This window comes from Macaca fascicularis, chromosome 4, assembly GCF_037993035.2.
Source record: "Macaca fascicularis isolate 582-1 chromosome 4, T2T-MFA8v1.1".
NCBI classification, from domain to species: domain Eukaryota; kingdom Metazoa; phylum Chordata; class Mammalia; order Primates; family Cercopithecidae; genus Macaca; species Macaca fascicularis.
This window is the reverse complement of record NC_088378.1, coordinates 26,238,549-26,815,264: the sequence shown is the minus strand read 5'-3', so window position 1 is coordinate 26,815,264 and position 576,716 is coordinate 26,238,549. Positions and strand designations below refer to the sequence as shown.

General features: G+C 37.2%; 5 protein-coding genes, 4 long non-coding RNA genes and 1 pseudogene across 32 annotated transcripts; 2 read left to right on the top strand and 8 right to left on the bottom strand.

Moving 5' to 3' along the window:
- Nucleotides 1–20,745: 20,745 nt before the first annotated feature.
- Nucleotides 20,746–24,511, bottom strand: LOC123572843 (uncharacterized). 3 transcript variants are annotated; one of them, XR_006697390.2, is made up of 3 exons: nucleotides 24,301–24,511; nucleotides 22,027–22,149; nucleotides 20,746–21,273 (listed from the first exon to the last, which is right to left on the bottom strand). It is a non-coding gene; the product is annotated as an uncharacterized lncRNA (long non-coding RNA). The 3 variants fall into 3 exon arrangements; XR_010586071.1 differs by lacking the exon at nucleotides 24,301–24,511 and having other exon boundaries at nucleotides 22,027–22,400; XR_012434354.1 differs by lacking the exon at nucleotides 24,301–24,511 and having other exon boundaries at nucleotides 20,746–21,153; nucleotides 22,027–22,400.
- A 22,236-nt stretch (nucleotides 24,512–46,747) lies between these two features.
- On the bottom strand, nucleotides 46,748–66,320 carry SMPDL3A (sphingomyelin phosphodiesterase acid like 3A). Of its 6 annotated transcripts, none has more exons than XM_065543275.1 (9): nucleotides 66,120–66,320; nucleotides 63,020–63,154; nucleotides 60,072–60,285; nucleotides 58,992–59,136; nucleotides 54,571–54,667; nucleotides 52,161–52,330; nucleotides 50,878–51,058; nucleotides 49,613–49,737; nucleotides 46,748–47,384 (listed from the first exon to the last, which is right to left on the bottom strand). In XM_065543275.1, exons 1-9 carry the CDS (start codon nucleotides 66,229–66,231, stop codon nucleotides 47,067–47,069), a joined length of 1,497 nt encoding a protein of 498 aa, XP_065399347.1. In that variant the 5' UTR covers nucleotides 66,232–66,320; the 3' UTR covers nucleotides 46,748–47,066. The 6 variants fall into 6 exon arrangements, 5 of the variants coding, with proteins under 5 accessions (XP_065399347.1, XP_073893065.1, XP_073893064.1 ...); XM_074036964.1 differs by lacking the exon at nucleotides 63,020–63,154 and adding an exon at nucleotides 60,679–60,794; XM_074036963.1 differs by lacking the exon at nucleotides 63,020–63,154 and adding an exon at nucleotides 60,679–60,776.
- A 5,147-nt stretch (nucleotides 66,321–71,467) lies between these two features.
- On the bottom strand, nucleotides 71,468–75,998 carry FABP7 (fatty acid binding protein 7). Of its 2 annotated transcripts, XM_045391595.1 has the most exons (4): nucleotides 75,847–75,998; nucleotides 75,253–75,425; nucleotides 74,503–74,604; nucleotides 71,468–71,822 (listed from the first exon to the last, which is right to left on the bottom strand). In XM_045391595.1, the coding sequence occupies exons 1-4, from the start codon at nucleotides 75,917–75,919 to the stop codon at nucleotides 71,772–71,774; spliced, it is 399 nt and encodes a 132-aa protein (XP_045247530.1). In that variant the 5' UTR covers nucleotides 75,920–75,998; the 3' UTR covers nucleotides 71,468–71,771. The 2 variants fall into 2 exon arrangements, with proteins under 2 accessions (XP_045247530.1, XP_005551767.1); XM_005551710.5 differs by lacking the exon at nucleotides 71,468–71,822 and having other exon boundaries at nucleotides 74,164–74,604.
- Nucleotides 75,999–121,399: 45,401 nt separating this feature from the next.
- Nucleotides 121,400–127,662, bottom strand: LOC141410048 (uncharacterized). Of its 2 annotated transcripts, XR_012433390.1 has the most exons (4): nucleotides 127,487–127,662; nucleotides 125,742–125,943; nucleotides 123,581–123,702; nucleotides 121,400–122,767 (listed from the first exon to the last, which is right to left on the bottom strand). It is a non-coding gene; the product is annotated as an uncharacterized lncRNA (long non-coding RNA). The 2 variants fall into 2 exon arrangements; XR_012433391.1 differs by lacking the exon at nucleotides 127,487–127,662 and having other exon boundaries at nucleotides 123,581–123,689; nucleotides 125,742–125,875.
- Nucleotides 127,663–132,085: 4,423 nt separating this feature from the next.
- Nucleotides 132,086–377,463, bottom strand: PKIB (cAMP-dependent protein kinase inhibitor beta). 13 transcript variants are annotated; one of them, XM_074036961.1, is made up of 8 exons: nucleotides 377,338–377,463; nucleotides 371,431–371,508; nucleotides 363,142–363,282; nucleotides 225,005–225,089; nucleotides 181,111–181,177; nucleotides 157,597–157,701; nucleotides 140,395–140,571; nucleotides 132,086–132,861 (listed from the first exon to the last, which is right to left on the bottom strand). In XM_074036961.1, the coding sequence occupies exons 6-8, from the start codon at nucleotides 157,679–157,681 to the stop codon at nucleotides 132,794–132,796; spliced, it is 330 nt and encodes a 109-aa protein (XP_073893062.1). In that variant the 5' UTR covers nucleotides 157,682–157,701; nucleotides 181,111–181,177; nucleotides 225,005–225,089; nucleotides 363,142–363,282; nucleotides 371,431–371,508; nucleotides 377,338–377,463; the 3' UTR covers nucleotides 132,086–132,793. The 13 variants fall into 13 exon arrangements, with proteins under 13 accessions (XP_073893062.1, XP_073893063.1, XP_065399343.1 ...); XM_074036962.1 differs by lacking the exon at nucleotides 157,597–157,701 and having other exon boundaries at nucleotides 363,142–363,278; XM_065543271.1 differs by lacking the exon at nucleotides 363,142–363,282.
- LOC102144028 (uncharacterized) lies at nucleotides 145,185–175,976 on the top strand. The gene is made up of 4 exons (XR_006697779.3): nucleotides 145,185–145,299; nucleotides 156,822–156,899; nucleotides 173,139–173,230; nucleotides 175,837–175,976. It is a non-coding gene; the product is annotated as an uncharacterized lncRNA (long non-coding RNA).
- A 99-nt stretch (nucleotides 377,464–377,562) lies between the features above and the next one.
- On the top strand, nucleotides 377,563–405,446 carry SERINC1 (serine incorporator 1). The gene is made up of 10 exons (XM_005551702.5): nucleotides 377,563–377,678; nucleotides 390,354–390,515; nucleotides 392,354–392,523; nucleotides 394,750–394,829; nucleotides 395,084–395,221; nucleotides 396,906–397,075; nucleotides 397,209–397,299; nucleotides 401,724–401,868; nucleotides 401,985–402,215; nucleotides 403,613–405,446. The coding sequence occupies exons 1-10, from the start codon at nucleotides 377,640–377,642 to the stop codon at nucleotides 403,746–403,748; spliced, it is 1,362 nt and encodes a 453-aa protein (XP_005551759.2). The 5' UTR covers nucleotides 377,563–377,639; the 3' UTR covers nucleotides 403,749–405,446.
- Nucleotides 405,447–415,727: 10,281 nt separating this feature from the next.
- Nucleotides 415,728–453,540, bottom strand: HSF2 (heat shock transcription factor 2). 3 transcript variants are annotated; one of them, XR_012433389.1, is made up of 14 exons: nucleotides 453,345–453,540; nucleotides 436,219–436,327; nucleotides 435,937–436,064; nucleotides 435,052–435,176; nucleotides 432,379–432,454; nucleotides 429,423–429,484; nucleotides 428,435–428,522; nucleotides 426,358–426,506; nucleotides 425,706–425,945; nucleotides 424,972–425,077; nucleotides 420,725–420,778; nucleotides 418,534–418,689; nucleotides 417,172–417,256; nucleotides 415,728–416,762 (listed from the first exon to the last, which is right to left on the bottom strand). XR_012433389.1 is itself a non-coding variant. In XM_005551700.4 (13 exons), the coding sequence occupies exons 1-13, from the start codon at nucleotides 453,435–453,437 to the stop codon at nucleotides 416,467–416,469; spliced, it is 1,611 nt and encodes a 536-aa protein (XP_005551757.1). In that variant the 5' UTR covers nucleotides 453,438–453,540; the 3' UTR covers nucleotides 415,728–416,466. The 3 variants fall into 3 exon arrangements, 2 of the variants coding, with proteins under 2 accessions (XP_005551757.1, XP_005551758.1); XM_005551700.4 differs by lacking the exon at nucleotides 418,534–418,689; XM_005551701.4 differs by lacking the exons at nucleotides 418,534–418,689; nucleotides 420,725–420,778.
- On the bottom strand, nucleotides 448,190–450,754 carry LOC141410049 (uncharacterized). Its single transcript, XR_012433392.1, has 2 exons — nucleotides 450,569–450,754; nucleotides 448,190–449,623 (listed from the first exon to the last, which is right to left on the bottom strand). It is a non-coding gene; the product is annotated as an uncharacterized lncRNA (long non-coding RNA).
- An 83,127-nt stretch (nucleotides 453,541–536,667) lies between the features above and the next one.
- LOC102141293 (transcription factor BTF3 pseudogene) lies at nucleotides 536,668–537,567 on the bottom strand (annotated as a pseudogene).
- Between the last annotated feature and the right edge of the window lie 39,149 nt (nucleotides 537,568–576,716).

Genomic DNA, 576,716 nt, shown 5'->3' with positions numbered 1-576,716 from the left:
CAATTAAACATATATCTGTACTTCATCCCAGATACTGCAGAGAACTCAAGTAAGTACGTAGCAATAAGTTTTCAAGAATGTATAACTCTAAAGGGGAAAAAATCCTAATATTTAGTGAGCACCGAACATGTATTATTCTCACAATAAATCTACAAAATAATTATTATTTCACTCATTACAAATGAAAAGAAAACTGAAGGCCAAAAAGATTTTAAAATTTGCCCAATATTCCGGGGTGAGAAAAGACAGAATTGTGATTAAAAGTATTTAACACTATGATAATCCCATATTGTACTGAGGAATGAGTGAAGTATTCAATTCACCATAATATAGACAAAAAAGACAAGTGACATGTAGGGACAAAATTATTTGTATATTTAATGGATGAAGAAATCGCATCTGGTAAAAGGAACTAAAAAGGCTCAGAGAAGGAATTATATTTAAGAAAGGGCTGGAAGAAAGGTCAAGACTTCAAAGGCCAATCTGGAGGAAAATGAAACAGTCCTGCAAAAATACTCCTAGAACTTACAGGTGAGTTTAACATAATCACAAGATACTAAGTGAAGACACAAATATTCATGGTATTTCTGTATTTTAGCAATATATATTTGTAAGCTGATTTTAAAAGCACTACCGTGTATAATAGGTTCCTCAAAAGTGAAATGAGTATGTCTAACAGAACATTTTCTAGATCTGTATGCTGAAAACTACAGAATGTTAATGAAAGACATTAAAGAAAATCTAAATAAATGGAAAGACATACGATAATAAAGATCTGAAGACTCAACATAGTAGAGATGTCAATTATCCCCAAATTGATCTGTAGATGTAATACAATGTCAATAGAAATTACAGCATTTTTTTTTTTTTTTTTTGTGGCTATAGAAGAGTTCTAAAATGTGTATGGAAAGACAAAGTAACTAGAATAGCTAAAATAATTTTGAAAAAAAGAATAAATTTATAGAAATCACTCTCCTATATTTTAAGACTTTAGAGTAATCAAGAGAGCATGATATCAGCATACGTGTAGACAAAGATCAGTGGAACAGAATAGAGAACCCAGAAATTGACCCAAATAGATTTGGCCCATAGATTTTTGACAAAAGTGCAAAAGCAATTCAATGGAGGAAGGATATACTTTCAACAAATAGTGCAAAGAGTGATGGAACAATTGACATTAATATGCAGGAGGAAAAAACAAATAAAATGTTGACCTAAAATCTGAAGGGAACATTTTAGAGAAAATTGTACGGACATCTTATTTAATTTTTTAAATCTTGAGTCATCACCCTCTAAATTACGTATTATGATATGAGAACAACCAGAAGTACAATTTGCTAAGATATTTGAATTGTTTGTCTAAGTTGTAACTTTAAGCAATATTAATTGGTCGCCATTAAAACCAAAATTTGAAAGAAAACAACAGATAATTAAAAAACAAAAATTTTCATTAGTGAAGGGAAATGCCTTCTAATTTAATACATTGTGTTAAGTTGAAAAACTCATTTCCCCAGAGAAGTTTTAAAAGTGTCAGTGCAAACTTGGTGTTCTAATTGTAATTCCATATTATATTTACTTTGTATTGTTCTTCAAAACTGAAATGTGTTTACAACCTGGGTCTACAAATATTTATATTATTTTGCTTTAAAACTTAATTGGACAAAGAAAATGGTAAGATTAATATGTAAGTTGGTAAAGTATTGGGAATCTTTCAAGAGTTTATTATCTGCCGGGCATGGTGGCTCACATCTGTAATCCCAGCATTTTGGAAGGCTGAACCAGGTGGATCACTTGAAGCCAGGAGTTTGAGACCAGCTGGCTAACATAGCAAAACCCCAACTCTTCAAAAAAAAAAAAAAAAAAAAAATTTTTATTATCAAGTGACAAAAATGTGACCATTTTGCTGTAAAAATAGAGGATAAATTATAAAATATCTTTAAGATGGGCTGTGGTGAAATACTGTTCATTTATAACTAATAAAAACATTATAACAGCTTTATTGAGATATAATTGCCATATAATAAGCCCCACATACGTGTATACAATTTGATAGGTATTGACATATTTATATACCTAAGAATTGACCACTACAATTAAGATAGTGAGCCCAGCCATCAACTCCCAAAGTTTCCTTGTTCCCCTTTTGATCCTCACTTCTGCCCTACCTAGCCTCAGGCAACCACTAATCTATGTTCTGTTACTATGGATTTTTTTTGTTGTTTTTAGAATTTAACAGCATAGAATCATACTGCATATATTCATTTGTATCTGGTTCTTTCACTCAGTATAATTATTTTGAGATTCATCTATTCTGCTGCTTGTATCAATAGTTTATTCTTTTTATTACTGAGTAGTATTCAATCGAATGGATATACTGCAATGGTAGTTACCTGCTGGTGGACTTTTGAGTCATTTCTACTTTTCAGTGCTAATCACCAATAAAACTGCAATAAAAAAGAAAATGTTGACCTAAACCTCACATCTTACCTTCAAAATATAAAATATTGTCTGGAGCTGCACACCCCGGCCATAGCGAATAATAATTGAGGATTAAACGCCTGAGCTATATTCATTTCCACCCCACACCTTCTCCCTATCTTTGCCTTTTTTCCCCTGTACTAATACCTCATTAAAGATGGCGCTCTTCCTGCTTCTTCTTCACTCACTTTTCCCGCACCCGGGAAAATTGTTACTTAATAGCGCAAGCGCAACATGACGTCCGACCGGAGAAACCGAAACTAACCTGGCCACGCCCACGGCAATGAGATCATTTCCGCCCTAGCCCAACCCCTTCCCTTCCAAGTGTATATAAGGCAGTGCATTACCACCATTAAACGAGACTTGATCAGAGCACTGTCTTGTCTCCATTTCTACTGTCTCTTGTTCCCCAAATTCCCACCCCCTCCTCCAGGGCCTGCTCTGACTATCCCGCGGGCCGGGATAAAATATAAAACTATAAAATGTTTTTAGAGGAAAACATATGAGAAAATCTTCATAAACTGTAGTTAGGCAAAGAATTCTTAGACATGACACCAAAAACATGATCCATGAAAGAAAAAACTTGATAAATTAGAATTCATTAAAATAAAAAATGTTGCCAGGTGCGGTGGCTCACGCCTGTAATCCCAGCATTTTGGGAGGCTGAGGCAGTTGGATCACTTGAAGCCAGGAGTTCAAGACCAGCCTGGCCAACATGGCAAAACCCCATCTCTACTAAAAATACAAAAATTAGTCAGGCATAGTAGCACTCACCTGTAACTCCAGCTACATGGGAAGCTGAGGCACAAGAATTGCTTGAACCTGGGAGATGGAGGATACAGTGAGCCGAGATGGCACCACTATACTCCAGCCTGGGGGACAGAGCAAGACTCATCTCTAAATAAATAAATAAATAAATCATCTATTTTGTCAAAAGCCTTATACTTAGTGAAAGAAAGTCGTACACAAAAGGTAACATTATATTTAATCTATCTATGTATTTATCTGATTCCATTTATGTGATATTATTAAATTGTATTAAATATTTTTAAGTGATAAAACTATAGTTACAGAAAATATGGAGAACACATGGACACAGGGAGGGGAGCAACACACACTGGGGTCTGTGGAGGGGTCAGCAGGGGAGAGAGAGCATCAAGATCAATAGCTAATGCATGCTGGGCTTAATACCAATGTGACTGTTTGATAGGTGCAGCAAACCACCATGCACACATTTACCTGGGAAACAAGCCTGCACATCCTGCACATGTATCCTGTAACTTAAAATAAAATAAAATAAATTTTTTAAAATATTTAATTTCTTTAAAACTGTAGTCACAGAAAATAAATTAGCTTGCCAGAGGTTATGGATAAAGTGAGGGTGTGATGTTATAGGGATACCATGAAGGCATTTGAGGGGTGATGAAACTTCTTTATATTCGGATTGTGGTGTGATCATATGCATCTATATATATTTGTTAAAATTCATAGAACTGTATACCAAAGAAGCCTATTTTTAAAGTAAAGTTAGAGACTGGGCAGTGGCTCATGCCTGTAATCCCAGCACTTTGGGAGGCAGAGGTGGGTGCATCACTTGAGTTCAAGAGTTCAAGACCAACCAGGGCAACATAGAGAGCCTCAGTCTCTACAAAAAATAAACAAGAAATTAGCAAGGTACAGTGGTGCATGCCTATAGTCCCAGCTACTTTGGAGGCGGAGGTGGGAGGATCGCTTGAGCCCAGGGAGGTTGAGGCTGCAATGAGCCATGATCACACACTGCACTCTAGCCTGCGTGACAGAGAAAGAGTCTGTCTCTGAATAAATAAATAAATAAATAAATAAATAAATAAATAAATAAATAGTGAGATAAGAAAAGAAGAGAGAGGCCAGGTGCAGTGTCTCACATCTGTAATCCCAGTCCTTTGGGAGGACAAGGCAGGTCGATCACCTGAGGTCAGGAATTCAAGACCAGCCTGGCGAATACAATGAAACTCCATCTCTACTAAAAATAAAAAATAAAAAATAATTAGCCGGGTGTGGTGGCGCATGTCTGTAGTCCCAGCTACTCAGGAGGCTGAGGCAGAAGAATCGCTTGAACCCAGAAGGCAGAGGTTGCAGTGAGCTGCGATCGCGGCACTGCCTTCCGGTCTGAATGACAGAGCAAGACGCTGTCTCAGAAAAAAAAGAAAAGAAAAGAAAAGAGAGAACCATGAATTAGCCTATTACAGATGAAAGGCAGTAGAATAGATACAGCGACTAGTGGGAGATAGAGTGGGATGAAGTATTGGCATCAGGTTCAAAACTCTCATAAGTGGAATAGACGCTATTGTGACCTTCAATGTGCCAGAGCTACCTGGTTTCCTTCTCTGCAGTCAAGGTTTCTTCCTCCCTTCCTCACTTTGCCCTGGAAGCAGATATTCAAATAGCCCAATTTCCTTCCTCACTTTATGAACTGCATATTCAAAAAGATCTGACGCCTCATCTGCTCCTGTTAGGAGAAAGATGAGAAACATTACTCATAGAGATCCTAAAGGAAGATCAAGGCCTGAGTGGAGGAACATAAGATATGTTTGGCCACTGCAAGTATTTCAGCAAGATTGGCAAATGCATAAGAGCAGTGGAGAATTAAAACTTTCCAGCATTTTAGGAGGCCGAGGCGGGCAGATCACGAGATCAAGAGATCGAGACCATCCAGGCTAACAAGGTGAAACCCCATCTCTACTAAAAACTACAAAAAATTAGCTGGGTGCTGTGGTGGGCGCCTGTAGTCCCAGCTACTTGAGAGGCTGAGGCAGGAGAATGGCGTGAACCCGGGAGGCAGAGCTTGCAGTGAGCCGAGATTGTGCTGCTGCCCTCCAGCCTGGGCGACAGCGAGGCTCCCTCTCAAAAAAAAAAAAAAAAAAAAAAAAAAAAAAAAAAAAAAAAAAAAAAAAAGCCTGAGGTATGTTGGGATTAAACTAGAGAAGGCAGTGAATGAGGATTGAGAAGTGTGTATCCAGTTTGGTAAGTACTGGGGAGCTATGAAAGGTTTCTTAGAGGTGCTTCAGGGATATTAGGCTATGATTTATAGGATGGAATCCAATGGAGAGGTAGGAGAGAGAGATGGAGAAAGAGAATGCAAACAATAACCAACACTGGTAGCAGTCAGAGTTCATGGGCTTGGCCATGCTAATGGAAAACGGGAATGCAGACAACTAGCAATTTTTGAATAAAAGTTAAGGAAAAGAGAGAGGAGCTTGAGCAATCAAAGATGTCACTTGCTATATGCAAGAAATGGTGTTTTAGGGGAATTTCTGACAAATGTTAGGGAAAACCACTCTTTTTTACCAAGTCCCAAAGTAATGCATCTATGCATCAGAAACAAGAGTTTCAGAAGCCCCAGAGACAGATAGTACTATGAAGAGTTTTTTAACAATATTCCTTTGTTTTCCACTCAAGATAACATAAAGTAACAACTAGAATTACACACACTGTTCCTCAGCCCTCTGCTGGTGTAGCCTCTCTCCTGGACCTCTTTTAAAAGTAGAGCATCAGGGAAACAGTCATCTCTAACCCACAACTATCCATAATCAAGTTCTTTCCTCTGCTTCTCCTCTCTGCTAGATTTCCTCATTTACATTCCACATGACCGACACTGATGACACCCAGTTGTACTTTTCTATTCTCGTTTGGAGCACTGAGTGACAGACATCCTCTATTTTCTAATAAAGACAAATTAGCAAACAAGATGCAGAGCAAGTTGGAAGGGCTGAAGAATGTCTCATCCTTTCTTTCCCTCCCCATATTGAAGCTTATGCAATAACCCCAGTCTTGCTGTACATGTTTCTTTAAAAACAGTTTCTCAAGCCCATTCGTTCTCAAATGAAGGAAAAATTTCACAAATTTTTCCAAGACTTTTCTCCCAGCCTGCTTCATAGGACTGTCCTAAGGCACAAAGCATAGCAGGCGCTTGACATTTCTGTATCAATCATAATCATAGTTGTTTTTACAGGCTTTTTACTTTTTTGCTGCATCTCCATGTCTTATCTCAGTAAAGCAACGTTATGCTAATTTTACAGATGGAAAAGCTGGTATTGAGATTGGTTTTAAGCTTAGTCATAAAAGGAGTAAATGGCAGAGTCTGGACTCAAACATTCAGATTCCTCATCTTTTCTTCCACTAATATAACGAACACTCTCTTGTTCTTTTTATTTGTAGAGACTTCTGATCTCTTTATTTGAAATGAGGTTAAGGACCAAGACTTTTAACCTAGCATCAAAGAATTAGCTCAGCTTCGCTATCACACTATTCTCTCCTTAGCCCAGTAGGTGGGCTATTAATTGTGTCCTTCATTTAAATGAGGATATTCTGGGCTGTGCTTTGCATTTGCAAAGTGCATGGGTAAACTGTAAATAAGAAGTACCCTTCACAAAGAGATAGCCAGTGCAATCTCTGCACAATCCAGCAACATTCTGGAAGATTTGTTGATCCCTTGGCTTTCATTTTCTAATTCTTTTTCTGAGTCATTCTCTGCCATATTATTAATAAATAAATTATTTCCTGAGGAAAGACTATAAGAAATTTTCTGAAGATGATTATTTTTACTCAATAATTTTTAGGGTAGGGATCGTGGAAGAGACAGGACGACCTATCCTGAACTCTAATTATGACATTTAAAATTTTCAGTCTTGCCATATAGAAATATTATGCTAATGTAATATTTTTATATGTATACTTTGGATACTAGATTTATATATTGAAAATTGTGAAAATGTTTCTCTTAATGTTTTGAGCATAATGATCTGAATGCATGCATAAGTGCCTTTAATGCAAACATGTACATTCATCTGTAGAAATCTAATCTAGAGGAGTAGATGTAATGTACTATCAGATGCCTTTTATTAACTTGATGGCTTGAAGCATTTCATTATTTGTCTATCCAGCAGGCCACGGCATCTGGAGTAGCCAATTGTGCGTGTTGAAAGTCTGTTAATGCCACTCATACGTGAGTCCTGACAAAGCACCTGCAAGAGCCAAATCCAGTGGTGCATCCTCACCACTACACTCATTTACATTACCCATGTCTGAAGGAAACCCCTTGCAAAGGGATTTGCCAAAATATGGTCATAGATGACTAGTTTTGGGGGTGGTTCTGTGGTGCTCAGTCAGAGTGGAAAGCATGTCCCCCACCCAAATACTAAATGCCCCCTTTCCTCCCAAAGCTTTCCTATCTCCAGTCCAAACAACATAATATTGAGGTTGAGCATCCCTAATCTGAAAATCCAAAATCCAAAATGCTCCAAAATCTAAAACCTGTTGAGGACTGACATGATACCACAATTGGAAAATTCCACTTCCACACTTGACTTCACATGATAGGTTGCAGCCAAAATGCAGTCAAAACTTTGTTTTTTAAATATTGTACAAAATTATCTTCAAGCTATGTGTATAAGGTGTATATGAAACATAAATGAATTTCATGTTTAGACTTGGGTCTCATTCCTAAAATATCTCATTACATATATGTAAATATTCCAAAATCCAAAATAACCCCAAATCTCAAGCACTTCTGGTCCCAAGCATTTTGGATAAGGGATTCTCAACCTGCTGTATTACGTTATATATGTGTGTGTGTATATATCATGTATGTTATATATTTTATATATAACATATATTATATCTATAAAATATACATATATGTATATAATGTTATATACATTTTTATATGTTATATATACATATAATGTAATATTATATATAATATATAGTATATACATATTTTTGTGTCTGTGTGTGTAATGTTTTCATTCCACGATAAAGCATATAGGTCTGGGAAGGATAACAAGTATTATCTATTGGCATTTCTGTGTGAAAGAGTTTATCAGCTCCTGTTCAGCTGATGGAAGCTCACTGCAGAAGTTACTTACAGGTGGACTATCTCTTATCCAAAATGCTTGGGATCAGTTTTTCAGATTTCGGATTTTCTCTAAACCCAATATTTGTTTATGTTTTAATTACATGAAACAAAGTTTTGACTGCCTTTTGACTGTGAGCCATCACACGAGGTCAAGTGTAGAATTTTCCACTTGTGGCATCATGTCAGCAACCAAAAAGTTTTGGAGTTTGGAGAACTTGGGATTTTGAATTTTTGGAGTAGGGATGTTCAACCTGTATATATGCATATCCATTGTTATGGAATGAAAATATAATACACACTTGTGTGTGTGTGTGTGTGTGTGTGTGTGTGTGTATATATAAATATTTTGCCCCTGAAGTGTTATTTCAAGTTGTAGAAGTAAACTGAAATAATAGATATCATCAGCATCTTTCCAGGGTCATTCTGAGAACCTTCCAACTGTAATAAATTATGTAAAATAAAACAAAAAATAAAACCTCTTGCCATGTTGTCATGGAGACCTCCCCTAATCGTATATGCCACAAAAGAAGCAGTGTCAGTAGCAAGGGGGAGCATCCCAGAGAAAATCGATAGAAGAAGGGGATGCCTAAGCACCATACATCATGTTGGCTTTGCAGTACAAAAAGAAAAACAATTAAACAGATTTTCCAAAGTAAAAAATAATTGGTCTTTATATAGAGATGACAATTCCAACTTCAGAAAAAGATAGGGCTGATTTTCCAAGTCACCCTAATAGATTGTACCTTTTCTTATTTAATAGACATTTTTACTGAAGCTTAACGTATATCAAGGACCCAAATTCTAAGTCAATGTGTTTATACAAAATGACCACACTTGTGAAATGAGCACTGAGACGGAGAAACAGAATGCACTGTTCCAGCACCTCAAAAGACCCTTCATGCTCTTTTCCAGTAAGTAATGACCTTCCAGATGTAACTGGTATAACCATTCTTCCTTCTAATGTCATAGAAGAGTTTTACTAATGTATTCCTAAGTAGAAACAACTCTGCCATTTTGTAATAGTCATATTATTACCATCTGGTATTAAATCAAAGACACAGTAATTACAGACACTTGGTTTCCTTAAGGTATTCTTCAGGGTATGTGTTTTTCTGAAAGCCCATCATCTTGAATTATCAAGAACTGAAAGTGCCAGTTTTAAGAAGATGACTTTTTATCACAAAGTCCTAAACCAGAAGAGTAATGATGTTGAAAGAAGCCACCGTCAGGTGAGTAAGAGCATTATTACTGCAGCATAAAATACAGCCTGGCTCCAGCCATAAATTCATACTGAACTTCTTTTATGGTTAACACTTTATTATGTTATTATTATCAAGAAGAAATACAACTTTGCCTTTAACCACATTCAAATCTTCTGGGGGGAAAATATTAAATATATAAATGTGTGAGAAATGAACTTCAGCACTGTAATACATTATGAATATATCTGAGGCATAAAATCTATTATAAATGGATAGAACCAGTGCTAGTACATTTCATATTTAAAGAGTGGCTGCTAATACGTCATTCTGGCTGAGCAATTTATAGATTGGGTAGCTGTTTTCCTGGTTCTTCATCCCAACAGTTCATCAATTTTTATGTTTTTTAAAAGTTGGATGATAAGTTTGTCAGACTTCTATTTTCCTACTACCAATTTTTTTTTCAGGGCAGAACTGGGAAGAAACAAACTGACTTATATAAACCTTCACTACTCCTTGGTAGTTTTTTTTTTCCTCAACCATAGACTCTGATAAACACAGTATGAGAAGAAGGCGAGGAGAAATATTATTGCATGAATTTATTAAGCTATTGGGTAGATATAGTACTTTACTCATAGCTGGTCAACTAATGAAGCAAATATAGTCCTACTTCCTATGAACTTACAGTTCAAAATTAAATTATACCAATCTTATATTACATGGTAAACCCAGAGACAGTCACCTTTATATTTTCTGTAGGAAGGGAAGAAAGCAACCATATGAAAAGTGCTGAATATTACAAAAGCTTTTATTATTGAATGTACTCTCACCTATATTCACATATGGCCCTGTCTGGTGCTGTGGTGATTAAGCCACAGCACTTCTAACAAAATAATGAAACAACCTTGTAAAAGCCAAGCTCATTAAAATGGAGAAAGTAGTCAACACCTCTGTTTGATTCTATCTCAACTTCTTCCTAAATCCTACTTCAGGCTGATACTGTGTTTATTGGAGAAATTCAGAAATTTCTCCAACTTGTGAAAAATAGTTTCCCTCTCTTTAAAAGCTTTCACTCAAATAAGGAAAACAAAAATTGTGACTTCAAATAATTTATTTGATTTGGTATAGGAACAAGGTAAATAGATATGAATAAACAGAAAAAAGATGATCATAAGCAATAATCAATGAGAATAGTTGCTAATTCTTAAAAAGATCTAGATGTCAACATTCTAATATATTGTACCTCAGGAAAATAAGGAGAAAGGCAGGCTTTTTTATGTAAGCAAATAGCTTATCTTAAAGACTTGTACAGAGAGGACTCACACATAAAGGGAACCAGTAGGATGAAAATGGAGTTCCATAAGAGTGACAGTCCATGCTGAGGTAGCAGCAGAGCCTGAATGAGCTTGTATAGGCAGCTTTTTCTTTGATCTAGGCAAGCATGAGTTATGAGGGTACAAAGACACTGCTGAAAGCAGTAGTTTTCTGATTTAGTTTGGATTTGTGTCCCCACCAAAACCTTATGTTAAACCGTAATCCCCAATGTTGGAGGTAGGGCCTGGTGGGAGGTGACTGGATAATGACAGTGGATTTCGTGAGTGGTTTAGAACCATTCCCTTGGTACTGTCCTCATGATAGTGAGTGAGTTCTCACAAGATCTGTTTGTTTAAAAGTGTGTGGCACTACCCCCACCACCTTGCTCCTGCTGTGGCCACGTGAAGTGCCTGCTCCCCTCCGCCAACCTTCCACCATGATTGTAAGTTTCCTGAAGCATCCCCAGAGGTCAAACAGATGCCAGCATTATGTTTCCTGCACAGCCTGCAGAACCATGAGCCAATTAAACCTCTTTCCATTATAAATTACCCAGTTTCAGGTATTTCTTTAGAGAGATGCAAAAGTGGACTAATACATTCTCAAAGTGTTGCCCCCAGACCAGCAACATCAGCATCACCTGGGAACGTGTTAGAAATGTAAATTCCCAGGCTGCATTCAAGACCTACTGAATCAGAAACACTGAAGCAGGGGACTGGTGACCTGTGTTTCAAACCCCTCTCCCCACCCCAGGGATTCTGATGAATGCTGAACTTTGAGAACCGCTGGTCTCAAAGAGAGGTCAGTAAGCTTTTTCTCTAAAAGGCCAGAGAAGAAAAAGTTTTAGATGTTGCACTTCATATATTCTCTGTCACAACCAAACTCTGCTGAGTAGTGCAAAAGCCGTCATAGATAATATGTTAACAAATGGGCATGCTGATGTTCCAATAAAATTTTGTTTACAAAAATGGGTCAGAGACCAGATCTGGCCCATAGGCCATTGCTGATCCCTGATATAGAAAACAAATGGGTGGGAGGAAGAACAGGCAGCAGGTTTGCTCACTACTTCTCCTTCCTCACCTTTTCACTTTCATTGGTCCTGACACCTAGTGATGAGCACAGATGGTATCAAAGTACCTTCCAATGAACAGGCACTTCTCTGCTTCTACTTGAGAATTGTGCACAGAGTACCCACGTCATTTACTAATTAAGAAGAAGGCACAGAAGGGAAAACAGAAGGAGATGAACCTAAACCCTCCCATCAGTTCATAGAATTCCAGAGCTCTGAAAAAAAAGTAGACTTCACATTGAAATATTAACGCCATAACCATCGTTTATCCAAGTTTTGTGTGTATCATTTTTCTAAAAGAAATGTTCTCTGTGATTCTGTTTGTCCTCAAGGAACAACGGGGTAAAAAGGAGCTTGACAGCTCTTCCTTCACTAAAAAAAAGCCAAGCAAACAAAAAAATAACAACAACAAAAGCCCATAAGACTAAGCACACGGAAGCTAATGGTAGAGGACCACTCGAACTTCGCTGAATGTCCGGCTGGAACATTCAACAAGCCTCGGGTGGAAAGTTTACCTTACATCCAAACAGAAGCTCTCAAATTCTGATATAGATCATAATTACCTGGAGAGTTTCGTAGATCACTGGATCCCACCCCCAGAGTAGATGAAGGTGCAGTCTGAGAATTGCATGTCCAACAAGTCCCCAGGTGATGCCAATTATGCTAGTCCAGGAACCACACTTTGAGAACCACTGCTCCAAAACACGCTCTTCTCTTCCTTCTGTGTTCCCAATCTTAGTTGGCAAAACCACCACTATCTATCTAGGCACCTAAGCAAATACCTGAGTCATCCTTGACTCCTCACTATCTCTCACCCCCATATTAATCAACCACCAAGTCTAATCAAGTTTGCCTTATCAGCATCTTGGAAATGTAATTCCTCTTTACTGTCTTCATTGCCCATGAATTAGTTCAGGCCAGGGTTTTCACACTTTCCACATAAAAGGGAAATTATTTTCATTTTAGAAAATAATTATATTCTGTAAGTATAGGCTATGGGGGTAAAAGATTTTTTTTTTTTCTAGACAGAGTCTCGCTGTGTTGCCCAGGCTGGAGTGCAGTGGCATGATCTTGGCTCACTGCAACCTCTGCCTCCTGGGTTCAAGCTATTTTCCGCCTCAGCCTCCCGAGTAGCTGGGATTACAGGCACCTGCCACCACATCTGGCTATTTTTTGTATTTTAGTAGAGACGAAGTTTTGCCATGTTGGTCAGGCTGCTCTCGAACTTCTGACCTCAGGTGGTCCACCTGCCTCAGTCCCCCAAAGTTCTGGGGTTACAGGTGTGAGCCACTGAGTCTGGCCAAAAAGATCTGATTGTATAAGTTACTGGAAACAATACTTGACGCCTTCAACCATCCCGAGGTGTGAGGGGTCCATATTCCTGTACAGCTATTCTCCATTCATTCAGTAGGGAAGACTTACGCCCTCATCATCACCTGTCTAGGCATTCTACCGATTCTAGATCTAGCACTTCACTCTTTCTACCAGCCAAAGTTATTTTTTTAATTACTGTATAAGATAACCAAATAGTCTAAGACCAAACATGTTATTTCTCCTCTTGCACCTCAAAATGAAATTCAAATTCATTTATCTTTGCACACACTGTGTATCAGTCACTAATTCAATAGGATACAGATATCATACTTAAAATATGATAATTCAAGGAAGGTTTATTTACAAAGGTGAGAGTGGAGGGCAGTGCTTTTCAAGGAACAGTGATTTTACTCTTGGGACATTTGTTGATGTCTGGAGACATTATCAAGACTGAGGGTGGTTGAGCGTACCCTGGCATCTAGTGAGTGAATGCCAGGAATATTGCTAAACATCCCACAATGTGCAGGACAGCACAGCACAGCACAGCATAGAATTAGACAACAAAATGTCAAGGCAAAATGTCAAGACTGCCAAGGTTGAGAAACCTTGCTACAGAGTAAGGTCTTGTTAAATGCTTGTCAAACTGAATTAAACGAGAAGCGCAAGCAAGGTTCCCAGGTGCAACTAACTCTGCTTGAGTCAACTGAAGAGGAATCATGATGGGTAACCTGTGTGGAAAGTTGGAAACTCCACCTCACATTGGGCCCTTGTATTAGTCAGGGATCTCCAGAAAACAGAACCAATAGGATGGATATAAATTCTATATTAGAGGAGATACATTATGGGAATTGACTCAGCAATTATGAAGGTCCAGAAGTCCCACAATCTGACATCTGCAACTAGAGACCCCGGCATGATGGTTAATATTAGGTGTCACCTTGACTGGATTGAGAGATGCCTAGATGGCTGGTAAAGTATTGTTTCTGGGTGTGTCTGTGAGGGTGTTGTCAGAGGAGACTGACATTTGAGTCAGTGGACTGGGAAAGGAAGAACTGTTCTCAATGTGGGTGGGCACCATCCAATTGGCTGCCAGCACTGCTAGAACAAAGCAGGTGGAAGAAGGTGGGGTAAGTTTGGCTACCAAGTCTCCTGGCTCTCTTTGTTCTTCCTATGCCAGATGCTTGCTTTCACTCCCCCTGTCCTCTGAGATCAGGCTCCAGGTTCTTTGGTCTTTGAACCCTAAGACTTGCACCAGCAGATTCCTGGGGACTTTTAGGCCTTTGGCCACAGACTGAAGGCTGCATTGTCAGCTTCCTTGGTTTTGAGGCTTTCAGACTTAGATTGAGCCTCTACCAGCTTCTCTATTTCCCCAGCTTGCAGACAGCCTAACATGGGACTTCACCATGTAAACGTGTGAGCCAAATCTCCATAATAAACTTCCTTTTATATATACATATATCCTATTGATTCTGTCCCTTGGGAGGATTCTGACTAATAACACCAGGAAACTGAGTGGCAGAACTCCCAGTCTGAAAACCAGGGAAGCGGAGATGAGGGTGGTGGTGTAAGTCCCAGAGTCCAGGAACTCTGCCGTCCAAGAGCAGGAGAAGATGGGTGTCCTAATTCAATGGGAAATAGAGAGAGAATTTGCCCTTCCTCCACTTTTGTATTCTATCTTGGCATTCAATGGATTGAACGATGCCTGCCCACATTAGTAGAGAGGATCTTCTTTACTTAATTCACTGATTCAAATAATGATGTCTTCCAGAAACTCCCCCACAAACACCCCTATCAAAACCAAAAAACAATGTTTTACCAGCTATCTGGGCATTCCTTAACCCAGTCAGGTCGACATATAAAATTAACTATCATGACCCTGTTATCTGGATTAAATTCACCCTTTTGAAGGTATTGATCAGCCACAATTAGTGTCTTTTCTGTGGCTGAGGTCTTTCAAGACTTGCCTGAGGTGTTCTGTGATCCCAGAGTGTCAACATTTGGCTACAAGGAAAGGTCTCAGCAGTAAGCTTAGGTATTTGATATGGTTTGGATTGGTGTCCTCGCCCAAATCTCATGTCGAATTGTAACTCCAGTGTTGGAGAAGGAAACTGGTGGGAGGTAACTGGATCATGGGGGCAGATTACCCCTTTGCTTTTCTCATGATAGTGAGTGAATTCTCAAGACATCTGGTTGTTTAAAACTGTGTAGCACCTACCGCTTTGCTCTCTTCCTTCTTCTCTGGCCATGTAAAATATTCCTCCTTTCTCTTCATCTTCTGCCATGATTGTACGTTTCCTGCCCCCACCCCACCCAGCCATGCTTCCTGTACAGCCTGTGGAAGTGTGAGTTAATTAAACCTCTTTTCTTTATAAATTACCCAGTCTCAGGTATTTCTTTATAGCAGTGTAAGAATGGACTAATACAGTATCCATTCAAGGTTGAAAATAGAAAAGTCACTTAATGCATTCACAAATTGTTTATTGAAAGCCTACTATATTCCAAATATCATTTGAATAAACTTGAAAATACAATTCAATACAATCTAAAGAAGGTTTAGCTCTGATGTTCCAGGTAGAGCTTTTCTTAACTTCTAGTTTAAAAAAATACGATTTTTTTTCTTCTAGATTTCCCCTTATATAGGAAAGACAGCTGATAAGCCCTATAACATGAAAAAGAGAGAGAAGAGATTTCCTTTGCCTGTGGTCAACACCCTCCAATATATCAAATGAAGCCACTGTTAAGAGAAAAACTTGGGGTTGTAACGTTCCCTCCTTTCAAACTGGGAAGGTGCCAAGAGACCAAAGAATGGCTCACACAAGTCCAGATTGAAGAGTAGATGAGTTTATTTTCACTTACATACAGGGCACTCCTGGATGGCGGCATGCTTTTAAGCTAGTTTTTTGGCTCTTTGCTGGCTGTGTTTGAGCAATGAGACTGTTTTTCTTGGTATGTTTTCAGATATTCTCCAGGTTGTTAAGTTTCTCAGGTACACCTGGTTTGGGTGCCACGATCTTGGCTCACTGCCCAGCCTTCAGAGTTCAGGTGGCAGACATATGTCCTTAGGTAGCCTGGTGGGGGACCTGACACATTACAATCACCTATGATTTGCATAAGGAGATGTTCTATTTTCCAACCACATTGTACTAGAAAAAAATCCAACATGAATTTGTGTTCTTAACTAATTTGGCGCTGGGAATATATGTTTATGAGCTATTCTACAGAAATAACTAGCTAATACCTTTCTCAATAAAAGCAAAATGGTAGATAGTCTATATTGTGTTGTTGGTATATCACTTGCCCCAAATATATCCATTTATTGTTTTACGCCAAAACAGGCAGCATAACACATGGTACAGTTATCTCTATTCTCCTTCCTGCTTCCACAACAAAAATAAGCAATCAGTCATAGCACTCTTTCCCTGGGCATGGCCTCAGATTTCTTCTATATATAGCACTTCAGGAAGCCACTATTAATGGAAAAGAATTGACAATTCAGGTAAAATCTATTTATGTTTGGTTGGCAAGAATATTGAGTTGGGTAGGCCTTATTAACAAATAAATACGTACCTGGAAAGAGTGACTCAGTGACACTATTACCTCATTTTATTTAGTCTATCTCCTTAGTGACATCTGATAAGATAGAATGTGTAACAATTTAGTTCTGATAAGAGGGATGGGGCCATTGGGAAGAAATTTTCCAAAGCAATATGTGATTAAATGTATATAACAAACATGTATCTCTGATCTGGATCTCTTCCCTGATCTCTAAACACATGTATCTAAATGCCTACATGACATCGGTACTTGCATGTTCAACAGACACATCCGCAAATTAAAATGCCCTAAGAGTTTCTGCTTTCTACCAATTTGGAATAAAAGTAATTGGATTTAACCACCACCCGCAGCATCCTACTGAATCAGACAACATATATGAAACAATAAGTTTCAGCCATTGGACACTGATAGTATGCACAGTGAATCCTCAAGAGAAGAAAAAAAAAAAAAAAAACAAGTAAGATGAGCCCTATACTTACTATCAGTTTACTGCTTGGACAGTTTCCAGACTGTAGAGGAGGCAGAAGAAACCCAGAGCCAAGTTATCTCACTGACTAGAGAATAAGAGATCTGAGTTGAGAAAGGCCAAAGCAGCTAGAAATCTGTGAGGCAGAGAGGAGGGAGCTACACAGAAAGGATTCAAGAACTGCAGAGGAGCACTTCAAGTCATTGTCTGAGTACTGACTGATGTGAGCATACGTGACAGAAAACTATCTGAAACTGGAGAAGACCCCTTTAAAAATCAGCAGGCAGAAAAATTCTAAACACACAGGATGGAAAATACTCAGTGTTTCCACCTGCCAAAGGAGAAAGACCTTGAAATAGGTGGAGCATGGGGTAAAATCCTCAGAGGAGTGTCCGCTTAGTTTTGGGGATAAGTTAAATTTGAACCAAAAAGTGCCCTGGATTAACTCTAAGAAAGCTTAAGGCAGGCCTCAGAAGGATCAAACTGAATCCAAGCAGCTTAACTAACTGCATGCCAGAACAACGTTCAGCACTATTTAAAAAGAATACAACAAAATATAGCCCCTGACAACACAAAATGTATGTCTGTCTTCAAATTAAAAATAACAGACATCAAGCCAGATGCAGTGGCTCATGCCTGTAATCCCAGCACTTTGGGAGGCCAAGGCGCTCGTATCACTTGGGGTCAGGAGTTCAAGACCAGCTTGGTCAACATGGTGACACCGCATCTCTACTAAAAATACAAAAATTAGCCAGGTGTGGGTGTGGTGGTACCTGTAGTCCACCTACATGCCTGTAGTCCCAGCTACTTGGGAGGCTGAGACAGGAGAATGGTTTGAACCCGGGAGGCAGAGGTTGCAGTGAGTGGAGATCATACCATTGCACTCCAGCCTGGGTAAGAGAGTGAGACTCTGTCTCAAAAATAATGACAATAATTTTAAAAACAATAATAATAACAGACATCAAAGAAGGAGGATATATGACCTATAACCAAAAGGAAAGCCACTCAACAGCAGCAGAACCAGATTTACAGTGATGAGGAAATTAGCAGACAGAAAATTTCAAATTCTATAATTATACTCCATACACTCAGGGAAGTGGGAGAAAATATTAACATTATGAGGGAAGAAGTGGTAGATATATTATAAAAAGAATTATACATAGTTTGCAGAGATAAAATATAATATCAGAAATTAAAAATATAATGGAAAATATTAACAACAGATTAAACTCTACAAAATTGAACTTAAAAATATTAAACTTAAAGCAATAGAAAATGTCCAAAATAAAGCACAGAGAGAAAAAAAGACTTTTTAAAAAATGAACAAAGCATCATGACCTTGTCAATGATATTATTTGACACTATCAAGCAATCTAACAGCATGTAGTTGAAGACTCAGTAAAGGGAATTGACAGAAGAAGAAAAAAAAAAAAACCCTTAAAAAATAATGATAAAAAATGTTCTTAATTTGATGAAAACATATACCCACATATCCCAGAACCTCTAAGAACCCCAAACAGAAGAAAGAACAAACAGAAACAAAGAAAACCACACCAGGGGCACATGTTCTCAGGACCCCCTGAAGCTTTGTCACAGACTACATATATATATGCACACACATATATGTGCATAATTTATGTATATATGTGTATATAATTTTAAAAGAAAGAAAATACTGGGTTCCAGTGATAAGCCCTATAAAATGGAAAGGAGAGAAAAAAGGTTTCCTTTGCCTATTGGCAATACCCTCCAGCATATCAAGTGAAACTACTGCTATGAGAAAAACTTAGGACTATAACATTCTCCCCCATAAACTAGGAAGGTGCTGACAGACCAGAGAATGACTTAGACAAGTCCAGCTTGACAATTAGATAAGTCTATTAGGACTTACATACAGGGCGCCATACCAAGGCATACCATAATCAAATTGCTGAAAACATGACGAAGCGAAAAGTCTAAGCTTGACCAGGAAATAAAAGCATATTAAATTCAGAGGACAAAGATCAGTATGACAACAGAATTCTTGTCAGAAATTATAAAAGTCAGCAGACACTGAAGCAACCAAACTTATGGATTGGGGTAGGGGTAGGAGATTGGGGGAGGCAGGAACTGCTGACCCAGAATTCCGTATTCAGTGAAAATATCCTTCAAAATTGAAAGTGAAATGAAGATGTTTTCAGAAAATGCTGAGGGGATTAGTCACCAGCAGATGTGGACTAAAAGAAATGTTAAAGGAAGTTCTTCTGATAGAAGGAAAATTATACCAGATGCTAATTTGGATCTACAAGAGGGAAGGAACAGCACTATAAGTAATCAATACATAAATAAATAGGAACATTAACGCGCTCTAAACTGAGCTCCTCGTCTTCTTCTGAGAATCTGCTTCTCACTGAGCCTTTTCTTATCACATTTAACGGCCACTCCATTCGTTCATGTTCAGGTAGAATATTTGGGGTGAACATTGATGTGTGTCTTTCCCACACCTCCTACATCACATCATCAGCAAAGGCTCTAACTTCAGGATGTGCACAGGGTCTCGCCTCACACCTGTCTCCTCAGTCCTCACTGCCATTGTTTTGTCTCAGTTATTGCAATGGCCTCATGCTAGGCCTCTCTACTTCCACCGTGGTCTCCACTCCAGTGTATTCGCAATGCAGCAGTCTGAGGACTCTAAAGGCTTCCGAAAGTTAGTGTCATACCTCTACTCACGAAAGGCCAGTGGTCCCCATATCCAGAGAAAAAAACCAAACTCTTGCTCCAGCCCACAGGCCCCACTGGTCCTTCCCCTCTCTGCCTTTGCATGGCTCTGTGCTTGTCTCTATTCTCCGCATCTCACTAAGCTCAGAGCACAGTGACCTCTTTACCATTCCTCAGAACCAGCAGATGCCCTCTTGATCCTTGGCATCTTCACATTTCCGCTGCCCAGGCCTTGCTTCCCCTGGCACCAACACGGCTTATGCCCTCACTTCCTTTAAATTTTTTCTCAAACGTCTTATTTCCAGAGAGGCCAAACTAGGAACACATGATTTAAAGTTGCAGTTCTCCAGCCACAGATGCCTGTCCCTTCTCTGATTTATCATCTCCATAGCCTTATGTGTTATTTAATGTGTTTGACAGAGATACTCCATTGCTTTTCTACGAAACTCCAGTGTCTAGAAGGGGGCTGGCATAGTGTAGATCTCAATAAATATTTGTCAACTGAATGAATACAGAGGGAGGAGCATGCTTAGGCCAAATTCTGTAGCTGTAGTGGATAATCCTTGCCACCAGGGGGCAGCGCAACAGCATTAAGGGTTTGATGAAAGCTGGGGAAGCTATTACAACCCAGGTGCACACAGAGATGGGTTTTCCAAACTCAGACAATGAAGAAGAGCCTACATGGAAGAGGAAATCAGGGGTAGCAGAATCAACCTCTGTTTTGCTATGTGACCTTGAACATCACTTCACTCTCTGGACCTTGGTTTCAGCATATTTTAATTCAAGGGACTATTAGTCAAGGTTCTCTACAGGGACAGAACTAATGGAATATATACATAAAGGGGAGTTTATTAAATATTAACTCACATGATCACAATGTCCCACAATAGGCTGTCTGCAGGCTGAGGACAAAGGAAAGCCAGTCGGAGTTCCAAAACTGAAGAATTTGGAGTCCAATGTTCGAGGGCAGGAAGCATCCAGCACGGGAGAGAAAGACGTAGGCTGGGAGGCTAGGCCAGTCTCTCTTTTCACGTTTTTCTGCCTGCTTATATTCTAGCCATGCTGGCAGCTGATTAGAGTGAGCCCACCCAGTTGAAGGGTGGATCTGCCTTTCCCAGCCCACTGGCTCAAATGTGAATCTCCTTTGGCAACACCCTCACAGACACACCTGGAAGCAATATTTTGTATTCTTCAATCCAATCAAGTTGACACTCAGTATTAACCATCACAAAGTTTAGCACTTGGTTTGTTAACTCTCATTTACTTCTGGTTCTACCATCCCGTGATTCTAAAACGAACAGAAATCACACTGAAGTACAAAGCCCTCAGACCCCAGAAAGCAAAAACACAGCAGAAACTACAAAGCAAACAGGTAACGATGTCGTGATAGAATCGAAATCTCATGTATCAGTATTAAACTTGAATGTAAATGGTCTAACCACCCCACTGAAACAGGACACCCTCTCAACTTCTCCTGCCTATTTTAATTTCACATTCAGGCCGGAAGAAAGGGGCAATGAATTTCCCATAAAGTTGTATTTGAGCTACTGGAATTCAGTTAAATACCCACAAGTTCAATAGAAAGGCCCTTTTGTGTGAAGTAAAACTACATCAGGGAGTGAGTTTGACTCAATTTAGTTATTCCCATATCTACTTTTTTAATGAGAATAAGTTATATTTCCAGAAAGAGAAGAAAAGTTAGCACCACTCAGGAGATCCCAGGGCTCTAAGACAGCATCAACTAAATGCTATAGTTTCTTCTTATTACTTTTGGGGAGAAGCTAATGTATAGCAATATGAAACATAGGTGATATTGCATCCTAGAAAGAAGCCATTTGACTTTATCCGTGGGATGAAAAGGCTAAATTTTCTTTTCTTAGTACTATCATTTTCTCCAACAGAAGCAGTATTTCCACAACAGATCAGGGGAGGGCAGTAAAGAGTTGCTATCTGGTCAATAAAGTATTTGTACGACAGAGAAAAATTATAGTTTAAACTAATTTATTTTTATGTTGTATTGCCGCTAATAAAATTCACTCACCATTTTGTTGGCTTGAATTAAAGTGTCATCAAAGGGTTTGTGGAGATTAGTTTGGGCATTGACTTAGCATGGCATCTCAAAATAAATACTCCTCAAATTGCATTTTACCATTGCATATGAAGCCTGCAACCACAGAAAATCATAGTGATTTTATCAGGATCAGGTATTTAAATGACTTTAATTAAATCCGTGTCTTGTATGGGGTTAATGATTTCTATTTTAGGGCAATTATTTTTCTTAATCCAAATATTTGACTTATTTCAGAATGTCTAATTCACATCCCTGTTTCACAGAATTTTACTTGAAGTAAAAATCAACCTAGGAGTTTTGTGTCTTTGTCCTAACTCTATGGACGTGTGTGGGTGTCTCTGGTTGGAAATGTACAGGGCTGCTAGAGAGATGGAGAAAGAAAGCATCCACACTGTGCATCTGAAGAGTACTACATAAACTCATCTGTCTTTCATTCTAATGTTCTAAGCAATATCAGATAGGGTATCTGGAATGAATCAAACTGTTAGCAGTGGTGAGTATCCAAGTTACAAGCAGCGAATCCATAAGGGTCTGCAGCCACCTCAAAAAATTCAACTGAGGGGCCTAAGGCAGAAGAAGAGATTGAGGCAAGTTTTAGAGCACGAGTGAAAGTTGATTTAAAAACTTTAGAGCAGGGGCCTGGCTCAGTGGCTTATGCCTGTAATCTCAGCACATTGGGAGGCTGAGGCGGGTGGATCATCTGAGCTCAGGAGTTTGAGACCAGCCTGGGCAACACAGTAAACCTCATCTCTACAAAAAAAAAAAAAAAAAAAAAGTTACTCAGGAGGCTGAGGTGGGAGGATTGCTTGGGCCTGGGAGGTAGATGGCGCAGTGAGCCAAGATCACGCTATTAAACTCCAGGCTGAGTGACAGAGTGAGACCCTGTCTTAAAAAAAGAAAAAAGAAAAAAAGAGAAAGAAAAAAGAAAGAAAGAAAAGAAGAAAAGGAAAGGAAAAAAAAAAAAAAAGCTTCAGAGAAGGAACAAAAGGAAAAACAGTACACTTGGAAGAGGCCCAAGCAAGCGACTGGAAGGACAAGTACAGGGTTTGACCTTTTGACTTGGGTTTTTGTTTTTGTTTTGTTTGTTTTTTGTTTTTGTGTTTGTTTTGGTGACGGAGTCTCGCTCTGGGTAACTGATAGCCAAGCACAGGGTTGAAAGAACTGCCGCCTGAAGAGCACAGAAGAGACTTCCAGGCACGGAACAGCTCATGCAAAAGTCCTGCACAAGAGTTTGGCACATTCAGAAGGCCAGTGAGGCCAGAAGGAATTGTTGAAGGAAAGCATGGCCATCCCTCCATGCCATTCCTTTCAATGAAAACCAAAGAAAAGTAGCTTGAAAAGAACAACCCAAGAAGTCCAATCATTTAATAACAAACACAAAGGAACCTGCCCTAACCATCCAAACCCATGGTGTTCAACAGTCTTAGCTTCTGATTTTGCAATATGATGTAAAGCTTAGGGAAAGATTCTTTCTGTAAAGCTAATTTGAGTATCAAGAGAAAAAATTGCTTAGACAGGATAAGTTCAACTGGGCAAGGACTCTTGAAAGGTAACGCTTGTTCATTAATGCACTATTTAACAAATACTGAATGGCTTCTGGTGTTAGACGTTGTTCTTAATAGTACTGGGGATACAACAGTGAACAAAATAGAAAAAAACACCTGTCCTCGTGGAGCTTATATATTAGTGGGGAGAGATAGCCAAAAATAAAAATAAAAATTTCACAAAGGACTAGATCAAGCTTGTCCAACCCATGGCCTATGGGCTGCGTGCAGCCCAGGATGTCTTTGAATGTGGCTGAACACAAATTCATAAACTTTGTTAAAACATTATGAAATCTCTTTTGCATTTTTTAAGCTTCTCAGCTATCATTAGTGTTAGTGTATTTTACGTGTGACCCAAGACAGTTCTTTTTCCAAGGTGACCCAGAGAAGCCAAAGATTGAACGCCCCTGAATTAGATCATTTCAGCTGTAACAAGTGCTGAAAAAGAAAAGTGCCAAAATCAACTTGGATAGTTGGATGCTTTCCTTTTAGCAAATAACCTGTCAGCCAATCAATCATTTAATAATAAGAGAGGTTCCCTTTATGTAAGAGAATAATGGAATGATTTTTCTCTATTATGTTTTCTGCATTTTCTAATTTTTTTTACAGTGACAATGCTACTTCACTTATCAAATAAAAAATTTATTAAATAATACATAAAAATATTCTTAACAAGGAAAGGTGACAGGTATAAACTCACATAATCAATCAGCTTTGTTAAAAGTGACAGAAAGATTTGAGGTGTGTGATTCGGTGCCTCTGCTTCATAACTGGAATAAATTTTCTCAGAAAGTTATCTCTCTTCCCAGAAGAATAAGAAAACATACTTTATTATTTTTAACACAAATTCCTCCTTCCTTTATTTTTAACACAAATTCCTCTTTCCTTTAATTTGTGAAGACAAGTAGTATCAGGAGGGGTACCATTGTTAGTCCCATGCGATCAAACATATAATCTGCAATTCTATTGTAGATAGGCAGCAAGAAATGCTTTTAGAGTTTGGTTCACGTGTTCATACGGAGAAGTTAGTGGACCTCAGTAGAATCAGGCTCTTATTTTAAAAACCTCCTTGATGAGATGTTCAAACTGAGGGTCAAAACACTATTGATTGCCATGAAACCTATTGTGAAAATGGGTTATCAGCACCAACTAAAATTGCTTCCACAAGGTATATGGAATGTCCGTGGTACAGTCCTCGGATAACAACACTGGTAAACCAATGTGTCACATTACTTTCAGATAAGCCTCCCCTGAACAATATGTGATATTGATGAGACATATGGGGACTAGCCTACTATATTTTTGAAGCCTACAGTCTGTTTTAAGCAATGAAGTCTGAGGGAGAATAACCAGAACAGAAAGATAACAGAAGAAACATTCTCATTATGTTGATTAACCTTCCTCCCAACTGAAAGAAGTATTATTTTCTGCCTCTGCTCTGTTAATGTACATATTTCTAGATAAAAGTTAATATAACCATTACAAAAACCTAGGAGCAAGTTGGGGGCAGGGGGAAATCAATAAAGTACCAAAACAGATAAAACTAATATACCGCACCTGAGTTTCAATATGCTATAAATTATTTCTTCCCCAAGATTCTATCCTTCTTTATTCCCCTCCTCTATTACGGAACCTCAATTTAAAAGAAAAATGTATTTTATAATAAATAGCATTTAGTAATTCTCAAGGAAAGGCAGGCGTATCTTGCATCTCTTGCTCTTTTCCCAGGCTTTCTTATCTTTCCTTGAAAGACCAAAAAAAAAAAAAAAGAAAGAAAGAAAGAAAGAAAGGGCACCAAGAAAAGACTGTTTGGCACTGCCCGGTTCACCATCATGCGATGCTGACGTAATGGGCTGGGGCACACTGACTGGCTGCCTCGGAACTGGTCACTCTCTCTTTCCCTTCACATATGGAGCAGCAATCAGCTTACAACTAAATCACATCTGAGCACAAGCTGTCTCCACAAAGCCAACCAAAGAGGCAGCATTCACAGGCTGACAAAGCATCCCTAAAGCAGGAAAGAAAAGGAGCCCCTGAGGCTGCTGCGGGGAGAAGGCTTTCAAAATTCATACCAGTCTGTTAGGGCATTGTGCAGACCACAGAGGGAGAGTGATGGAATACTCCCTGAAGTTCACACTTGGCTGAAGCTGCATGTTTAACATCAGGAGTGGGAGGAAAGTGCCAAGATGCAAAATAAACAAATAAAAAGACAGAGATATAAAAATAAGAAGGAAATGCTGGGTCAGTGTCGTAACACCAGGGACTGGTGATGTCTGTTGCATTTTAAGCTTCTGGTGAACTGTTAATTATTTCCAAGCAGAATTTTTGTGAATTTATAGTTTACATATAGTTTGCATGTCATTTATTTTTTAATGTAAGCAGTAGGAAGAGTCATTTCTTGAAAGTACAAATGACTTTTGTTTGGAAACACTTTAAAAACTGTAACACTGACAAAAGATGATCAAATGATATCTCAAATACAGATTAACTGTAATACATCTGTTCTCCCTGGGCAGATGATTAGGTAATCCTTTATAAATTAATTACAATAACATCATTGGTGATCTCGCAAATGGATTGTACCAGAAGAAATATACCGGCTCTGACTTAATATGATCCTGAGATCTGAGCCTTTTCTCTTTACTTATCCATTAACCTCATCTCTACACTTGCTCCCCATCCCTACCTATGCATCTTTCTACCCATTCAGCACTCACCAAGGAGCTCAGTAACTTCTTCACTGTATTTACCTCTTTGTCATCACCTCCCTCTTCTTAAAAGACTTCAACAATACCAAGTCACATCCTTTTATGGTACTCTTTCAAAAGGACACTTTTGGTAGATCCATATATGGAAGCTGCTGAACTCCAAGTTGATAGCATACAAATACCAATTTCCTTCTAACTGAGTAAACAAAATAATGAAAACATTGCCAGGCGCGGTGGCTCATGCCTGTAATCTCAGCACTTTGGGAGGCTGAGGCGGGCAGATCACGAGGTCAGGAGATCGAGACTATCCTGGCTAACATGGTGAAACCCCGTCTCTACTAAAAATACAAAAAAAATAGCAAGGCATGGGGCATGAGCCTGTAATCCCAGCTACTCGGGAGGCTGAGGCAGGAGAATCGCTTGAATCTGGGAGGTGGAGGTTGCAGTGAGCCGAGATCACGCCACTGCACTCTAGCCTGGGCAACAGAGTAAGACCCATCTCAAATAATAATAATAATAAACACTTTAAGCCTATTGTAATTTGAATGTGAGATATACATGTTTTAGAATGACACTTAGAATTTTAAAAGGTAAGAGATTAGTTTACATTTGCGCAGAGTTCACTTCATTTAATAATGTAATTTACAGTTAGGTAGTACTCACTTTTTGTCAGATAACAATTTTATGGGTAAGGAAACTGAAGCCAAGAAAACTGCCAAATTCCTACAGGTAACTAGTAGTAAAGATGAGATTTAAACTGTAGCTGTCTAGATCTAGAAGTTGAGTTCTTAATCTCTGTGTCAGACAATGTATTATGCCATTTTGTATTAAAGTATATTTAAGATTTTCTATCAGTCCCTTTCAAGATGTTTTAACTCCTGAGGGTTTTTTGTTTGTTTGTTTGTTTGTTTGTTTGGAGACAGAGTCTCGCTCTGTCGCCCAGGATGGAGTGTAGTGGCCGGATCTCAGCTCACTGCAAGCTCCGCCTCCTGGGTTTACGCCATTCTCCTGCCTCAGCCTCCTGAGTGGCTGGGACTACAGGCGCCCGCCACCTCGCCCGGCTAGGTTTTTTTTTTTTTTGTATTTTTTATTTGAGACGGGGTTTCACCGTGTTAGCCAGGATGGTCTCGATCTCCTGACCTCGTGTTCCGCCCGTCTCGGCCTCTCAAAATGCTGGGATTACAGGCTTGAGCCACCGCGCCCGGCCTGTTTGTTTGTTTTTTAATTAAAAGGCTCCTATAACAAAGACAGATTAGATATACATTTATTTAATCCTTTTCTATGAGCTGGGGCCTTCTGAAGCAAAGGCTCAATGAAACAGGTGAAGGTGAAACTGTGTGTTTCTTATGGTAGCTATGATGAAATGGATAGTTGAGAAGTATGATCAGACAAAGTAGGTATCATCTAATGGTTAACTACTGGGGGAAACCTAGTGAGACTTGTTTGCTCAGATTCTTCTCTGTGTCCCTGTGCCTTCAGAGACAAGGAAGTTCTTTCTTCTGGGCATGGGCAGGGCCCTTCTAGAATGAAGGTCCAATGACCTGCTTCAGGGTAGAAAGGTGGAGGAAGGTCAGAGATTGACCTTTCTAGGTTTTATGACTTGCTTCAGAGAAGGGCAAGAGGAAGGTGAGAGTGATCTTCTGGCTTCCACCATTTTCTCAAATGTCAAGGTGCCATATTTTGGGGGTAACATGTTGTAAACCCCATCAGCATTTTAAAATAAATCTGTGAAAAACTCTTTAAAAGTATGATCACTCTACTGTGTCCATGAGATTAGGCCAAACTATTTTTTCTAGAATTCTCCTTACTGTATGTTTCTGGTAAGGGTGGCCACACAAGAAAACCTTGTGGGAAGTTGCAGGATAGAAGTGGTGGCCACTTTGTAGCTCATACATTTTGTTGCTTATCTGCCTGCTCACCTTGTTGGCATGGATCAGCTGCCTGATCTTCAACTGCTCTACCTGTCCCTGGATCTTCCTTCAGGTTCTCTAACTCCTGGAACAAATGTGTGTATAGCTCTTTGATGAAGAGCACCAGCCTCTCTGCAGCATCTCCACATCATTACGGTTGGGGGCAGTAAGAACCAATGTGGATCCCAGTCTGTTCTTGATTAAGCTCATGCTTAAGGGATTCAACTTGTTCTAATTCTCTCTGACTTTACATTCAGTTCCCCTTCCAGACTGTCTGCCTTGTGGACTTGAAGCTTCAGCATCAGATGCAGAAGTTACTACCTTACAGAGATTGTTTAACCAGATCCCAAAATTGCATAAAATCAAATCTTTGTAACAAATCCTTTATTTTACAAAAACAGATACATCGATTAACCAATTAATCAATTAGATAGATAGATAGATAGATACCCCCTAATGGTTTTGCATCTCTGATTGAAACCTAAGCACCATAGCAAAATGATGCCCACCATTACAGATTTTAAAAATACACCATCTAGACCGAGTGTGTTGGCTTACGCCTTTAATCCCAGCACTTTGGGAGGTCGAGGCGGGCAGATCACTTGAGGACAGGAGTTCAAGACTGGCCTGGCCAGCATGATGAAACCCTGTCTCTTAGTTACTAAAAATAAAAAATTAGCCGGGTATCGTGGTGAGTGCCTGTAATCCATGCTACTCAGGAGGCTGAGCCAGGAAAATCACTTAAAAAACACAGGAGACGGAAATTGCAGTGAGCCGAGATCATGTCACTGCACTCAAGCCTGGGCAACAAAGCAAGACTGTGTCTCAAAAGTAAAAATAATAAAAATAAATACATCATCTATTTTTTCTTAATAATTTTCCATTTCTTGTATTCACACGCTTATTGCATTTTAATTCAAATGAGTTACATTTTTTATTTTACCCAAATGTGACCACCCATTAATATTTCTCTTCAACAAAAATAGGTACCTAAAATAATTTGTTAATTGTCTGTGGCCATAATGCTGTAAGACATGTAATAAAAGATGTCTTATGGATTTTATTCTTATTTTTGTTATTAATAGTAAACAAGTGATCAAAATTACAAGAATAATACATTGTTAACTATTAAATATCTATGTGGGTTAGCAATTGCTGCTACCCAAAACTCAATAGATTCAGTTTACTAGTTATTATTCTAATTTATGTGTTTGTGGGGCGGAGGGGAGTCAGCTTTCCTCTGGCTGGTTTCGGCTGGGGCGGATCATCTGGGAAAACTCTACTTCACATGTCTCTCACCCTGTTTCCACAAGCTGCCTAACCTGGTCACTTCTTTGCCACAGCTCTGGCAGATGCATGAGGAAGAAAGCAGAAACATGTGAGGTCTGTTGAGCACTATACCCGGAACCGGCACACTGTCTCTTCCAGCCAATTCTATTAGCTAAAGCAAGTCGCAAGGTCAAACCCAGAAGCGAGGAATTGGGAAATTGTGATATGGTAATTTATAATAAGAGGCATATACTTAGTCTTCATCCCAGTTCCTGGCAAAGGCTTCTAAAACCCTTGGAATTTTCCAAGCCATAAAGGTGAAATGACCATTTTTTGTTATTCATAGAGAGCCTCTTCAACCACACCTGAGTTTATGTTAATGAAGTGACTTTTGGAAAGCCCGTAAGCATGGGGACTGGTTGCTAGAGGAACCATCCAAGTGATTAGAGGGCTAGAAATTTCAGCCCCACCCTCCTACTCCTTCCTTCTGAGAGGGAAAAAGGACTAGAGACTCACTTAATCATCAATGACTGATGGTTTAATCAATTATGCCTATGTAATGAAGCCTCCATAAAAACCTAAAAGAATGCGGTTTAGAGAGCTTTCAGGCTGGTGGACACATTGAGATGCTAACAGGGTGGCAAGCCTGGAGACCTGGAGACGGTGTGGAAGCTGTGCCTCTTCCCATAGACTTTGCCCTATCCATCTCTTCCAGCTGCCTATTCTAGAGTTGCATCCTTTAACAATAAATTCTAATCTACCAAGTAAACTGTTTTCTTGAGTTCTGTGAGCTCTTCTAGCAAATGACCTAACTAATGGGAACCTCTACTTTATAGTGGATCACTCAGAAGTGACAACATGGACTTATGATTGACATCAGAAGAGGGGCCTTTCTTGTGGGACCTAAACTGTGGATCTAACGCTGTCTCCAGGTAGACACTGTCAGCATTTAATTAAATTAAAGAAAAATCCGCTGGTATCAAAGAATTGGTCTGTGTAGAAAAAAAGCAACACATCTGGTGTCAGAAATGATGTATTGAGAGCATTGTGAGAGTATAATAAAAGGAGATTTTCTACTCAGAAACATAATCTGCTACTTTTGTGAAGAAAACTGCAAAGTTTCAAGGCAAAGAATGGAAAAAGTAAAGAATCAAGGCCAATAACATAGTTTACCATGGCATCTGTTAAGGATATTGATGGTACTGTAGGATTTTTTTCTTTCCAGTGAGCTTACATATTGTAGATATGTCATATTTCTAGAATAAGACAGAAGTGAGAATTTATTTTCTCCCTTAATTTTTTTTTTCGTGGATATACATGTTGAAAAACATTTACATAAATAATAATTGAGGTAAGTATATTAGTATTGAAATATCCGTCTATTCCTTGTTTTTCTTGTTTTTTGCGACAGCATCCTGCTCTGTCACCCTAGCTCAGGTAATCCTCCCACCTCAGCCTCCTGAGTAGCTGGGACTACAGGTGCATGCCACCACATCTGGTTAATTTTTAAATTATCCAAATGTGGTCTCCTCATATTGCCCTGGCTGGTCTTAAACTCCTGGGCTCAAGCAATCTGCCTACCTCAGCCTCTCCAAAATGTTGGGATGTAGGCATGAGCATGCGGCCCATCCATTATTTGAATTGTTGCCGAGTTAATTGCAAACTCCTATAGTGATCAATCATCAAAATTATTTTAAATAATCTATCTGTATATATTGATAGCAAAGAATTAGAAGTCACCTGGCTTTCAAAAGGATTTGCTTGCCAGTCATTAGAGTATTCACCTTCTCAACACTGTAATATTTCTAGTGTCCCTTTATTTTGTATCTGAGAAATTTTTACATGGTGGGATCATCAGTCATATAAAGATACTAAATAGATAAGCAGAAAGGCTTTGGATGTAAAATGGGAGGAAAAAATGGTTATGAATGGGGCAGAGAAAAAGAATCATCCTTGTGCTTTCAATCCTAAGTGCTTCCTTAGGCATATAAATTTTAGAAAGTGTGCCCCTGAAAAATTCTTGCCATAATTATCTGGGCATGAAACTCTACTGTTTATAAGCTTTAATTGCTATGTTCACGTAATCCTAAAGATAGAATAAATATTAGAAATTTCATCAAGCACTTTCATTTGTAATCAGGCAAATAAACACAAATAATGCTACATATGCAAAACAAAACAAAAACAAAAAAAGAAACACTTCTTGGATTTTCGAGCAAGGTCACAACTTATTAAGGTTTTTAGGTGATTACTCCTACCCAAAAAAAATTTCTTCATTTGCAACAAAAGCCAAATGTTTATACTTTTCCTCTTCCAAATATAATAGTGCAAACCACTATAGTAGCCCCCACTTATCTGCAGTTTTGCTTTCTGTGATTTCATTTACCCAACAGCAGTTCAAAAATATTAAATGCAAAATTCCAAAAATAAATAATTCGTAAGTTTTAAATTATGCACCATTCTGAATAAAGTGAAGAAATTTCATGCTGTCCTGCCTGGGAGATGGATTATCCCTTTGTCCAGCAGATCCACATGATATGCGCTATTCATCCATTAGTCACTCAATAGCCATCTTGGTTATCAGATTAATTGTCTTGCTATGGCAGTGCTATGTTCAAGTAACCCTTATTTTAATTAATAAAGTGCAAGGATAGTGATGCTGACAACTTGAATATACCAAAAGAAACCCAAACATATGCCAAAGAGAAGTTGTTAATCTCTTACTGTTTCTAATTTATAAATTAAACTTTATCATAGGTATGTATACATAGGAAAAACATAATATATATAGGATTCAGTATCTGTGGTTTCAGGTATCCACTTAAGAGTCTTGGAACTTATACCATGGATAAGGGAGGACTACATTATTTAATTATCAATTCAAAATACTTCAAAGAGAAATACAACCAAAGAGAAACATGCTTGTAGTAACTATGATAGTAAAAGAGACACAGTAGGACAATGTCTGCCTTATAACAAAATCCCCTGATACTAAAAGGCACTTTTCATTTAATGACGACTCAATAGCAGGAAGAAGCACCAGAAAATGATGACAATCCCAGGTCACTGATATTATGAAAATCCAGTTGACTCAAACAACACAGCCATCACCGATCCCTGTGCAGTTGAAAATCTGTGTATAAGGTTTGACTCCCCCACAACTTACGTACTAATAGCTTATTGTTGACTGGAAGCCTAACTGATAACATAAACAGTTGATTAACACATATTTTGTAGGTTATATGTAGTGTATGTTCTATTTTTACAATAAAGTTAGAGAAAATAAAATGCTATTAAGAAAATTATAAGGAAGAGAAAACATATTTACTATTCATTAAGTGCAAATGGATCGTCATAAGATCTTCATCCTCATCGTCTTCATGCTGAGTAACCTGAGGAGGAATGGTCTTGCTGTCTTAGGAGTGGCAGAGGCAGAAGAAAACTTGTGTATAAATGGACCCATATGTCCAGACGTGGTAGCTCACACCTGTAATCCCAGCACTTTGGGAAGCCAAGGTGGGTGGATCACCTGAGATCAGCAGTTCAAGACCAGCCTGGTCAACATGGTGAAACCCTATCTATACTAAAAATACAAAAAAAAAAATTAACCGGATGTGATGGCGGGCGCCTGTAGTCTCAGCTACCCAGGAGGCTGAGGCAGGAGAATCGTTTGAAACTGGGAGGCGGGGGTTGCAGTGAGCTGAGATCGCGCCACTGCCCTCCAGTCTGGACAACAAGAGTGAAACTCCGTCTCAAAATAAGTAAATAAATAAATAAATAAATAAATACACCCATAAAGTTCAAACCCATGTTGTTCACAGACGCCAAGGGGCAGCTGTGCTCTGTACAAATGCTGAGTAAGCTCTTTCATTATAACCTGCCATTTTGCAACTCTGAAAATTTCGAAAGTATAAATTAATATATTTAATTGATTTTGCATAAGACAGTAGGTCATCACAACCACATACACAAAATAAAGCTTTATAGTTTTCTCTTCTAAGCTTCCAAGGTAAGCTAAGAGAGGCAGTCTCTTTTCTGCAAGGAAAATGTAGCTTACCATTATACAGACTACTCATTGCAAAATTAATATAGGAAATAAAGAAATATTTTGTTTTGGACGATTTCTACAGAGGGACCAGAATCCCTTAAAGAGATGTTGAAAATGGAAAGCAGACATGTTAAGCAAGGTTGTCCATTTACAGGCTCAGGAATAAGCGGAAAATGGCTGTGGGAAAGTAGCAACAATGATTTATACAAATCTTGAACTTGGCTTTCGGGAAAACGAATATATTCTACTCTGTGTTTACAGCATCTAATCCCAATCACCTCTGCAAGAAAGCCTGTAATGAAAGCCGATTACCTCACAACATGCCACTAGAAAGAATGATCCATCTAATTTCCATTATTTACTGAGTTACAAAGGTTACCATGGTTCAGGAAGCCTCATTACAAGCGATGCTAAATATGCAGAGTGTGGATGTAGATTACATAAAGGCACCAGGGATAGGGCTGTATAAAATCTAATGGTTCCTTGTTTTATAGCAACAAAAGTTTGCTTAAATGGTGAATATAGCAAGAGAGAGAAAAATCTTCAAGAAAACATAATTAAGTTAATCTATATGAAATTTTGTAAGCTACCTAAAACAAGAAGTAGTTTATGACACTGAAACAAAAACAAAAAGGTATTTCAGAGAGCTCGCCATAGCAGAAGGATTGTAAATAAAATAAGTCTCACAAATTTTGTTCCTCATCTTTATAACTTGGTTGAATTATTTCATTATTTCCAAGACACAGACAGGAGGAATGACAACCATTGTAGTCTTAACAATTTTTGTTCCCTTTTGCTTTGCTTTGTTTTATTTTTTAGGTACAATGTTTTTCTTGAATTAACTTTTTCATATTTTATATTTCAACTTTTTTATTTTAATGCATATATATTTGTATATGCATATGTACATGTATATGCAAACATGTATTTGTATATTCATAAACTACTTTTATCAAATTCAGGATACTTAACATTAATGTAATATTATACTACACACAGTTGATTTTCAATTTTCACCAATTATCCCAATAACATCCTTTATGAAATTTTTTGTGTCAATCCAAGATCATGCTTTGCACTTACTTGTCAGGTCTCTTTAGTCTCTCTTGACCCGAAATGATTCCTCCGTCTTTTTTTCTTTTTCTTTCATGACATTGACCCTTATGAAGATTACGGGCTGGTTGTTTTGTAGAATGTCCCTCAATGTGAATTTGTCTGATGTTTCCTTAACTGTATGTTCATTTTACGTATTTTAGGCAGGAATGGTATATCATTCGTGCATCGCAACAGGAGGATCAGCTATTTGTCCCATTATTAGTGAATTAACTATGAATACTTGGTTAAGGTGGCATCTGCCAGGTTTCTTTACTGGAAAGTCACTGTTTCAATTTTTGTAATTGGTTTGTGAGCTGTAGAAAGAGATTTTGAGATAATACAATATACTGTTCCTATTCAGATTTTCACTCTATAGTTTTAGCAAACATTGATGATACTTGCTTGAAATAATTATTACTCTGTAGGTTGAAAAATCATTTTAATATCTTTTGAAAAAACTATATTAGTAGAAACTAAGAAAAGAGTTCTGGGTTGTGTCATTTCTCACTTTTATGCCTTTAGATACGTATTGAGAGATACTTGGACAATTTGATCAAACATAAAATTTAATTGACTTTTTGAGAAATATAGAAATATTTCTTTCCCACTCACATATCTTTGAGTGAAAAGTCTTTCCTCTTGTAAGAGTACCTTAATGTGTGTGTAACTATGTGTGTGTGTGTGTGTGTGCAGCAGTTATTATTCAGGTTTCTTCTATTCAGAGAAAGTTCTGGGGCATGATATAAACCATATATCAGTGTGTTTTTCCTAATATAATTATTGTTCTTGACATGCAATTGTAGGGTTTTTTTTTTCTTTTCTTAATGAAGGTATTGGTAGATGGGTGTCCAAGGTCTCTTTTAATATCAGATGCTCTGGGGACTTTGATAATCCAGTACCAATACAGAAACTTGAAAACCATTCCATAGACTGGAGCAATCGAGCTTGTAGGAACTAACTGTGCGCCTTCCTTAAAATGGATGCTTACTAGACCATGTTAAATGTGTAACTGACTGAGCCTCATTAAATATGTAATAGGTTGTTAGAGGATAAAAGAAAGCTTTCTAACAACATATTTGAGAGTCATTATGCATTTAATATATGAAAATCAAGATTGAAAAATATCTAAAACTTGAAAAAATAGATTTTTACCTTCTCTGAGGTAATGGAAAAAGGATGGGCTCTTTCTTGTATGCTTCCTAAATTATATCTTGGTCAGAAGAAAAAGGAAACCAAAATATAAAATGGGAGCTTTAATGCAATAGAAGCTGATCAAGAAATATCATGTGGCCTTAGTATCAGTTGGGTTTTCAACTCACTGATAACAACGAAATGAGTATGTCCTCATAAGGAGGCCTGTAGCATCAGAAGAGTGTTTGATACTGAGCACTCAAAACAAGCAGACTCAAACAGGTCAAAGAAGCAAGAGGCTTACTGAATACACACAGCATTTGGAACTACTGACAGGCAATCTTGGAAAAAATCCATGGCCTAATTCAATTGTGAAAAAAAACAACTGAAATTGTTTTAGTAGAAGAGTTTATTATCTGTTGCCCTATGAATTTAATGAATTATTCACCAACATGGAAAGTGCTGGAAACTGCATATTTGACTAGTATAATGGAATTATCACTGAACTTGAAGTCAAAAGACTTGGGTTTGAGTTTCAGCTTCTTAATTAGGAATATCTCTTAAGCAGTTTACTTCATCTTTCTGAGCCAACTCTGCCCATAAATAATGTGGTGGATGTACTGAAATGCTTCTGAAACATTAAAATACTAAACGAATTGTGTTAAAAGTCCATGTAGAAGATATATAAAATACTGTGCAGCTTTATTTAACAATTTAAATTTCCTTAATGAGTAATTTATGGATATGAGAAAAGATCAAACTGATTACCCTAATATTTAAAATTCACTAGATATGCCAAATTTAGGTTGGGCCTCAGTGTCAAATGACATCTATCTAGCAGCTCTTCTTATTGCTACTCCATGAATTCACAGAATAAGATGAAAAGGCAAAACAAGAATGTAAGCTTTATAAAGGCAGGCATATTTTATCTGTGTTCCCAGTGCCTAAAATAGCACCTCGTATGTAGGAAAAATTCCATAAACATTTGATGAAAGAGTAAGTTAACTAACCAGGACTAAGAGTTGTATTGTTGCCAGAATCTGAAAAGAATTACAACTGACAGTTGGGTGGGAAGACAATTACTGACCCCTGCACAATATATGCTCAAGCAATGAAAATTTGCTGCCTTGAAAGAAAAAGAAAATGCTTTGTCTTTACCCCTCTATCTGCTACTGGCACAGAAGTACAAGGCATTTATGATACCAGCTAGAAATCAAGGAATATACCTCTCACCAGACAGAGTGCAGAAACCTATGTGTTGGTGTCCCTGCAGCTTCAGTAAGTCTATCTCTTTCTATGTAAAATTAGGGACTAAAGTCCCTAGAAAATAACTGGGCAAGAATTATGGAAGAGAAATGTTTGTTGAACTCTGGGAGATGTAGTCTCCTTAAATAAAATTATATGTATGTATGGAGTCAAGATGAGCCCAAATACTGCTGCCTGTGGGAAATTATGGATTTCCCCATAATTCTGATGTTTTAGCTTCTCAGAAAACCAACGAGTAGAGACAAAAGAAGATACCAACTCAAATCTAGGGGTGGTTTCACTCTAATCCAAATTTCACATTTGGGAGTGGTCACGTAATTTACCATCAAGAATGCAGGGCCCACAGGCAGTCAGTGAGAGCTCTAATCAGGAACTGTTACTCTTTGCTAATTAGCATATTGGATCTCAGAAATGGGTTTTTATAGGTGGATATAATGGCCAGTAGATTAGCATGTAGTGTGATGAAACTCTCAATGATGAAATTTAAAATACTTGAAGTATGTACTTTTGGGTTTTTTGGGTTGTTTGTTTTACAGAGACACTGACTCCTCCTAATATGCATGACAAAGTAGAAGAACCCTGAAAGGCCAAAAATCTTGCCTTTAGGGATAATCCCTTGGACTAAATCTCTACCTCCTCCTACCGCCAGAGGCGAACTAGTGAGGGATCTGAGCAATGCCCCATCAAGGCATGCTAGAATCTGAGTTCACAAAGAAAAGAAATGTGCCCCTATATACATTTACAAAAATATTCTCCCATATTTTGAACTAAGTGAAACAAGTTAATAACATCTCTACGGTAAAAGAACGTGGCTATATATAAAGCTCCGTGTTATCTGCTGTGATGCCCAAGGGGATGTCATTGTCAATTCATGCCATTGTCAACCCCTATAAAGCCATTTGGCAGCCCCAGAACCATTGGTTACTTGGATATAACTTCTCTTGTTGCACAGTAACCCAGAGACATAAAGCAAACAGCCTCCCATTATGTAACATTTTGATATTTTCTTTATGATTTTTTTTTTTGAATTTTTTTTTCAATCCTGCCTTAAAATACCCTCCTGGTGGGGTGCAGTGGCTCATGCCTGTAATCCCAGAACTTTGGGAGGCTGAGGCAGGTGGATCACTGGAGGCCAGGAGTTTGAAACAAGTTTTGGCAATATGGTGAAGCCGTGTCTCTACTAAAAATACAAAAATTAGCTAGTCTCATAACGCAGTCTCTAAATAAATAAATTCTTTTTTTTTAAGAATTATTTTTAAAAATATTACTACTCTTGATTACTGAGTTTTTGGCACCTCCTTAAATTTCGCACCTGTGATAAGTGCCTCACTATCCTGATTCTGAGCATCTGAGTCTACAAAGCTGAAATGTCTTGTCTCTAGAATGTGAGCATTTGGTTCTAGCAAATGTTTCATTCAGGGTAGAGATCAAAGCACTTCATGGCTGGAGAACTGGAGCTATCCAGAAACTATAAAATGAGTTGTACAAAATATTTGTTTTAATTTTTGTTTTATATGTTCTCTTACTAATCAATATTTAGTTAATAAATGCCTGTATATGTGGTATAATTTGGCTGAAGTTTGCTTTCACTTTTACTTGAAATCCAAGAATTTTGGGATGGCTACCATTTCTACCAAAAAGAAAGAGTAAGTTGACTTAAGTCAACCACAACAAGCAAGTAGACAATGACTAGAATGGAGAATAAGGTATATTTTATTTTACTACATTTTGCAACACTTACTATGTGCCGGACATTGTTATGCTTTTAAACAATTAACTCTAATTCTCACAACACCACTCTATGTGAAGTACTATTACTATTTCTACTTCACAAGTGAAAAACACTCTTTTCTTTCTCGTGGTAAAATACAGAAATAAGTGTACATCATTTGAAGCTGACTGACAGAAAAGGTCCACCATGAATATTATAGAAAAATAACTACAAAAGGAAAAAAACACTACCCTTAAGACTCACAGGGGTATTACATTTCTAAAATAATTCATTGTGAGAACCAAAAATAAATTAAGGAAACATATTAAAAGCCTCAATTGAGTGCAGAAAACTATAAATCAAAACTACAAAAAAACACAACTCAAAACTACAAAGAACTGGGCAAAATGTGCCAGCTCAATCAACAAAATTTCTATAATATATATCCTTTTTATTTGTCTACTTAAATATTTATCTTCCCTTTGGTTTCATATTTTAATTATCTTTGTACTCCATACCTAGCTCAGGCCCTGAACATAACAGGCTCCAAGAAAATGCTTGATGAGTAAATGTATGAGCCCACTCCTCCCTTTTACGAAAATAGTTGTTGAACATAGGAGTGACTTAAATAAACACATTTGTAGCCTCTAAACAAAGAAACCCCAAATTTAATTATCTGTGGCTTACAGATACCCATTGAAGAAGATAAATAGAATCTTAAATGTGCACTTATTGAAGTAATATTGTTTTGCTTCCAAAGCACAAAAATTTCAAATGGACAATTTTGGTTCTTTCTGGTGAAACAAACATATTGATTAAAATATAAATAATTAGTAAATGGCATTTTGAATTTTTATAGTCATTTTTTATATTCAGGGGATTTAATATTTATGTATTCTAAAATAGTTACTACCAACCCTTCCCTAACAAAAGATTATAAAAAACTACATACATTTCAGCTAAAGATTCTACCTAGATTCGAAGGGAAATTGTGATTAATGAATTTTCAGGTGAATAGAAACTACCTCCTGTTGTTGCTATGGTTCTTTGACACCACTTGGCAGCAATTTAAGGGCTTAACAGGAAAGAAGACAAATGAACACTGTAGGAAAATGCTCCACATAACACTAGTCATTGTTCCAAACACAATTCCATTTGCAGTCTGAGTGATCTGAGAATAAATGCTTTGAAGGAACATCCATAAAAATGGATTTTGTAAGTATCAGAAAGGTACCTCAACACTGATCAGCGAGATAATAAAATCTGCCAATGAAAGTAATCAGAAAATAGATTTTTCTTCCATATTATGATAATCATTTCCATGTTTATATAATTACATGGTTTTAGACAAAGTAGTTATTTTAGTAACTTTTCATCGTTCTTCCCAAATATTTAAAACTCAAGTGGACATCTTTGTAATATAGTTGACAGTATTTCCAGCATTTTTGTTTTGTGCCTTGACAATCACAGCCTCTATAAATTAGTGCTCTGAGAATGAAGTCAATTACACTGAAAGTGACCCTGTAAGAAGACATTAATTATTAAATCAATTTTGTTATGTGTGGTGTGTTCAAAGACAATCAATGTTACTTCGAAGCTGTACACAAGCAGACACACAGACACACAGACACACACACATGCACAGATGTTGTACTAGAGCAAGCTCTACCCGAGCAGGAATCTTTGCCTATTATGCTCAGTGCTGTATCACTAATACCTCATTTGAGCATCTAATGATATTAAAAATAGTATCAATATTTCTAATTTCTTATAATGCTAACTATGTCCAGAAACTGGAATATGCATTATACGTTTTTATTTAACCACCACCACAAAGTTGTAAATTAGGTGATATTATAACCTTCATTTATTTGATGAGGCAGATTGAATTACAGATAGGTAAATAACTTGGCTGCAATTGGAAAAATTGGAGGAGCTGGGTTCAGTCTCATATGCCTCTAACTAGAAGTTCTGGCCATCATTGCTTTATTGTATCACCTCCAAATTACCTCCTAGTCACTCAGTCTTCATCACTATCAGAATATGAGAGAATATTTTGTCTTTTCTTTTCTAATAACTCAATATCCCCATCTTTCTCAGTTCCAGTTCACTTTCCCCAACCCTCCAATGCCAGAATCCATCCTCTCTGTCTGAACTGGAACAAGGTGCACTCAGTCATGTAGAATGGTGACTCATCAACTCATTACACTTTAGAGTAAATGATTTTCAATAAATTGCCTCACCCAAACATTTCTATCTTAAACCATTCATCTCTGCTGCTCAACGTTTATCTATTTCTAAAGGAATTCAGACATCTGCAAGTAATTGAGAAAAACATTTCTGAAAATAAGAATAATGTCATTCATCAATACTTTTTATTACAAAATTTACTGTTATGCAGTGAAATTTGCCCCCTTGAAAATTCATATGCTGAGACCCTAACCCATAATGTGACTCCGTTTACAGATAGGGCCTTCAAGGAAGTAATTAAGGTTAAGTGAGGCTATAACACTGGGGTCCTAATTTGATTGGACTAGTGTCCTTATAAGTAGAGAAAAAGACCAGAGCTCACTCACTTCTGGGCTTACATGCTGTCTCTCTGAGAGCACACAGAGGAAAGGCCATGTGGGGACACCAAGAGAAGGCAGCTGTCTGCAGGCCAAGGAGAGAGGCCCCACCAGAAACTGACCCTGCTGGAGCCTTGATCTTGGCGTGTCCAGAACTGTGAGAAATTTGTCTTGTTTAAACCACCCAGTCCGTGGATTTTATTGTGGTGCCAGGCACAATAAAATTCCTTACCTATTTGTCAAGCACTGTGTTAGACAGTAGGGATACAAAGTCAAGTAAAGCAGAGCCCTTATCTGCTCAGAAGTAATGGCGGTGAGGAAAATAGAGAAAAGGAGGTGTGATCAGTGGCACTCCTGATTGTAAGTAAAGTGCTGCGATGGCCTCAGGAAGAAAAGATTAATTATACCTAAAAACACTAGATAAGTCTTAACAACAGAGGTAAATTTTATGTTGGATCTTCTAGAAAAATAATAGTTTTGGAGGGGAAGAAATAGGGTAGTTTAGACTGGAAAAGGAATAATATGAGAAAAGGTAAAGATATGGGTATTGCATTTGTGTTTAGAAACTGACAATCTGTTTTAATTAATTAGAATATGGCTGGTGATGGGAGATGTAGGAGTCTGCACTGAGAATGAAAAAAAAAGCTACAGAAACCAATAGAGCCATATCAATCCCTGGTCTTGTATGAAAAGGAGTCCTCCAGGCCTACAAGGCAATGGTCAGGGGATATTCTCAGCCATCTTCCTAAATCATTAATTCTTAAAAGTTTGAGGACACCAAACTTTCCAACGGAAATGCATTATGTATAGAACAGAATGCAAAGGATCTGGAGTTTTATAATAAAAGATAAAAAGTTTATATTGCTTTAAATTTTTTAAATTAAAGAACAAATACATATTTTAGAAATAAATTCATTCTATTAATGAGTAAGGATGCTGAATCACGCTGATGTTTAATAAGGATCATTTTGTACGATAGGAACTTTAGGTATGTCTTCGAAAATTGAAGTCATAGAATAGACATGATCCTTATCTTTTCATTATTTTGTCCAGTGTTCCATGGAGTGATTACCCACATTATGCTAATCCATATAATTGCTCCAAGGAGAACTAATCCAAGTAGGGGATTCTAAATGAGAAGGGAACCCATTCTCCACCAAAAAAATTAGAGAGCTCATCAATAATTTAATTAAAACTATTTCTAGCAAGGTGTAGTGGCATGCGCCTGTAGTCCCAGCTACTCAGCAGGCTGAGGTGGGAGGATCACTGGAGTCCAGGAGTTCAAGAGAACACCATCTCTTTCTAGATATACATAAAATTTAATAACATATAGTTATATATTATTAATATAATACATATTATGTTATATATAAACCCCCTCTCTATATATTGTATTTTATATATATAGAACGACCCATATATAAATATAATATATATTTTATCTATAGAAAAATATATAAATATGTATATCTTTGTAATACAGAAATACATCAATATATAATATATATTATACCTGTGTAGAGAGAAAGAGAGGTTTTATATATATACACACACACATATAGAGAGAGAAAGAGGGGAGTTATAGATATAAAATATATGTTTATATATAAAACCTCTCACTATGTATATTTTATATATATAAAACTTCTCTCTCTGTATATACATGTATTTATATAGAGAGAGCCTCTATGTAATATGTAAATATATAAATATTTATATATAAATATAATATATAAAAATCTACAGAGGCCCTCTCTATAAAATAAATATATGATTATATATTTAATATGCATATTCAATATAACTGTACAATAAATATATAATATTTAATGTGTATATTCTATTTAACTTTATAATAAATATATAATGCATATTTTATATATAATTTCAGGTCCTTTGCATATATATATACACATATATACACACACACATAGACAGAGGTTTTTATTCATATATATAAAACCCTTGTACACTGTTGATGGGAATGTAAATTAGTACAGCCACTATGGAGAACAGTATGGAGGTTTCTAAATAAAAACAAAAAAAAAAATCCTACAAATAGAACTACCGTATGATCCAGCAATCCCACTGCTAGGTATATATCCAAAGGAAAGAAAATTGAGGCATCAAAGAGATATCTGTACTCCCATGTTTATTACAGCACTATTCATGGTAGCCAAGGTAGGAAATCACACTGTTTCTCAAGGATGAATGGTTAAGGAAAATGTGATACCTATAAACACTGGAATATTATTCAACCATAAAAATATGAAATCTTGTGATTTGCAACAACATTGAAGAATGTGGAGGACATTATGTGACATTACGTGAAGTGAAATAAGTCAGGCAGAGAAAGACAAATACAGCATGTTCCCACTCATATGTGGGAAGTAAACAAATCTGAATTCATAGAGATGGAGAGCAGAATGATGGTTACCAGAGGCTGGGAATTGTAGTCAGCAGGGTGGGACAGAATGAAGAGGGGATAGTTAATGGGTACAAAAATACAGTTGGATAGAAGAAATGAGATTTAGTGTTTGGTAGCAAAATAGGACAACTATAGTTGATAAGAATTTATTGTGTATTTCCAAATAACTAAAAGAGTAGAATTGGAATTTCCTAACACAAAGAAATAATACCTGCTTAAGGTGATGGGTATCCCAATTACCCTGATTTGATCATTACACATTGTCTGCTTGTATTACAATATCACATGCACTCTATAACTATTAGGTATCCATAATAATTAAAATTAAAACATTTTAAAAACACAAAGCATCTTATCTGTCCTTTCCTTTATCTCCTCAACATTTGTCTAGCGTGGTTTAGGCAGTATCAGAAGGGACGGGGCAGATAATACACTTCTAGAAGTAAGTCATGTTTATCTGTAACAATTTCTTTTTTTTCTTTTTTGAGAGGGAGTCTCTCTCTTGTTGCCCAGGCTGGAGTGGAGTGGCGCAATCTCGGCTCACTGCAGCCTCCGCCTTCTGGGTTCAAGCGATTCTCCTGCTTCAGCCTCCTGAGTAGCTGGAATTACAGGCACCCACCACCATGCCCAGCTAATTCTTGTATTTTTAGTAGAGATGGGATTTCACCATGTAGGCGGGGCTGGTCTCAAACTCCTGACCTCAGGTGATCCACCCACCTTGGCCTCCCAAAATGCTGGGATTACAGGTGTGAGCCACTGCGCTGGGTGTGAGGCATTGCTCCCAGTCCCCTTTTTTCCTACCAATATATGGTTAATGTTCATTCAAAACCATTTTCGAAGTAGCAGTGTCTATATCTGTTTATGAATTTGCCAAAGCACTTTATGATACAGTTTATGAATTTGCCAAAGCACCACCAATAAACAGAGGCAAATTAAGATAAGTTTTACTGTGGACATAATAAAATTCATAATTTATCTGAACATAATCTGAAATAAACCACAATAAATAATTGTAACATGCTCTGGTTTTACAATGGAAAGATCAGTTTAACTGTTGATAATGTCCCTAAATGTCACTCAGATTTTAAAATCATTTATTTCTATTTCAAGAAGAAAGTAAACTGGATACAAAAATGTGTAATTAAAAATGTAAAAACTCTAGAATAAAATAGGATAGACCCTGAATATTCACTGCACCAAACTCCCAACAGATGCAGAAATTTTCTCCACAATAACCCTGCAAACATTTCCGGTGCTGGGGCTCATTTTCCAAGTCAGCTAAAACCATATTTGCTTTTCACTGTTTCTAAATTTTCCTACATATTGCAAACTTGTTTTCTTAGAACCTCTGCCCATAAGTATGAGAATATGTGAATATCGTATATTTCTAAATAACTAAAATAGTATAATTGGATTGTTTGTAACACAAAGGATAAATGCTTGAGGGTATGGATACCCCATTTTCCATGATGTGATTATTACGCATTGCATGCTTGTATCAAAATATCTCATGTACCCCATAGATATATACACCTACTATGTACTCATAAAAATTAAAAATTAAAAATTAAAAAAATGTATGAATATACAGTCTAGTCATTTGAATATACCAACTTTAAATATAATTGCAGGCATGAAGTTTTCTAAATGATGTGACTATTTTATAACGCATTTTTGCTTTGCTTCAGCATTCTCACTTTTAAAACATACTAATTTATGTGTTGAAACCTAAAAAGTAAAAATTTTAAAAGAAAGTTTACCTAATGAATCATGATTGTTTCTTAGATATGATATCTTTGTTTTATAATACTTATTAGCTCTCTGGAAATCAGGATAATTTGGTTTCATTATTATGCAATGTTACATCTAAAAGACATTTTAATATACGAAGTCAAGCCAGTCATAAGGATGATGAGTTCCATTCTCCTCAATCTAAGGTTGCTCATTTTATGTCTTGACAAAGACTCTCTCTTTTGACCAAAACTTTAGTCAGGCTCCTCCAGTTCCTCTGCTTGATTAGGCCAACACTGGGCTTCCTTCTTTGTTCTTGCAGGATCCAGTTTGAGCAAGAATCCTGTTAAGTTGGCTTAGGGAGAATGCCCCACCCTTGGTATCTGACCACACTTGATACCCTATCACACTGGCCTGCCTTCAGCAATAATCCTATCAAGTTGGTATAGCCAGAAACCTCTTACCTTTGATGTTTTTTCGTCCTGGTAATTTTCCATTCACTAATCCCTGCCCTGCTCCTTGGTTATAAATCCCCACTCAGCCTTGTTGAAGTCAGAACTGAGTCCACTGTCTCTCCCTCACTGTGAGATTCCATTGCAGTGGTACCTATACCTCTCACTGGGGTCTACCTTGGATAACGTCTGCCTTAACATCTTTAACAAGTGTCATGATGAGTTTTTTTTTTCTTTTCTTTAACAGTCTTCTCCAGTATGCCAAAAAATTGGGATATACAATCTTCTCTTCCTTTAAATCCCCCAGTCCCTCCCACTCTCCCCTCCATTTCTACTTTAATTCTCCTACTTAACCTGAAAGCAGAAAACAGCTTGAGCCATTGGAGAGTCCTAAAAACAATCCCATTAAATAAAAGGCTCATTTTTGTCCTGTCTTGGAATACTGTGACAAAGAAAATGCCACCACTGCAATCTAGGATGTTTATTTGAAAAATACTCATAGCTTTCAATTCATTTCAACAATTATTTACTAGGTACCAGGCACTAGACTAGGACCCAGGCCTTATATTAGTACTACAGTTGCAATAAGTATGTGTGACATTCTCATCCTTAAAAGTTATCAATGCCAAAGGCTCACAGAATGAAGAAAGCTAGGCAATACATGCCCTGTGATGTTTGAGCATGGTCCTAATGATCATGGTATTTTCCCATGAATAGATAGTGCATATAAACAGTGGTAACCTCTGTCTACATATGAGAGGTAAACAACTTGGACCTCAGTTAACACACAGATTTTAACTAAAATTATCATGTTAAGAAAACTTCATCGTATTTAGAGATAAAGAATTTGCTTTATTGTATAAATGACAATTTCAACAAGGGTATAAATTAGGTATAATTATATAAACTGAATATTTACATCCAATTTACATCCATTTTTCTATTAATGAGCAGTTTTAATATATAATACAATTCAGAATGATAAAGATATCTACATTTAGGTATCAAAAAAAGAAAAATCAAAGAAAGAAAAAAGCAAAGACAGGAAGTCTACTTGCCCACTCAGTAATTAACAAAGATTTATGTAAAATTCCCACAAATTGATCTCAGAATCAGAGCAGCATTTTCTATTAACAAAAACTGTGAAATACTAGTAACTGTGTTTTATATAAAGCTGTTTGAGGCAATCTACATAGGAAATATTATCAAGATTCATAATTGCACAAATCTGAAAGGCCTTACATGTCTTATCACATATTATGCTGCTGTCATAACTCACAAAGAAGTAATTGTAGTATTTTATAAACTGCTTACTGTCTATGATTGCAAATTGTTTAGCTAATCCGTATAAACTTTCTGGCTGCAAATCTTCAATGTCATAGGTCTGGGTCAGGGTATACTCCAGCTTCCAGATGGACTCTCCCTTTAGATTTGCCTCTGTCAGATTCAAGTAATACTGCAACATATCCTGCAGTTAAGAACAGTAACAAAACCTGGTTCACTTTTTGGCACATAAGGCATTGTACAACAAGAAACGTTCATGTTTAAATTTCTGTGACATTTTAGGCTGGGCGCTGTGGCTCATGCCTATAATCCTAGCACTTTGAGGGGCTGCGGCGGGTGGGTTACCTGAGGTCAGGAGTTTGAGACCAGCTTGACCAACATGGTAAAACCCCATCTCTACTAAAAATACACACACACACACACACACACACACACACACACACACACAGATTAGCCGGGCATGGTAGTGGGTGCCTGTAATCCCAGCTACTCAGGAGGCTGGGGCAGAAGAATTGCTGGAATCCGGAAGGCAGAGGTGGCGGTAAACCGAAATTGTGAGATTGCGCCTCTGCACTCCAGTCTAGGTGACAGAGCAAGACTTCGAAGAAAGAAAGAAAAGGAAAGGAAAGAAAGGAAAGAAAAAAGGAAAGGAAAAAGGAAAGGAAAAAGGAAAGGAAATCTGTGGCACTTTGGTAGCTTGAAATTGTCCATGATGTGAGTATTTCTGTCATGGATATTGGCAAACACTGCAAATTAAGGCACTTTTCCCCTCAGTGAACCAGTTGTTAAACATTTGTCAGTACTCCAGTATATGTGTGGTAATCTAGGCTTTATAGCTAAACAAAGATAAATATTTGGAATGTGCATACTTACATTTTTGGCTTTTTCAAAAAAATGGAGTCTTACTGTATACATTGTTGTATTTTAAGAAATTATTTAGAAATTATACAAGAAATTATTTTTATATTTTTAGAAATTATTTAGTGCTATATCAGGAGAATCTTCCCACATCGGTACATATGTACACATGTATATATACATCAGGGTCTGAACCTCAGATGCTGTGTATTAGATACATAAACACATATATAGACGGATGTATACGTGTGTGTGTTTTGGATCTGAGGTTCAGATCCAAAATTAGGCAACTGAAAGTTGTAGAAAAAATTCTTTTGGACTAATTTATCACACAATTGTTTCATTTCCCCAGACCAGATTTCTGTCACTGTACCTCCTCCCTCTGTTATTCTGAGGAATAACAGAACCATCTCCTATTTAAATTCATCTAGGAAAAAAAAAAAGCAGTTATACCAATAATGGCTTTAACTGAAGTGAATTATTTTGAAATTATGTTTCTAGAAAGGGGAAGTTATCCAAACTGAAGTACCCATAAGCTAAATGGCCAGTCTTTTGTGCTAAATTGTTCTAAAGCAGGGAGCCATGAAGCTGCTCCAAAGAGCTTTTGTCCTAAATATCCAATTCAATTTTTTTTCCTTTAAAAGAATTTTTTGGGTGGGCCCAGTGGCTCACATCTGTAATACCAGCAATTTGGAAGGCCAGTGTGGGAAGATCACTTGAGCCCAAGAGTTCGAGACCAGCCTGGGCAACACAGGGAGACCCCCCCCCATCTCTACAACAGGAATATAAAAATTAGCTGGGCGTGGTGGTGCATGCCTATAGTCCTGCCTACGTGGGAAGCTGAGGTGGCAGGATCACTTGAGCCCAGGAGTTTGAGGCTGCTGTAAGCTATGATCACACTACTACACTTCAGCCTGGGTAACAGAACAAGAACTTGAAAATAAAATCTTGTTTGTTAACATTTATTAAGCATTTAGTATGAGCCAAACCTGGGTTACAAAACAAGAACAAGAAAATAGAATCTTGTTTAACATTTATTAAGCATTTAGTATGAGCCAAGCATTTTTCTAAGTGCTTTACATAGATTTGTTCATGCAATCCTCATAGCAACTTAGTGAATTAAATAATATTTTAATTCCCATTTCATGGATAAATACACTGGGACACAGAGAAGTTTAGAAATAATGGTTCATGAGAGGGAATGGTAACAGAGCCTACATTCTTCTTGATACTTATATTCCGGAGAAGAAGAATGAACATGGTTTAGTGAAACAGTATGTATACAAGTCCACAAACCTGGCACTAACCAATGAAAGCATCTAAATAAATGTGAAGTCCTTAGAAGAATAGAAACAGCCTTCCAAAGACTAACTTCATCAGCTCACACTTAGTAAGTCCTGGTAACATTGCAAGTATAAAAAAGAAGAAGGATTCAAGGAGATTTCAACATAAAATACATCTCACATGACTGTCTTGAGAAAAATTCAACTAAACTAATGAAAACTACGAAGATATGCATAAACATGGGTTCAGCTCTGAAATCTGCCAACTTACCAATAATTTATAATCACGAGGATCATACTGAAATAGTCTGATACCAGGATTGTTGGTCTGTTTTTCTAAAACACTCTTCACTGGTGTAACAGCAGGAGCCACAAACAAAGAATTTACTGGACTTCCTGAACAAAACATATGCACATAAACAAACATTTTTAAATAATAGAGTTTAATTATATTAAAAACATAAACAGGTTCCAGATTAAGAGATCAACAGACAAAGCCAAGTGATATGTGATCATTGATGGATACTGACTTGAAACAACTATAAAGAGACAATTTTGAGAAAATAGGGGTATTTTTGTTACTGATACCAGATAATTATTGTTGATTTTGTTAAGTAAGTTTGTGGTTATGTAAATTATCCGTATATTTTAGCAATGAATATAGAATATGTAGTGCTGAAATAGATCCAGTGTTTGAGATTCACTTTCAAATACTCCAGCAAGAAAATTAAAAGAATATAAGGCCAGGTGCGGTAGCTCAGGCCTGTAATCCCAGCACTTTGGGAGGCCGAGGCAGGAAGATCACTAGGTCAAGAGATCGAGACCTTTCTGGCCAACATGATGAAATTAGCTGGGCATGGTGACACACATGTAGTCCCAGCTACTCAGGAGGCTGAGACAGGATAATCGCTTGAACCAGGGAGGCGGAGGTTGCAATGAGCCGAGATCACAGGGTGCATTCCAGCCTGGCAACGGAGCGAGACTCCGTCTCAAAAAAGAAAAGTGAAAAATCTTGATAGATGTTGAATTTGAGTGATGAGTACATGGGGGTTTGTTTGTATCCTTCTCTCTGCTTATATATGTATCAATAAGAACTTGCAAGTAAGAGCTTAATATATTTTATTTTAAGCTGTTGTATAAATTGTGCTTTGCTTTCTAAATTCTGAGAAATAAAACAAGTAACATCAAAAGAAACTTGAGTGTAGCAGTTAAAATAGAGTGATATTTCTTTAAACTCGAAGATTCAAAAGAAAATTTGAGTGAGCTGAGGGTTTCTGTGGCTTTTGTGTTGACAGCAAATAAATAACGCTGGCCCCGTGGAGCTAACAGGAGCTTATGTTGAAGAAATCCAGCTGCAGGCCTAATGTTATGATTTGGACACTCATCATACAACCATTGAGGATAATTCAGAAAAGGCTAGTGCTGGCAGATTTTTAAATAAAATGTTTAATTTACTCAATCAGCAAATTGACTAGATATTCACCGCTTTGCTCTAGACTCTTAGACTGGGGAGATGCAAACACAGCACTACATTACCTTTTTTATCTGAAAGAACCATAATGCTGTCTCGGTGAGTGTGTCCATAAAATTGTCCTGCAATGACGTCACTGTATTTTCGAAAAATATCTATCAATTTCTCATTATAGTATTCTCTGATTGCTGTGATGTTCTGTGAATACGGCAGATACCCCACTGGAACATGTGCTATGATGTACACCTGGAAAAGGAAACACAAGGAGGCCTCATGAGAATCTTTCTGCACATTCGTCACAACCAAATGACATTTGGATACCCAAGATTGAAAGTATATTAATTAAAATTTACAAAGCAAATATGTCGTCTCTTCTATTTATAACAAAAAGACAAAATTATAAAACTATTAAGGTCACTATATCTGCACACTGTTGATGATATAAGGCAACTGTGACTTCAGTCACAATGTTTTGAACTGGCCTCTTTTTATACCAGTAGATGTCTACCAATCCTAAAAGCAGTAAAAGCAAGACAAAATAAAACTTGCAATGCAAGGTGACTCAGGCCTGTAATCCCAGCACTTTGGGATGCCAAAGCAGAGTTCGAGCCGCCCAGAGTTTGAGACCAGCCTGAGCAACATGGTGCAATCTCGTCTCTACAAAAAATAACAGAAAAAAAAAAATTAGCTTGGTGTGGTGGCGTGCACCTGTAGTCTCACCTACTCAGGATGCTGAGGTGGAAGAAACACTGGAGCCCAGGAGGCTGAAGCTGCAGTGAGCCATGATCGCACCACTGCACTCTAGCCTGGGCAACAGAGTGAGACCCCTGTCTCTTAAAAAAAAAAAAAATTAAAACTAAAATGAGTTGGCCAGGCATAGTGGCTCACACCTGTAATCCCAGCATTTTGGAAGGCCGAGATGGGTGGATCACGTAGGTCAGTAGTTCGAGACCAACCTGGCCAACATGGTAAAACCCCGTCTCTACTAAAAATACAAAAATTAGCCAGATGTGGTGGTGGGTGCCTGTAATCCCAGCTACTGGGAAGGCTGAGGCAGGAGAATCGCTTTCACCTGGGAGGCAGAGGTTGCAGTGAGCCAAGGCCACGCCATTACACTCTGGGCAACAGAATGTTGCCTGGGCAACAGAGTGAGACTCCATCTCGAAATAAAAAAAAAAAAAAAGAAAGAAAATTCATGAGTTACAAAGTGTTTATGCAAAAAAAAAAAAAAAAAAAAAATCTTCAAATTCTAATACTTGTATTGATACTGGAGTCCACCCCAAGTTTCATAAACATACACATTTTGCCTTCCGTTTATTCCCAGATGGTTTTGGTCTATGGGATCTACCTTCTCCTTATTCCACTGAGAGCTGTTCAGTGTACTTTCTAGCCATTCAAACTGGTTGGCTGGGTCGGTCTTGTTCAGTGTCATTATATTTGGGCCGTAGTACAAGTTTGTGTTTAGACTGATGATCCTAAGGTTTGGATTAGTTGTAACTTTCTGTGAATAAAAACCGCCTATAAAAACAATTTTAAAACACATTTAGGAAGACATACACATACACACACATTGTGAAAGCAAATTCCTGAGGTTTACAATCCAGTCACGAGGTTGGTGCTTATTTCTCATTGCTTAGTTTGCACATAGATAGGCTGTCATTAGATCAGAATCAGATTTAACAAGCATTTACTGAAAACCTGCTATGGTGCCAGGCCCGGTGCTGTCACTTCCAACATATTGAGATAACAACAGTTGTATCCAATATTCACATGAAAAGATAAATAAGTGTTTGGGAAGTAAAGTAATGAGATTGAATTTTATGAAAGAATGATTTACACATCAACCTCTACTTTTGTGATTAGGGGTTTAAGATGAGAGACATTGTGAAATATAAAATCCAAAAAATGGTAACACATATGGATCTTGCTAGAGACTACTTGGAAAAAAAAGTCAGACAAACCACAGCTGCTACAATCTCAGGGGAGAAGAGGTTTAAAGGCCTCACTCCACCCATGCCTCTGAACCACTGGTGATGGGACACCCAAGGGTCTGCTGCAATGGCACTTTCAGAGCGAGGCACTAAGATCTGGCTCAGCTTTCTTTGCCCCAAGCCTACTCACTACGCACGGCTTTCCCTAGCTTTCAATCATGATTGATCACTGCCCCTTTAATTTTCTCTATTCTTTCTTGTAGTCATAACACCTTATTATTTTTACTACGGTATTAGCAGGGCAGTTGGGTTTGAATTTGTCAGAAGTTATTTTTGAGAAGCTGCCTCATGTCCTAGGAGGAGAAAATGACAACAGGTCTCACGAGGGCCTCTGAGATGACAAAGTTTGAGGCCCCTCATGCAGGGCATCTCTGCTCCAAATCACTTTTGCCTTTAAGACTTTCTCAGGATGCCTTCTACGACTTTTAACTTAATATTATACTCCAGTGTTTAACTGGAGCTTTGAGGGCTATCATTGGAATGGATATTATTATGAAACTCATATGGTTTTTTCTTAGGGCCTGCATTCCACTTCTCAGCTTTTTTCTGCCTCCCCTGCTTTATGCTGAGTCTTCTTAGAAGGCAGAGCATTTCTTTAGGAATCTTGATCATTCTTTATGGCTCTCCCTTCAACCTGCACAAGCTCTCTATGTATCTTGTAGGATGTGAAGTATAAGACTAGACATAGGCCAGGCATGGTGGCTCATGCCTATAATCCCAGCACTTTGGGAGGCCAAGGCAGGTGGATCTCCTGAGGTCAGAAGTTCGAGACCAGCCTGACCAACATAGTGAAACCCTATCTCTACTAAAAATACAAAAATCAGCCAGGTGTGGTGGCGGGTGCCTATAATCCCAGCTACTCAGGAGGCTGTGGCAGGAGAATCGCTTGAACCCAGGAGGCAGAGGTTGCAGTGAGCCAAGACCGCACCATTGCACCCTAGCCTGGGCAATGAGTGAAACTCCATCTAAAAAAAAAAAAAAAAAAAAGACTAGATATTGTTCCCTAGATTAATCAGAACCATAGTCTAATCTACCATGTCTCAAATTCACAAATACTATGATTTGCTGCATGCTAGCAAAAACAATAAAAAAATAGTGGCAAAAGCCAAAGGGTTAACAAAAATACTGAAAGAAGTGTTTTAACTGAGAGAAATCTAGCCATTAACTTAATATTGTCTCAACATTCTAAAAACATAAAAGTCTTAGTTTAACAGCTGGGTACCTCAGTTAAGCTCACAAAATGTCAGGGATTTATATAACGATGTGTCAAGAGCCACTGAAGCAGAGGGCCTTTAGACATGACCCAGGGAAGGCCTTACTATGCACTAATTATGCATTACTTTCCCAAGCACCTCAAAGTCCATGTTAGAAGCTTAATTATCCTCACTTTACCAGCTGTTTGTTTTATACAACTGTGCTGCTTTGTTAGAAGTTAGTGTCCATTCTCTTTTCTCAATCAATTTTCCAATTAGAAACATACTTTTATTTACATTGAAATCCCAAGTTCAGCTTTTGCTCCACCGGGAACATACCTACCTAATTAAAAGCAGAAGAAGAAAAAAGAGTAGAAGAAGAACAGGAAGAGCTCCCTGCAAGATAAACAGGTTCGTGACCTGTGTCACAGTCAGCATTACTACTCACTGTCCCCCACAAAAACTGGGGGCTGCGCTCCAGAATTGGCACACTCAAGCAAACATTAACAATTTAAGTCTAAATAACATGAATAAAAACTGAGGCAAAATAGGAATAAGTAAGTCTTTCACTTACCTTTCCTTAAAGTACTAATAGCTTCTTCATCTAGCCATGGTTTCCAGAGGTTTGCTACTGCGTTGTACACTTTACTGGTGACTACAGGCAGTTGATCCTGGCCACAAACAATATAATCCACCATTGAAATTTAAAGATACACAGCTGAATTAATGTAAACACTACTTGAGCACTGACTACTATGTTAGGCATCCAGAGATGCAAGGATGATTATTAGATAGATTTCATCTTCAAGGAATTATAACTTAGTTGGAGACTGGGGGACAAAATGTAACCACTTAACTATAAGACAATGTGCTGGGCACTACCCAGAGGTCTGGGAGCCTAGAAGCAAGAACAATCAAGTGTAGCCAAGGGCCAGGTGCAGTGGCTCATGCCTATAATCCCAGCACTTTTGGGAGGCCGAGGCAGGCAGATCACTTGAGGTCAGAAGTTCAAGAAGTGCCTGGCCAATATGGTGAAACCCCATCTCTACTACAAATACAAAAATTAGCCAGGCGTGGTGGTGAGCACCCATAATCACAGCTACTCAGGAGGCTGAGGCAGGAAAATCACTGGAACTCACGAGGCGAAGGTTGCAGTGAGCCAAGATCGCACCACTGCACTTTAGCTTCGGCAACTGACTGAGGCTCTGGCTCAAAAAACAAACAAACAAACAAACAAACAAAAGTGTAGCCCAGGGAATTAGAGTAGAGAGTGAAGAGACCATTTAAACCAGGCCTTACATAAGGATTTTATCAACTTAACAAAAGGGCATCAAAGCAAATTCAGTGGCCCGGATACAAACACAGGCATAGGCACAGGCACAGGCACGGAGTCCCATAGGTGTGTACCATGTACAGAGAAAAGCTCATGCTTTTGCATAGCGAGGATATAGGAAGGATGTGGGAGTGTGCTCATTAAAGAGATGCCAAAGGCAGGTTTGAGCCTGTACGTGCACTGCCTGATGCAGCATGCTGAGGGAACAAGAAAACACCATGTTTTAGAATTTAACAAAGTCTTCTGAACTGTTCAAATTATTATAAGCTTCTTAACTTTTTGAAGAAAGATTTACAACCACATGCTTTTGATGTGGATAAGTCTCTTTATGGCAGCATAAATTATATCAAAATATTTTGATATTTTAAATAATACATTTTAAGTATAAAACATTTTTATTATCATAAAGTGTCTTCAGGATGACATAATCTCTAGTGTAGAAGTAAATGGGGACCCTCGCCTGGGGGAAAACAAACAAAACTTTAAGAAGGTAAATACTGAAGCAGGGAATGGTGATTCATGCCTGTATTCCCAGCACTTTGAGAGGCTGAGGCAGAAGGATAGCTTGAGCCCCAGAGGTCGAGGCTGCATTTATCTATGCTTGTGCGACTGAACTGCACTCCAGCCTGGGTGACAGAAAAAGACCCTGTCTCAAAAAAAACAAAAAACAAAAAACAAGAAAAGGTAAATACTGAATAAAAACCCAGAAATCATTTGTGAATTGGATAACTGTTTTTAATTTTGTTTTTAAAAAAGTATGTTAAATGACTGAAGCCCCTTCTGCACTCTTTTCATTTACTTCTGTACATTGGTAAAATAGACCTATTTCTGAGAGGAGTTTATCAAAAGTTATTTTTCAAGAAGATGCCCAAGTCATAGTAGTCCTTGATGCATGCATCTAATACATGATGAATGCATAGATACATCCAGGGCAAGTGATAACCAAAAGACTTGTTTTAATTGGACTAAACATGTATTTTCAGTTTGTGTCCAAGATCAGGGTCGCCTGTTTGAGAATTACACAACAGCTTAGGCCAATCTAGATTCTCATTAAAAATTGGTATGCATCATTATCATCATATAATAAAAAGCCATAAAGTCTTGGCCATAAAGTCTTGTTTACTTTGGGATGGATGCCAAGTATGGTATGGTGATGGAAAAGCTTAGAACTATGGAAAAATCACTTTAGACTTTCTTCTCTATTTTAAAAATGAGAAATACAAGCACCAGAGAAGTTAGACGGCTGGTCCAGGTATAGGTGGTCAGTCTTAGGGCAGGTCTAAATCCCATGATCACTCTCACAGCCAGTTGTCTATTGCTACATGTTTCCTTCCCAATCCTTTTTGGCTGTGACATAACCACTGCTGAGAAATGAAGCCTAATGGAAAGTGACCCACCCACAAATTCAGTGGCACCAGTCTTGCCAGTGTAGGAGTAAATGGGGACTCTTCCTTGGGTGGCAACAGGAAGAATTCTCCAGGCTGTCCACACTGATACCTACTTCTGGTGTCATGGGTGGGGACATGCATCTGTATATGTATATTATGTAGCTATGCTGCATGAACATGGGATTTCAGTGGGAAAATAGCACTTATGAAATGTATTTGTTTCTAACATTCTCCAGAGTTAGATCTCAGACACCAGCCTCTAGGAAAACTTGTTGTGGAGCTTTCATGTTACATTTGACATTTCCAAAACTGAGAGGTGGAAAGATGGTAGTGGAATAACAGAAAGAACATTTTTAGATACAAGACCATAAGCTAGAAAGAGAAAAAAAAAATTAACTGTTAAAAGTATGTAGGCTGCCCAATTTACCCTAGCTGTATATATTAATATAATAGGATATGTTATAGAAGTTAGGTAGCATTTCTGTCTTTGAATTGTAAGATTTGACTTGACAAAAAGAGGACAGACATAAAAATAAAATGAAACAAATCCTCAAAGGAGTTACAAACATGTATCCCCTATCACCACTTAATGTGACAATCACCACAAGTCCACTTACTGAGGGCTTATGCTGTGGCAGATAGTAAGCTATGCCCTTTTCATATCACCAATGCTCACAAAAACTTTACAAGGTAGGTACTATGGCTTCTATTTACAAATGAGTGATCTCTGCATCAGCGATGTTAAGTGAATCACCCAAGTTGGCCAAGCTATTAAAAGCAGGGCTGGGAGGGAGGGGGTGGAAGGCAGGGCTGGTTAAAGATTTACATTCTAGTGACTATGACTCTAACCCCTGTGTTTTCCAATATTCCAGCCTTCCTGCCACCTAAGGCATATAAACACAACGTGTGTGACCTTGGGCTGCTGGAACTCATTTGTTCCCAAGCCTCTGCACTGGGTGATCTAATATCTCAACAGAACAAAAGCTGTTTGTTTTTGCTGACTCAAAAAGACTCACATATTACTCATCTCAAGATAGTAGGCCAGGGCCAAGAAGTCACTTGAAACCTCAGCTTGTTCTAGAATACAACTCGTCAAAATTACTATATTTAGGTTTGACTAACTAAAAATAATCAAAACCCCCATTCAGCATTCATTTGACATGAGACGGAAGATATTCTAAGCAAACAGAAAAATGTGGACACAGAGAGGCGTGAAAGTACGTATGTTTGGGAAACATTACGAATGTTAGTCAGGCAAGAGCAAGAGATGTGCAAAAGGATGTTGTTTTAAGTGAACACAGATCTGAGGTAAAAAGATCTAGAGTTTGGGCTCTGCTCACAATGGATTTTGAGCACTTGAACAAGTAATTCCCATTTCTGAGCCTTCATTTTCTCACCTACAAAATGAAGGGTAGGTCTAGATCAGGGGTCAGCAAACTTTTTCTACCCATTTCAACTGCTCTGTTCTGAAACATGAAACAATCAAAGGCAATGTAGAATGAATGGAAACATAGCTGTGTTCCAATAAAACTTTATTTACAAAATCAAGCAACAGGCTGAATTTGTACCACAGGAGACAATTTCCAAGCCCTGGACTAAACAAAAATCGCTGGGTACAAATCTAAAATTTTACACGACTACAACAGGATGCTGTAAACAGGACTGTTATCTGGCTGTTATGCGCAGGTTGGTTCTCAAACAAAAACCTGTGGGAGCCAGGGGTATCTAGGCATTAAATGCTCTGAACACGGTCTCTGCCTTGAATCATGTCTTAATTAGATAAACTAGACTTGAACATAGACCTCCTTCCTCTTTGCTTCTTATGGTAATTTGTAATGTTTTTGTTTTTAGTTATAGTCTAGCTTAGATCAGGGTATGCACATCTTTGCAGGCCTAATAAGAATTCTGGAAAAAGTAAATATTTATCAATATTAACCTTACTTGCTAACCTTGTCATGGACATGCAAATGAACATTCAAAAGAAAAGAGAAATTGAAGAAGATTATGAAGGAAAACATAAATTAATAATCCACAAACTGGATAATTTGCTTCTGAAAAGTCACTATTGGTATAACTTCTCATGAAATATTAAAATAATCCTTATACCGTCCCCAAAGTACTTGTCTTTTCCTTTCTTGCTGGTTAGGATTAAGACCACATTCTCCCTCTATAAGACCCACTCCCATGCCCTATCACTAGCTAATTATTGTCACAATTTTGACACTACTAATAGGAACAATTATTTAAGCACTTCTGAAAGTTTATTAAATTTACCTGTGGCCAATAGTCATGATTACCCAGTGCAGGGAAAACCTGGAGATTTGGAAAAAGACTCTGGATGGTGATTGTCATATTAGCGATCACATTTATAACAGTGTCTGTTGAGAGTTCAGGTACAGGAACATGAGGTGGGCTATCCCTGAAAAAGAGACAGATTGTAAAGAACAAAATCAGTTTCATAAAGAGTTACTAGACTTATGCATGATGCCTTGCTATACCTATTATTGCAGACTTCCATTTTAAAACAGCAGATTACAGCTAAAGAGTTGATAGACTACTCTTCACCTACCTCTTCCCTACAGAGAATCCTATAAAAGAAAATTAACAAAATAAAATACAAAAAATAAGCTGGGAATCCCAGTCTATTTCACTACCTGACTGAAGATTTATAAGAGGCTAAAAACTGCAATAATTAAAAGCAGATGCCAATTGAACCAGAGCCCAAATGCCTATTTCGAATCCCAGTTTTGCCAATTACCAACTGCGTATACTCAGGTAGGTTACTTAGATGTTCGGTGCCTTCATTTCCTCATCTGTAAAATGGGAATAATAATACCCATTGTAAAAGTTAAACAAGTTACAATGTATAAGTTAATTAAAACAGTGCCAAGCCCGAAGTAAATACTCTACAAATATTAGTTACGGTCATTATTCCAGGTAAAGAAATATGGGCCTCTTCACTCTATAATGATGAAGGGAACCAGTTAGTTATACTGCCAGAAGATGATGCTTTACAAAATTGTCATGACAGGTAAACTTCCATTATTGTCTTTCGTCTTTGATAATTTCATGAAGACCTAGTATCAACATCTCAAGATATTGATGCAAGTATGCTGTTTATGGATTCATCTCTTAGTTAACACTGACATATTTCTGAAATCTGTATTCCAGAAAAAAAAATACTTCTAAAATTGTTCTTACCTCTATTAATGTTGATTCGTTTGACCTAGAGTTTTTTAACTCAAATAACTCTTACAATGTAACTAATCTTCTTATGGAATTCAGCACTCTTATGAAGCTTAGGACACTGTAAATAAATATTGAGTAATTAATGGTACTTATATAATCACTTACCCTGTCCATATCATGAAAGACGCTTCTTGTCCAGAATTTTTAATAAAATCAAATGCTGACAAAATAAGTTGATATGGAGAATCACATAGCACATCTCCAAAAGGGCCAGGGTTGGAGGCATTTGCACCTTTAGATGAAGCACACACTTTTGTGTGGTCATCTGTGATGTGGTAAGTAGGGTCTAAGTGTAAGTCAGTCACATGCCAAAACTGTCCTGTTGATTAGACAAAAAACGTAGATAAATCTACTTGTTCTCCTTTGGAATTCTCATATAGATATTTATAATAAGACTAGAGACGGTTGTTCCTCCCTGTGATGGAGGAAAGTCTTGGTAATTTAAATGTTCATACGCCATGAAGTTAAATACAATCCTTCTCTGTGAGAAGATGAGCTTCAAGGAACTGCAGGAACAATTTACTACTTAAGTGTGTCAGAAGTGATGAGCTCAGGCCAGGCGAGGTTCCTCATGCCTGTAATCCCAGCACTTTGGGAGGCTGAAGCAGGCAGATCACTTGAGGTCAGGAGTTCGAGACCAGCCTGGCCAATATGGGGAAACCCTATCTCTACCAAAAATATAAAAAAATTAGCCGAGTGTGGTGGTACACACCTGTAATCTCAGCTGCTCAGGAGGCTGAGGTGGGAGAATTGCTTAAACACAGGAAGCAGAAGTTGCGGTGAGCTGAGATCGTGCCACTGCACTCCAGCCTGGGCGACAGAGCAAGACTCCGTTTCAAAAAAAAGAGTGGATGAGCTCAGTATTAGTATCAGCATGATAACTGAACAAAGAGTATTTAGCAAAGCTATGTTTCCATAATAAAATGTATGAAAGTATCCTTTGGAGAGGCCAATGATGACATCATCTTGTGTCTTAAGAGTGTGTCTCCTTTAAGAATTTAAGATTTCACAAATTATTTACATTCTTCTTGTAGAAAAAATGACATATAAATATGTTGTCGTTTGTTAAGGTTACACAGTGAGTAAGCAGACAGCAGAACCAGGAACTATCACTCTTACTTTCTTGTAAACCTTGCCTCTGAACATTAATTCAAAGAACATAAATCTCTAATACAAGCTTTAAGCCAAAAATAGGAATTCCCAAAGGTTCTTAAAAGCTATTTAATAGAGGTACATCTTCTGTTATACACTCGTATAAAATGTTAATAAGGGAAGCAAATGTTAAAAAGGATGCTTCCATTGGGTTTTTAGGAAGCAGCCAGGCCCATTTAATAGCATCCTTACTTGGAAATCATCTTAAGAAAGTTTTCTTTTTTTTTTTTTTTTTTTTGAGATGGAGTCTCCTACTGTCTCCTGGGCTGGAGTACAATGGCGCAGTCTTGGTTCACTGCCACCTTCACCTCCCGGGTTCAAGCGATTCTTCCGCCTCAGCCTTCTGAGTAGCTGGGATTACAGGTGTGTGCCACCACACCCAGCTATTTTTTTTTGTATTTTTAGTAGAGACGGGGTTTCACCATGTTAGCCAGGATGGTCTCGATTTCCTGACCTCGTGATCTGCCTGCCTTGGATTCCCAAAGTGCTAGGATTACAGGCGTGACCCACCACGCCCGGCCAAGAAAGTTTCCTTTATTAAAGGTAATACTAGAACAAATAATCACAGTGGTATCTCTCTTTATTAAGTATTTGCTATGTGCCAGGCACTGTGATAAGCAATTTAAATATATTATGTCATTTGATTCTCAAAACTACTCTCTGAACTGGGAATTATCTCATTTTAGAATTGAAAAACCAGTGCTGGGTCAAATAGAAAATTTGTTAAAGTATACACAGCAAATAAATCTGAACTCCCATACTGACGGGCCTCCAAGTTTGTTTATACATCATTTACATATATACTCAATGATCCTTATAGACCATGTTTAAATTGTTCTAATAGATTTTTTTCCACACTTTTGAGTTTTCGAGTTTACTCTGATTATGACTAGAAACACATCAGAAGTGACAAAGTAGCATGTACTGCACCAGAAGCACAGAGCAAACAGGTAGGATGCAAACTTTAAACTATACCAATATGATACAACTGAATTAAACCCAAAGCTGGGATAATAAGGTAAAACAGTTGATATGTTAAGGTAAAAGGGGTGAGTTATCTTTTGGTTGTTGTTTCTTCTCCACATAATTGTCATTATAATTTTATAACACATTTATGTTCACAATTAAGAAATGGTAGACAAAACATCCAAAAGAAAGTAGTAGTATGGTCAATTACTTGGTACTTAGTCATTAGTTGAAAATACCTTCCAAAAGCAATTTTATTTTATTCCATAATGCAGAAAATACCCCAATCTTTACTTCCATCTTATATATACTTTACCTAGCACAAAAAGTAAAGATGGAAAATAGCTCAGAGTCATCCCAGAGAATCGTTTTAATGTGAACATGTATTTGTATTATCTCGAGAATGTAAGGGTATAATAAATGAACATGAAACAATACAGTGTCGTGGTTAAGAGTGGAGACCAGAGTCAGACTGTTTGACTTCCAACCCAAGCTCTACCCTCCACTAATCTAGCTGTATGATCTTGGCCTATTTCATTGATGAAATGGGAATAATAATAGTGCCTACTGTGAGGGTTAAGTGACTTAGCAGAAGTAAAGCCCTTAGAAGGTATATGGCACCAAGTAAGCTCAATGTTAGTTTTACTGTTTTTGTTTTGTTTTGTTTTTAACTTCAAACCCCATTTCCAAGTAATACTTAAAATTCAAGTACTTATTACATGTTTAGTACTATTTTTTATGCTTCACATGTATGAACTCATTATTATGTATACTCCATTTTACAGATAAGAAACTGAAGCACATAGAGATTAAATTCAAGTTACATGCATCATCTTCAACAGAGCTAACCTATGAATTCAGAAAATCTGACTCCAGAGTCCACATTGCCCTTATCCACATACAATTCCTCTCTGTGTTTTCATCTCCAGTCTCACCTGCCTCACATGAAAACAGATAATGATGCCGGGCACTCATGCCTGTAATCTTAGCACTTTGGAAGGCTGAGGCAGGAGGATTGCTTGAGCTCAGGATTTTGAGACCAGCCTGGACAACATGGTGAAACCCCATGCCTACAAAAAAATGCAAAAATTAGGAAGGATCTCTTGAGCCAGGGAGATTGAGGGTGTAGTGAGCCAAGATTGGGCCACAGCACTCCAACCTGGGTGACAGAGACCCTGTCTCAAAAAAAAAAAAAAAAAAAAAAAAGGAAGAAGAAAGAAAACCAATAATGACAATATCTACATACCAGATACTGTGAAGATTAGGGGAAAAAAAGACTATAAAAATATTCAGTATCTGTTTCAGTAAACCCAAACCTGAAATGCATTAAGAGGACACTCCTCTGATATAATTTAGTACCTAGATTTATATTTCCAGCACCTAGAATATGCAATGACTTATAGTAGCCCTTCAACAAATATTATTTAATTTACATATGATGACATTTAGGCAAAGGCAAATTTCATGATATCCTCAAGATCATATGATGACTCAGTAATGAAAGCTTAACTGGAACCATTCTCTCCAGACTTCGGAGTCTAGTGATCTTTCTACTGCATGGCATTGCCAGACAGATAAATTAGGGGATAGTCATTTAAATTCACTGCAAGATGTCTTTAAATAGAAGACAAGAACAGAGATCTGACAGGTTCTTAACCTGGGACTCATGAATAATGAACATCTGGAAGTCTCATCTCCCTCCCCTAACGAAACTGTATAAAAAAATGAGTGTGCATGTGTGTTTCCACTGTCTGGCCTGTGGCAGAGCTCACACTGCAAACCATGTTTCTAGTTCAAAGTCCAAAGTTCTTTTTACTACACCACGTTTTCCTGTCCTGCAAACCATCTTTAAAACGATTTCCAAAAATATGTGTTCAACATATCTAGAAAAACTTCCAAAATTATACCAGAAAATCTTTTAATCTAAAGAAAATATTATAACTTCTCCTCAAGAACCCAATGAACCATAGTTCAGACATAATTCAGCTCGCCTTATTCCTTATTTGAACAGTTTGAACACTCAGCAGTATATGAATGGTTGAAGTATGGCTGCTGGGATTGGCCAAACTTAACTATTGTTACCAGTGAATACTCTTAAGTTAGGTTTTCAGTCTCATCTGACTATTAAGCTAGGTTACAGTTCATTCACAAGGATTCAAATACAGAAGTAAGGAGTCCTTCTCAGGCCGTATTTAGTTTGCTTTAACAGTACCAATCAAGCCAGTCCCAGCCTACTAAATCTAAAGAACTGTAGCCAAAAACACACATGTGAAGCTTCCTAGGACTTTTGTCCTCCGACCACCAGGACTTGAGAGGGCAGAAAGCTAAGACTGGGAACTTAAAAGCAAAAACACATAACAAGCAAGCCGTAGCCAGACAGGGTGTTGAAAGGAAGTCTGAGCATTTGGGGCTGAGAGGAGGCGGCAGGGGAGTTGTCACATCAAGTGGAAAATATGCAAAATACTACAAACAAGGAGAATTGTGAAACTGCTGAGTGAACACTTCAGACCTTTGAACTCCAGTGATTCCAGTAACACTTCAGACCTTTGAACTCCAGTAATCCCTCTTCCTTCCCCTTCAGTATGTGGGGATTCAACCTTGCAGCTTCCCATCCAAAACGGAGGTGTGAAGACTCACATAGTCCCCAGAAAGCGCTCCTTGAGGCCTCCTTAAAACACAGCTGAATTTGCCATTGTGTGGCCTCAAGCAACCGGAGACATTTTATTTCAGAACCCTAACCGGTCACATAATTAAAGTAGCACAAGCTAAGCTGTAATAAAAGCAGAAACCAGTATACATAAACATTTTGGGGAAATTTCTTGTAATGACTGACATTTGCCACAGTTGGGAAACCAGATTTACAATTTTTGCTTCAGACCTCCTGACAGCTGAGTCATGAGGACTTGGCCTTCAAAGAGAAGATATTTGCCCTACAGCGCTCCCAAGTCCTGAGAAAGCAGAGGGAGCAAAGAGAGGTTTCAGCACTAGTTGCTGCCACCGAGTCTCAGGGACAACTCTCCCCCCAAAGAAAACAGAACTCCACTTCTCTAATTTTGTTTTTCCTCCAACAGTGCAATTATTTTCAAAGGGAGTTGAAGAGGTGTGAGCACCTTGATTTTTGAAACTGGAGGCTCAGATGGCATTGTACAATCTCCCATCAAAATGTATCTATTCTGGACCAGTGAGTCTCAAACTTAGCCGAACGGAAGGAATCATGCGGAGGGTTAAAAAGCTACTGTGGAACCCCAACGTCGGCGGTTCAGATTCAGTAGGTCTGGGATGGGCTAGAAATTTGCAATGCTAACAAGCTCAGGTGCGGCGGGTGCTGCCACCGGTCCAGGGCCACACTTAAGAGAATCACTACTGTAACAGGCACTGTGTTAAGTGTTGGGAGTGAATAAAATGGGTCCCGGCCGCAGGTGGACATCCAGGTGAAATGAAGTCCCCGTGAGTTCCACGGTTGACTAAGGGGCGAGCCTACACCGAGGGTGCTTTCGCGCTCTAGCTGGGTGAGTGGCACAAAAAGCCACCGATCTCGGTCGAGCAAGACATAAGATAGTCTGAGTCACGCTGAAATTTACATCCCTGAGCTGAGAGGGAAACTCCAGTCCCCCTCCATTCAGGACTGATTCGGGGCCTCTTGCAGTGCTGGACATCGGACTCCCAGCTTCCTCTTCCCTTGAGTCCCGGAGCTTTTCCTTCCTTCCCCAAGGAGCAAACCAACTGAGATGCAGGATGTAAACAAAAGCCAGGCTGTGGAAATACGGCCGACGCGCCCTTGGAGCGCCCCCACCGGCGCTGGCATTCCCCCCCGCCCAGCCCCGGTCTTCCGGCTGGACGCCCTAACGCTCTAGTCCCTTGGTCGCCTTCCCCGCGCCCAGCAGCCGTAGTGAACGCCGGATGCGTCAGGGCCCCGGCTAGCCTGAGCCTCTGCCGGGGGCAGCTGCCCTCCCGCACTTTCTCCGGCTGTGCGCAGGCGCCGTCGCTCCCCGCTCTCGGCTCTGGCTGGGAAGAGAAGGGTAGCGGACAACTCACCTACAGCCGGAGGAGGATTCCTGCTGCCTGCAGGCGCCACGGGCAGCCCGAGGCCGGAGAGGCAGTGCCAAGCAGTCAGCAGGCAGCAGACAAGCGCGTGCAGCAGCGCCATGGAGGACCGCGGGGCTGACCCGGAGGCTCGGGCTGTCCGGCAGCTCCACTCTGACCGTCAGGCCTGAGGGTGAGGAGGAGTCAGAAGACGGCTGCGGGTATAGACGCCCGACTGATCACGTGCAAAGACAAATTCAGCAGCGAGTCAGTTCGCCTGGCCTTCAGCTGCTGTTTAGCGATGATCTGTTCTCGTATTTCTTAGCGTCGGTGTTTGGCCTAGGAAGGAATGTTCTTGTAGAAGCTCAAATTCAGGCTCGTGTATCAGTGGTGCAGTTGATGTCAAACACTGACACACTGGTGCTTGGGGATAGAAAAAGGCATTCAATTTGATGAAAGCCAGAAGGAGGGAGAGCAAGATCTCTCAAATTCGTCTGTAAAAAGGAAAAAGTGGGGAGTTTTTATACTGCTGGAGAATAAGAGAGGGGGAGTTTCAAATAATCCAGGGGAAAAGTCTGTTTCTTCAGTCTCAGATAATACCTTGAGCAATTAGACGTCCAGGTATCCGCAGCTGGTTGCAAAGCCCTTCGAGGTATTCATCCCTTCTGCAAACATTTTTGTGACCCTGAAGTTACCTCTTTGTTCTTGACGAGGAAGCAGTATATCAACAGTTTATAATTATATTATGGAAACAAGGAGAATATTGGGCAAAAAGCTAGTGGTTAAAATGTGCAAACAAGCAGGAGCCTGATCAGAATTTTCATTATTTCAGTCACTAAAAAAAAATGCTGGGGTGCTGAAATCTCAACGATCCTGGTTCCCTTCTTGGGCCAACCTACCCCAGCTTTAACAGGGAGGGCTCCTCAGTAGAGGTGATGCAGAGAGAGCCCTGAAGTATCATGATTTACAGGAAATCAGCAAAAGTTCTGGATACCGCAGTGGATCTGGAATTGTTATCTCTGGACTGGGAACATCAGCACCACCTGGGAACTCTAGTTAGAAATGCAAATTCCCAGGCACCACCCTAGATCTGTTGATTCAGCAACTTGCTGGAGCCCAGCAGTTTGTGTTTTCACAAGCATTTCAAGTCATGTTAAAGTGATTGTGATGTTTGAAAACCAATGCTCAAAGATACCCCTTTTGGTTTTTTTTGTTTTGTTTTGTTTTTTAAACTGCCGGGAAGAGAAGGGTCTTAGAATTAGAACATGTCTGAAAATCATACTTTATGCATTCTAGAGATGCATGGAAATCATAAGTAGAGGTGGTTGATTTGATGCTTCCAAGGAACTTTTTTGAATATACTTCTGGCAAAGAAGTGTACAAAGGAGTAAGCAAAGATGATGAATAATCCCGAAACTGCTGGATTCTGTGTTCTATGTTCCTTCTCACCATTTATGAGAACGCTGATCGCTTGGAGATGACAAGCTAATAATTTAAATTTATAGGGCGTGGAATTCCTTTACAGAAGAAAATGCTTTCCATAATTACTAACCTCAAAAAAGATGTTGTAGAGTGTATTTCTTTCCCATCATAGAAAGCTTTGTTTTCTATCCCATGTAACTTAATGGGAGCATGTCTCATGAAAGGGGTTTTGAAGTGGGAAGCAAGGTGCTTCCATTTTCTGTTTTGTAAACCAAAAATAAAATTTGAAGGCCCCTCACAACCATCTGAATGGGCGACCATCTGAATGGACTCTCTCTGCAGCCAGGGCACCCTAAAATTTAACGTGAAAGACTGGTTCAGGCCATAAAAAGGGGGCTGGGGGGTTGGACATACCTAATTAACATCAACACAAACCTTAAGTCTGACAAGACACATTTAAGGTCTGTTTCTCTAAAGCCTGCTACCTGACGGCTTCATCTGGGTGATAAAATCTAGGTCTCACAACCTCTTATAACCCAGGCAGCCTTTCTATTGATAATAACTTTTTCAATCAACCAATTGACAATCAGGACATGTTTAAATCTCCCTATGATCTGGAAACACCCACCCCCCGCCCAGCTTCAAGTTGCCCTGCCCTTCTAGATCTAACCAATGTAAAATCTTACACATACTGATTGCTGTATTATGTCTCCCTAAAATGTATGAAAGCAAGCTGTACCCTGACCACCTTGGGCACATGTCAGGACCTCCTGGGGCTGTGTCACTGGCCCATCCTTAACCCTGGCAAAGTAAACTTTCTAAATTGATTGAGACCTGTCTCAGGTACTTTTGGTTTACGGTTTCAAGTCCTGCCAGGGCAGCCCAAGTCCTGCTTCAGCTTTTGGTTGATTCCAAAGTTTGCAGGAACCGGAGTGCATTTCAGTGGTGGACAAGATGGTCCTTGGAGTTTCTCAGTTCGCAACCTCTAGAGTATGGGAGAAAATGGAGCCAGAAAAAAATGGTGAGCTGGCGAGAGAAAACAAGTGTAAGGATTAACAAAACGACTTAGAGGAGTTTTTAGTCCAAACATTTGAAAGCTAGGAAAAGGATAAATTATAAAAATAGCTCTTTTCACTCCTTTTTTTCCAATTTCAATATTCTTTACTGGAAGTAACTGGTTGCGAAATAGTTTCTCAGTAAGCATAAAACAAGGCATACACATTTTGAAACTTAAGATATACTTGCAATCCTAAAAAGTACAGTATATTAAAATTAGTGGGTAGAAACACCATCCTTCTTTCTACTCACTCCACTTTCTTTTTTTTTTTTTTCTTAATACTCACTAAGAAGCAAAAAACGATAGTGCCCCAACATCTCTACCATGGGCATATATTTGTAGGTCTCCATGTTCCAGGTGTACATATATGTCATTTTGAGTGTGTGTATCTGGGTGAGGGAAATCACATGAAAGAAGGGCAGTAGCTTCACAAAACAACCTTAGCTTAGTTTAGTTTGTATCATTGAGGCCTTTGTATCATTTCAGAAACGTTCTTCCAGGGCCTGTTGGTCAAATTGCCTTTGGTCTTGGTCGTTTTTCCTTTCCTTTAATTATGTTTCTTAACTATGTTAAGGAACAAAACAAAGACAGCAAACCAGAAAAGTTAGTGCATTGACAGATTGACAGTGTGAAATAGAATTTGGTTTGAAGAAAAATGATTTGCGACTACCCAGAAAAATTTAGGAAGCAAACATGTTAATTATATTCCCCCTTAAAATGCATTTGTTCTACCACTGCAACCCTTGATCTTTCAGACCATTGCATCTTTGTTTCCCATTTAGGCCACCCAAAAACCTTTTCATTCCTCACTCTGTGAGACAGCTGTTATGGAAACTGGTGCCAGTGTTATTTGGCTTCATTATAATGAACTAAAGATAAATCTCTGTCTTTGACTTTGTATCTTTAATAATAGAGAGGCCAGAATCTGAGCTTCTGGTAGAGCGTAGGCTGAAATCCCAAGTTAAGCAGCGCTCCACCAGAAGCAGAGTCGGTGGCTGTCGGAACAGTTGGAGCCAACACCCTGTTCATGTTCTGTTTCATGCTTTTAAAGACAGGTAAACTGAGTGCAGTGGTGTGTGCCAGTAGTCCTAGCTATTCAGGAGACTGAAGTAGGAGGATTACTTAAGCCCAGGAGTTTGAGACTAGATTAGGCAAGTAAGCAAGACTCCATCTCTTAGAGAAAAAAAAAAAAAAGAAAATTTTCTCATACTTATAGCTATAAGCTAATTGAACTTTTTTTTTTTTTTTCTTCTGAGACAGAGTCTTTCTCTGTCACCCAGGACATAGTGCAGTGACACAGTCTTGGCTCACTGCAACTTCCACCACCTAGCGCAAGCGATTCTTGTAACTCAGCCTCGTGAGTAGCTGGGATTACAGAAATGCACCATCACACCTGGCTAATTTTTGTATTTTTAGTAGAGACAGGGTTTCGCCATGTTGGCCAGGCTGGTCTTGCACTCCTGACCTCACGTGATCCACCTGCCTCAGCCCCCCAAAGTGCTGGTGCTAGGATTACAAGTGTGAGCTGCCTTGCCCAGCCAGTTAATTGAACTTTGAATTAATTTATAAAAACTTGCTGAAAACACTGGGCTGATTAAAAATAAATACAGTATTACATGTAAGTGCTGAAATAAATTTACCTCCCTTGCCTCCCAAGAGACTAACAAAGAAAAAGAATAATCAAGGATAATAAAATCTTGTGTTTTTGTTTCAGAAGAAAAGTTAGCTGAAATATTAATTTTGGAGAGGAAAAAGAGGGAAATATTGCAAGATTTGCAGCTCTCAATATTATTTACTAGTCATGAGAATTTGGACATGCAAATCTAACCTTCAATTTCCTTATTGGTAAAGTAAAAATAAATAATACCTGCCTTCTTGCTAAACATTGTACAGTTGAGAAAATGTATAAAAAGTGTTTTGTAAATGATGAAATATGTAATAATATTTGTTTGTTTGTATTTCACAAATTCAGACCCTAGCCAGATACAAACAGGCATTTAATTTGGTTTGGTCAACTCAATCACCTTCCCTTTCTTCATCCTACCCTGCTCCCCCCACCCTGAAATTTTCAGTGTCTTTATGCACAACACTTCATTTGCACTCTCACTGACTTTATCCAACCCAGTTTGGTTGTCTGGAGAAACATTTTTTGTAATCCAGGATAAAATTCACTCCCTTTTCCTATTACCTTTCAATAAGAAATTTTGATTACATGATATTTTTATTATATTTACCTTTTAATAAGACATTTTGATATACATCATTTTGTTTCTTCAAACTGTTTCTTCTAAAGACACCACTTCCACCGGGCACAGTGGCTCATGCCTGTAATCCCAGCACTTGGCGAGGCCAAGGCGGGTGGATCACCTGGGGTCAGAAGTTCAAGACCAGCCCGGTCAACATGGTGAAACCCCGTCTCTACTAAATATACAAAAATTGGTCATATGTGCTGGCAGGCACCTGTAATCCCAGCTACTCAGGAGGCTGAGGCAGGAGAATTGCTTGAACCCAGGAGGCAGAGGTTGCAGTGAGCCGAGATGGCGCTACTGCACTCCAGCCAGGGTGACAAGAGTGAAACTTCATCTCAAAAAAAGAAAAGAAAAGAAAAAAGACACCACTTCCATAGCCCAACCCACTGTACAAGGCATCTCTGGGTCCTGGCCAAATGAATTTAACTATCACAGATTCTTCATGGAAGGTTCAACCAAAACTGTGGCATTTTCGTATTTTCTAAGGCTTTTGTTTATTTTTTAAATTAATATTTTAAACAAAGTGCTACCTTTTTCAGCCTTATTTATGCTGTAAGAGTGACTATTTTAATTAAAATTGTCTTAATATAGAGTTCTTAGCCAGATTAATGATATTAAAAACAACAACAAAATTTCACATGTAAGATTTTTATTCAAATTTGATTTACATTCCAAAAGAAATTATAAAATATATTCAGTTGTTTATTAAAAAAAGGGGAGGGACAAAACTTTAATTCAAATTATAAAACATGATAAATTTTCAGATTAAAATTGGGCTAGTTGCTTGGAGTAACAAGCTTTTAAATCATGATTTTGCACTTCCACACCAAGGATAATCTTCTAATTAATGATCAGCCGTGCTGTAATAGGATAGCACGGAGACTTGAGGAAAGAGAAAAACTGAAGAGCTCTTCCAAGCCCAGACCAGGAACTTTTTTATGCCTTCTCATAGTGGCGAACAGCAACCACATCACCAAAAGTAAGGGTCTGCAAGGTTCAAAAGATAATCAAATCTTTTTATACAGGAACATCAGTCACTGAATTTTAAAGATCATCATATATGTAATCTAAGTATCATGCGAAAGAATGACATTTACAAACATTAAATGCTGCATAAGCATTTTACATCTTGAAATGAGATGCTATATTGTTATATAGTTTATGTCTCTGAAATGAGAATGAAGCAAAAACTGAGATTAGCAATTTAGATTCAGGTCAAAAGAATTTCTTTAGCCTTAAATTATCAGGGTAATTGAGCAGATTAAGTGTGGGAAATGGAGTGTCTATATTCTTTTCTCAGCTATCTGCTTTAAAAGTGAATGAGTTGTATAATAGGTTTACATAACAGTTTTCAATTCATAACCTAGATAAATTTTGAACAGTCATTAGAAAATCCAATCATTTGAGCTGATAGTATTTGGAATGACTTGTTCCAAACTCAAGAGGAAAATGTAAAGGTACAAATGTTCTTGCTTTGGTTGTCATGGCTTAGCCTATGTGAACCCAGGTAGGTAGCTGGATAGGATGTGGAACATCAGCTCCATTACTCTAATGTCAAATCTAACTTGAAGAGTTGCTATAAAGCCACTTTACAGAACTTAGGGGGTTTTAGTGCTCATTGTTTTCATATATTGATGGGATGTTCAGGAGTATAGTGTATCCTTGTAGTCTATTGCTTTAATCTTCCTTTTTGAACTCAATCTTGCCTGATCATAGTCATGCATGCCACGGTTGAGCTATCTACTTTTCTGTGTTCAAGAAAAAAAAATGGAGGTAAAAGCATAAAGGAGAACTTCAGAGCGAATCTTTTAGAAATGAGTCCTTTCTTTTGTCGATTGTTGCCAAAGAATGTGAGCAAATATCCTTTAACATGAAAGGAAAACTGTCCCTCTGCTCCCCACCTCCATCTCCACAGAAGCATGAATATCTCAGTGTAGAACAGTGCTCATTGCAGTAGTCAAATGGAGAAGGAAACATGAGTCCCCATTCTTTTTTTTTTTTGAGACGGAGTCTCGCTCTGTAGCCCAGGCTGGAGTGCAGTGGCCGGATCTCAGCTCACTGCAAGCTCCACCTCCCGGGTTCACGCCATTCTCCGGCCTCAGCCTCCCGAGTAGCTGGGATGAGTCCCCATTCTTAAACAACAAAACTTTCTCTGCTGTCATCTTACAAGGACTGTGTAAAGCATTCTCACACCCTCCTCCAAAATTGAATGAGCCTACCCACCTATGTCAGTATCATCAATATACCCTTGCAGGTCACACAAAAAGTGTCTGAGGAGGGCTTGGTCAAGGCATAATATTTCTTCTCGTTTGTGATACTACTCCCTCATTAGAGAAATTATTTGTTAATTATTTTATGTTTGATCAATTTAGGACAAAAACATATAGGGAAAAAGTCTTGTAAAGATGGAGTCAGAAATGGATCAGAGTGATAGAACTGTAAGCCCAACAACCTCAAGGATTGCCAGGAGCCACCCAGGAAGTAGGAAGAAGCAAGGGAGGGGACCTGCAGAAGGACAGTGGCACTAAGGTCGCCTTGATTTCAGGGATCTAGACTTCAGAACTAAGAAAATTCACTTTTGTTGTTTTAAGTCACCAAGTTTGTGGTACTTTGTTGTGGCAGCCTTAGGACACTAATACATCCTCTTTTACAGATAGTTCCTAGTAAGTAAGAAGAGGGTGATTGAAAAAACTATTTTTAATGGCCACCTAGTATTAAATAGATGTGTTTAAAAGGCATATTATGCATTCGAGAAAAAACTGGAAAGAAGTAACAACAAAATGGTTCTCTACGGGAGTCAGGAGCCTTGGCGCAGGCCTGTAATTCCAGCACTTTGGGAGGCCGAGGCAGGAGGCAGGAGCGTCACTTTGAGCTCAAGAGTTGTAGACCAGCTTGGGCAACATGGCGAAACCCCGTCTCTACAAAAATATTAAAAAAATAACCTGGCGTTGGTGGCTTGCACCTGTAGTCCCAGCCACTCGGGAGACTGAGGTTGTTGAATCGCTTGAGCCCATGAAGTGCAGGTTGCAGTGAGCCGAGATTGCACCCCTACACTCCAGTCTGGGTGACAGAGCAAGACTTCATCTCAAAAAAAAAAAAAAAAAAAAAAAAAGGTTATCTCTGATGAGAAATTAGAGGGGATTTTAACTTTTTTGTTATACTTTTCTGTTATATTCTAAATTATCTGCACTGAACTTTTGTAACTTTATAAATTAAAATATAAACTGTTTAAAGAAACAGCTATAAAGTCTTTATAAACCTATAAAGTCATCTGTCTGAGATTCTCTTATAATAGCAATTATCTTTATATATTTCAGTGATTATGGGCTTTATATTTAAATTTTATTTGAGAGACATCCATAGTTACCCTACAAAAAAATCTTTTGACACAGTTGTAGGCAAATCAATGGCAACTTTTATTTTTTTAACTACACATGAAATGTTCTCTTTTTCTGCAATCAAAATCGTTGAGCTGAAGAAGACAATTAACTAGGATCTTTTTGTTTCCCCTGTTTTATATATAGTTAAAGAACCTTGCCAGTGATGTATTATTAAAGAAGGAAGGAAGGAGGAAGAATGGAAGGGGGAGGAAGGAAGAGGGAAGGAGGTGAAAGGTGTGGGGAGAGGAGTAAAAAACAAGGAAGAATGGAGAATTGTCATTACTTACCATAACCATTTTGCCATCCTTAATTTCTCTTACAAAATTTGTTTCTTTGCCATCCCATTTCTGTACATGAACAAGTTTGTCTCCATCCAGGCTAACAACAGACTGAGACCAACAATGAAATGCAAAACATAGCAATAAATAAATTCAGATTTCTGATACGGAAGACAAATGATGTGATTTTTGAAAGAATTGTGTAATTGAATAAATCATGATCAATTAATTATCCTATTGTTATTTCTATTACTTCTAGATTATTATGTAAATTTGAATAATTCATAATTTGATTAAAAATACACATCTAAATACAAAAATTTAATATTTTAAAAACAAAAATCCTAAACTAGTGCTTTGCAGCTAGTCGTCCTTCTAAAGAAAGCCTTAGAATGAGGCAAACTGCCCATTTAGTCAATCTGAGGCAACCTGGGGAATTAAACAAAATGCACTCTTTCTTTCAAATAAACTTTATTAAATGTTTTCTGAAATACAAGCTTGATATAAAATGTGAACAGTATATGGTAAGAAACAAATACAATTGAGATTTATGCTGTAGCAAGTACCCATTGTTCAAAATATAACATATGCACACTAAACTAACTTTGGTGTATTTCTCCTTGGATTGAAATATTGAAAATATTCTACACTTTCCAACATCTTAAAAAAAAAAATCCATGCATTGGAATCTTTATCTTTATTCCCCCCTCCCTGGAGAAGAAGAGTTTCTTCTTCTCTGGAGAAGAAGCAGTTTCTCACCTTACAGTTTCTATCATCTGCAGTGGTTTCATCAAACTCTTCTCCCAGGTGGAAACTAATCTCCGTGTTCTTGAATGTGCTGAGAGTCCTGATGACCACTTTGTCTCCTTCCTGACTGATAATTACTGTTGGTTTGGTCACATTTCCCACCTGCCTAGTGGCAAAGCCCACGCCTAAAAGAGCAAAGGGAACAGTACAGTCTGCAGCAACTTCCAAAATAACTCACAAAGCAAGAATCTGCTTTCTGATTCTGGAATCCAGGTTCTAAAGTGTAAGTTTCATTAGAATATGATTAGCCATTAATCATGTAAAACACTACTGTAATCATAAGTGGATGCAGAAGAAAACCAAAAAAGTCAGAGAAGCCTCACTTTCTCCACAGAATAGCAGATGCTCTGTGTTTTTGGCCCTGGGTAAGAAGGCAAACAAGTGCCACATTAAAAATCCATTCAGTGGCAAATGCATAGCCTAGCATCTGATCAGGACAACGTGATCTGTCTTTGCCTCTTGCTGACCTGAGGAGTGAAAAATGGAATCTGCAAGTATCTAAAGCAGCACGATAAGAAGAGAACAGCCGTTCTTATTGTTACCTACCTAGAGCCTTCATGTACTCATCAAAGTTCTGACTGTCGGTCAGCTTCCAGGTAGCACAGAAAGCCTCCACCATCCTTGCCCTTTCCCCTCTTTAGAGACAGGAGCGAGGATCTTCTGGTCTAATTGCCACTGCAGCTCAAAAGACCCTTTACACATCAGCAAGCAGCTCCTGCCTTCTTATTTGGAAAGAGAGTGGGCAAAAATCCAATGATTTAAATTGCAAACACACCCCTCCAGTGTCCCTCTCTCCAAGAGGCTGTCACAGAGGGAGGAGAAGGGAAGGAGCGCTCGGAGTGAAGCTCCAATCCTCTTTGTGATTGGCTCAGGCCACTGGGTTAGCGGAGTAGGTCGAGTTCCTCCCAATCCTCACACTACAGCCCTTATGCCTGAGAAAGCTCTGCAGGGATTCAATGGGGCTGGAGGCAGGGAACGGGAAAATGAGAGAAGGTCTTTCAAGTTCAGTGAGAAAAAACTTGGCAAAGGCAATCTCAGAGTGCAAGGAAAGAAAGAAGATGCACAATGGGGCATTCAGATTGATTTCCGTTAATGGCAAAGCTGGTCACAAATGAGGACCCCCTTAAAGAAAACCACTGAAATGCCAGACTTTGCAGACAAAGGAGAGTGAATAGTGTGTGTTATTTTCTCTCATCGTTACAGGGAGAGCACAATGCAAGCTAGAGTATGCCAAACTGAAAAAGAGGAGGGGGAGGAGGTGTAAATGCCTTCCCTAGATATATTGCTTGAAGGCTACTCTGACTGTCAATGAGGAAGCACACTAATTTGGGTCCTTTCCCAACACAAACCGAGAGAATTTAAAGATCCCGTTGTCCTTTCTAAAAATGTGAGAACAAGACTGAGTTGGAAAAGCGATCTAAGGAAGAGTATGGTTAGGACTTACTAATGAGGTACAAAAATAAAGAAAAGAATGCTCTTCCCCCACCTCCTTGAATAGATTATAGAATCCATGTGGAAAAACTGGACAGAAGATTATTTGGTAAGACTTTACCAAATAATGTCCTGCATTCTAGGACATTTTGATTTCCTGAGGCCACATCTACATAAATACAATCTGTGTCCATTGTACATTGTTGGGAGTTAATGATGGGGAAGGGCAGGAACTGGAGGAGCAGTAGGAATCAGAAGAACTTTGTTTCAATTTGCCCTGACTCGGGGTTCCCCAAGAATGGCAAATACCTTGAGGGTTCTAAGTAGAGTATTTAAAGGAAGTCTCTGAAACTCCCCTTCACCCAAAGAGATTCCTTCCTGCCTTACTGGTGCAGACCAGCAATGAAAGCAGTTTACCTGCCTCTCCTGGGGACAGAGCAGGAGAATCCCACTTGGTATTCCCTCCCCTTCTCTCTCCCCTGCCAATTAAACTGCAGCCCAGCACATTTCTACCTAATCCACACCAGATCCAACAGATAAGGCTCGGAAGGCCTCCTACCCTAACTGGCGCCTACATGCGTCTTCTTTGGTGTCTCAAGGGTGCTTGTTTAATAAAAACTGTAGTCTTCCTTCACAACTGCTTTTCTTCCAATTTTCACTTTATTTGTGACTGATACCACCATGCACCTAACTGTACAAGCCAGAGACCTCTGAATCATTTCTAATACTTTACCACTAAAATCAAACTTGATGGCAAGGCCTATCTCTTTTGCTTTGTTACCAGAAAAACCAAACTCTGTAAAACATTTTACAGAAGTTTACTCTGAACCAATGTGAGCAACTGAGGCCCGGGGAAAACACAAACCGGGGAAGTCTTGAGAAAGTGATCCCAAGGCAGTCAGATTATAGTTTGGTTTTATACATTTTAGGGAGCCAGAAAGTGCAGTCAAAAATATAAATCAATACATGGAAGGCATACATTGGTTCAGCTCAAAAAGCTGGGATATCTTGAAGCTGAGGGCTTATAAATTATGGATGAGTTCAGAGATTCTTTAATTTGCACTTGGTTAAAGGAGTAAGGCTCTGTCTAAAACTTGGAGTCCACATAAAAAGTTTATTTTATTTATTTATTTATTTATTTATTTATTTATTTATTGAGACAGGGTCTTGCTCTGTCACCCAGGCTGGAGTGCAGCGGCGTGATCTCAGCTCACAGCATCCTCCACGCCTCAAGCAATCCTCCCACATTCAGCCCTCTTGAGTAGTTGGGACAACAGATATGTACCACCATGCCTGGCTATTTTTTTGTAGTTTTAGTAGAGTCAAGGTCTTGCCATGTTGCCCAGGCTGGACATAAAGAAACGTTTTAAATTAACATAAGGATGCGATGTAGCAAGATTAATGGCCTAATTCTTGCTTTGCATTACCTTAGATCTTGTTATAGTTTGGTGTCTTATTGCCACAAAGAGTCTGTTTTGTCAGTTTCATAATCTCTATTTTAACATGAATCCCTGTCAGTTGTTCTATATTCCAAAAAATCAGAAGTATATCTGACTTCCCTTCCTTTTATGGCCAGGAATTCAGGTTTTAAGGTTTTTTTTTGGGGGGGGAGGGGGTCTGTTGGCCAAAAGGGGGTCTGCTCCGTATGTGGGAGTGCTTAGGATTTTATTTTCAGTTTACAGCTAAAATTCAGATGACTGTTTCATCTATGCAAACTATTTCTCTAGTAAAGATTCTCAAACTGAGTTGTTTTGTTACAAATTATTGCTATATGTTTCATCTAATAAAACACGTTTAAAGTGGTAGAATGTGTAAGTATTGTTCTAAAATATAATATATCATTTCCTTTTTGTATTCTAAGAACATAAAATTGTTGAGAGCAGGAACCATGTATTATACATCTTTATCTTAGCCCTTTATAGATCACAAGTGAGTGCTGAAATATTTGTGCATACCCATTTATTTCTTCCACTCTCTAGATAAAGAATATGAGATGGTGACATATTTATTCGTAGAGCATATATTCCTGCAATTCTGATTCCTTTAAACTTTATCAAAAACACGAAAGCCCCACAATTTAGAGGCAGGTTTTTTTTTGGTTGCATATTAATCTTGTAATAGGCAGAAAAGAATGCATGTTGCCATACAGGTATCTGTAATAGAAATTTTAGAAAAAGCCAATTAATTATTTTTTAATTAATCATTTATAGATACATAATAGTTGTGCATATTTATGAGGTACCTATGATATTTGGATGCAAGCATACATGAGTAATGATTGAATCTGGGTAATTACGATATTTATCACCTCATTGATCATTTCTTTTTGTTGGGAACATTCTAAATATTCTTTTCTAGCTATTTTGAAAAATGCTATAAACTATTGTTAGCTATAGTAAACCTGTTGTGGTATCAAAGGCTGGAACTTATTAATTCCACCTAACGGTGTTTTTGTACCCATTAACCATTCCCTTTTCATCCCATATTCCTGACTACACTTCCCAGCCTCTTGTAACCATCGTTCTATTCACTACCTTCATGAGATTAATTTTTTTAGCTCCCACATATAAGTTAAAACATGTGATATTTCTCTTTCTCTGCATGGCTTAGTTTGCTTGATATCCTCCAGCTCCATCCATGTTGTGGCAAATGACAACTTTCCTTCTTTTTTTGTGGCTGAATAATATTTCATTGTGTATATATGCCACATGTTCTTTATCCATTCATCCATTGATGCACAGTTGATTCCAAATCTTGGCTATTGTAACTAGTGCTGTAATAAACATGAAAGCACAGATATCTCTTTTGATATACTGATTTTCTTTGTTTTGGATATATACACCACAGTGGGATTATTGGATCATGTGTTAGTTCTAGTTTAAGTTTTTTGAGGAACCTCCATATTATTTTCCATAGTGGCTGATCTACCTTCCCAACAACAGTGTATAAGCATTGCCCCTTTATCAACATTCTTATTGTCTTTTTGATAATAGCCTTTTTAACTGGGATGAGGTGATATCTCACTGTGGTTTTGATTTGTATTTCCCTAATAATTAGTGATATTGAGTATTTTTCATATGTCTGTTGTCCATTTTTATCTCTTCTTTGAGAAATATCTATTCAGATCTTTTGCCAATTTTCAATCAGATAATTTGATTTTTATTTTATTTTATTTTATTTTTGCTATTCAATCATTTGAATCCCTTATATCTTCCCTTATTGGATGGACAGTTTCCAAATATTTTCTTCCATTCTGTAAGTTTTCTCTTCGCTTTGTTTAGTGTTTGTTTTGTTTTTGTTGTACAGAGCTTTCCAACTTGATATAGTCCTATTTGTCAATTTTTGCTATGGTTGCCTGTGCATTTGAGGTCTTAAAAAATCTGTATGAAACCAATGTCCTGAAGTATTTTACCAATGTTTTCTGGTAGTAGTTTCATAGTTTCAGGTCTTACATGTAAGTCTATGATTCATTTTAATTTGATTTTCATATACAGTGAGAGATAGGGGTCTAATTTCATTATTCTGCATATGGTTATCGAGTTTTCCAACACCATTTATTGAAGTGATCATCCTTCCCACAGTGTATGTTCTTGGCACCTTTGTTGAAAATAAGTTAACTGTAAATACAAAAACTTATTTCTGGGTTCTCTATTCAGTTCCATTGGTCTATGTGTCTGTTTTTATGCCAGTACCACGCACTTTTTGTTACTATAGCTTTGTAGTATCTTTTGAAGTCAGGTACTGTGACGCTTCCATGTGTTCTTTTTGCTTTGCTCATTTTACTTAGGATAGCTTTGACTATGTGGAGTCTTATGTAATTGTATATGAATTTTAGGTTTTTTTTTTCTATGAAGAATGTCATTGGTATTTTAACAGAGAGTGCATTTGTAGATCATTTTGGGTAGTATGAACAATTTAACAATATTATTTTTCCAATTCATGAACATGCAATATATTTCCTTGTTTGTGTGTTTTTTTCATCTTCTTTCATTAGTATTTTATAGTTTTCATTGTAGAGATCCTTCACTTTTTTGGTTAAGTATATTCCTAGGTATTTGTTTCTTGTAGCTGTTATAGATGGGATTGCCTTCTTGATATCTTTTTTAGATTGTTCATTGCTAGCATATAGAAATGCTACTTATTTTTGTATGTTGATTTTGTATTCTACACTTTACTGAATTTGTCAATTCTAACCTTTTTTTGGAAGACTATTTAGGTTTTTCTAAATATGAGATCATGTCATCAGCAAACAAGAACAATTTGACTTCTTCCTTTGCAGTTTGGATGCCCTTTATTTCTTTCTCTTGTCTAATCGCCCTGGCTAGGACTTCCAATACCATGTTGAATAAAAGCCACTTGACTGTTCTATAACTCCATATACTGACATATTTGACTTATTTTACATTATTCAGAATATAATGGCTATATATCTAGGAATGGTTGCTTTCAAATAGTAGCTTATTTGCTCTGATTATTGAAGAGTTCAATAGAAGATAAACTGAAAGAACAGAGACTGTGTTGTGCTAAGGATTTAACATTCAACAAATAAACCTTTTTCCAAGCTTTTTTCTTTTCCTTTCTCTCTCTCTCTCTTTCTTTCTTTCTTTCTTTCTTTCTTTCTTTCTTTCTTTCTTTCTTTCTTTCTTTCTTTCTTTCTTTCTTTCTTTCTTTCTTTCCTTTCCTTTCCTTTCCTTTCCTTTCCTTTCCTTTCCTTTCTTTCTTTTACAGTCTATCTCTGTTGCCCAGGCTGGAGTGCAGTGGTGTGATCTGGATTCACTGCAACCTCCACCTTCCAGGTTCAAGCAACTCTCCTGCCTCACACTTCTGAGTAGCTGGAATGACAGGCATGCACCACCATGCCCAACTAATTTTTGTATTTTTAATAGAGACGGGGTTTTACCATATTGGTTAGGCTGGTCTTGAACTCCCGATCGTACGTGATCCACCCTCCTGGGCTTCCCAAAGTGCTGAGATTACAGGTGTGAGCCACCTCCCCTGGCTTTTTCCAAGCTTTCTAAACCTGGGAGCAATTTATGATTTTGCTGTGGCTGTTATCATACAAATGCATCTACAGTCTCATAAGGGAAAGATTATGACAGATTGACTCCTCACTCAGAGTTGTTACCTTTATTTATTAACTAAGGGCACTAATGGTAAAGAATTCATCTTAAAGACCTGTTTGAAAAACAAAAAGTAGTGAAATAAAAGAAACAAAGAGAAGTTGCTTTAGGAGATCCTGGCAGAATCTTCGCATGAGGCTGAATCTCTTGGCCTTGCTATACAACAATTTTTCCTTTTTAACAAAATAGAAGGTGTTAATAAAGTTTTAACATTGTTTTGAGCAAAGTAAGCTAACCGAGGTTATGACATTATTTCTTATAAGATATCCAAGGTTATGCAGCAACAAAAATTAAATAACATTCAAAGCACTTGCTGCCTGAGGTTCTCTCTTACCAAATTACAAAGAATAAAATAGTAATTGAATATCTCTGTAGCTGGAAATGAAATGTAATTACACAATAAAAGGACCATTGGCCCACAGTCTCTCCCATAATAGGTAATGCTGGGCAAGGTGTCAGAACCCTGGCATTGGGAAGTGGTCAACTCAAGAGTTGGCAAAAAGAATTTACGGATGATAGTATAGATTTAAAAAGAAAAGTTTTATTAGATAGAAAGAATTCTCCAGAAGAGTGCAGTGGGCACCTCACTAAGAGGACTGAGTGTGCAGCAGTGGATTTTTCCTTAGGAGTATTTATGGTCCTTAAAGGAGGAACCTAAGGGTAATTTAGATCATATCAGCCGCTTAGGTCATGATAAATGATTACATTTGTAGACATTTTGGTGCCTTAATGTCAGCAAGGGTTGCACAATGAGTTTTGATTCACATGTATCCTGGAGATATATAGAAATTCTAGTTAGTCACAAATGTTTGGGAAAGAAACCTGCAACCAGATACCTGCTTTAGATAATAGGGAAGTCTACTTACTTCCGAATTCCTCTGATAAAAGAGTTTTGCTTCTGCACAATCTGCTTGATGGCCACCAGGTGATCTTTGCTCTCCTCAGGAAGATCAGACAAACTGTTTTTGCTGAAGCAATGGTGCAGACACTCCCTAGGGAGTTACCTGTCTGTTCATGGGTACACATTTTATCATGCCTGCCCTTACCAATCAACCAGCTAAGCCAGCTCCTGCCCAGGAAGGATGAGGATTCCAATCTTCAAGCAAGGGCTAAATGCAATATCAGTAACGGAATTTGATGGTGTGAAGAGGTGTGGGGGTAGGAAAAAATGAGTGAATTTTCTGTCTCTTGGCGATATGTAACTTTTATCTTATTGCATTTTAGAAAGTGCAGACTTGGCCGGGCATGGTGGCTCATGCGCATAATCCCAGCACTTTGAGAGGCAGAGGTGGGCAGATCTGTTGAGCTCAGGAGTTCGAGACCAACCTGGGCAACATGATGAAATCCCTTCTCTACTAAAAGTACAAAAATTAGTTGGAATGTGGTGGCACATGCCTGTAGTCCTAATTACTCAGGTGGCTGAGGCATTAGAATTTCTTGAACCCAGGAGGTGGAAGTTGCAGGGAGCTGATTGTGCCACTGAAGTCCAGCCTGAGCAATATAGACTAGGTCAGAGGGAGATGCATCTCCAGGTATGGCATGCCCTTTGAAAGAAGCATTTTGGAGAAATGTCCTTCTCATTTCTCTACTATTTTCTGTAGTTTTTTCTCCTTTTACCTCCCATTATTTAAATATTCCATTCTTAGCCTGCTTCTAGATCTGACATAGTGACTGACAAGAGAACTTTTGCATATTCCAGGTTTATTATTAAAAAGTCCTGGGACCTTCCTTCTGCTCGGGTCACTCATATGCCACAACTCTGCCAAGAAAACTCTTCTCTCCAGCCTCCTGGTTAATTTCACTTTTAGGGTTTAGTTCAGTTAATATTTCCTCAAGGAAGGCTGGGTCAAAACTCTATGGTTATGTCATCCTATGATTTCATTTATGTATTACACATATATCATAATTTCTGTTACTTTTATAATCAGTTGTTTGGTATCTTTCTCCCACCTTAAGAACACAAGTTCCTTGAAACATCAATTTTATTCTGCATTGTGCTGTATGACTATTGTCTAGCATACTATCAAGTCCACTTGATATGTGCTCCACAAATGCCAAACATATGAACAAATATAGAAATATACAGAAAACCAGGAAGGGTCAAAAAATAAGCATTTAAACTCGAGTTCATATGATCTTTTCTAAGTTTTCAGCCAAACCTTTCTTCTCCTTGCAAAATATATGATCCCCAAAAAAAGATATCTAAGCCTCTTCTTTAATCCTATCATGTTAATGTTTAAGAGGAAATTAAGGCTCACTGTTTTTAGTTTTTTTTCTTTGAAATGAAAGCACACAGAATAGTTTTAGTAAGCATTCAAATGCATGCTGGATTTAATAATACAAGAGTAGGAGAGTTTTGTGCCATGCCATATGTGGAAGCCTGATGCCAATAAGTATGAATAGTAATTGTCCTTTCTATAGATCCTCTGGTCTGTTTACTATGGGTTATCACTTGTAAATCAATCTATATATATATATATATATATATATATATATATATTTTTTTTTTTTTTTTTTGAGATGGAGTCTCCTCTGTCACCCAGGCTGGAGTACAGTGGCATGATCTCGGCTCACTGCAAGCTCTGCCTCCCAGGGTTCACGCCATTCTCCTGCCTCAGCCTCCCAAGTATCTGGGACTATAGGTGCCCACCACCACGCCTGGCTAATTTTTTGTATTTTTAGTAGAGATGGGGTTTCACCATGTTAGCCAGGATGGTCTTGATCTCCTGACCTCGTGACCGCCCTCCTCGGCCTCCCAAAGTGCTGGGATTACAGGTGTGAGCCACCTTGCCCGGCCAGATTTTTTCTTTGATATATGCCTTGAAGATCTTTTTTGTTTACTGATCTCTGTTGATTACGCTGTACATTGAGTAATGATTACCAGGTAGGTAGCTATAAAAGGAAGTTACTAATCTGGGATCAGTTGAAGATTACAGAAACCACCGTAGCTATTTTTAACAGAAACAGGACAACATATAGGGAATTAGATGCTTACAAAACACTTGGAAGAGTTGAAATAGCAAGTTTTAGGCTGAGCTAAGCTTTCAGGAATACTCCCAGAACACCACCACATAAACTGACCTGCTAAGGCAACAGGTATCTCTATATAATTGGGAAGCTGGAAATCAGGAACCTGCTTTGCCACCTGCTGGGTCCCAAATATTCTGCTAGTTGTTTCCTAGAAATGAGAGCTTTGCTCAGAAATACTGATTCCGAAACCACACCATATGGGCTGCATCTCAACAGCAAATGTATGACTTGTGTGCATTTTCTCTCACCACTTACTTACATTTTGAAATCTAGTCTTACACAAGAATATTGCATAAGTATATGCAATAGGCAAAACCTAAATCAAGTATAAGCATAGGGAAGTTTGGAAATACTGTTTTACACTCTGCTGCTTCTGCAGAGCATAAATCAGATAAGTCAATCTACCACACCCCATCCATCACACAGATAAATGAATATTTTTTAAATGTTTTGGTTAAAAGGAGAGAATAAAGACAGAGATTGTATAGGTTTGGTTTGAAAATATTCTATAGTAGTAGTATCTAAAACTGGAAGATCATTAGAATCATCTGGGAAGATTTATATTTATGGAAATTTCAAGTTTATCAAGATTTTGACATAGATAGTCTGGGGGTAAGGCTGAACTTTGTATTGAAAAACAAAATCTTAAGTTGAAATCCTATGTATGTAATGCATTTAATGTCTTATTAACTTGTAAACTAGTACATTCCAATCTGTCAGAATCATATTAGTAAATTTAGATTCTGTATTTCTTCAGCGCTATGTACAAAGTAGGACTACAAGACCACTGATGCTACTACTAATTCCTTGACCTACTGATGATCGTAGAAATGGTGTGTGGCTTACGCCAAGACTGCCTCCATATCAAAGTGTCTTGTGTTATGCAGCAAGGAAGAAATATGACCTATAACTACCTTAAAGATGACATATGCTAAACCAATGTTAACATGAAAAGCTCTGTGTTACAATTAAGACTATCCCCAATCATAATATAAATTTCCAAGATCCACAAAGTTTAATCATCTCTCTATTAACTTTTATGGGAACATGCCTGAAGGCATTAAAAAAGTCTTCTTCCAAGAGAGCCACTAGTTCATTTGGACCTCCAGATGAATGAAATGTATTTATTCTCATTAAAAAAACAATAATTCTCTTGTAAATATTTTCTAACTGAAATTTAAGTCTTTGCAACACATTATTCGCAAGAGAATTTGTTGAAGAAGCTATTGATATGGTTTGATCAATAACATCATTGTAAATTACAAGCAGGCCATTGAAATCTGCAGTATTTCTCATTCAATAGCTGCTGGAAACATAGTATTATAAGCTTTTGTTTGAATGTTAGTGGCATAAAATTAAAATAAAAGAAAATTGGGGCATTATTTTACTTTTTCTTTCATCGCAAAGCAACTTTTTTAACCAAACAGATCAGTTGAAACCATTAAGATTACACTATTTTTGCTGTTGTTTTTAAGAATACGAGAATGACTACAAATGTTTGTACTCCTCAATTTGTTGACGGATAAGTCTTCATTTGGGACTCAAGAAAATGCCACCACTTCCTAAGTTTTCTGCTCAGTCTATTAATTTTCTATCCTTTTGGAAATATTTAATATCCTAAAAATAACATTTGTAGACATAAATAAATATGAGGGATTCTGTGTAAGTTAAGGTGATTCTGAAACCAAATACATTTTCTGAAAGCATTTATTTCTGCCTCTCCGGTACTTACAAGAAAGTGCTAATAATTGAAGGAAAGTAAAATGATGCTACGTAAATATATAATAATGCATTTTGTATATTTATGTAATTTTAGAAATAGAGCTTAAGATAGAATTTAATTTTATAAATTATGTTATGATTTATGTTACAAATATATCATTTATAAATTAGAGTCAGCGGCAATTTTTGAAGACCATTGAGTCTTGAGGAGTGCTGCTTTTATACATTGTAGAATCTGTAATATATAAAAGGAAATTAAAAGTTGATAGAAAACATTATTGGGGAAAGCTTGGATTTCCCTTGAAAGTCCATGTCATCATCATGATATCTTCAAAACCCTGAGGTGAGTTTTCATGGGTCACTTCAAGATTCCTGCTGCTGCTACCAATGGAGAATGTCAGGGTATGGTTTGCTTTTCTATCCTCATGTGCTCAACCTGTTTTGAACTATGATAGGCAGATGTGGAACTCTATGTCATTCCTTTGTTTCCACAGAAAAACCACGAGACAGGAGGCATTTTTGAGTCTGGCACTTTTTCCTGAAGTTTTAGGAAGGCACAGTTAATATTGCAAAAACACAAAACCTGTTCAAATGGTGATATCCTCATTCCTTTCTCCTTGTTTTCAACAATGAAATCCCTATTCATTTCTAATCCAGAGTAATGTAGCTTTCTCTTTTATTTCCTTGACACCTGTTAATCCATGACCTCAGTATTAATTGCTTATTAAAGTATTTTCTAATATAATACAGCTCCTTCTCTAAGAGAAAATTCTGATTATGTGGAGCACAAAGTTGTATTAATCATACCCCTTGGTTAGTGTGATAATCTTATCACTTGTCCATGCAGGTCCAATTTTCATTTATTTGGCTACTTACATAATTATTTTCATTAATGTAATAAACACCCACATGTGAATCTTCCTTTCAAAACAAAGCCTGGGATTTTGAAAACAATCCTGCATCCATTTCCTTACTTTCTGCAACTCAAGGTAAGCATATCCCTGAATCTCATGTTCATCATTTGTTTTTTTCCTTTTATTTAGTTCAGTACATCTACATATTTTCTTAAAACATATATACTAATATAGGTTTTTAATCTTCATAAAATGTTTTATGTTGTCATATCATATGCTAGGAATTAACTTTTACATGTGCAATAGTTTATTTTGGGCACATAGTTTGAACTGAAATTGATGGGTCATTGATGGGTCATAGGTTAATCTTCAGTTTTAGAAGGTTATGCCAAATTGTTTTCTAGAGTGGACTCACCAATTTATACTCTTTCCAGTGGATCAACATATTCCCCAACACTTAATATTGGCAGATTGCCAATGGTGGCCAATCAGATGCATATACAATGACATTTAACTTTTCCTTGACTTGTATTTTCCTAATCATGAATGAAGTGAACATATTTTCATGTGTTGATTGGTCTATGATTTCTACCTCTGTGAAATGTCTGTTCTCCTGCCCATTTTCCTATAGGTTGGTTCTGTTTTTCTTATTTTGTATTATTGATCTTAATTTTTGTAGTGTGGGAATCATGAATATATTCTTCCAGTTTGTAACTTACTTTCACTTTCTTTAAAGTAGTTTCTTATGACCAAAAGTTCTTACTTTTAATATTGCCAAATGCATTAATATTTTATGTCATTGTCAATATGTTTCATGTCTTATTTAAGGAAACCACCTACCCAATGTCCAAAAGATATTCACTTATATTTTCTACCAAGACCTTTTTCTCTCTCTCACACTTCTTTTTTTTTTTTCCTTTCTGTGGAGAACAGGGTCTTGCTATGTTGTCCAGGCAGGTCCCAAACTCCTGGGCTCAAGCTATCCTCCCACCTCTGTCTCCCTAAGTGGGGGAATTACAGGCTTTAGCCATTGTGCCTGGCCACCAAGTGATTTAAAGTTTTAACATTTGAACCCTTAACTTGCTGGAGTAGATTTTTGTATATCATAAGAAGTAGGATTTCACATTCACTTTTTAATATGTAGAAATAATTTTTTCCACTCCACTTATTGAACATTTCACCACCTAAATGGAATATCATCTCTGTGATTTATCAAAGTCCTCTATGTATTTTAATGTATTTCTTTGAACCCTATTTAATTCCACTAATCAGTTAGGTTTGTAACCTTCTAACATTGCTAAACTGTCAATTTTAGCAAGCCTCACGGCAGTCCTAATAACCAGAAGAGCAAGTCTCCCAATTTGTTACTCTTCTTCAGAAATATCCTATTTATGGCCCTTTAATATATATATATATATATATATATATATGGTATATATATATACCATATATATATGGTACATATATATATATATATATGGTACAATCATTTTATTATCATCCATAAAAAATTATGTTTTTTTACATTGGAATCATATCTATTTTATATATTGATTTGGAAGAATTCATACTTCTATGATATTGACTTCCTAGTCATGAAAATGATGTACTTTTTTACATATGTAGTCATTATTATTGTATAATGATGTTTTACAATTTCCCCTGCAGGGCTTTTCTACATATTTTTTAGATTTGTTCTTAGATTAGTGAGGTCCCCTGAGACTACTGAAAACGTTGTCTTCTCTTTAATTTTCTAATAGTTTGTTACTGTTATATAGAAATATAACTGACTTTAGCAAACATATCTAGTCTGCTTGCTACACTATTCTATTATTTGTAATAATTTGTAGAATATTTTTCAACATAAATGATCATAAAATTTGCAATTAATGGTATTTTAATTTCCTCCTTTCCAGTTTAATATTTCTTACAATATTATTGCACTGAGGACTTCAAGTTTAAATATAAGCTACCACATTGCATTGTTGTCTCATTCTTGATTTTTTGAGGAATGCTTCTGATGTTCACCTATTTATATCATCTCTAGATGTTAATTTTCTATAGAAAGTCTTTTTTTAATAGTAAAACCTTGCCCTGAAATTCCTGATTCCCTAATCATTTTTATTATGAATATGTATGCTGGTAGGTTGTATGTTCTTTATCATCTGATATTGTATGGACTCAGACCTAAAATAAAACAAGCAAGTCTTTGATCTACTCTACCATCTGCCTCCAGGATATGGGATGCTAGCTCTGTGCCAACCAGAAATCTGGCAATATATCTTTCCTTGGATATTGCACACAAAAACACTACATTTTAGGTAATTACAGCTTTGTTCCTTCTTTCCTGCACAGTCTTTCTTCTTTCTTCTTTCTTCAACCACTAGAAGTTAGAGAAGGACTGAAAGTAACATATTGTACCCTAAGAAGTATAGTGCCTACATAAAAGTTGCTGTCATCTTGAACAAATACTTAAAAACCACATGAAGCAGCAACTAATGAATATGCATAAAATATGTTAAAAAGCCTCAGGGAAGTAGGCAATAGATGTAGAAAATATCCCAACTCATTTCACAGCTGCTTCTAAACTGGTAGCTGATCCTGTAAACCTATTCTCTAGCTAAATATTTGAGAGCAGAACTCTATCAGTTACCATATGACAGCATGTTGAGGGAAAGAAAAAAAAAGATCCATTCCTATTGTTTGTAACAAAATTTCAGGTCTTGATAAATATTTCTCTTTACTTGAAGAAGAGAAGCAGAAAATAATCAAATCTAGCATGCCCAAATCTGTGGGCAGAGCTTTAAAAACAATAAAGTAGTAAAGGCCACATTATCTTGAAGACAGATAATAAGAGTATATTCTCAGAAAATTGTCAAAGCAAAAAGAAGCAAAAACTCTTTTTGGCGTATCAGTAGGTAGAAGTGGCTTCTATGACACAGGAGCGAGGATTCCTAAGAGAACAGATTGAAATTTTAAAAATGAGCCAGATGAAAGGGAGGTGGGGAGGCTAAAATTAAAAAATAAGCTGAGGTGATGAAAAGATACAAGAAAATTAATAATTAAATAAAAGGAATCAGATCAACATAGGAGACAGTAATGAATAGAATGACATTGTTTGAAGAGAATTTTCAGAATGCAGAGACATTATGAATAGTGAAAATAAAAATATTACACAAGACAGACTAGACAGCCTAAGAGGTACAGATTACCAAGAATGACACCAAAACAACTGAAATATGCAATAAACAAAAGCATTATTGAGGAAACCTTTCATTTCCTGAAAATAGGCTATATATGTAGATATATATCTATATTGATTTATCTTTATCTAAACTGTCTATATATAGAGATCAAAATGCCATGTCAGCTGATTTAGTTAATGAAAAAAGGACCTAAACTTTCTAATTCTAGCAGTATTTTGAATCAAATATAATTCAGATCAATAAATATAAAACATAAGGGGAAAAAATCCAATAAACATTCAATCAGAGAAAAAGATGCCTATAATGTCATAAGCAGTATGATTGCCCATAGTCTTTTTTATTGTAGAATTGAGATACCAAACGAACATACAGCAATGTTACAGATATTTTGATAAAGCTGGGACTCATTTTTCCCCCTTACATTTGCCTGTAAAAAAAGATTTTTCTCTTTGAAGACACTCGCATTCTCATTGTAATGTTTTCATGTTACTTATCTGCAGGAAGAAACTACATTAGGCAATGAACTTGGTAACACAATTTACTCTGCAATTATATTTCCCTTGCAAATTAGTAAAGTCTGATTGCATACAACAGTCTTGACAGCCTAGTTGACTTGAGTCTGTTGTCTGAGACAAGATCAAGTTTTGCTGTCAAATCATGTTTCAAAATCCTCAGGATTAATTCTAGATTCTGAACAATGGCAAACACTTTAAGGCAATGATCATCAGCTCATAGGAAAGACAAACATACACACATCGCTTTCCAAAGGGAAGGGTCTTGGGTGTGGGCAGGGAAGATGTATTCAGTTTCATAAGCCATGTTCAAAATTGCCGTTGTTTTGACTTAAAACATCAAGGGAAGATATGCAGTTTTTAACAAAAAGGGGATGGGTCATAAATGAAACAGTTCATGATTTCTTTTGAACATCTTTTTTTTGTCTTGTTTGTTTTCTTTTTTTAATTATTATACTTTAAGTTCTAGGGTGCATGTGCACAATGTACAGGTTTGTTACATATGTATACATGTGCCATGTTGGTGCGCTGCACCCACTAACTCGTCATTTACATTAGGTATTTCTCCTAATGCTATCCCTCCCCACTCCCCATCCCACGCCAGGCCCCAGTGTGTGATGTTTCCCACCCTGTGTCCAAGTGTTCTCATTGTTCAATTCCCACCTATGAGTGAGAACATGCGGTGTTTGGTTGTCTATCCTTGCGATAGCTTGCTCAGAATGATGGTTTCCAGCTTCATCCATGTCCCTACAAAGGACATGAACTCACCCTTTTTTATGGCTGCATAGTATTCTATGCTGTATATGTGCCACATTTTCTGAATCCAGTCTATCACTGATGGACATCTGGGTTGGTTCCAAGTCTTTGCTATTGTGAATAGTGCCACAATAAACATATGTGTGCATGTGTCTTTATAGTAGCATGATTTATAATCCTTTGGGTATATACCCAGTAATGGGATCACTGGGTCAAATGGTATTTCTAGTTCTAGATCCTTGAGGAATCCCCTTCCTGTCTTCCACAATGGTTGAACTAGTTTACAGTCCCACCAACAGTGTAAAAGTGTTCCTATTTCTCCACATCCTCTCCAGCACCTGTTGTTTCCTGTCTTTTTAATGATCACCATTCTAACTGGTGTGAGGTGGTATCTCATTGTGGTTTGATTTGCATTTCTCTGATGACCAGTGATGATGAACATTTTTTCATGTGTCCGTTGGCTGCATAAATGTCTTCTTTTGAGAAGTGTCTGTTCATGTTTGATTTTTTTTTCTTGAAAATTTGTTTAAGTTCTTTGTAGATTCTGGGTATTAGCTCTTTGTCAGATGGGTAGATTGCAAACATTTTCTCCCATTCTGTAGGTTGCCTGTTCACTCTGATAGTAGTTTCTTTTGCTGTGCAGAAGCTCTTTAGTTTAATTAGATCCCATTTGTCTATTTTGGCTTTTGTTGCCATTGCTTTTGGTATTTTAGTCATGATCCTTGCCCATGCCTATGTCCTGAATGGTGTTGCCTAAGTTTTCTTCTAGGCTTTTTATGGTTTTAGGTCTAACATTTAAGTCTTTAATCCATCTTGAATTAATTTTTGTACAAGGTGTAAGGAAGGGATCCAGCTTCAGCTTTCTGCATATGGCTAGCCAGTTTTCCCAGCACCATTTATTAAATAGGGAATCCTTTCCCCATTTCTTGTTTTTGTCAGGTTTGTCAAAGATCAGATGGTTGTAGATGTGTGGAGTTACTTCTGAGGGCTCTGTTCTGTTCCATTGGTCTGTACCTCTGTTTTGGTACCAGTACCATGCTGTTTTGGTTACTGTAGCCTTGTAGTATAGTTTGAAGTCAAGTAGCATGATGTCTCCAGCTTTGTTCTTTTTGCATAGGATTGTCTTGGCAACGTGGACTCTTTTTCAGTTCCATATGAACTTTAAAGTAGTTTTTTCCAATTCTGTGAAGAAAGTCATTGGTAGCTTGCTGGAAATGGCATTGAATCTGTAAATTACCTTGGGCAGTATGGCCATTTTCATGATATAGATTGTTCCTATCCATGAGCATGGAATATTCTTCCATTTTTGTCCTCTTTTACTTCATTGAGCGGAGGTTTGTAGTTCTACTTGAAGAGATCTGTCATATCCCTTGTAAGTTGGATTCCTAGGTATTTTATTCTCTTTGAAGCAATTGTGAATGGAAGTTGACTCATGATTTGGCTCTCTGTTTGTCTATTATTGGTGTAGAGAAAAGCTTGTGATATTTGCACATTGATTTTACATCCTGAGACTTTGCTGAAGTTGCTTATCAACTTAAGGAGATTTTGGGCTGAGATGATGGGGTTTTCTAAATATACAATCATGTCATCTGCAAACAGGTACAATTTGACTTCCTCTTTTCCTAATTGAATACACTTTATTTCTGTCTGCTACCTGATTGTCCTGGCCAGAACTTCCAACACTATGATGTATAGGAGTGGTGAGAGAGGGCATCCCTGTCTTGTACCAGTTTTCAGAGGCAATGCTTCCAGTGTTTGCCCATTCAGTATGATATTGGCTGTGGGTTTGTCATAAATAACTCATTATTTTGAGATACATCCCATCAATACCTAGTTTATTGAGAGTTTTTAGCATGAAGGGCTGTTGAATTTTTATCAAAGGACTTTTCTGCATCTATTGAGATAATCATGTGGTTTTTGTCTTTAGTTCTGTTTATATGATGTGTTATGTTTATTGATTTGCCTATGTTGAACTAGCCTTGCATCCCAAGGATGAAGCCAACTTGATCGTGGTGGATAAGCTTTTTTATGTGCTGCTGGATTCAGTTTGCCAGTATTTTATTGAGGATTTTTGCATCGATGTTCATCAGAGATATTGATCTAAAATTCTCTTTTTTTGTTGTTTCTCTGCCGAACTTTGGTATCAGGATGATGCTGGCTTCATAAAATGAGTTAGGGAGGATTCCCTCTTTTTCTATTGATTGGAATAGTTTTAGAAGGAATGGTACCAGCTCCTCTTTGTACCTCTGTTAGAATTCGACTGTGAATCCTTCTGGTCCTGGACATTTTTTGGTCGGTAGGCTATTAATTATTAGCTAAATTCGAACATCTTCTTTTTGAAACTTCAAAAACACACCAGAAATTGAGTTAAAATTGATTTCTTTTTCAGAAAGGATTGAATTAGTATTATATGAAGTCTTCTCATTTAGAGACCATGAGGTTTTGACTTCATTTATTCCAAAATTTGATACTTCTTTGGGTAACATATTTATTTTCTACATTTAAGTATGTGTTATCAATTCTTTTACTCTCCTGAAGATAGCCATGGGTTTCATAATAATTAAAACAAAACCAAAATGAAGCAAACTCTACAACCCAAGGATTAGCATTTTTAATCGTAAGTCTGTTTGGATCTAGTACTTAGATCAATTAATATAATAATCTTTGAATGCCCTATATTGAAATCCTATTATGAGAAGATTTTCTTGTTTTGACTCTGAAAGATTACTGGCCAGGTTCAAAATACAGGGTACATCTTTACATAAAAGATATAGCCTGGCCAGTTTCAAAACACAGGGTATACCTTTAGATAACCTAACTACTTTAGCATATAAGTAATGATCTGAAAATCACAGTGTTACTCTTGATCATCTCTTAGACTTCTTCTTTCTCTAATGTCCTAGAGTTCTTTGGTATTTCTACATTATTTGGCTCATTTTCAAATTTAACCTCATAGAAACTCTACCAGACAAGTTAAGCGGTCTTACCCTGTGTATGTTAACAGTCATCTTGTAGGAAAACATTATCTCATACTTCAGGAAGCAATCATCTAGATGCTGTCATGATTCAAGTTCAAAGCAATCAAAACAATTCTACCAAAATAAAACTTTGAGATACAAAATATTTTTGAACTTTTAAAAGACAGAATTGGGGAAGAGGGACAGAACTAAATAGTTGTGTTTGAGTTCACAGATAAATAAAGCTCACTTTAACTTGAAAGTCTCATAAATCTTGCTTTGACATGAATTTTAATAAAAATGTGATTAGTTAATGAAGAACCATGTACTATTCTTTTACAAAGCTGCAAAGCCTTCATGTAAATTATAATAGTGACATACCACTATTATATACTCATTTTCTCATTTCTAGCATTTTGCAGTTTTTATTATATCAATTTTGGCCACTATTATATAACAACATTGTTTGATTTAAATGTCATTTAAATTCAATATAATGTTACAGCAAATTAAGATATTTGCTGTTTGTAAAAAAGAACCACTTATGAAAGACTAGTTTTACAATGTAAATCATTCCCCAGTCATATTTTTCATAGTAAAAATAAAATGAAAAGAAGTGTAGCTAATAAGCCAAAAGTGGCTATAAATTACTATGCTAAAGAAAATTCAGCTAATCTAAAAGAATGCAGGAACAGAAGGAAAAAAAAAAAAACAAAGAACAGATGGATAGGACAAAGAGAAATCAAAGAGCAAGATGGTAGAACTTAAAAAAACAACAGGCCCCAAGTTATGCTGTCTACGAGAAATTTACTATAAATATAAAGTCACGTATGTTAAAAGTAAAAGGATGAAGAAAATGTATCATGCAAATGCTAATCATAAGGAAGCTGGAATGGTTATATTATGAGATAAAGTAGACTTCAGTACAATGAACCTTACTAGAGACAAAGAGGAACATTTTACAATGATTAAAATACCAATTATTCAATTATTTCTTAAAGGGGGCATGAGGGAACTTCTTAACAGTGATGAAAGCGTTCTCCATCTCGACTGCTCTTTGAATACTTGGGTGTGTACATTTGTCAAAACAATTAAACTGTACACTTTAAATGAGTACATTTATGGCATGGTAATTATATCTTTTTTTTTTTTTTTTTTTTTTTTTGAATCAGAGTCTTGCTCTGTCACCCAGACTGGAGTGCAGTGGCAACTTCTGCCCCCCGGGTTCAAGTGATTCTCTTGCCTCAGCCTCCTGAGTAACTGGGACTACAGGTGCCTGCCACCACACCTGGCTAATTTTTGTATTTTTAGTAGAGACGGAGTTTCACCATATTGACCAGGTTGCTCTCGAACTCCTGACCTTGTGATCTGACCCCTCGACCTCCCAAAGTGCTGGGATTACAGGCATAAGTCACTGCGCCCGGCCTGTAAATTATATCTTAATAAAGTTAAAACCAAAAAAAAAAAAAAAAGTCATTTCCAAATGAACTACAAGTGGGTTAGAGTAGTAGTGTAGCATAGTTACTCAGAGCATCTATTCTTGGCCAGACTGCCAGGGGCTAAATCCTGCCTCCTTATATTCCTCATCATACATAAAATTAACTGACTAAGTTAACATCTCTGTGCCTCAATTTAATTTTAAAATAAGCATTATTGTCACAGTTAAACAGTAGTTGTAAGGACTAAATGAGTTACTACAAATAAAGTGCTTAGAAGAATGTCACAGTAAGTACTCAATCCATGTTAGCTATTATTAAATTCTGCATCCTCTGACTAATCCTGATTAAGACTGGATGCTTGTAATGATTTGTAGCATTATTTTAATGCATCAAAAGGAGAAAAGTAGGAAGAAAAGAAAGAGGAAGAAAAATAGTCCTTTGCTGGAAATCAGTTTTTAATCAAATTAACTAGAATTTATTTGGATGTCTAGATTTTCAGCTTCAGCATGACAGACCTCTTTCTGATGAATTTGCATAGCTGGCACACACCCTATGGGGGAAGTTTGTGGCCAAATACCGAGAAAAATTTAGAATTGTTGCCAAGAATTCTTGCTAGCTCATTTGGAAAGGCCCAGAGGTTCATCTAGGCTCTGTACTGTCATACTCAACAAAAAGGAAAGGCTTCATAAGTATGTTTGAATACATCAGTGAATGGGAGAGTATGAAACTCATTCTAAGTATGTGAAAGCTAGTGGCCCTGCTTTATACCTTTATAAAGGAAAAACTCAAGAAGAGAACAGAATATTATGTCGTTCCCAAGGGAGCTTGTTTCTTTAAGTAACTCTCTAGAGCATTGTGTAGCTCTACCATTTTCCACTCTAAGATTTAGAAACATTCATATTAATTGCTGTCCTATTGAGCAGTGGTCCCTAAATAATTTTTATGTTTTACCACATCAAAAAAAGTTTGTCCACCTGATACATGTATATTTATTTATTCCTAACTTATATGCACATATTAGCATACTGACATAGTGTGAACATTATAAAACATATAAAACAAGTGTGGAGACAATGAGATGAACATGACATAAGTAATATTTTTATATATTGCCTTCCTAATTGTAGATGGCTTCATAATACTGTTGGCTACAATTTCAAAGCCCAATATACACTTACGGTAAGGATTATCTTCAGGAACAATGGACATAAATTCACATTTCAAGTCATCCTGTAATTATGAACTTTCTTAGCCTTTTTTTTCATTAAAACTATTTATATGGCCCAAATTTATACCTTAGAATTTGATTGACAAGAACTTGCACTAGGAATAGAACACCTATCAGCACTCATCTTTTGTTGTTAGGCTGTACACATAGTATTAGCATTCTTTTATATTCTCAGTTGTTTTACAGACATCCTCCCAGTCTTTTAGCCTCATTTTAATTAAAATTAGATAACACTGGGAGGCTGAGGTGAGTGGATCATCTGTGGTCAGGAGTTCAAGACCAGCCTGGCCAACATGGCGAAACCCCATCTCTACTAAAAATACAAAAATTAACCAGGCATAGTGATGCATGCCTGCAATTCCAGCTACTTGGGAGGCTGAGACAGGAGAATCACTTGAACCCAGGAGGCGGAGGTTGCAGTGAGCCAAGATTGTGCTACGGCACTCCAGCCTGGGAACAAAGTGAAACTCTGTTTTAAAAAAAAAAAAAAAAAAAAAAAACTTGTTAACATAATTTACAAATATACTTAATTCACTTTATTGCATTGCAACGAAGTAAAGCCCAGTAAAGGGAAATGAAGAAAAGTGAGACTTGTTCACTCGTCTTCAGGATACTATGAAAAGTGACTGTCTGACACATGCCTAAGTAACAGACTAGAGTCAATTCACATGTAAATCTCAGTAAAGATCAAATTCTGTCTCATTTTATATAAAATTAAATATTAATGGGAATACTAACATTTTTTTCTTCTAGCACCTTAATATTTTATTCTGGCACCTTGGCAGACACCTTGGAATGCATGCACATCCCCCAAAGGAACAAGCCAATCATCAGAGAAAGCCTGCAATCCACACAAGTAGGAGAGAAGCCTCAAGGATAGTGGGTATAAATTTTCAGCCCAGATCTACATGTAATAATGTATTTATTTGTCTTGTTTTTATCTGAACTTCATTATTAACTCAACTTCTCATTTGTATCTAGTAGCAGAAAACTTTATTCAGTCACTTTTCTGCAAACTCAGTTTAATTTGTGATTATTGAGGGATTTGAACGTTTCACTAAAACAATTTAAGGACTCCCTCCTCCTTCTCTACGACATTTCATCTAATATCTGAGGACAGGGGATGACATGACAGGTTCAGGGGCCAAGGGCCAGAAGGGAATTTATGATCTTTATAGTAGTATCACATTTAGTCTTCAGTCATCTTCTTGGTGATTTTTACTCAGCCCCAGCGCATCTGATGCTCTCCCACATATAAAAAGGTAGGTGTCAAGAAAAAGTACAAGACTTTTGACTGGAGAACTGATTGAACTGTAATTCCACTTAGCATATTGTGGAGACTAAAAGAAAAAACTTGATTGGAAGGGGTAAATCAATATCTGTCTCTTAGAAATAAGTTTGAGATGTCTATTACACATTCAAGGCAGATATCAGATGGTAGACTTTTGAATATAGCAGTCTGGAGTTCACAAGAGAGGTTTATGGTTAAGACATACATTTACGAGAAACCAGAAGATACGATTGATCTTTAAAGCCATGGGACCAAATTATTAATAGATCACTTAATCCTTAGTTTCCCATGAGTGAATGTGGACAGTGCAAAGAAGTGATTCAAAGGCTGAGCCTTAGGAACTCTCCAGCCTTCATAAATCAGGAAGAATGGAAGGATCCAGACAAGGAAGCTGAGAAAGAGAGGCCAGTGAAGTGAGAGGAAAACAAGGATAGTGTCATATATCAGAAGCCAAAGGAAGAAGTGCTCTAAGAAGTGAGTGGTCACCCGTCACTCATGGAGGGGTGGGTGCGTGACCATGTTAATTACCCATAAGTGTAAGTGTGTTGATTCAAAGCCTTTGTCATTAAATCTGTGCTGTATAAATGCCCGCAGCATGGACTTGTCAGGGCCACGGCCGCTGTGACTCTTTACAGCATCCTCCTCGATGTCTTTAAGTGGCCCGGTACCCTAACCCACTCTTTCACTGGATACCTGTGTCTGAGTGCATTTTTTCATCTGTCATTTGGCTAGGGTCTGCTGGTCAGACCTGGCACCTCACAGAAAGTGGGAAGGAATTCATTCAAAAAACATACTGAGAGAAGTAGAAAATGCTGAATTCTCACTTAAGAATCATGATTATAAACAAAAATTCACACTTTATAATAAATATTCTATAATATAATAGTTCATACTATATTATAATGAGATGTAACAGAAATATAAATTAATAATAAAAGGAAGTACCTGGTTTTTAGTGTTCAAATGCAGCCCAGAGTAAGAAAAGAGATGAATTTTGCTAGGGTTGAGTTTCACTTGGTGAGGACAATGGAGAGACAAAGAGTCAAACGACTTTATGATATATGCGAGGAAGTACAGCAATAGATAATGCCATATAAGCCAAGTATTGACAAGGTGAGGAAGTGAGAGAGAGGACACAGGGAAGAAATGGTAGAGTAAATTGCTTAGAAATCCCTGGTGGTTTAAAGCCTTTTGGAGTAGCACTATTGGAAGTAGTGAACTGGAAAAAAAAAAAAAAAGTGATTGTTAGAGAATGAGAATCTGGGAGTGGTACGGTTATTGGTGATGTCAATACCTGGGAAATAACCAGTAGAAACGTTGGTGAGTTTAGGTGGAGAACAGTGTAATTGAAAAGGACACCCAGGAACTGCAAGTCCTGGGAGTTGGATAGATCTTCTATATGGGTACGAGGGCTACAAAAATGATGCTGAGTTTAAGAGATAGGTGGTGAGCCAGGTAATTTAATTTTCATGAAATGAAGAGGTGTGAGGGGAAGTTCTTAGGCTAACAAGGAGGGACAGAAAAGAGGATAGTCTTAGCACATGTACTTCAAAGGAGGCTACACAGAGACAGAAGGAAACAACGATATCAATGAATTGGAGAAAACATCCATCGTTACCACTGAAAAGTGGGTGGGGGGTGGGAGAGGAAGAAGTTTCAAAGCGAATGTTTTTCAGCTTAAGAAGCCTGAACCTTTGACAAAAGTCGAGATTTTGAAGGTCTCAGAGCAAATGAAGAAAAGGTGGATCATTTCAGAAGAGAAGTGGTCCAGCAGTTGGAAGGGTCTGAGAGCTGCTGCACAGTGGAGGACTTGCCTCAGGCATGGAGACATTTCTTCCATTGAAATAGGGAGGAGGCGACTGGGTGCAGTGGCTTACGCCTGTAATCCCAGCACTTTGGGAGTACGTGGCGGGTGGATCACGAGGTCGGGAGATCGAGACCATCCTGGCTAAAACGGTGAAACCCCGTCTCTACTAAAAATACAAAAAATTAGCGTGGTGGCAGGTGCCTGTAGTCCCAGCTACTAGGGCGGCTGAGGCAAGAGAATGGCGTGAACCCGGGGGGCGGAGCTTGCAGTGAGCCGAGATCGCGCCACTGCACTCCAGCCTGGGCTACAGAGCGAGACTCCGTCTCAAAACAAACAAACAAACAAAACAAAAAAAAAAAACATAAGAGGAAGGCAGAGCATGTGGACACTGAAGCAGGAAGCTGGTGGGTTTAGTGTGAAAGAAGACAAGAAGACGAGGAAATATTTGTGTGATTATGAAATATAACACATTCATCAACTAAAGACAATCCTTAAGTGAATTGAGCTTATCTAAATTGAAAAAGATTAGGCAGAAACCACTTTATGGAACTCCTATTTAAAACTAAGTTTAAATTTAGAAAAATAAAGTTATATTTCTTATACAGCTGAGTCTTGTGAGCTGATAAGGGTACCTGAGGCAGGAGAATAGGGTCTGGAGGCAGGGAACCTAAGGCTGTTTCACGCTGACTTCCTATAACTAAACTGAAAGGAAAACCCTAACTTTCCATGCCTAAGAAATAAAAGGACCAGAAGCTACTCCCTTTGACCTTTTCTGCGTGGCAGATGGGAGACTGGTAACAAAGCATCCTGAGTGCCCCTCTAGTCTTTGTTTGCAACTTTGTAAACTTCACTCTAGCCTCTGAATGGTTGTTGTCTGCAACCAATCAGACTGATTGCAGGCTACCACTTCAGTTACATGAGGTGAGCATGAAGTGGCCAATGGAAAACTTCTGTGGGGGGTGTTTGGATCCAAGAAGATTCTGTTTCCAGGCCCTTGAGTCGCTGCTCGAGTCCACTTCCACACTGTGGAATGTACTTTCGTTTTCAATAAATCCCTGCTTTAATTCTTTTGTTGCTTCATTCCTTCTTTGTTTTGCTGGGCGTTTTATCCAATTCTTTGTTCAAAATGCCAAGAACCTGGACAACCTGTAGTCATGACCCTCTACCGGTGACAGTACCCACTGTGTGTAGGAGGTCATCCATGACAAATATGTGCACCACAGTGAGTCATCTTGAGGTGACAGATGGGAGGAGGAGACTCCAAAGTCAATACGGTTCTAGATAAACCAGAGGACAGTGATGAGACTGAGTGTGAGCGAATTACTGAATGCTTTAAATTTTCTGAGTAGGTGCATGGAAGTCTATGTAAAGAAAGAAACAAGAGTCCGCAGAGCCTTGTAAATTGCCAACATTCAATTTGCTAAATCAGTGGAGAACACTTAGGGAGGAGTGAAAATTATCTTTAGAGCCCATTCTTTAAGTTCTGAATTTCCAAAACAGATATCTACAAAAGCACAGCAAGACAGAGAGCCCTAGTTACCCTGCAGGGCTGCCAGAAAGCAGGGGCCTGGGCAAATGCTGGGAGACAGAGCTTGTTTTTGAAGAGGAATTGGGATTTCATTTTAAAACCAGAGAGAATCGGTTAGTCTCGCAGAGAGAATTTTTTTCAGAGAGGTGCTAAGCATTTTTGTCTAGAGTAAGCATTTCTTTTGCTTTGCCTTTATGAAAACAGCATTTTGTCTTTAGCTGGGACTCTTAAAGAAACCACAGCAAAAAATCAATGGAAACAACACAGGCTTAGTTAGTGGACTCAACAATATCAGAGAGAGAACACTAACCCTATGCAAGCCTCAGCTTGACTAATAACTTTCTTGAACTAAGCAGGTGATGGCAAAAGACTAGTCAATAACAATGTGGAGGAGGTAGAGATGGCTAAAATTTTGGATTGGGAAACAGACTACACTGTCTGTAAACTGTAAGTAGAGCCACAAGGCTTACTTTGCTGGGGACTATCTGAATTCACACATGGTGTCCTGGCATAATTATTAACAGTGTCCCCTTTCACTTTCAGAAGTGTACTAGATTAGACAAAGGTCCGAGAGACTCTATCAATAAGAAAAACCAACTCTTCACCCCTTATGCAAGAGGTTTCCTCGGAGCTTATTCATGAAGGAGAAATTCAGCCAGCATCATGCCAATATCTCCAGGAGGGTAAGGTTGGGGGTGGGAATGGCTTAGGCCAGCATTTAGAGGAAAGAAAGCCCCTACATATAAAATGTTGACAATTCTAGCCAAGGGGATTGCAGATGTAACCCACTATTTAGGTTTAACCCTGCAGAGGCCTTAGGAAATATTAACCATAGAACCACAGAGTGCATGCATGCATGATTGAGGGACTTACTATTTTTGTAAAATAGATTCTGTACAGAAAACTAGTTCTCACCCTTTTAAAGATTGCAGGCAAGGATGAACACATCTAAATGAGTAGTCAATTTTCTTCCTCAGAACACAAAGTTACTAGAACAAAATAACATTTTGAAATATAAATCATTGATTTTTTATATTTGCTCCTTGGCCTTGTCCTCAATCAAATTAGTACATTAGAAAAGTTGCCAGGGGAGGTTTGCTAACAAAGAAAATCGGGAGATGGTGGTGGGGTTAGGGGTGGAAAGCTGGGGTGGGTGGTGGTTTTTCAGTTGCAGAAGTCAAAGCATTTGGGTTTGGGGACCCAGGGATATAAACAATGGGCCTGAGAGAATGTCTGCTGACATAAGAGTCAGTCCTCCAGCTCAGGTTTTATAAGATCTATAGGAAATAAAGATGACCTGGGTTGGGGCAGAGGGATGAGAGGAAAGCGAGGAGGGAGATGGGGAGGAAGCAAGAGAGCCTGGGAGCTAACAAGGCCCTGAGGAGCCCCAGAGTCCTTTGCCGGCTTCCCTTCCCCAGGCTGAGTGCTTAAATAGGTTTACAAGGTAGAAATCCTTAAATTTGGAAGGATATGAGGGTTGAAGCATTTGTACCTCAGTTCCCAGGTGGAGTGGAAGGTGGAGAGCTTTGCTGATTTTTGCAGTATAGCAGAGCATTATAATAGAATGTGCCATTTGCATTATTTAAATAGATGTCTCTGACACAGAATTTCCGAGCTAAATGTTTCTTATGTGCTCAAAAAAAGTGTGAAAATAAGTAAGTGTAAAGTGAAACCAGATGTGGTAGTAGACAGGATGTGGTAGTAACTATGTGGAAACTTTAAAGGAAGGAGACTTTTCAGCATAGATGCCTGCATGCATAGATGGTGAAAATCAAGGGCAAGATGCACCCACAGTACCTGGCTTCTTCACAACCCATCACCATCACCTGGAATGTAGGGACAACAGGAAGGATGAGGCAGTAAGAATAGAAGTACACATTTATATAGGGACCAGGCATGTAGTTTACATATTGTGTGTAGTTTACATATATTAACACACTTAATTCTCACAACCACCCTATCATGTAAATACCACTATAGAACTCACTTTATGGATGAGAAAACAGTCACGCAGAGGTTAAGAATAAAAATTCTGAATAATTTAGAGTAAGTGGAACTGATTGACATCGATTTTATGATACCTTCTAGACCAGAGAACTCAAAGAAAAAATTTAAGCACACATACATATTTATTTATTTGTAATACATATGAATGTATTACTTACCTAAATTTTCACACAGACATCTGAACCCACTAAAGATATCTATTGGGAATTATGAGGTGATATATACACCAGCTAATAGAGACTGAAAAAAACAGCATAATTGGCATGAAAACACAGAAAAAGTCAGAGTAACGCAAACCGTCCAAAACAACAGGCAAAGCTTCAAAATCATACCTTTTCAGCATAGTCTCTCAACCTTCCCTTATTCTTCCACTCATCAGCTAACTCCTGACTTCAGTTTTCTCTTTTCACTGGCTTTGCCCGAGACTAAAGGCTGCTTTTATCAAAACCTTAAATTATCACACAACATCCCGGTTTAGACCAAGTTTCTTGTCTTCTTTGTTTAGTTCTTCCTTTAACATCAGTGGGGCCCAAGGGAGGGTAAAAATGAGGCTCACATACCATTAAACATATGTCTTATCTCCCTCATATGTCTTATTTCCCTACTTTGACAAATATACTTTCCTGATGACAAAATCCAAAGACTTGGGTAACACTATGGTTTCATAAGGCTGAAAACTAGCAAGATATCAAAGACAAGTGAATTTAGTTATTATTGCACATGTCTGGTTGTACTGTTGATGCATGATTAATGTATAAATCAGTAATAAAGACAAGCTTAATTTTTGATCTATTATTTATTACATATCATATGTTTTTCTTGCCTTCATTTTAGCAAAATGATTACTTTATAATAATTAATATTTTCACCTATTTTAAGATCTATTGGCAGCAATTATTCTAAAAGATGAAAAGATAATATGTAATCATATTCAATGTATGCAAAGTTTGAATATGGTTTCATCAAAAAAGCAAATTAAAATTAATTAAAATAATTCAAAAATTAAAATTACTTTTTACGTTTTCAAAAAATTGTCTTATGAAATATTCAACATTAGTTATTAAAATTATAAAACAAATACAAATTTAAAATTGACTAAGGTTTTCATTTAGTTTTTAAAAATTTACATAAATCTTATTGTATATGTTAATACAATTAAAACTACTCATAATTCTCATGTTCAATTTTCAGCTAGTTGAGCTGGTAGCACAATTCACGCTATGTCTAGAAGTAACATAAATGGCTTAATTCTATAAAATGTCCCTCAGCCACGAGGTGCAACTGTTGTGAATGTCATTATGATTTGTGGTTAATACCGGAACCATAAACTGCAACATGAAATGAAGCAAGAAACAGTATGCTTGGTATTACAGGAAATGATCTTTTATAATGCAAGAATCTACTGTCTTCTTCTCGTCTGTGAGAAATCATTTGACAAGTTAATTTGTCTTTTATCTTAGCTGAATGATTCCCCTGCTCAAATCTTCCCGGCACTCAAAGCATTATTTGTTTCACAGACTGGCAAGGAAACTGCCCACAAACATTTGTGGCATTTAAATACAGCTGCCTTCTCTTTCAAGGATATAGGATATTGGAAAAGATATGTAAGAAATGATTCCCTGGGTCTTGGGTGTTGTCATACATGAGAGTAGATATTTAGGGTTATAAGTCACGTTATTCCATATTGGAACACCAGACCTTAAGAAAAAAAGACCCTTCTTTTTCCTAATAGGGAAATGTTCACACATAAAAACATATAGAGAGACTATTAATCATCACTTAATTTTCCCTGTTATCATTATGGTCATGTGTTCTTTAATGAATGTGGGCAGCATCATAAAATGTTTTTAAAATTCATAAAAATAAGGTGTTTGCCTCTTTTTGTTGATTTGATGTTTTGATAAGTGTAGATCTCCAATCCTCCTTCAGTTGAATTCCACCAGGTTTAAGGGAGGAGACCACCCCTCATACTGTCTTATGCCCAATTTCTGCCTCCAAAGAAAGAAGAAGTAGAAACTAAAAGGCAGAAGTGAAACCACAAGCAGACCCGCCGGCACCACAGCCTGGGACTGGAGTCTTGCCGATGCTCCCAGCGAAAAAACTGCTTCCTTCTTTAACTTGGCGTCTGAGGGGTTTTTTCTGCGGCTTGTCCTGCTACATTTCTTGGTTCCCTGATGGGGAAGTGAGGTGATTAATGGACGGTTGAGGCAGCCCCTTAGGCGGCTTAAGCTTGCCCTGTGGCGCATCCCTGCGGGGGACGCCAGTTAACTTGAGCCATGCAGATCCTGAGAGGGCTCCTGGGTAGGTAATTGCCCTGGTGGAACGCTTCACCAGAGCAGCGCATGGCAGGCCCCCATGGAGGATCAACACAGTGGCTGAACACTGGGAAAGAACTGGTACTTGGAGTCTGGACATCTGAAACTTGGTAAGACTAGTCTTTGGAACTTGCCCACTCCATTTGAGTGGAAGCGTGACCTGATCACCCATGGTGTGCCTGTACCGGCACTTTGGTTTTGTTTTCGACTTGACTTGAATTGCTTGATACTTTGGTTTTGGTTTTGACCTTCCTTGGATTTCTTGATACTCTGATTTTGGTTTTGATTCTGGTTTGGTATAAACTGTAAAAGTGTGTGTGTGCTCTTTTTACCCATTCTTTGTTTTGTGGTGTGTGTGTGGTGTGAGCATGGTGTTTTGTCTCGAGGAAACATGGGTCAGGCACAAAGTAAGCCCACCCCACTAGGAACTATGTTTAAAATTTTCAAAAAGGAATTTAAGGGAGAGACTATGGAGTCACCATGACACCAAGAAAACTTATAACTTTGTGTGAGACAGACTGGCCAGCATTAGAGATGGGTTGGCCATCAGAAGGAAGCCTGGACAGGTCCCTTGTCTCAAAAGTATGGCACTGGGTAACCTGTAACCCAGATCACTTCCCATATAGAGATTCTTGGTTGCAGCTAGTTTTGGATCTCCCACAGTGGTTAAGAGGACAGGCAGCAGCAGTACTAGTAGTAAAGGAACAGTTAGTTAAGGAAGGTTCTCCCTCCACCCACTGAGGGAAGTTGGCACCAAAAGTCCTGTTCGACCCAGCACCAGAAGAATCATGGCAGGAATTAGTACCAGCAATACCCCTTCTTTATCGAGAGGAAGGGCTCCCCACCCCAAGCCCACAGGACCTACATCTCCAGCAGATAACCATACCCCTAAACCACCCAGAGTAGACAAAAGAGGAAGTGAAACCGCAGGAGAAACTCTTCCCTTGGCAGCTTGCTTACTGCCCAAGACTGGAATCCAAATGCCCCTGAGAGTGCAGTGATATACTGGGGTAGATGAGGATGGACACATGGTGGAAAGGAGTATCTTTGTGTATCAACTTTTCACTTCTGCTGACCTCCTCAATTGGCAAAATAATACTCCATCTTACACTGAAAAGCCTCAAGCTTTAATTGACTTGCTCCAAATAAGTTTGGGTATTATACAGTATCGGGAGAACCCACTCCCGGTAGTTAACGTGGGTTCTTTTCTATTTCCTATGTGTCTTGGCTGGTTTGAGAAATAAAGGGAAAGAGCACAAGAGAGAGAAATTTAAAGCTGGGTGTCCAGGGGAGACATCACATGTCGGCAGGATCCATGATGTTCTCTGAGCCGTAAAACCAGCAAGTTTTTATTAGCAATTTTCAAAAGGGGAGGGAGTGCATGAATAGGGTGTGGATCACAGAGATCACATACTTCACAAGGTAATAAAATATCACAAAGCAAATTGAGGCAGGGCAAGATCACAGGACCACCGAATGGGAAGAAATTAAAATTGCTAATGAAGTTTCAGGCATGCATTGTCATTGATAACATCTTATCAGGAAACAGGATTTGAGAGCAGACAACCTGTCTGACCAAAATTTATTAGGCGGGAATTTCCTTGTCCTAATAAGGCTGGGAGCGCTACAGGGGACAGGGGCTTATTTCATCCCTTTGGCTTTGACCATAAAAGACGGCACGCCTTAAGGGGGTCGTCTATAAAACTACCTTCAGGGCACATTCCCTTTCTCAGGGATGTTTCTTGCTGAGAAAAAGAATTCAGCAATATTTCTCCTATTTGCTTTTGAAAGAGGAGAAATATGGCTCTGTTCCATTCAACTCACTGGCCGCCAGAAGTCTTATCTCTAGTGTTCCTTGAACATTGCTCTTATCCTCTTCATTTTTCAAGATGCCCAGATTTCATATTGTTCAAACACACATGCTCTACAAACAGTTTGTGCAGTTGATGCAATCATCATAGTGTCCTGAGGCGACATTTATCCTCCTCAGTTTATGAAGAAGATGATGGGATTAAGAGATTAAAGACAAGCATAGGAAATCACAAGGGTATTGATTGGGGAAGTGATAAGTGTCCATGAAATCTTCACAGTTTATGTTCAGAGACTGCAGTAAAGACAGGTGTAAGAAATTATAAAAATATTAATTTAGGGAACTAATAAATGTCCATGAAATCTTCACAATTTATTTTCTTCTGTGGCAACTTCAGCCAGTCCCTCTGTTCGGGGTCCCTGACTTCCCACAACAATACAGACTCATAATCCTACCTGGGCTGATTGCCACCAGCTGCTCATGTACCTCTTTAATACAGATGAAAGACGAAGGGTGCTCCAGGCAGCAACTAAGTGGCTAGAAGAGCACATCCCAGCCGATTACCAAAACCCCCAACAATAAGTAAGAATTCAGCTGCCAGGAACAGACCCCCAATGGGACCCGAATGAGGGACCAGACATGGAGAGGCTAAGACGGTACAATGAGGCATTAATAAAAGATCTAAAGAAAGGGGCTCAAATGGCTACAAATGTAAATACAGTCTCTGAGGTCATCCAAGGAAAAGAGAAAAGTCCAGTGCAATTCTATGAAACACTGTGAGGCTTACCGTATGTACACTCCTTTTGATAACAGATAGCCCTGAACATCAGCGCATGATTCACATGGCCTTAGTTAGTCGAAACATGGAAGATATCAGGAGAAAATTGCAGAAACAGCCTGGGTTTGCGGGTATGAATACCTCACAGTTACTGGAAATAGCCAATCAAGTGTTTGTGAATAGAGACGCAACAAGACGCAGAGAAAGCCCTAAGGAAGGCAAACGCCAGGCTAGGCGAAATGCCCACTTACTGGCCATGGCCATTAGGGGAATTCCTCCAAAAGGAGAGGGAAAGGGGGATTCCAGAAAGAATATCCAGTCTAATTGCCCATGCTTGCAACGTAATCAATGCGCCTATTGTAAGGAAATAGGACATTGGAAAGATAAGTGTCCCCAGCTGAAGGAAAAGCAAGGTGACTTGAACAAAAGACCTCAGATAAAGACCAGGGAGCTTTGTTCAATCTGGCTGAAGGGCTATTGGACTGAAGGGGACCAGGCTCAAGCGCCCCCAAGGAGCCTACAGTCAAGATTACAGTTGGGGGCAAGGGCATTACGTTTTTGGACGATAATGGTGCTGAACATTCAGTAGTGACCAACCCAGTCGCCCCCTTATCCAAGAAAACCATTGTTATAATCGGAGCAATAGGAGTTTCCACTAAGCAAGCTTTCTGTCTACCATGGACCTGCTCAGTGAGGGGATATGAAATAGTTCACCAGTTCTTGTACATGCCTGACTGTCTCTTGCCCTTGCTGGGAAGAGACTTGCTTAGCAAGCTGAGAGCAACCATCTCCTTTACAAAACGGCTCTTTACAGCTAAAGTTACTCGGGAACAGGAGTTATTGTGGCCCTTATGGTCCCCAGGAGGAAGAATGGGGACTTTTCTAACCGAGCCAGGCCAAGAGACAAAACCAGCTCTAGCTAAGTGATGGCCCTGAGTATGGGCAAAGGATAATCCTCTGGGAATGGTGGTCAACCAAGCCCCTGTACTCATAGAAGTGAAGCCTGGGGCCCAACCAATTAGACAAAAGCAATATCCAGTTCCCAGAGAAGCTATCAAGGAATTCAGGTTCATCTCAGGTGCTTGAAAGCCTCTGGAATTATAGTTCCTTGCCAGTCTCCAAGGAACAGCTCCCTCCTGCCTGTCCCTAAGCCAGGGACCAAGGACTACTGGCCAGTACAGGACTTGTGCTTGGTCAACCAAGCTACAGTGGCTCTGCACCCAACAGTTCCTAACCCTTACACATTGTTAGGGCTGCTGCTGGCTGAGGACAGCTGGTTTACCTGTCTGGACTTAAAAGATGCTTCTTTAGCATCAGACTAACTCCTGAGAGCCAGAAGCAGTTTGCCTTTCAGTGGGAAGATCCGGAGTCAGGTGTCACTACTCAGTACACTTGGATCCGGCTTCCCCAAGGGTTCAAGAACTCCCCTGCTATCTTCGGGGAGGCCCTGACTTGAGACCTGCAAAAGTTTCCTGCTAAAGAGCTAGGTTGTGTCTTGCTTCTGTACGTGGATGACCTCCTGCTGGGACACTCCACGACAGTTGGGTGTGCAAAAGGAACGGATGCCCTGCTTTGGCACCTGGAGGACTGTGGGTATAAGGTGTCCGAGAAGAAAGCTCAGATCTGCAGACAGCAGGTACGCTACCTGGGATTCACTGTTTGGAAAGGGGAGCTCAGCCTAGGGTCAGAAAGAAAGTAGGTCATCTGCAGCCTACCGGAACCTAGAACCGGAAAGCAAGTAAGGGAATTCCTAGGAGCTGTGAGGTTTTGCAGATTATGGATTCCAAACTTTGCAGTACTAGCAAAACTTTTGTACAGGGTTACAAAAGGGGGCAACCAGGAGCCTTTTGAATGGGGGCCTCTACAGCAGCAAGCCTTTTGTAAGTTAAAGGAAAAACTTATGTTGGCCCCAGCCCTAGGACTATGAGATTTGACAAAGCCCTTTACACTCTATGTGTCAGAAAGAGAAAAAATGGCAGTTGGAGTTTTAACCCAGACTGTGGGGCCCTGGTCAAAGCCACTGGCCTATCTCTCATAACAACTAGATAGGGTTTCCAAAGGCTGGTCACCATGTCTAAGGGCCCTGGCAGCAACAGCCCTGTTAGGACAAGAAGCAGATAAACTAACCCTTGGGCAAAAGCTGAATATAAAGGCCCCCCATGCTGTGGTAACTTTGATGAATACCAAAGGACATCATTGGCTAACAAATGCCAGAGTAACCAAGTACCAAATCTTGCTATGTGAAAATAGTTATACAGCCCACATAACTATTGAAGTCTGTAACACACTAAATCCCGCGACCCTGCTCCCAGTACCAGAGAGCCCGGTCGAGCATAACAGTGTAGAGGTGTTGGACTCAGTCTATTCTAGCAGATCTGACCTTTGAGACCAGCCACGGGCATCAGTAGACTGGGAGTTATATGCGGACAGGAGCAGCTTCATTAACCCACAAGGAGAAAGAGGTACAGAATATGCGGTGGTGACTTTGGATGATGTCATTGAAACCAAACCGTTGCCACAGGGCACTTCAGCCCAGAAGGCTGAGCTCTTTGCTTTAACTTGGGCTCTAGAACTCAGTGAAAGTAAGACTGTAAACATCTACATGGACTCTCGATATGCCTTTCTAACCCTCCAAGTGCATGGAGCATTATATAAGGAAAAAGGCCTGTTAAACTCTGGGGGAAAGGACATAAAATACCAACAAGAAATTCTACAATTATTAGAGGCAGTGTGGAAACCTCAGAAGGTGGCAGTCATGCACTGCAGGGGACACCAGCGAGCCTCCACCTCAGTGGCCTTAGGAAACTCTCGAGCTGAATCAGAAGCTCGAAAAGCAGCATCTACCCCTTACCGGGCATCGGTAGCAGCCCCCTCACTCCTCAAACACCTGACCTGAGGAAGAAAAAGACTTCTTCCATGCAGAAGGGGGGCAAGTAATAAAAGGAGGATGGATCAGACTGCCAGATGGGAGGGTAGCTGTGCCGCAGTTGCTAGAAGCCACAATCATATTGGCCATACGCGAAACCACTCATCTAGGACAAGAGTCACTTGAAACATTGTTAGGCCGGTACTTCTACATCTCACACTTGCTAGCCCTTGCCAAAGCAGTAGCATAACGGTGCGTTACTTGCCGACAACACAATGCGAGGCAAGGCCCCACTGTTCTGCCCAGCATACAAGCTTATGGAGCAACTCCTTTTGAGGATCTTCAGGTAGATTTCACAGAAATGCCGATATGTGGAGGTAACAAGTATTTGCTGGTTCTTGTGTGTACTTATTCTAGGTGGGTAGAGGCTTATCCAACACGAACTGAAAAGGCGGATGAGGTAACCCGTGTGCTTCTCCGAGATCTTATTCCTCGGTTTGGACTGCCTTTATGAATTGGCTCAGATAATGGGCCGGCATTTGTGGCTGACTTGGTACAGAGGACAGCAAAGGCATTAGGAATCACTTGGAGGCTACATGCCATCTATCGACCTCAGAATTCCGGAAAGGTGGAGCGAATGAATCTGACTATCAAAAATAGTTTAAGGAAAGCATATCAGGAAACAGGATTAGAGTGGATACAGGCCCTTCCTATGGTATTGTTTAAAATTAGATGCACTCCTTCTAAGAAAACAGGACTCACCCCTTATGAAATACTGCATCACAGGCCTCCTCCTATACTACAGGAACTTCCAGGCACTCCCCCAGAGTTAGGTGAAATTGAATTACAGCGACAGCTACAAGCTTTAGGAAAAATTACACAGTCTCAACTTGGGTAAATGAGAGGTGTCCCATCAGCTTATTCTCCCCAGTTCACCCTTTCTCTCCAGGTGATCGCGTGTGGATCAAGGACTGAAACGTAGCCCCTTTGCGGCCACGGTGGAAAGGACCTCAGACCGTCATCCTGACCACCCCCATGGCTGTAAAGGTAGAAGGAGTCCCAGCCTGGATCCACCACAGCCATGTGAAACCTGCAGCCGCTAAAACCTAGGAGGCAAAACTGAGCCAGGACAACTCCTGCAAAGCGCTCTGAAGAGGACGACAAGCCCTGCTCCAGTCACACCCGGAAGCTGACTGGTCTATGCGCGGCCGAAGCATGAGGAGAATCATCATAAGATTCATTTTCCTTATAATTTGGACTTGAATAGTAAAAACTTCCACTGATTTTCCCCACATGGAGGACTGCTCTCAGTGTATACATCAGGTTACTGAGGTAGGGCAACAAGTTTAAACAATCTTTCTGTTCTATAGTTACTATGAATGTCTAGGAACTTTAAAAGGAACATGTTTATATAATGACACTCAGTACAAGGTATGTAGCCCAGGAAACGACCGACCAGATGTGTGTTATGACCCCTCTGAGCCTCCCATGTCCACAGTTTTTGAAATAAGATTAAGAACTGAAGAGTGGTGAGGACTCATAAATGATACAAGTGAAGTATTACCCAGAACAGAAGAAAAAGGGGTGCCCAAATGCATAATCTTGAAATTTGATGCCTGTGCTATCTTTAATAGCAATGAGTTAGGAAGGGAATGTGGCATTTTTAGTTAGGAAAAAGGCTACATGACCGAAAATAAGTACATTAGTCATGAATTAGGACTGTGTGGAAATGAATGTGGATACTGGTCCTGTGTCATTTGGGCCACTTGGATAAAAAATGAAAAGGATCCAGCCCACCTTCAGAAAGGAAAAAATGGCCCTTCCTGTACTAAGGGACAATGTAACCCCTTACAGGTAGTAATAACCAATCCCCTTGATCCTCGCTGGAAAAAAAGGGGAGCGTGTGACATTTGGAATCAATGGGGCCAGACAGGATCCTCAAGTAAATATCTTGGCTCGAGGAGAAGTTTACAAACGCTCTCCTGAGCCAGTGTTTCAAACTTTCTATGATGAACTAAATGTGCCAGTACCAGAAATTCCAGGAAAAACAAGAAATTTGTTTTTGCAATTAGCCGAGCATGTAGCCCAATCTCTCGGTGTCACTTCATGTTATGTATGTGGAGGAACTGTAATGGGAAATCAATGGCCATGGGAAGCCTGAGAATTAGTACCTGTTACAGACCCAGTTTCTGATGAATTCCCTGCTCAAAAGAATCACCCTGATAATTTCTAGATCCTAAAAGCCTCAATTATTGGACAATATTGCATAGCTAGAGAAGGAAAAGAATTCACTCACCCTGTAGGACAACTTAGTTGTCTGAGACAGAAACTGTATAATGTTATCACAAAAACAGTCACTTGGTGGAGTTCAAATCACACAGAGAGAAATCCATTTAGTAAATTCCCAAAGTTGCAAACCGTGTGGACTCACCCGGAGTCCCACCGGGACTGGACAGCCCCCACTGGATTAATTGGATATGTGGGCATAGAGCTTACACGAAATTACCTGACCAGTGTGCAGGTAGTTGTGTTATTGGCATCATTAAACCATCTTTCTTCCTACTGCCCATAAAAACAGGCGAACTCCTGGGCTTCACTGTCTATGCTTCCCACAAAAAGAGAAGCATAGTTATAGGAAATTGGAAAGATGATGAAACTTCCCTGAGAGAATCACACAATATTATTGTCCTGCTACTTGGGCACAAGACAGCTCATGGAGATACCGGACCCCCATTTACATGTTCAACTGAATTATACGGTTACAAGCTGTCTTACAAATTATCACTAATAAAACTGGCAGAGCCTTGACTATTCTAGCCTGGCAAGAAAATCAGATGAGAAATGCTATCTATTAAAATAGATTGGCTCTCAACTACTTGCTAGCAGCTGAAGGACGGGTCTGTAGAAAATTTAACCTTACTGATTGCTGTCTACACACAGATGATCAAGGGCAAGTAGTTGAAGGCATAGTTAGAGATATGACAAAACTGGCACATGTGCCCGTGCAAGTGTGGCATGGATTTGATCCTGGGGCCATGTTTGGAAAGTGGTTCCCAGCTCTAGGAGGATTTAAAACTCTTATAAAAGGAGTTATAATAGTAATAGGAACATGCTTACTGCTCCCTTGTTTGCTACCTATACGTCTTCAAATAATAAAAAGCTTCATCGCTACCTTAGTTCACCAAAATGCTTCAGCACAGGTGTACTATATGAATCACTATCAATCTGTCTTGCAAGAAGACACGGGTAGTGAGAAAGAGGGAACTCCCACTATTGAGTGAGATTCTCAAAGATGTGGGGAATAAGGGAGGAGACTACCCCTCATATTGTCTTATGCCCAATTTCTGCCTCCAAAGGAAGAAGAAGTAAAAATTAAAAGGCAGAAATGAAATCCACAAGCAGACAGCCCAGCACTGCACCCTGGGCCTGGTGGATAAAGATTGACCACTGACCTAATTGGTTATGTTATCTACAGATTACAGACATTGTATAGAAAAGCACTGTGAAAATCTCTGTCCTGTTCTGTTCCATTCTAATTACCGGTGCATGCAGCCACCAGTCACATACTCCCTGCTTGCTCAATCAATCACGACCCTCTCAAGTGGAACCCTTAGAATTGTGAGCCCTTAAAAGGGACAGGAATTGCTCACTCAGGGAGCTCGGCTCTTAAGATAGGAGTCTTGTCGATGCTCCCGGCCGAATAAACCGCTTCCTTCTTTAACTCGGTGTCTGAGGGGTTTTGTCTGTAGCTTGTCCTTGTCTGCAGCCTGTCCTGCCACAGGTTCAGATGGGGCCAATTCTCCATTCCTTGCCACAGTAGGGAGAACAAGTCTCAGTCATGGCAAATCAATGTGTCTTCTTTCCACAGCTAGATGATTTAGGGGCAGGAGCACGTCTCAAGTCAGAAAGACCAAATTATCCCAAAAATTATTTGCTGGGACTGTTGGGGGGCAACAGTCTCTTTCCCCTGTGGGATGGAATATTGAAGTTAGGAGTAAGAAGTCTGGGGTTACTGGTGGCCATCCTGCCTGTCACATACCTGGTCCTAATGTGACAAATCAAGCCAAGTAAAGACAAGCTGAACAAAGGAAAAGAGTATGAACCCTGTCGACAAACCTGAGCTCCTGGAAATAGCCACAAATAAGGCCACACAGACACTGAGAGATAAGAAAATATAGGAAGAGCACAACAGCATTATTGAAGCCCCTAAACTCCCTTTTTCTGAGGTTGACTACACCTCTGTACTTAGAGTTAGTTACATGAGTCAATAAATCCTCTCTTTTTGCTTAAATTCAATTGAATATCTTCCTCTTCCAATAATAAAATCCCTGATGAATACTTTAAGGTGATTTATAATAGATGATTAAGTACGGATACATATATAACAGGCACTATCTAGATATGGCAAGTGGGATGGAGGAAGATGGAAAAGGAGCGTATGCTTATATTTCTAGTATTGATATAAGTGATTAAAAACTGCACCAGGGCAAATAGTGTGCTTGGCAGACCCTCTCTCAGCAGGCTTAGTAGTATTGAGTGAGGTATAGTATAGTATAGTACAGTATAGTATAGTATAGTATAGTATAGTATAGTATAGTATAGTATAGTATAGTATAGTATAGAGTGAAGCAAAGGTATGTTGGTCTAGTGTCCCTACATAATAGACTTTTAAGTTGTTATTAAATTGTTGAAAGTAAAAGTACATAGGACATGAATGACATTGCGTGACACTAAGAATAAAGTCATCAGCAGTATTTCCATCTCTGCTGCCTGCACTTCCTTACTGGTTCACACCACACTGGTTCTGTGGAGCAAATCTGAAATCTTGGATTTGCCAGACAGATTGCACTATTTCAATTATTTTGTTTTGAGAGATGGGTGCTTTTAAAAATTGATTCAACAATAGTAAGGCAATTAACAATCTTTATGAAAAATAATAGAAAAATGCAGTACTTGGGAAAGTCTGTTTTATTTTTTAAAACCACTTTATTGAGGTATGATCTATATATAAAAAACTGTCCCTATTTAATGTACACTACTGGAGGAAGTAGAAGATAAGTATACACTGTGAAACCAGCACCACAATATGTACCTTAAATATATCCATTCCCTCCAAAAGCTTCCTCCCGTCCTTCTATTTGTTGCTATTGTTTTGTTTGATAAGAGCACTTAACATAAAATCTGCCCTCTTAGCAAATTTTTAAGAAAAAAAAAAAAACCATTTTAATTTAGCAGTCTCTTCAGCATTAGCACATATGTAAGAAATAGTAAAATAGGCCAGGCGTGGTGGCTCATGCCTGTTATCTCAGCATTTTGGGAGGCCAAGGCTGGTGGATCACCTGCGGTCAGGAGTTCCATAACACCCTGGCCAACATGGCAAAACCCCGTCTCTACTAAAAATATGGAATTTAGCTGGGTGTGGTGACATGCACCTGTAGTCCCAGCTACTCAGGAGGCTGTGGCAGGAGAATCTCGTAAACATGGGAGGTGGACGTTGCGGTGAGCCGAGATCATGCCACTTCACTCCAGCCTGGCGACAGAGCGAGACTCCGTCTCAAAAAAAAAAAAAGTAAAATGTAGTTAAGATTTCTCTGTTTTTATGTTTTGTTTTGAAATTTACTTGGCTACAAACAGCAAATTTTGAATAATGAATCATTAAATTTAAAAATCCTTATAATCATTTGCCTGAGACCATACCAACAATAAAGTTGAATCATTCCATTGCCAAAGAGCCACAGAAAAATACTAATTTAATAAATTAAAGTGTTTTCTTACAATACATTGGAAATCAAGATTTAAATCCTTTCACTGTTTTAATAGAAATTAAGAACTATCATAAGGAAAAGTTTTCATATATGACAAGTTTCATATTATAATAGCCCGTTTGTTATTTTTATTTTTTATTTATTTATCTTTTTTTGAGACAGAGTTTCACTCTTGTGCCCAGGTTGTAGTGCAATGGTGTGATCTCGGCTCATTGCAACCTTGGCTTCCTGGGTTCAAGCAATTCTCCTGCTTCAGCCTCCCAAGTAACTGGGATGACAAGCACCCACCACCACGCCTAGCTAATGTTTTGTATTTTTTGTGGTGACAGGGTTTCATCACCTTGGCCAGGCTCATCTCGAACTCCTTACCTCAGGTCATGCATCCACCTCAGCCTTTCAAAGTGCTGGGATTACAGGCGTGAGCCACCATGCCCGACCTATGATAGTCAGTTGAAAAAAAACCAAAAAAATAAATGCCATTATCCTCATCGAAAATTAAAAACTTATTATCTAACTTAGCCTTTGTAAATCTTATTTACTGGAAGTCTTTTATTCAGAATATATTGTCAAAATATTCTACAAGATACTATATAATATACATAGAAAAATAATAGATGATATCAATATAAATATTACTTATATGAATATTTATTTTTACCTAGCAGGTTTGTTTTGCTGTGCATAATTCATCAAACGGAAAAGATGCTTCTTAGTTTAAAATATATTTTATGCCTAATATCTTTGTATTTCTTAGAGATTAAGTAACCTATCAGTAGCTATAGATGTGTTGTAAACATGTTAAACAAACAAGAAGAATCTTTCAAGAATCTTGTAATCTAAACTGATGATAACTTCATAGTTCTGTAATATCATAGCACATGAAAAGTGAACAATATGAATCATTCAGTTATCTTATCTGACTAGTAGAAAATGTCAGTATATTTACAAATCAAAAAGTTTACTGAATTTAAGTATAAACTTGCAGATACTGAGTTTTTAAAAATATAAAACTTGAAATTTTGGAGACCTGTGGGCATTACCAAAAGTTGTTTAAAAATTAATATACCTCCAGAGAATATATGTGAAATAAATTTCTTAACTTCCATATACAGAATCTCATTTTCAAACTTTTAAAGTTAGACACAGAATTTACAGCAGTAATAAAACATCTCCTTTGCCAGACATTGATGAGTTTTAATTGTTTAGTGTTTTTTTGTTGTTGCCGTTTTGCTTATACATACACGTTCTTATAGAATAAGGTATTGAGTCAAAACACCTTAAACATTGACAGCTGACTGGGCAGCTCACGCCTGTACTCCCAGCACTTTGGGAGGCTGAGGTGGGCAGATCACGAGGTCAAGAGATTGAGACCATCCTGGCCAACATGGTGGAACTCCTGTCTCTACTAAAAATACAAAAAATTAGCTGGGCGTGGTGGCACACACCTGTAGTCCTAGCTACTTGGGAGGCTGAGGCAGGAGAATCGCTTGAACCTGGGAATCAGAGGTTGCAGTGAACCGAAATTGCGCTTCTGCACTCTGGCCTGGCAACAGAGCAAGACTCCGTCTAAAATAAAAATAAAAATAAAAATAAATAAAAAGTTGACAGCCTTGGCTAAGGGATAATATAAGAACATTTAATTCATTGTGCTTCCCAAACTGTGATTGCTAGGTCCATTTTTCTGTTATTAAAAACTAGTTGAAGCATGTTAAAGACAACTTAATATTTCATCAATACATTTTCCAGATCCTTATTAAAATATCTGTACCATTTTACATTTCCACTTGCTTGATTGACAATAATTCATTAAAATCAGTCTCTTAATATATGGTAAGCACTGTGCTAAGCACATTACAGTCATCTCATTTAAATCTTCATTAATCACACTATGAGATAGGTGCTATTGTTATTTCCAATTTTTACTAGGAAAATGGAGACTTGCCCTAGGCCCCACAACCTATAAAAGTTGAACAGCAATGCCAGTCAGGTTTGTCTGTCTCCCGAGTTCATCTTCTTAACCACTACACTGTTGGTTCATTTTGACTAATGCAATAGTTTAAAAAACAAAACAGAAACAACTTGTATTTGTTTGCACTTTTATTATTTTTTTAAACACATGTTTTTCTCCTTCGTGAACTTCTTTCTGGAATTGTCTTTTATTTATTTTAAAATTTGAATACTAATACTTTTCCTATTGTTTTGTTTGTATTCATTTATATTATCTATGTAATTATAAATATTTTCCCCGTTTTATTTTTTCTTAATTTTTATATAAGGAATTTTTAAATAGAAAAAAACCTATAGACATTTTTTCAGAACAGAATTTTCAAAAATCTCTGGGCCAGTTTTTTCATATATTTGAGGAGAGTTAAGGACATATACTCAGCTAATTGCTAATCTCTGAGTATAGCTTGAGAGGCAGTAGGTAAGATATATACTATACTAACATTGTAATATCAAATTTTTATTGGAACTTCCACAATTATGTGTTTTATGATAATCAGTGTTGTTGAATTAAAATTTTGCTTATTTGTGAGATTTACTTAGAATTAAGATATATAGCTGTCTTCCTCACTAAAACATAAGATCTAGAAGAAAAAATATATATATACATAAACTATGTCTAGATGTTGTGAAATATGCAGAGATATGGTACGTATTATGCTTGACTGTTTTTTCCCCAGTATTTTTTTTAAACCAGGAAAATACATAAATACAACAAAAATAAAAACCCATCATAATTTTGTTGGCTTTCTCTGCCCCATTCCAGTTTTGGAAACAATCTTGACCTAAATCCAGACAGATGGCCGAGGGTTGAATGTCACGTTTGCTTTGCTGTTGGTCTTGTTATGAACTAAGATTTTATTTTTTTCTATAATAAATGAAAGTGACAAGGTAATGCCAATACAAGGATGAGTAAATGTTTGACAAAATGAATTCCAAGGATACAATTCAAACATTTGTCAGGAGCCTGAGATAATTGCTTTTTGTTTTGTTACGCCTTTCCAATTTGTCCATAAATAAAAATATTTACAATTTAGGATTCACTCTGTCTCACAGGATAGGATATGTATGACCTTACAGATTTACAGAAAACTTATCTATGGGCCGGGCGCGGTGGCTCAAGCCTGTAATCCCAGCACTTTGGGAGGCCGAGACGGGCGGATCACGAGGTCAGGAGATTGAGACCATCCTGGCTAACCCGGTGAAACCCCGTCTCTACTAAAAAAAACACAAAAAACTAGCCGGGCGAGATGGCGGGCGCCTGTAGTCCCAGCCACTCCGGAGGAGGCTGAGGCAGGAGAATGGCGTAAACCCGGGAGGCGGAGCTTGCAGTGAGGTGAGATCCGGCCACTGCACTCCAGCCTGGGTGACAGAGCCAGACTCCGTCTCAAAAAAAAAAAAAAAAAAAAAAAAAAAACTTATCTATGTTAATACGAAGAAAAAAGAAGATGAAATAACCATGGTCTATTTCCAACCAACAGCAAACGTTCTCACACTCTTAACTCCTGCTTTTGTTTAGGAAAAGGATAGTATGAGTCATTATGAAAAACAGTCCCCCCCACACCTGTTTCCCCTACCCCTCTCACAACTCTCTAAGTGCACGTGTATGCGCATGTGTACACAAACGCACCCACACGCTGAGAATTCAGCCCAATAAATACAGGAGGGACAACTTTATAGAGATGGGTTTATTTAAGACAATGTATATAAACATTTTCTGCAAAATTCACTAAACTATAGAAAAGACAAACTCAAATGGGAGCAGTAAAGCATTTTTTAATGCTGTTTGTTTTTATTAGATTAAAAGCAAAAAAGTGATAATAAGATCCATAGGGGCTGTACGCTAACGGAAGATGAAGAACTGCTTTGTAATGTGAAATTTTGCCTTCACATTATATGACTTTAAGTGCACCAAGTTCTTTATATGGAAAACTGGTTTTCAACGGGATACCGGGCAAGCTGTAAAGATGATCTCACATTGCCAAATGGGCCTTCAGCTGCTTTTCTAATTGACTTTTCCACGGTTTGTTGCTTAGTGTTACACATACTAATGTGTCATCCTAGACTAATCTGATTTTCAAGTCTCACCCTGCCTGTGTTTGTAGGTTTCAATCTTACAATTCCTCTGCTATTACCCTCCAAAATTGTTGAAACTGGCTACTTCTGTTGTTAGAAGCATGATATAGAAAGTATTGGTGCTCATAACTACGATACCTGACACATAAGTTTCCCAGTTGATACCAGTAAAGCCAAGAGACCCTAAGTCCAGTGTGTTTCTCAACAATTATTCAGTACAGGGAGAAACACTCCTAGTTGTTTCCTAGGCAACCATTTCATGAAAAATGTGCAGTTATATTTCATTTCATCCCATTTTCTATTTTTCTAGAACTGGCTAAATTTTCCCTTTATTTTCCAACATCCATTGCTCCTCACATTTCCCTTTATACATTATCTTTGGTATTTCTTCTTCTCTTGCCTTTCTCTCCTGTTCTTTCCTGCTATTAATTATCTAACTTTCTTTCCCTTAGGAATGAGATCAAAACAAATACTTGTCTTTAAAGTTGCCCTGTCAACTACCATCTGGTTACCGTTTTGTTCCTTTTTAGAAAATCAACAGTAGACCCTTCGTGAATGTGGGAATTCTATTCACTTTTGCTTCCAGGGCATGGTTGCGTCCCAGCTTATTAAGATGTAGAAGTCTTAGTGCTTTGGAATCTAATTTACACATCTGCCTGCTTTCTTGGAAGGCTGAGGGAATTCGAAATGCTGTTTCTTAAACAACACCAAAAACAAACAAAGAGAAAGAGCCAGAGAAATTTTCATCTGGGGAGAGATTCCTTTTGTCAGTAGATGGCCAGCAGAGTAAGTCAGATATTCAAGAAACACATCAAGTGTTCTGGGAGGGGAGTATTTGAATGCTAAGCAGCCATTTGTGTGGATCCAGGCTTCTTACAGCTTCCAGGTCTTGTTCTCTGATGTGGAGATCTTTTTGACAAGAGTAAGTTAGTTTTTGTTAGTTGCCACTCAATCCCGTTTATTGGCTAAGAGTAAAATAGAAAATAATTTATTTTATATAACTTAAGAAAAATACCAAGGTTTAATAGCACCCATCCCATTTCTTTACTACACACACACACACACACAAAGCCTTTTAAGCTTCCCTGTTGCCTGCAGGATAAAGTCCAGGTGCCTTAGCCTGCTGTTCCTGGATCTCTAGAATCTACTCTGAGCCTCATTTCCAACCCTGTTTTTCTTTTTTTTTTTTTTTTTTTTTTTTTTTGAGACTGAGTCTGGCTCTGTCGCCCAGGCTGGAGTGCAGTGGCCGGATCTCAGCTCACTGCAAGCTCCGCCTCCCGGGTTTACGCCATTCTCCTGCCTCAGCCTCCGGAGTAGCTGGGACCACAGGCGCCCGCCACCTCGCCCGGCTAGTTTTTTGTATTTTTTAGTAGAGACGGGGTTTCACCGTGTTAGCCAGGATGGTCTCGATCTCCTGACCTTGTGATCCGCCCGTCTCAGCCTCCCAAAGTGCTGGGATTACAGGCTTGAGCCACCGTGCCCGGCCCAACCCTGTTTTTCTTGTCTCCCACCACTTTCTCTCTGCGCCTCAGTGCCAACCACCCCAGGCTGATTCTCTCGAAATACCAGTGTGCACTTCTGCCATCTCTGAGCTTTTTCTCAATGTGAAGTACTCTCCCTTTCCCTGCCCATCTCTCTGTCCCATTTTTCTGGACCCACGTCCATCTTCCCTCTGTGTCCACAACCTGTAAGTGGCCCTCACTCAGGCCCTTGCTTGGCATGGCTCACGCTCACCATGTGTTTCCATGCACCGTCTCCCCCGTCATCGTTGTACATACCTGTACTCAGACAGGCAGCAGAAAGACAGCTACTGGTGGTTTCCTTTCTTCTCCTTTCTTTCTGGCCATCATTGCCAGAAGAACTCAGATATGGAAACTCCAGAAGCATCTAAGAATAGGGACTCGTTGGTGTGAGGAGAAACAGAAAGATTATTTCAAAGGGCAAAAATCTTAAGAAAAGGAGAACACCTTATGGTTCCCAGCCAGTCAGATGGGATGACTCATTATCCAGGATAATATGGTATAACACACATGTAACATAGTCAGACATGTGGCAGTATGGGGCTGCCTATTTCTATACCTTGGAGAAGCAGTGAGGGGGAGTGAGGACAGTTTCAGGAAGGCATTCAATAGAAAACTATGAAAGTAATTGAGTAAATGAACACAGCATTACTTTCTTTAGGGATTCTGATCATTTCTTTAATTAATACTGAGAATGATATAATTCAGTTGTTGAATGTGCGATTGTAGATACTATATGCACAATACAGCCTGTTTTCTTTAGTTTGAAAACTAAACACAGAAAAAATAGAAAACAAATTAAAAAAGAAATATTAATTTAGTTGCAAGTTAAAATACAAATATTATTACTGATAATCCATTTTATTGTCTCAAAATTTCTCTTAAAATGAGTGCAAAATTCAGGGACTACAAGAATTAGCTAGAATTTAGAGGACTTTTCAATAAATTCACTTTGCATATAAGAAAACTGAAGTTCCAAGAAATAAAGGAACACTTGTATTGAAAAGAACCTGTGAATGGAAGAGAACCACTCTTTCTTTTTCTTTTGGATTTCCTGTCACTCTTGGTGACACAATCATCCAGTCACTGGACCTCATTTTCTGCTAATAGATAAAGTAACTAACAAGATATCTCTTTGGGTCTACACGTTCCTCCTCCTGGCCAACCGCCTAAACATCTATTGCTATAGGGAAGCAGATGTTTTCATCAGAAGAGTGACATCATCCATTTCGTTAATTACCAGTAGACGACAAGCACCTGAGGAGGAGACCCAAGCGCTTCTTGACTGTGGTGTTAAAGGGGAAGACTTAGGAAGATGGCGCCCATGGAGGGCAGGCCTGTGCAGGAGGTGCCTGTGTAAGTTGCCTCAGAACCTTGTTGCTAAAACAGCACTCGTTCAAGGTGTAGAGCTCAGTGCACAGGAAGTGTGTCCTGTTCCTCCTCTATATTTAGTGTCTTTTTTTAAAATCCCAACCATGACAAGAGGCACCAGGAACCAAAATTATCCCTATGCTTAGACCAAAGACTTCAGAGGTTGTGCAGCATGGATCTACCCATGTAAGGGGAACCCCAGGGAAAAAAGAAGGTGGTGGGGATCAGAGCTCAATTCTGCACATGCTGAGTGCCCTTCAAACAGACTTTAAGAAGAGGCAGTCTTGTCTTTAAGCACACCCTCAACGTTAATTATCATCTTAACCTTTTAACTAATCTGTGCTTCAGTTTCCTCAGCTGTAAAAGGAGAACAAGAATAAATCCTGTGTCATGGGGTTGCTGTGAAAATTAAAAGAGTTAATATGGATAAAGCACTTAGAACAGTATTGCTGTGTGTTTGCTCTCATTTGGGGAGATGATGTAGGTTAGTGATTAAAAGCCTGGATTCTGGAACCAACTTGCTTTGGTTTGAAGCTTGGCTTTACCATTTACTCATGTGAGCTTGGACAGTACCTCTCTGGTCCTATTTTCTCATATGTTGGCCTATTGTGAGAATTAAATAATCTCTGAAAGCACTGAGAACAGTTTTAATACATACTAAGGGTTAGTTGTTACTATCTGTCCCTTCCCCTTGTTAACTACCCACATGTGGCCTGTGACTGAATGTACGTCTTCTTGTAGAGCGAAAGCACTCCAGAGATTTCAGAAGCTGTGCTCAGAATCTCTCACCCTAATAGGACCATGCCAGGACTACCTGGCCAGCATCCCCTTTGTGCAATCAACTTTCCCACATAACACACAGTGGGATTTGTGGAAAACAATCCCCCTATTTTCCTTCCTGCTCTTAGAAGTCCAGGAATAATAATCTTGTTAACCCCAATTCCTCCACTTCGGAGAAGCCAATCTTTCTTCTAATTGGAAGGGGACCTATTAAGCAATAAGATGGTATTTTGAATGAAATCAAGAATAAAGCCACACATTCACATACCATTTACTTGAGTTCAAACTGCCAGGGCTCTTCCAAGTCTAAAAGTCACAATTGAAAATAGTGCTTTAAACTTGAAAGACATCAAAGGTCTGTTTTGAACTGAAGCTTGTAGAGAACTCAGGATTGTTCATAATTTGATTTGAATGAATAAAATGTTTCTGTATTGCTATTTTACATTTTTTCAAAAAAGATCCAGATGACCCTGTTACACAGAAAAAGGAACTCTTTGTTACACCTCAGAAAAAATGATAGACTTTATGTTCTTTTTATTTATTTATTTATTTTTGTCTTTTTTTTTATTATACTTTAAGTTCTGGGATACATGTGCAGAACGTGCAGGTTTGTTACACGTGCCATGGTGGTTTGCTGCAGCCATCAACCCATCATCTAGGTTTTAAGCCCCACATGCATTAGGTATTTGTCCTAATGCTATTCCTCCCCTTACTCCCTATATATTCTGAAGAAGTGTATTTTTTTAAAAATATATATTTAGGGGGTATGTATCGTTTTGTTACATGAATATATTGCCTAGTGGTGAAGTCTGGGCTTTCAGTGTAGCCAACACCTGAATAGTGTACATTGTACCCAACAGGTAATTTCTCATCTCACTCCCACCCCTTCCAAGTCTCCAATGTCTACGATTTCACTTTCTATGTCCGTATGTATGCATTATTTAGTTCCCACTTATGAGTGAGAACATGTTGTACTTAAGTAAAATAACTCAGACACTTTCTGAAGGCCTCCAGTTCTATTCATGTTGCTGCAAAAGATATGATTTTATTCTTTTTAGGGCTAAGCAGTATTCCATTGTATTGTACCACATTTGTTTTATCCAGTCATCTACTGATAGACGTAGGTTGATTCCTAATTTTTGCTAATATGAATAGTGCTATGATAAACGTACTGGTGCAGGTATCTTTTTAACATAATGATTTATTTTTCCTTTGGGAGAAGTGTATTTTTAAGGTATATTAGAACACCTTCTTTTGGTACCTAAGAACATAGGGTATCCTGAAAAACCGGTAGCCACAGAATAGCAAACTGTTATAATTTTATTCTTCTTGTGTCTCTTGAAAAAATTGTGTTTGAAATACTGTAGTTTTGGTTGCTATTTTGTTTTGCAATACTCCTGACCAACACGTGTAGCAGAATTGGTAAAACAAACTGGAAACCTCAGGCATGCCTCAATTAAATTTTTTGTAGAGCCAGTGGGAGCAGAGCACCACCTAGTGTCAATTTTGAATAATTCTCTCAGATAAGAAAGACTGCCTAGGGTGAAAATAATTTACCCAAAGGAAGGTAGTCAATATAGATCAAATTTAGGTCAAAATCCTGGAAACAAATCCACATTTATTGACGATAGCCCCATGCTTTTTCTTCTATTGTTCTCCACAATTTTACATCAAAGAAAGGCAATATGTGAAAAGCAAATCCCTTCCACTAATGGAAATTCAATTTAGGTGACAAATATGTTATAAAACAGGACTATTTGAATATCGGGTATGCCTAAAGCACTATGAGAGCTCAATTCCAGAGTCAATTCCACAGACTCTAAGGTGAGGCAGGTTTTTTGTTTGTTTGTTTGTTTGTTTGTTTGTTTCAAATTTCTGGCTTTCTTATGGTTCCCCGAGGTCTCTGTAGCTACCCATCTGGCACTGCGGGCGCTTCTCTGCCATCAGCATTGCCAAAAATAATACAGCCTCTGAAATTTATCGCCGAGGAACAAATGAGACGATTTCACTTACCTATGTGGCTCTTCTCTAAGAATGTTCGCAGTTAGTTCATGCCAGATGCAGTTCGCGTCTCAGAATGTCTGTGTGCCGTCTTCACAGCCATGGTTAGCCCCAAGCGGAGTGTGAGCCGAGTCGAGGATGGGGAGCCTTTCTCCTCTGCCTCTCTTCCAGCTGCTACTTCCCACCCCAGAGAACCTCAGGCTTCTCACCAACTCTGCACTCCTTCAGGGCCCTACAAGTTAATGACAAATAAAATGACAACAATACCAACAGCTTGCCATATCAGATCATTTCTGGAATGAGGTAAAATATGAGTTAATGAAAGAGGAAAGCCAAATAAATAGACAAAATTGCTCTTTTGAGATATCAGTGCTCATGTTGGCTCATATGCTGTTCTTATACAACTTTTAAATTTCCCTAAGATTTTTCAGTAAATTCAGACAAATCTAATACACTCATGGATGAGCTGGTTTGGGGAGGAGGGGACGTTCGGTGAGAGAGAGGCTGTACACATCCAAGCTCTGAGAACCCTGTCCTAAGTCACTGTTGCACTTTCTTGTGTGAAGTCTCAAAGATACTCTCTGAATCCTTTTCTTCATCTGTAAAATTAAGAAACATTAACAACTATTTTATATGATTTTTATGAAGATTCAAAAGGATCACTATGTGCTAAGTAATCACCAGTCACATGAAATTTGGCTATTTTATTTTATTTTATTTTATTTTATTTTTGAGATAGAGTCTCGCTCTGCCGCCCGGGCTGGAGTGCAGTGGCGCCATCTCCGCTCACTGCAAGCTCCGCCTCCCGGGTTCACGCCATTCTCCTGCCTCAGCCTCCCAGTACCTGGCACTACAGGCGCCGCCACCACGCCCGGCTGATTTTTCTGTGTTTCTAGTAGAGACGGGGTTTCACCGTGTTAGCCAGGATGGTCTCGATCTGCTGACCCCGCGACTCGCCCGCCTCAGCCTCCCAAAGTGCTGGGATTACAGGCGAGCGCCACCGCGCCCGGCCTATGATGATGATTTCTATTGATGTGTGCCCACTAAGAAATCCATTCTAGGATTTTAACAAGTAACAATACTACCCCAGTCCTTTGTTTGAGCCAATGCTTCCATTTTTTTAACTGGCTGCAGATTTTTAATGTTCTGAGAGTTGCCATCAATAACTTAAAAAAAAAAGGGGGGGGGGACTCATTCTGATTAATCAGTCCTGTTTTTAGCCACGGAGGTGTTGCTAAGGGAAAAAAAAAGAGAGCAGAAGAATAGAAGGAAATCTATTCCGGCAAATAACACAGAAAAAAATCAACAGGTCTAGAACGTTCAGCTTAAAGTCTTTATCACCCTTTAGTTCTGGCAAATAATAATAATGCGAGTTTTTGCTAGTATGCCAGGCACTGCCCTTAATCAATTAGCAATATTCACTCACTTAATCCTCATAATAATTTATCATTTTACACATTGAAGAAATGGAAGCACAAGGAATAAAATAAACAAAATCATAAGAGGAAATGACAGATCTGTACTTTGAACTTGAGGGGTCAGGCTCCACAGACAGGGTAACAGATTAGCGAGCTTTGGTTACATCGTTTTTTAATTTTACTTTTTAATTAACAAATAATAATTATACATACTCATGGGGTACATAGTGATGTTTTGATACATACAATTTAGAGTGATCAGATCATGGTAATTTGCATATTCATCATCTCAAGCATTTGTCATTTCTTTGTGTTGAGAATGCTCAACATTCTCCTTCTAGCTATTTTATTTTATTTTGTTTTTATTTTTGTTTTCTGAGACAGAGTCTTGCTCTATTGCCCAGGCTGGAGTGCAGTGGCACAATCTCGGCCCACTGCAACCTCTGTCTCCTGGGTTCAAGTGATTCTCCTGCCTTAGCCTCCTGAGTAGCTAGGACAATAGCACCCACCACCACACCAAGCTAATTTTTTTTTTTACACCCAGCTAATTTTTGTATTTTCAGTAGAGACAGGGTTTCACCATGTTGGCCGGGCTGGTCTTGAACTCCTGACTTCGAGTGATCCACCCACCTTGCTCTCCCAAAGTGCTGGGATTACAGGTGTGAGCCACTGTGCCTGGCCCCTTCTAGCTATTTTAAATTATATATTATTATTAACTATAGTCATTCTACAGTGGCATAGAACACCAGAATTTTCATTTTCCTCTTGCTGCTCTCTATCCCCCCGTCCCTTGCCAAACATCTGCCCAAGTTGTCAAGCCACCTGAGGAAAACTAGTGGTTTATTTTCTATTCTAAGTAGGGCACCTCTACTTATGCTCACTAACATTTTAAGAAGGTTCAAATCTTTTCTTCCCAGATCACAAAATATCTCTGGGTACATGACACAAAATAGATTCTTTTTGTTCTTTCTCCTTTATACAGGGTTAAGTTTTCAGACAGCTGCTTTCTAGCTTTATTGTCACCTTTTAGCCTCATTATCTGACAGTGTTAATTTAGACTTTATAGCTATTGACTAAAGCAAGTGCCTTGTACAAAGACAATGGCAAAATGGGCAAGGAGACTAATGACTCCCAAATAAATAGCTTTGGTAAAAGTGTCTACTTGCTATGACAAAATACCATAAGTTCCTCAAAATAGCTTGATTTTTTAAAAAGTTGGTAGGCAAATTCAGTGTTGTCTTTAAACTGCTACTGACCTCTCATTCTCCTTTGTCTGGACTCCTCAGTAAAAATAAACCATTTTTGTTGGCACATATTCTCAGTTAACAAGCCTGATACCTTGGGTAATACAAAATAGTGGAATATTTGTGTGTGCATTGTAGTGAATAAGTGATTTAGAATATGTATCGGTCAGAATATATGTAACTGGTAGCAATAATGAGGGACATGGCTTTACTTTTGGTTTTCTAAATGAGAAAAATACTGTAGAAATCTATGACCCAAGAACGATCTCACTTTATTTCTTCTACATTTTCATGGAACAAATTACTCATTTAAATACTGACTCAAGATTCTATTTTTTTGCAGTAACTGTCATCAAACACTAGTGAGTAGACTCATTGTTAAATGGTAATACTCATGGCCTGTCAGTCACCTATTAGCATGATGAAATTGGCATTCATGTGGTAATTACCATGAATTGTCTATTTCTACCATCCTGTTTTCTCCCAGCACCAAGCATTGGGGATCACGGAGTTTGTGAAGTCACAAAGAAAGGCAGAAGACAGACAAATAAACAAATAGAGCTTCCTACCACCTCCACTACCACAGTATTGGCAAGAGCATCTTGAATAAATATGACAATGATGATGATGATAGCTAATATTTACTGAATAATTATTCTTTGCCAGGCATTATTCAATTGTTTTGCATATACTATCTCATTTACTGCCTCCACCCACCCTATAAAGTATGCACTATTATTAAAACCATTCCACAGAGAATAAAACAGACTTAGAGACATGATGTAAGTTGCCCAGGATAAAGCAACTACTGAGTAGCAGAGCTAGAATTCAAACCTAGATAATCTGAATTTAAAATCCACATGCTTAACAGTTTAACTCTACTCCAAAGTGTCAGCATTGTTGACACACATGGCCGGGTAATCCTTGCTGTCAGGGCTGCCCTGCGGGACAGTAAGATGCTTAGCAGTGTAACGGTATCCCTGGCCTCTGCCTACTACATTACAGTAGCACCTTTTCTCCCTTGCTTTCCACCTCCAGTTGTGGCAGCCAAAAAGTCTCCAGACATTACCAAATGCCCTCTAGAGGTCAAAATTGCTTCCCCAGACATGCTGAAAACCACTGTTCCGCTCTAACCTCTCTTTATCTGATTATATAACCTCAGGTCATTAAATAACTTTTAGAAATACAATTTTAATGGCTGTGATAAATGTTATTGAATATTAAATAAGTGCTACACTTAAAATATTACTTTTGATTATTTAATAAGAAAAAACTATATTTAAAAACTTAAAGCAATCAGGTTCTTTGAGATCTACTCCTTTGGTGTATATAAGATATAAAGGTAAGCTCTGTCGATAAAATAAGTCAGAGGTGATTTATATTGCAAAAACTATTAGCTTCATTCTTTAAAATGTGTCACCATTTTTTACCCAGCCTACTTCTGAAGATAAAGTGAAGGAGACTTGTGTCAGTAACAAATCTCTTTAGCAGCAAAAGAGTTTATTCGGTTACTGTATACAGACGTGGCCTAAGTCAACAATCAAATAAAATATAACTGCATGCATATATTTCTGAAAATGAAAATAAATCACTGACATTTTTAAAACTTCAGAATTCTATTATTTTTCTAAAATGTCTAATAAAACAGAATTTACTAACACTTTAGTTTTACTTTTGCTCTTTTTAAAATATATGTTTAGATACATATGTTTAAAGGATGTATTTTACTATTTCTACCAGCATCATTGACTAAATGCTTAAGTGCCTACTGCTATGTTAGCTACTTTAAAAAAATATAAAAATTAAGATCTGCATTCCTGAGGAAGGTATTTAAAAGCAAATCAGACATACACAAAAGCCCTAAGAATAAGAAAAGAGAGTGTAAAACCACTAGTATTTTGTATAATTCATATTAAAGTAAAACGCACACACACATACACATACCAAAGTTAAGGAAGATAGTAAAACTCATTTAATAGGCATGTTCCATATAACCATTTTGTTACAAATTTTGCATTTTCCACATGAAAAAAATCACAGTAGGCACATATTAGAAGCAAAATATGTCAGGCAAAAATATCCTAAAGATGTTTCTGTTATCAAACTTTTACAATTTTTCCAAATCGTTTTTGAGGTTTGGGAAAAAATCTGGGGCATTTTTGGCTAAAAACAAACACTATCCATGTGAGTTTTGACGACTGTTCTTTCTCACCAAAAAAAAAAAAAAAAAAAGTCCATAATTTTCTACAAATTCCATGAAGTTTTAAATCAATGGTGTTTGATTTACATTTACCAAGAAATGATTTGCCCATCACCATGAAAATTGAATTAAAAATACATCAGGCTAAGTAAATCCAAAAGAGAACAGTGAATTTTGTTGGGCTTACAGACAATTGGTATGCATTTCTGTGATCATGTATTATTTTTAACCTTTTCCTTCGGTGCGATTTGGAAGTGACCTGCCTTTTAATAGCTTAGATTGGACATCATCATTGCAATCAAAGTGAGTAGCATCACAACACAATTATCTAATATACACATGCTGCTTAGGGTTGCAATGTTACCACAGTTACCACCAGATTAAATGTCTCAGGAAAACAGAACCACTAAGTCTTTCAACATGCGGAAATTCAGCACTCTTGACAGATTATGAGCCTTCATTTTTCTTCATTTTGAGGCTTTTCCAATTGGTCTTGTGTTGTTTCTTCATCTTTCTCTTTTGCATCTGAAAAAAAAATTCCATTCATATGTAGAATATATTGAAATTTATTCTATATTATATTGGAATAAAACCATTGGTTTTTCCTTGGTCCACTGTCCATATTTTGTGCTCAATTCAGATATGGAAACTATACAAAGAAGACAGATATGAGTAGATTTGGGAATCTACCTTCTCCTGATCAACTGTCTCCTATTCTACAGAGTTATAAAGTGCCAGGCAGTCTTCTAGAGTATTCTCAGAGCCTCCATTTACAGATTACTAAAATGAAACACAAGCAGGTTAAGCGACTTGTCCAAAGTCAGAGACTAGTGAGTGACAGTCACAACTTGAGCTTGGGCCAACTGACTCCGTGGTCCATGTCCTTAGCCATTTCCCTATGCAGGATTGTACTCTCCCCAGCTTCTTCACACTTTCTACTCTCTTTGCGCTTTCTTAGGAGATAACCTCACTTTCTACTTCATAGGAAAAAAAATCAAAGCTATCAGACAGGAGCTCCCTCAACTTCCTGCCATTAAATGTCTAAAACTCTCTGTGATCTGTGCTTATTCTTTCTGCCTTCCCTCTTTTTACAATGGAAGATGCACTCGTCAGCACTGGCTATGTAATTTGTTGGTGCCCAGAGCAAAATGAAAATGCAGTACCCTTGTTCAAAAATAATGAAAAATTTAAAGACAGCAACAATAGAACATAAACCAAGTGCAAGTCTCCTCTAATCAAGGAGCCCTATGCAACCACCCTGGCTGCACAATTTTGGAGCTGACTCCTGGTGCTACTCCTGCTGTGCAGTCTAATACCTTCATGATCCCACATCCTATCCATTTTTGCTTCATCAAGAGGTTGACTCTAATAATCATCTACTGCTCTTCATTGTATCTGACTTTTCCTTTCTCCCAGCTCTTTCGTTCCCTCAATTCACTACCATCTTTAAACTAAAAAAGACCCTCTTTCAACTGTAAGTCTTCCACATCCTATCTTCTCTTTCATCCTTTAAGAAGTATCCCTCTTTTGTTGTCTCCATTTTTAAGTAAAACTATTTGAGTCTACTACTTCTACAAAACTGCTCCTACCAAGTCATCAATGGCATCTTTGAAATCTGATGGACTCTATTCAGTTCTTCAACTTTAATTCATCAAATATTTATTAAGCGTGTACTATGTACAAGGCAATGAACAAAACATAAATCCTGGCTCTCAGGAAAAATCTGATGAGAAATATGGACAATAAACAAAATAAATAAAATGTGTGGTCAATCAGAAGTAAAAAGGGCTAATGAAGACATTAAAGCAGGAGTGGAAAATAGAAATTTTCAAGAAGTCTTGGGGCCTGGAGGATGCAATTCTAGAAAGAGTTAGCTGGGTATGCCTCACTAAGAAGGGGACATTTGAGTAAAGGGCTGAAAAGTTGAAGAATTCTATATAGATAGCAGGGAGAAGAGCATTCCAAGCACAGAGAAAAGCAAGGCCAAAGACAATAAAACACAGGAAGGATTTGCAAATGGGACAGTGGTAGAGAAAATTAGAATGGAAAATGGAATCACAGAGGTACCAAAAAAAACTAGATCTTGTGAGTGAAAAATGGCAGATTTATGGATCAATTTTGAAAGTAGAGCTGACAGTATTCACTGATAGATGAGATGGAGAATACAAGAAAAAGAAGGGAGATAAGGATGATTCCAATATTTTTGGCAATAATTTTGTTAACTGGAAGTATGAATTGCCACTCAGAGATGGGAAAATGCAGAAAGAGCTGTTGTTGGGAGACTATCTGGAGTTCGCTTTTATATCCATTAAGTTTGAGATTCCCATTAGATATCCAAGCAGAGATGCCAATTAGGCAATTGGTATATGAGTGTGCAGTTCAGGAGAGCTCCAGGTTGGAGATACAAATTTGTAAGTCATCAAAAGCACGATCATTATCCCAACGAGATCAGATTACATCACAAGTGACAGAGTGTTGATAGATATGATGTCCAAAGACCGAATTTTGATAACCTCCAATTTATTAAGAGTTAGGGGAGATGAGGAAAGTAAAGCTGAAGGAGGAGCAGCCAGGGAAGCAGGAAGAAAACTAGATGAGTGGAGTGTCCAGAAAGCCAAGGGAAGAGAAACGTTACAGGAAAGAGTGACAATCATCTATGACTAAGAGATCATGCAAGAGGAGGGCTAAGAATGAATCACTGATATTAGCAGAGACAATGTCATTTGTCATCTTGAAATAGCAGTGGGGTGATGTGGTGAGGTGAAAATCTTATTAGGGTGAGAGAGAGAATGGGACGCAGAAGATTTGGAGCCACAGAAGCAGATAACTCTGTCAAGAAGTTTTGTTACAAAACAGAAATGGAGAACTAGGACAGTAGCTGGAGGGAGAATTGGGATCAAGGGAGAATTTGTACCCCTAGCAATCATAATTGGTTGCCTTCTAATTAACATGGCAGGTGCTTAATAAGTGTGTATTGAAAGAAATCCCTTAGAAAAATAAGCTTGGTGGAAAATGGTACTCTATAACAGTATGAAATACAAATAACTAAATTATTTGTATAGTAATTGAAGCTGCACTTGCCACCACAGATTCTAAGCAAGCTACACACAAAGCTTTATAGCTTTCAGAGAAGAGTTGTTAAATCTGCTATCTCAAGTTTGTCTAAGGAGCAGATAATAATATGAAGTCCCCTTAAGTTGTTATCTTTCTATGAAATGTACTAGGAAATCAAGGTAATAATTAGATGAAAACTAACAGGATACCATTTGTTGTCAATCTAGTATCTTGCTCAGGATTATTAACTAAAATATAAAACATGATTTCAAATACCTCTTACAGTCTCATTTTTTGCTTTGTAATGTGAAAGTGTTTAGAAATACATTGAAAGATGATTGCAGATAAAAAGAAACAATAATCTGCTCAAGAGGTTATGATTGCTGTCAACTTTGAATTGTGATGTTAATGAAAAGAAAACTTTTTGTATTGTGATGTTAATGAAAGGAAAATTATTTTTCATATATTATGAACTTCCTAGTTAACATTGTTATTCTTCAAGCTTCTGCACATGTCAAGTGCTTTCAATGTAATTGAATATATTTTCAATATATTCTTTCAACATAATTTATCTGAGAGTGCAACATCAACTTCCCTTTCAAGCCTGTTACTGTCATTTCAAATGTTAATAAGCTTTTTTGAACAGTTATTTATCTCACTTTTTTGATCATAATAAGAACTCTTGAGAAAGTAAGAAAACGTTGAGTTCTAGATTATCTGGCTTGATTCTGTTCTCTAGAAGCCTAGTTTGGAAAAACATTTCTCATATGTAGTAACACGTTACTTAATATAAAGATTGGCCGGGCGCAGTGGCTCACGCCTGTAATCCCAGCACTTTGGGAGGCCGAGGCGGGCGGATCACAAGGTCAGGAGATCGAGACCATGGTGAAACCCCGTCTCTACCAAAAAATAGAAAAAAATTAGCCGGGCGCAGTGGCGGGCGTCTGTAGTCCCAGCTACTCGGGAGGCTGAGGCAGGAGAATGGCGTGAACCCGGGAGGCGGAGCTTGCAGTGAGCCGAGATCGCGCCACTGCACTCCAGCCTGGGCGACAGAGCGAGACTCCGTCTCAAAAATAAATAAATAAATAAATAAAAATAATAAATAAATATTACGTTCAGATCCTTATTATGTATCTTTTAGGTAATAAACCATTTTAACCGTTTACTAAATTAGGCTTTTCATTAATATACGTTTAACATAAATCAGATTATAATAGTCTTTTTTTTTACATTTTCTATTTCCATCCTTGTGTTCTGCTCTTCTTTGTATCAACTGTTTTTTCTACTCCTTGTCACATTTTTAGAGTGCTTCACAGAACAACAATTCTGCAAGGTGCTTCTTTAGAGATGGTCAAATAAATGAGACCAAAAAAATGCGTATGTTCTATTTTTAGAAGGGTGTAGACACACTATTACTTTAAAGTCTCTGTAACAAAGGCTCTGAGAAGTCCTTGTCTAAAAAGGAAACATTCCCAGAAGTGTAAAAAGCCAATTATGTTGAAACCAGCAATTCCAAACTTATTTGACCACAGCACCCTTTTTATCTGGGTGACACATTAATACCCAAAAGAATTTCCATGAAGCATTTATAGAGAAAAGTTGGTATAATGGGAAAGATGAAGGCTTTGGAACAAGAAATTCTATTATCACTTAATTTTTGTGAGCTTGAGCAAGTCACTTAACCTGTTTGGGGTTAGTTATGGTAACATCTATATATCAAAAGAGTGGAGGCCTTCTAAGGCTCCCTCTTTCTTTCTCATATTCTGTATTTCCATTTGTACTGTAAAGGTAATCTACTTGTGTGGCTTGTGGGGTATGGGAGAATTTCATTTGCACTATTTTCTCCTCAATCATATAAAATAAATTTTGAAAATATACACTCAAGGCCAGGCGCGGTGGCTCATGCCTGTAACCCCAGTACTTTGGGAGACCAAGTCGGGCAGATCACCTGAAGTCACGAGTTTGAGACCAGCCTGCCCAACGTGGTGAAACACCATCTCTACTAAAAATACAAATATTAGCGGCGTGTGGTGGTGGGCGCCTGTAATCCCAGCTGCTCAGAAGGCTGAGACAGGAGAATCACTTGAAACCAGGAGGCAGAGGTTGCAGTGAGCTGAGATGACGCCATTGCACTCCAGCCTGGGAGACAAGAGTGCAACTCCGTCTCAAAAAAAAAAAAAAAAAAAATTACACTCAAATATTCAAAAATGTGTATCTCTGAATCTTTTTCCCTCTGGTCCACCAGACCTATATATCAAATTGCTTCATTGACTTGTCCATTTAGATGTCTCATAGGTATCCTAAACACAAAAATTTTCACTCCTCCAACTCTCAAAATTGCCCATCCTCTAGGCTAACACTTCTCAGTGTTATGGCACCAGCACCTGCCTGACTGCTCGAGGAGTTATCCCCCAATTCTCTTCCTCATCTCTGCCACATCCAATTCATCAGCAAGTCCTATTGATTCTGCCTACAAAACATATCCCAAATCCACTGACCTTTCTCCATCCCAGGATGCCACCCTCTGTCACCTCTTGTTCATATGTCATCAAATATCATTGATCTTTTTATCATGGTTATCAATTTATAAGGAATAGATTAAGACAGATTATGAACTGGGCAAACCTCAGGTTAATTTCATGCAGTATGCAGGACACTGGAAATCCTAGATTTCCTGCCACTTATGCATATTTATTTAAAAATTTAAAAATATAAACAAAAGAGGATAGACCTGAGGGAAATCTGCAGATCTTCCTCACTTCATAATTTGTATGTTTAAGTGAATAAATTATTGAAACCATAACATCTGAGATAGACTCCCGCTTTCAGTTTTCATTATCAATTGGAAAACATTCATTTTAAAATTCATAATATCTATGCTTAGCTAATGAGAAAAAGATAAACCTTCAAACTGCTTACTTGTAACTTTGTTAATAAAATATTATCTATGTCATCTACCTATGTAAGCCTATATCCTTTTGTGTATTTTTTCTACTCTTTAATTTTTCATTGACAAATAAAAATTATATATATTTATGTTGTTGTGCAACATGATGTTCTGATAGATGCATACATTGTAGAGTGACTAAATCAAGCTAATTAACGTATTATTTACCTCACATACTTACGTGTGTGTGTATGTGTGGTGGGAACACTCAAAATCTACTCACTTGGCAATCTTCAAGTACACAATACATTGTTATTAACTATAGTCACCCTTTTGCTACAATAGATCTCCTGAACTTATTTCTCCTGTCTAATTTTAATTTTATATATTTTGACCATCATCTTCCTAATTTTCCTGGTAGCTACCATTCTACTCTCTGATTCTAGCTGTTTGTCTCTTTCAGATTCCATGAATAAGATCATGTGGTATTTGCCTTTCTGTGCCTGGCCTATTTCACTTTACAACATGCCTTCATCCTTTTGCGTAATCTTTAGCATCTGGTGTTATTTGTGAATTCATTTTTACCATTTTCAGTTTCTTAACTGATGCCTTTGACTTTATTTCAAAATGATATGAAGAAAAATATAAAAACAGTAACATATTCTTCCAGATCCTAGTCTCTCTAGTGACCAAAATAAAATGGAGAACACTGCTGACTCTCCCATAGTATATTTGTTCTCTTTTGCTTGATTAAGTAATGTCAGTTACATTAAGGTTTTGTGTATGTTGAAGGTGTATAAAATTTAATTAGGGTTTTTACACTAACAAGTAATTGCCTTCTCTACCTCACTAGTTTAGAACAGACTCCAACAGCAACATCATGTTCCTATGGTCATATTACATTTTCAAACTTAAAAGGCCAAGAACATTACATATATGTTTATTTCTTTCTTCCCTTATCTTTTCCATCTTTTCATTCTTCTTATTATATTTTACATTGAACTGTATGCTTTTTAATTCTCACCTATAGTGTCGCATATGAGAAATAGTGGCCTTTGGAAAAAGATGAGGTAATCATGGAACTGCAGGATCTGGTCACAGCTTCTGGCCTACAAGGTTATAACCATTTCATAGAGAATGAACCAGGAACATTTGAAACTTTACCAGGTAGTAAATAACCTCCTGAAGCAAAGAACCAAGAGCCTTCTTCTTGGGCTCCCAGGAATGGGCCAGATGTGAGCGGCTTCTGGTTCTCACTTGCTTTGTTGTCACCAAGAATAAATTCCCAAACATACTACTAGAGTTCACCTGAGAGTCTAAAACGGGGCACAAAAGGTGAGAAGTTTGCTAATGACTTGGAACAAAAATGATCTTTAATCTCTCTGAGTGTAGTTTTTAACTTTGATTCAGGGTTTTGTTGTTGTTTTTTTTAAATCTCCATAAGGGTTTTTAAATGAAAGGCACCTTTTAACACTTTATTGAAAGTATCCTTATATTCGTTTTCAGGAGACTAAATTGTGGAAGCTATATAAACTGTATGTAAACAATGGAGAGAGAGACCTAAGATTTCCCTTCATGGTGTGACAGCTCTACCTTTCTCTTAATGTCAAGAATGATCACCTTTTCTACAAAAATTCTCTTGAAAGAATCTCATCCCTACTTGAGAGTAAACTTCTTCCTAGATTTGAGAATTAAAGGGCTTGTGGCACACTACAGTGAAGCAGAAGCTTCCAAAGTGATTTGTCAATGGATGGCAGAAGAAAAATTACTTTATTTATGAATACTTCTCAATAAAATTGAAAGCTCATTGACAGAAAGATCATATTTGTTCACCTTTGTATTCCCAATTATTAGCTTTGTGCATGACTATAACTATACACATGCAATGAATAAATAAAACTCCAGTTTCTGCATACACAGCGTGAGACAAAAAGATGAAATATTCTACTTTGGAAAAGGCTGAACATCCACTAAGCCTTAAACAAAAGCTGAGAGGTTTAAGTAAACAAATAAGGAAACTGAGCACTTTTAACTAGGTAAAAGAAAGACTGTCCAGAGAAAAGGACTGGTTAAGAAGGGACAAGTGCTGTTAATTGTAAGAGGATTTTGAGTATTACCTTCCTTCACGGAGAGAGCCTCCAGTTTGAGGGGTAAATCTGAGGTTCCGTCTGTGGCAGCTGAACTCTGGATGTCTGGTAAGGCATTCCGGCGGCCTGCCCTTGCTGAAGATGCAAAATTGGCGACCCCAGACTCCACATCAGTCATTTTTGATGAATCTGTCCTCATAGCAACATCTACAAATAGAATGTGCATATGAAGAAGATGAGCCTATTCAGAGCTAAATGTTCACCACAGTGGTTGAAAGGCATGGCTAGATCAAAAACACAACAGGCTTGAGAGTCTAATCATTGATCACAACCTTCATCAATGTCTACTGTTACGGTCCTGCAGCGTCCATTTGCACATTTGCTGAATAGAGCAGGAAGTCCTTAGTGTGAGCCAGATTGCTAAAAATAACCCCTGAGCCGAATGAGCCACTTGGATGCTTAAGGGTGCAGTAATCCCTTGCCTTTTGTTCTGCTTTTCTGTGGATGGATCAGCCAAACTAGGGCTTGGAAGGAAATGAAAACTGACTTTTTTGACCACTCCTGTAGAGACTCGGCCTGCCAGTATTTTCTTGTGGTGGTTGTTCAGGCTGAAACCAAATAACTATAATTTGTAGGGACCAAACAAAACACTCTTTTCCTACTTCTTAGAAATAAGAAATTCTACTTTATCTCAAAAGCTTTTTCCCTAGAGAGCACTGGATATTTTGATCTGTTCTGGTCTGAAACCTAATTTTCGATAAATTCATGTTAATGTTTGGAAAAGTAGGACCTATTTTAGGTTTTTTTTTAATCTTCAGGTCGATATGGTAATTATTAATTCTTTCCTAAGCACCCTTTGTCTCCCTAACAATTGTCTCTCTCTAAGAAAGAATTCTCAAGAGATCATTCACTATAGAGGGAGGAAGGCAACAGTTATTGCTTACTCTAAAATTGACCTTCTTTTTATGATGTTTTCTAATGAATCTCTCCTGAGAAGTCAACTCTGAAGAGCATCTTTAAAGCAGCAGCAGCAGCAAGCATTTTATTGAAAAGCTATTTAATGCTAGCCTCTCAGCTAGGCCTGAGAGGACAGACGTATGGTATACTTTCCATCTTTGGGAAACTTGCACTCTCAAAAGGGAGAGAAAATATATGCATGCAAAGATAGATACCCTAACATAGAATGCACTATGATACCCTAATATAGAATGCACTGAGGGATGGAGATGCTCATTTCTGACACCTAAAAAGGGCAGAAATATGTAAACCTTGGGCTACACAGAACAAATCCAACTTTTCATGGTAGTTGGAGGGAGTAACTTCAATTCAGGAAATGCTAAAAACTAAATGACACAGTCACAAAACATGGTGCATTTAACAATAGAAACACAACATCTTTGGTTCACAGAATCCAAGAAATGCAAATTGAGCTTAGCATGGTCCTTAGGAGTCCAGGAATAGTTCGGAATTGCCCAAAAAAGAGTCATTCTGTTAATTCCATAGATATTATTGTCTTTCCAGGAATCATGGGAAATTTGAGAACAGAGCTATGTTTTGAGATACAATTTTGGAATCCATCAGACTTTTAACTGCCTGGTATTTGGCAACTGTGGATAACATATAGATAACTTAGTGTACTGTAAAGAGCAATAGACTCTTGGTCAAAAAGAATATGCTCCATTATAGACTTGTAAGGTGATATTGTTCAATCCATTTAATTTCTCTGAGTCACAGTTCCTCCCTTATATAACGGGCATAGCAATTAGCCTATGGATTCACAGGATGCTTGTGAAGCACTAATGACATAAAGAATAAATAAACTCTTTGTAACTATAAGGCATATGTTTCATTGTTGGCATCATTGTTCATATCTCACTAAGCGTTCTTTATTGTACCACCTTCTTGTGTATCCTCTTTAATCCTGACAAGAAGTATTTTCCTCTTGGGAAGACCTCTAGCATTTTCTAAGAGGAAAACCAGCATTTTTATTCAATACTACAAGAACATTTTTATATTATATTATTTAAACCTCCCAATAATCCCATGAGGTACTGAAGTATGACCCTTGTTTCGTGGATGCGGAAACTGGGGGTCAGAGAGGTTAAGCGACTCATTTAAAGTTGCACAGCTGCTAAGCCAGCACTCAGGCATGCAAACCCAGTTGCAGTTCACTCTGAAAGCAACACGATATGGATTATCACAAAATTGTCTCTTTGAATCCCCATAATGCACGTAGCCATATAAAGCTACTTTATATTCTGCCTTTATTATTTTTATATAGAGAAAATAGGGGGGAAAATGTGTCTGTGTGTATACATATATATATCTAAAAGTTTGTTAAAGTATGTATGTGTATATATATATACACACACGCACATATATACACACACACACACACACATATATATATATAAAAAAATACCTGGACGATGGAATAATCTCTCTCTCTCTGAATATATATATATATATACACACACACACACACACACACACACACACACACACACAACGGATGCATATAATTGGTTCCCCATCTTTTCACAGTGTTGCTCTCTAGTTTGTTTGGTTATCTTGTGAGCTCTCCTATGATACATTAATTTTGGTCAGATCTCTTCTCAACAGCTTGTAAGAAGTGGCTAGTTTGGAAGTAGACCCCATTTGCTGGCCTCCACTCTGTCCTCCACCAATTCACATCACATCAGAAACCACTATGACTGCAAGTATCTCTTCCTGTGTAACCGCAAAGAAGTTAACTCTGCTGGTCTTAAAGGAACAACTCCATGAATAACTGAATTCTTACTTGCCTGCTAGTCTAAAACCTTAAAATTAAATATGATAATAGTTTTTAAAATGTTAAGATATGTGATCTTAAATATTTAAATAAATGTATATATTTTATATAAAATAAAATGGGTAAACTTCTTCAGCAAGATGGGACATTTTAAACGAATATTGAGTTGAAATTTGTATATTGAAAAAGAAATTCTTTTTTTTAAATAATTTTTTGGCTCGGCATGGTGGCTTATGCCTGTAATCCCAGCACTTTGGAAGGCCAAGGTGAGCAGATCATGAGGCAAGAACTTTGAGACCAGCCTGGCCAACATGGTGAAACCCTGTCTCTACTAAAAAATAAAAAATAAAAATAATAGTCAGGCATGGTGGCTCATACCTGTGATACCAGCTACTCAGGTGGCTAAGGCAGGAGAATCTTTTAAACCCAATAGGTGGAGGTTGAAGTGAGCCAAGATTGCGCCACTGCACTCCAGTCTGGGCGATGGAGCAAGACTTTGTCTCAAAAAACAATAATAATAATTTACTTAACTTTTATTTTAGGTTCAAGGGTACATATGAAAGTTTGTTACATAGGTAAACTTGCGCCATGGGGATTTGCTGTACAGATTATTTTATCACCCAGGTATTAAGCCAAATACCCAATAGTTATCTTTTCTGCAGCTCTCCCTCCTCCCACCCTCCACCCTCAAGTGAACCCCAATGTCTGTTGCTAAAAAAGAATCTTCTAAAAAGTGGCCCTTGTAGTGGGTGATCAGCATGAAAAAGAAATTCTGGGTTTCACGTTTATTTCAAGATCATTTTGCTGCTAGCTGGCTGCTATTTTGGAAGTTTTTGCTTTTGCCTTTATATTGTTATTTCAGACACAGGCTTTCTAATTAGTTCTATTTTGTAGATTGATGCTGGAAAATAAAATAATCACAAAACTATCTAAAAGTTTGCTAAAGTTGTATTCATTAACTACTATTTTAAGATTGAAAACAGAACTGGCCAAATAGGGAGGCTAAGTAACAAAACTGCTTTACTTCGGTGCTGTACTTGGCCATGGCAAACTCACATTTGGCACCATCTTCCTTTCAAAGTCTGCCACTGATACTGACTGACCAAGATGTCATGCTCCACCACAGGCAGACCAAAGAGCTAACCTCGCCCAGCAATGTGGGAAGATGGCACATTCTACCGAGAAAAGCCATTTTCCTGACCAAATGTACCAATGGCCTAGAAATTGGTGGCAGGAACATTTGAATCCACAAGATGACTCTTAGTTGGGCTCTTTAAACTCCAAAGCAAAGAGATTTATTGTACCACTGGAGATAATCTGAAAGCTCATCAAGAAAAAGATATGAATAAACTATGTAATTATGTTATGAAATGTTATACTACAATTTTAAAGAATGTATTAGATCCAATAACACACTGAAATAAAGCAAGTTTAAAAATTAATATTTATAGTGTGGGGGAAAAGGAGAGAATATTATGAATACAATGGAATCTCATCTTTATACAAATAATAAAAATTCTAGTTGGGAATGGAAGGTAGAACAAGGAAAATATTAACCTTTTTTTCTCTACCTCTTTACATATTTTGACTTGTAGTAATGATACCTTTGTAATTTAAAAGAATTGAAACATCCACCTAGAAAAATTATGAATAAATAAACATTCAGCACAGAAAGGCTCTAAAAGTAACATTTTGAAAATTTAACCAAATAATAGCATATCCTTAAGAGAAAGCTTCTTCTTCCCCCAATAGCCATCTCTCATTTGTCTGTTGTTGGTTTTCTATACAACACTGATTGCATATGCTTGATTTTTTAAAAAGGGGTGATATACAAATAGAAAAGAGATGATTGCTCTCTTCAAATGCCTTGTGACACTTAAAATGTATAGCCCACACAAAGATGAGGAAATACTACAGAGAAAAATGACAGATTAACTTGAGGTTCTTTTAATTTTCTGGGCATAATTACGTTATGTTTGCTAACCAAGGCAGTTGACTCACTAGTAACTCTTCCTCTTTCTCTTCTATAGAATTAACAAAGGACTCTAGATGAGTGCTGCTTTGTCAACTGTGACTGCTTACAGAAGCTGGAACCATTTAGACATTTGGAGATTTCACAAAAGTCCTTGCAATCCCACAGCAAGGTAATGTGATTTACATTGCCTGAGACACACTTCTATCTCTATTGAAAATATACAATTTTCAGACTGTTTGACAAAAGACTATTACACAGTTATATATATATATATATACACACACACACACACATGCCAGCATCTTTACAGTCTCTAAAATACTGAAAATGCAACACCAGCACAACTCAAGAGGACAAGATGTCAAAGATAAATGGAGCATTAAAGTCATATTAAAAAATCACCAGTCAGAACCCAGTGGGCCCCAAAGAGCCTGCTAAGAAAAAGAGGATGTTAGTATGTTAGAAGCATAATTATAAACAAATAGAAGTTTTTGCAAATTCTTTCCTCCCCACAACACGTCCATTTTCTTAATTCACACACATTATTTTCTCAAGCTTCCTTACTTGAAGGCCAAGATTGCAAAATGGTAGATACCTTCTTTTCTCATCTCCGGATACATATCACTCATTCTATCTTCCACAGTGAAACCATTGTTCATTTTATACCTAAGACTTCAAATAAACTTCTTGCCCACTAAATTAGTTCCCTGGAGGTGTGAGTCAGACTTTCTGAAAAAACACAGAATAACAAAGAAGTAAAAACATGCATTTTGGAAGAAATGTCAGTGTTTTTCCTGGCCAAAGACTGAGAGAGAAGGAGAGACTGACAAATGGACAGACTGGACACTGGTCTCCCCTGATAACCAAATGCCTTATCTGCCTCTTTCCAGCTCTCAGTGTCCTAATACCTTATGCTAGATGTTTGCAGTTCTCTGCCTACAAATCATTAATTTCATATAATTTTCTGTTTTGAAACATATGAACCTCTTCCAAACAAGGTGAAAGAACTAGAATTACTTCTTTATGTGCCAACAAAAACAGATCATTATTTATTCATCCAGTCATCTCTTGAGCTCCTACTAAATTACCAAGTGCAAAGCCTTGTTCTTGGCCCACAAGTTACAGAGAGGAACCCATAGTCCGGTGACATGAGACATAGTTTGATCTTTCCAGTTACCTTTCGTGACCTCAAATCCTATTATTTGGAAATAAAGTAAAATTACCCACTCCTAACATGTAAATGCTTTGCATATCTCCTATTCACTTAAGTATCAAGATCACTTTAAGCTAAACAGAACTTACATGAAATGTAGACCCGTATAATTTTTTGAAACTTAGAAACCTTCTCGTTTTAGAAATTTTTCTAAAGATGGTATTTCTGTGCCTCTAGTGTAAGTCAAAGGGAACTCTACTTTTGTTTGTTGACACGCACATTTTTTAATGCTTATGTTCTTGCTTGTTAATTGCAGACAGATCATTCAATATACATTGGTAGACATATGGAAGTTATTTTTACCACAGAGAATTTTTGACAGCTTAAACACATAAAATTCATAATGCAAAGTCAAATTAATTTTTTCATAATATTCCACATAAACTAATGCACAAAGCTGAATACCTTTCCAGCACAATGTTACTTCTTATACTAACATAGGGCCACTTACAACACTAACATACACGAATGTTGTTAATGATATAAAAGATTAACTGTAATAAACTATGTAGCCCCCTTGAGTATGTGTCTGTGTTTGGGGGAGTCAGATTTAACTGGTCATCTAATTATTTCTAGTTTCATGCTAAAAAGACTTATTCAACATGTACCCTCCATAAAGGTTTTCAGAGAGTTAAGTTGGGCTTCTCCCAATCACTTGCAGCTTCCCAAAAGGACTAATAAATTTCTCCCATGATTGCAGGATATTACATTTGAAAAGACGATATAGTCCAAACTTCTAGATCCAGACACTTCAGTGATGCATCAACGTAACATAGCCAATTTGTGTCAAAGTCTTTCCTAAGTTTAGATGGTACTCTTTCTTCCATTACTATGATTCCTCCTGCTGCTTTCCATAACAAAAAACAAAAACAAACCCAGTTATCTACAGGGACAAAAATAAAAATGAAAATTCACTGTATACCAAAAAGTCTTTTTAAAAATTAAACAAGTTTCCTTTTTAATATGTTAGCTTGAGTAGGGTGTGTGTGTCCCTGTGTGGGGTGTGTGTGTGTGTGTGTGTGTCTGTGTGTGTGCTATGTATAGTGGATGGTATCCAGAATAAAGAGTGATATTTTCACTTCTCCTTTAGAGGAGTATAAGTCTAAGTGGTTATAACCATAGCAAAGCATCCCTCCTGCCTACATTTTAAATAGTTTGGCTTTTATTTCTAGCTTCAGAGTGTTCAGAATTGAGAGGATTTAGCATGGATTTGAAGAAACCCTTCTCATTCTTTTTTTCCCAGCTTACCTCAAACCCTACCTATACTCCTTCACTTTCATTTGTTTCACATTATTCTTTCTAACCAGTGACTCAAATATTGTTGGTTCTTATCTTATAAAGGTACTAGAGCCTGTTTAAAGAAGTTAGGGTTCAATTCAAAAAGCATTTACCAACTCTGCAAAGCCTCACGCTAGACACTGTGAAATCTGGCACAATAAGGTCTTCCTATGCCTTAACTGGCAGTCTGTGAAGGCTGCGTGCAAGGTACCTTTACCACATGAGCAGGGCAGGCAGTGCTTCATTCCAGAATAGAAAATGAAGCCAGGCTTCACAGGGAACATAGCGTTTAATGGAACCCCAGAAAGTAAGTAAGCAAATTCCAGAGAAAGGCTGCCCTCAGACCACCCATTTCTCATTTAGTTGCTTTTCCGACTACTCTTGTACACAAAGCATTCTTAGATTTCAAAGGGGGCACAAATATGCTCCAAGTACACAAAATCCCCAGCACTGAATTTGCCATAGTGGGAAAATAATGTGATTTTGAAATTCTTGTGTACAATGTGATTTTGAAGTTCTTGTAGTCTGCTTGTACTCTTCCCTATAAAGAGGGAATGCAGCCAGTCTGTGTCGGGGGTTTACATGCAAGGCCTAAAAAGTCAGTTCCCTTTTCAATGAGATATATGGTTTTAAAATGTCAGATGACTGTTTATGACATCAGTAGGAAGAACAGAGGGGAAGTTAATTCTTACCAATGTGGTCACAGTAGAAATGGCTTTGTATCCCTCTACCTAGTAGAGGGACTGGAACATAGCTGCTTAATACACTCAATAAATCAATGTTGAATTAATAGCTGATACCTATTGATTATGAGCTGAAAATGAAGGTCCTTTTCATTATTAATATTCATAATAAAGACCAAAAGTAAATAAAGAATAAAATAAGACTGAAAGTTCGTTTATTCAGTATTAAAATAGATTTTGTTTTGTTAACATCAAAATAGACAGGAGTCAGGCTGTAGAGTAATGACAAATACAATGGCTTTTAGATGTGGAAGCATTTATAATTAATATATACTTATTTGCCTTTCAAAGGGAAAATGCAGTGTGATATCAAATAATAGAACTATTTTTACTAACACACCAAAATTTATAGATGGAAATGTATATCATCTATCAAAGCAATTACTTCAAGTAGCCACATACTTATTCCACTTCTGAATCTGTTTTCGTGACTCTGTCATTGCAACTCATTTTATACTCATACATCAAATAGTGGTAGCATGTTCTATTTAAAATATAACATATTTTATAGTGAACTGTTATTAATTTTTAAAAAAGTCTCCCACTTGATCACCCATCTCTTTCCACTAAGAATGACTTCAGCTACTTTTCAAAACCTCTTTAGATAATTTAGATTTGCACATATTCAAAAGAAAACTCTTTTAAAAGACGACTTCAAAGCAGAGCTTTAAGCACTACTGAACTGCATTAACACACTCTCAAAGTGACTGCCCTGATTTAGTCCTCTTGTTTGTTACACGGTCTATATGGAGCAATGGGAAGTTTGGTCTTCTGAAGTTGAATCCTGGACACTCTTGAAGTTGAATCCTGGACTTTCAACTTCTAGAAAGACATCTAACTTCTTTGTTGATTAGCATTCTACATTTTTAAAAAGTAGGATTTATATTATCTGTTTTACTACCCTGAATGCAAATGAAGTAATGCTAGAAATGTGCTTGGTTAACAACTACAGAAATGGAATCTATTTAGGTATCAGTCATATAAATTTATAGGCAATATGAAAGAGTATCATTATGAATATCAATTATTCTTTTATGCAACAGTGTTGACGTGGCTCTAGAGACAGCCTCTGATGTTGGACTGTAGACAGAAAGAGATTAACGCAGCCGGGTGTGATTGATGGCTCATGCCTGTAATCTCAGGGTTTTGGGAGGCTGTGGCAGGCGGATCACCTGAGGTCAGGAGTTTGAGACCAGCCTGGCCAACATGAAACCCAGTACCTACAAAAAATACAAAAATTAGCCAGGTGTGGTGACGCATGCCTGTAATCCCAGTTACTCAGGAGGATGAGGCAGGAGAATCACTTGAACCCGGGAGGAGGAGGTTGTAGTGACCCAAGATAATGCCACTACACTCCAGCCTGGGCAATAGAGCAAGATTCCACGTCAAAAAAAAAAAAGAGAGAGAGAGAGAGAGATTAACTCTGAGACATTTGGGACATTTCCAGAAAGTTGATATTGTTTAAAAAGGCATTCAAAAAATCATTTACAATCTGCTTCCCAACACACCCTCAAATTTGTCTACGTTTCTGCAACATCGGAACCATACAAGTCACCAGTCACAGAAAATCATATCTCCCCTACACTGTCCGTAGGAAGATTTCTCCCTAAAGGTGAAATTCTCACTACTTTCAAAAACAAACCATGTTTAAATGTTCTCTCCAGCGGTTAAAATGGGATTGAAATTCCTGATTTCTTCATGATGCCTAAAAAACTTTCTTAATCTGAGTAATATGACAATGAGATAATATGGCAGAGGAAAAGGGGTCACAAAAGACAATATTGAGAGAGTCCTGCTTTCTCAGTGGGGCTTGCTTTAACCACCTTGTTTAAAATTGCATCTCCTCCCTCCAGCTTCTGATTCCTCTTACTTTCTCTTAGCACTTACTAGCTTTGAAAATGTATTCTCACTTACTTACGATTGCAGTTGTTGCTTATTGTATGTCTCCCTTCACTAGAAGGTAAGTTCCACAAAGCAGAGCTTTCGTTTGTGTAGGTTGTTTCATTGATGTATTCATAGGACCAAAAGCCATACCTGATGCTTATTCAGCAGGCACTCAATGAATAAAGTAATTGTCTTTCCACTTTTCTTTTTAACATGAAACTTTTTCTTTTTGCATATGACGTTAATATATGCTTGTTGTTGGGAAAAGGACAATTCCGAAAGACATAAAGAAGGAAAAAGAGATTGCCATCCTGCTATCCAGTAACAGTGCGGTTGTAATTCTGGTGCATATCCTCCCAGAATTTTTTCAGCGGCACATACACAAGAATATCACAACATAGTTTACACACCATTTAGCTTGAAGCTAGATGATATTTACTTGATCTCATTTTATTATACGTTAAAAATGCAGTATTTCTTAAATCAACATAATTCAAAATTTCTAATGATGGTTTTGAAAAAATAAAATTTTCTTGAATGTTAACATTACAGAGTATATACCAACAGTGCAAAATATGCACAGCCAAAAAGCAAGGAACATGTCTGAGTACTGAAATTATTTATAAATTTTTCTTTAATTGGATAAATAAAATGGGTATAAAATAGATAGGTATAATGCTTTTTTAAATGCACCCAAAGTGTGCATTTTTTAAATGCACCCACAGTTTCAGTAGTGTCTTTTTCTTCTATTTCATCAATTTAAAGAAAAATTCTTAGGATGTCTCTTAGTCCCTATTTAAATGAATATAATACTCATTTTTTTCCGACTAAAAAAGAAGAAAAATGATTAAGCCTTTTCAATCTCTGATTTGTTTTCTAAGTTCTCTTCAGTACTTTACAGAAGAAATCATTATAATGTTGCAGCAAGCAAAAAATTCAATAAAAATTACAGTAACAAAAATTAAGAGTAGTTTTGAGAATTTTTCTGGGTCATAGAGGAAAACAAATCCCAATCAAAGGGCAAATAACTTTAGAAAGAAAAATCATCTCATGGAAATATTTTTTCATCAAATTATGCATGTTTATATTAACCTGCAATTAAGTTAATAAAAGTAACACTATTTAAATTGACACATTTAACTTTTATAAAAACTTTTTGTACAAAATTATGTTACAATAGTCCTTTAGTACTGTATAAGTTAAATAGAAAAATGGGGCCGTGAAAATATCTAAAATATTTTAAAACATAAATTTTCAAAACTTTAAAACCACTATGCATATATCAATTTTAAAATACATGCACAGAAAAACATTTTAAGGGAAATATACTGAAATCATAATAGTTAATCCCTTTGTGTATGGTATTATAAATGATTTCTATTTTCTTCTTTGAATTTTACTGTTTTCCAAATTTTCTATAATGAAGATTTTTATAATATGAAAAAGGCATACACATGTGTTAAGCATGCGTTGTTTTAAAGCACTTTAATGAGAATTTGTTCATGTGATTCTATACCAGGGGTTAGTCACTACTATCTTCATTTAAAGGGTGAGGAAACTGAGGATGATAGAAATAAAATAGTTTGACTAAACCTAGCTAGCAAGTAACAGAGACAAGATTGGAACCTATTTCATCTGACAGCTCATTATTTTTTCCTTCAATTACACCTCAGCAAACATTTATTGAGCACAGTCTCAGTCTTCATTCAATCAATTATTGTTAAGCATCTACTATATCCTCCGCTCAGTGCAAGACTCTGGGAAAACAGTGGCAAATAAAACTAAACATTGTGATAGAAACAGTGGGGACACACGACGATGCTTAATATGTGGTTCCCACCCTGAAAGGGTTGTGAACTCATTGTACAGATGGAATATGTGCATATTAAAGGAAAAGAAAAAATAGCAGTAAATATATGATATATTCAAATAAGTGTTATAAATAAAAATACTGTAGAAATGTAAAAGATAAATGGTTATTGAAATTTGAGGTGATTAAGGAATACTTCACAAAGGCTGTAGAACACATACAGAGCCTTAAAATTGGGAGGAATCCACACAGGTAGAAAGGGAATGAAAGGCTTACTAAGCGAGAGAAGTTATCTGTAAGCTAAAAGAGGGGAGTGTAAAAAGCAAGTCCCAAATAAGAGAAAAGGAAATATTTCACTGTCATGGAGTGTTATGCCCACATGGAGTTGGAAAAATGAGTTGGAGCATAGTCATAACACAGTTGCAAAGAAAATGAATACCATGAACCATATGTGAACATATCCTGTAAGCACCAGGGAATCATGAAAACTTCTAACTCACGTAGTAAAGGTATGTATGAGATGCATTTCTGGACAGGCGCGGTGGCTCATGCTTGTAATCCCAGCACTTTGGGATGCCAAGGCAGGCGGATAATGAGGTCAGGAGATCGAGACCATCCTGGCCAACATGGTTGAAACCCCATCTCTACTAAAAATACAAAAAAATTAGTTGGATGTGGTGGCACATGCCTGTAATCTCAGCTACTTGGGAGGATGAGACAGGAGAATCACTTGAACCAGGGAGTTGGAGGTTGCAGTGAGTCAAAATTGCGCCACTGCACTCCAGTGTGGCCACAGAGCGAGACTCTGTCTCAAAAAAAAAAAAAAAAAAAAAAAAAAAGACGCACTTTCTGAAGATAGAGACTGATGTGAAGGAGAACCATCGAAGCATATTAAAAGGTGAAGTTTTTAAATCAAATCTACCATAATAGGAGTAATAAGCTGATTCCAAAAATTTATATGAAAATGCAACAGACCGAGAATAGCTTCTTATTTCAAAAAGAAAGGGAAAGGTAAAGAGCTTACACTATCAGACTTGATGGCTCACAAAGTCTTACTTATTAATTCTGTGTGGTATTCCTCAAGGGTAGACAAATAGAATAAAAAATAAAATAGACACTCTAGAAATAGATAAATACACTCATCGTCCATTGATTTCTGAAAATGGCTTTGAGTATTAATGTGGTCATTGAACCATGATGATCTTGGAGGACTCACAAAAGCACCACAAAATTAGATATTGGTGGAGAAATTTTTGATCATGGAAACAACAGATCTTGTTTCCAATAATTTGTGACAAAAATTCTAAGGATTATTAAATAGATGGCTTTCAGCTATAGTGTTTTTCTGGTAGATTTTATTTTTAGAAAGAGTCTCCCTCTGTTTCCCAGACTGGAGTACAGTGACATGATCAAAACTCACTGCAGCCTCAATCGTCTGAGCTAAAAGCAGTGTCCTGTCTGCCTTCGAATAGTTAGAACTACAGGTGGGCAGCACCATTCTTGCCTAATTTTTAAACTCTTTGTAGAGTTGAAGGTTGGTCTTAAACTTCTGGCCTCGAGTGATCTTCCCTCCTTGGCCTCCAAAAGTATTGGGATTTCAAGCACGAGCCTCCCTACCTGATTCAACTATCAACACTTTGCTATATTTAATCTCTCTAAACATACATACACACACACACACACACACACAGTTTTTATTTCAGCAACTGAAAGCAAGCTGCCAATAACATGACATTGCATATCTAAATACCTTAGCATATATCTAAGTATTTAAGAATTGGTATTCTATGTATATCCATAATACCATTATATTTCCACAACATTATTTTTTTCATGTTCCAATTCCTCTGAGATAATTCACCTTTTCCCCTGGAGTTTAGCCTTTGAAATTCTTTTGGGAACTATGGTTTTTTGACGCCTGAAAAGATCTATTTTTATCCTCATTCTTACAAATATACTATTTTAGGATGAAAGCATCTAACAATATTATTCCACATTATTCTATTTTTGCTGTTAAGAAGTTTGCTAATTGTGATGGCTAATTTTATATGACAACTTGACTGGGCTACAAAGTGCTCAGATACTTGGTTAACCATTTCTCGGGGTGTGTCTGTGAGGGAGTTTCCAGATAAAATTAACATCTGAATCACTGGACTGCATAAAACACATTGTCCTTCTCAATATGGGTGGGCCACATCCCATGCATTGAAGTCCTGAATGGAATAAAAAGATAGAGAGAAGGAGAATTTGCTTTCTCTGCCTGACTGTCTTCAAGCTGTCTTCAGCCTTCAATCTTTTGCCTTAAACTCAGACTTCGACTGGAATTGACAACAGTGGGTCTCCCGGTTTTCAGACTTGAACACAAACTGGAATCATATCATTAGATCTTCTGAGTCTCCAGCTTGCCAAAGTCTTAGGACTTCTCAGCCTTCATAATTGCATGAACCAATTTCTCTCCCTCTCTCTCTCTCTCTAAATATATATATATATACACACACACACACACATATACATATATAGTGTTTTTTATATAGAGAGAGCATTTTTGCCATTCTTACATAGAGCGTTTACAAATATATACGTATATATACACATAATATGTAAAAACAGCAAAACGTTCTACATAAGAATGGCAACTGCATCAAAAGTGTATTAGATTCTTCAGAGAATTGCATCATAAGTGTATATAGTTCACTATTCTCTCTTCAGCTGTGCCTAATCAGTTGCATAATCCACACAGTTTTTATTTCCAATTATCATATTTTTATTTCTAGGCAATCTACTTTGCTCTTTTTCAAGTTTAGTTCATTATATTATGGTATCTTATTACTTATTTTTCAAGTCTAGTACAGTATCTTATTACTTATTTTTCAAGTCTAGTTCATTGTATTACAGTATCTTATTAGTCATTTATACTTACATATTTTTTCCTCACAGTAAAAATAATAAAGGAATATTTTAATAATTGAAATAAAAACAATAGTCTTATCACACAAGAGCAGCTGTTTGCTTCCAGTCTTTTTTCTGTGGGATTTTAAATAGTTTCCAAAATACTGTACTGTTTCCTGCTGTGTTTGCTTAACATATAACATAAGCATTTTCCCATTAAAATTCTGTAAGTTTAAAAGAAATAAAAAATTAAAAAATCCTCAATTATTCTTTCAAATATATTAAGGCTATAAAATTTTTCACAAATAGTAATAACAATATCATATACAATGTGTGTTCAGTACATAGACAATATGAATGTGTACATTATACACAATGCATTAAAATGTTATATTATCTTTTACTTAAAGCGCATTTCACCAAACAGTAGAGCTGATACAATGAAGCTTGTTTCATCAGAGAAGTCAACTGAATCTTTCTGTAGCACATTATTGCACGATTATGGCTTTAAACAAAAGTTGCAAGTCACAAGTTCTTACATTTTTGGGTCACATTGTAGAATGTATTCCAAATGAAAAATGGAGAAGAAAGTACATGACATCACGCTTCATGTTATGGCATATAAATATTAACTATTTTAACATATAACTGTATGATGAATGATACAGTTAAGACCTATACTACATCATATATAGTTATTATTATAAAAAGTTATACATTATGAAACAGTACTAAAAACAAAATATATTCTTCTCAAATAGTGAAAAAAATTATCTACAAAAAATTCCAATATCTAAACTCTTTATTCTCTGATCCTATTGTTTACTGTGTTTTTGTTGAATCTTTCTCATGGAGACTTATTTCTTTGGTTGCTTTGTGATTTGGGGTTCTGAGATTTTATATATATATATGTGTGTGTGTGTGTGTGTGTGTGTGTGTGTGTGTGTGTATATATATATATACTTTTTTTTTGAGACGGAGTCTCGCTGTCTCCCAGGCTGGAGTGCAGTGGTGCGATCTCGGCTCAATGCAAGCTCCGCCTCCCGGGTTCACGCCATTCTCCTGTCTCAGCCTCCCAAGTCGCTGGGACTATAGGCACCTGCCACCACACCCAGCTATTTTTTTTTTTTTTTTTTTTTTTTTTAGTAGAGACGGGGTTTCACCATGTTAGCCAGGATGGTCTCGATCTCCTGACCTCATGATCCGCCCGCCTTGGCCTCCCAAAGTGCTGGGATTACAGGCGTGATCCACCGAGCCTGGCCCTGAGATCATATTTTTAAAAACATTTTCCTTAAGGCCGGGTGCAGTGGCTCATGCCTGTAATTCCAGCACTTTGGGAGGCCAAGGTGGGCAGATCCCCTGAGGTCAGGAGTTCAAGACCAACAAGGTGAAAACTTGTCTCTACTAAAAATATAAGAATTAGCTTGGTGTGGTGTTGTGTGCCTGTATGCCAGACACTAAGGAGCGTGAGGCAGGAGAATCACTTGAACCCAGGAGGTGGAGGTTGCAGTGAGCTGAGGTCACACCACTGCACTCCAGCCTAGGCAACAGAGTGAGACTCCATCTCAAAAAAAAAAAAAAAAATTAGCCTTATATTCTCAGCATGACTTTTGTTCAAATTACACAGACTACACAGTTGCAAATTTGCACACTTAATGTGAGGTTTCGTTTTTGTTCATAAGTTATTAAGAGAGCCTTTCCCCCATTTCCATCCAAGTCAAAGTCAAGACTGGCAAGTCTCCTTACTGTCTTCCTAGGAGGTTAGGGTTTTATCATATTACCCTTTTACTGAGCGTGTCACTCTTAGAAATCCAAGCCTTACTCTGGTTACCTAATGTAACTAATAGTAACTCTTGTTACTATTACTCCCACAGCACCTGGTTGTTCATACTATTCCTGGTTACAACCCCAATGTGCTCCTGCATGCCCGGCAATGTTCTTCTCCTTGGGTGGTGAGTATATGTGACCAGTAAACTGCTGTGGATCTCATCTGTCCAGTGTTGGGTGTTGGGTGTCTAGGCATCTGTGACTCTCCAAGGCAGGAATCTTTCCTTCACCAATAGGGTGAATAGAAAGCAACAAAATCCACGGGTGTTATGAACCATATGACATGCCCAACCATTTCAGAAGACACCTAGTCAGTTACAATTAACTGTTCCTTGGTTATTTGGTTCTGAGTTATTTGGCAAGGCTACCCCAGACAGAACTGCTAACTGCTGATGGGCTTGAGCTATAGCCTATGTGCCACTGTTATGCCATCTCTTTTAACTCTGCAATGCTCTTGTCCCCAAGAAGAAAATGGTTGTTAACTATACCCTGGTGTGACATGCTGTCAGGTTCAGCCTGTGTTTGGCAGGTGATCCCTGAAGCTTCAGCCTGTAAATGCAATGAGAAAACATTGCCTTAACCAGTCAGTACTTCAGTCCTGCTTACCAGAGCTCAGGCTAGAGCTCTCTGATCACCATGTCTAGCCTGGTGACTGTCACTGACTGCTTGGAGCAGCAATACGGACATTGCTTGTAACAGTGCACCTATGGAACGGGCACAGAGGCAGCCCTGTGTGACGTTTGTGGGAATGAAGGTGACCACCCCATGGAGAGCTAAGCATGGTATCCTGGTTGCCATTATTGTTCATGCAAAGGTAGTGACCTTTCTGGTCTCCTCTGCTGCTGCTTCCTGAGCTGCTGTTGCTTGCGCTCTCATGACTCCGAAGGGCATTGAGGTGCAGATCCATGGTGGCCTGTGGCACAGGTGCTAACGAAAAACGAAAAGGGTGGGGAGAGGAAGGAGCGTTTGGTACTCAAATGATCTCCCAATGCAAAACCCACAGCCAGTACGCCTGGGCTCAGCACTGCTGCCTACCAGCACACCAAACGGCCAATCTTGCAATCATGGGCTTGCTGGCCCTATCCAAGCCATAGACTAATGACTTTACTGGATATGGACCTCAACCCTAGAGACACTGACTCGCACTCCCCAGAGGAAGAGGCAACTACTTCTGAGAAAGGCCACTAAGCTCCCTAATGTTTTCCCATAAGTACCCAGAAAGTCTGCACCACAGGTGACTGTACAGAAAGCTCCAATTTCACCTAGATACAAACTCAAAATATGCTCAAGGAATTTGTGCAGAGAAAGAAACAAAGAAAGAAAGAAAGAGGGAAAAATTCCACAAGACAGAAAAGGTAGGGCAGTGGCAGCAGGAGATAATTTTGATCTATTGAGTCTGGGTTAAAAACCTAGCTTTCTTTCCCTGTACCACTCTGCTTACTATGTCTCTGTTGCAATAAAGATCCTAATCCTTGAGGTTATAGAGAAATACCTATGTTACCTTTATGGCACTGTGGTACCCCATGGCACCATTAATTCAAACTCAACTTAAGCCCAGGCTCTTTAAACCACATAAATCAACCATTATAAGGCTGTGGGGGAAACCCCCAACCTTGATGATACTAATTTGAAGCTCTCTGAGAGAAAAGGCTTATAAATATCACCATGGTAAAGAGGATCCCTCACCACCACCCCACCAGCACCAAATATGTCCAGTGACCACCACCACTTAAAAAAAAAAAAAGAAAAGAAAAGAAAGAAAGAAAAGAAATTTAAAAAAGCAAAGAAAAAAAAATCCTGGATATGGAGGGAAAACAACAACAACAACAACAACAACAACAACAACAACAACAAAAAACCCTAAAACAAAGATCTGCAATTTGACCCAATTGGGAATTCAAAATATATTAAAAGCATTTATATAGCCAAGATAAAGGGGCACTGATTGGCTTTTGTGCCTCTAGAGTATAGATTCTTAATTAACTTTAATACCTGCTGAAATCCAGCAATTGGCAAACCTTCATGGCTTTAACTGGCACTAGGGCTCAGATTACAGTTATGACTAGGGATCACACTAAATTTAAACATGGTATCCCTCATAATATTAGAGGAGTTATGGAATATAGGATAGAGGACAAAGAGATATGGCTCATCTTAACCATCATAATTACTGTCTTGCCTAAATTTCCCATCACGGTCATAGCAATCATTGCCCTAAAATATCCCATAATGGACATGGATGCTCTGACCCAATTAAAAATAAATGGAAATTAGATTAAATCTTGACACTTATAAATTGGCTTGACAAAATGGGAACTCATGACTCCTCTGCCTCCACCCCAAATTAAAATAATTATTAACATGGCTCAAAGTAATTTAAAACAGGGATTTTGAGGATTAAAATTTGTTATATGACAGTTATAGAGTGCAGGGATGATTATCCCCACTACTTCTCCATTTAACAACCCAATCTGGCCTATTTAGCCTATTCTTAAACCTGGAACAAATAAATAGTGCAGCACACTAGACTGCTACAACCTTAATGCCATGGTCCCATACAATTCAGGCCCTTATTCCCAACAAAATGAGTATTGAAACTTCTGACTCCATCCGTTCAGCAACTGATAGATATTTTGCTACTACGAATTAGGCTAATACGATCCATTGGGTGCCAATGTCAACAGCTTAGCAGTCAGTTTGCTTTTACCTCCCACAAGACACAATGTATTTTTACTAGGCTACTCAAGGGCTACCTCAGCAGTCTTGCCACTGCACACAGCCTTTGCAGGCAAGATCTTAATGACATCCACCTTTCTCCAAGAGCACAGGTATATTACATTGATGATATCCTTTTCCAGGAAGATTTGTTTGGCATATTCATTGAGAACATACAAATATTCACAAAGGAACTCACACAAAAAGGGTGGATCATTATCTCTCACATAGTGCAAAGTCCTGTGACTTCTGTTAAATTCTTGAAAGTTATTTGGTAAACCAAAAGCTGCTCCATCCCTGATACTGTCAAAAAAACAGGTATTAACCCTCTCAGTACCCACAAGGTTAACACAAGTCTACATCTTTTAGTCTCTTTTGGGTTCTGGAGACAACATATTCTTTTGCAAATTTTCTTTAATCTCACTAATGCTATTACTTACAGACTGCCCATCTTAAAGGGGAACCTCCTCAACAAAAGACTATAGAAGCTCTCCAAAATGAAATCAACAGGCACTCCAGTTAGTGCCCTCAGAGACTTCTGCAACCTCATCTCATGACTCCTGGAGTCTCTGGGCCACCTGTGATGGTCATAAGTTGCTCATGGGCTTTCGATGCCAGAAACTGCGTTTCCTGGCCTTGCACTATACACCATTACAGTGGCAATTACTGGCCACACTGGGCTTTTCCAGAAATAGAGGGTCTCACAGACTTTGAGGCTGTGACCCTCTGTACCCAGCTTCTGTAATGCCTTGTAATACATTGGAGCAGCACCCCCATGAATTTGGCGTGGCTATGAGACCTCTTTGCAACAGGATGGAGTCAAGCTTGGGCCTTCTGGCATATTCTATCTGTAGAAGGTGGTGGCCTCCTGTACCATCAGTCCTTTGCCAAAAACCATGGTGCTAGGGGAAGTCATCCCTTTCCTACAGTCTTTCCTACACCTGGAGAGACCCCTGGGATCAACTGAATGAACAGCAATAGAAGGCCACACACTTTACCAATGATGTTGCCATAATTATACATGATAGAGCTCAGTGGAGACTTATTGCTTTTAATTCCTTAACCAAGATGTCCCTGATAAAGAACAGAACCCAAGGGTCAGCACAATGGGCACACTCCAGGCATTCATCTTGGCAATGGATGCCCTGGTCATTTGGCCTCATACATATATTTTTACAACTCTTAGGCCATTGCCTAAGAGCTGCACTTTAAAGAACTCTTTGAATCTCTTGTTTCACAGATACCCAAATATAAATATGTAAACCAAAATAACAGGTTTCTCTACATATCCTAAGGCCATAATACAAGGCCTCAACAGGACATTCCTAATCTCATTTGGAGTTCGAGACACTAGATTGTTACCAAGGCACTCATCTTATGTCTCAGAATACACAGTGGAATCTTGAAGAAGGCTTTCCATTCAAATGCAGCCTCCCCAGAGGCCTCAGGTAGTCAGCCCCAGGCAGCTAGTTTAATTGATAAGCCTAATGGGTTTTCAAAGAACTATTTAAGTCACAAGGAGACAAATGTCCCTCTACTTACTTGATGTCACCATTGCCACAAGCATTGATTAGCCTCAATTCACACCCCCCTGGGAACACCCACTCTCTATATCAATGTCACACAGGTCTCTCAAATGTCTTTACTGGTTATATATGGAGACATACCTAAAGTTCATGTTTTTGGCAACCACCTCAAGATGTGCCCCTCTCCCCTTGGTCAGGTGCCTACTTTGCTTCCTAGGAAGGCACTTCTCCTAATCTCTAAAAGTCTCAGTTATCATCAAGATTTAAACTGATGTCAAAGCATCAAGTGATCCATTGTAGCATAAAGCCAAAAATTAAGGCTTGATATCTAATAAAATAGGTCTCTAATGGCCTAACTACAAGTTCTCCTCCCCACTCTATTCCCACTGATCAGGTACCCCAGACAAACCACCATCCTTACCAAGAGGACCAGGCACAGTTTCTGTTTATCCATGAGTAGCAGGTTTTGTTCCCTGTTTGTCTGCCAAATCAAACAAGTGAATCACATCATTCCACAACAACTGGGAACACCCTACCCTCTTAATTCTCCAAAGCCTACTTCCTACAGCCCTGGTTGTTCACTCTGCTCTTGAGTGCAACTCCTCTGTGGCCCAGCAAGGTGTTCTGTGTCCTCCTCCCCCAGGCCATCAGTAGACGTGACTAATAACCTGCTGTTGATCTTATCTCTTCTGAGTCAGGTGGTGTTTAGCGCTCCTTCACCAACAGGGTAAATAGGAGGTGACTAAGACACACTACCACTAATAACATGTTGCTCTCTTTCATGAAAGGGAGCCTAAAGTGTAGAGAAAAGGCATCAGGTTCACACATATCCTGTGTCCATGCTGACCGTCACTGAGCTGCAATGTGTCCAGTTACATCAGTGTGCACAGGGATCCACTGCTATTGTGTCAGGTATAACTATTACCTCAGGTAGAGATATGTGCATCTGCATCCTCTTTGTTCCATCTCTGGACTTTAAGGTTGATGGTCTACTTAAACTATTCTATGCCCTCCATGAAGTCCATGAAATCACTTTAGAGGCTCACTCCTCTGAGGGCCTGGGAACCCTGTCAGGTGGCAATCAGGCCCATCTGCCTGGGCACTTCTCTTGACCATTGCTTGTCTACCTTTCCAGGGTCAGAGAATATACAGAGAAAGCTTTATGATGCCCAAAGTTTCCCTGGGAAGTGAGGCATAGTCATCTCTACACTTGGATTTTCATTAAAATTCTTAATGTTCAATCTCCCTTCTGTTCAACCTAGTGAGCTGGAGTCCTGGCCACCTTCACAGAGACTTGAATAATGACTAGGGTCTCATTACATCCTGAATTCTTCTCCACTAGCCAGTCAATGACTCATTTCCCTTCCCAGAAACATGAAAACTTTTACATCACCATATAGTCATTCCCACTCTATGGTTTGTTCTCAGTTCTTCAGTTTCAGATAGCTCAAAAAATCTTTGCTTTCAAAAAGTCAGGCTATTGTCATACATATGCTGATTTTCAAGACCATGGCTCTTTGTTTGGATTTTAAAAAATAGAAACTTAAGTGATCACTTGTTATAGATTAAGTGCATCACCCCTCAGTGAACAGCCTTTACAGACTATTAAAGGAAGTATAAAGGAGAAAAGAAATATCAGTTGATAATTTAAAAATGTTACCAATCATACACAGGTGGAACAGCTACTCTTTTTTTTTATTTTTTTTTTATTTTTTAAATTTATTTATTATTATTATACTTTAAGTTATAGGGTACATGTGCATAACGTGCAGGTTTGTTACATATGTATACTTGTGCCATGTTGGTGTGCTGTACCCATCAACTCATCAGCACCCATCAACTCGTCATTTACATCAGGTATAACTCCCAATGCAATCCCTCCCCCCTCCCCCCTCCCCATGATAGGCCCCGGTGTGTGATGTTCCCCTTCCCGAGTCCAAGTGATCTCATTGCTCAGTTCCCACCTATGAGTGAGAACATGCGGTGTTTGGTTTTCTGTTCTTGTGATAGTTTGCTAAGAATGATGGTTTCCAGCTGCATCCATGTCCCTACAAAGGACACAAACTCATCCTTTTTGATGGCTGCATAGTATTCCATGGTGTATATGTGCCACATTTTCTTAATCCAATCTGTCACTGATGGACATTTGGGTTGATTCCAAGTCTTTGCTATTGTGAATAGTGCCGCAATAAACATACATGTGCATGTGTCTTTATAGCAGCATAATTTATAATCCTTTGGGTATATACCCAGTAATGGGATGGCTGGGTCATATGGTACATCTAGTTCTAGATCCTTGAGGAATCGCCATACTGTTTTCCATAATGGTTGAACTAGTTTACAATCCCACCAACAGTGTAAAAGTGTTCCTATTTCTCCACATCCTCTCCAGCACCTGTTGTTTCCTGACTTTTTAATGATCGCCATTCTAACTGGTGTGAGATGGTATCTTATTGTGGTTTTGATTTGCATTTCTCTGATGGCCAGTGATGATGAGCATTTTTTCATGTGTCTGTTGGCTGTATGAATGTCTTCTTTTGAGAAATGTCTGTTCATATCCTTTGCCCACTTTTTGATGGGGTTGTTCGTTTTTTTCTTGTAAATTTGTTGTGAAAATGGCCATACTGCCCAAGGTAATTTATAGATTCAATGCCATCCCCATCAAGCTATCAATGAGTTTCTTCACAGAATTGGAAAAAACTGCTTTAAAGTTCATATGGAACCAAAAAAGAGCCCGCATCTCCAAGACAATCCTAAGTCAAAAGAACAAAGCTGGAGGCATCACGCTACCTGACTTCAAACTATACTACAAGGCTACAGTAACCAAAATAGCATGGTACTGGTACCAAAACAGAGATATAGACCAATGGAACAGAACAGAGTCCTCAGAAATAATACCACACATCTACAGCCATCTGATCTTTGACAAACCTGAGAGAAACAAGAAATGGGGAAAGGATTCCCTATTTAATAAATGGTGCTGGGAAAATTGGCTAGCCATAAGTAGAAAGCTGAAACTGGATCCTTTCCTTACTCCTTATATGAAAATTAATTCAAGATGGATTAGAGACTTAAATGTTAGACCTAATACCATAAAAATCCTAGAGGAAAACCTAGGTAGTACCATTCAGGACATAGGCATGGGAAAAGACTTCATGTCTAAAACACCAAAAGCAACGGCAGCAAAAGCCAAAATTGACAAATGGGATCTCATTAAACTAAAGAGCTTCTGCACAGCAAAAGAAACTACTATCAGAGTGAACAGGCAACCTACAGAATGGGAGAAAATTTTTGCAATCTACTCATCTGACAAAGGGCTAATATCCAGAACCTACAAGGAACAGCTACTCTTAATTGGGCCCTTAGGAGGTAGTGGGTTTTTATTATTATATATATTGTACATGGCTTTATATATAATATTTTATTTAATCTTATCCACAGGTGTCAGAGATAGAGGGAGAGAAGAGAGACGAGAGAGAGATTCCCTATAATTCAAAAAACCAACTGAAATAGAGTCTTTTAGATATTAAGAAATTTGCCCTAAGATAGCATTTAAGCCCTGTCACATAGGATTCCAAAATATGGATTTTTAAAAATTTCACTATATTGCCTTTCTCTAGACTCATAGGCCCTTATAAATTTAGAAGAGATACGACTAAAATAACTTTATAAAGTCATAAAGAAGTCACCTAAAAGTCACCTAGTCCAGCCATCTAAAATATGCCTGAATCGTTTCAACAAGAATATTTTTCTTCTTTGAACCACATATTCACCCTAGTGTTTCACCAAACCCAAAATATTGTTTCAGTAATTGATCTGATATGAAAACTTTAATTCATTTCTGAATCTTAAAAAAGATCATACAATTGAATAATGTGCATAATTTTGAAAAAAATTTTTTTGTTCTCTATACCTATTATTGTGTAATACATATACAATATAATCATATATATAATATATGATATATGTAATCCATGAACACACACACATTTAGATGTAATAAAATTCTTCCACAGAATAAAATAGAAACAAATACTTCTCTCATTGGTGGTATAACCCTATCTAATATAATTTAAATATTTTGTTGTTTTTAAAGTGTGTTAGTCTTGCCTCTTAGCTTATCTTTCATATCACAACAATTGGCAGAATTCATTAAAAATATTGAGGTCAATGTAAATTTTTGTTTAATAACCCTACATTTTTTAGTTTAATTTTAGATCTTTTAATGCACTTAATCTTTGTAGCTTTTTTGTTAAAATATGAAAATAAGTTTGCATTTCATGGAAGGGTATTTTCTGGTTACAAAGGAGAGAAGGCCCCAAAGAAGGCAACAAAGGAACCCTCCACTGTATTAGATTCCCTCAGGGCAATTGACAGCTGACTGCACTCTATTTACCAGTCCTTTTAGTTATTTCTGTACAGTAAGGCAAATCAATATGTGTCTTACTGTCAAATCCAGGACTTTCCCCTTGAAAGCTTTAATTAAGATTTGTGACCTTCTCCAGCTATGCACACCTCGACCTGAATATCCTTTTAGCTCAGTAGCTGTTCAATGATCAGGCACTCTGCTCCATCCATCTGCTCTAACAGTGACCTCCTTCAAATTTTTTTTATGAGCTTTGGATATTTTCTTTTTATAGCTTTGCCAACATAATCATATTACATCCTGACACCAGGCAGTGTAAATTAATTCCCCTTTTTTCTTATGCACCACGCCACAAAGAACCAGATTTTTCACTTTAACACTTGATTAAATTGTGAAAAGGAGAAGAAAAAAAAATTGAGAAAATTTCATCTCACCTGTGTCAGCTTGGAGACTTAAAATGTGAATTTAAAGCAATACTAACTTCCAAGCTACGTACTCCACCCTAGAGTACTGAAGTTTCAGAAAACCTTGAAGCCTTGTGTTTTGGGGTCTGGTGGACCCTGAAATTAATTATACATCACAGGGTACAGAAGATAGAATGTTCTGATATTTTCAGAAGCCCCAGTTACAGCTGCGGAAATTTTAAAAAACAATGCAGATATGCATTGGTTCTTGTCTTGTTTTTATGCACTTGCATGTAAATGCAAATCCTTTATCCTCAGCAAATCCTCTATGGAACATGGAGAGAAAGCAGAGGTGCCTACCTTCTCTTAACTTGAATAGTCTTTATAATTTAAAATATTGTTAATTGCCAAGATTAAAATTCAAAAATTGTTTCCTAGTAACTTATAAATCAGAAGACTTTATGTAGTCTGAAACATAATGTTTCTTTGATGTATTTTTAATCTAAAATAAGGTAACCCAGATGAGGGATAGACCATGATGGCTGAAGAGAAACCTCTACCTATTGTCCCCCTGACAGAAACAACAATTTAATTTAACAACTATCTACACCTTTTTAAGAACCAAAAATCAGGTACTAGCTCAACCACAGTGGAGTAGAGCACCAGGCAGCCTTGTGGGGTCCCTAGTTCTAGGCCTTGGCTCTTGCATGGCATTTCTGGACCTGCCATGGGCCAGATGGGAGCCCACTGCCCTGAAGGGTGAATCCCAGGCCTGGAAGCGTTCACCACAAGCAGACTGAAGAGCTCTTAGGCAAGTAGTGAAAATAAGCAATGGTCTGGAAGTAGTCCCCATGGGGCTGTGGTGGTGGTGGCCACAGAGAGAGATTCCTCTGTCTGTGGAAAGGAGGGGAAGGTGGGAAAGACTTTGTCTCATGGTTTGAGTGCCAGCTTAGCTGCAGTAGACTAGAGAAACAGATAGATTCCTGAGGTTTTGACTCCAGTCCCTGGCTCCCATTTGACATCTCTGAATTCACTCAGTGTGCCAGGGAATTCACTGCCCTGAAGGAAGGACACAGGTCTGACTGGCTTTGCTACCTGCTGTTCATAAAGCCCTAGGGTCTTGAGCAAACATAGGCTATAGACAGGGGGTGGTTACAGCGGGCCTTGGGCAAGACCCAGTGCAATGCTGGCTTCAGATCTGACCCAGAGCAGTCCCAGCAGTGGTGGTCACAGGGGTGCTTGTATCACCCTACTTCCAGCTCCAGGCAACTCAGCACAGACAGGGAGACTCTGTTTGTTTGGGGGAAAGTAAAGCAAGAGAGCAAGAGTCTCTGCCTGGTCCAGAGTATTCTTCTGGATCTTATTGAACACCACAAACGTGGTACCTCTACAAGCCTACGAGAACCACAGTGTTACTGGGCTTAGGGTACCCTGTAATGCGGATATGCCTTAGATCACAATACCCAAATCCTTTCAAATACCTGAAAAGGCTTACCAAGAAGGACAAGTAAAAACCAGCCCAGACTGAGAAGACTACAGTAAATACCTAACTCTTCAAGGCCCCAACACCAATGAACATCCACAAGCATCAAAAACATTCGGAAAACATGGCCTCACCAAACGAACTAAATAAGGCACCAGGGACCAATCCTGGGGAAACAGAGATATGTGATCTTTCAGACAGAGAATTCAAAATAGCTGTTTTGGGGAAAGTTAAAAAGAAATAGATAAAAATTAAAAAAAATCAAGATAACACAGGGAAAGAATTCAGCATTCTATCAGATAAATGTAACAAAGAGATTGAAATAATTAAGAAGAATCAAGCAGAAATTCTGGAGGTGAAAAATAATATTGCCATATTGAAGAATTCATCAGAGTCTCTTAATAGCAGAATTGACAAAGCAGAGAAAGAATCAGTGACCTTGAAGACAGGTTATCTAAAAATACAGTCAGAGCAGACAAAAGAAAAAAGAATAAAAAGGAATAAAGCACTCATACAAGATCTAGAAAATACCCTCAAAAAGGCAAATGTAAGAGTTATTGGCCTTAAAGAGTAGCTAGAGAAAGATATAGGGGTAGATAATTTATTCAAAAAGATAATAATGGAAAATTTCTTAAACCTAGACAAAAATATCAATAGCTAAATACAGGAAGGTTATACAATACCAAGAATATTTAACTGAAAGAAGACTACCTTAAGGCATCTAATAATCAAACTCCCAACGGTCAAGGATAAAGAAAGAACCCTAAAAACAGCAGGAGAAAAGAAACAAATAACATACAATGGAGCTCCAATATGTCTGGCAGCAGAGTTTTCAGTGGAAAATTTAAGACTGGGAGACAGTGGCATGACGTATTTAAAGTGCTAAAGGAAAAAAAACTTTTACCCCAGAATAGTATATTTGGCAAAAAAAAAAAAAAAAAAAGTCCTTCAAGCACGAAGGAGAAATAAGGACATTCCCAGACAAACAAAAGCTGAAGGATTTCATCAACACCAGACTTGTCTTACAAGAAATACTGAAGGGAGTTCTTCAATCAGAGAGAAAAAAAAAAAAAAAAAGTGTTAATGAGCAAGAAGAAATCACCAGAAGAAATCATCTGAAAGTACAAAACTCACTGGTACTAAAAAGCACACAGAAAAATACAGCATACTATAACACTGAAATTGTGGTGTGTAAATTATTGCTATATTAAGTAGAAAGACTAAAAGGTGAACCAATCAAAAATAATAACTGAGACAACCTTTCAAGACATATCATATTAAGATATAAATAGAAACATCAAAAACTTAAAAAGCAGAGAGATGAAGTTAAAGTATGGAGTTTTTATTAGTTTTCTTTTTGCTTGTTTGTTTATGCAATTCATGTTTGGCTATCATCAGTTTAACATAATGGGTTATGAAATAGTATTTGCAATACTCATGGTAACCTGAAATCAAAAAACACAACAAATACACACACAAAAAAAGTAAGAAATTAAATTATGCCACCAGAGAAAATCATCTTCACTAAAGGTAAGACAGGAAAGAAGAAAAGACCACAAAACAACTAGAAAACAGTTAAATGGCAAGAGTAGTCCTTACTTATCAATAGTAACATTTAATGTAAATGGACTAAATTCTCCAATAAAAAGACACAGAGTGGCTGAATGGATTAAAAAAAAAAAGAAAAGGAAAGAAAGACCCAATGATCTGTTGCCTATAAGAATCACACTTCACCTATAAAGACACAAATAGACAGAAAATAAAGGATGGAGAAAGATATTCTATGCTAATGGAAGCCAAAAAAGAGCAGAAATAGCCATACTTATATCAAACAAAATGTACTTCAAGATAAAAACTATAGAAAGAGACAAAGGTCATTATATAATGATAAAGGGGTCTATTGAGCAAGAGGATATAACAGTTGTAAATATATATGTATCCAACACTAGAGCATCTAGATATATGAAGCAAATATTATTAGAGCTAAAGAGAGAGAGAGACTCCCAGCATAATAATAGCTGGAGACTTCTTCAACACCCCACTTGCAGCATTGGACAGATCTGCCAGACAGAAAATCAACAAAGAAACATTGGACTTAATCTGCATTAAGTCAGGTGAACCTGATAAATATTTACAGAACATTTTATCCAACAGCTGCAGAAGACACATTCTTCTCCTCAACAGCCTGCACATTCTCAAGAATAGACCATATGTTAGGCCACAGAACAAGTCTTAAAACATTTTAAAAACTGAAATAATATCAAGCATCTTCTCTGACTACCGTGGTATAAAACTAGAAATCAGGAGGAATTTTGGAACCTATACAAACACATGGAAGTTAAACAATATGCTCCCAAATGACCAGTAGATCAATGGAGAAAGTAAGAAGGAAATTGAAAAATGTCTTGAAACAAATGATAATGGAAACACAACGTACCAAAACTTATGGAATTCACGAAAGCAGTACTAAGAGGGAAGTTAATAGCAATAAGCACCTACATCAAAAAAGAATAAAATTTCAAGTAATCAACTTAATGATGCATATTAAAGAACTAGAAAAGCAAGAGAAAACTGAACCCAAAATTAGTAGAAGAAAAGAAATAATAAACATCAGAGCAGAAGTAAATGGAATTGAAATGAAAAAACAACACAAAAGATCAATAAAATGAAAATTTGGTTTTTAGAAAAATAACTGAAATTGACAAATCTTTAGCTAGACTAAGAAAAAAAGAGAGAAGACCCAAATAAATAGAATTAGAGATAAAAAAGGAGACGTTACAACCAATACCACAGAAATTGAAAGGAACATTAGTGGCTACTGTAAGTAACTATATGGAATAAATTGGAAAATCTAGAAGAAATGGATAAATTTCTAGACATGCAATCTATCATACAGTGTATCAAGATTGAACCATGAAGAAATACAAAACTTGAACAGACCATAACAAGTAACAAGACCGAAGCCATAACAAAATGTCTCCCAGTAAAGTAAAGCCTGAGACCCAATGACTTCACTGCTAAATTCTACCAAACATTTGAAGAAGAACTAATACCAGTCCTACTCAAAGTATTCCAAAAAACAGTAGAAAAGAATACAATTGAATTCATGGAGACAGAGAGCAGATGGATGGTTAGCAGAGGCTGGGAAGAGGATCGTGGGATAGTGGTAGGGTGGTGGTAAGGGATGGTTAATGGGTACAAAAAAATATAGAAAGAATAAGACCTAGTATTTGATAGCACAACAGGATGACTACAGTCAATAATAATTTAATTTTATATTTTACACTAAAAGAGTGTAATCAGATTGTTTTTAACACAAAAGATAAACGTTTGAGGTGATGGATGCCCCATTTACCCTGATGTATGCCTGTAGCAAAGTATCTCATATTCTCCATAAATATATACAACTAGTATGTACTCACAAAAATTAAAAATAAAAAGTCAATAAAAACTCATTAATTAATTAAGTAATTTTAAAAAGCTAGTCCAGTTACAGCAGAAATTTTCCTTGAGTATTTCTTTTATTTCATAGGCAGTTGTCCAACTAAGGCCAAATAGAATGGGCATTTTGCTGCTGTGTTTATGCATGATGTAAACTCGTTTGAACCTAAGATTCTTCTCTTTCTTTTAATCCTTTTTTCAAACTTGCTTCAAAATTTATCTGGGAAATACAAATTGGGTCATTATTATTTCTATTGCTCATATACACTGTAGTAATTATAAATGCCAATAGAATTTTTAGTTGTTTTAAAACTGTAGCTTTTTGGTATTACTTGCGCTTTGGTGCAATCACCCCCTTTAATTCATGATGATCTCATTTCTTAAATTAGAGATAGTGATAGGATCCAGTTCCTAATTTTATCACTGTCTATGACTGGAGGCAAATAACTAACTCTTCATAACACATTTTCAATAACCTGTGAAGTTGAGCAGCTGGAAGAAAATTAATAAATGTGTTTTCTGAATTAAAAAAATACAGAAATGTTTCAATAGACTAATTTTTAAGATTGCAACATACATTTTGCATAAGAGATTCACATGTAAATCTGACCCTGACCAAAGCATACCTTATCCAGTTTCTTTTTCTCATTTTACAACTTAAGAGAATTGATGCAAAGCCAAATTAATCAATGCTATTAAAGGCAGTCAAGAGGAAAACAGAACAAGTGGCAATCCATGTGTAATTTGTAGATATCTGAGAATTTTGGAGCTAAAAGGAACTTGAATCATCAGCTCATTGATAAACAAAACAAAAATAAAAACAAAAAACAGCTCTATGTTCAAAGATGTGTATAAGAGACCAGATTGCTGTTATGACTGATCATCTGATCAATTTGAAAATCCAGTCTAAAGCTCATGTCATTGGACTGTTAGGGCAAACTTATAAGATAATGGTGGTTTCTATAATTTTTTTCAAGAATAAACATCAGTTTCTAACATCAGATTACTAGTGGACATGGTGGTGTGATTTGTAAAGGTAAAAGGCCCAGCCTCTGGGGGAGATGTGGAAGAAAAAGGTAGATTTTCTGATATCCTTCTTTGAGGCCTAGGTCTTTATTGTGCTTAGGGGAAAGGGATTTTTCCTCTCAAATTTTATTTTATTGTGATAAAAGTAACACTTAACATGAGATCTAGGTGATTAGCAATTTTTAAGTATAGAATATAGTACTGTTGACCAAGGTCCAATGTTGTACAACAGATCTGTAAAGCTTACTCATCTTGATTTACTGAAACTTTATGCCTATTGATTAGTAACTCCCCATTTCCTTGTTCTGCCATCTCCTGGCAACCACTATCATTCCACTCTTGGCTTCTACAAATTTGAATATTTAAAATGCTTCATGTAAGTGAGCTCATGCAGCATTTGTCTTTCTGTGACTGGCTTATTTCACTTCAAGGTTTATCCACATTGTCATACTCAATAGAATTGCCTTCTTTTTAAAGGTATAAATATACCACATTTTCTTTTTCCAATCATCTATTGATGAACAATTGGGTGTTTCCACATTTTGACAGCTGTGAATAGTGCTGTAATGAACAAGGGAGTGCTAATATCTCTTTAAAATCTTGATTTAAATTCTTTGGAATAAATATCCAGAAGTGTGATGGCTGGATCATATAATAGTCTTATTGTTAGTTTAGGGGAAAGTTTCTGATAGTAAGATCTAGTAGGGAAAGATATGTACATTTCTTGCCCTTGAGTCTTACTTAGAAGTCAGTCTGTGTTCTTTTAAGGCTTTATGAAAAAAACTTATTTACTACATTGGTAAAGCCATCTTGCTTGGGATTAGATTGTTGGGGTAGAGGAGACTTGGTTAAATGAGAATTCTACTTTGGAACAATAATATTCTGAATGATAAAAGTTCCTTATTGATGTGATTTCAAAGTTGTACTCATTGAGTTCTGACATAATTTGGATATGTGTCCCCATCGAAATCTCATGTTGAATCTTCAATGCTGGAGGCAGGGCCTGGTGGAAGGTGTTTGGATCATGGCGGGTGAATTTCTTATGGCTTGGTTCTCTCTTCCTAATAGTGAGTTCCCTCAAGATCTGGTCATTTAGGAGTGTGGCACCTACCCCCCCAACTCTCTCTCACTTGCTCATCCTTTTGCCATGTGACATGACTGTTCCTCCTTTGCCTTCTACCATGATTGGAAACTTCCTAAGGCCTCTTTAGAAGCCAAGCAGATGCCAGCACCATGCTTCCTGTATAGTCTGCAGAACAGTGAGCCAATTAAATCTCTTTTTTAAAATAAATTATCCATTCTCAGGTATTTACAACAATGTAAGAACAGCCCAATACAGGCTTTGAATTCCATAATTGCCAAATTTTAATAATCATAATGTGTACTGATTTATTTATCTGCAGAGAGAATTATTGACTCGATTCCAGGGAGGCAGGACATAATGAAGTCAACCTTGCCTGTGGGAGATGAGCAGACACCTGAAACAGGTTACAAAGTAAGAAAAGAGCCAGTCAACTGAGGACCCCTGTGAATGGGCTCAACTAATGAACTCTAGTAATGATGTTGAATAACCAGTTCCAGGTTTCCCATTTCTGCACTATAATTCTCTCATGTTATCCTCAAGGCCTTGGTAAAGTTTACTATGAACCACAATCATCCTAGTAATGTCTCTGCTTTGGACAATAAAGTAAAATTGCTGAGAACAATCCCAGGAGGATGTAGACCAGAGAAAACTGTAGCGGGCTCAAGAAGCTTTGGAAGACAGCAGAAGTCTCTCTTTGGAAGAGAGCAGAGAGACCAGAGCAGCAGACGAGAGGTGATGGGCAGCACCCAGGATAGATTCATAGAATCTGAGGATTGTCAGAAACACTCTGTATGGGTAATACTAAAAAATATGCTACATCCTGCAGTATAAAAGTTACAACTATGTTTATTGAGGTTTTATGGCAAAATAACCCCTCAAGTTTAAAAAACCTACAGTTTTTAGATAATCTGCTGATTCGGAATATATGTAACAGACAAAAAAGCATTTTTGTTAATTAAATACTTTACATAAATTATTCTTTATTAAAAAATCATGTACATTTAGATAATGGTAGCATTAATGTGACAGTATGTATTTAGACACAGACACATGGCTTTGTGGACTCCTCTAATAATTCTATAGAATCCTAGGAGACCAGGACCCCCATGTTGGCAAACATGGAATTGTATCATAAATCATGACCCTACTGGCCAGCCCCCTGACACAATCGTGTCCTGTAATAAGTATAATTTTACTGTCTAACTCATAAGCCTTCCTCCACCTATCTTTAACTCCCCACTTCTTCCATTTAGAATTATAGACTATTTGAGCTAAAAAAAAACAAAAAAAAACAACAAAAAAAAACCAACTTAGTGCTCTTCTAATCTATTTCTCTCAGGTGGTTCATAGATATTGAAAGGCTAGATAACTATGATTGTCTACATGCAGAAGACAATCCCAGAGGGCCTCAGCAATATATCTGGAAAATAGGATGTAGAAATTTCTCACGCTAGACTCTATCCCACAGTTCAATCAGTTGTTCAGTCCTGAGTTCGGGAGCGAATATTGGGCACTGATAGCATATCACCACTTGAGGGCTGTAGGCTGACACATTAGTGCATCCTTTCCTAAGCCATATCCAAGCCTCATTAGTTACATGGTGCATAGTCACATGGTAGAAAATCATTCTTGAGGGAACAATTAAGTATCACTCCCAAAAATTCTAAATCATTTTCAATGTGACTGAGATGGAAAAGCATCATTTAATTAGCAAGTGCAATAAAGTTGTGACATTTAAAGTAAATTATGACATACTTTTCTCTTTCCTTGGTACACTGAATGGTGATATATTGATCTTTATAGTTGCCATTTCCAAGTTTTAATTGTTTTTTCTTAATTAGTTAATCCAAAAAATGTCAATTAGGTAATTATCCCTCTGCTGTTTGAATCATCTTCATTTATTGAGCAAAAGAAAATTGACTTCAGAAGGAGAAATGCAATTACAATATAATACCAGGGGAAATATTATATCATTGAAGTATTATAAAACAATATTGTATATGAGCAAAACTCAGTTTATTTTATAGGTGTAAAAGAAATGTTCTTTTTCTGAATTCTAAAAAGTAATTTCCCAAACAAATGATCAAGTATAAATTAGCTAATCCAAAGTCATTTTTATTCACTTATGAATGTATTAATTCATTTGAAAAATATCTGTTGAGTGTCAATTATATGCCTGCCCAAACAATTTTATAATTGTTTTTACGGACTCCAATGGATGAGAAAAAAATTATAGAAACTATTAACACAAATCCATATATAATTCCAAAATGTGGTAATTCTTAGATTAAAAAAAAAATTACAAGGTTTTATGTGAGTGTATCAGGACTTGGCTCATTGATAGTATGAACTGTATAAAGGAAGAAATGTAGTTAACTGGTATTGAAGTAGGAAAAGACTATTTCATGCAGGAGAGACGAGCACATTTTAGGAACTGAAGGAAGGTTAGTGTGGCCAGAGCAAAGGGATGAGGGAAAGACAGACACAAGATGAAGTGGGTCAGTTAGTAGGGGCCACAGCTTTTAGACATATTAAGAATCTATTCTATCCTAATAGTGACAGGAGGTCATTGAAGGATTTTAAGTGATAGTTATGACAATCAAAACCGAATTTTAAAAGGTTCATTTTGGCTACAGCAAATGGAATAGATTGGAAAAGAGGAAAAGTAGGTTCAAGAGATGAGTGAGGAGCAATTGCAGTGTTTCAAGTGAGGGATGGTGGGAACTCAGACATGTTGGAGTTCAGAAAGCAATACCTCAAAGTGAAAACTTCAGAAGCCGCCTCAGAAGCAAAAGTTTTTCTTTGATCTTGGCCTGTCTTCCTGTCTGGCAGTCCCATTCTCCCCTGAGGCTTGTCATAAAAACTAGAATCCCTCTTCCCCAAGGCAGATCGCAGAAATCAGAATCCCTGTTTTTCCAAAGCCAGCCATAAAACCTAAAACTATGACTCTAATCTTCCCTCTCCCTTTCTGTGTAAAAACTGGCCATAAACAAATTATCTAACTCATTCAACCATAGGTCTGAAGAACCCCTCCATTTCAGAGAGGGTCCTGCCCCAAATCCAGAAGGAAAGAATGCATGCTCAGAGCAGCCCAGAAGAATCTAGACTGACAGACCTTGCTGGATTTCCCCGGTCAGACTATTAGCATGAGATCATACCAGTTTTGTCTAATCATATTTCTGTACGGGAGTCCATCCTTTTTTGAACCTAAGTGTAAAAATGGAAAATTGCCCCTGTATCTTGGGATCTTCATTCTGAAGGCTCCTGTGTATTCGTGTTAAATAAATTTGTACGCCTTCTCTCCAATTAATGAGCCTTTGTGAATTGATTTTTCAGCAAACCTTCTATAGAAAGTAGAGTTTATGTGTTCTTTTTAACAATCCATAAAGTCCCAAGTTATTTGTGTTCCACAATTGACCTATTTTTACAGAATTATATGTGTCAAAGGAAAAAAGAAAGCAGAGCGATATAATAGAAGGTACATGTGGTTTGGTTTAGAATCCGTTCTGAACTTTTGGCTCCTCCGCCTATTATCTAAGGGACCTTATACAAGGCACTTCAGCTCTTGAAGCCTCAGCTGCCACCTCTTTGGAGGTCACAAAAGAATACCTCTCACAACTGAGATGATGAGGTGTGACAATGTACGTGATTCTCTCAGCATGTGGAAGGCAAGTTAATATTGAAGAGCCGCAGGACAAATCAGCTGATCTCATCCCTTCGGCTTAGAAATACCACCTTTCTTTTGAATCCTGTTCCTCCTACTGGATTTTCCTGCAAGTGAACACCACTGTACATCCCCTAGAAACCCAGGAGACATGCGTTTCCCTCACCCTCCACGATCAAGTCATATAAACTCTAGTCTCTAAACAGGTCTTAAATCTGTGGATGGACTGCTTTTCTCATCCTCTTTCACGACCCAACAACACCAGCCTCTCTAGCTTAGATGATCCTCTTCACTGAGTTTCCTGCCCCAGTTTTGCTGCCCTCTCATCCATTCTTGACACCAGCCTAGCAAATCTTACCATCTCAGTTCTTCAGTCGTCCCCTTACATCAGGAAAAGCTCACACAATTTCTTAATATAACCTGTAACACACTTCACGAAATACACTCTGCTTACTTCCCAGGCTTCTCTCTTGCTGCTCCTCTGCTCCCCTCTGGTCCAGCACTTGAAAGAAACTACCCTCCATTCAGGACTTGTAACTCTCAGACACACTCCCTTTCACCTCCAAACACAGGCCACTGCACGTTTGTGCTTCCTCCTGGCTGGAATGCTCTTCATCCAAGGCTTCTCTTCACTTGGGCAACAACTACTGAAAACTGAAGTTTTGGCACAGATAATACCTTGTTTGGGATGCACTTTTTTTTTTCACTTGATGGTATCCTAAGTATGTAGGATTGCCTGTAGGGAGTCTGACTGGATCGCCGAGAGTCACACAGGTTGGAGGCGGTGGTGTCAGAAGACACAGGCCTCCTGCCACGTGTTGCAGTGTCCCTCTTCCTCCATCATGCTGACACCAGCCTTATCTATCTGCATTGCATTTGCTGTCTTCATTAAGACTTAGATACATTATTTTCACGTGGTTTCAAAATGTTGTACATTTACATTGTGGGTTATGGTTTTGCGCCTAAAACAGACCAGCGTCACCTCCTCTCCAAAGCCTTCTTTGACTCTCCTAGTAAGTGGAAGTCATGGCTTCAGTGCTCTTGTGGCATTTGCAAACATTCCTGCAACAGTTTTCAGACTTATCTCCTTTCTCATGATGTTGTGAATGCTTTTGAAACTAGGACTATATTGGATTCATTTTACATCTCTGGTACCCAGGACTGCTCTTGGGACAGAGAAGCACTGAGTATTTGTTGAACTTAATTGCACTCCAGAGCTGAAAAATGTCCAGATTAGGGCAAGTAAAGACATGCCACAAAAAAAAAAAAAAAAAAAAAAAAAGGATGCAAGTATTAAAAAAAAAGGGGGGGGGAGAAACTGAGATGATGGCTCTCCCTTCTGGAGATACAGAGTTTAAGATAAGGCCTGGCTCTGACTAACATAAAGACCAAGAAGGCAATAAAGAAAATGGTGCAACTATAGGAATAGATGTCCTGTCCAGGTGAGTACCAGCAATCCCTCAGTGACTCTCCTGCCTTTTTTCACTCAGGACAGAGAACTGGAGTTGGGAAGGAAGACGCTCTTACTTTCACAAAGCTGGACACTTAAGAGCACTTTCTATGCCTGCTCTGGAAGCCTGAAGTCAGCGCTAGAAAAGCTGGTTTCACTCAAGCCTGTAATCCCAGAACTTTGAGAGGCCGAGGTGGGCGGATCATGAGGTCAGGAAATTGAGACCACCCTGGCTGACACAGTGAAACCCCATCTCTACAAAAAATTAGCCAGGCGTGGTGGCGGGTGCCTGTAGTCCCAGTCACTCGGGAGGCTGAGGCAGGAGAATGGCTTGAACCTGGGAGGTGGAGCTTGCAGTGAGCCAGATGAGGCCACTGCACTCCAGCCTGGGCGACAGAGAGAGACTCCATTAAAAAAAAAAAAAAAAAAAGAAAGAAAAAAAGAAAGAAAGAAAGAAAAGCTGGTTTCACAAGTATTACAGGTTCCTGGCAGAATTAGAATCATTCAATTGTGATAGAAATGAAACCAAGCTTGGGGCAAGAATTCAACTGTTAGTCCTGGTCTTCTCCTGGGGCCTTGGGCAAATCTCTGAGTTTAATTCCCTCCTTCATTCAATTGTGATAGAAATGAAACCAAGCTTGGGGCAAGAATTCAACTGTTAGTCCTGGTCTTCTCCTGGGGCCTTGGGCAAATCTCTGAGTTTAATTCCCTCCTTTGCAAAATAAGCGGTTTGAACTAGATGATCTCCAACAGCTTTTTCTGGTTCAGGAAATCTGCAATTTATGGGCTTGACATACGATTTACTTAAAGCAGCTACATAGCCAAGGTTGAGAAAACAGTCAATGTCAATGTATGCACTGCAGACACCCAAACTCATCCTTTTCATTCTTTACTTGATCTGCACTAGCAGAAGCACACAAGCCTGACTCCATCCCCTCATCCATATATGGTAAGCAGCACAGCCAAAACCTTCTTCAACCAAAAGATAGCGATGCAGTGAGGTTGTAAAGCAGGAGTTTTCAAAGTATTATAATCAACTAGGCAGTTGTTTTAAAAAAACAAGTTCCTAGGCCTTGCTTCGGACATGCTGCTAAATCAGGATCTCCAAGATAGAGCGCTAGAAATGTATATTTTTTTACAAAGTTCCCCTTCAATTTTGATTTGGGGATCATTTTTAAAGGAAAAATTTGTATTTCCCAAAGATTAGCTTATGAATTACTTTCATAAGAATTATGAAAGATACTTGTTAATAGCTGGAAGTGTGGCCAACAATCTGCATTATAGTAATTCTTCCAGTGACTTTATAAATACCAATATCATCCATAACTTAGCATTTATACACTTACAAATGAAATCTTGACAAGGACAAAACCTCAGGATCTATAAAACAATGTAGTAAAAATAGGCAATCATGGTTACAGTATAGGTTAATGTCATCGTGAATATTTATATTGTATTTTTCATTTCATTTAAGCTCCAAGACAATCCTGTGATATCAGAATTGTTACCCTCATTTTACTGACAAACTGAAGTGTTAGGAAGTTCAGGCAACTTACCTGGAATCACAAGATTAATAAATGTATGTAATGAAACTGAAAATTAATGCCACACAGCTATGAAACAGCCTATATTGCTGCAAAATGTGTAATTAAACATTTAATACACCTTTTCATTAAGCAATTGCTGAGGTCTTATCCAATGAAGCAAGATAGAATTATATTTCACTTCCTGTTGGTCAGTTTTATTAACTACTACGCAAATGTTAATGTCATATAATAATAGATTAACCAAGATAAAGTGACTGTTAACTACTAAGCAGCAATGTTTCAGTGATATCCTGGAATCATAAAATGATCTAAGGTAGTCATCATTTTAGTCAACAACCCTGAAACACAAATATTTATAGTTGAGAAGCCCAGAATTATGCTGTCCAAGGTCTCATACAGCTAGTGAGGAGCCCACTCAGCTCCAGACCTTAGTTGCATGACTTTGCTTTACTGATCTTCTTTACACTTGGGCCATGGGCTGGGTACCAATCCATGGCCTGTTAGGAACTGGGCCGCACAGCAAGAGGTGAGTGAGAGGTGAGCAAGCAAAGCTTCATCTGTATTTCCAGCCACACCACATCACTCACATTACCACTTGAGCTCTGCCTCCTGTCAGACCAGTGGCAGCATTAGATTCTCATAGGAGCATGAGCCCTATTGTGAACTCTGCATGCGAGGGATCTAGGTTGTATACTCCTTATGACAATCTAATGCCTGATGATCTGTCACTGTTTCCCATCACCTGAGATGGGACCATCTAGTTGCAGGAAAACAAGGTCAGGGCTCCCACTGATACTACATACATTATGATGAATTGTATAATTATTTCATTATATATTACAATGTAATAATAATATAAATAATAAGTGTGCTTTACACTATCAACTCTGTGTTCTTAAATTCAATATGCTGGTGATTTGCTTTAGTGCTATAATAAAACTTCATTAGACATGATTTTTTTTTTCAGGGAATAAAACTTTTTTTTCACTTACTGGTTCTTCTAAATTTATTTAATAAAACATTTGTGAAAATGTGTGCTTATCTTGAACTCTGGTAAATTAAAATAGAAAAAGTCTCCCAGATTCCTCATTCTTGAGTTGATCAGTTTTGGTTATAGGACAATAATAGGTCTTTCATAACTATGATGAAACTGTATGGGCCTTAATATTATAAGACCTAGCTTTGATTTTTAAAAAAATTTCACCAAAAATCGTCATAGAAAAGCTATATTAACTTTAACAGAATACTATATCTTCCCTTTCCTGTGGACCTAACTTTTTCTCTTCCTTCTCATTGATGTGACAAACTCTCTAAAATATGTGGACACACATGTATTTTCACAAAAGGAAAAATGATAATGAAAAAGATATCATCAAAGAGAAATGTCCAAAGAATAAACCAAATATTTATGAGCTGTAGATAGACTTGGTGAAAGTTTTCTAATTGAGGTTTTGGTTTATTTATTTTGTTGTTTGAGGATTGGTAAAGTTTTGCATATGCATTACTCTCATTCAAATTTTACATGACACTTCAGACTAAATATCCATTTCCTGTCAAGTGTTTTATGGTAGGAGCCATTTCTTTCACAAAATCAATATATAATTTCTTAAATAAAGAAAAGGATACTTACAAATCTCTGATTAAAATATGTTGTTATTTCTGAGACAGGTTTAAAAAATTCTGATACACTTTCTTTCCTGCAAATTAAAAAAAAAAAAATGAAAAGCCAGAAAAGGTGGCAATTCAGTTAATTAATCAAATTTTAATTACTTTTGGCTTTTTAAAATATTTAGTTAAAACTGGTTAGCATCACGACTTGCCCGACTTTCTTGGGAAAAGCCGAACCTCTAATTCAATCATAAAATTTTCTATTAAAAGTCAAAAGGACCTTATTTAAAATAATAGTTACTAGTTCCCAGGATTATCAGCTACAAAATTCAGTGGATGATTGCTGCATTGATGCTGTTAGGGATCACTGTCAAGTTGAGAAATCGTCATGTAAAAACAACTGATCATTACAGGAAACATTTGTAGCCACATAAAAATGATTGTAGGACAATATTTGGCATGATACCACCTTTGGACGTTTGTAGAAACACATCAAACTTTGAGAACATAATTGTAGAGAATCTTCTGCACCCTTCATAAGTGTTCTAAGGCATTCTACCAATATTCCCAGTACCCACATAAGGATCATGTCAAAGAAATCGAACCATATTGCTCTTGGAAATCAAAGTAAACTACCTATATATAATTCCTATTCACAGAATAGGCCTTATATTTCAGGACTTAGCATCTGGCATAAGAAGGGTGAAAAATAATGGGAGTATGAACCGTTGGTACACACATTAGCCACTCATAGCAATAAGGCATTTTGCAAATTCCCTTCACCACACTCTTAGTGCCTTCGTTCAGCCTACCATTCACTCTTCCTGGACTGTGGCAACAACATCCTAATGATTTTCTTGTATGCATTCTTGCTTCCTGCAAATCCATTCTTTACACAGGTGTCAGAATTATTTCAAAGCAAACATAGTCATGATTATTCTATAATTAACCCTTATTAGTCTGCCTATCACCTATAATATCAAGTCCAAATCCCTTCACATGGTACATGGTGCCCTCCAAGAACTAGCTCCACCCTACTTTTCCTTCTTTTTCACCCATGCCGAGCCTGCACCAATCCTAAAGCTCCACAATCACACTCCACCAGTAGAATCCTGTGCTTTATTTCTGTCACTCCTATGGCTAAGTTTATTTGCCCTCAGTCTCTTCCCCATCCCCTTGCTAGTATACCTTCTTCATCTATTCTGGGTCAACTTGGGCAATCCTTTCCAGAGCCTTCTATGCCTTCCTCAGTCTAGGCAGGTTCCTCCTACGTGCTCGAAAACACCCTGATACATATCTGTCTTTGTGCTTTTCACAGGCATTACACATTTCGGTCTAGTGTCTGCTTTCCTGCTGCAAACAGATTTTTTTAAACCTTTTGAGGGCATGGACTGTGACTCATTTGTCTTGTCCCCAGCACAGTGTTTCACAGATGGTAGGAGGAGTGCAATAAATATCTGTTGCATGTCAAGGTGCATTAGGTGTTTTTCAGACTTGGAGCTGCCTGAATGCATATTTTATCACCTAGGAAGAATTTTAAAATTAAAAGCAGACATCATTTTAACCTTGTTCCCATACTCAGTTTCTCAAATGATATTTGCTCTTCCTCACACTCTTTGTCTGGGACTTTTTCCTTTAATGAGTCCTATATGTCCAGACCAAATATAAGGAACTGAGAAGAGGAAGTGAGAAATAAATGAAGAAATGATGATACAGGAAGTAGTAAAAAGATAAAAATTTGTAAACTTCAAAATGTATATAATGTTATGTAAATATGCACCTCTAAAAGACATGATTAAGAAAACAAAATTTTGTAGTCTTAACATTTTCAACCATTTGGACACAGCCCTTGGCAAAGATCTAGTAGAAACTATAAATAGGAATCTGGTTTAAAGTCTGTTAGATAAAACTAAACATTGCTATTTGCATTTTTAAAATGCATGTTTAAAATATCCCTATAATTTTATAACCTTCCCATGATTAATTTTTTTTATTTTACAGAATTCCACCTATCCCTGTCTATTGCAATACAACCAAATAAAAAAATGAGTGAAATAGTTATGTTTTTCCCTCTCCACTTCTTTCTAGTTTATTTTACATACAAATGTACCTATGTGGTGGAATTTGAAAATATTTCATCCATATTTTTTATTACTAATGTCCATAAAAATTCAGATTTAATGAAGATCTGCTTAACACAAAAATACTAAAGGTTAAGAGACTATGAGAGTCTCTACTCATCCTTTAAAATATCAATTATCAAACGTTTTACTAACAAAAGTGCGGTAATTATTGGAAAGGTTTTAAGAAAGGTAGCATGCCCCTAACAAATACAAAAATAATTTTTGTGTGTACTTGTCTCCTATATATGAATATTTATACTATGAATTATAAATGTTACTATACTAATAGTCTAATATAACTTATTTGCTTATATTATTATATATGTTAAATACATTAACAGACATTACAATGAAATAGAAATAGATATAATTAGATGTTCTAATATGCTTTTCATGATCCTCAACATACGATGCAGAATTTGCATGATGGTTCTACCACACAAGGTCTGATTCTTTCTGCATTCTCGCTCCTTAAACTACAACTAAATCAAGAGAAAACCTGGTGATATACATAGAAGCTAAGACATACCAACAGCCAAAAAAGCCAGTGGACTCATCAAGGTGTATTGATACCCTTTACAAAGGGAGCAGATTACAGTATGGGTGAATCAGCAGAAATTTATCACAGTAGAAACACATGCACATTCAGAATTAGCAGAGATCTTGAATATCATTTAGTCATTTTCAAACTATTGTTTTTAGCTGAGGAATATTTTCTTTTTAAATGAACCCCTTAGTAGAAGGCCTACATTCAAGATAGATACAAGCAGTACTGCTCTGGGTACCTCGGGCTTCAAGGTCTCATGCTATACTCACTCCCCCTCCCTACTCCTCTCCTTCTCAGGGAAAACTACATGTCTACACTGCCACTTTAGAGATGAGGCTACCAGGCTGGAGATGGAACAAGAGCAGCCATTTCAAGAAAGATATAATACCGTAGCTAAAAAGATTAATCTTGGTGCTTGTCCATTCTCCTTTTTGATGGACAACCAGTACTTGCTTGCAGGGACTCGTTTCTCTGTGTGTTCCAAGCTGACTTCAGTTGTAAATATAAATACTTAAACAATAAACTAACAGGATTTAAAGTAATTTTTGGTACTAGGGTTTGGTAAAATAATAAATACTTATTTTTTCTTCCAAATATATATTTTCTAACTTGAGTTTTAATTACTCAAGCAGCTAGCCATGGTAACATGCAAATAATATGCATAAAGGAGAAGAATCTATTGGATCTCAAGCACAAAATTTCAGGGGGTGCCCAAAAGCTCAGAAATCAAGATGAATAACATGTAAATGCCATACATTTTAAAAATAAAAATTTATGCAAAGATTTATGATGATCAAAATATCAAAATTTTAAATACAGCTTTAACCCTGAACTTGTATAACTCAGTCTCATGTATCTCACCTGGTTCAGTGACTTCTCAGAAAAATGAATTGTAAACATAAAAATCATGTCAGGTTAGTTACATTATGCACATTTCTGTCTCAAAACACCAAGGACTGTAGAGGGAGAAGGAAATGTAGTTTGGAGGACAAAGTCCAGTTAAAGGCATGTTCCGGTAAAGGCTTTTATGCTTCAGTCTGTAAGATTGGGGATCAGGTTAAGTTGCTTGGGAACAAATAAGCAACTAGACAACTGTAACACATGAGATAAGACCTAACCTATGCTTTCATCTGAACTATTTTACAATGTCAATGAGCTACTAAATCTACTTATAGCTACTTCAATAAGTATTCTTTTTTTTTTTTTTTTTGAGACAGTCTTGCTGTGTCATCAGGATGGAGTGCAGTGGCACGATCTTGGCTCACTGCAACCTCCGCCTCCCGGGTTCAAGCCATTCTCCTGTCTCAGCCTCCCAAGTAGGTGGGATTACAGACGCCCACCACCATGCCCAGCTAATTTTTTTATTTTTACTAGAGACAGGGTTTCACCATGTTGGCCAGAATGGTCTCGATCTCCTGACCTCATGATCCACCCGCCACGGCCTCCCAAAGTGCTGGGATTACAGGCAGGAGCCACCACACCCGGCCCCTTCAATAAGTATTCTTTTAAATTTTTGTTTTGTTTTTAAAAGCAAGGCATAGTTCTAAAATACATAAAAACCTGAAAGCTAAAATGTGTCCAGTGAACATCATCTGACTATGTGAAGCAAATTAACCACTTCAACTGTAAGACCTACTTTTAAAAGTCTGCTCTTAAGAGGATGCATTTAACCTCTCAAGCATTACAATGGTGAGCACAATCATCACAGAAATGGTGACATTAAAAAGGATGTGCATTCACGAGGATATTTTCTGTCCACCAACTCAAATGAACTAGCTTAGGAGAATGAATGACTCTGCCTGACACATAGTAAGTACTCAACATACATATACTAAATGAATAAATTAATGAAATGATAAAAGTTGAGAGATGGCTGGAAACAGGTATACTAGGACCAGATTATAAAGAACATTGAAACAGAGACTTCATGCTGTGGGCCACTGAGCAAAGGTTTGATGAGGTTTAACAATAACAACAACAACAACCACCACCACCACCACCACCACCAAAAACACATGATTCCTTATAGAAAGAATGGGTGATGGGTAGATTGGTAGTGAGCAAATAGCAAATCTAGCAAAAGTTTTGGAAATAGCCTTGGCAATGGTCTATGAGGACCCACTAAAGGGTGAAGACTATAAAACTGGAGGAAGACGAGTGTGGCGAATACTGTTGACTGGTTTCCATTTGCTCCTCTGCCCCTTTCTATAGAAATAGAAAGTTTAGCTGGGTACATAGCCACAGATAGTATTACCAAGCCTTCCATGCTGCTAGGTCATGCAACTGAATTTCTTCATTAACTATGGCTAGGTGCAGAAGTGATACATTCCACTTCCAGGTTACATACTGAAAGAGAAAGGAATGTGATCTCCCCTTCCTCTTTTGCCCTTTCTGAGAACTGGACTGCATCTGTGGTTATGAGTCATGCTCGATGAGGTGGACAAACACAATACCTTGGAGATGACAAAGCAACTAGATGGAAGGGGCCTGCATCCCTAACCTGGTTAAGCCACTATACCAGCCCTGTAGCACCTGGCCTAGATTGCACATGAGATAGAATTAAACTTACATTGAGATTCATCCACTGTTATTTTTGGATTTTGCAATAACTGCCAAACTGATGTCTAAAACTAATATATATGGACATAAAAAGCATTTACAAAATGGAAAAATCCATGGAATGTGGAGATAAGCTACACTGAATGAGGGAGAATGATGAACTCAAACAATTCCAAGTTTTTTATGCCCAGGGAACTAGGACAACAGTGGAACCACCAACAAAATAACAGGTGAGAGGGAGACAAGTGGAATTCAGATGGTGGAAAATATCCAAGGCAGGAGCTGAAAGTATGGGCCTGGAAGTCAGACAAAAGGAAAAATTTGAAAACAGAAATGTCAGCAAATTTGTATAGTATATACAGATGAAAAATGTGAAAATTAATAGAATCTAAGACTAAGATAGATCAGAGAATGCCAGAAGCTGAATGATGGGGTATTCTCACAGAAGGCAGGAGAGAGCAGCAGTAATCAGCAAAGGTTCAAAAAAAAAATGTTATTATCCTTTATAGGAAAGAGCTAATGATTCAAATCATGGAATAATAGAATTAGCCTTGATTCAAGCTGACAAACAAATTTAAAGGGAATCTAATGTGGGCTAAATGCCTTAAATCCATTTAAATCTCCCATGAAAAACTAAAGCAATCATTTCTTGAAATAGAAAGGCATTAATTACGGTTCTGAACAAGCCAGATCTCAATAATTCTTTAGTTTAAATTTCCAGAATTCCAAGAGAGAAAAAAAACACCCAACAGGTACCTATGTCATTCTGTCCTTTGTAAATTCTCACAATAGAGGAAGAAAAGAGGTGACAGGAATGAAGGGAAAATGAAGCATAAGTATCTTGCTACTCACACATTCTTTCTAAGAGGCTGATTGCTTTTGTTTTGTTTTGTATTTTAAATAGGGATGGGGTCTCACTATATTTTCCAGGCTGGTCTCAAACTCTTGGCCTTAAGCAATCCTCCCACCTTGGTCTCCCAAAGTTTTGGAATAACAGGAGTGAGCCCATGTACCCAGCCAGGGGCTGATTTCTGTAAGTAGAAATGGCAAACTGAAACAAATCCTCCTCCTCAATTTTTATTGTTTCATTGGAAGATACAGTGATTTAAATTTCACATTAAGCTTTGAAGTTAATAAAGTTGGCAACATAGAAGCCAACTGTTACGTATAAGAAGAAAGAGTTTGGGAATCTGTATCACTTGTGAGATGTGTTAATATTCCTGGAAGGTCATCAGCATTCCAGAACATTCAGGCAACATTACACTAGGCCCTCCAACAGTCCTTCTTCCCCACCTGACCTGGTTTATCCAACCAGGAGGATATTTTTCAGGGAGAAGTCAGACCAAAGATTTCTGTTTTGTATTCCGTTGTCCACTTCATATTGACAAAACATGCCATTTTAGCTTTGTCTTTGAAGATTCTTTTCTCTCTAGTTTTAGTCTGCAGAATGTGAAGTATAGCTGCTTAAGGGACATCAGGAAAGATTCCAGTTTTTTTCACCAGCACATTTTCATAAAAATCAATCATACTAATTCACTTTGTATAAGAAATTGATATCCCTCTCTCTTCCTTTGAAAATAATTATGTTAGTAATCTCCTTTTTCTCTTCACATAGTGACTGCATTTTCCACGGTCTTTCCAATTGTTTGGAAGACAGTTTTCATTGCTGTTTTTAGTATTATCCTTGAATCCTATATACAGTATTCCTTTAAATTCTTAATACTGGCATGCATTTTGGGATTCTAAACCCTGTCATTTTTTTACTTAATGACCAGACAATACTTTTCCTTTCTCCAAGTAGATCAGGGTGTGAAAATCTGTTCTAAAATGACCTTTCCTTTACATATGGTTGCAGAATACCTGAACAAAGGTTGCTGTACACCAAGAAATTAGCTTGAGGGGAAAGAAATCTTTTTTTCTTATTTTGAGTTGGTGTAAGAGAAGAGTGTGTATATGTTAAGTGGGAGCAGGGTAGAGGGTGGGGGTTGCATTTCATGACACAGCGTTCGACATGCAAAATTGCCATTGCTTCACTCGTATCTGTCTGTATGTATTTTCAGGTGTGGCCTGTGTGGTTCTAGAATTTCTGGCATTTAAATATAACCTGAAAGCCACTCAGATCAACCTGGAAAGAGCTTCTCTTTACTTTTTTACCATGAGCATTAAAACCACAGCACCAAAATAGCAGATTCACACTTTTTTTTTTGTAAACTATTCACTGCTTCTTAATGTTTGCTTGCAAAGCCTCAATAAAAGAAGTAACTTTTAATTTTTTCTGTAACTATTAAACTTCTTAGTTTATATTACTTTCTTACCAATATTATAATCCTCAAACACCAATAAAAAAGTTCATAAGCTTTATGTATCTTTCATATGACTTACAGGTTTTTTTTTTGGCTTTTTGTTTTTTGTTTTTCAGACAGTCTCACTCTGTTGCCCAGGCTGGAGTGCATGGCGCTATCTCAGCTCACTGCAAGCTCCTCCTCCCAGGTTCACAGCATTCTCTTGCCTCAGCCTCCCGAGTAGCAGGGACTACAGGCGCCCGCCACCACGCCCATCTAATTTTTTGTATTTTTAGTAGAGGCGAAGTTTCACCATGTTAGCCAGGATGGTCTCGATCTCCTCGGCCTCCCAAAGTCCTGGGATTACAGGCGAGAGCCACCGCGCCTGGCCAACTTACAACATTTTAATAGGTATATCTGAGATTAAAGAGGAAATTGTTAGGCATCACAGTTAATTTTGATGTTAATTATAAAATAAATTGAAAAAAAGTTAAGTCTAAGCCCAATATTGTTACATACATAGATGCATATTTCTATCTGTCATCTATAAACATTTGTGCTCACAAAAAAAAGCCAATGAAACTATGTTACATATAAAAATGACCATACCAACTCACTGGGAGGAAAGGGAGCAAACAATTGTAGAGTGCCCATGATTTTCCAGATGCTTTAAACATTCTCTCACTGAAACCTTTCAAAAACCGTCAGAAAAAATAAAAAAATTTAGTACCATTGGATGCCTAAGGAAGCTTGAGGTTATAATCGAGCCAGTGCCGAGCAAGGTCAAGTCATGAATCCAGGTCTGCCTGCCATACTGACTTAATACTAGTAGTAGTGGTTGACTAAGTTGATTCACAGGAGCAACAAAAAGAAATGCACTTTTCAGACTTTGTCTGAAAGTAAAGTTGACGAATTCTACTTTAGAGGTCACTTTTGATATATCCCATATTTTTTCAAAATGGTTTCTATAAGATGCCCTCTTAGCATTATAGTTTAACACCAGATATTCCATCGCTTCCTTGATAAGATCAGTCACCTGCTCAAAGGAGTCTGGTCTGTTTCAAAAAGCACACACAAATGCACCCATAAGGGCAGCTCAAGACTACTAATAAATGTATTGTCATATTGCGTATCCACCAGAAAGTGATTTGATAGACTCCAGAGATACAGAGGGGAAAGGTGGAAGAGAAGTACCAAAAAAAAAAAAAAAAAAAACCTAGCACATATCCCCAGTTTTAAAAAATGTTTTTGAAGTAGATATTATCATTTTGTGCCCTTTTGAGTCAGTCAAGATACTGCTATTAAATGGACGTGATTTTGGTTAGCTAAATGACCCCTTACAAAGCAATAAGCAATAGTTTCTTCTTCTGCATAGGGAACCTGTCGGAAATTAAAGGGCTTTTGCAAGGTCAACCTGCTTGAATCTGGCTGAGAGGCAGTGTCGATGGTGTGTGCACTGGGCACAGGAAGTTAGATGGTCATAAAGGTTTGGTCATGGAAGGCTAAGGCTGGCAAAGACTAACATTAAAGACAGTATAATGCTATGCACGCGAGCTTTGGAGACAGACTGGCTCTAGAACATAATAGCTATATGACTTGGGCAAACTCAGCTCACATTTCTTTATTTATACTGTGGAAATAAAACTTCCACCTCACAGGATGTTGTGAAGATTAAGTGAGACAATGTCTGAAAAGTACTTAATGTAATTCCTAACACTTAGTAAGTGTTTAATAAACAGAAGTTGCTATTATGACTATTCTTTGTACCAAAGGAAAAACTGTGCTTTAGAAGGTTGAATGACTAGCACAAGGTCACAGGTCATTCCTTTACTGACGTGTCAGGTTAGGGGGTGGAGGATAAACTCAGCTTCATCTAAAACCAAATGACCTCTAAATAACCAATTACATGCATAGGACCAGAAAATATCTATGAAAATTTCAAATGCATTTTAACTATTTTTTTTTTCATTAAAAACTGACTTTACAACCAACTTTCTTTTTTCCTTTCCATGACATCTGTTTCCTTTCAAAACTAACTCTGTGTGAATTCCTGTGTGATTTTGATCTCATTATTTCTTGGACTGAAGGTCTCTCTCCCAAGTCTACTTTGTCCTAACATTGTCATAGCTCTTTCATTCTCCTATACCCAAGAAAAAGCACACACAGCAGAGAAATGCATTAGAAGGATCTTATTCAGAGGAACATTTCTTTACTACCTATTTAACATGCTGCAGATTTAGATGTTTTTATCTAAATAAGATGCAGATAGTTTTGAATTTTAGACTAAGAAAGTAATTTGAAATAAAATTTTGCAATAAATCCATTTTAAAGGGCCCTTTGAAGAGTGACTCCTAGGCATTATCTGTAAGAACAATCTCTCAAAAGGAAACTGGCCAAATTAAGGTTTCATATTTTGCTCAACAATAAAGAGACAAAGGTTGAAATGTTCATTTCTGGTTTTCCTACTTATGTTTACTAAGCAATGCAGCCTAACCTTATTTCTTTTTGTCATTGCTGTCATTTTGAAAATTTTTTTAACCCAGGTATATGGGTCAACAAGAACAAAAAGAAAAAGCTTAATTTTTCTAATTCATGATCTTTCTAGAACTGGAGAAGCATTGATAGAAGTTCACTGTATTAGGCTGTACAGACTATGTACTTCATGGCTGCAAGGAAGACTAACAGCTAAATGTTAACACTGTTGATGTCACTAATTTGAATTTAAAAATATACTAATATGCTTTTTACAAAGGTTTATTTTTCCCTAAAGGGGTGTTAACTAGGCATACTAAATTCTAAACATTACAATTATATACTATATATTTGCCTTTAGAAGATGAATTATTTAGATATGCTTCATTTTAAGGCATTACATTAAATTAAATTTAAAGGCAAGAAGGCTATAAACAAAATGAAAATAAACAACAACAACAAAAAACTTGATGAAAATATATTTAATGTCAGACCAGGAACAGTGGCTCATATCCGTAATCCCAGCACTTTGGGAGGCCAAGTTAGGAGGATTGCTTGAGCCCAGGAGTTCAAGACCATCCTGGGCAACATAGTGAGACTTTACCTCTAGAAAAAATAGAAAAAATTAGCTGGACATGGTGGCATATACCTGTAGTCCCAGCTACTTGGGAGGATGAAGCAGAAGGATTGCTTGAGCCCAGGAGTCTGAGGTTACAGTGAGCTATGATTACACATCACTGCACTCCAGCCTGGGTGACAGAGAAAAACCACATTCTAAAATAAATAAATAAATAAATAAATAAATTTAATATTTACATTAAGTATCAAAATAATCTCCTTCCTTTAATCTGAGAATGACTACAAGTCTCATATTTAGGCCAATGACAGTCATAACTAGCTGAATTTATACTTCCTATAACAGTACCTTGCTCATGTCAGGATTTGTCTGGCTCAGAGAAAAATGGCAGCTGCAGTGCTGAGTCACTAAAACCAATTCTCAATGAAGCAGCTGCTGCTGAAAGCTGGGCTTCAAACAACAATCAATCTCTGATTGTTACAGCTAGTCTGTGGATTTTGTCAGTTGTTGGTACTTTCACCACATTGCAGTATTACTGTTGTCATATCATACTGCACTAGTTGACATAACATCATCTTGTAGAGACCTTCAATATGAGAATATCCACATCCTCATGAATGCGTAAATAAGCTTTTGAAGGAAGTGGTACAAAGATCATATGTTCTAAATGCTAAAATACTAATTTTCAGTAGAATGATTCCACTCACCTCCACATTTCTCTGAGGCACTGGTCTGAAAAAATCATACTTCAGCCCTAAAACAAATACAAATATGGTGTTCTGGGTCCCATTGTTTACCCCGAAAATATATGAAAGTCCTAACCCCCAGTACATGTGAATGTGATCTTATTTGGAAATAAGGTCTTGGCAAATGTAACCAAGTTAAGATGAGGTCACACTGGAGTAGGATAGGCCCTTGATCCAATATGACTGGTGTCCTTATAAAAAGGGGGAAGGCAATGTAAGGACAGACACATGGAGAATGTCCTGTGAAGAGAGAGGTGGGACACATCTACCAGCTGAGGGATACCTGGAGCTACCAGAACTGAAAGAGGCAAGAAGGATCCTCCCCTCTAGGCTTCAGAGGGAGGATGGCCCTGGAAACACTTTGAGTTTAGGCTTGTGTCCTCCAGAACTATGAGCAAATAAATTTCCTTTGTTTTAAGCCACCCAGTTTGTGGTACTTTCTTGTGGCAGCCATTTTGGTACATCCACCTGGGGATGATGGTAGACTCTTAGCAGCTCCTGGAGGGCACAGGTATAAACTATGTTAATCCAGGAAACATAGTAATTTAACAGACTCTTCTTTCAGGTTACATTTTCTCAGATTCATATTTTTTAAATTAAAGCATCTCTAAATGTGTAGCCAGTTCCTAATATAAGCAAAACCAGGATCAGACTAATAGATCTTAGATTAAAGAATACATTAAAATAGTTTGAAATGAACCAAGTATTCAAGAATAGCTTGTGCTTCTAGTGCTTTTAGGTGTCATCTCATGATCTGTGGGTATTAACAGATATCAAGCTATCACCACAATTACCCATGCCCAGAAGTTTCAATACACTGAAAAGAACAGAGATGTAACAGAATCAGTGGAGTCCAATTTCCATGAAGTTTTTCAAGGCAAAGGAAATGAAGATGAAATAATACAATCGGGATAAGGGAAACAACAGAAATAGACCCAAGGAATTGAGTCACTAAACTAAACCTACATAATTTATTGCTCAAGCCTCTCTCTTGGAAGGCAGACAAACAGCAGCTAGAATCAGACATCCCTGAGTGTTGCTAGCTCCGCTACTGACTAGCTCTGTGTCTTTGGACAAGTTATATACCCTCTCTAAACTTCAGTTTACTCATTAGTAAAGAGACAGTAATAATTTTACCAACCTCATAAAGAAAGCTTTCAGTAGTTGTAGAAATGTTATTACTAACTTCAATGTTAGCTTAAGTTGCCACTTCACTCATAGAAAAGATATTCCTCTATGCCTCAGCTTTATGTTTTTCCACCAGAAAGAGGCCAGGTACTTTGGGAGGCCAAGGCAGGTGAATCACCCGAGGTCAGGTGTTTGAGACCAGTCTGTCCAACATGGGGAAACCGTGTCTCTACTAAAAATACAAAAAAATAAAAATAAAAATAAAAGAATAACTGGGCATGGTGGTGCATGCCTCTAATCCCAGCTACTCAGGAGGCTGAGGCAGAAGAATTGCTTGAACCCGGGAGGCGGAGGTTGCAGTGAGCCAAGATTGTGTCATTGTACTCCAGCCTGGGCAACAAGAATGAAACTCCAAAAATGAAAAATAAAAAAAGGAGACAAGGAAAGAAGAGAGAAGGAAGGAAGGAAGGAAAAAAGAGAGAAGGAAGGAAGGAAGGAAGGAAGGAAGGAAGGAAGGAAGGAAGGAAGGAAGGAAGGAAGGAAAGAAGGAAGACCAACTCCAAAATTGGTGAACTCTAAAAAGTACTCACAGTGCCAATAAAGTTACCGCCACAATCACCTGGACTCAACTGAACAATTTTACTCTTCACTGCACAGAGTAAAACCTTTGCAAACTTAGTTGCTAAGAATGTCTCTAAAATGTTCCAATTTCTCTCTCCTGTTAGGTAAATACAAGATACTGAAAAAGGAATTATCCTTTTGGTAACTGAGTCTCTTGCAGTTTGATGGTCATCATTATAAATACCTAATATTATTAAGATGGTCTTTTTAAAATTATAATTTAAACTAATAAATATATCACAATAGCCTTTTATAATGTATAAAATATGCTTATAGTGCTGAATCTATCCCCTGATAACATCATCCTATTATTTTGCTTCATTTTGCTTCTTCATCCATATATGAAGTTTCAAGTATCTAAAAAGCCAGCTATCATGTCCTAAGTCTTCACTTCTAGAGCTAAAATAAGTATCAATCATATACAATATTTTTAAAAAACTCCCCCAAACTGTTCTAGAACAGTTAAATTTTTTAACCTAAATATAGTTATTGATATTTAAGACTGAAAAATATCATATTGTTGATGTCAGTATATCAGTCTGTCCTGATATCATTGGGTCTACCGTATGTTCTTTTCTTAGCCTTGTGTCATCAGCACAGTTGACTGAAATACCTTCTAATATTAAACAGTTTTGTCAAGAAGAGTGATATGAAGAATGTCACTAAAGATTTTCCTGCACCTTGAAATAGGTCCTTTTAAGAAAGAAAGAGAGGGTTCATAAATAGATCTTGGATCTGAAGACTTTTTAAGACGGAAATATTCCTCAAAGTGATCTACAGATTCAAATACAAGCCCCATCAAAATCCAACTTGCTTTATTACAGAAATTGACATACTGATCCTGAATTTTAATTGGAATTCAAGAAATGCAAAACAGCGAAAACCCCCTTGAAAAAGAACAAACTTGGGGGACTCACCTTTATTGATTTCAACATTTACTAACAAAGCTACAGTTACTAAGACAGTATGATACTGGCAAAAGACACATAGATCAATGGAATAGAATTGAAAGTCCAGAAGTAAACCCATGCGTTTATAGTGAATTGATTTTCAACAAGTGCCAAGGCATTTCAGTGCAAGAAAGCACTGTCTTTTCAAAAAGTTATGCTGAGACAATTGGATATCAGATGCAAAAGAATAAAGTTGGACCTATACCTCACACAATACACAAAAATTAACTAAAAATGAACCATAGATCTAAATGTAAGAGCAAACACTATGAAACTTTTAGAAGAACACATAGGAGTAAGCCTTTGTGACCTTCGTTTAGGCAATCATTTCTTAGATATGACACCAAAGCACAAGTGACAAAAAAAAAATTGATAAATTGAACTTCATCAAAATAAAAAGCCTTTGTGCACCAAATGACAGCATCAAAAGTGAAAAGACTACCTACTAAATTGGAAAAAAACACTTGCCAATCATATGTCTGATAAGAGACTTGGACTTTAAGTATATATAGAACTACAACTAAATAATAAAAAGATAAGTAATCCAATTTAGAATATGGGCAGTGAACATAAATAGACATTTCTACAAAGAAGGTATGTAAGTGGTCAATAAGCACATTAAATGATACAGAGCATCATTATCCCCTATTAGGGAAGTGCAAGTTAAAACTATGTTGAAATATCACTTTACACTCACTAGGATGATTATAATTTAAAAAGACAATGACAAGTGTTGAGAAGGATACAGAGAAATGGCAGGCCTCATTCATTGCTGGCTGGAATGTAAAATGATGCAGTCTCTTTGGAAAATAGTTTAGCATTTCCTCAAACTGTTAAACATAGGGTTACCATGTGATCCAGCCACTCCACTCCTAGATATATAACCATAACAAAGAGTAATGAAAGTATATGTCCACAAAGAACTTCTACAGGAATATTCACAGCAATGTTGCTCATAATAGCCTAAAAGTGGAGAAAACACACAGGTCCATCGTCACTGATAAATGCATAAATAAAATGTAGTATATTCTTACAATGTAATATTACTTGGCAATAAAAAGGAATGAAGGATTGATACATGCTACAACATTGATGATCCTTGAAAACATTATGCTAAATGAGAGGAACCACATGTTGTATGATTCGATTTATATAAAATGTCCAAATATCAAATTTACAAAACAAGAAAAATTTGTGGTAGCCTAAGGATGGTGAGGGAGTCCCTAGGCTTTGCGGGGAATAAGGAGTCACAACTAATGTTTATAGGATTTATCTTTGGGGTGAAGAAAATGACTTAAATGGATTGTGGTGACGTGACAGTGTGTGAATATACTAGAAACTATTTAAATGGGAGGCTTTTATGGTAGCAATTTATGTCAATAAAGTTTTTTTAAGCTAAATAAATTGACTCAGATGATGTTAGTGCTGAGCGTGAATCTCTGAGGGAGGACTGCAGTGTGCGGTATGCCATTCATGTTTATCCATACAATTTATTCTTGTAGCATTTTGATGAACACATTGATTACAGATCCCAAATTGAGCTTATTTTATTTTTTCAAATGTAGAAATAAGATGCCAGCTTGTCACATTTAACAAATCATGTATATTTTCTACCTTTTGATTATTCTTCTAAAGCACTAAAAATGTCTAAGTATAAATATTTAATCTATAAATGTAAGTGTCTTATACATAAAAGGTTTATTAAATGAGTGGGTCTTGAGATGAATGGTAATATTGATTGCAGAAATAGATCAATCACTGGGTTTTCTCTCTTATTTACAATCCTGTCGCAAATATGTTTTCTTGAAGAAATCACACATTTCCATATGAGAACATTTTCCTTTGGTTGCTTAATAATAAACATGATCATTTTAGCCTAATCCTTTAGGCTATAGAATTGCAAAGGTGGGGAGAACTGCCTGCTTGTATTCTAATCAAGAATTTGTACTTAAAAAAACAGAAACTTTTTAGTGTAAGTAACCATGTGCTCATTTAATTCCAAGATATCCATGCCCTGTATACTTTCCAGCGATGACAATTGTAAACATACAGTAAGCCTTCTCAGCCCTGAGGTCCAAGCATGAACATGATTGTATCTGTGGTTTAGTCTGTAAGAGAACAACATATCCCAAGGCTACAGCATGATCAATTTGGAAGGTACCTTAGAGGAGAATATGTTTAACTCTTTCATCTCAGTCCTCTAGTTCCATAGCTGAAATCCTACATGCTTTGGTCTCCGAGTTGCTGAGATGAAGAGTGAAAGTGTAATTAGGTCTCCAGAGATTCAGCCCAGTGTTCCTTCCACCATATCATCTTGTCTTTCAAAACAAAGGGCAACATGGGCTTCTTCACTTTTGACCATATTGTCCATAACAGTGGAAGTGCATATGAGCATGAGAAACCCACCTTAATTGGTGGGGGCTTTTCTCATGTATGTCAGAATCCACCAGGCTCTGCTGTGTTCAGAAAACACCTGCAAATGATCCAGTGCTTAGCCTTCTCATTTATCCAGAAATTTGTTTGACATTTCCAACACATTTGTAAAGGAAAACTAAAGTAGATAATTAATTTTCATGCTCTTTCAGAATATTTTAATATCATGCTGCACTAGATAAATGTTTCCATTTTTATTTTTCTTTAACGCAGCTCTTTCTATTGTGTACTGTGATTCTCTTTGTCTTTTCACATGAAAGCTTCTTTTTTTCTTCCATTTTTTTCTTTTAATTGTGTTCTCTAAATATAGCATGAGCAGGAACCTCTCAGCTAATAGATTTTCAATTACTTCATTTCTACATTTACAGATTCTCCTCTCGCTACTTCATTAAATCAGTGCTAGTGATACACATAGGCAACTTTACCAAAAAATACCTTAAGACTGAGAGTTATTAAATTATAGTTTTAACCTGCACTTGTACTCCTGAAATTAAAATAATATTTAAAAATAAAAATAAATACTAGTTAAGAAGACGCCTTTCCTTTCAAACAGTGGAACTCTCGCCATGTTTCACTCTTGCCATTTCACTGTTTGAAGGGAAAATCATATTCCTTTCACAAAGATAAGTTTACTCAGCGCTTTTGTGGGGAAAACAATCAAGTACCTATAGCTAGATCATATAAGAACCAAATGGTCTCACAAAATGATTTCATATTCAGTTTTATTTATCCGTAGATCGATTATGCACAATGTCTTTAAAAGCACAATTAAATTTTGCATAATCTCTGAGGGAAACAGCACAGTAAGGAATGAATCTTTCAGATGTCAACAATTTTGAAAATATCTTTCTAAAGAGTATTCACACATACATAGAATTCTCTATGTAGACATTTAAAAATACATTCAAGTTTATTTTATATGTATATAAAGCCTCATTAACTTGCTACGTCAATTACAGACTAAATAAAATTCTAATGAGAGCTAGAGATCTTTAAACTTTGTCAGGAAAAAAATTATTTTAAAGTGTTTAGAAGCATGTAAATAACATGCAAATGGAAATGTCTCTTCATTTTAAAAGTTCATGTGACTTCTATTTGGTAAAGTGTAGTTTCATTCCTTATGAAAAGTTGCTTTGATTAATAATATTATATAATTCAAGCTTACTGTTTAATATTATTTTAAAAATGGGTGTTCCATTAGGCTATGATTCTTTTTTGCTCAACCCTATATTCCCAGCAGTATCTAGAGGAGTGCCTGGCAGATGGTAAGTATGTACTCAATAAAAATTTGTCAAATGAATGCTTAACAAATAAATAAATGCTACTGTTAACATAAACATTTAACATTACCAAGATTCCTTCTCTTCAGTGATTCCTGGTTCAGATTTAAGGTAAGAGGATGTGGCAGCCAGTAGTGGTCCTGAGATAGGCCTGCTTTTGCCAACAAACAAAACTTTCCTCTGGCCTTAATTCAGAAAGACCTCTGCCCAGAAAGGGTCCCCACTAATAAGGAAAAATCAAGCTTAAACTCTAAGTTTATGTTAAACTTCCATGTGATCTGTGCATCACACCATTATGAAAGCAACAATTTCAAGCTTGAAAACAGGAAAAATAAGAGTATAAACGAATGAAGGCAATTGGTTAAATGTTAAATATCAGGGAATTGGATTTATTAACATCTCAAGGGACAGTATTTAAATTATAATCTCAAAGCACTCAGCAAACTAAGCCAATACATTTCCTACTCTGCAGTAGAGTAAGATGTAGCCAAAAGTTGTATCATTACTTTTATGAATTTGTAAATCAAATATGATTCATCACTTAGTAAAGATCGTTTAATTATTATAATTATACGGTAACTAATTTAGTCATCGTGTGTGCCTGATGTTGTCAAGGAATAATATACACGACTTGGCCCAAACTAGTTCTGCAAATATAAGTTATGTCTAATATTTCCTATTAATGATTCCAGAACCAGCACAAAACCAACCCATTACAAAAACATGTTAGACTCTCAGAAGATTAAAAGTACATAATATTCTAAATTATTTTTAATTAACAAACTAAGGTTCTAGGAAGCTTTTTCTTTGAATTCGCATAAAAGATTAGTACATTTAATTTTAGTGTATATCCTAATCAGCATGATATAAAGAACTTAATCCAGTGATTCAGGACAATAGCAGAAAATTAGAATTTGTGAGTTTATCTTTAAGGCTAGTGTACACACCACACATACCTGATGTATGACAAAACCTTTATCTTTACTTGTGTCACTTAATGGCTCAAGAAAGAGCTACGTGATTCCTGCATCTGTGAAGCTGGACTGAAAGAATTTTTATTGGTTTTATGAGTACATTGAGATGTGGCTGAAAGCCAGTGTTTAAATTGGATAGCTTCCATATCTTTCAAACATTAGAAACATACAGCTGAAAAAAGAGCAATAAATATCAACAGAGTTTTCTGGAAACATCAATGTAAGAAAGATTCCAAGCAATTCCTGCTAAACCATGATGAAAAAGGAAGTAGCATTGTAGATATGCCCAAAACTGGAGACAATCCCAATACTTCTGCAATCATTCACTCATAAACTCCCCTCAGTATCAAATTCTACATATTTCACTAAGAATGAAAGCCGAGTTAGCTCCAAAACATAATCTACATCAATCACCGACATCAATAAAAAACAACTAATGACGCTAACATAATTGTGATACTAGGTTAGGATAAATAGCTGCATTTTGGGGGTAGGTGATCACCAACATCTATTGCAAGTCAACTGAATAACCACTTTGAAAAAATGTGTACATTTCCAAGCATTTTGGTGATGTTCATGTGAGCCCCTAATGAATATGTAGCCACGAGTAGCAATTTTAGACTCAAGTCCTCCTGGATAAAGGGAAACACCAACAGCAACCTGTTGAAAGCTTTGATCATTATTCATTCATTTAACAAATGTTTATTGAACAACTGGAAGAGAGTTGGGGTAAAAAAGCCTTAAAGACTAAATAAGAAGTAGCTATGTGAGATGATAGATATGTTAATCTATTTCACTATTTTAACTATTTTGTTATCTGTATATATTTCATAACATCATGTTACAAACCTCAAACATACACAATACAATTTATTTTAAAAGAAGACTAAAAGAGAATATAGAACATATATAAGTAATCAGATACATAATTTACACTTTATAATTCTAAAAGGGAAAAATAAGTCGTTAGATAATAATGAGAACTCAAGGAGTATTTAAATTAGATGAGGAAACAGAGACAGCCTCTTTGAGGAGGTGAACAACCTGGAGATGTATGTGGCAAATATAGCTAGTGTGCATAGAGCAAACATATGGATCATTGGTGGTCTTGCCTTTACTGGCTTTTATCTATAAGCCAGTTCTGCTTTGACTCCCTTAGTACTACATCTATAATTTCGGAATTCCCTTGTTTCTCTCATGTTCCACTCCCTGGATGCCTGACACCCCCATCAAACTTCTTGCCCCCTCACTTCTCCCAGCTGGGTTTCTGGCTGAAGAGCTAAAGCTGCAACTCCATGGACCTGTCACACTGTGGGTCAGGGACAGTGACAGCCAGACATGTGGCATGAATGGGAACAAATCTCAGTAGTGATACATCAGTTTTGCTTGATGTTATGGGAACAATTTCTTAGCACAATAGGCAAATTTAACTTCTTTCAAATTCAAATACTATACTTAAAATATACTTAAGTAAAAAATTTTATTTAATTCTCCATGAACTGATTATTTTCAACTGTATAGCAATGTAGTGTGCAGTTTACCTAAAATTAAAAATGAGATTTATGCAATTGTTACTCTTCTCTGAAAGACGATTTAAACTTTCATGATATGTCTACAACATACTATTATTTTATGTAACAAACTTATCAGATCTTTTATTTAATGGAGACAAAAAGTCATCTGGTCAGATTATACTGGTACATACAATAGTTGCATAGTCAATTGTTTTTATTTATAAATATTTGTAAGCGCTAAGTCTGAAGATTTCCTAGAAAGAAAAAGAATCTCTTAAGAATATTATATCATATCCAGAAAAACAAAACTCACAATACCATAAAAGATAAATTATTATTAAGGGGAGGAAAAAATACAAAAATATAACATGGTTACCGTTGAGCTCAAATTTTACAATTTCAGGCACCTTTTAAAGTTTTTGTTTCAAAGCTCCAGATCTGGACAGAACATAAATAACTACTTCTTTCTCAGTATTTTATACATAGAAGAATAAACCTAAAATGACTTTTTTTCCTTATATAGTCTAGTATAATAGTCAGTAATAAGAGATCCTTATACAGGGTATCTAATTTTTTTAAAAGTAAGCTATTTTGATTAGCATTATCAATATCAAGCTTATTCTCTCTAGAAATATATATTTTTCCCATAATTCTCATCACTATTAGTAGCTATATATGTGTATTTTTATTTATTTATGTCTGTATTCTTTACTAGCCTGTTACCTCCATGAAGGCAGTGTCTTCATCTGTCTCGGCTGCTACAACAGAATCCCATAGAGTCGGCAGCTTATAAACAAAAAAAATTTATTTCTCACAGTTCTGGAGGCTGAGAAGTCCAAGATGGAGGCACCAGCAGATTCAATACCTGGTGAGGGCCTGCTTTCTGGTTCATAAATGGCAACATTCTTGCTGCATCTTCACATTAGGAAAAGAGAGGGAGTTCTCCTGGGTCTCTTTTAAAAAGGCACTAATCCCATTCATGAGGGCCACTTGCATGTTCTAGCCACCTAACAAAGGTTCCGTACTTCCTAAAACCATCACCGTGGTATTTATGATGTCAACGTATAAACATTTTTTAGTGGAAAGAACACAAATATTTTGTCTACAGCAGTCAGGTGCCATTTCCATTTTTTGTTCCACATTTTTAGGCCCTCAATATGTTTTTATTGAAACAATGAATTTTTATAATGATAAACAGACTATATAGTACTTATACATAAGAATTAAAAGTCCCTGGATCCAAACTACTTGGGAGGCTGTGGCAGGAGAATCTCTCAAACCCCGGGGGCGGAGGTTGTAACTAGCTGAGATCATGTCACTTCACTCCAGCCTGGGAAAAAGAGTGAAATTCTGTCTCAAAAACAAACAAACAAACAAACAAAAGTCCCTGAATATTAACTGAAATGCAGGAGAGAAAACATGAAAGCCAAAAGTAATTTAAGTTCTAACCATATTAGGAGAATGAACCAAAAAGTGAGCTAACATGATTCATATTTTTCTCTTACAAGAAAAAAAAATCTGAACTATTAAGATATATTTCTCTTACTACCACTAAAATTGTGAAATAGTACGAAGTTAAAAAATATATAAATCTAGTGTAATATATTCAGATTATGAGTAAATCAGTACAGAAAAAATATAACAACTGATGACTGGGAATAAGGTTTACCTCTGTTTTTGAAAATTGAGGATAGAATACCAAAATGTAGGTTTACATTCTTAAAATCTGCAATCACATAATAATGTTGACTGGTATTTGTGGTCCTACTTAGCCTTGGTTAAGAACCCTGAACATAGTGTTCAATAAATGCCCATTATTAAGACAAACAATATTCTAGAGGTAAATGGCAACTTGTGTGAGTTTATCTTTAGCATGTAAGATACAGAGTCACAGTTAAAGGACTGGAAGAAATGACAGGAAGGACAACTCTCATCTCCACTCAAAATCCTATTTGTTTCCATATTTTTATGTTTAGGAAATGGAGGATTGGCAACAAGGAAAATATACTTTGCATGTATCCTGTACCATGCACGTTACACAAACATGATCTTATTCCAACAGAATGCTCTGAAGTATCTACATTTTCTTTATGAGGAAATCAGCTAACCTCCTAATAAAAATCCAAACCATGGTCTGACTCCAAACCCTAAATTCTTCACACTTCATCTTATTGACAGAGCAGAACGTAAAGATTAGGGCTTATGAAAGACCAGAAGAGGGAACAGAAAGAATCAGATTGGCTTCAAGCACAAAGATTATCTGGCCTTAAATAAAATAGAGGTGCATGTCTTGCTGGCCATAATTGGAGAAGGCGGAAGGCACCCAGTGAAAGAGGGAATTGTTGATTGTCAGAAAGCGCCCCTCGCCTTTTTTTTTTTTTTTTTGAGACGGAGTCTCTCTCTGTGGCTCAGGCTGGAGTACAATGGCGCGATCTTGGCTCACTGCAACCTCTGCCCCTCAGGTTCAAGCTGTTCTCCTGCCTCAGCCTCCCGAGTAGCTGGGACTACAGTGCGTCACCATGCCCAGCTAATTTTTGTACTTTTAGTAGAGACAGATTTTCACCATGTTGGCCAGGCTGGTCTGGAACTCCTGACCTCAACCTCCCAAATTGCTGGGATTACAGGTGGGAGCCACTGCATCTGGCCAGGAAACCCCTTAACTCCAATTTTTTTTTTTCTAATAATCCCTTCAAGTTACATTAAAGACAAGGCACTGAGATTAATAGAGAGAATAAAGTGCATGTTCCGGAGTCAAATTCCCCCCACCTCATCCCCGCCCTACCAGGTTTGAATGCTAAACCATCAGAAAACCTGCTCTAGAGGTTCTTCATAAAAATCTCTCTCACAGCTGTAGCTTGGCACCTGCAATCCTGTCAGAGCAATTTATGTCTTTCCTCTTGGCCACCAGAACACATGCAAAAGAGAAGAACAGCCCAACACACACCATTACTCCACATAAGCAAATCACAAGAGCTTGGCCGGAGATGCTAGTCACCTGGAAAAACAATCCAGGAAGCCCTTTTGCCTTGCTTGCTGATGACTAATCAAATGTTCACCCACGAATGTGTTCCTTTCACTCAGCCAAGAGATCACTCTAGCCATGTATCAACCTCATTATTTTCTTTTTAGTACATTTTAAACATTTTAAATAATAGACTGAGAAAGCTCGGCTATCCAGGGACCAGTTTTCTGGAACTTTCCAATTCTAGAATTCTACCTGAGTAGCCAAACAAAACCAAACTCCAAACCTGTTAGCAGAATTAGCCCCTCCACAGGCAGCAATAAATGAGTACAATTGAAAAGGGTCCTGGACCCAAAGATCAGGACAACCCCACTGTGTTATGGATGTGTCAATTCAAAGACATTAATAACAATAGACCACAAGCAATTTTCTGAAGAGTGAAAAAAAATCTGTTGAGAAAAGGCCACTTCAATTAAACCTTTTTTTTTGCAGGGGGGAAGCGGGAGAAGAGCCAAATCATATTACTAAGGAGTATTTTGTGGCCGCAATATTTTATTCTATGTTTTAAAGAAAAAGAAACTGTTACCTACAACTTCTTCAAGAAACCAAGTTCTGGAGTCTGTGCATATAATTAGCTTCAACCTTTGCGGACACAGCACCTACGTCTGCCTGTATATGGGATGACTCTGAGTCATCCAGAGCAAAGTTAAACTACTGTTTAGTTAGGCCATAGGCCCCAGTTGTTCGAACCTTAATCTAGGTGATGTGGTAAAGGAATTTTGTAGATACACGTAACATCTATAATCAGTTGATTTAAGTAAAGGAGATTATCCTCTATAATCTGGGTAGGTTTGGCTCAGTCATCAAAAGAACAGATGATTGCTTTCCCTGACAAAGAAGACATTCTACCTGTGGACTATGCGGCTTCAGTTTCCTCCAGGGGATTCCCAGCTTGCAGATTGCCCTAAAGATTTTGGACTTGCCCAGCCAGCCTCCATAATCACACAAATCAATTAGTTTCAATAAATTTCTCTCTCGATCTCTCCACACACACACACACACACACAAACAAACATATATGCACACAACATATATATATATATGTACATTCTCCATAAGTTGCACCTAAAGTTATATCAGAGCAATTTCTGTTTTTCTGGTGGAGCCATAACTGACTGATACAGATTTTTGTAGTAAGAGTAGTTCCATAGGAACAGAATTTTAAGGTTAAACTATATGAATTGGTTTGGTTCTGCTATTCCTGGAATATGTTCTCTAATGTGATTAAATTTAAAGGCACTAAAGACAATTTTCAGTTGTGAAGAGGGCACTGGTAGTCTGTGGCGTGATGTGGCAATAGAGAAATACAAATATCACCACTGAATACTCATAATGAAATAGTTGTAAAAGGCAAAGTTTTAGGTGACCATATATTTTATACCTTAGAACATTTTAGCCAGACTAAAGAGTATGATGAAATTGGCAGGGTGCTGAAAACTGTGCTATGGAAAATGGAAATAAAAAGATTAACTCAGGGCTTGAAATTTCTTGTTCAAGCTCTGCATAAATAATCTGAACACTTCTATGTCTGCCCCAAAACAAATCCTTGTCTCCTATAGCCATAGGGCTAAGATTTCAAAAGCAGACTCACACTGTGGGTTGCTGAATTACAACACAAAATGCATTTCTCCTGTTAAAGTAGGAGAATTGATTGAGAACAAGTGGGATCTTGAAAATTGGAATGGGGACATATGGGAAATCCCACTCAAACTTGTGACATCAAACCTCTAAATTCTGATGAGTTTCTTTGCCAACAGAAAAATCTTTTCACCCCTGTCTGAGGTTAACTCTGTGTTGCCTAAAGAACCAGTAATGGCTGCTCCTGAGGTAGGTGTCTTGCAAGACCCTGTTGATTCTCCTCAGAATTTATCCCTGATACCCCTCTTTGCTTCTAGATTTTTAACTAGGCTCAAGTCCCAACAGGCCCCAAAGATTAAGGTACAAAGTGTGGTCCACAAGGAAATGTGCTACACACCAAAAGGATTGCATGAGTTTTCCAATTTATACAATCTGGGGATTATGTAAATGAATATTAAGCATGTGGGATAATTGTGGAAGAAACATAATGTTGAATCACATAAATCATTTTCTTTCAAGTGTATTCCTAGAGGAATTATAAGGATTAGTGCCACCATCAAGGACTTGAAGGATACAGGGGTAATGATTACCACCACTTCTTGTTTAACTTGTCTGTTTGGCCTGTGTAAGGCCTTCCACCATAGTAAATTTCCCATAAAGTTGAATCAGGATGAATTTATTGATATCATCCCACTAAGCAGAGATTCTGGATTCAATATTTTAGCTCAAAGGGTTAGAAAAGGCTCTAACAGTTGGGTTCGTTGGCTGAAACATGGACTACAAGGTGGTCTACCTTAAATGAAATCAAATGCCAGAACTAACTGCCTTGTTACACTGAAGAGGAAGATATCCAAAGGCTAGAGAGGGAGGTGGAAATATTAGAATAAATTTATCATGTAAGACATGCTCACATACCCCAGGAGAGTCCTGAGGACACACATTCCATCATGAGGGTGAGAAATAAATTTGTGAGGGGAGCCCCAGCATCCTTAAAGAGCTCTGCGATCCTTCTTCTTACAGGTCAGACATTACCATGGGAATTGCTGCCACTGAACTGGGTGGTATACCTAAATGCAATAAGGATAATTGGCTCCCAGGGTGGCAGAGGCCGTGTGGCAGCCTTAATCATCAAAGTCAAGGTTGATGTGGTTACACAGTGAACAGCAAAGTCAATGCAGTAATCAGAATAGTCTAACTTGTGGAGACCTGTGGAATTGGCTAGTTGATGATGGTGTTTCTAGAAAAGAAATAGGTAATCTACTAAATTCTTAATCTATATATAAACAAGAGTTAAAAAACTACTGAACTATGAAGTGAGACCAAGTAGAAATCACCAGAACTGTCTCCACTTAGAAAAAGAGTAAATCAGAAGCAAATCTGTATTCCTAGAGGGACTACAGAGCTTAATGCCACCATTGAGGACTTGAAGGATGCAGGGGTGATGATTCCCCTCACATCTCATTTACTCATATACTTGTTGTGTGTAGGGCCTGCCACCTCAATGAAATTCCCAGGGATCTAGTTGTATGGGGTATGTTAGACATAACCCTTCTAAAATAAAGATTAAGTTGTTGCATTTGGCTCCTCATGCAACCAAAAATGAAACACAATGCCAAGTGGGTGGGCCTCTTTGGATTTTAGAAGCAACTTATTCTTTATTTGGGTGTACTACTCTGACTGATTTATTGAGTGACCCAAAAAGCTGCTAGTTTTGGGTGATTCCCCAAATGACAGAAGGCTCTATAACAAGTCCAAGCTGCCATGTAAGCTGCTTTGTCGTTTGGAACATATGATTAATCAGATCTGATGATGGTGCTTGAAGTGCCAGTAGCAGATAGAGATGTTGATCAGAGCCTTTGCCAGGTCCCTGAAGGTGAATCACAGTGCACACTCTGAGGCTTTGTTCCAAAACCTTGCCATCTTCTGAAGACAACTACTTTTCTTTTGAGAAACAGCTTTTTGTCTGCTACTGGGTCTATACAGAAACTGAACACCTCACCATGGGCCACCAAGTTACTATGAAATCTAAGCTACCCATCATTAAAAGGTTGTTGTCTTATCCACCAAGCCTTTTAACGTTGGGCATGTACAGCCGTACCCCAATATCAAATGGAAGTAGTATATATATGATTGGCCTGAAATAGGCTCAAGTAATTTACATAAGGAAGTGACCCAAATGCCCACAGTCCCCACTCCTGCCATTACCTTCTCCCTACTAGTCAACACTATGGTCTCCTGAGGAGTTCCCTGCAATCATTTGACTGAGGAAACAAGATTTCAGAATGGTTTACAGATGGTATTGCATGATATGCCAATACCACCCGAATGTAAAGAGAGATTGCACTAGAGCCCCTTTCTCATATATATCTGAAGGACAGTGCTAAAGAGAAGTCTTCCTAGCAGACTCAACTTTGAGCAGTGAAACTGGGTGTTCATTTTACTTGAAAGGAGAAATGGCCAGAGGTATAAGACTATATTGACTCATGGGCTGTGGTCAACAGTTTGGAGATGGGCATCAACTTAAAAGGAACATGATTGAAAAATTGGTGACGAGGATAGCTGAGAAGAGGTATGTAGATAGACATCCCTAAATGGACATAGAACCTAACATTCATGTACCGTGTAAATGCTCACCAAAAGATGACCTCAGCAGAGGAGAATTTTAATAATCAAATGGGTAGAATGACCCATTCTGTGGATACTGTGCTTCTTTCCCCAGCCACTGCTGTCTTTGACTGGTGGGCTTGTGAACGGTGGCCGTGGGGAGGGATGAAGTTTACGCATGGGCTCAGTAACATGAACTTCCACTCAACAGGGAAGTTGGAGATGGGCCAACCTGACTTCAGCCACTGCTGAGTGCCCAATCTGCCAGCAGCAGAGACCAACACTGAGCCTCCAGTATGGTATCATTCCCTGGGTGCTTAACCAAGCTACCTGGTGACAGCTTGATTATATGAGACTGCTTCTATCTTGGAAAAAGTGCTGCTTTGTTATTAATGGAATTATACACTTACTGTGGATATAAATTTACTCTCCCTTATGTAAAGTTTCTGTTGTAACTACATCTATGAATTTACATAATACTTAATCCATGCTTATGGTAATCCACACAGCATGCCTTCTGATCAAGGAGCTTACTTCACAGCAAATGAAGTACAGAAACTCTCATTCACTGATCTTACCATGTTCTCCATCATCCTGAGTTAGATGGCATAATAGAAAACAGTGGAATGGCCTTTGAAGACTCAGTCATAGTGCCAAGTAGGTAGCAGTATTTTGCTTGGCTCTGGAAATATCCTCTAGGCGGCTGTACATATTCTAAATCTAAAAATGATGTAAATGATGAGTTAATGGGTGCAGCACACCAACATGGCGCATGTATACATATGTAACAAACCTGCATGTTGTGTACATGTACCCTAGAACTTAAAGTATAATTTTAAAAATCTAAAAATGTATATGCTTAATATGTGGTGCTTGATCTCCTATTGCCAGGATTCATGAATCCAACAATGAAGGGGTGGAAACGAGAGTGACATCAATAACTATTACGCTTAGCAATCCACTAGAGAAAAATTGCTTCATGTCCCCACAACCATACGCTTTGCTGGTGGAGAGGTCTTAGTTTCAAAGGGAGGTGTGCTTCCACTAGGAGACAAAAGGATTCCACTGAACTGGGAATTAAGGCTGCCGCCAGTCACTCTGAGCTCCCCAGACCTCTGAATCAACAGGCAAAGGAAGAAATTACTATGTTGGTTGGAGTGGTGAATCCTGAATACCAAGGGGAAATTGGGCTATACCATGCAATGGAGGTAAGGATGAGCATGTCTGAAACACAGGAGATCCCTTAGGGCATCTCTTATTACTACCACATTCTGTGAAGAAAACCAATAGAAAACCACAATATTTCAATTCAGGCAGGACTGCTAATGGCCCAGCCCCTTCAGGAATGAAGGTTTGGGTCACCCCGCCAGGCTAAGAACCATAACCAGCTGAGGTGCCTGCTTAAGAGCAGAGAATTATGAAATGGGTAACAGAAGAAGGGAATCATAAATACCAGCATTGACCATTTATGACATGGCCAGTTGTAGAAGCAAGGACAGTAATTTTTAAGTATCCCTTATTTTGTTAGAAATGTGTGTGCACATATATTTAAGATTTTTGCTTTCTTTCCCTCTTTTAAGTGATTATGATCTAACATAAAATATATTAATAATAGGTAACTTTACATTACAATGTTTAAGTTACAGAATGTCAAGGAGAACAGTGAATGACATTGAATCCTCTTGTAGGGAAAGGGTTACCATGTTTTGGGTTGGAAAACATGCTTCAGGATAGCTGTATCGCATTAGGTGGAAGAGTAACTTTGCTATGTTCTTTATTTTGAGATTAAATATGGTTTCAGGAAATGTGCCTGAGTCTAAAGCTGACAAAGTATGGACTGTGATGTGGTGATCATCTTCATGCGTCAACCTGACTAGGCTGTAGTCCCCAGTTAATCAATCAGACACTCATCTAGGTGTTTCTGTGAAGGAATTTTATAAATGTGACTAATATCTGCAATCAATTGACTTTAAGTGAGGAAGATTATCCTCAATAACTCAGTGGTCCAGATTCAATCATCTGAAAGGGCCTAAGAGCAGAACTGAGGTTTTCCTGAGGAAAAATAAATTCTACCTGTGGACTGAAGCTTAAACTCTTGCCCCAGAGTTTCCACCCTACCCTTCTGCCAGTGTATAGAATCTTTAAGCCCATTCCTTGCAATGAGTTTCTTAATGTATATCTCCTAGTGGTTCTGTTTCTCTGTTTCTCCTCTGTTTCTCTGGTGGAAGCCTGACGGATACAATTGCATATAGCTAGTGAGGGCATGTAAAAGTGGAACATACTAAAATGACTTTCAGTAAGAAAAATTCCATTAAAAAAAAGAAAGCTTTGTCATTCATCCTGATTCCCAAGGGTGTACTAGAAATACAGTATTTCTATGAAGAAGGCGTAAATTGAGATACAAAACTAAAACCCAGCATAATAAACTACTTGCCCCAAAGTCACACAGGTGAGAATTTGAAGCTAGGTTTTACGGCAGAAACATTTATTTTATTTTAATTGCTTAAATTGACTTCTATTTAATAAATGAATGCATTTTTTCTCTAGACAAGATTCACCATTGTAAAGAAAATCTAATGTAAAGAAAATCTAATAAAAAGAAAGATGGATTTTTTTCCTCTATAGAAAATAGTACTTGGAAAAACAATGATCGCACTTTGAAACTTCATAGTAACTTAGATTTTTAAAAAGTGGACATCAACTAGAGATTTAATTTCAAAATGTAAAGCATGAGAATGCTTGGATTTTGTTTTAAGGGTTTCATTTTTCTTTGATTACAAATATATGGGTACACATAAAGTCTAAGATCAATAATAGAAGGTTGTTAAATGCTAAGACTCAAGCAAAAGAGTCAATGTTCAATTTTTTCTTAGTTCTTAGAAGTGAAGTCCCTGGTTTGACGCAGAGCATTCCCAAATAATGTAACTGGGGCTGATATTCCCCCAAATAATGATTGTCATGGAAAAAGCCAGTTAACACTCATATTATTGTGAGGAAATTAATTTCAGCAACTTCCACATACTTTTCTCTTCTATTACAAGCAAGCTTCAGTCAAAAACAAAGACCTACTTCCTAATTCTTTCATTTTATACTTTCTTCTTAGATAGATAACCTCTTCCTAAGGATAAATCTAAGCAGAATAAGGAATAATAACCCCTCCATATTGCATGTTTCACTTCACCTAGGCCCCATGTGAGCAGTTTCAACTGCAGGAAGTTAAGTCTCATCTGAAGGTTACGACAGCCTTTAAAAAAAAAAAAAAAAAAAAAAAAGGCAAGGCTGATTATATCAAAGTTACTTTTTAATCTCCTCATCAGTAATAAAGTAAAGCACAATTTTGTATTAACACACTTGAGTTTTTCAGTTTTCAAAAGGTGACAGTCACATGAGTCTGCACTAAGGAATATGGAGGTCAGCATCTTTAAAGACCTTCCCGGCTTCCAGCTCCAGTATCCTTCCAATCCATATAACCCCCAAAGCTGAGGATATCACAAGTATCCTTTAACCTGTGGCGCCACATAACAGAGTCTCTGCTTTAATGCCCTATGTAGTTCACTACTCCCTCCAAGATTGGCCTCTGTGCTAGTCTATCCAGGTTTCCCAGGGCCTGTATTTCAGGCCCCAGCCTCAGCCCCAATCCATGGGATCCACAGTCTGTGAACAGATCTATCTGTTTATCTGCCTGGATATTGTCTGCTTCCAGACTCTGTGTCACCACAGCCCATCCACCTGCTGGGACACCATCTGCTGCACCTTGCTGGTCCTAGTGGACTCCAACCCCCTATCTGCCAGGAACGCCTCCTGTTGACATCATTATTCTCTCCAGATAATGAGCCTACTAGCTCGGCTGGACTTTCTCCCATCAGTGGAATCAAGTTCCAATTCCAATGACCTCTTTCACACTGGAGACCATGCCCTGTCATTAAAAAACAAACTAACCCTATCCTCTACCACCAATTCTTATACTGACAATGTTACACTACTCTTTGTCCTATAAAATATTCCAACTTAACAGGTTTCAAGCATAATTAAAACAGATTGTGGATTATTTAAGAAAGAGTTATGTGTGTATGATAACTGTAAAAGATAGAAGTCATGTAACAACCTGTACTAAAGAAAAGTGATAAACAGCAGAATATTTTCACTGGCAATATAGAACTGAAAAGCAATAATCAAATTCAGCTTTCCAAACAGTCTGCCATCTAATAACACAGTTATAAAGACAAAAGTTGAAAAATAAAATAAATGACATTAACCCTTTAGCAGGTAAACAAAATGTGTACCTAATGCAGAAACAAGTCCCAAACCCAGTTATAGGAACTGTCACGTCCATACAACTCTAAGATATATGAATATTTTGCTTAATTTTTAAAGCAGTCCTTTATTTCTGCAAATATGCCTTGATTTAAAACAAATGACAAAAAAAATCAGTATTAGCTGTAGAATCATTAATACTCCACATAGAAACAATGTTTTCATCAGTCTAATCATTTCAAGATGTATTGAAAGCAAAAGCAAGAAACACTCAAAATGATACAATTCTCAGACTCAAAGTACTGTTTGTAGACATCAGATCTGATGAGTTCACATCACATTAAAATGTTATTAAACAATTAACTGTACAGGCAATATTCCAAGTACTTTACAAATATCAACTGCTTTAATCTTCTTAATAACCCTGGGGGAGAGGCACTAATATTAATACCATTTACAAATGAAAACACAGAGACAGAGAGATTAAGTAATTTACCAGCAGTCACACAGCTAATAATAAATGACAAAAGTAAGACTCAAATTCAGCAGTCAATGGTTTGATCCCCTGCACTTTGCAGCATCTCTGAATGACTTCTGAGGCTCCTGCAGCCAGGAAGGGGCAAAACAAGGTATAGAATAGAGATTTGACTTCCATTGTCTCGTGTTCTTTCCATAAAATTTTCTGGTCAGTTCAAATGTTCACAGTGTTAAAAAGACTAAGAAATTCTATGTGGTGGGCTGGTCAATTGTCACAAGCAAAAGCAGCAAAAGAAATATAAAGTATTTCTGAAATCACAACTTTATGTGATATGATTAAACTATGATATACATTTAAATACTGACAACAGAATTCACAAACTAACACATAGAATAATTTTAAGTGAAGTGGCTCATTTTGGGTTAACCCCTTGCAGTCAGCTCACATGATATGAAAAAACAATATAACCACAACCCAAATTAAACCAAAGAAGAGCTTTCACTGATATAAAGCATTGTTTTTTATTAAGCCGCACTACAGCAACCATACCCACACAAAAAGAACTGACGTATACTAAAGGCTTTAAACAATAATTAGCAATGAAAATATTCATGATGTCTTCCAGCAATTTAAAGATACATCTTCTAAGACAAACAAACAATAATAATCAGTGTATGTGCAGCTTTTAAATAGTGATTTTATCTTTATGAAAGTTATAACCTCAAACTTTTAATGTGTTTTTTAAAAAGCATACATTTACACTTCCCTTCCAATGAAATTTGATTTTTTTAATGACTATAGTTAAAATTTCTATGCTATTTGCAAGGTAGGATAATAGTTTGACATTAAGTTAATAGAAAATATTATGTGTTCTCAAGCATCTGTAAATCAGAATATTATAGGCTGAACATATTTGTAGAGAATTCAAATTACCATTATTTTATTAAGAACATTAGGTGAAACTTGAAACTTAACACATGATAGATCTTTACTTGTAATGTATCACTTAATTTATAATGAGTATTTTAGCAATTACGTTTTTATTTCCAGCAGGTAGTCAAGAATACTGATTTTAGTGACATTGGTGGTAGAGTGGTGATCATAGCTGCCTTCTAAGAATGCTGATTTTATTTATCTTATAAATGTGTAAAACGTTTTGGAGAAACAACAACAAATTTGAAGTGAGTAAAACTGACTAGTTAACACCAGGTTACATAGCTGGTTAATGGCAGTCCTTGAAATACCTAGCTCAAATCTCAAAATCAAACAATTGAATGAGGAAGAAATAGAAAGCTCTCTACTCCTTTGTTCTGTTTCTTATGCTGCTTCTTACATTTAGAAAACATGTAGAGAACTAAGATAATGCATTCTTCGAGCTGCCTCATTAGAAAAATGAAAAAGCTTTGCCTTGCCTTCAAAATGGCTGGTAACAGTATAGCTTTAATTTATTCATTTTTCCTAATGCTTGCTCTCTCCCCTACCAGGTATACCTAAACACTGCCTCTTTTTTAAAAAAATTAAAAATCTGCAATCCTTTTAATCCTAGGAGCTATACTAGTTTAGAAGTTTAAAATAAAGATGTAATAAGGAATTTGGTGTCCTAACACCATGAATCATAGTGATACAATAGCAATATAACATTTACTATGAAGAATACCTGAGACCAAGCCTAGGTGAAGGAAATTACAGATCTATATTGAACATGCAAGTTTCAAGCTATGGTTTAATTAGTGAGTCAATTTTCTGTCTCCAGTACATTGGCACACCCAAACCTTAAAGAGATGTCACACTCATTCACTAGCCGGAAATCAAGACAATTGTGGGACAAAACTAAGCTGACAGTAACTAGAAAAGAGATGATGTCTGATCATCAGTGACACCTGATTTTCCAGACCAGATTCTCCTACCTAAGGGGACAAATGAGACAGAGTGAGAAGAGGGAGCAAATAGCTTTACCTGGTATGTGAGATAGCAAGCGCAAGGAAACAATGATAGATTAAAACTACACTCTTGGCCGGGCGCAGCGGCTCACGCCTGTAATCCCAGCACTTTGGGAGGCCGAGGCGGGGGGATCACAAGATCAGAATATCGAGACCATCCTGGCTAACACGGTGAAACCCCGTCTCTACTAAAAATACAAAAAAAAATTAGCCAGGCATGGTGGCGGGCGCCTGTAGTCCCAGCTACTTCGGAGGCTGAGGCAGGAAAATAGCGTGAACCTGGGAGGTGGAGATGGCAGTGAGCCGAGATCGTGCCACTGCACTTCAGCCTGGGCAACAAAGTGAGACTCTGTCTCAAAACAAACAAACAAACAAACAAAAAAGCCTATACTCTTACCAGCCATTGTGAAAGCAAGGTATCACACTTCATTTTTCTAATGAGGTGGCTCTAAGACTGCATTATCTTAGCTCTCTGTGTGTTTTCTAAACATAAACACCATAATAACAATGAACTAGAAAAGCTTTCTATCTCTTGCCCCATGCAATATTTTGATTTTGAGATTTGGGCTGGATATTTCAAGGATGGTCATTAACTAGCTATGTAACCCAGCGTTAAAAGAACAACTTTAGACAAAATAAATTTAACAGCTTATTTAAGCAAATAATGAATAATGAATCAGACAGCACTCAAAACTGTCAAAAAGTTCTGCTCTAGCAGCCTAAGCAGTGGGCTTTTACAGTCTGAACATGGAAATAAAGTAAAACATTACTTGATTCACTGTAGTTATGCATTTCCCTTATTTGTGTACGGTTCAATGGGAGGTCTCTTGTTATACAACCAATCAGCTATCTGGGTGTCTGTGATTGGCTGAAGCTCAATTCAAAATTCATCAGTAACAGCCAGGTGGCTCAGACCTCTAATCCCAGCACTTTGGGAGGCTGAGGTGGGTGGATCATCTGAGGTCAGGAGTTTGAGACCAGCCTGGCCAACATGGTGAAACCCAGTGTCTACTAAAAATAAAAAAGTAGCTGGGTGTGATGGCATGGGCCTGTAGTCCCATTTACTCAGGAGGCTGAGGCAGGAGAATCACTTGAACCCAGGCAGTGGAGGTTACAGTGAGCTGAGACTGTGCCATTGCACTCCATCCTGGGCGACAGAGTGAGACTCTATCTCAAAAAAAAAAAAAAATATATATATATATATCTATATATAGATATATAGATATATATATATATAGATATATATTGATATATAGATATATATCAGTGATGACAGGGAATGCCTCGAAGTTAACTTTTGGTGTGGCTTGTATAAGCGCTCTGGAAACAGAAACAACCCTACATGAGTGGCCTGCTGATTATTTGGCTTTAACACCAGAAAGTCACATCACCTCTCATAGCTTTGTTTTCTTCATACACAGTCTGATCCTTCACTGTGGTTTGCCTGGGAAACCATATTCTCCTGACTTCCCCTCCATTTTAGCTTTTGCCATTTTCAAAAGTTCCCAGTGTTGGTAATATATAAAGCCATAAATTAGAATGATGTTTTCTTCTAACTTTTCTGGCAATAACGTTCTGCTATCCATGGGCCCAATTTAGGAGTAGGGAAGGCCACTAGATGTGAATAGCAAATGAAGTGTTTCATTTACCAAGTGAAATATACATTTCACAGGGAGAACAGAGTTAGAACTATATATATATCTGTATATATTTCAAAAACAATGTTTTGGAAAGACGTGTGATATTATTTTTGTAAGTTAAAAAACACAGATCAAGACTAAATATTGGAATGGTTGTATAAATAGATGAGTGAAAATATAAAATAGACTGAAACAATGCACACTAATTCATAGGAGTTTCTGAGAGGAGACTTAACTGTTGCATTTTATTTCTTTATAAAGGAGGTTTTAAGCAGACATTATAAAATAAAATGAGTCAATTCTGGGAGGTGGGAAATTGATTTTATTCTTTGTTCTTCATTATTTAAATGTCTCATTATTTGAATTCATATTCATATAATATGAATTACATGAACAAAAAACAGAACACAGACTATGAAAACAAAGAGAAGGTGAAACTAATCAAAGATAGGCCTGGAAAAGTGAGCCCAGAGTATTGAAATATTTATTTATTTAAATATTCATTATTGCAGCTGGTAAGCATGTGAGAAGTGAACCGCAGTCCATTGAGTTAATGTTCTCACAGGCAATCACTAACTGCTTTATGTGTCTCATGTTGGCATAATCTCAATGTAGTTCACCACCTGAGTCCTTTTGAACTTTTTACTGGCTAGTTCTAATTATGGAACAGTTGATACTAACAACATGATTGAAAAATAGGAATTGATTACAACACAGATACTTAGAACTAAACCCTAGCAACTTTCAAACTCATCCAACTTGCATGAGCAGGCTCTCTTTGAACATGTAACACAACATGTTGTCCAAGATCTCCTTTGATATGACAAACTGAAGTTGACAGTACAGGTCTCTTAGAATAATACAAAGTAGAAATTGAGCTAAAAAAATCTTTCCAGCAACTAAGAATAGGTAAATAATAAGGAAATGGTAACAAAGTAGAACAATTGTCTTGGCAGCTTTTCTAATGTTGTATATGTTTAGTATTTCTCACTGTACATTTTAGAAACATTTTGTTTTTATGAATCCCAAATAAGAAGAGAGGAATTTTTTTTTTTTTTTTTTTTTTTTTTTTTTTTTTTTTTTTTTTTTTTTTTTTTTGCGAGGCAGAGTCTCGCTCTGTCTCCCAGACTGGAGTGCAGTGGCATGATCTCGGCTCACTGCAAGCTCCGCCTCCCGGGTTCACGCCATTCTCCTGCCTCAGCCTCCCGAGTAGCTGGGACTACAGGCGCCCGCCACCACGCCCGGCTAATTTTTTGTATTTTTAGTAAAGACGGGGTTTCACCATGTTAGCCAGGATGGTCTCGATTTCCTGACCTCGTGATTCGCCCACCTCGACCTCCCAAAGTACTGAGATTACAGGCGTGAGCCACTGCGCCCGGCCAAAGAGAGGAACTTTTTACCTTAGTGGGTGTCATTTTAACCTTCTGGATTGTTTAAGAGAGTCCAAGTGTTTCCCAAGATGACATTCTAGTTCCCATGTATTGAGTACCATCTATTGAGTGCCCACTATATGGCAATCATTTTGAATTAGTTCATTTACACTCATTTTTTTCTCTTCTCATCGCAGTCCTGTGACATGTACTATCTCCTTTTCTCTGATGTAGTCACTAAGGATCAGAGATGAGAGATTTGGTCAAAGCCTAAGAGTAAATGACAAAGCTGGTAGGTCTAACTTAAAAGCAGCCTTGTATAGTCCCTTACTGTATTGTCTTCAGAGGAACCCTTCCCACATCAATGATTTCAACAACAGACCCTAGAATTTTTGTCTTTGGAGATGAATTAATTACCCACCCCCAACACCAACCCCTTATCCTCCCACTTGTGATCAACCAACTCAGTTATCAGAGGTAGCTTGTTATAATTTCAGACAGCCTTTCCCTTGATTAAGCAAAAATGTTTTTTCCTCTAATTCCATCCACTCAAATCTAGTTTTGCCTTCTCAATCACACAGATTTTTTTGACATGATATTTCTGGCATAATTGAAGAAAGTTAGCACATCTTCTCTAGGACCTCCACAAAGTAAATCATCAGCCACTCCTGATATAACACCTTTTGGGTCTCCTCACACTCCTCTAGTCAATTTTTCTCTAGTTCAGAATTTCCATGCTAGTGATTCACAGACTCTGGAGAATTGCAGTGTCTTTAGCTCCGATCCCCACAGCTCACAACAGTGCAGGGCACAGGGTAAACGGGGTAAATGCTCAAAGAACACTTACTGAATGAAGAAATGAGAAAATGAGTTTGGCACATTGCAAACATTAATTGACAATTACTTTGATCACTAAGAATTAGTGTTAATCTGTTAACGACCACCTTCATTCTTTGTATATATTCCCTTTACTCTCCTTGACAAGGGTGTCTGTGTGTTCTGCTCCTTTGTTTGTTGGTTGTTTTGTTTTGTTTTCCATTTCCCCTCCAGAATTCACTGCTTACAGTGTTTGGACAGTCTTCAAAAACTGACAGTCTCGCTAGCACGAACAGTAACAAGGTTTATTCTTTATGTTTAGGGTTATGCTTGTTTGATTTGGTTAGTCGTGCTTAAAACAAAATGGCTAGGTTTCTCTTTTGCTTTTATTACCTAAGAGAAGAAGAAAACATTTTACACAGTTCATTTGACTACTTCCAGACTTTTTTCTGGTGGTGGTCAAATAATATATGTACTAAATGTAGATTTATGGACAAATAAAGATACATGTTTAAAAATCAATGTTTATTTAGTAAGGGTATTAGAGTTAAGGTCTATTCTGTAGTCTTTTTATGGTTTCAGGCACTTCTAGGCATGTCTCCTGAGCCAGCAGGATGAATCTGCCAGGGATATAACTTCATGAATGCGTAAAAGTTCTTATAGGAAGGACTATGATGATGGCTGTTAGCCAAACCCTTAGGACCAAGACCTGCCTGGCAAAAAGCCACTTATTAACAGTCCCAGTCCTTGTGTAAGTGAGGGAAAATAACTCTTTAAGGTGAATGGATAAAAAGAGTTGAGGTACCAAACTCAATACAGGGACAACAGTCAGGGTTAGAAGGCAACAGATGAATGGCTAAAAGCAGAACTTCGGGCAATTTGAGCCCTGAAACAAAAGGGTGACACAGGTAGGGGAGCAGATTCCCTGTCAGCTGAAAGACTGCTAGCAAGAGGACATGAAGCAGAGTGAGTGCTCTCAGGAGGATTAGCAGTGAACAGGAGTCAATGCATTGGCCAGAATCATGGATAGGGACTGGATGTGAACAGACTAGGAAGTTCACGGGTACACTGGTTACTCTTTCCCATGAGCATATATTTGGAGCTCAGAGTCTAGCAATAATGCTAATACAGCCTGGGACAGAAATTGCTATTTTGTTAGTGTTAATTGATTGTTATACTGGCTGGTATAACCTTGACTATTTTACCTAAATTAAAACTTTAAAAAAATTATTAGTCATTAATTATAATACATTTTCCTTTCACACTTCCTCTGAGTTCCCAGCATTGAAGGAGCAGAGATACTCTAGAAGGAGACAAACAATCTTTCTTGTATCATCAACTTCAATAAAACAGGAAACATTTCTCTCCAAATTTTATCATTGTGTCACTACTCTGTAGTTATCTACCACATAGCTCAAGACAGAAATGGAATTATTTCATTTTTATTAGAGATAACTTATTTTAGCATGTTATCTTAATTCGGAGATTACTCAAGGTGGTTGCAAATAATTTCTACTGAAATAAAATGCCCTGGCACATGTAAGAATTATAAAACTGTCTGGTTGAAATCCTCTACTCTCTTGGATACTCTAAGCCAAATTAATTGATCTTTTTAGGTGGAACAATTCAACTTTCCATATTATCACTGGTCTTTTCTAGAACTTCATCTTTATTTACTTATTTATTTATTATTTTTTGAGATGGAGTCTCACTCTGTAACCCAGGCTGGAGTGCAGTGATGTGATCTCCATTCACTGCAATCTCCACATCCTGGGTTCATGCCATTCTCCTGCCTCAGCCTCCCAAGTAGCTGGGACTACAGGTACACGCCGCCATGCCCAGCTAAGTTTTTGTATTTTTAGTAAAGACAGGGTTTCATTGTGTTAGCCAGAATGGTCTCGATCTCCTGACCTTGTGATCCACTTGCCTCGGCCTCCCAAAGTGCTGGGATTACAGGCATGAGCCACCGTGCCCGGCCTTCATCTTTATTTTTAACTAAGACATACTATATATTCTTCACGCAAAAACTTCTGTGATGCTGTGTGCCTTCAGGAGATAAAATAGCAAATTAGTACTATCCCAGAACAATTTCTGCTTTATTAAGCTGTCAAACAGTAATATATTGGAATGTTAGTAAGGACTTACTGATTTATTAATTCCATTTCCCCTCAAAAAATCAAGGAAGAGCAATTTTCAAACATTTATTAGGTTCATGCTATTTGGGTCTCTTCTTTGTTTTATATGTACAGAAGTTTTAATATATCTACAATTAAGTCTATCAATCTCCAGTTATGATTTGTGCCTTCAATGTCATGTTAGACAAGGTTATGAAATTATTTGCCAATCTATTTTCCTCCAGTTATGTCTCGGTCGTTGTTCTGCTTTTATCAATCTGACAAATTATTTGTATATTGTATAAATAAAATATCCAAATTTACATGTTTTCCTAATATTAACTAATTATTGTTGTTGTGCTTTTTGAAGAGTCACTACTTTCTCCATCAACATAAAATGTGGTTTTTCTTATGCACTAATTTTACATGTGCTTTGATCTGTTTGGGGTTTTCTCAGACTGACTTGGCTTCTCTAAGTTTCTATGTTAGTAAATAGTACCACACAGTTTTAATAATTATAACTTTTTAATATGCTTTAATACAGGGAAATAGCAAGTTTCATCTTTCTTCTTTTTTCAAAAATGTACCTTTTCCAGACTGTCCATGCTTCCAGATGAATTTTAATAATCATTTTGCCAAGCTCTCTCCCAAGTCCTTTTTGGGATTTTAAATGAAATTGTACTAACTTTATAAATTAATTTGAGGAAGCTAACATCTGTTCAACATCTATTATTCTCATCCAAGAATATAATATAAACCTTCATTACTGCTAATTTTTTTTCTGCATAACACACTTAACAGCCAATTGTTTATCTTGTATTTCTCTATAGATATTATTTTCTTAATTTAAGTCTTGTACATTTCTTTAACAGTTTATTCATAGCTATATAATATTTAATTGCTATGATGAGTTTTTTGAATGTTTTTTATTTGCTGCTGTCATAGAAAAACCAACTGATTTTTACACATTTATCTTTTGTAGGGTTACTTAACAAAGTTCATTACCCTAATGGTTCTTCAGTTAATTTTCTTGGGATTTTTAGTAAAATATATATTTTTAGCAAAAAAAATGTAACCTTTTTTATAATAATTATCATCTTTGAGAGGCAGCATAACATGGTATTTATGATTAAAGACTCATGGGTCAAACCATATGAGTTTTAATTCAGCTCTACTACTTATTAGCTTCATGACCTTGGCCTTGTTACTTAGCATCTCTTGGCCTCAGCTTCCCAATTTGTAAAATAGAATGATAATAGTCCATATGTCCTAGGATTGTTGTGAGGATTAAATGAGTTAATATTTGTAAAGCATTTATAACAGTTCCTAGCATATATAGGAAAAATGCAGAAAATATTAGTCTTTTAAAACATTTATTGCATTGATTAAAATTTGTTAAATGGTATTAACTATAAGTGATGAAATTGGTCATGTAGTAAGCTACTAGGGTTTTTCTGCTTTGTTGAAATCACTTTTTTGTATTTTAATGACATCTCTCTATTCCTAAATTACTACGTTACATGTATGTGTATTTTCTTAAAAGAAATATGGTTGCATTTTATCAAAGGTCATTTGAAATCTATTTGGAAGTTAAAATAGGGGTTTTATTCTTTGGTCTAAGATTATGAAATCACTTTAATAAGTTTCCTGATACTGAACCACTTTCACATACCTAGAATAAACACCATGTGTTGTATTATTCTATTTTATTGATAACTACATTCTTTAGCTAGTATTTCAATGAATTTTTATGATTTTCTTTTTTGTGATACTTTTATTAGTTTTGTTTTTTTCTTTTACTTTTTTAGTATTGTGCTTCTTAATAAATAAATCAGAAAAATGTTTTCTCTTTCAAAGAATTCATAGAGTATAGGGATAATTTGTTCCTTAAGAGTGTGTATTTCTAGTAACTGATTATAAATAGCTGATGAAAATAAGATACTATAGTCATTTAAACATAGTGCTTTACCTCCCACCAAACATTTCTATTCAAGCTGGTCAAAGACATAGGCTTATGCATCCGACAAAATTAGGCTCAAGTCCTAACTCACCACCCACTTGCTAAATGTGTGCATTTGGCAAAGTATGCTTGTATCACAAGAAATAACCATGCCTCCTTACCTTCCTCAGAGAGTTATTGTGAGAATTAAATAAGATTATGCTTATAAATCACTGTATACTCAGCCCGCAATATAGACCTAATAAATTATTTTATATATTAGTTTTAATTTTCCTTAAGTATAAAATTAATTTGTATTTATAATTCTACTTATTTTGTTCTCATATGGAGATTCTAGTGGTTTATGTAGAAACATAAATGGTTTGGGTAAAATTATTTGTGTGAAATTAGTTTATAATAAAAGTAGATTTTAATTAGGACATGTTATTCTTAAATTTATTTTTAGACATGTTGACATAAATTTAAATTTTCACATCAAAGTGAAAATGCTCTGGTGAGCCATGGAAATGAACCTATTGTCAATGTTTAAACGAAATCACGGAGGGTTAATAGGAAAGTTGTACACTAGTTTTAAGAAGACTAGGCAATGAGCCTAAACCAAACGTAATGTCTTCCACTCCTTCCTGCTCCCCTGGAGTTGTGTTCTAGTAGGAATATGAGAGGGGGAGAAGAACTTTGGAGCCTCCCCTCAGGCTGCAGCTGACCTTGGGTTCTCTTGGTCTGTCACCTAAGCTGCAGTGGAGAAGCAAGGTTCTCACACTGGGTAGGAGAATGTAGCACTAAGGGATCCAGGTGCCCTCAAATACAAGTTTTACCAAACTGATAACATTTATATATTTTTTATTTATTTATTTATTTTTGTTATACTTTACGTTCTGGGATACATGTACAGAATGTGCAGGTATGCATGTGCCATGGTGGTTTGCTGCACCCATCAACCCGCCATCTACATTAGGTATTTCTCCTAATGTCATCCCTCCCATTACCCCACACCCCCTGACAGGCCCCGGTGTGTGATATTCCCCTCTGTGTCCATGTATTGTCAGTGTTCAACCCCTACTTATGAGTGAGAACATGCGGTGTTTGGTTTTCTGTTCCTGTGGTACAAACTGATAACAATTTTATGAAATACTAATAAGACTGCAATATGAATGTGGCCTCAGTTTTCAAAGGATGCACTACTGATGTAGGCAAGTACGAGTACATACAGATATCTGTCCTAGATAGATAGATAGATAGATAGATAGATAGATAGATAGATAGATAGATAGATGATAGATAGATAGGTAGGTAGGCAGGTAGGTAGATAGATAGATAGATAGATAGATAGATAGATAGATAGATAGATAGATAGATAGATAGGAGATAGATAGGACAGATATCTGTGAGATACCAGAACACAAAAACCTGTCTCTGAAACAAGTATTAACTTGAGGTTTAGTCATCAAGAATATTTAATTGTATGTACTAATTATAATTCTGTTACTATGGTCTCTAAGGAGAGTAGTAATAAGAAAAGCAGTCAGTTTATAAGATCTGATAGGCAGTATGAATTTCTCTTCTATTTTAAAGGCTATAAATTTCACAATATCATTCTGATGGGCAAGCCGCCTCTAAGAGAACCATTTAAATAGGCACAGCTAAGAGTGGAAATATCTAACCAAACTCAGCCTCTACTAATCACTTATCCCTGGCAGACACGAGTTGAAAATGTGTACCTCAAGGTCCCAGTATGTATTGTTTGCTATTAATTAGAAATTAACAGTATATTCTATCAACCTTATATTAAACTACATTGTTTTCTAAAATGAAGATATCCCACCTTACATTTTCTTTGCTGTCATCTGGCTTTATAGCAACAAATATATTTTTAGGAACATGTTCAATATACTATTCCATATGTTCCAAGATCAACGGAACAAAAATGTACTTACTCCTATCTTTCCTGTCCCTGGCACAGGGTTTCCTGCTTCTCCCAGAGTTCTCTTGATGGAGTGTCTTTTCAGTATAGCATGACTCCTGAAGGAAACAAAGGCAGGAAAAGATTTATTAAGATAAACATCTCTAGTTTCTTGTCTCTTGCAAAAAAGAACAAGTTGTTCCTTAGACAAAAACGTCTAATTTAGTGACCAAATGTCACATGTTTTTAAAACAACATTCACTGTCTTTTTTATTCCTTTCCCCAAATTGTTTTATTCAGTTTCTCTGAGAGCAAGAGCAGGACAAATTTTCTTGAGTAAGCAGCTCCATACACCCAGATAAATAAGGAATATATTTCTTTGTATTATTTTGTTCACCATTCAAACACATCAATTGTATTCTGAGCAGTCTCTCTTGTGTTTTGCTCTAAAACTGTGTAACATGAACAGTTAGAGACATTCTTACTGAATAGTAAAATCAACAAGAAAGCAAGATTTTTTAATATATTTTCAAATTTCCATTGAAAATAGATTCACTAGGTGAATGATAGCCTTTCTCAAATGTGTGATTTAAAAAGCAATATATCCCTGCAACTGTTCACCTTTGAATTTAAATACCAAGGAGCAAGGACATTGTTTTCCTAATCATGAGATCTAGTGATTGGAATTGTTGGAGAGAAATGAATCCAATAAAATCCAGTCTATGCATAACGCCTCACCATCAAGAGGCAATATAACATTTTGCTATGAATAGGTAGCAAATTCACTTGAATTTTTTTTCTGATCATATTCTTTTAGGTATTTATATGTAAAAAAAAGTCACCATTTAAAAACTGGTTATGAGCTTTAAATAGCTGGAAAACAACCGAGTTCTTTTCATTTACATATGTACTTCTGTGGAGGTGGCCACAGTTGATCACTGGGTTAACCAGATGCCCTTTCACTCAGGCAGTCTACATATTTGAGCAGACACATAGTAAATGCTTAGATGTTAAAAATGAATGAGACATGTCTCTTTCATTTTATGAAGATCATCTGTTTTTTTTTTCTAAATGTGGGGCCAGTAATGTCAACATTCTTCTCTTTGTATACAAGGTTATTCAGAGCAGAGAAGAGTCTAGTTTCATATTATGTATTCAGGGATCAATGTTGTCTGCTGTCTTCTCTTCCCTACTCCTTTCTAACAAACCATCAAATGCTATCTATTCCAGGCTCTTAATGTTCTTCAAGTCACTCTTCCTTCCAATTCCATTTGCATGGGCAAATCTAGTTCAATTCTCCCCAGTCATAGCTTCTTCCATGCCATCCATTCTTTCAGCAGTTATGACATCTCTCACTAGTCTTCCTGGCCTGAGTCATTCCCCTTCTAATCCATTCTCCACACACCTGTCACGCTGGGACAGTAACCGAACTTCCAATTTGTATAAAGCCCAAGAAATGTGGTGGAGATATTTCACTATGATTCTCAAATAAAGTATCTTTTCCCCCAAATGTCAACATTGTTATGTTAGCCACTCTTAGTTTTCAAATAGTTTGATTACTCTCTCCTTTGCTTCTCATATAGTTTACAAATACACCAGCAAAAGAATGTTGTAAAGACATTGAAACATAAAGACAGAAGAACTGAACTCAGTTCTAGTAGTTCTAGTTTCAACTCATCTATTTATCAGCTGTTGATTTTGAGTAGTCATCTCCTTTCCTGGAGGTGAATGGCAGAACTTTGCTCACCAAATGGCACAATAATATTAATCCTATCTGTCTCTCCAGGTTGTTCTGAGATTTAAGGAAGTTCACATACAATGAAATTCCAAATATACGGTTACTACGCTCCCTGAAGATCTGCAAAAGTATGAACTTGCTTCTTTTGTTTAACACTAAATTCAGATTGGGACCCAAGAGGTATCTGTGATCACACTCTTAAGTCTTACAGCTTTCTTTTGGAAAGAAGTTTGTTTTGGCTTCCCCCACACCCCCCAAAAAAGAGCACCAAAGGAATTAAACTGTAATATACTTTGATGTCAAAGACACTCTGAATCTAAAAGAGTGGGAAAAAGGAAAGGGAGCTCAAAACAGTGACAAATCTCAATTGTGTGAACCTGCCATTTAATTAAAATCACTCAACTGCCATATGTAGCACAGATATTAATGCCATCTTCTTCAAACTCTGCTAATATCTCCAGACATTACTGGACACTAATGGAAAATATGTACCTATTCTCTGTCATTGTGTTGTAGAGTTTTAAATGAAAGAAATGTAGAGTGTGTGCAATAGGATGTTTGTTTGTTCTGTTTCCAAAGAGGAAATAAAAGATATCAACCAAATATTCCTTAATATATAATTAGCACTGTGACCTCAGCTCAAGGAAGTCTTTATTTTAGACATTAAAAATGACAAAAAATGCTGCTAATCCATGTTTTCCTCTCCTTCAACCCCTGAGTTCTCATGAGCATCCCATCCTGCTGGTTTCCGGGTAACTTTTATATGGGCTTTTGGATGAGCATTGGTTGCAAATACTTTTGGATGATACTGATTATCCTACTTAACCTCTTTACTGTTTTGGATCACTGGGTAATTAGCCAAACAGGGCACTGAGGATCATAAACTGAAAAGAAACAGATATAGCATATATGTGCAGTATTGATTTCATCAGGCTAATGGATTGAAAATGGTAATTTTAATAGTGCTTTTTAAAATTATTGTTAAAAATCAAATAAAATTCATCATCTTAATCATTTTTAAGCATATAGTTCAGTTTATATAGTTTAAGCATATTCTTCATCATATTCATATTGTTATACAACCAATCTCCACAACTTCTTTGTCTTGCAAAACTGAAACTTCGTGCCCGTTAAGCTACCACCTCCATTTCTCTTTCCAAAACCCCTGATAACCATCATCTTACTGTCTGTTTATATAAATTTTACTATCTAGATAGTTTTATAAGTGGAATCATATAGTATTTGTCTTTTTGTGACTAGCTCACTTCACTTAGCATAATGTTCTCAAAGTTTATCTATGTGGCAACATGTGTCAGAATTTCTTCCCTTTTTTAGGCTGAATAAAGCCTTAAATAAAAATACTCTAATGTACATACCATATTTTGTTTGTGTTCATCCATCAATGGACACTTGAGTTACTTTCACCTTTTGGATATTGTAAATAATGTTACTATGAACATGGGTATACCAATATTCCCTCAACACCCTGCTTTCAAATCTTCTGGATATATACACACAAGTGGAATTGCTGGGTCCTACGGTAATAGTATTTCTTTTTAACATAATTGTTTACAATAGTTTTGATTTACAAAAAATTGAAGATAATACAGAAAGTTCCTCTAGTGTTCCATACCCAGTTTCCCCTATTATTAGTATCTTACATATGTATGGTACATTTATTACAATTAATGAACTAATATTGATATGCTATTGTCAACTAAATCCCATACTTCCTATCTCTTTAATTTTTATCCAGTGCCCCCATGGTATTTCAGAGTGTCATTTAGGATACCGTATTACATTTAGTTATCATGTTTCCTCTTTGCTGTGACATTTTCTTAGACTTTCCTTGTTTTTAATGACCTTAATAATTTGACAGATATTTTGTAGAATGTCTTTCAATTGGGATTTGCCTGGTGTTTTTCTCATGATTAGACTGTGGCTATGGGATTTTGGGAGGAAGACCACATAGGAAAAGTGCCATTTTCATCACATCATATCAAGGGTCTGTAAATTCAATACGGCATCACTACCGATGTTGACCTTGATGAGATAGTGTTTGTCAGGTTTCTCCACTGAAAAGTTAGTCTGCCTTTTGCTGCTTTCCACAGTATTTTTGGGAAAGAAGTCACTATGTGTAGCCCACAATTAAGAAGAAAGGAGTTATTTTCTACCTCGTTGAGGATATTGTATCTACATAAATTATTTGGAATTCTTCTACACAGGAGATTTATCTCTTCTTCTCATTTATTTATGTTTCAATTATTTATTCATAATTATATGAACTCATGGGGGATATTATATTTTATACTTTGGATTATAATCCAATAGTACTTTATTATGCTCTGCAAATTGTTCCAGATTGGGTCATCATTAGCTCTTTCAGTTGGCTCCTGTAGTATTTTTCCTGTTGATGCAATGCATATTGCATTATGTATCACAACTCAATATTTCAGCCTTGACATCTAGCATATAGCTCTGTCTGGGTAATACAGATGAGAAAAGGCTTATTCAAGTACAATGAAAGACAGAGAGTATTATGAAGCAGGTGTAATGGACATTGAGGTGTGCCACCAGATGCCCCCTTCAAGACTGAACTATTCATTTCCCCAGCTGATTATCAGTGGCTGATGGCCCTCAACAGAAACCTTCCAATTACGAGTTGCTGCAGGGCATAAAGAACCTGCACTGAGCCCTCATTTGGCCTGATTCTGAGGCCACATCCCAGCTGCTGAGTTCCCCATGGAATCAGCTTTCCCCTCTACCCAGGAATGTTTCCTGTATACACAAACAACACTAGGTAACCTCAAGTAAGGGAGATAAGGTGAAAGTCAGTATATTGAACACAAGCAACTGGAAAGAAATTGGTTACAGAGAGGAGAGAATTTAAATTGTGAAAAATGTAGTGAGTCAGGTCAGGCTAGGTTATAAGGAATCCTGAAAGCCAGGCAAAAAGTTTAAGATTGAATTAGTAGCAATAAGTCTAACTGGGGGTGCAGTCCAATAAAGTATGATGTAGCCATACGAAGAAATAGTATCTAGCTATAAGAAACCAGAAATTGTAGCTAACATGTAGTCTAGCTATTAATGAGCAGGGCATACTTTGTATGCACTATGTCATTAAATCTTCATTACAACTATTAAGATCTTAATTTTGCAAATGACAAAACTGAAGCTCAAAAATATTCACTACCTTACCCAAGATCACATAGCTAAGAAGCCCACTGGAGAGATTCAGACTTTACTCTATTACTCTTTAAGTAATGCTATTCTACTCACCATGTCTTAAAGAATATGTAATCATAAGACATGGCAAATATTTCATAAATGATAAATGAAAGAACTGGATACACTCGATATACAATAGAATCACAATTTTGTTTTTTAAAAGTATATATGTTAATCCCATACATAACAAAATGTAAATGTTTTCTGTAAGATGATACACAATTAAAATCTTGTATGATTTTAATTAACTTATTTATTTTCTGTATTTTATATACTTTATAAATTAAATCATGGAGAGAAATTAATGATATTTTATAAAAAGAAGTTTCTTTATCAGTAAATGAGTGATCACCATGAAAGTGTCTATGTTATGTCAAGAAAGGATGTAGAACAATTAGCTGTCTGCAAGACTGAAGAAAAGTGAATGAAGGTTATTTGGGGTAATAAGCCAAGTGTTTTAGCTTGTGACTAAAAGTTGACAAATGTGAAAGATGTCAACATAATTTATGCCAGGGTTGATTGTTGATTTGGGTAGGGAGAAAAAAGAGTCCAACATACCCCAGGAATTATCCAGAAAAGGGACAATTGGTAAGAAAAGTTGGAAGGAACATGATGAGTTCAAATTAAGGCATTCAGGTATTCAGTGAGAGTAATTCAACCAAGAAGAGCTTATCCAATAGGCAGCTGGGAAACAATATTAACAGTAAGTACAATCAATTGATCAAATCCAGTATATACAATCAAAAACAGTAAATACAATCAATTGACCAAAATCAGGGAGTAACTTAAGAAGTGATACATTTTAATTCATGCATTTAAACAAGCCAACAAAAGTGTACAAACTAATTATAGAAAGAGAAGAGCAGAGTGCTAGGACTAAAACTCACAGAAGTTAAAGATTGGTGAGACAAATGTTAATCAGAGTTTAGAAAATTTACATTTTCTTTTGAATTGCATAGGTGTTATCAAGTAAAGAAAAACAACTCTCAATGTGATATAATTTTTGTTTGAAAGTTATCAGCTCATATTAAGAAGGATCTTTAAGTGTGTTCATTTATTCATTCATCCATTCATATATTAAAAAAGAATATATACTGAGTGCTTCCTTTGTATGAGAACTTGTACAAGTTGTGATAAAATGTGGTTGTTTGGATCCCTTGGCCACATAGGGCTAGCAATAAATAGCAAAAGATTAACACAAATAGGCCACACAAAAAACATTCTGCTTCATCTGTCTAGAACACACATTTCCTTTTGCTCTTCCTAGAAGAGTGTGGGCCATTCTTAATGACCCAACTCAAATGCTGCCTCTTCTCTGAAGCTGTAGGAATTGTTCCAGATTGGTATTAATCAGAATCTCTGCCCCCAAGTCATTATTTTCATGACTCTCTGATGCTTTCTGTTACAGCCATGTGTGATAGTCTTCCCCAGAGCCTGTGAACATCTTGAATGGCAATATTTTATTCAATTATCTGTAGGATTTAGGACAATATATTTTAGGTATTCAATAAGTGAGCATTGAATGGAAATTCATAAATCTTTACTCATGTTAGCAAAAGGTATATAATAACTTTAAAGAATATTTGCAAATGTGTTTTACACTCATTTTTGCTCCATAAAGTTCAAAAAGGGTGAATTTATACAGTTGTGAAAATATGAACCACTCAAGTGTATTCATTAATAAGTATTCACAACAAAATTAGCATTATTCTATTCAACTTCTCTAATTTAGTTAATATTAATTTTTCATTTCATTGACCTCTAACCTATCTATCTATCTATCTATCATCTATCTATCTATCTATCTATCTATCTATCTATCTATCTATCTCTATCTGTCTATCTATATTTTGAGATAGGATCTTGTTCTGTCACCCAGGCTGAAGTGCAGTAATGCAATCCTGGCTCACTGTAGTCTTGACCTTCTGGGCTCAAGAGATCCTCCCTTCTCAGCCTCCTGAGTAGCTGGAACTACAGCTGCATGCCACCACACCTGACTAATTGTTAAGATCTCAATTTTTTGTAGAGATAGAGTTTGTCCATGTTGCCCAGGCTGATCTCAAACTTCTGGGCTCAAGCTAAGCACCTGCCTAGGCCTCCCAAAGTGCTTGGATTACAGGCGTGAGCCACTGAAGCTGACCAATCTAATCTGTTGTCTATTTCTTTCCCCATAATATATGCTTGATTTCTACAACTGTGACAGTATTTAAACTAACCTTGGCAATTGCTACATTTTCACAGCTTTCTAAAAAAAAGTTAATTAATTAATTAATTAATTTTTTTTTTTTTTTTTTTGAGACGGAGTCTTGCTCTGTTGCCCAGACTGGAGTGCAGTGGTACAATCTCAGCTCACTGCAGCCTCCACCTCTCGGGTTCAATTGATTCTCCTGCCTTGGCTTCCCAAAGTGAAGCCCGGCCCCGTAGCTTTTTAATTTACATAAAATTGCAAATAATCTGCTTTATACATTCATGGGAAAATCTTTTTATCTACCATGTGGTAGATACAATGGAGGAAACACAGACCCAGTTTTGTGGAAAGGAGGGTTAGAACTAGACTAGTTGATTTAAAAATACACTGAAATGACCAAAATCCAATTTATCTGAAATGTTTTATTCAAGTACTAAAAGCCTCAGTAGGTGCAGAATGAATAAAAAGGAACTGAAAAAAAAAATGACCAAGAATTAGAGATACATTCATCTTTCAGGTATCAGTTCATACAACTAGTTAAACATCTCATCTAATTTGTCTTCCTAGATTCAAGTCAAAACCATAAACATTTTTATTAGGCAAGGTAAAATCAGGTTATCTTAATTAAAAAGGTAACATCGCATTGCACAACTGCTTTTACATAGTAGTTTGGCAAAGTTGACTCAAAGTCTTAAAAATGTTGGCAAACTTTAACCCAGTAATTCTACTGTGAAACTCCTTTCACCCTTTAAGTCCCCAAGATAAATCTCTTTTTACTTTGCTACTGTTAGGAGGAAAAGGAAATAAAGGGATTTTGACATTTAACAAACAACTGTTCTGTATGATGAACTTTAGTAGGCACTTTGCATTTTAGTCCATTTAATCATTGTAATTAATCTATCACATAGTGGACCTTTTGCAAAGCTTAAAGATAGTGAGATGCGTCCCTAAGGTCACACAGCTAATAACTCCCAGAGCTGGGATTCAAACTCAGCTCTGTTCAACCCTAAAGCCCACAATTAATCCACTACACATCATGATGCCTCACAATATTCTTGGACTTTTGACCTGGCTTATATATATATTCTTTTCCTCTCTATATTTTTTCTCTTATGATTAAATGACCATTCCTTGATACTTAATATTTTGCTTTATATCTCAAAGTTCTAAGAAATATGAATGTTTTTGGAGAATTGACTCAAAAGCAGTTCATAGACTTATTCATTACCTCTAAGTTTTCTTTTAAGGATTTCCTCTTCCTTTACATCTCATATCAAAGATAATATGTCTTCACATCTGATACTGGAGAGAAACAAGGGTGCTAATATGCCTCCTGAATTTTTGTTTCATGTTCATAGGATGTGGATGGATACAAAGAAACTTGATCAAAAAGGTTTCCTGCTATGGACTATAGCCCAAAGAATAAAATAAGCAAACCTTTTTACCCAAATGATGTTGTAATCTTCAATCTCCTGCAGTCTTTCATCATACCATTATAATTTACAAACATGTTTTTCTATGGATTTTGATTAAGTTGCCCTCATGAAATAATTTGGTACTTACAATATATTGTCATGCTTGAGAACATGGGTTCTGAAGACACACTTACTGATTATAAATCTTTATGGTGTACATTTGGCCAAGTTAACCTTTCTGGAACAGCCTAGGCTTCCCTATAAGTAAAAATATCTATAATAATAGTATTCATCACATAGAGTTTTTAAGAGGTTTAAATGACACACTGAATTCTTGTCACGTAGAACAATGCCTGGCACTACTGTGTTTAATGTGTTTTAGATTTATTAACACTCTTACACAGGAAAGAGAAATGGATTGCTCCTGCCAATGATATATATGATAGAAACAGTAAAAAAAAAAATCACTCTTAAAAGTAGCTTTAAATATGGTGTCTTAGAAAAAAACTTATCACTGTTCTGTTACTATTCATGTAATAATACCTTAAAAGTAACTTGAATGATCTTCGACACATCTGTGTGTTTATATGCATGCGTGTAAAATATCTGGGTGCAAAGCTTGAGGGAAATTTTCAAGTTTTTAAGTATTTTTTTTAAATAATGTAGATCCTACAGAGAGTACAGATCTCAAAGCCAACAAAGAGGCTTCCCCTTTGTATACAGGACAAAGCCCTGCCTCCTCACCCTTTGGATCAGTAGGCAAACAGTTACAGCCCAAGGCCAGAGGTACTGAATCAAAAAGTAGTGGGAGGGAAAGAGCTGGCCAACATTATTTCTCAAATCTGACAAGGCACATTTCTCTACTCCAGACTTCAGCCTTTGATGCAACTGTGCATTACTTCAATATACTGATGATGTTATAGCGTGATCTTTAAAACATGCGCCTGGATCTTAAGAAGAACCCGTTGCTCAACACTGGCAGAACTCAGCCTTCCTTACAAGAGCTGATTAGTTTCAACTTTTTGTCAACTCTCCTAAAGAGTAATTTATGTGCTGTATTAAATATTAAAAGTAAAATAAGACATGGTCCTCGTGAATTGTTATGTTCTGATCTTTCTACACAGAAAGAAAATTCAAAGCACATCTCAAATATCAGTGGCAAATTCTTGTATCGGTATTGAATTAAATACTCTGACATTCAGGCCCACATGACCAAAGTAATAATTTGCTTGGTGGTTTTCCTCAAACATAAATGTTTGCTCTGGCTTAATAATGCTAATTGGAAAGTTACATATTCCATGCAGCATAAAAAATTACTTTGCATTGACCCAGAAAACTCACCTTGCAAATAAGGCTGAAGAAGAAAGAAACTGAAATCAAAGTACTTGAAACGAGAACTCTAGCTGCCAGAACTACCTGCCCTGCCCCAAGTTCATGTTTAATTAAATTTACATCAATAATTCCATAAATCACTTGTATGTTCAGAGAACTTAAGTCATCTTCTCTGATTCCAAGGTCAAATACTTACTAACAACCCTCATGCCTCTGGGGGACATTTGCCCCCTGCCTGACTGTACTGCTTCTCTGGTGGAGGTGAGCCCCTACTACTGCAAAACTCCTTGGGGGATGAAGCACCACTAGAGCACTGGTTGCTCAGCAACAACCCCTTGTGACTGATCCATGGGGACTGCTAAGCAACAGGACTGCGTCTGACCTAGCTGTTCCCAGGGCACCCCCAGTTCACTGTCTCTTAAGAGGGCCAGGTTAACAAGGGATCAGGGGCCCTAAGTGACTAGTTGCATAATCTATACACACACTTTTCGGAATGTTCTCCAACGATAGCTAAATAAAAATCAGAGCAGAGCTAGTTCCTAGCTAAAGGGTATGCTTGAATGTATCCTTCATTTAAACTCTATCCTTGAAACTTTAAAGTAGCTGTTAGAAAAACTAAAGCATTAGAACTAAAATCTTTGGCAAAAAAAGTCTAAGTATTTACAAAAAAAAAAAAAAAAGGGGAAGAAGTCTGTTCCTTTTAAATTATGACTTTGAAAGCTTCCATAATTTCATAGAATTTTGCTATTTACTGAGTTTCTGCTAACACACAAAAAAATGGGGAAAACATAATTTAAGAGATAAATCACATGATTTTTATGGCAAAGTTATTGCTAAAATATTTGAACACATAACTCATGTTTAAGTATAGAAATTTCTATGAAGGGCCTTCAATTATCTACAGCTAAACCCACATTTTCTATCTTTGGTCTTGACTTCTCCTTAGTTCTACACACCCTAACTCAAACTCAACAAATCTAAATTAGTCATACTTCTTCAATTCACATGTGACTTACTTCTTAGAAGGCAACCACCCAGTCAATCCATCTAAAAATTTACCCACTCAGAACTTGAGTCCAGCCCTCCCCGTATTTCCTCTAATGTCCCTTACTTCTCTGTAATGGAGGAAGAGATATGTGCTCTGAGGGACATGGACTTTCAGCCAGTACACCACTGTACAAATAAGATTCCATTTTTCCTGTAATTTGAAACCTTCAATCAAGTCCAACCTATTCAGCATGATAGGCAAAGCACTTCTAAATCTATTTCCTATCAAACTTCCAACTACATCTCCTGTCACTGTCCCTTAGTGTACACATTCTATTATGTTGAATTAACTCTAGTTCCCTAAACATGTGCTGCACTTTAAGTCTCTTTCCTCTTCTTAGAACACTTTCCCCTTTACCTGGCAAACTAGTGGTTATCTTTCAAGATCTAACAATAACATCACCTCTACAGAGAAACCATTCCTGATTTTAGGGTTACTTATAACCATCTCTGGACATGTCTATACTTGATTCATACGCTATGGTGGCTTTCATCACATCGAGTTTGCAGTTATTTACCTATCCAACACTAATCCTGTGTTTTGAAGGGCTATTACTTTCTTCTGTTCAACCTGATCTCCTCAGATCTGGCATATTCCTTAGCATCAAGGAGGTATTTATACTATAATTTATTAAGATTAGGGAACAGTACTCCTAGGCAAAATTGTAAAATAAATGAAGTTTGAGCATCTCTCCATTTTTAATCTCATTAATCCCCCCAGAAGCCATTAACCTATAATATCAGAGACAGGTAGTAAAGTAATTAGCCAAAAACTAAAAAAGTCAATCTCCTGACCTCTAAGCTGGTCTTCTTCCTCCTAAACTGTGATGAGTCATTATACAGTAACTAAGCCAATGTCCTGCAGTGATCTAATCCATCCGGCAGTAGTAGGCTAAAATGACCAGATTGCTTGTACTCCTTTTATCATAATCATAATAACAAGAAACTCAAGGGAACTACATGGTCAGGTAAGCAAATCATCAAAAGGTGGTCTGGATCCTATCTCAGGGAAGATAACTTTTCATTCAGATGAGCAAATCTTAAAGTAGTTTATGCAGAAATCTTTGGTGCAACTAAAGTAGGGAAAGTAATATAAAACAAAAAAACATTTAGAGCTAAACAAAAAGCAAAAAAAAAGATTATTTCAATTTTTAAAAATCCTTTCATAATTTACAAAACAGCATTTACTCAACATCTGCCTCCCTCGACATACTAATTAAAAAACTAAATAGGAACACGAGCAAACAAGACACAAAAGCCCATGAATGCAGCAGCCGGGCATAATGTCACAAAGCCATTCAACCTCTTACCTCACCGCCTCAGGAGGTAGACATGTATAACCACTTTCATGCCTTTTTTGGAACGTCTTGATTCTATGCGTATGCTTATGCAACTATATTTTCAAATATTTTGATACTAGCAGTAAATGATTGTCTAAGTTAAACCAAGCAACACAAATTCTGATCAATGGAAAGCTGAGTTATTAGCCTATCTGTGTTGAGAAACCAAGAGAGAATTCTTAGTCTATAATGAGCTTTTCGTTTCTATATACTTCTGAGTCTGTGCTTCTTTAACTAGGTACTCTTGGGAATACATTTGGGAATTCCGAGAAACACACATGACCACATGGTAAGTGAGAAGTCAGGATGTTGGATGTACATAGGAAGGCACCAGATTTCAGACAGAAGAAGGATGGGAGAAGATGACTCTACACCAATCACTAGAGTGTTCAATAAAGGAGGGTTTTGTTCAGGTGGCAAACCCTCAGCATTGATGATAGAAATGAGCAATGGTAGAGGATGGTACAGCCAGAGTGCTCAAAGGAGCGAGAGTGAGTATAAGAGAGTGGAAAAATACTGTACAGGTGGCATATGGGTGCAAGAAAGGTATGTGCCCCCTCTACTACTCTGAGATTATAAAATAGAAAATAATAAACAGTCTCCAATAGAAAGGGCCTAAGGGGAAGTAAGATACCCAGAGGAGAGTCAAGCTTCAGGGCTAGGGGAAAAGGTGGAAATTAATAACATCGATTAATTTGTTATTATTGAACAGTTGTTGCAGGTAGCATGATGGAATGGTTTTGAAGGAAGAATACAAAGGAGACATTGGGTCAGGGGGAAGGTAGCAAAACATATAATAAAGTTTCAACACAAAGAGAAAAAATGAGCAGATGAATTATAATATCAGACATTTGAAACTTTTGAAAATTAGCTGTTTTTCAGGACCAACAAAATTGTATGTTCCCAAACTGGTAATGTGGTAATTTAGAAAAGCTGGATGCCATGATAGGGTTATAGGAAATTTTTTTCCTTCTAGGGCTCAGGTTGTGAGTGGTAGATGTGGATCAGGGTAGCTTGGGGGAGCAGTCAGAGAGTCTGCAGTCACTTCTGTGGAACTTCTAATGGTGGGACAGCTATGAGAAAGGTAGGTTCCAAGGCAGGTGTGGGGGTGAGAAGGCACAGGATGCTATTTCAAATCAATGGGGAGGGAACCCATTATAGGACAAATAGCTGCAAAACAAGGCTGGCCATTAAATAAGAATAAGAATAAGAATAAGAATAAGAATAAGAATAAGAATAAGAATAAGATAAGATCCCCACTTTATTTCTTACTAAAATAACCATCAAAGGATTAAAATTTAAAATAGAAACAAAAGATGTAAAAAGTACTGTAAGCAAATGTAGGTGAATACTTTTACAAGTGGAAAGGCTGTCTTAAACTTCACAAACTATGTGAGAATAAATTGATAACTTTGATATTCTTAAAAAATTAAGTATCCTACAAAGCAGTGCACCCTAAATCACTAATGGTAAAAAGAAAACATTTAAAATTTGCAAAATAAACATACAAAAAGTTAATATATTTATAAATAAAAAGCTCTTGCAAACAGATTGAAAAAATAGGCAAAGAATATAAAATAACAATTCATAAAAATAACTAATAATATTCCACCTCACTACCAATCAAAAAGATATAAATATAGCTATATTTTCCCACTAATTTCTAAATTTCAAATTTTTGAAACTGTATTAGTATGTTAGTAAAAGTATTATTTTGAATGAAAACTGCACAGGCTTTCTGTAAATATTTTGTAAAATATATCAACACTCTTTAAAAATTAACATCTTCTGATGCAGCAATTCTATGTCTAGAAATTTACTCAAAGGAATTAATCAAATAGGTGTTTATAATGTATCAAAATTATGAACAGAGTTATCTACTGTGCTACTGTTTATAAAACTGAATTTGGTAACTTTCTGTGGAGTCACCTGAAAATTAGTTAATGGAGCCATTAAAAAACTGTCATTTTTTTTGCAATGGAAATATATACTAAGATGATTTACTAAATGTGAAACAGGGAATATGATATGATAATTTTTTGTTTTTAAAAAAGTTATGTGTATGCCAAGAATAATTTTATAGTGATTACTTCTAGTTGGTGGACAAATCAAATATAGGTAGACCTTATTTTTTTCTTAAAACTATTCTGAAATTTCTGGTTTTCATTGCACCGTATATTATCTCTAAAACATTATTTAAAAATGTTAAAGTTTAGGACTTGTTAGTATTTTAACTGGAAAACATTACTTGCCCGGAAAGTAACATGTGGAATAACTCATTATTATGTAATGATAAAGAGTTGACAAAGGGATGAGATTGAAAGAAAAAGATGTTGGAGGATATTTTCACGTCTGTAATTCTGGGTGAGGAATTTATAAGAGTAAGTACATACTGCCCTTGAAAAAGTTGAATTATACAATTAAATACTGTTAATAGCTAAAGCGATGAATTTTAATCATTTGGGTATATTTCAAACCTTTTATTTTGTTTTCTCATTTCTGAGTTAAATCAATGATTACCACAGGGTGCAGTGAAAATAGAATGCAGTCTTTCAGCAAACTAGAAAGTGTTTCATATCCTTATGATCTGAAATTTTATCTAACCAAAAACTGTTTCATTGGATACTATACATTCTTTTAAGAAATGTTATTTTCTTTAATTTGCTGTTTCTACTCATTTTTACACTGGTAATAGTAACTTTAAGAGGAAGAAATGTAGGATACAAACTGTACACCATTATTTCATTCATGTAAAAAATATCCATACAAATGTACAAAGACTGGAAGATACCCAATATTAAAACAATTATGAATGAATGTGAGAATTAAAATTAAAAAAATTATTGGCCAAGCGCAGTGGCTCACGCCTGTAATCCCAGCACTTTGGGAGGCCGAGGCGGGCAAATCACGAGGTCAGGAGATTGAGACCATCCTGGCTAACACTGTGAAATCCCGTTTCTACTAAAAAAATACAAAAAATTAGCCGGGAGTGGTGGCGGACGCCTGTAGTCCTAGCTACTCGGGAGGCTGAGGCAGGAGAATTTCGTGACGAACCCGGGAGGCGGAGCTTGCAGTGAGCCGAGATCGCACCACGGCACTTCAGCCTGGGCGACAGAGCGAGACTCTGTCTCAAAATAAAATAAAATAAAATAAAATAATAAAAAATAAAAATAAAATACTTGATGTACTTAATAAAATAAATCTTTTCAACAGTCCTTACCTAAAATAATTCTAGATATCCTTAAACATAACCGAAACTGTTGTCATCAAACTTAGTTTATATTTCAGATGAGTCATGTTAAGACAAAAACCTACAAAAAGAAAACAAATGAACTGACAATAGACCAATAATAATTATTGAAAGAAAATATGAAAAGTTTTCATCAAGTTGGGATAAATTAAAATACCTTATTAAAGAGTTGGTAAAAATAAATATCTATGAGTAAAAACAATGCTTTGTTTCCTCCAATATTGGAATACTGAAGGATTTATTTTTCCTTTCAAAGCATTCAAACCTGGAACCTAAAATAGGAACTTCTCAGAGTTGAAACAAACTATGCTAGCTTTTACTTGAAGCTTAATACTCTTTGGCAAAAGTCCACAAGCACCTCAGGTTGCTGACCCAGATCTACGATGCCAGAAAAGTATTCCTCACTTCCCCTAAAAACTTTCTCCACAACTCCCCGAGGGAAATGAACAAAAACTGCTTCCCTCAACCCTCTATTTCCACATGGTTGAATCCATAAGGTAAAAATAAATGAAAAACCTGAAATGACCTGTTTTATTTCAGAGGCGTAGGACTTTGACCACAGTAGGTAATACATACGGTAGATGCAATACCTATTAACCTGTTGCCTCTTTGCAGCCATATTTACAAGCGATACTGAGGATGAGACCTGAGTGTGTGCTCAGCCAGTGGCTAAGGAGGTCCAATATAAGTGAGTTAGCTGCCCATTTTTACTGAGATCAAATTAGAAGGGTAGAAAGTCTGTAGATTGAAGAAATAAGCATCAATCAAAAATGGCTTTTAATCTCAGTTCTGCCACTTTCTATGAAATGACTGAATAGATACTCTCTTTGCCTACTCACCTTAAAAAATAGAGCAGTAATACCAACTTCACAGATTGGAGAACAAATAAAATTTGTGAAAATGTGCTGCAAATTACTGTTTATTGATCAATCTGCCAGACTCCAACCCTAGGGGTCTGGCGGATTGCTCAATAAACAGTAGTTTCCTTTCTCTTAACATATACAGTTATTTCCATAGAAAGGAAAAATAACTACTCACCCTTAAAAACATCTCAAACTTCTATTACAGATTGGAAACATTGTATGTTCAAGGTCTCCAGTTTTGTCCTTAACGCAATCCCCTTTATTGGAAAGCAGCTCCATGAACTATCTTTTCTATACTTACGGCGTCTCCCACACTAATGACTCCTAAAGCGAGGACAAAGGCTTTACTTTAAATATTAAACAAAAATTAATCGGACACTGTGTCGTGATTCCCTGCACACCCAAATTTCTCCTCCATCTTTCACCTATAATCCTGGGATGACTACTGGACACTGACTAATCCTATCTCCTTGCTTTTCATTCTCTTCTCACGCAGCACAGTCTGGGTTCAGCCTTCCAATCCTAAAGCCATTACTCTTACTTTCTACTTGTCAAAACAAAAGTCCCTTCAACCCTTCTCCTATTATGCCCTCTAATGACTATGACTTGTTGATCATGCCACACATTTTGAAGCTTTGCATACCCTCGTCGCTATGACAATACCCTTTCCTGCTTCTCCTCTTGGGCTGGGACTGGAACTCATTTCCCAGGATTCAATTTTCTCCCATTTTCCTTCTGATTCCATGTGCTTCCCATAGGAGATCTCGTCATTATATTTACCCACTGCATGCCAATGTCAACTCAATCTGCATCTTCTGAGCTTGTTATACAACAGCTTATTGGATATCTTTATCCTTGATGTTATCTTTTACTCATACCCACTGTATTAGTTGGATAGAGCTGCTGTAACAAATTACCACAAACTGAGTGACTTACAACAGAAATTTATTTTCACGCAGTTCAGAATGGCAGCAATCCAATCAACTGTCACTAGGGTTGGTTTGTTTTTGTGGAATCAGAGGGAAAATCTGTTTTATGCCTCTCTCTTAGCTTCTAGTGGTTGCCAGCAAACCTTGGCATCCCTTGGTTTACAGTTGCATAACTTCAATCTCTCCCAGCATGGTCATGTTGTCTACCCTCTATGTGTCTTTCTCTTTGTGTCTCTTGCCTCCTCTTATAAGGAAAACAGTCATATTGGGTTAAAAGCCTGCCTTGCTCAAGCATGACCTCATCCTAACTAATTGCATTTGTAGTGATCCTATTTCCAAATAAGGTCACATCCTGAGATTCTAGGAAGAACATGAATTTTGGGGAGACATTATCCAACTCAGTACACCCATGAAGTCTGCCCCATTCTTAAATCTACACGTTTGTAAATTATGCTAGCTCTCACTTCAAGCCAAGAATCTGAGAAGCACTCTTCATTCTCATGTCTCCTTAACTTCATATCACAGCTCCTATCAAACCAAATTATTTTCATCTCCTAATATTTCTAGAATCTGAATACTTTTCCTCATCCCTAATTCTGCTGCCCTGACTCATTCAGCATCTCTTGCTTTGCCTACTACAGCAGTCCTTCCAATAGCCTTCAAATGAAACCTCCTCAGGATTACAACAGGATATACATATGCACAGCTTCATGGCATGTTAGAAGTCTTTCTAACATACATACACAGCATGCTAGAAAGACATATTTTAAATTTTTTTTTTCTTTTCACTACTGTGAAAAGTTCTGCTGCTTCACTGCAATACACAGAATTATCACAGACACCCTTCTTCAAGGATGATGGAACTGAAAGGCAGAGTAGTTTCTGTGGAAGCCCCGGCCTTTATAAATTTTGGCTTAATAGACTTTTTGCAAACCCTTGGAGTGTAACAAAATCCACCATACCTGTAATCTGGCTTGTTATTAGATTTCAAGGCCTTTTGGGAAAAGTCAGAAAAGTAGGGCTTATTTCAGCATTTTAAGATTTAATATTATACCTGCCTCCAGAAGCTCTATGATAGAGGTATTTATTCTCATTTTAAAATGTAAACAAATATAATAAACTAATGTAATACACTAATGTAATTGCATGACTCGTAAGCCCTCTTTACACATACATGCACATACACATACACACCCACTGATTTTACGATTTTATGATTTTAAGAATTTTAAGAATCGTGTTTTCTTCTTCTGAGATGTATTAGCTCAATGCACAACATTTAATCTAGATGTAAATTATTTTGTGACCATTAAAATATAATCATACTTGAGAGGACTACCTAATTATTTCCCATCTTCCATGGTTTTATTCCTGTAGCTATCACACTGGACCTCAGTTCCCCCTTAATTTATTCAAAAAAAAATTAAAGCCTACAGTTAATCATGCTTACTCCCATAACCCCATGGGGATGAGAACACTTTCCACAGCATAACCGATAAGAGTACTTAGAAGAAAGCAGGGACTGCAGGAAGGGAGTCCGGGAGGTACAGGAAGGCATCCAGCTCCATTCATATTGCCTGTAGATGCTTCTGTTGCTGCTTCTTCAATTACATTAAAACTGTCTTGGCTGCAGACCACATTGTCTTAAAGCATCTCCATTTTCTTGGCCCTCTTTCCAATCTGAGAAATCCTGCTTCTAATAGATCCAGGATTCTAGGTGAGAGTACTTCTTCCCGTTCAGGAAATTATGCAAATTTGGATTATTTCATTTTCATCTAAATGTCTCTGAACTCTCTTCTCCAACCAAGCACCCAACTCTTGGGCAATATCACATTTTTCCAACTAGGAGTGACTGAAGGACACAAATCCTCTCTCCTCTGGGCATATGATACTGCTATTTGCCGTTTGACAGCTAGAATAAAAAGTGTATCTCACTTCAGTAAAAAGTAGAATATCCATTTGATTTCTCAAAAGCAGCTGCAATTTTTTTTTTTTTTTTTTTTTTTTTTTAATGGAGTCTTGCTCTGTCTCCAGGTTGGAGTGTAATGGTGCCATCTTGGCTCACTGCAACCTCTGCCTCCTGAGTTCAGGCAATTCTCCTGACTCAGCCTCCTGAGTAGCTGGGACAACAAGTGTGCACCACCACAGCCAACTAATTTTTGTATTTTTAGAGAGACAGGGTTTCACCATGTTGGCCAGAATGGTCTTTATCTCTTGACCTTGTGATCTGCCCACCTCAGCCTCCCAAAGTGCTGGGATTACAGACTTGAGCCACCAAGCTTGACCAAAATCAGTTGTACTTCTAATAAAAATAAAAAATAATAACCACCTTTGATTTTATGGGGATGTTCAAGTGCTTAACCTAGATTCTTTTCATGTAATGCCACTACCTGGTAATGACTTTTTAAAAGTAATATAACATATGAAAATGTCTGAAACCAACAGGATTTAGAGGAACATGGACTAATGGGGGAAGTTTTAAAACAGGAAAACCAGAGCCCTGGCCTAATATGTGATTTTTGTATATGTAAATCACTTATTCTTGGGCCTTAGATCCCTATATCTACAAATAGAATATGCTTAACTATTATTTAAAATAAGCATATGGAATCATGATTAATAATGCTTATCAAAAGATGTGTAGTTTATTTTTGATGTTGAGAAAAGAATAATTTTGTTTTTTCTAACTCAGTTAACATTTTGCATTGAAGAAATGGAAAACCACTGAATTTACTGTTAAGTCATTCAGAGCTGGCTGAGTCTCAACACTTAAAACACAATTTTCAAACTGCATTCTTTCTCATTTTCAATGGACATTGATGAAAATTTAGTCTTGATTAAGCCTGATTCACGCTCATTTAGCATTAAAAAATATTAGACAAGAAATAACTCATTTCTGAGAAATATTGCGACAATTTTTTCAAAAGTGTTTGCTGTACCTCAGCTCTAAATTTGAAGAGAAGCAATGTTTCCTCTCCCAAGCCTCTCTCTACATACATATAACATCATATATGATTCAGTAAGAAACATTTATTTTTCGAGAATATTTTACATTTTTTATATATATAACTTCTACAACAATTACTCTACAGTATTCTTTAAAAGTTAGACACAAGTTTGTCATACAACCCATCGATTTCACTGCTAAGCATCTACCCAAGAGAAATGAAAATGGGTACTCACAAACACTTGAATGCAAATGCTCTCAGCAGCGTGACTCATAATATTCCCATATTGGAAACAACCCAAATGTCCATCCACTAGTAAATTGACAAAATGTGGTATATCCATACGATGGAAAACTATTCAGCAATAAGAAGAAATGAAATACTGATACATGCCACAACATAGTTGAACCCCAAAAACATTATGCTAAGTAAGAGAAGCCATAAACAAAAGAGCATATAGTATATCATTCCATTTATATAAAATGTTCAGAAAAGGCAAATCTATAGAGACTTAAAGTAGACTAATGGTTGCCTGGGTATGGGAGTGGGAACAAAGACATAATGGATGTAAGGAATCTTACCAAGTGAGTAAACTGTTCTAAAACCAGATATGGTAATGGTTTTATAATTTTGGAATGTTCTAAAACCAGATATGGTAATTGTTTTACAACTTTTAGAAAATTTACAAATTTTCTAAAACTCACTGAAATATAATTTCTAAATATTATTCACCCTTAAAGGGTGAACTTTATAATATGTAAATTATATCTCAATAAAGTTGTAAAAAAATGCTATAATGCAAACTGCATAAGAATTTAAATAATTGTAAGCACTGTGAGGAAAATTAAATTGATCCATCATTGATCTAAACAATATGTTTACAATCGACTAAAGAGGAGGAAAAACTCTTTAACAAAAATGAAATTTGACACATTTAAAAATGTTCTGCATAATGTGGTCCATTAGTCTTTGATATTTTATTGAAGAAAGTTGTGGTAAAGATATGATTGACAAGTCCATTACTAAAAACATTTTCCAAAATATTTCCTTTCCAAAACTATACTTTCCTTCAAAATCGAATCCTTTTAACCTCCAGAACTCCTTTTTAGCAAATGATCTCTTGAGATGATGACACTAGGGGGGCACTGACCAGCACCTGGCACACTAACAGGATACAAGGTTTATAAACTGCTGGTTTAACCAACCTTGATCCATAACCTACCCCATTTTCTGTGAGCATTATGCTCATCAGTTCTCATTTTAATAATCCAAATGCTGAGCTTTCTAAATATTAAATCCCAGGAGGATTTTTCTTTTTTGAATGTGTGGCAATGTCAGTAAGAAGGAAGGCATCTTGTGAAGAGATAAAGTGGACGGATGAATTTTGAAATCTATCTGTACATGAAGAGAAATGAAATACTAGCAGTACTTCTAATCAAATACCTTTGAGTATGCAAACCATTGACAAAAGAGTTTTGTTTTGTAATTTTTTTTCTAGGTGAACGTTTAAGTGGTCATCCGCCTCAAATCTCCACTTTGCAGTCCTGCCCAGACTCCAACTAATAACACTACCACCTGCAGGGTGTTTTGTTGTTTGTTGTTTGTTTTAGTGCCTCCCACATGCTTAGCTCACGCATGCACTTTTCTAAAGGATCTGAGTTCCCTTGGCTGCGTTCCCCGGGGGAGCTCTACCAAGACCGGTCTGACCTGGCCCTCTGAGCTCCCTCTGAAGGGACCTGCTGCAAGGCAGGGTCATTTGCCTCCGGAAGGCACCTTCAGGAATTTCCCCAAGGGGCTGAGCAGCACTAGCATCAGCACCAGCCGGGACCCAGGCTCTCCGCTCCCTCAGCCCCGCGACTACCTGGCACTCGTGTCCCTCTCCGCGGCCTGCCGGGGTCCTAGCAGCAGGGAAAATCCAATAGCTACGGGGAACTCTTGAGTTTACTCGGTTTACCCACCTCCATATTTTATCCAAAGAATGGACGTAGGCCAGTGAGGTGAGGTGACTTGGCTAAAGCCACACAGCCGGACGTTGGCCGAGCGGGTTAGAACTCGGGTGTCTGCTAACCCCGCGGCCGCTCGCAACTACCTGGGGCTTGGGAAGCACCGCCCAGGGAAAAGACTTGGCATTGCTGGGGCGAGAGGCGAAAGGCTCAGCGACTTGTGACAGGAGGTCATCAATGACCTCCTGCAGGGCAGAGTGGGCAAAAGGCAGGTGACAGACCTCCCACGTCAAGCCTGTTGACGTGAGCGTCCTTTCCACTCTCTGAGTACCCTGGCTTGTGAGTTAAACGATGGGGTCGGGTCGCCCAAGCAAAAGAGGCATCTGCTTTGAACTCCCCCCATACTTGTGCCGGCAGGGCAGAAAATGGGAAAGTTGCACTTACCACATCTTCCCTGGGTCAGCCTCCCCCGACTCCCCAAGTCCCTCCCCTCCCTCCTCGCACAGCGACACCCACTCACGCGCCAGCTCCACCAGGTACGTACCAGCCGAGAGCGCAGCTGCCCGCCCTGCCGTTGCCCTGGCCCTCGCGTTCGCCCAGCGCTCTGCGGCCCGGAGCTGCGACTCGGAGCTGCGACTCGGGTTCTAGCTCTCTGCAGCCTCTACGGTCCCGGGGATGCAGTCGCGTCTGAGCTACTGGGCTGGGGCGCAGCCAGGCGGTGGCAGCTACTAGGGGGCGGAGGGAGCGGCCGCCGCGTCCCGCCCCCAGGCTATGAGCGCGGCTCCCCAGGCGGTGTCCGGCTCTCCGTGCAAACTCGGCCACCGCGGCACTCCCCGGGGCACGTGCCACGGTGGCTCTTTTCTGCTGGCAGCCTGGGGCGAGCTCTTTTTTCTACTTGCGCGTTAACCACCAACTAATTATCGGTGATCGTCACACAACCCGCGTCCTCATCGCTCGCCACTCCTAGTTCCCTTGGGCGATCGTGAGGTTCTGCTAAGATTTCTGTGACGTGAATGCGGGAATTTCAATTCCCTTCCTGCTTTCTGACGTCGCATCATGTTTTCTGTCCCGCCGGTTGTACGCGCCCCGAGCAGGGTTTGTGCTCCAGGTGCCTTCAAGATTGCCCTTTGATCTAATGTTGGCTGTACGGAGAAGGCAGGAAGGTACACAGGCTTCTTATCAACGCCTCGAATCTGGGTCTTCGAGTTTTTTAACAGATTGGGAAGCAATATGCTATGGAAACAACTTTTTGTGCAATAAAAGCAGAAAATAATGTATATCGAATTTCACTTTCAGGTTCTCACTAAGAAAAATAAAGTCGTTACTACTAAGGTCTCCTTGTGCTTTTTAAAAGCCATATTACATGGACGACAATGCTGCTGATAAAATTAATTCCTCCGCTTCTTGAGAAAGTGGTTTCTCATTGAAGTCTTAAAATCTCCTCTGGTTTCTCGAAACCCTTAATTAGTACTCAAAGTCTTCTCTAATCTCTAGTCTTTACTAATTTGTTCATTCATACTATGCTCTGACTTGCCACCCAAAGCCTATGACATCTGCCAATGACCACTTCCAAATTCCCTTTTTAGGCAAAAGCCTAAATATGGAAACATGAAAATAAAATCAGACAAATATTTTATTCAGTGTGTGCTAATGGTAGTACAATTAAGCTCTTTATTCAATATTCATACCTCCACAATATAGTAATAATTTTCTCTATTTTCAGATAGTAAACTGAGGCTCAGCAAGGTTAGATACTTTGAACAAGTATAAATAGCTGAGAAGATTCCAAATCAATTTTGAACTTAGGTCTTTCTGCCTTCAAGATTGATTGACTTCCTTAAATTATACTCTGTTAATAAAGCTTGTGATTTTTCTAAATTGTGATGTAGGCACATTTTGTTTTTTATTAGGTTAGTGCAAAAGTAATTGCAAAAAAGTACTTGCAAACCTGTAGTTACTTCTGCCCCAGCCTAATAAAAACATAATTACTTGTGTGGTTACACAAGCATTAATCAAAGAGATTGAGAGTTATTTATATCATTAGTGTAACTTTAAAACTTATTATTTGGCATATTTCTAAGGCCTGTTATTATTGTATTATATAATAACATATACTTTTATTATCTAGGGCAAATTATTCTAATGTTTGTTTATTTTAGAGGTACTATGACAGAGTGATACTAAAATGTTTGAACTTATGAATTATGGTATCATGATTGGATTTTTATGATCTTGCGAGTGTATTTCCTATACTTGAAAAATTTGCTTTGTAAAATCTGTATTTTGGGATCAATGTGATAAAACCACTAGACCTCACTGCTAAGCTTTTAACCTACGTATGAAATCATCAGAACCACTGGAATGTATGGCCCGGGAAGGCCACATCCTCAACACCTAGAATAATACCTTCACAAAGTAGGTACTTCACAGGCAGTTTTGAAATGAATAAATATTAACCTTGTTTCCACACTTAAGACCAAATAATGACTTATAAGAACACTATTTATAGAATGCTTTTGTCTATTTAGATTTAAAATTTTTGATGGCCTCTCATTTCTACTAGGAAAGTAAGAATATGTGGAAGGTTTGCAGTAGTTGCTTTTGGGAATGCTAGACAGAACCTGACCATAAGTGCAAAGAGGAGTTTTTGAGTCCAAGAATTGGTGGTAGCAGCAATTCCACACAATCATGTGAATTGTGAATTGTGTCAAATACATGAATTTAAATGCAGAACGTTTAATGCAGCTTTGGAATTGTGCCAAGTGAAGTGATGAAAAGACAAGGAACAAGCTTGGGTACTATTTTTAAAAGAGTGTTTTAAGGTTAACCAGACTAAATAGGAAAATAAGTGAGGACAAAGAAGGGAGAAGAAGGAGGAGTCCAAGTACAAATCCACATCAAATGAGAGAGATAGGAAGATAAGTTGTAGTCAGGAAGTGGGATTGTTTTCTTTGAAGTTTTAGAAGTACGAAGATAGGTAGTTTATGGAGGAGCTAAGGGTGGGGTTGGCTAACATAGAGTGAAGATCAAGACATTAGGGACTAAGATATTGAAGAAACTATATAGACATTGAAGCCACCAATAGTAATACTGGAATAAAAAAGGAGTGAATCTGATAACAAATACTTCCATGAATGCAGTGGACTGATCCAGAACTGAGAGGATGACTATGCAAAGTTGGGGCAGAAGGTGCATATCCAGGGAGAAAAAGCCTAAGTAGATCAAGGACTGGTAAAAGAGACAACTAAGACTTCAGAAGCAATACTGGGGCGCTACAAGGATCCCAACATTGCCCCTGTGACCCTAGAATGTGAAATAATGAACAGTCTACATCAAAGGGACATCTAGGGGAAATTGTTCTTAGAAGAAAGCTTATTTCCTACTTAATGCCAGAAAATGGAGAAAGCATGGTGTGAATAGTTTATGAGGGTGGTGGTATTTTTCAATATTAAACGAGGATTCTACAAGGTCAGAGTAGTTAAGAGGTGGGAGGTAGGGCTGGCTTCATGAGTCTACTACCTGTTCAGTTGAGCAGGGATCTACGTGTTGTTTGTTTTTGAGACAGGGTCTGACTCTTGTCGCCCAGGCTGGAGTGCAGGACCCAATCTCTGCTCACTCCAGACTCATCCCCCAGGATCAAGCAATCTTCCCACCTTAGCCTCCAGAGTAGCTGGGACTATGGGCACACATCACCATACCTGGCTAACTTTTGTGTTTTTTTGTAGAGAGGGAGTTTTTCTATGTTGGCCAGGCTGGCCTCGAACTCCTGGGCTCAAGCGATCCACCTGCCTTGGCCTTCCACAGTGTTTGGATTACAGACATAAGCCACAAGCCTTGCTCAAGATCTACTTTTAAGAAGGCCCCATGCAATGTTTAATACTCTCCTGTCCCTGCCTTGAAATATATATATATATATATATATTTTTTTTTTTTACCAAGGGGACTTGCATTTTCATCTTTCATTGAACCAGGCAAATTATGTAACCAATGCTATATGGAAGAAAGGAGAAATTCTCACATGGGTGAAACAAGAATCAGTATTTACCTTCTGAGGATTAAAGTTTGGGAAAGACTAAACGCTGAAGTTTGTATTTTGAGGGGAGACCAAGAGTTGCAGGGAGAAGGATGTGGCTGCAAGGTTTCAAGTGAGATCTAGTTTTCATGTCTCTTTAGGGCCCGGCTGGCTGACACCTGGGCAGAAGAAGTGGACAGTAGTTACCATCAGCCCAGGCCATGTTTTCATTTGGTAGTGGATTAGTTTTTTTAGGGTTGCCATTAAAAATTACTACAAATTTGCTGACCTATGCCAGAAGGAATTTATTCTCTTACAGTTCTGGAAGCCAGAAGTCTGAAGTCAAAGTGTTGGCAGGGTAACACTTCCTGTGAAGACTCACGGGAGAATCCTCTTTTGTCTCTTCTAGCTTTTTGTTTTTTTAAACAGAGTCTCACTCTGTTGCCCAGGCTGGAGTGCAATGGCGCGATCTCAGCTCACTGCAACCTCTGCCTCCTGGGTTCAAGCGATTCCCCTTCCTCAGCCTCCTGAGTAGCAGGGATTACAGGCACGTGCCACCACACTCAGCTAATTTTTGTATTAGAGACGGGATTTCACCATGTTGGCCAGACTGGTCTTGGACTCCTGACCTCAGGTGATCCGCCTGCCTCAGCCTCCCAAAGTGCTGGGATTATGGGTGTGGGCCACCATGCCCAGCCCTCTTCGAGCTTTTAATGGCCACAGGTAATCCTTGATTGTCTTTGGCTTATAGCTACATAACTCCAATCTCTGCATCCATCTTCACATCGTCCCTGTGTTTCTTCTCTACTGTCGGCATTGGTATTCTCCTGCTCTTATAAGGACACTGTCACTGGATTTGGGGTCCACCCAATTCATCCAGGATGATCTCCTCTGGAAATCCTTACCTTAATTAATCTTTGAAGATCTTTTTTCCAAAGAAAGTCACATTCACAGGTACCAGAGGTTAGGTCATGGACATGTCTTTTTAGGGACCACCATTCAGTCCACTGTAGCCAAGTCTATGGAGGCCAGAGGAATAGCAAGACTCGATGACACTGGCATGATAGCTCTTCATGTCTATTTGGCAAACATAACTACAATAATATGAACCTTATCGATGTTTCTAAAGCTTTCAAACTATGACATTTAACACATATGAAAATCAGAAGATTAGAGATGCCCAGAGTCTTTACACCTCTGAGAGTAGCTATCTGTCTTGGGTACAAAAAGCACTGAGAAGTCATGTACCTGGGACAGTGAGAAGTGTGGTTACAAAGAACTGAGGAAGTTGGATTCTCCACTCCTCCTCTTGGAAAAAAAGAAAAAAAAAAAGAAATGTTCAAAAGTTTTCAATATACTTTTATGTGAATTGCTTCTGTGCACAAATTCATAAAATCTAAGATTGGGTTAGATCTAAGATTAGTTGCTCATCATAATTAAAACACGAACTCACAACTTCTAACATGGGAAATCCTGATGTCTCTCATGCCTTCTCTTATTAAATTGGAAAATATACATTTTATCGGAACTCCGGTAAGGAGCATCATTATGACATTTATATTATTCATAATAGGTATTATTTATTATGATCCCAAATTACTGAGTAACTAGATAAATATAATGAATGTTAAGTTGTCTTATAAAATGAATTAGGTCTTTTTAATTTAGATAAACTCTAATTTAACCATAACTTCTGCATCACTGTTCAGAGTTGGGGTGGATGGAGTCTTTAAAAGGGAAGCTTTTGAGATGTTCCTGGTGAATTGGATTTAAAAGTTAGTCTCTTTTAAAAGTTTGCGTAGGAACCAAAAATGTAAACTTAATCCTATTTTTTGTTGTTGTTGTTGTTGAGACACAGTCTTGCTCTGTCACCCAGGCTGGAGTGCCCTGGTGTGATCTCAGCTCACTGAAACCTCTGCTTCCTGGGTTTAAGTAATTCTCCTGCCTCAGCCTCTCAAGTAGCTGGGACTATAGGTGTGCACCACCACACCGGGCTAATTTTCTTTTTTTTGTATTTTCAGTGGAGATGGGGTTTTGCCACATTGGCCAGGCTGGTCTCTAACTCCTGGCCTCAGACGATCCTCCCACCTCAGACAATCCTCCCGCCTCGGCCTCTCAAAGTGCTGGGATTACAAGCATGTGCCACAGTGCCCAGCCAATTTAACCATATTGACACAGAATTTTTTGATAGTTTGTTTTTTGTTTTGTTTTTGTTTTTTTTGGTTTTTTTGTTTTTTTTTTTTTGGTAAGGAATTTCCCTTACACTCTACAGGAGTTGGAAAAGCTATAAAAATTAACATTAGCTAATTAATCCAAAGTAAATAACAACAAAAGTTGTATTCCTTAAAGCATCACAATGGTTGAAATATAATCTCTGGCATCAACATTTCTCAGAACCTCGAGGCTAAGATGCACCTTATGATTCTCATTAGCTGCAAAATTCTGAAGAAAACAAAGCTTGTCTCCTTTCTGCATCTTCCCATTCCCAACCACTGGAGCTTCTTCTATGAGTCCTAAGTGGTTTTAAAGCCACACTGATGCTATCAGTAGCTTCTTGTGCAACGCTATTTGGGTTCAGCTGTGGGAAGGTGAAGCAGAGTAATTTATATCACAGAAAAGAATCTTAGGGAGATAATAATGTCAGATAATAATTTCCAGTGGTTTGAGTTGAAGCACCGCTATGATACCTAGGAGTAAACATCTTCCTTTACAAACCAGACTTCAGAACTAACAATTAATAGATATGCATAAGATAAATCTTTTTCCCAACGTTGTATTGATTAAAAAAAAAAAAAAAAAAAGGAAGGGAAAAGCTTGCAAGGAAAAAAAAAAGGGAGGACTCCATGCTTTCTTAATTGATTCCAAACTACAGGTGACCCTTAAACAACACTGGGTTAAGGGCATTGAACCCTCGCCTGTTGAAAATCCTCATTTAACTTTTGACCCCCCGAGAATACAACTACTAATAACTACTGTTGTCCAGAAGCCTTATTGATAACATAAAGAGTTGATTAACACATTTTCTTGTGTCTAGCTTACTTTATCATAAGAATACAGTATATAGTACATATGTGTACATATAGTACAAACTTGAGACCCATTGACCTTCTTGGGTTGGAAACATTTCATTCATTTTTTTGTATAATTATTCCTTCTCCCCATCTCCTTTGGGGACTCTAATTCTACATGTGCTTGGGCTGCTTGAAGTTGTCCCACAGATCATTGATGTTTTCTGGGGCCCTTTTTCTCTCTCTGTTTTATTTTTCATAGTTCTGTTGCTAGGCCTTATAGCTCACTGATTTTTTTTTTTACTCTGTCACATTTAACCTACTGTTAGTTTATACAATGCATTCATTATCTCATATATTCTATTTTTAAAATCTAGAAATTTGATGATCTGGTTTTTTTTCATATCTTCTATATCTCTAATTAACAAGCTCAATCTTTCCTCAATTTTCATGAGCATATGTATATATGTACTATATACTGTATTCTTATGATAAAGTAAGCTAGACACAACAAAATGTTAGTAAGAACGTCATAAGGAAGAGACAATATATATACTATGTATTAAGTGGAAGTTTGTCATTATAAAGGTCTTCGTCCTCATCATCTTCATGTTGATTAGGCTGAGTAGGAGGAAGAGGAAGAGGAGGGGTTGGTCTTGACGTCTCAGGGGTGGCAGAGTTGGAAGAAACTCTACAGATAAGTGGACCCACGCAGTTCAAATCTGTGTTGGTCAAGGGTCAGTAGTACTTGAGGAAGATCCTTTTTCTTGAGTAATAAGGAAGACATTGATATAGAATTCTAGGGTGAGAGGTTATTTTCCCAACACTTTAAAGAAGTTACTTAACTTTGTCCCATGTACAAACTTTTTTTCTCTAACTTCTTTTGAAGTTTTTTCTTTATTAATAATTTTAAATCATTTTATTTTTATATCCTTGATAAAATTTTCTTGACAAACTTGAGACCCATTGACCTTCTTGGGTTGGAAACATTTCATTCATTTTTTTGTATAATTATTCCTTCTCCCCATCTCCTTTGGGGACTCTAATTCTACATGTGCTTGGGCTGCTTGAAGTTGTCCCACAGATCATTGATGTTTTCTGGGGCCCTTTTTCTCTCTATGTTTTATTTTTCATAGTTCTGTTGCTAGGCCTTATAGCTCACTGATTCTTTTTTTACTCTGTCATATTTAACCTACTGTTAGTTTATACAATGCATTCATTATCTCATATATTCTATTTTTAAACTCTAGAAATTTGAATGATCTGGTTTTTTTCGTATCTTCTATATCTCTAATTAACAAACTCAATCTTTCCTCAATTTTCATGAGCATATGAGATATAGTTACTATAACTTTCATAATGTCCTCATATATTAATTTTATTATCTGTGTCAATTTGGAATTTGTTACCATTGACTGCTTTTGCTCTTCATTATAGGTCATATTTCCTGCTTCCCTGCATGCCTACTCATTTTTTATTAGAATCCAGACATCGTGATTTCATCATTTATGGTGGGTGATAAATATTTTTGTTTTTCTATCAGTATTCCTTAATGTTGGTCTTGGTCATAGTTATGTTACCTGAAATGACTATCTTTCTAAGTCTGTCTATTAAGTTTTGTGAGGCAGTGTTAGAAAGAAGTCATTCATCTAGGGCTTATTTTGCCCCCCTTCTGAGGTAATGACTTTTTGAATACTCTATCTGATGTCTCTTGAATTATGAGGTTTTCCACTTTTGCTGCAAGGAACAAGAACAACTACTCCAAGCTCTTTGTGCACTTTGCTTGTTGTTCCCTGTACTCCCTCAGGTGGTTTCTTCCCAGTCTGTGATAGTTAATACTGAGTGTCAACTGAATTGGATTGAAGGATACAAAGTATTTATCCTGGGTGTGTCTGCGAGGGTGTTGCCAAAAGAGATTAACAGTTGAGTCAGTGGGCTGGGAAAGGCAGACCCACCCTTAATCTGGTGGGCACAATCTAATCAGCTGCCAGCAAATATAAAGCAGGCAGAAAAATGTGAAAAGGAGAGACAGGCCTAGCCTCCCAGCCTATGTCTTTCTCCCACGCTGGATGCTTCTGGTCCTTGAACACTGGACTCTAAATTCTTCAGTTTTGGGACTCAGACTGGCTCTCCTTGATCCTCAGCTTGCAGACAGCTTATTGTGGGACCTTGTGATCATGTAAGTTAATACTTAATAAACTCCCCTTTATATAGATAGAGATAGATAGATAGGTAGATAGATAGATAGATAGACAGACAGACAGACAGATATAGATATAGATATATCCTACTAGTTATGTCCCTCTAAGAGAACCCTAATACAGATTTTGGTACCAAGAGTGGTTCTAGAGGAACAGAGTATTAATGATGGAGTTCTTTCATTGGTTTTGAGGTTTCTAGAGTTGGTTGCTTAATATGATTAGACCCAAAAATGCTAAGAACTCTACTTCTAATAGTATAGAGAACACTGATAGTGTTTGACAGAAACTGTTTAGAGAGTTATGCAAAATAAATCCATTTGACACTCCTGATTCACAACTCATGAGAGGCAAGGAGTGAGGTGACTCTGTACATAATGCCTTTGACCACATGTGGAGAGCCAAGGAACATAATTAAGCTGGTTGGTTGCTCCTAAGTTCAGTGAACAAAGTGATGAAAGAAAATGACTAACTAAGGGATTCTGTCTCCCAGCTTCAGAAGCAGACACTGAGACTCAAATCTGCTACGATTGCCCTGAGTGAGTCTTATCTCCTGTAGAGGAAGAGCTGAAATTGTGGAAAAACAGACACAAGCTCTAATCATGCGAGTGGCTGACCTGCAATGAAAAATGCACGCACAGCTTCACCAGGTGTCAACTGTTAAAGTAAGGGCATTGATTGGAAAAAAATGGGACTATGCAACTTGGAATGGGGATGTGTGGGAGGACCCTGATAAAGCTGGGGACAGGGAATTTGTAAACTCTGATGAACCTTTTTTTCCAGAAGAAACAGTTTCCCCATCCCCAGTAGTGGCAACATCCCCTTCCTGACCCATGCTGCCATCAGCCTTTACACCTTTGTCTGAGGAGACAAACCCTGTGCTGCCTGAGGCAACAGTGATGGCCTCCCCTGAGGCAATTGCCAGGCAAGATAATTTTGATCCTCCTCAGAAGCCATTCCCAACACCTCTGTTTGCTTCCAGACCTATAACAAGACTAAACTACCAGTGGACCCTAGAGGTGAGGTTGAGAGTGTGACCCATGAGGAGGTGCACTACACTTGAAAAGAACTGTTTGAGTTCTTTAATTTATATAAACAGCAATCTGGAGAATAGGCATGGGAACGGATATGAAGGGTATGCGATAATGGTGGAAGGAACGTAGAATTGGATCAGGCTGAATTTATTGATTTGGGCCCACTAAGTAGGGACTCTGCATTGCACTTAAAGCTGCGTTGCAGCTCAGGGAGTTAAAAAGGTAATAATAGTTTATTTGCTTGGTTAGCTGAAATAGGGATTAAATGTTGGCCTATTGTGAGTGAGTCAGAAATGCCTGATCTCCTTTGGTTTAATGTAGAGGGGATCCAAAGGCTCAGGGAGATTGGGATGGTGGAGTGGATTAGTCACTTTAGACCTACTCATCCCAGCTGGGAGGGTCCAGAAGATATACCCTTGACCAATGCCTTGCAAAATACACTTGTGAGGGCAACACCTGCGTTTTTAAAAAGCCCTATAATTGCTCATCTCTGTATGTCAGATCTAACAGGGGAACCACAGCCACTCAACTACAAAATTTAAATACAATGGGAATAATTGGATCCGAAGGTCGGAGGAGTCAAGTGGCAGCACTCAACCCTGAAAGGTAAGGTGGGTGTAGCTACTGTAATGGACAGCAGAAGCAAAGTGGCAATCAGAACAGTCTGACTCGTGTAGAGTTCTGGCATTAGCTAATTAATCATGGTGTTCCTAGAAGTTAAATTGATAGGAAGCCTACTGCATTCCTACTTAAATTATACAAACAGAAAATTTCTAGATGGAATCGACAAAAAACTAATTTTAATTATAGAACAGAGAATCACAGTCCCTCAATCAATTTCCAGACTTGAGCCAGTTTACAGATCCAGAACCCCTTGAGTGAAAGGGAGGCTGGGTACCCTTGAGGAAGGACCCCACTACATTACTGACAATTTATGCAGTGAATCTTTCTCCCCTCCTTCCCCAAGGAGACCTCCAACCTTTTACCAGGGTAACTGTGCATTGGGGAAAGGGAAATGATCAGACATTTTGGGGACTACTGGACACTGGCTCTGAGCTGATGTTGATTCCAGGGGACCCAAAACATCATTATCATCCTCCAGCCAAAGTAGGGGCTTACAGAGGTCAGTTAATTAATGGAGTTTTAGCTCAGGTCCAGCTTACAATGGGTCCCGTACTCATTCTGTGGTCATTTCCCCAGTGCCAGAATGCATAATTGCAGCTGGCAGAACTCCCACATTGGCTCCCCGACTGGTAGGGTGAGGGCTATTATGGTGGGAAGGCCAAATGGAAGCCATTAGAGCTGCCTTTACCTAGAAATATAGTAAACCAAAAACAATATTGCATCCCTGGAGGTATTGCAGAGATTAGTCCCACCATCGAGGACTTGAAAGATGCAGGTGTAGTGATTCCCACCACATCCCCATTCAACTTTTTCTTTTGGCCTGTGCAGAAGACAGACGGATCTTGGAGAATGACAGTGGATTATTGTAAGCTTGACCAAGTGGTGACTCCAATTGCAGCTGCTGTGTCACATATAGTTTCATTGGTTGAGCAAATTAACACATCTCCTGGTACCTTGTATGCAGCCATTGACTTGGCAAATGCCTTTATCTCCATTCCTGTCCATAAGGTCCACCAGCAGCAATTTGCCTTCAGTTGGCAAGGCCAGCAACATATCTTTACTGTCCCAACTTAGGGGTATATCAACTCTCTGGCTTTGTGTCATAATCTTATTTGGCGAGACCTTGATCGCTTTTTGCTTCTGCAAGATATCACACTGGGCCATTATATTGATTATAATATGCTCATTGGATCCAGTGAGCCAGAAGTAGCAAATGCATTGGACTTATTGGTGAGACATTTCCATGTTAGAGGATGGGAAATAAATCTTACTAAAATTCAGGGACATTCTACCTCAGTAAAATTTCTGGGGATCCAGTGGTGTGGGGCCTGTTGAGATATTCCTTCTAAGGTGAAGAATAAGTAGCTGCATTTGACCCCTCCTGCAACCAAGAAAGAGGCACAACACCTAATAGGCCTATCTGGATTTTGGAAGCAACACATTCTTCATTTGGGTGTATTACCCCAGTCCATTTATCAAGTCACCCAAAAGGCTGCCAGTTTTGAGTGGGATTCAGAACAGGAGAAGGCTCTGTAACAGACTCAGGCTGCTGTGCAAACTGCTCTGCCACTTGGGCCGTATGACCCGACAGATCCAATGGTCCTTGAGGTGTCAGTGGGAAATAGGGAGGCTGTGTGGAGCCTTATCAGGCTCCCATAGGTGAATCGCAGTGAAAGCCTCCAGGATTTTGGAGCAAGGCCCTGCCATCTTCTGCAGATAACTAGTCTCCTTTTGAGAGAGAGTTCTTGGCCTGTTACTGGACTTTGGTGGAAACTGAGCATTTGACTATGGGTCATGAAGTCACCACGTGACTTGAACTTCCTATCATGAACTGGGTGCTTTCTGACCTGTCTAGCCATAAAGTGGGTCATGCACAGCAGCATTCCATCATCAAATGGAAGTGATATATACATGATGGGCTTGGGCAGGTCCTGAAGGCACAAGTAAGTTACACGAGGAAGTGGCTCAAATGCCCATGACCTCCACTCCTGCCACCCTGCCTTCTGTCCCCCAGCCTGCACTGATGGCCTCATGGAGAGTTCCCTATGATCAGTTGACAGAGGAAGAGAAGACTAGGGCCTGGTTCACAGGTGGTTCTGCATGGTCCACCACCCATAAGTGGACAGCTGCAGCACTACAGCCCTTTTCTAGGACATCCCTGAAGGACAGCAGTGAAGGGAAATCTTCCCAGTGGGCAGAACGTCAAGCAGTGCACCTGGGTGTGCACTTTGCATGGAAGTGGCCAGATGTGTGTTTATATGCTGATTCATGGGCTGTAGCCAGTGGTTTGGCTTGATGTTCAGGGACTTGAAAGAAGCATGATTGGAAAATTGCTAACAAAGAAATTTGGGGAAGAGGTATGTGGATGGACCTCTCTGAGTGGTCAAAAACTATGAAGATATTTGTATCCCATGTGAGTGCTCACCAATGGGTAATCTCAGCAGAGGAGTTTAATAATCAAATGGATAGGATGACCTATTCTATGGACACCACTCAGCCTCTTTCACCAGCTATCCCTGTCATCGTCCAATATGCCCATGAACCAAGTGGCCATGGTGGCAGGGATGGAGGTTACACATCGACTCAGCAACATGGACTTCCACTCACCAAGGCTGACCTGATTATGGCCACTGCCGAGTGCCCAATTTGCCAGCAGCAGACACCAATACTGAACCCTCACTATAGCACCATTCCTCAGGGTAATCAGCCAGCTACCTGGTGGCAGGTTGGTTATATTGCACCTCTTCCATCATGGAAAGGGCAGAAGTTTGTCCTCAGTGGAATAGACACTTACTCCGGATATGAGTTTACCTCTTCTGCACACAATGCTTCTGCCACGACTACTATCCATGGACTTCCAGAATGCCTTATCCACTGTCATGATATTCCACACAGCATTGCCTCTGACCAAGGCACTCACTTTATGGCTAAAGAAGTGCAGCAGTGGGCTCATGCTCATGGAATTCATTGGTTTTACCATGTTTGCCATCATCCTGAAGCAGCTGCATTGATAGAACGGTGGAATGGTCTTTTGAAGACACAATTACAATGCCAACTAGGTGACAATACTTCACTGGGAAAAAGTTCTCCAGAAGGCCATGTATGCTCTGAATCAGTGTCCAATATATGGTATTGTTTCCTCCCATAGCCAGAGTTCACAAGTTCAGGAATCAAGGGGTGGAAGTGGAAGTGGCACCACTCACCATCACTCCGAGTGATCCACTAGCAAAATTTTTGCTTCCTGTTCCCACAACACTACATTCTGCTGGCCTAGAGGCCTTAGTTCCAGAGGGAGGAATGCTGCCACCAGGAGACGCAACAACGATCCCATTAAACTGGAAGTTAAGATTGCCACCTGGACACTTTGGGTTTCTCCTACCCTTAAGTCAACAGGCTAGGAAGGGAGTTTCAGTGTTGGCTGTGGTGATTGACTCGGGCTATAAATGAAATCAGTCATCTACTCCATAACCAAGGTAAAAAAATGTATGCATGGAATATAGGAGATCCATTAGGGAGACTCAGTATTACCATGCCTCATTATTAAGGTCAATGGGAAACTACAACAGCCCAATCCAGGCGGACTATAAATGGTCCAGACCCTTCAGGAATGAAGGTTTGGGTCTCTCCATCAGGAAAAAAACCACGACCTGCTGAGATATTTGCTGAAGGTAAAGGGAACACAGAATGGATAGTAGAAGAAGGTAGTCATCAATACCAGCTACGACCACGTGACCAGCTGCAGAAATGAGGACTGTAATTGTCAAGAGTGTTTCCTTCTCCTTTTGTTAAAAACATGTTTGTGCAAGTATATACTTGTAGTAAGAAAACGTCTTGGCTGGGCGCAGTGACTCACGCCTGTAATCCCAGCACTTTGGGAGGCCAAGGCGGGCAGATCACAAGGTCAAGAGATCGAGACCATCCTGGCCAACATGGTGAAACCCCATCTCTACTAAAAATACAAAAATTAGCTGGGCCTGGTGGCACATGCCTGTAATCCCAGCTACTCGGGAGGCTGAGGCATAAGAATCACTTGAACCCAGGAAGTGGAGGTTGCAGTGAGCAGAGATCACATCACTGCACTCCAGCCTGGTGACAGAGCAAGACTCCAACAAAACAAACAAACAAACAAAAGTCTTCATTTTATTTCCTTTCTCTTTTATCATGTAACATAAGATTTATTGACTTCACATCAGCATTTAAGTATTGTTAACTTTATGTAATAGCATTTGGGTTGGGGATTCGTGCATTTCTGGTTATACAAAGGATAGTTGTATTATATTAGTCATAATTATGACCTCATTGTTGTCTTTATTTGAAGATTATGTACAATCTCAGGAGATTTGTATGGGTTCAAGTTGGCAATGGGTGGACTTGTGATGGTTAATACTGAGTGTCAACTTGATTGGATTGAAGGATACAAAGTATTGAACCTGGGTGTGTCTGTGAGGGTGCTGCCAAAAGAGATTAACATTTGAGTCAGTGGCTTGGGGAGGAAGATCCATTCGGAGGACACAGTTCTGAGATAACCAGCCTATTCTCAACTCCATTCCTGACAACTTTTGTGTCCTTAACATTTTATGTCTAAATTTTCAGATAAAACTGTAATTAATATTATCATTACTCTATAAAATTAAGTAGGGCTTTTACATTAGATTTGAATGAAATCAGTCTTAACTAGGATTGTATTGAAATCTCATCTATATTGCCTTTGAAAAGCTTTAACAATCATGAATATTATGTTTACAAATTATTCATTATCAACAAGGGATCAGCTTTTGAGTCATGCTCTAGAATTTATGTGATAAAGTCGTTTTCAAAAGCAATGCTGAGGCTACATCTCAAGGAGAGGGAAAAATAAAAAAAAATTATCAGTTCTGAGTGATAATCTTCTCAGCTTTTACATTAGCTTAATGACTTAATGGTTCCTTATTAATGAATGTCTCCATTTCCTCACTAAATATTTCTACAATATTTATCTAAAAACAGTCTATATAAATTTGTTTCAAGAAAAATAAAAAGCATACAAACTTGCTGCAGCCAACTTTTTCTACCCCTGCCCTTGGATTGTATTGGGTCATCTGGAGCATCCAAAATAAAGAAAGTTAAAAAGCACAGGTACATAAATAAATTCTCTATTTTTTCCAAAACCTATGTCCACAAATCTGTAGACACAGTTGGCCTGATGTATCAGATTTAGTTTCATTCCAGTAAACAAATTGTTTCAGTAAAGGGACAATTTATGGCTTGTTGCAGGAAGTCAGGGACCCCGAACGGAGGGACTGGCTGAAGCCGTGGCAGAAGAACATAAATTGTGAAGATTTCATGGACATTTATTAGTTCCCCAAATTAATACTTTTATAATGTCTTATGCTTGTCTTTACTGCAATCTCCAACATAAATTGTGAAAATTTCATGGACACTTATCACTTCCCCAGTCAATACCCTTGTGATTTCCCATGCCTGTCTTTACTTTAATCTCTTAATCCCATCATCTTCATAAGCTGAGGAGGATGTATGTCACCTCAGGACCCTGTGATGATTGTGTTAACTGCACAAATTGTTTGCAGAGCATGTGTGTTTGAACAATATGAAATCTGGGCACCCTGAAAGAAGAACAGGTTAACAGCGATGTTCAGGGAACAAGGGAGATAACCTTAAACTCTGACTGCCAGTGAGCCAGGCAGAACAGAGCCATATTTCTCTTCTTTCAAAAGCAAAAGGGAGAAATATCGCTGAATTCTTTTTCTCAGCAAGGAACATCCCTGAGAAAGAGAATGGCCCCTGAGGGTAGGCCTCTGAAATGGCTGCTTTGGGGGCAGCTGTATTTTACAGTCGAAGTCGAAGCGATGAAATAAGCCCTGGTCTCCTGTAGTGCTCCCAGGCTTATAAGGACAAGGATATTCCCGCCTAATAAATTTTGGTCAGACAGGTTGTCTGCTCTCAAACCCTATCCCCTGATAAGACGTTATCAATGACAATGCATGCCCGAAACTTCATTAGCAATTTTAATTTTGCCCTGTCCTATGGTCTTGTGATCTCGCCCTGCCTCCATTTGCTTTGTGATACTTTATTACCTTGTAAAGCATATGAACTCTGTGACCCACACCCTATTTGTATACTCCCTCCCCTTTTGAAAATCACTAATAAAAACTTGCTGGTTTTACGGCTCAGGGAGCATCATAGAACCTGCTGACATGTGATGTCTCCCCCGGACACCCAGCTTTAAAATTTCTCTCTCTTATACTCTTTCCCTTTATTTCTCAGACCAGCCGATGCTTAGGGAAATAGAAAAGAACCCACGTTGAATATCAGAGGTAGGGTTTTCCCTGATAATGGCTGAAAATAGTAGCTTGACACCACACATCTTAACCATCAATACTTTAGTCTGTGAATGTTTAGGAAAGCCAGTGACCTCTAACATTTGTAAATTTAATATCAAAAATGTTAACGTTACTTGACCCCAAATATTAGAGTTATGTACATTATTGTTACATGAGACCCTGAACCAGTAGAATTGGTACTACTGGGAGCTTGTTAGAAATGTAAGATCTCAGACCCCATCTCAGAACTACCAAGTCACAATCTGCATTTCACAAGATCACTATTTGATTTGTAAACCCATTAAAGTTTGAAAAGCACTGCTGTACTTGCATCCTTAACTCAGTGGCTAATCTCTTGAGGTTTTACTCTAGATAAACCGTGCTTCTTTTACTCTAAAAAAGGCAATGGCTTTCATCTTTGCACAATAATCTTAGTGTTTAAGTTTATCTAATTTCTGTGATGACAAATGTAATTTATAGACAAAGTTTCAGGTGGGTGAGAGAAGTGATGTGGGACACCATTCAAGAAAGCAGGGATTTTTCTTTCCTGAAAACGTGTTCCTGATCTCTTGACTGTGAATGATCAGACACTGTATATGGCTAGACGATATTTAAAATGCAACTTCTTCATGATTCTTTTAAAGACTAAAATTTTTCAGAATTTACTCAAACCCTAACTTAAGATAAAACAATTTTCATTTTTCTGTTGGAAAGGTTGCATACAGTTGTTCAAAACCACAGTCATAATAATAGAAATTTAGATCCAGAAAGTATGTTAGTCAGTCCATCTATCTCCTGTTGCATTTTACAGGAAGCAATTTGCAAAATATTTAGAATTTAGAATTTATTATTTATCCTCTATGTAAATGATGCCCTGCCAGCTTCCAAAATAAATTTATTATTCTAAAAGATTACGTATCTAAAATACAATTCTTTAATTAGATTTATTTTTTAATGTATAAGGGGAATCAAATAGATGTGCCAACCACTTCAGCTGTGTTTACTGAAATTGACCACTAAGTTAGAATCTTCACTTCATTAAGTTCAGGAAAAGGAAAGTTCAGCTTAAAAAAAAAAAAAAAGTGGGGGCGGGGGGAAGAGACTACACAGCAAGTTAGCATTTTCAATACCATGTGTTGAATCCCAGTTAAGGACATTAATAACCAAATAGTTCCTTTTGTTTTTTAAACTTTATATATGAACGATAAACAAACAAACAAAAAAACTAGCCAGGCATGGTGACACACACTTGTAATTCCTATAATTCTAGCTATGAGGGTGGCTGAAGTGGGAGGATTGCTTAAGCCCAGCAAGTCCAGGCTGCAGTGAGCCATGATCATACCACTGCACTCCATCTTGGGCAACAGAGTGAGATTGTGTCTAAAAAAAAATGAAAATAATAAATACATAAATACATACATACATAAATGCAAACCACATAGAGCTGATCAATTTGAACCAGATTTTTATCTGAAGGGTTACATTTGTACAGTAAATGAAAGATGCTTATATTTGGCTCAGTATCATACTAATGTATTGAATTAGAATACTACTACTCTACTGAATGAAGTCTAATATACCACAATAATCTCATTGGCTAAATGAATGTAAATGATAAGAGCAAAGATGTAATTTAACTCATTTAAAAAGGACAAAACAAAATAATGGGTTATTGACTTGGATTTCAACTAACACCTTGACAATTGACTTAGACGTTCAAATCTATGGGGTGTTATGTAAAGAATGGTGAATAGATATTATCCATTTTAGTAAAGGAAGAAGAGAAAATCAGTATGTCAATGCAAAAAATACTGAAAATCAATAACTTCCAGGAGCCCTTCAGTTATTCATAGGAAAGGCATATAGTTAGAAAACGTTTGTCTAATCTGGGAAAACGTGTGTGTATGTGGTGTGTGTGTGTGTGTTGAGAGATAGGAATTAGATGAAGGAGAGACCTTCATTGCTATAGAATTTTTTAATAAGGAAAAGCTGGAGCCTGCGGAATTTCCTAACTTAGAGATAACGTTCATAGGTGGATAAACTACAATCTGTCCAGATGTCTGAAATCAGGGTTTTTTTTTTTTTTTTTCTTTTTTCTTTTTTTTTTTTTGGCAAAACTCGTGAAAGATACTCCATGATAGGCAAGGGGCAGTTCTAAAAGAACCACACAACTGTGGAATGATTTAGCATTGGCAGATGTGCTCTACACTTTTATGTTAATCCCTTTTCTCCCAAATCTTTGCCAACAGAAGTCATTACCCTTTGTGGGCAGAGGGCAGCCCTGTGGACTGCATGCTAAGCTTGCATCACCTCCCCACCATCACCTTTATCTCCAACCTCTCCCTGGCTTTGCTCCGACTCTCCCTTTTTTCTTGGGCATGCTACACCAAGAGAAATATCTGATCGTTCTGCCCTTACCTAAACTTGAAAAATCCACTATGGAGATAAAATTCTCGTATCTTTGGTGTGTGTATTCACCAAGTTAACTAAAGAGCTAAATAATGTACACTTTGTTTTGCAAAACACTAATAAAAGGCTATCATTTCGCAGTCTGCCTACATTTATACACTTCCACTGGAGGGAGAAAAAAGTAACTTCTGTAGCTTACTGAGCACTTGCAGAGCTAAGCGCTTTCCTTTCAATACCTCATTTATTACCTCCTTAAAGCAATCTGTGAGGTATGCAGTATAATTGCCTTTAATAAAAGAGTAAACTGAGGTACAGATAAGAGTAACTTACCCAAGATCTTAAAATCTGTAAATGGTGGAACCAGGTTTCAAAACTTAGATACATCTGAACCCTAAGCCTGTGGTCTTAACCTCTACACTATATAGCTTCCTATAAATAAACCTCACAAAGTTTCACTGTGAATGATTTTTATGTAAAATAGCTATTCATGAAGCTCTTCTTCCTATTAATAAGGCATCATTTCAAAATGACATGTTTGCCTGCAGCAGACTCAGAGCTTAGAAAGATAATATTTTAATCAGATACCACTCATCCTTACCAATAATTTGGCATTTCTGAATACTTTACCGTTTTCCCAAAAGTGTATGTTTAAAATCCCCCTTTTGTTGTGTCCTGATTTTTACTCATTTTTTTCTGATTTCTATTAATGTCAAAACATGCATTACGATTATGTACAGAAGCATCAAAAGATAATATACTTCAGAATAACCAAAGACTGAAAATTCTGAACTTTATCAGAGACTATGCATAGCAAATATTTGATGATCACTTCTTTGGACTTGAAGAAAATTGGTATCCTGTTATTGACTAAATTGGCTCTGTTAATAAAAACATGACTACCTTTACTGTCTTCTTTCATTGCTGACCCCTTATTCTTTGCTATTTTCTTTGTCTTGTAATAATGCAATGTCAATAACTTATTTATCTGCTTTGTGAAACACGAGCTGACCTAGAATGACCACCTCCTCTCCACATCTGCATATTCTCTCTCAGCCCCTAGTCTAAGATCATGTCAAAACAGTGACATATTAAGTTTTTATTGGATAATGTGCTTTAACCAACTTGTTTTTACATTACACTGATACATTTATGAGTATTTTTTAAAAAATTTTTTACAAGTTTAAGACATGGAGATGAAATCAAATCACCTTTGACAGCCACCTTCAACTTTTAGTCCCACCATCCCCATAGTTGACTATTTCTATCACAGTTTAACATATTTAATTTCCACCCTTTGCTAATGCTTTTGCACACACATCACACGGATCTAGATATATTATATAATACTGCTTTTTACATGGCTATGTGTTTTACACATTGTAATACAACATTCTAGAATTCAGCCGTTTTTGCCAAACATAGGTATCACTCATTCTTTAAAATTGTTGCATAGTATTTCATAGCATAAAAATATTAAGATTTATTTAACCATTCCCCTATACAGAAACATTTAAGTTATCTCCAGGACTTTATTATTACAAACATAGCTGCAACATCCTTTTTTATGAATCCTTATAAACATGCGTTACTCTAGGGTAGATATTGAGAAGTAAAATTTCTAGGTCATGGCATACATCTTAGTTGAAGAGATATTCCTGTGCTGGGAAGTTATTAGGTCATAAAGGCTCAGCACTAAAGTTACAACCTCTTGACTAATCCTGTAGTCAAGAGTTATAGGAAATCCATCAGTTTCGCAGCAGTTGTATTTTTCTGATGGAAAATACACTGCAGAGGGAATCAAAAGAAACTGAGACTAACCCTTTCTGCTGCTAATTAGAAGTTGTGCAGTTTCTCCAAGTTTCTGTTTCTTTGTCTGCAATAATTAGGAGATAGGGCTAGATTATTTCTCAGAAATTTATATATCTACATGACATATTTCTGTTCTTAAGGTATTCATTCACTGAACAAGAATATACAAGGCATATGTAAGAGTCTACAATGTTTCTGTAAGAAATTAACAAGAAATAATACCTGAAAACAAAGCAAGATATAAACAGATATTTATACAAATATACATAGGCTGCAAAATGTGTGATTTTTAAAAAACTACTAGAAATAAACACATTGCTTATTTAGTCTGTTTTATTTGAATAAACAAGCTGTTTGGTACACCTTCTCTGCAAACATTATATACTGGAGTGAAGTTGTTGCTTCCTCCTACCACCCCACCCAGGTGGAGGCAGAGGGAAATTTGTTATAACGGGTGTTTCATATATTTTCTGTGGCCCTAAAGCCGTAATTTCCTGGAAATGCTGTGTCCAGTACTGAGAGAGTTCTCGGAGTTGTTTCTCATGTTCTCCAGATTCCTAGCTTCCCAAATTCTGTTTAAGACTCATCTGCTCCATTGTCTGCCTAAATATAAGCCCTTTCCACTGCTGTATCATCAATTATAAGGAGTACACAAACATGCTGAATAAAGAAGGGGTCAGTAGAGGGGAAGTACAGGTAAAGGACTTTCTCAACAAGAGACTTTGGTGAATTTAATACTCAGTAAAGAGGGAAGAGAAAAATATAACCATTTTTTTATCTAGGTTTTTCAAGATTTCTCCTCTTTAGCACTTAGCCCATACATTCTCTTCATTTATTTAAGCTCTCTTTGAAGTTGTAGCAGCATCAAAGGCAAAAGGACTAGATGAGGACAAAAACATGTATCAAAATACAATGTAATTTGTAACGTGGAATTATCAGTCAGCTGAAAGGACAGATGGAAATAAATTATAGAAAAGATAGTTTTATTAAAATGAGAAAAATCACATGATGGTATCAAGACTGCATTTAACAATCACAACACAAATAATGAAAAACCTAACCAGGACAGAACCATAAATAAGTTTGATAATGCCATCCTTGGTTCAATAGATCACAGTTTACTTTCAATTTAGACAATGTCTACCCACACAAAGTGGAAACTTGAAGCATTCTCTGAGTAGGTGATTTTTAAATCAAGATTTTACAAAACATGTCAATTGTATTGACTTGTTTAATTCAGTTCTGGGAATGTGCATTATGCACCAGGCATTCTATTAGCTGCTAGGCACATAAACATGACAAAAAGTGATCACTACCAAAAAGATGTTACCTTCCACTGGAAGTATGTAAGTTCTCTCTCTTTTTTTTTTTTTTTTTTTTTTTTTTTTGAGACGGAGTCTCACTCTGTCACCCAGGCTGGAGTGCAGTGGCCGGATCTCAGCTTACTGCAAGCTCCGCCTCCCGGGTTCACGCCATTCTCCGGCCTCAGCCTCCCAAGTAGCTGGGACTACAGGCGCCCGCCACCTCGCCCGGCTAGTTTTTTTTGTATTTAATAGAGACGGGGTTTCACCGTGTTTGCCAGGATGGTCTCGATCTCCTGACCTTGTGATCCGCCCGTCTCGGCCTCCCAAAGTGCTGGGATTACAGGCTTGAGCCACCGCGCCCAGCTGGAAGTATGTAAGTTCTCAAATCTCAAAATCAAATTAATTTTAGAATGTGCCATCTTTAAATGAAAGAAAAACCTAAGAGATAAAGAAGAACAAAAACAAATTATACATACGTTTAACAAGGACTCAGCATAATTAACATAACATGTAAGTAATAACACTCCAAAAACATTAGGAATAATTGTTCTGGATAATTCAAGAAAATATATTTTTTCACATTTTAAAAAATTTTGTAACAAAATGCTTGGAGGAAGCAGGATAGTGGCATGGAAAGAACATTGGACCAGAAGTAAAGAAATTAGGTTTTAATTATTCTTTTTTCTCTAATTTGCAGTGTTCACTTACATAATTAATTTCACTTCTATAGACTTAATGTTTCTTTAGCTTTAGACTGTTGAATTTAATACTTATTAAAGACCAAAAAGAAAACTATAACAATTTTTACCCTGTTTTTAAAATTCCTCTCCTTTAGCACTAAGCCTGTGACCTTGTGAGACCTCTATTCCAGTGAGAGAGAAAAGAAATTAAAATTATCTCTGGTCCCTTTTAGCTTTAGCCCAACAATAAGTCAACTGTTAGAAAAGTAGTAGGTGAAAGGTGTAATAACAGGCCATCTGAAGTTGAAAGATGTTCAACTATTCAGTAGACCATCTGCTATTTGTATACCTTACCTCATTGTACAGGAGACTCTTGCATTGATCATAAAGATACAGGGCAGACAAATCTTAAAATTGGGGGCTTAGCCCAGGAGGGTTCTTGGCTTTGCTAAGGAAAACATTCAAGGGTGAGCTGGTGGTGTTAGACAGCAATTTTTATTGAAGCGGCAGTATACAGCAGCAGCAGAGGTGTTGTTTCTTGGAGAGTAGGGCTATCCTATATGCAGTGTGCCCAGAATAGCAACTCAGAGGCAGTCCTGCAGTCATATTTATACCCACTTTTAATTATATGCAAATTAAGGGACAAATTATGCAGAAATTTCTAGAAAAAGAGTGGTAACTTTCAGGCTGTTATGTTATTGACATGGAAAGGGGCAGTAACTTACAGAAGTTGCCATGGCAATGGTAAACTGACATGGCACACTGGTTGGCTTGTCTTATGGAGAGATGTTTCTGCTCCATCCCAGTTTTAGCTAGTCCCCTTCGTGTCCCAGTGTCTGAGACCCTCCACAGTTGCATCCCACCTCCTATCTCAATAACACTTTGTGAATACAGTATTTAATAAACTTAATATTTTGAGATAACAGTAAGTTAATCAGACAATTCATACTTAGTTTCAATCTTCCATTTCAAGATTCTTTCTTAATAAATTGAAGCCACTTTTCTAAGCATAAAAATGGTAAATATAATTTAATTTTTCTTTGGTTCTGTTCATTAAAACTGTATTTAAGTCTACATGACATAAAAGTTAATAATCTCTGAGATCTATTTCTTTACTTAATTTTTGCATATTTCTTATAAATTTGGAATGCAGTGGAAAAGAATCCCACTAGATAGTAAGTATATTACAGGATTCTAACTTGCTGCTATAATATTTATTTAATGAATTCATTCACACAAATCAAAACGCCTCATTGAAATTCTATTTATGGCTTACTTAATTTGTGATTATCATTTCCAACTGATATTTCACTTTTTTATTGACATATTTAATCTCTGGTTTGTAGATGTAAATTTGAACTTATTCATTTGATGTTACCATGAGATAAGAACAAAATAATCCTCATTTGGTGAAATATGTAGCAATAAGGTAGAGATACTATCCTGAGATCTTGCACATGCTTAATAATTTAACCATGTTTACATTCTCCTTTTTTCTCATATATTTTCTTTCTGATTAGACTGTACATATTTTAATTAGTTTTTTCACACTGTCAACCTTTCAATAGCCATTTACCTCAGTCACAATCATTAATGATGTGTAATCTCTCACAGGTAAAATTAAATCAACTCAGCTACCAGAAAAATACCAGAGAAATAAATAGATAAGACCTTCCCTCATTCTTTTATGACCTCCCAAGTTAGACTCTCCCACACTGCAAAGACACTAACTATTGAATCTTCAGTTCTTCATCCAAGTGAAACTATGAAAAGAGGCCATAGCCCAGCATAAAAAAGGAAGTCTGACAAGCCTAACAGTTGGCCTCTTTGCTCTATTCTCACTAGTCTCAGAGGTCTCTAAGGAACTGCTTACCTGTCAAGTCAAGAAGCAATCACTTTAAGTCAATGAAAATGAATAAACTAATCTAGAACGGGTAATCATTGTTATTGATATTAATACCATAATTATGATTAATGGTGTTTATTAGAAGTGATATTTGTGCCAAGAAGATAACTGAAAAGACAGACTAGAATTAACATTACAAAATGTATATGTGTATGTTCAGCGTGAGGGAATTTTCTTAAAGTAAGCAAGGGGAAGGGATGTAATAGCATTCTAAAGTAATAGCAGCAAAAATTTCATGGAACAGCCTGGAAAGCAAAGAAGAATCCTAAAGAGGTATTTCAGAGAGTCATTTGTGAATAATTGTATTTTGCAAGATGAATTTTAGGTCTCACCTTTAGTATGTATCTTATTGGCATATTACCCATGTCATTATTAGAATAAAAATTCTCGATTCTGGGAACAATTGAAATTGCTATTAAGAATGTGTAAGTCCTTCCATAGAAATGCTTGGGCATGCCTGTCTGACTGTTTGCTGCCTGCATAATGTAGAAAATATTATTAAGATTTCTGTTTAAGGCCAGAAATAAAATGTTTTTGAAACATATTTTGCAAATAAAATTTTTAAATGCTGTATTGTTTCTTTCAAAATAATCTTCACTAAAGCTTAGTTTGTTTGACCTCAACAGTGTATTACACAATGAAATCAAAACATCAACCCATATAATCAACCTATTTAAGATAAATAGAAAAAAGGAAAAGAAAGAAAACATTTGAGATATGTTTTTTTCTATCTTGATTGTTAAGACTATTCTATATCTTATATTAGTATTTCTTCGTATGACTAAGTGTTAATATTCAGAAGATGATTATGAAAACAGGAAAATAAGATACAACTTGCATAGCCAAAGAAAACAAAATGCAAGAATAATGTGACCATATTCTAGTCTTTCATTCAGTAACTATTTCCTTAGTAATTACTATGTGTTAGGTACTGTTTTAGGTCTTGGGATACTTAAGAGAACAAAAAATCCAAAAATCCCTGACCTCGTGGAGCCTCTATTACAGTCTGTACTTAAACATGTTTATATGTAATATTAACCTGGCCATGAGTTCCTTTGTCGCAAGCAGTACAAAGGAAATGCACTTTCTATCAACACCTTCCACAGCTGCAAAGAAGGTAGCTTCTGTCATAAGAACATAGGATATAAAAGATAACTGGTTACATATCTATATGTCTAGCCCCTCCAGCAGAAAATACCATTCCTAACTCAACCTCTTTGAAGGACATATTTATAATACAAACATTAGCACAAATGGCTTTTGAGAAAAATAAAATTCAGACTTTGAATTCAGAAATGTTGAATGTAACATTCTGGAATATAAACATTTTTGGCCTTTGGAGTCATTCCTAATCATTCTCATCTGGATGAAAGCCATGAGCCAACAACTGGATGGGTTGTTAAACAGTAACCACATCGCCTTATCGCTCTCTCACATTCTTTCACTTGCTTTTTTGGTAGCAAATAGGAGAAAATAAGGGAAGTCCACAGTGGTGTGACTAAGTTCTGCTTGGTGAAGAATAGTTACTAAATTCTGAGACATTCCAGCCCTGCTTAAGAATGACCTGAGGCCGGGCGCGGTGGCTCAAGCCTGTAATCCCAGCACTTCGGGAGGCCGAGGCGGGCGGATCACGAGGTCAGGAGATCGAGACCATCTGGCTAACACGGTGAAACCCCGTCTCTACTAAAAAATACAAAAAACTAGCCGGGCGAGGTGGCGGGCGCCTGTAGTCCCAGCTACTCGGGAGGCTGAGGCAGGAGAATGGCATAAACCCGGGAGGCGGAGCTTGCAGTGAGCTGAGATCCGGCCACTGCACTCCAGCCCGGGTGACAGAGCGAGACTCCGTCTCAAAAAAAAAAAAAAAAAAAAAGAATGACCTGGATGATTTTAGGACTTTAACTTTTTTCTATTAGGATGTAACTGTTATCATGTTAGTTCCATAAGGATGACAAAAAAATAAGCAACTACAAAGTCCTCATCGATCATCAAGAAGCACAAATGTTCTTCAAGTAACTGCTAATGTACATCACATGTTATGTGGCTCATAGTGGCAAAAGAGCATCTCTGCAGTATAAATTTGTAAGAGGACATAAACACTTTAAAAAGTTAAAATGATGTTGTATCCCACACCTATACTCACTGCTCACCTTCCATTCAGACCACACTTGCCCACAGAGATAGAAAGCTAGAAAAAAAAAAAAAAAAAAAAAAAAAAAAAACTTTATATTTGTAATGGATAGAAAGATGGCAATATCCTCATAGCTCAACCTTCATGGCTCAATCAGCTAATGTTGACTCAGTAGCCAGAGACATCTGGCACAATTAAAGATTTTTAATGGCCCCTGCCCACAAAGGAGATAAAGATATCATAAGGAAGAAAAACAGAAAAAAAAATACAATAAATGCAAATGCACCTAGGTAAATCACAGAATTAAAAGAACAAAGCAGATTGAAAGGAGGCTTAGGTTTGTGTAAGAGAAAATGCATTCATTTTAAACCTTGATCTTGATGGTTAAAATTTTAGGGATGTTGGTAATTGTTTTCCAACATTTATATGGCAAGTTATTTAAATTAACCTAGTCTTACTATTTTTTCATTCCAAATCTATTTAAGTCCTTTGTGAGGCTCTCTGACCAAGTAATTTGTATGACTTCTTATTTTCTTTTCAGCTTTTCTTGCTTAACAATGCCTAGTTTTAATAATAACTAACAATCATAAGTCAAGTTGGAAAGGATAGTCTTATATTGTAAAAGAAATGTTATAACAAAAGCAACTTCAAGATGACTGATAAAGGAAGAGGAAATTCTCTGTATTGAAACCGGCATTTCCCAGGAAACCTTACATTGCAATACCAAGTAATTGCCTGAAACATCTATTCTGTCCTCTATGTAGAAAAATGACGATGGTGGTATAATGGTTAAATTCTTCCAAATCACAGTGTGATGCAGGAAATTTTTATTTCCACAAAAATACTAGAGCTATTTGAAGAGTGAGTTGATATCCCGCCTGTGCAATAACTGAAGGTCCCTGGCTCTGGTGGGACTCGAGGTATATCTCCAGCCTGTGATTGATGGAAGATCTGGGGTATTTGGCAGGCTACAGTCTGTAATGTAGAATCTGCACCATCCACCCAGTGGTAGCCCAGACAAGAATTGATGATAATGACTGTTTCCCCATCAACTACGACTCACATGTTTTCTAGAGGGTGTAAAAGAAACAGATTGACCACAGGTTGTGTCAGACAAGATATTCAGTGCAAACCGGTAAAAACAAACAATGCTTACTGTTTCATTTATCCATTAACATTTCATTCTGGAGGCTCACTAAAACAGATTCAATCTTTTTTAAAAGTTGGGAGGGCAAGGTGGTATACTGGGAACTAAGAAGATACAAGACAAAATAATATAATTTCTGCTGCTTGTAGTGGATAGTGCATATAGATATGATACAGGACAATACCAGTCCCCAAGTTTCAGCAGCCTGAAAAGCCTAGTGTTCAGGGAGGCTTTACAATCTGAGGTGGGGCAAACCCTACACAGGCAAACAATTCACTTTAATATTATGGTAAGGAAAAAGCCAGTTAATCTCACAGAAGAAGAAGAGAATGAGAAAAAGCATAACATAGGAGAAATGTATTTTAATAATTCACTTAATGAATAACATACTAATGGGCAATAAGCTTAGCAATTACCTTTACTTAATATAATAGATGAAAACAAATAACATCATTAGAAGCCAGCATTATTTTCCAGAGCTCCCAGTTTCCCATCAAAATCAACCAAGCTCCAATTTCTAGAGCTTTATTTGTTCTCTGTAATTTATAATTTAAGATTGTTAGAAAATGTTTGCATGCTTAGACTCCACGTGAAACATTTCTGCCTAAAGGAGAATCCTCAAGCAAATATGTTTGAATTTGACTACATTCACATAGAACTTTCTATTTTTTTTTTGAAGATAGAAAAACAAATTTTAAACACTTTTATATATCAAACTAGCAACACAGGTCAAATATAAAGATAGTGATTAAATAATTTCAGGATACATTCACTGAAAATAATTTTTTACTTTAAAAATTTAAAATGAGAGGTATTAATTTTGCTGTATAGAAAGCACTTTAAGACCTGTTTTTAATAATCTCAGAACAAGGCTAATTAAAATATGTATCTATACACAATGTCTTCTTTTATGTGCACCTAATTTCTCTCAATGAGAAGAAACCAGCTGTGTTTAATTGACATTTGTTAAACACATTGTGTCAAGGTGCAGATAAAATTTATTTATGTGGCTGTTTGTGTGAGAATAATTCAGATTTCTCCAAGCTGAAACTGAAGAGGTGGCTGCTTTATTTGCAGTAAAAATATTCTTTATTTACAACTTGATTTTGATACATGGCGCCTAGAGAAAATACTAGAGGATAATTTTCATTTTGTTGTGTAGTACTTTTCATTAGGAACTGATACATCTCAAATTTTAAAATTTGAATGAATCATAAAATACATGATATTTTAAAAAATAGTACTTTGCTTTTTTATTAATTATTGATTAAAGAGCCATAAATATGAGTAATATACAAATTCCTGCTCTGGAAAAGGCTATAAGGTAGTATAGATAATTAAAATTATATGTTCTTGTAACAGAAAGGATGCAGCATAAAAATTAAAAAAAATATGGTAAAAGTTTAAACAAGGGAAAAGCCCCTAAAAATTTGATGTACCAGAGATCTTAACAGAGGGATGAAGATAGGTTAGGGCATATGGGTAGAGGAGGAAAGAGAGGATATTCCATGCACAGCAAACATAAATGCAAAGATACGACGATGTAAAAGCAGTTGTTGTGTCAGGGCACCAGTGGAAAGGTCAGTTTTATTAGAATGCAAGAAGACTATAAGGAAGTCATCGAAAACAAACTTGGGAAAGTAGGTGGTAGGTAAATTTTGTCAACCTTGAACTCCTGACTAGATTCTGAAGTCATGAGAAGTCTTGAAAGGGTTTGAGCCGGGGAAGTCTACTAGTCCATTCTCAAGCTGCTGATAAACACATACCCAAGACTGGGTAATTTATAAAGGAAAGAAGTTTAATAGACTCACAGTTCAGCATGGCTGGGGAGGCCTCAGGAAACTTGCAATCCTGGCAGAATGGAAAGCAAACATGTTCTTCTTTACATGGTGGCAGGAAGGAGTAAAAGGAGCAAAAGAGGGAAAAGCCTTTTATGAAACCATCAGATCTTGTGAGAACTCACTATCATGAGAACAGCAGCAGGAGGGTAACTGCCCCCATGATTCATTTACCTTCCACCAGGTCCCTCCCACGACTCATGGAGATTGTGGGGACTACAATTCAAGATGAGATTTGGGTGGCGACACAGCCACACCATATCAGGAAGTGATATAATTAGGCCTGGCTATCAAGAGTAACATCATTAACCATGCACAATGTGAGAGAGGCTCTGTGGGCCCAGGCAAGGAGTAACAGAGACCAAGATCGGGGTAGTGACTGTGGAAATGGGAAGGAAGGAAAGATGGCTTAGACAAAGGGAACCTGTACAACTAGGCAAATAATTTAATATAGGAAATTGAAAAGACAAAAGAACATTTTGGCATCTAGATGACTAGATAGTGTTATAATTCATCACAATAGGTAAGTCCAGAGGAAAATTAGTTTTGCATGGGAAATTGATGAGCTCCATTTCGAACATGTAGAATTCAAAATGCTAGAAAGATACCAAGAAGGAAAGGTAAAAAAATAAAATTAAATTAAATAAAAATAAAAATAAAAAATAAAAAAAACAACTATATCACCTTTTTGTTTATGTAAGTAGCAAACTTACATAACTTGAAGCAGAAGCATCATACATGATGCTAACTTATTTTCCAAATCCTGTGAAAATGTTTTGGTTGAACCCGGATTTAAATTTTAGCCATGGTTCCCAGTCTCATTTTACTCACATTTAAAGTAGAATCCATCTTCCTGGACATTTCTATCTACATTTCCTTCTAATTTAAACAGTATTTGTTAATTTCTCATCAATCAGATTGTTCCTTGCTTTTAACACTATGCTGTAATAATTCCTGCCCACTAAGTTTTACCCCTTTATCTTACATTTTACAAAAAAGACAAACTCCTCTAACTATGCTCTTGTCTGTTTATCTCCAGTTAATGTTTTCTAAACAAATGTATTTCTTCCCCATATAAAATGAGATAAAGTCATTTTATTTTCCCTCAGTGCTGGTTTCTGTATTTCTTGTTTTCACTGACATTGACAACAAATGGGTACTATTTTTTCAAGATTAATTTGGACTTGATTTCACAACTCACAAATCTGACATCTTTATCACAAATGTTCATCAAATCTGTTTGAAAAGCAGTGTAATGAATTGCTATAAACTTCTAAAAAATATACAAACAAAATGAATCCAAATTCAAGGTCCATAAATTGCTTTTTCTTTGCATTTCTCCAACCCTGCTTCCCTCATCCCAAGAAAAATGATTCCGCATACTTTTGTTTAACTTAAAAGTAATGTAGGTCAGGTTTTAATCTAATTTTATTCTCTAGAATTTCTCATTTGAAATCTGTATGTAATACTATTTGGCTAAATGCCAAAATCAAGTCATGAGTGGCCCCAACATTTATGTACCCACGGCATTTTTTATATAGCCCCATATATAATGTTATAGTGTAATTATGGTTTGTCTTGCCAGTGTATTGTAAAATCTTAAAGACAGAGGCATCATGTCTGCCACAGTCCCTAACACATTGCAAGTGTTACAATGTTTAATGAATTAATATGTGAAAAAAATGTATGAATGCTAGAGATAGACCTGATGGCTGTCTATAAATTCTTCAGATCCACCATATTAAAATGTCATATCTATTTCCTTTATTTTCTCTCCTTCTGATAGTTTTCAATTTGTTTAATTACACACAAAGCCAAGCAAGTCATAATTAATTTAAAAATACCTGCGATAATATACATACGTCTAAAAAATCAAGTAGTGCTATGTTAAATATTTCCTTTTACTTTTTTCTTTTTAAAATTAACTTTATTGAGGTATAATTATACAAAATAAAATATATTTTTTTATTTTTTTACTTTTTTGAGACGGAGTCTCACTCTGTCACCCAGGCTGGAGTGCAGTGGCGCGAACTCGGCTCACTGCAAGCTCCGCCTCCCGGGTTCACGCCATTCTCTTGCCTCAGCCTCCCGAGTAGCTGGGAGTACAACTGCCCGCCACCACGCCCGGCTAATTTTTTGTATTTTTAGTAGAGACGGGGTTTCACTGTGTTAGCCAGGATGGTCTCGATCTCCTGACCTCGTGATCCGCCCACCTCGGCCTTCCAAAGTGCTGGGATTACAGGCGTGAGCCACTGCGCCTGGCCAAAATATATATTTTAAGTGTAAGGTTTAACGTGTTTTGACAAATTAAAAGCACCATGTAATCATCGCGACCATCAAGTTATAGGACATTTCCATAATCTCAAAAGGTTTCTTTTACTTCTTCCTTCAGTGCCATCCCTGGTTCCAGGCAATAACTGGTCTTCTTTTATCATTATTGATTATATTTCTCTCTCCTAGAGTTTCATATAAATGATATTGTGTAGTGTGTACTCTCATGTGTCTGGCTTCTTGCATTTATAGTAATGCTTTTGAGATTCATTCATGTTGTTTTCTGTATCAGTAGTTTCTTTTTTTAAAATTTCAGTCGTTTTGGGGGTGCAAGTGGTTTTTGCTTACACGGATAAGTTCTTTAATGGTAAGTTCTGAGATTTTAGTGCACCTGTCACCCAAGCAGTACACACTGTACCCAATATATAGTCTTTTACCCCCACAACTCTTCCGAGTCCACAAAGTCCATTATAGTACTCTTATGCCTTTGCATCCTTGTAGTTTAGCTCCCACTTATAAGTGAGAGCATACAATATTTGGTTTCCCATTCCAGCGTTACTTCACTTAGAATAATGGCCTGTCACTCTATCCAAGCTGGTGCAAAAGTCATTATTTCATTTCTTTTTTATGGCTGAATAGTATTCCATGGGGTATACATATCACATTTTCTGTATCCACTCATTGATCAATGGGCACTTTAGGTTGGTTTAATATCTTTGCAATTGCAATTTGTGCTGCTTTAAACATGAGTGTGCATGTTTATTTGTTTGTTTTTCATATAATGACTTATTTTCCTTTTGGTAGATACCCAGTAGTGGAACTGCTGGATCTACCACATATTGCTGCATGACAGTTCTACTTTTAGTTATTTAAGGAATCTCCATACTGTTTTCCATAGTGGTTGTACTAATTTACATTCCCACCAGCAGTATAAAAGTGTTTCATTTTCACCACATCCATGCCAACATCTATTGTTTTTTGACTTTTTAATTATGGCCATTCTTGCAAGAGTAAGGTAATAGCTTATTGTGGTTTTAATTTAAATTTCCCTGATGATTAGCAATGGTGAGCATTTTTTCATATGTATGTTGGCTGTTTCTGTATCTTCTTTTGAAAAATGTCTACTCATGTCCTTTCCCTGCTTTTTGATGGGTTTTTAAAATTATTATTATTGCTGATTTGTTTGAGTTTCTTGTAGATTCTGGAAACTAGTTCTTTGTCAGATGCATAGTTCGTGAATATTTTCTCCTACTCTGTGGGTTGTCTGTTACTCTACTTATTATTTATTTTGCTGTGCAGAAGCTTTTTAGTTTAATTAGGTCACACTTACTTATTTTTCACTTTGTTGCATTTGCTTTGGGGATATTAATCATGAATTGCTTGCCTAAGCCAAAGTCCAGAAGAGTTTTCTGATGTTATCTTCCAGAATTATTACGATTTTAGGTCTTAGATTTAAGTCTTTGATTGATCTTGAGTTGATTTTTGTATAAGGTGAGAGATGAGGATCTAGTTTCATTCTTCCACATGTGGAAGTTTTCTTGCCAGTTTTCCCAGCACCATTTATTGAATAGGGTGTCCTTTCCCCAGTTTATGTTTTTGTATGCTTTGTCGAAGATCAGTTAGCTGTAAGTATTTGGCTTTACTTCTGGGTTCTCTACGCTGTTCCATTGGTCTATGTGCCTATATTTATACCAGTGCCATGTTGTTTTGCTAATTATGGCCTTGTAGTATAATTTAAAGTTGGGTAATGTGATGCTTACAGATTTGTTCTTTTTGCTTAGCGTTGCTGTGGCTATGTGGGCTCTTTTCTGATTACATATTAATTCTAGGATTGTTTTTCTAGTTCTGTAGAGAATGATGATGATATTTTGATGGGAATTGCATTGAATCTGTAGATTGCTTTGGGTATTTGGGTATTTTCACAACATTGATTCTTCCCATCCATGAGCATGGGATGTGTTGCCATTTGTTTGTGTCATCTATGATTTCTTTCAGCAGTGTAGGCGATCTTTCACCTACTAGGTTAAGTATATTCCTAGATTTTTTTATTTTTATTTTTATTTTCACAGCTGTTGTAAAAGGGATTGAGTTCTTGATTTCATTCTCAGCTTTTTGTTTTTAGTGTATAGCAGTGCTACTGATTTATGTACATTAATTTTGTAACCTGAGACTTTACTGAGTTTGTTTATCAAATGTAGGAGCTTTTTGGATGAGTCTTTGGGGTTTTCTAGGTATATGATCATATCATGGGTGAACAGAGATAGTTTGACTTTCTCTTTTCCAGTTTGGATGCCCTTTATTTATTTCTCTTGTCTGACTGCTCTGGCTAAAACTTTCAGTACTATGTTGCATAGAAGTGGTGAAAGTGTGCATCCTTGTCTTGTTCCAGTTCTCAGGGGGAATCCTTTCAACTTTTCCCCATTCAGTATGATGTTGGCTATGGATTTGTAATATGTTACTTTTATTACTTTGAGGTAAATCCTTTGTATGCCTATTTTGCTGAGGGTTTTATCACAAAGGGATGCTGCATTTTGTCAAATGCTTTTTTCTGCATCTATTGAGATAATCATACAGTTTTATGTTTTTAATTCTGTTTAAGTGATGTATCACATATATTGACTTGCATATGTTGAATCATCCCTGCATCCCTGAGATAAAACACATTTGATCATTTGATCATGATGTATTATCTTTTCTTCTTCTTCTTCTTCTTCTTTTTTTTTTTTTTTTTTTTTTTGAGACAGAGTCTCACTCTGTTTCCTAAGCTGGAGGACAGTGGCACAATCTCAGCTTACTGCAACCTTTGCCCTGTGGGCTCAAGTGATATTCCCGCCTCAGCCTCCTGAGTAGCTGGGAGTACATGTGTGCACCACCAGCTAATTTTTGTATTTTTTTGTAGAGATGGGGTCTTACCATGTTGTCCAGGGCGGTTTTAACCTTCTGAGCTTAAGTGATAAGATTACAGGCATGAACCACTGCGCCTAGTCAATCATGATGTATTATCTTTTGGATGTGCTTTTGGATTCAGTTAGCTGATATTTTGTTGAGATTTTGCATCTATGTTTATCAGAGATATTGGTTTGCAGTTTTCTTTTTTTTCTTGTGTCCTTTCTTTTTTTTTTTTTTTTTTTTTTGAGACGGAGTCTCACGCTGTTGCCCAGGCTGGAGTGCAGTGGCGCGATCTCGGCTCCCTGCAAGCTCCGCCTCCCGGGTTCCCGCCATTCTCCTGCCTCAGCCTCCTGAGTAGCTGGGACTACAGGCGCCCGCCACCGCGCCCGGCTAATTTTTTGTATTTTTAGTAGAGACGGGGTTTCACTGTGGTCTCGATCTCCTGACCTTGTGATCCGCCCGCCTCGGCCTCCCAAAGTGCTGGGATTACAGGCTTGAGCCACCGCGCCCGGCCACTCTTGTGTCCTTTCCTAGTTTTGGTATTAGCATTATACTGGCTTCAGAATAACTTAGGGAGGATTCCCTCTTTTTTAAAATCTTTTGGAATAGTTTCAGTAGAATTGATACCAACTCTTCTTTGAATATCTGGTAGAATTCAGCTGTGAATCCATCTGGTCCTGAAATTTCCTGTGTTGGCAATTTTTTCATTATTGATTTAATCTTGCTGCTTGTTATTGGTCTGTTCATGGTTTCTATTTCTTCCTGATTTAATCTAGGATAATTACATGTTTCCAGGAATTTATCCATTTCCTCTAGATTTTCTAGTTTGTGTGTATAAAGGTGTTCATACTAGTCTTGAATGATTTTTTTTTTTTATTTCTGTAGTATCAGTTGTAATATCACCAGTTTCATTTCTAATTCAGCTTTTTTGGATGTTCTCTCTTCTTTTCTTGCTTAATCTCACCAATAGTTTATCAATTTTGTTTATCTTTTCAAAGAACCAGCTTTTTGTTTCATTTATCTTTTTCATTTTTTTGATTTCAATTTCATTTAGTTCTGCTCTCATCTTTGTTTTTTTCTTTTCTTCTGCTACATTTGGATTTGCTTTGTTATTGTTTCTCTAGTTCCTTGAGGTGTAACATTAGGTTGTCTGTTTTTTCTCTTTCAGACTTTTTGATGTAGGCATTTAATGCTATGAGCTTTCCATTCAGTACTATTTTGCTGTATCTCAGAGGCTTTGATCAGTTGTATCACTTTTATTATTCATTTTCAATAATTTTCAATTTCCATCTTAATTTCATTATTAACCCAAAAATTATTCAAGTGCAGATTATTTAATTTCCATGTATTTGTATAGTTTTGAGGGTGGGTTGCTTTTAGATCTAGCAGTAATTGTTTTATAAATCTTGGAGCTCCTGTGTTAGGTGCATATAAATTTAGCATTGTAATATCTTCTGGTTGAACTAATCGTTTTGTTATCATATAATGGCCTTCTTTGTCTTTTTTATTGTATTTTTTTTAAGTCTGTTTTGTCTAATGTAAGAATAGTGACTCCTGCTTGCTTTTGGTTTCCATTTGTGTAGAATACCTTCTTCCACCCCTTTACCTTGAGTTTATGTGAGTCCTTAGGTATTAGGTGAGCCTCTTGAAGACAGTAGGTATTTGGTTAGTGTTTTTTTTAACCCATTCTGCCATTCTGTATCTTTCCAAGTGAAGCATTTAGGCTATTTACATTCAACACGAATATTAAGATGTGAAATACTGTTCTATTCATCATATTAGTTTTTACCTAGATACTTTTTCTTCATTATGTTAATGTTTTATAGGCCCTGTGAGATTTATGCTTTAAGGAGTTTCCATTTTGATATAGATCAAGGTTCTGTTTCAGGATATGGAACTCCATTTAGCTTTTATTGTAGTGCTGGTTTGGTAGTGGAAAATTTCCTTAACATTTGTTTGTTTGAAAAAGATTTTATCTCTCCATTTATAAAGCTTAGTTTTGCAGAATGCAAAATTCTTGGCTGACAATTGTTTTGTTTAAAGAGGGTAAAGATAGGACCCCAATCCCTTCTGGCTTGTAAGGTTTCTGCTGAGAAAGTTGTTGTTAGTCTGATAGTTTTTCTTTTATAGGTTACCTGATGCTTTTGTCTCACAGCTACTAAAATTCTTTTCTTCGTGTTGACTTTAGATAGCTTAATGACCGTGTACTTTGGTGATGATCTTTTTGCCAAGGAATTTCCCAGGAGTCTGAACTTCTTGTATTTTGATATCTGTATATCTAGCAAGGCGAGGAAAGTTTTCCTCAATTATTCTTTAAAATAAGTTTTCCAAACTCTTAGACTTCTCTTCCCCCTCAGGAACATCAATTATTCTTAGGTTTGGCCAGCTTACATAATCACATACTTCTTGGAGACTTGGTTTATTTTTTTTGATTATTTTTTTCTTTATCTTTGTCTGATTGGGTTAATTCAAAAGCCTTGTCTTTAAGCTCTGAAATTATTCTAGTTGTTCTAGTCTAATACTGAAACTTTTCACTACATTTTGAATTTCCCTAAGTATGTCTTTTATTTCCAGAAGTTCTGATTGGTTTTTCTTTATGATATCCATCTCTCTGGAAATTTTTTCATTCATATCCTGAGTTTAAAAAAAAATATTTATGTTGGTTTTCACCTTTCTCTGGTTATTTCCTAGATCAGCTTAATAACCTTCTGATTTCTTTATCTGGTATTTCAAAGATTTCATCTTGGTTTGGAGCAATTATTGGGAAGCTCGCTTGATCTTTTGCGAGTGTTACAGAACCCTGTTTTGTCATATTACCAGAATTACTTTTCTGGTTCCTTTTCATTTGCATAGACTTTTCTTCAAATTGTTCTTGAATGTATTTTTTATTTGACTGTGGTTTTTATTTAATTTCTTTTTTCCCCCTAGGAATCTGACTTTAATGTTTATAGTTTATTGTAGCCTAATTTAATTCTTGGTGCTTTTAGCAGGAAAGACTTTGTATGACTTCCTTAGTTATAAAGGGCCTTTGTGCACTGGCTTTTCCAGATGCTTGTTGTGGTAGTTATGTACACTGTGTGTGGGCAAGTTCACTATCTCATATGGGGTTGGAATGGCAAGGATTTTTGAAACTTATCTCATTCTCCCATGGTTTACACTTTTTTATTTACTTAATTTTTTTCCAGTGTTTTATTTACTGAGTTGATGATCCAGGCTTCAGAACAGTAGGGGAGCTATCCCTGGGTAGGCCCTGGTTGTAGATAAAGTAGGTGGGTAGATGTAATACCCAATGGTGGGCAGACATCCCAGCCTTGTTGAAGGTGGCTGGGAAGCCCTCAATTGGATGTACTGAGATTTTATCAGGTTGAAAGGTGGGAGCTCCTCAGCTACCCTGCCAGACCAGCAGGGAAGGCATCCACTTCCCAGCCTCATTTCTGTCCCAGTGTTCTGGCTATTCAGGTTAGACAGGCTCCTCTTTTCGTCTGTAAGAATGTTGATATTCCAAGTAAAAAGGAATTGTGACTGTGCCTCTCATGAAAGCCTGACCTGGAGAGTGTTCTTCCTGTGGGGATGCAATCACCCTGAATTGTTCTAGGAAAGCTGTCTGTAGGTGCATCCACACTGCATTCCTGTGGGAGAAGCCCCAGCTGTGTTTGCAGTGGTGTACTGGTGGGAATAAGGACACCGTCTCCAAGACCCTTAACAATCAGAGAGGTTGCCTCCCTGTTGGGATAGAGGTGCACAGCAGCACTATAATTGTGTCTCTGCTGAAAGAAGCTTCCCATTAGTGGAAAGATCTGGGACTCAAGAACTGTCATTCAGATTCTTTTGTCCCACAGGGTGTTCCCTTGATGTGGTGCTCTCTCCCTTCCCTTAAGAATGGGAATTCCTGAGAGCTAGACTACAGTAATTGTTATTGCTCTTCTGGGTCTAGTCACCTAGTGGAGTTACCAGACTCCAGACTGGTGCTGAGGAGTGTCTGCAAGGGATCCAGGGATGTGACCTGTCTTCAAGTCTCCCAGCAGTGGATACCAGCCCCATTTCTGACGAAAGTGGTAGGGGAGTGACGTAGACTCTGTGAGATTCCTTGGTTGATAGGCTTAGTGTGCTGGCTTTCTCAAGAGCTGGTTATAATAATTATTGTGAACTTGTCACATGGAGCCACTCAGAACCTTTGGTTAGCCAGGGTGTTGTACGCAGTGGTGATGAGTACAGCTGAGGTCATGCTGCCGTTTTCTCCATTCTGGACATAGTATTATTCTACCTAGAGGTGCTGTAATGGACTGTTTTGGTTAGCCTCCAGCCAAGAGGTGGCACTTTCAAAGAGCATCAGCTGTGGTAGTAGCAGTAGGATTTGAGTTTGCCGTAAGTTACCCAGGGGAAGTATTCTGGTTTTGCAGGCAATGGGTGGAGCTATAAAGCTCCTTAAAATTTATGTTCATTGTGTTAAGCTATCAGGGTGGGTGGAGGGGCACAGCCAGGTGGGGATAGGGTTAGGTGTATCTGTGCTCTGACTCTCCTTGGGTGGGGCTAGCCACAGCCCCTGTGAGGGTCAAGGAAAGGGTTTCAGGCTACTGGGATAAAGTTCCAGAGGGGAGTATAACTGCCTTTGGTTCACAGAAGAGTTTGCAAAGGGAGTGGGGAGTATTAGGCAGCAGTAAGCCTCACCCAGCTCCCATACAGTTGGTGAGGCCACTCTCACTCCCACAGTGCTCCACTAACAGCTTAGATCCAGGCAGTCTGCACACAGAACTCAGTCCTGCCCGAGGCCATAAGCTTTCCACAGAGATAGCAACCTCCAGTTTCTGGCCACACCCATCCCTATCTCTCCACAAGGCTGGGCACCCAACTCCTGTGCTCATGTCTGCAGTGCAGTTCCCACTTGTGCTCCCCACCTCCAACCCTGGGTTCTGGTCAAGGGAGTTTGTTCCTACTCAAGATTATATTACAAAATTCAGCTTGAAGCTTCTTTCACCTGCAACCTCTTCGTGAGCTCATTGGTTGGCTTCTTTGAGAGCTCTTGTGAGATATAGTCAGTAATGGCTTTCCTGGGTTCACACTGAAGACTGGGATTGCTTGCAAGGCACTTTCTGCTGCTGCTTCTACTTCTGTATTTCATACCACTCCCTCAATTTGTTCCAACTCTGGGTGAGGTTAAGGTCTTCTCCCAAGACCTGGATTTTCATATTCCCTGGTGGGGACGTGTCCTCTGGAGACAGACTCTCCTCTATCACACTCTGGGGACTTAGCAGTTTTTCACCTGTCTCACGGAGTAGGCTTCAGCAAGCTGAAGGCTGTGTGGATTCTTTCAGATTTTATGTTAAATTTCTGCACTGGTTCTTGGAAGAAATTTATTATGTGAATCTCTACACACTATTCTGTCCAGAATGTATCTTTTTAAACAAGTAAACACTGCCAGTACTTTTTTTACTTTAAATTAAATTTGCCTCTTTTCATCACATTACCTTTGAAACTATTTTTTTATTATGAATGTAACGCTGTTTTTGATAAAAGACTTGGCAAATACCAAAAAGCATAAAGAAGAAAAAAAGTAATTCGTTTTTTGACATACAAAAATGTACAACTTTTATAATTAATTCTGTCAGACTTTTTGATTTTTCACTTTTGTACTTGTAAAGTTATTTTTATTTGGCCATTAGATTAATCTTTTTTTACAAATATTGATGAATTTTCTTTACATTTTGTTTCACATTTTTTAATTAATAATGTTAATAATAACATATTTCAGGCATACAAAAAAAAGGACATGGGATGATATAGCTATACAGAACTGCAATGCAACTTTAAACAATAAAACATTACTAATACAATTGAAGCCTCCTTATATAACCCTCCCAATGACATTCCTAACTACAGTCACCTCCATCTCGCTAGAGGTTATTGTAATTCTGAATTTGGCTTTATTATTTTCATACATGCTCAATTGGTATGTTTTGTTACATATTTTATATCGTTTTGCACTTATGAAAATTTTTGCATATATCTCATTGTTTTACATGTATACATTATTTTGCCTATGTTGTTTTATAAGAGTTCTTTTATGAATACTGCTCTACTTATAAATTAGTCGAAGGTTGCTTCTTTCATTTAATAGTATTTCAGATTTACCTATGTTGCTACAAATAATTGATAACTCATTTTCTATTAAATTAGCTAATATAAAAATTGAGTGAAGATAACTAATGCTGGTGTTTTATTTTGGGTTGCTCCGGAAGCTGACTCTGAGATGAAGCTTTAAGTGTAGGTAGTTTATCTGCACAATACAGGGAACCATGGCAAAGGATTGGGGAATAGAAACAAGGAACAGAAAACAGCCAATCAAGAGTGCATTATGAAACCAGCTACTACTGTGAGTGAATAGAGCTTGATTCTGTGGATCAGCATAAAGCACACACTTCAAAGGGTATCTTTTCACCAACTCTTACCAGCCACTATTTGAGGACTGCTCCCAAGGCATGTTAATTTCCTAGCATTTCTGACTTGCAGCACACACTTGGAGAGAAATGCCTTCTGCATATCAGAAAAACTCTAGCAACAGAAGTAACAGGCATCAGCAATTGGGAGCCACCTGAGTAGACTAGAATGGTATAGTCTGAGAAATATGAGCAGGACAAGGGCAGCATCTACCACAGCTGGTGACAGCCTACTGAAATTTCTACCTCTATATATTTCTAAGGACACTATATATCAAGAGCCAAGAGTTCAAGGCTGCAGTGAGCTAGGATCTTGCAATTGCACTGCAGCCTGGGTGACAAAGTGAGACCTTGTCTCTAATTTACAAAAAGAAATGTTCCTACCAAGGGGAACTCCATGAAAACAATTATGTGTACATTCATTGCAGCATTATTTATAATGTTAAAAATAATAAATATTCTAAATATCCAACAATATAAGAATGGTTAGGAAAGTTACATATGCTTGCTGGATGAAATTTTGTTATTAAAGTTGAGAATTATGAAGATTATAATGTTATATGAGAAAATGTTTGTGCAGGGGGATAAAGAGAAGGAAGGAAAGAAGGAAGGAAAGAAGGAGGGAGGGAGGAAAGGGAGAGAGGGAGGGAGGAAATATTTCAAAATAGTAATATGATTTTCTGGGAGTAGGCCTATATTATTATATTATTTTTAGTTATATTATTTTTAGGATGAAAATAATGTATTTTAAAGGAACATAAGCATTAGTATAAAGATCATTCAAAAATATTTTAATAATAATATCTATTATCTATATATAAGTTTTGAGGCTATATATAAAACCTCACCTGTTATTACAAAAATCTTGTGAAATAATTGAGTTCAGTATTAATGTACTTATTTTACAGATAATAAAACTAGGCTCAGAAAGGGCCAAATGGCTAGAAAGTAATGGAACTGGGATCAGACTATATTTCTTCTGACTCCTGGCCCAGTGTTCCTCATGACAGTGATGAACACTGGTTGTGTTTGCTTGTTCAACACTCCTTTTGTAATACGTGAATTTCTTTTTTTATTTCTTTTCCTTATCCCTCATCTTCAAGGGCAGGTGGTGGACCCAAGCCTGTATACTAAAAGTACAAAACACAATGATTAGTACAGGGTTAGGCACATGACCCAAGTTAGGCAAATCAAAGTCAGCTCAGTACTTAAAAAAATAGCTTCTTCCAGTGGGGGTACTAAACTGTTAGAAGATGAAAAACCTGAAGTCACTTACAGTCATAGTTTGTCAGCTCATAAAAGATGTTGCCTAAGAGTAAAGAAAAGACAAAGGAAAACAGAGGTAAAAGTGGAAGAGACAGATATGTGATGATGTCATTAAAGCACTCACAAATTCAGATCTGGCCATGCCTCAGGCTACCCTTGGCCTTTTCAGATTTGTGAACCAATTCATACCTTTTTCTTCAAATTAAAATTGGGTTGCTGTCATTTTCACCTAAAAACATCTTTGCTAATATGGAAGCAGTTGTTGTTCCTGGAAAATCTTGAAAAGTTGAGTTGGCCAAGTTGAGGTAGACAACAGGGCAGTTAGTGTTCTTTTACAGTAGCTATAGAGTAGTCTACTCATGCTATACAGTAGAAAAGTAGACGGTTAAACTGTTAAACTGTTACCTGTCATACTGTTAGACTCATGTGTCTACTGAGACTATAACTTTAAGGAACTTGGTAGAAAAATGTCAGGATACTGGAATATCTTAGCCAATTCTCTCAAGCTTACCTGTTTAAAAGTAAAGACAGAAGAAAATACAACCTTCATTTATGTCTGCATCTAACAATCTTGAGCCAGCTGAGATTCAAATAGCCATGAGCTTTAAAAATCAAAAAAGTCAAAACCTTTTTTTTTTTTTTGAAACAGAGTCTTCAAAAAAATACTTCAAAAAACACTCCAGCCTGTCACCCAGGCTGGAGTGCAGTGGCGTGATCTCGGCTCACTGCAAGCTCTGCCTCCTGGGTTCACGCCATTCTCCTGCTTTATCCTCCTGAGTAGCTGAGACTACAGGTGCCTGCCACCACGCCTGACTAATTTTTTGTATTTTTAGTAGAGATGGGGTTTCACTGTGGTCTCGATCTCCTGACCTCGTGATCTGCCCGCCTTGGCCTCCCAAAGTGCTGGGATTACAGGCGTGAGCCACCGTTCCCGGCCAAAAAAGGCAAAATCTTTACCCCAAGAAAAAATTAGTGCAAAGGATACTCAGAGAGCCTGACAAGAGCATTGAAAATAAGAATAGAATCTAGGGGAAGCTATGATATGATCTCCAGGAACTTCCCAAGAACTTTGAGTGGTATTTTCTGCCAGAAGGTGTTAGTTGTGATATTGTAGGTAAAAATGACAGTAACTCCAATTTAGTTATCTTAATTAAAAGGCAGTAAAAAAAAAGTCCGTGTCCTGCTACCTAGAAGTATGAGGAGAATTAGCTATCACTTCCAATCCCAACTAATTATTATGTGCCACTTACAAACCATTAAGCTAAAAGTTAAAATATAGGTAAGCCATTGAGGTCTAATACTAAGAAACAGAAACCGCAAACTCACACTTCTCTTAAGACTATGCTCAACATGGTCTCAGTTTCCAGCAACTAGTCTATATCATTAACTAAATACAAATTAGCTGCATGCCTCCCAAGGTTTCAAGAAATTTTTTATTCCAGAGAAACCCCAACACTGGCAGCCAATGCTTGGAAATACCCAATTCCTAAGCATTTCCTACACCACCAAAATTTCACCAATGGGAAGTAGATCCCCAACCCACAGCAGCCACCAAAAAAGGGTCCTTCCCAATGTCAATAGCAAATATCAGGTAATTTACTTAAGAATATCAAACTGTTAAATAAAATCCTCCATGATACAGATTGGCTGACCAACGAGCTCAGCACCCTTCCATGCAGAAAGAATTTGCAAACTCTGATGAGTAAAATCACTGTTTATTAATTTCTCGCTTTTCTCATTTCTGTGTGAAAATTTTATTAAATTTTATATTTTATTTACTTTGTCTATTATGTTATATCGTAGGTGCTTAAACAAATATACCATTTTGTCATAGACTGCTCAAGTATGAGAAGCTACCTTTAAGACTGACAGACAAGCACAGAGCAAAGATCTTGCTAGAGGTACATTGAGTAAATGTGTGTGCTTTGTACCTTTTAGAGAGGAGACGGAATTCTAGGATCATCATGGCAGACGGGAGGCAGGACTAAAATGCAGCTCCGGACACAGCAGCTTGCAGAAAGTCACATTGTGAATTTTAGCTCCAGATTGAGTGCAAGAAAAAACCAGTAATCCCAAGAGGACCCACAGACCCTCTAAAGGAATTGGACTGCTCTTTCAAAAACTGTGACTGCCCAACTGCAGAAGTGGGAAAAGGAGACCCTCCTCTCCCCAACACACACATCCACTTGAAAAGTTGAAGGTCTGTTTGCGGGAGAAGTTTCTGACCTTACCTGGAGCTGAGCCAATTTAGAGAGCCAAGTGAGGGTAAAACTACTTAGGGAGAAGGAAATCTCTAGCTGAACTTTGTAATAATATGAACAGGGTGAGAAGTCTCCTTGCCAGAACTCGGGGGAAGGCACGCAAATCTGGTGTGCAGACTCCACCAGCAAGGGAAGAACCAAGCCCTTTTCTCTCACAGCTGGGAGGCAGGAGATTTCAAGCCTGTAATGCCCTCTGTCTGGAAACAGACTTGGGGTTGTTGTCGGGGGAACCGTGGGAGTGAGACTGGCCCTTTGGTTTGCGTGGGGGTTGGGTGAGGCCTGTGACTGCTGGCTTTCCCCTACTTCCCTGACAACCTGCACGACTCAGCAGAGGCAGCCATAATCTTCCTAGGTACACAACTCCAGTGACCTAGGAATCTCACTCCTATCCCCTACAGCAGTTGCAGCAATACCTACCCAAGGAGAGCCTGAGCTCAGACATGCCTAGCCCTGCCCCGACCTGATGTTCCTTCCCTACCCACCCTGGTAGCAGAAGACAAGGGGTATTAATCTTGGGAGTTCTAGGACCCCACCCACCACCAGTCCCTCTCTATACTCCTACAGTTGATGCTTTCTGGAAAGCGCCACCACCTGGCAGAAGGCCAACCAGCACAAAAATAGAGCATTAAACCACCAAAGGTAAGAACCCTCATGGAGTCCATTGCACCCCCTGCCACCGCCACCAGAACAGCCACTGAGACACACGGCTGAGAGACCCAAGGACAGTTCACATCACAGGACTATGTGCAGACAACCCCCAGTACCAGCCCAGAGCCAGGTAGACTCACTGGGTGGCTAGACCCAGAAGAGAGACAACAATCACTGTAGTTTGGGTCACAGGAAGCCACATCCACAGGAAAAGGATGAAAGTACTACATCAAGGGAACACCCTGTGGGATAAAATAATTTGAACAACAGCCTTCAGCACTAAACCTTCCCTCTGACAGAGCCTACCTAAATGAGAAGGAACCAGAAAACCAACCCTGGTAATATCACCAAGAAAAGCTCTTCACCACCCCCCAAAAATCACAGTAGTGCACCAGCAATGTATCCAAACCAAGAAGAAATCCCTGATTTACCTGAAAAAGCATCCAGGAGATTAGTTATTAAGCTAATCAGGGAGAGACTAGAGAAAGATGAAGCCCAATGCAAGGAAAAAAAAAAATGATACAAGAAGTGAAGCGAGAAATATTCAAGGAACTATATAGCTTAAAGAAAAAAACAATCAAAAATTCAGGAAACTTTGGACACACTTTTAGAAATGCGAAATGCTCTAGAAAGTATCAGCAATAGAATTGAACAAATTGAATAAAGAAATTCAGAGCTTGAAGACAAAGCCTTCTAATTAACCCAATCCAACAAAGACAAAGAAAAAAGAATAAGAAAATATGAACAAAGTCTCCAAGAAGTCGGGGATTACGTTAAACAACCAAACTTAAGGGTAACTGGCGTTCTCCTGCGGAAGAAGAGAATTCCAAAAGCATAGAAAACATATTCGAGGGAAAGACTGAGGAAGACTTCTCTAGTCTTGCTAGAGACCTAGACATCCAAATACAAGAAGCACAAAGAACACCTGGAAAATTCATCACAAAACATCTTTGCCTAGGCACATTGTCATCAGGTTATCCAAAGTTAAGATGAAGGAAAAAAATCTTAAGAGCTGTGAGACAAAGCACCAAGTAACCTATAAAGGAAAACCTATGAGATTAACAGCAGATTTCTCAGCAGAAACCCAACAAGCTAGAAGGGACTGGAGCCCTATCTTCAGCCTCCTCAAACAAAATAATTATCAGCCAAGAATTTTGAATCCAGCAAAACTAAGCTTCATATATGAAGGAAAGATACAGCTTCATATATGAAGGAAAGATACAGTCATTTTCAGACAAACAAATGCTGAGAGAATTTGCCACCACTACGAGAACTGCTAAAAGAGCTCTAAATCTTGAAACGAATCCTGGAAACACATCAAGACAGAACCTCTTCAAAGCATAAATCACACAGGAACTATACAGCAAAAATACAAGTTAAAAAGTAAAAACAAAAAAAGAAACAAACCAAAGTATGCAGGCAACAAAGAGCATGATGAACACAAGGGTACCTCACATTTCAATACTAACTTTGAATGTAATTGGCCAAAATCTCCTCTTGAATGATACAGAACCACAGAATGGGTAAGAACTCACCAACCAACTACCTGCTGCCTTCAGCAGACTCACCTAACACATAAGGACGCACATAAACTTAAAGTAAAGGGGTGGAAAAGGGCATTTCATGCAAATGGACACCAAAAGTGAGCAGGGGTAGCTCTTCTTATATCAGACAGAACAAACTTTAAAGCAACAGCAGTTAAAAAGACAAAGAGGGACAGCATATAATGGTAAAAGGCCTTGTCCAACAGGAAAATATTACAATCATAAACATATATGCACCAAACACTGGGGCTCCCAAGTTTATAAAAAATTACCATAGACCTAAGAAATGAGATAGCAACACCACCTCAGAATGCATATTCTACTCAATAGCACATGGAAATTTATCCAAGCTAGATCATGTGATAGGTCAAAAATGAGACTCAATAAATTTTAAAAATTTAAGAAAATTAAAATTATATCAAGCACTCTCTCAGACCACAGTGGAATAAAACTGAAAATCAATGCCAGAAGGAACCTTCAGAACCATGCAAATACATGGAAATTAAATAACCTGCTCCTGAATGAGCATTGGGTCAAAAACAAAATCAAAATGGAAATTAAAAAATTCTTCAAACTGAATGACAATAATGGCACAACCTATCAAAACCTCTGGGATACAGCAAAGGCCATGCTAAGAGGAAAGTACATAGCCCTAAGCATCTACATCAAAAAGACTGAAAGTGCACAAACTGACATTCTAAGGTCACACCTCAAGGAACTAGAGGAACAAGAACAATCCAAACCCAGGCCCAGCAGAAGAAAGGAAATTACCAAGATCAGAGCAGAACTAAATGAAATAGAAACAAAAAAGTAAATATAAAAATAAAAAGATAAATGAAACAAAAAGCTGGTTCTTCGAAAAGATAAATAAAATTAATAGGCCATTAGCAAGATTAACCAAGAAAAGGAGAGAGAAAATCCAAACAACCTCACTAAGAAATGAAACAGAAGATATTACAACTGACACTACTGAAATACAAAAGATTTTTCAAGGCTACTATGAACACCTTTATGAACATAAACTAGAAAACCTAGAAGAGATAAATAAATTCCTGGAAAAATACAATCATCTTAGCTTAAATCAGGAAGAATTAGATACCCTGAACAGACCAATAACAACCAGCGAGATTAAAATGGTAATTTAAAAATTACCAACCAAAAAAAGTCCAGGACCAGACATATTCACAGCAGAATTCTACCAAACATTCAAAAAAGAATTGGTACCAACCCCTTTGACACTATTCCACAAGATAGAGAAAGAAAGAACCTTCCCTAATTCATTTCATGTAGCCAGCATCACCCTAATACCAAAATCAGGAAAGGACATAACCGAAAAAGAAAACTACAGACTGATATCCATGATGAACTCTGATGCTAAAATCCTTAATAAAATAGTAGCTAACCAACGACACATCAAAAAGACAATCCACCATGATCAAGTGGGTTTCATGCCAGGGATGCAGGGATGGCTTAACATATGCAAGTCAATAAGTGTGATATACCACATTAACAGAATTGAAAACAAAAAATCACATGATGATCTCAATAGATGCAAAAAAGCATTCGCCAAAATCCAACATCTCTTGTGACTGAAACTCTCAGCAAAATAGGCATACAAGGGACATACGTTAGTGTAATAAAAGCCATTTTTGACAAACCCGCAGCCAACATAATACTGAATGGGGAAAAATTGAAAGCACTCTCTCTGATAACTGGAACAAGACAAGGATGCTCACTCTCACCACTCCTCTTCAACATAGTACTGGAAGTCCTAGCCAGAGCAATCAGACAAGAGAAAGAAATAAAGGGCATCCGAATCAGTAAACAGAAAGTCAAACCGTCACTATTTGCTGATGATATGATCGTTTACCTTGAAAACCCTAAGGATTCCTCCAGAAAGCCCCTAGAACCGATGAAAGAATTCAGCAAAGTTTCCAAATACAAGATTAACGTACACAAATTAGTAGCTCTTCTGTACATGAACAGCAACCAAATGGAGAACCAAATCAAGAACGCAACCCCTTTTACAATAGTTGCCAACAAATAAAAATAAAATTCTTAGGAATATACCTAATCAAGGAGTCAAAAGACCTCTACAAGAAAAACTACAAAACATTGTTGAAAGAAATCATAGATGACACAAACAAATGGAAACACATCTCATGCTCATGGATGGGTAGAATCAATATTGTGAAAATGACCATAGTACCACAGTACCAAAAGCAATCTACAAATTCAATGCAACCCCCATCAAAATACCACCATCATTCTTTGCAGAATTAGAAAAAAAAATTCTAAAATTCATAGGGAACAGAAAAGAGCCCACATAGCCAAAGCAAGACTAAGCAAAAAGACCAAATCTGGAGGCATCACACCACCTGATTTCAAACTATATTATAAGGCCATAGTCACCAAAACAGCATGATACTGGTATAGAAATAGTCACATAGACCAATGGAACAGAATATAGAAGCCAGAAATAAACCCAAATACTCACAGTCAACTGATCTTTGACAAAGCAGACAAAAACATAAAGTGGGGAAAGTGGCATATATATATATAATATATCATATATTATATATTTATATATATTTGTTGGCCATTTGTATATCTTCTTTTGAGAGTTGTCTATTCATGTCTTTAGCCCACTTTTTGATGGGATTTTTTTTCTTACTGATTTGTTTGAGTTCATTGTAGATTCTGGATATCAGTTCTTTGTCATATATGTATGAGAGAATACTATGCAGCCATAAAAAGGAATGAACTAACAGCATTTGCATTGATTGGATGAGTTTGGAGACTATTATTCTAAGTGAAGTAACTCAGGAATGGAAAAACAAATATTATACATTCTCACCAATATGTGGGAGCTAAGCTAGGAGGACACAAAGGCATAAGAATGATACAATGAACTTTGGGGACTTGTGGGGAAGAATGGGAGGGAGGCGAGGGATAAAAGACTATAAATATGGTGCAGTGTATACTGCTCGGGTGATGGGTGCACCAAAATCTCACAAATCACCACTAAAGAGCTTACTCATGTAACCAAATACCACCTGTACCCCCAATAACTTATGGAATAAAATATATATTAATCAATTGGTTAAAAAATAAAATTTGAAAAAATAGCAGGTAACTGTGGGTTTTTCTTGTGTATGAAGTAGTTTTATTATATTACACAGAAGCAATGTATGTACTAAAGGGAATGTTGAAGATATATGAATTAAAAGAAAGTTTATGTATTTACTATACAACTAAGGATGATATAATGGAGATATGTAGATTTTACTTATCAAACATCTTGACAAAGGAAGCCCATTTTTTCTTATAGACTTCTCTATTTCCAATGTGTGAGGTTTGGATGGGCTGCCATAGTTCTTGGGGATATTCTGACTATACCTTTCACTAGCAGAATCCATAAGTGCTGCTTAAGAGGTGAACATATGACTCAAGGTACGTGAACTAAATCAGCTTGAAGACTTGCTAAACCTATTGAGGAAAGAATATTCTTAATCCACTGGCATTACTAAGCTGGTAGAATATAAGCTTGGAACTGCCAATATTTGTCTTTGTTACCACTTACAGAGCTTCTGAGAATGAAACCAGCCAAGAAATCAGAGCCGAGAAGCATGAGACTTGATAACATTGTGTGTGTATCTAAATTCAGCCATGACTAAAGCCTACAAATACAACCTGCACTTCTCAGCAATTTGAGCCAATAAATTCACCTTTCTGCTTCAGTAAGTTTAGTATGTGTTTTTGAAACATAGAGTCCTAAGAAATAGGACTTCAGAATTTCTTAAAATTCACTTGGTTATTCACCTCTTGTGTTAACATTATGATGATTTCCAAAAAGAGTCAGGAACTTGGAGGGCATATTATGGTCCAGTCATGGAAGTAGGGTCACTGTAAGTGCAAGGGATACATAGTAAGAATCAGACCTTACCCAGTTGTGGGAGGAGCTAGGTAATTGCAAATCCAAAGGGAGAGTAGGAAGATCAAAGAAGGAGTAGGATCCTCCCTAAGCAATGGTGCAAGTCAAAAAGTCAATAATTGCAGGTAAATCTGAGGACAGCACATCTAGCCACCAAGTGATTCTGTTAGAGGTAAGCTAATGAGAGGTCTTTGAGAAGCTATCTGTGGCTTCTGTCGATTTACAGACAAGCATCTGTTGTTGAACCTGGACTGCTCTTAATTGCCAGGGCCAAGAGTTGGGAAGAAGAGCTCCTTGGTTTTGTCACTTTGGCCATAAAGACTTCCAGAAAGTAAAGGCTGCTGTTTCACATGTGTGCCTTCCAAATCTTACACAAGTTCTCTTTTGGTCAGCTTTAACTTACAATCTTACAGGGAAAAGGATTCTGGGAAATATGGTTCTCAGCTTAACCAAGTTGACACAGAACAATTCAAAACAATCCTCTCCTGGTCATATCAAGGAGACTCCAAATTTTGTTCTCCCTTAGTTGATTATAGGGAGCTCCCCATGAGACTACAGGTATCGGTTGAGTTGAAAGAAGCAATGAGGCAGAAATATGGGCCATGAACATCTATGACATTTGCTCATGCACTAACTTGTTACCTTCAAGATCTGCTTGAGCCTGTTTTTTGTTTGTTTGTTTGTTTGTTTGTTAATGAAGTTTTTCTTGGTTGCCCATGCTGGAGTGCAGCCATCTCAGCTCACTGCAAGCTATGCCTCCTGGGTTCAAGCAATTCTCATACCTCAGCCTTCTGAGTAACTGAGACTACAGGTGCCCACCACCACAATTGACTATTTCTTTTGTACTTTTAGGAGAGACAGGATTTCACCATGTTGGCCAGACTGGTCTCAAACTTCTGACCTCAAGTAATCCACCTACCTCGGCCTCCCAAAGTGCTGGGATTACAGGCGTGAGCCACAATGCTTGGCTGAGCTTGGTTTTGTACATATTACTTTCATTTGACAATTGAGTGTTGTTATACATATCCATTGTTTTGGCTTGGTGCAAAACACTTAGTTTGTGATAGGTAGCACATGTGGCTTAGTAACTTAGTAGATAATTGTCAAGCTTTCAGTTACTTGTGGCTTGCCCAGTAGCAAGCCTGAAGCTGGTTTTCAAAAGGAGGAGAGTTTTCTGCAGAGGAGACAAAGTTTTGCTCCAAAAGTATTAAAGCTCTGTGCTAGGATTCACTTGTAGGGACCTGCCAGAGGTTCCATACAGCATCCCTGTCTACCTTTGACACTTGAGGCACCCACAGATCTCCTCATTCAAATGGCCCAAGTTGTAGAGCAGCTTGTATGGGAGCATGGATGGACCTCATACAGAGCCTTCTCTTGTTCTGGTCCTACTCAAAATTGGCAGTCTTTAGAGACACTAGGTACATAGATCAGAATAGCATGTCCAAATAAGAAGTGTGTTGTTTCTAAAAATTCAAAGAGGTTGACAAGGTGTTGTGCCCCCTTTTTGTGTTAGAAGGGGCCAGATGCAGTAACTTGTCCTTTGTATTAGTCTGTTCTCATGCTGCTAATAAAGACATACCAAAGACTGGGTAATTTATAAAGGAAAGAGGTTTAATTGACTCACAGTCAAAGACTGGGGAGGCCTCAGAAAACTTGCAATTATGATGGAAGGGGAAGCAAACAAATCCTTCTTCACATAGCAGCAGGACGAAGTGCTGAGCAAAGGCAGGAAAAGCCCCTTATAAAGCCATCTATCACTATCATTCACTATCATGAGAAGAGCGTGGAGGAACCACCCCCATGATCTAATCACCTCCACAAGGTGCCTACCCCAACACATGGGGATTAAAATTTGGATTACAATTCAAGATGAGATTTGGGTGGGCACACAGAGCCAGACCATATCATCCTTCTTCTTTAAAGGTATAGGTCTAAATGCCCCAAACCACTAGACCACCATAAGTTTCACCAACGTGGCAAACCCCTGAATTTTGTGATATTTCTGTATTATACACATCTTTTCATTTCCAAGTTAGTGTTTTTCTCTTACATGTTATAATGAGATTAGCCTTTTCACAAGTATCAAAACTAATAAAGAAGAGCTAAATGACAGTAAACAGGATTTTCAAACCAGCCATCAAGTAATGTTTTGAAAGAAAGCAGAACACTAAGATAAGAAATAGAATCAAAGGCTAACATCCTAACGGCAATTTGAAAAGAAAAAGAAGGCCTGCAGGATAGGAAACTAAAAAATTAGGATATGAGATTATCCCCTCCACATCAAAGAGAGAATGCTGCATTCAGCCCTAGCTCTGTGTGACTTTTATCTTCTATTTTTTCCTTGATTTTAGCACTTTATACCTTATTTAATTCAATTTAAATGTTGAGTTTTCTCAATTATCCTTGCCACAATATATGAAGTTCCAATGTCTCTCTGCTGTCTATAAGATAGAAAGGAAACAACTCATAGCCAAAAAGTTCCTTCAAATATTACTTCCAACTGTTTCTATGGCCTTGGCTCTAACACCTGCAGTTTATTCTCAAGTCAGGATGGATTCCTCAAGTTTCCTAGAATAGATTGTGTGTTTTCTTAATTTCCAGTCTTTGCACATCCTGGTCCTTCTGCTGGAAATGACTTTCCTCCTCTGCTTCTCGTGGATTACTCAATTAATCCTTGAGACTCAACTCAAATATCCTTTATTTTCTGATTTTCTTATTCCCCCAAACTAGTGGATCAGTCCAATCTCTAGGTTACCCTCAGCACATAGTTCATAACTAATAGAGTGCTTTTCACAGAGATTGTTGTTTCTCTATCTGTATGCATTTATCTCAATGACTGGAACAAAGAAAAGAAGCATCATAAACAGGTGATCTAGAAATAAATTGATGAATGTATTACCTTCTGCTTTGCCCAACTCCTTCACGGTATCTCCCTATCTGCCCGCCCCCCCCCCCTTAAATTGCTGTTGGTTTTATTTAAAATCTTTAAGAGGAAATTATTTTTCCCCAAATAGCTGTGTAGGCAATTATCTAAATTTACTAACAGAGTGTTCCTTTGAATTGATTTGTTTAGAGGTCACTTAGAAAAGTCTAGTATTTAGTGTTCAATTCATTGATTTTTGGTGCCCCAGCCTTGTATGAATCTCTATATAAGAAAAGAATTGACCTGTTCATTAAAATGTTGATCTCCTTAAAGTTTACTCTGTTCAGGTTGTATACTTACCCCTGAATAATAGAATAATAGAGCCCTTGATTAAAGTCCTTGTTTTCCAACATACTGGCGGTGTGACCTTTGATAGAGAGTCCCACGACTGCTTAGTTATCTTTCCACTGTAAAATGAAGATAATAATTCCTGCCCATCTTATAACTTTATAAATGTGAGTTTTTGAAGTGAGTACCAGCACTATTCAAATGCAAGCATTATGAGTATCATGTGACTAACAAACATATCAGAACATTTAGAGAGGCATTGCATGGACAATCTCTGTGTCCTAGGATTTATTTAACATTATATTTCTATTGGCCTGCACAATGTCTAAACCAAATAGAAAGCTAATTAACACATACTTAAATATCTGCATTTCAAAGCAGATCATTGAGACAATGCCTGGAAAATTCAAGAATCTTTGCTTTATAGGTGGAATTAATTACTTTTTCTGTCATTATTGTAGGCTAATGTGTTATCTTCATCAGAAAGAAACAAATAGTTTGAAGTCACAGTAATGTAGTCTAGTAGTCCTTGTGTATAGGCCAAATTCCAGCCCAGAAAAATGCCAACTCTGTAGTACAAAATTTTTAATTGACAAATTTAAGGAATCTAAGAAATGCTAATTTCTGATTGCTTTTGCGAACTATAAATTCTTGGCTATACCTGTTGACCTATAAATGCTAATGTCCACTAGAATACTGGAATATACTGATGATTAATTTTTCCCTAAACTAGGAGCACTGGTGTCACTTTGCTCCATTCGAATGATTTATGAAGAGTTCCAAGCTCCAGCTGGCCTGACAGCTGCTTTGAAATAGCAGAGTGGTGCAGTCATATTTGCGGTGACAGGAGTGAAAATATAGCTGCACATTAAGGGAGAGTCATCCTACTATTTAACCGTTTTCCCTTTCCTGAAATCTCACCTTTCTCTTGCTTTGTATTCAGAGTTCAATTCTCTATGCAGGAAACTGTAAATTAGATTCCTTAAAAATTAAACATGTTCATCTATTCACAATTTTACAGAGTTCTTAACAAAAGGTCAGCATGAAAAATCTGGTAATATAAAGAAGGATAAAGGGTTCATTGTAAACTCAGGGAGACAGACCTGTGGATGGCATGTGTCCTAAGAGGAGAAAGAACTGAAAGCAATTAATTTCATGTGAGAGAAGAGTCAGGGAAGCCTTTTTCAGGAAAAAAAAAAAAAAAAAAAGAAGAAGAAGAAGAAGATATTTGAGCAACCTTGAGAGATGAGTGCAACAAGGTGATGAGTTCAGATATTTCTAGAGTGAGGAAACTGCATGCATTTAAGGGCTAGGACATCAATCGGCTTTGTGGACCCTGAAAACTGAGAATTCAGTTGGTGCAAAAGTAATTTGCGGTTTTGGTCTTTACTTTTAATGGCAAAAACTGCAATTACTTTTGTACTAACCTAATAGTTTACATTCATGAAAAAAAATCAGTATTTAGAGGTTGGGATCAGAATACAGGTGGTCAGGGTAGCCAGGGATAAATGGAGAGATGGTCAGGGGCAGATTAAGAAGAGTACAGTAGACCATGCTATTACCTTGTGGGTGACAGACAGCTTTGTGTAGGCTTTAAGTAACTGTATCTGCTAAGAACAAATTAAATTCAGTAATTTGAGCAGGGAAAGTTTATTATAAAGAATTACTAACTATAACAGGAGATTGGGATAAACAAAAATTAGCCAGTAAGAAAATTTTTAAAAATCCAGTGAATTTAGGAATAGCAGATATAAGGAGTAGCCACTACTCTTTACAATGATCTAGAGCCCAAGGATGAACCTATTTCTGTCCACTCTCCACCCAACCCCACCACTAGCCCTAAAGGGTGAGATCCAGACCTTGTTGGAAAAGGAATAGAAATGGCTCCCTGGATGCAAAGACGATGCCTTGATGCTGCAGTGGTGGACTTGCTGGAAATAAACACACTATCTAGGGTGCAGAGAAAATTATTTCTAGAGAGATAGGAGACTGGAGGCACTCTGTTTTAAAACTGCCTGAGATGAGTTGGGCGTGGTGGTTCACGCCTGTAATCCCAGCATTTTGGGAGGCCGAGGTGGGCAGATCATTTGAGGCCAGAGGTTTGAGACAAGCCTGGCCAACATAGCAAAACCTCATCTCTACTAAAAATACAAAAAAGTAGCTAGGCATGGTGGCACACACCTGTAATCCTAGCTACTAGGGAGACTGAGGCAGGAGAATCACTGGAACCCAGGAGGTGGAGGTTGTAGTGAGCCAAGATCACGCCACTGCACTCCAGTCTGGGTGATGGGTGACAGAGCATGACACTGTCTCAAAACAAAACAAAACAAGACAACAACAAAACTGCCAGAGATGTGGAGATGCTGAGGAAGCTGCTGGCCGCTGGGTTATGCTACCTGGCATGAATTGTAAAGCCAGGCCCTGGAGAAGCTACCTGCACTAGAAAGAGACTCGTGCTGCAGAAGCTACTCATATTGCACGAGCCCGACGAAAGGAATTCATTGGAATCAAGAAAGAAAGCCTCTTCCTTCTGCGGCCTATCTCCAACACCACCTAGTAACAAAGCTTAACATCATGGCAGCTGCAAAGGGAAATATTTAATTGACCCATCTCCATTTACACAGAGCAAGTAAGAAGGGTAAATTTAGAACTGAGAAGTAGCAGTGGAGAGAGCAGAGAACCAACATGACATCAAGAATGCACAGAAGGCTCAGAAATTGGCACCATCTCTAGAACGGCCCAAAGCTAAAAACGGAGGACTGGAAGTTGTTTAAGAAGTACTAAGAGTCAAAGATTCCTTCCATCCCTTTCTATAGCTGGGTGGTTACTCTCATTTAACCCAGTAGAAATATTGGGGTTTTATTATTTGAAGACAAAACAGGACGTCTTTGAACTGGGAAATGCTAAGCACAGTGCGAAAATTGGGTGGAAGAGTGAACACAGACGTACTGAATACCGAATGTTGAGATCCCTCCATTCTTTCCTCATGGCTTCCAGAATGTTGGATCAATGTTGATGACGTTTTTGTTCCCCAAACTTAAAATGAGGAAATGACAAGGATAACGGGACATCAAAGGAAAGCTCTAACAGGAACAATAGGGACAAAAACAATAATAGAAACAAAGACCTTAGTGGGAGAAGAAAGTTAAAATGTTCTCAGAGAAATAAGAGAAAATGCTACATCTATGAAACAAAAACAAGATGCTAGATAAAAAGAGACGTTTAGAACACAAAAAAAGAACATGATTAAAAGCATGATGGCAGAGAGGAAAAACTCAATAGTATTGATGAAAAATAATGTCAAAGAAATCAGCTAGTAATTAGAGTACAAAGACAAAAAGATAGGAAATGAAAGAAAAGATGAGAAAATAAGATAGTCTCAAAGGTGCAGTATTAGAATTATAGACCTTTCAGAAAGAGAAATTAAAGAGTAACCAGGGAATCATCAAAAAAATAACTAAAGAAAATTTCCCAGCACTGAAAGTCATGAATTTCCAGATTAAAAGGGCACACTAAGTGCTAACAAGAGAGATGAAAAATAGATCCACCTCAAGCATATAAATGAAATTTTAGGATAACAGAGATAACCTCAAAAAGAGATAAAAGATACTATGTCATGCAAAAATAAGGAATCAAATTAACCCCAGGCATCTCAACACCACTGCTCTCTAGAAAAGGATGAAGAAACACCTTCACGATTGTGACTAAAAAATGTCTGCCTCATGGAAATCAATGCCCACACTAGCAGTGATATGGTAAAACAAAGACATTGTCAGGTATGCAAATTCTCAAATATTGTATTTCCCATGCACTCTTTCTCAAGAAATAAAGGATATACTCCAACAAAACAAGGAAATAAACTAGAAAGAAGAAAAAACAGGATGAAGAAAACAGGACACCTAAATTAGGAGAAAATCAATGAAATTTTTTGCATGGCAGCAAAGGGAAGTTCCTGGACAGGTGCTTTGAAGCATTTCTAAAGAGCAGTTCATTCAAACAGAAAAGGAATGGAGATCTCCAGATGTATGACTCCATAAAAATAATTAGTAGATTACCTGATAAGAATGATATTGGTGAAAATGGTATCAAAAGACTGTTGGAAAATATGAAAAATTAGCAAAAGTTTTAAATGAATTCAATCTAATGAAAAAGCAAGGCTATCACTAATGTTAAAAAAATTAAAAATACAAAAGAAAATGTAATTTTAGTAAATTTCTAAAATGCTCAGTTATAAATATTACTCACATATTCATAATAATTTAAGCAATAAATATAGATGTAAACAAAATCTTCTGATATAACTCTATTATAGGAAATAGGGAAGGGAAGCAGAAGTGATAGAAGTTTCAGGGAGCTAGTTCTTCCATATTAGACAAGGCTTTCATATTAGACATATTTCATATTAGCTAGACTTCCATATTAGAAAGTCAATAGAGTCCAGGCGCAGTGGTTCACGCCTGTAATCCTAACACTTTGGGAGGCTGAGGCAGGTGGATCACCTGAGGTCAGGAGTTAGAGACCAGTCTGGCCAACATGGTAAAACCCCATCTCTACTAAAAACACAGAAATTAGCCGGGCATGGTGGCACACACCTGTAATCCCAGCTACTTGGGAAACTGAGGAAGGAGAATGGCTTGAACACAGGAAGCAGAGGTTGCAGTGAGCTGAGATGGTGCCACTGCATTCCAGCCTGGGTGAGAGAGCAAGACTCTGTCTCAAAAAATGTCTCTCTCTCTCTCTCTATATATATATACACACACACATACACACACACGTATATATACACATATATATTATATATATTATTTAGAAATATGGTAACATAAAAAGAAGCAACCTCTAAAGAAATTGAAAGTGATTGCCTCTAGCGAAGAGAACTGGAAAAGTGGGAGGAAATAACCGTATTTTGTTACATATCATTCTGTTCTATTTGGCTTACAAACTGTGCAAATATTACTTTTTCAAAAATAAATTTAATTTTAAAATGGCAAGAGAATATATTAGATAAAAATGTTATTTTTCTATTTGCACTCACTAAACTAATATATGTTAAGAATTGACTGAATATCCAGCTTCATGCTATGCATTGGACATAAAATTGGAATAAGACAGGGATCCTAACTTCAAGGAGCTCACAAGGTTAAAGAATGGCAGAGGAGCCGGGCGCGGTGGCTCAAGCCTGTAATCCCAGCACTTTGGGAGGCCGAGGCGGCTGGATCACGAGGTCAGGAGATCGAGACCATCCTGGCTAACATGGTGAAACCCCGTCTCTACTAAAAAAAAAATACAAAAAACTAGCCAGCGTGGTGGCGGGCACCTGTAGTCCCAGCTACTCGGAGGCTGAGGCGGGAGAAGGGCGACAACCCGGGAGGCGGAGCTTGCAGTGAGCCGAGATCGCGCCACTGCACTCCAGCCTGGGTGACACAGTGAGACTCCGTCTCAAAAAAAAAAAAAAAAAAAAAAAAGAATGGCAGAGGAATGTTGAGAAAAACATGAAACAAATAATTAGAGGACATTGCCAATGCCAGATATACAATATAAATTGTAGCATGGGAAATTCAATTGTCTAAAAGAAATATAGGAGGAAAAATTTCTTGGAAATAAATGTTTTTACAGCTTAAAAGAGGTTGCTTAAGCAGGCTGCCACATTATCTTCTTAATAATAATAGTAGTATTAGATGCTTTTCTTATTGCCTCATACATATGATACCATACTGAGTGTTCTATCCACATTCTTTGACTTATTCCTCCAAATTCTATTAGACTCATTCTACAGATGAACTAAATAATATAAGAATAGAAGAGCTTTTAAGAACAGAAGAGCTTCCCAGGGCTGACACATGATTCAGCCTCCAAGGGGAAAAGTAAACTAGATTATCTTTTTGGCTGTGATTTGACAGTTTATTTATTTCCATGGGTTGTGGTCAAGGAAAGTAAGAAAGTTACTATGGTGGGTTATCAGAACCCCACAATGCTTTTGAAATGGATGTGTGCTAGAACATGATGTCTTTGTTATGCCAAACATTCCTTTAAACACTGGATTCTAACTATTTATTTTATACAGGTATATATAGTTACCAAAGAAAGTATTTCTTCTTTTTCTTTAAATAAAACTTAAAATTTCCATGTGAATGAAATATGAACACAATCAAAATATGCTTGTGTTCTCTTCTTTTGTAATTCCCAAAATGCTATTATTAATTGTACTCGATGTATTCTGAATAATGTAATTTAAATTTTAGATATTTAACTCCATTTTTCTGCCCATTTAGTCATTGTGTGCTTGCTGTATTTGTCTCTTTATAACCTAAAGAATGGAAATTGAATAATAAAATAAAATGCTTCACTCTATTTTGTATTCCTATTATTGAAGCACTTTGAATAGTATCTACATGTGATCTGTATAACTTTCAAAACACTGTATTCTAAATTGAAATGAAATGATAGCTAGAATAAATATTTGATGTCCTTTCTCCCTATCATTCTCTATGTATGCTTTCCATTTCAGTGTCAGATGACCACTTTGAAAACAGTAAGATCAGATTTAATATTTGCTCAGAGATTTATTTTTTGTAATGCTTTAGAAAGGCTTGGGAAATTAGGAGTTCAGCGGCTGACAGTCTATACACTGTTGCTTAAATTATAGAAGCTTTTAAAATCCTCACTGTAGAAGTCTCACAAAGGTTATTTTCATATTTAAAAGTCTCTGGAATGTATTTTTTGACCAGAAAATGAGTTGAGGATTGTCTGTAAGCTACTGTAATTCTCAGGTGTATTTCAAATCAATTCAAGTCACGTCAAAACAGATCTGATAAAATTAAATTACCCTTATGAAAGGCCTGTGTGCCAAACCGGTGTATCAAATCTATGTGCCCAAAACTTACGAATAAAGCCGGTGTGTGTATATCGAGCCTATGTACCCAAAGCTTAAGTGTATAACCTGTGTATCCAAGGCCTATGTCTTCCTAGGCCTAGTGGGTGGAGTATAAGGTACGTGGGTGTGCTTTGGTCAAGGATAGGCCAAGGCAGACATCCAGGCCAAAGTGACTCGGTGAGTTTGGAGCACAAACGTGTAACTCCACTTGTTACATAATCACAGCTATGTAGCCATAATATGGGAAGGCTCATCACCTGGCTCAGAGCCACTATCGTTTGTAAAAGGTATAACTGTCCTGCTGATGATGTCCATATGGTTCGTGCCCAGAGAGAGAGAGTGAAGCTGCTGACCCTGTAGGGAGAGCCAGCCGTGCAGCTATGTGTGGGAGTGGCTGGAGCTGCAGAGCCAGACCAGGCAGCCAAGACAGACAGACAGACAGTGTAAGAAAGCTCCTGAACAGGCCGGGCGCGGTGGCTCACGCCTGTAATCCCAGCACTTTGGGAGGCTGAGGTGGGTGGATCATCTGAGGTCAGGAGTTCGAGACCAGCCTGGCCAATACGGTGAAACCCTGTCTCTACTAAAAATACAAAAAAATTAGCTGGGTGTGGTGGTGGGTGCCTGTAATCCCAGCTACCGGGGAGGCTGAGGCAGGAGAATCGCTTGAACTCAGGAGGCGGAGGTTGCAGTGAGCTGAGATCGTGCCATTGCACTCCAGCCTGGGCAACAAGAGTGAAACTCTGTTTCAAAAAAAAAGAAAAAGAAAGAAAGAAAGTTGCTGAATAAAACCATACTTTATCTGCCTACGCCTCCACCCCCACTACCCCAAGTATTCTTTCAGCTATCTCCCACCCATCCAGCCCACTCCCTTCGGACCTCATCATGGGCTGGAACCTGACACTGGGCATGACACCTTGTTTCTTCTTTTAGAACACCTTTACAAATCTGAGAGGAAAGGGATCCTATGAAATACTAGCAATGAGGTTCCTGTTCTCTAAAATATGAATGGTAAATAAAATGGCCCACAGGTACACACAGATCTATTATATAAATTTGACTTTGTTACTCACTAGTCTAAAGCTGACCCATATGGGTAAAAAGTAAATTACAAATGACTAAAGGCAGTGGTCATGATCTCTTTTTCCCCTTATCTCTGTGCTATGGCATTTGCTACTTTCTACTATATATTATATTATGTGTGAAAGTCTTATATCTTCCACTGTGATAAAGTTCTTTACGGAGAACATCCCTTCTCTTACTCTTACGTATCTTTTTGTCCCCATAGTACCTGTCTCTGATTTTGCATTATTTAGCATTCAATTCATTAATTTCATAAGTTTCTTTAAAAAAAATCTGTCTACTCAAGAATATTTGAAAAACAGTAAAGTAAAAAAATAAATAAAAATGAACCACAGTTTCTTCATCTGAATATACCAGAGATAATGTTTGAAAATATTTCCCCTCATTTATCTTTTTCTATGGCTTTTATATATAGTTAAAGCATGATGTCCACATACTTTGTACATATAGTTAGACATTACAACATGAAAAGTCTCCATGTAATTTTAAAATCATGGTAAACAGTTAAATAGCTCCGTAATGTTTCATTTATTGAGTATTAGAATATTCTTTTGCTTTGAGGCAGAAAAGTTGTTGCAAACTAAGCTGTGGCTCCAAACCGCACCTCTACCTCCCAACTTGCCCCCACCCCTATTCCATGTTTTTTGGAATGCTATAGCCATTTTGAGAATAGAAGGGTAGTGAGTGATCTGGTGATGAGCACGGCTGCAGGTATAGGTTGTAGGATGTATTGTGTCCAACCAAGAGTCCCTCATGCTATGCACACGCTGAAGAGCAAGACCCTAGGGTTCATTAGATGCTATTGGCAGTTTGTTCCACAACTTTTGTATCTTGACCACCCAAAAAAACTTACCTTCTCAAGAAAAGGAAGGACTGTGCAGCTTAAAACAGCTGAAGACCTGATTTGCCTCAGCTTATTTCTAGTTGACACTAAGACACCCTCTATTTACACTGTTAATCAGGACGCTTTACCATTAAAGGGAAATGAGCCTTTAAGGGAAAACCTCTGCTCCTGGGACTTGACTCATACTAGAAGCCCCTTGACACTATACCTGGGCACCCAGGGAGGTCTCTCTAGGCTCCACCTCTTCCCTATACACTTAACCACATTAACCACTCCACTGTCCTAAGTACCAGCCATATTGCTTTGTACCATATATTCACCTCTCTGCTTGACTTTTTTTTTTCTCATGATGGAAAACCTTTATTTATTTATTCCCTTATTTTCTTTGCAACTTTTATTTTAGGTTTAAGGGGTACAGGTGCAGGTTTGTTACATGGGTAAACTGCACGTTTCAGGGGTTTGGTGTACAGAATATTTTGAAACCCAAGTAACCAGCATAATACCTGACAGGTAGTTTTTCAATCCTCACCCTCCTGCCACCCTCCACAAAGAAGGGAACAACAGACACGAGGCCCTATTTGTGGGTGAAGGGTGGGAGGAGGGTGAGGACTGGAAAACTACCTATCAGGTATTATGCTGATTATCTTGGTGACAAAATAATCTGTACACCAAACCCCCACGACATGCAATTTACCCACATAACAAACCTATACATGTACCCCTTGAGCCTTTGTGTCCATGTGTACTCAATGTTTAGCTCCCACTTGTAAGTGAGAACATGCAGTATTTGGTTTTCTGTTGCTGCATTAATACATGTAAGATAATGGCCTCCAGCTCCATCCATGTTGTTGCAAAGGACATGATCTCATTCTTCTTTACGGCTATGTAGTATTCCATGATGTATATATACTACATTTTTTTAATCCAGTCCACCACTGATGGGCATCTAGGTTGATTCCATATCATTGCTATTGTGAATAGTACTGTGATGAACATATATGCATGTGTCTTTTTGGTGGAATGATTTGTATTCCTTTGGGTATATACCCAGTAATGAGATTTTTGGTTAAACGTTAATTCTATTTTAAGTTCCTTGAGAAATCTCCAGACTGTTTTCAACAGTGACTGGACAAATTTACATTCCCATGAGCGATGTATAAGTATTCTGTTTTCTCTGCAACCTTGCTAGCATCCGTTATTTTTTGACATTTTAATAATAGCCATTCTGACCAGTGCAAGACGGTATATCATTGTGGTTTTGATTTGCATTTCCCTAATTATTAGTGACACTGAACATTTTTTAAATGCTTTTTTGCCATGTGTATGTCTTCTTGCCTATTTTTAAATGGGCTTATTTGTTTTTTGGTTATTGATTTCTTTAAGTTCTTTACAGATTCTGGATATTAGACCATTGACAGATACATAGTTTGCAAATATTTTCTCCCATTCTTTAGGTTGTCTGTTCACTCTGTTGATAATTTTTCTTTTACTTGGCTTTTCTGAAGCTGGTAGTCCATTCAGATAATTTTTTTATATGGGAAAGAGTGGGAAATCTCCACCCAAGTTCTAGCATGCACACTACATATTCCACCATTCACCATTCTAACATCCACGCCCAGATCTCAAAATGCCCCTCCAGGTTGGAACTCCAGGGTAGCATCGTGTGCAGGCAAGGGGGCGGGGGCTAGTTCAGACACTGGCTATTTGAGAGATAATTTTCAAATTTTCAAATGATTGTGGGGTTTATCTTACATGTTATGCGCAGACAATTTAGTTAGAATTTTTTTTTAATTTTTAAAAATCTATTAATATTTTATTTAGGGTTAAGTATATGACTTTTCACTTTCTTTAGACATTTTAAAAGAAAGTGAGACAAATGTATATATCATACAAAAGTTTGTGGAAGTTTATTAGTTTGAATGCTTTAATATCTAGTTTAAACTTCAATGCTTAATCTATTATTGATGATTACTGCTTTGTTAAAAGTTACCTTATGATTATATACTTTTAAATTCTCTTTGTATTTTAAAGCATTTGCTTTTGTGTTTTTGATAGATATCAGTGTATTATTATACTGTTTTCAATATTGATTTGGTTATGGTATTTACAAAATATTTAACAGAGTTTTGTCATAGAGTAAGTTCTCAGTGAATATTATTGCTGTGGTTATTTTAACAGAAACAGAGAGGAAATGAGATGTTGTGTGAAATATATATTTTTATCAATATAAAATGATATTCCATAGCAGTTTGGGATCATTTTCAGAGACCAGTAACAGATATTCAACTAGAGTGGATTAACCATATATGAGTTTATTTTATCCCACATAACGAGTTGAAAGTTCACTAGTTTATCCCACATAATGAGTTGAAAGTATTACCTTCAGTTCATGTACAGCAGATCGATAGCACCTTCTCTCTTTCTGTTCTGCTATCCCCAGCAGCAGCTGTCATATCCATGATCACCCCAATCTTTTACTTCTAAACAGTGATTCTAGCCAGGAGCAGTGGTTCATTCCTGTAATCCCAGCACTTTGGGAGACTAAGGCGGGTGGATTACCTGAGGTCAGGAATTCAACACCAGCCTGGCCAACATGATGAAACCCTGTCCCTACTAAAAGTATGAAAATTAACCGGGCATGGTGGCAGGCACCTGCAATCCCAGCAACTTGGGAGGCTGAGGCAGGAGAATCACTTGAACCCAGGAGGTGGAGGTTGCAGTGAGCTGAGATCACTCCACTGCGCTCCAGCCTAGGCAACAACAGTGAAACTGTCTCAAAAAAAAACAACAAAAAAAGTGACTCTGTCAGAAAGAAGAATAAAGAAGCAACTAGGAGGAAAACGCAGCACCAGTATAAAGAAAAAATAATTTCCAGAAATCCACAGCAGATTTCTGATTATGTCCCAACAGATGGAGATCTTATATGGCCCCCTCTATGCAAGAAAGGTTAGAAATGTGGATTTTTCTTTTTAGCAGGCAATGTGCATCCCAAGCAAAATCTGAGGTTCTATTGGTTTAAAAAAAAAAAAAAAAAAGGAAAAAAAAAGGACAGAAAGGGTAAGCAAAAATATTGTCTTTTATGCCTGCTATATTTCTTTGATGTCTTTTATTTTCACTTGTCTAACACTTATTATTGCTTTGTTTTTCTCTCTTTTATTTTTAATTTTACTGCCATATTATGTTTTAATATTATTATTATTAATGTCAGTCTTTATGTCATTTGGTACATAGTTTTTAAGTTTTCTAAAATCTCCATTAAAATCAAAACTTTTTTCATAAATAAAATCTATTTTTTCCAACATATTTCAAAGTGGACATAAACAAGGGATCATTTGGAATCAATGCACTCATTAAAAAAGAACCCTGCTCAAAAGATTCAGGAAGTTTTATATTTATCGCATTCACTGATGGTCAGAAACCCAAAGAATAGGCAAGTTTCTTTGTACCTTATTTTCCTTGGCATCCTTCAACCTAAACTAGGCCAAATATAGACAGACATGTCCCTATGCAAAATGCTAGGGTGCATTTCTTATAATTACTATTATTGGGAATATTTGCTAGAACTCATATTAGAGCTGATTACCAATTATATTTGATAATCAAAGGAGAAGGATTTTATATATTTTTGAAGTAATCCAATACCTTAATAACAATTTTTCCACTGACTTTTTTTCACAAAGACCATTTTCAAGGCTATACAAAGGAAACTGCAGCTGGGCGCAGTGCTCATGCCTGTAATCTTAACACTTTGGGAGGCCAAGGCAGGTGGATCACTTGAGGTCAGGAGTTTGGGACCAGCCTGGCTAACATGGTGAAACCCTGTCTCTACTGAAAATACCAAAATTAGCCAGGCATGGTGGCACATGCTTATAATCCCAGCTACTTGGGAGGCTGAGGCAGGAGGATCAATTGAATCCTGAAGGTGGAGGCTGCAGTAAGCTGAGATCGCCACTGCACTTCAGCTTGGGTGACAGAGTCTTACTCTGTCAGATTCTGTCTAAAAGAAAAATAAAATTGCAGTATTAGAGTGTCATGATGTTCACAGACCTTCTGAAACTTATCAATTGACTCAAAGTGCCAAGTACAGTACTTGTGCTTTACAGATATTAGTTCATTAGTCCCCAGATTACAAACCTGACTGATGTCATGACTCTTATTTTGAAGATGAGGGAACCACAGCTTAGACCATTTAAGAAACTTTCTCAGAGTCATACTACTAACAAGGGGTAGAGCTAGGGCTTAAATTTAGACATGTCTTAATTTGCAAGCCTGTGTGCCTAACTTTTCACCAGTTTACTTCTCCTCTGACCAGATGGTTCAGGTTTCTTGAAAAGAACAACAGTCAGCAAGTGCAAGCAGCACTAAGAGAAGAGTCTACAAAGAGAAAGAAGGCATCATGTTGGAAGGTTGTTAGATTTTTTATCAGACAGACTGTGGTTGGAATCCCCAGCAGCACAGGACAACAAAATCAAAATGTAATAGTTGTCATTTTAGTAATTAACTACCTAACCAAATAGATGTGTCATATTTTACTAATAAAAAAACTAATAAGGAACTATTGTAATATTGTTTGAATGAATAGTGATTATATAAAAGGAACTCATAATTGAACCTTTTTTAGGGAAGAAAGAAAAAGAGAGCAGCCAGTGATTTACAAATTATGTTTAAAAACCTAAATTTTAAATTGGGAACCTATAGTCAAACTGCTTGAAAAAATATTGTTCTGATGAGTAAAACTCCCACCAAAATTGGAAAGTCTCTGAAGATAAATACAAATTAATTAATTTTACAAAGACAAAACTTGTTCTGCAGATGTAGATTGATTAAAAAGAGATCTCCACAGTTACATGTAAAGGAGAGAGAGAAGAGAGAGACAGGACAGGTTGAGGGTATTCTATAAATTACCCCAACACTAAAAATGCATCTATTTTCACTAAGAGCAGAACTGACCATTATGAATGCATTATAGCAACTATGAAATACCTGTATGAGGTAACACATGTGTGTTGAAGGAAGAGCATATCACAAATCTGGAGAAAATATAAATGAATATTCACTGAAACTCTTTCCTTGGCCTTCATTTTTATTAATCCCACATATATAGAAATAATATCAATACTTTTCATTTAAAGTTACCCTTCCTGAATCCTTTCTCATTCAAAAATGAGGAGCCTGGCACAGCGGTGCCTGTCTGTAGTTCTAGTTACTCGGGAGGCTGAAGTGGGAGGATCACCTGGCTCAGTGGCTCAAGTCCAGCCAGGGCAAAATAGCGAGATGATTTTATATATTGTATTATATTAGTTTTCCAATGAAAGTATTGTATTTGGTTGGTAGTTATTTGTGAACCAGTATAAATCTTTTGAGACTTGCTTTTATGCATTGGTATGATGGGGCTTGAGTAGCCTCCGTGCTAGTGCTAGTTTAGCCCTTCTACCACAGTGCCATGTTTCCAGGGTCTTTATCGTATTCCCTGCGTACAATGAGATCTTTTTACTCTGGATACTCAGAATTTGAAGCCTCTTGGCCCTATGTGAACTCAGGGAAATGCTTAACCTAAAGATGACCAATTCTTCTTTACCTCATAAAATTTCACCTTATTCATGCATAACTACATTTAGCACATCTGCCTCAGCTAACCAAAATTCCAATCTATGTCCTCACAACAAGAGAGATTATCATGCTATACGTGGGTCCATCTCCCTGTGCTGTGGTGTAGAAAAGTCATCTCAGCCAATAACTAGGGTGATTGTAAGGTTGGCCTCAATTGTATATAATATATCATATATATTAGTAATATATATATTATATATAAAATATATAATTTACCAGAACCTGGGCATAGATTCGTTTATCATTTAATATTATTATTGCTGTCATTATTTAAAAAATAGATTCTTTGAGAAGTAATCAGGTCACAGATGAAGTTTATATATATTGGCAGGTGGGGGAGAGAGGAGGTAAGTGGGTAGAAGTTTCCAAAATACAAGATGTGATAAGCATAAAATAAAGACAGAGAAGATGGCTGATAGAAGGGACAGGAAGTGGGAAGCCTAAAGAATATGTATAGAAGATAGGAAGTAAGCGGTAGAAGATCTGAGGACCATACAATACAGAGATAAGATTTTAGGCATAGATCAATTGAAAAACAGTAATAACAGGAAAGGGCAGACATATGAGAAAGGAAGCAAAATTTAAACATTATCTGAATACAGTCAGGCAATGTTCTCACGAGTTAGCATTAGAGTTGTAAATTGCTCTTGTTTCTTGAAGAATCCAATTCAAAATAAACTCACCTCAAAATAAAGTTGTTGTTTTCGCATTCATTTTAAAACATAAGCAAGAAGATTCTACAAATAAAACAGTACATTAAGTCTCTTAAACTCTGAAAAAGAAAATGCATTATAATGTGAGACAATAGAGAAAATCATTTCTTTGCCAAGTACTTATTTTATATACATTATTCAGACCAGAAATTGTATTGATGGTGTACATTTAAAAATTAGATAAGGGCCAGCCACAGTGGCTCACACCTGTAATTCCAATAGTTTGGAAGGTCAAGGTGGGCTTGAACCCAGGAGTTCGACACAAGCCTGGGCAACACAGCAAAACCCCATTTCTACAAAAAATACACAAGTTAGCTAGGTACAGTGGTATACGCCTTAGTCCCAGCTAATTGGGAGGCTGAGGTGGAAGGATTGCTGGAGACCCAGAAGTGGAGGTTGCAGTGAGCCAAGATCATACCACTGCACTCCAGTCTGGGCGACAGACCAAGACTCTGTCTCATAAATAAATAAATAAGTAAATAAAAAGTTTTGTGCATCAAAGGACACTATCAGGAGAGTGAAAAGGCAGCCTACAGGAGAAAATATTTGCAAATTGTGTATTTGCTACGGTGTTAATACCCAAATATATAAAGAACTACTACAACTCAAAAAAAGCAACTAAAAACTGGGCAAAGGACTTGAATAGATGTTTCCCCAAAGAAAATATACAAATGTTCAATAAACCTATGAAAAGATGTTCAAGATCACTAGTCATTAGAGATATGCAAATCAAAACAGGATGATCATGTGATTCGGCATTCCCATTATTTCTGGGTATATACTCAAAAAAAATTTATAGCAGGGTCTTGAAGAGATATTCGTGCACCCAACATTATTCATAGTAGCCAAAAGAATAGAAATAACCCAAATGTCTGTCAAAGGGTGAGTGGATAAACAAAATGTGGTATGTAAATACAATGGGATATTATCCAGCCATGAAAAAGGAAGGGATTAACACATGCTACAACGTGGATAAACCTTTAAAACATTATGCTAAGCAAAATAAACTACTCACAAACAAATGCTATTTGATTCTACCTATATAGGATATATAGGATAGTCAAATTCACAGATAAAGAAGGTAGAATAGCAGTTGCCAGGAGCTGGAGAAGAATGGGAAAATGAGGAGTTACTCTTTAATGTGTACAGAATTTTATTCTGGACATGGATAGTGGTGATGATTACACAACAATGTTAATGCACCTAAGGCTAATGACTTGTCTGCTTAAAAAAATGGTTAAAAAGGCAATTTTTGTTTTGTGTATTTTACCACAATAAAAAGGTTTTTATAAAAAAGGAAACCGCTAAAAATGTAACCATTTAATAAAGTATTAAATAAATAAAAGAATGACAGAGAACTAATTTGCTGAAAGATACACATTTGGAATTAATTACTTAGTTCCCCATCTTCGAGTATGTTGATTAAACTAGCTGGAAGCATGTAAACATCTTTATTTTTCTCATTTCACCTTAGTTAATTGTTATCTGCAATTTAAGGATAACAAGCTACATTATAGCTACCATTTACTGCCTGTTTGTTATCTATGAGGCTGCATAAATGTTCTACACTGAAGCTCTCACTTGATCCTCACAGCAAACATTTATAGAGGCGTCAAGCTAATTTTAGAGATGAGAAAACTAAAGGACTGAAAATGTAGTAAGGCTGTATCATAGAGCTACACAAAAGTCAAGTAACATTGCGTCATAGAGCTGGCAAGTGGAACAGCCAGGATTTAAATGCAGATCTGTCTTTTTGCCTACATTCATTCAACAATTATTAAGCTACTTTGTGCCAAGCACAATGCTGAGTGCTAAAGCCACAAAGATTAAAAAGACAAATTCCCAGCCTTATGCAATTCACAATCTAGTATGTGAAAGAAATAAGAATACAGACAATTGGAGAACAATGTGCTATCCCTGAGAAAATAGAAGGTACATCTAGCTCATAGTTAGGAAAAACGCTTACCAGAAGTGAAAGGTGAGGAGTGCAAGGAGGTGGAAACACCCGGGATGGGTCTCAAAAGCTGAGTAGGAATTAACCAGGAGAAGGCGGCATAGGAAACTGAAGCAATTATGCTGTATCCCAGGAAGAATAATAAAGAACATTTAAAGAACTAACAAGTTTAAGTGTCCACAAGTAGTGGTTTTCAGATGAAAAAGAGGAAAACTGAGTCTGAATTTGATAAATCAGTTTGGGATATATGAAGGTTTCTTCCCTGTAAAATGAAGTAGAAGATTTATAGGTAACTACAACGATGAAATCATCTAGTTAATGCCCTCTTCCTGTTACTCTTTGTGTGCCTGAACTTCCAAACTTTTAAGAGTCGTAGAACAATCCAGCAATAATGACAGCATATTTTTCAATCTCTAAAGGATTCATCTGCACATGTGGACATGACGGGGCAGCAGAAACTAATTTTGCATTTACAGAGAATTCCCATGTTTTCAAAAAATTTCACATACATATTTTCTTTTGTAATATTAAAGAGGCAATAATTCAAGTTTTATATAACTCCCTTACAACGTTCAGATTTTTTTCTATACACGTATGATATTTTAAAGTCACCCATTCTTAAGGTCATTTCAGCAAGATGACCGACTAGAAAGCTACAAGTTCTCCTTCCCTCATAGACATTGAGTTGACAATAACAGAATACCCTGTGAGAATCATAGAGACAAGTTGAGAAGATGCATCACTTAAGTAAGCCATTGTAAAACCAAGACAGGATTTCAAAGAAAGAAGTAAGGAACTTTGCAGCATTTGATGTGTCTGTTCATGGGTCTCCCACTAAACGGCGTAATATAGAACAATTAGAAAGAACTCCTCTCCCATATTGGGGCTTTTGCCAAAAACAGAAGAGTAGACCATGTTTCCAATGTTCTGTTTCATCTAAGTGCTGTCTTGGGGACTGATCTCTTTCTCACCTCACTAGGAGGGTTTGGAAGCTGCTGAAAACAGAAGCTAGTAGCATGTTAGAGCTGCAGTTCCTCAGAAAAACACCAGGGAGAGCCAGAGATCATAAAAGGTTTGAAGCTCTTTAACTTCCAGCTAGGCTCATAGGCAAAGTCTTCCCCTGCTTGAAGGCAGTACACAACTGGGAGAGGGTGGTTGTTTTTTTCAAATTCCCAAATCCCAGCAAACAAACAAATTACAAGGCATAGAAAGACAGAAAAAAACATGGCACAATCAAAGGAACAAACTCCAGAAACTAATTCTAAAGAAACATAAATCTATGAGCTGTCTAAAAATGATTTTAAAATAATTGTCATAAAAATACTCAATGAACTCAAAGAGAACACAGATAAATGACTAAACAAAACCAAAAACAACCGGCGATCAAAATTAGAATATAGATAAGTCAATGGAAATTTTTTTTTTAAACATAGAAATTCTGGAGCTGAAAATTTCAATAATTAAACTAAAAATGTATTTTAAAGAATTAAACAGCAGACTTTATGAGTAAGATGAAATAATGAGCAAACTTGAAGACAGGTCAGTTGAAATGATTGAATCAGAGAATCAAACATAAAAAAGAGCAAAGAAAAGTGAAAAGAGCCTATGGGACATTGTTAAGTGAACCAATATATACACTATGAGAATACTAGGAGGAGAGGAGATAAAGAAGGGGAGAGAGCTTATTTGAAAAAAATAATGACTGAAAATACCCCAGATCTGAAGAAAGAAATAGACATGTGAATTCAAGACACTGAAAAAACTCCAACCAATATAAATCCCAAGAGAGCAACACAGATGTATATTATAATCAAACTGTTTAAAGCCAAAGGCAAAGAAAGAATCTTGAACACAGAAAGGAAAAAAGAGATTCATCACATATAAAGGAGTTTCCATAAGATTATCAGGGAATTTCTCAGCAGAAACTTTGCAGGCTAGAAGGAAGTAGAATTACTCATTCAAAGTGTAGAAAGGAAAACAAAACTATCATCAATAAATACTCTATCCAGCAAAAACATCCCATCCTTCAAAAATGAATGAGAAATTAAGATTTTCCCAGACCAAGCAAATCTGCTTACAAGAAAGGTTAACAGGTGTCCTTCAAGTTGAAACAAAAGGATAATAGAAAACCATTTGACACCATGTGAAAATATAAGGTACTCTCATAAAGGTAAATTTATAGACAAATATCGTAACTTGTATTATTGTAATTTTGATGCATAAAATTTAAATGACCAAAAATTCTAAACCTATAAAGTCATATTAGTGAGAATACAATATATGAAAATGTAAATTGTAACCACAATAATATAAAGTAGGGGAGGTGGAACTGTTAAGAAGTAGAGTTGTTGTGTGTGATTAAACGCACTTGTTATCAGTTTAAAATAAAATGCTATAACTTAAGATGTTTTATGCAATTGCAATGAAAACCACAAAGAAAAATCTATGTAATATATACAAAAGGAAATAAGAAGTAAATCAAAGCATATCATTGCAGAAGATCAACAAAACACAAAAGATGACAGAGAGAAAGGAGAAACAGAGAAGCTATAAGATATACAAACAACAGTTAACAAAATGGCAATTGTAATTCTTCTACCATCAGTAATTACTTTAAGTGTAAATAGAGTCAACTATTTGTTATACACAGAATGTTTGTGTTACCCTAAAATTCGCATGAAGCCCTAGTCCGAAATGTGACAGTAGTTAGCGGTGCAATCATTTGAGGTAATTAGGTTTAGATGAGGTCATGAGAATTAAGTGTCCTTTTTTCCGTTTTTTCTTTTTTCTCTTTTTTAAAGAAACAAGGTCTCATTCTGTCACCCAGGTTAGAGTGCAATGGTATGATCATGGCTCACTGCAGCCTTGAAATCCTAAGTTCAGTCTCTCAAGTAGCTAGGACTACAAGCTTGTGCCACCATGCCCAGCTAGTTATTTTATTTTTTGTAGAGATGAGGTCTTGCTATGTTGCCCAAGCTAATCTTGAACTCCTGATCTCAAGTGATCCTCCCACCTTGACTTCCCAAAGTGCTAGGATTATAGGCATGAGCCACCACACTTGGCCAACAGATTAATGTTCTTATAAGAAGAGGAAAATATTAGATCTCTTTCTCTATCATATGAGGATACAGCAAGATGACAGCTGGCTGCACGCTAGAAAAAGGGCCTTCATCAGAACCCAACCATGCAGGGGGACCTTGATCTCAGACTTCCCAGCCTCCAGAACTGTGAGAAATGAATTTGTATTGTTTAAGCCATCCAGTCTGTGGTATTTTGTTTTATCAGCCTGAGAATACTAAGACACTGTCCAATCAAAGAACCTAGATTGACTGAGTGGATAAAAAACATAGGACTCAGCTATACGCTTTCTAAAAGAAACTCACTTTACATCTAAGACACATGTAAGATGAAAGTGAAAAGACAGGAAAAGACACTCCATGCAAATGGCAACCAAAAACAGCAGGAGTGGCTGTACTAGTGCCTAATATTGGTATAGCAGACAAAACAGCCTTCAAATCAAAAACTGTTATAGGAGACTAAGAAGGGCATTTAGAATGATAAAAGAGTAACTTTACCAGAAAGATATAATAATCCTAAGTATTTATGCACCAAATCTCCAAGTTTCCAAATAAAAATATACAAAGCAAACTTTGACACAATTGGAATGAGAGATAACAGCAAAATAGTAGTAGGAGACTTCAATACCCCACTTTCAATAGTGAATAGAATAACCAGACAGAATATCGATAAGAAAACAGGGGATTTAAATAACACAGATGTACTTCATTTTATTACAGTTTGCTTTATTTTGCTTCACAAATATTGTGTTTCTCACAAATTGAAGGTTTGTGGCAACTCTGCATGAAGCAAACCTATTGAAACCACTTTTCTGACAGTATGCGCTCGCCTTGTGCCTCATGTCACATTTTAGTAATTCTCACAATATTTCAACCATTATTATTATATCTGTAGGGTGATCTGTGGTCAGTGATCTTTGATGTTACTATTATAATTTATTTGAGGCCCCACAAACCATGCCCATATAAAACAGTGCAATTGATTGATAAATGTTGTATATGTTCTGAGTGCTCTGCTGACCAGGCAATCCCTCATCTCTCTGCATCCCCTTGGAACTCCCTATTCTCAGAGACACAAAAATAATGAAATTAGGTCAATAGAAACTCTGCCATGGCATCTAAATGTTCAAATAAAGAAAAATGTACACCTATCTCCTTTGAAATCAAAACCTACAAATGATTAAACTTAATGGAAAAGCATGTCCAAAGCTGAGATAGGCCAAAAGCTAGTCCTCTTGTGCCAGTTAGCAAGTTGTGAATGCAAAAAAATTTCTTATAAAAAAAATGAAAAGTGCTATTCTAGTGAAAACGTGAATAATAAGAAAGGAAAACAGCCTTCTTACTGAAGGGAAGACAGTTTGATCTGAATATTTCGAACAAGTCAGAACACTCCCTTAAACCAAAGCCTAATCAAGAGCAAGATCCTCACTCTCTTCAATTTTATGAAGGCTAAGAGAGGTAAGGAAACTGCAGAAGAAAAGCTGGGAGCTAGTAGAGTTTGGTTCATGAGGTTGAAGGAAAGAAATTATCTCCATAACATAAAAGTGCAAGATGGAGCAGCAATTACTTATGCAATAACTGTAGCAAGTTATCCAGAAGATGTAGTCAAGATCATTAATTCAGGCGGTTACACTTAACAGATTTTTAATGTAGACAAAACAACCTTATATTGGTCTAGCACTTTCAGAGCTAAAGAGAAAATCACTGACTCTCATAATGAGGATGACTCTCTAATTAGGTGTTAACACAGCTGGTGACTTTAGCTAGAAACCAATGCTGATTTACCATTTGAAAACCGTTTTGTAGAATCATTACCATTCTGAAAATCCTAGAGACCTTAAGAATTACACCAAATCTACTCTGCTTGTACTCTATAAATGAAACAGCAAAGCCTAGATAACAGCACATTAATTGACAGCATGGCTTATTGAATATTTTAAGCCCATTGTTGAGACCCACTGCTCAAAGAAAATGATTTTGTTTTAAAATATTACTGTTCCTTGACAATGCTCCTAATCATCTAAGAGCTTTTATGGGGATGTCCAGGAAAATTAATGTTGTTTTTGTGCCTACAAACACAACATCCATTCTGCAACTCATAGATCAAGGGGTAATTTCAACATTTAAATCTTATTATTTAAGAAATACATTTATAAGGCTATAGCTGCCACAAAGAATGATTCATTTGATAGATCTGGGCAAAGTAAATTTAAACCCTTCTGGAAATAATTAACCATTCTAGATGCTATTAAGAACATTTGTAATCCATGGGAAGAGGTCAAGATGTCAATATTAATATAAATTTGCAAAAGTTCACTCCAGCCCTTATGGATAACTTTGAGAGGTTCAAGACGTCAGCAGAGGAAATAACTAAAAATGTGGTAAAAATAGCAAGAGAACAAAAGTAGAAGTGGAACGGAAAGAGGTGGCAAAATTGCTGAAATTTCATTATCGAACTTGAATGATGAAGAGTTGCTTTTAATGAATGAACAAAAAAAAAGTAGTTCCCTGAGATGGAGTCTATTCCTGGTGCAGACGCTACGAACATTATTGAAATGACAACAAAGAATTTAGAAAATTACATAAACTTAGTTGATAAATCAGTAGCAGCATTTGAGAGATTTGACTTCAATTTTAAGAGAATTCTACTATAGGGTAAAATGCTACCAAGAAGCATTGCATGCTACAGGGAAATATTTTATGAAAGAGTCAATTGATGTAGCAAATTTTACCGTTGTCTTAGTTTACCAAATTGCCACAGCCACTTCAACCTTCAGCAACCACCACCCTGATCAGTCAGCAACCATCAACATAAAGGCAAGACCCTCCACAAGCAAAAATATTATGACTCACTGAAGGCTCAGATAATCATTAGCATTTTTTAGCCATACAGTATTTTTTAATTAAAGTGTGTACATCTTTTTAGAAATAATGTTATTGCACACTTAATGGACTATAGTATAGAGTTAACATAACATATGTGCTGTGAAACCAAAACATTTGTGACTTGCTTCGTTGTGATATTGTGGTCTGAGATTGAACCCACAATATCTCCAAGGTATGTCTGTATACACCAATTGGACCTAACAGACATATACAGAACATTCCACTCAACAGCAGTAGAATATACATTCTTCTCAAGTGCACATAGAACATTCCCCCAGATAGACTACATATTAAGGCAGAAAATGAAGGTTTAATGGGCCACAAAACAAATCTTCAACAATTTCAAGTTTACTGAAAACATACAAAGTATTTCTTAAATCACAATAGAATGAAACTGTAAATAAAAAGCACAAGGTAAACTAAAAAACCTACAAATATGTGAAAGTTAAACAATGGACTCTTAAATAACCTATGGATCAAAGAAGAAGTAACAAAGGGAATTACATAATACCTTGTAACAGAGGAAAATAAAAATACAACATACCAAAACTTAATGGAATGAAGTGAAAGCAGTGCAAAGAGAGAAGATTATATCTGTAAATGCATACATTTAAAAAGAAAAAATTAACAACCTAACATTGCACCTAAAGAAACTAGGAAAAAAAAAACTAAGCCCAAAATTAGTAGAAGGAAAAAAATAATAAAAATTAGAGCAGATATAAATAAAGTGAGAATAGGGAAACAATAGGAAAAAAAAATCAACAAAACGAAAGGATGTTTTTCAAAAGATCAAAAAAATGGAAAGACTCTTAAGTAGATTATGTTAAAAAAAAAGAAAGAAGACAACTAAAATCAGAAATAAAGAGGGGATGTTACAACTGATGCCACACATATTTAAAACTATAAAAGAATAACATAAGCAAGTACATACCAAAAAATTGAATAACCTAAAAGAAATGGATAAATTCCTAGACACATAAAACCTACTAAGACTGACTCATGAAGAAACAGAAAATCTGAACAGGTCAATAAAAAGTAAAGAAATTGAATCAGTAATCAAAAACCTCCTAACAAAGAAAAGCCCAGGAAAAGATGACTTCCCTGGAGAATGCTATAAAACATTTAAAGATATAGCACCAATTCTTTTAAAACTTTTCCAAAAAAGTGAAGAGGAGGGAACACTTCTAAGATTATTCTATGAGGCATTACCTGATACCAAAGCCAGACAAAGGCACTGTAGACAACTATGATGATGATGACAATGAAGAAGAAGAAGAAGAAGAAGAAGAAGAAGAAGAAGAAGAAGAAGAAGAAGAAGAGGAGGAGGAGGAGGAGGAGGAGGAGGAGGAGGAGGAGGAGGGGGGGAGAAGAGGAAGAAGAAGAAGAAGAGGAGGAGGAGGAGGAGGAGAAAAAGAGGAGGAGGAGAAGGAAGAAGAATAAGAAGGAGGAGGAAGAGGAAACGAAAAAAAGGAGGGTGAGGAGGAGGAAGAGGAGGAGGAGGAAGAAAGAAGAAGAAGGAGGATGAAGAGGAGGAGGAGGAAGGAGGAGAAGGAAGAAGAAGGAAGAGAGAAGAAAGAAGAAGAAATCTATAGACCAATATCCCTGATGAATATTGATTCAAAAATCAACAAAATACGAATATTAGCAAACCAAGTTTAACAGCACATTAAAAAGGGTATAAGCCATTGTATTGGTCCATTTTCATAATGCTATGAAGAAACACCTGAGACTGGGTCATTTGTAAAGAAAAAGAGGTTTAATGGACTCAGAGTTACACATGGCTGGGGAGGCCTCACAATTGTGGCAGAAGGTGAAGGAGTAGCAAAGGCACATCCTACATGGTAACAGGAAAGAGAGTCTGTGCAGGGAAACATCCTTTTTTTTTTGTCCTGATACAGAGTTTCACTCTGTTGCCCATGCTGGAGTTCAGCGGCTTGATCTCGGCTCACTGCAACCTTCATCTCCCAAGTTCAAGCGATTCTCCTACCTCAGCCTCCTAAGTAGCTAGAGTTACAGGCACCCACCACCACGCTCAGCTAACTTTTGTATTTTTAGTAGACATGGGGTTTCACCATGTTGGCCAGGCTGGTCTTGAATTCCTGACCTCAGGTGATCCACCTGCCTCAGTCTCCCAAGAACTTCCCTTTTTAAACCCATCAGATCTCATGAAACTTATTAACTATCATGAGAACAGCACAAAAAAATCCCACCTCCATGATTCATTTACTTCCCACTGGGTCCCTCCCACAATGTGTGGGGATTATGGGAGCTACAATTCAAGATGAGATTTGGGTGGGGACACAGCCAAACCATATCAACCATGAACAAGTAGGATTTATTCCTGGAATGCAAGGATAATTTAATACGCAGAAATAGATTAATGTAATACACTTCATTAACAGAATGAAGGACAAAACAACAGGAATATCTCAATTGCAGAAAAAGCATCTGAAAAGATTTGACACACTCTCATAATAATAATAATTTTTAAAAACACTTAGCAACACAGGAACAAAGAAACTGCCTCAACATAATAAAGGCCATTTATGAAAAGCTCACAGCTAACATTATACTTAATAGTGAAAACTGAAAGTTTTTCATTTAAGATTAGAACAAAAAGACAAGGATGCCCAGTCTCACTGTTTTATACAACATAGTATTGGATGTCCTAGCCAGAGCCCTTAATCAAAACAAACAATGAAAGATATCCAAATTGGGGAAAAAAGTAAATTATTAAAATTATTAAATTAATGAAATTCTCTGTCCTCAGACATGACCCTATAATATAAAAATGCTATCTCCAGGCAAGATGGCCAAATAGGAACACCTCCAGTCTGCAGCTCCCAGAAACATCAATGCAGAAGGCAAGGAATTTCTGCATTTCCAACTGAGGTACCTGGCTCATCTCATTGGAACTGGTTAGACACTGGGTGCAGTCCAGGGAGGGTGAACAGAAGCAGTAGGGGGCATTGCCTCACCCAGGAAGCAAAAAGGGCTGGGGAACTCCCTTCCCTAGCCAAGGGAAGCCATGAGGGACGGCGCTATCCAGCCAAGATACTACACTTCTCCCACTATCTTTGCAACCCACAGACCAGGAGATTCCCTCTGGTGCCTACACCACTAGGGCCCTGAGTTTCAAGCACAAAGCTAGGTGATTGTTTGGGAAGACACTGAGACACTGACCTAGCTGCAGGAGTTTTTTGTTGTTGTGGTGGTTGTTGTTGTTGTTTGTTTTGGTTTTCTTGTACCTCAGTGGTGCCTGGAATGCCTGAGAGACAAAACCGTTCACTCCCCTGGAAACGGGGCTGAAGCCAGGGAGCTAAGTGGTCTTGCTCAGTGGATCCCACCCCAACAGAGCCCAAAAAGCTAAGGATCCACTGGCTTGAAATTCTCACTGCCAGAACAGCAGTCGGAAGTTGACCTGGGACACTTAAACTTGGTGGGGGAAGGGGCATCTGCCATTACTGAGGCTTGGGTTGACAGTTTTCCCGTCACAGTATAAACAAAGTCACTGGGAAGTTCAGACTGGGCTGAGTCCACTGCAGCGCTGCAAAGTGGCAGTAGCCAGACTGCCTCTCTAGATTCCTCCTCTCTGGGCAGGGCATCTCCGAAAGAAAGGCAGCAGCTCCCATCAGGGGCTTATAGACAAAACTACCATCTCTCTGGGACAGAGCACCTGGTGAATGGCAGCTGTGGGTGTGGCTTCAGCAGACTTAAATGTTCCTGCCTGCTGGCTCTGAAGAGAGCAGCGGACCTCCTAGCACAGCACTACAGCTCTGCTAAGGGACCGACTGCCTCCTCAAGTGGGTCCCTGACCCCTGTGCCTCCCAACGGGGAGACACCTCCCATCAGGGGTCAACAGACATCTCATACAGGAGAGCTCCAGTTGGCATCTGGCAGATGCTGCTCTGGACCAAAGCTTCCAGAGGAAGGAACGGGCAGCAATCTTTGCTGTTCTGCAGCCTCTGCTGGTGATACCCAGGCAAATGGGGTCTGGAGTGGACCTCCAACAAACTCCAGCAGACCTACAAAAGAGGGGCCTGACTGTTAGAAGGAAAACTAACAAACAGGAAGCAATAGCATCAACATCGACTAAATGGATGACCGCTCAAAAACCCCATCTGAAGGTTACCAACATCGAAGGCCAAAGGGAGATAAATCCATGAAGATGAGGAAACACCAGTGCAAAAATGTTGAAAATTCCAAAAACTAGAATGCTTCTTCTCCTCCAAAGGATCACAACTCCTCACTAGCAAGGGAAGAAAAGTGGACAGAGAATAAGTTTGATGAATTGACAGAAGTAGGCTTCAGAAGGTGGGTAACAACAAACTCCTCTGAGCTAAAGGAGCATGTTCTAACCCAATGCAAGGAAGCTAAGAACCTTGATAAAAGGTTACAGGAAATGCTAACTAGAATAACCAGATTAGAGAAAAACACAAATGACCTGATGAAGCGGAAAAACACAGCACGAGAACTTCATGAAGCATACACAAGTATCAATAGCTGAATTGATCAAGCAGAAAAAAGGATATCATAGATTGAAGATCAACTTAATGAAACGAAGCATGAAGACAAGATTAGAGAAAAAAAGAATGAAAAGAAATGAACAAAGCCTCCAAGAAATATAGGACTATGTGAAGAGACCAAACCTACGTATGATTGGTGTACCTGAAACTGATGGGGAGAATGGAACCAAGCTACAAAACACACCTCCAGATATTATCCAGGAGAACTACCCCAACCTAGCAAGACAGGCCAAAATTCAAATTTGCAACCCAGAATTTCATATCCAGCCAAACTAAGCTTCATAAGTGAAGGAGAAATAAAATCCTTTACAGACAAGCAAATGATGAGGGCTTTTGTCACCACCAGGCCTGTCTTACAAAGAGCTCCGGAAGGAAACACTAAATATGGAAAGAAAAAAACCAGTACCAGCCAAGGCAAAAACACACAAAAAATGTAAAGACCATCAACACTATGAAGAAACTGCCTCAACTAATGGGCAAAATAACCAGCTAGCATCACAATGACAGGGTCAAATTCACTCATAACAATATTAACCTCAAAAGTAAATGGGCTAAATGCCCCCAATTAAAAGACACTGGCTGGCAAATTGGTTAGAGTCAAGACCCATCAGTGTGCTGTATTCAAGAGACCCATCTCACATGCAAAGACACACATAGGCTCAAAATAAAGGGATAGAGGAAGATTTACCAAGGAAATGGAAAGAAAAAAAAAAAGCAGAGGTTGCAATCCTAGTCTCTGATAAAACAGACTTTAAACCAACAAAGATCAAAAGAGACAAGGGCGTTACATAATGATAAAGGGATCAATTCAACAAGAAGAGCTAACTATCCTAAATATGCATTTGCTCAATATACGAGCACCCAGATTCATAAAACAAGTTCTTAGAGACCTACAAAAAGACTTAGACTCCCTCACAATAATAGTGGGAGATTTTAACACCCCACTGTCAATATTAGACAGATCAATGAGACAAAAAATTAACAAGGATATTCAGGACTTGAACTCAGCTCTGGACCAAGCGAACCTAATAGACATCTACAGAACTCTCTAGCCCAATATCAACAGAATATACATTCTTCTCAGCACCACATCACACTTATTCTAAAATTGACCACATAATTGGAAGTAAAACACTCCTCAGCAAATGCAAAAGAACAGAAATCATAACACAGTCTCTCAGACCACAGTGCAATCAAATTAGAACTCAGAATGAAGAAACTCACTCAAAATTGCACAACTACATGGAAACTGAACAATATACTCATGAATTACTGCTGGGTAAGTAAAATTAAGGCAGAAATAAATAAGTTCTTTGAAACCAATGAGAACAAAGACACAGGATACCAGAATCTCTGGGACACAGCTAAAGCAGTGTTTAGATGGAAATTTATAGCACTAAATGCCCACAGGAGAAAGCAGGAAAGATAAGAAAAATTAACCCTATAACATCACAATTAAAATAACTTGAGAAGCAAGAGCAAACAAATTCAAAAGCTGGAAGAAGACAACAAATAACTAGGATCAGAGCAGAGCTGAAGGACTTAGAGACACAAAAACCCTTCAAAAATTTAAGGAATCCAGGAGCTATTTTTGTTTTAAAGATTAACAAAATAGACGGACTGCTAGGCAGACTAATAAAGAAGAAAAGAGAGAGGAATCAAATAGACACAACAGAAAATGACAAAGGTAATATCACCAGTGATCTCACAGAAATACAAACTACCATCAAAGAATACTATAAACACCTCTACTCAAATAAACCAGAAAAGCTAGAAGAAATTGATAAATTCCTGGACACATACACCCTCCCAAGACTAAACCAGGAAGAAGTTGAATCCCAGAATAGACCAAAAAATAGTTCTGAAATTGAGCCAGTAATCAATAGCCTACCAACTAAAAAAAGGCCAGGACCAGGCAGATTCACAGCCGAATTCTACCAGAGGTACACAGAGGAGCTGGTACCATTTCTTCTAAAACTATTCAAAGCAATCAAAAAAGAGGGACTCCTCCCTAACTCTTTTTATGAGGCCAGCATCATCCTGATAGCAAAACCTGGCAGAGACACAGCAAAAAAAGAAAATTTCAGACCAATATCCCTGACAAACAACAATGCAGAAATCCTCAATAAAATACTGGCAATCTGAACCAGCAGCACATTAAAAAGTTTATCCACCATGATCAAGTTGGCTTCATCCCATTGGTTGCAAGGCTGGTTCAACATATGCAATTTAATAAACGTAATCCATCACATAAACAAAAACAATGACAGAAAACACATGATTATATCAATACATGCAGAAAACCCTTTGATAAAATTCAATACCCTTCATGCTAAAAACTCTCAAGAAACTAGGTATTGATGGAATGTAGCTTAAAATAATAAGAGCTAATATGACAAACCCACAGCCAATATCATACCAAATGGGCAAAAGCTGGAAGCATTCCCTTTGAAAACCAGCACAAGACAAGGATGCCCTCTCTCACCACTCCTATTCAACATAGTATTGGACATTCTGGCCAGGGCAATCAGGCAAGAGAAAGAAATAAAGTGTACTCAAATAGGAAGAGAGGAAGCCAAATTATCTCTGTTTGCAGATGACATGATTATATATTTAAAAAACTCCATCATCTCAGCCCAAAAACTCCTTAAGCTGATAAACAACTTCAGCAAATTCTCAGGCTACAAAATCAATGTGCAAAAATCACAAGCATTCCTATACACCAATAATAGAGAGCCAAATCATGAGTGGATTCCCATTCACAATTGTTACAAAAAGAATAAAATACCTGGAAATACAACTTACAAGGGATATGAAGGACCTCATCAAGGAGAATTAAAAACCACTGCTCAAGGAAATAAGAGAGAACACAAACAAATGGAGAAACATCCATGCTCATGGAGTCTAAGAATCAATATTGTGAAAATGGCCATATTACCAAAAGTAATTTATAGATTCAGTGCTATTCTCATCATTCACTTTCTTCACAGAATTATAAAAAAATTACCTTAAATTTTATACAGAACCAAAAAAGAACCTGTATAGCAAAAACAATCCTAAGCAAAAAGAACAAAGCTGGACACATCAGGCTATCTGATTTCAAACTATACTACAAGGCTACAGTAACCAAAACAGCATGGTACTGGTACCAAAACAGATATATAGACCAATGGAACAGAACAGAGGCCTCACAAATAGCACCACACATCTACAACCATCTGATCTTTGACAAACCTGATCAAAACAAGCAATAGGGAAAGGATTTCTTATTTAATAAATGGTGTATGGAAAATTGGCTAGCCATTTGCAGAAAACTGAAACTGGACCCGTTCCTTACAACTTATACAAAAATTAATTCAAGATAGATTAAAGACTTAAACGTAAGACCTAAAACCATAAAACCCCTAGAAGAAAACCTAGGCAATACCATTGAGGACATAGGCATGGGCAAAGCCTTCATGACTAAAACACCAAAAGCAATTGCAACAAAAGCCAAAATTGATAAATGGGATCTAATTAAACTAAAGAGTTTCTGCACAGCAAAAGAAACTATCATCAGAGTGATAGCAATCTACAGAATGGAAGAAAGTTTTTGCAATCTATCCATCTGACAAATGGCTGATATCTAGTATCTACAAGGAACTTAAACAAATTTACAAGGAAAAACCCCACAAAAAAGTGGGCAAAGGATATGAACAGACACTTCTCAAAAGAAGACATTTATGCGGCCAACAAACATATGAAAAAAAGCTCATCATCACTGGTCATTACAGAAATGCAAATCAAAACCACAATGAGATACCATCTCACTCCAGTTAGAAAGGCGATCATTAAAAAGGAAACAGATGCTGGAGAGAATGTGGAGAAATAGGAATGCTTTTACACTGTTGGTGGGAGTGTAAACTAGTTCATTGTGGAAGACAGTGTGGTGCTTCCTCAAGGATCTAGAACTAGAAATACCATTTGACCCAACAATCCCATTACTGGGCATATACCCAAAGCACTATAAATCATTCTACTATAAAGATACATGCACATGTATGGTTACTGCAGCACTATCCACAATAGCAGACTTGGAGCCAGCCCAAATGCCCATCAATGAGAGACTGGATAAAGAAAATGTGGCACATATGATATCATGGAATACTATGCAGCCATAAAAAAAGAATGAGTTCATGTCCTTTTCAGGGACATGGATAAAGCTGGAAACTATCATTCTCAGCAAACTAACACAGAAACAGAAAACCAAACATCACATGTCCTTACTCATAAGTGGGAGTTGAACAGTGAGAACATATGGGCATAGGAAGGGGAACATCACACACTGGGGCCTATCCCGGGGTCAGGGGCAAGGGGAGGGATAGCATTAGCAGCAATACCTAATGTAGATGATGGGTTGATGGGTTCAGCAAACCACCATGGCACATGTATACCTATGTAACAAACCTTCACGCTCTGCACATGTATCTCAGAACTTAAGTGTAATAAATAAAAAGAAAAAAAATGCTAACAATTGTAAGAAAAACAATTAAAACTAATAAATTCAGTAAAGTTGCAGGATATGAAGTCAAACCAAAAAATAGTTGCATTTCTAAACACTAACAAAGAATAATCCAAAAAGGAAATTAAGGAAACAATTCTATCTATAATAACATTTTTAAAAATACTAAGGAATAAGGCTACCCAAGGAGTTAAAAAACCTGCACACCAAAATGCTATCAAAATCCTAATAATTTTTTGCAGAAATAAAATATTCATTCTAAAATTCAATAAAATCTCAAAGGGCTTCAAATAACCAAAACTATTTGGAAAGAACAAAATTAGAGGACTCACACTTTCTTATTTCAAAACATACTACAAAGCTATAGTATCAAAACAGGGGGAGACTGGCATAAAGACAGACAAACAGACCAATAAAACAGTACAGTGATTCTAGAAATAAACCTTTAAATATATGGTCAAATTATCTTCAAAAAGAGTGCCAAGACCACTTCATGGGGAAAAGACAGTTTCTTCAACAAATGATGTTTAATAAATGGGATATCTACATGCTAAAGAAAAAAGTTACTCTTACCTTGCACCATATCAAAAATTAACTCAAATGAATCAAAGATCTAAATATAAAAGCAAGAAACATAAAAGTCTTAGAAGAAAACATGGGGGGAAATCTTCATGACAGAAAATTTGTCAATAATGTTTGATATGACACCTAAAGCATAGGCAACAAAAGCAAAAATAGACAATGAGACTACACCAAACTTTAAACTTGTATTAATCAGAGGACATAATCAAGAGAATGAAAAGGCAACCTATGGAATGGAAAGGACATAAACAGAGTGAAAAGACAACCTACAGAAAGAAAATATTTATAAATCATACATATAATAAGAGATTAATATCTAGAATATATAACAAACTCCTACAATTCAACAACAAAAAATCCAATAACCCAGTTAAAATATGGGTACAGAACTTGAATAGACATTTCTTCAAAGATAATATACACATGGTCAACAAGTATATAAAAAGATGCTTAACATTGCTAATCATGGAGTAATACAAATCAAGACTTAAATGATGTATCAACTCACATCTATTAAAATGACTACCTACAAATAAATAAATAAAACCAGAAAATAACAAGTGTTGACAAAGGTGTGAAAAAATTGTAACCATTGGCACTATTGATGGAAATGCAAATTGGTGTAGCCACTGTGAAAAACAGTATTAAAAAATTAAAATTAAAACTACTATGTAATCCAACAATCTCAGTCCTGGTTATTTATCCAAAACAATCAAAAGCAGGATCTTGAAGAGATATTTGCACACTCATGTTCATTGCAGCACTATTCACGATAACTCAGAGGTGGAAGCAACCCAAATGTGCATCAATAGATGAATGGATAGCAAAATACGGTATACAGATACAATTGAATATTAGCCTTAAAAAGGAAGGAAATTCTGACATGTGCTGCAGCGTGGATGATCTTTGAGGGCATTATTATGCTTAATGAAATAGTCCAGTCACAAAAAGACAAATACTATATGATTCCACTTTTATGAAGTATCAAAAGTAGAGTAACTTATAGAAAGTAGAATAGTGATTACTTTTGATACCAGGGACAGAGGGAAGGAGGAGGAGACAGAAATGGGTATACAGTTTCAGATTTGCAAGATTACAAATTCTGGAGATCTGTTTCACAAATGTGAATATACTTGACACTACTGAACTGTATGTACACTTAGGACCTAAAATTAGCATGTCAAAAAGACATCTGCACTCCCAGGTTTATCACAGCACTCGTAAGTGTCCATAAATAGATAAATGGATAAAGAAAATGCAGTATATATACATAGTACAATACTATTCAGCCATAAAAATAAAATCCTGACTGGGCGTAGTGGCTCACGCCTGTAATCCAAGCACTTTGGGAGGCCAAGGTGGGCGGAACATGAGGACAGGAGTTCGAGACCAGCCTGGCCAATATGGTGAAACCCTGTCTCTACTAAAAATACAAAAACTAGCTGGGTGTGGTGGCATGGGCCTGTGGTCTCAGCTACTCAGGAGGCTGAGGCAGGAGAATTGCTTGAACCCAGGAGGCAGAGGTTGCAGTGAGCCAAGATTGTACCACTGCACTCCAACCTGAGGAACACAGCGAGACTATATCTCAAAAATTTAAAAAAATAAAAAATAAAGTCCTGTCATTTGTGACAACATAGATGAAGCTAGAAAACATTACTTTAAATAAAATAAGCCAGGCACAGAAAGACAGATACCACATAATTGCTGGCATATGTGGAATCTAAAAATGCTGATCTTGTAGAAGGAGAGAATAGAATGGTGGTTGCCAGAGGCTTGGTTGGTTGGAGGGGGTGAGAAAATGTTTGTCAAAGGATACACAGTCATAGTGAGATAAGAAAAGTGAAAAAAACTATATAGCATAGGCTAGGCACACATACAGAAACTAGAGATGTGATTGCCTGAGGCTGGAAGGTGGGGGAAGAGGAGGGAGTAGGGGGAAGAGGGAGGGAGTATGGGGTAAAGGAAGGCTGACTGCTAATGTTTATGGAGCTTTTATTGGATGACAAAAATCTTCTAAAATTTATTGCGGTGACGGTTGCAGAGCTCTGTGAACACACTAAAAACTATTGGACCATACATTTTAAATGGGTGAATTGTATAATATGTAAATTATACTTCAAAAAAGTTATTAAAAATAATATAATAAAAGTAATTAAATCCCTTCCAAAATAGTGAAGGTGGTAAATTTTATGCTATGTGGTTTTGTTTGTTCATGTGTCACAATTAAGAAGTCACTTTTTCTTACCCTAGACAGTAATGTGTTTACTTTCAGTGCTTCCTTGAAGGTAAAATATAATGGAAAGGAAATTTGAGTTCTGAGCCTAAGGATACAGATACATTTTAGTTCAGATTTAAATGAAGAGCAGAAAAGATTGTAATCACAGTGCATCAACTCTCTAACCAAGAATTTGCCATGGAAGATGTTTAGAAATTAGATATGGAATTCATTAGAGAGATCTCTGATAGGAGAGTTTATGAAAGTTCAATTCGTCAACACTGCTGGCAGTAATGAAGAAGCCCCTAAAGATAAATGTGTGGCAGGATTCTGCCTGCTTCCTCCCATGGAAATAAACGTGTTCAGTATTTTAGCAGAAAGATTTTGACAGAGACTTTCTTCATAAACTTGAATCGGCCTGAGGAAAAATGGCTGATATATGCTGAGAAAGCAACAAAGAAGGTAATGCATTATCTTAGTTCATTTGACTAGTATGACAAAATATCATAAAGTAGGTGACTTATAAAAAACAGAAATATATTTCTCACCATTCTGCAAGCATAGAAGTCCAAGATCAAGGCAGATTAGGTATTTTGTAAGGACCTGCTTCCTCATTAACAGCCATCTTCTCACTTTAACTTCACCTGGTGAATGGGGCTTAGGGTCTCTCTCATATCTCTCTTTTTCAGGACGCCAATCCCAATCACAAGGGCTCGACCCTCGTGACATAATTACCTCTCAAAGACCTCATCTCCTAATACCACAACCTTCTGGTGAGGATCCAATATACTAGGTGAGTGCAAAAGTTATTACAGTTTTTGCATTGTTTAAATTTGCCATTTGATATTAGAATACATTCTTAAATAAATGTGGTTATGTTGTACATCAATTTAATGTGCATTTCTCGCTTTATGGGTTTTTTTTTTTTTGCTAATGACTTATTACTTGCTGTTTATGTTTATTTTAGAGTATGGAAATGATGTTAGACAAAAAGCAAATTCAAGTGATTTTTGGTTCGAGTTCAAAATGGGTCGCAAAGCAGCAGAGACAACTCACAACATCAACCATGCATTTGGCCTAGGAACTGCTAACAATGTGCAGTGCAGTGGCAGTTCAAGTTTTGCAAAGGAGATGAGAGCCTTGAAGATGAGGAGCATAGTGGCCAGCCATCGGAAATTGACAAGGACCAAGAGCAATCATCAAAGCTGATCCTCTTACAACTACACATTAAGTTGCCAAAGAACTCAATGTCGACCATTCTACGGTCATTTGGCATTTGAAGCAAATCAAAAAGGTGAAAAAGCTCGATAAGTGGGTACCTCAGTCCTCAGTAACTAACGGAAAATCAAGCATATCATCGTTTTGAAATGTCATCTTCTTTTGTTGTTGTTATTATTATTATTATTTGAGGCAGAGTCTTGCTCTGTCACCCAGGCAGGAGTGCAGTGGTGCGATCTCAGCTCACTGCAACCTCCGCCTCCTGGGTTCACACCATTCTCCTGCCTCAGCCTCCCAAACAGCTGGGACTACAGGCGCCTGCCACCATGCCCAGCTAATTTTTTGTATTTTTAGTAGAGACGGGGTTTCACCGTGTTAGCCAGGATGGTCTCGATCTCCTGACCTTGTGATCCGCCTGCCTTGACCTCCCAAAGTGCTGGGATTACAGGCATGAGCCACCACGCCCGGCCTGAAATGTCATCTTATTCTATGCAACAGCAATGAACCAGTTCTCAATCGGATTGTGTCATGTGACAAAAAGTGAATTTTATACAACAACTGGCAACGACCAGCTCAGTGGCTGGACCAAGGGAAGCTCCAAAGCACTTCCCAAAGCCAAACTTGCACCAAAAAAAAGGTAGTGGTCACTGTTTGGAACTACACTTTTCTGAATCCCAGCGAAACTATTACATATGAGAGGTATGCTCAGCAAATCGATGAGATGCACCAAAAACTGCAACACCTGCAGCCATCATTGGTCAACAGAGAGGGCTCAATTCTTCTCCACGACAATGCCAGACTGCATGTCGCACAACCAGTGCTTCAAAAGTTGAAGAAATTCTGCCACAAAGTTTTGCCTCATCCGTCATATTCACCTGATGTCTCACCAACTGACTACCACTTCTTCAAGCATCTCGACAACTTTTTGCAGGGAAAATCCTTCCACAATCAGTAGGATGCAGAAAATGCTTTCCAAGAGTTCATCCAATCCCAAAGCATGAATTTTTATGCTACAGGACTAAACAAACTTATTTCTCATTGGCAAAAAAATGTGTTGATTGTAATGGTCCCTACTTTGATTAATAAAGATGTGTTTAAGCTTAGTTATAATGATTTAAAATTCACGGTCTGAAACCACAATTACATTTGCATGAAACTAATATAAATTTGGTGGGGGGGGGCATAAACTTTCAGTCCACATCATGCATTTACAGAGAGAGCTTGAGAAAAGGAAATAATGACTTTCCCTAGAGGAGAATTGCCACAGGAGTATAAGCCAGATGAGAAAAACACAAACATGTGAACTTAGATGTGTGTCAATTATCTCCATTTCATACCATCTGCAGAATAGGCCTAAGGTGAATAGACACTATTGATATGGAGGAGCCCTCTTCTAAGGAGACACATTGATGATTTATTGTGTTAAATCCCTTTATCAAGTCAGATCATCAGAATGCAACAAAATTAGCTTGTGTAACTCAGGTTTGCTAGTCCAAAGGCTTATCAAACTTATAGAGTATCAGTAAACATTTAATGTGCACCTACTATTCTAAGTGCTAGAGATATGACAATTAACAAAAATGCATGGCTCTTTTCTTCTAGAAGCTTACAATCTACTTGAGGAAATACATCGCATTGACCACTACGTTGATAATTTCAGCGTAATATAGCAAGTACAGTGATGTGGTATGGATACAGTGCCAAACAAGGCAGACTAAAAGGCACTTGGTTCGGTATGGATTTTTAGGGAATGCTTCTGGGAATTGATGCCTGAACTCAGTCTCAATGGATAACTATAACATAACTGGAAATATTAAGATTATTTGGCAATAATGAATGGCACCGTAGAGGGAATCTTGGAAGGTGGGAAACTACATGATAAATGAGAAAAATGCCAACAGTTCAGTGTAAAGCTGGAGGAAGAAAAAATTAGGGTTTTGTATCTGGGCCACAGTGGGCCTCAAGCCCTGCTAATGTGATGTCCTCTGCTTCCATCTAGGATTGGGATTAGAAATGTATCTTTATCCAATGGCTCTGATAAAAGTGTTTTGAGGACAACGTTTATTATGTTGTCACTCCATGAATGTGAGTCTTTAATAGAAAGATTCAGGAAAACATACAATAAGAAAAAACCTTGTATCTCTTCTTCGCTCACAGAGTAAGGAGAAAGGCATCTCTCCTAGTGAAATTGCATTTTGCTGTTTATTAGTCAGTGAGGGCTATGTTTTAACCCATCATTTGTTCCTCTTGCCTTGGAATAGAAAAAGATTTTTATTAATTCATTACAGCTTGCTTTTTATGGCTGTATAACCTGAAACAGCCATCTCCAACCTTTTTGACACCAGGGACCAGTTTCGTGGAAGAAAATTTTTCCACAGACTGAGGTGGGGGATGTGGGGGATGGTTTTGGGATGATTCAAGTGCATTACATTTATTGTGTACTTTATTTCTATTATTATTACATTGTAACATATAATGAAACAATTATACAACTCATCATAATGTAGGATCAGTGGGAGCCCTGAGCTTGTTTTCCTGCAACTAGACAGTCTCACCTGGGGGTGATGGGAGACAGTGACAGATCATCAGGCATTAGAATCTCATAAGGAGGCACAAGCTAGATCCCTCACATGCACAGTTCACAATAGTGTTCACTCTCCTATGAGACTCTAGGAGCTGCTGATCTGACAGGAGGCAGAGCTCGGGCAGTAACACTTGCTCACCCACCACCATTCACCTCCTGCTGTGCAATCTGGTTCCTAGCAGCCCATGGACTGTTACCCCTAACCTAAAACATCTTCTCTCCCCCAAATTTGGCTCTTCCAACCTAATAAGTGATCACACTTGTATTGTAGCATTTTCTTCTTCCTCTAGATGGTACATTCCCCAAAGTGAGGCATCTTTCTATTTCATCTTACGATGAAAAGTACAGTAAGTAGTCAGCATGTGGTGCTCAGTCTGTGTTTGAATGATCAATGTTTAAAATATCTTTGTATTTGAGCCTATTTTAATGGATACTTTAAAATAAAATGAATAGCATAGGATGCATCAATAAAATATATTTGTGTTAATGAATGTGAGCCTCATAGACTTAATTCTTCACTCCTTAGTTTCTCGGTCTAAAAGGGGTTATGATGGTTATAACAACAGGTACACTTACTGAATGCATGACACCCACTAGGCACTCCTCCTTTCCCATATGCCAGAGGCCCTCTCAGCACCTTCTCATGTGCTTTACCTCCTGCTTGGAAGGCGTGACTTCCAGCTCTCCCACTGCCACTCTGTCTCACCCTTCAGTTCTCAGCTCAAATGGTTCCTCTCCAGAGAGGTCCTGACAACCTACAGGTAAAGCAGGGCCCTGCTCCCTCATTTTGTTTCCTGAAATCTTCACATACTTGGATAGAGTCAGTCCCTCTCACTAGTGAACTCCAATAAAACTGTGAAGGTACCACTCTAAAAAGACTAAATGTAGTGTTTAAAATTAGAGTATTACAGCCCACTGCCTGCATTTGTACAACCAACAAGCTAAGAGTAACTTTTACATTTTTAAATGGTTGGGCAAATAAGCCCAAAAGAAGAACATTTCATAGCATGTACAAATTATATAAAATTCAAATTTCCATAAATAACGTTTCATTGGGACACAGCCACATTTATTCATTTCTGGGGTTGCTTTCAACCCTTTTCCTCTTCAGAAAAAAAAAAGTGCAGCTCACTGCCAGCACTCATTTAATTTTACATGAACATGCTCTTTGAGGCTGAAGCAAATATGACTAATTTTTAAGGTGAAAGTAAAATATAAAAACTGTTTTTGGAGTTATATATAAACAGAACTAACATCAGAATCACCTATTTTGGAAAAATCGGATTCATCAAATGATTCTTGGGCCAATATCTGTTGGAGAATGATGTTAACGTCACATCTAGTAATGCTATGCTTTCTAGGATTTGACATATTCAGTGATCAAGAATTACTATCTTTTTTAAATGGAAATGCCACTACTAAAAACAGAATGCCACAAATAGAACTATGTCTTCTGTTTCCAAAGTCAATATACATAGACAAAGTGAAAATAATAATAAAATCCAGATATTTCATGGCAAACTTATCCAGGGGCAAATGCTACATCTGTAAGTGCCGCAAGTGAGTATTCTCAGGGCAAACGGGAGAAGGGTTAAACCACACGTTAGACTGATGTCTCTGAATAATTATGAGAAAGACATGGCCCATGCAGTCTAAAATATTTTCCCTCTGGACTTTCACAGAAAACATTTCCAGCTCCTCTTTTTAGAAGGCAAGGATGACTTTTATTCTTTTAAAAATCCCTATCGTTTAGTACACAGTAAGTGCTTAGGGGAATATTTGTTTAATATTTAAACATTTCCTAAAAGCATTCGACTTATAAAAAAAAATATTTTAAAAAGTCTTTTTAATAGAAGTCAAAACATTAGCTCCCCGTGGGGTTGAATAATGCCTGAAAGTGAGTACAAGGGAAGCTTCTGGGGTACTGAAAATATTCTATAACTTGATTTGAACGGTGATTAGAATGTGTTCACTATAAAAATTCCAGAAATTGTACATTTATTTATATGCTTTTCTGAATGTATATTTTTAATAAAAAGTGAACAACAACAAAAAACCAGAAACATAACCCATAAGTGATGGAATATTTTTAAAGACACTTTAACCTCTAAAAAAATCTGAGACTCTAAGACATAATCCACTAAATAGTGATACAGATGATCCATACATGGCCAGGGTACATGCACCATTCCCATACTATGGGTGGGAGGAGGTTATCAGCACAGAATTAGAATTGGGTACCTGCTCACTCCAGCTCTTAAATGGCATATGTTTCAAATATCCCTGGAAGAACATGCAAAAGCTTCCCATATGGCCATATGTAACCAAAATCTCTCACTTTTCCATTGCTCCATGTCTCTTCTCCCTAATTTATTCCTTGAATGCTCCCAATCTCAATACTTACTTTAGTGTTGACTTATGTGGTGGGACCTCTTCTGCTTTCTAATATTCATCTGTCCTACTTAATGCTGAATTTTACGTAACACCTCAGTTTCAGTCAATCTGGTGCCTGCTACAAGCCAGATCTGAATGAGAGATGATATAGCTAAGCAGGTCAACTTGGAAGTCTCCAGCAGAGTAATCAGAACTGGGAACACAGGCAAGGTTTATAGGATTAGTCACCTAGTAAATATTAACAAGGAAAAAGAGAACATATTGATTACCCAAGAAGTCATCTTAACAGTAGGCAACAAGGGTCTTGGAAGTTGAAGGCAAGACCTCAAACAAGTGACTGAGCATTAGTGATCACAACCATAAAAGAGGAGCATGCAAGAGGCACAGGGAACTGAAAGCCAACTCTGATTTATCTTGAGGTCTCCTATGGAGTTATATTAAAGCAAAAACCAGTCCCCCAAGAGGCAGAACTGAAGCCTGAAGGTGAGGATGAGTGGATTCACCTGAATGATGACAGGAGCAAATGACCAAAAGAGAAGACAGCTCCGTATTTACAGTACAGTCTTCCGGGAAGCCACATACTGGTTCACTCCTCAGCTCAAGTAGTTATGTGCATGCTCTTTTGAGATTTATACTTTCTATTGCAGGACACTAAATGGTATGATAGTAGATTCTTTGGGAAACCCATTACTTGTTACAGCTTTTAAAGCTGACATTGATTTCAAATATGAGCTAGGAATCATTAAACACTCAAGAAGAGGCTGGGCATGGTAGCTCATGCCTGTAATCCCAACACTTTGGGAGGCCAAGGCGGGCGGATCACGAGGTCAAGAGATGGAGACCACCCTGGTGAACATGGTGAAACCCTGTCTCTACCAAAATACAAAAATCAGCAGGGCATGGTGGTGCAAGCCTGTAGTCCCAGTTACCCAGGAGGCTGAGGCAAGAGAATAGCTTGAACCCAGGAGGCACAGGTTGCAGTGAACCAAGATCACGCTACTGTAGTCCAGCCTGGCAACAGAGTAAGACTCCATCTCAAAAACAAACAAAAAACTCATGAAGAAATAGTTTACTAATATTTTAATTAATAAGATCTCGAGAATTTTTGACTTAGCTAAATGAACAAACCATAGAGGCACTCATGTACATGGGGTACCTGCTAATCTGTCTTATCTGTTCTTAATTTCTCAAGGATCTCTATTAATAAATGCTTTGTTCTTCAAGTTTGTGTTGTACTTAAAAATATGAGAAGACTTTGCCTTTATTCTCAAGTATTATTTAATCCTAATTTTCTCTTATTTATACTTAACCTTGTGTGAATCTGAACTAATAAAATTTTTCTAATGAAATGAGATTTTTGTTTTATAAATTATAAAGTATTTTTAAAAATTAAGTTGGTCATGTAAAATCTTTCACTCTTTGCAAGTGACAACTGTTAATGTTTAATATTTATTGAACTTAAAGAAGTCAGAAACAGAAGAAAGATAATTTTGAAAGACTTTTTGTATTTTATTGTTTGGCTTTCAAAATCTGCATTTATACCTGGAATAAATGGTTCAAATCCAGAGTTTTATCAAGAAATTATAGTTCAGAAAATGGAAAATTATTTAGTATTGTGTAATAGGGTTGAGTATTTCATGAGTTAATGTCCACTTAAGTGCTTTGCTCTTTCTTCCCCTCCAAAAATATGAATTTATAAGAAACTACACTAATACCAACTATAATAGTTTTACTGTTAGTTTATCTCTGTAAGCATACCAAGAGAGAAAAAATTGCACCCAAACTGTACCATTTACTCTTGCAAAGACTTCAGGCACAGAGGCATAGAATTAATGTCACACAAAGCCTAAATGTAACTTCTCTCTATGGGTTACCCAACTCCAGTGAGGGAATTCCCCTTTTCTCTCACCCCTGGGGCTTATATATACAGATTATAAATCTATAATAGGGGAAGGGGTGAGATGGGAGGGGATGTAGGGGCTCCCTTGTCCCCCTTCCACTTCCCCTGGTTCCCTATCCCTGGGGCTGTTTGTTAAAAATGAGTAACACAAGGACTTGAGAAACAAAAACAAACAAAGAAACAAAAAAAATCCACTACTCTCTAAAGCAATATTTCTTATCTTGTTATCTATGGAAAGGAGATTGGTCAAGACCCTGAAACTATCCTCTTATAGTCTGATAAATATTTTGTATTTGTACCCTTATTTTGTATTATCTTTAAACATTCAAATATATGTCACTTTGTGAATCTGATTCTTCATTTTGTTGTTATGCTAAATTTTGCCAAAGATAGCTTGTTTTGCCAAGTGCTTTTCAAATATTTTTGTGAACTCATGTTTCTCTAAACTTTATCAGTATGACTTCTTTGTGGCCTAAGTTTCAAGCATGTACCACCATAGAGAATTTGAGTTTGCTAAAATGCCAGGAACCTGTGTGTACTACTAGCCCAGGACCACTTTTACATAAATTTGTGGCATGGGTATTTTTCCAGGCATACAGGCCATGTGACCCCAAACCAGAAGGAAGGCATACTGAGAATTCTCAAAGAATTTTTTTTTTCCCATGTACTCATGGCCAAGGCCAAAAAAAGGCAAGCATTCTTATGCTCTCCCTTCTCCTGAATAAGAGAATTCACCCCTGGAATCTGTTCCTTTTAGAATTCCTGGATTTGCCTCTGAGTCTTGCTCCAGTCTGTCACCTTGCACAGGAGCCCAAGTGTTCTTGTTTGTGATTATCAGCCCATCAAAATATGAAACTTTAAATCACCAAGGATGAGTAGATGCTTTTAGTGCAAATGCTGACTTCAGCACTGACCTAGAAAGAGATTCACAATTTCTTATTGCTACAGGTCTTGGTGAAGTTCCCTCACTTTCCTTATAATTATACATTTAAAAAATATTTTATCTATGGATAAAGAAAATGTGGTGCATATACACTATGGAATACTATGCAGTTATTTAAAAAGAACAAAATCATGTCCTTTGCAGCAATGTAGATATGGCTGGAAGCCATAATCCCAAGGAAATTAACACAGGAACAGAACACCAAATATTGCATGATCTCACTTGTAACTGGAAGCTAAACATTGAGCCCACATGGACCTAAAGATTGGGACAATAGACACTGTGAACTGCTAGACAGGGGAGGGAAGGAGAAGTCCATGGGGTGAAAAACTACCCATTGGGTACTACGCTCACTACAGCCTGGGTGATGAGATCTACACACCAAACCTCAACACCACACAATGCACTCACAATACTCGTGTAACAAAGCTGCACATATACCCCCTGTATCTAAAATAAAAGTTGAAATTGAATATAAATATACATATGTAAATATTTTATCCAGCAATTTAGTTGTTCTTTCACTCCAGGATCCAGGTGGAAGAAGCATCACTCACCTGTGATTTCTACTTCTCGAGATAGAGAGTAAAAGCAAGAGAGCTGGTGAAACTACACAATAGAAAGCTTCTGTTCAGACTGGTGTACTGTCACTTCTGCTCACATTTAACTGGTCAAAAGAAGTCATGTGGCTGAGCCTGGCCTAAATGGTGTGGGAAAGTATGCTCCTCTTAAGGCAAGTACTGTATGCACACGGCAGTGGATGTAGATTAATTGTCTTACAGGGAAGGGAAGAATGAGCAATTGGGTCTGCCACAAAGAAAGATCAGAGGTGGAAGAGTAAATCGAGGGAATAAGATGATGTGTCCACCTCAGGCATGTCATGATTAAAGTGTCTGTGAGACATTCAAACAGAGATGCTGACAAAGCAATTGGATATACATATACACCTATACATATATACAAATATATAGGTAAGAAGTTTAAGAGAAAACTATGAAAGGGAGATATATATTTTAGAATTATTAACATTAAAAATGGTAGTTTAAATCTTAAGGAAGTGAATGAATATTTCAGGGACAAGAGGGTAGACTTGCCCTCTTGGACAATTTGGACATTGACAAGTGCATTCTTCTAATTTTCCTTTAAACACATAGCTGTCTTGGTCTTTCATTTTCTAATTTTAAATGTCAAGGAATATTTTTCTACTATAAGAAAAATAACAGTCTCATTGTGATGAGTGATAACCGAGGCTTGGATTCAGTGTTCGAAGGATACCAAAGGGAGTGGTAGGTGAAGGGACAGAGCATGTGTTGTTCAAAAGAGCAGCTGGTACACAGCTCAAGCTAACTATGAACAGGTGGAAGTGCCAGCCAAGATGGTCCAAAGAGTCCAGGTTTTCAAAAAAGCTGAAAACAGATTTCATATATAATCTCTAAATTGTTAAATATTAAGTCCATTTATTTCCAAGTATTGCAAGAACCAAAAAAAATAATAATTACTATTATAATACACTATCTGTAGACTAGATTTGGTCTGTATAGTCACCAATTTCCAACATCTGATATAAAATGAGAAGAGGGAAAAGAGAGAAACTTAAGAACATTTATGGAATGAGCAATGAAAGAGAAGTTCACTAAGGAGAATGGGAGCCACAGATCCCAAGAATATTCTTGACTATTTCAAGAATAAACTAATCTGGTTATTTCAAGTATTGACGTTTTCCTGTTTTTTAAACATGTGCAAAATAAAATGCATTTTATATTATTTGAATTAAAAGTTTAGTCCTCTGAGGTACTGGTGTGTTCACTATAATTTTAAATAGGTTAGGACATTGTTGGGAAAAAGGATTGTGGGGTGCCTGCATAAACTGGCCCTAAAAATACGGGAAGGTAAGTTGTGGAAAGCCACAAGAGGCCTCTAAGGAGGGAAGCCTCCTAATTGCCATCATGTTCCCATGCTCAGAGTGAGACCCGCTCTCTTACCTGTAAACACTGTGTTCAAGAAAAAAAGACACTCCTTTAAAACATTAAAATGTGGACAGATGTACAGACGCCTAGCTAAGCCCACTCTCACTAACTACTCTCCAATAAGTTAGATACACTGTTTGAACACAAAGAAAATTTATTTAAACCACTATTGCTGTAGATTACACCTATGATATACTGCCTCCCTTTCACTGTTTCACTCTGAACATCTGCATCTTAGATTTAAGTGATAGTACTCAAAAAATAGTGTGGAAACCAGACCTTGGGGCCTTTTGCAGCCTCCATTTTACAACTGGCCCTCTGGCTCCCATTTTTAAGAACTCTTAACCTGTCTCTTCTCATTCCTTTGTCACCACCAGATTTTGGGTACCCTATGGGTAGTGTTGAAGCTGGTCCCCAACATTTTGTCACCCAACGTGGGCCCTGAAAGAATCCGGTGAAGAAACGCTCAAGCATGTGAAATGGAGGACTGACGGACAAAGGACTCCCAAGGACAAAAAAGTTTTAAGTTCTGCAGGTAAACAGGGTGCTCAGAGAAAGCTAGGGACACAAACGGGACAAACTGAAAGTAAGTATGCCATGTATTTGAGCTTGCTATGGCAGCTCTTGAACTGTGGTGGGGTAAAAGTTGATAAGGAAAATCTTATGGATTTGTTTTATGCTGTGGAACAATTTTGTGCTTGGTTCCCAAAAGTCTATGCTTATTTGCATAAACAAAGAAATGAACTGAAACTAGAACTTATCACAAAAGTTTGGAAAATTTGCAGCCTGCCTATGCAGTAGAGGAGAAAAATCCATTTTCTGAGGAAGAATTCAAGGCTGCAGAAGAGCTGAATGTTAATAGCCAAGACAATGCCTTCAGGGCATTTCAGAGACCTTCATGTTAGCCCCTCCCATCATCAGGCCTGGAGGCCTAGGAGGGGAAAATGGTTTCATGGGCCAGTCTCAGGGCCCCACTGCTCTATGCAGCCTCAGGACATGGCACCCTGCATCCCAGGTATTCCAGCTCCAGCCAGGGCTAAAAGGGGCCAAAGTAATGCTCAAGCCATTGTTTCAAACAGCGTTTAAGCCCCAAGCCTTGATGGCTTCCATGTGGTGTTGGCCTGAGGGTGCACAGAAGGCAAGAGTTGAGGTTTGGAAGCCACTTCATAGATATCAGAGGATGTATGGAAACACTTGGATGTCCAGACAGAAGTCTGCTGCAGTGGCAGAGCCATCATGGAGAACCTCTTCTAGAGCCTGTAGCCACTTTGTTTTGGCCAATTTCTCCCTTTTGGAATGAGAGCATTTACGCAATGCCTGTACCCCCACTGCATCTTGGAAGTAACTAACTTGATTTTGACATTACAGACTCAGGCAGAAAGGACTTGCCTTGTCTCAAATGAGACTTTGGAGCTGGACTTTTAAGTTAATATTAGAATGAGCTAAGACTTTAGGGGACCGTTGGGAAGGCATGATTGTGTTTTGGAATGTGAGAAGGACATGAGATGTGGGAGACGCCAGGGGCAGAATGATATGGTTTGACTTTTGGTCCCCACCCAAATCTCATGTCAAATTGTAATCTCCACGTGTTGGGAAAGGGTCCTGGTGCGGGGGCGGGGGGGTGATTGAATCATGGGGGCAGACTTCCCCTTGCTGTTCTTGTGGTAGTGAATGAGTTCTTAAAAGATCTGGTTGCGTAAAAGTATGTAGTGCTTCCCCCTTTGCTCTCTCTCTCCTGCTCTACTATGTGAAGACTGTGCCTGCTTCCCCTTCACTTTTGGCCATGACTATAAGTTTCCTGAGTCTTCCCCAGCCACGCCTCCTGTGTAGCTTGTAGAACTGTGAGTCAATTAAGCCCCTTTTCTCCATGAATTACCTAGTCTCAGGTATGGCTTTATAGCACTGTGAGAACAAACTAATACAACATATAACTCATGACAAAATACATTTCTCCATATCTAAGAAAATGCAATGCCTACTTGTTTTCTAGGAATTGGTCATATCTAGGATTCTATGCTTGTGAGTAGGGGTAAGTTATTAATCCTCTGGAGAAGCCAGAAAAATGCTAGAGACAATCCTAGACAGCATTTTTTTTGTGTAAACTCCTAGCTGCACAGCATAAAAGTTTGTATTTAGCATTATTGGAAATGACTCAAAGGAAACTTTTTTGTGTGCTAACTGTGTAAATGTAATGCAAACAAAAATTTATCTATAGAAAAGTATTAGAATGTAGAGGCAATCTTCTTTTCCCTTTCTCAGTGTTACAATTCCATTTTATTAATATCTAGTGAGCATTTAGTATATACTGGATACTTAATATAAAAAAAGAATGTGATATAATCTCTGCCACTTAGAAATTCAAACCCTATTGAGGACTTTTTTCCCACTATTCCTTATATCTCACTGGTAGCCAATGACATCAACGCTGAATAGATTAAAGATGCTGATTTTATGATGAATAGTTTCATAGAAATAGCATTGAAGCCATAGATTTCTCTGGGCAGTATGGCCATTTTAATAATATTGATTCTTCCAATACATGAGGATGTAATATTTTTCCATTTGTCTGTCTCATTTATAATTTCTTTCAGCAGTGTTTCATAGTTTTCCTTGTAGATATCATTCACCTCCTTTGTTTAGATGTATTCTTAGGTATTTTATGTGGCTATTGTAAATAGAATTGCATTCTTGAGTTGGCTCTCCATTTAAAAGTTATTGCTACTGATTTTTGTACGTAAATTTTGTATCCTAAAACTTTACTGAAGTCACTTTTCAGTTCTAGGAGGCTTTTGGTGAAGTCTTTAGGGTTTTCTAGGTATAGAATTAGATCATCAGCAAAACAAGATGAAATTTGGCTGCTTCTTTTCCTATTTGGATGCCTTTTATTTCATTCTCTTCCCTCATATCTCTGGCTAGGACTTCCAGTACTATGTTGAATAGGAGTAGTGAGAGTGGGCATCTTTGTCTTGTTCCAGTTTTTAAGGAAAATGCTTCAAGATTTTGTCCATTCAGTATGATGTTGGCTGTGGTTTCTCATAAATGGCTCTTAATATTTTGATATATGTTTCTTCGATGACTAGTTTGTTGAGTGTTCTTTTAATGAAGGGATTTTGGATTTTATCAAAAGATTTTTTCTGTGTCTATTGAGACAATCATATGGTTTTTGTTTTTAATTCTGTATATGTGGCAAATCATATTTACTAATTTGCATATGTTCAGCCAACCCTGACTACTAGGAATAAAACCTACTTCATGTGGTGCTGGGTTTGGTTTACTAGTGTTTTAATAGGAATCTTTCTGCCTATATTCATTAGGGATGTTGACATGAAGTTTGCTTTTTTTTTTTGTTTGTTTCTTTGACAGATTTCAATATCAGAGTGATGCTGGCTTTGTACAATGTGTTAGAGAAGAGTCCCTATTCCTCAATGTTCTGGAATAGTTTCGGTAGGATTGGTACCAACTCTTCTTTGTATGTCTGGTAGAATTAAGCTGTGAATCCATCTGATCCAGGGTTCTTTTTAGTTGGTAGGTTTTTAAATTACTGATTCAGTTTTAGAATTTGATATTGGTCAGTTCAGGCTTTCAATTTCTTCCTCATTCAGTCTTGGAAGATTGTGTGTTTCCAGGCATTTATTCATTTCCTCTAGATTTTCTAGTTTGTATACATAGAGGTGTTTATAATAGTCTCTGAGGATCTTTTGTATTTCCATAGGATCAGTTCGAATGTTGCCTTTGGCATTTCGGATTGAGCTTATCTGAATCTTCTCTCACTTCTCTGTTAATCTAGCTAGTGGTCATCAATCGTGTTTCTTCATTCAAAGAACTCACTTTACATTTCATTGATCCCTTGTATGGATTTTTGCCTCTTGGTTTCATTCAGTTCTCCTCTGATTTTAGTTATTTCTCTTCTTCTACTGGCTTTGGAGTTAGTTCATTCTTGTTTTTCTAGTTTCTCTAGATATGATGTTAGCTCATTACTTTGAAATCCTTCTAAAGTCTTGATGTAGGGATTTAATGCTATAAACTTTCCTCTTAACATTGGTTTTGCTGCATCCCAGAGATTTTGGTATGTTGTGTCTGTTTTATTTCAAAAAAATGTTTTATTCCTGCCTTAATTTTGTTGTTTACCCAAAAGTCATTTGATATGGTTTGGCTGCGTCTGCACCCAAATCTCATCTTGAATTGTAACTCCCACAATTCCCACGTGTCATGGGAGGAAGCTGGTGAGTGGTGATTGAATTACGGGGGCGGGTCTTTTCTGCACTGTCCTCCTGATAGTGAAGGAGTCTCATGAAATCTGATGGTTTTAAAAATGGGACTTTCTCTGTGCATGCTCTCTTCCCTTGTCCACCACCATATGAAGTGTGGTGTAAACCTTCCACCATGATTGTGAGGCCTCCCCAGCCATGTGAACTGTAAGTCCAATACACCTTTCTTTTGTAAATTGCCTAGTCTCAGTTATGTCTTTATCAGCAGCATAAAAACGGACTAATACAGCATTCAAGAGCAAGTCAGTTCATTTCCATGTAATTGGGTGGTTTTGAGAGAATTTCTTTGTAGTGATTTGTATTTTTTATTCCACTGTGGCCCAAAAGTATAGTTGGTATTACTTTTATTTTTTAAATTTATTAATATTTGCTTTATGGCTGAGCATGGGGTCAATCCGAGAGTATGTTTCACTTGCAGATAAGAAGAATGTATATGCTGTGGTTGATGGGTAAAGTGTCCTGTAGATGTCTATTATGTCCAGTTAGTCAAGTGTTGAATTTAAGCCCAGACTTTATTGTTAGTTTTCTTCCTCAATCTGTCTAATGCCATCAGTGGAATGGTAAAGTCCCCCACTATAATCGTGTGGCTAAGTCTTTTCATAGGTCTAGAAGTACTTATTTTATGAATCTGGGTGCTCCATTGTTGAGTATGTATATATTTAGCATAGTTAAGTCTTCTTGTTCAATTAAACCTTTTATCATTATGTAGTGCCCTTGACTATTTTTATTGTTTATGTTTTAAAGTCTATTTTGTCTAAGAATAATGACCCCAATCTCTTTTAGTTTTCCACTTGCATGATAGATCTTTCTTCAACCCTTTGAGACTATTGGTGGTGTTACTTGTGGGCTGAGTCTCTTGAAGACAGCAGATGAATGGGTCGTGCTTTTCTATCCAACTTGCTGCTCTTTGCCTTCTAAGTAGGGTGTGAATACCATTTACATTCATGGCTAATATAGTAATGTGAAGTTTTGATTCTATCATAAAGTTGTTAGCTGGTTGCTTTGTTGTTGCTATTTTGTAGTTGTTGTATAGATTCTGCGTGATATATACTTAAGTGTGATTTTATGGTAGTAGGTATTGTTTTTTGTTTCCATGTTTAAACTTCCTGAATAATCTTTTGTAAGGCTGGTCAAGAGGTAACAAATTCCCCTAGTTTCTTGTCTGAACACGATTTTATTTATCCTTCATTTATGATGCTTAGTTTGGCAGGATATAAAATTCTTGATTGGAATTTCTTTTCTTTGAGAATGCTGAAAATAGGCTCTCAATCTCTTCAGGCTTGAAAGGTTTCTGCTGAGAGATCTGCTTTTAGCCTGATGGGGTTTCCTTTGCATGTAATCTAATCTTTTTCTCTAGCTATATTTCAGGTTTTTTCTTTAGCATTGACCTTACGCAGTCTGGTGACTATATGCTTTAATAACATTCATTTTGTATAGTATCTGGCAAGTATTCTCTGAATTTCTTGCATCTGGATATAAGAAATTTCTAGCAAGATTAGGAAAATTTTCTTGACTTATTCCCTCAAATATATTTTTCAGGTTTACTTTGTATTCTTATCTTTCAGGAATGCCAATTTGGTCACTTTACATAATCTCATATTTCTTGGAGACTTTCCTCATTTTTTGAATTTTTAAAAATTTTTGTCTGACTGATTAGTTTTAAAGAATAGTTTTCAAGCTCTAAAATCCTCTCTTCTCTTTGGTTTAGTCTACTGATAAAACTTTCAATCGTATTTTAGAATTTCTTAAGCCATTTTTTAATTCCAGTAGCTCTGATTGATTTCTTTTTAGAAGATTTATCTTTTCCTTAGTTTCCTGGATTACTTTAGAAGTTTATTTGTGTTGATTTTAAATCTTGTGTTGGATTTCATCAAGCTTCCTTGACATCTATGCTTTGAATTATTTAACTGTCATTTCTGAGTTTCCATTTTGGTTAGGGACTATTCCTGTAAAGAATGATCCTTTGGTGGTGTTGCAACATTTAGTTTTTCATGGTGCCAGACTTTTTATACTAGTTCCTTCAAATCTGGAAAGAAATGCGTTGCTGGGTAGGGTCTTTGGGCTTTACTACTATAGCCCTTTGCACTTCTGTCAGCAGATTTTATATTGTTCCATGTGGTTTGACCTACAGGCCAGTAGACAACACTTGCAGGTAAGAGCCACTGTAGCACAAGTAGGTAGTTGTGTACCTGATCTTTCTTTACCATGAGGGGCTTTCTGTTGTCTCAGGTGAAGGACTGGACGGTGAGGTACCTGGTGCCCCGAGCTTTCCATGGGGGTTGAGGGACACAGCTGGGTTGAGCTGGAGTCCCAAGCTTGCCTATGAATACAGAGATGGCAAGTAAACACCAGCTCTGACAAGGGTGGCTAGGAGGATCTTCTGGGGATATGTGCTTGAGTCTCCATGTGGGGGAGAGGCTACAGCAGCTCCCCATCCTAGACAGGCAAGGACTTGACCTGTTTCCCTGTGAAACTTCTGTTGCAGAGCTTGTGATCCTAGCTCAGATGCAAACTGCAATCTGTCTCTGGACCACAATATGGTTGAAAGCCATGGGAAACACCTGTCTCACCACTCTCTGTGGAAGTGGTTTCAGGGTATAATCTTGTCACCCAACCTGATACATATAGCTTCATTGCTCTCCTGTTCTCCAATGTGACAGTACTTCTGCTTCTTGTAAAGGGGTGGCTCCACCTTTGGACTCATGCAAGTGGTAGTTGGTTGTGGTGGTATCGGCTGATTTGGTCAGCTTGACCTCAGACACTGGGGGAGTTGGCCAGATGCCAGCTGAGTTGGAATGGGGTAGGTAGTTCCCCAGTTCCCAGGCCCCAGATGGCCCACTAGATAGCATATATGACTCCTGAAGGGCCTGGACTAGGGTCGGGCTAGCCCAGAAGTCAAGTGCTGGCTTTGATGGGGAGAGATGGCCTGGTCCCCAGATCACCAACCAACTCTCAGACAGAGGCAGATGGAACACTTAAGTGGTGGAGGATCTGAAGGGATATTACAGGCCTGTGGGGGTTGGGTTTTCAGAAGGGCTCTGGAGTACAGGTGAAATGTTCAGGTGGGGGCAGGGCAGCTGTGCTGTGGGCCTTCCACTGAGGAAGGCAGGACCCCTCAGCTGGAGCAATAAAGACTGTAGGGCATGTGATACACTTGCACTTCCTTCCCACCCAAGAGGGTGGACTTTGCTGTTGGTGGCATGCAAAGGTGCTAAACCTTGTCTATTACCTCTGGGAGTTTTGGCTCAGAAAAATGAGGAGCTGTCACCAACCACAATGTTTGGATTGGGCGCAGGGCCACTGTGCTGGGAGCCCAAGCTGTAGATCCCTGCCTGGCAAGAAATAGCAAGGCAGTCTGACCACTCGTTAGCACTGTGGCTGCATCCTCTAGCAGGGCTATAACTGTTGACACCAAGGGATCCAAGGCCTGTGGGTCTTCACATGGGCTTAAACAGTACCTGTGCAGACTCCAGGTGACCCTCTCTATTGGCCTGGAGGAGTGAAGGTGTCAGGGAGGTTCTCCCACGCCCAGGATTGCAAGGTTCATGGAGGAAGTGTGGATCCCCTGGGGACACTCACTCACTTATCACTTCTCCACATTAGGGGGCTTCCCATGGCTCCACACCAGTTCTGAATAGGAAGCTGCCTGGCTTCACTTCTGTTTGTTCTTTGGGGTCCCTGTCGCTTCTTTGGTTAATCCAGAAATGATCCCTTTGATGGCCCACTTTAACAGCAAGTGTTTATTCTCCACCCTGTTTCTCTGTGTGTGAGTGAATTAACCTAAGCACACTAGCTGCTTCTAAGTCAGCCATCTTCAAGACTTTTTTTTCTTTTTTTTTTTTTTTTTTGAGATGGAGTCTCACTCTTTCGCCCAGGCTAGAGGGCAGTGGCATGATCTTGGCTCACTGCAAGCTCCACCTCCCGGGTTCCCACCATTCTCTTGCCTCAGCTTCCTGAATGGCTGGGACTACAGGCACCCACCACCATGCCCGACTAATTTTTTGTATTTTTAGTAGAGACGGGGTTTCACTGTGTTAGCCAGGATGGTCTCGATCTCCTGACCTCATGCTCCGCCCACCTCGGCCTCCCAAAGTGCTGGGATTACAGGCATGAGCCACTGTGCCCTGCCAGATTTTCTTAAAGGAAATTTTTTTCCCCATTATTTTTCAACACCTGTTCAGGAACCACAAAATTAGTAAAACTTGCTGATCATCTTCCAGTATTTCCTAAGGGAGTATTTTTGGCATTTTGTTGAGATAATTCTCTTTAGTATAAAACTGTCTCATATTTTAAACTCTTGCCCCATAGAACTCTTCAGTTATTGTGACAAGAAAAACAGCCCTACATACTTCTGAACAACTGCCAGGAAGAGGTTTCATATTGTACCATTGGCCTAATGCCTGTTTTTTAAGAAGAGGGTAAACAGAAGTCCAGAAAAGTCAGATGGCTCAATTGAGGTCTCAGAGCTAGCAACTTCCAAACTAGCAAGCAGATTTTTCTTACTATTCCAAAGATACAATGAAAGATTTTGAATGCCATAGCACTCCTTTCAAGTTTTCTGAATTTTTGGTGTTTGGTTTTAATTAAATTAATCAAGCACATTCTCAAACAAGAAAGTTCAAGGTCTGTGTGGAATTAACTTGGTCATATATAAAGTTAGATTTAGTAATTGATTTTAAATTACTAATAGGTTTTTCAAAATTTTCATTTTATATTAACACGGGCATATATGCCTCATGACTCTTAAGGACAACTTAATAAAATAGTCAAATATTTAAAGCAAGCAATAAAGTAAGCAGAGAGGATGGGAAAAGATCCCATTTCTTTCCAGAAGAGCACAGTAGATAAATGACTACAAGAACAGGATTAGTGGGAACAACGTGCTCCCTGGCTGTGGTCCAGAATTCAATATAACTAGAGTGAAGGTACAGAGAAGAAGACCAAGGTTAAGCTGGCAAAAACTGGACTAGCTAGACCACCCCTCATGTAAAGATAATTAAAGAAATGTCAGGCCTAGGGATTTTGCATACTACCAAAGCAGAAAATATTTTAGAAAACTCCTTGGAGTTTACAGGGTCATGCTAGAAGACAAAATAGACTCTCAGACAAAAGGTACTACTTATGAGGCACTACCTACATCAAAGTTATAGAACAATAAACATTTATATGTTGAAAAGTACAGCTTCAAATATGCATAATAAAATCTGTTAGAAATATGAAGAACTTGAGGAAAATCACACAATTTTTCATAGAAGGTTTCAACACATCATACATGTTTGGGCTGTTATAACAAAATATCATAAACTGTGTATCTTATAAACAACAGAAATTTAATTCTCACATTTCTGGAGGCTGAGAAGTCTAAGATCAAGGTGTCGGCAGATTTAGTGTCTGGTGAGGACTCACTTTCTGGTTCACAGATGGTGTCTTCTAGCTGTGTCCTCACATGGTGAAAGGGACGAAGGAGCTCTCTAGAGCCAATTTATAAGAGCACTGATCTCATTCAACTCCCAAAGGTCCTAACTCCTAACATGGTAACTTTGGGGATTATGTTTCAACATTTAGATTTGCAGCGGGGACACGATTATTCAGACCATAGCATCATGCTTTGACAGCTGAAAGGGATTTCTTTTTAAAAACTCGGAAAATATTGGAAAGTCTAAAATTAACCTAATTAATGAAGTTGAGTTTAGAGAGACAATAGATAACTTGTAATAGAAAATATATCCTTTTCAATAATTCATGAAAGAGAAATTGATATCTGCTGGGACACAAAACCTTATGCCAGAGTAGAAGTAATGAAAGTCATATCTTCTGACTAAAATGTAATAAAACTGTAATTTAATGACAATGGCTTAAACAAAAAGGACTGCCTTTGTGGAAAATGGCAAACATGTCTTAAATAATTATTGGGTTAAAAGGAAACCAAAGTTTCCAGTAAAGAATACTGAGAAAAATTAAAAAAAAAAAACTCTCTTAAAATATATATACGATATAATAAAGCTATATGGGGGCAAACTCATAACCTCTTATGCTTAAATTACTTTACAGAGAAATATAAAAAGAACAAGTGCTTCAACAAAATAAAACATAAAATGTTAGAGTTATAGAAATAATAAGTCAAACTAGCAACTGAGAGGAAAACGTAGTTTGATCACTAAAAGCAAAAACTGGTTCTTTGGGGAAAATTTTTCTTTGAAAGAATATCTCGTAAGTCCATTACTCTGGTCTAGGAATTAGTAGAAAAGGAATATAAATATATATCTGGAAACGTTACTGAGGCTATCTTTGGTCCCATATTCTTCCCTAAGTACTCAATGTTATCACTGATTTAGAGCCCGAAGTAACCAGAGGTCATAGATCCAAAAGGCACACATTCCCTAACAAGCTCATGACTTCCCTATCACCTGAATTCTACTTGCTTTTCCTCTGCTCAGTTTTTGTCCCATGAACACTACCCACGAACAACCAGAGATTCTCTCAATATGTTTATAGTCAATTTTTCTTAAGCCGTAACTCCTCCTTCTGTGTTTAGCATGGATAGATGTATTTCTCTCTCTAAAACAGGTATCCTTCAAACTGACATGTTCTCATACCTCTCCCTCACTGCTCTGGTGGCCCTCTGCTGCCCTCTCTTGGTTCAAGGCTACCCTCCCAAGCACTGAGATGTGTGACTTAAGCCTCTGAATAAAACCTCCAAGTGTTTTTGAAATACCTGCATAACTAATCCACAGTTGGTGAGTCTTAGCTTTTAGTAATATAGTGGAATTACAAAGGGTTTTCAGTACTCATAATTCTAGCATATAACTAAAGAAAATTTGCTGACTGTAAAAACAACACATTTATTTGTTTTTACCAAGTAGCTTCAGAAATTCAGCTCAAATCTTTCTAGACTAACCTTAGTTGTCTAGAAAAAAACAAGGTACAGAAATAATGAATATTCCCAATAATTCAGAGATTCTTGATATTTTTGAGTCATAAACGACTATGAAATCAGATGAAAACTATAACTCAGAGGAGTGTGTATTAAAAGGCTATGCACCAGGACAATGAAGTGTGCTTCCACAATCTATTTTCAAGGAAGAACTTGTTGCACCAGTATTGAGGAGTCCTATCTGCAGACATCTTTCAGTTGTTCACTTCTTCAGGAAGACTCGGTTTGCCCAAGGCCACGTGTCCCTTATAGAGGCCTACGTTAATGACTAATTTTTACAGTAGGTAGCTAGCCAGGTCTGAGCAGGGGCGGAGAGGGCTCCCTCAACTCCAACAGGAATGTCAAGTGACCATCAGGTGATAGTCAGGCAGTTGTCACACTGCCTCTCTAAAATAATAATAGATGCTTCCCAGAAAGATCTCAGGAATTTGGCGAGTGAGCTCAAGCATGCACATTAAGAGGCAAAATGGGGGAGTTTAACTGGTATATGACCTTCCAGAAGCATTCCACTGGTAAAGAGAAGAATGCCCAAGTGAGCATGCGTACAACTCCAGTAACACACCGTGCATGAGGACAGGCAGCCCCAAGTGCAGAATAAAGAGAGAAGGGATGAAAGACCGTGGAAGTATGTCAAGATATAAAACCCCAAGTCAAAAGGTCAAACCCCACACTTGTCCTTCAAGTGGCCTGCTTGGGCCTCTTCCTAGTGTACTTTTCTTTGTGCTTTAAAGCTTTTTAATAAACTCACTCCTGCTCTAAAACTTGTCTCAGTCTTTTCTTCTCCCTTATGCCCCTCAGATTTTTTCTTCTGAGGAGGCAAGAATTGAGGTTGCTGCAGACCAGTACAGATTCACTGCCGCTATCACTGATGGGTGATCTTAGCCCCGTTCCGGCAACTCTAAAGGGTTATTCTAGTTCTAGAGCTTCCCCATGGATTCAGCTGAGGCTAAAGCTGGGCTGTATCACAGCACAACTTCTTCCTCTGCCTACTTGTATTAGGCCATTTTTGCTAGCTATAAAGAAATAGCTAAGACTGAGGAATTTATAAAGAAAAGAGGTTGAATTGGCTTATGGTTCTGCAGGCTGTACATGAAGCATAATGCTGCCATCTTCTGGTGAGGGCCTCAGGAAGCTTACAATTAAATGGTGGAAGACAAAGGGGAGCCAATATATCACATGATGAGAATGGAAGCAAGAAAGAGAGAAAGGAGAGGTCCCAGATTCAAAACAACCAGATCTCTGTGTGAACTAACTGAGAGGAAACTCACTCATCACCAAGAGGCTGGTTCTAAACCACTCATGAGAGACGTTTCTCCATGATCTAATCATCTCCTGCCAGTCCCCACCTCCAACATTGCGAATCATTTCAACATAAGATTTGGAAGAGGTAAACATCCAAAGCATAATACTGCTACTGTTTTCTTTCCCTCCCTGCCAGTGGTATTGATCTCTTTCGTAAGGGCACACCTTAATAAACATCCTCATGCTAAACTTCATCGCAGAGTCTCCTTCCTGAAGAACCCAACATGTGACAATTACAAACATAACTCTGTAAAGCAGCATTTTTTCTTTCTCCTGGAAATTATTCTAACGCTACAAGAAGATGCTTTTATAAGTTTGAAAACCATTTTTGGAGGACTTAGACACAATTTGAATGACTCTATAATTTAGCATTTTCCCTTTTTCTTGGAAATTATTCAAAAGCTACAAGAAGAAGTTTTCATAAGTTTGCAAACTATTTTTGAAGAACCTGGATGCATATTTAACTCCCAGACTCCATTTTATATCAAACACTATCAAAAGCGGACGACATTTTTTTGTATACACAAAAAGGGCAGTGAAAACAAGAATCCCTGGTGATAAATCTCAAGAGCAGGGACCCACTGAAAAATAGATCTCAAAAAGCACCAGCAAAACATACTTCCTGAAAGTGTGGGTATACTGTGAAGCCAAAAAGTAATATTCCTTTTTTGTGGCCCTTAGTACAAAGACTGAATGGCTTGAGTTGGCATGTCTTTCCTCTTATATTTTTATAGCCTGGGGCTATAAACATAACTATACAGAAAAACCATATTTACAGGAAGTAACATGACTCTGTAACAGGAAAGGAGAAAGCTTTTGCTCTATGAAAATTAGTTAGCCAGAAACTTTATCTTTGCTTCATATCCCAAAAGAAACCTCTTACAAATAGCCAGTCCAGGAAAGCCTAACTCATTCAATGATGAGTAGTATTTTAAAAGGAGAGAATCCATTTTTAAATTACTATTTTGGCCAGGTTCATGCCTATAATCACAGTACTTTGGGAGGCTAAGGCAGGTGAATCACTGAGGTCAGTAGTTCAAGACCAGCCTGGCCAGCATGGCAAAACCCCGTTTCTATTAAAAATATGAAAATTAGCTGGGTGTGGTGGCAGGTGCCTGTGATCCCAATTACTCAGGAGGCTGAGGCAGGAGAATAAATTGAACCTGGGAGGCAGAGGTTGAAGTGAGCCAAGACTGCACCATTGCACTACAGCCTGGGCAACAGAGTGAGACTTGTCTCAAAAATAATAATAATAATAATAAATAAAATACTATTTTTAAAAGTCTCTTCCTTTACCCCCTTCTTTTGAAAAATCAATTAATTCCTTCTACTGTCCTTTGAGGCAGCTAACATAAGTAGAAACTATAGGACAAAGAAAATATTGGGGCTGTTGAGGTGGGCAGGGCCTAGAAGGCAACTTTCTGGGTCAGGAGTTTGATTACATACAGGAAGAAAAAGCAAATAAGTAAATAAAGTGAGAATAATGAGAACCAAGTTTCTCATTATTGGATAAAGGAGTTACAAATATGAAAAGTCAATGACCAGAATGATCCCTGTGGTATTAAGTTTCAATTACAGTTATCACTGGGAATGCACAATTTCTTAGACAGATAGTTATAGAAGTAGATACAAATGTTTGCGTATGTGAGTGGCAGACATTTTCTACCTCTGCCTGGTGGGAAAGCCTAGAAGCAATTAATCCCAGGAGCAGTGAGCAGACGTAGTGTTCGAATGTTGGTTTCTAAGTATCATTCTTCTCTAATGTAGAACAAGAGTTCCTTGAAGAAATGAAATAATAATATAAACTGATTTGAGAACAGCCTGGGCAACATGGCAAAACTCCATTTCTACAAAAAAATACAAAAATTAGTTGGCCATAATGGTGTGCCTGTTGTCCCAACTACTTGGGAGGCTGAGGCAGGAGAATCACCTGAGCCCAGGGAGGGAGAGGTTGCAGTGAACCATGATGGCACCACTGTACTCCAGCCTGGGCAACACAGTGAGACCCTGGAAGATCTTGTGCCAGAGAAGAAGAGTTTAAACAAAAGAATATGATGGGAAAAAGTAAAAGACAGGATTCAGCTTCTAGGTGGGAGGTTTCCCCATTTGCCAAATATGTAGCAAATAGAGCAACAAGATAAATAATTATTATAACAATAGATTATAAACTCATTAAATAAACAGAAATATACAAGTAGATGTGTATTTTTTGTTTGTGCACATTTATGCGAGTGTGTGTGTATATAAATATATATATATGAGAGAAAAAGCTATTACTTCTAGCCAAATACAAATTAAATGTAGAAAGAAAGATGAAATGAGAAAACTACAATTTGGCAGTCATTATAAGAAGAACATATTGAGGTAAAAACCATGGATGGATGCTGAAATGAATGGGTAATTATTGAGGAACAGGATATTTACAGTCTAAAAACATCTCCCTCCAGAGAGAAACAGAAACTTTACAATTGAGAAACCTGGAAGATGTCACTTTAAATGAGTGATAAATGTGTTATCATCAGTAATGGGACAAATCAGCACCACATGTTTACTGATACAGTATTAATACAATGAGAAGAACACAGCATTGCTTCTCTCATATTCCGATCCCCAATGCCTAAGCTGTGACTTACCTCATTCAGGCTGCTATAACCAAAAACCTTAAACTGGGTAGTGTATAAACAACAGAAATTTGTTTCTCACATTTCTGGAGGTTGGGAAGTCTATGATCAAGGTGTTAACAGATTTGGTGTCTGGTGAGGGTCTGCTTCCAGTGAAGATTAAAGGGTCATCCTAGTGCCAGAGCTTCCCCATGGAGTCAGCTGATGCTACAGCTGGGCCTGTCTCAAAACACAACAAAACAACACCTTCTTGCTGTGTCTTCACATGGTAGAAGAGCTACTTAGCTCTCTGGAGTCTCCTTTATAAGAGCATAAATCCCAATCATGAGGGCTCTCCCCTAACAATCTCATCACCTCCCAAAAGGCCCCACCTTCTAATACTATCACACTGGTGATTAGGTTTCAATGTATGAATTTTGGGGGTGAACACAAACATGAATATTCAGAACATAACTAGCTGAATCTAATCACAAAGAAACATCAGATGAATCTAAACATAAGAGGTATGATACAATTTAACTAACTTTCATTCTTCAAAAATATAACAAGGTCATAAAAGAAAAGACTGAGTATGAGTTCTACATTGCCAGGTAATCAAGAGACATGACAACTAAATGCAACATGTAATCCTCCATTGGACCCTGGACCAGATAAACTATTTATTTGTTTGTTATAAAATATATCACTGGGACAATTGGCAAAATGTGAATATGCTCAATGTATAGAAAGAAGCGTTTTACCTATTAATTTTCTGATTTTGGTACATTGTGGTTATGCAGTAAAATGCTTTTACATTTGAAGAAATACATATTTATGTAGTTACATGAAATATAGCATCATGTTTACAACTTATTTTTAATTGATTCAGAAAAATAGTAGTTACATAGATAGATAGATAGATAGATAGATAGATAGATAGATAGATAGATAGATAGAGAGACAGTATATGTGGCAAAAGGTTAACATTTGGGGGATTGGGATAAAGGATAGATGGAATTCTTCATACTATTATAATTTTTCTGCAAATCTAGAATATTTCAACTAAGACATTTTAAAACACAGTACTTTTAGAAAGCAAAAGTAAAATTACATGAAAAATGTCATGGTGCAGATTAAAACTGTGATCAAATACTCTGTCATAAAATTAAAAACTTAATACAATTATCTATAACTAGAATACCATAAAGCAGAAATGTTAGAAATTGAGGAAGAAATGGTAAGGCAATAAAAGGAGATACACAACACTAGTAGAAAAACTAAAAAGAAACAATAGAAAAAGAAAAAAAAATACACACAAAAAACTAATATGAGAAATGAAATTAGAAGGAATCTAATGGAAGTGAGATACTATTGGAACATAGAGGATGAAACTTAAAAATGAAAAAGTACAACAGTTATAAGCTTAAAATGCATTACACATGAAATAATATAGAAGATGAGGGTGGATCAAGCAACTATGGTTGGAATCCTCAAAAAAGAAACCAAGAGAACAAATAATTGCATAATATTTTAAAATGCCATACTTATTACTCTGAAAGAAAGATAACAATAATTGAATTGAGACTGGTTTAGGGGGAATAAAATGACTGGAGGACCTTTTATTTTCTGAAACAATCAGAAATGATGAAACTGGACTCAAGACTTTTTCAATTTCTGCAGAAAGAAGCTAGCTTCTTTAATAGGGACAGTGATGGATTTAAAAACTTTATTTTTAAGTTTGGCTATTCAATTTATCAGCTACATTTGTTTTTATTTTTATTTTAGAGTCGGAAGGGTAATGTGGAGGTTTGTTACATGGGTATATTATGTGATGAATTGGCCACATTTGTGTACGTGTCTATGAATGTTATTTCTAGAAAGAAACAATCATTTGGCACCAGAAATTTCTCCTAAGAAAAGACATATGTTGTAAATTTGGGGAAAAAAATAGAAGAGAGACAATTTTTGGTGACAATTACTTCCATGCAAAAAGACAAAAGGCAAGATGTAGAGCAATAATCCAAAAGTTACAGTGAATCCAACCATGCTACCAAAGCATAGTCATCGCTAATTCATGATAAAGACTTCAACAGATGCAACATTCAATCCTCAGGCACTCGACTGCTAATGATTTCTGCCACCATCCTTCAAGTCATTAGCCCGAACTTCATCTTCTGCTTTAACACTGCCTTTGATGGCTCTGCTATTAAACTAGCCATCCTTACTAGATTCTACTCTCTTCTAGCTTCGAATTGGAAATGTGTTAACCACTCTCCTTTGTAACTACATGTGATTTTTTGTTTGCCATGTGTACTTCCCTTAGATCCTGATTTCTGTATTCCAGTCACACACGACTGATGTTATCTTGAGGCCTAATTATTCCAGAAAATTTAATGCTGTTTTTACTGCTGATACGTCTATCTTTTATCAAAAGAATGATGCTACTTTGATACATTAGTTTGTTCTAATATTTTAACCTAAACCTTCAAAATAAATACTTTATAGATGACTAGCTCTTCTATTTTCAGTGAGATTTTAATTTTCCTTTGGGAAATAATTTCAAAGTACAAATATTTAGGCATCTTATTTATATCTCATGTAATAGATTAATTCAGTTTTTCGATTTTATCTCATTTTATTCTCAGTAAAAATATAGACCACCTAGCTACCACATTCCAGCAAAAAAAAAAAAAAAAAAATTTGTTAAAAGAAAAACTTCAGCTGAATTAAATTTAAAGGAGTTTAATTGAGCAATGCACGATTCACAAATCAGGTAGCCCCCAGAATTACAGCAGATTCAGAGACTCTAGAGCAGCCACATGGTGGAAGAAGATTTATAGGCCAAGAAAAGGGAAGTGAAGTACAGAAATTGGAAGTGAGGTACAGAAACAACCAGATTGATTACAGCTTAGCATTTGCCTTATTTGAAGACAGTTTGAACACTAGGCAGTGTATGAGCGGTTGAAGTTCAGCTGCTAGGTTTGGCCAAGACTCATCTATTGTTTCTGGCGCATACTCCTAAGTTAGGTTTTCAATCTTGTCTACCTATTAAGTTAGGTTGCAGTTCATCCACAAGGACTCAAATACAAAAGTACGGAGTCCTTCTCAGGCCATATTTAGTTTGCTTTAAAACATTAATAGTGTTTTCCTAAATGATGATCCATGGGATGTGATATGTTGTTTTGTTTCAGGGTTTGAGATCACATACATTTAAGAAACATTGTATTAAACAATATTAAATGATTTTATTTATGGCAGTATTTGTCAAAGTCTTAAAAAAGTAATGTGTGCTGTGAATTTCTGATAAGGAAAGTAGCAAATCTACTGAAAATGATCCCTTCACTTTGGGACTGTCCCTTTTTATTTCAGGATTCTTCTTTTTATAAGAATAAATAACTCCTCTTACTGTATCCGTTCTTCACAGAATACATCTTCCAAAAATTAAGTTATATTTATTCCTTGCAATTGCTCCTGTTCCAAGAGTTAATGAAAATGATTCTCAGTTAAGATGTAAAGTGGTCTCTGATTTCTAAGGCAAAATTCCACTTTTCAAAACAAGTACATAAACCAAGCATATGAAATTATTTTATACAATGTGGTTGGTGTTCATGTAATTTTCTTCACATTAGCTTTTAGATATTTGATAAAGGTGTTTTTGACCTTAGAATAGTATTTAAAAGTATATGAGTATATTTACTGCAAGAGTGTTTTTTTTTTTTTCTTTATATACTGCAAGAATGTTGTGTGGAAAATATGCAAGGCACAAGCAAATGCATTAATTCATTCAATTGTTTACCAAGCCCCTTCTCCATGTCAAGCACTAGGCCAGGTGATGGCAGTAAAACTCTACAAATTAATCTGGCCTCTGCCCTCAAAGACCTTTGTGTACAGATGGGTTCTATCCTAGCTATGCTAGGGTGGCAGAATATGCCACAGCAAACTTTCCACTTTGGCACAAGGATTACTTTCAGCTGAAGACAAATGAGAACAAGATGATACAAGAAAAGTTCTCTGTTCTCCTTCTGTCGTCTAAAAGCAGGACATAAATTTACAAAGTTGTCCCCCGCTTTCTACAAGGAAAGACAAAACTTAATTACCAGAGACAGCTTTAGACCCTTACGGCCTGTAGACAGAATCAGAGGAATGTATATAACAAACTTTGCTAACTAGCCTTTATTTATCTAGTTTCCCATATATTTGCCTTCCCACAATTTGCCACTCCTAGAGACACTTGTCACTTCTAAAAATTGTTTCTTTGCTGAAATCCTATGTAAGTCCAAGTTCTAACCAAACCTTTGAGTTACTCATCTCTGGGTATATGTTACATGCACAATGCATGTGTTAATAAACTTTTGGGTTTTTTTTTTTCTCTTATTTTGCTGCCTTTTGTCAATTTAATTTAGAGGACTCTAACCAGAAAACCTAGGAGTGTATTAGGAAATAATTTTTCATCTTCTATATGCATACACAAAATTTGTCTGAGGCATTATGATATGTGGCAGATAATTGTAAAAATTATTTCTGTTTTCAGTAGCATTCATTCTAATGTATTCAGGGGATGTTTCAACTTGTAATTAAGGATTATTGCTCTCCCATAATCAAAAATTGATATAAATTAATGTATTTATAGTTGTTTAAATTACTTCCATCAAATTTTAGACAAATGTTCTTTATGCTGTATACTGAAACTTTTTGTCTGGTTTAAAATTAAAAGTAAGGAAGCTACACATGAAAAAGAGATAACTTACTAAAAATTTAATACTTCAACAAATCATTCTTTTAAAAAATAGTCTCCAGGTTCTGGTTTATTAAGATAATTTTAAATAAATTTATATGATTAAGACAAGCAGGCTGGTTGATTCCCTATTTTAAGATGGTCTAAAGGAAACGATAAAGCCCCTCACTCAAGTACTAGCTCATTTAACTTTCAGCCAATCAGTGACAAGAGATCCAAGAAACTATTAACAGCAAGCTCCTATTTCAGGGGGCTAGGGATTTCCCCAGAGCCTTGCATGTGCAGTTGAACTTAAAATCCAACCTAAAGTGGCCTGGTGTAGTGGCTCACGCCTGTAATCCCAGCACGTTGGGAGACTGAGGCAGGCAGATCATGAGGTCAGGAGTTCGAGACCAGCCTGACCAACTTGGTGAAACCCCGTCTCTACTAAAAATACAAAAATTAGCCGGGTGTGGTGGCACACGCCTATAATCCCAGCTACTCAGGAGGGTGAGGCAGGAGAATTGCTTGAACCTGGGAACCCGGGAAGTGGAGGTTGCAGTAAGCCAAGATCATACCACTACACTCCAGCTTGGGTGACAGAAAAAGATTCCGTCTTAAAAAAAAAAAAAACCTAAAGTTACCTCTTCCTCATTTTAATGCTAAAATAATTCATACCCAAGGGTGGAGATTTTAAATGCTAATGTTACATGCAATGTATGGAGAAGTATGTTGAGCTACTGTGCAAGCACTAGAGAAAACTGTCCTATATATGCCCTAATATAACCTTTCCCTATGAAAAGAGTCTATAAAATTAACCCACACACTACCCTCAGGCAACAGCCAACTCCTTTTTTCTTTCTCAGTGCTAGCTCCCTTGTGTACAAGCTGGAATAAAATTAAACTTACCTTTGCTGCTGTGTTCTGTGATGTCTTTTGATTTCAATATTGTGAGATTACAAAAACCCTGGGTGTTGATAACATAATTAGCATATTTTTGACACAGTTAACTACAGGTAAAATAGGAAGCCAAAGCAATATTAAAAAAAAATTGAACTAATTTCAGACTTCAGAAAAGTTGCAAACGCTATACAAAAATTTTCTATGTATCTTTCACCTTTATTCACCAAATATTAAAATTTTATCTTGTTCACACAATGTGTGTGTACGTACACACATACAAAACAGTGTATGTGCATGTACACACACACACACATACAAAATGTGTACGTACACACATACAAAACATGTTTTGTAAACCATTTGAGAAAAAATTTCCAACATGATCCTATTTACTCCTATATACTTCAATGTACATTTCCAAAAATACAACACTTTTCTACATAACCACATTATAACAATCAAAAACAGAAAATCAGTTTTGATATGATACTGCTTTGTAATTCACAAGCCCCATTCAAATTTTGCTAATTGTCTAAATAATGTTCTTCACAGCAATAACAGTAATTATTTATTATCATTGTTATTTCTGCTCCAGTATCTAATCCATGATTACATGTGGCATTTAGTTGTCAAGTCTCTGGTCTCCTTTAATTTGGGCAGTTTCTTAGTCCTTTTCTTTCATGACCTAGATATTTTGAAAAGTACAAGCCATTTATGTTGCATAATGTCCTTTAATTTGGGTTTGTCTGATGTTTCTTCATGATTTATTCCCGTTTATAGGTTTTTGGCAAAAATGTCTCAGGGGTGATAGTGCTCACTCCTCAGTGTATTACATTAGAAGACACATGAAATCTATTTGTTCTATTACTGGTGATCTTAAAACTTTGATCTTTTGGATAAGGTGTCTGTCAGGTTTTCCACTGAAAAGCTTTTTTAAATTTTCTGTGGGCTTTTCTATACACTTACATAATCATGGGCTTGATTTGATGCAAGGAGTTTGACTAAGTGATATCTTAAGATTTACTCAATTTAACTTCATTTTATGATATTTCTATATTAAGTTCTTTAAAAAGAACACCAAAAGATTATTTTTATACGTCAGATTTTGTGGTATGTACAATATCACTTTACAATCAACACACATGCATGTCTATGATTAGTAACGATGTGGATTTTAGTACCACTGTGAAAATGAAAGTGTGCCTACTAAGCTTTAGAGAGTAACCTTTACATTTAACAGAAAAATATCTGTACCGTAAGAAATGGAGATGAACACTACAACCCACTAAAAATTGTTTGAAAAAAATTCTTAGAAATATAAGGCATAGCCATCAAATAGATCAAAGGGAAGAGATAGAAATGGAGTAAATACTCTGGGCATATAAATAGAACATGACATTTTTCTAGGATCACTATTACTACATTTTCAAAAAATTTATTCCCTTTGGATTAAGTAAATAACTTGAATAGAAAAAGGTACATGAAGCATTATTTAATGGGATGTTTTACATTATTTTTCATATTAAGCTTTCAGATTCTGGTTTTGTTATGTAATTAAGAGCACATCTCCATTTGGACCAGCACATTTCAAATGTCTAATAGTCCCTGTATTGGACAATGCAGGTCTATAAGCTGAAGGAGAAAGTTGAGAAAATTATCCAGGTGATACAAGCTAAACAAGCAAGCAATCATATTTTTCTTTGTATAAGTTATTTAGATATTTCAGATAAAGTGAAGAAGAATGGTGCATTCCGGCCCAGACACTATGCTTTTCTCGTGGTCTTCACAACCCACTGACCAGGAGATTCCCTCCGGTGCCTATGCCACCAGGGCCCTGGGTTTCAAGTACAAAACTGGGTGGCTGTTTGGGCAGACACTGAGCTAGCTGCAGGAGTTTTTTTGTTTTTTTGTTTTTTGTTTTTTCTTACTCCAGATTTTAAGCACCTCTCTAAAACACTTTCTCCTATTGGCATTTAATCCATGGTTGTATTCATATAAAGATCCAATGGGAAAGTTCATTATTTTGGACTCCATTTGTATGTGAAAGCTACTTCTTAAAGCATAATTCCCCCTGCCACATATTATGTTAAGTGACTCTAATTATGTTTTTTCTCTTACTAAACACTACCATTTGGAATTGCTGAACAATGTGCAGTGTCCAGCCATGTCCATATCAGAGCATACCATAGAATTGAACTATGGAGTACCCTCCCATGGCATCTAAACTGCTGGATGAGTATTGCTGAGAAGTGGAAATGTCCCTAGCATTTGTATAAATGATGCTGGGAGTGCTCTCTCCATGGCAGAGAAAATAGGTAGAGAGAATTCTGCTCTCAGCTCTACAACCACTGAGATGATTTTAAAAACTGCAGGATTCCTAGAAAGACTGGATTCTGCTGCAAAATACAAGTAAGTCAGGCCAACTGAGGCAGAAAATTTCCTTCAGGAGATGTCGATTAAAAAAATGGCCTGTGATTGGTTCATACATAAGCTTCATCTGACATTACATCTTTAAAAAGATAGGACTTTTCTGGAGAAAAGGGACAGACCCATGAGCAAGAATGGAAACTAGTGGAAGCCAGCCTTCGCTATAACAGGACTCAGAATGAGAGCCTGGGAAAAATAATACAACAAATGATACAGCCACATGCTACCAAACAGCTAAGTCTAGGATTTCTGCAGGTGATGCAAAGTGGGTTACGGAATATGAAGACCTTAATACCAGAAAATATTAGGAAGCTTTATGGACAAATTAAGACCTTACCAGTGACTTACCAGGTTGGCCCTGAAGGGGTGTCCATACTTTGTTGTAATCGCTTTTGAAGTTAAAGCAAATCTTCAACGGGGTAAAACCTGTAAGGAAAAAGTACCCGAAGTTCTTGATCATTCAGCGGAAAGAGCTTTAGGTATGAATTTGCCAAGTGTTATATGCAGTAATGGACAATACAGTCAGTGGAGTGAGGTGTAGAGAATTGGGTAAGAATAAAAACACTGTCTGAAGTCGCTTGAGATCAGGCCACTTAAAATGTCAGGGCCTCTGGATATCATTCTATTCTTACAATTAATTCTGGAGAAAAGAAAGCAGCTAAGGCCATAGAAACTTGGGTGAATAAAAAAGAAATCAGGATAAATTGGCTAAAACAACATCATGGAGTATTTGGATTATTGGAAAATAAAGTCAAATCTGGCAAATTTCATACATATAGTATAGTACTTTGATAGCCTAAATGATTATCAGAATATGACATTTATCCTTCTTACAAATCTCTCCTATTTGATTTTTATAGAAGAAATCAATTTAGGTTCAATACCTAAAGCAAATGCACAGCCTTAAAACCACTTTATCTAAAATATCTAAATAACTTATACAGAGAAAAATATGATTGCTTGCTTGTTTAGCTTGTATCACTTGGATAATTGCCTCAACTTTCTCCTTCAGCTTATAGACCTGCATTTGAAATGTGCTGGTCCAAATGGAGATGTGCTCTTAATTATATAACACAACCAGATTCTGAAGACTTAATATGAAAAATAATGTACAACATCCCATTAATAATTTTTATATTAATGTTGTTGAAATATTTTGGATATACTGAGTGTAATTAAATGCATCTTTAAAATTAATTTCATCTGTTTCTTTTAATACAGCTACAAAAATTTTAAATTACAAATGTGACTCACATTTCATTTCTATTGGAAGGTGCTGATTTAGAAATTGCCTTAATAACACATTTAATAAGAACTCAAAAATCTGATGAGTGCCAAATAGAAGTAGTTGATTTCTTTCTGCAGCACAATAAATAACGTTTTGGGTGAATGAATGTAAAGAATTTCTTCAGTATATACTTTCATTATATTTTATCAAGGTTAATACATCTGCCTTTGAGAAGTGAAATGTTTTAGAAATGCCATTAACAATTTTTCAAGAAGTCATTCCCTTCTCAATGATTATAAAACAGTACATTAAATATTAGACACATATTTGAATTCGCTATCCACTTTATTATTTACACAGTGAATATTTCCTTTTTTCCTGAATTTATGTATGTTCTGACTGAAATAAACATATTTTTGTAGACATCTATTTCACTGGTATAAACATATCTCCTAGTTATGGAATTACAGACTTAGATTTCAGCAAAAGAAGAAAATCAGTGTGGAAAGAAAATTCACTTGCTATTTTAACATTAAGACCATAACTGAAGAGAGTTTTTATACATTTGACACTATATCTTAGTTTTTGAGTTATTTTCCAAAAGTATCAATGTCTGTCTTAACAAATAAAAGCATGTCTTTAATCAGAATTTGGTCTCTTCCAAATCTAAGTTTATACTGACCCCTATGGGTTACTGTGTCCTAATCTATTTTTGGCTTACCCTTTCAGAATATCTGGTGAAATACTTCAACATGTTTACATTTAAGATATAATTAATTTAGGGTGAAAGCCATAAAATACTTTTTATATTTTTGTTCTCCTTGGATTATATAACAAACTATGCACAAATTTTATTCATCCTTTAACTATTGTGGAGGGCCAAGATGTTTCAGTCCTCACTACATTTAGTGTTGATGTACTAAGGACAAGAGAACTAAGCAGTATAATTTCTAATTTCCAGAAAAATATGACCTGATTATTTTTCCTTAAAATCTGTTACACTTTCACAATATTTCAGAGATATAGATCATTTATTAGGATAAAAATTAAAGTTTATACAGAGATTTGTGTAAAGGCAGGAAGGATTATGGGACCAAAGATGAGTCTAATTTTAGTCAACCTTGATGGAGACACACTGATTCTAGGTTACACTGGGAATTTTTAATGTGATATACAGGATTCTAAACCATATCCTTATGGATTGATTATTTACTTTTACTTTTTTTTTTAATTTTTCTAAGACAGAGTCTCACTCTGTTACCAAGGCTGGAGAGCAGTGGCGCGATCTCAGCTTACTGCAACCTCTGCCTCCCAGGTTCGAGCGATTCTCCTGCCTCAGCCTCCTGAGTAGCTGGGACTACAGGCGCAAGCCACCACGTCCAGCTAATTTTTGTATTTTTAGTAGAGATGGGGTTTCACAGTGTTGGCCAGGCTGTTCGCAAACTCTTGACCTCAGGTGATCCACCCATCTCGGGCTCCCAAAGTGCTGGGATTACAGGTGTAAGCCACGACGCCTGGCCTATTTTAACTTTTATAGAGATGAAGTCTCACTATGTTGCCTAGGTTGGTCTCTAACTCCTGTGATCAAGCTATCCTCCTGCTTCAGTCTCCGGAGTGTTGGAATTAAGATGTGAGTCACTGCACCCAGCATAACCTTATGGATTTCAACAGGAATTACAAGAGGTGGTGAAAGGTTATAGACATTTATTTTCCTTTATGTTGAAGATGTGGTTTTATTACCATGCTGGTGAATTCTGAAAATAAAATTATTATTTTTAGTATTCTCTCAAAAATTGAATGTGCCAGGCATTTTGGCACGTGCCTGAAATCCCAGCTAGTCAGGAGGCTGAGGCTGCAGTGAGCTAAGATCAGGCCACTGCACTCCAGACAGAGGTTGCAGGATAATCGCTGGAACTTGGGAGGTGGAGGTTGCAGTGAGCCGAGATCAGGCCACTGAACTCAAGCCTGGGCAATAGAGCAAGCCTACGTCTCAAAACAATAACAACAAACCGAAATGACTGATAATTGACAAATCTATATTTGAGAGTAACTTATATAAACCTAAATTTTGTACCTAAATCATTCTGAAATTACATTGGTTAATATTGATTTTTGTGAATCCATTATTGAAATTTTTACTATGACTAGGATAAGGTTGGTAATCCTGCTTTACATTTTTCTCAGGGTACAATAATCACAACTATAGTTTATCTGGGAGATTCTTTATTTACCCATATGTGAGAATGAACCTGGACTATCTTCTAAGGAAAACCTTAAGCCTGACTATAGTACTCAATAGTTCTCCCAGCCCATTTCTTTGCATGTCTATTCTGACAAGTATTTTGGTCTTTCTCTTGAATTTCCTTAAGAGACTATTAATTTTCCATACCATTTATTTGAATGTTAAAGTTTATGTCTTGTCCTTAATTGATAACACAGAGCATTCATGCTCTGATTCTTGACAGAGAACATAACCTTCAGCTCTCTGATGCCACATATGGAACAAAGGTTTAATCATGAGAAAAGATATTCTAGGAAGGCTACCAGAAGGCTATGAAGTCCATCCTTCCCTCCATCAGTATTTCTTAAACTATATTTCACAGAATAACTACAATGCATATTAATACATGTTTCATCAGAAAAAAAAAAGATTTTTTAAGGTCAAGTTTAGAGAACATTAGGAGTGAAGGAATTCAACATGCTAATATGCAACATCAGTCACAAGAGAATATAACAGGCAGTACTATCCAAGCTTATCTGAAAACTTTTTCCAGCATGTCTACTTAGTAACATTCTCAAAAAAAAATCAGCATTCCAATTTTTTTTGGTTTTTTTGGCATACTAGCCCTTAATCAAGTCAGAGAACTGAGTTATTAGATAGCATGGCTTTGTTTGTTTGTTTGTTTGTTTTGAGACAGAGTTTTGCTCTTGTCGCCTAGGCCGGAATGCAGTGGCACGATCTCAGCTCACCGCAACCTCTGCCTCCTGGGTTCAAGCGATTCTCCAGCCTCAGTCTCCCAAGTAGTTGGGATTACAGAGATGTGCCACCGTGCCTTGCTAATTTTGTATTTTTAGTAGGAACAGGTTTTCGCCACGTTGGCCAGGCTGGTCTGGAACTCCTGACCTCAGGTGATCTGCCTGCCTCAGCCTCCCAACGTGCTGAGATTACAGGTGTGAGCCACCATGCTCGGCTAGATAGAATGTTTTTTACTAATGTACTTACTTAGACTAATTTGTATTTTGGCATTGTATGTTATATGTGTGCTACAGGAAGTCGCCTGGAGAAATGGGTGCTCCTACTAATAGCTGGTATACATTGAGAAAACTATGCTTTGAGCTGTGTTTGGGTTGATATTTGAAGAAGTCATCATTTCAATTTTCTTTCATAGTTGGCAAAGAGTAAAACAAGACTGATGTCGAAGACTTTTCTAATGAATAAAACAGTTTATAATTTATATACTGTCGTGTCTAATGTTGTATATATAACAACTTAAGTGAGCAAATTCCACTCCACATAGCCTACAGGTTAAATAAAAGTAAATTTTTTTTTAATGTATTTCAAGGCCAAGTGTTACATTCCAGAAAGATTAACAAGGACTTTTGTATTTAACTCTGGATATCTCAGGTGAAAAAACTCTATTGAATAGTGCAAGAACTTACGAATATCTCAGAAACCCTCTTGAACGTAGCAAGAGACAAGAACCTGCGCTAATTTAAATTTTAAAAGACCCATTCTCCATTTGTCTAATCAACATATTCAACCTTAAAGTTACTTGCATATAAGTCTTGTCTCCTTCTCTGATACTTTGAAAAGTTTAAGGACTTGAGATAATAGGATTCTTTTCTCCCATAAATAACATATTACTTTAAGTTTAGCATAATTAAAAATATTGTTAGGTTTGTAATTTCCATTTCCACAAATCTTTTTTTTTTTTTTTTTTTTTTTTTTTTTTTTTTTTTTTGAGACAGAGTCTCACTCTGTGGCCCAGGCTGGAGGGCAGTGGACCAATCTCGGCTCACTGCAACCTCTGCCTCCCGGGTTCAAGCAATTGTCCTGCCTCGCCTCCTGAGTAGATGGGATCACACGCGCGTGCCACCATGCCCGGCTAATTTTTTGTAGTTTTAGTAGAGATGGGTTTTCACCATGCTGGCCAGGCTGGTCTTGAACTCCTGACCTTGTGACCCACCCACCTTGGCCTCCCAAAGTTCTGGGATTACAGGCATTTCCACAATTCTTTAAACCTTATAGATGCTCTATTATAATACTTTAAGAGTGGTCTACAAAACCACTGATAAGGCAAAGAAGAATAAGGCAAGATTGTCCCTTAGTGGTTACAATAATTAGGAGTAGGGATTCTGACATTCTTCCAGATTCTTAGGTGTTTACCCCACCTCGACCCATGCCATTTTTGTAGATTTTACATCACTGTCTTATTATTAGTTATAGGAATGACTATTTCAAGTTTGAGCTGTTTCCCAGAATATTTTCAAAAACCAATAACTCTAAAAAAACCTGGAACTTTTATAGGAATGCATTCCCTGCAGATGTGCATCATCACCTAATACGCAAGGGTTCCACATGCCTCAACAGCTCATGACATTCGAAACCAACGTATGAGTTTGATAATTAGTATGTCTTATCTAATTAAAAATATTTTTAATGTGCAAATTTTTTGTAACATCTTAACAGCACAAGAAATTAAAATATAAGTCAATAGCAAACAGAAATGATACAGAGAAACTGAAGCACATAGATGAATGATAAATATCCCAATAAAACTTGTTCCAGGCAGCGGGCTGCAGGAATACGTTGTGAACATAAGCGCAAAATAGGATGCAAAAGTGGGAAAAATAGGAAATAAGTGGAGTTAGGATGGACAAACACTAAGAAAGAGGAAGCAATCCCCTAAAAAGCAGAGAGGCTCCTCAGATGAAGGAGGGCAAAACGTCAACCACCACCTCAGCTCTGTTGTCTACTAATGCCCAAATTCAAGTTAATGGTAGGTAAAGGTTGGTTTTGCTCACACCGTTTTCTTAAGTTGGCAAACTACCGTCAGATCCACACTAGCCTTAAGTTCCCAGCCAGCAGTCCTTGGGAAATTTTCCAGGAAGGAGGACAGCCGGGCCATCTAGTGACGCGCACGCGCAATCTCAGCGCTGCCCGCTCCGTGTCTTATCCCACCCTGGCCTGGAAGGAAGTGACGCGAGGCTGAGGGGCGGGTTGAGCTCTGTGCCGGAAGTGTCTCGCAAATAGTAAATAATCTCGGAAAGGCGAGAAAGGCGCTGTCTCCATCTTGTCTGTATCCGCTGCTCTTGTGACGTTGTGGAGATGGGGAGCGTCCTGGGGCTGTGCTCCATGGCGAGCTGGGTAAGGTGCTTTTTGCGGCCTCTGGGTGCTAGTGGGAGAGACTAAAGAGAAGGCGACCCGAGCCGGGGTTGGGTGAGCCCGGCGGGAATGTGGTGCCCCACCCAACAGGGAGTGCCCTCTCTGTCCCCGTTTTCTTCTCGTCTCCTCTCGTCACTCAGAGTTCGCTTCAGAGCTTTGGGTCTTGCGAAGAACTGATCACTGGCCGTAAGGTGTAGTGGCGATGGGAAGATGACCCAAATTGAGGAAGAGAACTAGAATAGTACCCCTCCCCCACCCCTGCTTGGTGAGCGCTGTCTCCCATTCTTTCAGGCCCCTTTTCATGGTTTTGTTTGTATCTGCCTAAGCCATCTCTACAAAGGTCTTTGCTCCTTTCCTTCTGTGGGGTACCCACTCTGTTGTCATCTCTTTCCCGGCGACCTCAGACTGCCGCACTGTCGTTCATGGATTCATGTCGCCCTCTTTGTTCTGTGGCGCAGATTATGATTAAAAAGTGCTTGTCGTCATTTGGGACCGCCTGGCAGTAATGTTAATTTAGTAATACTGTTTTTGAAACAAGTAGTCATAGCTCTGTCATGACTGTTTGAAGTGTCAATTTCAAATTTCAGCTTAAAATTGAAATTTCAGATGACACGCACATGTTTTGTGCCTAAAGACCAAATTGCCATTAGGCACAAGGCATGCGTGTGTCATCTGAAATTTCATGCTTAATTCGCTGTACATTACATTTTCATTAAAGGATTGTTAGAGTAAAACTATTTTCAGTATAGTGGCAAGACTTTGGTCCATGTGGCATAAATTTATTTCAGTTTATTTAAAATAATCTCTGCCCCCTCCAAAATAGTAGGCAAAACATTGGCAGTGCAGTTAATAAAAGATATTTGTAATTTTAGGCGAGGTATTTGGATTCAAATCACTTTTCTTTAGTCTGGAATTTCTTAATTCTGTTTCTAACAATTGCTTTTCTGACTTCCCAAATAATTCCGTTATATATACTCTTTTCAAAAAGGTTTTCATATGTCTTGAACTAAAAATTTTGAATTTTAATCAAATAATGATGTGGAGATTATTACTCCAGCCAGTCTGTTCTCTTGATTACATGATATTTCTTCTTGCACGGAAACCTGGAATATTTTCTCTTAAGATATTAGAGAGTTTATTGACTTTCATACAAAGGCATATTTAGTGTAATAAACAGTTTTGAAAGCTGGTAATTGATTATCATGTAAGATTGTTTTCATCGGTTTTTATTGGAAGATGTTACGCAGTTTAATTTGTAATGTCGTATCTTGCCCACTTATGAAGTAGGCATGCTGTAGTTTTTTTTGTATATAATAGAGATTTAAAAGATGAGATACATGTTTTCCGTTTTACAATATAGATCGCCACCTTTATTGATTAGAAGAATGTCCGTGATAAAATTGACACTACCTTTTAGTTTCTGTGTTAATAGCGAAGTAAATTAAAAAGGTAGCAGTGAGGCAGTTTTTTAGAGACGGGGGGTCTCAGTGTGTTGGCCGGGCTGAAGTGCAGGGGATAGTCGTAGTGAACTGCAGCTTGGAACTCCTGGGCTCAAGTCTTAGTACCTCAGCCTCCCAGGTAGCTGGGACTACAGGCAGGTGCTACTGTGCCCGGTTTGGAATTTATTTTATTGTTTGCAGTTTCAGTAATCTTTTCCCCTTTTCTTCTTGTGCCTCTGTCTCTATTCATTAATTGTTTGATTTTAGTGCAGGCCGATAGTCATTGAAGGGAACCATCTCTTCCACATTCTTAACAGTTAATGTGCTCATTTACTTAGAGGTTTTGATGAAATTAAAATTTATTCAACTTTTCCAAAGTAACATTCAGGGCCTGCCGCGGTGGCTCACGTCTGAAATCCCAGCACTTTGGGAGGATGAGGTGGATGGATCACTTGATGTCCGGAGTTGGAAACTAGTCTGGTCAATATAGTGAAACCCCATCTCTACTAAAAATACAAAAAAATTAGCTGGGCGTGGTGGCACATGCCTGTAGTCCCAGCTACTCGGGAGGCTGAGGCAGGAGAATTGCTTGCACCGGGAGACAGAGGTTGCAGTGAGCCGAGATCATGCCACTGCACTCTAGCCTGGGCAACAGAGCAAGACTCCGTCTCAGAAAACAAAACAAAACAAAACAAAAAAACCAAAAATTAGCCGGTTGTGGTGGCGCACAACTGTAATCCCAGCTACTCGGGTGGCTGAGGCAGGAGAATCGCTTAAGCCCAGGAGGCACAGGCTGCAGTGAGCCAAGATGGCGCCACTTCTCTGCAGCCTGGGCGACAGAGTGAGACACTGTGTCCAAAACGAAACAAAACAAAAAACAGACCAAAAAAAAAAAGTAAGATTCAAATCATTAAATTAGATCAGGTAAGCCAGAATTAAAAACAAACCAGCCTCATTCGTTGTTAGTACAAGTTTCTGCAGGCTTAATCAAATTTAGTAAGATTTTTCCTTATTAGTAAAATAATTGTAGAAAATGGCTAAACTAAAAAGAGATAAATTATGTGTAATAGCACTGAGCAGAAATTGGAGTGTTAAATTGTTCACTTTTTGTTTGCAGCTAAGAGGCCTAGAATTAGATTGATTATAATCCTTGGTTCATGGCAGTATAATTTTTTATTCATGCATGGTTGTTTCTTTTTTCGATTGGTAATTACTTCAAACATTATAAACATCATACCAACTAATCCTATAACTACAATATTACCAATCACTAATACCTACTTACATGCTTTTCCCCATCCCAGTCTCAACATTGATATTAGTGAGTAGACAGAATTGATTTTTTTTTGAATGACTGAACCTTATATACAATACCTATCAAGATATTTAAGGTAGTTAAGTCGTTAAGAACTAGTGATTACTAAGTGCGTATTTTTTGCCAACCTCTCCTAAATTTTTGTTAATACAGTGACTTGTTTTATAGAAATAATTTATAGTTGCTATGAATGGTCAAGCAATGCAGAGTAGAAGTTAAATAAAAATGTCCCCTCAAAATCTTCCTTCTCTCACAATGCATGGGTGCATTGTGTATTTGTATACACGTGGGTGGATGAATAGACAAAAGTACATTCTTAGGAATGGCAACATTTTAGACATTTTTAAGCAAAGCATTGAAATTAATTTTTCTTGAATTTAACAAAAGAAAAAAAGTAATTCTTGAATCTTAACATTTGTCAAAAGAGTTTCCTAAAAAGATTCTTCTAAGGAGATGTTTCTATAGCAGTGATTCTCAACTGGACACAGTTTGGCTCCCCAGTGGGCATTTGGCAATATCTGTAGACATTTTTCATTGTCACAACCTAGGGTGAGGGGTGCCACTAGCATCTAGTTAGTTGGTAGAGGACAGGGATGCTGCTAAATCTACAATGTATAGGATAGCCCCCAACAACAAATAATTATTCAGCCCAAAATATCAATAATACCATGGTTAAGAAAGCCTGTTTTAAGTTTAAGAAAAACATTGTATAAAACATTGAAGTTGGAGTAAATTTTTAAGGACATTTTAATTTTAGATTCACTTCTCTGAAAAGTGGAATAAATCAATATTCACCCATTCCCCTAGTTCCCAGGGTTAATTAATTGTATGATTTTCAAATTTTTTAATTCATAATTCTGTATGTACATATTTCTCTGTGTGCTTAAGAAAAATAGTACCACTCCCATTTCCACCCTTTGGAGACAGTATTTCTTTTGGTATTTATTGCCACATTTCTAATTAACATACATATAGTGTATTCTTGATTTTATTTGTTTGTTTTAGACACTGTCTTCTAACTATGGAAGATGAAGATTTAGCAATCATCCCTTGATTTCAACTGGCCCTCATCCCTACCCCCACCAAAATCACATACACTCATTGATGTCCCCATAGCTTTCCATAATACTAAATAATTATGGTAAATGAACATTATTGTGACTATTTATATAAGTTTATATCTGTAAAGCTATAGTAAGCACTTAAATATTAGTTCTTTATTTGTGTAATGCTCTTCATAGGTCAGCCTTGTAACAAATATACAAAGACTTTTCCTTTCATGCACAAAATTTTGTGTTCATTGGTTTACTTTCTTTTCTTTTCTTTTTTTGACAGAATCTTGCTCCATTGCCTAGGCTGGAGTGCAGTGGTGCAAGCTCACTGCGACTTTGGCCTTCCGGGTTCAAGGGATTCGCTTGCCTTAGCCTTCTGAGTAGCTGGGATTACAGGCATATGCCACCACACCCAGCTAATTTTTGTATTTTAGTAGAGATGGGATTTTGCCATATTGGCCAGGCTGGTCTCATAACTCCTGGCCTCAAGTGATCCACCTGCCTTGGCCTCCCAAAGTGCTGGGATTATAGGTGTGAACCACCGTGCCCAGCCTATTTTCAGTGTGTTTAAATTATTTGACCTCAGACTTTTCCCCAGCTGTATGCATCTCTCAGATACATGTCATGATTGATCAAACCTTGGAGGTTATCTCTCCCAGAATCATCTGACCTGCTGTAGTCTGTAGTCACTGTTTTCATCCTGGATCTCACTTTATCCTCAAATGAGGATGTATGTTTCCTCTCTCTTAGGTTGAAACCCTTTTTTTCTTCATTGCTTGTTTTCTTGTGGTTGATGACCATGTTTTGGTGTAGTGCTCCTTGACAGAAGCACATAGGAGGCACACTTTGGTCATAGAATTCTATATTGGAAGTCATTTTCCCTCAGAATTGTGATGCTCCTTTGTAGACTTGCAGTGTTGTTGCTGGGTATTCTGAAGTCATTTTAGAACCTTTTTCTGTATGACCTCTCCATCCTTCTCTTCTCCACCAGTTAATTACATTTCTTGAGTTATTTAATTTTCTCACCTGTATTTTTTACATTGTTTTTCTGTTATTCAGATCATGTGCTTCCTGGACTGAAACTCGACGTTTCTTCCTTTCTGCTTTCCATCTCATTGGCTTTTTGCACTGTTTTCTGAGAAATTTCCTTGATTGTTTTCAGAACTTCCATTGAATTTTGTTTTTTAAGTTTTTTTATTGACTGACTGGACTTCTGTTGAATTTTTAAACCTCTGCTCTAGGGGCGGTGTGCTCACGCCTATAATCTTAGCACTTTGGGAGGCCAAGGTAGGCAGATCAGTTGAGCTCAGGAGTTGGAGACCAGCCTTGGCAACATGGCAAAACCCTGTCTCTACAAAAAATACAAAAAAATTAGCCAGGCGTGGGGGTGTGTGCTTGTGGTCCCAGCTACACCCAGCACATCTGTGATCCCAGCTTTTGTGGAGGCTGAGGTGGGGGGATCACCTAAACCCAGGGAGATTGAGGCTGCAGTGAGCTGTAATCATGTCACTGCACTTTAGTAAAGGCTGCACTCCAGCCTGGGCAACAGAGTGAGACTGTCTCAAAAAACAACAACAAAAACCTCTGCTATAACATTTTTAATTACCAGAGGTTTGTTTTGTTCTCTGTTTCACGAAGTCTTGCTTTGTCACCCAGAATGGAGCGTAGTGGCGTGATCTTGGCTCACTGAAACTTCTACCTCCCAAATCCAAGCAATTCTTAAGCCTCAGCCTTCTGAGTAACTGGGACTACAGGCACGCACCACCATGCCTGGGTAATTTTTGTATTTTTAGTAGAGACTGTTTCACCATGTTGGCCAGGCTGGTCTTGAACTCCTGACCTCAAGTGATCTGTCAGGCTCAGCCTCCCAAAGTGCTGGGATTACAGATGTGAGCCACCATTCCTGGCCTCTGTTCCATTTTTGTAGCATCCTGTGTTTGTTTCATGGAAGCAGTCTTTCTCCCTTTTTAAAAAAATCTTTATTTTTATCTTTACGATGTACGCTATACTATATAATTAATATACTTTGTAAGTATATTAGAAATATTAGATTTTTTTATGCTTTTATGTTTGAATATAATTTCTTTTCAAGTTTCTCCTATCCACTCCACCCACTTTCATTGATCTTAGTGTTTTCCTCAGTATTCAGTGGTCAGTAGCTATTTGTTCATATTTAGGAGTGGGACACTCAAGAGCTTGGTGTAGGACTTGTCAGCTGTGACTACAGTGAAGTGATCTGGCTGAACCAGTTTATTGTGGAAGCCTGATGCAGATATTTATCTAGGGCTATTGATAGATCCAGGGTACACTTCCAGTCTCTAACCTGAGGAATATACTTTCATTGTGGAAGGCAAGTGAGGGAAAGAATGATGAGGTTCTTCACATTCAGTACATAAAATTTGATTTAATTTTATGTTTTTAGTACGAAACCCCTTTTGTCAACTCTTCTTGGTGTTCCCCTGTCAAACCTCATGTTTTATCCTTTTCAGTTGGTTAGTGCAAGAAATGGAATGAAATCTGGGAGTCTTAACTACTCTTTGAAAAGACATTCAACCAATTATCAATTTTTACTCTACCCTTAGTACCGCTTACAGAGACTCCTGGTGCCACCAGTTCCTGAACTATTTGGGTATTCCACCAAATGAATTGTGTTGCTTGTTAACTTTTTCCTTTGATAACTTAGAATTCAGCTTTCTCTGTTAAGGCTGTTACTACCTTGTACTTTCTACTTTCCAGATTTGTTCTCCTAGTTCTTTTTGACTTTTTTATTTTATTACTTATTTTTTAAAGAAAAAAAAAAAACCCAAATCTTTATTTTTTATTTGATTGGGATTTCTACAGGGAACATAGGTAAATTAATATATTCAGTCTGCCATCTTTAACCAGAAACACTTTGTACTATCATTTTTATGTCGCTATTATGTTGTACCATAGAGACGTTGACTGGGGACATTCTATGTTTTAATAAGCCCTCCAGGTAATTCTGGTAGTTGTTACAGTTTGAGAACCAGTGCTCTAAACTTAAGTGGATGCAAAGCTCTCTACCAGTCCTTGGCTTACCATTGCTTTGCTCTAATTTTTTATTTTAATGTCATCTCCTAATTGACCACATTTTGTCATCAGTAGATTTTTCAAAAAGGATTTATGGGTGCCGGAATCTTTGGTTTTTGAAAGTGTCTGCTAAATTCTTGAGAGACATATAGTATACGAATTTCCTTCAGAACTTTGTAGTTATTTCTGTATTGTATTCTGTCTCATATCAGCCTGGTTTCCACACCCTCCCAAAACAACTCTGCACATGCATAGGTGATTTGTTTCTTCTGCCTGAGTAGCTGAAGAGTTTTTCTTTATTTTAGAAATTAAATAACCAGATAAGTCTGAGTTTAAATCTTTTATCACTTTTTTTCCTCTTCTCAAAAAGTAGTGTGCTCTTTTGATTTACAGATTATTTTTCCATCTAAGGAATTTTTCTTATATTAGATCTGTGAATATCCTTTAATTCATTTATTTAGGGTATTCTCTATTTTAAGGACTTTTTTTAGTTAAAGTATAATTTATATACAGTAGAATTTACTCTTTGTAATATACAGTTCCATGAGTTTTGACAAGTGCATCTAGTCATGTAACCATTTTGGAACATTGATCATCCTAAAAAATTGCACTGTCCTGTCCTTGGCAACCCCTATTTTCTGTCTTTAGGATTTTGCCTTTCTAGAGTGTCATATTAATGGAATCCTACAATATATAGTTTTTGAGTCTGGCTTCTTATTACTTAGCACATAATTCATCTGAGTTTCATTCTCCATATGTTTTTATTGTTAGTATTGTTTTTGTTTGGATATACCACAATTTATCCATTCACCGTTTGAGGAGCCTTTCTAGGTTTTGATGATTACAAATAAAGTAGCTATAAGCATTCCCATAAAGGTTTTTTTGTGTGTGATTATAAGGTCTTATTTCACTTGAATAAATATCTGAGTGTGGATTTGCTTATTCATACAGTAAGTGCATGTTTGACTTAAAAAGAAACAAACTGGTTTCCAAAATGGTTGTACCATTTTTCATTCTCACCACCAAAGTAAGAGAGTTCTAGTCACTCTGCATTCTTGTCAGTAGTTGGTATCAGTTTATTTCCTTTTAGCCGTTCTAATATGCAGGTAGTAGTATCTCTGATTTTAATGTACGTTTCCCTAATAATGATATTGAGCACTTTTTCTTTGCTTATTTGCTGTCTATATGCCTTTGATTAAAGTATCTGTTTAAATATTTTGCCCATTTTTTAATTGAGTTGTATGTTTTCTTATTACTGAGTTTTTAGAGTTCCTTTTATATTCTGGATGCCAATGATTTATCACATACCTCACTTGCAAATATTTTCAAGTTTATGGCTTGCTTTTTCATTCTCAGCAGTGTGTTTTAAAGAGCAAAAGTTCTTAATTTTAATGAAGCCCAATTCATTTGTTTTTCTATTGTGAGTCCTTTTTTTATATGGTATCCAGGAAATCTTAATTTTCGTATATGGTTTGATTATGGCTTAAGGTTAACTTTTAAAAAAATGTATGAATATCCAGTTATTTCAGCACCATTTATTAAAAAGATTATCCTTTCCATAGTGAATTGCTTTGGTATCTTTGTCAAAAATCCTTTGATCATATTTGCATCAGTCTATTTCTGAACTTCATTGTGTTCTGCTTACTGTGTCCACCCTTTTCCCTGTATCACTCTAATTACTGTCACTTTAATGCTAGTCTTGAAATCAGGTAGTGTGTCTTTTAACTTTGCTCTTTTTTCAGACTTGTTTGAGCTATTCTAGTGTTTTTGCCTTTTCAGCTAGTTTATTTCTGTAAATCTGATATTGGGATTGTGATTGGAATTAGACTGAATCTATAGATAAGTTTGGAAAGACCTGATATCTTGAAAATAATTGTCTTCCAATCCATGAACTCTATATTTTGCCATTCATTTAGGTCTTTGATTTCTTTCATCAATGTTTTGTAGTTTTCATTATTTGAGATCTTTTCTATGTTTTGTTAGATTTATAACTATTTTCTTTTTGTTTTCAGTTGTTACTAATATGTAGAAACATGATTGATTTGTGTATATTGACTTTTTAATCATGTGACCTTGAAGAGTTAGTTGTAGTTGCATTTTTGTAGGTTCTTTGTGGGGTATTTTTGTTGTTGTTGTTTTTTGTTTGTTTTATTTTGTTATCATCCAGACTCAAGTGCAGTGGCACTATCATAGCTTACTATATCCTTGAACTCCTAGGCTCAAATGGTCCTCCTGCCTCAGCTTCCCAAATTGCTGGGATTACGGGTGTGAGCCATGGTTCATGGCCCTCTTTGGGATTTTCTATGTAGACAGTTGTGCTACATGTGAAGGGGGCAGTTTCGTGTCTTCTATTCCAATTTTTATGTTTTAGTTTTTTTCTTACCTCGTTGTATTGGCTGGGACCAATACAACTTGTTTGATATCTTATGGAGAAAGCATTCAGACTTCCATCATCAATTATGGATGAGAGCTATAGATATTTGTAAATGCCATTTATCAAATTAAGGATGTTATCTTCTGTTCCTTGTTGACAGTTTATATCATGAATCGGTATTTAATTTTGTCAAATGGTTTTTCTATATCTATTGAGATGACCATGTTTTTTCTTTAGTCTGTTTTTACGGTCGAGTTCATTGGTTGATTTTTAAAAGTGGAACCAACCTTGCTTTTCCAGGCTAAACTCTACCTGGTCACAATATGTTACCCTTTTTATATACTTTCATATTGTTTTTGACTTGCTAAAATATCATTAAGAAGTTTTTATGTTTATGAGGGATATTTGTCTATTATTTTCTTATGATGTCTTTGGATTTAGTCTCAGTAATTCTGGCCCATTTTTTTAAATAAGAAGAATGTATCTATTTACTGTTTCTTTTCTTCTTTTGTATGCAAATCCAAATTTCTGTCTGGTATAATTTTCTTTCTTGGAGGATTTCCTTCAACATCTCTGGCAGTTTAAGTCTGCTTGTTTGGATTATTTTGTCTTTTGTATTCCTGAAAATGGTCTTTATTTCGCCTTAATTTTTGGAAGATACTTTCACTGAGTACAAAATTCTGTTTATATATTTTTTCTTTCAGTACTAATTTTAGGCTTGAACCGTTTCTTACTAGAAGTGTGATTTATTTCTTTGTTCCTCAGTTTATAATGTACATTTTATTTTTCTGCCTACTTTTAAGATTTTTCTGATTATTACTTTTTTAAAGTAATTTGATTATGATGTGACTTGGTGTGGTTTTCATGTTTATTTTGCTAGGGCTTTGTTGAGTTTCCTGGATCTGTGAATTAATAGTTTTCATAAAATTGGAAAAATTTTGGCAGTTACTTCCTCAAAAGCACCCTTGTATCTGTTCTCTCCAGTTCACTTCTCTCCAATTGAAGTTCATCTCTAATTTCACTTATATTAGGCTATTTAAAGTTGTCTCACGACATTCCGATCTTCTTATTTTTATTTCTTTTTCATTTTGGATCATTTAGTTTCTTATGTCTTTAGGTTCATTATTAATCTTTTCTTCTGTCTTGTCGATATTTAGGGGGCTTATTTTGTCATCTGGAGAAGTACGATATGGGTCTTAATTTTAAATTATCTTGCATGTCTGTCCGTAACATGATCAAGTTTTCCTCTACCTCCTTGAGCATGTGAAATAATACACTTACAAGAATACTACAGTGCCCTATTTATAAATGATCTCAGTTATCTGTATCATTTCCAGGTTGATATTGACTGATTGATCCTCATTATAGGTTGTATTTTTCTGTTTTTTGCCTGCCTGCTAATTTTTTGTTAGCTGTCCAGTGTAAATTTTTCCTTGATCAGTGCTGGATATACTTTTATTAAAAAATATAGATATATTATTGGGCTTTTATCTTTGACTTGGGTGATTTTACTTAGAGACAGTGTGATCTTTTTATTTGCCTTTAGGTTTCGTTAAGTGCAACTAGTGCAGCCTTCAGTTTGATGGCTGATTTTTTTCCAGTATTAATTGCCTTCTGATATCTCTACCCAATGCCTCATGGATTACAAAGTTTTTCACCTCTGGGTGGTAAAATTCCCAGACCCTCCCTGCAGTGGACGTTCTCCCCAGGCAGAAATAAGGGCCGGTCAAGGTGGGCCACGCCTGCAATCCCAGCACTTTGGGAGGCCAAGGTAGGCGATCACCTGAGGTCAGAAGTTTGAGACCAGCCTGGCCAACATGGTGAAACCCCGTCTCTACTAAAAATGCAAAAATTAGCTGGGTGTGGTGGTGTACGCCTGCAATCCCAGCTACTCAGGAGGCTGAGGCAGGAGAATCCCATGAACCCGGGGTGGGGGCGGGGAAGGTTGCAGTGACCGGAGATCGCACTACTGCACTCCAAGCCTAGGCGACAGAAGGAGACTGTCAATCGATCAATTGGTAAAATAAGGGCCAGTCATAGGGCTCACATTGTCTCCTCTTAGAAATTACTGCTTGACATTGCCCGTTGTTCATTGTCTGAAAAACTTGTGTTTTCCATTGTTTAAGTCAAGAGGATGAGTCGGGTCATGGTTTCTCCATCTTGACCTGAATTTATAGTGATTATCCCAAGCCTTTTTTCATCAGTAATTTTATTTTTACCTATGTCTGTTTTGTTTCTTGATAGTTATTAGTTAAGTCTGTTTTTCCCCTTCTCATTTCTTTAGCCCTTTGATTCCCACTTTCCATTGTGTTCTGTTCTTATTTCATTTTTAAGGTCTCCTTTTTTTAAAAAAAAAATATTTTTGTTATTTTTTTATAGCTCAAATGAAATACTGGTAGAGAATTTCCTTACTGGATTATATTTATTTCAGACTGAATTCTTCATATGCCTTATATTTTCTTCATTCCTTTTTCTGAGGGGAGATGTTTATGTTTAATTTTTGCTAAAGTATATTTACATAGTTGCCATGACATTTATTTCTGTTTTGTGGACGTTTAATATAAAGCAGCTTTATTCTTACCTTATATTGGTTGGTGTAGTGCTCTAGCTGGTATCTAAGACTGTTTTCCCCTAGAGTTGTAATTCTAGGCCTGGAAGATCTGGTTCTTCCACCTTCTAGAAGTCTGACATCTCAGCCCAGGTTATGGTATTATGAGAATATTTACTCTGTGGCTTTCTTAGATACTCGTAAATACTCTGTACCAGTGTTGCTCTCTCCTGGACAGGAAGATATTCTGTTCCCTTGGGAGCATGCTGCTAGTTTAGTGTGGTGGTCTCTGTTCCCTTGGGAGCATGCTGCTAGTTTAGTGTGGTGGTCACTGGAGAAAGTTAGCTAGCCCCAGTTGTATTATTATCCTTTTTGGCTCACTCTAGTTGTAGTTTTCATTATCACTATCACCAGGTCAAAAGAAGGAAAACATATCAATTCACTTTTTTTTTTCCTCCCTGGATGTATTTGAGAATCCTCAGAATTTTGTGTATTCTTCAGTCTAGTATCTGGGGGCTAAAGGGCAGGCGCTGGAGGTGGTGGGTTTAGCAGCTGTGCTACTCATGTATATTCCATTTCTTTTCTTATTTAAACTTTGGTTACTACTGATGATTTTTTCCCCCTTTTTGTTTTAGCTGATTTGTTCATTTTACCTGTCATAGAGTCCAAGGGCTTTTTTGTCTTTACTCCTTCTTAGAAGTTGCTAAGTTTTGTGGTATATAGATAATTTATATGAACCAAATACCTTATGTCCCTTGATGTAATTACTTTGAGTCTTTTTTCTTTTTTGGATAGAATGTCAATTTTCATTGTATCATTTTAAGATCTACTGATTTACTGGCTTTTAATAATATTTTTAATAATATTCTTTTTCCCAGATACCATGTTTGTGTGGAAGTGCCCCGTGTTTGCTATGCCGATGCTGTCCTAGTGGAAACAACTCCACTGTAACTAGACTGATCTATGCACTTTTCTTACTTGTTGGAGTATGTGTAGCTTGTGTAATGTTGATACCAGGAATGGAAGAACAACTGAATAAGGTTAGTCTCATTTCTTATTTATTGATTAACTGAGGCTATAGGGTATATATGTATATGAATAAAACTGATTCAGGGATATTGTAAACAGATTAATATAGAATATGACAGTATGTAATCCTAGTTGTAGTTTATAATCTTTTAGGAAAAACAAAGATAATATACGTTAGCTTGTTAAGTTCTTTGATGGTGGTACAGGAAATGTACTGTGGTAATACACAGAAGTATAATTTTAATCAGGTGTCAGAATCTCAGTGGGTGATGGAAAAAAGGATATTCTAAGAATAGTTAGAACTTTCATATACAGAGATTGAAAAATAGAAAGCATAATGAGTATAAAAGAGCTTTTTGAGCAAAGTATCTGTACTTTAGGAAGATTAATCTTACAATTAATAAAGTATAAAAGTCAAGCAGTTAAATATGGAGGCTGTTGCAGTGGTATAATCAAGAAGAGAATAGAGGACCTGAAGTAAGATTTTCTGGATGTAAAATTGACTGAACCTGGCATTGAAATATTGGCAGTGATGGAATCATAAATAACAACCAGATTCTGATCCTAGAAAACTGGGAGAAAAGTGTTGCTGTTAACCCAGAAAGAAAAATTTTTAGAGAGAGTCAGGTTGTGGAAGGAGATGGGGAACATGTAATAAATTTAGCTTCTAACATGTTGACTTGGTGGTATTGTATCATGTACGTGTGTATATTTATATATATATATATGTCTTAGTTCAGGCTGCTATAACAAGAGTATCATAGGCTGGGTGGCTTAAGACAACAAAAATTTATTTATCAGTTTTGGAGGCTGAAAGTCCGAGATCAAGGGGCCACTATGGTCAAGTTCTGGTGAGGGTCTTATTCCTGGTTTACACATGGTCATCTTACATTGTTGAGAGAAAGCAGCAGCTCTCTTCTATCTGTTTTTATAAGGGCATTAATCCCATCCTGAGGGCTCTACCCTCATGATTTAATTACCACCTAAAGACCCCATCTCCCACTATCCTCCCATTGAGGGTTAGGCTTTTAGCATTTAATTTTGGGTAGACACAAACATGAAGTCCATAATAATATACAGCAGCAAGTAGAAAACATGAAGGAATTTAAAAGAAATCACAGCGGCTAGAGACTGCCTTGAGGATAGAAATTGAATGTTGAAACCATGGCATCATATGCTGAAGATCATTCAGAGTGAGCAGAGCTAGAACTTTGCCAGAATCTCTTACTTAAAGGAGTTAGTGGAGAAAGGAAAAACTGGGAGGGAAGGGATAACAGAAAAAAAAAAAAAAGTACAGGTTCTAGGAAGAAAGTTTTAAGAATGACAGGGATAGTGTCTATATAAAAATGGGATTAAGGAATGTGATTAAGCAGTAGCCTTTGGATTTGAAAACTAGTACATGACTAGTGTGCTGAAAAAGCAGTTCTTTTTAGAGTGCTGGGACTGGAAGGAGTGGGAGGAAATAATTTATTCTTACATATATGAATAATAGATGTATTAATAGTTTTGAACAGTAGTCTCAGAAATAGCACTTACACTACCAAAACAAGTATATCATGCTATTCAAGTAGAATGCAAGTTTTTAAAATGTAGGATAAATCTGTAACTCAAAATAACCATCCAGCATAGAGTTGGTATTATAGTTTATGATTTGCTCAGATGGGGATTTAACTCTTTTTTCCCCACTGGATGTGATTAAAATGTATCAGACTCATCTTGAGTACATATTCATCATAAATTGTAAAGCAAATTCCAGTTTTCTAAACGTTTACTTAAACTATTTGATTACATGTAATTTTTACTTTTACTTAATGAAAAAATGATGGATCAAACCCTTTTGTTTTTCTAGATTCCTGGATTTTGTGAGAATGAGAAAGGTGTTGTCCCTTGTAATATTTTGGTTGGCTATAAAGCTGTATATCGTTTGTGCTTTGGTTTGGCTATGTTCTATCTTCTTCTCTCTTTACTAATGATCAAAGTGAAGAGTAGCAGTGATCCTAGAGCTGCAGTGCACAATGGGTAAGTTTTCAAATAAGCTTCAATATAAAAGCCTGGGTAGCTTCTCATTGGTAATTGCCAGTTTATCTAAGGAAACCTTAAGGTAAAATAAACTTATACAATTTGCAGAATTACTTTATTCGTGAATGACAGGGTGAGAAAATCTTGTTTTTACTGGAGAATGTCAGACTTTGGATATTAAATAATAGCTATAATAACCTCTGATCCACAGTGTTTTATATTTTCATCCTAAAAAAGAGACTGTGTTATATTTGTGACTACTAAGGGAATAGCTATTTCTCCTCCTCCTCTTAACTTTTGGTGGACCAATCCACTTGCATGGAACTCTCAGTTCCCTAGACCCAGAGAGCAGATTTTTCTAGGTTGGTTGTATTAGACAACCCAGAAAGAAACTTCAGGGTTTATTTATCATCTTCCTTCATATAGAGCACTACCTCTGGTACCCTTATTTAACTGTTTTAATATCTGCTGTTGCTTATCTAGTAACATGTGCTACCAAAGACAAAAGGAATAAACAAGTAGAATATAAATATTAATGAGAAAATATGTGACAGGTTGATTATCTTTTATTGTGTTCCTTTAGTCATTGATTATTTTGTTAAATTATTAGAGTTTTAGATGGAGGCATTTATCATGTGTTTATAAAAACTATTCATTTATACAGTTCACCTTATACTTTGATATATTATCCCACTTATGTGAATAAGCCTGTGAAATGGAACTAACATTCTCATTTTTTCATAATGAATTAGTGAGAAATACATCTTTCTCAAAATGGTCTTAAAAGCAGTTTATATAATTGTTGTCTTTTCTGATAATCAAGTGTATTAGGTTTCTCTAGAGGGACAGAACTAATAGGATAGATAGATATATATACAAAGCGGAGTTTATTAAGTGTTAATTTACATGATCTCAGGGTCCCACAATAGGCCGTCTGCAAGCTGAGGAGAAAGGAGAGCCAGTCCGAGTCCCAAAACTGAAGAACTTGGAGCCTGATGTTCAAAGACAGGGAGCATCCAGCATGGGAGAAAGATGTAGGCTGGGAGGCTAGGCCAGTCTAGTCCTCACTTCTTTTTTGCCTGCTTTATATTCTAGCCCTGCTGGCAGCTGATTAGATGGTGCCCACCCAGATTAAGGGTGGGTCTGCCTTCCCCAGCCCACTGACTCAAATGTTAATCTCCTTTGGCAACACCCTCACAGACACATCCAGCATCAGTACTTTGCATCCTTCAATCCAATAAAGTTGACACTCAGTATTAACCATCACAAGTCAGTACTTTGCATCCTTGAATTCAAGTTGACACTCAATATTAACTATCAGAAGTCTACCCATCGTCAACTTGAACCCGAATACACCTCCTGAGACCATACATAATCTGCAAATGAAGACAAAAATAAGGTCAACTGAAAACACACCAGTCCCCAACCCAAATACTATTACATAGTTAACAATACTTAAATGCTGATGTGAAGTCAGTAAATCTTATGTCACATGATAAAGGAGAAAGGAAATGAAAATATTTTCTTAGTACGAGTATATGCATGCATGAACATGTTTTTGACAAAACGAGGAAGTACTTATGACAATTACAGCCCTCATTTCTGCAGCTGGACATGTGGTCGTAGCTGGTATTGATGATTGCCTTCTGCTACCCATTCTTTATTCCCTTTGCCTTCAGCAAGCAACTCAGCAGGTGTTTTTTTCCTGATGGAGTGACCCAGTGATCTCCATAAACGCCTGCTTTAACTGGGGGACCACAGTGATGTTTTGGGTACCCTGGAATCAATGTCAACTCAGAACCAGTGTCCAGTAGTCCCTGAAATGTCTTATCATTTCCCTGTCTTTTCCAGCCATTTGCTCTGATGCTTCCTCTAGCGCGGTCTGGGCTTTAATCCATTCCTTTCACATTTTGACTTGCCTTTCTTATCAGATTTTTTTTTTTTGCTTTGTTCTTTCCAATTGGAAAGATCTATAATATAAGCTTGGGTTCATGGTAATGGTTAATTTCACTCTCTCTCCAAACTAAGTTATCTAAATATGATGATTACCTTGTTTTGTAGTTACAAATATGGCTACACTCCAGATCATCATAATATCCTCAGAAAGAAGTAGACCATTCACATAAAGAGTAGCTGTTTGTTAAGATGCAGTTTAATGATTTCATATATGAAATTATTTGATGAATGAATGTTTATTAATAAAAATTATGTTTCTTTTTGTTTTAGATTTTGGTTCTTTAAATTTGCTGCAGCAATTGCAATTATTATTGGGGCATTCTTCATTCCAGAAGGAACTTTTACAACCGGTAAGAAATCCTTTTTAAGTTGTTTGACGTTGATATTTTATAAAGGAATCTGAAATAATTGTTACCTGGAACTATAACTCTAATTGTTCGTCTTTTTGGGTGTATATATGTGTGTGTGTGTGTGTTTTCCCAGTTGGCAAAATCAAGATGTTCATATAAAATTTTATTTTCCTTTTTGTGTACTGTGATTTTTAAAGGAATTGATAAAAATCAAACTAACCAACCACTTATGTATGCTTTTTTTTCCCTTTCAGTGTGGTTTTATGTAGGCATGGCAGGTGCCTTTTGTTTCATCCTCATACAATTAGTCTTACTTATTGATTTTGCACATTCATGGAATGAATCATGGGTTGAAAAAATGGAAGAAGGGAACTCGAGATGTTGGTATGCAGGTAAGCTTTTGTCGCAAAACAACTTCAGTATAGTTGAACTTTGAAGTCAAGAATAGATATGTAGACCAGGTAAATCACTTAGGATTTTTATGGTCTAATTTCCTACGAAGAGGTATTTAATTTAAACTCAAAATATCACATTGTATCAGCAACTTGGTGATTAGATCTTTTAGCAGGTTAACTGGGAACATAACCCAAGAACCGGGAAAGGATCCAAAAGAACCTGAATACAAAGCATGTGCACTTTATAGTCTAATTTTCTAGCCTACAATGGGTTAAAGGTAAAATATTAAAGGGAAGAGGATTGCTAGGAATAGATAAACACACAGTGATACAATTCATAAACAGCAGCAAATAAAAATATAAAAAGCAACTTGGACGTTTTATATAAGTACAAAGGATGCTTTTATGTGCATCAATAACAACTAAAGGAATTCCTATAGTGATGTAATTAATGGTTATTTTTAATGATGAGGTCGAGTTCTTTGGGGTTATACTTGAAAACAGATATCACAATTCAGATGCTTACAGGACCAAACCAGGTAACAAAAATGAGCGAACAGGAAGACAAAGTTTAAGTGCATAAGCTTTGTCCAAATAGTAGGGACTACAATGAGTTCGAGAGTATGAATGCCCCATCTAAAGTGCATTGCTACTGCTCAGCTCCATTTATTAGTTGCCTTGTGGGAATGTGAACTCAGTATTGCTTGATTTTTCTAATGTTTTTCAAAAGAAGTCATAAATCTGGATTTTCATTCTAAATGACCTGAGTTTCAGCTAAAAAAAATTTTAAATTGGAGTGCAAACCAAATCCGTTTCTGCTGGCCTAATATTCTTCTCACACAACTAATTTGTGGGGTGGTTGATCTCAGTGGTTCAAGTTAAAATAATTTGGTGCTCAAAGAAACAAGCTTTAGTCATTTGGAAATTTCACTTACATTGAATACCTTGTTCTCTAAATGCAAAATCTAATGCAAGGGTTTCTGTCTCTTTTGTTCCCTGCTGTATCCCCAGGGCCTGGAACGCAGGCATTCAATAAATATTTGTTGGATGGATCCCCTGTCAGTGAGGCAAATCTACATAAATACTTGTATATTAAGCACATATTAGCATAAAGGCTAAACAACTTGTGTATGTTGAAATTTACATAGAAAAAGCATAGGTTGACTTATTAAATAATAATGACTTACCTTTGCATAATATGTATCTTTTAAGATTTTAGTTCATGAGGAAAAGCATCATTGTTATGAGGGCTTAACATTAAGAATGAAAACAATTTTCTTAATGCCCTTGTTTACAACTGAGTGATAATGGTTTTTTAAGAATCTTAAGTAATATTCCTCTTATAGTTATTTTTCTTTATTTTGAAAATAATGGCTAACATGTAAACATAGTTTATAAACTCTAATATAGATATTACTAATAAATCATATTAGTTTCTTACTAACTTGCCATCCTTGCAAATGTGTAATAGTGAGATATGTGTAAAAACTAGAATTCTTAAGCAATAAAGGTCGGAATTAATTTTCTTTCCTGCTTTTATAAGCCTTTATAATGCTGACAATGTTAGTTGCTTAAAATATATTTTTTGACAAAATGACAGATTGTTTATAAAACAGGTCCCATTTCTAATTGCTAATATTTCTGATAAAAAGCTAATTATCCAATTATATTTCTTTCACAGCCTTGTTATCAGCTACAGCTCTGAATTATCTGCTGTCTTTAGTTGCTATCGTCCTGTTCTTTGTCTACTACACTCATCCAGCCAGTTGTTCAGAAAACAAGGCGTTCATCAGTGTCAACATGCTCCTCTGCGTTGGTGCTTCTGTAATGTCTATACTGCCAAAAATCCAAGTATGCCCTTTAAAGCATTAGCTTTTATGAAGCTTGTACCTTTTTAAGTTTTCAAAAATCTAGAATGATGTCTAGAATATTTACGTGTGTTGCTTAATATATACATGTATGTATTATTATTTTTTTTTTGTAGGAATCACAACCAAGATCTGGTTTATTACAGTCTTCAGTGATTACAGTCTACACAATGTATTTGACATGGTCGGCTATGACCAATGAACCAGGTGTGTTTTGTTTATATTATGTGTTTCTAAAGGTTCTGCAGTTGTTGTTGTTGTTTTTCCAGAAATTGTCTTTTGGTGAGATTAAATTACTTAAAAATTAGGCTCCCAGAGGAATAAAGTATGAAAAGTTTTCATCTTTGATGTATTACTATTTCTTCCCTTAGTTTCTTCCATCACTAACAAAATTATAAGAAGGTTACATGTATACCTAAGAGAAATTGTGAGTTCATTTTCAGAGCACCACAATACAACAAACATCACAGTAAAGCAAGTCAAGAATTTTTTGGTTTCCCAATGCATATAAAACTTTTGTTTATTTTACACTGTAGTTTGTTAAGTGTGCCATAGCATTATATCTAGAAAAACAATGTACATTCCTTAATTTGAAAGTACTTTATTTCCAAAAAATGCTGACAGTCATCTGAGCCTTCATCGAGTTGTAATCTTTTTGCTGGTAGGAGGTCTTGCCTCAATGTTGATGGCTGCTGACCGAACAGGGTGTTGGTTGCTGCAGGTTGGGGTGGCAGTTTTTGTATCTTTAAACTAAGACAACAATGAAGTTTGCCCATTGATGGACTTTTCCTTTCACAAAATATTTCTCTGTAGCATATGATGCTGTTTGATGGCATTTGACCCAGAGTAGAGTTTCCTTCCAAATTGGAGTCAATCCTCTTAAACCTGCTGCTGCTTTATTAACTAAGTTTATGTAAATTCTAACTCCTTTATTGTCATTTCAATAATATTCATAGCATCTTCATCAGGAGTAGATTCCATCTCAAAAAACTACTTTGTTCATCCATAAGAAGCAAATCCTCATCATTCAGGTTTGATAATGAAACTGCAGCAATTCAGTCACATCTTCAGGTTCCACTGATTAGTTCTCTTGCTCTCTCTACCATATCTGTAGCTACTTCCTCCACTAAAATCTTGAAATCCTCAAGTCATCCATGAGGGTTAGAATCAGCTTCTTTCAAACTCCTGTTAATGTTGATATTTTGACATTTTCCCATGAATCATGAATGTTCTTAATAGCATCTAGAATGGTGAATCTTTTCCAGAAGGTTTTCAGTTTACTTTGCCCACCCAGATCCATCAGAGGAATTACTCTATGGCAGCTATAGCCTTACAAAATACATTTCTTAAATAATAAGATTTAAATGTTCAAATTACTCCTTTTTTCCATGGGCTGCAGAATAAATACTGTGTTAGCAGACATGAAAATATTAACCTCCCTGTACATCTCTGTCAGAGCTTTTGGGTGACCCAGGTGCATTGTCGGTGAGTAGTAATGTTTTGAAAGGATCTTTCTTTTAGCAGTAAGTCCCAACAATGAGCTTAAAATATTCCATAAACCATATTTTCAACAGATGTGCTGTCATCTAGCCTTTTTTCTATTCATAGAGAGGCTGAATAGACTTAGTAGAATTCTTAAGGGCCCTAGGACTTTTGGAATGGTAAATAAACATTGGCTTTCTCTTAAAATCACTCTCTGCATTAGCCCCCAACAAGAGAGTCAGCCTATCCTTTTAAGCTTTGAAGCCAGGCATTGACTGACTTCTCTATAGCTATGAAAGTCCTAGATTATATCTTCTTCTAGTAGAAATCTGTTTTGTCTTTTTTGAAAATCTGTTGTTTGGTGTAGCTGCTTTCTCTTTTCTTATTTTTATTTTTTTGAGATGGAATTTCACTCTTGTTGCCCAGGCTGGAGTACAATGGTGAGATCCCCACTTGCTGCAACTTCTGCCTCCTGGTTAAGCCATTCTCCTGCCTCAGCCTCCTGAGTAGCTGGGATTACAGACTGCGCCACCACACCCAGCTAATTTTGTATTTTTAGTAGAGATGGGTTTCACCATGTTAGCCAGGCTGGTCTCGAACTCCTGACCTCAGTTGATCCACCCGCCTCAGCCTCCCAAAGTGCTGAGATTACAGGCGTGAGCCACCACGCCTGGCCAGTGTAGCTACTTTGATTAATTTTGTTGGCTAGATTTTCAGGATGACTTGCTGTAGCTTCTGCATCAGCACTTAGGTTCACCTTATACTTTTATGTTATGGAGACAGTTTCTTTCCTTAAACCTCAAGAACCTACCCCATCTAGTTTGAAACTTTTCTTCTGCTTCATTATCTCTCTCAGCCTTAATAAACTTGAAGCGAGAGATAGGGCCTTGCTCTGCATTAGGCTTTGGCTTAAGGGAATGCTCTGCTAGTTTGATCTTCTATCCAGGTCACTAAAACTTTCTCCTCCATATCAGCAATAAGACTGCTTTGCTTTCTTATCTATCATTTGTGTGTTCATGTTCACTGGAGTGGCACTTTTAATATCCTTCAAGAACTCTTTCTTTTCTTTGCATTTGCAACTCAGCTAACTGGCACAGAAGGCCTAGCTTTTGACCTATCTCAGCTTTTGGCATGATTTCCTTACTAAGCTTAATCATTTCTAGCTTTTGATTTTAAGTGAGAAAACTTGAACAGTTAGAGGCCATTGCAGGGTTGTTAATTGGCCTAATTTCCATATGGTTGTGTCTTGAAATAGGCCGGAGGAGAGGGATAGAGACAAGGAAATGGCTGGTTGGTGGAACAGTCAGAACACACAGAATGTTTGTTATTTCACCATCTTATATGAGTGTGATTTGTGGTGCCCCAAAGAAATTACAACAGTAACATAATAGGTCACTGTAGAGAGATCACCATAACAGATTAATTAATAATAATGAAGAATTGTGAAATATTACGAGAATTAGCAAAATGTGAAACAGACACGAAGTGAGTACATACTGTTAGAAAAAATGGAACCAATAGACTTGTTTAATGCAGAGTTGCCACAAACCTTCAATTTGTAAAAAGAACAGTATCTGTGAAATGCTAAAAAAAAAAAAAAAAAAAAAAAAAAGGAAAGCACAATAAAACAAGGTATGTCTGTAAGAAACTGGTTGAAATTATAAGGAAGGTATCTAATTTGCATAGAGCGTATGATCGTTGTATATAGAAAGATAAGCTCTTCAAATTCCTCTTGTTCAATTGTGAACAGTGTAATTTTTTCACATTATTAAATTACTCTTCTAGCCTGTGACTACCTTACAATTGAATTTGATAATTGGGCTTTGTAATGCATCTTATTATAGACTAGTTATATTGCATACCATTAGAATAGAATATGTTGAAAGGAGACAAATTAGAATAGACAAAAATTATTACCTATTAAAAGAAAGAAAATGATCTCTTTTCCTAAAAAATTTATCTGATGTTACATGACTCTCACTGAGTTTACAAACTGAAGGTATTTTATCATGGGTACTTTATAACTTGGAGACCAAGATTTTTTTTTTGTTTTTTGTTTTGATGTATTACAGAAAGATTTCTATTTTTTTTTCCAAGTAAGTGGTTAGAAAAAAATTACTAGTAATTTGCTTTAGAGAAGGAAATAGCCTTACTTAATTGGCTTTAAGATAAGAGTCATTTTCATTAGTAAGATGGAGTTTGACAGATCTGGCTTTGTGGGAGAAAAATACGTATTTTAGATACTGTAGTGAATATTTCACCAATCATACTTTCTTTTATATTTTATTTTATTTTATTTTATTTTATTTCGAGACAGAGTCTTGTTCTGTCGTCAGGAGGCTGGAATGCAGTGGCGTGATTTCGGCTCACTGCAACCTCCGCCTCCCGGGTTCGAGTCATTCTGCCCCAGCCTCCCGAGTAGCTGGGACTACAGGTGCACGCCACTACACTCAGATAATTTTTGTATTTTTAGTAGAAAAGAGGTTTCACCATGTTGGCCAGGATGATCTCGATCTCTTGACCTTGTGATCCGCCCGCCTCGGCCTCCCAAAGTGCTGGGATTACAGGCATGAGCCACCGCGCCTGGCCTACTTTCTTCTTTATAAAAGAATAAAACGGAGTAAGCAAGCAGTAGGTTGTTACACCTTATTGGGTAATTCCCCCGAGGCATTTGCTGGAGTCCTTATAACTGGTTTTTGTGTAAGCCATCTTGCTTTTTTAACAATGTGCTGTATCAAATGGATAAGCTTCATAAAGTCCATTTCATAATCTCAACATATGATAGAAAAGCCAGTGTATTGTGGTTTATAGTCTCTGAATTTTCTTTCTAAATCTACTAGAATTATACTAACCTTGGAAAGGTCATCTATATTCCTGACGGTAGAGGTAATTCTCTCTCAGCTCTGACATGTTGTTGAAAATTAAATGATTTAACTTTTCCAGGTACTTCTATAAAATCAGAATTGTACCACTTCAGAGGTCTTCTTCATAAGTGCAAGGTGTCTTCAGTTATTTTTGTTATACTGATGCCTTTTCCAGCAGTTGTTTTTCAGTTTGCAGGGGTATAGAGAGTTAAACATAACTTTTGTTTGCTCTGAAAAACATTTTTTTAATATATTCTAACATTTTAATTTGACTTTATGTTACAGAAACAAATTGCAACCCAAGTCTACTAAGCATAATTGGCTACAATACAACAAGCACTGTCCCAAAGGAAGGGCAATCAGTCCAGTGGTGGCATGCTCAAGGAATTATAGGACTAATCCTCTTTTTGTTGTGTGTATTTTATTCCAGGTAGGAAAAACTATGGAATTTTTTTCTTTAAACAAGAAGTCTAGCTGTTTATTTATGAATCATTTCTTTTAAAAATATTCTTTTCTCTCTCTTCTCCTAAACTCTCTTTCATACAGCATCCGTACTTCAAACAATAGTCAGGTTAATAAACTGACTTTAACAAGCGATGAATCTACATTAATAGAAGATGGTGGAACTAGAAGTGATGGATCACTGGAGGATGGTGACGATGTTCACCGAGCTGTAGATAATGAAAGGGATGGTGTCACTTACAGTTATTCCTTCTTTCACTTCATGCTTTTCCTGGCTTCACTTTATATCATGATGACCCTTACCAACTGGTACAGGTATTTATATTTCATGAAAACTCTGGATGTGTGAATTCTGATGGCGTTTTTATGATTCTCTTGTGAAACCATGATGTGATATGAAGGACTTTTTATCCTCTGATAATATTTCAAAATGTACAGCTAAATGAATAGTGAGATTAGCATGAGAAATGCAATCTTTACTTCCTTGCTTTAACAGTAACTGAAACATTGAAATAGTTCCAAATCTTGCAGAGGTTAAAATAAAAATTTTCATGAAACTAATACTTTTTTTTTTTTTTTTACAAAATCCATGTTGATAGGGGATCTAACATAACGTTGATTTTTTTCAATCCTGTAAACATAGTGAAGTAAAGGATACATCCTTTTTTCTGTTTTGTTTGAACTGTTACTAAAAGCTCTGAAAATTTTTAAATTTAAGTATGAATTCATTAACATAGATAGATTCTTAGAATTCTTACAAGCTACAATTTATGCTTTTTCTTTTTTATCACTTCAAACTTAATCCATAAATCTTTCTCTTTTAAGAGGAAGGTAGTGATTTGTAGTGTTTTCATTTTTGAAAGTTCTGGTTTTGTCCAAATGACTACTGAACGATTTGGTCAAAGATTCAGATTGAACTATGTGGTTGGGGAAGTTTTGTTTTTAATACCTTTTTAATGCATAATATTCATAAACAATTTGTAAGAAGGCCTTCAGTATCAGCAAAAGATGGAGGAAAAAGATTATTCTTTGTTGTATTTCTTTGAGTACAGCCTTTACTGATTTTTATTATTGAAAATAATAAATGTTTTTTAAAATTCCTACACTGTTGCGTATTCAGCTATAAGGATCCAGCTGGTTCTTAATTCAGATCCTTGGCTGTCAGATAACAGTAGATATTAAGGCTTTATACCAGAAGGATTCTGGTGTATTTCATTAACTCAAAAATCAGTTAAACTTGAGATATACTTTCCTTTCCAGTCTCTTAATTCTTTCTGTTTTTAAGGAGATGTCTCTGAGTCATACCAGTCTCTTAATTCTGAGAAGGCAGGGGCGGGGGGCGGGGTGGAAATCAGGTGAGGAGTTCCATATACACTTTGAACAATCTTATGTAATAGTGACATCTCATTTATCCAGAGGTCACATTCAGTTTCTCTTCTAATAACATGGCAGACATGCATAAAGTGCTTCAGAGATTATGCAAAATAACTATTTCAGAGGCCTGTGTACTTTACTCCATTAAAGGAAATAACAGATTTTTACCTTCACACTAGCAGTGTGGAAAGAAAGGGAGCAGATTAGATGCAGCAATGATATATCTGAAATCACAAACTGTATACAAAGAACACTTCTGAATTAATGAAGCTTCGTAGCTTGATGGCTGATAATTCAACCCACTTGCCCCTTTTTAATAATTTTCCCTGAAATTTTAGGTATGAACCCTCTCGTGAGATGAAAAGTCAGTGGACAGCTGTCTGGGTGAAAATCTCTTCCAGTTGGATTGGCATCGTGCTGTATGTTTGGACACTCGTGGCACCACTTGTTCTTACAAATCGTGATTTTGACTGAGTGGGACTTCTAGCATGAAAGTCCCACTTTGATTATTGCTTATTTGAAAACAGTATTCCCAACTTTTGTAAAGTTGTGTATGTTTGTGCTTCCCATGTAACTTCTCCAGTGTTCTGGCATGAATTAGATTTTACTGCTTGTCATTTTATTTGTTATTTTCTTGCCAAGTGCATTGATATGTGAAGTAGAATGAATTGCCGAGGGAAAGTTTTATGAATATGGTGATGAGTTAGTAAAAGTGGACATTATTGGGCTTATTCTCTGCTCTATACTTGTGAAATGAAGAGTAAAAACAAAATTGCTTGACTATTTTAAAATTATGTTAGACCTTAAGCTGTTTAAGGAAGCATTAAAGCAAATGTATGGCTGCCTTTTGAAATATTTGATGTGTTGCCTGGTAGGATACTGCAAAGAACATGGCTTATTTTAAAATTTATACACAAGTCACTTAAATGCCAATTGTCTGAAAAATCTTAGGAGATTTTACCCTTGATATGGGACTTACACAGGTAGGGAGTGTTCAGTGGACAATAGTGTAGGTTATGGATGGAGGTTTGGGTACTTAATTGAATAATGAGTAAATAATCTTACGTGGGTAGAGATGGCCTTTGCCAACAAAGTGAACTGTTGGTTGTTTTAAACTTATGAGGTATGGGTTCAGTGGAGATGTTTGGAACTCTGAAGGATTTAGACAAGGTTTTGAAAAGGATAATCATGGGTTAGAAGGAAGTGTTTGAAATTCGCTTTGAAAGTTAGCTTTGGGCCAGCATGTTAGCTCACCCTTGTAATCTCAGCACTTTGGGAGGCTGAGGTGGGTGGATTACTTGAGCCCAGGAATTCGAGACCAGCCTGGATAACATGGTGAAACCCCATTTCTACAAAAAATAAGCTGGGCTTTGTAGCATGTGCCTGTGGTCTCAGCTACTGAGGAGGCTGAAGTGGGAGGATTGCTTGAGCCCAGGAGGCAGAGGTTGCAGTGAGCCAAGGTCACGCCACTGTACTCCAGCCTGGGCAACAAAGTGAGACCAAAAAAAAAAAAAAGGATTGAAAATCAAAGGAGGCAAAATTTTGACAGGGAAGGAAGTAACTGCAAAACACTAGGCTTTAGTAGGTACTTATCTAAAATCTAGTCCAGTTTTCTCATTTTAAAAAATGAAGACACTGAAGTACAGACTTAAATAGCTCAGATAGCTAATTAGGAAGTTTCAAGTTGGCCAGTAATAGCATTCTCTCTGACATTTAAAAATAATTTCTATTCAAAATACTTGCATAATTGATTTTACACCTCATTACTGGTGGATAATTTATGTTATATGCATTGCTGGTGTCCAGCATGACCCATAAACAGGTCAGAAGAATGATCGAATGTTTTAGAATAAACTCCTGCTTATAGTATACTACACAGTTCAAAAGATGTTTAAAATGCTTTGTATTTACTGCCATGTAATTGAAATATATAGATTATTGTAACCTTTCACCCTGAAAATCAAGCAGTATGACAGTTTAGTTATTTGTATGTGTCACTAGTGTCTAATGAAGCTTTTAAAATCTACATTTTCTTCTTTAAAAATATTTATTAATGTGAATGGAATATAACAATTCAGCTTAATTCCCCAACCTTATTCTGTGTGTAGACATTGTATTCCACAATTTTGAATGGCTGTGTTTTACCTCTAAATAAATGAATTCAGAGAAAGTTGATAGTGTACTGATTATTTAGCAGCTTAACTTTACGTGGCCATAATAACATTTAGATCTTTCTTCCTATGTGAAAAAGGAGCTGGCACTAGAAAGTAACTGCCTGTTTTCTGTAATGATAATTAAATTGTCTAGAAGGAGGTTGTTACCCTTTGGTTGTCTATAAGTGACCCCAGAAGTAGGATCTCAGAGGTAAAGAGGCAGTCTTCCCCTGAAGAGTCTTCGGTATATGGACCAGTTTAGTTTGAAGAATATGAATATGTTCAGTGGATATTCTACATCTACTGTGTCTTCCAGCTATTTTTTTCTGGTTGCCAGTTTTGAGGCTTGTCTTCTTTCGCAGATACTTCAGATAGTATAAAAATTTCCCTTCCTTACTAAAAAAGACTGTACTTTTACTGATAAAATACTCCAACCCATATTAGTTACCAAGCTTTAGTATATTTTATTCCATAATTCTTGTCAAGTGGTCTTTCTCCAACATTATGAGTAGCACAATGCCCGTAACTGTCTTGAGCATTTATTCCAGATAAAATCTTATGTTCACATAAAAACCTGTACATAAATGTTCATAGCAGTTTTATTTGTAACAAACAAAACTGGAAACAACCCAGATGCCCTTCAATGGATGAATAAACATACTGGTAAACCTGTACCATAGAATACTACTTGAAAAAGGAATGAACCATTAGTACATGCAACAACATGAATGCTGGGTTTTAAAAAAATCCAATCCCTAAAGATCACATATGATATAATTCCATTTATATAGCATCCATGTAATGATACAGTTATAGAAACGAAGAACAGATTAATGGTTGTTTGGGGTCAGGGATGGGAGGGGAGAGAGCCTTGTGGATCATGGATTATGCCTTTCGTGTTGTATCTAAAATGCCACTGTCAAACACAAGACCATCTAAATTTTCTTCTGTTTTCTTTTAGGAGTTGTATACTTCTACATTTAGTTCTGTGATCCATTTGAGTTAATTTTTGTGAAGGGTGGAAAGTCTGTGTCTAGATTCATTTTTTTGCATGTAGATGTCCAGTTGTTCCAGCATCATTTGTCAAAAAGACTGCTTTTACTACATCATATTGCCTTTGTCCTTTTGCTAGGTATCAGTTGACTAGAGTCTGTTTCTGAACTCTGTTCTGTTTCATTGATCATTTGTCTATTTTTTTTGCCAATACCACACTATCTTGATTATTATACCTTTATATTAAATCTTGAGGATAAGTACTATCAATCATTCCTCCTCCAATGTTGATTTTCTCCTTCAATATTGTGTTTGCTATTGCAGGTTGTTTGCCTCTGCAGATAAGCTTTAAAATCAGTTTATCAAATATCCACAAAATATTGCTGGGATTTTAACTGGGATTACATTGAGTCTATAGATCAGGTTGGGAAGAACTGACATCTTGACAATATTGAGTCTTCCTATCCATGAATATGAAATCTCCATTTATTTGGGTCTTTGATTTCTTTAATCAGGTTTATAGTTCTTCTCATGTAGATCTTATGTATATTTTCTTAATTTTTACCTAAATACTTCATTTTGGGGTGCTAATAGAAATGGCATTGGGTTTTAACTTCAAATTTGAGTTATTACTGTTATATAAGAAAGCAGTTTACTTTCATATAATAACCTTGTATCCCGCAACCTTGAATTGCATATAGGTTCTAGGAGATTTGCGATCGATTCTTTTGGATTTTCATCATGTCATCGGCTAGCAGAGACAATGTTAATGTTATATCTCCTTTCCCAAGTAGTATACTTTTTATTTCCTTTTTTTGTTTTATTGCATTAACCAGGACTTCCATTATAATGTTGAAAATAGTGAAAAGAAACATCTTTGCCTTCCTCCTTAGTAGGAAAACTGCTAAATTTCTCACCATTAAATATGATGTTACTGGTGGGGATCTTTGGTAAATATTCTTTATTAGGTTGAGAAAGTTCCCCTCCATTCCTAGTTTACAGAGAATTGGAGATTTTTTTTTTTTTTTTTTGGAGATGGAGCCTCTCTGTCACCCAGGCTGGAGTGCAGTGGCACGATCTCGGCTCACTGCAACCTCCACCTCCTGGGTTCAAGCAATTCTGCCACAGCCCCCCAAGTAGCTGGGATTACAGGTGCCCACCACCACACCCAGCTAATTTTTTGTATTTTTATTAGAGACATGGTTTCACCGTGTTGGCCAGGCTGGTCTTGAACTCCTGACCTCAAGTGATCTGCTTGCTTCAGCCTCCCAAAGTGCTAGGAATACAGGTGTGAGCCACTGCGCCCAGCCTAGTTTATGGAAAATTTTTATCATGAATGGGTTTTGGATTTTGTCATATTTTTTCTGGATCTATTGATGTGATCATATGATTTTTCTTGAGTTTCTTTGTGTGATAGATTCTATTAGTTCATTTTCAATATTTGAACCAGCCTTGCATATCTGGGATGAATCCTTCTTGATCCTGGTGTGTAATTCTTATACATTGTTGAATTGGATTTGCTAATACTTTATTGAGGATTTTTACATCTATGTTAATTAAAGATACTATTTTGTAGTTTTCTTGTGATATTTTTGTCTGGTTTTGGTTTTAGGCCTCATAGAATGAATTAGGAAGCATTCCCTCTGCTTCTACCTTCTGAAAGAGTTTCTACAGAATTAGTATCATTTTTAGAATTCACCAGTGAACCCATCTCAGTCTAGCATTTTGTTTGTGAAGGCAATAGATTCAATTTTTAAAATAGATACAGGTGTATTTGGAGTATCTATTTCTTCTGGTGTGAGTTTTGGCAGGTTGTGTGTTTCAAGGACTTTGTCATGTAGGTTATCAAATTTGTAGGCATACAATTGTTTGTGATATTCCTTTATTACCCTTGTAAATGTTCATGGGATCTGCAGTGATATCCCCTCTTTCATCTCTGATATTAATTTTTGTCTCTCTTAGTCTGGCTTGTCAGAGGTTTACTGATTTCATCTTTCAAAAACCAGCTTCTGGTTTCATCAGTTTTCTCCGTTGACTCCCTGATTTTCTGCTTGATGGATCTCCTCATTTCTGATAGAGGAGTGTTGAAGTCTCCAACTGTAATAGTGAATTCAACTATTTCTGTGTTAACCTATTGTCTAATTTGCTGTAAAGAAATACCTGCGACTGAGTAATTTATAAAGTAAAAAGGTTTAATTGGTTCACAATTCTGCAAGTTGTATAAGAAGCATGGTGCAAGGCATCTGCTCAGCTTCTGGTGAGGCCTCAGGTAACTTACAATGATGGCAGAAGCCAGTGGGGGACCTGGCATCTCACATAGCAAGAGCAGATGAGAATGAGGGGGAAGATGCTACACTTAAGCATCCAGATATTGTTATGAACTCACTATCACAAGGACAGCACCAAGTGGATGGCACTAACATTCATGAGAAATCTGCCCCAATGATCCAGTTATCTCCCACCATGTCCTACCTCCAACACTGGGGATTATAATTTAACATGAGTTTTAGAGGAGACCACATGCAAACTGTATCATTCTGCCCCGGAACCTGAAATCTTATGTTCTCACATTTCAAAATACAATCATCCTCTGCCAATATTCTCCCAAAAAATCTTAATACCAGCATCATTCAAAAGTACAAAGCCCTTCTGAGACAAGGCAGGTCTCTTCCACCAATAAGCTTCTAAAATTCAAAGTATTTACTCCCAAGATACAATGGGGGTGCAGATATTGGATAAGTATTACCATTCCAAAAAAGAGAAATTAGCCAAAAGAAAGGCTGCAGGCCCTATCCAAGTCTGAAATACAGCAGCACAGTCTTTTAGTTTTAAATATCCCAAATAACCTTCTTTGACTCCATGTCTTAACATTGTGCCTCACAAGAGCACATTGGTATAAGGGGTGGGCTCCTAAAGCCATGGGAAGCTCTGCCCTTGTGACTTTGCAGGGTAAAGGGTTGGAGTTTAGGCTTTTCCAGGCACAGGGTGGAAGCTGCTGGAGGATCAACCATTTGGGGGTCTGGAGGACAGTGGCCCCCTTCCCACAGCTCCACTGAGCAGTACCCCAGTGGGGATTCTGTGGGGCCTCCAACCCCACATTTCCCCTCCATACTGGCTTAGTAGAGGTTCTCTGTGAGGGCTCCATCCCTGCAGCAGGCTTCTGTCTGGTTACTCAGGCTTTCTCATACATCCTCTGAAATCTAGGTGGAGGCTGCCATGCCTCCTTCACTCTTGCACCCTCCACACCTGCAGGCTTAACAACACCTGTTAGCCACCAAGGCTTATGGCTTGTGCCCTGCACAAGCAGCCCCGTCTCTATGGGTGCTTTTACATTTTTTCTTTCATTTCAACCTTGGAGAAGCTTATGCCTATGTGCCTCAGGTATGGTCTTCTTGGGTAGTATCTCCCAGAGCATTTCCTCAGTTTGAATGTTGGCCATTCTAGTGAGGTTGGGGAAATTTCATGAACAATATCCTGAAATATGTTTTCCACGTTGCTTGCTTTCTTCCCCTTTGGTTTCCTTTACATAACCCCCTATTTCTTGGAGGTGTTGTTCATTCTTTTTGTTTGAGTTAGTTCAGTGAGTCATTCTTTGAGCTCTGAGATTCTTTTCTCAGCTTGGTCTATTCTGCTGGTAATACTCATGATTGCATTATGAAATTCTTGTAGCATCTTTTTCAGCTCTATCAGATCAGTCTGTTTCTTTCTTATAATGCCCATTTTATCTATCAGCTCCTGTATCATTTTATTGTAATCCTTAGATTCCTTGAATTGGGTTTTGACTTTTCTTCTGAATCTCGATGATTTTTGTTCCTATCCATATTCTGAATTCTACTTCTGTCATTTCAGCCATTTCAGCCTGGTTAAGAACCCTTGCTGGGGCACTAGGGTGGTTGTCTGAAGTAAGAGACTCTGGTTTTTTCAAATGTCTATATAGCTCCTCAGTACCAATTTTCTGTGGCAGGCCATTCTTATATTGCTATAACTACCTGAGGCTGAGTAATATAAAAAGAGACTTAATTGGCTTATGGTTCTGTAGGCTGTACAAGCAGCACAGTCCCAGGCATCTGCTCAGCTTCTGGTGAGGCCTCAGAAAGCTTACAATCATGGTGGAAGGCAAAGGGACCCGAAGTCTCACATAGTGAGAGTCAAGAGTAAGAGACGGTGAGGGAAGAAGCCATATACTTGTAAACAGCCAAACCTCATGAGCATGCACATCACAAGAGCAGCATCAAGTGGATGGGGCTAAACCATTCATGAGAAATCTGCACCAATGATGCAGTCACCTCCTACCAGGTTCCACCTCCAACACTGGAGATTACAATTCAATGTGAGGGTTAGAGGGGTAAACTTCCAAACTGCATCATTTTCCCTGCAGTTCTATCAGTTTTTGCCTCATGTATCCTGATCCTCTGTTCTTGGGTGCATACATGTTAAGGATAGTTATGTCTTCTTGGAGAATGGACCCCTTTATCATTTTGTACTACATCATTATCCCTGATAATTCTTGCTGTATAGTCTGCTATTCTATAATATACCTATTTCTTCATTTTGGTTAGTGTTAGCCTGGCATATTTTTCTCCCTTTAATTTGTATGTCTCTACATTTCAAGTGGGTTGCTTGTAACCAACATATAATTGGGTTTTGTTCTTTGATCTGCTTTGACAATATTTTTTTTCTTTTTTAAACTGGCCCAATTTTCCCATAGAATAATCTATCTTTTAATTGGTACATTTACACCCTTGACATTCAAACTATTTATATATTTGGATAAACATCTACCATGTTACTGTTTTCTATTTGTTAACCTTGTTCGTTATTCCTATTTTTGACTTCCATTCTTCTTGTGCCTTTGATGGTGTTAATTTGGCATTTTGTTATTCTCTGTCTTCTAGTGTGGTTTTTTTTATGGTTGCCCTTGTGTTTGCAGTATACATTTACAAATAATGCAACCCCTCTTTCAAATAATAATATACTACTTCATGGGCAGTTTACCTTATAGTAACAAAATAATCCTAATTTCTCTTTCCTATCCCATGTATCATTGCTGTCATTCCACTTATATATAAGCACCCCTAAGTATGAAGACTATACACACACACAAATATATATGTATATAATCAAATACATTGTTGCTATTATTTTGAATGAACTGTTAACTGTTAGATTAAGAACTGGTACCATATGGAACAGGTTAGTGGAATTTACTATAAAATGCTTTGGGGGAAAATTTTTAATTACTGAAACTAGGAGCTGTGCGATTGCATGTCTATCTTCAATTAGTTTGAGTAAAAGACTTGTAGTAATTTGTCTATTATTGTCAGTTTTCAAATGAATTGTTCATAATATCCTCACATTTTCAAATTTCAACTGCATTTATAACATTTTTATTTTTCCATTCTCTATTTGTGTTTTCTTGCTCAATCTTACCAAAAGATTTTGTTTTAGTGCTTTTTCAATAAACAAGTTCTGGCTTATTTTACTTGGCTTTTGTCCAGCTCATTTTGTTTTTATTCCTATCTTGAAAAGCACTTAAGAATAGATTTCCCCTCTAGATATCACTTAAACTGCATCTCATAAATCTTGGCATGTACTTTTTTTTTTTTTTTTAAATCATTAACATCAGTATTTCCAGCATTTTTTGTTTGGCCCACAAGTTTAGCAGTTCTTTTCCAATTTCCAGAAATGTTAAAGAATCTCAAAATGGTTCCACTGGTTTCTAGCTTATTTGCATTGTGGTTAGTCTATTTGATACCAATTCTTAGAAGTTTGTTGACTTACTTTATGACCTATTATGCTATATTGATTCTCAGAAAATACTTCATGTATGCTTGAAATGAAGGTTTAGGCTCTAAGTCTTGAACGTGACATTTTATATACGTTAAGTCATAGTGAATGTCATTTCAGTATTCTTCCAGTCTGCAAACCATTTTTCTCACATCTCAAGCTCCAGATTCCCGAGTATGCCATCTGTAATCAAACATACTGACACAACCTAAAAGAACGTTTAGCTGTCTGTAATTCACAAGCTTTTATGGTCCTAGTTGTATCTCCCTAAGACAAAAAAAAGCTGGAAGTGGGATGAGGGTACCTACCCCCTATATTGTCTTCACACTATGGTACTAGTTTCCCAGACAGTACAGGCAGACTTCCCTCTGGTACACACAAGCTAGATTGTTTTTTAAAGAAACCACATCTTTAATTTCTGTGTGTGCTGTTTCCTAAAACTGATCTGGCTGAAACGGTGCCACAGCCCTCAGGACAAGGCATCATGCTTTTTTACTTTTTTTTTTTTAAGACGGTGTTTGGCTCTGTTGCCCAGGCTGGAAGTATACTGGTGCGATCTCAGCTCACTGCAAGCTCCGCCTCCCGGGTTCATGCCATTCTCCTGACTCGGCCTCCCAAGTAGCTGGGACTACAAGGGCCCACCACCATGCCCGGCTAATTTTTTGTATTTTTTAGTAGAGAAGGGGTTTCACCGTGTTAGCCAGGATGGTCTTGATCTCCTGACCTCGTGATCTGCCCGCCTCAGCTTCCCCAAGTTCTGGGATTACAGGCGTGAGCCACGGCGCCCAGCCGGCATCATCCTTTTTAACAATTATTCTGGCCGGGCGCGGTGGCTCACGCTTGTAATCCCCGCACTTTGGGAGGCCGAGGAGGGCAGATCACCTGAGGTCGGGAGTTTGAGACCAGCCTGGCCAACGTGGTGAAACCCCATCTCTACTAAAAATACAAAAAAATTAGCCGAGTGTAGTGGTGCACACATGTAATCCCAGCTTCTCCGGAGGCTGAGGCAGGAGAATCACTTGAACCTGGGAGGCAGAGGTTGCAATGAGCCAAGAATGGGCCATTGTAATCCCGTCTGGGCAACAGCGCAAAACTCAGTCTCAAAAAAACAAAAACAAAAGCAAAACAAAAATTATTCTTTTCATACTTGACAAAACAAAGATATACCTCTTATCCATTTTGAATCTTACCAATGCACTTTGGAAAAAGTCTCTAGAGAATTGGTAAAGGGACATTTAAAAATATTGGTGAGAAAGAGATGACACTGAGTTAAAAAACTTTTTTTGTGATTTAGCTGGTTTCTAGTATTTTGCTTTCAACAAAATTGAAAGATGATCCAACTGAGTCATCAACTGATAGAATTCTGGTACGTAATTCTAAAGGCGTTAAAAAAATTAACAGTACTATACAAAATTGCTTTTTCATCTACTTGTCATTTTGTACTATAAACAGATTCTCAGGATTTTAACATCAATGAAAACAAAAGTAGGAATAAAATTGGTACTAACTTTTATTATAAAAACTCAGGAAGACCTGTTTATCCCACTAAAAGATATTTTTGGTAAAACTTTTTGTTTAACAGATCATCAAAATTAAACTATAATGATAGTAAACATTAAAAGCTGTAACAGATCAACCCCCAAAAACCCAGGCAGAAAAAAGGTTTGTTTCCCTTCACCTGAAGTGTAAAATGGTTATCCAGGACTGATGGGTTGCCCTCCTCTAAGCAGTAATTCAAAAAGCCATTATTTTCCTTCTTGATTGTATATTTGAAAGCTATGTACAACTCTGCATCAAGCCAGTGGAGCGGTAAATGGCATGGGAGGAAGGCATGGGGGAAGTTACACCAGAACTGCAAGTGCTACACATCACTTCTCCTGTTTTACTGATTAAAACTCAGTTACATGGCTACCCCATCTGCAGTGGTGGAAATAATCTAGCCACATAATAGGAAAAGGAAATGGTTTGGCAATCAGTTAAGTCTCTACCATATATATTTATACGGTTTTAAACCACTGTGTAGTTATACAGTATAAAATTGGAGAGAAAGTTTTTAAATGCCTAGAATCTTACAGGAAACAATCTCAAATTTAGATGTAAAGAAGTGTCACGAAAGACCATCGATGTCTAACTTTCACACATAAAAAAGCAGGATAAAATTCTTTGGAGGAAGCCGGGCATGGTGGCTCACGCCTGTAATCCCAGCACTTTGGGAGGCCGAGGCAGGCGGATCACCTGAGGCCAGTTCAAGACCAGCCTGGCCAACATGGTGAAACCCTGTCTCTACTAAAAATAAAAAATTAGCCGGGTGTGTTGGCACATGACTGTAGTCCCAGCTCCTCAGGAGGCTGAGGCAGGAGAATCGCTTGAATGTGGGAGATGGAGGTTTGCAGTAAGCCGAGATCATACCACTGCTCTCTAGCCTGGGCGACAGAGTGAAACTCTGTCTTTAAAAAAAAAAAAAAATTGTTTGGAGGAAGTAGATTGGATGAGAGATCAAATCATTATGGCATTCAAGTTCCTTTAGGTAAATGTTAGAGAAACATATAACAATTATGTTTTAGAACAGCAATATTAACTATTATCCTAATTTCCTTTCAACTATTTAAACTTAAGATGAAAAATCTGAAATGTCAACTTTAAAAGTACCAGGGTCGTAATCAAGTTTTTCAAAATTATTTTTGAAGAGCTTCTAGAGCTCCAAAATGCCCCCAAGAAGAAACTTGATTGTATTTCACAATGAGAAAGGAATGAAGAAAAAATCTTTTAAGGTTTTCTCCTCTCAGTTTCTAAACTCTTCTTATCACCCTTAGAAACGTAACCTCTTCAGCTCACGAAGAGCACTGTTGTAGGGTCTTGAATTAATTCACCAAGATCCCACTGTCAGAGCCAAGTATTTTAGGATCTAACTAAAATTCCCCTAAGGGAAGTTTCCTATTCTTCTGTGCTAGCCTTTACTTTGAATCATTACATCATAATAAAAGAAATTCTAAGACATGGACAGAATATGGCCAATAGGAAAACCTGCCCTGAAACTCCTCATTAAATAGCCCTATACAATATTAACTGTACTGTTTTCAGTCCTTTGCCCAAAGGTGAAATTCTTCACATGATAAAAGTGCCCTGGCCTTGCATTAAGTCTCTATAATTCTCTTGGGCGACTGTTTCAAAGAAAGAGCTGATTTTACTATTTCTCTTATCTTCTCTCCAGACATCCACTGATAATACTCTTACCCTATTTGGGACAATGAGGGGCATACTTCTCCCACTTTTTTATTAGAAACATAGAAAGCAACCCAGTATAATTTTTAAACAAAGAACTTCAAAATACATTAAATTTAGAGATATATCTCCCTCGTTGCAATATACAATATATTTTCGAGATGTGGTACAAAGATCTTGGTGTGACTCATATTGAGAGTAATGAACCATAGACAGTTTAAAGCCACTGCTTCCTATGAGAAGAAAAAATTGTTTCATGTGAGTGTCACCTCTAAAGAAGACACATAACAGACACTAGTACTCAACATTCATTGTGTTTATTTTACTAAACAGTATGGTTCAAAAAAACACAAACCGGAAAACCTTTATTTAAAACTAGTCCAACTAAGTGGATGGGGCTGACTCCATCCCATCCCACCCCCGATCTTTCTATATATATGGAGCTGGAACCCTATCAGACTGTGAACATTCATGTATACTTTGTCTTTCCTGTTGAACATGAATAAACTTCTTTGAACATAAATGAACTTCTCTGAACCAAAAGAAACAAATGAAGTTTTACAAGATACAGGCACTTTATGTTCCCAGTTTTAAAAATAAGCCAAGTGAAAAATATTTAATAAAAATAACTGGAGCAGAGAAAGCTTTAAGAGTTATACCATTAGTTCAAATGACTTACACTCAATGCAAATAGACAGCATCAAACAGGAAAACAAACAAAAATTTAACTGAGGTTAATGGTCATATTGTAATAAAAAGAAATCCAATTTACCAAAATTGGAAAAAAATGGCCATTTGAATCCAACTTAAAGATATGCCAATAATGTGCATTAAATCTGTGTAACTATGCAGCTGAGTAACATCTGAAAGCTTTGCAAGAGTGTGTGGTTAGTGAGAAAAGCAAAAGGTGCTTTTATTCCACAGTATCTGATTAAACAAAACAAAGCAATTTACAAAAAAAGTACCAAATGATACTTCAAAATAAATAGTTCATCATTTTGATGAATATATACATGTAAAGTCCTCTTCTTGGGGATTTAGCTATCTAAAAGTGGCATATCACTATCCAGAGGTGCAGGAGCAAGTTCACATAAATAAAACAGGGTAGCTTCACTAGCTTCAGCTTCAGTCAATGGCTCCAGGCGAACAAGCTTACTTTGGGTTGGTTCTGGGTCTAGGCTGCTATCCAGAAGCTCATCAACTTCTATGGGTTTATCTACAGAGGACAAAACTTCTGATGATGCTGTTGTACTCGCCTGTTCAACAGAAGAAGCAGGGTTCCCATCGAGGAATGCAAGAAGTGGAAAGGCAGTATACTGGATAAGCTGCTTATCTATAAAGATCAGAAAAACACTCTAATCACCAGCTTATATTGAGTTCAAACTGAGGGGAAAAAATGAAAACAAATGTACACATAGGCAATTACTACTTTCAGATAGCCAAACAAGAAATGACATGATGCACTATGCCAATAAATTTTAAAATGTGCAAGTCAGTAGTTCTCATTCAACAATTAAGAAATGAGGGGTCTTTCAGTTTCCTAAAGTTAAATAGGAAAGAAAGAAAAAAAAAAAACTTTAAGATAATTGTTACCTCACCAATTCAACTTGCTCTATACCTTGACACACTATTCACAGAACTAAAGCCAGCATATTCAATTGTTAAGACTACCCTTGGCTTGCACTTGTTTCTACATAGGATTAAAAAAACCTACATAGACTGAATACTATATTTATACCTACCTGGTTTGGATTTAGATTTTCTTCCCTCTTCTGAAACTGGCTGAACTACATTGTTCTTAGTAGTTTCTAATCCTTTATTCTCAGACTAAAAGAAAAAATATATATATATAAGTACTTGTTTCATATTTTAGTTTCTGAAAAAAATGAAAAATTGATACAATATGTAAATACTGGTATATTATCTGAAATATATGAGATGGGGAAACATCAGGAAAAATGGGCTACAGAGAGAGATTTCAGTAGAGATAACAAGACTGGTTAAGGAACTATTGCTGTCACTGAGGGGATAAAACAAAGAACCTGAATTAGGATATTCTATATTAAGGATGAAATGAAGGGGGATTTCAACAGCAGAACAGATAGAATTTGTCAAGAGTAAAAGATCAGAACGAATCAAAGATGACTGGTTTCAAAATGTTAACTGAGAGATAATTATGCAATTAAATTCATTTTAAGTAGTTTTGATTTAAAAAATGTATTATACATTTCACTCATAAACAGAATATTTAGCATAAATGAACACAGAGTAGCTCAGGATGACATAATGACATCCTTAAAACTAATTATCACTATTTAGAAGCCTCAAAGTTGAGGTGGTGTTTCTTCTTGTCCTTTTTGTAGCTCTGTCAGTTCTTTTCTGTCATTTAAATTGCTTCTTTGAACCACTTTCTTCTCTCCTCACATCTGATTGTGGTAGGGAAATTGTATCTTTACCTTGTTAATTTCTTCAGTGCTCTTTTCAATGATGTTCAAACTCTGAGGTGCAGAGGTTCTTAATTTTTCCTGTAAGTCCCAGACATCTGCAAGTCCCAGATATCTACATGCTGGCTAAATATATATGGTGTAACCAACTGTAAACTAATTACAGTAATTCCCCTGATATTTAACATAAAATGAAGCTGTATAAGATTTAGGATTTAGAGAAGATAAGGGCTCCAAGATATAATAAAAACTACGAAACCTTTCCAAAAGTGTACATAAAAATATTTCATCACTTAGCATTCACAATAAATATATAAACATTAATGAAATAATACCAACTTTATTTTTAGGCTTCCTAAAATAGGTATTTTCCAAAGATATCACTGTTATTCTAAAACATGAGAACCCGATGACAAACGGATTTCAAATAGACACAATAAAAAATGATAAAGGGGATATCACCACTGATCCCACAGAAATATAAACTACCATCAGAGAATACTATGAACACCTCTACACGAATAAACTAGAAAATCTAGAAAAATTGGATAAATTCCTAGACACATACACCCTCCCAAGACTAAACCAGGAAGAAGTCGAATCTCTGAATAGACCAATAACAAGTTCTGAAATTGAGGCAGTAATTAATAGCCTACCAACCAAAAAAAGCCAGGACCAGACGGATTCACAGCCGAATTCTACCAGAGGTACAAAGAGGAGCGGTACCATTCCTTCTGAAACTATTCCAAACAATAGAAAAAGAGGGATTCCTCCCTAACTCATTTTATGAGGCCAGCGTCATCCTGATACCAAAACCTGGCAGAGACACAACAAAAAAAGAAAATTTCAGGCCAATATCCCTGATAAACATCAATGCGAAAATCCTCAATAAAATACCGGCAAACTGAATCCAGCAGCACATCATAAAGCTTATCCATCACGATTAAGTTGGCTTCATCCCTGAGATGCAAGGCTAGTTCAACATACACGTATCAATAAATGTAATCCATCACATAAACAGAACAAATGACAAAAACCACATGATTATCTCAACAGATGCAGAAAAGGCCTTTAATAAAATTCAACACCCCTTCATGCTAAAAACACCCAATAAACTAAGTATTGATGGAACATATCTCAAAACTGTAAGAGCTATTTATGACACACCCACAGCCAATATCATACTGAATGAGATTTCATTTCCCATGCAAATTCTTATTCATTCATAGTGGCCAATTAAGATTGCTGTACTGAGGAGTATAAGGCATCTGATTTATTAGGAAAGTGTTGTAATCCATGTTATGTAACACCTGTCATGAGCAAGGGAAGGACAGCTGATGTGGCAATTATTTGAAAACATTAAAATCTAGATTCAGAACTATAATGAAAAGTCACTCTCAAATGTAATTTTTCTACAGCATTGTAGAGCAAAATGCAATTTGTTGCTTAACTGCTTACAGTTTTTGAAAACTATAATCAAGTTCTTGGTTTCTGGAATAAGAAGATGGTCCACAAATAAAAAATGACTCAATGTCTAGTCACAAATAAACAATAAAGCACATTCACTAAATGAACAAATGATATGGGTCCATTCAACTTAAACGGTCCATGAGAATAACATTCAGTAATATATTTACTGAAACACAGAGCATGTTACACAAAATCTTACAATATAAATCCAGGTAAACTATGGTCCACATGCCAAATTTAGCATGCTGCCTGTCTAAATGAAGTTTTTTTGCAACACAGCCACACATTCTTTTACATATTGTCTGTATCTGCTTTTGCACTACAATTGCAGAACTGCATAGTTTTGACAGAGAACACATGGCCTGAAAGATAAAGTATTTACTAGCTGCCCCTTTATGGAGAAAGTATCCCAACCTCCAATATAAATTATCTGAATACTGAATGTATAATCAACTTCCTAGTTCACAAATTCATAAATTTTTTAAGCTCTAAGTTATCCACAATGTAACTCTGAAAATATAGAAAGTCTGGTCAGGCTTACATATGACAATTATCATATAAATTCCACCCCTCACCCTAATCACTCATATTTATTTGAGATGTGCTCATTTTTGGACTCAAAAGAATCAAAATTATGGCTTCACTAATCTGGAATTTGGACTTGATTTACCTTTAACCAGGCTTACTAAACAATTTGGTACAAATAAAATATAAAGGGAGTGAATACCCATTCATGACAATAAGTTATACAAAATACAATGATATATAAACATCTGCTCTAATAACTTCAAACTGTCCTTACCACTCATTAAAAACCAGTTCCACAGAATCTCTTTTCAACACTTGCTAAGCCCAAGTGCAGTTCCCATATGTTACCAAAAAAAAAAAAATCCTTATTACTTAAAAAAAAGTCAAAAATCCATACACGTTTCAACTTCCCTTTTCTGCAATAAATAAGAATTCCTGAGTTTTTACTATATGCTAATGATAGAACTCATAAAAAATATGGGTACCATAAATTTTTAATTAAAAAGTTGAGAATAGAAAAAATAAGAATGTAAAATGCTGCCCATAAAACATGAAGAAATCATATTTTAGTTACTTATTTCAATATACCAAGTTTAGTCAGGTGATCTCCCAGCACCAAAAGAAGCTCATTTCATACTGGTAGTTAATCCCACAAGTGCCAAAAGTGGGTAATGGTTCACCACATAACCAAAAGCTAATTTTTCAACTAGAATTTTATTATCCTGATCACACATACTGAGTAAGAATATAAAATGTTTTTTGTAGCTGGGAGTGATACTGCTCTCTCCTTATTAGGACGTTTTTTGTAGATTTTTATAGCTATGGGTCCTGAGCAACATGAATTAAAACTTACTTTTGTATTATTGATGTAATCTGTGGGATTCATCTGCACAGAACTAGTGAAAAGCTGAAAGACCAAACAAGAAAGATGATAAGTTTAAAAAATAATTTAAAATAATTGTGTGTTCAAAATTGTTACACAGCCATGTTGGGTGAAGAGATGTAGCCCCTACACTAGGAAGCTTCTATACAGTTAAACAAGTTTGAAAGAGAAAAGCAGAAAGAAAAACAAACAAAAGCAGAACGAGCTAGCCCATGCATTAGATGAAATTTCATGTTGTAAGAATTTCTCTAAAAAACACTGGAGTAAATCACTTGAGACAAATAGTGGTTTTCACCTCCTCCCTTCTTCATTATTTATCATTCAATTTCATTTCCTTTATTTTTTCTCTCTAAATGTCTTTGGCCTTAAGTGGTGCGCAGGGTTGTGAGACCTCTGCCCTGACACTGAGCCTTCACTGAATACCTGGTTAGGTAAAAAATTTACAGAATATGCTCTATGACAGTGGCTCCTAAACTATGCCTCAATTGAAGCCCTCTTGACAAATGGCATATCTACTTGTTGGTTCTTTTCACCACATCTCGCAAGGAAAATTGTAAGTGCTAAGATCACTGCTTACTATACTCCTCAGTCTAGCCAGTTTATAGATGTAACTGTAAGTCATAAGCTTTAAAGTCATTCATTCCATAGAAATTTACTGAGTATCTTTAAGAAATAAATGACATCATAAAGACATCATTCCTGCTCTCTAGGAGCTTACAATCTAAAAGGACAAGGTAAGACCAACATCAAATAGCAACACATGTTCAGATACAATACAATATTTTGACAGAAGATGGTGGTGCTCAAAAGCACTAAGGAGTTAAGAGAATGGGAAGGGAGGAAAGCGCACACAGAAACATATATAATGAAACAAAATGGGCTGATAAAACTATGTGATATAGGTCAGTACCTAGAGAATATTAGGTTAGAACTTGGAAAGGAGAAGATGGGGGGAAGAACGCATGTGTATAACACTAGTGGCATCAAAAAAGAAGGTAGGATATGTTCCAGAAATAGTAATAACACAGAAGTTCTAAGTTGAATAAGTTATATGCACAGGTTCGAAAAGTAGAGGCCATATCCTGTCAGCAATAAGAGCCTTGGGAATGGCCTGAATGATGAAATGCAGTCACTAAGTTGGCCTTTTATGAGAATGAACACACCAAATGGTTCACAGGATAGAATGAGATGCAAAAAAAGCCACAGGCAGATCCTTCCCCCATTCTCTCTAGACACTGATTCCTCTCTTTAAAAAGTTCCACACTCACGGTAGTCCTACAAAAATCCCTGGCTTTGCCTTTTCATTTCCTTCTCCTTTCTTACCAACTACTAACCTCAGAAAAGGAAGAAACCTCAGATCCTTGAGAGTAGTTACTCATGATAATCAATCTCTACCAGTTTAGCTTATCACTGCCTAAGAAGCCTAACTCACATTTTGTCCCTACAGAGAGTGGCATCTGAGGAGGACCAGCACTGTAAGCTCCTCTATTCTCCTCTTTGCCCAACAACCCCTACCCACTAACTCAAGGATATCCTACATGTATTCCCAGGAGACGAATGGTAGGAAAGGTAGATCATATATAAGCTGACACAGCTGGTTGAATTCTAAGGTCTGGCCTCTCCTGCTGTGACACCACTCTGGGTTACCAGTACTGAACTCCTCAGAGAGAAGCTGTAAACTTTTCAGCATACTTATTCACATTCTTACCATCTTTGTCGTCTCAGAGAACAAAACAGCATAGGTGGACTTTTTATTTATAACAATACAGCATAATTCAAGGATAAAATAATGAGGGTCTTGGATGAGAAAAGCAACAGTGAAAACAGAATATAGGGATGGCTTGTGAATGCTATTTTAGAAAACAGGACTTAGTGAATGATGAGAGAGAGAATTCAAGGTGATTCTGTGAATAACTATCCTCGTAAGTAAATAGAAGTCTAATACCATTACAGAAAATGAGAAAGTTGTAAAATGTAGCTAATGCAGAGAATAAAGAAGTTTGTTGTTAAATCAAGTAATCTGAGGTAAGAGCTAACTGATGATCACAAAGTCATGGAATTAGAATTCAAGTCAAGTTTACTTTAGAAAAATGTTAAGAGCTGGATATACACATTTAAAAGCAATCTTACAAGCCAAAATCTCTTCACAGAGGAAGAATGGAAAAAGAAGAGAGATAGACAAAATAAAAGAGACTGAAAGATTGGGTGCATTAGGGGATGCCCTTAAGTAGAAGATAGTAGAAAAAAGAAAAGCTCTTAGATAAAACACAGATTAGAGAGACAGGGAGAGAACAAAAAAGTACAGCACCTCCAAAATCAACAATAAAAGATCTATTGTACAGAATGCCCAATAATGTTAATAACAGTGTTAATTATTTCTAATTCTTGCCAACAGCCCTTCATGTTAGACATTAGCAACATTTAACAGATGGAGAAACTCGGCAAGAGAGAGTAACTTTTCCAAGATTAGTAACATAGCTAGTAAGTAACATGAGCCAATAACAGAACCCAAACTTGTCTGATTCAAAACAAACTTTCCACTAGCCCAATGGACTAATACAGCAAAAAGAAAAGAAAAATCACACACAGCGTACTTACAAGGGAAAAAAACAAAACAACACAGGCAGTGCAGAGTTAGAGTTAATAAGCAACACAATACCAAGCTTCAGACAAAATAGAGTAAAAAAGAGGTAAATATAGCTGCTCATTTCTAAAGTTTTGTAGTAAAGGAGTTAGAGAAGCAGAATGGTAAATGAACAAAGCCAGATGTCAAAATGGTTGTTTTTTAAGATGGGGCAGATCTCTAACTACTGAAGGCAGATGGGAAAGATGAAGGATAGAGGAGACAAATACAGAGGCAAAGGACAGGGGTACAAATTGGTTTAAGGAATTACTTCTAAGAAAGGATACAAGATTGGAAACAGTCATTACTTATGAAAGAACGAGAGTATAGTTAACTATCATCTGTGAATAATAGATTGTTGACTGGATAAGGTCTTTACGGCAAATAAATGTGGTAAATGTTTTAAAGTTGAATTAAAATGACCTAGCTGAAGACTATAAGGGTTTGAACATGGCCAGGATTATGGAATTTTATTTCGTTCTTGGTGATCTAAAGGAAAACTATTTTGAAAGATCTCTGGATCTAAAGAGGGAAGGGCTGATAGGATCAACAAACACTGTCGTGTTACTGCTAAGCTGAAGTAGGTCATCAACATGGATGTAAAATTCAAATTAACACATACTCATAAGATAGAAACACAGGTCAAAATGGAAAAGAAATCTTCAAAGAAAGTAAAATTCACTCTGTGAGGTGCTAACGATTTAGTAAGAATAAGTCCTTGGGACATTGACAAGGACTGGTGAGAAGCAGAGGAGTAATGCAGTAAATTAATGAACTTGAAATAAGACTGAACAGCAGAAAGAACTAATTCTTGTTTAGCCTGAGAGGCTTCTAAAAGGGTAAGAGAAGCTGCAATGTAAGGCAAGAAACACAGAAAAAAGACAACATAATTTTCCAGGATAAAGAGAGAAAACTGTTCACATCAGAAAATGGAAATAGGAGACAGAACAAGATTCATCTGAGTGGGACCAGGCCATGTAGGAAGCTTTAGATAAAGAAGGGAGGAATAGCAGGGACAAGAGAGAACAGAGTAAGAAAGGTGGTTAGTGGCAGAAACTGTAGATAAAAGAATTCTCAGTCCAGTCAATATTGAGGTCAACTTCATAGGGATGGTGGATTGGAGCAGGGCAATCTTGTGACTCAAAATATAAAAATGTAAAAAATAAGGCAAATATATTAAAATATATTTGAGTAAAAAACGTTAATCCCCAAAGTATTAAAAGGTGTCTCCATGCTATTTCCTGGCTATGTACCTCTATTACTAATTTCCACAAATTCCTATTTACTGACAATCATTCTAGAGCAAAACATAAAACAGCAACAAGTCCAGACAAGACCTGAACTTAACAGTACTGCTGAAAAGATATAATATGTTCCCACAGGGAGATTAGCTCAACTGCTACTCCAAGGCAGGTGGTAATCACTCTCCTTCAATGTCCCAAACCCATCTTTCTGATAAACAAAATCATTAATTTAAAAAAAGAAAATGCAAAAACAACCTGTAGAATACAAAACAAAATGGCGTACTGATTTTTAAATAATATACATAAATACACAAACTACCAGTAAAGCAAAGATTACCCAAAGTACCTACATCAACCAGGAGATCTGGGTCTATGCTAAATTGTCTTCCTGATAGCATGGCCTGGAAGTCCTCTAAACTGCAATCAATACTGTCAAGATAATCCAACAGCTCAACCCTAAGGGAAAAAAAAATTTAAATCAAATATTAGACATCCTTGTTTTTATGTTTAAAAATCACCATTACAACTTGGCTAGGCAAGATATTTCTAGCAGCTGCTGCATCTTTACTGGTTCTTAATCTTAAGAGATAATATTCAAAGAATAGGAATCCCTGCAAATTTGGTTAACTGAAAATTCATAGCCTTTACAGAAAACTTTAGTATTTACAGAAAAAAACACCCTGCAGGAACAGTCTGATTTACCTTTTTCCTCTATATATTATAAAATGTTTAATCTCATTACTGATTATTACTAATTATTAAGTTTTCTTTGTTATAAGTCCCTTACTAGAAATTACATTATTCTGCAGTTCGGATACACAAATATATATAATCAAAAACACTGTATGTACACTCAAAGTAAGTGTATCATCAAAGGAATCTGAGAAACTAGCAGGAAAATACCAAGACTACTCTTGGGATGATTAAATCCCATTCATTACAGAACTCAACACTAACCAAAACAGAGAAAGGTGGATTATGTGGGTTCATCATCTGAAAGGAAGATCACTCAAAAGAGAAATAGAATATGTTAAGTGAACAAAGAAAGCAAATAATTTTAGACAACATCTAGATAAGTACTCACTTTCCCAAAAGATTGATGTTATCATTCAAAATGGAATCCATCATGGTCACTGGATCTTCTGAGGTCAGACTGGATGAGCCATTTAGCTGGACAGCACTAGACATGAGAGGGCTGCTGCCATCACTGCCTGAACTTAGGGATTCTCTGGCTGGTTCACTCTGCTCTCCACTCTGAATGACAGGTGCATACTCATCTTCATTGTCATCTTCAACAATGACAATATCAGGGTACTGGCTACAGCTAGATCAGCAATAAAGAAAGAACCTATTACACTTCCAAATTTAATAAGTTCATACTATCCATTCATTCTAAATGGAAACTCTCTCCCATACCACATACTGAAAGGCTTAAATTTCTTGAGCGAGCAGCTTAATCACAATATTGGTACTTCATAGTATAGAAGACCACAACGATTCAATGAGAAGTGTTTAACTACAAAATAAAAATCAATTAATTTTCAGTATTACCTCCTTTGAGAGGAAGAGGAGGTGAGGCTTTATCTGGTTGAATAATTTAGCTTAATTATTCAGTTTAATAATCCAAATGTGAGAAAGATTGTTAGTCTTTCAAAGAACAAAGTAGTTTTGAATTTTGCTCTGTAATAAGAAAAGTAATCAATATTTTCATACATTTTATCTCACAAACTCCTTACTTGGAGGGATCAGATATAACATCCTCATTAGTTTCTGGAATAACTGGGATATTTTCTTCATCTGCATTATCATCAGTAACATCATAAATAATGATGTCATCTGAAATCCTCTCCCTTGGCTTTAAACCTTCAGTCCTACTGTGTGGAACCTAAAAATTCAGAGAGAAAAATATATCTAAAAATCAAAATCATTGACTACCAAACAAGATATCATTTACAAAATAACTGGGCAACTACTACTTACTGAATCTCGGGGTATGCAAAACAAGTATGTTCTCTGCTCTTATGGAACTTACATACTAATTGGTACTAGTAGCACCAATTCACAGAGGTATGAGGTATATTAACTGCATTCTACACTTAACTACTTCTTTTACTGTAAGGGACCCTGAAGATGACATCCCTAAAAATGTTTCTATGGAAAGATCTTCAAATTTTACAGTATTTTTTATGCCTAAAGAGTAAAAAAGTCTTAGGACTTCACCAGAAATTTCAAGCACAACCAGACAGCCACCGTGCTGACAGGGATATTGTTTCAGCTCAACCTGCTCTGTTTTGAAATATGTTTTATTCTTATTCATTAAATAGCTTCACTAAGAGAAAAAAAATGCACTTCACCTATCTCAGTTACAGGTTAGCTTGGCTTTTTAGCAATGATTTTTTTAAACTTAATCTACAGATATATTCAGGCTATAGCTGTATAAGCAAAGTAAGTTCAATCCTGTAAAGCAAACTAAAGTAATTATTAAAATGCAAAAATCTGTAAATTCCAATACTAGATAATAAAGAGGCAAAGGATGTGAAGTACTTTAAAATATATAAACCCAGTCAAAAATGTAAAACTCTTCATCCACTTACATGAGCCTTCAATTCTAAAAACAAAATAGGTATGCTTGATTATTTTCTAACAGTAGTGGAAAAAGAAATCAGACGTGAGGTTAAGTTTGATTGTCCAAGAACAAAAATCTTGTTACTTTAATAATAAATCTGAAGAACTATTTTGAATTCTGAAGTTTGAAAGTAGTAACAAAAAGATAATAAAAACGATCTGGACTTTGGACTGGACTAATTTGCCACTGGATAGAAATCTGACAAATTATCCGGAAAGCCTGTGACAAAATGAAGGTAAAAATTTAAATTGCTGGAGTAAAAAGCAGTCTAGTTGGTGCACATTAATTTAAAAAAAAGTTGAAAATAAAATAACCAATGTAAGAATATATAATCACATTAAATTATTATATTTTCAAAATATTCAATTATTATATTAAAATGAATGAGCCAGGTGCAGTGGCTCATGCCTGCAATCCCAAAACTTTGGGAGGCTGAGGCAGGCAGATGGCTTGAGTCTGGGAGTTCGAGACCAGTCTAGGTGACATGATGAAAATCCATCTCTACAAAAAATACAAAAATTAGCCAGGTGTGGTGGCACACACCTGTAGTCCCAGCTACTCAGGAGACTGAAGCAAGAGAATTGCTTGGGCCCAGGAGGTGGAGGTTGCAGTGAGTCAAGATCGTACCACTACACTCCAGGCTGGGTGACAGACTGAAACCCTGTTTCAAAAAAATAAAACAAACAAAAAAAAACAAGACAAAAAAAAAAGAAATGAATAAACTAAATCTCTATGTTTAATAAATCTCAAAAGCAACACCAAGTTAAAAAAAAGCCACACTGTAAAATGATATGCACAAAATTATATTATTTATATGAAGTTTAGATATATGCAAAATAATACCAAGTACTGCTCCTGGATTCACACATACAAAATGGCCATGAGAATGATAGATACTAATTCAAGATAGTGACTACCTCTAAGGTAAGCAGGGACAGTAAAGAGGTGAGACAAGAGAGGGGGAGAGAGAAAAACTTGGAAACAGGCAACTGGAACAACTAGATTTGTGATGATTTATTTCTTACAATAATCGAAAGTAAATAATAAAAAATGTCACAGTTTAACAAAGCTGTGGGATGAACACTTGAATTGTTATTCACCACACTTATTTGAATGCATGAAACACTGCCATTATAAAATTTAGTGTGACACAATAAATATAAAATAGATTCTAACTAAAAAATTACTTTATGATGGTGATTATCAGTTGGTTCTTTGACTATGTGCTGAAACAGGTTCTTCTTTTGGGCTCCATTAGTGTTTAGAAGTAGAGGCCTGAAAACCAGAAGAATATGCAGTTCAGTGACAAACATACAAGGAATTTAAACTCCCTCTATTAACTTACCCAAACACACACACATGCACACTCACTTTAATAATGCATAAAAAGGTTCAGTAACAATAAATAAACTTAAAAATGATTACATCTTAGGAACAGAAACTGCTGGATGAGAATATCTACGACTTTCAATTCTCCATTTTTCTACACTCTTTTTGTTATAATAAACTATTCTCTCCAGTTATACTTCATTGCTTACTGAACTACACAACTCTATGAACTGTATTTATATAGAAAAAAACAGATAATATCATAAGAAATAATTAGTGGAAGTAGTTAAGGTCATAAAGCTCTGATCATAATCAAGTTTTCCCCAAATCTTAGTGTTACAGATCATTTTTTCCTTTCAACTATTCCTTTTGTCCATTATTCTTCTAATGTTTTCGCTGTGACGATAGTAGCTACTGACACAGGTATCACAACCCATGGTTGAAATACAGATTTAAAAAGACTATGAGCGGATTAAACTAAGAGAGGTCAAGTAAAACAAAGGTTGATGTTTTCTTTTGAACATATGGCCTCTTTTTAAATTTCCCTCACTCAGGCCTTCTAATGCTACTTTAATAATGTGAATGAAAAGTGAATATTCTTTATTAACTGTACGTATGTCTATAAAGTGACCATTTAGGCTATCCTTATCTCTCACAAACATCAGTAGAATGATAAAACTAAAAACTAATATCACTCTAGAGATTTTAAGAGTATAATTTAACTAAGGAGAATTGTTCTTTTGGGACAACAAGCATATACTCAGCTAATGTAGGCTACTCACAGTTAAATGCTAACAAGTCTGACTGTCTATATACAGGCCATAATGCTATATCATAAAAACTTACCTTTTACGTTTTAAACTCACAAGTTGGTTATTCTGAACCAATGTAACAATAAACTGGACAATCTGAAAAAAATATAAACAAGAATTCTTTCATTATACTGTTAATTCTTCCGTCTCTATTACCAAGTCTTATAAAACAAATTCATATAATAATTTGTCCTCTATTCTAAGTCTCATAATTTCTCACATATTAACACTTGAAATCCAGGTGCACCTTACAACTGCTGTCTAAAGAAACGTACCAGCTTCCAGGAGTTTATTTGTTTTGGTGATAAGTACCAAACTTGCCTGGGTGTAGACCCCAACTTTTTTACTTCAAATACTTTAAAGAAGATTACATTATGGTGCAAAAGAGAAAACTGGTGTTTGATAGGCAACATTTTACTTATACCAGGTAACTGAGGCAAAAGAAACTGTCAGTTCCTTCAGAATAATCATAAAATTTTCAAGTTAGAAACAGTTGATGGGCCAGGCATGGTGGCTCATGCCTGTAATCTCAACACTTTAGGAAGCCTAAGTAGGAGGATTGCTTCAGCCCAGGAGTCCAAGACCAGCCTGGGCAAGATCGTGATGCTCCATTTCTAAACAAACAAACAAACAAACTCTGCTTGCAACCAAAGAAAAAAAAAAAGAAAAAGAAAAACGTTTATTGCCTGATTCTATAAAGATTAATGTTGAGATCTACCTGTCAAAACTTCCTGCTGACAAGGGAAGCTAATCTTTAATATTTGATTAAATTTAGAGAGAAAACTGTCAAGACACACAAACAAGCTTTCATATTTCATAGTAGTGTTTCTTAAAGTGTGGCCCATAAACCAACAACATTAGCTTAGGAACTATGGATATGTTAAATTCTCAATCCTACTACAGAATTGCTGAATCTGAAATTTGGATCATGGGATCCAGTAATGCGTGTGTTTAGAAAGCCCTTTAAGTGTGACTGGATACTGATGTGAGTATAAGAACCACTGGCTTAAGAGTATGTCTTGAAATTACATTGCCAACTTCCTAAAGGTGCTATAAAAGGTGAGGATCATATGGTAAACTATAAAAAGTAGTGTATCACTGAGAAGCTATGAATAAAAGCCAAAATTGATTGGAGCACTATTTAGACTCTGTGCAGAAAGTGTGCTTATAAGCTTTGTGAAATTACATGAATTAAATAGAGTATTATCAATTAAAAATATCTATTGTATAGCTTTTAACAGTGAGCATTTCCTCACAAAAAAAGGCTACTAAGAGGTCTGCCTTATAATCAGTATCAATTTTTCAATGGACAAAAATATAGACATTTTAACTGAAGAGTTTGATAGTATTAGAGTCTATGAAAAGGAGGGTAGCCGCCAAATTGCTTATGCAAGAGAAAATGCTAACAGTTAATGAAAAGACAATATGTAAGCTTAAAGATGTTTATGATACAACTCGACTTCAGTTTTTTTAATTAATAAATGTTATGGGAAAATTCTAAAAACTTCAGGTTGAATTTATAACAACATCAATCAGTGGCTAAATTAAATTTATTCTATATCTCAATTCTCTTTTGACACTTTTGGATCACATTATACAGGGATTTTTATCTGAAGAAGATAAGGCATCTAACACAGCATGTAACTTCTATACCTGTTAAGTCCTATAACTGGACCATCACACGTATTATTCTCAATTAATCCATGGCTGACAGTAAATTCCAGGAGCAGAGTAAAAATTATTGGTTGTTGTTATGCATTATATAAACACCACTCAACAAAGCACAGAGATTCAAACTCAAATTTTAGAAGACAGAATGTTAGCATTCATGAAAAACTGAAATGTCATATAGCTATTTTATCAACTATTCTTGCTTTCAGGAAAAAAAAAATCTACACATTATAGAGTGTTGTAAGTTAATACATTACCAAAACACTGTTTCTGAAAACTATTAACAGACTGTTTCCATAAAGTACAGGTTAAGGTACATCTATTGTTTTAAATCAACTATTCTTAACCAGGCTGCACATTAGAGTTGCCTATGAAAGTTTTAAAAATATGTGTACTTGGACTAAACACTTAGAACTGAATTCTACTACATTCAAGCTTCACTTGAACACTAATTTAAAAAAAAAAAAAAAAATTAAATCTATGCTGACTATAGGCCACAGGCTGCAACTACCATTCATCTCTGCTTTAAGCCTTCTCCATTAGACCCTGATCCTGTCAGTCACCACCCTATTTTTAGTTCAAGGGCCTTCTAAGCAGGAGCAATCAGAAGCTCCCCCTCAAAAAACCTGTTGCTTTAACTCAGAGTCTAGTTTACTCATGAGCAAAAAATAGCTGCCTTAATTACTATGTTTCATCTCTTATTAGCAAATGAAAGCTGATATGCAAAGATTAAATGACAAGGACACAATGAAATGGAGGGATTCCAACTCCTATATTAAATTTTTATCTCACATACTAAAATCTAAAATTCATTTTACTATGTTAACTGCTTTTCTGCACAGACTAATAACTGCATACATTAAGAAATTTTTTGAAGTCATAATTTGGTCAACTGATTTGAAAATATTTGTCATTTATCTTCTGAGACCTTAACTATGCCTTTTATAATAAAAAACAACAACAACAAAAAAACCCAGTAAGGCTATGTTTTCTAATTTTAAAAGAAATTGGTAGTGTATTAATTAAGCCCATAAAAATAAAGTATTTCAAAGTTGTTATATTAGGCAAAAGATTATTTACTAAAAGCTACTGAGACATTATCTGCAAGTATGGAATAACCATCTTTAGCTAGTGAGAAATTTTTTATTAAAAATATGTAACACTTGGCTTAATTTCATTTCATTTTTTACTTCGATCTGTGCATCCAATATGTAAGAAACTAAGATCAATCACAGATACTCAATACTGACCTTTTTGGGTCGCAAACTGTATCCATTAAACAAATGCAAATTACGGTCCTGGGGAAAAGAGCTTCTTACCTTTCGAATAACCTGTTGCTGTTGTGCATGCTTTGCTCGTAATTCTGACACCTCCTTCCAAAGGGACTCATTCTCACTATAATTTATTAAGAAACAAAACAAAACAAAAAAATCAGTCAGAAAACCAGACCACAATATCTTTAATTAAGAATACCAGACAACTTAACTACACTTATTTTTACCCTATATATATTTATGAGACTAAGAAAACTTTGGTTCAATTACACAGGAATGACAACTACCTTGACACAACTCCTGAATCATTTCTTTTTTTAAGAAGAAAAGGCAGAGCTTTGCTCTGTCACCCAGGCTGAAGTGCAGTGGTACGATCTCCGCTCATTGCAATCTTCGCCTCAAGGTTCAAGCAATTCTCATGCCTCAGCTTCCTAAGTAGTTGGGATTACAGGCATGTGTCACAACCGGCTAATTTTTTTGTATTTTTAGTAGAAACACGATTTCACCATGTTGGCCAGGCTGATCTCAAACTCCTGACCCTCAGGTGATCTACCCACCTCGGCCTCCTAAAGTGCTGGGATTACAGGTGTGAGCCACCACGCCTAGCACCAGAATCATTCCTTCTTAAGTGTATTATCTGCTACTCATGGCAATATATACACAGAAACTTAAAGACATATGCCTACATCCATACAGTAGTTGGCAATTTACTACTTTTGACAATCTGGCTCATTACTTTTTGCTTAAAAAAAAAAAAGCCAGTCTTTCGACTGTGGCTACCAAGTGAATTCAGGCCTTCCTAATCTAACCTTGCAAAACAAAGGGTAGTGATATATACCCAGTACTTACTATACTCCAAGCACTATGCTAGACATTTTATGTGTATTACTTATTTAAAACTTCTCTTAAAACCACCAAGAAATAAGTCATTATCTCTATTTTATAGATGAGGACACTGAGGTATAGAGAATTGAAGGGAATTGCTCAAGATCATACAAATAATTTGGTAAGTGTTGAAGTCAAACTAAAGTCTGTCAGATTCTAAAACTATCTTAAGATCTATCTCAAACAAAAGCATATGTAAACCACTAAAATGTTATTCTGAAAAAGCATATCCAATAATATGGATATTAACTTGCACAATAACTTGCCAAATATGAATAGCTGCTTCTTTGTTCACCTTTTTAAATTGAAACTGCATTATGCTGTTAAATGTTAGCAGCGTGGATAATGCTGAAAAGACGTGACAGACACTCTACCTATTAAATGCTTTAATTTTCCAACTTTTGTTAATCTCCACAAATCATCTTCTTTAATCCAAACTAATATAAAAGGAACTGAAGATTTACATATAAAGGTAGACCAAAGGAGATTTTAATATTTACTGAATAACTACTGTATTTTTCTGATTCAAATTTTAAAATGCTGTTACCTGCTTACTAAACAAAGGTGCGGTGGCTCATGCCTGTAATCCCAGCACTTTGAAAGGCAGATGTGGGCGGATGACTTGAGGTCAGGAGTTTGAGAACAGCCTGGCCAACATGGTGAAACCCTGTCTCAACTAAAACTACAAAAATTAGCTGGCACATGCCTGTAATCCCAGCTACTAGGGAGGCTAAGGCACAAGAATCGCTTGAACCAGGAGGCGGAGGTTGCAGTAAGGTGAGATCAAGTCATTGCACTCCAGACTGGGTAACAGAGTGAGACTGTGTCTCAAAACAAAAACAAAAACAAACAAACAAAAAAAAATAAGGAGAAGAAAGTTTCCTCTAAGACACAAAAGATGATTTGGGGATCACTTTCTTTAAGGGCTAAAACTGTGGTCCAAGGAACTGGGTCAAAGAGCAGCTAGTATACACAAGATACATACAGTAAACAAGTTGTTAAATAAAGTACACAAAAAGGGAAAGCCTAAAGCTTATTTAAAAAAGAAATCAAAGTCATAGGTTCCTCTTTTAATGAAGATATTTGAGTTATGATTAACTAAAGTAATGTCCCACATTTGATATGGAAGAGAGAATACGTAAACTAGTCTTAAGCCCTTGGCACCTATTAGGATACAGAAAAATTCCAGCTACTTACTAAGAAGAGTAATACATCATCTACTCTATATACAAGTTATTAGTATGGCAAGTTAGAATAATGGTACCAAGAAATGTAGTAAAATACAATGAAGCATCTTTCTGTAGATAAAAGGTCTGAATAACACTTTTCCAAGTCTATATGAAATAAGTATTAAGCAGGGCAACTCTCTTGTATTATTGTTTTCTGATTTTTTTGTGTCCTACTTTTTCCTAAGAGCCCACCCAGAGAAGTCTTAAGCAACAGCCACTAAACAAAGGATGGGTAACATACAGTGTTTTTATGTCATATGCCCTCATTGTCTATGAACACAATATGAGCTAACCTAAGTAGAACGCTATTTCCTACATCATCTTAAAGACCTAATGTTTATCGCTAAGACTTATACATCAAATTGTTTTGATATGCTTAGGTTTATAACTTCTTCTATCATAATTAAAACAATATTAGGGTAAAGTCTATGGCCACAAATCAAAGTAAAGGGAACCAATACTTACAGAAAAATGACCTTTGATCTTGGCTTCAACAAAGTGATCTGAGTACTTACAATAAAACATCAGACAACCTCCAAACCCAACACACACAGACAAATACCCAATTCCCACATTAAAATTATATTTGGAAATAAAACTTTACCTTTTTAATTCAGAAAGCCTGGACTCAATAGTTTCCTGTTTTATTTGAACCTTCTGAGCACTACTTATAATTTTTGTTAAATCTTCCTGACGAATTTTATTTTCTTCTGGTTTTGAAGATGAAACCTTTGAAAAAGTAAATTTAGAAAATCAAAGACACAGTAAACACTCATGATTGTAACTCAAAGCTTCCCTATCAGAAGAGGTTTTCGTGGCCTGTTCAGGAAGTGAGATCTGGTTCCAAAAGCCCGGGATGAAATGCTAGGGAAAGAATAAACTTCAGAACTCAATGGGAGGGAATGTAAGGAATAATGTACTTAAAAAAATGTTTTTTAATGTGAAAAAGTTTCCACAAGCAGGAATATCTTAGGGTCTTTTATTCTCCCCTTATGCCAAACTCCTTGCAGTTTCCCCCAAGCCTCTTTATTGCCACATTCCACATTTAATTAAATTTATGCAGTAAGAGGTTCATGCTAGGCCATTTTCTTCCATGGTCCACTCCTTTTATAGATTTAGTAAAATATCTTGTTTTACCAAAAGATATTATGCATTAAAAATGTATTACTGAATGTATTTCTGAAAGCCTACTATGTGGGCATATTTATATTATTAGAAGAGACTTATTGTAGGCACTGGATATACAATAGCAAACTATAGAAAAAGCCTTCCAGGGAGCTCACATTCTAGCAAGAACTTATTTTACTTTATTTTATTTTTAAGCTAACTTAGGAAAAAAATACAGGGAAACAAGTAAAACTTTACTTTCCTAATTCATCCCAACAAGGAACAGTTGTGTATTTCTGTACTTTCAACAGTTGAAATAAAAATCTTGGTCAAGCACACTCCAGGTCAATACCCGAATCAGCTCATGTTCACAACAGCTCACCTTCCTTTTAATGTTCTCCAACAAGTCATCCTGTCCTTGTTTGAAGTAAGGATGCTGAAATTCTACAGGACCATCTCTTTCTTGCTTTACAATTCCAGAGTCGATATGTACTACTTTACGGAAACCATCTGAAAAAGATTCAAAATTCAAATGACTAAAATAAACGAGTCAAAATTTGGTGGTGCTGGTATGGAATAATTTTCTTTACCACCCTAATGGGGGAAAAATGGCTTCATCAGTAGCTGATAATACTACTCCAAATAAACTGCTGTCCATACTCACACATATTCAGTTGCCTCACAAAGCTTGCCATGTTATTGTGCTTGAAATATTTGGGAAGAATTTCTTTTGCAAATCGTTGCTCATCCAAGACCAGAAAACTCTGGCCATTCTACAAGGGGGAAAAAAAGAAGAAAAAGTCAAATAATTAAGTTCCTATGACACATGGTGATATATTTATACATCCCAGAACTGTCTTGAGTAGTCCTTCCTAGATGTCTTCAGACTAACATTCTATTCTTGATAACAGGAATAACAAACGAATTGCAATTAAGTACCAAACTGCAACTAAGCTTTTTGATGTCAACCTCAAAAGTTTAGGAATATATCTCAAACCAAATGCCACATCACACGCTATGGTGAAATATTAGAAGAATTTCCACTAAACCAGAAATGAGAAAATGAAATACAATTATGTAGCCAGCAGAATTAACATTGTTTTAAAACTGGTGCAATAAAGACCAAAAAAAAAAAAAAGAAAAAAAGATTTTGAGAGGAAGTACCATTTTATAATTACTTGCAGTAGACATAATTGTATCTTTGTACAATCTATTTATTTATTATTTTTTATTATACTTTAAGTTCTAGGGTGCACGTGCACAATGTGCAGGCTTGTTACATATGTGCCATATTGGTGTGCTATACCCGTTAACTCGTCATTTATATTAGGTATATCTCCTAATGCTATCCCTCCCCCGCCACCCCACCCCACAACAGGCCCAAGTATGTGATGTTCCCCTTCCTGTGTCCAAGTGTTCTCATTATTCAATTCCCACCTATGAGTGGGAACATGCGGTGTTTGGTTTTCTGTTCTTGCGAGAGTTTGCTGAGAATGATGGTTTCCAGCTGCATCCATGTCCCTACAAAGGACATGAACTCATCCTTTTTTATGGTTGCATAGTATTCCATGGTGTGTATGTGCCACATTTTCTTAATCCAGTCTGTCACTGATGGACATCTGGGTTGGTTCCAAGACTTTGCTATTGTGAATAGTGCTACAATAAACATACGTGTTCATGTGTCTTTATAGTAGCATGATTTATAATCCTTTGGGTATATCCCCAGTAATGGGATGGCTGGGTCAAATGGTATTTCTAGTTCTAGATCCTTGAGGAATCACCACACTGTCTTCCACAATGGTTGAACTAGTTTACAGTCCCACCAACAGTGTAAAAGAGTTCCTATTTCTCCACATCCTCTCCAGCACATTGTTTCCTGACTTTTTAATGATTGCCATTCTAACTGGTGTGAGATGGTATCTCATTGTGGTTTTGATTTCCATTTCTCTGATGGCGAGTGATGATGAGCATTTTTTCATGTGTCTGTTGCCTGCATGAATGTCTTCTTTTGAAAAGTGTCTGTTCATATCCTTCACCCACTTTTTGATGGGGTTTTTTCTTGTAAATTTGTTTAGAGTTCTTTGTAGGTTCTACTTTGTCAGATGAGTAGATTGAAAAAATTATCTCCCATTCTGTAGGCTGCCTGATCACTCTGATGGTAGTTTCTTTTGCTGTGCAGAAACTCTTTAGTTTAATTAGATCCCATTTGTCAATTTTGGCTTTTGTTCCCATTGCTTTTGGCATTTTAGTCATGAAGTCCTTGCCCACGCCTATGTCCTGAATGGTATTGCCTAGGTTTACTTCTAGGGTTTTTATGGTTTTAGGTCTAACATTTAAGTTTCTAATCCATCTTGAATTAACTTTCGTATAAGGTGTAAGGAAGGAATCCAGTTTCAGCTTTCTACATATGGCTAGCCTATTATTAAATAGGGAATCCTTTCCCCATTTCTTGATTTTTTCAGGTTTGTCAAAGATCAGATGGCTGTAGATGTGTGGTATTATTTCTGAGGGCTCTGCTCTGTTCCATTGGTCTATATCTCTGTTTTGGTACCAGTACCATGCTGTTTTGGTTACTGTAGCCTTGTAGTATAGTTTGAAGTCAGGTAGCGTGATACCTCCAGCTTTGTTCTTTTGGCTTAGGATTGTCTTGGCAATGCGGGCTCTTTTTTGGTTCCATATGAACGTTAAAGTAGTTTTTCCCAATTCTGTGAAGAAAGTCATTGGTAGCTTAATGGGGATGGCACTGAATCTATAAATTACCTTGGGCAGTATGGCCATTTTCATGATGATTCTTCCTATCCATGAGCATGGAATGTTCTTCCATTTGTCCGTGTCCTCTTTTATTTCACTGAGCAGTGGTTTGTAGTTCTCCTTGAAGAGGGCCTTCACATCCCTTGTAAGTTGGATTCCTATGTATTTTATTCTCTTTGAAGCTATTGTGAATGGAAGTTCACTCATGATTTGGCTCTCTGTTTGTCTGTTATTGGTATATAAGAATGCTTGTGATTTTTGCACATTAATTTTGTATCCTGAGACTTTGGTGAAGTTGTTTATCAGCTTAAGGAGATTTTGGGCTAAGATGATGGGGTTTTCGAAATATACAATCATGTCATCCGCAAACAGGGACAATTTGACTTCTTCTTTTCCTAACTGAATACCCTTGATTTCTTTCTCTTGCCTGATTGCCCTAGCCAGAACTTCCAACACTATGTTGAATAGGAGTGGTGAGAGAGGGCATCCCTGTCTTGTGCCCGTTTTCAAAGGGAATGCTTCCAGTTTTTGCCCATGCAGTATGATATTGGCTATGGGTTTGTCATAAATAGCTCTTATTATTTTGAGATACGTTCCATCAATACCGAATTTATTGAGAGTTTTTAGCATGAAGGGCTGCTGAATTTTGTCAAAGGCCTTTTCTGCATCTATTGAGATAATCATGTGGTTTTTGTCTTTGGTTCTGTTTATATACTGGATTATGTTTATTGATTTGCGTATGTTGAACCAGTCTTGCATCCCAGGGATGAAGTCCACTTGATCATGGTGGATAAGCTTTCTTTCTGATGTGCTGCTGGATTCGGTTTGCCAGTATTTCATTGAGGATTTTTACATCGATGTTCATCAGGGATATTAGTTTAAAATTATCTTTTTTTGTTGTGTCTCTGCCAGACTTAGATATCAGGATGATGTTGGCCTCATAAAATGAGTCAGAAGGAGTCTGTCTTTTTCTATTGATTCAACAGTTTCAGAAGGAATGGTATCAGCTCCTCCTTGTACCTCTGGTAGAATTCGGCTGTGAATCCGTCTGGTCCTGGACTTTTTTTGGTTGGTAGGCTATGAATTATTGCTTCAATTTCAGAGCCTGTTATTGGTCTATTCAGGGATTCAACTTCTTCCTGGTTTAGTCTTGGGAGAGTGTATGTGTCCATTTCTTCTAGGTTTTCTAGTTTATTTGCTTAGAGGTATTTACAGTATTCTCTGATGGTAGTTTCTGGGGGGTCGGTGGTGACATCCCCTGTATCATTTTTTATTGTGTCTATTTGATTCCTCTCTCTTTTCTTACTTATTAGTCTTGCTAGCAGTCTATCAATTTTGTTGATCTTTTCAAAAAACCAGCTCCTGGATTCATTGATTTTTTGAAAGGTTTTTTATGTCTCTATCTCCTTCACTTCTGATCTGATCTCAGTTATTTCTTGCCTTCTGCTAGCTTTTTAACGTAAACGCTCTTGTTTCTCTGGTTCTTTTAATTGTGATGTTAGGGTGTCAATTTTAGATCTTTCTGGTTTTCTCTTGTGGGCATTTAGTGCTATAAATTACCCTCTACACACTGCTTTAAATGCGTCCAAGAGATTCTGGTATGTTGTATCTTTGTTCTCATTGGTTTCAAAGAACATCTTTATTTCTGCCTTCATTTTGTTGTGTACCCAGTAGTCATTCAGGAGCAGGTTGTTCAGTTTCCACGTAGTTGAGCAGTTTTGATTGAGTGTCTTAGTCCTGAGTTCTAGTTTGATTGTACTGTGGTCTGAGAGACAGTTTGTTATAATTTCTGTTCTTTTACATTTGCTGTGGAGTGCTTTTCTTCCAACTATGTGGTCAATTTTGGAATAAGTGTGATGTGGTGCTGAGAAGAATGTATATTCTGTTGATTGGGGTGGAGAGTTCTGTAGATGTCTATTAGGTCCGCTTGGTGCAGAGCTGAGTTCAATTTCTGGATATCCTTGTTAACTTTCTGTCTCATTGATCTGTCTAATGTTGACGGTGAGGTGTTAAAGTCTCCCATTATTATTGTATGGGAGTCTAAGTCTCTTTGTAAGTCTCTAAGGACTTGCTTTATGAATCTGGGTGCTCCTGTATTGGATGCATGTATATTTAAGATACTTAGCTCTTCTGGTCGAATTGATCCTTTTACCATTATGTAATGGCCTTCTTTGTCTCTTTTGATCTTTGTTGGTTTAATTGTCAGATTTACCAAAGTTGAAATGAAGGAAAAAATCTTAAGGGCAGCCAGAGAGAAAGGTCGGGTTACCCACAAAGGGAAGCCCATTAGACTAACAGCAGATCTCTTGGCAGAAACTCTACAAGCCAGAAGAGAGTGGGGGCCAATATGCAACATTCTTAAAGAAAAGAAATTTCAACCCAGAATTTCATATCCAGCCAAACTAAGTTTCATAAGTGAAGGAGAAATAAAATCCTTTACAGACGAGCAAATGCTGAGAGATTTTGTCACCACCAGGCCTGCCCTACAAGAGCTCCTCAAGGAAGCACTAAGCATGGAAAGGAACAACTGGTACCAGGCACTGCAAAAACATGCCAAAATGTAAAAAGCATCGATGCTAGGAAGAAACTGCATCAACTAATGAGCAAAATAACCAGCTAACATCATAATGACAGGATCAAGTTCACACATAACAATATTAACCTTAAATGTAAATGGGCTAAATGCTCCAATTAAAAGACACAGACTGGAAAACTGGAGAAAGAGTCAAGACCCATCAGTGTGCTGTATTCAGAAGACCCATCTCACGTGCAGAGACACACATAGGCTCAAAATAAAGGGATGGAGGAAGATCTACCAAGCAAATGGAGAACAAAAAAAAGCAGGGGTTGCAATCCTAGTCTCTGTACAATCAATTAAAAAATCCTTTAAGAATTCAGTGAGATACGTGGTTAATAAATTAATATTAAACGTCACTAGTGTTTTTCTCTACAAAAAACAAACACCTGAAAACACTACAAAAATAAGTAATCAAAGTAGCACGGTACTGGCATACAGACAAACATATAGATCAATGAAATAAAACAGAGCCCAGAAATAAACCCTGCCAAAGGACTTTTGGCAAGTGTCAAGACCATTCAATTAAAAAAGGACAGTCTTTTCAACAAATGGTGCAGGGAAAACTGCGTATCTACATACAAAAAAAGAAGTTAGACCCTTAGCTGATACATACCATATATAAAAACTAACTTCAAATCAATCAAAGATCTAAACCCAAGCACTAAATAAACTTTTAACAGTAGTAAAGCATGACATTAGATTTAGCAATGATTTATTGAATGTAACACTAAAAGTACAGGCAACAAAAGCAAAAACAGACAAATAGAACTACATCAAATCTAAAAACTTTTATGAAAAGAAGACTACCAACAGATTTAAAAGACAACCCTCAGAGTGGAAAGAAAGTGCAAATCATATATCTCAAAAGAAGTTAATATCCAGAACATAGAAAGAACTCTTAAAATTCAAAAACAACAAAAGACAAAAAAAACCCCAAACAACCCGATTAAAAAACGAGCAAGGAACTGAGTAGGTATTTCTCCAAAGAATCTATACAAACTGCCAATAAGCACATAAAAAGACGGTCAGTAACACAAATCATTAGAGAAATGAAAATCAAAACTAAAACAATATACTACTTCACACCCAGTAGAATGGCTATTATCAAAACCACATAAAAAAAGTTTTGGCAAGGATGTGGAGAAATTGGAATCTTGGTGCAATATTGGTTGGGAATGTTAAAATAGTGTGGTTGCTGTGGAAAACAATATGATAGTTCCTTTAAAAATTAAACAAAGAACATATAATCTAGCAATTCCACTCCTAGGTATACACTCAAAACAACAACAACAACAAAAAAAAAAACAACAATAACAAAAAAAAAACATAAAAGCAACGACTTGAACAGATACTTGTACCCCATGTTCACAGTAGCATTTTTCACAATAGGCAAAAAGTAGAAGTAACTTAAGTATCCACCAATACATTGTGAAACATGTATGGATAAAATATAGTATATACATGCAATGAAATATTATTTCACCTAAAAAAGGAAATTCTCACAGCTACAACATGGAAAGAACTTTGAAAACTTTATGCTGTGAAATAAGCCAGTCACAAAAGAACAAACACTGTACAATTTCCCTTATATGAAGTTTTCATAATAGCCAATTTCAGAGACAAAAAGTAGAATGGTGGTTGTCAGGGGCTGGGGAGAGGAAGGACTTGGAAGTTATTGTGAAATGTGTATAAAGTTTCAGTGTGGAAAGATAAAAATTGTTCTGGAGATGGGTGGTGGTAATGGTTGCCTAACAATGTGAATCTAACTTAACAAACTTAAAATGGTTAATTTTATGCATATTTTACCATAATTAAAAAAATTAGAAACTAAAATGGAATAAAAAACCCAATAATAGAAAAATGTTAAGTATCTAAAAATAAAATTTAAAAATATACAGGAACTTTAAAAATATTAAAACTACAGAAATATAAAAGGAAGACAAATGCAGTATCATAAAGGTGTCAATCCTCTCTAAATTAACCAATACATTAAATTCTCTATTAAAAAATGATTTGTGGAGTAAAGGTGAATTGATGCTATTATAACCAAACATTAGGTACTTAAGTTCGTTTGTAAAAATAATTACATAACAACAAACAAGAAAATATTCAGAACAATGGGGAGTATTTTAACCTTACCCAATATAGATTATAAAATCATAGTGTCAACAATTTAGTACAAAAGAAAAAGTGATTAAATAGATTAATGGACTGACTAGAGAGGATAGATGAACCAGCAAATCTATTTGAGAATTTACCAGGTAGTAAGTCAAGATGGCATTCAAATTAGGGGATAATCAGAACAGAAAAGGATTAAGAAATTTTCCATTTGAGAAGAAAAATAAGAGCTCAATGCCCTCTCACTCTTTACAACCAAGCTTTTGGAGACATGACATAATAAACAAAGAAGACATATAGATAAAATATAAATTTATCCAGGGAGACTGCTAGCTTCTTACTCTATCTCTACTCTCCTCTACTTTCTTCCTAACAGAAACACAATTTTGATGAAAAACACACTGTGAAATTTAGCAGAGGCCCAGACTCATAATTGAAGAATGTAAAGCAAAACAAGTAATGATTTTCCCTTATTAGATTAAATTTACAACCCTTGACAATAACCAGGATTGGCAACTAGGTAATCATCAAAATTAAAATGCATACACCTTTTCCTACCTTAAAAGAACTTTCCCTCTTACATCTTCTTTTTCAATCTACCCATTTGTCTTTTCCTTAACTGCAAAATTTAACAAGCAGGTATTTTAAACCCCCCTTCTCCAATTCAGGACCATCCACTTACTCTCACTAAAACTGGTTTTGGTTCCCTCACTTGACTGAAACCAGATTTCTAAAATGTCAAATGTCAAATTCAATGCCCTCTTTTCAGTCCTGATCTTCCTACACCTCTCTGTGGCATTTCATTTGGTGCAACTAACAATTACCTCCTTAAATGTTCTACTCTCTGGGCTTTGATGTTAAACACTATTGAGTCTCTTATCTCTCATATTTCCTTTCAATTTCTTCCACCTATCAAGTAAGAGGTAGCTGTGTTTTCTAGGTTTTTATCCTTGATCATGGCGGCATTGATATTCTTTCCTTAGACAAAGGAAAGACAAAGGAAAGAATATATATATATTTATATCCACAGTAGGGTATCTTATTATTGACTTTATTTTATATGATGATAAACACATCTACATCCCTGTCCATGATCATCTCAAATTACACACTTCAATTTAAAATTGTTAACATTTTTTACACTATGTTAACTCAGTATGTTCTCAACCCATTTCCTGTTTCCCCTGAAGTCAATCTTTTCTTGTGTCTTCCATTCTAGTAAGTCCCTTTCCCACTAACTTACTCGACATTTGATGCCAAGAAGAAAACATGAAGTTAAAAACTCTCAATTCTAACAGCTAGTAAGAGGGAAACATTAAAAACATTCCCTTTAAAAATTAAGAACAAAGCTGGAATCCCACGATAATTGCTACTATTCACTCTTAGTTACTGCCAAAAGAAAAACTGAAGGCATAAAGGTCTGAAAGGAAGAAAATAAATATCAATCACAGATACTATGGGTGTACTCAGAAAACTGAAATCAGTAAAATGATTTGCTCACTGATTATCAATTTACAAAAATTACTTGTATTTCTAATTACCAGCAACAGTTAGAAATCGATTTTTAAGTCAAGAACACCAGTTACAACACATATAAGATATCCAGGAAGAAAATGAACAAAGATCCACAAGGCCTAATAGGAAACATTTATAAATCAACAAAATGAATTTAGAAATATGCCTTGTCACGAGAATACACAACATAGAGATATCGATTTTCCCAAATCTGATTTATATAGTTTTGATGCAATTGCAGCAAAAATCCAAAAGGCTTTCTTTTTTTAATGGAACTTGATTTTAAAACGTATATGGAAGAGCTAAAGACCAAAAATAGTTAAGGCACTCCTGAAGAATAGATTACCCTACAAAAAGACTTTTTCTGAAGCTACAGTAATTAAGACAGCAGAAGACAGGCACAGGATAAACTGTCCAATGGAATGGCATAAAGACTCCAGAAACAAAACCACTGAATGTTTGTGTCCCCCAAAATTCTATGTTGAAACCCTTGCCCCTGATATGATGGTATTTGGAGGTAGGGCCTTTGGGAGGTAATTAGGTTCAGAAAAGGTAATGAAGACAGGACCCCCAAGTTAGGTTTAGTGTCCTTATAAGATGAGAGAGACCAGAACACACACACACTCTCTCTCTCTCCACCATTGTGAAGACACAGAGAGAAGGCAGCTGTCTGCAAAGCAGAGAAAGCTCTAACGCAGGAACTGAAATGACCAGTGCCTTCATCTTGGACTTCTCTGCCTCCAGAACTGTAAAAAATAAATCTCTGTTGTTGAAGCCACCTAGTCTATGTTATTCTGCTACAGCAGCCCAACTGATTAAGACAATATCTATATGTACTTGTGACGTAAGACAGAAGTGGCAATACAGATCACTAGAAAAGGAGGAACTACTCAGTAAAGGTTCTAGACAACTAAAAGGTAAAAAACCACAAACTGGAAGATATGGCCAACACATAAACTTGAAAAGTGAGTATGTAGAATATATAGGAATTCTCACAAACAATAAAAAAAAAAACCAGAAAAATGGCAAAACAAACATTTCACAGAACAGGAAACACAAATGGCCAACAAACGTGAAAAGGTTTTAGAACTCATTAATAATCAAGAAAATATAAATCAAAACCTCATTGAGACAATGTTTTATCTCAATTAGATTGGTAAAAATTAAGAACAATAATACACAGTTTTGAAGAGGCAGATTAACAGAAAATCTCCTACATGGCTAAGAGTGGAATAAGCTGGTGTGGTCTCTTTGGAAGATAATTTGCACTATCCTGAGGTTAAACATTTCATACCCTATATCCCAGCAATTGATGTGAGTGTACAGACCTTAGAGAAACTTGCTTATATACACCATGAGAGACATACAAGAATATTCCTAACTGCATATGACACAGTTGATCTCTTTTCTGAGCCATTTTCTTTAATTAATTTCTATGAGTTCACTCCCTTGATTTTTCCTTCTTTTTCACTGTTCACTGTTTCACTTTTTCACTTCTCAGCGTCCTTTGCTGACTTTTGTCTTCAGACTCTCTAAATGTTGGAATAATAAATCTTTTGGTTCCTTCTATCTTCACAGATGATGATTTCATTTAGTCTCATGGCTTTACCAGTTACAAGGTCCAAACTCCACCATGAATGCCAAAGTCTTATACTCAACAACCTATTCAACATTTCCACTTGGACATCTTGGAGTATGGAAGTCAGTCAAGCTGTTCAAAAAATTCCTGTTTTTTTTTTTTTTTTTTTTCCTAGCACTGCACTTCCCCATCCCTTTTGAAATTAGGTGTGGCCATATGACTAGGCATGGTCAAACTTAAGAAAAATTAAACAACTTTCAAGTTGTTTCAAATACTACTACAGATCCGTTTTTAATCTCAAAGTTAATATGCCAAAAAGAATCTCTAACTTATCTTCCCTCAGCAAATGGATTTATCCTGTAGTTCAAACCAAATTTATGAATCATTTTTAATTGTCGTTCCTCCAACCATAGCCAATTTATCAATTTATCAGCAAATCCTGCAGCTCTGCCTTCAAAGAATATTTCAAAGCTGACTACTTCTCAATACCTCAACTGCTGCTACCTTAGTCTCAACCACCAATATTTTCAATACCATATAGGAAAACTGTGATAGTTTTCTAACTGGTCCCCTCATTTCCAATCTTCTTACTACAGATCTAGGGCCCTACACCATCTGCTCCTCCCTACCTCCCTACCCTCACTCTCCTATTCCCTAAAGATACTCTAACCACATGGGCCTTCCTGCTTCCTTGAATAGCCACATTCAAGGCCTTTCCTTTTGTCATTCCCCTCTGTCTGGCCCATCTTTTCTAATCATTTAGATCTCTCCTCAAACATCATCTCCTTGGAGAGGCTTTCCTCATCACCTTACCTAAAATATCCACAAATCCTAGTTTGTTTATGGGTCAGTTATCAATTTATTGCTCCAAATTCATTCTTCATTGTCTGCTCTACAAGCATAGAGCTAGATCCCTTAAATAAATATCTTTATTTTTCTAGGTACCATGATGTTAAGTTTTGTCAGCATGGGATACTACAGAGATATTACAAGAAAAAGGAGTTCTTGTTCCTGACTCATGTATCCTTGGCAAGCTTCTGCAGTGGAGGAAGGTTCTCCAGTGCCTAGCTCTTGATATTAATGGTAGTCAGCAACACTCAAAGGCCATCAGCTTTCCCTGGTGCTCCCTCTCTGGGGAGGTTTCAAAGCAGAGTATCTCTAACAAGATATCTCCCCATACACAGTTTTTTAGGGTACTCCAGAACAGGGATTTATAAACTTTTATCTTAATGGGACAAATAGTAAATTAGGCTTGCAGATTATAACATCATAACTCTACCTTTGTAGTGAGAAAGAGATATAGACAATATGTAAATAGATTGGGCATAGCTGTGTTCTAATTAAACTTTATTTATAAAACAGCTGGCAAAAGGACTGTAGTTTGCCAATCCCTCACCTAGGGGGCATATTCCCCAGCAAGTTTTAAAGGATGCATTTCCAGTAAGTTCCACCAGAGCAACACCAGTGACTTCTCTGCTACTGAGTCATGGCCATATCCTCTCCAACAAGGTAAGAATCTTAGCCTTGGCAAAAAGGGTTCTTACTTGGGCACTCTATCTCAGCCATATCAGTAGTAGCTGCTTCTTAAAACTATTCCTGTATTCCCTGAATTTTCTTTAATTTCCCTGATAAAATCAGTAACTCTATTAAACTTACCCTCTTGAAAATACCTATGGCTTCTGACTTATGATTGGACCTTAATCAATACACAGTTTATGTTGCTTTTTTAAAGGCATTTATCACTAACTGAAATTATATTAATTGTGTTTTGCTTGCTTTTAATTTTTTTTTTTTTTTCTTTTAAGAGACAGGGGTCTCAGTATGTTGCCCAGGCTAGCCTCAAACTCCTGGGCTCAAGCAATCCTCCCAACTCAGCCTCCCCAGTACCTGGGACTACAGACATGCACCACCACACCCAGCTTGTATTTGCTTACTTTTTATTTATTAATATCCATCACTCAAATGTAAGCTCCATAAAGGTAGGCACTTTGGTTCACTACTGAATGAATTCCTAATACCCAGCACACTATCAGGTCATAACAGATTCATAACAAGTATCTGTGACTGACTAAATCTTTGGCCAAATAAACTGAATTTTTAGAATTTCATCAAATTTTATTTGATTATATAAAATAGGAAGATGACAATAATCTCTTGCTTATACCTGTGCTCACTCTCTCTCACAAACCCTCCTTATTCATTCCCATCACTCTATCTCTGCTTATTGTATTCCCTCAGTCTCTATTCTAAAATTAGTAAATAACTTGGAGTGCAAAAATTCACCTTCCTCCCTTTTAAACCTGTGAGGTTCAAGCAATACAACACAGAATCTCCCTCTCTCTAAGTATTTTACAAGGATCAGAAAACTACTACTGAGTGAGGTGGGAAAGACAGGCACCTTCTCCTTAAACCCTACCCAAAAATGTTGGCAAGATTCCAAAGAGTAGAAACGGTAGTTACTCTCCAAATTAACCATTTGGCACTCTTGGTTTAGAACACTCAAAATATTCCTAATAATCTAGTACTTCAGCCACATTACTTTAAAACATTTTTCAGAACAGAAATTTGTGACTTACCAATCTATAATTTTTTAATATGTACCAGCCAATCCTTTGGAGTCTTTAAAAGCTCATTCTTTCTCTTATATATACACAAGTAAAAATACTTGAAAATCAATCTTTCAACTTTTCTGCAGGTCTATCTAAGTTGGATTTTACCCTTATCTTCCCACACTTGTAGTCTTTCTTATTTTCACTTTGAAACACTGAAATAATGCAATGGTTGCTGGGATGTTCAAAACAATACTAGTACTTTGTGAAGTCCAAGGGCCTACTGCTCAAATTCATCCAAAACAGCTAGAAAACAATGGAAAAATTCTGTTTTTGCTCTCTCTCCCTCCTACCTATTTCCTAATTCATTTCTGCTGACATGAGGGGTACAGAGAAGCAGAGAATACCAAAGGGCACAAAAAGGGGGAAAAGCTGGGTATGAAGTCTTTGGTGGAAATCACTTCATTTTCTCAAACAATCTGAAAAACAGGGACAAAGGTAACAACACTGACAAAAGAATGACCCTCCAGTTCTTTCCTTCTTTTACACTGCTTCACTTCAGCGTACACTGGTTATCACATTTCATTAACTTGTAAAGGCTGTTTTTTACTATATAACTTCATTTAACCTCTACAGCCTTGTCTCTGAATATCAAGTTTCACCAGTTGCTTCCAAGCTAATATGTGCCCTCTCTTTAGGACACTTAAGATTTAAAACAGCTTTAGGTTGTCTGACAGTACAATCTCTGTACTTGATTCTGACAACAGACTATCAAAGCCAAGAGCAGTTATATAAAATTTTACATTTAAAGGAAATGTTAAAAAATGAAACTTTTCATTTTTCTTTTTCAGAAGAGTAAGGATAAAATGGAAGTATGTAAAACGCTCTTTCTTTTCTGTTTGTTGTTGTTGTTTTGAGACAGGATTTTGTTCTGTTGCTCAGGCTGGCTTGCAGTGGTGTGATCTCAGCTCACTGCAACCTCTGCCTCGTGGACTCAAGCCATCTTCCCTCTTCAGCCTCCTGAGTAGCTGAGACTAAAGATGCATGCCACCATACCTGGCTGCTTTCTGTATTTTTTTGTAGAGACAGGGTTTCGCCATGTTGCCCAGGCTGGTCTCAAACTCCTGAGCTCAAGCCATCTGCCCATCTTGGCCTCCCAAAGTGCTGGGATTACAGGCATGAGCCACCGCACCTAGTCACGTTATGCTTTCTTAAAGACAGTCTGGAATTAAGGCATTTCTATTATTTTAGAGTCAGTTAACACATTTAAGTATAATTTCAATTGTTCAGATCATTATATTCTTGTATTTAATGGTGAGAGGTATTATTTCACTTTTTAATTTTGTCATATTGCAAACTTCAAAGAAAATTAAAGTTATATAAGTCTCCAGAGATATTATCCAGAGATAATTTGGATAACGCAGTTGGTTTTGGAAAAACGCAGTTGGTAAGAGTTTTTTCCCCTTGCCTTACACTCAAGGTAGAGAAATAAATTATTTTCCACCACTGAAAAAAAATTGCACAAAAGGTTGTCTGGTTCCCAAAACAACTGCTTCTTCTAAAAGTTCTCAATGATTTTCATAGTACAAATGCTAAATTAGCTCAACAGAAGTAAAACACAAGTTTGAAGGAAACCAGAAACCACCATAAATAGCCACTTTTAAAAGATGAGAGTACCTGGGCACCTGTGGCTCACACCTGTAATCTCAACACTTTGGGAGGCCAAGACAGGCGGATCACGTGAGGTCAGCAGTTTGAGACTGCCTGGCCACCATGGTGAAATACCCTCTCTACTAAAAACACAAAAATTAGCCAGGCATGGTGGTGTGCATCTGTAATCACAACTACTCAAGAGGCTAAGGCAGAAGAATCGTTTGAGCCCAGGAGGCAGAGGTTGCAGGGAGCTGAGATCGTGCCACTGTACTCTAGGGTGACAGAGTGATACTCTACTACAAAAAAAAAAAAAAAAAAAAAAAAAAAGAATGTGATATAATCTCTGCCACTTAGAAATTCAAAGCCTGCTGAGGACTATTATATCATCGTTCCTACCACTCTCATTACATTTTCTAGGGATTTCATTTATTCATCAAAGAAAAGAGAAAGATGAAAGTAACTTATTTTGGTTTTTCCACCTAACATTATTGTTAAAGTTTTACTTTTCAGTGTTAGCACTGCTTTTAGAAAAATTAATGGAGAGCACGAGTGAGACAACTAAGCAACTAGGCTTAGCCCTAGACAACATTTATTCAGAATTGTCCACTGACTTGTGGCAAGCAACATTTTGGTATAAAACTAAATATGATGTCAACTTGTATTGTCTAGTTCTATTGGTGGAAGACTGATCTGGGAGCTCAGAAATCTATTAGGGTGGGGGCGTCCAATCTTTGGATTTTCCTGGGCAGCACTGGAAGAATTGTTTTGGGCCACACATAAAATACACTAACACTAATGATAACTGATGAGCTTAAAAGCAAAACTGCAAAAATATCTCATATTTCTTTAAGAAACTTTATGAATTTGTGTTGGAACGCATTCAAACCCATCCTTGGCCACATGTGGGCTTCGGGTTGGACTAGCTTATGTTAGAGTCTCATCTCCAATCTTGGCGAGCTGTATAATTATGGATAAATAATCTCACCTGTCCAAGCCTCAAATCCTCATCTATACAATGATGAGGCTAACCTAGATGATCTCTAAGATTCATTTCAAACATAATTTTACCTTCATCATTCCTACCACTCCATTACATTTTCGAGGGATCTCATTTATTCATCAATTATTAAACATCTACTGTGTCTCCGCCACAGTGATCTCACTGAGCTTACATTTTGATTGTCCCATAGGCATATTAGAAAATTAGTTAACACATAAGCTTAAAGTTAGTAATGGGATTAAAAAATGGTTAAGTGGCTTATTTGGCTTAGAACTCACAGAATGATGCATTTGTGGATCAGTACAAAACTCTCCACATTTGACACTGCTCAGAAAATAAGAATGCTATTAAAACAGTTACTAATCAGAATTTAACAGGCCTACGACTGGCATGATACTCTTATTAAAAGCAACTGCCAATATATATGGCCCCTATTTCTGGCCTGTAAAAGACAAAAAGGTATGATAAAGTCAGCTTTCGTGGGGAGAGAATCTCAGTCCGATCTCTAACACGAATACATGTCTGAATGACAGTCTGTGCTGACCCTTCTTGTCAACTTTTAATCCTTCTAACTGATGAAAAGCATGAGACATGTGTTTATTTTAAGTACATGCTAGTGGCTGGCTTTCTTATTTTCACCTAGCTTTGTACAATTGTACAGAACTCATTAAATTCTTAATACACTCACACAATGCCCCCGCCCCACCACCTCCCCGCACTCAACTCCAAGCAGGGAGTGGGGCTAAAAGGATAACTCAGTTGCTCATAAGGAACACACAAAAATTAAACCCTAGAAGGAAGTTAGAAAAAAGAACAAATAATAACACAAGGCAAACTATGGTATTACAGTAGTCAAAACTTCAGGGTCTTAATATGGTGCTCACTCCCTGTTAAGATAAAAGTAAATAAAACTGAGAGTTCCTATAATAGGAGGAGAACAGGAAAGAAAGGAGGACGGGAGATAACATTTACTCAGCACTTAACAGGTGCCAGGCACTATGCAGGTAGTTTTCACTTACTCTTCTCAAGAACTACACACATGAAAATATGCCTCAATAGGTGATCATCTACAATAAGGGTTAACCACTTCCCTTCATAAAATGATTCCAACAGCCTAGGATTGTATTCTAATGTAAAGGTAGTGTGGATGTAAATAATCATTCTGCCTAGAATCTTGTATTTGGAACTGAAAGAGGTCTTGGGTCACCTAGGCAACCCATCCATCTTACGGATTTAACTTAGGCCAGACAAGAAAAGGGGCTGGACTAAGGTCATCCTTGTTTACAAGCAGAGTTGAGATCAGACCAATAATCAACACATCGATATGCCCCTCTGCTGGTAACAGTTCAGTGAAATTTAGTAACTACTAAGTTACTGACCACCTATTAGTACTTTATTAAAACAATCCTAATAATCCGACTATACAAATAGCACAGAATCTCGAAAGAATGTGTTAATTTCTATATATTTTTAAAACCAACTGATAAGCAGTAATCTGCGTTTGAATATATATTTCCCTGACTGCTCTCCACATAAAGATCCCAGATGCAAAGCAGTGTTGGGGGAACGGGGAGGGGGTGATCGGTCGCTGAGGTAAAGATCGCCTCCTGTAAAGCCCCAGGTCGATGATCCTGGCCCTGGACTCCCCGTCCCCTCCGCGATTTGTAACCCCTGAGCCGGGCAGGAGGACAGAGGATGAGTGTGCAGTAAAGAGGCTCCCGCGCCCTCGGCTCGCCGATTCCCCTCGCGACGCCGGGCCGGTTCCGAACGCGGACCAGACCGTTAAGGGGCTGCCAGGGCCGCTACGCCCCGCGCGGGCCGCCCCTCCCCCACCGCGGCCTGAGGCGAGCGGCGCTGCCGGCCGGGCCCCCGCGGCTCCCCTAGCGAACAATACAGGGGGTCCCCCGCGAGGCCGAACACCAAGGCCCCGCACCGCTGGCCTCGCAGGCAGCGTCGAGCCGCAAGGCCGCGAGAGACCACCCCGCGGGAGAGCGAGTGAGGACGCGGTTATTCAGGGGGTGCAGAGGCCGCCGTGGCCTGACCGTACCTGGCTCCAGGTGATGAACTCGTTAGTGTGGGTTTCCTCCACAAGCGTCCACAGCTTGCTGAGGAAAGCCGGCACGTTCGAACTCTGCTTCATTGTTAACGCGGCGCAGGGATTCCAAATTCTAGACCCGAACGCGGTGGTAGCGGCGGCAGCAGCTCAGGCAGCAGCTCCCCGAGAACGCCCACAACGCAGGCGCAGCAGATCTTGGTCCCCGCCCCCCAACCCCGCCAGGCGCGCGGCGAGGCAGAGAGGCCGGGCGGCCGCACGTGACGGACAAGTCCCCGCGCTCCGCCTGTGCGCGCAGTGGTTCCGCGCCGGTCCCGTCCCTGGCCAATCCCAGGGGCCGACCACACGATGGAGAAAAGCGATTGGCTGCTGCTGACATGAAGGGGGTGGGAGCAGAAGGGGGTGGGAGCAGAAGGGGGCGCTGCCTTCTCATTTGCCTTTTATACAGAAGCTTTGATGGTAGCGGATCTTCGGCTTGGGAGACCGTGTTTGGACGTTTCACGTGGAAACAGCTTATGGTTTCTGGGCTGTGGCTGGGAGGCTACAAAAAGCCCTTCGGGGCCTTTGAGTCATAAGTTTGGCAGGCAAAGTGTGGTTTGCACCAGTTTAGAGAAGATCCATTCGCAGAAGGAAAAAACCAGCTCTCAAGCGTGATGTGCTAGGCCCCGAATTGAAATTGTCTTAAAAATAATGAACCTTGTTCTTACATTATCATTGGGAGAAAAAGCCCTCTTTAAAATATGTTTATCAAAAAGAGCAGTTTAAATAACTCACTGTCTATTACTTAAAACTGTAAACCAGGAACTGCAATTGATGTATCATGTGCTGTTTTTAATCCAGTCATCAAGTGCATACTCTACACCCAGAATAAAAAGAAATAGACTGTTTATACTATTTTAGTTAATTAAAATAGTTGTTCCTGCGTATACTTTACAGATACATTCTTTTTAGCCTGAGAGATTGGTATAATGAAAAAAAAAATGGAGAAGGAGTCAGTAGATCTGAGTTTAGATAAAGCCTCTTGAACGTTTTTCTGTATATTAAAATACACTGGTACTGTCACTTAGAGCAATTCCTTAGCCACCAGTGCCACTTTTTCCCATTTCTTGATTGGGAATAAGATCTTTTTACCCATTAAGAGTGTCTTTAATGCTATAATGGCTGTGCAAATGCTTTGAAAATATGAAGTCTACAAAATTCGACTTTTTTTTTTTTTTTTTTTTTTACAGAGGTCAGCATGTGAAGGTAAAAACAAACAAGTCAGAGCCAACACATTATACAAAAATTCAACATAGGATTGGTTTACTTCTTGGGTAAATGTAAAATAGTACATTAAAAATACATATATAGAGAGGGTATCTTCCAATGAGCAAATATTTATTGAATGCTGCCTTTGTGTTCAGCACTGGGATGTTGGCTGAAGCAAAATCAGATATATGGAGGCATACATGTGATAGAGGAACTAGTATTTGATGAGCCCTTATATATGCCAAGGGCTTTACATATATTATTGAATCCTCACAACAATCCAATGAATTAGGTTTTATTATCCCTTTTTCCCAGTGAAGATTCTGAGACTCAAAAGTTGATTAATGTCCCCAGTCACAGCAAGTAAATGGGAGAGAGACTTTACACCCAAGCTTTATTGAGCTCAAAAGTATGTGCCCTTTCCATTGTACAATGATGACACTGTTTCAAAGCTCAAGATGCTTATATTCAAACTCGAGAAACAACATGACCACAGTGATCAGCACTCATTAATATATATAAAAAGAGCTAAATATTTGGTATAAAATAAGTACTAGGTGAGTTTAAAAAGACAGACTAGTAGGTTAAGGTGATAAGGAAAGATTTCATGGAGGATAGGGACCTTAAGTTGGATCTTGAGGTACAAATATATTTGAATAGCTAAAAGGAAGATACCAGAATAAGCAAAAACCAGGAAGCTAATGATCATGTCTGTCTACGGAGGGCAACAGGTCAGAGGTAAGATTGGCAGTGTCTAAGGAGGAAATGTGGCCTACTTTCATGGCATTATATTATTTTCTTCTAAAAAAAATAAAGTGTGGTTAGGTAGAAGTGGAAACTTGTCTTTGGACATTCAAAGGCTGGGCATTCATAGGGCTGGGCTTAGTGGGGTGCCATACTTGGTTTAATGCTCTGCTCTCAACCTCTTGAAATTCTCAATTTTTGAACAAGGGACTCTGCATTTTCATTTTGCAATGGACCTTACAAAATATGTAGCTGATTCTGTTTCCAGTGTATGGCATCTTATAGACCGTACATTTGAAACAAGTGGTTCTTAAACTTAAGCATGTGTCTGAATCACTTGGAGAGGGGAGCCTTCCAGTAAGCAGATGAGCAATATCAGTTCTCAGGTAGTATTTGTAATACTTATAAGGGCAGCGACAAGGATAAGTTATTAACCAGGTAAGAAAACCTTGGTACCAGGAAATTAGATGATGTATCCAAAATCATCTAGCTAAAGTTGGAATTGAAACCAGGTCTTTCGTAGTCTGAAACATGCTTTTTAAATTTACACCAATGTGCCTCAAACTTCAGCGCAGAATCACCTGTATGGCTTCTTAAAAAACAAATTGCTGCTTCTGCTTCCATGGCACTCAGTAAGTCTGGGATACAGGTTAAGAATTTTTATTTTTAACAAGTCCAAGATGAGGCAGATGCTACCGGCCCTGGAACCACATTTTGAGAACTGCTGTTACAGAGGAAAAATTAGTAAACTGACCTTCCCTTACTACTAACATGTACTGATTAATTGTTATGCTTCACTTCTTTTTTTGTTATTGTTTGTTTGTTTGTTTTCACAGAGTCTTACTCTGTCGTCCAGTCTGGAGTGCAGTGGTGTGATCTTGGCTCACTGCAAACTCTGCCTCCCGGGTTCAAGTGATTTTCCTACCTCAACCTCCTGAGTAGCTGGGATTACAGGGCTGCACCATGAAACCCCACTAATTTTTGTATTCTTAGAAGAGATGGGGTTTCACCATGTTGGCCGGGCTGGTCTTGAACTCCTGATCTCAAGTGATCCGCCACCTTGGCCTCCCAAAGTGATAAGATTATAGGTGTGAGCCACTGCACCTGACCACGCTTCATCTCTTAATAAAATCCAGATGTTCCAGGAATAACTTAAACTACTATGTTTTGTTTTTCTATGAACTTAATGGTTAATATTTATTATAATTAATACATTTTCTGAAAAACTAAGTATTGAATGAAGACATTTTGGGGGGAAAATACAATTATAACTTGTTGGCTTGTTTGCACTTATTTATAAAACTGAGAGGGGAAGAAAACAAAATCAAGCTTTATCTCACAATTATTTGCCACCTATAATATCCCTAAAATATCAGAAGAAACAGATTTGAGCCAGTGGCAGCAATTTTGACCTGTTCATAACACAAGAAGATAAAAATGTCACTTTCTTAAAGGAGTTGCCTCCTACTAACTCCAATTTTAAAAGCTGTATTATTTTCATGGTTTATTTGCAGCCTACAATGTAAGACTTAGATTTAGAATAACATTCGAAAATATGAATGACCCAGACCTTTGTCTAGGAACTAGAAAAGCATATTATGGAGCAATTTGATGCTTCAGATCATCAGATGATGCCATAAATTCTATACAATCAATTTTGCAAAACTAATTGGAATCAACAGTGCAACCAGTATTAGCTTTTAAAGATTTTTTTTCAAGGATAGGATGATTAAATCCAAAGGTGAACTGCATAGAGTTTTCCACCTACATTGCTATCTGGACAACGTGTTGATTTTCTTCAATTTTGGAATGACTTAGGGGACGTTAGGCAAATCACCTAACATTTTCCAGTCCTTGCTCCTTATATATAAGATGTGAGTGAAAAATATCTGCTATACTCACTTCACAGGGTGGTTTTGAAGATCAAAGAAATTGTCTCTTCCTCCAGTCCACTTTCATAATCTTTATGGATCTCTTTCTAAAACACTAATCTGAAAAGGTCACTTCCAGACTTAAAACTCTTCAGTGACTTCCTATAATTTCCGGAATAAATTCAAACGCCTGAAGGGGCATAAAAGGCCTTCTCTGATCTGAGGTCACCTACCACTTCAGTTATTGTCTACCATTGTTTACAACACCTTTCCCTTAGCCACACCTAAATGATTGTAGTTACCTTGCTGGCCATATTCTTTTATACCTCTATGTATTTCCATAGGCTATTGTCTGTGCCCGCGGAGCCCTTCTTCTTCACCATTTTTCTCTAAATTCTTCTTCAACCTTCCAGGTCAAGTATAATCCTGTACAAACCTAAGTTCTTTGGTGAAATCTTCCTTGGTAACATTTATTATAGCACTTACTACATCATATTATAATTATTTATTTACATGTATTTTTCATTCTAGACTATGAAACTGCTTCAACATAAATACTATGTCATATGTACATTCATTTATTTACAATGACATTCACAGTGCATGATATATGTTAAAATATCAATAAATATTTGTTGAATTAATAAATGAATACATAAACAGGTAAGTGCTAACCATCCGCTTATTCTTGAATGACCCCCAAATCGGGGTTAGTTTTTCCTCCCATGTGCTCCTATAACTTCTGGAACTTGACCTTCACAGTTTTTACCACACTGTTGCTGCTCATTCACTTCTCAGCAACCCTTACTAGACTAGCAAATTGTGCTTGCATTGTTCACTCTTGTATCCTGAGCACTCAGCACAGTGCTAATAATAACGTAGGAGCCGCTTGATAAATATTTGTTGAATGAATAATTTTAGCTTTTGAAATCCTTTGGATAAAATGTGCCCTACCTAATAATAAAGAAACCCCTTACAATTTATTCTCAGTCAGTAGAAACCTTTTTGTTTACAAGAGAAGAAAATGAAGAGAAGAGCTTAAGGATAGCTCAACTGAGAAGCATGCGAATGAGGAACTGTTAGTAACTGAACAAATATTAGAATCCCGGAAATGCCAGATGTTAACAGAATGCTATAGAGGCCCAGGTTTGAGGCCACTTATGTCTTCAAAACAAATGACAGTGGCAAAATGCTTAAGGACTCTTGAATAGGCTTTTGAGTAAGTGAAGAGCTAGAAGACTGTGAAAGTTAATTTTTAAAAATTTTCAAGAAGCTGCCTTTTTCTAAGGCTACAACCTGGGTGCAAAAGACACTGGCCAGAGGAGCTTTTTATGTAGGAAATGTGTTAGTACTGCTTGTACCAGACTTGGGCTGGAACTGCTCTACGTTAAAACTCCAATCTATGCCAGATTTGCTAGAATCCAATCAGTCATCCAACTAGGGTGACAAACTAGTTCAGGTTTGCACAATGCATTTCCAGCTTTGATACTGAAAGTCCTATGTCCCAGGAAATCCCTCAGCCCCAAGCAAACCAGATTGTTTGGTCACCCTAACTCCAGCCTCTTCCAGTTATAGATGTTGGACAGGAAGCAGAGGCTCTTTAAGCAAAGCAAAATATTGTATAGCAACAATGTAGATAAAGGATCTGAAAACCTTAACGCAGCTTTGGTGTTTCTGGAAGCAGTGTGGAGGCTCTCTTTCACAGGCACTCCAACAGCTAGCTGATAAATAGAAAGAATTGATGTACCCCTGCAACTCAAGGTCCCCGTGAAGTCTCAGACACACGCAGAGAGATGTTGATAAGAAAGAAAATTCAAGGCTAAAAAAACATCAAGGACTGGAAACATTAGAAAAATGGAGTGGGTTAGAGAAATGGCCTGCAATGTAAGTCTTCCATTATTTCCATTAGAATAAAACCATGTTAGGGTTTAAATTTCTACTTCACTGGTACTTGTCTTGTTCTAAGAGGAGGTGGTGTCCAAGACAGATGGAAAGTGTTAGGAGTTCATCTTTCTGGAAAATGTGGTTTAAGTGATCATTTTATTCAAATTATTTGATAACTAAGACCTTTGAGCTCCTCAAAGATGAATGAGCTGAATTATAGGAATCGGATACAGAAATATACTCATACCTTGAATATTAAACTGGAGAACTTGGGTTCAGTGAGGAGGTAGTCACTATCACAGCTGTGTGTCGTGATTTGAGAGGTGTGCATGAAGAATTGGCAACGACTGGGACATTTCTAACCTCTTTAGAGTTTAGTCATCTATAAGCAGCACCCAGGTACCAGCCATAAAGAGAGATGACTTTTCTATTCTGTGCTCACAGTGTGGTGCAGTGCAGTAGAGATGAAACAAAGGCTCAAGCTGCTGCTTTCTTGAGGAGGCGTCCTAGGATAGAATTGAATGAATTCTGATCTTTCAGAGAAGAGTCCGCCATTGTCTGAATCAAGTAGTTGCTAGGACGTATTAAAGATCTGTGGCTGGGCACAGTGGCTCACTCCTGTAATCATAACACTTTCGGGAGGCCAAGGCAGGCGGATCACAAGGTCAGGAGATCAAGACCGCCCTGGCTAACACGGTGAAACCCCGTCTCTACTAAAAATACAAAAAATTAGCCAGGCGTGGTGGCAAACGCCTGTACTCTCAGCTACTCGGGAGGCTGAGGCAGGAGAATTGCTTGAACCAAGGAGGTGGAGTTTGCAGTGATCTGAGATTGTGCCACTGCACTCCAGCCTGGGCGACAAAGCAAGACTCTGTCTCAAAAAAAAAAAAAAAAAAAAAAAAAGGGTTGCTAATTAATGGCAGAACTCTTGATTTATAAAGCCCTTTATATATGGTAATTGTTGTATTTGCTATAATTTACTTTAAAATAGTACAATTTAAACAGGAGTATATAGTGTGATGGTTAATTGTAATCTGCACCCCAGGGACAGTCAACTTAACAGTTGAAAAACCCTAATTAGGAAGGCAGTCTCCAGGGATGGTTAGTTAGCATATGAAAGACCAATCTAATGCTTTTCCTATGAAGATTTTATCTTAATGTTTATTTTTTAAATCAATACCAAAAGTTTTGTTAACTAGGATAATGGATATGGAAATGATTTCTTTCTTGGTAAAATTAGTGAAGTTCAGGATATGTGTATTGACTAAAAATAGTGTATTGTCTTTTCCCATTTTTGACTAACCTGAGAATGGCATTATCTTGAACTGGTAGCCTATTCTCTTCTCAAGGTGCCCTCACCTTAGGATCCTCATAGATCCATTGTTCAGGCGATTTAGGTGGCCTGAAGCAAAAGTGAAAATAGAGACTTACATGCCATATTTCAGAAATTTTAAATATTACAAATCAAGCTAACAAACAGTTAAATAAAATATGTTCTAGTCTCCTAGCTTGACAAATGTATCTTCCTAACAATAAAATTAAAAGATATGTGTCAAATAATAGTTTTCAGCTGAGCATGGTGCTGCATGCCTGTAGTTCCAGCTACCTAGGAGGCTAAGGCAGGGTTGCTTGAGCCCAGGAGTTTAAGACTGCAATGAGCTGTGATTGCGCCACTGCACTGCAGGCTGGGTAACTGAGTGAGACCCTGTCTCAAGAAACAAACAAACAAACTCTCTCTCTCTCTCTCTCCATGTATATATATGTGTGTGTATGTGTGTGTGTGTGTGCGTGTGTGTGTGTGTGTATAGTTTTCATAAGACACTAGGTTGGCAAAATATTTTTAAATTAACTTTGACCCAAGAAGATCAAATGTAATTATTGTTTGCTGTTCTGTTGACGGAGGAATGATGTTTTAGATGATTAATAAAATAGAGATATATAATTTGTAGAACATTGTATATCTATTCCATAAAATTATTTTTTCTTACCTATATTTCAGTTAGATTGTCACCATCAAGGTTGTCACATAACCTATGTTCTATTCGATCAAAGTATTTGAAAATGTAGTTGTACTCAACGTACAGCTGTATTTAACAACCAAATCTGAATATATTTTATAAAACGTATTTCAAATACATATTAAAAATAGGAAAATTAAAGTTTTTGTGCATTTTGTTTTAAAGTATTTAGAAATGTCGTAAAATTAAAAATTAAATTATAATTAATAAATTTCTAATTTAAAAACAAAATCATTTATATAAATTTGACATTTTAAGCTTAATATTTTGAAACTATAATCAGATTGCATTAAGCATTTCAAAAAATAAACTCTTTTCTCATTCTGAAGCAGCTGGCATGGGCATAAAGTAGTACAACCTGCAAACCTAGTGTCTCAAGGGCATAGGAGAAGAGTTTTCCTGGAGCTCTTAGTTACTAGAATGATATTTAGAGTTACACTATGCCAACATGGAGTGCTGGATTCCAAATGATAGAAGAGATCATTTGTTCCTTAATAAATTATTTTTTTTTTTGTATGTGTTAAATGATATTCAGGGCCCTTTAAGGTGGTGGGCTCCAGAAAGAGATTCCTCCTCTAGATTATGAAGGCAATACTGCTACTTAGAGTAGATTTTTTCACCTCACTTTCTTGAAAGTTAGCTGAATCCCACTATTAGAATACTGCAACATATTCTACGCAATGTACTTCATCAGGTTTATACAGCAGGGTGAAGCCTTCTTGCTAATACATCTTTGTATGTGTGGCAGAATTTCTGCTTTTTTGTGATGATTATTTTAATGTTTTTAAAATATAAACTTCTTTCTGGTGGTAAGGTTGTGTTCAACTCAACTTCATCTAGCTCAAACTCTTTGAAGCTACCAAAATAGTCATTGTGGATAATCAAATTGGCTTAGATTAGTTCTCAGAAGTGTAAATCTGGCAAAATTTCCTAAATTGATGTGACAAAATAGATCCCTACATTGAACTATGAGTTCAGTTAGCTGGGAAGCTAATTTTCAGTCCTGGGGGTCATAGGTTTTATTGGATATGACTTTGTAGGCATTAGTGGCTAAAGATATATTTCAAGACGTACTGAAAAGCACTATGGTCAATAAAGACCTCCAGGTATCACTCTGTAGAGAACTCCCATTGCCTCCATGTAGGGATTATATCATTTATTTTCTTGATTTATTTGAACAACGTACTATTCTCTCTAGTTTGCATTCATGCAGAGTAACTCATTTGACAAGCTGGTGTCATCCTTACAAATTTTCTCTATTTACAGTAGGTTATATATGTATTTATATGTGTAGAGAGAGTTTATTGGCATTATTTTTTATATAAAACATTTTCCCAATTTTTAAAATTTACTTTTAATTGCAGTACAATATACATAATATAAAATTTACCATCTTAACAATTTTTAAGTGTATAGTTTAATATAAGTGTTAAGTATATTCACATTCTTGTGCAATCAATCTCTAGAATGCCTTTCATCTTACAAATCTGAAACTCCATACCCATTAAATAACATTTATGCTTTTCCTCTTCCCCTCAGCCCCTGGCAACCACCATTTTACTTTCTGTGGTTGTAAATTTGACTACTCTATTACCTCATATATTTGGGATCATACAGTGTTTGTCTTTTTGTGACTGGTTTATTTCACTTAGCACAATGTCTTCAAGGTTCATCCATATTGTGAACATGGGTCATAATTTTCTGTCTTTTTTAAAGCGAAATAATATTCATTTGTATGCATATACCACATTTTGTTTATTCGTTCATCAGTGGACTCAAGTTATTTCTGCCTTTTGACGATAGTGAATAATGCTGCTATCAACACTGGTATATAAAACAATTTTATGCATTTTGCTTTTCTCACTTGATAACACATGGTAGAAATTCTTCCATGTCAATTAGCATAGCTATAATTTATTCCTTTTAATGGTTCCATGGTATTCTGTGGTTTGTATGCAGCACAATAGATTCAGCCATTCTGCTACTGATGGGCGTCTGCTTTGTTTCAAGGTTTTTATTTTTTTTCCACTCTGAGATGCTGCAAAAATATTCCTTAAACATAAATCGTTAAGCATTGGTGGTTTTATTTCTCTGGAGTAGTAAATTCAGACTTTCATGTATAATTTGCATGGTAAATCTATACTTTAGATTACTGTACCAAGATATAAAAAGAGCATGCTGCTGTTTAAAAAGCCCCACGTTTGAGCTAACAGAATGCTATTGTATATGTATCCAACACTATGACACTCCTAGCAACAAGAAATGTCAACATCATGCTTCTATGGCAATAGCAAATGTTTAAGCAAGACAGAGAGAAAAATCTAATATTTAGTGCTCAGCAGTGATTTCACCTTTGGATAGAAATAAAAGGAGACACCTTTTTTTCTTTGTTATTTTCATAACACAATGCAAAGCCAGGCAACTACATTTTATTACATGTGATTTTCAGGGAGCATTGGTGGCTGAAGATATATTCTTTATTGCTTTTGGAGCAATTTGGTTCTGGTTTACTTTCCACTGAATTAATTTATAATTATCTGTAACTATCTCTTCTAGTCCTAGCCAGCTGTGAAAAATGAAGAGAGTAAACAAAAGGAGCTAATGTTCTGGTGTTTAGAGATATTTATTGAAATTGAGACCCAGAGAGGTTTGATTACATTCTAATAGGTTCACAATCAGTATGATATATATATGTGTGTGTGTGTGCGCGCGCGCGCGTGCGTGCGTGTTTTGATTCAGACTTTTCCACTTGGAAATCTATGTCTCTATCATTTTATGATTTACCCTATGATGACCCTAGAAGAATCCAAACCAAATCTGATATCCCAAGTCTCTTGTATTTGATGTTCCCAGAGTGAGTGCTTGACATCCCCTGTTCAAAGTGGCAGGCTTCCAATTTGACTCTTTTTAGCCTGTAACTAGGTGGCACACCAGTTCCCATAGGAGAGGCAGAGCTCTGCTGCCAATACCCACCTACTTGGCTGGGCTGCTCCCTTAGCCCTTATTCAGGATCTTCCACAGGCTGGCTAAGACCTATAGTAACCAGTTAACAAGACTCTCTTCTAATAAGAATTAGAATGTGTAATAAAGTTCTGCTTTTTTATGATGACTATTTTAATGTTTTTAAGATATAAAAATCTGCAACAAACAAATGAACATAATTGAACAAAAACATGTTCTGGTTCTCCTGCTTTGGTGCTTAGTGAGGTCATTGTGTGCTCTGATCCTGAGTCTTGTTTCCAACAGATAGATCATTTGGGTCTTGATGCTATGTGTTATGGGCTGAATTGTGTCCCCTCAAGCTTTATTTGTTGGCATTTGAATCCCCCAGTACCTAAGAATGTGACTGTTTTTTTGAGATAGGGCCTTTAAGGATATAATTGATGTAAAATGAGTCCATGCAGGTAGACCTGATCTAGTGTTACTGGTGTCCTTATAAGAAGGGGAGATTCAAATGCAGACAATACACAGACCTACAGACTGAGGGGTAACTATATGAGAACACAGGGAGAAGGAATCCATTGGCAAGCCAAGAAGAAAAGTCTTAGAAGAAACTAGATCTGCCAACACTTTGATTTTGGACTTCTACGTTCCAGAACAGTAAGAAAATAATTTTCCATTGTTTTAGCAACTGAGACTGCTAATGTACTCTCTATAGGAGGACTTTCAACTATACCAAAACCTTGGGACAACCAAAAAGTCCAAGTACTCTGGATATTAAAGCAACTTTAATAAAAACCTTTTACTAACCTTGTTGATTTATAGTGGCTGGATAAACTCATGAACACATTTTAATGGCTATTAATATTTTTTATTTTTGTAACCAAAAAAGTTAATTATGAGATATTAAGGCATTATTTTAAGCCTAGGTGAAATGAGATTTCTCCATATTAAAATTTTGATAATCATTGTGAAATTTGTCACTAAGTATAAGAAGCTTAATGAATATGCAATACTTGATACCTAAGAATAAAAAATTGACTATTTATATTTTAAGTGTTATCAAATGACATTTTCCCTTGGCTAGTTTAATGCTTTTAAATTATCCTTGAACAAGTAGTTGGATGGCTTTATACTATTTATTTACATATTTTTTTAAGATTTTATCATATAGAGTACTTAATTATCTGGGGATACAACTTCTAGAAAATGGAAGATTCAGTTTTGTTTTGTTCAGAACCTTACCAAGAGTTATTCACATCGCCAATACGTGCTATTGATTTTCAACTGCACATGTCACTCCTCTGCTCAAAACTCTGCAAAGCTCTCCATCTCCATCTCTCCACTCCAATTAAAGTCAAAGTCCTTTCAATGCGTACAAACATATATGTGATTTGTCTTCACCCAACCCCGGCTCCTGGTAAAACCTCTGCACCTGGGTTGTGGGGATTGGGGGAAGACTGATCACATATGTCTTCTCTTAATGCTCTTATTTCTTTACAGATGTATTGGAGTCCTTATTCTTCAAACACGTTGGGAGCACTTTGTCTTAGGGTCTTTGCACTAACAGCTTCCTCTGCCTGGAATGCTCTTTCCTCTAGATACTCTCCTTCTGGCTTCTAAGATTTTGCTTAAATGTCATATTTTCTATGACACCTGTCCTGACCAGCCTATTTAAAATTGTAACCTTCTTGATTACTCTCCCCTATACACCCCCAATTTCTTTTTATTTTTTTCCACAAGGCCAGGGATCTTCATTTTTTTTCCATGGATGTATTCCAAGTAGTGTGCTTGGCACATTATGAGTGTTCATTAAATATTTATTGAAAAAATGAATAAATGAATAAATAAGAGGAGAGCATCTTTATGCAATGCTATCAGCTAAGTTAATAACCAGAGCTGAGTAAAGGACTTGGCATAAAGACAAGCTTTATTTAATGATGCATTAACTCTACTACAAGTTAGCAAAGAAATGGCCCACTCCTGGGGGTTCAAGAAAAGGTGTAGGCTGATTCTTAAAAACATGAAACAAAAATAAAAGTATTTTATTGCTATTATGAAACTTGATTCTCTCGATAATAAATATTTGTCCAAGATTTTCAATACTAACTGTAAAAAAGTATTTGTTTCACTATTGGAAAATTTTAATATTAATGTATTTTGGGAATTCAAAATACATGTGCAAAATTTCAACCTTTTAAATCAATCAATTTTTGACATTTGACAACTCCTGCTGTGTTTCTTTAGCTAATTCTGGAAATGCACACTTTGATTTTTCTTATTCTCACTTTATGTCTCTATAATTGTGCTAATTATATAAAACGTCTATTTAGTCCCCAAATGGAAATGATTTCTCCAATTTACTTATATCAGTGGAAGGTATTACATAAGAAAGAGCACATATGAGAAGTTTGGCAGACATAGCTTTGCCATTATTATTATTATTATTATTATTATTATTATTATTATTATTGAGACAAGATCTCCCTTTTTCACTCTGGTTGGAGTGCAGTGACGTGATCATACCTCACAGTAGCCTCAACTCCTGGATTTAAGTGATCTTGCACCCTCAGCCTCCTGAATAGCTAGGACTATAGGTGTGTACCACTATGCCCAGCTAATTTTTGTATTTATGTAGAGATGGGGTCTCGCTATGTTGCCAGAGTGTTGAACTCCTGGGGCCAAGCAATCTCCTGGTCTTAACCTCCCGAAGCACTGGGATTACAGGCATGAATCACCATGCCTGGCAAGCTTTGTCATTATTAATGACAGTGTGACTGTGAACCTCTCTGAGCCTCATTCATTTACAAAACCTCACATTTAAATAATGAATTTATTATGGACAAATAGACACATAATAGTAGGTGTCTCATAGATATTCCCTGATACTGTTGAATAACTCGGAAATACTAAAATACTCTTTATTTGAGCAGTTCTTCTTCGATGTCTTTTGAGGTTATTTATAATTTTTATTTTCCATTAATGAATGTGCAGGCTTACATTTCATACTATTTACTCCTACACTTCTAAGACACAAAATATATTGATGAGTTTAGCTAATTTTTTTGAGTGTCTATTAGGTGTCCTCAGTCATATTAGTTACACTGACAATTGTACAATACTTGTGGTTCCCGCCAAGAGGAATTTATGATCTAACAAAAACATGAAATGAAAATACACAAAATAACTAGCAAATAATTAAATATTAACCAGGTAACACTGACTAGGTGTACAGCAAAGTTAAAGATCAGAGTGGGTTGAAGAGATTAGAAAATCTTCATGGAATGAATATGGAGTATTTGAATTGGCCCCAATTAACCCTCAGCATAACAACAACATAAGAATCGGCTTTACACTCCTATACATTGCAAGAACAGTTATAATTACTTTACATTTATTAACTCATTTAGTTCTCAACAACCCCCCAGGAATTAGGTACTATTTTAATCCCATTTAAAAGAAAGAAATAAACCAAGAAAAGGTACTGATTAGTAATTGTGATTTTCAATCTTTCCCACCAAGTCTATAGAAGGATTGAAAAGGTTTACCAATAGGCAGAGTCTATTATGAATACTGCATAGAAACCATTCTTACTGTAGGACACATAATGTACAAAATTTCCAGCTATTCTTCCGTATCTACCCCTTATTTCAATACAATTAAGCTATTCCTTCTTTCTGCCTCAGTGTTATTAGGCATCTTGCTCTCCTCACTTACATTTATGAATATCTTATGCATCCCTCAAGAGCCCTCACAGTTTCTATGTTAATGCCCTGTCCAGGAGAAAAATATTGTATTTTGCTTATGATACTGATATTAAACTGCCTTGTAGTTATTTTGTGTGTTTCTTATTATTTATTTATTTTTTAAGACGAAGTCTCACTCTGTCTCCCAAGCTGGAGTGCAGTGGCATGATCTTGGCTCACTGCAACCTCCGCCTCCTGGGTTCAAGCGAATCTCCTGCCTCAGTCTCCTGAGTAGCTGGGACTACAGGTGCGTGCCCCCATGCGTGGCTAAGTTTTGTATTTTTAGTAGAGATGGGGTTTCACCATGTTGGCCCGACTGGTCCCGAACTCCCGACCTCGCGATTTGCCCTCCTCGGCCTCCCAACGCACTGAGATTACAGGTGTGAGCCACCAGCTTGTGTGTGAGCCCGGCCTTGTGTTTATTTCTTATGAGCAACAGAGGAAAGGAATTATGTTTTTTTCATTTTCATCTTCCCCATTCTTTCCTTATTGCTACTTCCCAACCATGATGCCTGGTATGTCTTATATACTGTAGGCATTCGTTGAGTATTTATGAAATAAGTAAATGAATGAATACCACCAAGATATTGTTCCCACTTTGCAAAAGTGGAGAAGAGGTAGCTTTCTCAATAAATGTGAAAAGAAAAAGAGAAAAGGGCATTATTATTATTCTTTTTGAGACAGGGTCTCACTCTGTTGCCCAGGCTGGAGTGCAGTGGCACAATCATAGTTCACGGCAGTCTTGGACTCCTGGTTCAAGCACTCCTCCCTCCTCAGTGTCTCAAGTAGCTGGGACCACAGTCATGTGCGACCACATTCAGCTAATTTTTGTATTTTTTATAGAGACAGGGGTCTTGCTATGTAGCCTAGGTTTGTTTTGAACTCATGAGCTCAAGTGATCCTTCTGCCTTGGCCTCCCAAACTATTGGAATTAGAGGAATGAGCCACCATGCTTGATGAAAAAGAAATTTTTTTAAGTTAATAACTTAAACTATAAAAGAAGAAAAACCCATGGATGGAAAAAAAGATGAATGAGAAAAAGAGGGAAAATTATTAAAAATAAAAATAAATTGAACGGCAATAATAAATGGGTTCAAATAAAATGTGACTGGAACAAATGGTAAAATAGAAATAGCCAAGAACAAATAGGAAACTCTTGGAAAAAAGGCGTTGTGGAAATGAAAGAAAAATTACAAGCAAATGAAATGTAAGAGAAAGGCAACATGGAAGAAAGAAAGTAAAAAACATGGAACAGTGCAGAAGAGAGTAGCAAATAGAAATGAAAAGAATGCTCTGTGTCAAAAGGTTTGTAACTGGGTCACCCTAAACAAGTTCTTCTTAGTGAAAATAATAAGAGGGTTTTGTTCTGGCTTACTCTTCTACCCTCTTTGCACTGATTGGTATTACTCATAACAGGAATCTGGAGATGCTGAAATATTTGAAAATTGCATTTCCAAGATATTTTAAAGATAAATGCATTAAAAAATCTTTTTGAGTCATCTATGATAAACCCACAGCCAACATCATACTGAATGGGCAAAAGTTGGAAGCATTACCCTTAAAAACTGTCACAATGATACCCTGTCTCACCACTCCTATTCACCATATTATTGGAAGTCCTGGTCAGAGCAATCAGGAAAGAGAAATAAAGGGCATACAAATAGGAAGAGAAGAAGTCAAACTATCTCTGTTTACAGATGACATAAATCTATATCTAGAAAACCTCATAGTCTCAGCCCAATAGCTCCTTAATTGGATAAACAATTTCAGCAAAGTCTCAGGATACAAAATCAACATACAAAAATCACTTACATTCCTATACGCCAAAAATAGTCAAGCCAAAAGCCAAATCAGAAGGCAATCCAATTCACAATTGACACAAAAATTAAATACCTGTGAATACAGCTAACCAGGGGGGTGAAAGACCTCTACAATAAAAATTACAAAACGCTGCTCAAAGACATCAGAGATGACACAAACAATTGGAAAAATATTCCATGCTCATGGATAGTAAGAATCAATATAATTAAAATGGCCATACTGCCCAAAGCAATTTATAGATTCATTGCTATTCCTATCAAACTACAATATCATTCTTCACAGAACTAGAAAAAATATTTTAAAATTCATAAACAAGCAATAATAGCCAATGCAATCCTAAGCAAAAAGAACAAATCTGGAGGCATAACACCACAGAGCCTCAAACTGTACCACAGGACTACAGTAACCAAAACAGCATGGTATTTGTACAAAAACATACACATAGACCAATGGAGCAGAAAAGAGAGCTCAGAAATAAGGTCACATACATCTACAACCAACTGATCTTCAACAAAGCTGACAAAAACAATCAATGAGGAAAGGACTCCCCTATTCAATAAATGGTGCTGGGATAATTGGCTGGTCATATGCAGAAGATTGAAACTGGACCCCTTCCTTACACCATATACAAAATCCACTCAAGATGGATTATAGACTTAAATGTAAAACACCAAACTATAAAAAACTCTGGAAAATAACCTAGGCAATACCAACCTGGATGTAGGAATGAGCAAAGATCTTATGACAAAGAAACCAAAAGCAATTGCATAAAAAGCCAAAATTGACAAATGGGATCTAATTAAACTAAAGAGCTTCTGCACAGCAAAAGAGACTATCAACAGAATAAACAGACAACCTACAGAATGGGAGAAAATATTTGCAAACTATGCATCTGACAAAGGTCTAATATGTAGCATCTATAAGGCACTTAAACAAATTTACAAGACACAAACAAACCCATTAAAAAGTGGGCCAAGGACATGAATGAACACTTTTCAAAAGAAATTGTGGCCAACAAGCATATGAATAAAAGCTCAATATCACCGATTATTAGAGAAATGCAATTCAAAATCACATTGATCATCTCACACCAGTCATAATGACTATTATTAAAAAGTCGAAAAATAACAGGTGCTGGCAAGGTTGCAGAGAAAAAGGAACGCTAATAAATTGTTGGTGAGAATGTAAATTAGTTCAACCATCGTGGAAAACAGTGTGGTAATTCCTCAAAGACCTAAAAACGGAACTACCATTAGACTAGACCCAGCAATTCCATTACTGGATATTTACTTAAAGGAGTATAAACCGTTCTATTATAAAGACGCATGCATGTGTATGTTCATTGCTGCACTATTCACAATAGCAAAGACATGGAATCAACCTAGGAGCCCATCAATGGTAGACCGGATAAAAAAAATGTGCTACACCACATGCGAAACATGAATGAAGCTGAAGGCCATTATTCTTACCAAACTAATGCAGGAATAGAAAACCAAATATCGCATGCTCTCGCTTACAAATGGGAGCTAAATGATGAAAACACTAGGACACATACAGGAGAACAGACATTGGGGGCTACTGGAGGGTGGAGACTGGGAGGAGAAAGAGGATCAGGAGAAATAAATAATGGGTACAAGGCTTAATACATGGGTGATGAAATAATCTCTACAACAAACCCCTCTTGGCACGAGTTTATCTATATAACAAACCTGCACATGTACTCCTGGACTTGTTAAATTAAAATCTTTTCCTAATCACATTGGCCCCCAAAATAATATTTGTCAAGAATGGATTCTATTAAAGTTAGCTTCATGTTTTTATAATTCTTTTAAGAATAAGTAAATATCCTAATTATTTCAATCAGTATGCTTTGCACAGTCTCTCGGTGCCGAGTTTTGCACATGAACGCCGCTAAATCCAAGCCTGCTGTGAAATACCGGTCTTACAGATGTTCACCGGCTGGCCTACGTCTTCAGCTCCCTCTGCTGTTCACTCTCTGTTACTACTGCGACCTGTAAATGCGTGCAGAAAAAGATCACCGGTAAGAGAAATCTGCTAAAGAAACCTGAATCTCATTTTCGGCGGCCCCAAAATGGTGATAAATATGATTAATTTCTTAAGTTTCACTCTCCCGGCAGTAGAATTGTTCATTCTCAGCAAAACTACATCACTGAATGTACTTCAGAGAGTTGTATTCCCTCGGATCAGATTTTCCCCCTTAGTCAATATCCATTTTATTTTAATTAATGATAAAATATGAATTTACAGTCAGTGCTTCTCTTGGTAAGTATAATTTAAAGAATTATCTGGATGATGTCAAATGCACATGATTTCTCTGAGTTCTTTCAATGATTCATTAAGACAGTGGAATTTTGGAATATGTGGAATATGTGGGTCACATTATTTTTTTTGAAGTTATTTTCTTATATTTAAAAAGTGTGGTCATCTCTGAGATTTCAGAGAACAGGTCAAGCATTATATTTGTAATATTTAGTAAGTTTAATTTGTTTACAATAAAGATTTTGTTATAGAGATCAATAAACTAATTTCTAAAATCCTATTTCCATGGCCACCAATCCACTGAGTATTAAATACCCCAACAGGGATCAGCCAAGACTGTAAGGCAGGCCACTAACATATGAAAGCTTAGGCAGAGCAACCAGTATAGATGGAGAGAAGAACATGAAAGAGAAAAAGGGACAAGGGAAGAGAAAAAGAAAGAGAAGGAGAAAAAGAAAGGAACATAGCAAAGAGAAGTAGAAACTGGAAGATCATAGAACAATGGGAATTTGGCTTAGAAGTGTTCACATTTGATACTTTAATCCTATTTGACTTCAGATAGATTTTTATTAATTTCATAGACTTTAGATAGACTTTTATTAGTTTCATAGCAGAGCTTAAAAGTGTATCGTATAGGCTGGGTGTGGTGGCTGACACCCATAATCCCAGAACTTTGGGAGACCAAGGTGGGCAGATTACTTGAGCCCTGGAGTTTGAGACCAGCCTGGGCAACATGGCAAGACCCTGTCTCTAACAACAACAATAACAACAAAATTGTATAAATTTAAATTTGGCAAATATAGGCTTTTGAAATGACTGTTAAAGTTATTTTAAATAAACAAGTTTTTTTGTTATCAAAACATTAAGAAATAAAAGAGTAATAAGAAAGGTATTTCTTATTAAAAGAAATAAAAGATAATAAGAAAGGTAAATAATGAAAATTAGAAGGTCTATGGTTCCCTTCAGTATCTTCACCAGTATCACTCACCAATATATTTACTTATTTGTATGCGGCACTCACAATGTACCAGGCACTGTTATAAGTGATTACATATATTGACTCATTTAATCATCACAAGCAACACAAGGTATGTACTATTATTATTCTCGTTTTAAAGGTGAATAAACTGAGGCATACTGGGGTTAACTAACTTGGCAGTTACACAGCTTGTACACTGTTAAGATATTTCCAAAATGTGCTTATATATCTCTTCCAAGATTTATCAATTTTAGATATTCTTTATTGACTTCTTACTATGATAGAGGAGGACTTAGCTCATTTTTACTAAGCTTTCTTACATTCCCCTGCCTTCTAGTGTATTTCAATTAAAAATTTTATCTTCCATCTATTGCTTTAGTTCCTGCAATTTTAAGATTTATACAATCTTGATTCCTTGTTTCTCCAACTATAGAGAGTATCTTTTGTTTCCACTCTGCACAACATGGACAGGAGCCCCACTCTACCCTTCAGTTCCCCAAATTTCCCTTCCACCTGTTACCTTTTGTCACTGTACTTTCACTTTTAATGAGCTTCATGCCACTTACATTGTACTCTGTAACCACAGTGCTTTCACAGTTTGTCCATGAATTGATTCTAAAATATGAAATTCAGTAGACAGTGTTAATGTCTTTATGATCAGGTAAATGTCGTTTACTGGAGAGGTAAGTAGTGCATTATATCTATATTTTCTTTCTTTTACAATTGTTTATTTCTTGTAGTTTCTAATTGGCTTCTTCTTCCTCCTTGCATCATTTGCCTTTGTTTCATTTTACATTTTGTTCAAAGTTTATGTTGTACAGTCCATAACATTGTGGACTTTCCCTCCACCTGGTTCTTTTGTCTGGAGACCACCATCTTGCCGGGCTGCAGAGTACAGCTTTCTGTTCTGGTGTTCCCCTGTCATCCTGGGACACCTCCTGTGTCTTCCGTGCTCTTCTGAGAAAGACCCATTGTTGCCTGTCATTTTTCTCCCTCTTGGTCTGTTTCTTTCTTTTGTAGGAGTGTATCCTAAAGGAATTTCACCAGAAAGCACCATGGTAGTTAAATTTTCTGATTGCTTATATGTCTGAAAGTATTTCTTTCTTTTCCCTCACATTTGATAGATGGTTTTGCTGGAGTACATGCATTTCAAGGTGGAAAATCATTTTCCTTCAGAATTTTGAAAACCTTATTCCATTGTTTTCTGTCACTGAGTACTGCTGATAACTCTGATGATAGTCTATCTTCTGTTCCTTTTTAAAAATTTGTTTTTATCTCCACAGTGAAAAATTTAAATATATTTTCTATATTTATTGTTTTGAGGTTTTATAATGATATGGCTCAGCATATGTCTTTCTTTTATTAGTTGAGCCAGACACACCATGGGCTCTTTCAATCTGTAGACTTTCACTGAATAAGTACTTACCTCTGCTCTCTTTTATGTTGCATATCTTGGAGTAATCATCTTTGTCTCATTTTCTCTTCTATTTTCTATTGCTTATCTTTTAGTTCTATAGTCTGGAAGATTTTTTAGTATTGATGTTTTAATTTTCATTAATACATTTGCTTTCTTATTTTTACTTTTTAATAGTATCTTGTTCTTGGTTTTTGTTTATTTGTTTTATAGATGCAATAGATGAAATAGCTTCTGGAATATCTTTCAGGATGCAATAAGAATTTTTTTTTTTTTTAAGAGTCGTTTTGTTGATGAATTACCTCTGATTTTTCTGGAGTCATTTTTGCTTCTTTTAGCTTTTCTCATCCATGTTGCAGGTTTTTTTCTTGGTGGTTCTTGTTTGTCCATTTGACTTATGAAAGACGTAATAGAAAAGCCAAGTGAGTTTCCATCAGGTACAGTTATTGTACTGGCAAGTTTTGTTTTAAGGTATGTGGGTAGGGCACCAAACATTATCATTGTGGGTGGGGCACTAAACATTATAATTTGAGACTCCTAAATGTCTGAGTTTCCATTCTCATGCAAACTGCCCTGGTTCTTCCAAAGTATATTCAGTTTTATACAGAGAAGAGTGGCTCCTTCCTTCCTTCCTTCCTTCCTTCCTTCCTTCCTTCCTTCCTTCCTTCCTTCCTTCCTTCCTTCCTCCCCTTTTCCTTCCTTTCTGTCCCACATGTGTGAGCACTTTCTCTCTGTCACTTTCACCTGGGGTTAGTATGGGGATAAATGTAAGGCAGTTGGACCTTCTGAGAAAGTAGAGGTTGAAGGAGGGAGATGGCTGTGGGGGGAAGTAACATGTCTTATCTGAAATCTTTTGAATTATCTCTGTTTTTAAGCCATGCCTCACTTCAACTCTCCCCGGTAGTGGCAGTTCAAACTCCTCAGTCCTCTGGTTTCTAATGGACAGATTAGCTTTCCTCTTCTTCCCTTTCTGTGTATGTCCTGTACAGCATCTTCCTTTGCCTTACTTTATTAGTTACTAGTTCATCACCTACTTTCAGTCTTCTGAAAATTTGTTGGCATCATTTGTTGAGTGTCCCACTTTCTGTTCTATTTCTCATTATTGGTTTACACCATTTTTGTGTTTACTTATAATATTTTTTTCACTGGGTCTTGGGAAAGAGAGGAGATAAAGTGACAAACTTCAGTACCCTTTCTTTTATCTTTTTCTTTCAGCAAGAAAACCAAAGTGAGCATTCTCATTCATGCATTTGTTTCTTCCTTCAAGAAATATTTAAGTTCTTATTAACTCTATGCTGTGCACTGAGAATGTAATGATGAGCAAAACCGGAGTTTTCTGTGTTCATGGGGATTTCCCAGGGGGTGGATAAGTGAAAGTGCCTGACTTAGTCCCAGGGGGTGGGTTCCCCAAGAAAGCAAATTTGAATTGACATCGAAAGTATAACTGAAAATAAGATAATTTGATGAAAATGGGGCAAGAGGAAGAACATTTAAAGAAAAAGTATAACATTTACCAAATTCTAGTCTTGGAAAAGAGAATGGTATTTAGAGAAATTGAGAGACTTCCAGTGGCTACAGCATGGAGGACAAAGGGAAAAGAAATGTGACATGAGACCAGTGAAGCACGCATTGGCCATATAGGGGAGCCTTCGTAACTAGAGTCGGGCCTGGGATCTTGGCCTCTAGGTGCAATGGGAAGCCACTAAAAGCTTATAGAAGGTTTCCAGGCAGAAGCAGTGCAAAGAGAACAGGCTAGCTGCTGTGTGGTGAATTGAGTGTGGGCAATATAATACAAGGTGATGATTGGAGGTTGTGACCGTTGCCCAGGTCAGAGTGTTCTTAGTTTAAACTGGATTGAAGGAATAAAGATAGACAGGGTGAACAGATTTGAGAGTTACTTAGAGTTAAATTAGTGGTTTGGACGATGGCTTCCTGTTAAAACAGGAAGAGGGAGTTTTTCAAGGATGACTTTCAAGTTTCATGGCGCCATAGACCGAACAAAGGGGTGCGGCAAGAGAAGCAAACTGTGGAGGAAGGAACACAATAGCTCTGAATGTGTTGAGTTGAAATATCTTTGAAACATACAAGTAGAGATGCTGAGTTACTTTTAAATATACAGAGGTGATAATATATTCTATATATTAATTTGGAGTCATTGTCATATAACTATTAACTGAGACTTTATTTTTCAGTGAGGTTAATTAGGAAGAGAGGGTATATATTAAGAAGAGATGAGGACGTAGAGTTTTTGTCCTGGTTAGGTTCTTTCAGTATAGCATAGTAAGACAATAAGGGACCTCTTCTCGTTTAAAAAAATTGTGTTTAAAAGTAATTGTAACAATTATTGTTAGGAAATAGCTTGAATATCATCTATAAAGACAGAGTTGCATATTATACATATTTACTAATAGAAGATAGTGCAAGTATTGATTTAACTCATTTTGCTCTATGGATTCTAGGAAGCTTAGAAAGATATTTGGAAAAAGTGTTTGATGATGAAGTTCAATTCTTGTCTCTTTTTTGGTAATAGAACACTTAGGTCTGAAAGTTTTTCTAATCTATATTTTGATTTCCTTGTCAGTAAAACAGAGCTTTTTAAAAATATATATATTGAAAATAAAAAAAGGGTTTTTCTTTGTTGTTTAAACTATGGATAACACAAGTGGTATATTTAATTTTAAATAAATAACCTTCAGTTTAATGTTAGAGAAAATCTAGCTTTAGGCCCTCTAATTTACCAAGGGAAATTAAAGTTTAAATTATATTCAAGCAACAGTTTTAAGTAATTGCAACTATAAATATTCATGGTACATTCCAACTGATATCTAACTTCATCTACATAAGATGGGTATTCATATTCCAGCAAGACTACATGAAAATCATCTTAGGTAGATGAAATAGTTTTTAGTTTATAACTGTCATGATGAGATTGTTCAATTTGTCTCCACAACCAATGTAAATGTTTCTGCTCAGTATAAATTTAACATCTTTCCTCTAGATGGTGCACAAGGCACAATTATGTTAGAAAATCAACAGAAAGTTGCAAAAGAATTCCTATATTTTATTTGGAATCTGAATAAAACCTAATAATCTTCTATCTATCTACTGTAATCTAATAATTGAGATGATGTGTCATATCTTTGAGATACTCAGATTTATACAATAATTGCTTAGAATATAGTAAAGTGCAGGTATAATTTTGATGTTATTATAAAATTAATTCTTAGCCCTCAATGAATAAAGTTTTGATATATATCAGATCTATTTCTTTCAGTTTTTTCAAGTGAATGATAAATATCCAAATATCAAGATCAATTATACAGCTACCAGTGTAGAATGGAAGATATATCTACATTTAAGTACTTCCGAAGAACTCCTGAAGATGTGTACTGCTGCTGTGTCTTCACATACATTGAACAATCCTTATGTTTGCCCAAACATCAAGGAAAGACCCAGGAAGTCTGAATGCAGGGGCATATACAGTTTGGAATCTCTTCCCTGTACTGCAAGTACTTTTGAGGATGTTTGTTGTGTAGGAAAGAAGCTGCCACAAGAGGACAAAGCATTATTTTGCAGAAAATTATACAACAGTGGATTAATGAGCACTGGATTAGTATATCTGGACAGAATCACTTTTGGGGTGTTAATATGAGAATTTTAGTAATTTCTAAAACTTATCTTGCTTTTCTGAAAGAAGTAGCTATGTTCAAATATCCCCCAAATCTTCATTCATTAATTCTGCATTAATTCTTTAAGGTTGCATTACTTTTTCTTCTGACTGACTGACTGACCCAGAAGTTTAAGACTATGGTACTGAATTAAGGTCTGTGTTTTTCAAATGTGCATTTTCTTTGTTCTTTTCTTTCTAATGGCAGATAAAGTAATGCAGATAATTTGTGAATAACCCATCTTTTTGCAAATATAAGGCATTAGTATTATCATGGTAAACACTTCTTGAAAAATCTATAATTCCAGAGTCTAATATTTTAAGAAAGACTTTCTAAGTCTCAAATACATAGCGTTAGACAATAAATAAAATACCTCTGTTGTTCTGAGTTCTGTTGAGATTTCATGCAGGAAAGGAAATTTTAAAATAGGCATTGAAGGAATGGGATGAGCAAAGGCTTAGAGGAGGCAATTCCTTCTTTCTCTTGCAATTTCTTCCTTTTCATTATCCTCCTGATTAATTTTAGATTACAACAAAAATAGGGCAATACCAAAAAAGTTAAGCAATATAGAATTATATTAATGTAAAAAATAAAATTCCACTCTCTTTTTCCCCAGTTCTATCACATTCTCTAGAGATAAGCATTATTAACAGTTAGGTGTGTATATTCTTGATATTTTATTTTAATTTTTTTGAGACAGAGTCTCGCTCTGTTGCCCAGGCTGGAGTGCAATGGCAACATCTCAGCTCACTGCAACCTTCTTCTCCCGAGCTCAAGTGATTCTTGTGCCTTAGCCTCCCAAGTAGCTGGGACTACAGGTGGGCACCACCATGCCTGGCTAATTTTTGTATTTTTAGTAGAAATGGAGTTTCAGCATTTTGGCCAGCCTGGTCTTGAACTCCTGACCTTAGGTGATCTGCCCACCTTGGCCTCCCAAAGTGCTGAGATTACAGGCATGAACCAACATGTGGTTTCTTTCTTTATATTTTAGTCAATAAATATTTACATATTTTACATAAATGAGATACAACTGTTCATCTATTCTTCAGCTTGTTCTTTATATTGTTGGCTGTTTACACTAGATTTGTTAAGAGTTTATAAGATTATGCCAACATATTTTAGCAATCCTAAAACGTTCATATAGGCTTTACACTCCTCTTAAAGTATTAACAATATTCAGCTTTCTATTTTGGTAAGAATTTTACAATCTTTACCTTTATTTTGAAATAATTACATGTTCATAAGAAATAATTACATACTTACAGGAAGCGGTAAAGATATGTATGGGGAAAACCATGTACTGCTCCCTTTACCTAAAATTCCCTAATGCTAACATCTATAACATAATATCAAAACTAGGAAATTAACATTGATGCAACCCATAGTTTATTCAAATTTCACCAGTCGTATACACACGCATTTGTGTGTGAATGTGTGTGTCCAATTCAATGCAATTTTTCAATATTTTATTTTTGTTATTGATATGTAATAATTGTACATATGTATTTTGTTATTGATATGTAATAATTGCACATATCACATGGGGTACATGTGATAATCTGATACAGACATACAATGTATAATGATCAAATCAGGGTATTTAGGATATCCACCACCTTAAACATTTATTATGTCTTTGTGTTGGGAACATTTTAAATCTTTCTTTTAGCCATTTTGAAATACACAATAAATTATTAACTATTGTCAGCTTATTGTGCTATCAAACCCTATAATTTATCCCTTAGCATCTTTGCATATCTACTCAGTTAAAAATGTATTTTATTGTTTTAATTAATGTATCTTTAGTTGTGAATGATGGTGAGCCCATTTATATATATTATTGTTTTTTCATATTTCACTTAAGAGAAAGTAATGTAAACATATATTCAGGGAAAAATGAGTAAAGGAGTTTGTCTGGATTTGAGTCTTTGGCTAGGGAGTTAGTAGAGTATTATATTGGAGATGTAGGGGTCAGACCATGACCAAAGGATGTGGACGTTAATCTAAAGTCAATCAGAATCCATTAAGTGGTTTGTGTAAAGATAATATGTACTGTGTCAAATTTATTGTAATACAGAATCTAGAAACTGAAATCCACTTAAAATGTTTTTGTGATGTTTTAAGGCCTAAAATAATCATTTAGACCTTTAGAGGACTTAGGTTAATTGTAGTGGTAGTCATCAATGAAAAGATTCATGGGAGGAATATTCTTAAAGAAAAATAAGCAGGAGATTCTGACTTAACAGATTATGCGAAGGAGAGTGGATTCCAAATTGACATAGTGGCCTGTGCAGGGGAATGACATGTCTTATAGAAGCAAGAAAAATTGGAAAAATGGATTTGGAGACTAAGAGCTGGGTGGAGTTATTATATGAATCTGTCTTAGACATTATAAATCAGAATGAGCAGATATTACTTGAGTGCTGAGAATGTGCTGGCACATGTCTGTGCTTTTCTATGCAGTGATGCTCTAAGTGCTTTAAGATTCCCGATCTTTTCCACTAGAAAAAGTTTTAAAAATTTGGGATTTTTTAGGGGGTGATACAAATAAATGGTCAAGATATTTTTGTCATGGACTAAACAAAGTGTGAGAATATTAAGGGTTCCCAAGTCAGGCAAAGTTGGGTTCCAGTTCTGGCTTTCCTTCTTTCTAGTTTTGTGACCCTGGATAATGTGTAATCACTAAGCCTTAATTCCCTCCTCCCTACCACAGAAATAATAACAGCAATTATCAAATAACTGGTGTAAAAATTAAATAGCCTATGTAATGGTGCTCAGTGTAGCTCCTTGTATTAGTAAACATTTAATATTTTAATTATTATTTTTATTATAATTATGATTGGATACAATTATGTAAGTATTTTCACCCCTTCCCTCTCGCTTCCCCTGAAGAGGATTCTGGCAGTGCTCACTTAGCTTTATTCCTTCCATCCCCTTCTAAAGGGTTCTGACAATTCCAGAAAGGATTTTAGGTTGTGTATGATGTCAGATAAGGAGAACAGGTCCATAAATGTAAAAGATAGAGTCAGTGGACTGATCCTTAGGGAAAAAAGTTATGGATGTTAAAGATGACATCCCCCGGAAAGTCACAGTCTGTAGGGAAAGTTCTGGAGCATCAACTGCAGAGGGAAATGAAGAGAGAGGAAGAACAAAGAGGAAGAAGAGGCAGCAAAAATAATTGATCTCTGGATTGAGAAACTGGGGGTTTGAGGATTGAGTTTCTGGAGAACTTAGGGATTCTAGAGAATGCAGAAGAAAGGGATTTTGCTATATTTTGGTGAACCATGCATTTGGATCTCCTTTTAATGTTCTTTGATGAATGTGAGTAGACGATTTGGGTCATAAAGCTTATATTCTACTGTGTGTTGTGTACTACTGTTGCTGCTGGTGGTGCTGTCAGGCAGGGGACTATGGGGTAACTGGCAAAAAGTCTCCTCCATGCCCTTTTAACCATGTATCACTGACTCATAACACAGTGCCTGGCACATAGTATTTACTAAGAAAATATTTGTCAAACTGAAAGCATAGTGATAGGCTGAGTTCTGCTTTCTTTGTTTCCTGATTTCTCTTAACAGCAGCACCATTATTTTTCAGATTCCTCTGTCAGTCCCCAAAATAAAATGTTTGGTGTCCATCCATGAAGTTTCCTTCCTTATATCCAGATGGTGTCAATCTATCACCAAATCTCATCCATACGAATTCAGAAAACTCTTCTTCACTCCCCCTATCATTACTCTGGTCCACAGGTCACACTCAAATGCCTACTTGTGTTAGGCAGGTAACAGCTCTCTGGTGTGACAAAACAGGGTGTGGTTGTGCTTTAAGAACTGGAAATATTTGGGATTTGGAGAGGAACAGTACATAACATCTCTCCAAATCCTTTCTCTTAATTCTGTTTCAATTGAGATAGACAAGGAAGTCTAGCTGAGGAGGATTTAAATGTTTGCTTTGTTATTGCTAGAGCTGTTGAGATACTTGTCTACAAGTGTGTGGCAAACATACTGAATCCCATAAATACCGAATATTACTGCCCATAAACAGGCAGATTTTCTCATCCACAGGCCTGTCTGGACTATGGCAGGTCTCCTCCCAGGGGGCAGAGTTGTAAAATTACATTTGTGTTAAAGATAGATAATAATATGTAACCTCTGCAGGCGGATTGGTTCCCAAAAAGGAGGGAAGGGAAAAGATCTCAGCTCTCCTTGTCCAGTTCCTTGTCCAAAATTTGTCAATCTAATAATATACTCGGTTTCCTCCTTCCTCTGTGCTGTGGTCTGAATGTTTACATTCCCCAAAATGTATATGTGGAAATCTCCACCCTCCCACCCAAGATGATGGTATTGGGAAGTAGGGCATTGGGAGGTAATTACATTATGGGAGCAGAGCCTTCATGAATGAGATTAGCGTTTTTATAAAAGAGGCCCCCACAGAGACCCCCTGCCTTTCTACCATGTGAAGGTAAAGTGAGAAGACATCTGTCTATGAAGATGCAGGCCCTCACTAGACACTGAACTTGCCAGGTGCCTTGGTCTTGGACTTCTCAGCCTCCAAAACAACGATAAACACATTTTTGTTGTTTAAAGTGTAGCTAGTTTGTAGTATTTTGTTTTAGCAGCCTGAAAGGACCAAGGTGCTCTGCCATCATCTTAGATTGTTATTGGTCTTGTTGTTTTTGTTGCTTTTCACCCATCAAGTTTAACCAATAAGCCTATGCTCACTTAGGAGTATGGCTTTTCCTCTTGGAGGAGAAGATGGACTTCTTGAGACAGCTTCCCCCTTCATGAGGTCACTCCCCTGTGCCAATTATTGATCCTTCTGGGATCATTAATTGTCAGTGTCGATTTAGCACCCAGAAGACTCTGATATAGGTCAGAACTGTTTGCTAATTAAGTGAGCATTTCACAACTAGGGCTGACCATAATGTAAAATTGCTTGTCAGAATTTTGCAATAAGAATGAATGAGACATTATGATATTCTGGTAATAAACTTTCATCAGCACAGAGATGTTCCAAATTTGAGTGTAACTGCCTTCTAATTGTACAATTTCCAGAGAGATTCCATGGATTTCAAGTCCCAAATCAAATTATATTGCTTAAGTAAAATGAAAATAAAAGGACTTCAAGTCTTTCCCAATTTCTCTTCCTGGCCTGGGTAGAGTTAGGTTTTCTTTAGCATCTGTAGCCAGATTTTTTCATATAAATATATGGGTTTCTTTCAGTTGCATCTGTTACATTTTTTATACCCTTGTTTTTTTGAAAAAGTGTCCAACACATTAATAGAATAAAAAATTATCCAAGCACCAATTCCACAGCCATTCAGTTTGGAAAATGGGTCAATTCCCATTTCCCGGACCACTGATCTCAAACAGAAGTGTGTATCTAGGACCATGCACTTAGTGTTGTCTCAAGAGTATTTAAGAGAAGGAAGTTAGATGGAGATATTTTTCTTAGTTCAAACTTGCTGTGACTCCTGCCTATGATTTCAGTTCTTTCAAATCCATGAATAGTGAATCTGAAAGCCTGAGATCTCTGCTAGCAAGAGTCCATTTTGTCACTACCCCATGATTAGAATTGGGGAGGGAAACCTATGCATGCACTCTCTCTATATATTTTTGTAGCTCAGAAATTATGATGGTGGTGGTTTTGGCATATGAGTATCATTTCAGATGCTTTTATTTTCCTTCTGCATACTTAAACTCTTTTAATTTATATTTCTCCCTTGAGTCATGTGCCTCAGGCACCCTAAAGTTTAATAGCTATGAAATCCATTTAATGTTATAGTGTTCCAATATTTTGTGAGCAAGCATTTTCCACCCTGAACCTGTTCATTTTTTTCAGTATTAATTGCTTAAGCCCAGAAACCTGCTACTAGAAAAAAATTTTCTTAGTATCTGAGAATCACCCTTAATAGCTTTCTGAAATGAAGGTTCTTCTGATTATTCTGAAATCTGTACCCTTTAGGGGCCTGCTCTTTAAAACTTTGTGCTCAGTTTTCAAATGTTTCAACTCTTGAGAACATTATTTTCTCGCATCTATTTTTCTGTAGTTGTAGGAGATTTGTCTCTAGTTTCATTTCTCTCTACCATTCCAGTATATACCTTCAGTGAAGCTCAGTTGAATTTTTAAGTTTAAATTACTGTGTAAGTTGTTTCCTTTTCTTCTACAACACTGTTTGCTTGATCTAATTCAATTTTTTCCTTTAGGTTATTCTTTGTATTTCTATTTTATTCCTTCAGATTTTTTTGTAGACACTGATAGTGCTATATTCTAGAATTGCCTATTTGCCAAATATACTAATTGTCAAAATTATACTCTTTGAGTTGGATACCCCACCCAGGAGATATTCTCCCATTAGACCAGCATCTAACTCAGACTCCATCTGCTTTTGTCCTGCCTGGCTCCACTTTCATCTGCCCCATCTTTGCTTTGACATCCTGTCAGGTTCCAACCTGAGCTGAATCCAAAGGGAGTTGGTGGGCGGGTAGTTGACAGAACACTTGGGGGGCGGTAGGCAGGTGGGACATGGCTTTATTACACACTGCCACTCTCACAGTGTCAGTGATACATTTATGCACCTCACAGACAATAGTGGCTCAGAGTCAGATGATGAGCCCACCCATAGCATGGTTTCATGGATTCATAATATATAATCATTGTGCATGATTATATAATGCACAAGATTGTGTGCCTGCACTCCAATCCCACTGTGTCATGCTGCACCAGACATTTACCTCAGCCTACTCCTGACTGCTGCACAGCCGTTTTTCTTACACTCCACCCGCTAAGCTGAGGGGGTCCTCTTAGTGGGGAAACGTGCCCATAGAGCAGCACCCTGGACCCACAGGCGACAGCAACAATACAGGGAGCAGCAACCTAGGACTAATATTTCTGCTATGCTGCCTATGATTATCAGGGCCTAATGTAGACCAGAGCCCAGGCATGCCCACCATCTCTGTAGGGGTTGGTCAGTAAGGCTCTCAACTGCTTTAATCTCCTGTGACATCCCTTGTAAGGCTGCTGTTATGTGTTGTTGATTGTCTGGAATAAAGGTACAACATTGCACTCCTATAAGGGCACAGGTCCCACTTGGGGCAGCTGTTACTATATATCTAAGGCCATCTGGTTTTGCAGCACCACCTTTCTGGTTTTATCAACCTCATTGCTTAAGAGGAGGAGGATGACTCAGGTATAATTCAGGGCCCGAGCTGGGTGCTCTGCAAGGGCTGTAACCTGCATTTTCACAGTGATGACACCTGCTCCAGGGATGGTCAAATCAAAAGGGGAGAGCCTCCACAGGGCCTGGTGCACTAGCAAAATCCAGGAATATAGCACCTCCCGGTTGTGTGGGCATCTAGGCAATGTGGGAAGCTCAGTGGCAGGCACATAAGGCCACCCCTTGGCACAGCAGCCAGTCTAGTTCACTGGCAAATATTTGGCCAACCTGTGTCTCCACAGACCCATAAACTCCCAGGTGGCACAAAGTCCACTGGGGCCCGGCCTTGATGAGGCCACTTATTCCACCACACCTTGTGCAGGCTATGGTGGGCAACCACTGCATGGTGATGCTACCCCAATGTTGCTCTATACATTGTGGTCCCTGTGGTGGGGGCACCACTTGTTTTCCCACTAACCAGCCCCATCCATCATAGACACTACAGGTCAGCCAGGGGGCGGGCATGTCATGGGTTTTGTGGCACCCCCTATCCAAAGCTTGTCGTGTCACATTCTGGGCATTGCTGATGAGACCCTAAGTCTCTAGCCATGTCTAGTTGTCTATAGAAGCTGGGTATATGTGCCAGGGCAAGCTGTCCACAGCTGTTGCTGGAAGGGTGGTGTAGATTTACTAACTGGAAATGTTAGTCACTTCAGCGTAGGTGTAAGCCCATTCCACAATACTGTTGGAGTATGTCAACCTATAGTCGAAATGACAAAGCAGGCACAGGTACTAACAGGGGTAAATCTCGCTCCTCAGGCAAAATACAGGCCAACTCTTCATCTCTGGATAGTAGTGCAGCTGCCAGGGTCTTCTCTCCTGGATAATGGTACCATACCTTTTCAGTTCCCAATGGTTCCTTTGGGTGCTGTATTCATGCTAAAGTTACTGGGGAGTTAATAATAGGCTACACAGACAGTACATATGTCCATTAGAGGAGAGTTCTTTTCTTGGTTGTTCCCTTATGAATGGTCAATTGTGGAGGCTATACTTCAAGTACCCAAGGAGTGACATGTAAATCATACTGTAGACCTTCCTCCCAGGGGCTACGATGGCCAACCACTTGCAGTGGGGGACTTGGAGGGTCCATGGCCAAAGCCAGGTTTTTTGTTCTCTTACCTTTAGAGGTGTTGGGACAGGCAACAACAGATTACTGTTTGTCCCTATACCTGGTTAGAGGAGGTCATTCTTGGTGTGTATCTGTAACTGAATGGAGGCAGCAGCCTGGTGTACCAGTACCTCCACTGGGGCTGGGCCACCTTTTCGTGGCCACTCATTCAAGGTCTGGAGCACCAGGTCCAGACTTGAACTCCAGCCTTGCAAAGATGGGAGAGTAACATGCAAGTGTAACCCACTTTTCAAGAGTCCATTATATTGTTCAGTCATGCCAGCAACCTGTGGGTTATATGGAACATGAAATCCCCACTTTCTGTCCATCTGCCGTGCCCAGTGTTTTGTCTGCTGTCCAGTGAAATGTGTTCCTCTATCACTTTCAATCGCTAAGGGTGACTATATAGAGCACACAAGTGTTACAGGGCCTGAATGGTATGTTGTTGGTCTGCCACCCTACAAGGTAGGTTATCAACAGGCCAGTGGCCATGTCTATAGACATCAGCACATGTGCATATCCCTGTGATTTTGGCAGTGGCCCAGTGTAATCTATCTGCCATCTGGTCAAGGGAATCTGCCCTATCGTCACTTGTTACACGACACTAGGCAGCTGCCTCCATCTGGGGTATGCCTGTGCGCATGCTGGGCACTTACTACAGGCCTCCCAAATATTCTGCCTGGGCAAGAACAGACCCCAGTGCTCTGTTGCATCAGTTTACCCCCCATGTGGCCTAATTTCCAGTGTAGCCCTAGGGCCACATCTCACATAGGTGCTCATTCCAACTATCGGATTCTGGCCAAGGCATCTGCCTTATTGCCGGGGGCAGCCAAAGGCACATGACCTGTCATATAATACAGAGTCACACCCTTTTGTTGGCATATCTCCCATATGTCTTGCCACATGGCTTGGCCCCAAATGGGTTGGTGGCCAACCAACTAATTCTGTGACTTCCAGTTAGTTAACCACAATGTTAGGTCTTGATAAACTGCCAAACTATTGGTGCAGATTACCATAGGTGTCTCCTTGGTGATCACCATCTACACTGCCTTGAGTTCCGCCAGTTGACTACTTTGTCCACACCCGGTGTCAAACCATATGGTATCAGTAATAGGCTGGACCATGATGGGAGTCCAGGTAGCAGTGGCACTTTGGTAAACCATGCTTCATTAGGAATGAGGAGGCACCCTTTCTTAAATGGCGATGGCTCAGGGTCCAGGGGTGCCTCTGGCCAATCCATGGCCTTATCTTACATGAGGAATACAGGTCCCAAGGCTTCTCATAATTCTGCTGCTAAGGGGTTTGTATTCATGATACTCTGCTGTTCTAAGTAGGCATCCCACTTTACTAAAGTGGATGTCTGAGCCATCCCAGTCTGGAGGGTTTCACCCATGAACATATCCACCCCACTATTGGGTAAGTCATCTGCACGATGACTGTAGCCTTTTCTGTCAAACTCTCACAAGGCTGAAGGGCAGCATATATAGCTGCTAATTGCTTCTCTATCAATGAATACCAGAGCTTGTCTCCCTTCCAAAGTTGGGAGCAAAAGCCTACTGGTGTTCTAAAGTGCTCCATGCACTGCCATAGGCTCCAGCTAAAGCCATCTGTTGTCCCATGCACATCGAGTTCAAATGGGTGCCCCTGGTCAATCAGTTGCAGGGCCTGTGCTTGCTGAATAGCCTGCTTGGCTGCCAGAAAGGCTGTCTCATTGGGATGTCATCATCCCAATCCCAGGTAGCCTCCTTTTCTGTCAACCGGTACAGTGGTTTTATCATTTGAGCTAAATGGTACACGGATGTCCACCAATATCCTAGGAGGCCCACAAAGGTCTGCAGCTGCCTTATCTTGGTGGGCCAGGGATATACCTGAATTTTGTCTGTGATGGCCTCCGGTATGGCTTTTGTCTTACCCAGCCAGATAACTCCTAGGAATGTGGCAGATAATCCAGGCCCTTGCCCCTTGGATTCATTGATGGCCCAACTGCATGCTGCCAAAGGTTGTTGCGAAAGGGGTGCTGCCAATTCTAAATCTGCAACAGAATCAGAGGTTAACATAATATCATCAATATAATGGAATAGGTAGATTCCCTTTGGACTTGTCTAGGCAGCTAAATCTGTGGCAATGAGACCATAACATGGTGGGGCTAAGCACATAGCCCTGCGGCAACACTGTGAAAGTCCATTGTAGCCCTTCTTATGTGAAGCAAACTGTTCCCGGCTCTCTGGAGTAAGGTCAATGGAAAAGAATGCATTAGTCAAGTCCACTACATAGTGTTACTGTTCCAATTCCATCATCAAGAGGTTCATCAAATCTGCAATAGACAGGATAGCTGCATGTAAAAGGGGTGTTACTTTATGTAGTTCTTGATAGTCCACTGTCATCCACTAAGTCCCATCAGGCTTTTGGACTGGCCATTCTAGAGAATTGTAGGAGCTGTGGGTGCCATGCACTCTCTATGCCTCCTCTAACTTCTGGATAGTCTCAGTTATCTCTGTATGCACCCCTGGCAAGCGATATTGACGAGTGGAGGTAACCTGCTGGGGTTGTGGCAGAACCTGAGGCTGGTGATATGTATGTCCCTGTAGTACCAGCTTTACCCCACATACTTGGAGTCTGAATTTTCTGGCCATAGTGTGTAAGTCTAGACCGTGCAAAATGTCCACCCCCAGAATGTATTCCAGTATGAGAGACATGTATAGTGTATAAGTGGGGAGCCAAGCGGCTGATACTGAGGTGCAGAGATACAGTTTCACTTTCACTGACTGGCCTCCCTAGTCATCTATGTATTCAGTCTTGCCCCAAAACTTATCCGCATTCCCATAGATGAGGCTGCAGTCTGTGCCAGTATCTACTGTATGTTGGCGGAAGACCAGTGGATTGCCAATTCCACATGTGGCCTCTGGTCATCCAGTGTCCCCCTAAGCCGGGCATCTTGGCCAGTTCCCTAATCAAACACAAAAGACTCTATTCCTCTGCCTGCCTGTCTGCAAGAAATCCTTGAGCTGGAGCATCCAGGCAGGACTGGGTGGAGCAGCATTGTCCCGCCCCCTCTTGGGCATTTTCCAGAATTGCTGCTCTGGGGACAATTGCCTCCACAAAGTTAACAGCACTTCATGGGGTTGCCTATCAATTTTCTCCAGAACAACCCCAGCCAATATCAGATCAATCCACATCTGCAGGCGTGTCACCTACTGGGGCCCCTTTTTGTCCCCTTAGATGGCTCCCTGTGGGAGGGATACCTTCCCTTTCTTTATGGCACACACTCCCTGCTCCTGCCGCTGGCTTTCTGCTTCCCTGAGGGTTGCCATGGTAGTAGTCACCTCATGTATGTGACAAGGACAGCATATGGAGTAAGGACCGCGGCCAGAGAGCCGAGGGCACTCAGGAGTACAGAGCCCAACACAAGGTACCTCATGTGGGAGGTAAAGCGTTCATCATACGGCTCTCTCAGCATTTAAATCAAACATGACCGGCCGCATACCCATCTCCTAAATTAACTGCACCAGCTTTGCATATGATTGCCATTTACTACCAGTTTCTTGTATTTCTCCAGCATCCTTCCACACTGTCTGTATGGCTGCCATCAGCCATTCAGTCAGGATGTGGTCACCTTGCCCTTGTGCCAACCACCTGCTCACCTGCAACTGCTGACGGAGGGAGGGGTGAGTTGTGATATAAGCCAACTTTTCCATCTCGGCAGCAGAACGGGAAATACTCTCAGCTCCTTTCTCCCAGAGACGGAGCATCCAGGCAGGTAGGGGCTTCCCTGGATGCTGCCGACACTGTTTGCCTAACTCCCGCAACTTAGTCGGGGTGTAGGCACTATATGAAGTGTGCTCCACCACGGTAGGGGATTCCTGGGCCTGCCTTTGGGGCCCAATCGGCGGTTCATGCTCTATCTTCTGGTGGACCACCGGGTGAGCTCGCAGTGAGGGTTCTTCCTCCTTGGTGTCAGACCGAGTGGAAGTCTCTGTCCGGGAAGGCAGGCTCAAGCCCACACTTACATTAGTCCCCAGTTCTCGTTTCAAGCTGTGTATCCCGGCCTCCAGGTGCTCTGCTTGTGCCTGGAGGTCCCTTGCCTGTGCTGCGTCCTGCAGGGACTGGGCCTGCACTTCCGGTAGTGCAGTCAAAAACGCCCATCTGCCGGCAAAGACATGCTCCTTCTCGGTGCTGTGAGCTTCCAGGTGCTTCAGCGCTTTCTCCATGCTTATGGGGGACCCGTCCACCACCACCCATGTTTCCACTGGGGCCCATTCTAGCAGCACGGCTGCCACTGGGTACCATAACCCATGCTAGGGCCACATAGCTGACCCGGGATCACTGGGGGCTGAGGACTCACTCACCTTGGCATCCTGAGCCAATTGTCAGGTTCCAACCCAAGCTGGGGTTTCAGGGGAGTTGGTGGACAGGTGGGGGGTAGTTGAAAGAACACTCAGGGGTCTGTAGGCAGGTGGGACATGGCTTTATTATGCACCGCTGCTCTCATAGTGTCGGTGATACGTTTATGCACTTCACAGACGATAGTAGCTCAGAGCCAGGTGATGAGCCTACCCATAACATGGTTACATAACTGTGATTATATAAAGCATGGGATTGTGCACCTGTGCTCCAATCCCACTGTGTCATGCTGCACCAGATGTTTACCTTGGCCTACTCTTAATTGTCACGCAGCCATTTTCCTTACACATCCTTAGAGTCAAATCCCATCCATATTTACGGCATGTGCTTTCAAGGCACTGTGTCACACTGAAACTCAATTAATTCTTAAAGCACTTTATTATAATGATCTTTTCTCCCCTTAAATCTAGGCACATTTTTAATTTTCTTTAACAATTTAGTATTGTTGTCCCAACCTTAACAGGTGAGAGTAGTTCGAGTTGTTCTCCAACTACTTTTACACTAAACTCTATATTTTCAGCTTCAGAAGCTACCTCTTAGTTCCCAGGATCTGATCTCCTTGGGGGGAATCACTTCTTTCTATTTTCTGAGATTGTACTTCTCTCTCTTTCTGATATCATTGGCCCCAAGGAGCTTTTTAGAAATCTCTCTCTCTCTCTCTCTTTTTTAATGCCTTTTTTTTTTTTTTTTTTTTTTTTTTTTAACAGAAGAGAGTTCTGGATGCATTCTTTCTATTCTCACTTTCAGAATCTCATTTTCTCCATTGTAGCTGTCTATCCTGTCTTCTATATTTCGGTTTTCTCTTGTGAAATGTTTCTCTTTCTCCAGCTTAGTCTCTTCCTTTATTTCTAATTTTTCCACTTGGAAAATGAGTTTGAGAAACAAACTTGAGTCAGACTTTAGAGGACCCTGAATGTAAGATGGCCTTGTAGCTTACTCTAGTGAGGCTGCACATTAGAACTGCCGGTGGAGCTTTAAAAAAGCCAGTGCTAAAGGCTCACTTCCAGAGGCTCTGAGTTGATATGGCTAAAACTTGGGTATCGGTGTTTTTAAAAGTCTCTCTAGGTGATTCTAATTATGAAGAACTGTGAAGGTTCTGAAATTTTATACTATTTGTTAGCTAAAATGTTAGTTTACCACAGTTTCAAGAATGCTAGTATAAAATATGAAACTCCTGAGTCAGAGATTAAAAAATGGTTTATTACAGAAATAAAAATAGCCAGAGTATTGGCATTATTTTGTGCTGGTTCCTTGAGCCCTAATTCCTATTGGGTGATACAAAGAGGGCCAGATGACAACTGCACACATACTAGGTATAACTGCAGAAGACTGTTCCAGAGTTTTGGAGCTTAATATTTTATACTGAAAAGTAATATACCTACCATTTGTTTCAGTTAGAGAAACTATCCCTTGTCTTTCAAAGCCTTCAGCAAACCTGCCATTTGCTTTGAAAGGAGACACTGTATTTATTTTCTACATAAGCATCCTTGAAAAAATAATCTGAAAAAGAGGTCAGTCAGTCCTTTGTTTCACAAATGTGACAGACCTGTGGAAAATGGACTCCTAACAGAATTGAGACTGCTACTGTTGAAAGAGGGAATCCTGGAATTGTTTTAAGCAGGTGAATCAAAGAAATACATTAAATAATATATATATTTTTTTTTACCAGGAAAGGAAGCAAGCAGAATAACAGCTAGAAGCTATTATGCGATTCTGGCTAAAGTTGACATAGGCTCTGGCCAGGTGGTAGTAGAAGACAGGGATTGAGATAAGGGAAATTTCAAAGAAAAATTGACAGGCACATGTTAGTAATTAGATATGAGGAGAAGAAGATACTGATGATAATATCCAGTTTTCTTTGTGGGAAGATTTGTATTGATAATTCTGATTTCTTTAATAGCTATATGGCTATTCAGGTTATCTATTTCTTCTGGAGTGAGTCTTGGTAATTGATATCATTTAGGGACTTTATCCATTTCATCTATCTTGTTGAAATTATAGACATAAAATTCTTCATAATATTCCTTATCCACTTAGTATCTTTAACCTGTACGAATGTCACTTCTCCCACTCCTGATGTTGGTATTTGCCTCTTCTCTGTCTCTTTTTCCTCATCAATCTACCTTGAAGTTTATTAATTTTATTAATCTTCTTTTTAAAAAACCCAGCTTCGGTTTCATTAGCTTTTCTCAATCAGTCTTCTACTTTCTATTTTATTCATCTCCTGTCTTTATTATTTCCCTTCTTCTGCTTACCTGGTGTTTTATTTTCTCTTCTTTTTCTAGTTTCTTGAGGTGGAAACTAAGGTCAATGATTTGGGAACTCTATTCTCCCTAATATGAATGTTTAGGCTATACATTTCCCTTTAAATACTGCGTTAGATACATTTCACGAATTGGAGTAAGCTGTATTTTTATTTTCATTTAGGTTAAAAATACTTTAAAGTTTCCTTTATGATATCTTTTTGGCCCATAGCATGTTTAGAAATGTATTATTTAGCTTTCAAATAATTTAAAAAGTTTCTGGGCTTGGCGCGGTGGCTCTTACCCATAATTCCAACACTTTCGGAGGCCAAGGTGGGCGAATCACTTGAGATCAGGAGTCCAAGACAGTCTAGCCAACATGGTAAAACCCTGTTTCTACTAAAATACAAAAATTAGTCAGGCATGGTAGCAGGCACCTGTAATCCCAGCTACTCAGGAGGCTGAGGCAGGAGAATCACTTGAACACAGAGGTGGAGGTTGCAGTGGGCTGAAATCATGCCATTGCACTCCAGCCTGGGTGACAGAGCAAGACTCCCTCTCAAGAAAGAAAAAAAAGATTCTGGACATTTTTCTGTAACTGATTTCCAATTTTATTCTGTTGTGGTTATAGACAGCATATTTTGCATGGTTTGAAATTTTAAAGATCTATTGAGACTTGTTTTCTTACCCAGATATGTTCTGTTGTGATAAATGTTATGTGTTCAGGTGAAATGAATAGAATTCTGCTATTGAGTATTCTATACATGTGCATTACTTCAAATTGATCAAAAGTGTTGTTCAAATCTTCTATATTCTTATTGATTTTCTGTGTACTTAATATCAGTATCAAGAAACTGAAGCTGAAATCTCTGATTGTAATCAGATTTGTCTGTTTCTTCTTGCAGTTCCTTCACATTTTGCTGTGTGCATTTTTATGTAATCATATGTTAAGTGCATAAAAACTTAGAATTGTTATATTCTCTTAACAAATTTATTCTTTTAACTCTGTAAAATAAATCTTTTAATTTCTGGTAATATTTCTTTGCTCTGACATCTGCTTTGTCTGGTATTAATGTAGATACTCTAGCTTTCTTTTGATGTTTTAGCATGATATATTTTTCTTCCATTCTTTTACTTTGAACCTATTTGTTTCCTCATGGAATTTAAACCAAGTTTCCTTTCAAAAACTCATATTTACACCTTCCTTCTTTATCTAATTTACAATCTCTGCCTTTAATTGGAGTGTTTGTTTCCATTTAATGTGGTTTTTTTTTCATAGGTGTAGTTTCACTCTTTTGGCCAAGCTGGAGTGAAGTGGCGCAGTCTCGGCTCACTACAACCTCCGTCCCCTGGGTTCAAGTGATTTTTCTATCTCAGCCTCCTTAGTAGCTGGGATTATAGGCACATGCCACCATATTTGGCTAATTTTTGTATTTTTAGTAGAGACAGTTTTTCACCAGGTTGGCCATGATGAAGGCCATGGCCTTCACCTCCCAAAGTGCTAGGATTATAGGCATAATGTGATTCTTGAGATGATTGGATTTAAATATTTCTTTTTTTAAATTATAGTTTAAGTTCTGTGGTACATGTGCAGAACGTGCAGGTTTGATACATAGGTAGACATATGCCATGGTGATTTGCTGCACCCATCAGCACTTCATCTACATTAGGTATTTCTCCTAATGCTATACCCCACTAGCCCCCCCAACCCACGACAGGACCTGGTGTGTAATAATCCTCTCCTTGTGTCCATGTGTTCTCATTGTTCAGCTCTCACTTATGAGTGAGAACATGTGGTATTTGGTTTTCTGTTCTTGTGTTAAATATTTCTTTTGCTATTTTTTTCTCTCACCTATTATTTGATTTTTAAATCTGATTTCTTAGGATTAGTTAAGATTTTTTATTATTCTTTTTTGATAACTGTTTTAATGTCCTTGTGTACTAATTCTAACATCTGTGTCATTTGTAGGTATATTTTGATTGATTTCACCTTCATTATTGGTTATATTTTTCTGCATCTTTGCATGTTGGGTAATTTTTGGTTGGTTGCCAGGATGAGACAAAGTAGAAAATGTAAGAAAATGTATTTGCTTATTCTGCTTGCCTTACATTTTATTTTTCTTGCCTGCAGAATTTTACAAAGTCCCTGATTCAGTGACTGAACTGGCCCTCTGGAAGAATTCCTAAAGACAATAAGCAGGTTAGAGCATGGGTTCCTCCATCTCTTGCTTGAATCACTGCATTTCTAAATAAGTTCAATGATCTCAGCCCTTGCTTCTTCTTGTACATAACCAGATCTGTAATCTATAACCAGATGTACTCTCACACCTGAACTTCGATGATTTTGTTCTAAAGTAACTTCTGAACATGTTTAATGTAACTTTGGAGCACCTGCAGAACCTCTACCACCTGATACATAAGCTGTGGGCTGAAACACTGCTTTGGAGCGGTCAAACAGAAACTCTCTGAAAGACTCTCCTGGTTCCAATCCTCAGTAAGACTCTGAATAAAACTGGTTTTAATCCTATAAAAGCCTGAGTTTTTCTTTAGTTGACACCAGCCATTGTAAAGTTTTTTTCTTGTAGGATTTTGGATATTTTTGTATTCTTTTTTGTTTGTTTGTTTTAGAGACAGGATCTTGCTCTGTCACCCAGCCTAGAGTGCAATGGCATGATCATAACTCACTGTATCCTTGACCCCTGGGATCAAGTGATCCTCCTGCCTCAGTCTCCCAAGTAGCTAGGACTACAGGCACACACCACCATGCCTAGCTAATTTTTAACTTTTTTGGAGAAATGGGGTCTTACTATGTTGACTAGGCTGGTCTCAAACCCTTAGCCTCGAGTGATCCTCCCTCCTCGGCCTCCCAAAGTGTTGGGATTACAGGCATGAGCCACCCTACCTGGCCCATTTTTATATTCTTATAAATATTATTCCTGAGCTTTTTTTTCTGGGCCATAGTTAAAGTTACTTGGAAACACTTTGATACATTCAGATCTTGCTTTTAATATTTGTTAGACAGAACCAGAGTAGCCTTTTTTCTGGAAATAATTTTCTCCTACCACTGAGGCTAAACTCTTCTGAGTACTCTACTCAAGCCCCATGAATTATGAGTTTTCTCTCAGGCTGGGGAAATTAGCAACTGTTCCAGGCTCTTTGTAAACTTCAACACTATTTCCTCTAATCCTTTCTACTGGTTCTTTCTCCAGCCACAGGTAGTTTTCTCATTGTCATGTGCTAATTGGTACTTTGTTGAAGACAAAAAGGGGAACCTGCAGATTTCTGGAGCTCTCTATATGTAATTCCCTCCTTTCCAGAACACTGCTTTGCAAACTCTAGCCACCTTGGCCTCCCTGCTAGTTATATCTCCTATAACTTGAGATATTTTCTTTTTACTCTTTGTATTAGTCAAGGTTCTCCAGAGTAACAGAACCAATAGGACATATTTATTTCATTATTAGGAGAATTGGCTCACCTGATTATGGAGGCTGAGAAGTCCCACTTACTGCGGCCTACAAGCTGGAGAACAAGGAAAGCTGGTGGTGTAATTCAGTTAAAATCTGAAGTCTGAGTCTGAAGGCCTGGGAGCCAATGGTGCCAAGTCCTGGTCTGATTCCAAAGATCCAAAAAACACGGAACACCAATATTGGAGGGCAGAAGCAGATAAATGTCTCCAGTCCAGTCAGGTTGACAAATAAAATGAACCATCACACTCTCTTAATTATCCTTTGGCAGAGGTGGGGATGGCTTATGAACAGAAATTCTTAATTGTATTATAGTTCAATTTATGATTGTTTCTTCATCATTACTATTTTTTGCATCATGATTAAAAAGCCCTCACTCATCTCAAGGCCATGAAGATATTCTTCTATGTTTTCTAACATATTTTATATTAATTGCTTAGTTACTTTAGTGTCTTACTCACAAACCTATACACTTCTTGAGGGAGGTACTGCGCTATACTTAAAACTTCAGCACTTAGAGCATTGTGTGGCACCTAGTAATAATTTAAAACCTGAGTGATCAAATGACCTAATTTTTGCTGTTTGTATGGTGACTTTGAGTAAGTAATCTAACTTTGCCTTAACTTCTATGTCATTAAAATTTAAAGCCTCCCTTTTTTAAGTCCTAAAAATCAATAAAAATGATTTTCACTAAATACTTTTAGTAGCCTGTCATCATATTTTAATTACAACTTCATTAGCCAGATGGGGATGGGATATACAAATAACTACCCAATGACTTTAAATAGCTGAAAATAGAGACGATTTGTTTTTCCTTTTGCTCACTAAAGAGATGATACTCCTTTCCTTTTCCTTTTTCCCTTCCCTCTCCTCCTGTCCCCTCCCCTCCCCTTCCCTCTATTCCCTTCCTTTTTATCTTTTCTCATCTTTGAAGAATCAGCATGGCCAAGGGAAATATGCCTTCGACTTTGGCATTGGTCAAACCTTCAACAATTCTTAAACACCCACTACATGTCTGACACTATTTTAGGATTACTGATGAATTAGACTAAATTTCTGTAAATGTTGATAATATTCAAGTGAATGAAGCAATGAATGAAGTAATGAATGACTTAATGAAACAAGGAATGCCAAGTTTCTGGTACATAATATGTACTTGTGAAATGCTGTCTATTATTACTATCACCAAATTCTTTTTGGTATATTTAAGCATTTTCATTTTTTTAAATGAAAATTTCTAAATTCCAGGTAGGTTGGTCAGAAGTCAGATTCCTTAACAAAGTATACAGCTGTATGCCGCTCACTGATAATGCTTTTGAGATCTCCAAGTGATAACTCAAAATTCGAGTTGAGAATTGAGGATTAGCCTTCTCCACTGACAAGGACATTTATCTGAGGATGACACTTTTCTTCTAAATCTGTAAGAAATAGCTTTCCCTGCTAGGCGTGGTGGCTTACGCCTATAATCCCAGCACTTAGGGAGGCTGAGGCGGGTGGATCCACTGAGGTCCAGGAGTTCAAGACCAGCCTGTCTGACATGGCGAAACCCCGTCTCCACTAAATATGCAAATAATTAGCCAAGCGTGGTGGTGGGCGTCTGTTATCCCAGCTACTCAGGAGGCTGAGGCACGAAAATCACTGGAACCTGGGAGGCGGAGGTGGCAGTGAGCCGAGATCATGCCATTGCACTCCAGCCTGGGCAACACAGTGAGACTTGGCCGCCACCCCCCCCAAAACAAACAAACAAACCAACAAACAAACCCTTTCCCTTACTTTACTGCACTGCACATATGGTCTTTTTGCTTTACTTGTCACATGGGTGACTTTGACAATATTTCTGGTGTCCTTAGATAATTTACTCAGTAGAGTAACCAGAAACAAGGTGCAAGTTCATTTCACTTTTAAGCTATAGAACTTTATACATGGTTCCTGTGGTATGTTTTAAACCAAAGGCTGTCATGAACATGAAGAGAAAGCACAGGAAAAGTTCCACCCATAGCAGATTTTCCTTTATTAGTGTAGATTAATTCTATTTCATAATAGCAATATGAAAGGCAAGCAAAATGATTTTCAGCTGATTTATGCAGTTCTTGTGAATTTCCTTGCTTTTGGCCTGGGGCCTCACAATAGCCACCTGAGGTATGGTCTCTGGTAACCACTCAGAAGTGCTGCCTTGCAGGCTGCTCTACTTAATTAATCTCGTTTTGTTATTTCACTCAACAGTAATGTGACTTTGAGGGAGATGAACGTAATCCCAAACACTCCTTTCTGAAGTAAAGGAAAGTTCAGAACCTTAAAGGAGTGGAGATCTCATTTTAGGAAGCTTCTGATAATTATGTGGATTACTGACATCTCAATATGATAAAGTTGCAAACAACCTTTATATTCTCTTACTATAAATCACAAAGCAATTCTGAATTGGAAGTGTAATTTAAAAGATTTTTCTAACATTTTTATGTTTTGGATGAAGGTTTCTGGTGACTGAATATATTACTGTATTTGAAACTAATACATATAGCTAACCCTTGGGTTTTTGGAGAGGTCATCAAGAGTTCATAGATTATTTGAGTCAGACAGTTCCCTTGATGACAGATCAATTTCAATGAAGCCAAAACATTAGCTCTTTTTATGTGCTAGTTAGTGTCACACAAAAACATACACTGATCCTTGGCCACAAGCTGCATTGAAATTTCTGGTTAGCTTTTACTTATATACTTATTCAAAATTGAAGGTTGGAGCAAACACATCTATTAATAGAAACCAACTTGAAGTTGCGTCTTGTGACAGTTTTGTGGAATTTCATCTGTGAAATTATCTTACCACTAATTAACCCTTTTAACAGGGAAATATGGGGGAAAATGAGAAAGCGATTAAATACATATTCAGAAATATGGTACATTGAATAGTTTCAGATTCTTTTTCTAAATTACTTAGAAGAGTTTATTAGTTGTGTATCACACCAGTAATATTTTAATAAAAAAAATCATGGTGCTTTCACAGAATCGCCTGTTAAAATTATTATACAAGTATTTTCTTTCTAAATATGAATAGATGCAACTAAATTAGCTTATATAGTTTTTTAAGTAAATGCAATAAATCATTGTCTAATTCACATATTAGGTTGATCAACTGCAGTTACTAGAGGCAGCACAGTATTGTTGAGAGACAATGGATTTTGGAATAAGGAAAATTTAGATTTGAATTCTCATTCTTCCATTTGGCTACTGAGCGATGATAGTCTCTCTGGTAACAGAAGGTCAATAATATCCACTTTCTAAAGTTGCTGTAAAGATTGTATTTAATGCCCTTAACATCAAAGCAGGAACATAGTAGTTGTTCAATGAATTGCATTACTTTTCCTCCTAGGATTTTAAAGAAGTGTAACAAGGGAGATTGACCTATACCCAGGATTTCTGTCATTACCATGAGTTTTGGAGAGATTATAACTGTAAGAAAAAAATCAGCATGCCACTGTAACTTAGTGATGGAGACAATATGCAACACAGACATTGGGCAAAAATGTGAAATATCTTCTTATCATTAACTCAGAAGGCTATAGCCACTCTCTTCAAAGCAAAAAACAAACTGATAAGCCTTCTGATTGAGTTCATTTTGAAAATTTTCTAAAGGTATTTTATAAGAAATCTTGTTACTTATATCCTTATATACTTTATTTAAAGATGTACACACAAAAAGTTTTAAGGAAAAGCCATCTCCTCTACGTACCTGAGAAGCCAAGCTGTTTTTGTCTTTCCTTTTTATTAATATATTGCTACAGAGGATTTGGAAGGTCAGATGTTCACATTTTTATTCTTCCCACTTCATTATTTATGCCTAGTCTTCTCTTTTGGGACTTGTTATGGAATAGGTAGAGAAACAGAATACATTGACTTGGACTATGAATCCTCATTTTTTGTGTGTAAAACATTTTTAAAACCATCTCTTGATTTATTTCTATGTCAAGCTTCCAATAAGTGCTTTACACAAAAACCATGTTCACTTTAGAGCACTTAAATTAGTGTTTTGGTTTTCAGTGAGGAAGAGCAAAATTCATGTGGCTTGTTGCTGGAACAAGACGTACATTTGAGACTCTGGAATTCTATTCTGATTTTTATCCCATCTTCCCCCCTGCCTTTTTGTAGCAACGACTGTCAGGATTGGAAGATTGTGTTTGAGTCGTTTGTTTAATTTATCTTTAAAAGGAATTGAAATCTGTAGGCAAAACGACTTTTCAGCTTGGTAAAGCATTAATGTTGGCAATTTAGGATGTTGAATTATTCTTTCGAAATAGTGTTGAGTCAATACCATACAAACTAATTAGTTCTGTGCTCTTGGGAAATCTTAAAATTAGAACTTCTTATAAAACCCCATGAAATTTCTCCTTGATAGTAGTAGTTCCCCAGGAACATTATTAAGATGACAATATATTTGAGCTGTATGTATTCACATTTTTATTTTGATATCTACTCAGCATTATTTAGATTCCCCATGTCTTTCCAAATTGGTAATATATTACTTCTCTGTTGCTTGAACTTAATTTGCTTTCAGTGAATTGCTTCAATAGGTATTATATTTCACCCTGGGAATATCTTAATTTTACAGGTGAAAACAAATTAGCTGTATCTTGTAAATGAAGTTTAGTAAGAGGATATGAATGATAGGATGATGTATATGCTAATGATTAAAACACAATTATTGTTAAATTTGGTCTCAGCATTGGAACCACAGCTCAGGAATAAAGAAGCTTTTGTGATAAACGAAACCTTAAACTGGAAGACATAACACTTGGTCTTAAATCTGCCACAAATTTGCTTTATGATTTTGATTAGTTAATTAATCTATCTGGGCTCAGTTTTATCAGCTGTGAAATTATTGTGTGCTACATATATTTTTCCTACTTTAAAATTATGATTTTGGTTGAATCCAAAGGTCATCAAATTAGAGTCCAGAAGCACCCTTGAATACAAAAGACTTAGTGTGAAATGATGTTAGAAACTAGGATGAAAAACAACAGTCAGGGAACACTTGAATGTGAAAGTCAGATACTCTGGCATGACTCAAGAGGAAATATATGCCCAAGGACAAGGTAGACCAGAGAGTTTAAAGTTTGAGAAACCTGGCCTTAAGACACTGACAAAAGCCGTCAGTGTAAGGCAAGTGAATAGACGGATAAATTTAAGTCACTAGCTCCCAGTAAACTTCAGTACTTGAGATAACACCCTGCCTCACACAATTCCTTACAAAATTCTTGTTCAGGCAGTAACAAATTTCAATTGTGTCTGGCCTAGTAACTGAAAGGAGAAATAGTAAAGCAGGAATACATTTCAAACATAAATTGAGTCTAGGTCTAGAAGAAGCCATATTAATCTTTATATTATATAAATAGTAATATGCAAATCAAACCAGTTTTTTCTTTCACTTAGTGTTTAATGAAAATTGTTTTCTTCTATGTTGTTGAATTGGGGCACAGCTTGATATCTAAGGTCATATAGTCTGAAACATAACTTAAATCACTAATTGTTCTGGTGATGATCACGTAATTCTTAAAAAAGCACTGTCAAGTTACATCAATGTTTTGAATCTCCATGAATCTTAAGCTAGGGATATAAGCTAGAAATCTGGCATCACTACAAAAAGTGAGAGTTGATTTTCAGAGTTTTTTCCTCTAAATCTAGATGTATGTGTGAGAGAACAGACAATACAGATATGATTTTTATAAAGGAAAAAGTGAAAGGAAACAATTCAACTCCTAAAGTATTAATTGAGATACCTATTAGGTATGGTAGGTCCACTTGAAGATCATGCCATCATCCCATCTGCTGAACTCCCCTTTCCCCTTCTCTGAAGTCCCTCTTGCATTTCTTATTTGTTTCAGGCATCCAATTTTAAAACTCAAAACTCATCCTTCACTTCTTCTCTCTTGCATTTTGTAGGCAGGCAGGTACTACGTTCTGTGTATTCTCTGTCTAAAATGTATCTAGCATCGAACCTCTTATTTCTTGCCAGATGTTATCCTAAGCAGCTCTCCACCCACACCCCCTGAGCTGCCACTGCTTTCGTAATTCATTCTCATCATACTCTAATTCAGTGGCCACTTCTTTAAATCCCTTCATTAATTTTCCAACTCTTCATTTTATGTCTTGAAAAGTTCTAATTATAAAATAAACTGCATTTATAGGTGGCATGGTATTTTGTTAGTTTATCTATATTTTCTAAATCCAATATCTATAATAGTAACTACAATAAAACTCTTGATTGACATTCAATAATCAGTATAGCTATGTCAAATGCAATGCTCTTTTAACTGCCTGTCCTATTCTTCCTTTATCAACTAGGCATTTTGAGACACTGTTCTGATCCATTCAGGTGAAATACCAATTCCATTATGTTTAAGGATACCATATAGTTTGTTGTTGTTGTTGTTGTTGTTGTTTTTGAGACAGCTTTGCTCCTGTTGCCCAGGCTGGAGTGCAATGGCGCTATCTCAGCTCACTGCACCCTCTACCTCCTGGGTTCAAGTGATTCTCCTGCCTCATCTTCCTGAGTATCTGGGATTACAGGCATGTACCACAACGCCTGGCTTTTTGTATTTTTAGTAGAGACGAGGTTTCTCCATGTTAGTTAGGCTGGTCTTCAACTCCAGACCTCAGGTGATCCGCCCGCCTCGGCCTCCTAAGCTGCTGGGGTTACAGGCATGAGCCACTGCACCCGGCCTAGGATATCATGTAGTTTATTGTTCAAACTGGATCACTTTGAAGCATGAAAGAGGGTTATTCATAATGATTATAATTATGGCTGGACAATGGTGTAAACTGGAACTGTCCTAGGCAAAGTGGGAAGTGGGATAACCCTAGTCGTCGCACTCCTTCTTATAACCTCAGTGCCTTCTACCACCTACAAATAGAACTACAGCTTTTTTAGCTTGGCGTTCGGGAAATTCATGTTAGGCTCTCTGCCTCTTTTTGATGGATGTACTCACAGATCACCTCACCTATTTGCTTAGATGTTTCTACCCTTGCACATTTGTTTATGTTATCCTCTCCCTTTACCTTTTAAATTGTCTCACATCAGTTTACCTTTTTAACCCCTATACAACTTTTAAAGAGGAGTTTATCCCCAATATTTCTCATGAAGTTCCCCTACTTTAATCTACTGTCATTAAGTACTCTTTTCTCTGAACTCCTAAGTACTGGTTGATCACTTGATCCCTATATGCTATCTTTGTAACAGATTTTTAGGCCTAATTGTCTGATCTCAAGTGGATTTCAGATTCCCAATGGCATTGATTTTATCTTGTACCTCCGTTTGGGACTTTAGGGTTCTCTTTCACTCTTTCTTCCCATTCTCATTGTCTAGACACTGGTTAACTTATGAGGAACTCTGGAGGTGATGTCAAATGAAAGAAGGGATTCCAAGGCCAGAAACTAGAAGAGGAAATATTTGTCTGAAATTAGAAACATGGAGGCTAGAGAGATGAGCAAAGCTACAAACCCCATGGATGAGCCGATGGCTAATAGAAGGGGAATTGGGGCAAAGCATCATGAAAGACAGGCTATGGAGAAGAGAATAAGTAGCCTGGTAAAAAATCATGGGAGAATTTGAGAGGAATGGAAGCAGTAGAGTTCTGAGCATTGTCTAGCTCTGGAAACTTTTTGTGCAACATGACCCACAGTCCAACAGCTTTGACATCATCTGGAAACTTATTAGAAATGCAGATCCTCATGCCCCACTCTTCATATTACAAGATCTCTAGGTGATTCATTTGGCAAGCACTGGCCTAGAGTATCAGCATATCTTTGTGTACAGATTTTATAGTTGAGCTGGGACCTGGCACATAAATGAATCTTTCTGAGTTGAATATTCAATTGTGATATTCAGGATATCCAATAATAAATATGAGTTGGCTCAACATTGGGTTGAGAATCTACTTTTATTTCTTCATTGGTTTTTTAGTGCTTGAAATGATAGTGTAGATCTTGTATAGACTTTCAACAAAAGTAGGGATAGAGGAGATTTGAGCTCAATGTGTGTTAGAATAATATTTTTCAGATAACAAACTGTGACTTAATAAGAGTTGGGTGGAGAATAACTAAAATAATCTAATTATGGATGTACTAGAATTTTCAAGTGTCCGTTCATTTTGTTAGGATCTGTAACTTTTTTGACCTTAAATCTCTTCTTGCCAGTTTTAAGTGCTTCAAGACAGGAAAACAGTTGGCCATCTGGTTTTACTAAACACTTTCTCACGTACAAGGAAAAGATGTATTACTTGGAGCAGCTAAGAAGTGCACTGTTGAAAGAATTTAGGACACTTCTCTATACAAACTATTTCTCAAGGATGAAGAGCTTGGCCTGTATCAAAAATTAAAAGAATTTTGGTTGTAAATACTTCTGACTTTTTCTTCATATGCTTCAGCTATCTGTAATGATATATAAATAAGCATTTAATTAAGTACAGAAAGTATCTCACTGTGTGAGCTACACATAGCTTCTCATCTACCCTTCCCTTTTTGGAATAGAAAACTGCTATCTAAATTTGTGAAGTAGATCCTGTTTTACTTTTCATGTTATTTGCATTATTAAATCAGAGATGACTTTGGCTAGATAAAATTCTGTTACTTAAGAAAAAATTAAATTACCTCTTGAAAAAGACTAATGATAAATTTCTGATAAAACATTAACTATATTGGTGTATAGGGGAAAAAGGCAACATAAAACACACTGAACAAAATTCAGTGTATTGTGCTAAATATGGTTTTTGCTATAAACATAAGAGACAATAAAAATAAAATCCTTTCAACATTACTAACTCAGTACTTTAAGTTTCTTCTCCTTCCTCCATGATTTGGTCTAAATAGTTTCCAACAGACATTATTTTTTCCCAATTATTCTTGTCATAGAATGCTTTGATTACAGTGAATAGCAGCACAAAATAATGACAAAAATATAGGGTCAAACTACCAATTTATATCTAGGAGGATAGATTAAAACAGATGTCAGCTGGCATATATATTTGTCCAGCCACAGACCAGGATTACTCAGCAAATACTTAGTAGATTGTGTTTCTTGATTTTTGTATTTGATCCAATTGTTTGTTTAACCAATAATTTGCTCTGAGGCAGCATCATACAGGCATTTATCATAATATTGACCATTGTATGATATTAGCCAGTTGCTACATTTTAAATATAATTTAACAGGAGAAGCAGGATATACAAACTGGGGGTCAAGAGAACTACTGAAAACAGTAACAAAAATGTAAGCAGATTCACTAAGATTGGAGATGTATTGGCAGAGAATTTGTGACTTCCAGAACTCCTTACACTTACAATTCTCTTTAGAAAACCTATTTTAAGTCAGGGATAATGATACAGAGAGGCATCAATAAACAAAACATTTATAAAACCAGACAACTTCTTGTTGCACATAGTACAGCTTGACACCTGTGTGCAGGGTGGGATTGCAGGCATCCTGTGTGCCTCTCCATCCCTGCCATGACACCAGCGTGGCCACCCCAACTGCCTCTCAGGCTCCTTGTTCTGTATTAGGCAGTTCTCAAAGATTTTGAGACCCTTGCTATATAATGTCAGTGGGCCTCTCTTGAGCTGGTCCTAAGCCATGTGGAATAAAAGGATGCATATTCCTTGCATAAATGGAACTATTCCTCTTGTGTTACCCATGGGTCTCTTGCCTATCCTCCCTGATGGGGTGACGTGTAGAAGGCAGGAGTATGGTCAACATTGTTATAAGATGTGTTGTCCTACTTTTACACTATAAAATTCTGAACAATAAATTTCACATGACCTCAAAGAGAATTATTGCATACTCTGGATAAGATGCATTTGTGGTCATCATCATTCTTTGAGAAAAATATTAGCTACCTTTGAGAGAATTATTGGAAGAAAATAACCACAGCAGCATGAGGCATAATTGAGCATCGTGAGTAATAATTTAGCTACCATTAAGTAAATGTTATTAAGGAAGCTGCAGAAGCAAGAGGATCTGAGAGTAATAATTTAGCTACCATTAAGTAAATGTTATTAAGGAAGCTGCAGAAGCAAGAGGATCTGTGTTGTTTTCATACAAATGGGCTCTGAGAACCATGGCCTTGTGATAATACAGTCTTTCAGTGAGAAATACAAAATTAGCACATTTTGACAATAAAGAATACACAAGGCTGGTTCTGAGACCTGAACAGGAAGAGATGGCACCTGGATATTATGAAGAATCTTCCTAAGAACTTATTGGACAACAAACAGCTAAGTACCTGTTACTTCAAATTTTTATCAAGAAGTCACTAATCTTTTCAGAGACCCATGAATTTTGTAGCATATTTAAAAGTTGAATGATTAATGTAGATAGGGGTTGTACAAAAATATTTTCCCAGGGCCTTGCACATCTTAGAGGGGTCTCTGATTGCATAAACACTTTCAGTCATAATTTCAGGTTTTGTTGCTATAGTTTTGATGTAGTTCATTTTAAAAATAAGGAACAAAACAAAAAAGGAGCGGTATACTTTGCTGAGCTTCCTCTACAGTAACTTTTTTGTTATTGTTGTTTAGATTCAGGGTTTATGTGTAGGTTTGTTACATGGGTAATTCGTGTAATGCTGGGGTTTGGGCTTCTAGTAAGCCCATCACCCAGATAGTGAACATAGTACCCAATAAAAGTAGTTTTTCAACCCTTACTCCCCTCCATCCTTGCCCCCTTTTGGAATCCCCAGTGTCAACTGTTCCCGTCTTTATGTCCATGTGTACCCACTGTTTAGCTCCCACTTGTAAGTGAGAACATGCAGCATTTCATTTTCTGTTTTTGCATTAATTCACTTAGGATAATGGACTCCAGCTGCATCTATGTTGCTGCAAAGGACGTGATTTCATTCTCTTTTGTGGCTGCATAGTATTCTCTGATGCATATATACCACATTTTCTTTATCTAGTCCACCATTGATGAGCGCTTGACTACAACACTTTTTGATGAGAGTTAGACTTTGGAATTACACAAAGTTGGAACTTGAAGTGAAGACATAATGGCAGTGGGGCTTTAGCTATGCCATTTTTGTGGAATACCTGGCAAGTCTCTTACTGCAGCAAGTCAGTTACTTCATCTCCTCATGAAGTTGTATATAAAGATAGGATAGAATAATTGTGTAAGTAATTAGCACATGTTTAGTACATAGTAAGAATTCTATTTTGGTTAGATATTTTCATATACTATTATTAAATGGGTAGGGAAAATACATCAAAACTGAGTTCTTAAGATAGTATTATAATTAATTAATTATCTCTTTTTTATTATTTCTTGCCAGAAAGCTATATATTTAATATAATTTTAGCTTACTGTCCTGAAAGAAGGAAATATAAATAGAGTTGGTGGCTGATTTTCAGTAGGTTCATCATTGCTACTATATTTTATTTAATCTTTTACCCTGCATCATCTCTGGGATTGACACATTGGTATAATTTCCAGAGTTATCAGGTAATTTTCCTGAACTGCAGCTCGTGATTCTGAGAGGCAGTTAGTGGAAAAGTAGAAGGAGGCTTTCTGTCTTTTGTTATGTCAAAATATTTGAGACTTATTTGAATAAAACCAACGCTAACTGAATAATACACTCGCTTTCATTAAATTCAGGTTGCTTGAAATGCATGTTTGCCCTTTTTGAGGGTCTGAACAACATCAGAAACCCCTTCTTATATTCCTGGAATTGGCTACGTGGTTCGTCCTGGTGAGAGACAGAGCCTGTCATGCATAATAGAGACAGAAAATACTTGGTATTTGTTTTCCCAAGGTACTTTTCATCACGGATATGAGCACTTGACTTTCTTTAAATAATTAGATAAAAACGTTTTCTTCCAACTTTGAATAAAAAGCTACCGATTCAAAGGAGCAGACCCTGGAGAAAATCCATTTTGGTGCTGAGTAGTGGCAGCAGAAGTGGCAGTAATACTGAGTTTCTGGAGACAGCTGTGACTTTCAATGTCTAGTGCCAGAAGCAATGGCACAGCAACCCAAGACATCCAGCATTTCATGGCAAAAGCAGTGGTGACTTCTCTGGATGGGTTTTGTGGGTTGGCCGTGTTTTATTTTTGCCCTCATTTCCACCTGTTTTCCAATTCAGAAAATTGTGAGCAACCATGTACCTTTTTAATGAATTCCCTTTTTTCTAAAATCAGGCTCGGTATCTGTTATTTGCAACTTTGAATCCTGATTGATGTGTGCTTCATGCTCCATCTATTCTACCTTATTGCTATGCTGGAGCCCTTCCCTGATCTTCTTTCCCTTTCAGGTCTCCCTGATGCTCTTCTTATCCTGATCTCTCCACCCCTTACCCCAATCCTCACTCCTAGTGGGAGATGGAAGACACTGTGATATGTCTTGTAGTCCTACATCTTACATTGAGAACTAGCCCTGCTGCCACCAGAAAGCAACTTTCTACAGGTTATTGAATGATGCATAAAGAAGAAGCCACTATATCTGAATATATGAAGCTCATCCACAGGTTTTGTGATGTTATATTTCACTTATATTCTTTTTTACATTACATTAGTGATTACATTACTTGCTACGCCATCAAATGTCTGCATTTATTTTAAGGTAATTTCCTCGGTTGAATTGTTGCATGACACAGCTTCAATTGTTTAAAGTCGTGAAATCCCAGACGGCTTTAATTTTATTGACATTTCTCCCTCCCTCCAATCTCTGAGAGGTTAAAAATTGTTCATATAAGAGTCCCGTCAAATTCCTGATGCTTTCCCTTTTAGTACATGTACTGGTTTCTTCCAAGCAAAATTCCAACTAATTTAGAATTTATAGAAAGGTTATTATGCTGACATTGAAACTTATTTGGTGGTAAATGTGGCAAAGCTTTCTTTAAATACCACAAGGAGAAAAATTCTAACCAAAAATCAGTTTATGGGTTTTTAATTCTTTTTTTAAAGCAGTAATTTTTGAACAATAAAAACAGCAAAAGGTCACATTTAAAGTCAGACTCCAGGCAATTAGTTTGAGCAGTAAATCTTGTTCTGAAACCAGCAAAACAATTTTGAGCGCTTTAAAAAAATCCAGATGCTGACTTAGTACAATAAAGTAACTGTATCATCATACATACAAATCACTGACTACATAAAATAAGATCCCTTTTAGCATCTATACAAATGAGCTTGAAAATGAAGTAGCAACCCAGGGAAGGACAAAAACTTCACCCAAATATTTTCTGTTTTTTAGAGAGAAAGTCATCTTATATAGACTATTTGAGTTGGCTCTTTAGTTGTTCACTGAAAAACACGTTAAGGAGAGCGTATTTTTCTACTGCTGCTATAACAAATTACCACACATTTACCGGCTTAAAACACAAATGTATTGTCTTACAGTTCTGAAGGTTAGAAATCTGACATGAATCTCACTGTGCTAAAATGAAGACTTCAGAAGACGTTGTTTTTTTTTTTTTTTTTTTTTTTTGGAGGGCCTAGGAAAAGATGTATTTATCCTTTCTTTTTCCAGCTTTGAGAAGCTCCTCGCCCCCATTCTCCATCTGTGAAACTAGCAGCACTGTCTCTCTGTGACCATTCCTCAAGAGTCACTTCCCTCTGTGACTCTGATTCCCTCTTCCATTTTTAAGTATTCTTGTGATTACATTCGACCCACCTGGATAATTCAGCATAATTTAGCTATTTCATGATCAGCTAGTTAGCAACCTTAATTCCGTTGAAAGTTAATTTCCTTTTGCCATGTACTCTAACGTATTCGTAAGTTTCAGGGGTTAGGACGTAGACATTTTTGGGGCAGAACATATTTATGTCTACAGAAGAAGAAGATAATAATACGGAGTTAGATTTTTTAAAAAGGCAGAAATGCTAGAGCTACATGAAGAATAATTATTTGGGTATCCTTTGGGACACTATGAGGATGTCCCAGGCCCTGCTACACAAAGTATGGGCCATCTGTCAGAGCATGGGCATTACCCAGGAACTTGTTAGAAAGGTATAATGTTGGGTCATACCACAGATCTGCTGATGTGGGATCTGCAGTTTAACAAAATCCTCAAGTGAGATTCATATGGATATTAAAGTATGAAAAAGGGCTCTATTTGCTTCCTTCAACCAGAGAAGGAATTACACACTTCAATTATATCTGCTTCTGTTACCGGATTACCACTACGTTTTCATCTGAAGAAATTTTATGATAACTGAAGGAAACTTGAAAATCTCAGCAGTGCAAGATGTAGCAGCATCCTCCTCTCAGCCATTTCTGCTCTTGCTGCAAGCCCATGTCTTCGTTTGGTATTAGTGGCCTTCTGGTTCTAATAAAAAATTATAATTTTCTTGTTACTTTTTGGGAAGAGAGGAAAAACGACACTACAGACAGCAAACTGTTAAACTTCCAGAAGATGAAGAGGAGTCTTGGGAACAACAGACTTGAAAACATAATCTCAATCCCCAGCAAAATTGTAGAATGGAGTAATAAAAACACTGTGAGCACTTAGAAGAACTTTGGAGAACTGTGACATCAAAAGGCTTCAAAATGAGTTATCTGAGAACTAAGCATAATAAACTTTATATCCTTTTATAATATTATTAATATGGTAAATCAGGAAAATATGCATGTAATATATCTTAACTTGAGTAAAACACTTGATATACATCATAAAGCACTGGATATGATTTGTAAATACATCGATAAAATGTAGGGTGAATGACAGAATTGATCAATTCTGATCTGGTTAAAACATTGTACTCAAGGTGTGTTACATGATGACTTACAAGAGCACAGAGGGAAGGCTCACTATAGGTTCTTGTCCTTCACTCAGTGCATCTCATTTTTATAGAAACAATTTAAGAAAGTGAAAGAACTTTTTTCCCTAACTTTTAGACAAGTTTAAAGAGATAACAATGAAATAAAGTATGGGGAAGCAGAACTAAAAACTGTCATTCTTAAAAGTAATTAGGATTACTTTGTAATCCTTGATTAAAGTCATCGTGACTGTCACCAGTGTTGGAGGTAAGTTTCTCTACTTATCAGTAGACAGAGGTAGTGATCTGCTTGTAGAAATACAAATAAAGAAGAACCAAGGCTGGGTGCAGTGACTCACCCCTGTAATCCCAGCACTTTGGGAGGCTGAGGCAGGGGGATTACCTGAGGTCAGGAGTTCGAGACCAGTCTGGCCAACATGACGAAACCACATCTCTACTAATAATACAAAAATTAGCTGGGCATGATGGTGCATGCCTGCAATCTCAGCTACTCAGGAGGCTGAGGCAGGAGAATCCCTTGAATCCAGGGGCGAAGGTTGCAGTGAGCCAAGATTGTGCCACTGCACTCCAGCCTGGGTAACAGAAGGATACTCCGTCTAAAAAAAAAAACTGAAATTTTAACTGATTATATATTTATTTCCCATAGCTAATAGTGTAGTGTAGTTACATGAAGTCAAGGAGTAAGACTTTCTTGATTTTGAATTCCCAAGGCTTAGCCTAAAACCCAGAACTTAGTAAGTACTTGGTAAACGTTAGCTGAATGAATAATTCTTGAATTATATAAAAGATATAATTATGTCAGATTGCAGTAATAGAAGTCTAAAGTTTAAGATGGTTCACACCTAAAATATTACATTTGCTTCTTGGTGCCATATTTTTAACGTTACATTGAGAAAATGCTATGCGGGAGAAAAGACTGAAAACTCTGTTGGAAAAACCTGGAAACTGTCTTCTGGGGAGTGTTATAGTGGAATAAAGAAGTAAAAGGGGACATGTAAAATAGACCTTATTTAAAAACTCTTATGCAATCTTAACGACAAGCTTTTGTTCTAATAGACTGATACAGAGCAAATGTAGGAAAGCTACAAAGTGCTAAATTATAGTTTAACATAAACATTTTCTGACCAGCAGGAATGTCTAATGATGAAATGGGCTTCTCTTGGTGGGGATGCATTTCTATTATGAAAGGCTAAATGACCATTGGTCAGGGATGCTGGGGAAAGCAGTCTTTATGGCATAAAGGAATTTCTTAAAGAAATTTCTCAGTCTCAAGCATGTTAGGGCCTAGGCAGCAGATTTTTGTTTTTAATCTATTATTTCGGAAGTATTTATTGACTTGGCATTTGTTAACTTCTGTGGAGTAAATATCCCTTTATTTTGCTTCTGTCAAGTCGAATGAGACAAAGTGACAGAAGATGAAGAAACCAACACATGAGAAATGGGAAAAAAATAGGACTTTTCAAGACATTTCGAAGATTCAGAAATGTATAGTTAACTCTTAGTTGCTAACTTTCTCTGCAATTCAGTTCTCTTATTGATTGCTCTTTTACAGTGAATAAGTAAAGAACTTAAACATGCTAATGGAGCAGAATTTTATTTGGATTTTCTTTAATGTTTAATAATTCCAGTAGACTATATTGTTGGATAACATTTGGCTCAATCACTCACTCACATCTCTTACTTTAAGAAACAGAAAAATTATAAGACATGCCAACACAAATGTGGGGACACAGAAATTATAATAAAATTTATATTTTAAATTTATAAATATGAGAATTATTGCCATTAGAGATGTTATACTGTTATTCAAAGACATAACTTTACTTTTGATGTGATGTGATATGATAATGTAAACATTACCTCTTGAATAGGATGATTTCCTAAGGGGGATGTGTGGATTCAGAAAGAGATCCTGGCACGTATGATAGTTCATGTACTAAGACACTCAAAGAGTGTAAGAAATCGATATTATAGCTTAGTTGACAAAATCTCTTAAAAGGAGGCAGAAAAAATCAGATTGCACGTGTTTTCTAGGAACATTGTAGTTTCTAATGACCTTCATATTGAATCAAAGTTTGTATCACAATTAAACAAAGTTCTGAAAAAGTTACCAAATTGCTGCAAACTGTAACGAAACTAAACAAAAACACTTGAATTGATGTTTGTTATAACTCCTCCCACCCCCAATTGTCCCTAGTAAATTTGAGGACAAAGCCAGTGATCTGCTTAAACAAAGAGATGGTTTTGTGCATGACAATGTGAAATATAAGACTTTTCTGTCTAATTTTTCCCATATGTTGGACATACTAAGTTTATTGTTCAGAATACTTTGATGGGAAAGAAAAGTTAATGAAATAAAAATGAGTAATGAATCTTGTAAATTCATTATAATCCTTAATCAATCTCCCACTATCATACATTGCTATTAGTTATGAACATTACTAGCTCTCTGAGGTAGGATCTTCAAGTTGTGTGTGTGTGTGTGTGTGTGTGTGTTTGTGTATGTATTAAAACTGAATATATATATTCAGTCCTCATTTTGGAGCAGATGTGAAAGAGTTTCTCTGCGTATATGTAATTTCTGTAGGAGCGGAAGTCCTGGGTTATTGGATATGCACAAGTTCTGCTTTACAATGTAACGAATGCCAAACTATGTTCCAAATTATTCCAATTTTCCCTGTTCCTCATATTATGCAAGTGTTACGGTTGATTCTTATCCTCTCCAACATTTGATATTATTAGAATTCTTAATTTTTGCCATTTGAATTGTCATAAATATTAAAATGCAAATGTGAACATTCATAGACTTTTTTAAACAAAAGGGGATATTAATAAAATGCCAGTCAAGGAAAAATTGATGCTTATTCATCCAATGAATACTAAGTGCCTACTGAGTGCCTATAGTGTGGTATATAAACATGTGTATATGAAGAAAATATATTTAAAAATGTTCTAACTCTAAGGAGATTAGAATATACCTTAAACTGAGGCATTCAAATAATGGTACAAGACAGTGGTATTGTTTTCCAGTTTTCACTCTCCTCTTTCTTCAAAGTCTTTGTTTCTATATCTTAGGATATCCCAAGTAAGAAACCTAAGTGCTTTCTGCTTTCTGAAACAGACAGAATCCGTTTATTCTGTTTTCTTCCTGCCATTTATTCTATCAGCTTTCACCCAGACTGCCACCTCAATCACCTGTTGCTGGATGACCCAGACCTGAATGTGCACAGGGACAGTAAAATAAGTGAGGTTTTTTTTTTTTTTTAAATGTGAGTGAAAAAATGTAGGAAAGTAGAAGACTAGGAAGGCTTGGTTTGAACCATCCTGTTCAGGAACTTAAGTGCCAGATTGGAAGAGTTTGAACTTCTACAGACAACGGAGAGCATCTAAAGGATTAAAAACAAAACAAAACATTTTCTTAGTAACTGATTTACTCAGAAGGGACTCTACTTAGGAGATATTTGTTGAAGTTAAATGTACAAAGGAAAAAAATGTAAGTCCCAGGCATACTTTAAAAGTTTTCAGCTTTAATTAATTAATATATTTATTTTGAGATAGAGTCTTAATCTGTGGCCCAGGCTAGAATGCAGAGGCACAATCATGGCTTACTGCAGCCTCTACCTCCTCGGCTAAAGTGATCTTCCCACCTGAGCCTTCCTGAGTATCTGGGACTGCAAGCACACACTACCATGACCAGCACTTTGTGTGTGTGTGTTTCTTTTAGTTTTGTAAAGAAGGAGTCTCACTACATTGCCAAGCCAAGGCTGGTCTCAAACTCCTGGGGTCAAGCAATCCTCCTGCCTCGGCCTCCCATAGTGCTGGGATTACAGGCAACACCTCGCCAGGAATACATTTTAGTGGACAAAATAAGAGTAAATGAGCATGTGGTACCAAAAATAAGTATCTAATGCAGTCTTTAAAGTAATAAAGACAGCAAATTAAGAGACTATACTGTCCTAGAAAAAAATAATAAAATTAACGTTCTTTACTTCTTACCTGCTATAAATTATTCTGGGTAAATTTAATGCCTACCCTAAAGCAGTATTCTATTTCCAAATAGTTTATTGCTGTATTTTAAAACTTTTGTTTTAAGTTGTTTTCATGTCAAACATTATTATCTAGTTTCCTAATGTGTACATAGCACAAATTCCTACCAAAGGCTGTAGCTCAATATTCATTGATTTGGACTTTTAGTTTACACAGCTAAATATGTTTTTGGAAAGACTGTGAAGATCAGTACGAAGACCCAGAGTCCAAATGAAATGTGGGATGAATGAAAATGATGCAGTGGACAGAATGACATTCAACATGTCCTATTTCTCTTGGTAGTTACAGCATCATGTTTATGTGACTGCTTTCCCATGAGAATCTTTTCTAGTGAATTGTGAGAAAGAATGTTACCAGTAAAGATAAAAAAGAATTGTAAATTCTGGAATGCATATGTATATATGTGTATATATGCACACATATATATATGTACACACACACACACACACACACATATATATATTTAAGTCTGATGAAATTTAAACTATTCAAGGGTGTTTTAGGATTCATACATTTATCCTACCATTCAACGTGTAACTTTAAATATGTGATTGATAAACAAAACTCAGAAAGAGCCTTTTAGTACTTGCAAGATGAACATGATTAATTCTTCTGGAAGTAGGTGCCATTTGTGTAGTACTTCCACCTAGGAATAAAGGAACAAAAAAGACAACTCTTTATCTTAAAATGAAATGATGCTAATTTCACTACTGTTTCTACTCAATCCATACAGACCAAAATAGCACTCAGTATTCTGAAATAATTTCCATAGTGGATATGAACTTCAACTGGAAGAACCATTGTATGCAAATTTAGAGTTGGTAGAACTTTAAAATTCTCTGGTAAATTTATATAAAACAATACTATTTTAGACCCATTTTTGTTTTTTTGAAGTGACTCAACATTTCATTGAGTTGCATAAGGAGATCTGCTGTGGTTTAACATTAACAATGGGAAGAAGGGGAATTAAAAATATCATGGCAGAAAACAGTCTGGAAACTCTTTCATGCTGTAATTATGTGAAGTTTTGCTTCGTTATGTGAAGTTTGCAGGCTTAACTTTAAAAAATAGGTGTTAACTTTTCAGAAATAAATAACGAAACCAAAACATACACACAATCTTAACATCGTAATTTTGTTTGCCTCAATCAAGCCTCGGGCATATTTGCTAATGACTGAAAGAAGCCATTTTATGACTTTGTTAGAACAGTTTGTTTTCGTGTTTTATTTATTCATAATTTCGATTCCCTTTTATTCCCATTTCCTTCTCTTGTCTCAACATAGTCAATAATCCTAAAGTATCTGATATGTGACTTTTACATTGTATGTCTGAAATATTTTATACAGTTGTCACTGTTAAATTTCTAAAATCAACTAAGCTAAATCTCTACCTTACTTTTTCAATAATATTCTTTATCTTCTAAAAAGTAGTGTGTTCTGACCTTTTGTCTTATATATTTAAAATAGAAAAATGTGGAATATACTAACAAGATAAAGAATCACAGAAAAATAAATGACACATAAGTCCACTGTCTAAAGATGGCTGATTAACATATTGGCTTACATCCTTTCAACTTGAAAAATAAAATTCAGGTCTTATTTTACAACCAATTTTGTAATTTTTTTCTCTATGTATGCTGTAATGCTATAATATTAGCATTTCATTTAAGCTCTTTTAATATACTACAATTTCTTTCTTTTTTTTTTTTTTTTAGAGACAGGGTCACCCTCTTTAACCCAGGCTGGAGGCAGTTGCAACCTCATAGCTCACTGCAGCCTTGAACTTCTGGGCTCAAGCGATACAGCCCCCTTAGCCTCCTGAGTAGCTAGGATTACAGGCATGCACCACCATTCCTGGCTAATTTTTAAATCTTTTGTAGAGAGAAGGTCCCACTCTGTTGACAAGACTAATCTCGAATTTCTGGCCTGAAGTGATCCTCCCGCTTCCACTTCCCAAAATGCTGGGATTACAGGCTTGTGCCATGGCGCCTGAACTTAAACATAATTTTATTGGCTATATTATATTCCGTTATATGACGTAGTCAATCATCTGGTTAAGGTTAGACTTTTGTTTCCATTATTTGTTATTTTGTCATAATATTGTATTAAACCTTTTGTACATAAATATTGGCCTTTTATTTATTCCTTATTATAAATTTTTGGATGTAGAAACACTGGCTTTTGAAGTATATTGCCAAGGTTTTTTCAGAAAGGTTCTACCAGTTGTCATTCTCACCTGCAGTGTGTGAGAGTGTTCATATTGTTAAGCTCTTGCAAATATTGACTATTATCTTTATTGTTAATTTGGTAAATTAAAGTAATGTAGCATCACAGTTTTACTAATTTTACATTTTTCTTAATACAGTTGAACATTTTGTTGAAATGTTTACTATCTATTTGCAATTCTTCTTTAAATATTGTCCATCCATTGTCCTTGTTTATTTGTCATTGTGGATTCAGTCTTTTTCTCAGGTAAGTATGAGTTTTTTTTGTATTTGCAAAGTAGTTTAAAAATTTTGTTCAGATTTTGTTCAGTGTTTGCATTTTTATTTATTAATGTTCCAAATAAAATTTTGTGTTCTTAAAATTTTATTAAAAATTTTTAAATTTTTCTTTTATTTATATTTCTTTTATTTTAGAAAACTTTTTCTCTTAAGAGAATAAATAAGTGTATATTGACTTACTAAATATAATTCTTTGATCTATTTGTAATTTGTACTTATTAAGTATCTAAATTGTGTATTTTCCAAACCCAAGTATCTCAACCCTGCCTCTCCTTAGTGTATGATTTATGCTGCTTTCTCTGTTGCGGCTGAGATCTGTTTTGGGTTTTTCTATTACTGTGATCTCTCTATTTATACATTCCTTAGCACTACACTTATTACATTTTTGTATGTGTCAGTTATGTTATGTATATATCTGACGGGTCTTGCCCTGAAATCTTGAACTTTGAAAAACTTTTCCCATAGGTTTGCCCTCAGTTCTGGGGATTGTTTGGCCTCAGGCCACTTCGCTGCTTCTCTCTCAGCACTCAGCACTTCCGTTGTGCATCATCCAAGGGCAACAGACTCAGATCAAATTACCTTAGGTGCAAGAGGATTCTTGGCTGTTAATAAGGAAAGCAGAATGGGAGCAAGAGAGAGGTGTGAGGGATGAGAATTTACCCAATGGGTACAATGCACACTATTTGGGTGATGGGTACACTAAAAGCCCAGACTTTACCACTATGCAATATATCCATGTAACAGAATTGCATGTATATCCCCTAAATCTATAAAAATAAAAAAATTTAAAAACTAAGAAAAGCAAGGAAAAGAATCAGCAAAGCAGCTGCCAGTGACTATAGCACAAGAAGATGAAATCATGGCCAGGCCCAGAGGAGCAGGTAATATGGGTTGCATGCAGCCTGTGATCCCCCTGTGAGGAAGTAATGGGAGAAAAATCCCTTACAGAGCCACACATGGCCCAGGATCTGGTGAGGACGGAAAGGGAACAATGGGGAAATATCCACATAAACCTTGAGAGAGTTCTGTGAGTAACTCTTATGAAAATTCAAGAGAATGATAGAACTGTCTTCACCGATTAAAAGTTTCAGATAAACTTGAATAATCTAAACCTTTAATACAATATAAACTCTATGAGCATAGTTTAGTAAGTTATATGATTATTGTAGCCAATTAGATATGAGATGAAAATAAGATGATTTAAATTCCAAGTATAATGACATTTTGGATAATAGTTTGGAAGGAGATTTACATAAATGATTATTGCAGTGCACTCTTTCATACGTTATACTCCTGAAAAGGAGGTGAGGAGAAAGAGGGCTCAACATATTGCAGTCTCTTCATGTACAAACAAGGAGTAGAACTTTAACTGGCACAGAAAAATGCCTAAAAGCAGAAATTCCCTACGACAGGAATACTGATTACTGTTGGCCATCTATGTAGGGACTTTACTTGAGGACAAGGGCTATGATTTCTCCAAAGTAGGGGCTAAGGGAAGCCCATGTTGTCAATGAGTACTTCTTGCTTATACCAGGGTGTTTCTCACCCAGAAGTCATCATCCTGCTTACAAAGGCTCTTTTACCTCTCTTTACCATCTCCTGTCTTTGTCCTAAAACAGAAAGAGGCTATGGAAGGAATATATGTGTGTGTGTATATATATATGCATGTATATCTATCTATATCTAGATATGTATATCGAGATATATCTACCAACTTCTCACCCTTCATAAAACCCAGCCAGCAGGATACTCAGTAAATAAACATAGCTGGAATTTTTAGAATTTTTAGAGTTCATTCAGTTTAATTTTTCTAGCACTCGTAATTATCTAGAAAGGATTTTACCATTACCTTGAAAATTGTCTTAGTACTTCCTATTTACCATAAGGCAGAAGGTTAAAGAGAAACACATACGCAGCCTCTTTATGCCACGAAGAATATAAGCTCATGTTTTTCCTGCCAATAAAAAAGAATTATTTTATAATTTTGCTTTTATAGCATTAGTTCTCCCACTACTTTAAACCAAAGGTTATTGTTGGTTAGCAGTGATTTTATTTATGCACATAATTAATTATTTCTCTTTCTAGCAGATGGTTGTTTCAGATAATGGTTCATAGTAAACCTTTTTAACAACCATTTTATTAGATTACAGAATTGGTGGCCAGCACTACTACAGGAAGCTGGAAGTTAGCTTTAAACAACTGTTATCATTAACTAGAACAAGATATTTTAGGCAATATTTTTTTGAAATCTACATTTTGAGGCTTAGCTCTTTCTAATCGTGGACAGTCTTGAGACATTCTCTCCAGCAGTTCTCTCAGAAACAGAGGCCATTGTGCAATGACCTTATTATGGTGTGTACCAAATGAGGGTGCCTCTTGCCAAGTTGGCATAATACCAGTGTTAGGAGTACACGACTCTGAAGTAAAAATGCTAATTTTTCAAGTTGTTTTCATACAATCTTCTTCTTTGTTTTTTAAAAATATTTTCAACTTTAATTTAGATTTTTGGGGGTACATGTGCAGTTTTGTTACACGGGTATATTGGGTGAAGCTGAGGTTTGGAGTATGAATGACGCTGTCACACAGGTAGTGAGCACAGTACCCAATAGTTAGTTTTTCAACCCTTGTTCCCTCCCTCCCTCCTGCCTCTAGTAGTCCCCAGTGTCTATTTTTGCTGTCTTTATGCCCATGAGTACCTAACATTTCGTTCCTATTTGTAAGTGAAAACATGTGGTATTTGGTTTCCTGTTCCTGGATTAATTTGCTTATGATGATGGCCTCCAGCTCTATCCGTGTTGCTGCAAAGGACATGATTTTGTTCTTTTTTATGGCTGTATAGTATTCCATAGTGTATATGTACCACATTTTCTTAATCCATTCCACTGTTGACAGATCCCTAGGTTGACTCCATGTCTTTGCTACGGTGAATAATGCTGCAATCTTTTTTTTGCATGTGTTTTTTTGGTATAATGATCTATTTTCCTCTGGGTATATACCCAGTAAGGGGATTGCTTGGTTGAATGGTAGTTCTTTTTAAAGGTTTTAATGGTAATTCTTTGAGAAATCCTCAAACCGCTTTCCATAGTGACTGAACCAATTTACATTTCTCCAATAATGAATAAATACTTCCTTTTCTCTGCAGCCTCGCCAGCATCCGTTTACAAATCTTTTTTAAAGAGCTAAAGGCACTATATCAATAGTAATACATTTTCCTTAGAGTAGGATTAGTTCATTTTAGTTCATCAAGCACTTACTATTGATTAGCCAGATACTGTCCCTGGTGATGGAGACCCAAAGAGGAATCCATAAAATGTGGGCCTTGTAGTTCAGTGATTCTCAAACTTTAGTATGCATAAGAATCATTTTGGGAGCTTACTAAAAATGTTTATTTCTGGTCTTTGTCCCCATAGATACTAATTCAGACAGTCTATATTTTAATAAAATATTCCAGATAATTCTGGTGTAGACATTTCTCAGGCATCTTTTAATGAATGTTTAAGGAAGAACATAAATTTTAGCATCTGATTGATCAGGCACTGGCTTCCCATTTAACTGTGTGATCATATGTAAGTTTCTAGTTCCTAAACTCACTGAACCTGTTCCCTTATTAGTAAAATTCGTAATGCAGAATTATTGAGAATATTGGATGAGAAAGTATACAAAAAGTGCTTAGCAAACGGTCTTGTTTGGAATAGAAACTCACTAACTGGATGTCTTCACTAGGATTAACAGGCAAATCTAGACCAGCTTTACTACTTTTGTGGAATCCAATTGGGAAATGTTCAAAGTAGGAATCTGGGGATAATTGAGGAGTGTAGGAGAAATTGACTTATGATGAAAGGCAGGAATAATTCAGCATTTACAAATGCATAAAGTTAAAAAGTTTAGAATGGTCATGGAAAGAGACTTAGCTGAAGGGCATAAAGAAGGCACTGGTGACCAAAATGCAATAGATGATTAGATTATTTGATGCCAGTAGACAAAGAAAAAGGAAATTGCAACAGTCTTCTTAATAAAAAGCAAGGAAGATTACTGGTCACTCCAATGTGTTGGAAAGAACGTTCATTTTTAGAAATTTAAATTCATTTAAATATATAATTTCAGTAAGAGCAAAACAAATTATTCTTTTGCCCTTTGTTGATATACAAAAGAGAGAGAGAAAAAAAGAAAAACACTCAGGGAATATTGTCTCCAAAGAGCAAAGAAACAAAAAAAATAAGGACCTGGTGAAGAATAGAGACCATCAAATAAGGGGTCCAGATCCTGGGATCATTATTACTTTCAAAAGCCATGCATTGTGTGGAAAATGATTAACTATATATATTTATCAAAACATTTTAGTGGCCTTACGAGGTAAAAAATAATTAAACCAAATGTTATTATTTCACTGCACTATTTTTCATTTCATTTTATACTCAACACTTTTATGTTATATGGGACATATGAAGCAATAAAGGTAAATGCAAAATCAATTCAAGTGAATTTACTGGAAAATACCTTAGTTTTATAAATTGCTGATCCAAATTGTGGACCCCAAAGTCAAGGGCTAGATATTTTTTAAGTTGAAACAGTAAAACCCATATCACCCTAACCAGTCTAGAGAGCTTTAAGTTATGCAGAAATAGGAAGTGAGCCAAAGACTGCCAAAGCCAATCAGAAAGCCTCCCCACAAGCCCTTCCCCAAATCCTACCTCATAAAAAATTCCACCTTAACAGAACAGTCACCAATCAAAGACTTTCTTAAGACTTCCTCCACTCACTCCACAAAACCCCCTCTCCTTTCCAACCCTTTTTAGTTTACCAGAACTAAAGTGACAGTAGCTGGCTTTCTTACCAGTATAAGCTTTGCATAAATGGCCTCTGATTAATTCCATGTGCAGTTTTCATCCTTTTGACATTTTGAATAAGGCTTAATTTTAAATCACAACTTAGTCATGGGCATACTGTGATAGTATTTTGCTTGAGATCACAAAACCTGTGTCGCAGTAATATCCCTAGAGACATTTATAAGCATGTCACAAAAGGTGTACACATGTCCTTTCAGCAAGTTACCTCCCCTGTTAAAAACAGAATATAAAATTCTTCACTCTTGTAGAAAATAGAACTCTACAGAGAACATCTCCATTTGAGAGGCTTGGTTTGTTTTGCAGGGCTGTGTCAGAACTTCACTGAATGCTAGGTTGTTTCCAAGTTCACTGCTATAGCCTGGGTCTTGCCAACTCCTTCCCTTTATAGTAAGCAAGTCTTAGTATAAGAGGAAAGGTAGAGTTAAATGAAGAATAAAGCAGAAATCAAATAATGATTTTTTAAGAAGTAGATTAATATTTTCCTGACTCATGATGATGCTTTATAAGTATTTATTTAAATAAATACTTTGGTTACTAGTAAGAAGAGTATACATCTTTTATGTTCAAATTAAGCTAATTTCTCCCAGTGATTATCATGTGAAACAGGTAGGGGTTGAGATGGAGAGCACTTGCAGAGCTAATGTCACCTACGTTGGTCAATGAGCCAGATATTTAATGCAGTTTGGTGGATTCCTGAAAGTCTGCTCTCCTAGAATTTCTCCTACACTAAATAGCTAGGATGACTAAAACTTACAACATTGGAGAAGTAGACTTTTCGAGAATCCTGGTGAATAGATTGTATTTATTTTAGACTGTAATTTAAAAATGTCAATATGTTCTCAGAAAGTATGAGACGTTATTATGTTAGCACCCATTAATCCTTAATATAGATTTGTTTATCAAATTAAGAGTTTGAAGATATAATTCTGGGGTGATGACAGTATTTACTCAGAGAGAGACAGATTATAAAAGAGCTGAAAGTGAGGGTGGAAGACAAAATTTACTCATGTCTAAATTTAGGGCAAGGTTGCCAAAAGCTTTTCTCCACATTGTTAATTATATGTAGTTTTTCCTTTTTTGAGAAATATTTGAAATCTCTTCTTTCAATTTCTCTTTTCTTCTCTCCTCCTTTTCTTCCCTTGTCTTCCTCCTTTCTTTTCTTCCCTTTCTCTTTCCTTTTACATTTACTTAGAGTATAACCTTACAATTAAACATCCTCTTAAGGTGCAAAGTTGAAAGGCCTACCGGCTAGATTCAGCATCTGTTGATCTGATAGACCAAAATAGTTTGAAGAACTTTGGCAGACCTCACTGGGGAGAATGTAAGATGAGTTGGTCACCCAGCTCACCTCAGGAGAAAATGTTTAACAAAAAACATGACCTGAGAGGATGAGCAAGCTCCACCCTGATCACAGCAGGTCTGGCTGCAGTTTCATTACACGGCAAGCCGACTTGTCTGGGACCTAAGGAATGGACCATTAAACGAGGTCAGCAGCTATGAAAAAAAGGAAGTTTGCAAAGGAAAAATACCTCAGCCTTTCAGCATAGTGCAGTAAATGCCGGGAATCAAAATAATGTAAGAGGAACCCTACCAATGGATTTATTAACAATTGCTAACACTTGTTACACACACAGTTTTAGGTACTGTTTTAAGAATTTACATGTCTTAACTCATTTATTTCTTGCAACAATCCTATGAAGTAGGTATTAATCTTATCTCCATTTTATAGATGAATCACTCATTGATATTAAAAATAGTGCAATGACTCTTGTGCATGTCTCATGGTAGTCTGTGTGAGAATTTTTTAGGGTATGTACTGAAGAGTGGAATTGGTGGATTGCAAAAGATGCGCATCTTCACCTCACTAGATAAGATCAAATTGTCCTCCAGAGCAATTGCACTATTTTACCCTCCCAACAATACACAAGATCTCTCATTGCTCCATATGGTCAGGCTTTTAAACTTTTGCCAATTTGAGGGGTTGAAATTGCATCTCATTTACTTTTGTGTTTCATTGATTACTAAATCTTTCTCATATTCCTATATGTTTATTAGCCATTTTTCCCTAGGAATTATTTTTTAGTATTTGCTCATTTTTATTGAGTTGTACTTTTTTTTTTTTTTTGGAGACAAGTTCTCACTCTGTCTTCCAGGCTTGAGTGCAGTGGCATGATCTCCGCTCACTGCAGCCTCTGCCTTCGACTCAAGCAATTGTCTCACATCAGCCTCCCGAGTACCGCACCACCACACCTGGCTAATATTTGTATTTTTTTGTAGAGACAGACTCTTGCTGTGTTGCCCAGGCTGGTCTCGAATTCTTGGACTCAAGCGATCTACCTGCTTCCGCCTCCCAAAGTGCTGGGATTACAAGTGTGAGCCACTGCACTCAGCCTTGTGCTGGTTTAATCGATTGTACAGTTGACCCTTGAACAACATGGTTCTCAATTGTGTGAGTTCCTTTATAAACAGGTTTTAAAAAATAAATACATTGGAAACATTTTTTGAAGATTTGTGACAATTAGAAAAAACCTCATAGATTGACTGTATAGCCTAGAAATATTGAAAAATAAATTAAGAAAAAAATTAGGTATGTGATGAATACACAAAATATATGTGGATGTTAGTCTATTTTATCATATAGTAGCATAAGCTATACATATATTTATTATATAAAGTTGAAATTTATCTAAACGTATATACATACTTACAGACTGTACATGGTATCATTCACAGTCAAGAGAAATATAAACAAATGTAAAGAGGCAGTATTAAATCATAACTGCATAAAATAAATTTTAGTACATATTGTACTGCTGTAATGATTTCACAGTCACCTACTGTTCCTATTGCATGAGCTTATGTTTTGTGAGTATCCACTTGAAACCTCTTCATGTGAGCAGTTTGTCTCTCCAGTAAATTGCATATCATGGTTAAAAAGTGATTTCTTGTTGTTTGTGCGTATTTTTCACTATGTTTAGTGCAATAACGTAAACTTTCAATAATAACACCATGGGACCCATCGAAATGCCACTAGTGATGCTGAAAGTGCTACTAAGGAGCAGAGAAAAGTGATGACATTACAAAAAAAAGTTGAATTGCTTGATATCTACCATAGATTTCGTTTGTAGCTGTGGGTGACCTCCATTTCAAGATAAACAAATCCAGCCTAAGGAGCATTGTAAAGAAAAGAAACAGAAATTCATGAAACTCTTGCTTCAGCTAGGCAAGCATGTACAAAAATCTTGCACTTTTGGTGAAATATCTTTTTATCTATTATTGAAAATACTGCTTTTGTGGGTGCAGGATTCTTATAAGAAAGGCATACCTTTAGCCTCCAATATTACTAAGAAAAAGCAAAGTCATGATATGATATCTTAAAGAAAAATGAAGGGGAAGTATCTAAAGCTGGAGTATTTAATGACAGCAATGGATGGTTTGACAATTTTAGAAAGAGATTTGGCTTAAAAAATAACAAGATAGCAAAAGTAACTTCTTCTGGCCAGGAGATAGTAGACAAGTTTCCGGATACTATTAAGAAAATCATTGAGGAGAAAAGACGTCTACTTGAACAAGTTTATAATGCAGATGAAAGTGCCCTATTCTGGAAAAGAATGCCACAAGGGACATTTATTAGGAAGAGAAGCAAGAGCCAGGATTTAAGGTAGGAAGAAATAGACTAACTCTACTCTTCGATAGAAATGCAGTCAGCTTTCTAACCAAGATTGCCCTTATTTACAAAGCTGCTAATCCCTAAGCCTTGAAGGGAAAATATAACCACCAGCTGGCAGTCTTTTTATCATACAACAAGAAGGCCTGGACAATGAGAACCCTTTTTCTGGATTGGTTTCATTGGTGCTTTGCTCCTGAAGTCAGGAAATATCTTGCTATTAAGGGACTGTCTTTTACAGCTTTTTTTTTTTTTTTTTATATATTGGACAATGCTCCTGGTCACTCAGAACACTATTTCTACCCCAAAGGCATTAAAGTGCTCTCTTTGCCCCCAAACACAGTATCTGTAATTTAGCCTTTGGCTCAGGGCACCATAAGGACTTTTGAGGCTCATTATATACACTATTCTATGGAAAAGATTGTCAACAAGAGAAAAAGATTGTCAAGAGAGAACCTCGAGAGAGAGAACATCACGAAAGTATGGAAGGTTTACCCCATTGAAGATGCCATCATTGTTATAGAAAAAGCTGTGAAAACCATCAAGTTGAAACAATAAATTGCTGCTGGAGAAAACTGTGCAGACGTTGTGCATACTTTCACTTTCACTGGATTTATAACACAGACACTCAAAGAGATCATGAAAAAGGTTGTAAATATGGCAAAAATGGTGGGGGAGCAGTGGTTGTGGTGAAGGGTTTTAAGATATGAATCTTGGAAAAATTCAAGAGCTAATAGACAACATACCAGAGGATTAAGAGAAAATGACTGGATGGAGATGAGTGCTTTTGAACCAGTGCCAAAGAGGAAGATGTAAAAGCAGTGCCAGCAAAATAAATTGATATTAGACAATCTGGCAGAAGGGCTCCAATTATTTAAGACTGCTATCGACTTCTTTTACAACATGGACCTTTCTATGATACAGGCACTGAAACTAAAGGAAATGGTGAAAGAAGGATTGGTACTGTATGAAAACATTTTTAGAAAAGTGAAAAAGCAAAAAGTGAGGCAGAAATTGTGATTTTTTTCATAAAGCTACACCAAGTGTTCCTACCTTTCTTGCCTGTGCTTCTGCCTTCTCCATATTTGCCATCCATGAGACAGCAAAACCAACCCCTCAGATTTCTCCTCTTCAGCCTACTCAATGCGAAGATGACAAGGATGAAGACCTGTAGGAATAATCCCCTTTCACTTAATGAAGAATAAATATATTTCTCTTCCTTATGATTCTCTAAATAACTTTTTTCTTTAGCTTACTTTATTGTAAGAATACAGTATATAATATATATAACACACAAAATATGGGTTGACTGTTTATATTATTGGTGAAGACCACCAGTCAACAACTTAACAGTTGTTAAGTTTTTATGTAGCCAAAGTTATATGTGGATTTTTGACTGCATGGGGTCAGTGGTGCCCCAAACCCCTATGTTGTTCAAAGGGCAACCATGTATGATTATGTGCTTTAGCTACTAATTTTCTTCCTATTTTATGTAGGACAAATGTCCTTTCTCAGTCTTTCTCCCTTCCTCCTTCCCTCTCCATCTCTCTCTTCCTTTTATAATGCTTTTCAATGTACCTTAGTTTTAAATTATAATATAATTTATCAATCTTTTCCTTAAAGGCTTATTCTTTCTATCCTGAAGACCTAAAATATTTTCCTATAAATAATAATCTCATCTTCATCATGTCCAAAGTTCTCATATGTATATGGCTCTGATTCTGGGATCTTTTCTGATCACCCCTTCTTCCTCCTGCTCCTACTTTTCCTCCCCCTTCACCTTCCTCTCCCTCTTCCTCTTCTTCTTCTTCCTTAAATCTTCCCAATGTGCCAATACCACATAGTCTCAATTGCTTTTACTTTATAACTAGCCAAGATATTAACAGAGCAATTATCCATTCCTTATAATTTTTCTTCAGTATTATACTTATTTGTTCTGAATCTTATCATTTTCTTCTCAATATTTTACTTACTATTCTTGTATCTTTCTTCATTTTTATACATGTGATAATTGGTTTTGTTAACTTCAATGAATTGACATTCTGTGAATTTGAATGTAACTGAATGATTTACTAGATTAACCTGGAGGTATAGCTCTCTATTTATTTTGGTCTTCAATGTTTTCCAATAACATTTTATCAGTTATTCTTTATATCTTTTGCTAGATTTATCTCTGATATCTTATTATTACTATTATAAATGGAAGATTCAAGAGATTTTATTTTCTAGCTGTTTGTTACTTGCATATGGGAATGTAATTGATGTTCTGCAATGGTTTTTAGGTAGAACATGCACCCAGCAACATTGTTGAAGTCTCTGATTAATTGTAGTATTTAGCTGTCAGTTCTCTTGGGAAAGTGTCAGTTTTATTTTACTGCTTCTTATATGTATTTCTATATTTTTTAGATAATATAAATATACAAAACCTATCTGTGTCTATCATCTATATTCTTATTCTTGTCTTACAGAAATAACTAGAACATGTGATACAATATTATATAGTATTGTTGATAGTGAGTATCCTTAGATTTAACCCAGGGAATATACTTCTAAAGTTTCACTAGTGTCATCTTTGCTGTAGGTAAACAGGAGATTTCCTCCTATTTTTGGATAGTTTAGATCAGGCTGTATCAACAAATGACTTTAATATTTCAATGGCTTTTAAAGAAAGGTTTATGTTTTGCTTATAATTTTTCTCCCTTATGGGTTAGCTGTGGCTCTATTCCCATCACTTAATGCCAGGAAAAAAAATGATGGAGCTGGCCTTGTCTATTACAGTACCAGCTACATGGCTGGGTAATCAGTTCATGATGACTAGTGTGATGGCTTCTAAAGGTTTTACCTGGAGTAGAAAACACATCTCTTCTGCTTACATGTCATTAACCAAAGGAAGTTCAACAGTCATACCTGATTAAACAGGCTGAGAACATATAATCCTCCCTTAGGGATGGAGCATCATAATAAGAGACTGAAAATATTTTGAACACTAATACAATTTCCAACAATGAGTAGATTCAATTTCATTAATAGCTATGTCTGTTTAAGTTTTATGTGCACATGTATGTTCACTGCAGCAGTATTCACAATAGCAAAGACGTGGAATCAACCTAGGTGCCCATCACTGATAGACGGGATAAAGACAATGTGTTACATATACACTATGAAATACTATGCAGCCATAAAAAAGAAAATCATGCCCTTTGCAGGAACAAAGATGGAGCTAGAGGCCATTATCCTTAGCATACTAATGCAGGAACAGAAAACCAAATACCCCTTCTCCTCACTTACAAGTGGGAGTTAAATAATGGGAACACATGAACACATAGAGGGGAACAGCAGACACTGGGATCTGTCAGAGGGTGGAGGATAGGAAGAGGGAGAGGATCGGGAAAAATAACTAATGGGTACTAGGCTTAATACATGGGTGATGAAATAATCTGCACAACAAACCCCCATGACATGAGTTTACCTGCATAACAAACCTGCACATGTACCCCTGAACTTAAAATAAAAGTTAAATTTAAAAAGGTTTTATAAGGCATTTTGCCCACAATTTCAAATTTAGTGACATGAAGTTGTTATTTTCTCCTCCTTTCTTTTTTTAAACCTGAAGATGAATTATCTGAATAAAGAAGTAAAATTTCTCCAAGTCTAAAAAGCCTTATTTGAATAATCAATGTCTTTGTTCACTTAGGGAAAAGCTTTTTTGCATGACAATTGTTACCTTAGAAAGATAACTTCTTGGCATTCACCTCTGTCTTGAGTCTGCTCATAACTATTGTGATGAACGCAGAAAAGCTAAAAAGCTAAAAACACACACTTTTTTTCTTGATGTGAAAACTTTGCCCTTGATATTTTTGATATGAGGGCATTGGGTATTGGAATATTATCTTCCAAGACCAACATTATTATAGGGGAGGATACTAGGAATCTGGAATGGTCCAAGGCTATGACTGATTTAGAAAATGATATATTTTTAGAAAGAATAGGAAAGCAAAAAGGAAGACATTGAAAGATTCATTTGTTCAAGAATATATATTATCACTATAGGGTTATGTATACTAGCACAGTGATGGTAAGTGGTGTGTGTGTGTGTGTGTGTGTGTGTGAAAAGCAAGAGTTTAAAAATTATAATAGTTATCAGAGGCTCATTTGTAGAAGGCTGGGTGCAAGTTTTCTGCTGTGTCAGGCTGAAGAGAAGTCCAATGCTTTCATGGTGTTCCTGGGCATAATGTTCTTGTTAAGAATTAAGTAAAATTTCCTCGGATTTTGTGACGAAGATTAATGTCGTTCTTCTTTGCATAACCCAGAAATCTAAAGTGCTCTGTCAGAGTAGAGGACCTTGGTATGGCAAGGGAGCTTCCAACAAAAATATTTGCCTCCCAAAGACTGAGATTAGTGTTTTCCATGTTCTTCTTTCTCATCTGTTTTATTTTTTCTTTTGTGGACATAATTGGGGGAAGCTTATTTAATTATGTGTATTATATTAAACTTCTAGTAGAAACCATTTTGAACATTTGCCTTGAATGATTTACCTTAATTTTTAAAAACGAGGTTTCAAATCTTTTAAAGAAATTTTTAAAAAAATTTCAAATGTCATTATGTGAAAACTACTAAAATATTTGGAGGTCCAGTGGAAAAATCCCTGGAGTAAGAGTCATAGCACTTGAGCCCAGATTCTTAATAAGAACCTTTCTACTTATGGGACTTTGGCAAATAGTATAATCTCCTGTGTCCCACTATACACAGTGGTTAAAAATAAGTGGGTGGGACTATGTGAAATTAACTGAGCAGTTTTCATTTGGGTTTCTAAAATAATTTATATCCTTACTGTAAGCATTTCTCTTTAATGTAGGTCAATGTCTTCAAATGCAAGAACTTGGAAGTAGGTGGAAAAGAAAAAGTGTATTCCTATAATTAAAGTCAAAATAGTTTTGGAACAGCTAGCACAGTCTGTAATTCCTTAGCACATCAGTTCTTCCATTGGCTGACTTTTGCCTTTCTCTCCTGTTACCTTCTTTTCTTGTACCAAGCTAGTGTACTTGTAAATTTACGAAATAAAACTCACTGTTTCATGCCTTCAAGCCTTAACACACATAATTTTATCTGCTTTTAATGCTCATCTTTATTTTATCTGTCTTGCAAGTCCTTAGTCTTTAACAGCTCAAGTCTTCTCAGTCTCCCTCATGAGCAATGTTTACTAGTTTATTTTATTATTATTATTTACTTCTATCAATGTATAACATTTGTAGGTGCTAGTTTATTTTGTGTCATAAATGTTATCCAGTATGTACTTCTATCGTGTCCTTTATTGTGGACTTATTTATTAATTGTGGAAAAGGAGAATGCAAATAAATTCTTAGCATAACATCTAGCATGTAAGTTGCACACAATAAGTGCTGCCCATTATTATTAAGATTATTGTTCATTGGTCTTTTGAACTTCTTGAGGACAGCTATTAGCATGGGCTATTTTTACACTTCTAATAACACATAGAGGCTGGCACATGCTAGAAGATCAAAAATTTTTGTTCAATTAATTATTTGAAAGCTTTAGAAGCCAAAATTCCTTCTTTGCTTTATTAGCTCGGTTCATTCATTTTAAATTTTTGGCTTTATGATTTAAGCATTTCAATTTGAAAGAAAATAATTAAGATTTACTTTTATTTCTAGATTCACAAATAAATGATTTCCACAGGGAGTGACCAGAGAAAACATATCTGTTACTTCATTTAAAATGAACAGCATTCCCATAGAGATGATTTCTGATGCCTTTCTAAAAGAAGACAAAGTCTTTGCTTTTTGTTTTTTGCTTTCTGTTTTTTTTTTTTTAACATGATATTAGTTTTCTATTTTTGTGTAGAAATTTGCTACAAATTTAGTGACTTAAAACAACACTCATTTATTATTACACAATTATGTAAGTTAAAAATCCAGGTAGACTCAGCTGGGTACTCTGCCTAGGGTCTCAAAAAGCTGAAATTAAGAGGGTGACTAATCTGGGCTTTTTTCTGGAGGCTGTGGGAGGCAATCCACTTCCAGGCTCCTTTAGGTTGTTAACAGAATTCGTTTCCTTGTGGTTGTAGGAGTGAGGTCCCTATTCCCTTGCTAGGAGTTGGCTGGAGGTTGTTCTCAGCATTAGAGGTTACCCACATTCCTTGGCTCGTGCCCGCTCTATCTTCAAATTTAGCAAAAGCACACTGAGGCCTTCTTCTGACATCCCCTTCCACCACCAGGTAGAAAAGTTATCTCCTTTTGTGATTATGTTAGGGCTTGTGTGATTAAATTAGGCCAAGCCATATGATGTCCCTATCTTCAGCAACTGTGCTATGCCATTGTGTAAACACAGGAGTGATATATTATCATATTCATATATTCTGGGCATTAGAACAGGACATCTTTGAGGGACCATTTTTCTGTCTACCACAGCCTACCCTTTGGCCCCCGCAAAGATTCGCATCTGTTCTACATGTAAAATACATTCATCCCATTCCAGTGTCCTCAAAAGTCTCATTCCATTATAGCATCAGCTCAAAATTCAAAATATCATCATTGAAATAATCTAAATCAGCATGAATGAGGTTCCTGAGCACAATGTCATTCCATTTGTGGATCTGTAATATTAAATAAACATTTATCTGTTCCTATCACACAATTGTGGGACAAAAACAGAATAATAATTGTAAAAGTGGTTGTTCAAATAGGAGAAAATTGAAAATAAAAGGGAGTCAAGGGTCCAAAGACATTTTGAAATCCCACTGGGCAGACTCCCTTAGGTTTAAAAGTCTGTGGCCAATAATTCTCTGTGGCTCTCAGAAATTCTCTCTGGGCTCTTGGTTCCACACTGTTGGCCTACTTTCTGCCAGTCGAATCATGGGGGTCTAACAACCCGCTTTCATTTTGTAATCTATTTTTCCCTTTAGCCCATGCTGTAAGTATTTCTACTCATATAGATATCTCACCCCATTAGACAGATCTCAAGTCCACAAATCAATTTGAGATAACTTTTTTCTATCTTTGGCTTTTGGTGAAATGGCTGAGGTACAACACCTTTAAGCTTCTTAGAAGCTGTTTGACTTGATTGAGAAGATCTATAAAGCAAATTTTTAATCTCTTGTGACTTAATATTCTTTTTGATCTAAGATTTGATCAAAGTGTTGCCTATCCACACAAATGACTTTTTCTCTATGCTCCACTTTCAAAAGCAATTTCTTAATTTTAGTAGCTTGTGCTGTCAGAATAGGCTGAAATTTTCCCAAATCATCAAATTCTGTTTGCTTTTTGTTTAACAGTTCTTCCATTAATTTATCTATTTCCTCTTACATTTTACCATAAGGCAAGTTAAAACCAGGCAGTACCTTTAACATCTTGCTTGAAAACCTCCTCAGCTAAATAAATAACTTTATCATCTACAAGTTCTGCTTTCTACATACATTCAGGAAAAAATTCTGTCAAGCTTTTGGCCACTAGAGTATTATGATCCCTTTTCCTTGATTTTCAATAACATGTTCTTTACTTCATTCTAAGCCTTCTCAAGCAGTGTGTTTAACATCCATGGTTTAACTAAGAGTTTGTTAAAGCAAATCTAGGCTTCATCTGTCAGGATTCTTAAAAAGTTATTCTCAAGCTTCTTTTGGCCTCTAACACTGACTAGTTCCAAAGACATTCCAATATTTTGTATATTAGTTATGACAGCTCCCCAACTCCTGGTACCAAAATCTATATTAGTTTTCTATTGCTTTCTAACAAATTACCACAAATAAAATGATTAAAAGCAACAAAAATTTGTTAGCTTAAAGTTCTGTAGATCAGAAGGCCAGCATGCTAAACTTTCTGCCTAAGATTCTCTATGGCTGAAATCAAGATATTGGTTGGATGGGCTCTTATCTAGAAGATCTGGAGAAGAATCTGCTTCTGAGGTCATTAAGGTCATGGGTAGAATCAGTTCCCTGTGGCTGTAGGACTGAGGTTCTGGTTTCTTTGCTGACTGTTAGCTGGGGACTGCTCTCTGCTCCTAGAGGTTGCTTGCATTCTTTCTCATGTGTACTTTCCATCTTTAGACTTGCAGTGATGTGGTGACTCTTTTTCAGGCTTTGATTCTGTCCAATCTCCTCTCCTATCTTTTACTTCTGCTTTTAACAGGCTCGTATGGTTAGATTATCTCTCTCTCTTAAATAATCTTTGTATATTGAGATGAACTGACTTAGAACTTTAATTACATCTGAAAACTCCCTTCAAAACAGAGCCTAGTTTAGTGTTTGATTGAATAAACGGAGGCTTAAAAAACTTTTTTGAGGCGTGGGTGATCTTTAGACCTCTTCCTACTACAATGATTACTAGAGAATTGATTTACATAAATCAATTTGAAGTCAAGATATACAACTTTTTATTCAATAAGAAGTTTGTAATCTATATTTAATGTATCCATTATAAGCATCATATTTAACACTTCTCCAGTTTTATTAATTCCATACTTCTTTCTGGACGTACAATCAACATTCCTTAAAAACTCACAGAACAATTTTTTTTTTTTGAGACGGAGTCTCGCTCTGTCGCCCAGGCTGGAGTGCAGTGGCCGGATCTCAACTCACTGCAAGCTCCGCCTCCCGGATTTACGCCATTCTCCTGCCTCAGTCTCCCGAGTAGCTGGGACTACAGGCGCCCGCCACCTCGTCTGGCTAGTTTTTTGTATTTTTTAGTAGAGACGGGGTTTCACCATGTTAGCCAGGATGGTCTAGATCTCTTGACCTCGTGATCCGCCTGTCTCGGCCTCCCAAAGTGCTGGGATTACAGGCTTGAGTCACCGCGCCCGGCACAATTTTTATCTTACTAATAGGTTTCCTTGAAATTGTCTCTTGTGATATCTTCAATGATTTAAAAATTTTGATCTAATTGCAGAGCTTCGTTATCTTTGAATGTGAACGTGTTCTTCATATCTTAGTATAAGAAAACAGAGAATCAGATTATCAAATCAGACTAAGATAAATTAAACTTTTTAGCTGGTATCACACTTAACTAATAATTTCAAATAGCCTTAGTTTTCATATCAGAAGTCTGTTATTTGAAGTTTTAAATATTAGTCCAGATCATCTTTTTTCTTACATAAAGAGAGAGAATATATTGCATATCATTTGCTTTCCATAGCACATAAACATTTAAAAGATGAAATACCAGTGGTGTGCTTTTCTGTAAAGAAATAGGCTTCTCCAAAATTTCTTTCTTTTTTATTTATTATATACTTTGTGTTCTGTGGACCAGAGGCTAACTCATTCACACGTGCATGTGTGCATGTGTGTGTGCACGTGAGTATACACACACACACACACACACTTCAAGCACATTGATATTGTTAGGAGAGAATAATGGAGCCAATGAGAGGGCTTAGCAGAAGTGGCATGTAAAGAAACTGCATTTTGGGAAAAGGTAATAAAAATGTAGACATGACGTAGCCTACTCAATATTCATTTTCCTTTTTATACTCAGAAAATTCAGATATTTGGGGTGAGGGAAGCAGCAGTGTATTCAATTCAAAACAAAATTCCAGTCCCTTTTGCCAATAACAATGGCCATGTAACCCAATTGTGGACAATGATTTATAGGTAGAAGTGAGGCCTCTGGGAAAGCTCCTTGCAAAGGGGTCAGATTCCGTGGGTGTATGTTTTTGCCTTTCTTCATTATGGATTGGTTCCAGATGTGGAGCATCATCTTATGGCCACAAAGCCACTCTGAGAGAAGTATTAAGAGGAATGAAGAGACTTTATCCCTGACGTCTATGAGCTCCTGAACTAATACCAGAAAGTACTTATCTCTGGACATCTCATGATGTGAGAAAAAACACAACATATAATTTGTTTAGGCCGTTGTTGGCGGGGGAGGGTTGTGTTACTTGGCAGCAATTCTTCACTCGCATAGTAATTCAGAGTAGTGCCTAGAGGAAATGGTTACATCACCATAATAGAGGAGTACATGAATCCTTTGACCTGCTGAAATATAGGAGTCCTACCTTATTCGTGGTTATGCTGCCAGGTCTCAGTTACACGTAGTTAACTGCAGTCCAAAAATATTAAATGCAAAATTACAGAAATAAACAATTGATAAGTTTTAAATTTTGTGTTATTCTAAGTAGCATTTTGGAATCACAAGCTGTCCTCTGTCTGGGTAAGATAGTTGTATTACCCTATCTGGGTAAGATGGTTGTATTATTAGTTGTTATTAATCTCTTACTGTGTGCAATTTATAAATTAAACTTTATTGTAGGTATGTATGTATAAAAAAAAACATAGTGTATATAGGGTTTGGTGTTTTCTGTCATTTCAATCATCTTTTGAGGGTCTTGGAACATATTCCCTAAGGATAAGGTGGTGACTTGACTTATATGTCTAATGGCATTTGTGGGTAGCAGTTGGCTGTGTGAAAATATAATCTCTTGTACTGGTCTAAAAACTCCTCAGAGGATTTTCAATCTTTGTTTCTTTTCTTTTCTTTCTTTCTTTTTTTTTTTTTTTTACTAGGCAAAGAACTTTATTAACCTTTGTTTCAAACTTGATTCCCAGGTTTCTTCGGCTTAATTAGCTGCAAAGAATGAATTGTGTATAAGCAAAAACTGAAAAGAGCTACAGTGTCCAAGGGGCTTGGGCTTAAAAATATTAGAGATCTAGATTTTATCAGATCCATAAACAAAAATTTCTTAAAAAGCAGTCATAATATAAAATAGCAGCTCCCAGTAACTTCTTCAAGTTTTATCTTCAGAAGTTGACTCAATTCAGTTTGCCTCATTCTTAGAAGCCTCATCAAAATTCTCCACCAGATCTGGAACTTCATCATCATCATCCTCTCCAGTAGCAAGTAGTGCTTTTCCATCCACAAATTGTTTGGGCAGAGCTTCGGCCAGTCTCCTTAAACTAGTCAGACTATCTGCGCCAAGCTGGTTTAAGATGCTGGGTAGCATTTCTGTCAGCTGCTTCGTCTCAGCATGGCCTGTAATGGTGAAAGTGTTCGCTGCCAGAGATGCCTGAACTTTAGGGTTGTTAAAGTGGATCACTGTTCCTTGGTTTGTAAACATATTCACCTCTTCAATACCGGAGATATTGTTTACCCCTAACTTCTTTAAGGAGAACTGAAGTTTTTTATCATCTGCTGTGGCTGTTCTATGAACCACCTTCTTCTTTCTGCGAGCAGTTCCTTTCCCACCAATGCGCACTTGTGCCTGCAGTTTGGCAAGTTTTTCCTGGTTCATGATTGTTTCTTTCATCTTGTGGGAGCGAATAAGGGGCCGCGCGGGGGACTAGGGTTGGTGCTCAAGGGGTCTCGGGTGGACCAGCTGAGATTAGGCGCACACACGCGGGGACGCAAGATGGCAGCTCAATCTTTGTTTCTAACACATTTTAGCAGGATTCTAAAATACTATTGATGAGTTTAAGCTTTGTATTATGAGGACCAATTAAGTCAATGAGGGCAAAGAAGCATTCAATTTAGATTCTTGCACCTTGCCAGGTAAAGATTATTTTTATTATGAAAGGGAAATAGGGAATAGAAATAATCTCTTATGAGGAAAAAAAGGGGAAAGGTCCTAAGGAATCCCAGTATGAATTTGCAGCTAGAACTTCAGAAGATTAAGGGCAACCATCCTCCCACTCAGCATCACAAAAGAGTGTATTCAGATAGGAGGAGCCATAACGCAGGAAAATATAAAAGACCGGTATGGAAAGGTGTGGAATGTGTCAAGAGCCTTGTGGGAAATACAAACTGGGAATTTGTAGAAGTTGTATTGTGGGTACGATCTGTTTGATGTGTGTTAAAGTATGATTTTCACAGATGATTGTGAGAAGGAAAATTTTGGATTTTTGTGTTGAGTAGCACAATTGTCAAACTGGAAAAACGCAGCAGGACTTTTTCTTTGCAGGTGTTTCATTTCCATTTACTAACATTGATAAGAGAAGTCTATAACTGAAATTTAGTAATTTTATAAAAGAGTTTCTAATTTTATAATTTTTTTTCTTTCTATTGGGAAAAATTTTGTTAGTACTTGAGTGGATAAAAGCATACTTAGATATCACTCATTTTTAGTTAATTAAGAAATTCTTACTATGAATTTATCGAGTGCCTGCCATGTTGCAGGCACTGTGTTTGGGGCTGCAAATGTAGCAGTGAACAGCCAGATCTGTTTTCTGCTCTCTGAAATTAACGTCTTCCATGAAAGATGGGCACTGAAGGAATAATAATAAAGTGACCATTCTTGGGATGAGGAAATACAGAAGCAACAAAGTGAGAGGAGGCAGAAATCCAGATATTAGGAAATTCTGGGTACACAGGAAAAGGATCAGAGAATGTTTAGTCTAAATCTGGTAGAATGATAAACTGTGCTCGTAAAGGGAGCTTCTTACATTTGTATTTAAAAACGGCTATCAAGGTTCAGGAATTTCCCTGTTTAGAAGATTTTTATGCCACATGTTCTAAGCTAAAATACCAACTTTTAAAATCCAACAAACTTTCATTTGGTATTTGTGGTCTTATGAAATAATATGAAAGAATCCATGCTAAAACATGAGAAAAAATAAAGGTAATTAGAATATATTTCTATGCTTTCTTAATTTCTTTTTCTTGTTTCATAAAAGCAAACAAAAAACTAATGAAACAAAGCAGAAAAAGCCAAACAACCAACCCAGTTTATTGTAAAATAATTTGTTATGATGTGTCTTCTTGCTGTGAAACATTGTAGTTTTAAAATTCAGAAGGGCCTATTTTTACCTTTAGTCTATAAAAAATCGCAGTTGACAATATCATTGTCTATTTAATAAAGTTAGAATAATGCATATAATAAATTGGTTTTTTTTCTGTTTCATGGTAAAATATCCTTTTTGTGCAAAATGTTTTCTATCAATATTGTTTTCCTCACAAGCTACCCCATGATTAGTATCAGTTATGCTTCATGGTACATTTAGCATCTTAAGCCATAGCCATGTTAATTGAGAAATGTTTAATTTCCAGGGGAAGATGTCGATTTTGAATATAATCTCATGCATATAAGTTGTTAACCTGAAGTGTGACGAGAAACATTTGTTCAGCGTGCTCCAAACACTGGAAGGGGTGGGAGAGGATAGAGAGGAAGGAAGAAGGAAAGGACATGAGGAAGAAATGATGTTTATTCACTAATGACAATTAAGGAGTTTTATTGAATGTCCCAACACAAACTATGTAAAGTGGCCTAGGGCAGTATGTATCAAAATTTAGCATCTGTACATCTGAGACCTTTTAAAGAGGCAGATTCTGATTTATAGTACAGGTCCAGAGTCTGAGATGATAAATTACTAACCAACTTCCACAAACCGCTGGTCTGTGGAGTAGCCAGGGTCTAGAGGTATGCTTTGAACTTTGGTTCATGTTAGAAACACCTGTGGAAATGGAAAAGATCTTGACACTCAGGCCATACTTCTGAACAAATAAATTAGAATTTCTGGTGCTGAGACTCAGGCTTCAGCATTTCTTAAATCTCTCCCAGGATATAACAATGTGCAGCTAGACTTGAGAAACCACTAGTCAGAAGATGATTGTCCCTTATCATTGGCAAGAGCTGGAGTATTCACTCCAGTGGTGCTTTAGAATCACTTATAATCTGGGAGTCAAATTACTCCATTACAATAGACTGCAGTTGAGAAACCAAAACATGCACCGCATTATTTAAATAAAAACATACCCAGTATACATAGGATACTTTTGGCTTCATAGATTCTCAGAAATGATATTGTTTCTCTCTTTGCATAATTTTGCTATTGAGTTCCTGTGTATAAGTACATACTGGGAATAGCGGTTAAAACAAGAAAAATAAGCCATTAGGTTTCTCACTGCATGAGCCTAGAGTGATTGGAAGACTGATTTCTTCACATTGACTTATCTGATCTTCTTAGGGATGGCAGGACTTCAGGGAACAAAGCCTTAAATGCTGGTCCTAACTTCTCCTGGTTCATTCCATAGAGAGTAAGTTTCCTCTGAGGATAGTCCTTCTGACAGCCAGGATTACTCCTACTTTCCATATACACAGAAAAGTATCAATCTTAATTTGTTTAATGTAGCACTGACTGTTAGAATTGCTTTCCTTTGCTCAAACTAACTGCATTTGTCAATGTTTTTAACTACAAGCAACTAAAAAGGAGTCTAGGTGAATTAAACAGAAAATAATTTATTTAAAAGGGTAACGGTGCATTCACAGGACCAGTGGCCATCAAAAGAACCAATTCAAGGCTGAATGTCCAGGAACAATGCCCCAACAACACTGTAGAACTGTTTGAAGGGGAATTGCTGCTGCTGCTAGATGTTAGAATATTCCCTGATACCATTTTGCACCAGAAACACAACATTGCAGCCACTTTGTGATTTGGGGTGGAAGATAAAAATTCTTACCACTGCTTAGAAACAATGGATTTCCAGCAAGGCTGTAGTACCAAGAAAGTTTGCTTTCTCTTCCCCAGTATCCTAAGTTTTTATTTACACCTCACTCAGAAAAATAGAAGCAGCAGTGTTTTTGTTCATGTCCTGGTGGTAGCTGATTACCTCCCACATGATGCCCCTACTGGGGGAAATGGCTCATCCTGATCTCGTGCATTCCTATATCTTTCTCATGAGTACCTAGTAGAGGACCATGGAAAAGACTATGTGTGTAGGAGTAAATTACCTTCTACCTGAGGCTCTAAGTTATTCCAAATTGTTCCATTAGCCCATACTTGGCCTTCAGGAATTTGTTAAAGTTATAGCTTATTTATTCTTGCTTACTTTTATGGAAGTGACCAGTTCCTCCTGTGCTCTGCCAAATGGTTCATGGGTCCACCCTCTCTTCAGAGGGTCTGGTCACACTTTGAAATTCAGTTTAGTTTGTTTTCTTATTACCTGAGGTCTCTGATGGGTTTGATATATATATATATATATATTTTTGGTAGATTAACTGGCTTTTCTTGTTTTTAGGATGACAGTGATGTTCTTTTGCAGCGTTCTACATTCTATGCTGAAGTAAAACCCCATTACCATTATTTTAAAAAATTTAGACATTATATTGTCTTTCTGGATTCACAGCCAAATTCTACCAGAGGTACAAGGATTTTTAAAACATTAAGAAAAGAAAAATTGTCTTTTATATATACCCACACATTGACCATTTTTACTGCTTGTCATTTCCTTGTGTTTCAATGATTTTCATCTGGTATATTCATTTCTGTTCAGCCCAAGGAACTACTTTTAGCATTTTTTTTTTGATGCAAATCTGCTGGCAACTAATTTTGCCAAAAGTTGTGTATCTAAACATAACCTTATTTTTCATTTGTTTGGAAGACATTTTACCAGATACAGAATTCCATGTTGTCAGCTTCGTTTTCAAGTCACTAAATATATTGTTCCATTGTCTTTTTTCTTTGTTTTTAAAAATAAAACTGGAAGTCATTTGTTATTCCCATTAATATATCTCTGTATATAACATGTCTTTTCCTTTGGTTGCTTTTAAAATCATTCTCTATAGCTTTGGTTTTCAGCAGTTTGACTACCATGTAAGTACTTGTTTCTTTTCTCCTCTTATCACACAAGGAGTGCTTTTTAAAAATGTTATTTAACCAATTTGAAGTTTGCTGAGTGTTTTAGTCTGTTTGTGCATTGTTATAAAAAACACCCATGGCTGGATAACTTATAAAGAAAAGAGGCTTAATTGACTCATGGTCTTTCAGTCTGTACACAAAGCATGGTTCTGGGTTCTGGTGAGGCCTTGGAGATTTTTCTTATTGCCAAAGGTAAATTAGGAGGTAGCATGTCACATGGTGAGAGGGGGAGCAAGATAGAACAGGGGGAGGTCTTAGACTCTTTTAAAGAAACAGATCTTGCATGAACTAACTGAGCAATAACTCACTCATCACCAAGGGGATGGCTCTAAGCCATTCGTGAGGGATCTACCCCCATGACCCAAACATCTCCTACTAGGTCCCACATTTCAACATGAGATTTGGAGGGGACAAGCATCCAAACTATGTAATTCCAGCCCTGTGCACCCCCCCCTCAAAATCTCATGTTCTTCTTACCATTCAAAACACAATCATGTCTTCTCAATAGTCCCCCAAAGTCTTAACTTGTTCCAACATCAAAGTTGAATGTCTTTTCTGAGATTCAAGGCATGTTACTTCCACCTATATCCTATAAAATCAAAAACAAGTTATTTACTCCCAAGACACAGTGGAGCTATAGGTGCTGGGTAAACATACCCATTCTAAAAGGGAGAAATCAGCCAAAAGAAAAGGGCTACAGACCTCATGCAAGTCTGAAACTCATCAGGGCAGACATTAAATGTTAAAACTCCCAAATACACTTATTTGACTCCATGTCCTACATCCAAGGCACACTAGTGTAACATGTGGGCTCCAAAGGTCTTGGGAAACTCTGCATCTGTGGCTTTGCAGGGTGCAGCCTGCATGGCTGCTCTTAAGGGCTGCAGTTTAGTGCCTGTGGCTTTTCCAGGCTCAAGGGACAAGCTGCTGATTACTATTGTTGGATGTGGAGGGCAGCAGCTGCCTTCCCACAGCTCCACTAGGCAGTGCCCTAGAGGGAACTCTGAGTGGGGATTCCAATGCCACATTTCCCTTTGGCACTGCCCTGGCAGAGCCCCTTTGTGAGGGCTCCAACCCTAAAGCAGGCTTCTGTATGGTGACCCAGGTTTTTCATCCAACCTCTGAAATCTAGGTGTAAGCTGCCAAGCTTTCTTCACTCTTGCATGCCATACACTTACAGACTTAATACCACTTGGAGGCTGCCAAGACTTACAGTAGCTTGAACTCTCCAAAGCAGCAGCTGGAGCTCTACCTAGGGCCCATTGAGCCACTGGTGGAGCAAAGCATCTGGGATGTGGGAAGCAGCCCCCTGAGGTGGTACAGATCAGTGGTGCTCTGGACCTGGCCTCCCAAACCAAATCATTCTTTCCTTCTAGGCCTCTGGGCCTGTTATGGGAGGGGCTGCCTCTAAAATGCCTTTGTGGCCTTTTCCCCATTGTCTTGAATATTAGCACTTGGTTCCCTTTTAGTGATACTAATCTCTTTAACAAGTAAGTTTTCCACAGTCCAGGATGCAAGATTTCCAAATTTTTATACTCTGAATCCCTTTAAAATGTGAGTTCAAACTTTATGTCATAACTTTGCTCTCATATCTTATTTAGGCTGTCAGAGCATTCAAGTCACTTCTTGAACGCTTTGCTGTTTAGAAATTTCTTCCACCAGATACCCTAAGTCATCACTCTTAAGTTCAACCTTACACAAATCCCTAGCATATGGATACAATGCAGTCAAGTTCTTTGCCAGAGCTTAACAAGGGTAACCTTTCCTCTCATTCTCAATGAACTTCTGATTTCTGTCTGAGCACTCATTAGCCTGCCCTTCATTGTCCATATTTCTATTGGCATTTTGATCACAGCTAATTATCTAGTCTCTAAGAAGTTCTAAACTTTTTCTCATTTTCCTGTCTTCTTTTGAGCCCTCTAAACTCTTCCAGCCTCTGTCCGTTACTGAGCTTCAAAGCCACTTTCACATTTTCAGGTATCTTTATAGCAATGACCCACTCCTTGGTTGCATTTTTATTTTTTTTGTTAGTCCATTTTTGCCTCACTATAAAAAAATACCTGAGGCTGGGTAATTTATAGAAAAAAGAGGATCAATTGGCTCACAGTTCTGTAGGCTGTACAGAAAATATGGTACTGGCATCTGCTCAGCTTCTGGTGAGGCCTCTAGGAGATTTTACTCATAGCATGTGAAGCAGGAGCCAGCATATCACATGGCAAGAAAAGGAGCAAGACAGAGAAGGGAGAGGTCCTAGACTCTTTTAAACAACCAGATCTTGTGTGAACTAACTGAATAAGAACTCAGTCATCATCAAGAAGATGGCACTAAACCATCCATAAGGGATCACCCCCATGTCCCATATAGCTCCCACCAGGCCCCACCTCCAGCTCTAAAAAGTACACTTCAACATGCTATTTGGAGAGGACAAACATTTAAATTATATCACCCAGTTTACCAAGTCTGGGCGTTTCCAAATTTTGTTTTTCACATTTGGAAAAACTTGGCTATTATTTCTTCAAAAGTTTTTTTGCCCTATTCTCCCTCTTATTTACCTCTGGAACTCTAATTGCCCTTATTTTGTACAGTTTAACATTGTCTTATAGCTCATTGAGTCAGTGGTTATTTTATTTTTTATTTCCTTGTGATTTTGACTTGTTTTTACATTTATTTCTTTCTTCTGCAGAATCTAATCTGCTATTAATTCAATATATTTTTAATTTATATATTGTATTTTTCAGCTCTACGATTTAAAATTTTTTGTTAGAGTTTAAAAATACCTCTTGAAAATCCTGTTATTACATTCATCTTCTCTTACAATTTTCTTAATGTATTTATATTGTATAGTTCTTATACAATAATTCTGACATTTGGATTCTTTGTGGCTCTACTTCTGTTTATGCTTTGTTTTGATTATGGACCAATTTTACCTGTTTCTTTGCATGCCTAATGCTAACAATTATTGATGATATGTTATGAACACTTGACTAAGTCATCTTGCTCTGAGGCATTGAATTTTGTTCTATCAGGCAGTTAAATGACTGTCAAGTCACCTAGATCCTGTGGCAAATTTATTTAGGCTCTGTTAGGGTTATTTGTTTTTATTTTACCTTTAATCCAAGGGTATAGCATTTAGTCTTAAGATATAGTCATTATTGTAAGGCTGACAATCCCTAATAATTTGGTTCAACTTGAACTCCAAACCCTGTTTTCCCAGAAATAAACCACTGCTGAAATCACTACTCAGCAATTGTAATCCTTTAGCTTGATTCCTAGAAATCTCAAGGAATGTTTGCATTCTAAAACATAGAACTTATCCAAAGATTTAACAGGTATTTACATGCAGAGTTTAGGGCTGATCCATTTGTGGCTTTCTCATGTTGAAGCAGTGTTGTTGTCTGACTGTGAGATTCGTTATCTCATGGCCACAGAAAACTAGGATGCAGACACAAAGAGTGAGGTTCAGAGTGGAAGTTTAATAGGTGAAAGAAAGAGAAGAGCTCTCGCTGCTTCAGAGAGAGGGGTCCCGGAGAAATGGGTTGCTGCTTCTGTGGTGAAGTGCAGGAGATTTTATAGATGAGCTTGAGGAGGCGGTATCTGATTTACATAGGGCACAAAAGATTGGTTGGATCAGGTGTGCCATTTTCATAGGGTGCAAAAAAGCTGACCACCCCTATCCTAATCTTGTGTTATGCAGATGGGTTCTCTACCTGACCAGTGCCATGCTGCCTGTTCCTTTACCGTACATATGGGGACAAAGAAACGGAAAGATAGAGCCTCCATGTTGAACATAACCTGGCATTCAGGTAACCCTTTTCTATTGGCACAGCTTCCAGCACTCCCCCATGCAAGCTTCCAGCTTGCTGATCTATGTCTGCAGCTTGATTTTTTAGGCTACCTTTTGTTAGAAAATAAATGATTTGGGGGTTGCTTTTTAGTAAAAGGGAAATTCCACCAAGGACTTTGTTGCCCTCACTACCTGCCTAAATAATTTCTTTCTACCCCTTGTATCAATGTTTGGTATTTCCCTTTTTAATTTCTATCAAAGATCAACCCTGAACTTTGACCTATAAGCCCTATGTCAAATAAGACAGCTACTTTCTGCTTGAGCTCAATCATCTATGCACAATACAAACTAGGAAGTATCCTTAAGGGAAAATCCAGTCAAATATAGATCTCTGTTATTTAGCTTCTCTTCTTTAAGGGGCTATAGCCTCTCTAGTCTCTGCTTGCTTTTGTAGGAATGACATTTTAAAAGTGTATTTTGAATACAAAAATTAGTCAGGCATGGTGGTGCATGCCTGTAATCCCAGCTACTGGGGAGGCTGAGGCAGGACAATTGTTTGAACCTGGGAGGTGGAGGTCGCAGTGAGCTGCGATTGTGCCACTGCCCTCCATCCTGGGTGATAGAGTGAGACTCTGTCTCGAAAAATAAAATAAAATAGAATAAAATAAAATAAAAGTGGATTTTGAGCAAACAGTACACTTTTTATATAGATGCAAAGCACAACAATTTCTTTCCCAAATAAAAAAATAAGAGCACAATGCTGACCAGAGTTTTTCTTTGACGTATTGTAGGCTATCAAACCAATTCCTATGCCTTTTTCCTTTAAGTCTCTATGGATTAGACATTTTACTAAGCCAGAACTTTCAAAGGCTACAATAATCTTACTTGATTTTTGATACCATGCATAGTGTTGTCAATATGAAATAATTGAACAGGTCAAGATCTGGTTTAGGAGAGTTTATTTAAGTAAAACCCTGAAAATGGCCATTCAAGTAACAGAGACTTCAGAGGAATGAGGCCAATGCTAAGAAGTTAAAATTAGTTAAGATCTTGCTTATACAGGTAGAGAACAAAGAAATTTAGTAAAATTATAACATTTTCTGTACAAGGCTGGTTTATAAGCTACAACAATTTAATTACAGCTTTCCTTCTTTTTTTTTTTTCCCAATTTAAAATTCTGTATTTGGCATTCCATCTCAGGCAATGTCATAATCATGCAGTCTTTGTATGGGAGAAGAAAGAAGGAAGTTCATGTATAGTAAAGATCAACAGTTAAGAGGGAAGGGGTCTTCCCTGGTGCCCTTTAGTCCTTTACAACATTTTAGAAAACAATGTAGGTAAGGAAAAAAGCTAATCTATAATCGGAGAAAAAATGGTTACAGCTCCTAGTTTACATGATTCGGGTCCCATAATCATACTCTCTTAGGTCTCAAAATATTTAAAAATTCCAACTGCTTAGATTTTGAATTACATATTTTCACAGTGTACATTATAATATTCATAGCTAATCACTTCTTTTTGTGCTTACTCTATTTCAGGCACTTTGATGAGTACTCAATTTTATTATTTTCTTTAAACTTTATGAATTATATCCATTATCATTTAATATATGAGTAACTGAGGCCTAATGAGATGCAATACATGTTCCAGGGTCATAAAAATGTGTTAGGACCAGTATGTAAATCCAGGTACATCTAATTCCAAAGCCTATGTCTATAACCTTTCAGCAATAAATGGGATTATTTGCTAATCATTTTATAGCACAATTTCTTACAGTATGAAGACTTTGTTTTTCTGTCTTAGAAGATTATATTTGCCTGGGAATTTACAAAATTACAGAAAAGTAATACTAATCATAATGAAATACTGTATTTTATTGGATTAGGCAGGATAGCTCATCTTATATTTGGTTTAATAGCACATTTTTTATTTTAAAACCTTTGTTTGTTTCAGTCTTGAAATTTGGCAGATAAATAAAGGCATTAGATGCATAGTGGCTCAGTGGGAGGAGTATCATTTGATAGCATATGTCCAGATGATGACTGCTCAGCTGGAAGCAATTCAAATTACGAGGTATCTTTATCTTTTAATAGCTACCATTACCTCACTGAATAATGATTAGGAGCTACATTTTACTTTCCTTATATAATGATATGCTGCAACAAAATTCCCCATTTTAACTGGAAAAAAACACTTTCAGGTTTTAATATAGCTTTCAGAAACAACATTTAATGAGAAATCCAAAGGATGCTTGTAGTAGAAGATAACTTGCAGTCAAGAAACTCATAGTCATGATTCTCATTGGTTTTCAATGTTTTGTGTCATGAACTTCAATTACTGCTTCCACTAACTACACATTTTTTGTACTTTTTCCTCACTGTTCGTCAATATAAAAGGTAAGGTATTTCTCCTTAAGGTATTTCTTACTGTCAGTGTTTGCCAAGCACCCATTCTCAATTTAATGTTAATTTTCTGTTTCCATAAGAGCCATGATGTTGTTTGCTGACTAAATACCCATTGCTTCATTCCATCAGTAGTTAGTATTCAGTTGATAGTCAAAATGCTTTAGAATTTATTAAAATAAAAGCATGCCATAAGAATAAAATCAATAATTTTAGGGAGCTAACAAAATGTTTAAATTTTTGTCTTTCTGGTTTAGCCATGAATCAATAATGATATAAAGCATGTTGATATTAAAAATAAGGGAAAATTAACATGAATTTAAATTGTATCAGAAACTCAGTTTTTAAAAATTTAATAATGGTATCAACTTTCAAAAGGAACTTGTTATATTGTTTTATTGTAAATTTTGCTAAGAAAATACACACAATCAGATTCAGGTAAGAAATTTCTGTTTACTAACATGTATTTAATCTATCTATAATCTAATTTTAGTTATTAAGTATCGGCCAGCACTTTTCATGCATTTTATTAAATTTCTCTTAATTGTGTTATTATCTTGAGAGATTTACAACTGTATTGTCGTCTGTAATTTGAGTAATGTGCACTGTTAGCATGTTAGAACTACGTTAAGGAAATATAAATCCATTTATCATCCCTAGAGGTTAACATGTTTTATCTTTGCTTTTCCCCCTTGCTTTAACTTACATGGATATAAATATTTTTTACAGAATTATATACAACTATAGTAAATATGAGCATGTTTACAAACATATTATAACAATTTTTTATGAAATAACTCAACTATATTTTGGGTTTTACGCATCTTTGCTGTTGCAGTGGAATGAGGCTGGAAGTTAGGTAGACTCTATCCTTTCTGGTGTTTCCTCCAACTCTCCAGCTTATGCCAGAGTCTCGGGGTCTTACCCGGGTGTGCATATGTGTGTGACAGCAGTGACTATCTTGTCATTGCTTATCAATAACATCGTGTGTCCCCAGAAACATGGCTCCTTCAGTCCTGGCAGCTCTCTGATGCTTTGTTGCCACATTTCAGGCTGGGAGATCATTTGAAAGGCTGCATCTCTGTCTAGACATACCATAAAGCTCTTTCTTTCTCGGTTTTGTTTCTTTACTGGGGTACTGTTATACAGCAGGAATTTCCTTTCTCTTCTCTCATGACTCCAAAAACATGTATTTCTTGATTTTCTCACCTTTGTTGGTTGGTGGGTAAGAAGGTGGCAGAGAGGCTGAGCATTTTGTCTGTAAAATCAGCATTGGGCTGGAAGACTTCATGATGGCAACTGAGGGTGAATGTTGGCTAATGATTTCCATCTCTCTCTTCTTCTAAGTCACCTGCATTTCAACTAGTTCTGCTGTGGTTGACACACCTTGAACTAGCCCCGTAGTTACAAGAGAAAGGACAAATTGGAAGTGACATGATGCTCCTAAACAACAATAGATAAAAGAGAAAGAAAAACAGAGGGAAAAGGAGAGGAAGTTTTAAAATAATGAAATAGTAAGGGAAAAGGGACATCTGTAAAAGGAGAGTTTTAGTGTTCAATCAGGCAGGGTATGGGTTCTGTGGTTTCTTGTGTATTCAAACATGCATACACACATGCCTAATAGAAACCGATTACAGCATGAATTCCAATGTGCTGTAGATACTCTTTGAAGTGTACCTGCAAATAATGAAACATGATAAGTGGCAGCTGAGAGAGCAAGGTTTCACCAACTACCCATGTGCTCCACATTTATTGTTCCCTTTGCAGTTAGATTGAGACCATGTGTCTCGTTCTGTCCAGTGGACGGTGGGCAGAAATGGTGCATGTTATATAGACCTGACCATGAATACTCCTTTAAGACATTCTAGCCACATTTTCTGTTGCCACAGCACCCCTGGAAGTGATGAGTAGAGATGAAGAGAAACTGAGTCCCTGAGTTACCACAATAAAGAGAGATGCCTTGAAGTGCTCCTTAACCATCAGACAGTGATACATATCAGAAAGTGATACATAAACTTTGGTGTGTTAAGCCACTGATACTTGGAAATGTATTTGCTTTTGTAGCCTAGCTATCCCATTCTAACCAGTACGGTTTAGAGGGTAACATGGCTATTCTTTTGAACGGCCATTCTGTTACCTTGTATCATAAAAATATTTACTGAAAAGCCCCTCTTCACTAAAAGTGCTGTCTATTACTTCTTTTTTTATCATTATAAATCATTTAGTACAGGACAGGTTCTTGACAGGGAAACTAAAAGCCAAATTATTAGTCATTTCTGCCAATTGCAGAATGAGTTGGGATGAAGATAAAGCTTGTTAGTGGAGAAATATTATTCCATTAGAAAAATAAAAGATTCATGAACAACATTTGGTAGCATGTCTATTCCATAAAATGAGATTTTCTCAAGAACTGGAGGTCATTCAGATAGAGGCAGTTTCTGGTCATTAAAAATTGATTTAAGTATTCTCCATTGTTTTAGCAAATTTTAAAATCTACTATAGAAAATTCTTACATAAAAGGTTCATGTTTTATTATTATTTGATGTGGCTTTTGCCCCAGACCTAAGATTCATGCTTAGGAGATTTAAATGTTTCTAGATATAGAAGACCTTAGGTCGTTTAATTAGTTTATAAGGAACAGAAATTTGATTTAGAATGTTGACATTTTTCTCTAAATACGAATTTTGATTCTCTGGTTCCCTTCCTTTCTTTTTTCTCTTCCTCTTCCTTTCCCCTTTCCTTTCTCTTCCTTTCCTTCCCTTCCTTTCCCTCATCTTGCTTCATGTATATCTTCACCACCACCTACCTCATCTCTAGCTTGGATTTTTAGGTCAACTGCTTCTGTAACAGCCTTAGAGGGGCACTGACCAGATCTCCCTTCAAGAGAAAACCAGCCATAAGGAGTGCAGACAATGGTTGTTGCCTCCAGGATTGGCCCCACCTTTCGAACTGAGGTGAAACACTTTTCTTGCAGCCCCAGCCAATGACTAATCACAGAAAGGATAGTAGGGCTTGGCCTCTTTTGACCAGTGTGGAACTCCTCTATGAATAGTCTTTGCATTGTAGCTCTTCATTGAACTGATTGAGACTTTATCAAAGCTGTATGGCAGTCTGAGGCTCTGTTCATAAATTCTTTCTTCCTGATATCTCTTTTCCATAGGTTTCAGACTTGTTTTGCAGTCTGAAATGTTTACCTCTCACAGCTCCTGCTCTTATTATCTTTCACAGACATCACCCTCAATAAATTTCTTGCAGTTCCAACTCCATCTTGGCATCTGTTTCTTGGAGGGCCTGAACTGACACACTTCTGAATTGCTCTCCTTGTATCACTCTTTCTCCCTTCCAAATTTCTTGGTGCAGTCAGAATATTTTTATGTCCCCCTGTGGTTCCATGGTTAGAATTTTTCAATAGATTCCATCTTTCATAAGACAGTGACCAAAATAATTAACACGGTATATCAATCCCTGCCAATTCTGGCTCAGCCTCTCACTCTAACGTCAACTTGCCCCAAGATCCATACTGGAGTTTCTTTAGTTTCTTGAATGTTCCCTCCTTTTCCCCTGCAGGTCTATATGCCTGTACATTTTTCTCCCCTCTTGTAACTGTCCATTAGTCATTCAGAATGCAGTGTAAACATTTTTTCATCAGAGAAGTTTTATCTGACATCAAGATTTATATCATATCTTCCTATATTATATTAACATAATATACATCTTTCCATCATACAGCCTATCATAGCTGTGATTTAATATTTATTCTGATGCCTTTGGTTAAAAATCAGCTCCCTCAACAGACCCAGCACTCCATGATGACAGTGTCTGTACTTTTGTTTACTGACATCTCTAAAACAACTGAAACAACGAGTAACATGTAGTCACTACTAAGAGCTTTTATCACATAAATAAATAATGAAAAAATTTAGAAGGTTATTCTTTATTCAAAAAACTACTTATTATAAAATTTATTTTAAATAGGTATTTGGACTTCAAAACTTTTAATTTCTACTTTTTTTCCCCCTAAATTAAAAGTGTTTTTCAACCTTCTCCTTGGGCAGAAACTAGATTAGCATAAGTGAAAAACTGAGGACATCTCCATTTCAAATGATCTTTCTCTTTTCACTTCATTGGTTGTTTGGAGAAATAGAACTGGCCCAGTGATAGGGAATCCAGAGTCTGCACTTCTTGTAAAAGACATGTGGGCATAAAAAACAGGTGAGAAGTCACTGTTTTATGCAAGAGCACCTAGAAATCAAGTTAGTAAGTGACTTCTTACTAACTTAGTTTTGGTCTAGAAGGTGACCTTGAATAAGGTTTAGGCTGACTTAGGAATGGGATAGATAAGGTAGATGTATTTTAAGAAAATTGATTGGTAATTATTTCTCCAGATCCTTTGGAAAACCTAGTTCCAGACGGAGGAAGAGCCAATTCTACCTAGGGACTAAGAGCATAGGCTCTGTGTTCAGCATGACTGGGCTGCAATTTTGGATCTGTCATGTACCAGTTTTGTAATCATGGGAAAATTGCTATCCTCTTTAAGCCCAGTCTCATCATCTGTAACATAGGGATAAGAGCTCCTACTTCATATGATTTTATGAAGATTAAATGAGGAACTGTATGTCTAGCTTTTAACATGGTATCTGGCACATAGTTAGTGCTAAACATCCTCAACTATTACCAATATTCTTCTGTTTTCTTGCTATTTATTCCTTGTATTTGAAATTTATGAATTAAGCATGTGGCATTCTTGGATAGAAATTTTTTTTTCATTCCATTTGCCGTTTTTCTGCAATTCTTCCATATGATTGATGGGAAGCAGGAGGCCTGTAGTATGGTGAACAGCGTAGGGATAATGTAGTCTCATTTATGGTTAGACTGCACTCTGTCACTCACAAGCCACCTCATGATCTCAAGCATGTCCCTTAGCCTCTGGTGACTCAGTCTCTTCACACCTGAAATGGAGATCATAAAAATTCCCACTTCATAGGGTTTTTGTGCATATTAAATAGGTTAATGAATGTAAAGGCTATAGAGTATGCCAGGCATATAATAATGTTTGCCATTAGCAAGACTTGACTTCCCAGTAAGTTTAAAGCTCTTTGAAGGCAAAGACTTTGACAAAAAATTGTTTTTCACAAAGCACATTTATGTTGGACACATACTAAATATGCAATACATAAAGGCTTGTTAACTGATTAGCTATTTTATATGCACAGCAAAGACTTTGATTATAAATCTGATATTGTCTGTATTTGAATACCGTTTTCACTGAGCCTAGATTTGAGTCCTATTATATCTAGTACTCAGCCCAAAATCTGTAGCTCATTTGGAATATGTTACATGGTTTTAATGGAGAAATTTTTATATTCCTAAGTAGTAGCTCAAATGTCTGTAGCATATTCACAATCAGGTTTTGTTGTCCTTTCCTGAACTGACTCCTGGTCTAGAAATCAAATCTTAAATTAGTGGTATTTACTGCTGCCCAACTATATATATTAGCCTTGAAGAAAATAATATGCTTCAGAAAAAGGACTGAAATTTCTGGTCAGGCTTTAAACAAAACTCTAATCTATGTTTTTGGGAAGTCTCATCTAAAGATCAAAAAAACATGTAATTAGGCGATAGACTTCAATTTACAGAAATAATCTTTAGTGACTGTTTTATTGAAGAATGTCTATTTGAAGAACACATAACTATTTAAAATTATAATTTTCTTAATATTGGCTCCTTTGAACAAGTAGCCATTACCAGCTTAGGTTCTAATGCCTATACAGCTGAGCTGTTCCTCACACTCTGTTTATGAATTGAACCAGCAGACCCCACTGTTAACTTCTTGAAAATTTTGATGTGTTTGTGTATGTGTGTGCACTTAGGACATGCAGCTCAAATTTAAATTTACAATCTTAAAAATGTGCAGATACTGACAAAGTGTAGGGAAAAGAAGTCAATATATAAAGTTTCCCAGTAGAAATTTTTTAAAAATCTTGACTGCATAGATACAACATAAAAATGATGTAGTGTAGAATGTTAGTACCTTAGTTTCCCCCCAAATTACTAAATTACTGTTTACTATTATTACATGGAAGGCAGGATATACAGTTGTTAAGACCTGGCGTTGTAGAGTTAGACAAGCCTGGAATAAATTCTAACTCTGGCACTTTCTATGTGTAGGATCTTGGGCATTTTAGTCAATATCATTAAGATTCAGCTTTTATATGTGAAGATGTTTGCCACGTCAATGGACTCTTTACACCTCATTTTATGGTACTTTGTTTTATTGTGGTAACCTTGCTTTGAACAATTGTATTGGTGCCATTTTTTTTCCAACCGTATGTGCTCACTTTGTCTCTGTGTCACATTTTTGTAAGTCTCACAGTATTTCAAACTATTTCGTTGTTTTATATTTGTTATGGTGATCTGTGATCTTTGTTGCTACTATTGTAATTGTTTCAGGGTGCCATAAACAGTGCCCATAAAAGATGGTGAAATTAAATGCTGTATGTGTTCTGACTGCTCCACTGACCAGCCATTCCTTCCATCTCTCTCCCTCTCCTTGGGCCTTCCTATTCCTTGAGACACAACCATATTGAAATTAGACCAGCTGATACTCCTACAATGCCCTCTAAGTGTTCAAGTGAGAGGAAAACTCACAAGTCTCCCATTTTAAATCAAACACTAGAAATGATTAAGCTTAGTATGGAACACATGTTGAAAACTGAGATGGGTCAAAATCTCAGCCACTTGTGCCAAACAACCAAGTTATGAAAATGAACACATGAATAATAGAAAGCAAAATAGCTAATTGTTGATATGGAGGAAGTTTTAGTGGCCTGGATGGATCAAACTAGCCACAAAATTTCCTTAAGCTAAAGCCTACTCCAGAGCAAGGTGCTAACTCTCTTTAATTTTATGATGGCTGAGGGAGGTAAGGAAGCCACAGAAGAAAAGTTTAAAGCTATCCTTGGTTCATGAGGTTTAAGGAAATATAAAACTGTCTCCATAGCAAGTGCTATGTAGAAGCTGCAGCAAGTTATCCAGAAGATCTATCTGAGATAATTGGTAAAGGCAGCTACTCAAAACAATAGATTTTCAATAAAGACAAAACAGTCTCATATTGGAAGAAGATCCTATCTATGACTTTCATAGATAGAGAGAAGTCAATGCCTGGTTTCAAATCTTCAAAGCAAGGGCAGATTCTCTTCTTAGAGGCTAATGCTGCTGTTGACTTTAAGTTGAAGCCAATGCTCACTTACTATTGCAAAAATCCTGCAGTCCTTAAGAATTATGCTAAGTCTACTCTGCTTGTACTCTATAAAAAGAATAGCAAAGTCTGGATGAGAGCACCTCTGCTGACAGCATGGTTCACTGAATATTTAAAGCCCACTGCTGAGGCCTACTGCTTAGGGAAAAAAAAAGTTTTTTTAAAAATATTACTGCTCGTTAACAATGTACCTAATCACCCAAGAGCTCTGATGGAGATGTACAAGGAGATTAATGTTGCTTGCATGCCTACTAACACAACATCAATTCTGTAGCCCATGGATCAAGGAGTAAATTTGACTTTTAAGTCTTATTGTTGAAGAAATACACTTTGTAAGGCTGTAGCTGACATAGATGGTGATTCCTCTGATGGATCTGGATGAGGTAAATTGAAAACCTTCTGGAGAGAATTCACCACTTTATATGCCTTTAAGAGCATTCATGATTCATGAGAGGAGGTCAAAATATCAACATTAAGAGGAGTTTAGAAGTTGATTTCAACCCTCTTGGGTTACTTTGAGTGGTTCAAGACTTCTTAGAGGAGGTAAGTGTATATGGGGTGGGAATAGCAAGAGAACTAGGATTCAAAGTGGAGCTTGAAAATATGACTCAATTGATGCAATCTTATGATCAAACATTAACAGGTTAGGAGTTGCTTCTCATGAATACACAAAGAATTTCTTGAGATGAAACTTATTCCTGGTAAAGATGCAGTGAACGTTGTTGAAATGACATCAAAGGATTTTGAATATTTTTAAAACTTTTCTGGTAAATCATCAGCCGAGTTTGAAAGGGTTGATTCCAATTTGGAAAGAAGTTCTACTGTGGGTAAATGCTATCAAGCAGCTTTGCACGCTATGGAGAAATCTTTCATGAAAGGAAAAGTCCATTGATGTGGCAAATTCTATTGTTGCCTTATTTTAAGAAATTGCCACAGCCATCCAAAACTTTAGCAACCACACCCTGATCAGTCAGCAGCCATCAACATGGAGGCACGACCCTCTACCAGCAAAAAGATTACAATTCACTGGAGACTCAGATGATCATTAGCATTTTCTATAATAAAGTATTTTTAATTAAGATATACGCATTGTGTTTTTAGGAATGTACACTTAATAGTCTATAATGTAGTATAAACATAAGTTTTATATGCACAGGGCAACCAAAGAATTTGTGTGTCTCACTGTCTTGTGATATGTGATATTCACTTTATTGTGGTAGTCTTGAACCACACCTGCAATATCTCCAACTCATGCTTAACTAAGATCTTCCTCAGAAATATTTTGAGTTGAAATGGGGCAATGTATGCCAAAAGTTTAGTGCCTAGAACATAGTGTGTTTTTATTTAAAGTATTATCAATATTTTGTTAAACTTCAGAAAAGAGAAATCCAAACTTTTCCTAGAGTAATGATTAGATTTATCGATGTGAATTCACAGAGTTCCTCTATTTTTGCTCTGTATTCCTTTTTCCTCTTATATTTCATTAAATTATTTATAGAAATGGTATATAGAGAGATGGATCAAATGGCTTAGAGACAATAGAAGTTGATTCTCTCTCATGTGATAGTCACGAGGTAGGTGGATGATCCAAGGCAGTGGTGAGCCCTGCTCAGTGAGGTTATCAGGGGTCTGGTTTCTCTTCACTGTGTTGTCCACTATTCCCTAGGAGAATGTTTCTTTTATGTAACTGAAGCTGGCTCACTAGCACCTTGTCCATGTTATAGCCTTAGGCACTGGGAAGGAGAAGGTAGGTATCAAGCAGATTCTTTCTGAGAATTGACCCAGAAGTGGCATACTTCAATTCTATCCACATCCCAGTTTAATTCTATTCAATCTGTGTACATTGATCAGAATGTACATATATGGAGACATCTATCTGCAAGAGAGGATCCAAAAGATACTCCCTAATTGTGTGTGTGACCCCTTTCCAGGCGAAAATACAGGGATATTTTACTAAAGTGAAAGGGACAGTTAGCAGCCTCTGCCCCAAATCATGTGATATAGTGCAAAAACGCTTTAGGACCAGAGGCCAAGACAGCTGGGAATGTTTTGAGTCTGTTCAAAGTAGTCGTGCGGCCAAGAGACCACTGAGCTTCACAGATCTTAGCTATCTCTAGATCTCAGTGCTTTACTTCTTCACTGCCTAGGGTATTCCTTAATCCTCCTCCATCACATGACAGAAGAATAGTGAACATTTACGGAGCTCTTGCTGCGTAATGCACGTTTATCTTATTATTTTACATGTATTTTCTCACTTAATACTCTCAACAACCCTGTGAGGTGGCACTATTATTATCCTCACTTTACAGACAAGGTAACTGAAGCATGGAGAAATTAAGTAAGTTGTGCCATTGGAATTTTATATCAGTCTCTTAACTCCAGAGTTCAAGTGTTTATGTGAAGAGTAGTAACTCATTTCACCACTTGACTGAAATGCTATACTAGTTTCCTATTTCTATGGTAGCAAATTACCAGAAACCTAGTGGTTTAAAAACATCACACACTTGTTATTTTACAGTCCTGGAGGTCAGAAGTGTGAAATCGGTCTTGTGAGGTTAAAATCAAGATGTTGGCAGAACTGGATCTTTTTGGAGGTTCCAGGTGAGAATCCTGTCCTTGCCTTTTCCATTTCTAGAGGCTGCTTGGTATGCCTTTGCTCATAGCCAGAAATCTCATCACTCTGAACTTTGCTTCCATCATCAAATCTTTTTCTATCCCACTCCTGCCTTCCTTTTTCGCCTGTAAAGACACTGTGATTACATTTAGCACCCACCAAATAATCCAGGATAATCTTCTCATCAAAATCCTTAACTTCGTCACATCTGCAAATTCCCTCTTGTCCATAAGTGTCAAGGATTTAGGTTTGAACTTCTTTGGGCAGCCATTATGCTGCCTACTACAAACACTTTCGAAAAGGATGTCAGTAATTTATAAATTAACAAATTCTATGGACTTCCTCAGGTTTTTCTACCTTTGAGCTACCTGTAACATTTGATATTATCTACCACATATTCTCTTAAAAACTCTCTCCACTTTTAATTTCTTAAATTACCACTTACCTGAATTTCTACTATCTTTGATGACTTTTTTCAATTTCTTTGCTTGCCTCTCAATGTAGATGTTTCCCAAAGACTTTAAAAATCATTTATTCTTCTTACTTTATACTATTTGCATTAATATCCTCTTGCACCTGATCTTATAAACGATATGTAATCAATATGTAGATAGCATCCACTATTTGTGTCCTCAAACTTTTTGAATTTCAATGCAACAGTTTAGAGATGTCTGCTAGACAGTCCCCTGACTGTTCTGATCTCTCCAATTCAACATTTCAAACTGAAATTGTGGTCTACTTTCTCATATCTGCTGTTCTCTTGGGCTTAATATTTTTGTTGATAGCTCTTCACCTTGTCAGTCATCCTGTCTCATGAACTAATCCTCTTCATTCTTCTATCTAATTTGTCCCTCAAAATGCACAGAGTCTAGTTGTATGATATGTTATTCTTATTCCTCTTATTTGCTCCATTTCCACTGCCATTCTTATAGTTCTCTTGTTAGGTCTATCTTATTAGCATACCAGTCTATTTTATATATTGCTGCCAGATTTACCTGTCCAAAGCTGAGCTCTAGTCTTATTACACCCTTTGACCTCAAACATCTTTTACAGAATTTTATATTTGTCAGAACCTCTTTCATCTGCTTCAACATTATTTCTTCCAGTGTGCACTTACATACCTTTTGCTTCTCACAACTTGACTTTTGTTTCTTGTTCATCACCTACTTTCCTATCTCTGCCCTCTTGCTAATAATTTGCTTTTATCCAAAACATCTTTCTCAACTACATACATTTATCAAAACCCAATGCATTTTTGGGATTTAGTTTAACACTACTTCTACCCGGAATCCCTCGTTCATTTCTTCCTTTTTGAATTATCACACACTTTCCCATTTTTTGTTAAAGTTAATATCTTTTCTTTATTTATATAGCTATTTTTGAAAATGTCATTGAAGAAAAGAATGTATTGTGTTGGTGCAAATGTAATAATAAAACCGCAATTACATTTGCACCAACCTAAATATTTGGTTCATCACTCAGTATAGGTGTTTAAGAAATACTCCTAAAGGCATGACTCTGTAAAACAGGAAACTTGAACAAGAGAAATGATTTTCAATTTGGAGAGTAAGACTGAAGTATCAGAGTTCTTGGGTTTGTATAATTGTTTTAAAAGATAAATTAAATATTATAAAATATTTAGAAAAATTAAGAATCTATTTTCAAAATTCAAATATTTATAAAGTGCACTCTTTTTGTTATTATTTCCATATGTTCATAGCGAATGCCTGTGTGGGTTTTGAAGCCAGCTCTTTGGGTTCAAATCCTGGCCAGACCAGGCTATAGCAAGTGATTATTCAACATTTTTCTTATTTATATTTCTGTACTCAAAAGCTGAGATGTAACAATAGTTACCTCATAAGTACCTCAGAATACACACAGAATAGTGCCTAGCACATGATAAGCTCTTAATACATTTAGTCAATTATTAGCTATCATTGTTATTTCTCAAAAGTGGGCATAGGTTTAAAAGACTAAGTACTGGAGTAGATGATCTTTACCATAACTGTGTCCCTAAAATTCTATCAGTCTAACAACAGCATAGCCCTGCCTAACATATACCAAATAATCAGGTATACTTTAATAACAAAATCTTACTGGTGTTGTTGCTGATAAGTAAAAAAAAAGTACAAGGTTTTTATTCAATTCACTGGTAAAGTCTGTTGACAACTAGAAAAATGATTTATTTTATAAATAAATGGTCTTGGCATAACATTGAAAAGAAATATATGAGGCATGATAAAAGTTGTTATACAGTTGATGAATATCATAACAAATTTTCAATTCATGGATACAGTTAATCTATTTTTTAGTTTTATGTTATATAATAAAAAACATGTAACTAAATATATAACACTTGTTCTCAACTTTGTTGACATATTAGAATCACTTGGGGAGCTTTGAAAAAAACAATTTATTAACATCATAATCATTGTAACTAAAGTTATAGCATTCACAATTTTTAAGAGCTCCTAAGGTGATTCCAATACTCAATCAAATTTAAGAATCACTGGTATAAATACTTTGGTTTTAGGACCATGTTGACATATGGGAATGTATATAATACCTGCATACACACACACACACACACACACACAAACACACACATACAGAAACAAATTAACATACAGAAATATTATAATAAAATGCTATTATTTAATTCTGCATGTGTAAATTTTGCTATGATAATAACATTGATTATTATAATGCTAACATTTAATGAACTAAGTGTCAGTCACTGTTATCAGTGCCCTGAGCACATTCTCTCATTTAAAACTCACAATACCCACATGCAGTGTCTATTCTTTTTATTTTAATGATGATGAAATGGAGGCACAGAGATACCACATTTCTTGTCCAATGTTATACCACTAGTAAGTTGTACAACCAGCACTGGAAAATGAGGCCTCTAACTTCAGATTCTGAGCTGCTAATCACTTTGCCATACTGCCAATAGTAGTAATTTATAGGTTACTGATTAAGTGGTTATAAACGACAAAAATTAGATAGAGGTGAATACTGCTGTGAAAATATAAAGGTTATCAGAGATCCTTATTGATGTTTATGCATTGCTTTCTTTCTTTACTTTTTTGAGATATGGTCTCACTCTGCCACCCAGGGTGGAGTGCAGTGGCATGATCACAGCTTACGGCTACTTTGATCTCCTGGACTAAAGAGGTCCTCCCACCTCAGCCTCCTGAGTAGCTGGGACCATAGGTGAGCCACCAGGCCTGGCTAATTTTTAATTATTTTTGTGTGTGGGAACGGGGTCTTGCTATGTTGCTGAGACTGGTTTTGAACTCCTGGGCTCAAGTGATATTACCATCTTGACCTCACAAAGTGATGGGGTTACAGAAGTGAGCCACTGCGCCTGGCCTATGTATTACTTCATAGAAGAAAGCTAATTTACTAAAATCATTCAATGTTTTAACATACTTTTAAAAATTAAATGCATCCTGGCTTAAAAGATAAAGTCTGACTAATGTGCAGAAATCTCAGAGATTATCTGGAAGGTTCTAGTAAGCAAGGAGCTTTCTAAGAGTTTTGTTTTATAGTAATGTGGGCTGATACATCAAATCTGTTTACTACAGGGATTCTTTGTTCTTTGAATTAAAAAAAAAAATGTTTAAATAGTTAGGATAAAGTTCCACAAAGCCTGCAGATGGCAGCAACTTTCTTTTACTGGCATTTGCTCCTGCTAAGCACTTTTGGCTGGAGAGTTGACTCAAATTAAATGTAGGACCACAATCTGTGGTGGCTATGTCCTAAGATACGCAAATGGCGGTGTATTTTCTATTTGGCTTTCCAAAAGCAATTTTCTATTATTGATTTTGAAAGACTATCCCATGCCCTTTATTTGAAAAAGGATTGAATTGCATTTGTCTGGATCTGAAAGGAAAAGCTGAGCTAAATGATGGGCATTCTCAACAAAAGCAATATCGGAGCATTCTGTTATCATTCTTTGACATTGCATCTAGGCAGTTACACACTTTTTCTAAATACAGTGACCTGCATGATTTATGTTGAATTCCAAAAGCAATGATCCAGTAAATTTACTAACAGTTCCAGTAAATTTGCTTCACGGATCCCGCATCCGATGATTGCCTTCTGCTCTTGGCATTTTCTGCCTAATGTACCATATAATACGGTTCAAGTTGCAAGTTTTATTTTGTCAAATCATTCACTGGAGAGGCTGGTGAAGGCTTTTACTGTATATTAGACAAATAGAGGCCACTGCGGGCCAGGTTACATTGCTTTTGAAGACTTTATTAGAATTCACAAGAAAGAGTCATCCATACTCCTATTGCCCTTCAAATAAATTTACTTAAATATCTTGGATCTTCCTTATGTTCATGTTAAGTTATTTACAGGTATTAAGATTGCTATAATTAAGATAATTCTTTGTGATTAATGCCATCCTTTGGATTGGTTAACTGGTATTGATGAGAAAGGATGTTTCTGTTAACAAGTTTTAATAGAATGAGAACATTAGCTCTCCAGGTCCCAAATATTTGAAACTTTCTCAGGGCTGTTTGAGTCTAAAGAAACAGAGAGAAATATTTTGCAGATCTGACCCTCCGTGGGTCGCCCTCTGACTGCTAGTCAGATAAGTCTTGGCATAACTGTATTGTAACCCAGGCTGGTTTCTGACATCTGTTTTTTTTTTTTTTTTTTTTTTTTTTTTTTTTTTTTTCGGTCAGTGGGCCAGAATCCAAATAAATATTTTTGGAAACAGGACACCTTGTTCAAAAGTTGACAAGTTCAAGTAAATATCCATGTTTAGCAAGACCAAATGAGATAGAGATGAGCCAAAAACATTTATTTATGGAAACACATTTTCTTTATTTAATTGATCCTAAAGGGAGGATGAAAGCTAATGAGCTCCAGGGATTTTCCCCATAATTAGTTTTACATTGTCATGGATACAATGAACATAAAGTGATACACAACTTACATTGTCACAGATACAATGAACATAATGTGATACACAACTTACACAGAGAATGCCTTTACAATTCTGACATGTGAGGACAAGAGAAGCATCTGCTTTCTGTTGATTAAATGAACATATAATCAACATTATATATTAAATGGTATATTAAATGGTTTATATAACCAACTCTAAGCATATGATTTGCACTGTAAAATCATTTTATATAAAGATGCTTAATGGAATAACTTTATTTTACAACATAACTGTCATGCAAACACTTTAAAATTGTTTAAAATAAAAGAGACTATCAGGATAGTCACTTTCTCTCATTTATAAAAGTGCTCAATGAGCCAGAGCAATGTGTCCTCACTCTCTCTATCCTTATGGGCATCACAGTCAGTAACAGAACTGGAAATAGTAAGTATCAGAAATCCAAATGAATTTGGTTTTAGTGCCAAGAATCCAACTTTCCACAGGCCATTTCTTAGAGCCATAAAACATTATTCCCAACTTTAATTAGAAGTCAGAAACTTGAAATCTATTAACTAATTATTTTATTCCATAAATATTCCATTACCTACATTATGCAGGCAATGCACTAGTGAACAAGAGAGATGTGGTTCTTACACCCAAGGAATTTAGATGCTTTCAAGGGAGAGGGAGATAAAACAAACAATTTCAATGTAATTTAAAAAATTATGACCAAGTAATTACAAAGTAATTTAATAATTATAACCATGCTAATTGTGGTAAACAACAAGTAGAAGGTGTCATGAACATATTCAACAGAGGAGTGTAACACAATTAGGAATTTTAAAAGAGTTCTTTAAAATTTATTTGAAATTCTTTAAAATAAAATAAGATTTTGACATGCACATAGCTTACATATTTCCACTGATGAATGGGAAGCTGTACTCTTACATTGTATGGTTATAGGACACCTATAGAACAAAATATGCAGGGATTAGGAAAAGGAAGTTAGCATGCTCTGTTAGCAGAAATATGGATATTATATATCTATTGGTGCTGTGAGTTCTTAACAAGCAATTTCTCACACATGTGAGATGGACATACATGCATTTAAGTGGGCAAAGATATATTTGTCTTTTAGAAATGAATTTAACTGTAATTTAAATGAATTAAATTTGCCTTTTTGTTACTGTGTAAGATGACCCACAAGACAGAACCATACAAGTAGATTGAGTTTTCCTGAAATGAACAGTTTAAAAACCCAAGAACATTATCTAGGAAAAAGCATGTTGGATTTGGGTGTGTATAAAAATTGTAGAAAACAAGTCAGGAAAATACGTAATGTTCAGCTCTGTGTGTAGGTTTGTCCACTCCTGTGAAAATTAGAGCAGACTTGTAAAACGTCAACATTCTATCCCAGAGTACCAGGGAGACAAAAAGCCATTCACACTTTTTAGATGGAATTATTTTAATTTTCAATATATAAGTGATTGGTTAATAGGAATAGAATTTAATTTTATAAGTGAATAGCTTTTTAAAAGCTTGAAAGTTTCTGAACACGTGAAAGCGTGTGTGTGAGAGAGAGACAACAAATATACTGGTAAAAAACACACAGAAAAGAGAAACACAATAAGATGACAAACAACTAAAATGATAAAATTTAATCCCTGAAGATGCAGATAAGTGAATTGCCCTTTCGATGCCAGACATACTTCTTTCGTTTTTAAAATATACACCAAAAATGCTCTAACTGTCCATGTTTTAGACATTCTACTTTTTAGTAAGAATTTTTGTTTTTATCTTATACTTGATAGTTGACATACTCTCAACTTTTCTTAGCTAAGTTAACAGACGTTTGCTTATTTCATCAGTCTTATCAAAGGCTCATTGATGACAGGTGTTATTTTTTTATTCAGAACTTTGTGGTTTTGTTTTTATAAAGTATAATTCTTTATAATTTGTTCTGAAGTTTATATTAGCCTAAGTAAATTAATCTAAAACCATTCAGTTCTCTTTTAAGTTGAATGTGAATTCAAAAATATGATAAACTCTATCCAAATCATTTTAATTTTTCTGCAGAACTTATTCTACATTTTAACTTTTCTGCAGAAGTTATTCTACTATTGGTTAATTAAGAATTTTCTCTTCTTCAAGTAAATATTCAAAAATCATTTGCTACCTTGCTGAGACATAGTGTATGCAGGTGGTTCCTCAAAATAGTCAAATTTGAGAATGTTTTGTGCACATTACAAATAACAGATGTGTTTTCTTGATATTTAACACTTGTCTGCTACATTCAAACATAGGGCTACTGATGATGTTTAATGAACTAGACTTTCTTGTGGTAAAGAAAATAATCAAGAAAAGATTTACTAAGTCTTCGTACCCATAAAACATTATTATTATTATTATGCAAAGGATAGTGACCATCTGTTCTTTATCTCCACTGAAGCCAGAATATGACGAAATAAACTTAAACTGCAGTATGAGGTAGTTGGGTTAGAATAATTGAGGCATTTCCTGACAGGATTGTTAAACACTGAAATGAATCAGGAAGAGAGGTTGTGAAATCTTAGCTTTTTTTCCCTATTAAATAGAATGATATATTCTTGGTGTATGTTAGTTGCCCTGTAAGCTGATAAAACTTCCTAAGGTTTAGTTGTCTCTACCTATGATTTCATGAAGATGTTCTTTCAAATGTTAATGTCAGAGGGAGACTCATGAAAAGTAAACAATAATTAAATAATAGTCAAGATTTATTGGGTTTGTATTATGCAGTAAGCTCTGTGTGAGTAACTTTATTTTGCAGGAACTCTGGGCATTTTTCCATTTGAATACCATAATGAATCAGGTAGTTGAGTCTACGTGGATTCCGTGTGCAGGTTCTGTGTACAGATGATGGATGGCTGACACACACCAAATAACTCAATGCTAGCAGATTTGTATAACATTGATAATTCCCTTATTCCATAACAGTGATAACTCTTATTTTGAGAAAGACAGAAATACAGCATAGGAGTTGACTTGGTCAGGTCACTTTGGATATGTTAATATGACATAGAGAACCTGACTGGGTTTCATTGGGTTGTATCAGGAAACTTACTGTTGCTAATGCTCTATATTGTCTCTGATGATAACATGATTATGAATGCTCCTGCCTTCAGAGTTTGCCTTGAATAATTCAGAGAGCTGAAGATAATATTTTCTTTCTAAAAGGCAGAATGCACTTCTGCAAAAGAATGAACCCTGGTGGGTGTCAAACATTGTAATCTGGAAAAGAAACCTATGTTTTTAACAGCTCCAGACCTTTGAAGCCCAAATGCCTATATCTACCTCATTACCATCTCTTCCTTTTCTGAAACAAACCCTTCATTTTAGGTTTTCAAAATAGTTAAGTCCAAGGTCTTCCTTGAGTTTGCCAATCCTGTGTGATGAGGCTTATTTTTGTATTTGTTCTGTGTTCTTTTGATTGTAAACTCTAACAACGGGGATGAGCCTTGATTTCACAACCTTGTAAGCATGCCCAGAGGTTTCACCAATGGGAGATGCAGTAAGTCCAGCTGAAAAAAAATAAAGGTGAAAACATGAAAGTTGGCAGACAGTTTGCTAAAATTCCCTGAGTTGATGAAAGGAAAGAACGTTTCTCTCTTTTGATAAGGCTCCCCAGATGCACTCATTTCTTTATCTATGGTTGCACTATTGTTGCTGTTTCCAAGAGTTCTAGTCTCAGTTTCATGAAAATTAGAAGTCCCTAAGGGTGGGAGCAGTGAATAAGAAGTCCAGAACTCTGAGTTCTAATCAGAGCTTACCATTTGAGTCACCAAGATTAAATTGACACAGACTGCAAAATTAAAACACATTTTCTTCATGGCTTTGAAGTTGTTTCAAACAGCTTTCTATTTTTTTCTAGAGGAGCAACAATAGAAACCAGCACAGAAGTTATCTATAAGGCCGGATATTGTCATGGCCTAGATAACTCACAGAATGTAAATTAAGCACATTGAAAAAAATTAGTGAATAATTTACTGACTTTTATCATTGTCTTCTTGACTGTGTTGAAACTGGTTTTATTTTTTAAAAATTGCTTCTAGAACTCTGTCATTCCCATCCATGTAGGCGAGTGACTTTTGATAGTTTTTGGTTTCCAAGAGGACGGTATAACACAATGAACATTTGTTTGGGCTTTACAGTTGATAGTCCTGACCATGAGCGGTGTGAATTTGGGCAAGTTGCACACTCTTTTTTTGCTTGATTATAAAATGAGGATAATAACAGTACTTAGCTCATGCAACTGTAAGGATTTGAGTTGCTAATTCAGATAAGACTCTTGACACCATTCTGTTGTGCAGGCTGCACTCCATGAATGTTATTTTTTGTATTCCTGCTCTTCCTCTTGCTTCTGCTCATTCTCTTCCACCCAACCTGTCTTCGAGTCCCACAACCTAATGAAAGCTTTGACTTCAGATAATAAATATTAATATGAACATATCTGCCTATATTTTTATATATGTTTCAAGTAGTTCATAGAAACCTTGAAAATTATATGGTTAAAAACCACTTTAAGTTAAGTGGATTTAATTAAGAAGCACCATTCTAGAAGCACTGTGAACACAAGCAAAGGTATAATTTCTATACAGCACTTCAGAAGTTGCTTCTATCCAACCCAACCTCACCAGTCTTTCTGGCTCTGATGTTTGCTTGGCAAGGGATATGGTTGTCCATGCTTGCTCTCATCCATTCCTCCCACTGTTCTACCAGTTTCAGGTACCAATACAGTGTCTAAATCTCTGGAAAACAAAACAAAACAAAACAAACCCTCTCTTTCTATATAGGTTTGTTGCTAGGTTCTGCTCCATTCCATATGGTCACTTCACCATTTGGCCGCAAAACTTCCAAATATTTCCATTTGCATTTATGTATTCGTTATTCACATCTCCATTAACTGGCTTCTTCTGTCTTCAGTGACTTGTCCTAAACTTCCACAGCCATCTGCTTGAATCTGCTACTTTTGTCATTGTTCCTAGTCTTGCTTGTGTGTCTCTAGCATTTCTCTTTACGCATTGGCAAACTTTTGATGACTAACTGAGGAGAGCTCTTGGAAACCACAGAAGTGCAAGATTTTCTAACAAAGTATAAAAATAAGTGTTAATGACATCACATAAATAGCAAGTGAAGACATCAAAACAGAGATATCCTCATATCAATGTTATGACTATGGCACAGACTTTATTTCAATAATCAGGAGGGAAAGGGTTGGGAGTAAGTGGCTTCCACCTATAATCCCAGTGCTTTGGGAGGCTAAAGATGGAGGATCACTTGAGGCAAGGAGTTTGAGAGCAGCCTGGGCAACACAGCAAGACCTCATCTCTACAAAAACTATTTTAAAATTAGCCAGGCATGGGGGCTCTGAGGTGGAATGATCGCTTGAGCCTAGGAGTTTCATGCTATGGTGAGCTATGATCACAGCACTGCACTGCCCTCCAGACTGAGTAATAGAGTAAGATCTCATCTCTAAAATAAATAAATGACAACAATATTATTAATAATAATGAGGTAAAGCAGATTCTACAAAGTGTATTTTTTAGAATAGCAGAATATAATTTCAAATACTTACTTGGTAATAGTATAAATGTTACCATGAGTCTCATCAAGTAGATGGAATTTCCAAAGATCAGGACAGAACATTACTTTGATCATTCATGAAGAATACTCACTCATTCAACGTTTTACTTATTAATTAAATATTTGTTGATTACTCCCTAAAAACCAGTGGTGAAGCAAATATTCATCCTTTTCTAAAAGAAACACAATAGTCAAACTATTGATTCATAATGTAGATAATATAATAGAAAAATTTATACTTTATATATTCAGTCATTTTATTTTCATTAAAGTAAAAATACAATGAGATAGTAATTAGCTGCATTTTATTCTGCTTGTCTATAATTATGTTTTATTTTTTATTTTTTAAGTTTTTTTGGTTAAACTTCTTACTTTGGAATAACTTTTATTTACAAAAATGTTGCAAAGATAATACAGAGAGTCCCCATATATTCATTACCCAGTTTCTATTATGATTGCTTTTTTACATAACCATGGTAAATTTGTCACAACTAACAAACCAACATTGGTACATTACTAAACTCCATGAACTAAACTTTAGATTTTATTCAGATTTAACTAGTTTTCCCACAAAGGTCTTTTTTCTATTCCAAGATTCAGTCTTGGGCTATAAATTGTCCTTAGTTTTGTCTCCTTAGTCTCCTATGATCTGTGAAATCTTTATTTTTCATGATCTTTACAGTTTTAATGGATATCGGTCAGGGATTTTGTAGAATGCTCCTCAATTTGGGTTTGCCTGTTGTTTTGTCCTGAATATACTGGGGTTATGAGTTTTGGTAAGAATACCACAGAGGCGAATACCAACCTTATCACATTATATGAAGCAGTACATGTTATTAACATGACATCATTATTGTTAAATAACAAAATTTCAACAAATTTAGTTTCAAACATCAAGTTGACTTTTACTAGTGATCCATGAACGGGGCAGCATGCAGTCTATAAAATAGAAAGGATCTCCAATGAACTAGACAGAATGAGTTTTATAGGCAGAAAAAAAGCCAGGGAAAAGCAAGAACAATGAATGAATAGTGGTCTGATTGTTTTAAGATTACTTTTCATATAAGGGTGTAAATAAAATCTTGTTGGCTTAATCACATTTTGCTATCACCTTGCTCCATAGTCTTAGAATGTCAAATGTCTCCTGATTTCTCAGGTCAGTTCTCTCAGTTAAACAATCAGATTTTGATTTGATGACATGAAACCTTAGCATGAGTGACTATGTTGGACTTGCTGCTTTTTTCCTTAACATTATTGATATCGAAACTCATCACACGGCTGAGGTCATGTTTTTCAGGTTTCTCCATGGAAAAATTACTTACTCTTCTTTTCATATTCAATTTTCTAAAAGCAAGTTGGTAAGTTCAGCTTACCCTTCAAGGAACAGGGGATGTAATATTGTTTTTTAAGATTATTTGTTTAGCTGATCAGCAGAACCTTATCCCAAAGGCACAAAGTAAAGTGCCTTTAGTTTCTTAGAGAAAAGGTATAAATAAAGCTCATTACTACTGTGGATCTCCTGATCTTCACTGAATCACTCTTCCATGTTGAAGTATGACATTCAGAGCAGAAATAGGCATATTATTTTCTTGTCCATCACTGAAAATGAATGGGCACCAAAGTAATACAGGCCAATTTTATACTGACATAAAATGACTTTATTCAAATCCTTATGGGGACACTGAGCTAGATCTCAAGATTATGCCTCAATATATCCCACCATCATGCTGGCCATATCCAGACCTGTAGTAAGTACTATTTCATGGTCTGTTTACGGTAATCTTGAAAGAGATAGGAAAGGTTCAGCCAAAGGATATAATCTTTGACCGAGGCCTAACAGCTATTTTTTTCTTCACTATTATTTATTGAGCACTATTATGTGCCAGATTTTCCTGGTATTTTTTTAAACTCTGTCTTGCTGACATAATAGTTTTAGAAAATAGTTGTTAGTAGACCAGTTTTACAAAGGGACCGAACTTAAAGAGGTCAAGTAACTTGACCATACCAGTGGGCTGTATATAGGGCTTAAAATAAGTTTTCTATATTCCAAAGTGTACACTTTTCTACATACATATGTAAAATATGTATTTAAAAAAACAAGTTATAATAGCAAAAAGTCTGTGAGTATGGGTGCTTGATAGTTATTTTAGCAATATCATGAAGATTGCTCTATAATAATTAAGATTAATAGCCATTGTATTTGGATACAGTCATTTGGTGATCATAATGTTCCCAGATCCAAGTAAATTCTGAATATTAGTATATTGCCCAAATCCTCTAGGTAGATAAAAGATTATTACATTAAGAAGCATTCAGCTGGCCGGGCGCGGTGGCTCAAGCCTGTAATCCCAGCACTTTGGGAGGCCGAGACGGGCGGATCACGAGGTCAGGAGATCAAGACCATCCTGGCTAACCCGGCGAAACCCCGTCTCTACTAAAAAATACAAAAAAAAAAACTAGCCGGGCGAGGTGGCGGGCGCCTGTAGTCCCAGCTACTCGGGAGGCTGAGGCAGGAGAATGGCGTGAACCAGGGGAGGCGGGAGCTTGCAGTGAGCTGAGATCCGGCCACTGCTGACAGACTCGGTCTCAAAAAAAAAAAAAAAGAAGCATTCAGCTGAAATTGGTGCTGGAAGCAATCTTATGTCATTTTCCTCAGCGTGCACATTTCCTGCTAATTTTGTTTTGTAAACAAAACAAATGTTTTGATGTTTTTGTAAACATCAAAAAACGTTTAACAGTCAAGGTACAGGCAAAAATCAAATCAAAGAGTCTGTCTTGAATATTGTTTGATAGAAGTTAATCTTATAGGCATTCAGTTCCTGATTCTCAAAAATACTTAAAAATATTATTAAAAATCATTGAGTATGGAAAAACCCATAAATTCCTGTGAAGCCTTGTAAAGTTATGTTCCTGGTAGCTGAAAAAAGGGGTGAGTTATGCCCAAATATGCAGGTGAAAAGTCCATTCCCTATAGTCATTTGGATAACCCTCTCTAACTGAACATATACCAGAATAATTGGTCACTTCTCTATATTTGTGCTTCTTTTAGAAATGGTTTTAAGTAGTCTCACATTATTTAAAGTAATCATGAACTCACAATAAAGTTTGCCATTGAGAAGACAAGTGATGGTGCAGAATTTTAGTGTCTTTTCCTAACTGCCCATCTGGAATTTTATACAGAGAGGGTGCCAGGCAAAATTTGGAGTAGGTGACTTTTTTTTCCCATCTTTCTCTTTACCATCTTTGTTATAGTTTTCCCTTCACACAAAGCATAGAAAATAATAACTTTCTATTATTACTTAGATTCTCTTGCCAAATGGAAGAGATCTAGTCCTTAACACCTTGTTATGAGTTAGTTAACTCTGTAACTTTCCCTAAAGAGTCTGTAATTTTTTTTTTTTTTTTGAGACAGGACCTTGCTCTATTGCCCAGGCTGGAGTGCAGTGGCAGGAACATGGCTCACTGCAGCATCGCCCTCACGGGCTCAAGTGATCCTCCCACCTAAGCCACCTGATTATCTGGGACTATAAGTATGTGCCACCACGCCTGGCTAATTTTTGTATTTTTTGAAGAGATGGAATCTCACCATGTTGCCCAGGCTGGTCTTAAACTCCTGGCCTCAAGTGATCCACCTGCCTTGGCCTCTCCAAGAGCTGAGATTACAGGCATGAGCTGCTGCACCTGACCTAACAGTCTGTATTTTAAGAGAGAATCCCTTAGTAGGAACCTGATTTAATGATGTATTTTCATTCACAGTAGTTTTTGAATAGAAAAAATATTTTGGCCAGCTGAAATGTTAAAATGTTCAAAATCTATCCATTTGTAAAGTCTGTCTGTGATTTATTTTAAAAACTATCTACTTTAGCTACAAAAAAGAATGATGAGCCTACTACGAGCCTTACTCGTACTGTTGTGGACATGGGATATCACAGTGGCCAAATTCAAAGGTTTCTGCTTTCATGGAGTTGATATTCTAGAGGGGGGATACAACAATAAGAAAATATGGCTGGGCATGGCGGTTCATGTCTGTAATCCCAGAGCTTTACGATGCCAAGGCAGAAGGAACACTTGAGGCTAGAAGTTCAATTTCAGCCTTGCTGGTCAAGATATAATAAGACATCGTATGACAAAAAAGTTTTTTTTTTTTTTTTTTTTTTTTAATTATCCAGGGATGGTTGTGCATGCCTGTAGTTCTCACTACTGGGGAGGCTGAGGTAGGAGGATTGCTTGAGCCCAGGAGTTTGAGGTTACAGTGAGCTATCATTGTGCCACCACTGGACTCCAGCCTGAGCAACAGAAGGAGAACCTGTCTCTTAAAAAATAAACAAAGATAAAAAAGAAAGCGCGCGCGCGCACACACACACACACACACGTTAAATGATACTAAGTGAAAAAATAAAAATAGGAAAATAAACGGTGTGTGCATAAAGTTATGGAATTGGCAGGAGAAATGTCAAGGATGAAAACATCAATCTTTTATATGTGGTAATATAAGAAAGCAAGAAAAAAAAAGTGGTCTACCTTAGAGATGTTTTTAATAGGTTGAGGGGAAAAGCAATAGGTTAATCCATAACATGATTCATTTTATATCTCATTTACATTTTCTATATTTTAAAAATAGGACCTTTATATGCTAGGTAATACACAAGCACATTCAATATGTTCTTTTAGTTAATTCTTCAATAACCCTGAAACATTGGTAGGATTAGCCTACCTCTATTTTACAAGTAAGAAAACTGAGGCTCAAATACTTTAGGTACCCTATTTAAGATCACATAGTTAATGGCAAAAACAGAATTAGGACTCAGGATTGTACGACTCCACAATGGCTGCCTGCTTTTTCATCTCTGTTACATTGCAGTCTGTCAGCTCTTACCTTTATTCCTGTCTCCACATCCCCGAGACTTGTAGTCCAATCATGTGATAGTTTCATTCTAAAGGATTAGGCTCATTTCTGCTCTTGAACTAATAGTAAAGTAGGTGAATCTACTACTTTATAAAAGTAGGTTGAGAATTACTCCAAAGAAATAAGATAAGTTAGAACGGTAACACATATATCTTTAACATGTAGCCATTTTATAATAATTTTATACATGTACATTCACACATAGATACATAGATTTGCTTTTTCCCTCTACTTTCAGTAGGCAATAAGCATAGAGTACCCATCATATGAGTGAAGGTATATTAGTATATAGATTAATATTCACATGTATTTAGATGCATTTCTTTTTCTAAGAAGAGCACATAATTGTGTTCAAAATATTCAATTGTGCGTTCCGCTTGTGCTTAAAATGGACATTGAAATCTGCAGATTCAATAGAAATTAGAGTCTATTTCTGAAGATAGTGACAAATGTGTGGACATTCATTTTAGAATTTGGCAAGTTCTTCTTGGAAACTTCTGCTATCAAAGCAAAAATCAAAGAGTCCTATCATCTTCATTAATCCACTCAACAAATATTTATTGGGATTCCTTTATGTGCTAAGCACTGGATATACATGCTGCCAAACATAGTACAGACACAGTCTCTGATGTCACAGAACTTGTGGTGTAGCAGGAAATGTAGAAAATTATTTCAGTTCAAGAGTATCATGAATGGTGAAGTGCAGGTTGCAGTGAGAATGGATCACAAGGATATGACATGGACCAATGGTCATTGAAAAACTCCCTGAGGAGGTAGAGTTAAAACTGAAACAGGAGGATGAGTGAGTCAATAAAGTGCCCAATGGATGCTGGAAGATGGGGTAGGTGGGACAACTGAAAATAGATTGAGATTAGTATTTCAACATTCTATAGGCAAGAGAGTACATGGTGAGTATGGAAAGTAGAAAGATTAGAAACTGATCTTCTTATGTTTTATAGTCAATGTTAAAGTTTTTTTTTTTTTTTTTTTTTTACCTTATCCTAAGGAAAATAAGAAATTAAGGAAATGTATTATGAGTAGAAGACATGACATCAGTATTAGGTTTTTAAAACCTTCAATTGAAGAAGCAAAAGTGGATAAAATTAGAAGAGAGAGAATCAGTTAGGATGACATTCCAGGGATATGGGTGAGAGATCCTGTTAGCTTGGAGTAGGATTGTGTCAGTGCTGATGGAAAGAAATAGAGGGATAAGAGAAACAGGAGGCAGAACTGACACAATTTGGTGGTAGTTTTGATATCTATTATACTCAAAATCAATCTCTTTGGCCATGGTCTGGGAAAGAGCTTAAAAATCGAGGGCATTGCTGGGTATCAAAGAAAAAGATGTTTCTTAGGGAGTTGGTCTCTGAGGACCTTAGGGCAAGTAGGCAAATAATTCAACAGCTTTTCTCACTACTATACTTATTTAAGGTGACTCCAAATGAGCCTAAACAACCTTATAGACATTATCTAATTAATATCAAGACATGCTTTTGAATGAGACAGAGTGGCCAATATGACGATTTGATGCCTGCTAAAAAACTATATTTTCTCAACTTTTGGGAAAAGATGTTAGCCTCTGGACCAGCTTGGTACCATAAGAATTAAATAAGCCTTATAAGATAGGTAAGTCCTCAGCTGGGTCTTAAATCCCAATCCAGTAGACTGTGTGAGAAGGCAGACACTTCACTGTGGGTTTTTGAAAGGTATTTTTTTTAACTTAGAAAAGTACCAAACTATCCAGAACAATTTGAAGAGTTTCTGAACAGCATGCCTGTTGCAATGTGTAAAATTAGACTTTCTGTTACTCTTTGCCACAAATTTGATTTGGACATCAACCTTTTGATTGATGGAACCTGACTACTCTACTGAAGGGATTTGACAACTTCCCTTTTTGTTGACGCTTTACCTGTTTCTGCAGGAATGACTTGCAGAAAAGTGGGTATGGGTAATAGCATTCTCTTGAAAATAAGTTCTCACACAAATGGGCAGAGATGCAAATCTCATTAAAAAGCCAGTGAAAATTAGGCTACAGGCCAAGAATGACTGAGGGATGACATTAAAATAAATGAAATAATTTTTGCTTTCCTTTCATTTGCCTGGGGATCTGTTTTCCTACAGCTACAAGGTATATTCTCTTGGGTTAATGATTTGAAAAGCAATGACAGAAGTTTAGAGATTGCCTCTGAGGGATCAAACTGTTTTTGAGATACAAGGACAAAACACTAACAATATGATGGTCTCAATACATTTTTTTGCAAACCAGGTGGAATCAGGAAAGTGATTTGCAATATTATTCTATAGCAGAGAACTTGAGATTTTATGGACCATTAATTCCAAGTGTTTATTCTCATAGACTTTTTCATTTGCCTCTGCTTACTTTCTCACAAACTCAGCAAACCTGTAAAGCATCCCACAGTTGTTTATCTTCTGCAGATATGTGGTTTAATGAGCTGACAACAGACCATTGAGCTCTTTAGTTAGACCAATGCAAACCTACTCCTATCCTTTATACTTTTGGGGTGAATACATAGAAGGATTTTTATCCCTATTATTCTACTTGAGCAACTCTCGTACATATAGTTAGTGATGGACAAGCAGTAGCTAGATTTAGTGTACACAGAAGTAGACTGAGAGGCTCATGCAGTAGTTTTTATAAATGTTAGAATGTAGTTGACCCAAAACGCTGCCCTTTTTCTGACTCCCATGCCTTCAGTCCCACTGACATATGTTTAGTTTGTAGTATTTAATAGTGCCTGTAATAATCATCATAGGGTTAATGTGTCAGTGTGTCGGAAGATCTCTTTACATTTGTAAAAATATTGTCGTTCTCTGAGAAGATGTTACACCTTAAATATCAACCCATTAGCAATGATTAATTTATCTATTATCATCTGATATTACAAATTTCAGGGTAGGTCATGAAAAAAATGTTAATTTTTATTTGGTAGAAAAGAATAAGAACATTAGAAACTAGAGTTGATCTCATAATGAGGGTGTTGGAACTCATTATGTTCCAATGGTGGGAGAACAGCATGCCAACACTTGTAGGACGAAGTTCTAACAAAATGTGGGTTCAGTAAAAATCATGAAGGCAGGAGTGTTGTAGCATATCTAGTAAAGGCAGGATCTTTGGAATCTGACACATCTGGGATAATATCCTTGCTCTGTCACAGTAAATGTGTGGCCTTGGGAAAGTCATTTAATCTTTCTAAGCCTTGGTCTCCTTATCTATGTAACAATCGTAGTAATGATCTCTAATCACTGCATTGTTGATGAGCATTTAAATGCTATTATTTTAAAATTGTTATTAATATTATTACTATTTGGAAGTTTGAGCTGTTTCCATTTAATGGTAGGGACTGGAAAAAACACAGATGATCAAAGAGCCTTTTCTAGGCATGGAGAATCCTCTGATAAGAAGTATTACTATGAAGAAAACCAGAT

Coding starts and splice junctions, on each gene's coding strand:
- SMPDL3A (XM_065543275.1), bottom strand. CDS start 66,231: ATGGCGCTGCTGCACGCGCTTGTCTGCTGCCTGCTGACTGCTTGGCAC. Junction 59,137..60,071: donor TCTTTCATGATATGGACAGG/GTAAGTGATTAT, acceptor TCTCTTTTTCAG/GGATAGCCCACCTCATGTTC. Junction 52,331..54,570: donor TATTAGTACTTTAAGGAAAG/GTAAGTGAAAGA, acceptor TTGTTTTTATAG/GCGGTTTTTATTCACAGAAA.
- FABP7 (XM_005551710.5), bottom strand. CDS start 75,919: ATGGTGGAGGCTTTCTGTGCTACCTGGAAGCTGACCGACAGTCAGAAC. Junction 75,426..75,846: donor TGAGTACATGAAGGCTCTAG/GTAGGTAACAAT, acceptor TTGCTCTTTTAG/GCGTGGGCTTTGCCACTAGG. Junction 74,605..75,252: donor CAGATGATAGAAACTGTAAG/GTGAGAAACTGC, acceptor TGTTGGTCTCAG/TCTGTTGTTAGCCTGGATGG.
- PKIB (XM_065543268.1), bottom strand. CDS start 245,591: ATGGATATACCACATTTTGTCAATTTACTAGTGGATGGACATTTGGGT. Junction 140,572..157,596: donor CAGCAGAGGAGACCAGAAAG/GTCACTACCTTT, acceptor TTCTATTTGTAG/ATGTTGCTATGAGGACAGAT. Junction 132,862..140,394: donor GGCTCTCTCCGTGAAGGAAG/GTAATACTCAAA, acceptor TTTTTTTTTCAG/ATGCAAAAGAGAAAGATGAA.
- SERINC1 (XM_005551702.5), top strand. CDS start 377,640: ATGGGGAGCGTCCTGGGGCTGTGCTCCATGGCGAGCTGG. Junction 395,222..396,905: donor CTCGAGATGTTGGTATGCAG/GTAAGCTTTTGT, acceptor TTTCTTTCACAG/CCTTGTTATCAGCTACAGCT. Junction 402,216..403,612: donor ACCCTTACCAACTGGTACAG/GTATTTATATTT, acceptor CTGAAATTTTAG/GTATGAACCCTCTCGTGAGA.
- HSF2 (XM_005551700.4), bottom strand. CDS start 453,437: ATGAAGCAGAGTTCGAACGTGCCGGCTTTCCTCAGCAAGCTGTGGACG. Junction 432,455..435,051: donor AGGCTTTCTGAATTAAAAAG/GTAAAGTTTTAT, acceptor AATAAATTATAG/TGAGAATGAGTCCCTTTGGA. Junction 428,523..429,422: donor GTGAGTTTAAAACGTAAAAG/GTAAGTTTTTAT, acceptor TCTGGTTTTCAG/GCCTCTACTTCTAAACACTA.